The sequence below is a fragment of the Crocodylus siamensis genome, chromosome 3, assembly GCF_052110815.1.
Source record: "Crocodylus siamensis isolate JL-2025a chromosome 3, ASM5211081v1, whole genome shotgun sequence".
Classification (NCBI taxonomy): Eukaryota; Metazoa; Chordata; order Crocodylia; family Crocodylidae; genus Crocodylus; species Crocodylus siamensis.
Window position 1 is genome coordinate 33,131,677 of NC_143397.1, and position 490,463 is coordinate 33,622,139.

The 490,463-nt window shown below is 42.5% G+C and overlaps 1 protein-coding gene and 1 long non-coding RNA gene across 5 annotated transcripts; both read right to left on the bottom strand.

Moving 5' to 3' along the window:
• Positions 1-40,542: 40,542 nt before the first annotated feature.
• On the bottom strand, positions 40,543-52,087 carry LOC149868152 (uncharacterized). The gene is made up of 3 exons (XR_016440950.1): positions 51,692-52,087; positions 46,097-46,318; positions 40,543-41,168 (listed from the first exon to the last, which is right to left on the bottom strand). It is a non-coding gene; the product is annotated as an uncharacterized LOC149868152 (long non-coding RNA).
• Positions 52,088-86,380: 34,293 nt separating this feature from the next.
• On the bottom strand, positions 86,381-425,199 carry ARL15 (ARF like GTPase 15). Of its 4 annotated transcripts, XR_016441191.1 has the most exons (7): positions 424,888-425,199; positions 408,877-408,933; positions 291,209-291,353; positions 286,208-286,267; positions 267,062-267,270; positions 167,022-167,144; positions 90,153-90,290 (listed from the first exon to the last, which is right to left on the bottom strand). XR_016441191.1 is itself a non-coding variant. In XM_090038066.1 (6 exons), exons 1-6 carry the CDS (start codon positions 425,071-425,073, stop codon positions 90,138-90,140), a joined length of 810 nt encoding a protein of 269 aa, XP_089894192.1. In that variant the 5' UTR covers positions 425,074-425,189; the 3' UTR covers positions 86,381-90,137. The 4 variants fall into 4 exon arrangements, 3 of the variants coding, with proteins under 3 accessions (XP_089894192.1, XP_089894195.1, XP_089894193.1); XM_090038066.1 differs by lacking the exon at positions 167,022-167,144 and having other exon boundaries at positions 86,381-90,290; positions 424,888-425,189; XM_090038069.1 differs by lacking the exons at positions 167,022-167,144; positions 424,888-425,199 and adding an exon at positions 412,338-412,352 and having other exon boundaries at positions 86,381-90,290.
• Positions 425,200-490,463: the final 65,264 nt, after the last annotated feature.

Below are 490,463 nucleotides of genomic sequence, written 5' to 3' on the forward strand. Positions count from 1 at the left end.
TAGCATGTGTTAACTTCATAGGAATAAACAAATAATATTTAGTTATAGTTTAAAAGTTCAAGTAGCTGCTCCTTTATGATGGTACCCCAAAAAGCAATTATAAATACCAAGTTAAGTCTGAAAGCTCGCCATTTTAACAAGTTATCAGAATAAGTTGGTAGCAAATCCTGTCATATCATGGATGCTAATTGTACATATTTTATCACACCTATTTGGGGTTTTTTTACTTCTTTTGTAACAACACAAACTTTCATGCTGAGGTTTCTCATACTTCAGATTCTTCATGCTAGAGCTCATTCAGTTCTAATACCATGTATGTCCCATTTTACCTTCCAATTTTCACTAAATCATAAATGTTATGTAGACAATTATATTTGCAGTTGTTAGTTTGATTTATCTATCACTTTATTTATCTCATTACTTTTTTCTGTAACTTGTAGTTAATAAATTGATACATCAGTAAATAATCATGGAAGTGAATTATAAATGCTGTACTGCAAATAGCTTTATCCCATGTCCCTCAAAAATTAGTCCAGACAAATCCTTTTTTTGCAAATGGTTACAGATATTTACAGGAAAAAGCCACTTGAAAATGATGCAACTGCAACTTATTGATACAGTGACCATAAGAGAACACACCCAAATATCTACAGTGACCTAGACCCAATAATATTTCTGTTAGATTTCTGTATTCCAGAATTGCCCTTTCTGCCAACTGACATTTATTTAAACTACTGTTTCTGAGCTAGTTTTAATATCACAGACTTACGTTTCTGCTTCTTTATCATAGAAAAGAACTGCATTCCAGATGAGACCTACTCATCTTAAAGTCTACACACTGTATTGTACAGTGAGAGGAATGAGTTGAACAAGGAACTCCAAAGAGCGTGCCAACTGGAATGTTGAACAGCACAAATTCCGTTGTCTCTGCACATATTTCAGACAGTCTAACACCTTGCTTTCCCCTAAGGAAAAACTGGTAATCCATGAGTGAGATATTTTTTGTCTTCTGCAAGTCACAAGCAGCAAGATTCCACGTGCTGGAACACTAGACCATATAGACTACACTGTTAATGTCAGTTAGGTCCCTGAAGGCATTCCCACTAGGAGCCTTTCAAAAGTACTAAGTCAGGTAGGAAATCAATGGAAGTTTGATGCCTTTGATGGACACAGAGGCTGGTGACAGACATAGAAAAGGAAAAGCGGAAGAGGTGGTGTGTTAGTTCGACCCAGCTCTGTGACATCCATATAGATCAGGAGCTTCAGTGGAGTGCTTTGACCCTTTTATCTAATAGCTGATTCAGTTAGCTGTTAAATTAAAGACCCAAAAAAACCCCACTGAAGCACCCAATCTATATAGATGTCAGGTCAGCTGGATCCAACTAACACAATGCCTTTTCTGGGCATGCACTGTGCTTGGTGTGGGGGTGCACCAAGTTTTAAAATAAAGCATTGTTTGGGGATGAGGGTTCTATCTGTAAGTAGTCTTTGGGCCAAAGCTTAAGTGATTTCTAAAGCACCTGATTCCATTCCCAATTCTGCACAAGTCAGAGAGTGATCCAAGTCAACCCTGCTCCGAGGCACTTAGATTTGTCTTGAAACATCTCTGGATACCTAGATTTGTACCACTGTGCATGCTTAGAAGTAATTCAAATGAATCACTCCCATCTAAGAGCTATTGTGATACAAAATAAGGTTCACAGAAGTCCCCAATTCCTTGGGCAGGATTGGGGCATGCCTAGTGATTTCCCTGAGACAACCATGCATCTTGATACAGGACAATAGCTATTGATAAATGTGGACAAAAAATGCAATTCAGCAGGAGAGGGAGAGCATTAGTTGGACCCAGTTCTGCGGCATCTATATAGATTGGGCTCTTCAGTGGGGCTTTTTTGTGCTTTTATCTAAAGCTAATTAAATCGGCTATTGGATAAAAGCACCAAAAAAGCTTTGCCCAATCTATACAGACAGTCAGCAAGCCAGGTCAAACTAACACATTGCCTTTTCTGGGCATATGCTGAGCACAGCACAGGGGCAGGCCAAATTTAAAGTAAAGCACTGTTTTGTTTTATGTCTCTAAGCAGCCAGTGAGTGTGGTGGGTGGTTATCTTTATCCTACCTAGGGGGAAGAACTTGCCCAGGAGGTGAGAAACCTGGGTTCTAGATTCTTATTTTCATGCTTCAAACACTTATCTCCCACTTGCCAAGGAAATGGCCTAAACACATGACTAGGTTAGGTCTACAAGCCAAAACTCATTTTCTGATTTGTCACTAGACTTGGGCAAACGGTAGGCACCATAACCACTTGCATATAAGAGTAAATGAAAGGTGCTGCGCTTCATGCTGAAGTTAATGCTGCTGCTTGTCCATCAGCCATACTGATTCAGTTAGCTAACTAACTATCTCCCTTGTGAGTAATCTGCATTTCAAGATGATGGGAGTACTGCCTAAAGACCCCTCTTCTGTTCCAAGGCAGGATCCATGTTATTAAACCACCTTTCACTTAGTCCCACATCTTCCCTCTTGGCTGCATGCTTAACTAAGCTTTTCAAAGGCCTTGAACAATGTGCTGAATTAACACATCTAAAAGAGTTTATGCCACAATCAGGTACAGAACCAAAAATCCCTTCCCCTCTTCTGGGCCATGCTCCCACGTATCGTCCTTGCCACATTGTCTGGCTTCAAAAGAATTAAAAAATGCTGTGCTGCACACTGCTGGGAACCAGATGAAGTTTCAAATCCCCTCTGGGTTAGAGGTGCCTAGAATATGGGTCTCCCACTCTTTAGGCAAGTGCCTTAGCCACTAAACTATCAGGATGAAAAGCACTCTTCTGCCTTCCACAGTTTCACTGAGTGGCACAATGTTACCTTTTTCTTCATCTATTATTATTCTGCCACATGTCCACAGTTGGTTTTGATGAAGCCTTTAGTCATGCTCAAACCTTGGCCTCATCCACTTTTCTCCGGTCACTTTCCCAATTTTGTTTTCTGTTTGCTTTTCTATTTGGAACCATTAGAATTACAGGATAAAGTCTTTTAGGAATAAAGATGTTGTTACTGGTAGAAATCCACATATATCATTTAAGCACTTAAAAAAGACCCTTGTTATACTCAAAATCAAATTAAATCCAGGAACTTCCAAGAACTTCCAAGAAAAAAAACAAGTGTAAATACTGAATCATAAATGTCAGAGGGTACTTCTACACAAGATGCTTTATTGCATTAGAGATGATTTATTGCATTAGACTAATGCACAGTAGAGCATCAGCATCTACACATGCATCACCATCTACACAGTTGCATGCACTGTGCAATTACTGCACAGTATATTAGTCTAATGTGCTGTTTCTGTATACCTGTAGATACAAGTACTAGAAAAAGGGTGCATTAACTTATGCACCATACTACATGTGTAAACACTGACTAGAAGCAAATTGGGGATCACAGGGGGCAGGGAGAGCTGACCTGGCTTTGTGGAAGGCTGTCTCCCTGCTCTGTGGAGATTGGGACCCATCCCAATCTCCCCGTGGTTGGCAGGCAGCCAGAACATCTCCCCCTCCGCTCCCATTCAGAGCCAGCCCGGTCTTCTCCCAATTGGGATGGAGCTGCCTGCTGAGCTGGGACAGTTCCCTCCCACCCTCCAGAGCTTGAAGCTAAGACCCTGTGCCCCTTGCCTGCACAGGGCAGGCACCTTGGGGAGCCTGGAGATCCCTCTGGCTGCTGCAGGAGGGGCGGGGGGAGCAGAGCAGGGCAGGAGCAGCCCAGGACTGAACTGCTCTTATTGGGCTCAATTTGCTCCCAGTGGGGCACAGCTACACAAGACACTTAAAGCCCATTGGACTAATTCTACTGCGCAAAAACCATGCTAATACACAGTCAATGAGCCCAGTGAGCATTAAGTTTCACAAAAAAGTGTTCATAAGCATTAATATGCAGTAGTGCCTATTACGGCCCATTAAGTTAGTACCTGTTATTACAGGTACTAAATGGGCGTATCTACATGTCTGCTTTAATGCGCAGTACCCTATTTTACTGTGCATTAAAACATGATGTAAAAAACTGCAATAATGCTAATGCTCAGTAAAATAGGCTGGTCACATAGGAGGCACTAAATTTAATGTGCGTTAGGACGTGTAGACGTGTCCAATACACCATAATTACAATGCATTCATGAACGTGTAGACTTTACGGCCCATAGGGTGATGATTCCAAGTAAGTCATCTGAAGCAATTTGGCTCCCCAGTGCACGCAGCAGCAGACCCAGAAGTGGACCAGAAGCACTTCTGGGTCGGCTGGAGACGACGCGGGGGGGGGCCTTCTTTGGATTCTTTCCAATCTGAACAAGATGATTCCTACAAGCAGCAACACAAGTTTCCCATGAGAAAAATTCTGAATCTGCTCCAATAAATTCTTCCCATTTGCCTCCACCATTTTCAAAACAGCCAGTAAGACTGGCTTTGAAAGCAGCACTCTGGTTCCCAAAGGAAAAGACAGGACAGAAAGGTCCAAATAGATTTTTGAGGTCTTTCTATCATATCTCTTCCTCTAAGAACCAGTGCATCAGTTTTTCAGTGTCTGGAGCATTATAGGCACAGAATGATACCTTCTAGATGCTTTTAGTCTGAGGGACATCATCCAGTTCCATTCTCTGCCCTATTCCCCACTCATTTTCCCCAACCTGTTTCAGGGGCCCTTTTCATAAGGCTAAACTTCAAGAAGTGTGATCTCTTCTAGATTTTGGAGCAATGCAGTAGGGCTGTGCGAAGCTTCAGTCCCTGATTCAATTCGGCTGAGATTTGGCCCAATTTGGTGGCTGAACGTCCGAATCGAATCAGAGGACCCTGTAATCTCTCCAAAGAGAACAATCCCAATAATTCTGTGTTACCAAGAAACTGAATTGACTAAAATCTTCTTAGTATCTGTAGGGCCAAGGCAGCACTGGTTTCTTCATGAGGAAAACCTATCACTTTAACCTCTAATATGGCTACTCATCTAAGACATTGTAGATCAGCAGCCAAATTCTGCACACTAGTGAACACAGTCCCTAGCTCACAGCTTTGAGGTCGAGTGGCTAATTGCATCAGAGAGAGGCTGCTCTAGAAGTGTAAACAAGATCTCTATTAACAATAGAAAAGATTCAACTAAAATAATTTCCTGGCTAAATAAAAGAGATCTTCCATTGGGGGAGAAATGTGTACTTCTGCATCCATCTTGAATGCAGATGAGTAGAATACCCGCTGAATGGAAACAAGGCAGATTTTTCAGTGATCTTGTAAAAGTCTGGCTCTTCTCAGCAATCCATTCACCTGAGCAAGGGTAGCTGGGGGGCTCTAGGAACATTTATGAAAGGCACCAACAAAGGAATATGTCCCTTCTTTGGAACCTTAACTTATTTATGACACGATCACTGTAAGCCATTAACCTTTTATTTATTTGTCTTCTAAGATATTTCTTCCAACTCGAAAAGGTGGAGATATGCAAGTTTTCATTCTGTAAAATTTTCTACAAGGATAAAGTTTTAGTGAGACTTTATCCTAAATTATTATTGAAAAGTGGTATCACTTATCTGAAACAGGTAATGTATCTCCCAATTCTCTTTCCAAAGCTGTATAATCTTAAAGATGAAGGGAGGCCATATGTAGGATATACACAAGACATTCTCATTTTATATTGACAGAACTCTCTGAGGACCTCTTGTATCCTATGTGGAAAAGGAACAGGCAAGTTTAATCAGCCTGAAGAATTTTCACTATTTCCTTGTGCATCCAGACTTAAGACCTAGCAAATGTAACATCTGAAAACAGAATTGTTGCTCATCCCATTAGAGCCTATCCTACTGGCCTTCAGGAATGTTCTGATCATGCATGTTGCAAAGCAGCCGCACATTCCTTGGTTCATATACTTGCTTTACATCATGTGAACCTTTAAATAGGCAAAGCTGATGCAAATTTCAGAATGACAATTCAATGATTATTTAAATAGACTCCACATTACCCTCACTGAAAAAATGCTCCTTGGGAATTACCTAAAGGGAAATATATGCATGTACAGTCATTCAGGAAAGAACTAATTACTTGCCTGTACAGGAATGGGAATGCTTCAAGATGTCATGATCCGCCTTCCTTTCATGCTAACATAGGGTGTTTTTACACATGCTTCAGGAGTGGGGGAGGGGTCAGCTGGCAAGTCAGTCAGCAACACAGAAGTCCTTGACTTCAGAAAAGCCAACTTTGACAAGCTCAAGAGGCTAGTCGGTCAGGCCCTCAGGGACCATGACCCCAGGGTGATGGGAGTTCAATAAGAGTGGTTGCTCCTCAAGGAAGCGATCCTCAATGCACAAGCTAAATCTATTCCAACACGGAGGAAAGGCAGCAAGAAGGCACAGCAGCCCCCCTGGCTCTCCAGGGACCTAGCGGACCTCCTGTGGCTTAAAAGGAAAGCCTAAAAGGAAAGCCTACAAAGGATGGAGGATGGGATTCACCTCCACGGAGGATTACTCCGCGCTGGTCCGGTCCTGCAGGAAGCAAACCAGGAAAGCCAAGGCTGCAACTGAACTCCAACTAGCTTCAGGCATCAAGGACAACAAAAAGTCCTTTTTCAGATATGTGGGGAGCCGGAGGAAACGCAAGGGCAACGTTGGACCCCTGCTAAACCAGATGGGGCAACTGACAACTGACGCCCAGGAAAAAGCCAACCTATTAAATAGATACTTTGCGTCAGTCTTTCATCAGTCCCATGGGACACCCATGCCTGCTATGGGACAGGGAGATCCAGGTGATGTGGATCCCCTACCCTCCATAAATGCTGACCTCGTGAAGGAACATCTTGAGAAGCTGGATACCTTCAAGTCAGCCGGCCCTGACAATCTGCACCCCAGGGTACTCAAGGAGCTGGCGAGCGTCATAGCCCAGCCCCTGGCACGGATCTTTGAAAACTCCTGGCGCTCTGGTGTAGTGCCAGAAGACTGAAAGAAGGCCAATGTGGTGCCGATCTTCAAGAAAGGGAGGAGAGTGGATCCGGCTAACTACAGGCCCATTAGCCTGACTTGTATCCTGGGGAAGATCTTAGAAAAGTTTATTAAGGAGGCCATCCTTGAGGGACTGGCCCAGGCTAACATTCTAAGGGACAGCCAGCACGGGTTTGTTGCGGGTAGGTCTTGTTTGACCAATCTCATTTCCTTCTATGACCAGGTGACCTATCACCTGGACAAGGGAGAAGAGATTGATGTCATATATCTTGACTTCAAAAAAGCTTTTGATCTGGTATCCCATGATCACCTCTTGGCCAAACTGCCCAGTTGTGGCCTTGGCTCCACCACGATCCGCTGGCTGGGAAATTGGCTTCGTGGTCGGACCCAGAGGGTTGTAATTGATGGCAGTCACTCATCATGGTGCCCTGTGACCAGTGGGGTCCCTCAAGGCTCTGTCCTGGGACCCATACTGTTCAACATCTTCATTAACGGTGTGAACATTGGAGTCAGGAGTGGACTGGCCAAGTTCGCCCATGACACCAAACTTTGGGGCAAAGCATCCATGCCAGAAGATAGGCGGGTGATCCAGGCTGACCTGGACAAGCTCAGCAAATGGGTAGACGAGAACCTGATGGTGTTTAACACCAAAAAATGCAAGGTTCTCCACCTTGGGAGGAAAAACCTGCAGCACCCTTATAGGCTCGGCAGTGCTACGTTGGTTAGCACTACAGAAGAAAAGGACTTGGGGGTCATCATTGACCACAAGATGAACATGAGCCTCCAGTGCGATGCTGCAGCTAGTAAAGCGACCAAAATGCTGGCGTGCATCCATAGATGCTTCTCGAGCAAATCCCGGGACGTCATTCTCCCCTTGTACTCGGCCTTGGTGAGGCTGCAGCTGGAGTACTGCGTCCAGTTTTGGGCTCCACAATTCAAAAAGGATGTGGAGAAGCTTGAGAGAGTCCAGAGGAGAGCCACGCGCATGATCAGAGGTCAGGAAAACAGATCTTACGATGACAGGCTGAGAGCCATGGGACTCTTTAGCCTGGAAAAGCGTAGGCTCAGCGGGGATCTGATGGCCACCTATAAGTTTATCAAGGGTGACCACCAGGATCTGGGGGAACGTTTGTTCACCAGAGCGCCCCAAGGGATGACGAGGTCGAACGGTCACAAACTCCTGCAAGACCGTTTCAGGCTGGACATAAGGAAGAATTTCTTTACTGTCCGAGCCCCCAAGGTCTGGAACAGTCTGCCAGCGGAGGTGGTTCAAGCACCTACATTGAACACCTTCAAGAGTAAATTGGATGCTTATCTTGCTGGGATCCTATGACCCCAGCTGACTTCCTGCCCTTTGGGCAGGGGGCTGGACTCGATGATCTCCCGAGGTCCCTTCCAGCCCTAATGTCTATGAAATCTATGAAATCTATGAAATATAGACTATTTCATGAGCAGTCCCATTGGCGTGAGGAAGACTGAAGTATTAAGATTGGTGTACTGGAGTTCCTTTGGATCAGTCTTCCTTCTATGTGCTGTTTAGCTCATTTTTCTCACCATGTATTAACCTGATATTGTGCACAACACTTCTAGGTCTGTATACATAGAATCATAGACTCAATGAGTCGGAAGGGACCTAGACAGATCATCTAGTCCGACCCCCTGCCATGGGCAGGAAGGAGCACTGGGATGGCAGGGGTCATAAGACCTTCTTTGCTGAACTTTCCTTAATGCGCCAAAACCAGACTACACAACAACAGCTTCTTCCTACACTTGTGCACAGCCTGGAAAACTGTTTTTAATCCTTCATTGTGTCTACTTTTTCCTCAGACCATTGCTTTCAAGGATACATTGCTTTCAAAAGCTTGTCCAAGTCTATCCCAACCATGCAGTTGGTCCAATAAAAGATATAACCCACAAAAATTCTTGCCTCACATATTTCCTGGACCATAATAGCTGCAGCATCACACCAGCACTACCATGGTTATAAATAGTTATTCCTGCTGAAGAGTCATAGTTTCTATAGCTGGAAGCATAAGCGTCCTTTACAGGAAACTAGAGTTTGGCAAGCAACCTGCCCAAATTTTGCAATATATCATGTTTATGGGAAATTCAGAGAAGAGCTTCTTTGAAATACATTCAAGTTCAGAAACAGATACAGCTCAGAACAATTCTTGAATAAAGCAGAATTAGAAAGTTAGTCCAATCAAATGTCATAGTATACATAGGTCAGCTTCCACCACAAAGTCACTGTTCCAAAAGGATTATAAAATCTTGCCATATGATCTTATGCTGTGATTCTACCTAATTTCCAAAGAACTTCAGTAGGTTTGAGCAAAGTCAGTATTTAATTTCGGGTCCCTCAAGGCCAGAAGTAACGGTATGGTATTTTAATCTGACCTCTTGGATAACACAGGCCATAGATTTCCAGTAGTATATCACATAAGCTCATAACTTCTAGTTAGATTACAGCATTTCTTTTTAAGAAGACATACAATTTTGATTTAAAGATTTCAAACGATGAAGAATCAACCACTTCCCATGGTTAGATGAGTCAGTGATTCAACACCACTGTCTCATTTCCAGTTTGAATTTCTCTAGTTACAACTGCCATCTCATGCCTTAGCCAGCTCATTTAATCATTTATTATCAGAAAACTTTTTCCTGCTTAGATATTTCTAGCATAAGAATCACAGCTAATGATGAGCTAATAAGCTTGGATGGATAGGATAGGAATGAATGACTTAAACCTTAGGTTTTTCCAAACTACCAACAACTTTTATACCTCTCTTTTTAAATTCTTTTTCTAACATTTACAACACACTTCTGAAATGCAGACCTTATAGTGCTGGCAAATATGTTGTTGATGCCACATAAAGAGGTAATACCAGGGCGCATCTGCACATGCACCCAACTGCACACTTGTTACTGCAGTCATCTAATACTTGCTTTAGCAAATACTATGACTGTGCAGTAACCACGGTTACTGAACAGTCCCAGTGGTGCACAGGTCGTTTCCAACCCTACAGTGCTTTTTGCTATTGCACAGTGGTGTTGGCATCATGGTTCATGCCCGCTAATATTATGTTGCCATAGCTCATAGCTATGATGATGTAGCATCTCATGTAGGCACCCCCCAGAAGCCTACTCCCAACCCTATATTTCCCCTTTTATACTCACATTAGCCCCCATAGTCACAGCATAACACAGAGCACGTGTTCATCTTATCTTCAGTCTTCACCCCCAGATTTTCAAAATCTCTGCTTTGCAGGATGTAGTCCCTTATCCACCTGATGAAGAGGGGGAAGAGTGTCTTTGTATGCAGGCTTGCTAACCTAGTGAAGAGGGCTTTAAACTAAGTTCACTGGGGATGGAGACAAAAGCCCAGGGGTAAGTAAAGAGACAGGGAACTTGGATGCAAATCTAGTAAGGAGAGGTAAAAGTGATGCCTTAGCAATGTTTTCAGGCAGAAATAGCCCAATAGATTAGTTTCCAGAATTGTTTATACACTGATGTGAGATGCATGGGAAAGAAGAAGGAAGAATTGGAAATCCTAAAACAATCATGGAATTATGATGTAATTGGACAGGTAGAGGAGGTGTGGCCCTAGATATAAAGGGGAAACACATGTTCTGAGGTGCAGTAATAGAAAGCAGTGATTAGAGTACAAAGCATAGGGAAGGTGGGAGGGGGAAAAAAGGGGGTGCTGCTGGCGGAGGCAAGGTGGGGTAGGGGAGAGAAAAATAAAGGAGCTAATCCGTTGGGAGACAGGCCACCAAACCAGGAGGTAGATGAGGCCTTCTTTAAATAACTAGCAGAAGTTTCTAGATCACACAACCTGGTTCTCACAGGGAATTGTAATCAGTGACATCTGTTGGGAGGGAAACACCAGTGCATAGGAAGTCAAGCAAATTCTTGGAGTGTATTGGGAATAACTTTTTGGTACTGGTGGTGAAAAAGCTGACTAGGGTGGAAGCTCTTCTTAACCTGCTGCTCACAAAGTGGGGGGAACTGGTTGAGAATGTGAAGGTAGAAGGTAACTTGGGTGACAGAGACTATGAAATGATAGGAGTTTAAGATCCTAAGGGGAGGCAGAAGGAGGGACAGCAACAGAATAAAGACAGTGGCCTTCAGAAAAGCAGACTTCAACAAACTGAGGGAACTGATGGGCAGGGTCCTTGGAGAGGCAAGTCTAAGAGAAAAAGGAATCCAGAAGAGCTGGTTGTAGCTTACAGAGGCTGTATTAAGGGCACAAAAGCAAGCTATCCCAATGCAATGGAAGAATGGGAAGTGCAACAGCAGACTAGCCTGGCTAGACAGTGACCTCCTCAATGAGCTTCAGCTCAGAAAGGACTCTACAAAAAGTAGAAATTTGATCATATTACCAGGGAAGAGTGTAAGAACATCACATAGGCATGCAGGGAGAAAATCAGGAAGAACAAGACATGACTTGAAAGGTAACTGGCAAGGGGCAGAAAAGGCAATGAAAATGAGATTCTTCAGGCATGTTCAAGTAAAGAGGAAGACCAAGAAAACTATAGGTCCCTTACTAAATGCAGAAGGCAACCAAAACTCCAGAGGTTCCTAGGGAGTCATTCCCCTCCGCTTGGGGTCAGACCAATTGCCCCATTTGGGGTCAGGAAGAAATTTTACCCCATGGTCAGATTGGTATAGACTGTAAGGGGTTTTTATGCCATTCCCTGTAGCTGAGGACACTGGCCACTGATGTCCCCCTGCTTTATCTGTGGCATGTTAGGGTGCTATGTCTTGTGGTTGTATAACAGAGCTGAGTTTGTAGCTTTAAGTTAGACAAGGATTTGCTTGGAATGGTTTGGATAGAGATGATCCTAGTGCAGGCAGGGGCCCCTGTTGGACTAGATGAAGAACAACAAGAGGGCTGTCACAAGGGGCATTTGCCTTCTATAGCCCTACCGTTCTATGATTCTATTATTCAAGTTACAAATAACGTAGAGAAAGCTGAAGTATTTAATGTCTTGTTTACTTCAGTTTTCACAAATAAGAGCAGCTACCAGATCATGAGTGCAATCAGCAGCAAAGATAAGGAAGCAAACAAACAACTGGAGAACTGAAAGAACAGGTTAGGAATTACTTATAGAGAAACTTAATATTTTCAAGTCATCAAAGCCAGGATACACCCTAGGTTTCTGAAGGAATTAGCTGAAATAACTTTAGAGCTCTATGAATAGTCATCAATGGCTCATCGTGTAGCTGGAAGGAAGCATCAAGTGGAGTTCCTGAAGGATCTGTGCTAAGTCCAGTATTGTTTAATATATTCATTAATGATTTGGGGGGCAGGATCAAGTGCACACTTAGCAAATTTCTATTGAGGATGACACCATGCTGAGTGGAGTTGCAGTGGGTAGGGCTAGGATACAGAATTACCTAAATAGACTGGAGAAATGGTCCAAAAGTAAACAGAATAAATTCAAGAAGACAAGTGCAAAATCCTGCTTTTGGGGCAGAATAACTGCATACACAAATATAGCGGAATGACTGGGTAGGCTGCAGTACTGCAGAAAAGGACCTGGGAGTTGAAGTGCTCTATAAGCTGAATATAAGCCAGCAGGCTTGTGGCAGGGCACCTGCAGTGCCTGCCACTTTAAGGTTTCTAGTTGGCAGTAGAGCAGCCAGCAGGTGGGTGCTAGCCTCATCAAGGGTAGCACATGACCCTAGGAAGACCCTTGGATTGGCTGAGAGAGTGAAGCAGCCTCCATTTTAACCCAGGCCCCCAGAGAGCTAGAAGAAGCAGTCTGCTGCCTTGCACCAAGGAAACAACATTGCCTACTCAAAGTCCCGAACTTGACCAGGAGTTCGCCCGGGAACTGACTGAGGCCGCTTGCTCCAGGACCTTGGTTGTCATGGGTGACTTCAATTACCCGGACATCTCGTGGGAAGATCACTCAGCTAAATCTGAGCGGGCGCAAAGCTTTCTCTTGTGTGTGGATGACCTCTACCTGACTCAAGAAGTCTATGGGCCAACGAGAGGCAAAGCGCTGCTTGACTTGGTACTGGCTACAGGGGACGACCTAATCAGCGACCTAGTGATCGATGGGAAGCTGGGTGACAGCGACCACGAGCTGATCACCTTCACCATCCGCCGTAAAGCTGGCAAGTCAGTCAGCAACACAGAAGTCCTTGACTTCAGAAAAGCCGACTTTGACAAGCTCGAGAGGCTAGTCGGTCAGGCCCTCAGGGACCATGACCCCAGGGAGATGGGAGTTCAAGAAGAGTGGTTGCTTCTCAAGAAAGCGATCCTCAGTGCACAAGCTAAATCTATTCCAACACGGAGGAAAGGCAGCAAGAAGGCACAGCAGCCCCCCTGGCTCTCCAGAGACCTAACAGACCTACTGTGACTAAAAAGGAAAGCCTACAAAGGATGGAGGACGGGATTCACCTCCAAGGAGGATTACTCCGCGCTGGTCCGGTCCTGCAGGGACCAAACCAGGAAAGCCAAGGCTGCAACTAAACTCCAACTAGCTTCAAGCATCAAGGACAACAAAAAGTCCTTTTTCAGATATGTGGGGAGCCGGAGGAAAAGCAACGGCAATGTTGGACCCCTGCTAAACCAGATGGGGCAACTGACAACTGACGCCCAGGAAAAAGCCAACCTATTAAATAGATACTTTGCGTCAGTCTTTCATCAGTCACACAGGATGCCCATGCCTGTTATGGGACAGGGAAATCTGGGTGAGGGGGATCCCCTACCCTCCATAAATGCTGACCTCGTGAAGGAACATCTTGAGAAGCTGGATACCTTCAAGTCAGCTGGCCCTGACAACCTGCACCCCAGGGTACTCAAGGAGCTGGCGAGCATCATGGCCCAGCCCCTGGCACGGATCTTTGAAAACTCCTGGCGCTCTGGTGTAGTGCCAGAAGACTGAAAGAAGGCCAATGTGGTGCCGATCTTCAAGAAAGGGAGGAGAGTGGATCTGGCTAACTACAGGCCCATTAGCCTGACTTCTATCCTGGGGAAGATCTTAGAAAAGTTTATTAAGGAGGCCATCCTTGAGGGACTGGCCCAGGCTAACATTCTAAGGGACAGCCAGCACGGGTTTGTTGCGGGTAGGTCTTGTTTGACCAATCTCATTTCCTTCTATGACCAGGTGACCTATCACCTGGACAAGGGAGAAGAGATTGATGTCATATATCTTGACTTCAAAAAAGCTTTTGATCTGGTATCCCATGATCACCTCTTGGCCAAACTGCCCAGTTGTGGCCTTGGCTCCACCACGATCCGCTGGCTGGGAAATTGGCTTCGTGGTCGGACCCAGAGGGTTGTAATTGATGGCAGTCACTCATCATGGTGCCCTGTGACCAGTGGGGTCCCTCAAGGCTCTGTCCTGGGACCCATACTGTTCAACATCTTCATTAACGGTGTGAACATTGGAGTCAGGAGTGGACTGGCCAAGTTCGCCCATGACACCAAACTTTGGGGCAAAGCATCCATGCCAGAAGATAGGCGGGTGATCCAGGCTGACCTGGACAAGCTCAGCAAATGGGTAGACGAGAACCTGATGGTGTTTAACACCAAAAAATGCAAGGTTCTCCACCTTGGGAGGAAAAACCTGCAGCACCCTTATAGGCTCGGCAGTGCTACGTTGGTTAGCACTACAGAAGAAAAGGACTTGGGGGTCATCATTGACCACAAGATGAACATGAGCCTCCAGTGCGATGCTGCAGCTAGTAAAGCGACCAAAATGCTGGCGTGCATCCATAGATGCTTCTCGAGCAAATCCCGGGACGTCATTCTCCCCTTGTACTCGGCCTTGGTGAGGCTGCAGCTGGAGTACTGCGTCCAGTTTTGGGCTCCACAATTCAAAAAGGATGTGGAGAAGCTTGAGAGAGTCCAGAGGAGAGCCACGCGCATGATCAGAGGTCAGGAAAACAGATCTTACGATGACAGGCTGAGAGCCATGGGACTCTTTAGCCTGGAAAAGCGTAGGCTCAGCGGGGATCTGATGGCCACCTATAAGTTTATCAAGGGTGACCACCAGGATCTGGGGGAACGTTTGTTCACCAGAGCGCCCCAAGGGATGACGAGGTCGAACGGTCACAAACTCCTGCAAGACCGTTTCAGGCTGGACATAAGGAAGAATTTCTTTACTGTCCGAGCCCCCAAGGTCTGGAACAGTCTGCCAGCGGAGGTGGTTCAAGCACCTACATTGAACACCTTCAAGAGTAAATTGGATGCTTATCTTGCTGGGATCCTATGACCCCAGCTGACTTCCTGCCCTTTGGGCAGGGGGCTGGACTCGATGATCTCCCGAGGTCCCTTCCAGCTCTAATGTCTATGAAATCTATTAAATCTACTGGAGCTGCTGATTCAGTAACAACAGGTGGTAAGGGCAAGAGCAAGAGCTTATGGGGATGGCTGCCAGACTCTTGGTCCTGGGTATGGCCCAAAACTGCACCCTGGTGGGGCTCCTAGTTGTGTGGGAGTCCCCAGGAAATGCCAGGCCAGTTACCTCTGTGGCAGAAGGCCACCTCTGTTTCTCCCCAAAAACTCCGCTCTGTGACAGTTTGGTTAGGATGGGACTAGCAGAGGATACACACCCTACCTTATCTCTTTAGTTAACCTGAGCTGGATACATTCCTGAGGGAGGGGGGGAAACCTGCTCCCCCTGTCTATGTGACTGGTATCACATACCTGGGTGAGGGGCTTGCTCCCTGGGAAGCTAGGAACTGCCAGTCTGCCCAGCAGCTAGTGATGTATTTCAAATTGATTGGCTGACAGCCAACAGGTGCTGGCTTCCATTGGACCAGGTAAATGAGGTCACAAGGACCATATAAGTCAAGGACTGCCCAGGAGGAGGTGGCAGCAGCCAGCAGAGCAGAGCAGAGCAGGACCGGACCATCTGAAACTTGGTCTCTCTCAAAACTCATGATCAAGGAACTGCCTGCCTCCAGAGGGAATCTCTACCTGCCTCTGGATGATACTTGCGAGTAAGTTACCTGAGATCTAACTAGATATATAGCTTGTAGTAACTCAGATGCGTGATCAAAGGCTACCCAGCCATGGGAGTTTGCTCTATGAGATTTCTCTGATATTGCTCTACTCTGTACCTTATTCCAATCCTACCCCTTGTAACCAATAAAGTTTTCCTTTGTGCATAGCATGGTAGACTTATTGGGAGTGCGTCTGGATTATGCCTTGGGGTCCCCTTGGTTCAGCTGACTAAGGGAGACAACTACTTGGGATGCTTCCCTCAGTCAGAAGCACAAGTTCTTGAAGTGAATCAAGTGTCCTCAAGGGCTGCTAGGCCTGTGTTTCCCAGGGTGCACAGAGCCAGAATCAAGCCCAGCCCTGGGTGGTGGCAGTGGAACTGGTCCAGGAAGGGGGTCAGCCAGATGTGAGGCACCCCCACAGAGGCACTCAGAGCCTGGAAGGTGGTCGGGTGCAGTGAGGTGGGTGGCTCAACACAGGAGCACCCCCAGTGGCCCACCATAACCTCCCTGGTGAAAGGCAAAGAGGGGTGACTTATAACCCCAGCCCCTGCCTATGGATGGGTTACCAATACTGGAAGGGACTGGGGCCACGCAAGCCTGGTGTTGGGGCTGCCTGAGCACAGTGAAGGGGCCAGGCACAGCAGCAGCCATCTGAGCCCCACAAGATGAAAGATGCCCCCCAGTGCAGGGGGCCAGGCATGGCAGCAGCCACCTGAGCCCCACCAAGTGAAAGACCCCAGCAGCCCGTGAGGGGCCCAGAGTGTGAAGCAGCCCAGTTAAAGATGAGTGGCCCTAGTGAGGGGCAGCATCACTGACTTGCAGAACAGATGTATCAGATGGGTTAATATGGAAATACCAGATGTGACAGAAATATTGGAATTGACAATATGGAAATACTGGATGTGATGTAGAAACAGCTGTGAGGCATGGGACACGTGTAAGGGAAGGTCAGAGTGTGTACTTGGGCCCTTGTTATCAAGAGGTTGAACAATGGGCAGCCTCCTGCCTTAGAAATAATTTTCATATTATTTTCATCAAGATGTGGCAGGTGAGTGAGGTGGGGGTTCAGCCCAGAACAGGCAGGAGGCCAGCACTGAGACCCAGCCCTGAAAGGCCAGCCTGTTGCAAGGCCATTTAAAAAAAAAAAAGCCAAAGCATATTGAGTTGTATTAACAGGAGTGTCTCTTGCAAACCAAGGAAAGTGACTCTTCTCAATTCAGCCTGTTGAGGCATCACTTGGAGTACTGTGTCCAATTTTGGTTCCCACACTTCAAGAAAGAAATGGACAGATTGGAAAGAGCCCAGCAGAGGACTGGGGAGCAAGACTTATGAGGAAAGGTAGAAAGAATCATGGATATTTCACCTGAAGAAGCCTGACTGGAGGGAAAGATTTGGTAATAGTCTTCAAATACCTGAAGGGAGATTATAAAAGGATAGCAATTGGTTTTTCCTCTATGGCTGGAGGGGATATGACTAGGAACAATGGATAAACTATAGCAGAGAAAACTAGGTTGGCAATTAGGAAGAACTTTCTAACTCTAAGGGTGATTAAGCATTAGAACAGGCTACCTAGAGAAGTTGTGGAATCTCCATCTCTGGAAATTTTCAAGAGCGGGTTAGCCAGACACTTGGCTGGGAAGGTTTAGTCAAGGGCAACCCTGCCTTGAGGTTATTTAGTCTAGCCCCTGCTCATCAGGTCACTTCCAGCCCTACTTTCCTATGATCCTATAGGAATGGCTTACATTTTTGATCCCTAAGTTTTTGCTGCTCTGTTTTGTGCTGTTAAAATATGTTTCCCATTATATATCTGAGGCTGTTACATTTTGTTATCTACCAACTTTATAGAATTATAGAGATAGAAGGATCATCTAACCAACTACCCAAAAAAAGGTTCCTGACTGGGAGAAGAGCTGCTTTGCAAGTGCAATTCCTTAACAACTCGGCCATCTCAGCTACCTAAAAGCAGTGTACTTATTTTGCCTACTTTCAAACTGGTCTGCCAAGTGAATATGTTAACCATTACACTACATAAAGTAGCAGAAATAATTAACAATACTTACTATCTTCCAAGTAATTGCTATTGAGTAGCATTCCAGTAGCATATTCTTGTAGGTCTGTATGAGCTGCCAAAGAAAATCCTTCATGCTGCACTCTTTCCTCTGAGTTAATATTGGGTAAATACCCTATAGCCTGGTGTTGCAGCTAGACACTGGCTAGCTAGCCAGAGTGCTGGTTTCTTAGTGAGAGAGCACAGATTTTTGCCTTCAGCCTGGTAGTTGAAAAGGTGGTATGAATGCGTTTAAACTCCCTCTGGTTGGACATGTCTGTATGTGCATGTACACCAACTTAAATGTACTGTGCAGTAAGTGGGGAATAGTCTAGCATCTACATGTGCAAGTGTTTAAGGTGCATTAACATTGTGTGTGTGGACTGACTTGGGACTAAAGTTGGTCCCAAATCTGTCCACACACACAGTGTTACTGCATAGTAAGGCATCTACACTTACATTATTGTGCAGTAACTAATTGGACATAAATTTGATACCTGTGTAATGCAGATATCAAATTTATGCTCAAGTTGGCGCAAGTCACCATATTTACTATGCAGTATGAGTATGCCCGTGTAGACGCACACCCATACTCCACAGTAATTTTGGTTACACTACACTAAATATGCATGTGTAAATGTGCCCACTGAGGAGGGAAATAAACCCAGGTCTCCCCCTTCCTCAATGAGTACTCTAAACACTAGCCCAAGGGTGTCAAACTCATCTGGCCCTTTAAGGGCACAGGGCAAGTCCATAGGCTAGATCAGATCCAGTATATGGATCTGAGGTCACAAGGGCTGTATAAGTCAAGGACTGCCCAGGAGGAGGCGGCAGCAGCCATGAGGGAGACTCAGAGAAAAGAGCTGGACCATCTGAAACTTGGTCTCTCTCAAAACTCATGATCAAGGAACTGCCTGCCTCCTACACCAGATCCAGTATATGCTCTGTCTCTGTACAGGACTAACCCGCTGTACTAGATCTGGCATATGGGGCTGGTCTATGAGCCTGATCCAGGCTGGCTCTAAATCCAACATGAACAGCTGATCCAGTGTGGGCACCATTTGCAGTGAGCACCCCAACCCAGCCCTGTGCACCACGTGAAGCATATGTTCAACTGGCTCCATGATTCTCAGGCAGCTCATGGAGCCAGAGCTAGCACATACTGCACATGGTGCACAGGGTCAGTCTGAGATCCACAGGCAGCACCATGGGTTAGATGATAGGGATTGACAAGCCATGTCTTTGACACCTTTGAACTAGCCAATTATCCAGCAGCCTCTTTAAATAAAAAATAAACCAGTTAGTTACTCATGGCACATCGGGCGCATCTGCATATGCATTAACATGCTTTAGTTAATGCATATTAATTCTAGTATCCTTGGCCTGTACACAAGCCGGGAGGCTGCTCCAGTGTGCTATAATTACAGTGCATCAGAGCAGACTCAATAAATCAGGTCTGCTGGAGCATGGTAATCACCACACTCCAGCCAGGCTCTGTGGTGCTTTAACTAAAGCTCATTTGATGACCTTATCTAAAGTATACCCACCACCATTTGAAGCACAGGGATACTGATGCACAAGATGCTTGAGGCTCTACTTAAAGTGCCCCCCACTAGTACGTTGTAAAATGCCTTCTATTGTGAAGTACTAGGCAAATTCTCATTAGCCTGTCTCAATGTGCATTAACTAAGTAGCATGGTTTGTTTTTGGTTTTTTTACTTACTTATGCTTTAATGCGCATTAAAATAGGCTAATAAACATTAAAGCACACACGTAGATGTGCCCATTGGCACCAATTCAGAAAGAATGCCAAGTCTGGGATTTCAAGCACACTCCTGTCTTCAGCATTTTTGGCTGGCTTCAGTATCCCTTTGCTCAGCATACTGAGTGTTGCAAACCCAGTTCTCATATACCCAACTCTCTCCTACATTAAAATACTTGGAACTTAGATGCCAAATACAGGTTTATGGATTTCACTTCTGGAGCCAGGCAACTAAAAGAAGGATCAGAAAGGTTCAGAATTGCTAGAATAAGACCACAGGTACCTAAAAGTCAGGCACTGTATTTACCGAACTTGTAGGTTCCTCAGTCCTTTATTGGAGGTGGCTCTTACATTAAAGAGCTTTATAAATAGGTACTCAGATAAACAGGTGCTCTGCAATTATTACTCAGTTAGTTCATCCCAATTAAATGCATCTAAGCTGTTCATTTGGGAAATGTATTTGGTTTCTTCTTGCTGGATTTGTTTGGTTGGTTGGTTTGCTTGCTTGCTTGTTTGTCTGTTTAAATTAATTATAATTTCAAGAAGGTTGTAGTAATAAAAACTACTATCTTGTCACTTCATTTACACCTTCTGTAGAGAAGATTAAAGATTGCAACACCTGGCATTTAGGTTCAGCTTTACTGTACCTCCTAGAGGAAAAGGGTGAGGATTGTCTTCACAGCTCCTGAGCAAATTAGCCATATGGCCTCACTCTGCTCCTAAATTTCATTTAGGAACCAGGTTCTCTTTCCATTAAACTCAACAGTAAAATTACCATGACTTCAAAGAGACGTGAGGGAACTCTAAGCATCAATTCTGTCATCCTTTGCTCTTTTTCCCTCTCCCTACTTTTCAAGAGTACTATTCAGAGCTTCACAATCTGTTGCTACTAGTAACAATACATATATATTATTTATTTTATAAGCTGTCTCCTACAGCACAGACAGTCTTTCTGCCCTGAGTGCATTGAGAGAACGGATCTATATCAGATTAGACAATGGTCTAATTGTCCAAATTTAGGAGGAATCTGCTCAGGTGCGTTTGCGGCCGCAGACAGAATGATATGAAATCTTATCAGAGTGCTGATTTACTTGGTAAACAACTGATAGAGTTAATGCCACAGCCACATCAGGACACAACATTGAATTAAATATCAAAAAGAATTTCAGTTTAATTTCAATAAACAGTGCCAGTTGGACACCTTTGGTGTTGGAAAAGCTATTTATATTTATACAAAGGATAACTCTTCCCATATCATCCCACTAATATGACTGAACCTACTCGTGATCCTCTAAAAGGAAATTCTCGAGCTTATTCAGGCTTCATTCAGCCATCTGAGACAACCAACTTGGGTGATATGACAGTATCTGATTCTTCTAAGTTTTGCAAGCATGATATTGAACAGTTTTTGCTTTAAATTTATCATGCTTATCTGTAATGCTTTGGTATTTTTAGGAGAAAGAGAAAAGTTAATTTTAGCTTTTACTTTGAATTTCATCTTTAAAATTTGCTTAGCTTGGCTTTATTAAACATACCATTATCCACCATTACATTTAACTATATTATGTTTCCTTACTATGTAAGCCAACATATTCTGTCATTCCGAAAAGGAGCAAACTGCAAAAACTCAAGCTAAAATGAGCCAAAAACTAACACAAAATCACTTAGGCCAATCGTAACAAAGAACAAGACAGATCAAACTATGGCATGCTGGTAATGCAACATTCCTTTAAAAGTCTGTGTGCTAATATTTCTGCATTCCAAGAAGGTCTTGTCAAATAGCTGAAATATCTTATCTAAGAATAAGTTTCATTCATTACTAAAAACTACATTAACTGATTAATGTTAAAAGCCCAAAACACCAGAACATTTAAAAAAAATAAATTCTCACAGCAAGACTTTTTCATTATTTTACGTAAACATTTTATTATATTAAGTTTGTTGACCTTATTCAATTAAATAATAGAAGAATCTGTACTTTACCCCAATAAGGAGACAAGATACCTACCCCAAAAAGCATCTGTTATGAAAGATGTATCTTGCAGAGCTTCACTATATAGCCTCAGTTGGATTATTTGTGGTCTTCGGTGCTCACAAAATTAATCCTTAAAGGCTTTACCCACTTCCCATTGGCTTCAATGGGAATTAAGTCATGCTTTAAATATGCATTGCACATGCCTTATACTCACTATTCTCAATTAGTGTTTTTGCTTTAGCATACATAAAAGTATGGCTACTGTGCCCCATTAATCATACTTGAGACATGTACTTCAGATGTGCTTCTGGTGTAGCGTGTCAAAATTAGCATTTCTGTAGGAACTTTAAGTCTTTTGACATTTCTGACAATCGATTCTTGAATATTCTGTTTACATTTGGAATTTTTATATTACATGTTATTAACTCTTTTTTTTTTTTAAATTAATACCAGTTTTCTTTAAAATGGGGTGGTAGAGAAACAATTTAAAATAAAAACACAGGTCAGTGAAGTGTAATTAAAACAAGGTTTGAAAAGATGGATGCCTAAAGTTACAAGCCTGCATCCTTATGAGAAGGCATATTTGAGTATATGGGATTTTTATCTATGGATGTTAACAAGTATTTGTATAAGTTTGTCCATCATCATGTCAAAACTTCAACTTGATGTTTTCTATGGTAATAAGCAACGTTATTATGATAGGGTACAAGACCAGACACACGCATCTCTCAGAAACATAAGGCTGAAAGGGACTTCTCAAGGCATTAAGTCCAGTTTTATGCATTTAAAGGCAATTATAAGTATTAAGTATCCATAGTTCATCCACACCAGGGTTGTCCAACTGGTGACCCAGGGACCACATGAAGCCTGAGAGAAGCCAGCATTTGGCCTGTGGGTCCTTGCAACCACCTCTACTACTACCACATGGCATCAGAGGGCCCAGGGGGTGGCCACTTACACATCCCCAGAATACAGAACACCCCCTTGGGGAGAGCAGGCCCCCTCACTCAATCTGTAGGAAGGGGTGAGGCCCCTGGGCCCATGGCCAATCAGCAGCAAGGGGCATGGCCACTGCAAAAAGGCCACCTCTTTCCCACCCTGGCTAGAAACTAGCTCTAGGCACAGCCAGTAGAATCAAGAGGACACGTGGTTGACATGAATTTCCACCAATGAACTGAAAAAAACAGGACTTTTTGCAGTCCGGTTCTCAATGAGAAACAGACAACAGTATGAAACAGGACCGATGGCCGCCCTAATGAAACCTGTGTGGCAGAGGGCAGGGAGCTGTACCACCAGTGCAGCCTGCATAATAGGGGAAGTGGTGTGCTGCTGTAGTGTGCAGCCTACATGGTTTGCAGTTCAGGACCCACATGCCTGTGCTGCATGTTGCTCCTTCCCCCTACATGCTAAAGTTAGAAAGCCCTGATCAGCCCCGTAGCCTCAAAGCACTCAGTAGGGGACAAAAAAAACTCACACTATGCCATGGGGATAAAAAACAAACAGAATAGCTACCAATGCCTTGCCATGTCAATGGTGGTAAATTTATTAGGTTTATATACAGATAAATGATAGGATGATGCCCTGTGCAAAACCCCACAGTCAAGGCTAATCAGAGTACAGGGGAAAACTCCTTCCTGCCCCCATCTATGGTGATCAGTTTACCCCAAATGCCTGAGAAAAGAGACAAACTCCAACCTCCAACTGTATCCAGTAGCTAGCGCTTCAAAGAAGGTCGACCCTGCAGTACAAAAACCAAATATATTTATTCAGGGGAATAAATTATACCCAGCTCTTATAGGCAAACAGCAGAAACCCTGAAGTATAGTCTGTCAGAATCTGTGCACTACCTCATGGTACCTAGACTTGGTTAAGCCTAGGGAAAACTCAGTGAAGAAGGTAGCAAGGAATTTCTGCTGCATCCATCCTTCATATTGTTGAAAACTGCCTAGCTTACATAAATATGTAATTTTGTACAGTCTAATATGTTAGAATCATAGGAATAAGAAGGACCCCAAAAGTCATCTAGTTCACACATGCCCCCCCGCCCCAGGCCAGATGCAGAATTCACTATTCCTAAACTATTCCAGACAGATAAAGGTGTGTGCAGTTATCTAGTCATCATGTATGTATTCATCTATGTGTTCATATGAAATATGCACAATTTACCCTCCTAATATATTCTTATTATTAAAGCATGTATTTTCTCTTTATAGTATGACTAAACTTAGGAAGGCATGTATAAGTCAGTGAACGTGAGGGCCATTTGGAAGGTACTGTTTTCTAAGAAGCTGCTCAAAAACACAAAAATTTAAAAATGAGATATATTTTGGTTTCCCCGATTATGTAAAGACTATTGCAAAATTCTTAGCATGCCTAGTCAATGAAGCAGTTTCTCTTCACCATGACTTGGTTTTCTGTTATAATAAACATATGTACATACTGTTGAATGCAGCCTATTCAAATTATTCTTCTAACTGAATGCAAGTGAGTCATTGTTGCCTTCTGCTTTAACCAGTTATGTGCGGTATAACTCCAAAATATTTTAACTTCAAATCACGATCATGGAGTTCATTACAAGCATTGGACAGATGTTCCAGATAAGATTCTCTGCTTACTACAGAACTTTCAGTCAATTTTTGGATGTCTATTTTGGTTAAAAGACAATCTGATACTTTGTTGCCAAATGGGCTTTTTTTCAAGATTACATACTGTTTCTCATAAATAAAATTTTTTTTCTTTTTTTTCTTCTTTAGCCATTTTTATAGCCTCATTTGAGATGTCTGGAGTGGGCATGAGAATAACTTTTCATGCTCTGGATGTAAATGGGGAAAGGTTACCATTATAACAACCTTTAAATAATGTTTTCTAATAGCAATGTGTTTCACTTAAGAGGGATATGTAGTTTTGATCCTTTGGTTGTATGTTCTGTATCTTTGTCAAGTCTTATGCAAGGCACATGTATTGTCCAAAGATTCCATTTTTTTCAGATGTGCTGGGGGAGAGGAGGTAGATGTCCCTAAGACCTGTACCAGAAGGTATCCTAAATCATGGCTTTTAAGGTTATTATATGTCTACAGTCATTAAAACAATTGGCTATGGGCCATAATTTATAACTTAGCTGTATAATGTTTTAAATAACCTCACTTTCATGATTCAGTACTTACATTTGATTCATAACAATTAGCTTTAACAGGTGAGAAGGATGACATGGAGTGCCGTAGTAGCCGTGATGGTCTAGGAGATGCATGAAAGGCAAGGATTTATATTTTATTGGACCAACTGTATAGTTGGGAGAGTGGTTGGACAAGTTTTTGGACCTCAAATGCCCTTCCTCAGGTATGCAAGAGAATCAGATGCAGGCTGAGCTGAACATCAGGGAAAAGATTCCATGCACATGCAAACAGTTTGCTTGGAAGAGTAGAGGAGGGGTGTGGATTAGGAGTGAAGAGGTGTTAACAGTAGCTGTTTTAAAGACAAAAGAGGTCTATAAATGCAGGAAAAGGATCCAATCTCTATATCAGCATTACCAGCTGCTTCTTTGGCACCCACTCCTCCCCAACTCCCTTTCCTGGTGTCTAAGTGATAATTCACTGAGTTCTTACATCAAGGTTCATTAGTCCAAGTAGAGATTGCCAATCCCCAGATCCGATTTTCTCCCTCCCAGGTGACCTTTCCAATGGACCTGGTACCCAGGCAAATATCACTTCCTCCAGATGCTTCTACTACCACTCAGTGAGTACTGATAGAGGTAGTTTCCTTCACTTCTAGTTCTAACTCTGGTTACATGCCCAAGCAGGGCATGTATACAGCTTCGGTATGTATACAAGTCTTTTCTACTGCCTTTTTCTCCATTAGGCCAGTCAAGCGAAAAATCCAGCCTTCGTGATACTCAACTGATAAACCAACAGATTAACAGCTGAGGGCTTCTGTTTTCTCCTCTATGGCATATTGGCCATGGAGCTTCTATTCAGTTCAGGTCCCCAAACACTGGACTGTTTATCCAATATCCTGGTTTTCCATGTTGTCCTTGCAACTGGGTGCTGTCTATCTTGAGAGCCAACGTTCCAACTTGGGACCTAAGCTCATGCATCCAGCTTCACATGGGTTTGCCAGCTTGCTTGGGGGTGTGGTTTCCTTCACCTGTTGTGGAAAACACTAACGGTTTTCTGGACCAGATAAGGAGCTGTGAGGGGTCAATTTATTTTATCCGTTTGAGTCAGCTCTATATATTTTTCTTGCCATGCTGCAACATTCTCATCTGTTTAACATCACATTGTCCTTTAATGGTGCGATCAAAGACCCCACCAGGTTACTGTGGCAAACCCAGCATCAAGATTCCTGCCAATAAGAGAGTGAAAGGAAAGCACTTAGTTCATCTGAAGGAGACAGAAGTTTATTATCTCTTTACCCCACACATCCTCTCTAGTTGTAGTGGCAGCTGATGAGAACATGTGTTTATACAAATCCCAAAGAGAGAACTGAGGACATAGGTCCTTATTAGTAAAACAGTCTTACTCCTCTGGAAGTTCACAACTTAGAATTGATAAGTATTCAGCCCTACTATTATTTTAAGAACTTTAAGCAGATCACATCTCTCACTGTGGACCTTCCCAAATATTATGCAGACCCTCTATTCTCTTTGATATAAGAGCAATTGCTAAAATGGGACTTCTGCATTAGATGCTTCAGACATCGTTTCTCACTGTGGTGGTCATGGTGGTGGCCACTAAGATAGTTACTGGCTTCAGGGCGCTGGACTTCTTCAAGAGAGACAGATGATTGTGGAGGATTTCCTATTTAAGTAGTTTTTGAAATCTAAAACTGACTAAGCTTTTCACCCCCTCGTGAATTCACAGGCTGTTCTATGTTTCTTGGGAAATATATGCCTCCACCTATTACTGGCATTGGTATCAGCCATATTCTAGCACCATATGCCTACACAGGTACCCTGTCATTTCTGGCAAACATGCAGAAGCATTTAAGGTTTCATAAGTGCAAATCCTTGATTGTTTATCAGAACATTTTCTATATTGACTCTTTCAGCAGACAGGGAGTTTGGTATGATTAAAGGATGCACAGCCAGTTTCTTTGCTTGATGCCTTCCAGAACTAATTGTCCTGTTTACAGGCCAGTTGGACCCAAACTGCTAATTGGCCCTAAATGACATCCAGCCATTTGCCCTTTATTTGATAGTTCATGAATATACTATAAAACAATGCATGCTAACCACTGCACAGTATTGCTCCTCACCCCTTTTCCAGGCACACTTCTCATACAGCTTGCTGTAGAAGGAAGTCCATATCTTGTTGCATTGAATATGGAATCCAGAGCAGGGGAGCATACAAATTCTGAAACTAGGTTCAGCAATATTGCCAAGTTTATAAATCACTTATAGTACAACCCTCAAAAATCAATGAGAGCATATCTGAACGTACTAGGTCAAATAGCACTAGACACATAAATCACTCATGCCAGACTTCACTTTTGTGGAAGTTGATAAATGGACTGCAATCCTTGCCAAGAAAGTATCATGTAAACAGGCTAGTGCAGATGCTCCAAAGTTCTTGTCACCTCTGAACTTGTGGGAAAATCCCACTAAAATGGTATTCGACTTTTACCTCTTCTACATACAAAGTGTGTCTACACAAGATGCTACATAGCTACAACAATGTAGCATCAACGAGTACTAACTGTGACACCACTGCTACTGTGCAGTAGCAGCAATACTATGCAGTAGTACTAGAAATGACCTGTGTGCTGCTAGGACTGTGCAGTACAGGCGGGTACTGCACAGTCATTTAGAATTCAACACTATACTTTGAATCAGACACATATTAATTCCCTTGGTGTATTCAAGACATATTCCTTCTTCAGCTAAACATCAATATCTAAAGCACTGATGATCTCAGGGGGCAAGTCTACATGTATGCTTTAATGCATAGCATCCTATTTTACTGTGCATTAGTGTCGCATAAAAAACCATGGGATTACACTAATGCACAGTAAGATAGGCTACTGTACATTGTCACTGAAAAAAATATGCACATTCATTACTGTACATTAAGGCAGCCTGATGCACATTTCTTTAGTACCTTACATTGAAAGTACTAAATTTAATGCACATTCGAAAAAGCTCCTTAATGCACATGTAGACATGTCCAGGGAAGTGTAGTCAAGTCTCTAGTATTGAGACCTGCTGCATATCCACACAGACATTAGTGCTAAGTTAACTAAGTTTTGCCTGTTATCGTCAGGTCTTGCTAATTCCATTCCCCTTTGGCAGAAGTCTTCTCCATGGCTTATTGCTCAGGAGATCATAACATAGATATTTTATATATGATCTATTTAGTTTTGGATGTTTGCCTATAAAGGATGATCCTGCTTCCTTACTTGAAGGCACCCTCTGATGAAAATCCCATTGCAATGAATCTTTGGATCTTAGCATGAAAAAAACAAGATAATAAATCTGTTTAGCTGAAATTTCTATTAATAGTTTTCTAAGATTCACAGATGTGGCACTCTCTACAGACAGAAGAAGCATTCAGAATTAGAAGTAGAACCCGATATCCAAGATTTTGTGTTTGCTGTCTTTAGTTTGATTTTTCCATGTTCTGCACAAAAAGAAAATGATGTTCCTTTTTCATAGAAGATAATTAATATAATCTTTAATTTTGGAAAGTAATTATCACAGTTCTAGAAGTTCTCGGAGGGAACTTCAAAAAATGGTGCATTTCTCCATTGCCAGGGGTTGACAGATCTGTTTTTTATCTCAAACTTCATGTAGGCTGAAGTATCATTGTAATAGATGTGTGGCCCTTGCTATCCAAAGGAAAAAATCTTTCAAAAGCAAACTATAATTAAATATAAAAAAGCATTACACCATTAGTTCTAACTGCCATGTAATGTCATCAAAAGTCAGCCTGTTAACCTACTAGTCCTCATTAGTAGACATTTCTGATGTTCATAAGAATAATAAAAGTGATAGCATTAGGTTGTGCAAAAAGATCAGAATAGTTACAAATCTAAAAGGCACTCCTCCAACAAAGGAAACTTTGAGCACTGAACTTTAAGTGAGTCAGCTACAGTTAGCCAACATATGACAAATGGGAGTTGTTTTCTGTTTTCTTATCAGAACGACAGTACACATGGGGGGATTGTGCCATGACTGTTTACATTCCATTTGACTAAAAGATTTGCAATACAACTCAACTTGTTAATTTGATGATTATGTGTGTGTAGCTTCAGACAAGACGGATGAAGAAGGAAAGGAAGTTATTCATCAAGACTGCCAACTGTGGTGTGACAATGGTCAATTTATACAATGATTGTGAGTGTTGAAACAAATGAGGGGGAAAAAGCAGGGTTATTGAACCAAAACTGTTAAGAAAACAAATGTATATTTTGTAAAACCAATACTAAGGTCATTAGAGACAGGATCAAGGCAGAAAAAAGGGGAAGAACCATATTACAAATGGTGCGAACTTCCACTGAAATCATATACGCTTCACCATGTGATCGATTAGAATATACACTAGGATTGGCAAAACGAATATCAATACACTTGTTTATCAACCCTGATCTTTTCAGAACGAAAAGTTAGAATTATACAAACTGGAGGTGGGGAGGGAGGAATTGACTGTATTTTCTGAAAAAAAAAGTAAAGAACACCAGGCAAAATTCACCTGGTTTCCAAGTGAACGTGGCATTTTACCTTGAAATTCCAAAACTCAGTGGAAAATTATATCATTTGATTTTGCTAGATCTACATTGAGTAGGTTATTTAGTATATTATACTTGCCTTCATCAGACAGATGCTTTACTGAGGCATCTTTCAGGAACATTATTATTTATTAGGTAGATTATACAGTGATGGTCATTGTGGAATCAGGGAAGTAAAGGTGACCCTCGCCATTCATGAGGGATATGTTCTCGTATCCCCCTCAAACAGCAAAATCCGCGAATAAGGCACTGCGTTCATGGGCTGCTCTGGCAATGGTGAGAGCGGGCGGCAGCAGAAGCATGGCCGCGGCAAGTGCAAAGTTCCCGAGGAGTTCCTTTAAGTGTATTTAAGAAGCCGGTTCAGCTTTCACAGATATTTGAAACCACGAATGCCGAACCTGCAAATAACGAGAGTTTCCTGTACTAGCAAAAACTTATTTTTGAAAAAGAATTACCCTTGTGCTAAGAGATAACGTGTTTGTCAAGGTGATAAGCAGATGTGAATAAGTAAATTCAAGTTTTATGATACAGAAATTGTAACCAGTGATGATCAATAGAGAATAGATTAAATGCAAGAAATATAATCTGTATTTTTATTCAGCACATCTAACTTATACTTTAAAAAATATTTTTCTCTCAAAATTGATTGACCATTTTATTTAAATAATATGCTTTCTTTAGAGTGTTTCAAGACCTGTACAGGATACTGTTGTTCTTAGACATCATTAGTTGAATTTTTGTCATCCTCAAACATGTTACGTTAAATAATTTACAAAAGCAAGCAAACAAATAGAAAGAAAGATTTGTATAAACTAGATGGTTGAAGGAATCTTCAGCTTGTCAAGTCACAAGGTGGTAAAATACAAGCCAAAAGTTTCCAAAACTGGAACTAATGATGTACAATTAAAATCATCAAGATGCATTTTGACCGATTAATTTTTATGTAGTGAAGTTACCACCTATTTTTGCATGTGATTTATTTGAGGAATTATTGAAAGAGATGCCAAGACTGGTGTCTCACTGCTGCCTGTGCCATCTGAGTTGTACTGAGACACCTTAATTCCTTTTTTGTTTTGTCTAACAGGAGTCAAAGTTAAACCAGCCAATGTGACTCTATCTTTTTGTACCAAGGTTGGGAGTCTGCAGTGCCAGATTCTGACATGCTGAGGCCCTAAACTATGTCCAGCTTAAAAGGCCCTATATTATAAAAATAATCCATGAAATGCACAAAAATGAATTTTCATGAAATTTTAAGACGAATTATTGTTATGTCCGTACAAATTTATGAACTAAATATGAATAATAACTGAAGCCACATTATGTATATTTTTGTCATATTAGAATGCAAATGTCCAGGGTTTTTTCTTCTTATTGTGAGACCCTAAACTGTAGTTTAAATAGTTTAAGCTTAAATCTGGCACTAGGAATCTGGGACCATAAAGGCAATTTAGAAACAATGTTTTAAACAGCCTCAGGGGTAAAAAAAATTGTCAGGTTTCAGACTGGCTGACAAAACCATGTGCCATGCCCATGATTTGCTAGCAGCTAATTTACAAGTGAAAGTATGCATCAGAGACAGAAGTTTCATTTTCTGAATAAACAGTATTCTAATAATGGTTTTCTTTTCCCTCTTACCTCATGAGAGGGGTTTTCTTGTTTCTTTTAAAAGAAACTAGATTGGATTTCAACAGGAACAGTCCAAGACCATTTAGAAGTGACTCTCTTTTTCCCAACAAAGAATTAGTACTAATCAAAAAGGAGAAGGGGAGTTTCTTCCATAAGAAACCATACAGCTAGAGAGAAGAAAAAGGAAATTGTTATATAAATTATGTAAGTTCCATTTTAAGTTTCAAATGTCCTGATTTTTTTTCTCTTTATATGTATAGTAAAAGGTTGAAAAGATAGTGAGTGCCACAATTGCACTAAGCCAGTGATCACTTGACATGAAACCCCAAACCACAATTAGCAGCTGAATGTTATAAAAATGAGCAAAAGTCTTATCAACACTTTCGCATTTACTGGGCATGCAACTCCACCTTTCAACATAATTTTCATGTTTTACAGTTGACTTCGGTGACCAAACACCGCAGCACAGTTCCTGAGGTATCCTGGAGTAGTAGATTCTGGTTTTCAAATATGACCATATACTGTGCTTATTTAAAATCAAAACAGCTAACACTATACCAGAAAAAAAAACAGAACATACATATACCCCTCTAATCAATTCATTTATTTCAAAAGTAGTATTAACTCCTGCTCTTTAAAATTATGATTTAGATAATAGTTTTTTTACTTCCTAACTTAAAATGCTGCATAGCAAGGAACTGCTTAGAGATTGATGCGTCATCCAAGCAGTAGAAGTGGATCAAAGTTTAAAACATTTAAAACAATTAAATAGGTGAGAATAAATTTGAATGTATTTCATTGGTAATAGGAAAGGATCTAAATGTCAATCATCATAATTATTAGGAAATACTTAAGCAAGGGATGATATTAGAAAGGACCAAGGTAAAGTGACATGTTAGTGCATGTTAAGGAGGAGGAAGCCAGCCACACAAACTGGATCAGCCCAAGCAGTGCAGTTAAGATCCTGTCACAATTTACAATATAAAACCTGCTTACTCCAAAGTTGATATACTTCTGGGCTACTTTTTATGAAACATGTAATGGCACCAGTTGTGAGGAGCATGGTATTCAAAACACATTCTGTTGCTTCTTAAGATTTTGTTAGCTATGTTTTGTCATAGTGGGGTGTGGGAGAGTGGGATAACATTCAAATAAGATAGTTTATGTTGTTTTCTTTTTAGATATCTTAGAGGGAAAAACACCGTTAACATTAATTGTTTAAACTTTTGTTAGTGAGAGATATGACAATTTTGTCTGCTTCTACAGATTTTGAGGAATCGTGTGGTCATCAGAGATTAAGACTGATGATGGAGTTAGAACTTTAGCTTCCAATTTTCTTGCTTTGATTTGTTTATAGGAGTTTCTAGTTTGTAGCTATTAGTTTACAGGAGTTTCAGTATTTCAGTTTTTGTGCATCTAAAATTAATGGCAAAGTGGACAGTTACTACTACATGGTCACATTGATATTAAAAGTAACCTTAAATTTGGGTGCCCAGTTTTGGCTATTAAGTGGATGCTCAGGCTATTAAAGGTTCTGAGGAACTGCAACTCACACTGGAGCTATTCTAATACAGAAGAATAATGGAAAATGCTATTTTTACTTACGCGGAAAAAGAAGAGTATAAAAAGCTCATCATTCAACGGTTTGTATAAACTGTTATCTTCTCCAAGATAATTAGGATGGAGATAAAAATTCTTAATACTTCAAAGAGTGACACAGTATTTATAGCAGAACTACATTAAAATCTAAGAATGAAATAGGTGGCAAACTACATGTAATATAAAAGATTGGGCTGGAGTGCTGTTGCAGCCATCGTAGTTCAGCAATGTATATGCAGCTGGGCCAATAACAGGTAACACCTAAAGGACCCCTTATTTGTTTAATTTTAAAATGAGGGACAAAAGTACCAGAAGATATTCTACCATACTCTGACCTCTTGGGCTACAGCTATCCTTGACTTTTACACGTTAGATTTGAGTCAGTTTTATAACCATCTATTGCAATACAGTAAGGCCATCAACTTTGTGCAAAAGGAAAAAAAACACAGCATTAGAGATCAGAATGGTGCAGCACTAGGCTGAACATACTGATATTTACCTTAACATTCGTGTAGCTCAAGTGTGCTCAATCTCTGGCCTGAGGGCCAAATGCAGCCCATGGAGCCATCGCATCTGGCCCTTGGGACTCCCCGTGGATCTGGAAATTTGGCAATGGGGGAGCAGTGGCCAATAATAGGGTCACCCTCTCCCTACCAAATTCCCAAATCCCAAGCCCTGTGCAGGTGGTTGGGGCCAAGCAGGCTGGGCTACAACCCCTTGCCCTGTGAGGCCAGGCCACAGCCCCTCTTCTGGATCAGCAATAAGTCACACCCCCTTCCTCCCGGGAGGCCAGATTGGGGGCTGGCCACACTCCCTCCTCATCCCCTGCTGAGAACAGTGCTGGGCCATGCCTCCTTTCCTGCCTGCTGGGTGGGTTGGGACCTGGCTATACCTCTTTTCTCCTCTGCCCCCTTCCCCCAGGGCCACAAATGTCCTTTCCCCTCTTGATGAGGTCAAGGTCCTTTCCCCTGTGGAGCTGTTGGGTCTGGCCTGCTCCCTGCTTACTTCCATGCTGTCAGATGGTGCCTGCTGTGGCCTCACAGGCACCAGATCTGGAGCACCAGCTGGATAATTTAGACCACCCATGGACAGACTGGGCACTTTCAATCTGCCCCACTGGGCAAAAAGGGTCAGCACCACTGGTTGGGATGTTCCTTAAAAATTAGCTTAATTTTCCCCCAGAGTTCTTTGCTAACCAACCTCTAACCTGAGATAAAGAGCAGCATGAGTTTTTTTCTATCACTGTTACTCAAAATGTTGTCTTGCTGCTTCCAGAAAATATAGCTTTATTCAAACTTCCAGTTTATTCGTATGACTCCATCAGAGGATTCCATGGTACTCCAGTCATCTTCAATGCCATTTTTAGCATTGTGTTTTGAATTACTGTATTAAGAGATAAATTTATTCTATTTTCTCCCTGACTTAGAAGATGCAAAGTAAGTTCAGAATCCTTCCTAGTGATTCAATATAAATGTTTTGAAGGTACGACTTAGACCTCTTGTCTAAGCTTTCCCACGAGTGAAACAAACATGTCTGGAACATGCAGATCTGAAAATCATTGAGAAAACACGAGTATCCAAAGGATACTATAAATAAATAGTAGTAGTGGAACAACATTCCTAAATATAATCTGCTCCGCCAAAAGCTTGCTTACATTTTGCTGATAATGAAATATTGTTGAGTCTAATACATAGATAGATTAGATATTAAACATCATTTCATTTTCACTACCTCTTTATAAACCAGACTAAACCTTGCCAAGGAAGATGACAACAGAATAAATTTGACCTGTATGTTACGCTTGAAGAAAAGACAGAGTTTAAAAGTAAGGAAGAGGTTGATGAATCCCAATATTCCTCTGAAGATGATTTCAGAGCTCCAGAATTCTTCTTCTGTTTTATAAAGGTAGCATAATAAGAATTTTGGACTGAATTTGGAGAGAAACTCATGGAGAATTTTGATGCGTCTACGACAACCTGAATTCCCCACAGTTATAGGGTACCTTTGTGGTACCTGTGACTCAGGATATCATGGCGATAGGCAACTAGATTAAATAAAAGTCTTTTGATAGGTAAGGGTATAAACAGATGTCATCAAATGAAACAAATCAGCTGTGCCAGGATGTGTCCCTTCACTGGGCAACACACACATCACCCATTGTCCCTGCCGTTGATCCTACAATGGATGATGTGTTCCCTGCTCACAGGCATGCTTGGTGATTCCCTGCGGTGCATCTCTCCACTTGCAGAGACATGCCCTGGGGAATCTTATAAGAGATTCCCCAGGGAACGTCTTTAAAATAGGAAAGCTGAGCACGCGCTCTTGTGGCTTGAGGAGGCCAATACTGCACTGTTCCTCTGGGATTGCCTACCCAGGGAGGTTGGAAAGCATGGGCAGCTCCACGCTGCCTGTAGTCTCCCACCGCAAAGCTAACAGATGGCTGCCACAATCAAGCAGCAAAACTATTACCGCCTTTTGTCAGGCCACAGATTTTTGCATTTGTGGCACAACAAATGGTGTGGACGTCTGTTTGCCTTCTGTTTGTGTCTCCATAAAAATTGTTACAGCAACACAAAAGCAAAATGTCTGTTGAACTCTAAATTTTTCTGTACACAAAGCTCTGCAGAATGCTTCAGGCAGAAGGGCCTGAACCCTAGTTGTGACTCTGGGTGTGAAGAAAGAGTTAGATGTGCAAAGAAGAACAGAGATGAAAAAACAAGGAGAAGGGATTGTAGACTGAGAGTTATGAGAGGTATGGTAAAAGACCTGAAAGAAAAGATGAGAGTAGGCTAGGGGTGTTAGCAATGCAAGTGTAGATATTTGCTCTGGAAAGGTGTCTAATGAAGAAGAAATCACTAACTTTGAAGGAAAGTAATTGATCTAAGCAAAATGTGACAGCTGCCCTTAATGTAAGGATGGGAGTCAGCAATGAGAAAAAACAAACAGTACTGGGGGATGGCAGAGAAACAAGAAAATGAAACTAAGAAGGACAAAATCGGAGCATGGGGGGGGGTGGAAATCTAAATTTCTACTGCAAATTTGCAGAGGAAGGAGAGAGAACATGAGACAGGGAATAGGAGAGTGGAGAGTATGCATGGGGAAAAACAGCTTTGAAGGGACATATTTAGAGAGACATTTTAATGTCATTCGTATTGTGCATTTACAGTGATCTATTGTACAGAACAGACAGCTACTGTATTTGGCAGCAAATATAAATGTCATTGAATTATAGGAAAACTTTTTATCTAAAAATTATGTAAAATCACAACTAGGAGATGTTGGGAGTTTGGGCATGGTGACTGGAGAATGCTAGGGGTGTGGGCAGGGTGAGTGGGGAGCATTGGGAGACTGAGCATAGCTCAAATCTTTTAATCAACTCTGGTGCCAGGTTCATTCCTGTGGCATCAAGTGCCAGTGCTATTTTTCTAGCTACTAGGTACAAACCAAAGAATACTGAAAGCTAAGCATCTTTGTGCATCTGCATGTGTGCTTACAGCTTAGACAAACTGCGAAGGGAAAGGAGTGCATTTGACTTAGTTCCTAGAAACTTCTCATTTTATTGCCTTATGAGTGGGACGGGCCAAGTCACAAAATGGGGCAGTCTATTCTAATACCACAGGGAAAGCAATTATTTAGAGCAGGGGGTTTCAACCTTTTTGGATCAGTGTACCCTTGGTGGCCAGACACAGAGTGGGGGGCAGGTGTGGTGTACAGCTGGACACAGAACAATGGCAGTCGCTACGTACAAGTTTCCCCTGACCCTGCATCTGGCCAGGCGCGTGGCGCCTGCGCAGCAACCCGGGGTGGTATGTGGCAGTGCTCCATCCCTGCCCACCTGCACATACCCATAGGGCCTTCTCAATACCCACAGGGATACAGCCCTGGATTTAGAAAATAAAGCCACCTCTCTCCCTCACTTTCATGCATCTTTCCAACCTACTCAAACTGCCATTTACATAAAAACCTTTATTTTATGTTGCATGGGTAAAACTGTATTTCTAAAATTACCACTTTGTTGTGCAAGCACCCTTACAACTTAAAGATCTATCACCAGGTAGGTTTAGGAGATAACTTCCTCTCATCCTCATACAATACAGTATTCTTTTCTGCAGCCAGTGTTTAAGCTGATGATGAGTGGGAAGTTTGCTTTTGTGTTTCCATTTTCTGAGGCACCTTCTTCCCCTCCATAATGTTGCACAGGGCTACTGTGGTAAGGTTGCTGCCGCTTTCTCTCTTGCCCTGCAAATACTGAAATATCAATATCAATATATCTGTACTGCAAATATCAATGTTACTTTCCATTTCATTCAGATTCGCCTTTTTCTCTTCTTCTCTTCAGCATTTTGCAAATTGTTTTTCTTCTTGCACACAGTTTTGACATGATGCTATTATCCAGTGTCCTTTAACACAACCAATAAAAGTGTTTATAGACCATTTGCTGTGTACTGCACTGTCTGCATACAAAATTAATCAAGTGTACATATGAAGGCAGAGTTGTTCTCGACTGGGTATACAATAGCTGGTATAAACTCACTAGACCAAGTCATCCAAGTGAATGATTAAGTACAAGACTGGAATATGCCACAGTCAGCTAGCACCTAAGAGAGGTATTCAGAATACTGATTAAGGCTGGTATCCATAGACCATGCTAAGAAACTAACTATGGTGAAACACATCAAACAGTTGCATTCATATGTAGAAATTGATCAAGGGCCCTTATATCTCAAGTCCTGCATGCTTAATTAATAGACAGAGTAAAAGCGATTGGTATTAAGGGACTAAGTAGGAGGAATCACATCAGTTAAAATCCTCTTTCTTGAATTCTTTTCACCAAGAAAAACATGTTTATAAGCAAGTGTCTTGCCATTTCATCCTCCTTCTGCAGCACAGTGGGGAGAGTAGGAGGCTAGTGACGAGCATCAAGGGTTAGACGCATACAAGGACCTAGGTACCTAAAATTTAGATCTTCAAAATCCTTAACTCAGCTCCAGCCTACCCCTGAAGCATTAAGGCCTCTAAGGTTATGTCCATCCTGCTGCTTGGGGTTGATTTTGCTGCTGGCCTCATAGTCACCAATTATCTACACTGAAAACCCGTAAGCATGTCCACAGTGGTGGTCCAGACGGACTCTGGAAAGCTCTTACAGGTATGAGGTTCAGCCTCCTCTTAACCTGTTCCTTCCTGCAGTGTTTCTGGAACTCAGGTAGGCATTGCAGGTTGTGAATACAGGCAGTTCCTCAGCAGCAAGCTGCAACTTCCTGCTCCAACTTCTGGCCCTTGGTCTTCTATTTCCTGTCCATACTGCCCACAGAGTCAACCACAGGAATGGAAGCAAGGAGTACTCAGACTGATTTGCATAAGACCTCCACTTGAGGGACAAAAATCATGATGTGGACAACTGTTTTGCAGGCTGCCCAATACACAGATAGGGAAAGGTATCCTCAGTTGATTGAAGATCACCCCCAGGGTCACCCCTAATCTGACATACCTGAAGTTTCATAAATAAAGGTTCCTCTGTGTCTGAAAGTTTGCTTTTCAACATGCCCAGAACTATTCAGTGTATAAATGGTCACACCTCAGCTCTGCCAGAGTCACTGCTCCCAATGCAGTCATAAACTTTGGATAAGCAAGTGTTAGTTAGAGAGGGAAGACTTTTATTGAAAGAAAGTTCAAAGGAATACGCCCCTATAAAAATATTATTAGGAAGAAAATAAGCCTGGAGTTTGGAAAGAGAAATAAATCATGTTTGCTCCGTTACTTAATTACAGCTGTACCTAACATAATCATAGTATCATTGGATCATTTACCTTCGTGTTTGACCTCCCCCCCCAACCCTTTTTCTATTGCAAGATAGTTCTTGGTCATCCCCCCTACCCCTTTCCTATTGCAAGGGTGCTCTTGCTGACTCCTAGCTCTAGCTCAACCAGTGTTCATTCCTGGTTGCATGGTATGAAAAACTCCTGGTGGAAATGTTATGTTCAAACCAGCTTGCTTGCTACAGAGTCATTTGCTTAGAATTCTTGGTGGAATGGCCATCAGAAGGTGATTTCCCTCCTCCTGGGGCTTAGTGTCTCAGAGGGAGAACAATATGCCTGGTCAGCATATACAAACGCATGCACACCATGCCTTCCAATTCTGATTTTTTTCCCTTTCAGCCTTGTAGTATCAATAGTACTGACACTGGACATCGTGTCCTGTTGTGAAGTGAAACCAGAAGGATTTATGGGACACACAGCTGTTTTCTTCAGGTGTCATGGGGAGTAGTCTGTTGCCATAGCTATGCAGCTGAGTAAGTCCTGCCCAGTTCTGCCTAAAATAAACTGTGTTAAACTCAGCTGGCTCTTATCTCAGCCATTAACACAACAATAGGGTAATGAGGATGTCCCTATAGACACTGAATCTGTTGGCAACTTTTTTTCCCATGGTGTAGTACTGCCACTGAACACTAAATCCATTAGTGTTTAGTGTTAGTACTGCGACCACAACTGTTTAATCCCCTGGGCCTTCTTCCTCTTGGCCAGCTGCAGGCTCTCGTGTTTAAAACTCAGGGTTATCCTGGCTCCAATGGCTCCAAACCCAGAATTCCTTACTTTTACCTCTTACGAACAAATGTTCTCTTTTCATTCTTTGCTATTTCCAGGCTCCTTGAACACCTTCAGATACCAGTGCTCAGATTTTCTTATTTCTGCCAGTATAGAGTACCTCTTCTGTGATATCTGCAGATTGTGTCCTGTAATAGATCGGTAAGTCCCAGCACATGACAGGGTCATACACTAGTGCCACATCCAACTCCTATCTCTGCCTTAGTGTTGCTGACCAGGCCTACTTAATGGCAAAAGCTGTTTCAATTAAATCCTAAAGTCATCAAAAGTGCTACCCACCCCAAAAGCAGACCCATCAAGTTAAAAATACCCTGTAACAAGTCATGCCTATAGGCAGCAAACCCATTCATCTATCCTTTACTTTACATCCTTCCTTTTCTGGGTAAATGTCTCAGCCAGTTCCAGCTTGGGACAAGCAAGCCTCCTCAGCCCTCCTTACTAGTACCCCAGTTGCTCATGGTGCTACTCATATTAGGTAAAATCTAGCCCCACTTTCTGCCCCACCTAGTGGAGATAGCCTAGGAGTTGCTGACAAATTAAAGCCTGACACTGAAGGGGTTAATAGAGAAGGGGTGTGATAGGGAAGAGAAGGTTAGCAGAAAGAAAATAGCCCAACACTCTTCCCAGCTTGTTTGATGGAGATGCGACCTGGCAGCATTGAAAAGCTTCAAGATTAATGGAGAAAAGGCGGAATCTGACAGCTTTTCCGCTGGTTTCACTCCTCCTGGGTGGGCCGATTGGTCTTGAATGTCACTCGCTACTTAATCTTGTGTATGTGAAACAGACTGACGTGTTTGGGGAGCCCTGCTCGCTCTGTATAGACATCAATTGGAAAGGCAGATAAAAGGAAACTGCATTGAATTACTCTCTTATGCCTTTTATAGAGCACTTTCTGACTACAAAATAATTAGTAGCCCCATCCAATGAAACCATCGCACTTAGGGTGCTCTTTAAATACCAAAAGTGAAGAGGAGTAAGTATTCCATGTTTAATCCCTTCCAGCAGCTTCCCAGAGCTACCACTAAACCTATGTGTGTTTAAACTCAAATGGAAAATTCTCTGGGTAATATCCCATTATTTAGTCTCACCTCACTGTTTATAAAATCCTTATATTACTATTTTTGTCAGCATTAAATCTGTTGATTTGAGTATGTGTAAAAGGTCCAGTTACACTATATATTTTGCATAATATATTGCATATGTACATATCTCTGTAAAAATATAACATGCCTTGCACTTCATGAGGGGCTACATTCTCATGTTCAGTAGATAATGAGGTGCAATAGTGTTACATAAAATTCAAAGATTTATCCATCTCCAGTGCATTCAGAACATTACTGCACTGCCAAAAATAAGTTTTAAAACTTTGAGCCTTGTTTTGAACACACCTATTGGAATTGGCTGAAGTCCATTGATCGACCTAGAAATTGTGTGAAATACCCCAAAAAAAAAGCTCCCTAAATTGGTATCATATTTTGCTCTCATTTATATCTGAGTAAATGCAGGAGGTCTATTTATTGTTATAAGCAAAATTTATACCAGAGTAATGACAAAAAGCAGAATAATTTCTGTAGTGCGTAATCAGGAGCAACTGAAATGAAAGTAATTAAAATTATTTAGAGGTTAACATTTCAAATGATTTATATTGAAAAGTTTGGCATATTGTGTTGCTGCTTCATAAAATGACTTGGTGTCTGATGAGGAGAACGTCTAAAATGTCTATCAAAACCAAGACCAATTTTAAGGTAGAATATTTTGATTGGAGAGTTTTCTAAAATTGTCCATGCCTTTAGAAAGAACATAAACATACAATAATATTTTACAAATTTAAGCCATGTCACACTGAACTCTACTGAGGAACTACAGTGATGCCTTAAATGAAACCTCCAGCGCAGTTAGACTAGCACCTGAAAAACAGAAAATGACAGAATTACTCAGTTTTCTCCTTCTGCATTTATAAGGGCAAATTAAAAAGAAACCACACTGCTCAGTTGAAGAGTTTTCTAAAAATATCAAGTTTCACTGAGCTCTAAGAAATCATAAGAAGGGAATGGTGCTTTTATAAAAAAAAAAAAGTCTTAATAAAGGTTTTCAACTAGCTCTGTGGATACAAGCCTCTTCCGCAATTTCATTCCAACATGCTAATTTTCAGGTCTTTCTGGAAAAGACAGATATAAATTAAATGACGAATCACTATAGAGTAAGAAGTAAGTGTCATAGGCCCCTGTTATGGTTTGGTTTGGTTTTTTTAATAGAGGAATTTGCAGACATCTTACTATTTTTAAATGACCAGTTGTTTTTTTCTGGCCAATTATGTCTGTTTAAACAAAGCTTCAAGCAAACACTGCAAAAACTTAGGCTTAAATCTCACCATGAGAGGTTAACTTGCTTTGGTACTTTACAATATTCTGCATGTTGATATATGATTCATTTAATTCTTAATGGTAGTAGAAACTTTGGAAATACTAGCATTTTTATATTTTGGATGCTGTTTTGTAGTCTGCTTGTATATACAATTTTCCATCACTACTATATTTGATCCTATATATAGCAACACATACTAATATTATTATGTATATTCTTCATATGGGTCAGACAATTAATACCCTTCTTGATATTTATTTTTGCTTTGATCCTCAGCAATCATTTTATAATAAAATCAGAAAGAAATGGCTTCATTTATTAAGTATGTGCTGACCATGTACTAGATCACATAAGAAATGAAGATGACTAAAGAGAAATAAGACACTTCTATATTTTGCAATATTGTCATATGTCATGAATAAGTCACCAGGACCCATGTTAATACAGCACCCATTTTTTGAAAGATGACATGAAAACACTGAGACTTTATATTGAGTTTTAAAGCCAGTAACAAAATATAGAAAGTAGCTATTTTTCAGGAAAAAGCTTAATCTTTCTAACTTCTGTTTCTGCTTCATTGCTGAGTTTGTTTGAGTTCTTAAAAGTGGCTTTTTAAAGACTTTCCTGATTAGGCTTAACTTCATGTGCTTAACTTCATTCATGTGAATAGCTCCATTCAAGTTAATGGGGCTACTGGCAAGCCCAAAGTTAAGCATGTGCATAAATGCTTGCAGGATCAGGACTGGAAATTGTAAAAAGGCATTAAATAAAACTGAATTAAGATGGGCTTTAGATTTGCTCTTAAAGAAACTCCAAAGGTGCTTTCATTACCTAATGTATGTTAGCTTTTCTGAACGAATAAATAAGTATCTGCTTGCATTATCACAGCACTCAGACACCGTCAAGTTACTAGATACTACATATACATCTTAGACAGAAAAGACAGAAAAAATTCTATGCATCACTGACACTATAAACCAAAAAAAGGGAACTTCTTATTTTGTGGAATAGTAATGTAATAGTTTGCAACAGTACTTTTGGAACCATTATACTTTTTATAGCCCACTTCAGAATACTTTATTATATTATGAATTACTGACACAAGCTGTAAAGTGTCCTTCTGAGTCATAGTAACTATTAATGGAATTACTCGTGTCCAGGTGCAGTATTTGTGCCACTTACTGGTATAAGCCTTATAAAATGTCTGACAAGAAACAGCATTCATACATGAGGCATAATTTTATATGCAAAACCCGAGAAGATTTTCTTTTCTCCCCCCACCCTGTTTTTTTCTCTCTTTCATCAAATGCTACTTTTGAACTAACCAACACCCAACTTTTCTTAAGCAAACAAAGCTGGTTTAAAGTTTGAAGAGTAAACAACAAGATGTGAAATATGTTAAGATTTATAACACTGTAAAAAACAGACACAAAACTCTGAGCCTGGGTCTGCATATAAAACAGCAAACGCAAGCATGGCAAACCCTGGACATAGACCCAGACACTCCACAGGTCTCTTGGATTGAAAGTAGTCTACACCTGGTTCCAGTCTGTGAAGCTGCCTTAGTATGGTGCTATGAGAGGGCTATACTATAATACATAGATCAAATGGACTTTAAAGATCATTAATGTACCTGGACAAATTAGTTCTGCTTTCACCATTTTGCCTGGGGCCAGCATTGCAGGATGCAGTCATATTGCTTCCAGTTCAGGACATAGCCCTGGCCCCTAGCTACCTGGAAGTGGTATAGTCTCATGCCTGTGTCAGCAGATTACATTGTGCTCTCAGCAGGTGCTGGAGAATGCAGCCTGACAACACAGAAATGGTTTGGCAGAAAAATGGGGAGGATCGGGCAACCTGGGATCTATTTTCCCAATCCAGGACAACAGCCCTGTTTCAGGGACCCTGGGCCATACCACACAACTCAGGACTGCTGCATGCTTTATCCGTGTCCTTTATGCACCCGAAGGAAACAAGATTATAGTTCCAACCACATACATCAAAGGGGGCAGCTGTCTCTCTCAGCCTGAGGCACTGTACATTTCACCTGACTTTTGAAGTCAAGTCTTTGCATCCTCAAGATCAGAGACTATTTACAATGGAAAACACCAACCAGATTAAATCATTTCTTGAAACAGTCAGATGCAAACTGGCCAAGCCTAGGAAAAGTAAATCTTGCAATCCATCCATTATTAATAGCACTTCTGCTGTTGAAGAACAATGAAATAGGAGGTGAAAAAGGAGTGCAGGGATCCACTTCCTTTAGAGCTGCACTGATGCAAAATTCCCAAAGCTCAAAATGATGCATGAGCAGAGTCTTGTGTTCCCTTTGGTAAAATGGGACCAAATTTCATTGCATCATGTTTCCAAATGCATTCCATGACCATGAAATAGCCTGTAGTCCTACCTGTATTCACAAAAACACTTATCTAGGCCCTTCTCTGGAGCTTTAGAGATGCAAACCAGTTCCTTCTCTGCCTGATTCAGTGTAATTGGTCATGGAAAAGTTGCTAAGAACAAGTAAAGCATGGAGTTAAATCCCTTCCTTCCACAGTTTAGGACAGTTCTTGCTCAGTTTTTCTTTCTTGCTCTCTCCTAGTAGTTTTTTCAGATTATAGATTCATAGATGCTAGGGTCGGAAGGGACCTCAACAGATCATCAAGTCCAACCCCAGCCTAGGCAGGAAAGAGTGCTGGGGTCAGATGAGTCAGAACTAGGGCTGCATTCCCAGCTGCTGCTAGGAGCGCAGCCCTGGTTCTCCCCTGTCTCCTACCACCTTGCTGCTGGCTCCTTCAAAACTTGAAATCTTTTGAAACATTTCAACTAGCCTCGTTTTGTTTTAAGGCTGGTTTTGAAGCCCTTTGTTTCAATTCGATTTTGCTGTTTCAAGCTCAAAATGAGTCAAAACACTGTCAAATCAAAACAGGTGGTGAAATTTCACACAGTCCTACTCTCCAGACAGACCTCCTCCATTTCCTCCTTCCCCACCCCTTCTTAATAAGAATGGATCTTTCTACTCTTGACTTCTCTCCCTCTCCCTTCTTCAACCATGCAATACCATACTAGGGAAGAGGAAGAAGAGGACCCTGCTATAAGCATTCTCCCAGGCCTGAGGGAGGGGAAGGGTGAAGAACCCACGGAAGCAGAGATGGCGGGGACAGCACGTACCTGGAAGCGAGCGGGCCCAGTAGATGTGGGAACTGACGTGGGCTGGGGAACATGTAGATGTGGGTCTGAAGGGGCAGTATTGACATTAACTATGTAACGTACACCCCCATAAGTCAGTGGGGAGACAGGCTGATGTGAAATTGAGAAATACAAATTTAATTCATATTTGAGGTGCAACTGGAAGCTCTGCACCGTTAGGTAGCCAGCAAGAATGTTGTAGCGCTGTCTATCCAAATCACCCTGCTCTGTAGATTGTGAGAACTGGCAATATTACAGTTTTCACAACACACAGGAGGAGTGCAAAGATAAAGACACTCTGGGATATGGAATATACATTTTAAAAAGATCAGGGCTGTCAAATGATTTTAAAAAATTGATCACACTTAGTTGCTCAATTAAAAAATTAGTCACAATTAATCATAATTTTAATAGCACAGCTAAAAACTCAAAAGTATGTGTGGAAAAACTCATCTTATGCAGGTACTTTGTATGGTCGGTGGGGGGCTGTGGGTGTGTGTGTTGAGTTTGGAGCCTGGGGAGGTGGGGTCCCACATACCCTGGCAGGATGCAGGGTACTGTGGATCAGGAGTGAGGGGCAGCAGCAGGATCGGGTGGGGGGCTGTGGCTTGGGAGTGAAGGGAGACACACACAGCCAGACACACATGCATAGACACCCCCCAGCATGCAAGACCGTGGAGAGGAAGGGGTGTGGAAGTAGGGAAGGGGCGGGGAGGCAGATCAATGCCCCCATGGTGAGGAAGTCAGGCAGGGGCTGGGGTGAATGGAGCCCTGGGACTGGGGTGGGTAATGGGACAGAGCTGTGGGTGGTATGTGCAGGTGCAGGGGGTGTGTGGCTCCTGCCACTGCATGCACACTTGGAAGAGCCATGGGAGGCAGATGGATGTGTGTGCAGGGTAGAGGCAGGCTACAGGCTCGGGGCTGTGTCCTGCTGCCATGGCCCTGGGAGCCACACAACACCATACTGTGCCTCCCACCGCCGGGCAGGCAGGGGATGCGTGGTGCGGGCATCACGCATCTCCCAGGGCAATGATAGCAGGGCACAGAGAGCCAACTCACAGCCTGCAGACCCTAAGCACAAATCTTGGGGGCACCTGTCTCCTGTGCCAGCCCCAGGGGTGTGTGCAGCTGCTCCTCCTCCCCCCCCCACCCCCCTGGATGAGCTGCCCATGGCTCCATCCCATGATCTGTCCTGGCCCTAGGGCCCTATTCACCCCAATCCATGCCCTTCTCTCCCCGTGAGGGCTTTGATCTGCCCCCATGGCCCTTTTCCCCACAGATTTACCTACTGGGCGGTGCTCTATATGCTGCTGGCTGCATTCCTGGCCACGTGCAGTCTGTGGCTGCTCAGCTGTGTCTGTGTGTGCCCCTCCCTGTCGTGCTGCAGGAGCCTGGAGTCTGCACCCGGGCGGTCCTGAGGTCCTCTGTGCTGCTACCGCTGCTCCGCTGGGTGGCCTGGAGGAGGCAGTGACAGTGGCAGAGCAGAGTCCAGGTGCAGGTTCCAAAACTACACGGATGATAAATGCATTAAAAAAATTAACGCAAACACTGATTAACATGTTAATCGCATGCATTAACCGCAATTTAATTCACTGCCCTAGAAAAGATTGGAAGGACCAACCACAGTCCTGATTTTTGAGCTTTTGGCACTGGAGTATGGTATTTTTTATGATGATTATTTTCAAGGATGGGTTTGTTTTCAAGCTGTCTACATAACCTCACTCTACTTTCTAGATTACAGCTACTGTAGTGTTGTTTAAGTGATCAAACTGTAAAATCTGATCTTTCTATGAATGCTAGAATAGTAGGAAGTATGTTGAGGTTTCAGGAATTCATTTCCCCAAGGTCTCCATAGCTGCAGCATTCCCCAGGAGGCCTAGCTTATCATCTTGTACTTCTGGCTCTCTCCACCCCCTGGCTACAAAGCGGACTCCAGCTTTTGCTTTCCAACCCCCTGTTGTTTGGCTCTCTGGAACAATGCAGAGAGCATGTGCTGTAATCCAATTAACTCTTCCAAGTGAGGAAAGCAGAAGAGCAAGGGTCGGCTACATGCAGGTCACGAGATAGAAAATAAAGTTGATAACTGGGTGTAGCAAAACACTGAAGTCCATAAGAGAAATTGTGAATTCTGAGACATTAAAACTGCCAAATTACATAGTAGCCACTGCCTCTCAGTCTGTGGAGACCTGACCGAGAAGAACGGGGTAGTTTGTTGCCTTTGGAGGTATTATTTCAGGTTCTCTTTAGATTCAGGCAAATGATGCTACATCAGTTTCCAGTAACTTCAGGATTTAAGGTTTTTTCCACAACAGTAAGGACTATTTTTAAATTAAGAGGGAGAATTACCAATTCTACTGCTATGAAATATATGGAGACTGGCTAGTAAGATGTTACCACACACAAAGTGTTGCTATTCTTTTAATAGATGATTGATGATATAGTATAATGTGCTTAATTTGGGTGGCTTATTTATCAAGGCCATCTGCCAGGGTATTATAACTTGCCTAATTTTAAAGTCCTGAAATCATTAACCATGCCTTTTCTTTTTCAGTTACTCACTGTTTTGCCTAATGTTGGATAGAACTCAGTGGTGAATGACCCTGTTTTCACTGCAGTGATTCCTGGCACCCTTGAGCTAGTCTATGAAGCAAGATGTGCTACTGCTATTTATCAGCAGAGCAGCAGAGGACCTGCTTGAAGCCTTCTCCAATCATAAAAATTCTTCCATTCAGCGGAAAGAGGGCTACAACTTTCTTCTTGAGTTTACAGCCCCTATTACCCAGAAGGAAACATGAGATCTCTGGGCTACATGCTGCAAATACATGCTGATTTGGCTGCAATTAGAGTGTTGATTATGCTTGTGAAAACCCCCTGAAAAAATCTCAGGCCTAGCTACAGGAGAAGCCTCTTTCCTTATGTCTCACAGTTCAGCTTCTATGATCTGCTCTGTTGACCTGGCTTGACTATTCCTGGAACAGTAGCAAAGCAGTTATGTGTTCCCTGCTAACACAGTGGGCTTCCTCTGTCAAGCTGCCGATGTCTGTGATTAGAGGCAGTACAAGGTGTACCATATTTTATTGCATACAACATGCTCCCTCCTGCCGCTTTGTTTTTGAAAGGCAGGATGCAGAAAATACATTTTTTCAGAGTCATGGCTACATAGAGCAGGGACAGAGCCTAATCTTCAGCTAACTCAACCTCCCTTTCCTGCACTGAATCCACAAGTCAGCTAGAGCCTTCAGGACTGTGAAAGAGGAGGAGAGACCAGGAACAGCTAGCAGACAGTAAAATTGCGCTAAGAAAAGTTACCTTGATAATGGAACATCAAAACCATGAAAAGGAGAGAATTGTTAGCACCTGCAGAATGAAGAACAAGGCACTATTAAGTCAACTGACTCTCTCATCAGCCTGAACAGTAATGCCAGAGCTGCTGCACTGTTATAAGGGACCATGCCATAGGTGGCCTTGCCTAGTGGTTAGGCAAGAAGGAAGAGGCAGGAGCCAAATCACAAGCACCATCCAAGAATAGGAATCAGGGACCAAGTAATCAGATCCAATGATTACTACAGCAAATCTAGAGGAAAATCTAAGGCAATCCAGAGGCAAAGTCCAAACAGGCTGGGTACAGGAGGCTGCAACCAAGTTGCCAGAACCAAGAAGGAAAATCCATTAGCCAGAGTCCAGGAACCTAGTAATCAGCATCTGAGAACAAGGAAACCAGCCCATAAGGAAGATCCAAAGCCAGAGCCCAGGAACAGAGCCAAATCAGGAAACCAAAGAACACAGGAACCAAGGGACTCACCAAAGCAGACCTGAGTCAGTACTGTTGGTTAGCCTAGAGCAGAGGTGGGGAAAATGCAGCCTGTGGGGCCCCTAAAATATTTAGAATATTAATATATATCTGAGTCTGGCTGCCTGTCATGTGGCCCTCAACGGCTTGTCAAAACTCAGTAAGCGGCCCTCCACCTGAAATAATTGCCCACCCCTGGCCTAGAGGCTGCTGCCATAGGTGGGACTAAATGGGTAGCCACACTCCCAACAGTCAATCAAGAAGCCAGTCAGTTAATTACCTGGGTTAGAGTTGTCAATCAAAACCCCCAGTCATTTAGCCCAGGCTGCCCTACCTGATTAGGGTCCCTGCCAGCCATAGAGCAAAAATCAAACCAGGATACTTCCAACCCAGGGCAAAACATTAGCTTTGACTTAATATATGCACCACAATTATAAGGGGCTAATTTTTAGGAAAAGGTGTATATTATATGTGAGAATATATGGTATTTGTTTAGAGAGGCCTTTAGTCAAATATTATGACAATTACCATTTATTAATTTAAAGATGGTTGCCACTGTAATACATTATCTCCATTTTAAGCATTGTTATGGACAAGGTAAATAAAAATCAATGTCTTATTAAAAAGTTTCTTTTTAATTCAAATATTTTTATTTATTATTTAAATTATTACGAGTATTTGTTTTTAAATTATGTTTGTATGGAATTAAGTTTTAAAACATAACATATTAAGGCTTACATTCATTACAATTCTCTTAAAATAGCGTAACCCAGTTGCCCCCAAATAAGCACCTCTCTCTCACCAACAGAAGGGGAAAGCCAGCAGGGCACCTGTGCTGGGGGTGGAAACGGCAGTCTACTCACAGTTCCCTCACACCTATCGTGTCTCAATAGAGGAGGAACAGAAAACAATGTCTTCAGCAGGTACAAATTTAATATATAAGAACTGAGGTGAATATTTACAGGTTACATATCTATATTTATATATAAGCAGGTATGCATAATGATCCAACCGATATGAACAGGTAAGTACAACAATAAATGACACTCTAAAATCCCAGGCATATAGTTAATAAACACTCCAAAGATACACATCATTTCAAACAATCAATAAAGCACTCCAAAATATGAGGCGCAAGAGTTCTCTAGGGGTCCCCCTCCTTCAGAGGGTCCCTTCCTCTTGCCTCTCTTAGTGAGGCTACCTCCCCCTGAATGTCAGTCCTCAGTGGGAGACCCATTCCCCTCTGACTCACGTGTCCCAAGGAGCCGGGTGGGAGTTGTCCATAAACTGCCCTGGCCTGGCTAATGTTTCTCCAGGGGAGGGCTCAGTTCCAGGCCTCAGGAAAGCGACATGACTCACTCACACATCCCAATGGCTCAGTCTTTCTCAGGGAGAGTTGAGGGCCTGGGCCACCTCGTGCATGCCTAGTGCTGTGCCACTCTGAATACTACTCCCCACACTCAGGGACCACTCTGTTCCCGGGGCCCTTACAGACTCACTGCAGGGGATGGGTCCCAGACCACCCAGTCCCTCCTTCTCCAGGGCCTCACACCCCACACTGACTCACTCTGCAGTTGCTCTGGCTCCTGTGCCCAGCCTCACTCTGTGGTTGGAGACCTGAGCCACCTCGCTGTATCTCCTAGGGTCCCGGTCCCTCGTGTACCCTCCGTGCAGTGATGCCTGCACCGCAGCCTGGCCTCGTGCCAGGGTTGGAAACCCATGCCACCTTGCTGTGGCTCCCAGGGTCCTGGTCCCTTGTGGACCCTCCATGCAGGGACTCCTGCTCTGCCCACCACTTCCATCCAGCAGCAGAATCTTTCAGGCTCTTCTGGGCAGCCAGATATGCATGCTGCATAGCTCTCTCAGCATTTCTTGGCCCCAGGACATCTTCCTTCTTTGTCCCCTGCCAACTGCGCTGCATGCTTGGCACACAGTTGCTTATATCCCCTCCTGGGGCTCCACCCCCAGATTGAAAATGAACTAATTAGGGGGCTGCAACTGCAGTTCCCAATTAGGTGCACTCCTGGCCCCCTTCCCCCCCACCCCGCCTTTGGAATAGAGGCAGAGAAGACTCTCCTCCTGGCTCCAATTGGTGGGTTGTGCCCCACCAATCGCATTTGTGGTCTCCTAAGCCCAAAGAGCCAAGCAAAGCCCGGCAAGCCTGCCACAATACTTAAAGAAATAATAAATGTGCTGAACTCATGAGTCATTATCAAGATGTTGAGCTTCAGGTCATGTGCTTTTGAGAGAGAGAGATGGTGTAAATAAAAGCCTTATAAATTAGGCACAATAGGTCATGTGCTGTAATACAGGCTTGATCCTAAGGGCACGTGAGGGTTGTGCTACTTGGCTCAAAGGATTGGCAAAGTCATCATAGGCCCTGGGGCCTGGCTCAGGGAGACATCATTATACACCTCCTCAGGATTAAATTCCAGTCACCAGTTACTTGATGAAAATGTTTGACATAAATCATGAGGAAAGACTTCATCATCTAGCCAATGAGCAAAATACCATTTATGAATTTTAACCTACTAAACATCTAAAATTAGTAAGCAAATAAAAATATTAAGCTATACATTTTCATTAATAATGGGTAAAGATAAAATGTACTTTCTTAGGTAGTAGAAGACATACCAAATTTAGTGTAAAGACGTTATTAATTTGTAAATGACCATTTTTCAAATGGTTATATCAATCAAGTGACTGCACCTTTCTTTCTAAAGTAACTGAAAAATAAAATGGAAAATTTCATTACCATCATTTTTTAATGGAAACATTCAACTTGCTGATTTAAATCATGATTTAAATTGCTATTTTAAATGGCCTTACTTTAAATCACTCTCCCCTGGTTACATTATCTGAACAGTGGAAGTAGAGTGTATTCCTATGCTCCTCTTGCTTTTCATCCCTCCTGTTTCCAATAGACGCACACTGATTTTTCCTTTTATAAGTAAAGAAAATTTGTTGCTCCCAGAACAAATTTTTACAGCCAAGTTGTAAGTGCCTGAAATGGTAGTCTGTAATGGGTTTCCTGGCAAAAAGCTAACTTTAATTAGTGCTGACAAGATATTAAATCCCTATTACACTTACCTATTTTCTGGCTTTAGTACTTGGAACAACATCAGGACTTGTGGAATGTGATTTCTTTTCTTTTCCTTTTTCCTGGGTTTTCAGTGCAGCTCGGAAGGGCAACTTGCTGCTGCTTTGAAAAGATACAATTCTGGAACATGTGCCCACTGCCCAGCATATGGTCCTGCAGCATTCTTAAGGCAAAGGCACCCCAAAGCAATAGTGTGATGTAAGGATGGGCAGTTAGTACAGCAGTGAGCACTACAGAAATGTCCCTAAATAAAATAAGATCCCAAGGCATATTCCTTAGAACCAACCAATGCAGCTGAGGCAGGGGTATAGCTGGGCAGATTGGTGCCCTGCCAAAGGTTGGGGCAGACTGCGGGGGCTGCTATTTTTGCCCTCTCCCTTCCCCCCCCCACCAAAGTCAGTGCCTGGGGTTGGTGCCCTGCTCATCCCTCCTTACTTATGCTACTAGTTGCTTCGTCTGTTTCTATGCTAGTTTCCCCTTGCTCTTCTGCATCTAAATGAACCACCTCTACCACTGCCTTGCTTGCACCTTGCTGCTGAGGATTAACAGGTGTGGTAGCATATGTTTGGGTTTCTCACATAACGTCCTTGCAAGCACTTGATGGCATCATTGTCATTCTGGCCTAGACTCTTAAAACTTCCAGGGAAGGAAACGTCTGGCTAAAGAGCATGGTCTGACTCTTCAGAGGAGTGTTCTGGAAAATTATATTAGGGTCTAAAGCATGCTTAACAAGTCTGAGTGTTTAATCTAGGCTCATTAGTTACACATTCAAAAATACCTTTTAGACTTTCCAATTCACCACTTTCTTAATTTACTACATGTAAGGCTAGGTCTTTATCAGTTGCTTCCAAGACAGAGTGATTCCTTATTTGGAACTACAGCTTTCTATTCAATTATTTGTATTTTTAAAAAATGCTATCTGGATAACTATCAACTATTTTGCACAGAAACTTTGACAATATTTTTGTAATTTTTTTCACCCACGCAAGACTGCTGGTCAGAACACAAAATAATCATCCAATACATTCCTCACTCTCTTTTTAAAACTACAGCCAAATGTCTTTTTTCAACCTGATTCTATCAAGAAGTATAAAACTATAGAAAATAACCATCCAGTCTCACCTAGCCAGTGCAGGATTGTTCCCCGTAACGTGGTTTCTTGGATTTTAACTAGACAAAATGTCTCCCACAATTTCCCCTAAGAAAACCATTTCACAGCCCGATCAGGAAGTTTTTCCAGATATTCAGCCTGGTTCTTCTTAATTAGCCTGACATTCAGACAAATAAAATCAATGGGCTGAGCACTGCCACACTGATTTATTAGTAGAGCAGGGTCTCAGCTTGTAATATCCTCGAAGCAGACTGTTTTTACTGTGAAGAGTTCTTGACAGCATATAGGTGAAAATAATTACTTGACTAAATGCCCTTTGTTTTACTTCAGCCCATTATTCTTAATTAGAAATAGCTATACACCTCCCTCCTCCTCCTCAGTTTTTATATCTATCATATATTTTTACACTGGTATCACATCTCTTCATGGTTTCTTACACCAGCTACACATGATTAACTCCCCTCATTTTTCTGAGGAGGGAAGAGCAGCAGAAAATAACATTGTATGTATTCACTGGCATTTTAACAAAACCTATCTTGATACATATACGTGATCCTGGTACAGAATTACAGGTCAGTCTAAGCTAAGCCTGCTTTGTTTGGCATTTTATTTTCTGTTTTGTGATATTTAAAACATTTCTGAACTGAAGGAAATTGCACTTTGCAGATTTTGGAAAGTGGGTGCATCACCAAGTTCTGTTTTAGGAGGAAGGGTTTGTCAGAGTTTCTCTACCTGGTATGACAGGCTTTTATCTGCATTGTGTCAGGAGCACCATTAGAAATGCATACCCCCCTTTGAAATTTTTAGAGATAATGACTATCACTGGAATGGAATCATTCAAATGACTGGACATTTGAGTTATACTTGCTTTCTATTCTTTCTGTATTCCTTTACACTGGAATTTTCTCAGTTAAAAATAGTTACTTACCTTATAGGAACTCGGAGATATTCTGTCCACAATGGATTTTATTTTTGTTGTCTAGATGTCCCAAGAACATGATTTTGGCTTTTTTCCCCTGACACAGTTGTGCATGTGTTTTAGACCATCTCATATTGCCCTTCCCTCTACACAGGAATATAAAATATGGAGCAAGCTCAGTTGCCTTGCAGAGATTCATGCAGAGATCCATGGGATTTGAAGTCTATAGTAACAGATAATGAAAGAAGGATCAGTTGTGAAATCCCATAGACAACAAATCTTCAGGAGTGCTAGGTACTGCAAGATGAGCAACAACACTTTCTGCTTTGAGTGGTTGTTCATGTAGAGCAACTTCCATGTAGCATCCCTACAAATTTCAAAAGTAAAAAGACACTTTGAAGAGACCTGAGCTCTAGTGAAATGAGGTCTAACATGGCTGAGGAGAAGGCTGATTTAGTTACCTTGGACCATGTTCCCATACAGTTACAGGATATTGCATAACCTTCCACCCTCTCAGCAAAAGCCATAAATAAGGCTTTTTGTGTTCCTAAATTATTTTGCTAAGGCAGTATGACAATATCTGTACTACATAACCTGTATTATGTTTTCTTTCCCTTGGAGTTGAGTAAGGCTAAGGGAAGAAAACTGGGAGATGAATGAGAGAAACTTGGAATGAAACTTATCCAACACGGTATAAGCAGAACATGGCACAAGTGTCTGAATGTTCCCTTCTGCTCAGACTGATGTAATGACCACTAAAAAGAGTCTAAATCAATAGATGACATAGACAATAGATTGTTAAGGGCTCAAAGAAGGTACCCATTAAGCCTGGCAATATTATATTCAGGTCTCAAGGAGACCACACTTCCTTAGCTGGGGGACAACATTAATAAGTCCCTTAAGGAATCTACATGCTTTAGGGTAAGAAAATAGTGTATAGGTGAGTAATGTGCAGTTCTTGCTGCTGGATGGACTCATATGGAACTAATTGAAAGTCCAGATGTTTCAGGACTAGTAAATATTTCAATACTGCTTAAATGTTTTTTGTCAAGGGAAATAGCTAGTGCTGAGATGCCCAAGTAGAAAATCTCTTCCACTTGGCTTTATAAGTGAGTACAGTTGGAGCAGAATGTTCTGAACTTCAGCTGAATAGCTTCTTTCAGTGGATATCAGCCAGCCACATGCAGGCAGTCAGATATAGCAAAGCTGAGTCCAGATGTACAATCTTATTGCCATTCTCTAAAGCTGCATAAGGCAGAGCAGACAATGACAGCCATGCTGCCATGACTCACCCAAGCTATTGTTGTCATGATCTTTGATCTAGCATCTTGCATCCATTTTGCCAGGGCCTCTGCATCTTGGAAACAGAGCTTCAGGTCATACAATAGGCCAGGTGATGAGAAAAGCATCCGACAAAGACCCCAGATCAGAGCTTCTGTTCTACACTTGGCATTTCTTGTTGTCTGTGGCAAACGGATCTATTGCTGGGTGTCCTCATTTACAAAAAGATACATTACAACCTTGGCTGCTATATCAACCACTTGTGGTTGTCTGAGAACTAGCTACTAGGTGACCTGCTAACATGTTCTGAATGCACAGGTGTCAGTAGTATAATCTAGTGATGATGAGTACACCATCTTGACAGATCAGTTTCTCTTTTTCAGTTGTAGTAATATGTAGTCAAGGGAGGAACATCAGAAGAACTTGGTGCCAGCTATCTACCCTCTTGGACATATCAGGCGCTGATGCTAGAATTTGCCACAAGGCCTTTACAGACTAACACTTCTTTAATAGACTTGATGAGCTTACCAGGCATGAAGGGTGGTAGCTTTCAGGACTTCCAGAAGGATGTCAAGTCCATACATTTTAGCAAAGCTTGAAACATATGGTAGGCAAGTCTTAGAGAGACTGGATGGCTCTCCAGGGGACAGTTATCAAATTGCCACAGGGATCAATTAGAAATATATGATATTGGACTGGAAGAGGATTCTGGATTAGAGTCCCTGTTCTCTGTTACCTCAGGCCGCTGTGGCATATGATCCCATTCGTAAATTGATTAAGGTCCATCCCATCCCATCCAGTCACCATGGATTCACCAAAGACAATTCATCCCTGATTGCCTTCTATTATAAAATGACTGGCTCTGTGGATGCAGGGAGACCAGTAGACATGACATACCTTGACTTTAGCAAGGCTTTTGATATCTTCTCCCACAAAATTCTTGCAAGAAAGCTAAGGAAGTATGGGTTGATGGTGGACTATAAGGTGGATAAAAAATTGGCTGGATCATTAGTGCTCAAAAGGTTATAATTAATGGCTTGATGTCTAGTTGGCAGATGGTATCAAGTGGAATGCCCTAGGGGCCATTTTTGTTCAATTTATTCATCAACAAAAATGATACCAAGCTGAGGGGAGTGGTAAATATGCTGGAGGGTAGGGCTAGGACTCAAAGAGACATAGGCAATTTGGAGGACAGGACCAAAAGAAATCTCATGAGGTTCAATAAGGAAATGTGCAAAGCCCTGCACTTAGGACAGAACAGTTCCATGAATGGGCACAGGCTGGGAACCAACTGGCTAAGCAGTAGCTCTGCAGAAAAGGACTGGGAGTTACAGTGGACAAGCTGAGTATGAGCCAAGAGTGTACCCTTGTTGTCAAGAAGGCTAACAGCATACTGGGCTACATTAGTAGGAGTGTTGCCAGCAGATTCAAGGAAGCGATTACTTCCTTCTATTCAGTACTAGTGAGGCCACATCTGTAGTACTGGGTCCAGTTTTGGGACCCCCACCACAGAAAGGATGTAGACAAATTGGAGAGTTCAGCAGAGGACAAAAAAAATGGTTAGGGGGCTGGGGCTCATGACTTTTGAGGACAGGCTGAGGGAACTGGGCTTCTTTTGTCTTGACAAGAGAAGACTGAGGGGGGATTTAATAACAGCCTTGAACTACCTGAAGCATGGTTTGAAAGAGGATGGAGCTGGACTGTTCTCAATCATGGCAGATGACAAAACAAGGAGCAGTGGGCTCAAGTTGCAGCAGGGAAAGTTTAGGTTAGATATTAGGAAAAAACTCTCTCATAAGGAGGGTAGTACAGCATTGGAATAGGTTACTTAGAGAGGTTGCTGAATTTCCATCTTTGGAGATTTTTAAGACCCAGCTAGACAAAGCCTTGGCTGGGATGATCTAGTTGGGGGACAGTCCTGCTTTAAGCAGGGGGATGGACTAGATGACCTCCTGAGGTCCCCCACAATCCTGATTTTCTATATTATGATTCTGTGAAGCCTGGCTATGTTATTTTGTTTCTTTTGCTCCTTCTAGATGTCTGTTCTAGGAACCTAACACTTCTGATGGTTAGAAGCCTCCTTGTAATTTCTAGTCCAAGGGTATTAATGGCCAATTTATGACAGTTGTGCCAGCATAAATGGCTTTTTCTCCATATCTGTCAATTTTCCTTGCATTATGGGAAAGGATCTAACCATAGATACTTAGAAGGGCAACAGAGGATATTAGCTTTTGGGAATCTGGCTGGAGACTCCAGAACTCATAATAAGTTCTCAACTCATAGGACATCTATACATGTGGTCCAGAGTGGGGTGGTCATACTTTAATTAGAGCAGCTGTCAGAGCCACTCCAATTAAAGCACCCATGATGTCCTGTGTTTTCAGCATTCCACGATACAAAATGGCAGCAGGGGCATTTTAAATAAAGCTTGTTCAATGAGCACCCCTGATAAGCTTATAGGTGGCCACCAGATCACCCCTGAGCCTGCCCTTTTCTAGGCTGAAGAGTCCCATGTTTCTCAGCCTCTCTTCATAAGGTCTGTTTTCCTGACCTCTGATCATGCATGTGGCTCTCCTCTGGACTCTCTCAAGCTTCTCCACATCCTTTTTGAATTGTGGAGCCCAAATCTGGACGCAGTACTCCAGCTGCAGCCTCACCAAGGCCAAGTACAGCGGGAGAATGTCATCCTGGGATTTGCTTGAGAAGCATCTATGGATGCAAGCCAGAGTTTTGCTCGTTTTACTAGCCACAGAATCACACTGAAGACTCATGTTCATCTTGTGGTCGATCATGACCTCCAAGTCCCTTTCATCTGTAGTGCTAACCAGGTGGAAGATGCAAGGTTTGAAACTATGTAGACAATCATTCAAAAGCATGGAAGTGCACTTCTGCCAAGCCTGTAAGCATGCTGCAGGTTTTTCCTCCCAAGGTGGAGAACCTTGCATTTGTCAGTGTTGAACACCATCATGTTCTCATCCGCCTATTTCATGAGCCTGTCAAGAACTGCTTGGATCACCCACCTATCAGGTGTGGATGCTTTACCCCAGAGTGTAGTGTTGTTGGCAAACTTGGCCAGCTCGCTTCTGACACCAATGTCCACATGGTTGATGAAGATGTTAAACAGTATAGGCCCTAGGACAGAGCCTTGAGGGACCCCACTGGTCACAGGGCACCATGACAATTGGCTTCCATCAACCACCACCCTCTGGGTCCTACTGCAGAGCCAATTCCCCAGCCAGCGGATCGTGGTGAGGTCAAGGCCGCAGTTAGCCAGTTGTGTCAACAGGTGATCATGGGATACCAGATCGAAGGTTTTTTTGAAGTCAAGATATACAACATCAATCTCTTCCCCCTTGTCCAGGTGATAGGTCACCTGGTCATAAAAGGAACTGAGAATGGTCAAGCAAAGACCTACCCACAACAAACCCATGCTGGGTAACCCTCAGGATATTGCCATCAGCTAGTCTGTTAAGGATGGCGTCTTTAATAATCTTTTCCAATTTCTTTTCTAATTTAGTTGGTGCCTTATGGATGCTACAAGAACCGAAAGACAACTTTTTGCCCTTTGGTTGTCCTTTGACTACAGAGCTTGGGTGGTCTTACTATGTCAAATTTTGTCTTTCAACTGCAAGGGTTCCAGCAGGAAGACCTGCATCCCTTCCTATCTCTGAACAATGTCTCTTGCTCACTATCTTGAAGAATTGTCAAGTGGATCAAATTTGCCAGTTGGGATATCTGGGGCATCTTGCTCCTCAGAAAGATCATCGGGCAGCTGTCAAAAGAAGGACTGGATAGAAGGACAAGTCTCATCTGTATCAATAGTTATCTGGTAATTGGAGTTCCATCTATATAGGAAATTTCATAATTTGTACAATTGGAATAAAATACTACATTCTGAATTTTCAGAAGTTGAAAACCTTTCTATTCTGATAAAACAGAAAAGTGTCATTTGGACTCTGACTTTAAAAAAAAATAAAATAAACACTTTGAAACAAAAAGTCAAAGCAGTCATTCAAAAAATGATGAAATAGAAAGTTGAAACATTACCAAAACTGCATTTGATTAAACTCATTCAATTCAACTGAAAAGTGAGGAAGTTGCTATTTTGATTAAATGGCTTTTTCTAGTGGAAAAATGGTCAGATGGAAAATTTCCTCCCACCTCTATCTAGTCAATTTACTTAAATCTAAGACAAACCTGAATTTAAAAGTCCCCCATAATTAGATTCTATAAACAAAAAATGATACATTTGCTATAAATTTGGTATAATTTTCTAGATATAGAATCTAATTATGGGGGGGAGGGTTGTTTATATTCATCCCCACACTGCTGCACTGTATGGGGAGGTGAAGCAGCTTTGCCCCTGCTTATGTCTGCCACCCTGCCACCTGGCTGCCCAACCCCTGCTGCCTCAGGTCTTTTTTCCCCTCCCCCACCCCTCTCCCATTCTGTTCCTTCTCCTACCTCCGCTCCCCTCTTGCCCCCAGCTTTTGCTCCCTGCTTCCTTTGCCCCTTACCTTTGCTCTGCCAGCAAGCTCCATCCTATACCAGCCTGGGATACTGAAGACAGCCTCAGCCCTGCCCCCATAGCAGCCATGCGGACTGTGCTCTCCTGCTATGTGCTGGGCTGGGATTATGTTTAGTAACCCAAGCTGCAGCGGGAACAGAGCCTGCCAGAGCAGAGCAATGGTAAATGGGTGGGTGGGGGAGAGGAGAGGGGAGGGGAAAGGGGTGAACAGAGGCTACATGGGGTGGGAGAGAGGTGGTGAGGTGCAAAGGTGGTGGGGGATGTGAGGGGTAGGCAGCAGCTGTGGCTATGGCCCTGAGTCACAGCAGTCGCCTACCTTCCCTCCCCCACACTGCCTTTGTATATGATTCTAAGACAAGGGAATTCCTCCCCCTCCCCAATGTTAAATGAAGGAAAAAAAACTCCTCTTCAAATGCTTTTGTTGTCCAAGGAACTTTCTTGGCATACTTCAGAAGTAATAACTTCAGGTGCACAACCCTAGCCCTCTGAATCTCTCTGGAAAGGAGTGGCAGGAAAAGCAGTGGTGAGGAACAAACAAAAATGACCCTGAACTAAGTGTCCATAGTTGAATTGCACAGAAACATTGGGGGAAAGTTTGTCTGAAAACTCAGAGATTTAGGTTTGACTGGTTTTGGGAGGAGGAGGTGCTTCAAACCTAGCTGTAAAGTATTAGTAAAAACCAGAAAATATATTCTCTTCTTTTTAAAGCCAACAGACAGGCTAAAAGATAAGTATTTAGCTAATACTTATACTAACTAACTAATCACAATCACCGTGTCACCAAATCTGACTACAGAACACAACAGTGACAGAGAAGAAGGTGGACACCATAAGGGCTTGAATAGTAAGAAGGGTGGTTGGGTCTATTCCTCCTTTATAGCCTCAGGGATAGGAGGTGAAGACACCAAGGAGGTAAGTACATCTTCAACAGATACTATTGCCCTCCAGAATATGAGCTCTCATGTATGATGCACATATGCATAGGTGGAAGATGCAAGGTTTGAATCTATGTAGACAATCATTCAAAACCATGGAAATGCACTTCTGCCCTTCCTCGCTTAAAGCTCTTTTTTCAGTCCTCAGGATCTACCGCTCTGTTGCTTCTGAGTTTTGTTAGTTGGGTTAGTCTATAGCCAGGTAGAAGGTGGGATGAGCTTTTGTAGGCAATAACCTACTTCATCAGCCTCTGATAAATTATGTTTTCGCCTACAAAAGCTTATACCACTCTGAACAAATTAGTTTTTAAAGTGCTACCCTGCCCTACCTTCGCCATGTTCTAAGGAATAAATATTACAGTAGTAAAATGTTACAATATTCTCTGTCATAAGCTCATATCACCTCTGCTTGTAGTTATCTCAATTTACTTCAAACTCTCTCTCTTGTAAGGTGATCTCAGCCTGCTTGTGGTTAAACTATCTTTGCATTTTTACATTGCAAGTCTTATTAAAGAATATTTTCCATTCTTAGATTACCTGTCCTCTGAGAATCTAAAATATTTTAGAAACACGAATCAATCAATTTACACACCACCCTGTGTGAGGTCGGCAGGCAGGAGTTGTAATGTCCTCAACATTTTAAAATGATATCTCATCATTTACCTTGGGAAAAGATGTTCAGAAATACCACACTTGTAAATGATTTAGGATTCCTCCTAACTTTCCAGGATCCAGTTCAGAAGTCATGCACAGATATTCTATTTTATATATACATAATATAGACATATACACATATTCTTCCCCTAAATAACTGAATACTCCCTATTAACAATATAAAGAATACTCCAAAAGAAAAATGTTAAAAGTTTCTCAGTACGACCATGCGAAGAAAAATGCAATTGTTAGGACCACTAAAAATTGCATGACCAGCAATGATTTATTAGTAGTAAAGCAGCCAGGGAACAACTCCCCTCTAAATTATTGTTTCCCTGGCTCTAAACATTTAATAAATTCCCAGCTTGAGCCAAGGAATGTATTTTCTCCTCTTCTATATATTTGTCTGTGGTTTGCATTATCATTTGCTAAATATATTTGGACACAGCACTATTTTTCTTGATCCACAGCTTTAAAAGCTTTTGTGGCTCACCCTCTGCCCCCCTAAGGAAGTTCACAAATAAATCACTAACCAGCAATTGAATATTGAATTGGACATTTTCTTCTTTTACTAGTTATACAATTTTCAAATAAGGTGGCAAGGCTGGAATAGGAAGATCAAACTGAACTGTTTATTCAGTCATCTGCAGTTAGACTTTACAGACAACACCAAATTCGTTAGTTTTATGCTGATCCAGCAAACCCATATAAAAAAATCTTTTTATACGGGTTTTTATGGCATCGATCCAAGAACTAAAGTTTTCGGTAGTATCACAACAGTATTTGGGATAATTATTAATTGTTCTTCTGCAGGAAGAAATCACAGCCAGATAACAGACCATCTGAAAATTTACCCTACTTCTATCACCAATTACTTTTATTAACTAGGTAAATCCTCTTCTGTCCTACTTTCTGTAGGTGATTCTTTTTGCTGCTGTGGAAAAAAGGGAGATTGTCAGCTGGTGTCACACTACTCAAGGTCCTTTGCTGTAGGCTGGTTGAACATCACCATGACCCAACCAAAAGGTCTTTTATTCTGCTGAAACAGCAGTATGAAAGCAGAGCTACCCAGCCAAATTAAGCATGGCTTTGAACTTGCCTGAGATTTTACTAGATGTACTGGGGAATCTACTGATTTCCATTTCTAACAGAAATAATTTGTTAAGGTGAATATATTCCCCTCACACTTGCACAAATAGCCACTGGTATTTTGGGAGCCAATATACATTTGAATCTACTAAAGCAAAGAAAAAGAAATGCTGTGCCAACTGTCTTTCCAGTAAAGCAGATTAAAAGGAAGAGGGAAAAGCACACAGAAATGCAACATGAAGAGCAGAAAGAAATGACTTTTCAAGAACTCAGTCATTTTTTCTTCACAATCTCAGAGGAAGGAAATAAGCAAGCCATTGTGTTCCAGTGCTTAGAAATAGGCTCTGTGCTTGTTGGGAGAGGAGGCTCTTGTACTAGTCAGTACGGGTGCTAGCCTGGCTGACTGATAGTGAGCGGAGCACTTAAAATTACAAACACAAAAATAGATTGTTTGAGCTACAGAATAGTTCATTGGTCCCCTTGTGTGTTTTTTAAAATTTTTCCTCAATTAAAAAAAAAAAATTACTGATCTAAGCATCAAATGCCTCACAACTGAGATAGACATGACTGGTACTTGACATTTTGCTAAGAGGCTGCACGAGTTCATCTTTTACAAATGAGCCACTGTCATAAAAAGGATAAAGATGTTTATATTTTTTCCACAAGTTCCCCTGACACCTATTTGAATGTGAACTCGGCAGAAGAGACCCCTCTTTCAATGAGTGAAAAAAAGCCCGGGCTATAGTCAGGGGTAGATACAATCTAAGAAAAAGACTAAATAAGAGTTGGCTCTTATTCCATATAATTAATTGCAGAAGGTATTTTTATCATCATTATTTAGGTCTAGAGGCCCCCTTCAGTTAATTTATTCAGTTATAAAAGCACTGATATAGTCAAGACACTAAAACATGCTTAATCTATTTCAGTATTGTAAACAGGCACTGCATGTTATGTGTTTGTTTTCGTTCCTTTTATCCCCCAAGAACAAAAACCTTTTAATTTAAATAACTTTTTGCAGCACAAAACTTGCGTCATATGTTTAGAATGTGCAAAAAACACATCTCTTTTTGGCAAGACTCTTGTGACTTCAACTGTGTCCCTTGGTGCAAGTGTCCTGCGTAAGAGAGATGATGGCTAGAAGATTTACAATGAGCTACATTTAATCAGTTGACTAGTTTATTTTGGATTGAAAACTGTGAAGCGAGACAAAGTATTATTACATTTCAAAGAGCGTGCTAGATTATTCAGATTGGGCTTCTTTGAGAAATAGATACATTCCTTAGGACTCACATTGCTTCCCTATAGTGTTCCTCATTATCTCACCACAAACACAGTCCCATGGTATTGAGTCCAAATCAAAAAGTAGCACTCATCTCTTTGAGGTTCTGGGCAATGGGAAATCCAGCAGCTGAAGAGCACGTTTTGGATGGGTTTTATTACTTAATAGCTCTTCCTGCAGCATTTCATGCGGTACCCACATGGAAGAGCTAAATGTCAGGAATTACTTTATTTTTATTCAGTAACTTTTGTGATCATGATGAACTAGGAAGACTGCTGTATTCCAGATCATATGATCACTTATTACATGCTGAAAACACTTTGATGCCAAAGATATAAGGAAGGTACAATGACCTTTCAAATCTTCTGCATCATTTTCAGGAAGGAAGGAGTGCTTTCTCCTCTTACCCGGCATTCCCTGAGCCTGAGGAAGGGCATGTGTGCCCAAAAGCTTGCAGAAAAAGACACTTCTTTTGCAATTTTTTAGTTGGTCTAATAAAAAGTATCATCCTCTGAACCAAGAGTCCTAGAGTTTTGCATTTCTTTTTTCTCAGACCAACACAGCTACCAAATACATCCCTGAAAGCTCAGACTGGCACTTATGCATCTCTATCCATCCATCTATTCATAACCCTAAGTCACTGCAGTAGGTTGGACAGGGAGGAGAGGGAGAGGGAATTAATGCTCATGGAAGTACTTTTAAGAAAAGTGGCTTTTTAAAGTCATTTGGTATGATCCAAAGTAAATTGGATATAAAAGCCATTTATTAACCCAGCTACTCCTGTGGGCAAAGGAACTCCATTCCCATCCTGCTTCACTTTTGAAAAAGGTGCTAGGCACCTTAAAAGACAGTTTGGAGCTGTGAATCTTATTTGGAGGGAACCACCTCTCCCTACAGTTCTGAGTGACTTGCACCTGAGTCCTGGAGAGGAGTAGGATAGCAGACCTGTCCTTGTACCCAGCATTTTCCTTTTAGCTAGCTCCAAGGAGATTCTTGCTCAGAGTGCTGGTTATCTCAATACCCATTCTGAGGCACCTAAATTCCCCTTGCACCTGCCTTTCCCTTTGCATTGGTAGGAACCCTAAATGTATAACAGCATTCTACATGCCACTTTAGGGACCAGGTGCCTAGCAGTTCAGTGTGGTAATACTCAAAGTTATGGTACCTTTCCTTTATTGGACTTAGGTCCCCTTCTTTCTGCCAGACAAAAATATAAATTTTATTCTACAAATAAATATCTTGAGCCTGCAAGGTTTTGTAGACATTTTGGTGGCAAGCATGATAAAAAACAAAGGACAATAATTCCTGGTTAACATCAGTGGCAGTTGTGGGTACTCAGACAAACAGAGCAATAGTTCTGCTAAAATGTCAATTATTTCACCCATATTACTTATCACTTCACCTCATAATTAATCATGATTTTAAATGATAGTTCTTCATTTTAGATTAAAAAAACTATTCTGCAATCTTCCGCCGGTCTTCAGTTCTGTAATCCTGCCCAGTCATCCCTATTAACGCAGGGACTTTAAGATGAATAAGAGCATTCAGCATGATCAAGGCAGGCAGGATCAGATCTCAATTTCTCCTGCTCTCTGGATCATTTGCATCACCAGATCACCAGATCTCCCAGTCTGAAAACCCAGCTCTCATTGCTAAGCGTAAAAGTGAACTTTCCAATCCAACTTTGCACCCCCTGCTCTTCATCTCAAGGTTTGAGTTAGACTTTTCTGTCACGCTTTTTCTAGTTCTACTATGTCCTTGTTTCCCCCCTCAGAAGAGTAACTCTTCATGTGCAGCTCGGTACAATGGTTTTGGCTGCAGTTTGTGGGCATCTCACTGCACAGAACTCAACCACACTATTATGAAACAGCAACCTCAATGGGAAAGCCAGGAAGAGATTAGATACATTTTTTTCCATATTGTTTCTAATTCGGGTATCATTTTGGTAACTTGTACATGCAATCATGTCAAGTGTCATATGAAGAAAGGTCAGACTGGGTCAGTACCTACATAGTAACCTATAGTAAAATCAAGGATGCTGCAAGAATATGGTCCTAATGACTCAAGGTGAGCTGCTGTTAAACCATGGTGATTAGAAAATAAGTGGAGAGTTGGATGCCTCATTTTTCAAAAAAAATTTAAAAAAATAACAGTTAATATGCAATTACTATACTTTTATTAAAAAAATAAGTATTTCAGTTTCAAAAGCCATACCGTTTTAGATTCTTTCAATCTGTCACTAAATTTGTTTAAACTGTAAATACATTTCTCAGCATATGTGCTTGTGGTTGAGACAATCACACAAGCATTTGTTTTACATTTAATCAATCTGAACTTTGAAAACCTTGGTACATAATGCTACAACACAGCTTTGCATGCAAAATATGCAATTCATATTACATGAAAATTAGGGATTAATTGGTTTGAATGATGCTCCAGACATAATAGTTTTCAAACAGCAATGTAAACTGTGCACAAATCAGATATTACTGGGGGTACAAATTAATCCAGTAGCAGGAGATTGAAAAATGTAATGGGACTATTTCTAAATTGCAAACAGATATCCTTTTTTTGTGGTTGTTTGGGCTTGAGCCCGCATTGTTCCTGAGATAAATGTGCCTGTTTTTCTACACTTAAAAGAAAGAAACTATGACCAATGGATTTTTTGTTCTGTGCAATTAAACAAGAAAATGCTGAAATCTGTGATCTGTTCAGAAAAAGGCACTTTAAGTAGAACATTTTTTAATAAAACAGCATTGAGTTCCTTGTATGAAAGTTGTCTTATTTACATAATTTATATATCAGTTGAGATGGCACACCTAACAATACTAAAATATAGCATTTTAATCACCTTGTACCTCAACAAGCTCTTAAAATAAGTTGAAATGAAGAAGGACTGTTTCTCCTACCTCTGAAATACAGCCATGGTGAAATGTGGTAAGAGTTTCACAGCATACAACACCAGAATACAGTAGGTAAGTTAGAGCAATATGTGAAAAGTATAAGTAAGACAGGCAGGATCGAGACAACTTTTTCCTAACTTTGTGATTTTGGTTAGGACCATAAAGTTAAGACACTGGGCATGTCTATGCAAGATGCTTTACTTGAGATTAGAGCAAATTACTGCACAGTATGAGTCACCGTCTACACATGCACATGCTTACTGCACACTAATTTGCTTTAATAGTGAGTAAATTTGCTACCTGTAGATGACTCAGGAGTCATAACTGCACAGTATGGCATGTGTAGGTGGCCAACCATGAGCAAATTTGCTTCCAGTCAGCCAGACAGCAGGGGACAGGAGTTTGCTCCTTGCGTTCAGGAGTTGCCTGCAGCCAGTGAAGTTTGCACCACCAGATTGCAGGCAAGGACAATGTCCCCCTGCCCTGCCCTGCCCTGTCCATGATTGTGGAGCAGGGGCTGGGAGATAGTTGTTCCTATCTGATTGTTCAGTAATCTCCCAGCCCCCACCAGGAGACAGCTGTCTCAGCACTTCTCTGGACCTTAGTCTGCCTGTCCAGGGGCAGTTAAACCTCCCTGCTTCATAGGGGTTGATATAAGGCTTAATTCCTCAGGTTTGTAAATACTGAAATAAATAGTACCCTGGCAACAGACTACAGTATTATTGCTATTACAGTATATCCTTGTCATTATAAGCTCATAAAAAATCCCACTAAGACATTGATTCTGTATTGAAAGAAAAAGCTATAGAATTGCTACTACCACATGCAACTTCACCTGGATTTTCCATAAAGCTTTGATAGCCATGTACTTCCCAAGTACCAGAGTGAAGGGTATGTGCATGAAATTTAAGTAAAAATGGAGAAATACTGATATCACTTAACCAATTTAAAAGTTGTTCTGACAGGATGACGTTATATTGGCTGTATGTCATGTAGATGATCCACTCCTTTAAAAAGTGTACGCTCAAATAAAAGTTACTTTTGGTACTTACACCTGTAAAAAGTTGTTTATATAATAATGGCCTGAATTTCACAAGTGCAAATGCCCAGAACTCCAAGGTAATGAAAGTTATGGAAGCACATTACTTCTGAGAGCTCCAACATTTCTTTTTCATGCAGCTCTAACAGCGAGAGTACTTTTGCTGAATAAACTATTGCACACTAAATGAATTAACACCTTTGATGGACAACTGGTGCACTTGAAAATTTTAATGTGCAATTAGAACTCCTAATACTAAGTTACTAATCTTCATGATACAACCCTGAATTTTGTAAACTTGAGATATGACACATTCTTAAAAGCCTCCACTGCCTCAGCCAGCCTTGTAATACTTTCAAGAGACTAGGCAAATCAAGGTAGTGGCCTTCAAAAGAAGAGGACATCTCCAGGGTGATTTTGAAATCTTATTAATTAATGGTCTGAACACAACTATCTGTTAGCAAATTCTAATGATAGTAAATTATAGTCTTAGTCAGACCTTTGGCCAAAACACATTCCTCAAACACAGCTTTTCAGTTCAGAAAGTTCCAAGCACAGGCCAACGTGTTCCACCCTGGAGACCATCAGTCAAACATTTCCAGTCCTCATTGTTGTGATACAGTACGGAGCTGCAATTCCTGAGAAGCTGGGTCTTTGCTTATCTAGGGCATCGAAAATAAGCACCAGAAACCATGAACTGAATGACACTTTTAACAGGTATCAATCTGCAGCATGTGTGCCGCAAGTGGCACAAGCAGCCTCTCCGTTTACCACATGACAACTGGGAAAGGGACAGGCAGTCCAGTGGCAGATGGGGCAGGGAGCAAAAAATAGAGCGGCAGATTGGGCAGGGAGCAGAAAGCAGTGCAACTGATTGTGTAGCGGCAGGGGATTAGAGTGGCATTTGGGGAGTGGGGAGCTAGTTTGTGGTAGACCTGTGAAAAAGTTTGGCCTCCAGTGTTGTAGAGGTCTGGTGTGATATGTTTCCCTAGGAATCTAAACCAATTATATAGCTGGATGGACTGTAGGCTCACCTAATTCTGGGATTATGTTACATGATGTGGCCTTGGGATGAAAGCAGGTAGAATTCCTTTTCTGAGAGGAAAATAATGCATTGAGTTTTGGCCAGATAAAGATGGGAAAATCCTATTTCTGCTGTCTGAAGTCCCAGGAACACATACGGATCCAGTAAAACCATCTCAAAGGTCAAGGACGTGCATGTTGTGAAACAAGAGTCTTACTGATCCTGTATTTGTGAAATAGGTCTGCTCTTAGTCAGGGATTGTATACAATTGCCTGCTTTGGTCTGTTTTACACACACTTAATGAGATTTACTGAATTCAGAGTAGGCTTTTCTGTGAAATAGGAAGAAAATGTGTTGCAGTGAGGGTTATTAAAGGATTTGAAGGCAGTCTGTTTAGGTTTTTTAAATCCTGAAGGCCTTCTGAGCAAGACTATGCTGGCATGTAGCATAGGACTGTACAAATGCCTTAAGTCATAAAAAAAATTATACTGGAGCTGGTCATTGGCTATGTATGCTCCAAAGCATGTCATCTCTACTTTTCCTGAAGGTTACTGGTGACTGATTGCCATATTTCTGGAGTCCAGGAGTGAGCACTGCTGCCACCGCTCTTCCTTGCCCTTCTCCCCCACCCACCTATTGAATTCAGCAGCAGGTCAAAAGAGGGGTGAGCAGTGGCAGTGGCACTCACCGGGCTCTAGAGCTGCTGTCTTTCTGCCTGCTGGTGAATTCAGAGTTGGGGGACGAGGGAGAGGAAGGGAGAGTAAGCAGCAGTCCCCCCCGCCTTCCTCCCCACAGGGTCCATGAAAAAGCAGTGGCTCTGGCCAAAGCCTGGGCTAATCAGCTGGGGAGCTTAGAGCTCATGGCTTGTGGAGAGCTGAGGCAAGAGCTCACTGGCATCCAAGAGCAGTGAGTGAGTTCAGCTTAGCTCACTGCACACGTGCCGCATCCCCTTGCCATAATCCTGGATCTGTTCATGGCCACTGCTCTCAGAAATGGCAGAGATGCTGGCTAAACAGGTAGAACTGTTAGACTGGAAATATTCCATTGGCTTTCTTGAGTGATTCAAGAAGCATCATACTTTCACATTTAAGGTTGTTGTGGGAAAAGCTGCCAGTGTTGCTTATCATGCAGGGGATGAGGGGGGCTATGAGACTAATAATTATTGCAAAGCTACATCCCTGATATGTTCAGTATGGATGCAACTGGATTATTTTTCAAACTTCTTGGTGACAGGATGTTCTATTTAAAAAATGAAACGTGTCATATTGGTAAGGAAGCCAAGGATCTTGAGAGTTGCTCTCTGTAATAATTTGACTAGCAAATGAAAAATGGCCACTCTTTGTTCCAGGAACATCTCAAAATCCACATGGTCTCAAGAACATAAAAATCTTTCCTGTTACTTACAAGGCTATCAACCATGGATAGATGACAGCTGAGATATTTGAAGACTAGGATATAACATTTGACAATAAAATGAAAATTGATAAAAAAGAAAGTCCTTGTATATGTTGATGATTCTCTGATTTGTACTGAAATAAAAAGCTTATCTGTAACTAAATTCTTTTGCTTCCACTGAACACAGCCTAAGTTTTACCTCTGTGATCAGGATATCATGAACATGTTCAAATAACAACACTCAAAGGGCATCATGCAGCATGTTCTGTTTACTACGGAGTAGAAGTTGTCCAGAGATACCGACGTGAGAATCATTCACTTTATGCATGAGGCTTGGTATGCTGTCACTCCTGCCATCATTGCTAATAACTGCCTCCAGCCTTTTACCAACCTACCAACACAAGATATTAACCAATCCAGACACTGCTGCTGATGGTTGCATATTGTAGATACATATTGGTCTGCAACAGTATGAGCCAATATTTTTGGCAGGTTTGCCACAAATTAGCCCCACACTACATACCCCCAGAGTACCACTCCCATCTCCCTTTTCTGGCTGTTGTTCTGCTCTGGTTTCTGCTTCCTGCCTCATCTGGAAATAAGGAATTTTTTCTCATCTAAAAAATATTGTCTGCATATTATGATGTAAAAATGGCTTCTCAGACATGCTCAGCACATTCTGTCCCCTGATGTGGACCTTTGGTTTAAGTTCTAGGCTATGGGCAGTCAGTCTTTCATTTCTCATACTAGCGACCTTTCCAAGAGAAGGTGTTGCAGCCTGCAGTCACCCTTTCTCCCCTGCTCTGCACATGTTCCCAGACAGGGGCCAGCTGGGAACCCCAAGCTGAAGAAGGCATAGGTGCAGCTGCAGCTCAACTCCTCTGGATCACAGGAGGGACTGAGCAGAAGTGTACAGGTATTTATTCTGATGAAGGAACTCACGAGCAAGGGAGATTTTCCGTTTTTCAAAGTGGAAGATCTTTCTTGCATGTTTCCTCCACAAGAAACTACATGAATAGACCTGTACACTGGCAATCTTATAGCAGGCAAGTGGGGTCTTTCCCACTAGAAATGTAATCCTTGTCCAAGACCAAAGGTTTTTGTCACATTGCCCAGATTTGATTGTACAATAACTGAACAGACCTTCTCTTCCCTCAGTTTTATTGCAAAGGGACCACATCAGTATTATTTTTTTTTACTAACTGTTGCACAAGCTGAAGAGATACAGTCATAAAGTAGAATGTAATGCAAGCATAATGTTTAAAACATTGAACTACGTTTCAACATACAAACACTATGTACTCATAAGAGACTATATAGCACTCACCTTACCACGTGGAAGACTACAAGAGCAGTAGTACCAACCAACATGATAATTTGCAATCCAACTTGACTCTGCAGATCTAGTGAGATGGGGGAAATGTATTTGGAAAGGTTGGGACGGCCAAATAGTTTTTGTAGTGTTCTTGTGAAAACTTCCTGGAGAAATGCCAATACCTTTTTCTTCCATCTATTTACGTTAAGTGAAAACATGTTGTAGGGTATTTCAACTTTCTGAAACTTGTCCTTAGAAAGTGTGCAGAAACTAGGGCCGTGTGAAGCTTCAGGTGCTGATTCGATGTCAAGGAGGTTCGGCCCGATTCAGCGGCCAAATCTCTGAATCTGAATCAAATCAAGAGACCAATAAAAAAGGTCTGAATCCATTTGAAGCCTCCAAATGGATTCAGAAAAGAATTGGAGAAATATTTGGAGATTCAGCCAGTCCCTGCTTGCCGCCGCAGGGGGTTGGACCTGAGCTCCATGCTGGTAAGTAGGGAGAGGGGAGGACTGGAGGGAGGGGGGACCATGGGGGGACCTCTACCAGGCCCCATCCCCTGTCTGCTCCCTCAGCCCCCCTGAGTGCCCCCCAATGCCCTGCCTGCTCTTCTAGCCCTGCCAATGGCTGCCCTGTCCAGCCATCGTGTCCAGCTCCTAAAAATAAATAAATAAATAAAAAGCCTCACACTCGCTGGCTGCTGCAGCAGCCATCATGGCTTCTGGGGCTTCATGGCAGAGCCCCCCCCCTCCCCCCCACACACACATTGCAGGGCAGCAGACATTGCCCCCCCCAACCTGGCAGCATCTGGTGAGTGTGGGGCTTTATTTTTTTTGTTTTATTTTTTTTAAAAGAGCTGGGATGCTGGGGCTAGGCTGGGTGGTCAGTGATGAGGCTGGGAGAGCGGGCATGGGATGGGGCCTGTTTGATTCGGAGATTCAGCCTATTTTGCAGTGGCCGAATCTCTGAATCAAATTCAGATCCAAATATTTCTCCAATTCTTTTCTGAATCCATTTGGAGGCTTCAAATGGATTCAGACCTTTTTTATTGGTCTCTTGATTTGATTCAGATTCAGAGATTTGGCCGCTGAATCGGGCCGAACCTCCTTGACATCGAATCAGCACCTGAAGCTTCACACGGCCCTAGTTTCTGCACACTTTCTAAGGACAAGTTTCAGAAAGTTGAAATTGATTCAGGGCAGTGATTCGAATAATCAAATCAAATCACTGTCTCCTGAACTGGCCAAATCTGAAGTTAATACTAGCCACTTTGCACAGGCCTAGCAGAAACCATATTTTAAAGAATCTGGTGTTTTGTGTTGGAGTAAACTGCGTGCTAAAGGAAAGTAATGGGAGACAAGTTGTAAGGGTCAGCAGTGGGTAAGAAATGTAGAAGAAAACAGGTTTCAGAGGAAGGAAAATTAAAGCAAAGCAAGTTTCCGACCAAGTTTGTAAAGCCATGATCCAAGACATAGCAGCTCATCTATTTATGAGGAAAGGTCCACAAAATTCCTTACACAGAGCAGTATCAGTAACAAACACAGTGATTAAAAAACAATTATTTTAAAACATGGGTTAAAAAGAGACTTCTGTTTATATATAAATACCTTAAAAACAAATGTTGTAAAAGAAAAAGTTCATTTTCCTCATCAAAACACTTTTAAGGAAAAAAAGACACTGCAGAATACTGAATTATTATGATGGAGAAATCTGTATATTTATCATCATACGGGCTAATGGCACACAAAGTGTGCAATATTTATTTTTAAGCAATATAAAATAATAGTGGGGAGGGAAATCTGATAACCTATACTGTGTTTGGATGGTGGCAGTTTTCAAATCTTCATACCTTTGGTTTAATAACCTGGAGAACTGAATCAATTTTTGTAAATCAAGCAGTCTACCAGGATTTCTAGAATAGGATATTTTATCGGCCAAGTGGTTTTTGTTCTTTGCTTGGCAGAGGAAAACCAGCTTTCCTGTCTTGTTAGACTTTCAATAGTTTTCTCAAATTTGAATTACTTTGTAATTATTCTCCCCAAAGCTATGGAAGAAGGTACTCTAGAGTCAAAGTCTGGTTTACTATTTCAGCACATAGTGTATGTAAATACTTGGCCAGGATCTTCTATTTCACTAGTGTAACTTGAATTTTGGCAACATGCATGTATTTTTGGACTAGAACTGTTCTGCTGCTGAAATGTAAAATGGTTGGCTTGGATGAGCAACTGATACCCAGGTTACAACAGCATTTATCTTTTTAGTAGTTAGGCACCTACCCAATTATTTTAGCTTTGTGGGATAAGATGTGAAATTGAAACTTGACCAGCTTGTAGTCATTGATGAACTCCAGGAATATTTTGAAGTAGTAAGGAAGGTATTCAGACTTCTTAGCCATGTTCTAACATGTATGACTCTGTTCTACTTCCTCAAAATAAATCATTACATATAAAGAAGCTATTTATCTCTTCCTTCCCAAACGTGTGCTGTATAGGTGGCACTTCTGAGGTGGGTTAGGGAGCTCTGTTTGGAAAGGACTTTGAAATCCTTTCTGGAGTAACACTGCTGCCATAAAAAGGGCACTTAATATAGTGTATATATACTTTAAAAAAATGAACTATGACATGTTATGAGTCCATGTCAGTAGGAGAAGATTTGGCCTCAGAATAGCATGGAACAACACCTTCTACTGAGAACGCGTAATAGGACAGTAATCTGCTCAGTGTCATAGGCTACAGCCCACAATAGGTTGGCAAAAACTTTAATGCCCATTAGGAAGTTCAGTTGAGCCTATTCTCTTCAAATATCTCAACTTCAGGCCAATACTTACCTTGTTATGTAACCAATACTGTTTTGTTATATAACCACTCGCACTCCATCATGTTCACTGTGGTTTTCTGCCTAGCAACACCGACTCTATAAGACTTGTATAAGCAATAACTAAACATGCTTTTGCAGCATGCTAGTAATTTTCCTTCAGCTACCTCTCACAGGGCTCCTCAACTTGATCCTACAGGGTGTGACTTGATCACAGCCCTCTTGCAGTTATTTCTAACTATATACAATATTCAGGTATGTATTTTGATATTCAAATAATAATATCAAATTTAAAAAAATCTCTTCAGTTCTATCCATTCCCATAGGATCTGAATGAAGACGCTAACAAAACAGACCCTATGAAGAATCCCATGGTATTTAAAATGGTTTACTTGGGGAAGTTCCAGGGAGGAATTATTTAAAATATCAAAATGAAGAATGACATTTGCTAACCTTTCTTCGTAACCAACCTTAGAAATAGAGGCAATATTTTTTATTTTGTCATTTTTAAACTTCATGGAATTTGATGAGTCAGGTCAGGAGTCTGTTGGTTAGCAATAATGCATTTTGCAGCTAAGCCTTGTTAAGATCCATAGCTACTAGCAAAATCAGAAACTAATTTATGTACCCATTATCCACTTCCAGGTCTGGTTGGCTGAAGATTGATTCAAGTCTAATAACACGTTCTCAACATTAAAAGTGATTGTGAATCTTGACTGGTTTCTGAAATCCCATAATTCTAGTTCCCATGTCAACTCTGATAAAGATTTAGAAGAGGAGTCTAGTATGGTATTCAGTTCAGTAACCACCTCTCTGCAGGAAATACAGCATCTGTGTGCTTGCAGAGGTGGCCAGAACATGGTTTTAGATGAGAATTGTCCATGTAAGAACTGACCAGAATGACCCCACTACAGAACGCCATTGTGATGCCTTTTTGCGTTTATATGGTACTTGAAAAATGTTAACCAATTAACCATCATGAGAGCTCTTTAATCTATATAAGCAGCTGTAAATTCATAGTGTACACGGAGAAACTAGGATGATTGATGAAGTCATGGTCAGAATTGGGACCAGAATTCAGGAATCCCTTTTTCAGTCCTGTATGTTGTCTACTCATAGTTGGTAGGGTGGGAAGGGACCTGAGGAGATCATCAAGTCCGACCCCCTGCCATGGCAGGAAAGAATGCTGGGGTCAAATGACCCTGGCTAGGTGATTATCCAGCCTCTTTTTGAAGACCCCCAGGGTAGGAGCGAGTACCACTACCCATGGAAGTTGTTTCCAGATCCTAGCCACCCTGATTGTGAAGAAGTGCTGCCTGATGTCTAGCCTGAACCTTCTCTCAGTCAACTTACGGCCATTATTCTAGTTCCTCCTGGTAGTGCTTGGGGGAACAGGGCCTCTCTCATTCCCCACTGGTCCCCCTTGGTAAGTTTATAGACGGCCACCAGATCCCCTCTCAGCCTTTTCTTTTGGAGGCTGAACGGGTTCAGGTCCCGTAGCCTCTCCTCATAGGGCCTGCCCTGCTGCCCCCTGACCATGCAAGTGGCCCTCTCAATGTTGTCCACATCCCTCTTGAAGTGCAGCACCCAGAACTGGATGCAGTACTCCAACTGCAGCCTGACCAGTGTTGCATAGAGGGGGAGGATCACCTCTTTGGACCTGCTCGTGATGCATTTGTGGATGCATGACAAGCTGCAGTTAGCTTTACTGACTGTGTCCTCACATTGGCAGCCCACATTCATCTTCGAATCAATCCTTTTCTGCCTATGTGCTGACAAGGAGGGAGTTCCCCAGCCTGTAGCTATGCTGCTGGTTCTTCCTCCTTAAGATGCAGTACCTTGCACTTGTCAGTTTTGAAATCCATCCTATTCTCATCTGCCCACCCTTGTAACCTGTCCAGATCTAGTTGTAGCCTGTCCCTCCCTTTTAGTGTGCCCACTTCTCCCCACATCTTAGTATCATCCATGAATTTGAACAGGGTGCTTTTCACCCCCTCGTCCAAGTCACTGATGATGATGTTGAACAGTGCAGGCCCGAGGACCGAGCCCTGGGGGACCCCACTGCCCACGTCCCTCCAGGTCGAAAATGACCCATCCACTACCATTCTCTGGGTGCGGGCCTCCAGCCAATTTGTGACCTGACTGTAGGCATCAACATCTACTTCAGCTGCATTGTCTTCTACACTATGGCAACACTGGTTGCTTAGCTTCATAAAACTAGTTAGGAGGCCGTTTGCAAGGCATCACTTAGAGCTTCAAATTAGTGAAGACACTTCCAAAGCTCAAAGAGTCTGTGCCTTTGGGTTCCATGAATTTTAATGGCTATGTCTGGGTATATGAGATTCCACTACATGCTGAATATGAACTTTGAGATCAATCAGTAACAAAATATTTAGCCCTAGCAAGATTTTTGTGTTCATTTACCTTTTCAAGGGACTTCTGTAGACTGACAACTTATTTTTTCTCTCAGTAAAATGTGAGATGAACTTTGGCATTACAAGGATTTCAAAATTAGGCATTGGGAGAAACAGGGACACTGCTGATTACTGTTGCTTCAAAGGCTGCTACTACTTACACTTAAATTAGAACTGAAACATCATCCACTCCACAGTGCATTTTAGAACTTAAGATATTCGAACTAGTTACGTATGGAATATTTTAGGTTTTATAGTCGTCTTTACACCATTGTCTCTTGTATCATTAAATGGAATAGGACTGGATAGCACAGAATCATAGAAAATTAGGGTTGGAAGGGACCTGTGAAGGTTATCTAGTTTAACCCCCTACTCAAAGCAGAATCATCCCCAACTAGATCATCCCGGCCAAGGCTTTATCTAGCTGGGTCTTAAAAACCTCCAAGGATGGAGAGTCCACAGCCTCTCTGGGTAACCTGTTCCAGTCTTGTACTATCCTCCTAGTGACAAAGTTCTTCCCAATATCAAACCTGAATTTCCCTTGCTGCAACTTGAGACAGTTGCTCCTTGTTCTGTCATCTGCCACCATTGAGAATAGTAAAGCTGCATCCTCTTTTGAACCACCCTTCAGGTAGTTAAAGGCTGCTATTAAATCCTTATACTGGTGCATGGGACTGTTCCTTCTAGAGGTGCACTGATACATCAGTCCATATTGTATCAGCACCAATATAAGGAAAATTAACATTATCGGCAATTGGATTATTTTGGCCGATGTGGCTGATAATATTGCTGATAAATGCCCAGCAGCTTGGAGAGCCGCATCAGGCTGGTAAGTCTTTTGGGGGGGAAGAAGGGGCATTGGGTGGGGGGGCAGATCAAGGCCTCTGCTGTGAGGGAGGGAGTGGGGCTTGGACAGGGGCCAAGATCTGCACAAAGGGTGAGGGTAGGCTGCCTCTGTGTGCTTGGGGCTGGGGCTGCACTGGGCTATTCCTGGCAGAGGACTGGGCCTGGGCTGCACTGGGGGGGGGGAGGTGGGGGGGACAGGTGGTGGCAGTGCTGGGAAGAGGGCTACAGCCACCCCAAAATTCACTCCCAGCACTGCTGCTGTCTGCTCTGACCCTGCCCACCCGGAGTGCAGCCCGGGTCCAGGCCCCCACCAGGAAGAGCCTGATGGAGCGCTGGCCCTGAGCGTGCAGCCTGCCTTTGCCCCACACACAGATCCAGGGGGTACATGCCCCACATGCCTCTCTTGGGGGTGTGCACAGTAGAGGAGCTGTTCCCTGCCCCTCCACCCCTTGGATGAGCTACATCTCTGTCCCATGCCCCACTATGCCCCAGCTGTACAGCTCCTGTTCCTGGCCCAGCACCAGCCCCACACCCTCCCTCACCATGGGGGCCTCAATCTGCCCCCCTCCAACCTTTTTCCCCAACAGACTTACCAGCTGGACACTGCTCTCCAAGCTGCCAGGCTGCATATCAGCAATGGGATTGGTATCTACTGATATGGCTGGTTCATAATAAGCCATTAATATCTGCCCAAAAAATCTTTATCGGCGCATCCCTAGTTCCATCCTAAGTTCAGGACCTTGCACTTGTCCTTATTGAACCTTATGAGATTTCTTTTGGCCCAATCCTTCAATTTGTCTAATTTGCTCTGAGTCCTAGCCCTACCCTCCAGCATATTTACTACTCCCCCTGGCTTGGTAGCATCTGTAAACTTGCTGAGGGTGCACTCTATGTCATCTTCCAGATCATTGATGAATACACTGAACAAAACTGGCCCCAGGACCAGTCCCTGGGGCACTCCACTTGATACCAGCTGACAACTAGACATTAAACCATTGACTACTACCCTGAGTCTGATGCTCCAGCCAGTTTTCTGTCCACATTACAGTCCATTAAACAAATCTGTACTTTCTTAGCTTGCCTGAGAATGTTGTGGGAAACTGTAACAAACGCCTTAATAAAATCAAGGTATACTACATCCACTGGTCTCCCTACATCTACAAGCCAGACGTCTAATTATAGAAGGCAAGGACAGGCATGACCTTGGTCAGGCATGACTTTCTCTTGGTGAATCTGTTGCTAATCACCTTCTTTTCCTCCAAGTGCTTAAAAATGGATTCCTTGAGGATCTGACCCATGACTTTTCCAAGGACTAAGGTAAGGATGACCGGTCTGTAGTTCCCTGGATCCTCTTTTTTCCCTTTCTTAAATATGGGCACTATATTTGCTCTTTTCCAATCATCTGGGAATTCTCTCGATTGCCATGAGTTTTCAAAGATGATGGCCAAAGGCTCTGCAATCACATCAGCCAACTCCCTCAGTACCCTTGGGTGCATCCCATTTGGCCCCATGGATCTGTATGTCCAGCTTTTCTAAATAGTCCCTAACCTGTTCTTTTGCCACTGTTGGATGCTTACCTCCTCCACAAACTGTGCTGTCCCTTGCAGTAGTCTGGAAGCTGTCCATGTCTGTGAGGTGTAAAAGGCATTGGGTACTTCAGCCTGTTCTGCATCCTCTGTCACTAGGTTGCCTCCCCCAGTCAAGGGACTCACACTTTCCATGATCTTCCTCTTGTTACTGACATACTTATAGAAACCCTTCTTGTTACCCTTCACATCCCTTGCTAGCTGCAACTCCAATTGCGTTTTGGCTTTCCTGACTTCATCCCTGCATGCCTGAGCAATAATCTTATATTCCTCCCTAGTTGTTTGTCCAAATTTCCAGTTCTTATAAGCTTCCTTGTTGTGATTTAGTTTACTGAAGAGTGCCCTGCTAATCCAAGCTGTTCTTCTGTCATACTTGCTGATCTTCCTGCACATTGGGATGGTTTGTTCCTGCACTCTCAGTAAGGCTTCTTTAAAGTACAGCCAGCTCTCCTGGATTCCTCTCCCCCTCAGTCTGGCTTCCCAGAGGATCCTGCCCATGAGTTCCCTGAGTGAGTCAAAGTCTGCTTTTCTGAAGTCCAGGGTCCTTACTCTGCTACTCTCCATCTTTCCTTTCCTCAGGATCCTGAACTCAATCATCTTGTGGCTGCTGCTGTCCAAGTTGCCATGTATTGGTACATTCCCCACCAGTTCTTCCTCGTTTCTGAACAGCAGGTCAAGAAGAGCATGGCCCCTAGTTGGCCACTTCAGCACTTGCACCAGGACCAGGACTTGCACCAAGACTCTCCAAAAAGCTTTCTGGATTATCTGTGCACTGTTGTATTGCCATCCCAGCAGATGTCAGTGTGATTGAAGCCCCCCATGAGAACTGGGGCCTGTGGACACGTAGTATGCAAGGTGCAATAAAATAATTTATTCTTCCTTTCTAACTGTGCTGGTCTTCAGTGCTAATAAGAGAATCAAGAAGTTAAAGAGTATTTTAATCACTTAAGTATCTATGACAGTATACAGGACAACAGCTATATTGAATCAAAGTCCAGAAAGATACTTAATTTCTGAAAACCCGCCCAGTACTTTAAAACTCTGCATCTGTCATCTAGATGATCATGGGCCTCACCTCTAAGTAGCGGGGGTGGGGTGACTGAACTGTTTTGCAAGTTCTTCCAAATGTTTCCCTTGACCCATGAGCACCGCTTTGATCTTATGCAGGATGACTGTAAGGCAACTGTTTTTCACTCAAATGAATCTGCCAGACAGTTGGAAGACATTCCACAAAGGGTCATTGGTGGAAGGGTGCAGAGCAGAGTGTCCCCATTCACACACCTTTATAATTTCTTCTCATTGCCTCACTTGCTTAAGGAACAGAAACCTGATGATTTCCCTGATTTAGCCTCAATTTGTACATGAATCTCCTCTTCTTCAGAGGGTTTGGATTCATGTATGCTGGCTCCCCTCTCTAATATAAATACTGGATAATAAATTTAAACTCTTTAATAATGGGCAAGATTTACATCTACACTGAACACCACTCAAATAATTGAAAGCCCATTAGCCCAATAGGTCTGATGACAATTTATGATTTTTTTCTCTTCAGCATTTCCTTAATGCCAAAGAATTAAGGGTTTTTAGTTTCAGATCAGAGGACTGCAGGTGTCACCGGTCATCCAGGATGGTGATCTGTATCTCCTGAGCATCCTACTCTGTTGTACTAAAGGTACCATCCACTGCCAAAGCTGTATCCACATTGCTGACCTAACCTAAATTCACATCACATTCTTTTATGGATTAGGGCAAAAATGAATTATTCGTTTTGCAAACAGAACCCCCTAGTCATATCCCCCTCCCCATCCCTCTATCTCCCAAAAAGGCCAAACTTTTCCTCTGAGTACTTTCAAGCATCTGTTGCTCTCCCCTCCTGCACTGATCTAGCTGGTCTTTTTTCTTCAGCCACCTTCCTCTCCAAGAGTCTTTTGAGTAGAGTTAGCAGTGATGGTTGATTTCTCCAAGGACTGCACTTCTGCATTACGAGATCCTCAGCAGAGAAGTTAATGGCAGTGCCTTGTGCTCTCGTTTTCTACCCTTTATTTTGGGCCAGGAATAGCTCAGTTAAATTATATTGAAAACAACAACAACAATTTGGATTTAAAAGCCTCTTTGCATCCTCACAACCACCTGCTTCCTTATTTCACATCCAAAACACCATTTTAGGCAGAGTATGGCTAATTCTCTATGCACCCCAAGACAAATACTTAAACCGAGCCTCATTCTCATGTTACACATGTATTTAGAGCTTGGGATGGGTACCTTTTAATATACTACATGAACATTAAGTATTAGCAGGATCTAAATCCATTACCAGCTGCAGAGAGCTTCTATTGATACTTTGCTGAATGATTACTGAAATGCCAAGATGCCTAATAATATTGTAGTGCCATTGAAAAAAGTATTGATTCTAACCTTGCTTTTTGAGACTACTCTTCTGCATGTGAGCTCAGTCACTGAAGAGACCTTCTGTTCACAGCCAGTAAGGACTTTAATCTAGTCACTGGCAACCAGGGATAGAAAGTGAAACTCTCAATTACTTCACTGGGGCCAGGGCTGGATTAACTTTTAGTGGGCCCTAGGGAGACAAACTTGTGGGCGCCTACTTAATACTTATATTACTTTTATTGTATATTGATATTACTTTTTTTCATGCAATAATTATAATATATAAAATAAGCACAACTGGGCCCATTCTTCACTTAGAGCTCTAGGCATGCGCCTAGTTTGCCTATGCATTAATCTGGTCCTGACTGGGGCCAGGCTTTCACTTGTACTGTATTAACAATCCCTCAGGTATCCATCGAGTGATCAGACACAGGAGCCAGAGAAGTGGCATGAATCCAAAGCAAAATATCTGACAAATGAAGGAATAAAAAATAAATCTAAATTAATACAAGCATATTCATAGCAGGCTACTCATCTCCTTTAGAGCCTGTTCTTACAGAGTTGGTGATATTTTAGGAATTGATTAATATTAAAGAATAGGAGTATTTTTTCAAACCAAGATCCATATTTTTAAACATGTTAAGTGGAGATAAGAATTAAACATAAAAAGTAACTGAAAATATCCATTATCAGGAGACCTAGCATCTTACTGTAGCCTTAGGATTGCCTGCTGGATTCTCTCACAAGCCATCAGTGTACTGGGACCAACAGCTCATTTTTCCTTCCCCCTAAAATAGTTCTACTGGATGACTTCTCTACTATCCTTTTAAGAGGTGTGGGGGCAAAAAACCTCCTTTGTACTACCAAAGAACATGATTTCTTTAATGCCAAAGGTCAATACCAAAAGAACTCACAACGTTTACTTTTGATCTTAAAATTGTGAGGTTAAAATATATTCTAAAAACAGGCAAGCAGCTCATGCATAGTCAGGTACCATCATTTCCGTACAAATGGGTCTGTACCACCTCTCAGATCTTAATTGCAGAGCTAGGGGGGATACTAGGGAGGATACCAACAGCAAGCAGCATAGAAATCTCAGTGTTTCCGGCTCTGCAGGGCAGGAAGGGAAAGAAGGATAATGTGGTTCAGGTTAGATCTCAGAGCTGGGGGATTAGGGATTATTCCTGGCTCTACCACAAATTTCCAAAGCTAGAGGTTAGGTACCCAGATCCCACACTTATTCAATACAGTTCTGGACAAGTGGATTTATTTTTTAAACTGAACATTTAAAGTATGTTTCTCTCACACATGAATTGAATTAGAGGACCCTGAGGAATAAAATCATATGCAACATACTCATATCTTTTGATAAACATTTGTATGTAATATCTTTTATAAATAATATTGTCACTTGCTTGGTTGACCATTTCATCCCATTTATCACTGACAGCTTGACTTATTTTTTCAGCTGTGGATCATGCTAATTGTGGAAGCTAAAAGATAGGAATGTGAGGTAAATGGGCCTACTACGTTTAATGTATGTGATGACTTTACCAGACTTACAGTACTATATTTATAGTAACAAAAGGTTACTGTCCATATTTTAAAGAGTGGCAAATTGTGAACATTTTTACATAGTTACTTCCTCTGCAGCTTGCACTAAAAACATAATTTCAATTTCTAAAGTTTGATTAACTTGTTTTTTAATTAACACTGGTATCAGAGACCTTGGGGAAACTTATCAATGGAAGTGGAATGTTAAGTTGAAACCAAGGAGCAAATCCTCCTTGTTGGTACGCATTGCATTTTGGTAAATGTCTAATTAAGATTGCTGAAAAGGGTCTCAAAAATTAAGTTACTCAATGTTCATCAAGCTTTTTTCCCTTGTGTAACACTATGAAAATATATACACTGAATGTGTACAAGGACTACATGTGTATTTACATTTTTCAACAGGAAAACTCAGTTGATACTCAACTGAAGTTCTGTGTAGGCATGTGTGCCTGCACCTGGGTGCATGCATGTTTTTATATTTCCACTATTAGCAACAACTATATCAGTGCTATTTTGTTAAAGATTTAATATAAAATATAATCAATACATATTATATACAATATGTTGTATACAATTATCATCCATATGATTACTGTACTCAAATAAAACTATCCCCATTCAAGGTCCATGTTAAAAAAGTTTAATTAAAAATGATGTAAAAATACCTGTATATAATCTCATATTATAAAAAATGATATCAAAGCTACTTTTTATATGTTAATTAATAAAAACAAACACACAAATTCTTTATTTTATACACAAATAAACATATTCTAATGTGATATTGAGTTTCATGTTTTTATTTATATATCTATCTCTCCCTATAACATATGGAACTCTATAACAATAGCACAGATACAGTTTTTGCTAATAATGGAGTTTGGTCCTTTCGAGACTATAAAATACATAAGGCGTGGGTTTCCTAAAGTTGGAATGCCATTGAATTTGGGTTCCTTGGTAACTCATTTTATAAATGTCCGATCACTGTTGCATCTGTAAGAATGGTAATTCATTATGAAAAATATGGAGATATGCACCGTAGGGTAGACAGCTAATCTAACCCTTCAAAGAGGTCAGGAAGTGCAGAATGACACTGGAAGAGAAATGCCAGTTTTGCAAGTGTGAACAGGGTCAGGATGGCTAAATTTCTACCAAAGTATTTTTAGCCTGCTAGTCCCAATTCACAGCTTGAACTGTTATTTTAAAGGGACCATGTCAAAGCTGGTAAACCCAAAATATAACCTACCATAAAATTATACTTTTTAAGAAATGCCCTTTTGATCCTGAAAAATCTATCAACCTTCCAAATCCAAGGCTGCCACATTGTTAAAATACCAACTGCCCTGCTAGGTGATTAGCCATTAAACTTACATTTGTTTTTGACGGCTGTGTATGCAAATCATGCTCTTTGCTCTACTCCCCATCATCTTTGTGACAAGACCAGGGTATTGATACTTTTTAGTACAGTAAAAGAATATTTGCTTCAGATTGCCAAGATTCAGCAGTTTAGTTAGTAATGATTTAACTTTTAACAAAAAACTAAAGCTGTCTTATCTTGTGTCAAGGTAAATGTGGCTTTAAAATTATTGCCATTCCTCATTAATATATTCAGTTTGAAGCAGCAGAACATGATTATTTTGCTTAAGACATAGCATATATCTTCCACTGCATGTTTGAAAGCAATGCTTTGTTTACGTGGCACATGAATAAACTGGCTAACAGATTTACCAGATTAAATTAGCTGACTGTCTTCCTCCATTTTCCTTTACTGGATTGTCGTGTTTTGGGGGGTTTTTGACAACTGAAAATCAAACAAATTAATTATGAAGGGCCTCATTTCAGGTCATGCAGTGTTTACAAAAGCATCACAGTTCTTATGACTACCATTGGATGTGAATTTTTCCCACAAGGACTTATTCTTTTCCTAATGCATAAGCAATGGCCTATTCAAGAGCTAAAGTCCTTCTAATACAAAGATCTTCCCTATATAGTAGGATATAGTATAGTAGTATAGATAGGTTTAGGCAATATTGGCCCCTATTGCCATAGTGGGTACAAGATATACATATTTTCTACCTTTTTTATTCTAAATTACCATTTAAGCTTTTATATGTATCCCAGATCATTGACTGACTAGCAGTATCCGAACAGAGTTTCAAATAGAGTGCAACTGACACACTGATTCTAAATAAGTTACTTGTAATTTGCCACCTGAAAGATTAGAAACTACCTTCTTTCTCCTTCTGGCCTCATATTCCTTGATGATTGAAAAGAAGTTTTTTGAGTTATTTTTAGGTATAATTTGTGGAATATTATTTTAAATTTGAACACTTACCTTTCATTTTATTCTTTCGTTTGCAAATGCAAGACCAAGGACATTTATATAGGGGCAATACAGTAAGTGGGAGAAAGCAGTGTTAATGATCTGCAAATACATATTTTGCAAAGAGGATTGCTCTGAGTCTGGGAAGAGACCAAGAAATGCAATGTTATATTCTTCTATATACTTCTCTGAATTCATAAGTGAGCTGGGTGCAACATTTTTTTTGGCTTTCTTAGCATATATTTACAGTTTAAAAATATATTAAATGTAGTCAATTAAGCTAATGTAGTACAAGCAGCTAAAACTGAAGTTAACACCTGGCCTCCTAATAATTAAATCAAACCTGATCATTTATGGTCTCTTGGCATGTCAGCTCTCAGGGATCAGTAGCACTGTTTTACATTTCCTGGGATCCCCTCCAATTTTGGGTAGTGGAGATGCCATAGCATTAATTTTTTTTTGTATGTAATAAATCCCTCTCCTCCACCCCTGGCTAGTCCAAGGACTAACTCCATCCCCCAGATATATACCAATGTTTTCATTGCTTGTTCTTTTAGACCATGGGGCCAAGCAGCTAATGGACCTTCTTTAAAATTATCTTGAATGAGGTGAGATTATTAGATTTCCACTCATCGTTTAATATGAAACCAAAGAATGAAGAAAAGTTTTTAAGTCTTATAACTGCATTCCAGTCATGACTAACGGCCAATTAGTTCATAACTGCCTACCTTGGCAATCAAACCAAGAACATACGGCTGGGCTGACTGATGCTGTACCTTAGCTGCTTAACAACATTGCTTTGTTGACACCTGGTGCATACAAACAGTGCAAGATAGGATAATGTGGCACTGGGATTCAAAACAGACCTAAGGATTATTCTTCTCTCTTAACACTGTCTTTTGAACATTTACTTGTTTATCATTTTGGGGGTTCCCTTGGTACATGTACTGAACAGGAATGTCACAATTATATATTTAAAAATATTTACTGGATACAAAAGAATGTTTCCTGACTTGAACTCCTGAAGTAATTGCATTACCAAGACTTATTTCCATTTGTAGCATTCTATTGTAGATGTCAAAATATTGCTGGAATAAAAAAAACCAACAACTTGCTATGAAAATAAACCTACTAAGACTTGTATGCTTTGTTTATGCATAACTGTTATAGAATGACAAAACTCATTTGTTCTTGACAAAGAAATAAATAACTTTTTTTGCAGTCTTAATTTAGGTAACTTGGAGTCCCAAATGTTAATATTGAAAAGATTCAAGCTCAGAACTTCAACTCTACTCAGCTTTTATTTTCATTCGTTCTTTTTTTTTTTTGATAGTGGAAATCATGTATAAATCACAGACAGTACAATTTCCCCATGTCTGGTAGCTGTCCACATGAAGGGGATCAACTACTAAGTATAGAGGCTGTGTTTTTAGTATAAAGTCAGGATAATATGGCAGTTAACTATGAACCAATACTCTCAACTACAGTAAAGATACAAACTTTTGTAATATAAATTAATTGCCATTACAAAAAGGCAACTGTATTAGCTAATAAGGTACAAAAATCTGTAACTCCTATAAATATGACAAAATGCAAGAAGCTAAATGAAATAACACATCACAGATTTTTTTTTTTATAGAACATTCGAATATGCAAACTAAGACACACACATGTGGCACATTGTACAGCAAGAAAGGCTATCAAAACACTAGAAGATTTCCAAAAAACCTTGCAAATTCTAGAAGTACAAGTACAGGACATAACATGGAAGCAAAAGGATGACCAGCTCAGAACTGGTAGACGAAGGAGGAGTCTTATTGACAGTTGTAAAGTATTAGGCGTCAGACAGAAGCTTGTCAAAAACAGCTGTTGCTGGATACTGATTGATAATGTTTTCATTCTGACTACTGAGACACTGCAGACAGTCACAGGTCTGAAAAGAAGCCCAGTGTGGACACACACACACACACACACACACACACACACACACACACACACACACACACACACACACACACACACACACACACACACACACACACACACACACACACAGAGTAATTCAACAGATGGTTAAAGAACACTGAACCACAATATCTTTATAAAAAAAGACAATATTCACTGTTTAATGAACTTACATGAAAAGTGGTTCCTAGTGACTGAATTTATTTCATCTAAATGATGAATAAACAGGAAAAAGATAAATCTGTAATTGAGATTGTTCATCTGAATAAAAAGTGTGGTGTTCATAGATTCCACTGCATTAAGAATATTCAAGAACATTTTTTTGGTCTAAAGTGTGATATAAACTGCTATGAATTGTTTTAATCCCTCCACAAAAAGGTGAAAGTATTTAACCATTTAAAAGCTAGAGATCCATTTAAAGCCACAACACAGAAGCAAAAAAGAACTACATTCAAAGTAAAGTTAAGCATCTGTCTTAAATCCTTAAGCAGTTATGAGGTATTGTTTCAACCTGGAGCATGAAGTGATTATAACAGTTAAGAATATGCATACTGAAAATCATTATTCAAAAAGAAATTATTAAAAAGAAATTGCCACATGCTACTCCTGTGCATGTGGCATTTTCCTAAAGAAAAGAATTAAACATCAAAAGATCCTCTTCTACTGTACATCAGAGTATGGCCAAAGTCACATTCTCATTGGCTAACTGAGCCTTTTGATGTCATGGCCTTGTAGCACCTTCCAATGGTGCATAACAACTTTATGATCAAAACAAAATCAAAATCCCTATCTTTGGGGCCAAATTCACTGCTCAATATGGTGAACATAGCTCTGAGGAAGTCAGTGGGGTTGGGCTATGGGCTTGGTCCACTGCTTTTAAAATTAGGAAGAAGGGAAAAAATAGCAAAGCAATTATTTCTTCTATCTTATTTCCAACTGAAAAGCAAAAAAAAATTATAATCCTTCCTCTTTCCTTGCCCCCCAAAGCTGCTTTCCTTCCCTGCTACCCCAAATTCATCGTCCTTACTACAGTCTCTCTTCAAATCAGCTTCTTTTGCAGAAACCTGGGAATTTTAAGCTGTTTATGCAGGTTGGAAGGGAAGAGCAGGAACTCTGGCTAAGGTCTTCATGCAGCTTCAGAACAAATAAAGGGGGTCCACCACAGGTGGACACCAGGAACTAAGGGACTATGAGCTGAGCATTTTCCAGTGCCTCAGGTCATAGCCCCTTAGTGAGCTGACTTTGGGATCCTGATTTTGTCCTTAAAACATAACCATTTCAAGTTTTTGGGTATCTATAAAAGAGAGGCTTTGAGGAAGGACAGGATTAAGTGACGGCAGAAGAGAGGAAAAGGCAAATAAGCTCAGGGACCCCTTTGGGAGCAGACTCTGGTGCTTTGGTTACTGGAATTCTTGGTCTCTATTATAGAATAAAATAGGAACTGCTCAATAGCTCCAATATCACTTTGATAATAGCCAGCGAGTTGCAGCTGGAACCATTAGACCACGTCCTTATCTCAAAACAGGGTGCAGGGAAGCAGTTTACACTGAGGAAGCTACCCACTAAGGTCAAGGAAACTTAAAATGTAAAAAAAATCTATTTCAGTTAACAAAGTATATTTTTAAAAACATTAAAGAATAAACTTTAGAAGTGGAAGAATATGCTGCTCAGTAAAGCTTGGTAAAACTGTTCAAGAGTATTCTTCAAAACATAAAAAAGCAGAGTCTAGATGGATTTGTAACACCCTCGGCAAGTCACTGCAGTGCGTACCTTAGATGGATACCTGTGCTTGTGGGAGACTGAATGCACAAAGTACATCATCCAAGTTATGTATCTGTGTTCTGTGGATGTCTACACATCCTGCTGTGCCTTCTTATGCTGTGAACCAGCAGCTCAACAAGTTAGTTAACAGAAACAATTTGTTAAAATTATTCTGCAACTGCCCAACTGCTTCTAAGCCCTGCAAACTTGGGATAAGTTTGGTGAGAGGATTCCTGTAATTAAATGTGTTTTTTCTTCCCCACTTTTTAAAACCTGTTTATGTTCTACATGGTTTTTTATTGTGTTTTTCTTTAGAACTAGCCTAGAGCAAATTTCTAAGTACAAGTTCTTGAAAAGAGAGGTTTTATCACAGAAACACTGGCCAACGTGTAGCTATGGGCTAGAGATACTGGCACAGTTGTGATAATCATAGCATGTTATGAGTGAATGATAAAGGAGATCCCTTATTTAAAACCTGTCACACTTCAGGCTAAATCCATAGAATGCATCCAGTGCTGACTTAAAATACATTTATTCTTGCTGCTCTCAAATCACCTTCGCTAACCCTATTTAAATTTTTAAAAATATTACCCACTAGGTTGTGTTTTACGTAGGCTCTGTTCTCAAGAAAATTAGAAATATGAAAGAAATACTGATATGTATGCACACTGTCTTTGTGCCTTCATTTCCCCGTTAAGAAACTCCCAACAAAGGGTAGGCATTTCTTTGAAAGGGTTAAAAATTATATGTTTGAATAGCAATCATCCAACAAGCGACTTGTGATTTCATTCAGTAAGGCTTTAGTCTAAACTCTGCATCAACAAGACACTGTTGGCTTGTAAAGATAATTTACTGGTGCTCTCAGCGACTATGCTTTCCAGACAGCTTGTTTGCTGACCCTCGGACTAACACAAAGTAATATCCACAAATTCTTAGGACACTATTACTTTCAGAAAAAATAACTGGTAGTATTGATCCTTTAGAGATGGATTTTGTGCGTGCAAAATTCCTTATCAATGACAGATTAATGGCAATGCATTAATTAATTAATGAAAGCAACATGCAGTGTGCAGAATTAGTGGTAAACAAAGAGGAACTCCCTATTTCAGTAGTGTAGACAACTTTACTGGAAATAATCATGTACCTGATTGACAGACCATTCATTGCAATAAAAAAAGACATCCTGCACTAAATATTTATTTACTGTATGGCATAAAACAGAGTGGATACCTTGTTACCACATCAAAATTAAACTGTGAGCAGAATGAACAGGTACAATGATGATTGGACAACCAGTCTTCTTGCCTAGCTTTTCACATTCTTGAAGGCTCGAGGTCTCTCTCTTCTAGCGAATTTATCAGAAGGGTGAAGCTGTCTTTTACTGCTTCCATATCATCCAGGGAACAGGGTTTAAGAATCCAGCGTTTTCCTCGAGCAAGTGGTTCGAGTTCAAAATATTTTTTGATCTGTATATAAAAAATGAAAGCATTTAAAAATCAATTTTCCTTTTATTTACCTCCAGTCTTTAAAAAAAAAAATGTCAAAGAGATCAAGGACACTCATTTCAGACTCACACCAACAGCTGTTCTTATAATATAGGTTATATGTTGTGACCTGAAAGTGTTTTCTTTAGGGGTGAGTGACCTGCATGCAAGCCACCATTCTACCAATACATTTAACTACATGGGAGGTCTGAGAAAGAATTATATGCACTTAAGGCACGGGGAAAAATATACTAAGCAAGTGTTCAAAAACATAGGTACAACAACTAATGTAACAAGGCAAAAACCTTAAAGATGCTCCTACTTTATAACATGTAACAAATGTTTTGATATCAGTAAATATCTATGATGACTGCATCATCAGCCAAGTCTTAAACTAAAGCACCAACTTACCTAACAACACTCCAAACTTAAATACTTAATTCAATGGTAAATTACAGTAGCAGGCTCCTGGAAACATCAAACAACCTTTCCACTCTTTCCCAAAGACAGATGTAAATGCAAGACAATGAGTTGGTTCATTTTTACTTTAGCTGAGATGGTTGGGATGTTAATATGATAAGAGTAACAGTAAGTATCATGTGAGAGATGATGTCTTTCTATACATCTAGTCAGGACACAGCACATTCTAGGTGCAATGAAATAATTTTTAGCATTAGTAATATGAAAAAGTTTTTTTTAGCTGAAATGATTTTTCATCAAAAAAAACCCCATTCTTATTTTCACTCCAATCATGCAGCAAAAGGGCACATATATCTGAATGCAGTTCTTAATCAAATGTTAAGAGTATTAAAATGCTTGTAAGGACATATCTTGGAAAACAACCCCAATAAGGACCTATATTAGAAATATTACTATGAACAGAATTCCCAATAACTCAAGGAACATAAAAGCTGATATTTTTATTTAAATAAGGGAATGGGAGCAGTTTCTCCACAGTGTCAGAACAAACCCTTGATTTGTCAAAGAAAGCAGCCATATCAATAACAACGTATAAAAGATGTGTAATATCCGAAGTAGAGAGGATGTAGGTATGCTTATTTATGGAGAACTCTAACCAAGCTATCCTTGATTGTGTTTTGTCTTAGGTTAACAACAATATATTTTCCATAACTGCCAATAATACAGCCATTTAAACGGCTTTTTAAAAAAATGCCTAATATCTTGAGACAAATAGTACCTATCCTCTCCTTTCTCAAACTATCCCCACTGCCATCACTATGTCATATTAAAGGAAGGCCACATTAATATTTTTAATTAGATCTATTTTACAGAAATAGCATTACATCTACTTGTTGTCTTAATTACACAGGATTAAAATATACAGTAATCTAAATTAGGGCATATATGTTGAAGCATGTATTTTAATTATGTCAAGACAAAAATTATGTCAATTCACTAGTAACAATGAATTTTAAGCAAGGTAGAGTAACCACAGACTTAAGTTCAGGGTAGTAAACTGTTGCAGCTTGTTTCAGTAAATGCTAAATATCAGGAGGAAGTGAAAACTGTGCAAAAACAACAAAACAAGGTGTCAGTATAGTCACTTGATGAAGTAGCCTGCTGGTGTTAAGCTGATAAATATGGCTAAGTAACCTGAGATTTTTCAAACCTCTAGCCTACAAAATGTCTACCACACCCCCCCTACTGGCAGACTACTGCCATCTGCCCCAGTGAATCAGACTACTGCCATCTGCCCCAGTGTGTTCACAGATGTCTACAGATGTCCTTTTAATACTGGGCTCTTGAAATAAGGCCATACCATGCAAAGGGCTAATTACCAAAATCACATTTTAATGACAGAGGGATTAAGCTTAAAAAAAGTTCAACATATGAGAATGCCTATGTAAAGAATAACAGCATTGAGTACAACCACACTTTATACTTCTGCAACTCAAGAGCAAAAGCAGTAGGACTTACTGAGTCAGATTGATGCCAAGATATACAAAATGATTTTAGGCTACATTTTGGTGACTGCTTGTTCCAAACTAAAGTCAATATTTTCAGTAATAAAACAGCACTAATTTAACGAAGCATATTCTGCACAGGAAATTTAGTTTCTTGGGGGAAAAGTAAAGAACTTGTTGTTTTTTTTAATTGTTTCTTGGTATTTAAACAAGGCATAGCTAGAAACTCAACAGTCTTCTGTAAATATTCTGCTTCTGGGAGCCTGATAAACATATTGGTGCAGTATATCCACAACAGATCCCCAGCTTGGATCAGTGCTGAAATAAGAGGATGCTGGTCATTATGTAGTGGTTTTTTGAAGCTGGAACCTCTGGTAATGACATCACAGCACAACTTTTTGTGTACCCATAGGCATTCAGCTGTTCTGGGGATAGCCACAGGGGAAAAATTACTCAATGACTTGTCTCCAAGCCGAATATAGAAACAAAAGGACTATAATCAGTCTACCTCTATTTTAGTTATTTAATACCAGTAACATAGAAGATATCTTCAACAAACGACAGGGCATTTCATTGTATGGCGAGTTCTCTCATTTAAATTTCATGTTACAATGGGAGAACTTCAGCAAGCGCAGGGCTTTGAGACCAGCTTCTGCTACTTTGGAACTTCAGGAAAGTGGTTTGCATACATAAACATTTTTCCTGTAATTTAAACCAACGTCCTCCCTCTTGTACACAAAGGGTGATTCAGTTCTAAAAACAAATATATTTTCAGACTAAAAAAAGGAAGCCTGTGCTATGCATTAGAGATAAGACAGTGACTCAAAAGCTAGATTGGTACAATTGGGTGCCCTACATTGTGTGTATAGTTTAGTTTTCCACTGGCATTTTCTCTTTGACTCTAGTTTCCAACACTCCTCCCTACTTTCTCTGTATTTGTTTTCAACAGAGTCGCTCTAATTTTCTGCACTTGTCCCCTATTGGATTTTTTTTTATCTGTTTTTATTTTAAGCTTCTCCCAAGCTTGAAGTGAGTTCAGGCACTTCCAAAGGGTCTGGTTTGAAATGTTGTGAGCCCCTAGTTCTTGTGTAATCAGCAGTAGCTATTTTAGAACTTGTGCATCACAATGGGAAACAAGCATTTAACGGTAGGTGTTGTTTTGTTCTCTTCTACTGCATGGGCAGGGGGAAGAAGTAGAACATCTAAGCGGAATATAAAACTGCCAACATACCTCACATATCCTACATTAATCAAACTTAAACAGTCCTGGAACTAAGTTATAAAAATTGCCTAATCTTTAAAACTGGGCTGCATAACAAATGGTGCTGAATTAAATGCACAACATTAAGACTCATGTATTACTATCTTCCCAGTGCTTCCCATTTTGGTCCACACTGTGGCCTTGTTGGCTAGGGACAGACATTACATATAAACTGGTTTAAGTGATCAGAAACTGGTTTAAACCTTTAACAGAACAGATATTCAGTGCACATAAACCAGTTTGAAAATGGCTAAAACTGGTTTGAGATAAACCTGGTTGAATGTAGTATCAGACTTAACTGATTTGGCTCAAACCAGTTTATGCAATGTCTGACCTAGACCACTTGCTGGTTTAAGTTGAATCAGAGTCCCCCAGCATACTCTCTGGGGTGGGCGGGGATCTCTGCTCCACAGCAGTGCTGGCCCCTTCCCTCTGCTCCCTGGATGGAGCTCAGCACAGACTTGCATGCACAGCAGAGTCTTCTGGCTTCCCCATGCCCTGCTCTCTCCCCCCTGTCACCACTTGCTGTTTAAGCAGAGATTCCCCTCCTCCTCTCTGCCACAGCAGGGACCGTAGCCAGCATATGGCAGGCTAGCTAATGCTGAGAGGTGTCTGTGTGTGTGTCTCTCTCCAATTTCACTGTGGCAGGCAGACAGAACAGTGACTGCTTAGGGCTGTTTGAAGCTATTCAACAGGTCAGCTGGTAAGCTGTTTAAGAAGTCTGAAGTAAAGGAGTGAGGCCATTATTTTGCTAATAGGGTGATAAAGACTGTTATCACTATCAGTCCCCAGCTGGCTTGCTTGCTGTCAGTTTGCTGCAGACAGTATGAGGAAGCAGGGAGGGAGATTGAAAAGCTCTCTATCATCAGAAGAATGTGCTATACATCCCCCACTGCCTCATAGTGCTAGCCTGGGGCTGGAGGATGGCAACACTCCCACCTCTTGGGCAGTCAGCAGGGAAAAACCTGGGACCATGCAGGCAGACATCCCTAATGAGAGAGTCCTGCCGGGGCCTGGCCACACCCCACCTCAGCTCAGCTCCCAGCAGAAGGGCAGGGAGGGCTACTGTAGTGCCCCGCAGCTTCTAGCCTTAGCCACTGCAGGCATGTGCCTGAATTTCCTCAGTCCAGAGAGAATGTCGGTCCAGTTAGAAACCAGTTCAGCCTAGCCAGCTTAGACTAACCTGCAAAGATTGAATCAGTTCAGGCTCATGCTTTTTGAATGTCTGTCCCTAGCCTGTGTTAACATGCTGACACTAAATTGCATTAATTTGAGGTCAATAAAATGCTAGTGTACACTCATTATTATTCTCTCCCACTTGAACAACATGTGTACTAACATCTGATCAAAGCAAAACACCATAAAAAGATCAGGGCCCTGGACCTCAATTGATGTAAATCAGCATGCATGGTAGGGGGCAGGGGGAGATAATGGTGCTACATTGATTTACACTAGCTACCTAAACTCCTGGATTATGCTTTGTATGTGCTACAACTGATATGAATCTATTCTGGTCATCATACATGAGAGTATAACACATTTGGAATAATTCGGATAATCCATACCTGATCACAGAAACAGAAACCCTCATTTGCTATATTCATATTAAATTGTAAGTAGTTAAAGATCCATTTAACATTAACAGATAAAGCACTGAGAAGATAATTCCTTCATTATTTTCTGTCTGGAGTGACAAACAGTCATTTATTTAAAGTTAATCCAAGAGTCTTTTATATAAATCAATCCACTATTTCTCTCTCTTCACACGTTCTTTTCAATGAAACTAGGTCTGTGCGTGCCACAGAGTTAGAAAACTTAAGTAAAAAAATTACTTCAATTTTACCAATTGCTATGAACATACTTCTATTTCTTTTTAGAGAGAAAAGAGGAAACTAAATAGACACAAGCTGGGTGTTGTTTGAAGTGGTGGCTGAAATGCAATTTACAGTACAGGGCAGCCAGTTAAAAATTATGCCCAAACCAAATACAAATTCTTCAACCTAACAAGTTTGGGGAAATAACTCTTTCTAAAGAAAGAATCTTACATTATCAATGTTATGGGGTGATGATAACTTTTCCTCAGGATCTGATAAAGAATGCTTCACTTTCAAAAGCTTGTTTAAATCTAGTTTTCAGCCATGCAGTTGGTCCAATAAAAAAATATCTCCCACAAAAATCCCTACCTCTTTCATACTTCCTGGACCATCACAGATGCAATGTCACCCCCAAACTACCATTATTCATTACATCATTAACGTGTTATGTTATGGGGAAGAGAAATTTGGCCTTTTTTGGATAGGCAGATGCAATTCAATAGTCTAAAAGACTGTCAGATTCATTTGTATCAAACAACATCATATTTGTAATATACACAATTATCCCATAACTAGTGGCAGGCAATATTAGTTGTGGAAAGTCTTGTGCAATTTGTGTTGCTAGGTTGCTTTGTATAATTTCAAAATATTTGAAATTCTATCCAAAATTTTGGACTGGAAGTTCAAAATAAGTTTTTGAAACTGGGTTTCTGAAAGTCACTTTTAACTCATGTGGCATGCAAGCTCTGTAACAGACATGCCTGACATTTTTGGCTTGTAAATCCTGATAAAGAGTCATACAGTAGCATATACATAAACCTCACAGAATGTGTAAAAGGTATCACATTTACACTGTGCTTTATAGGATAGATGCTGTCCTTCCTCCTTATTAATGACCTCCAGACTTCCCCTCTGCTGAACTTGACCCACGTATGACAAGCGATTGCCTGAAGAGATGCATTTGCAAGATGTATCTAAAAATTTTTTCCATGTAGAGAGTAGGGGCCTGGCTAACTAGGATAGAATAAGTATTTCAGAGCACAGCATGATACTGACATATCCAAAAGCAAGCAGAAAAAAAAGAGAACAGCTTAAGAGGTGGGATACAAACTACAGAGAGTAGAAAAGACTGCTGCATGCATAGGGAAGAAGAACTCTTCATGTGCTGTCAGCTTCCTGGGGAAATGGCCTAAAATTGATCCATTCAAGTGCTTTACACTTTACAAAGTTGCACAATTTTCTGTAAGTGGTGTAGTTTAGATTGGTAACAAACAGAACACACATCCAACCTTTGGTGGAGGGTGGGGGGAGGATTGCTAATCCACCATTTTTAAACCAGTCTGTATGTGCTGAACTTTTGTTCTGTTACAGGTATAAATGAGTTTCTGATCACTTATACCAGTAAAAATGTAACATCTGTACCTGACCTAAATGACTTTTGAAAAACTGTGACCTTGTACATATTTGTGCAGTGCATGAACAAGAAGATTCTCTCACCATCCATTAAGGTGAGAACAACTGATGAGGCTTCACCACAATCATTTTTTTTAATTTACAAAATTTATGTTGGCCAGATAAGCTCAGCACAGCTTTAAGTTTTCTTCCTTATACTTAATCAGAGGAAAATATACTACATGTAACAAAATGAAAATGAGGTAACATAACTTTTTGATAAAATGCTGCCTAGTATTTTTCACTACACTAGATTGTAAGCCTCTGCTGTACACTGCACACTCAGAAATTACCATGGCAAATCCCTACACACTTGCTATAAGTCCCCATGTCCCTCTGCTTGCTTCGTCTTTACTCTTTGTCTGCTAAGAGAGGTAGTTAGCCAATTAGCTGCATTACTCTGAAATCAGGCAGAAGGCAGAAATATAAGTGCACACCTACCCTGTCTGTCAGCTGCTGAGGCTTAGTGTTTTCAAATATGAGCTGTCTCTTTGCTGTTTGTTTGCACTGGACCTAGCACAATGTACCTCTAATCTCATTCATTGCTACTACAATACAGATAACAAAAAAAATTATTCACTGCAAGACTCAACAACTATCTTAGATAAGTCTATAGCAGGGGTACTCAACCCTTGGGGCTCCCTGCAGGTCTGGATATTTGGTAGCAGAAGAGTGGTGGCAGCTTAACTGCTGCAGCTTCTAGAGCCACAGCAATTAATGCTGCAGCTTCTCACTTGCTGTGAAATTTCTGGCCTTGTGGGGAGCCCTGTGGCCTGGATAATACAGCCTTACATATCAGATTGTGCGAGCTTGCTCGATGTGCTGTGTCTGGTGGGCAGGGCCAGGCCAGCAAGCCAGACTGCACCCATAAACCTCCCTCATACTGGATCTGGCCTGTGGACCGATGCTGCCTGTAAGACCCAGCCCATGGTCTTGAAGGTTAAGCGCCAGTGGTCTGTAATAAATTCCAGTTCTTTACTGTTGGCAGAACCAAGGTCATCTTAGAAATATGTAAGAAGTATAATATCTAATATTAGAATATAAAAACCGAGTCATCATCATCATAAGGCTGATTATTAATGCTAGCTAAAGTCAAATACAGTGTCAGAACACTTGGAAACCCACATTCTTTTTATAAGCTACAGGGTCACCTAAAATATGATTTTTTTAAAAATAAGCGAGTAATAACACATGCTGAAGAATACTATGGATGGACTCAAAAACATATTACTTAATATATGCCCCTGCGGTGATTTATTGATTTTATATTTAAAGAGATATAGTTTAAATTGGTATCTTAGTGCATATAATCTTTCAGAAAAAATATTTGAGTCTACACAGAATTAACTGTATAAGAAAGCTAAAACCATACAGTGTTATTAATTTTTGTTTTTTCTTAATCTGATTAGTTGTTTTGTACCCTTCAAGGAAGCTAACAGTTGCTTAAAAAAATAATCTCTCTATCAAGATCCCCTTTTCTAGGCTATCTATTTGATCTGGGATAGCTTTTAATGCAGAGTGTGCATGCTTTCAGACTTGATTTAAAATATGTAAACAAAGGACAAAGCCATGTGCCACATTAGAAATAATAATAAAAGCAAAAAACAAACAAAAAAGCTATCTTAAATCTAGACTTTGGTTTTAGCTATTAATAAAATGTTATCTCCAGGGTTGCTATGTAAAATGTTTGCCTACTAACTACACCATGTGTCGAGCGCCAAATCAAAATAAACTTAAAAAACCCCAGAAGTCCAAGGCCCAACCCCTACTAAAAGGTCCCTTTGCCAATGACACATCCAAATAAGGCTTTCAGTTCTGATCTCAGTTACCATATTTGTCTGTGTACATATCCATATATACTATTAGAATGAATAGGATTTGTCTGTGTGGTCTGCAGGACTGAAAACACCAGAATACCACATGGTCTGCTGTCCTTGCATCACAGCTAAAAACAGTTCATTAAGGTCTCAGTGGTTTTCTGTTTACACTGTCTGAGCTAATCTAAGCCACAACCTGACATTAGCCCAAACAATGGTTACTTATCTTATGGTACCCAATGTGTTTTGTTCGTGCAAATTCCACTTTTATTGAGCATATCCCCTGTGCACATTCAATTAGATTATTTTTGAACATGCACCTGATCTAAATGGCTTCACCTATGACCCTCACTGTGTAGCTAAGAATGTAAGGGGCAGAGTATCCTCAATCAATGCTCGGTACATCTGCCCAGTGAAGGAGTCACGTACTAGGCATGCGACTCTCAGGGATGGTGGAACCAGTTTTGAACAGAACTGGCTGTAGAACAGGAGTTCCAATTCTGAACTAAAGATTCAGGGAAAAATGTCATTTTGGGAGCTCCTAGAAATGGTGTCTTAGCTGCCAATTGAAAAAAAAAAATTAATTTCAGTCAGCAGCTGTCAGGGATCCCAGGAGCCTGTGGCTCCAAGATCTGTCCTGGGGCCAGTGACTCCCCCAGCAATTAGTTCCCAAAGCTTCCTGCTTGGGAGTCAAGCAACAGAGAAAGTCAGCTGGGTGGGAAGATCTTTGGGTAAACTACATGGTGAGGCTGCCCTGAAAGCCCTATTCCAGGACTTCCAGGCACCTAGCTCCGAGTCAGGGATCTGGAATCACTCAGAGCTCCAGATCAAACAGGATTTCTCAAATCTTCAAGACTCATAGCGAGAAGTTCCCTTAGGAAAACCAGGCTCCCAGTAAGAAGGTTGGAAGCTCTGAGGGCCACACCTGATCTTATGTGCTTTCAGATTCTACTGTGTGGACCTTTGGAGCCCACAGTCCAATCCCTGGCCATAGCAGTGTTTCTCCAAGAGCTTCCAGGAATGCCAGACTCCTGATTTCATGACAGGATGCCTACAAATCCTGAGAGCCTCACATTCGGGATTTCCATATGACTAGATTACATGGAAGCTGCTAACTGAATGCCCAGATCTTTATCAGCCCAACAGAAAACTAAGCAGGCGTCTGTGGAAACCCTGCTTGCGACTCAGGGTTGTAGAAACTGAACATTTGACAAAACAGCTGGATTTGATGAATCAGCACTTTCTGATGGAACTGTCCTGTCGGAGAATTCTTAACCCGTCCTAGTTGTGGAACTGCATGGAGAAAACATCTCAATGAACTGCTCACCATAGAGTAACTATTTGCTCTTATTTGAGTGATTGCCCAAACAGACTCTGCAAACAGACGTTGCCCTATGTGTTACCATAACAATTCTTATGGTGGCACAAAATATGAGCAAACCTCCATGCCTCTTGACCCACCACAAAAGCCAAATTGTGGCTGCAAGAATTTGCAGCAATAGTTTGTGCCACCTTTCCATGGCAGGCACCTATTTACATATGACAGAAGAGCGTGGGCAGCCTGGGGCTGCCTGTGCTCTCCAGTTACCCCGGGCAGGTGCTCCCAGAGCTTCAGAGACCCAAAACAGCATGAAATGCTCACTAGAAATCCCCTGCAGGGGGGATTCCCAGGGTGTGCTTTTCATGCTGCCATGCCCCAGGTTCAAGGTGCACATCTACAGACTATGCCCCAGGAATCCCCCTTCAGGGGACTGCTACAATGTGCGTATCACACTGCTACACTCCAACTTATGACCTGCAGGATCAGGCCCATCAAGTCTTGGGAGTGGCAGGGGCCCTACTCTGTGGAACAATGGCTGTGAGTGACATTTGTGCGTCAGTGAAGCAGATCAGATATAGCAGCATACGTCTCAGCACAGCTGATTCTGCTCCAAAGATAAATTGATTTATACACTCAAATCCGTGGTAGTAACCAGTAGGTGAACTCTAACAGAACTGAGGTTAGAAAGTTTTGAGAGACAGAGTCCAGGGCAGTTTGAACTAAAGGTAGGCTGTGGAAGAAGCTGGCACTCGGTTACCCAGATAATCTCCTCCTCTTTCTTCATAGGTAAGCTTAGTAGAAAGCTCTTTATTTTTCAGGAGCTTTCTTGTACCTCAGAAGCACGGTCTCTTTCCAGAGCAGGGTGTCTCCTGCTCTGGAAACCCTCTCAGAAGCGGTAGGTGATCAGTGTGTTGACTGAAATGACTGTTTAACAACTCAGGGCACCACAATTACCAAGCTGGGGCTCTCAAAATGAGGCCAGCCCAAGTCCTGTTTGTTTCACCTTCCTGTTGCATGGAAATCAGTGGGAATATGCAGAACAGCCCTGGCACTGAAAATAAGAAAAGCATCTGTTCAATGATCCTCGTTTTCTGCTCCTTCAAGTAAAGTGCTCAGCACTTGTGCTGTTACACTGTCCTGTTATACAGGGCTACGGAGTTGGTCTGTTAAGAGTATTCTGGAGACTGGTAAATGGAAGCATGTCAAGGAGGAGGTATACACAAGATCCAAAGGTGAGGTCCTCCTCATAATACAGAGGATCTCTGTTCCCCCTGTACTGTTGATGCACTATGTAGCAGTGGTGTTATATGTGAGCACTTGGACATTCATAAGGAGAGTAAAGGAGAGCATGGTGCCCATACTATGTGGGAGGCAGTGCTGTCTCTATGCAATGAATGACAGTGGGTGAATCTACACATTCAATTAATGTGGCACAAAGTGGCATAGTCTGTGCCAGAGTTAATGGCTCCTGGGTGCAGCCTCTACATGTGCGCCCAGACAACAGCAGCTTGAGCTGGAGTGGAACAGCCCCCAGCTGGCAGGAGGCTCCAGGGGGTCAGCCCCAGGCTCTAGGTCGCAGCATTAGGCAAAGGAGGAGCTAGGTGGGGCACAAGAGTGCCCAAAGAGTGTAATCATGTGACTAGGTATCAGGTAGGGGTCTGGTCCCCTGCTGTCTGGGATGACTGGGTGCAATTTATGGCCAGGTCAGTGTTTATATGGGCATTTTGGTGCAGTTATTTTCTCCACCATAAGATCACGGGGATCGTGCCATCTTACAGTGGTGAAAATTAATTTGCTGTGCTCTAACAGTGTTGCACATGTAGACTGTAGCACGTTACACTGCAGCAAATTAGTCTATGATGCAGTTAAGCGCACATGTAGATGTATCCAGCCAGCGTCAGCTTGTTCTTCTATGCTGGGAGTTGGGAGAGGTTTGGTTTTGCTTGAATAGGCCTATGAAAAGAATTGAACCACTTGCTCAGGGTCAGAAAAAGAACAATCTTTGTCTGGACCCTTGACTTTAGTAGTGTTTCTTTCTCCTTTTCCCAACAGCAGAAGTCCTGAGGAGGGGTGACGTCAATCAGTCTCAGGCTTCTTGTAGGCAGAAACAGAGTGCTGAACCTTTTCAGCAGGAATCACTGCAGCACTTCAGAAAAGGAACTCTCTGTACTTTAGAAAATGAACCACAATAAAGAATAATGTTCTGTTTTATGATTGCTGTCCCAGCAGATAAGACACCAAGAGTGCACATTATTAGTAGTCACAGAAGACACACACAAGAGTCAGTTCTTAAGGAGATTTGGAGAATCTGTCACGAAGGAGAACACCTCTCTTCTATTCTTGTTAGGAAAAGAGCGCACACAATATGCAGACCACAGCTGCTCCCTCCCTGCCAAAAAAGCCACATACTGTAATGTACTAAACCAAACTACTAGACAAGACAAGCATAGGATAAAGAATCCAATAACTATGGACTCTTAGCTCTGGACAGATCCTATCGCTTTAAGATAGGACTGGTTCTGGCCTTCTCTCTCACACCGTGGGCAGGAACCAAATAGCAGTTGAGATCTTGTGTGTGGGAGTCTATGACATGAAGAATGCCCATACATGTGTTCTGGGGTGGGGGTGTTTTAATTAGAGCAGTTCCTGAGAGCTGCTCTAATTAAAACACCAGAGAATCTCATGTATTTAACGTCCCGCATTTCAAAATGGCTGCAGAGGCACTTTAACTAAAGCTCACTTGATCAGCTTTGGTTCAAGCACCCCCCATGACCATTTTGAAATGTAGGATGCTAAATACAAGAGATGCTGTAGCATGCTTGAGCATTCTAATTAATTGTGATTAATCAACTTCGCTCTGATGCCTTCTAATCGGAATGCATCTGAGCACATGTATAATGTATAGGCACCTGAAGTGCACAGATAGCACTGCAAAGGGCGCTACTGTTAAGAAATAATCTGAGGGGAGGGGGACATGCACCAAGAGGGGAACCAATGTGGACAATCTCTTGAAGATAACAGTAGCATTCTACTTATCGCTGTTTTCTCATAGAAAAATTACTGCAAACTCTTTCCCTCTTCGGATTTCCTAAAGCTTCTGAATCCAGTAATTTTGTCTATTCATGCATTTATCACCTATATTCATTAACTCTGTATACTCTAAAAATGGTTAGATAAAACAAAGGTTTGAGCCTCCTTCCTGTAGTCTTTAAATTAACAGAGCTGTGTCTTTTAGATCAAGAAGTTTAGATTTAAGACCCAAAGATTAGCTCTTACAACTTTCCTGAAGGCATAATACAGAAAAAGAAATAATCACTAAACTCACTTTCTCAAATAAAGAAAAATAATAGACATTTGTTAAATAGTACAATACAGAAAGATGATAAACAATCAGGGAAAAACCCTGCAAAACATACAACTTCAGGACTTTCCAAGCGCATACGTTGTAGCCTTTTCCTTCTCCATGCAAAACACAATGTTATCAATACCACCCAGTAAAACAACTGGCAATATCCCATTGCAACTGGCAATGGGACATCCAACAAAATACGTTGGCTGTTTGTAAATAATAGCATAGTGAAGATAAAATGATAAATTACGTGTTATTTTTCCTTTTTGTAAATGATATTAATTTCAGTTTTGCAGGATTACAGTTAAGAAATAAAGTTAAAGTTTTGTATAACACACCTTACCATTATATTGCTGTTTAAGGCTAAGAATCCAAATGATTAGAGGATGTAACTAGTTTTTCAGACTGTATTAATAATTTACCTCTTCTACTACTTGTGGATAATGTTCTTTTAAGTATGGCCATAGTTAAAAAGAGCTTGGTTTAGTATATAGCACACTTAGTTAAGAAATATTCAGTACATTGAAGGCAGTTAATGAGTTTAAGTCCCAAACTCACATATCAGAGACAACCAATTATCCTGTCTGAAACACAGGCTTGTAAAACTATCAGTAACTTGTAAAATGGTCTGCTACACACGAGTAAGATGTTGTTTAAATGCCTTGTTTGACTAGATGCATTCACCATGAAATTGATTCTTTTAAAGCATTATTTTTAAACTTCATACACGTTAACTGCATCAACTGAAAATGGGAAAAAAATCTGGCATTATAAAGTGCAGGTTTCAGGTATGAGTTCAGTATTTTATGAGGTCGAGGGTTACCTGAATGAGAAACTCATCAAGCACAGACAGTCACGTCCAGGGCAGGGACTAAAAAGGTTTAAAATATTTTGCCATTTCTTTGCCAAGATATATGGTATAAGCTTCAGGATTATATCCACAGCCTGCAAAGCTATAAAGCAGCATGAAGCAGGTAAGTCGCTGATAGAACTTCTTTCAAACAAAGATGAGAAATAAATCTCAAGTAATTTTACTGAAGCTGATGAAGTAGCATCATGTTAGTTACTTTGTGTCTGACACTTTCAATGAGACTTAGTATCAAGTCTTTTTTTAAAAAGAAAATATAAATGACAAGTTCTTTTATTCGGTTAAGATTTGCATTACATTCGACAGCTTACCATTCAGATCTATTGATGCACAATTATTAAAATTAAGTTCTGCAAAGTAACTTTGTCTATAAAAGTCCATGTGCAAGCTACTGAACACCAGTCTACTTGTCTAAGTACCGACTCCATGTCATTATTCACTGGTGCTTTGTCCTCATCTACTGTAATTATGTAAACTACAACATATGGATTTAGTAATAGTTTAACAATTTTAATCTTTTTTATTTCTCCTTTGAAATTTGGAAACATTCCCAAGTATCCCACGAAAAAGAAAACCTACCTAGTTTGAAGTATAGCTACGATGAGAGTAATATTTAAAAAATACAAAAACCAAGTACAATAAAAGTGTTTGTTTTTTTTAATACAGTGGTGCAGAGGTACTGCAGTAAATGCTATCAAACATGGAATTCTGGTTTTGGAGAAGATTAAAATTCTGAAAAAGCAAACTAAAGAAATAGTTATATGTTGTGCCACAATATCCTCAGCATCCACTGAAGAATGTCAGGTACACTGTTTTTATAAAGCCAGCTGCAGAAAGATTCATAGAAATGACAGCGTCATCATCTTGTTCTTCAGACCATAGACAATGTGCCACAGTGGAAGGAATCTGAGAGAGGAAGTGGAGAGAGGTGTAAAGAGAATAACAAAAATGGCTTTGATTGACTTAACACTAATACGACATCTAGCTTCTAAGCATGTCTGGTCCCTAACAGTGGAAATGGCATTGTGTTAAAAGACAGAAATCCTAACTTAGCTGGCAAAACAGCACCCTGATATTCTGCTAACTGAAAAGTACAAGTTTGGAAACAGATTTTATGATTGTACACTTCAGGATGCTCTAAGCAGAGAGTTGTAGCAAGCTCATTCTGGGGCATGAGGAAGAAGGGTTTTCCAATCAGCAGCTCTACAGCATGGACTCTCAGGGAACCGTGCCTGGTGACCTGTACACCTTCCACCTTGGACAGGCACAAAACTGTGCTGTGACAAAATCTCCCTGAGGTGGGAAGAGCACCACTTCACTCACCCCACTCATACCCCACTCCCCAGATACACTTATGCATACAGGGCTCCACTGTTGGTGCCTGGGGCTGGTACCCAGCTTGCCTCATTCTAGTTCCACTACTGAGCCCCAATACATTGAGCAGTGGACAGTGCTAGATAAGAGCTGGTATCTGCCTCCAAAAAAGATAAACAGTTCACTTGTTCTCATAGTAAAATTTCAAATGGATTAAACTGAAGCACCCAGTAAACTCAGGGTGCAGAACTCAGGGTGATTAACTGAGTTTCAGAGAAAGGGAGATTTATAGTATTAGCAAGTGGTCCAATAGTGACAACAGGGATGATAGTGACTGTCTTCTCATGGTGCCTTCCATGAGTAGCTGTAAAGCAACAGGAAACCAGATTTTCAATCTTCCCCAATTTTGATACACTATACTTTCCAATTTTGATATATTAACTACAGGATGAGCCGGAACAACTTCTATCTATGAGGGGAAAGTTTGCAGTTTTTCAACTTAATGTTGAAGGCTATACCTTGCTCAAGCAATCAGTGCTGGAACGCATCACCAGGGAAATGAAAACACATGCAGCCCTCCCACAAAAGACACATACAGAGCAGCTGCGGAAGATGAAGGTCTCAGGACACAGCTTTGAAGACTCTGTAGCCAGCAGTATTAATGGCCTTGCTACCTTCATCAGAAATGACCTGTTATACACTACTAAGGGAAATAACCCCTCCCAGAGTGCAACAGAATGGAGTGCAGTCCAGGCCAATAACATAATCATTGTTAATATATACAAGCCACCTTCTGCCATGTTGTCAATCACATTCCTGCCTATAACTAAATGACCTTATATGCAAGTGACTTCAATTGTCAACATCAAGATTGGGGATACTCTGTTAACAGCATCAGCAGAGACAAGTTTTGTCTCTGGGGCAGCTTGCATGACATAACCCTCAAACATGAGCCAAAAGGGTTCATGTACCTTGTACTCTGGATGTTGGAACATTCAAACAAACCTAGATCTTGCCTCATGGAAGGGCAATTTGAGTAAAATACTGATAAGAAAAATACTTGACAAGTTACCATCATCTCAGCAGACCCTCACTCATCAGCATTAACAATATGATTTTTTAGCCCACCCTATCTAGACCAGCTCCAGGATGGAACTTGCAGAAGGCAGATCAGCAGAAATACCAAAGGCTGACCAACAAGAGAGCAAACCAATTAGGCAGGGGTGGGCAAAATGTGGCCCGTGGGCTGGATGCGGCCCACCAAGTCATTCTATCCAGCCCATGGGGCCCCTAAAAATTTAGAAAATTTTATATATATGCACCCCTGGCTGCCTCATGCGACCCTCGATGGCTTGCTAAAACTCAGTAAGCGGCCCTCCACCCAAAATAACTGCCCACTCTTGAATTAAAGGATACATAAAAAAACAAGCATTGATCAAGGCAACAACACATTTACAAACTGCCTAATTGAAATAGCCAAACTCTGTGTACCTAGAGGTAATTCTTGTTCTTCTTCTCCTCATGTCCTTGTCGTGAACTAGATGTTTTTCCAAAATCATGCACAAGTGATGGCTCCTTCCATTGCTGCAGTGAGTTTCTCCTTTGTGCAGGTCTCACCAAGGAGACAGCAGACAAGAATGTGTTCCATAAACTGGACTTCACAACACACGAATATATTCATGTCATTAGAGTAGCATGATTTGTTTGTTTTTGATCTTCCAGTTTGCATTGCACAGGTGATTCAGGCATCACCATGATGGCCAATCTAGATCTGCCTCTCTAGGAAGGTTCTCCTGGGGTTCCAGGTTCATTCCAGAGCACCTGATTGTACATAATCTTTCCTCCCACAATCTTAGTCATGCCTTGTCAGTGGTTGTGTTGAATGACACAATACTGGCCACAAAACTCTTCCACATTTTAAGCTGTTTAATTATTTCTGTGTGACCACAGAGTCGGGTCTTTCACTTGCCATGATCTTTCTTTTTGGCTCACTACCTTTCTTCTGAAATCAGGTGGTGCAATGCTAACACACTATCCTTTGGTGTTAACTTTAGGCATCCTGTTATTTCACAACAGCTATCGTTTAGAGTCCATAGAAGTCACTGTGCACATTGCTGAGATCAGCAGTGCAAACAGCTCTTTAACATTATTATGCAATGTTCTTTTTACAGTTGCAGGGTCACTACTAGAGAACAGATGGCTACCACACTGAACAATATAAAAAAGGAGAGATGGATTACTATGTTGGAAGGATTGGATATGACCCACTTGAGCAGACACAGGCAAAGGCACCAAAACCATTGCCCTGTATCAGCAAACTGCATTATGAAAATACTGTGCAACAACAGCAAGTATAGTAACCCAAACAAGCAACACACAGAAATGATTAGACACCTGACTTGTGAACAACTTATATTAAGGTTGACATTGGGTGATTCAACTGCTCCTACTTCTGACAACAAGTTCAACAGAGCTCTTAAAGTGATCAAGACAAGCAAGACTGCTGGACCAGATAAGATATTTCCAGAATTTATTACCAAGGTCAAAACCACAATGAAAAAATGACTTTAGAAATTCAGGTAGAATTATCTAGAAAGTAACAGACTTCCAAAAATCTGAAGAAAAGCTGACGTCATCACTATCCTAAAACCTGATAAACCATCAGAAGATCCAAAGAGCTATTGGCCCATCTCACTACTCTGTGTTACATACAAATTCATGAAGCGCGTAATCCTGAATAGAAAGGAGAAGATCATTGATGTCCAGCTTCCAAAGAACAAGCTGGCTTTTGGAAAAAGAGCTGTATCACTGACCAAATTGTAATATTTACATCTGACATAAACATAGATTTGAAATGAGGCAGAAAATAGACATGGTCTTTATCAACCTTACAGCTGCCTATAATACTGTATGGCATCAAGACCTCAAATATAAACTGCATTCTGTGATACCTGATTGCAAACTATGTGCCTTCATCATGAACATGAATTCCATTGGATCATTCAAACTCCCTAGGAGTTAAGGCAAAAAAACCCCCAGAGTACCAAGGGTCAGTGCTAGCACCAATACATTTCAGTGTATATATTTCAGAGTTCCTGCATACAACATCTAAGTGATACATGTGGTGGGCCAGTAGGGGATGCTCTTGCGCTGAGCCATCTACCTCTCTGAGCCCGACCACCTTCCAAACTCCAAGTGCCTTCCTGGGGGCACCTCAGATCTGGCTAACCCCCTTCCTGGAGCCCACCTGCTAGCCTAGGGGTAACGTGGCCACCACCCAGGGTCCGGACTGATCTTGGCTCTGTGCCCCCTGGGAAACACAGGCCTAGTAACCCTTGAGGATACTCAACCCACTTCAAGAACTTGGGATGCTCCCCTCAGTCAGAAGCACAAGTAGTGGTCTCCCTTAGTCAGCCGAACCAAGGGGACCCAAGGCATAATCTAGACCCACTCCCAATAAGTCTCTCACCCTAGGTACAAAGGAGAACTTTATTGATTACAAGGAGTAGGTCTGGAATAGGGTATAGGGTACAGCAATATCAGAGAAATCCCTTAGAGCAATCAAGGTGGCTGGATAGCCTTTGATCATGCATCTGAGTTACTGCAACAAATATATTTAGTTAGATCTCAGGTAGCTTACTCACGAGTATCATCCAGAGACAGGTGGAGATTCCCTCTGGCAGCAGGCAGTTCCTTGATCATGAGTTTCAAGACAGAAAGCAAGTTTCAGATTGTCCAGCTTCTGAGTTTTCATCAGGGCTATGGCCCCTCCTACTGGGCAGCCCTTAACTTATATAGACCTTATGACCTCATTTACCTGGTCCAATGGAGGTCAGCACCTGTTGGCTGCCAGCCAACCAATTTGAAATGCATCACTGGTTGCGGGGTAGACTGGCATTGCTTAGAACAACAGGGAGCCTAAGCCCCCCACCCAGATATGTGATGCCAGTCACGTAGGCAGAGGGAGCAGGTTTCCCCCCTCCTTCAGGAATGTATCCAGCTCAGGTTACAACTTAGGATTACCTAAAGAGATGGGATGTCTGCCCTCTTCAGGGACCTTGTTAACCAAATTGTCACATAGCAGAGTTTTTAGGGAGAGACAGAGGTGGTATTCTGCCACAATACATGTACGCTGATGATGTTGCCATGGTAGCCCAAGGAATCAACATGAAAGAACTGAAAAAGATACTGAGCACTGGCATGGAATTAATCACTGATCAGCTCCACAAGTGATGCTTAAGGTTGAGCATCAATAAATCAAAATCATCACTCTTCCACCTGGACAATCATCAAGCTAAGAGCATGCTGAATATCAGAGTAGGCAACCACATCCTTCCCCATGAGCATACCCCAACCTACCTAGGAGTCGCATTAGACCATTCTCTCACCTATAAACATCACATTCAGAAGGTCAGCAGTAAAGTCTCTGCATAGGTACTTGCCTTAAGATGTGGTTCCCAACCTTTTTAGACAGTGGACTGGCAAACTAATGACTGGAAGTGACCAGCAGCCAACCCTTTTTTATACTTAGTATACTTTAATACTTGGCTGCCAGTCCGCAGTATGTCAGTCACTTCCCGACTTCCAGCCTGGCAGCCAACCCGCCTGTGGACCAGCAGCCAACCCTTCACAGCCTGGCCCACGGGTTGGGAACCTCTGCCTTAAGATGTTTGACCAGCATGGCAAAGGGTGTCAAAGTAATCAGAATCACTGCACTTGCAATGGTATATGCCCCAGCAGAATACTGTACTCCTGTATGGTCCATAAGCTGTCACACTAAAAAGCCTGACACTCTACTTAACAGTAAGCAGAGACTCATAGGCTGTACAACTTACACACATACAGATGTACTTCCTGTATGCCTGGGCATTACACCAAGTGATATGAGAAGACAGGCCCTAACATCATTACTAGCAACAGAAGCAAGAGATGACAAAAATCACATGTTCCACCAAATGTTCACTGAAGACATGAATAGATGGAGGCTTAAAAGTTGTAAACCATTTATACACAAAGGCTTCTGGAAGAGATTGGGAATGCTGAACCAAACCTATGGACAGCAGTGGGGTGGGCCAACTACTAGGAAAGGCCAGACCTATTCTTACAGCATTTTATACCAATGCCAAACGAGTCTCCCATTGCACATGACCTTGACAGAGTAGTGTAGGGCAAACTGAACAGACTGAGATCTGGATATGGATGCTTCAAAACAACACTTCACAAGATGAACATCTTGGACAGCCCCCTGTGTGAATGCAGTGTCCAGTAGCACAGCACTTAATCAAAAGTTACGATCTTTACAAAGGCGCAGATGGGGCTGCACATTGGAAGTTGATATCTGATGCCATGTGAAAAACATCAAGCGTAAGTAGGCTCTAGCAAAGAGACCTCACTGGCTTGTACCCTGATTGAGGTTTTAAATCTACTGTTTGGGAAAAGACAGGACTGTCTGTTTGTACAGACACATGCACGACAACACTTTTTTTTGGTACAAGATTTATATTTTGCTTTTACTGAAATTTAACAAGACTAAATTTTATGAAAGGCACAGAATACTGTTAAAGCATTACACTTCTTTTCTGCTCATCTTTAATTATATCTTATATAGCACTAATAACATTTGCAACAAATAATTTTATCCTTCTGATACTTTTTATTCTCACAAATTATTTGCAAACCCACCTCTATTTCTGTGAGTAGATTCAAATGTTCACCTGATATGGCCAATGTTCTACCTCACAGGGCAATTATGAACTGCTCAACTATTTTTTATTCATTATTTACACTGTGTGGTTGATTAGCTAAGTCACTTATTTCCACTCATTTTCTGGATGACATTTAAAAAACAGAAGAGCAATAGATGGATAACTAAACAAATAAACAGCCACCACTCCTGTTCATGTCAAATATTCTTATTCAATAAAACATTTTCTTTGTTCTCTATTCACCATTTAGAAAGTAAGGTAATTTTGCTATCAGTCAAGGAATTCTTTGGTGGATGTAGTCCAACAAACATGTATGATTGTGCCATAGCTACGTTCAACACTTTAGCTACAGATATCAGTCTACAGGGATGAGGAACACATCTACATTTATATTACAAAGAAAAGAAGTTGACACCATCATACAAATTTCTGCACACAACATCCAAATGAAAGCAAGGAAATTTGTTTTGATAACATTACATCTAGTTTAGTCACATTTAGAACTCCTAGCTTCTTGAAGGGCTAAGAAGTTTTAGAGTTTGAGTAATCAGTTTTTTCCAAATGTTTCATCTACCTGTCAGTGATCCTAGGTTAGTGGAAACATTTATAAGTCTAATGTGCTTTGAAATCATAGACGGCTAAAACTATAAACAGGAAACAAAAATATTCTTTTATGTTTAAGTATCAGCTTATGGTAACATAATTGCACGTACTGTTTTTACAATAGTTGCTGCTTTGCTGAAAATACACAAACTCATTCATAATCACCACCCTGTGCAAATTCATTAAACCATAAATGCAAGTTAATCAGTAGCTAGAGGGAGAAAGTGGGGAACAGAAGTGACAGTAGGGAGGATACAGTATGTGCTAGGATAGGCATGATGCAACCAGTTGTGACATTTGTTCTTGTACATGTTATGTCTTTCCTCCCAAAATGGTATGTGGGGCCGTTTCCTTGCAATTGTAAGGAGTTTTCATTTTCCCATGGCACTCTGGGGCCGCAACCCATCTGTTCTCACAACTTTTGGGGTTCATTTCCAAAGGTATAGGAAATATTCCAATTAACATAACCTACTTAATACGATTAAATTACAGAATTATCTACACTACAGCTCCAACACCCCCATGTAGTGCTGTTCTTGAACATGCCATGACAACCCGCTCCCACTTTGCATACATCACACCTGGGAATATGGCAGATCCCACCCAATGCTCTCCAGCACACTGAAGACAGAGCTCAAGATCAGTGGTTGGGGGGTATATCCCAGAAGTGATATTGCTGCCTCGTGAGAACAGCCCTCCCCAGGAAGGCTAGCGACCAGTGTAGATATCCCCACAGTCAGTATTAGCAATGTAAATGGACTCTGGAGAAACAATCACATATCAAAAGAATTTCTTGGTTGGGCAGGTGGGAGGTGAAGGTAGTCCTACAAAGTGGAAGAAAGCCCAGTCCCAGGGTTAGGGTGTCATCCTGGCCAATGCTATAGACCCTTCACAGACCTCCTTTTGACCTGGCAAGCTGATGATGCTGTCTATCTTAGCTCCCCTTGTAAAATAGGAACAAATGGTGCTTATAAACCTCACAGGATTGTTGAGGCTTTCCTAACAATGGGCACTGTAGTGAGGCATTACAGTGATGGGGTCAAATAAATACCCAAGATAAATGAAGAGAAAAATCTGCTTCATTTCCCATGATGGAACCTGGCCTCTCCTTTTTCAAAACAGGCAACAGGGAAGTAGTAAACAGTAAGAGAAAAGCTAGTAGGAGAAAGATCAAATAGAAGAAAAACATTATATACTCCATAAATCAACAATATTAATATATTTTGAGACCACTGCTTAGAGCATCTTCCTGCTGAAGGATGTTTGTGCAGAGAAGCAGAGGTAAGGTTTGTCATGCTAAGACTTGATGGATGACCAGGTAGAGGTTCACACATTTCCTCTAGGGCAACTGGCACCCTTTTTGGCTGAGGCCACAAAATTGAACAACGGTGGCTCTGATCCTTTCTGGAATCTATTATAGCTGAATAAGATCCAGCAATACAGTTCTTAAACTACCTAGCTATGGGAGAATCAGATGGTTTCAGAAGGAGTCATTTAAGGTGAGAGATGTTTGCGGAAGTTAGTTTGTCAACTGCGCAGTAAATGTCTCGTGCACACGCACCCAACGTCTGTAGAGCACAAAGGATAACTTTGTCCTTATAGAAGATACAAGGAGGTTCACTTCTAAGAGCAGGAATTTGAAGTTCTTGTTGCAGATAAGACTGCAGCTGGGAAACATATCTTAATGGAAATGAATTACAGGAAATCAGATGCTGTGTGTCCACAGATGGATTGCGATAGCAACACTATGGTTACAGACCTCTGATGATTCCCGTTATAGAATATTATTTGTAATTACAGAGAGATGCAATGACAGCAGGTGATAAATCTACGTCATCCTGTGAGAAATTCCAGAGTTCAAGCTCCTGGTTTCCTGGAATTAATCTTTCTTCCCTGATATTACCAGAAAATTGTTGTCCAGGCTTCAATGTGGGCCAGGAGAACAAAAAGTATTTTATGAAACCAGGAATGCACACATCGTGTATTTTAGAATAGTGTTTTATCTCACTGAGGGCTTGCTTTTTAGATAAACAAAAGTATCAGGTGTGTGTGATCTAGCATGGAATGCAGACGTGGTCCACTGAGAGGTCTATTATGCCCAAGCCTTCCTAGTCAGTTTGAACTATTGCAAATGACTAAGTACTACCATCTTGCAAATTACTCTTCCTTGCACCAAAAAGGAGGAAAATATACTTGTAAATCTGTGACCTATACCATGTATCTGCTCCTAGCAATAGTCTTGCTTTCCTGGTGAAGAGTATCACTCTTCTATTTTGACTGAATGCCAGTAGTTCCAAATAGGGGTGGCCTACTTCCCTGCCTATCAAATGAAACATTTCCTAGTTCAGAGGTACTGAGATTGCCATCTGCTAAGGACTTAGTCAAAGTTGGTCCTAGATTTGTGTCCCTTCTATATTAATCATTCTGAAGGAGTCTAGGTAATATTTTGGCCCTCAGAAAGTTTGCATAGGTTTGAGATTTCAATTTTTCCAACATAAGCGTGCTATGATCCTGTCCAGTAAATTGAAGCAGAACACCTAGGTGATCCTGGTAAACAGATAAGAAAAGAGGCATGACGTGAACTCTGAATGCTGAAGGCAAAGAATCAGACAAAAAACAAAAGTCTCAACAGGAAGCTGAAGCCCCCAAAGCAAATTTACATTGCCATTAGTGTTATTGGAGAAGAGTGCAGTCTGAAATGTCTTGTATTTGTGAGGAAGTTGAGATCCAACAGATGGTCTTCAGCTTTATAACTAGCTAGAATCTGAAGGAGATTAGTAAATAAATATCAAACTGCTGCATTTCTTTAAAGAAAGTTAATATATGTCTATTTATTATTCAAGGCATACAAGATTTACATACCAAATTCTCTCTTCTGCACATAAGATCAAGGTCCACAATAAAATTTCCTCCACTCACCCTAGAAATACTAGCAGAACTATGAGGATGCTTTAAAGAAGTCAGTTGCAGGCTGGAGCTTAAAGCATTTCCAGAAACACTGTTTTCAATTATAACAATTCTGAAAAGAAATACAGCATTAAGATACAGCACAAGAACTCACTGGGTGCATCTCCACATGCACTTTACTGTGGAGTTGCACGAAAGCATTGTTATCTACACACACACCCTTATCAGGGTGCCGTAAATTAACTCATTCTGCTGTAGTGTAGTACTGTTTGGGACAAGTACTGTCCTATGGTAGAGTCATTCTGTGTGCCAAAACACAGTGTAGATGGTGACCGAGGCTGGCTGGGGCACAAGGGTGTTAGTGTGGGGGCTGCCTGCTGGCTACCCCACACTGTAGCACCCTCATGCCCCAGCCAGCCCCCCTACCGCCTGATGGTGCAACCCAGAGCCCAGGCCTGACCCCCTGAGCACCCTGCCAGCCCAGATCTGCTCTGCACTGGTTCAAACAGCTGCAGTCCTGGGTGCACATGTATACACTGTGCCCAGGAGCAGCTAACTTCATTGTGAACTCTGTCAGGCTTTACTGAGCCATGCTAATTGCACGTGTAGATGCACCCGAATCCCAAAATATCAGTGCTAAGTAAAGGACTTGCAGTTGCACAAAAGCAGCACAAATGGGACAACTGCAGCCCTCACACCAAGCTTTCTGAAAGGACAGTATTTTGAATTTTTTTTAAGCCTACAGTCATAACAGCTTAACTGAAATGAAACTATTTGATTCTACTGAGGTTTTGCTGATGGTCTAGACTCTGTCACATTTTATTACTTGCAATGATCGCATTGCCAAATGCGGCGCAGTTATTGCCATTTGGAACCAGATTTATGCATCTGAAAGTAATGAAGCAAGAAGTGTTTAAGAAAGTATTGCACACGCTACTCCAGACCCTGAAATCTCTGGTTCTGAACAGTTTGTTCATTCTGAATAGGTCATGGTGATCTCAAGAGCTGAACACAATTCTTTTTGGTGCACTTGACATACGAATGGTTCTGCTCAAGTGCTCCATAAATATTAAAAGAAACAAATCCAATCAATTTATTTTAAAATTAATAGATTCCAAGAACTGTATTTCCTAATTATGTTGTTAGTTATTATAGTTATCATGGATGGAAGGATAGAAAACAAGGCCATTACTTATGTTTTGTTTATTTTTAATATTGTGAAGCATCCAGTTTCAATTCTTGTATGTTCTTGTACAATTTAATAAAAGCAAAAATGACTAACAGCACTATATGACCTAAAAAACCTCAGCTGGATTTGAAGCCACTGAAGAGCTTAAAATGTTTTCTCAGTCACACTGGAATGGTAAAAAAACCCAAAACAAACAAACAAATTCCCCCACCCCCAAAAACCCTTCAGTAAATCTCTTGAATTATTCTTATTTTATTTTCATCTTTTTATTCAAGACATGATTTTGAACTCCTCCTAATATTCATCAAGCAACTAATTAAAGTTTATGGGAAAGAGCACATTACTATCAAGAACTTCATGAAATTGTGAGGCAGTTTGTTGATGATTTGTTAAACTAGAGTATTTTTTCTTTTAATTTAGAACTCTAGAAGAAAAGCTGTCCATTTGGAAAACTACCAAGAGGTTGCTCTCCAGAACTGATTTGCAAGTAAGCACATAGGAGAGTCTGGACAGCGGTATTCTTCTGTGACATTTGCAAAGCTGTCGTTCATTAAGAAACTTCATCATATCGCAACTGAGTAGACAAACTCAGACAAACTAATCACTCTAACTGACATAGAACTGTAAAGCCGACAAGACTTTTCTGTTTATATTGACCATACTTGAGATAAAAGATAGAGGAGATAGGGATGGATCTGAAGACACTGTAGCCAGTGGCTAACTAGATGCAAGTCTGAGTGACTTGTAATGGGAATTAGGAAATAAACTGCAATTCTGGGTTTTAAAATTCTCTCTTTCCATGGCATAGTTAAGATGTCTGAGAGCTATAGAGTCCTTCTTTGCCAGACAATGACAGGGTGGTATGCAGAAGAAAAATCAAGCCCCACAACCTTCTTACTGTCTAATACAGGGGTTCTCAAACCTTGTGCTACCGTGACCCTGAGTGCTGGATTGTGGCAGTGGGGGATGGGGAGCTCGCTCGCATGTGGCAGCTGACACCATCCACCACTCTGCACCGCTGCCATGTGCCACTGCCCTTCACCGCCATGTTAGCCCCTGGGAAGTTTGCAGCCTCCTTTTACGTTGCTTGTGACCCCCTGGGGGGTCGCAACCCGCAGTTTGAGGACCCCGGCCTAATACATGGCTAATCTTTTTTTTTTTTTTTAATGCCTTTATACTTTTTGTCTCTGGAATAATGGTTACTTGGATTTATTATTATAAGAACCTTATTTTAAATTCTATTTTCCAAATTACAGATTAGTGAAAATGAATGAAGGCATGAGCACTCTGAATAATGATCAAAGCAGATAAAGAAAACAGATTATTTAAGCAACAAGCTGTAAAAATTTGGAGTTTTTCAGTTTGGGACTTCTGAAACTATTCCCATCTGGTCAAGGATGAACTTAATTATATATATAATTTTACACATTCCTTATACACTAAGAGTGAACACAGTGCCATTTCCTTATTTAGGACATTGTATCATAACCTCACCATGATACCCGAATACATGCAATGTTACCTTTCTTTATTTTTCTATACGGTGCATCTCCACTCTTAGCCTCAAGTCAGGCAGAAGGCACATGGCTATCTCAATTCTTCTAGGTATGTTTGAACACAAATTCAATTGAAGGGGTTTAAAATAATTTTCCCCTCCCCTTTTATTAATGTCTCTGTCTTTCTTTTGTGAGTAAACTAAAGTGGTGGACAAATTTTATTTCATTATCTCAAATTTACAGCTGTATTAGAAATCACAGTATGGTATACCTGCCACATGAACAGATATTCAAAGGATAGCTGAGGCTTCTGTCTGGCATGCAGGCAAGATGACAAGATACTATAACCTATTAACTGTATCATGACTATGAATTAAGGAATGTTGTGGAACCATAAACTGTCTAGAAAGAAAATGAGACAAATAATAAAATTTGATCAGAAAGTTAATGTATTTTATTAGTGTCTGGCAGCACAGTAGTAATAGCCAATTTAAATCTGTATAACAATATAATTGACTTATCTCACATACACAGTGGTAAAGAAGACTGCAGACAGATGAATACTTATAGCCAGGGGGAAAAAATGACCCTGACTATACTTGGCGTAGAACTTTTCTACTTCTCACAGATATTCCCTCGAACTTGGAAGTTCTAAGAGGAATTCAAAACACCTCCATCGATTGTGTATGAGAAGCATCAAACATTTAAGTGAACAAAATTCCTACTATAACAAATACTGTTTTCTGAATCTAAATGACTTAGCAAAAATTCTGGGAAAGAACGGATTTTTAAAAAGTGCTCTATATTTACCTGATTCCAAGACATCTTCAAGTTTAAAATGACCCCTCCCATCACCCCCCCCAATAATTACATTCTATACAAGAAAACTTATAAATTTGTATATAAATTTGTGAATCCGGCTATCTACAGGCCCATTAGCCTGACTTGTATCCTGGGGAAGATCTTAGAAAAGTTTATTAAGGAGGCCATCCTTGATGGACTGGCTCAGGCTAACATTCTAAGGGATAGCCAGCATGGGTTTGTTGCGGGTAGGTCTTGTTTGACCAATCTTATTTCCTTCTATGACCAGGTGACCTATCACCTGGACAAGGGAGAAGAGATTGATGTCATATATCTTGACTTCAAAAAAGCTTTTGATCTGGTATCCCATGATCACCTCTTGGCCAAACTGCCCAGTTGTGGCCTTGGCTCCACCATGATCCGCTGGCTGGGAAATTGGCTCCGTGGTCGGACCCAGAGGGTTGTAATTGATGGCAGTTACTCATCGTGGTGCCCTGTGACCAGTGGGGTCCCTCAAGGCTCTGTCCTTGGACCCATACTGTTCAACATCTTCATTAACGATGTGGACATTGGAGTCAGGAGTGGACTGGCCAAGTTCGCCGATGACACCAAACTTTGGGGCAAAGCATCCACGCCAGAAGATAGGCAGGTGATCCAGGCTGACCTGGACAAGATCAGCAAATGGGCAGACGAGAACCTGATGGTGTTTAACACCAAAAAATGCAAGGTTCTCCACCTTGGGAGGAAAAACCTGCAGCATCCTTATAGGCTCGGCAGTGCTACGTTGGTTAGCACTACAGAAGAAAGAGACCTGGGAGTTGTCACTGACCACAAGATGAACATGAGCCTGCAATGCGATGCTGCAGCTAATAAACCGACCAAAACGCTGGCTTGCATCCATAGATGCTTCTCGAGCGAATCCCGGGACGTCATTCTCCCCTTGTACTCGGCCTTGGTGAGGCCGCAGCTGGAGTACTGCGTCCAGTTTTGGGCTCCACAATTCAAAAAGGATGTGGAGAAGCTTGAGAGAGTCCAGAGGAGAGCCACGCGCATGATCAGATGTCAGGAAAACAGATCTTACAATGATAGGCTGAGAGCCATGGGACTCTTTAGCCTGGAAAAGCGTAGGCACAGGGGTGATCTGATGGCCACCTACAAGTTTATCAGAGGTGACCACCAGGATCTGGGGGAACATTTGTTCACCAGAGCGCCCCAAGGGACGACTAGGTCGAACGGTCACAAACTCCTGCAAGACCGTTTCAGGCTGGACATAAGGAAGAATTTCGTTACTGTCCGAGCCCCCAAGGTCTGGAACAGTCTGCCAGCGGAGGTTGGTTCAAGCACCTACATTGAACACCTTCAAGAGTAAATTGGATGCTTATCTTGCTGGGATCCTATGACCCCAGCTGACTTCCTGCCCTTTGGGCAGGGGGCTGGACTCGATGATCTCCCGAGGTCCCTTCCAGCCCTAATGTCTATGAAATCTATGAAATAATTAGCTAAAGATGTCTTATATATGTCCCCCCACAGCTGTGGTGACAAAAGCAGCAGCAGAAGGCAAGGGGCCAGATCCCCATTCCTTACCCTCCCTGCCTGCTCCCCCCAAGCTGTACCCATCTTCCTTGCTACTTGCTCCCGCCCCACGCCCAAGTGCCTGCCCCCTGGCATGATCTCCCTTGCACCCCCGCCCCAGGCTGCACGGGCTGGTCTTCCCTGAGGCTCCCCACCTCATGGTCTCCTTCACACTCCCCTGGCTGTGTCTTTTCCTCTGCTGCATGAGCCATAGCAGACCAGAGTCAAAGCTAAAACTAAGCTGCCATCTGCCTAGGGCTAGTACTCAAATCTAAGAGGAGCACACCCCCACCTCTGTCAAGCTGTTTGGGTAAAGGAAAAACCTTATCTTGTATTCAAGTAAATTTAGTAAGTTGTTTAAGCTAGACCTGAGGTAAACATCTGTCTCTGTTCAGAGTCGGTTTTGACAAGGTAAAGTTAAAAATCAGATTGCTCTCACATAGATGAGAATTCACTGATTTGAGGATTTCCATATGGTATTAGTGAAAGCTTAAGAGGAATTTTTAGGCTTCTGATCTTCTAGCTAGACTTTCTGTATTGGAGTAATTAAAAAGGACAACTGTAGTGCTCCTCAGTAACTAAATGGTAATTCTTTTGGGACATCACATATTGTGGTTACCCAAACGTTAGAGAAGGGACAGGCAATTATTTGGGCCCAGGGGCCACACAGGGAGTTTTGATGAGTTGTTGTAGGCTGGGTCACCCCCACCTGCTACAACTCACCAAAACCCCTCATGTGGGATGGGGCCATAGGCAGGTGGAGAGCAGTGTTCAAAAGCAAGATGGAGGTGTGAAGCTGGGATCAGGAGGTGGGGTGTGTGCATGTGTGTGGCAGGGGCTCTGTCTGGGCACTAGGTGCTGGGAGCTGGCTGGGAGTGAGGAGAGGGAGGAGGATGCAGGTGGTGCATGCAACAGAGCTCACCTGGGCAGTGTGGTCCATGGCTGTCCCCATGGTGTTCTGCATGGGGCTGAGCCCCACCCGGGGCAGCTCACACCACACTCCAGCCAACACTTGCCAGGTCAGCTCCAGCTAAAGTGCACAGATTACCAGCAGGGCTGCTCCTGGTGTGGCTGCAGCCACCCCAGTACTGCTTAGCTCCCCCCCACCTCTAACGGCAGTTCCTCCTGCAACACTCCAGACCAGGAAAAAGCTTCAGCTGGGCAGTTCCTGCACCAGCATGCAGGGATCCAGCTACATCTCCCAGCTGCCTTCCACCCACTCCACCTGCTCAGTGTCAGCAGTCAAGTGGGTGGAAGGCAGCTGCGAGCCCAGAGCTTCCTCTTAGCCAGCTGAATCTTTGTCTTAGCCCAGAGCAGGGGGATCTGAAGCAGCAGGAGGAGGAGCTGCCACTGAATGTAAGGGGACCTGATCAGCAGCTACACTAGAAGCTGTGTACACTGGCCTGGACTGGGACCAGCTGGCACACACTGCTCCAGGTGGGGCTCAGCTCCATGCAGAGTGCTCTGGGGACAGCCACGGGCCAGATCCAATTAATTGGCAGGCACCCACCTCCAGGCTAGATTAGGGTTACCATATGACTGAATTTTCTCAGACATGTCCTCTTTTTGGGTGCGCCCATCTCTGTCCAGGTGGTTTTTAAAAATATCAGGAAATGACCAGGATTTTGCTTTGCGTTTGCTTTCCTGGCACTTCCAGGCTTGCTCTCGCAAGGAGCTGCTTGGGGGAGGTGGGAGCAGGGCAACTGGAGGCAGAGCCATCTCATGCTCTGGGAGCAGGCCCTGTGAGCTGCGGGGGGGGGGGGAGGGAGAGAGAGAGAGAGAGAGTGTGTGTGTTGGCACTGGGGCTGCAGCAGGGCAGGGAGGTGGCGGTTCTTCAGGGGCAGCAGGGCTGGGAGGCAGGGGGCTGCAGGCTGGGAGTGATGGATATCAGCAGGGATAGAGGTGCTGCAGGTTGGGAGTGAAGGGCAGGGGTAAGGCATGGGCGTATCAATGCCCCCCCAACAATCATATACCTCCTTCCCCCCCTATCCTCCTGCCCCCCAGCGTCCTCTTTTTCAAACTGGAAATGTGGTGACCCTAGGCTGGATTCCAATCAGTTGGCAGGTAAGATCTGGCCCACAGGCCATGTTTTGCCCATCTCTGCATTAGAGGGTTAGGGTATTCTTTCAGCGCCTGGTTACTTACAAGGGTTTCATCAATTAACAGCATCTCAACAGACCTACATGCCTTGTTCAATTTGAGCATCTGCTTAAGTGTTTTCTTGGTTGGGGCCATAATGAGTTCCAAAATTTACTTAATGTAGGTATTTGCTTAACACAAATTATTTTAAATGCACATACTTCAAGACCAGCTGATTATTATAGATGGAAACAAATAGCTAACAGATATGTTGGCAATTCCAGGTATGCCACATATCCAGGCCTCTGCTAAGATCTGTATGTGAACATCAGTGTTTATCAACACAGCATCTATTTAGATAATGCCCAGTAATGTGTGTACTATGGCAGGATTCAGCTCATCATTCTAAACCTTAGGTCAGGGACATAAAAGTCTGAAAACAGAGTGACCTCAAGAGCTTCTCTGCAAGAGCAAAAAACAATTTTATGATGAAAAGAAGAACTTGGGGTAGGCTACAGTATTAAAGTACAGCACAACTTGTTATTTTATGGGAAAGGGTTTGCAGAATCTTTTAAACAGTCCAGAAGACCTACAAGGGAATACTATGACTACATGAACATGACAAAAATTGCTATGCTTCCATAAGAAGCGCTATGTCATTTGGAGATGAATTAAACCATTAAGTACTATCTGCCCCTGTTATGGAAAGCTGTATTTCTTTTGCATATCCAGCACCCACTGGTAAATTAAGGAAGGGAATAAAGATTATTACAGCAGTCTGCAATTGCTATGATCAATATTTTTACTGCTGTCGCTGCTAATAGCAGTATTCTAAGGTTCTGAGGTTCTCTATGGTTTGGCTTTACATTTCTGCAAATTGTTTAATTTGGAAGAATTGGACTATATACACATGGAAAATCTTTCACCCAACATGTAAGGAATTTGTGAATAGTGTTCAAAACTGAAGATAGTTCAGTAACAATTTCTGGGGTCTTCCTGGGTGCTACACTGCTATTTTGCAAAATGAGGTAGGATTGTCATAAAGCTTCTATTTCATACAGTTAATAAAACACTTGTCATGGTCCAAGATAATAAAGGTAATGAACACCATACTGCAACTTGAAACTAGTAGTAGCAGCACTACTACATGCAAAAAGCCGAGATACTATACAGGGTATGGACTGAGGAATGAAAGAGGGCTCTCCATTCTTCTGTTTGCGGGTTTTAATGATATAAGGCCTAACATATTTACACATTATTTGGTTGAAAGGGGAAGCACCATAGAATTAGAAATACTTCCTTAAAAAACAGAAAAAATTACAGAGTGTCTTACCCCTGCTTACCTCGCTCTGGTCTTTCAAATCCACCCAATTGGACAAGAACCATCTGCTGCAACATCCCAGCCCACGAGGACAGGAATAGCACGGAGAACCATAGTATCATTAGCTCATAGGTTGTTCTCTCACGACTGCTGAAAACTTGTCCGAGAGCCAGGTCATACTGCCTCTCCCACAGAACAGATTGCAGTGATTCAGGATCTTTCTGGGTCAGGGAAAGTTAGCCAGGCTGCACTGTAGTCCAGTTCACATACACAAACAATTCACCCATTTTAGTGGGCATATTTCAGGTTCGTATTTAAATCTGTTCTAAAAGAAATCTAAAAGGGCTGCCTCTTAGGAGCCATCTGAAATAAAAAGTTGGGGTGTACAAGAAAAAAACCCTGTACTTCAAAGAAGCCAATCTATCATCCTAATGTGAAAATGTGTTAAAGGCAACACACTTTTAGATTAATTTACATTTTGTCAAACTATACTGAACAAACAAAATAATAGTGTCTCACACACATATTTTGTTTGCATTTCTTGAAGCCTCTTTGAAATAAACTGATACAGCCACACTTCAGAGTGCATTAGCTCTTATTGTGCTTATAAAAAAGGTTACATTAGTGTTTTGGCTAATTACCTGTAGGTCGGAGAGCACGCTCTCCATTACACAAGTCAGTCTTCACCAGTCAGCCAGACAGATTGCTTCTCAACTCAATGTCATTTATAAGTTATTACTAGAGAGAAAGCCTTTTAACAGTAAATGTAAATAAAATTTCAAAGCAACTGATATACTGGATGTTGCTACGATCATTCTGCCATAGCAAGGATGACTCAAATACTGACTTTCTCCTGCCTCCTACCCTTCTAATACAGGGGGGAAAAAAAAATCAACCAAAATAAATCACAACATGGGCAGCAGCATGGATCTAGGACACTGCCATTGATGCTTATGTGTACTGGGCTCCAGGGCCCCCGAATTCAGTGGCAGACCATACTCTCCAACTTCTGGTAGGCCGCGAGATTGGCAATGGGCCAGATGGAACGATTTCATGGGCCAAACAGCTCTGGGCTACACAGAAGTGACAAGCAACTACAACACTATAATGGCAGACAGTAACAAAGAACCCTAATGTAGACAATTACTACATTAAATTATATTCTTTAATTAGTACACCACTGCATGTCCTCAAGTTATACTCCCTCCCCCTTTCCCACCCCAGTACTGTTCTATTCATATCAAATGTACATCTAGAGTATCAGATATAAAGTTATCCTGCAATTAATGGCTGGAATTATAAGCATGTTTTTTGTGGCTTATACAAATATCGTAAAGAACATAACTACAGTTTCCAGCAGGGCTTTTGAATTGCACCTTAGCTGTCAAGCCAAACTGAAGATACACTAGTTGAACAGTGAAATGTTTTGCTGTGTTACCTTTATGTTTTAAAACTCAGCATAAGCAAAACTTTTTGCAATATCAGAGTAAGGCAGCCAAATCCAAGGGGTCAATAATTTAACTTCGCAGCTGATGTAAAATCATGGGTCAGAATAAAGGAGACTAGGAAAGTAACGGGGAAATTTTATTTGTCTGACCTTGCAACAGATCTGTTAAAGGTTACAAGGAACTTGACAGGTTGCATCTGGGTTTAGCAGACAGTAAGAACTTGGAAAGTTGAAATGCCCTTAACTCCTCTGTTATAAAGTATGCATATGCAGAGAGACTGCTCCAATGCACTGTAATTACAGTAATTACCATGCTTTAGTAGACTCCAGTGTCATGTGTATCAGCATCCCTGTGCTGAAAAATTGTGGCGGGGGTTACAGTCCTTACAGTGAGGACTTTTTACTCTACAAGGAGTTACAACAGTTCCAAACACAGGAGTATTTATTCACAATTTTCTTGGCTGCTTGTCAGAATCTTTTTCTGTCAACAGGTTTTTCCTTTGCAGCTAGGAGCAATACAATGAATCTGTTGGGTAGACTAAAAAAAGATGAGGACTTCTTCAGTAAATTACGTGTTGCCCTAAATGTAAGCCTAAGAAATACAGGAGTGACACTGGGACTCATTTGGGTTTAACAGAGATTAAAATATTGGGGAAGGGGTGCTCCAACTTAGAGATGATGGTAGAGGACTAGAATAGAATACAGACTTTATTACTCTTGTGCAAACCCTTGTTTTGACACATTTTAGCCTTTAATGTTGCAAGATATTTGACCATCCTAATGGCAAAAATGATCTCCTGGAACTAAGGATGATAGAAGTTCAATGTCTTAAATACTTTGGGTCAGGAAGTAAAGAACTTCCAGTTAGTGTGCATGATAAAGCCAGTTCATCCCAGCTACTGACTATTGCTACGTTGTGTTTTGGACAGTTAGAAAATGAGACCATGCCCAACACCAGGATGGGTCAGGGCAGGTGGGAGGCAACAACCTGTATCCAGGTACTGTCCTATTGTGGGGATTTTCTGGGGGTCACAGCTTTCTGTACAAGGGAGTCAGGAAAGGCTGGCTGTGAGAAAGAGTTATTAGATTTTGAGAAGCTGATTTCTGCTCTTCAAGGCTCTGACTGCTCAAAAACACAGGCCAAGATAAGAAAGTGCTTCATTCGAAAAAACTCTTAACTAGCTCTGACAACGAAGAACGAATTGTCCAAAGAGGCTTGGTATTTTCCCCTTCCCTACTCTCCACAAAGATAAATTTGATAGTCAAACTGCATTCATACACATGAATGGTAAAAAGGCAATGGCCACTGGGCAAAATAAGCGTATTAATTTAGAAGCTATTTTAAAAAGTGAATTAAAAACTCATGACTACATACTAAAGGGTGTTAACTCAAGTATTTCTACCTTCCTATGGAAGAGGGAAGCTCAATAAAAAAACAGGTAGTGCCATCAGTCAACTGCCTGATACAATTATAGGAGTAAGGAAGAATCAGAAAACACAGAAGCTCTTAATACATTTCAGTTAAGGAGAATGTCTTCATGTTTAGGGTGGCAGAAATGTTTGAGCATTCAAAGAAACAAATAGGTCTATTTGAGGAAGTTTCCACAGGAAAATCCCCTAGAGCTACCACACAACTTTTCAGGCTAATGGAATAACTGATAATGATAGTTTTTATTCTGCTCTGTGTGGGCGACTGGGGAAGAAGGTTAGGCACACTATTAGCAGGCTTATAGCCGAGGAATATTGAGACTTGGGATTCCTGAATTGAGTTAGTGGTCCTGTGGGACACAGTTGGCATGTACAGACATTTGCTCTCCTATGACAAACTCTCCTGGATGTAAATTAACCCTTGTTATTCCAGGGTTATTTTTCTCCTAGAGTGGCCATTTTTACTCTGGGAGAAAAAGTTTGAACATCCACTTGTAGTTTCTCTTGGAGAGCAGTGACTCTCCCAGCAGAAACTGAGAGTGTTTATATGCTCTGGGAGGTGGGAGGAGATGCTTTAACTAGAGCAGCTCTGAGATCGGTTCTAATTAAAGCACCCGGAGCATCATGTGTATCAGCATCCCCATGCTGAAAGATGGCAGCAAGGATACTAACTAAAGCTCAAACAAGCTTTAGTTAAAGCACCCCCGCCACAATTTTTCAGCACAGGGATGCTGATACACATGACACTGGAGTCTACTAAAGCACGGTAATCACTGTAATTACAGTGCGTTGGAGCAGTCTCTCTGCATATGCATAAGCATCCTGAATGTCTGTACAAGCACAGTGTTCTGGTTCTGCTCCTGCCCTCATGCTTACTGCTTTCCAAGTTCATAATACTTTTCTCCCCCTCCTCAAGTATCTCCCTTTTTCTTGCCATACCCAACTCTGTTCTTATCTCCTGAAATCTTGTGTTTCTGCTCCACGAAAGGGAAGAGGCGGCTAAGGCTCAGTAAAAAAGCAATTCCACTCCTATTTAGTAATGCACTTTTGCCCATACTTAGCTTTCAGAATGTAACTATGCTTAAACATCTACTCATGTGCTTTACTGAAGGGAGACGGAACCACGATTGTGCCTAAAGAGAAGCAACTGCTTGAGTAGTTACAGCAACTGCTAGCTGCCGAAGAAGCTTTCCTGCAGTCATCTTCTCTTTTACCACAGAGAAGATTCTTCCAGTGCTTCATCTTTCTAATATAGACTTTTCTCATCTCCCTAAGTACTAAGTTTCCTGAAGAGTTCATTTCATAGAGAAAGGCCAGATGGCACAGCTGGTGAAGGAAGAGAACCTTCATGAAGGCTAATGAAAAATGACAACTGGGTGGCATCAAGATTCATTACATTAATTTTCTTACACTTCAGCCTAGTGCCTGAATTATATTTTTTTCAAAACACTTTAAAACTCTTCTCTAGGACTAAATGCTCTTAGATAAATTAGGGAAGAAATATTGAGACTTAAACTTTTAATCTAGGTGATTATAGTTGCTTCCTAAATGTATGTATATGGCCTGACTTTCAGAGCGGCGGACAGTGCAAATCTCAGAGCCACAGGAAAAAATCAGCATCACTGAAAATCAGGCCACTTATTTAAGGATTTAAGTATCTTATATTTAGAATGATTAACTTAGGTATCCATGTTGGAAACATTATTTTTTGTTATAGCAAAAGAAGAAAAAAAGATTATTCCTCCCATTAAATGATACAAAAGATTCAAAATAATGTAGTCTTTTCCCATCATACAGCAGTATATAGGCTTTACATGTCTGAAGCTGGATTTTGCTACTTATACTTGATAGGAATGTAACATGAAAAGTATTCTCTTGATTTTGAATATTGCTAACTTGTAACATGAACTGACATGAAAAAAATACTGAAGTCCCTCTTTTTGTATATAGCTTTGAAATGCTACCTCTTACAACTATATTCCAAAAGTTTTGGTCCAACCATTCAGTTAAACAAAACAATTCCAGAAACAGTCAAAGCAACTCATACTTACAAGTACCCCGAAAAACTAAAACAGGAATTTTGCAGCCAACTAAAGTAAGTAAGTGTTATCTATTACAAAGGGCAAAAAAAATTGCAAGATTGCACTGAACACAACCCACAGCATGCTTCAAAGGAAGACACCATCATCATTCATCCTGCCAGCTGATAATGGCAGAGGAACAATTACTATTAACACACATGACTATGCAAAACTTGAAACAGATCCATGCAACAGTTCAGGATAACTGGCCACTGTGACTTACTGTTGATACCAAAGATTATCAGAGAAAATAGCTCTGTGCAGTTACGAATTTGTCAGAAGTATAAAGCACATCTCGTATGTGCCACCATGTAGTAGATTCAATCTACTACACTCCTAGAATCAAAGGACATGGGGCAGAATCTCAGCCAAGGCTCCAAGCAGCAAGCTGATGATTTTTAAAATAATTTATTAACATAAGCAGAACCCAGAGAACTACTACTCATGACTCTGAATATGGAAAACCTCCCTAATGTGGAGATTTACACTGCATTTCCACATTCATGAGAAAGCATACATGTATGCTAGCTACCCAAGAAATATTATTTGTAACTCTCCTCAGGGTGGAATAGAATATTTAAAAAACTGAAAAATACTATTAATGTAATCTTGGGGGGAAAAGCCTTTCCTACCCACATTTCCCCTTTTCATCATCAAATGACACATTGTATGCAATCCCAACCCATGGATCTAGACAGCTAAATGATTTCACAGAGCTGTTGTATCAGAAGACACCTGGAATGTTTGTAATACTGCTAATGAATTTGCCAGTTCTAGGAAAGCCCACGTACTTGAACATTTGTCTCACTTCCATCTGCCAAAAAATACAATACAATGTGAATTCAGTGCCTAGCATCATTCCTGGTCCCTTATTTGGAACTGGAATTACTAAACACTCAATTAGAGAAGATGCTCTTAGAAAATTAAGACTTTTGTATAAACAGCTTATTTAGTTTCTAGGTCTTCTTTAGCACATCTGCTTTCCTTTGGACTAGAAGTACAAAATAGAATCCAAGGATATAATGGGACGGAAACAAAATTAACAAGCGACTAAAAACAAATAAAATCTTGTTATATTTACTGAGTTCAAGTGGACTGTGTTTTAGAAATAGCTTGTTTTCCCTCCATAAAAGTGAGTCTTACTGTTGATGCAACCTCCCCTTCTACCCCTTTCTCTGCTAATTTATATAAATCAGGATTCTCAAACTTAGTCCCATGGGCCAAATGAGGGGTTCAGGCCACTCTGCAGGCTAGATCAGGCCCATAAAACCTGTCTCACATATCAGATCCAACCTGCAGGGCAGGTCCAGTGCAAGCATGGGGCTATACTGCAATACATGTGGGGTCAGTCTAGGGAATGTGGTGTATATGGTACCTGCACTGTACTGGTCATGTGTGCTACGTCTAGCAGGTAGGGACAGTCTATGTCCCTAATCCAGACAGGCCCTAAACTCAGTGTGCAGGACATCATAAGCAGCATGCATCCAACAGGCGTATAGCCCCTGCCTGCATGCAGCCCATGCATTGCGTGCTGCCCATGCCAGCTCCAGCCTTGGAGGACACTTGACACACAAGGCTCATCTGGGGCATGTGCTGCATATGAAACCCATGCCAGACTAGACCTTTGCATTGGATGAGGCACTGGTGGTCAGTCTGAGGGCCCAAACTGTCCCCAGATCCAGTGTGCAGGACCAGTCTGGCACAGGTGCCACAAGCACCCTATACCCCTTACTGGCCCCACACACTGCGTGCAGCCCATGCCAGATGGTCTCCATGTGCTCCATAACAAATATGGGAGCTGAGACCAGAGTATGTTGCATGTAGCAAGCCAGTTGAAGACCAACAGGGAGCACTGAGAGCTGGATGATACAGTGCTGCACGCCAGATAGAATCCACAGGCCATATCTTTGACACCCTAAATTAGTCATGTACTTCCTGGCATGAACACTTGAGCCTGAAATGTGACCTCCTGGGTGCATCTACACATGTACTTAACTGCACAGGAGACTACTTTGCAGTGGTGTCGTTTCATAGTCTACACATGTGATGCTACTAGACCACAGCAAATTAATTTTCACTGACATAAGATAGTAAGTAGTGTTGGGGACAGTATTATCTTACAGCAGTAAAAATAACTAGACCTAAACAGACATACAAACACTGACCCAGGTGTAAATTGCATCTGGTCAGCCCAGACAGCAGGGGACCAGACCCTTGTCTGCTGGCGAGCCACACAGCTCCACTCTTTGGGTACTCTTGTGCCCTACCCAGCCCTCTGCCTCCTGCCACCATGACCTGGAGTCCAGAGCTGACCCTCCAAGCCTGCTGCCAGTCTGGGACTGCCCCACCCTGGCTTAAACTGCTGAGGTCCTGGCGACATGTGTAGATGCTGCATGCAGGAGCTGTTAACTCCAGCATAACTGTGCCAGAGTTTTATTGTGCCACACTACTTGAACATGTAGATACACCCACTGTGATCCATTTTCTTAATATTAGCTGACATATGGAAAATTAGGGAAACATGGAAGTATTCAGAGAATTACAAGAAACTCAGTACCAATCCTCTCTGCTTATACTTGCTTAACAATGACTTATATTAGGAATGCACACAGTCTGGTACAATTTTAGAACTTAAGCAGCAACATTAAAAGAATTAAGAAAGCAGTCAACCAAGCAGTTGAACACTTAAGAGATTTTTTTTCTAAGAACTCTTTGCCCCAATAACTTACACTTGTTGAGAAAGATTAAAAACAGGCCCTTACCTAGATAATATAACACATACACATTGAATCTTTCAGACAGGAATGCAAACATGACATGATCCTCAAAGCACAAAGAAAATCCATTCCCAAATGGAGGAAAGGTAACAAAAGGACTGGGAAGCTTTCTTGGCTAAACAGGGATATCATGGTCCTGTTAAGAAAGAAGAAAGAGGTGTACAACAATGGAATCTTAGGCCCTGTCCCAAGGAGGACTATATAATAATGGCCTGTACTTGTAGGGAACAGATTCAAAGGGCTAAGGCGGCAACCAAACTAAAATTAGTGATGGGAGTCAAGGACAACAAGAAGTCCTTCTTTAGGTATGTAGGGAACAGGAGGAAAACAAATGGAAGTGTGGGGCCACTGCTCAACAACTCAGGACAGCTGGTTACCAGCACTCAGGAGAAAACTGAGCTCCTGAATGACTACTTTCGCTTTGGTCTTTCACCAGGCCAAGGGCAAAATCATGGCAGAGTGGGTACAGAATGGACAGGGTAGAAATGCCTGCCTTCCTACTATTACTGTAAAACTGGTGTGCGATCATTTGAAAAAATCAGACTTATATAAGTCAGCAGGACTTGATAAATTTCATCCAAGGGTGCTGAAGGAGCTGGCCTAAGTCATTGTGGGACTGCTGGCAAAACTTTTCCAAAACTCGTGACGCTCCGGGGAGGTCCCTGAGGACTGGAAGAGGGCTAACTTGTGCCCAACTTCCAGAAAGGGAGGAGGGAGGGCGCAGGTAACTATTGGCCAATCAGCCTAACTTCTATCCCAGGGAAGATTCTGGAAAAATTCATCAAGGAGTGCAATAGGCTTGCAGAAGGTAGGATCCTGAATGACAGCCAGCATGGCTTCATTGTGGAGCAGGTCTTGTTTTACCAATCTCATCTCCTTTTACGATCTGGTAACTTGCCACCTGGATGAAGGGCGGAGGTTGACACCGTATACCTTGACTTCCAAAAGGCCTTTGATCTAGTATCCCACAAAGTTCTCCTGAGTCAATTGGAGGACTGCGGGCTCACCTGTGAGACAGTTAGGTGGGTAGGGAGCTGTTTGCAGGGTAGGACTCAAAGAGTTCTAATGAACAGAGCCGTGTCATCTTGGTGAGAAGTGGCCAGTGGTGTCCTTTAAGGGTCGGTGCTTGGTTCAGTGCTTTTCAACTTCTTTATCAATGATTTGGATGTGGGGGTGAAGAGCTCACTGGCCAACTTTGCAGATGACACCAAGTTATGGGGAAGCATGGTCATACTCGAATATAGGCTGCAGATACAGGTGGACCTAGACAGGTTTGCAGGTTGGGTGGATTGGGATCAAATGAAGTTCAACGTTGAGAAATGTAAAGTGCTCCATCTGGGGGCAAAAAACTCCTACACACCTACAGACTTGGCAATGCCAAACTGACCAGCACCATGAATGAAAGGGTCCTGGGGGTAATAATAGACAATGGTATGAATATGAGCTGGCAGTGTGATGCCATAGGCAACAGGGCAAATAATACCGTGGCTTGCATCTATAAATGCATTTCCAGCAAAGCTAGGAAAATGATTTTTCCACTCTACTTGGCATTGGTGAGACCGCAGCTGGAGTACTGCATCCAGGATTGTGAGCTGCACTTCAACAAGGACATGGTAAAGCCTGAGAGTCCAAAGAAGGGCCACCCATCTGATCAGAGATTTGTACAGCAAGCCACACGAGGAAAGGCTGAGGGACCTTGGACTCTTCAGCCTGAAAAAAAGAAGGCTGAGGGGACTTGATAGTAGCTTACCACTACATCGGGGCGTACACCAAGGGCTTGGTGAGCAGCTGTTCACCAGGGCGCTCTTGGGGATAACCAGGAGTAATGGCCACAAACTCCTAGAAGATCGATTCAGGCTCAACATTAGGAAAAACTTCTTCACAGTCAGGGTGTCCAGACTGTGGAATAAACTCCCTCCACTGGTGGTGCAATCACCTACCCTGGAAATCTTCAAGAGGTGACTGGATGGTCACCTGACCCCAGTTGACTTTTCTGCCTGGTGCCGGGGTCTGGACCCAATGATTTTCTGAAGTTCCTTTAAGCCTTACAATCTATCAATCTATGGGCACCATATAAACCGGGATAGTGTGTTGACCATTACTCAATATCAGGGATTCCGGTTTTCTGTTTAAAAAAAATCACAAAGTTTCTGATTTAAAAAAAATTACAAATTTTCCAATTAACCCCCCCAAATCCATGTTTTCCCCATGATAAAATGAAGCACTACTATATACAGTAAAAGCTTTGTTATCCAGCTCCCATGGGGAATGGGGGGGTGCCAGATAACAAAATATGATGACTGAGAGGCTTGTTCAGGCCACCACTTCTCCTGCCACGTCCAGGGCGATTGCCCCTCCTACAGAATCACTGACCCTCCTGCCACATTGCTTATCCTCCCTTGGGCCCTGAGGGACAGGGAGGTGGGCCCCACACAGCCTGGGCCTTGGGGGCTCAACAGCGCAGGCTGCTTTTCCCCAGCCACGGAGACCTGGTGAAACCGGAAGTGCCACAGTGGGCACTTCCAGTTTCACTTTACCTTACAAGCTGGCATGCCGGTTAATACAACATGCCGGCTTGCAAGGTGCCGTTTAACGGAGCTTTTACTGTATATATGTATCAGTTGAACACAATGTTTTGTTGATATATTACAATTCTAAAGCAAGTTGGAAGCCTACCAGTGCCTCAAACACTGTAATAAAATAAATTCTAAATACCTATACATTTTGGCACTTGATTTTGGGTTTCTTATCATGGAAAGTCAGAGCTCTCTCCCCCCCCTTCACTCACCAAGATGCAGGTCCACCTGTGGCTGTCCCCCTCCCCCACTGCTCTGTGGCATTGAGCAGCCCTAATATGCTGGTGCCCTGCCCATGCCATTGCCCCTCACTGCTGGCCCACCACCCCAAGCCCTGCTGATGCCCCTCACTCCCCACCCAAAGCTCCACAGTCCTGCTGGTCATTCTCACTCCACAGCCTCCTGCTCCCCCCAGCCTTGCTGGAGGGTGCTCATAGCTGCTAGGGTTATGGGGCCAAAGACCTGGGTTTGCAGTTCCCTGTCCCCTGCAGCAGCACCTGAGCTTCAACTGCTGGCTGCTGCACGTGATAGGTGGCAGCTGCTGAGGTGGAATGGAACCCAGCTCCACCACTCCATGGGCAGCATGACCAGAGAGGAGCCCATTATGGGGGCAGGTACAGTTTGGCCACTGTGGGCTCAGGACTTCTCACCCTGCTGTTCTTCCCTGAGCCCTCCACAGCCCAGTGGGTGAGACCCAGCATAGCAGGGCAGAGTGGGGCTGGGTGGGGAAGATTGGTGATGTTGTCATGAGCCCCATATCACCATGGCAAGGCACCCCTGGTTTACCTGGCAGCAGTGAGGGGCACAACTCTGTGCTACCGTCCCCCACTGCTGCTGGGTAGGCAGGAGGCACCTTGCTATGGTGACATGGGGCTTGCAGCACTGGCATTGACCTTTCCCATGCTGCTCTGTCCTGCCATGCTGGGTCCCGTTTGCTGGGCTGCAGAAGCCTCAGGGCAGGGAGGCCAAGCCCACAGCAGGCAGCCTGGACCCACTCACAAATCTGGGAGGCATGTGCCCCTCATGCCCCCTGGGAGTGTGTGCAATGGTGAAGGGCATGCTGGTTGACGCAGCAAAAGCAAAACCAGAAGTCCTACTTCTGGTTTTGCCAAGTCCCACTTTAGGCCAGAGTGAATTTATTGATAAATTAGTAAAGTTTACATGTAATCCAGTATGACTGGAAGGGACCATTCTCTCTAAGATGTACAGGAGAGGGGTGGAAGGGGTGGTGCGGTGCCTGTTTCCCAGCACTGATGCACTGGACACAGCGGGAGGCAGGCAAAGATGCCTCTCAGATGACTGGTAAATTTCACCATGGGTGCCGGATAACAGAGCTTTTGCTGTATCTATATTTATACACACACACACACACACAGAGCAAAATATAATATATATATGTATTAGTCAAATTATCTTCATGTTTCTTTAAAGGATTAAATACTAGGCCTGTGCGAAGTGGCACTCGCTTCGGATTTGAATTCAGCCAATTCGAGGGACAGCTACTTGATTTGGTGATTCGAATCACTGTCTTTAATCGATTTGGCTGAATTTGATTTGGACATTTGGCCGCCGCTGAATCAGCTGAATCTCCAAAACTAACAGGCTCCATCCCCTGCCCCCTCTCCCAGTCCTGTCACAGGCTCCTGCCAGGCAGGGGGGTGATTCCCACTGGCCCCCACTGTGTGGGGGGAGCTCTTCCATAAGGCCCCAGAGGCGCCAACAGCCACCGCAGTGGCTGGTGAGTGTTTTTTTTTTTTTTTTTTTTTTAAAGTGCCTGGACACTTGGGTGGGGCAGTCATTGACAGAGTTGGGAGAGCAGGCATGGGTCACGGGGTGCTCAGGTGGGCTGGGTAACAGCCAGGAGATGCAGCCTGGCAGAAGTCCCCTTGTGGTCCCCTCCCTTCTCCTCCAGCCTGCCCCCTTCTTACTGGCATGGAGCCTGGGTCCAGCTCCCTGCAGCGACGAACAGGGACTGCCTGAATCTCCGAATCTTTTCCGAATCAATTAGGAGTCTTTGAATCAATTCGGACCTTTTAAATTGGTCTCCTGATTCGATTTGGATTTGGAGATTTGGCTGCTGAATTGGGCTGAATCTCCTCAAAATCGAATCATCGACCTAAGTTTCGCACAACCCTATTAAATACACATTTAGAGTAAATTGTAGAACAAAAATACTGCAAGAAGTTAAACTTAATTCTCTTGGGGGCTTCCTTCTCCTTACCTACTAATATAAAATCAGTAGCAATAGCAATGAATTCAGCAGAATTAAGAATCAGATATTGTGACTATAAGTTTTCCAAGCTTTAAGGAAGAACAATAGATACTAGTGAATCTTGAAATAAAAGGGAAAGCACAAGGAAGACCATTCAGAAGCTTATTTCCTTATTTTATACTTTATTGTTGGAAGAACAAAAAATTCCATTAAATTAAAAGACACCAAATCTGTATATTAAAAATTGTTATCCAACAGGCTGAGGACCTCAACTGCAGAGTGCTACTGACACAAACGCATTATAGTCATGTTTAAAGGATTATATGCATGAAATATAATTGCAGATACCATTTATCAGGATATGTAAATTCCCATATTATAGGAAACCATATGTTAGAGGAAAAAGAATTAACCTATTGTATGGTATACCACAATTAAACACAAAGCACAGTTAAGCAGAAGGGTGGGTAGAGGGAGTGGTACATTTCTTTATTACATAGCTATTCTACCAACTACTAGACTAGTAAAGTATGAGAAATTTTGTTTCTAACAGTACTAATGGTACACTCTCTGAAGCTTTACTTGCATTGCTTTAAACCACTCATTTTAAGGTTTTTTTGATCCAAGTCTCCTGACTTCACATGCTAGGGTTTTGTCAGACTGCAAAGCTAAGGACTGCCCCCCCTCCCCACCCCTGGGCAAACCCCAGCTGGGGTCTGAGACCAGGGAGGGGGTTGAACTCCCCCCCCCCCCCCCCGAGTACAGAGCTGCCCTGCACTGCTAAAAACTTACTGCTGGCTATTACTGTGGACTACAAATCCCAGAGGCACCTGGAACCAGGAAGAAGTAGTGACGAGCAACCTTGTAGAGTCCTGCTGATGTGATTCTGGACTGCAAATGCCAGAGATCTCAGAGGCAGCAGGAAGAGGAAGTGAATACAACGACCATGCTGGCTACATGCCAGAGAGCCATGCTCTAGTGCCCCCTGGCTTCTAGCCTGAGCGAGTGCAGGTACGTGGCTGCATTTCTTGAATCAAAAGTGAAAGTCTGTCCAGTTGTTTTTGAGTTTACCCTCTGCAGCTTAGACTAAACTGCAAAAACTGAACTGATTCAGCCTCAGGCTTTCTGACTCAGCCCAAGTGAGATATGCACAAATTGTAGCTGATGTGTTAAAGAATACAGCATGCTTCATTCAGATCTAGGAAAAAAAGAAATCTGGGAAGCTAATAGAAAGGACAGCCTCAGAAACACAGACCAGTAAGTGACTGAATTCTTTCTAGAACTGTTAGTGAAAAATATTTCTTGGAAATCAGCCAGATCCTCATCTGTAAAAAAGGCCAGTACTGCCTTACTCAGATCCATGCATGGAACAGGGTGGGCCAGATGACTACTGAAGATCTCATCAAATATCTTCTCATCAAAAGCGCAATACTTTTCAGCCTTAAATTTAGCCACATCTCTCCCCAGTGCTGTAGTATTTTCATTTCCTTTTTTAAGCTAGTGGATATTAAGAAGGATGTGGGCAGGAAGTCAATGGTTGGTAGGAACATCCACATGAAAGGGGCTAACAGTGGCATGGAGGTGTTAACAGAAGTAGTCTCTCTCTAATATTAGAGTGATTTTCTGTTCGTCTGTGTAGAACCTCCTGCTTTAGCCAAGATGTGGTGGAGGAAGCTTCATTAACATTCCAAAGCAGCATAAGAAAACTGACCAGGGAAGTCTAAGGTCTCCTACCCCCTTTTCTAGGCAGAGGTGTTGCCTTTTGGGGCATGGTACAAAATAAATCCATAAATTAATGGAATGATCAGTTCTGGAATTATTTCTGCACATACAATTATTCACTGTCAGCAGAGAACATCAAAATGCTCTTTTCCACTCACTAAAAAGGGACAATACAAATTTACTTCTGAGGCCAAACTACCAAGATTTTACCAGGTATTTCCATGTCTTTCATTTGTTAAAAAAGTATCAGAGACTTCCTAAATTATAATGCTGCCAGCATAGCTTTTTCAAGTCTCATTGGAAGAGAGACATGTACAAACAAGACACTCTGGTATTACACAACATTTTGAATACTCAGCATAGGACTTTAGGAGACCATAATCCTCTTTTCAGGAGTTGCTGAATATCTCTAAGTCCCATTCAAGTGAATAGGAACTGGTACACTGCACCATGTTTTTGTGACTTAAAGAAGTTTTCAAAATCTTTTAAACCTGGTCTCTATGAAGCCAACAGGAACTTTGGTTTCTTTATCTAAGAAATGAGTACAACACTAGCTTGCACCTACCTCACAGGAGAAGGGTCACATATAGTTAAAAATCAAGAAATCGTTTCAAAATACAAAACCCTAATGGAATACTTAGAAGTTGTGGAAAACAAACTTCCTGGCATATACTGAAAATGGCATGGGACAACAGAGCTTAGTTCACAACCTTTAACTAAAAAGGGAGACTTTCACATAGTGGAAAGAAATAGTGGCATGTTTCAGCAATGTACTTTTTAATCATCATGAAGCATATGGAAACGAATCTCCTGAATGAGATCACATTGAGGTTTCTTAAGTTACAAATGACCTCACTTTGTTTTTGTAAGAAAGGGTTAGGTAAGCTAGATTTTCATATTAATGTCTGCAGGGCAATCCAAAATCCTAAGATAAATAGTAATCCTCAGGTTCCAGATCTCATGCTTTATCTTTCTCTAGTAGTCATAAATCAATATGTATACATAGAGCTCCTTCACTTTCAATTCAAACCTCAAATATAAAATAGTTTCATTGAACATAATTTACAAATGGGAAGAAAGAATAGTTTAACTAAGCAAAACAATGCAATTTGATATAATGCAGGACCTGCACATATCACATTATATCATATACATTATTACATACATATATACATACATACATACGATGATTGTGTGAAACAACTATGTTTTGTTTCCATTTCGGCTGTTTCGGAGGACAGTGATTTGTTTCAGGGTTTCAGAACACTGTTCTATTTCGATTTAGCCGAATCTATTTTGGAGTTTTGGTGCTGACTTGAAGATTGGGATTGGCGCTTTGGGTGCGTCGACACATGCAAGCTTGCAGTAGCTCAAACAGAGGCAGCGCAAATTTGAGCCGGGGCTTTTTGCCTCTGCACACGTGCTTGGACATGCACTTTGTTGTGGAGCGAATTGTGCCATTTGGGGCAAAATAACCCTGCCTGGCTCCTCCCGGATCTGCAGCCAGGGAGAGCTAGAGCCCAGGGCCAGCATCTGTGCTGTAGCTGGCAGTATAAAAAGCTGCCTTGGCAAGTAGCTCAGGGCTACTCACTCTCAGGAGCTTCTGGGGGCACTATCCCTTGTGCCAGCTGGACTGCTGAAGCAGCCCTGAGAGTTCCCTGCGCCCTCTACCCACTGCAGCAGTCTGGCAGTGGGGGCTGCTGCCTGGCTGTGATCTGCTGTGCACCTGCCAGACCCGGATGGGGACTGCATAGCCAGTAGGAGGCATCTGCCCCTCTGGGCCTGCTGCCAGTGGGCTGTGGCTGCAGAGTTGGCCTCTGTGTGGCACTACTGCCATGTATGCCCCCTGCCCAGCCATCTGGGTAGCTATCTTCCGGAAGATGTTCCCCTAGTGTGGTGGCCTGCTTTAAACTGTCAAAGCATGTCCTCCTGGCTCCATTTGGCCAGGAGGTCAGCCACAGCTAGCTGGGTCCAAGGTGCCAGCTCTGAGCAGGCAGGGTCCTGCCACTGGCTTCCCTAGCAGGAATTCTAGTGTTCCCCATTGGAAAACTGAAAAATCCCTGATAAAAAATTCCAAAGTCACCCTGTAAAATACCTCCAAATCCATGTTCCTTCACAATTAAAACAAAAGACCACTATAAAGAGAGAGAGAGTAGAGAGATAAGTTGGGCAATGTTTTACTGATATCTCTACGGTGTTAAATCAGTTTGGAAGACTACCAGCGTCTCTATCATAATACTAAAGTGAACTCTAAATACATGTTTAATGAATACATGAATATATATTTTGCTTCCTTCCCCCCCAACAGGGGCCATGGCCCCTTCTTGGGGGTTACAGCTCTCCCAACAAGGGGCCAAATGGCCCCTGCAGGGCCCACATGCCCCTCCTGCAGGGCCCACATGCCCCTCCTGCAGGGCCCACATGCCCCACCCTAGCTTCCCAATTGCTGCACCAGCTGACCCCATCCCCTGCTGGCTGCTGCCGCCCCCCCCGATGGCTGCATGGGCAGGCAGCGTGTTTCAGCACCAGGGTGAAGGTCAACCACAGAGATGTTCTGGCAGCCACAGCATCTGTGTAAGACCCAGCCTCCAGTTGCCTCACGGCATGATCTGGGACCATGCCTGTCCCGCATTTTTTAGCTTGGTTTTTTTTTGACCCCAGGATATCCCTGGATATTTTCCCCCATGCTGCAAACTTGCAGGGCCCTCTTGCAGCGTCTCAAAAGGGTTTGAGATGCTGCAAGAGGCATGTGCCGGCTCATCTGGACATGCCCTTTGTTTCCAAGTGCAAAAATGTCCTTTCTTTCAAAATAGCTGACACTATTAAAGACTGACTAATTACAAATATTTTCTTTCAACTACGTTGCCTTTTCATACAAAGTTAAAGTTATACATTTACATACATCTTACAACAATTTTGTTTGATGTTATTCTTATTTTGGTGTATTTATTTAAATTTAAATTGGGGAGAATAAAGACTGGGTAAGAACATTTGTCAAGAACTGAAATTTTTATGATGTTTTGAGCAATCCATAGAAATAATAAGCAGCACAGTATTCCATTAAATTTCCCAGCATAGTTGCACATCAAAATACCTTCCTTGCAGTATACACAAAGGCCAGATACAGAGGGAAATGCACAAAGTATGACATTTGGCATACTGGATCTATTAATGGAATAAATGCATCAGTCAAAGATCCTCTGAAGATAAAAGCATCATTCTCTCTAAAGTCTCTGGAATCCTTCCTAAATCACAGTCATATTTTCATTTTTGTCATCTTTTTCCTGTAATCAAAGGGTTTCTTCTATAATAGTAAATAAAAATTAAATGTTCATTTTGTTCTTCAAAGTAAAACTGTTCCAGTAATGATGAACAGCACAGTGAACATCTTTCTAAGGGAAAAGATTTATTGCTTACTGCTTCAGTTTCAATTTAAAAATTTGTATTGCTTCAGGGTTAAAAACAATGGAACATGCAATTATGCCGAAATGAATTTCTCACATGTGAATCAGTTGTCTTCCCCCATATGAAATCCTATGTTTGAGAAGAAGCAGTTTTGATAATACCGGGACAAGGAAGATTTTACTATGTAAGCTTTTAACAAAGTTAAATGTGCCTTTTGCAGTATGCAATATAACCAGGTTATAGCTAATCTTCAACATCCAAGATTAACTATAGCTGTCCTCAAAATATGAATATAAAAATGAGTTTCTTAAGAAAATTATGCCAATTTAAGATGCTGCAAATAGATCACAGGATCTGACCCAATAACTTCTGTATTAGATTTGGTAATTTCTATTTGGACTAGAACATGTCTTTTACAAAGACACTAAAAGCTTTGTTACATATTAACTTTAGGTAACTTCTGGAGCTCTTAATCCCTGGATTGTCCACACATTAACATCTGAAATTAGTTTTAACCACATTTTAGGTGGCTTAAAGTTATGCCACTCCAGGGTAGGTTTTTCTCTGATCTGTGTTACCCAGCTTGTGTTACACCAACATGTGGCCACTCCCTACAGATGAGTCACCCAAGTTGCAGTTCTCCAGCATCCCAGGATGCAATGTCCCTTCCCCCACTCTCCTGTTATGTGTGGGGAAATATTCCACCCCTTGAACTCAACTGCCCAGGGGGCGGTTCTGGCACCAAGCCAACTCCCCCTCCCACCCCTGAAGATGTGATTTTCCCATTGCTTAGTCAGGGGTGCAACCTTGTGTAAACAGCCTGCAGAGCATATGCCAGCTAGCCAGGTCACAGGACATGAAGAGATCCAGGAGTGGGGTACAGAGGTGGTGGGGAGAGGGATACAAGGTAGGGTGCTGGATCTGGTACCCAGCGGCGGCACTGCCAGCATGGTGGTAGTAAGTGGGGAGCTCCTGCAGGCAGCCACGGTGTTGTCAGCGGTTGGGGGGGTGGAAGTTGTGAACACCTACTGCCTGCAGGTGCCGCCAGTAGAGTCAGTGGTGCCTTTTCGTAGCGGGTTCACTGCCACACCCAGGGGGTGTTGTTCAACTATTTCAATGGTTAACCTCCACACTTACAATTTTATACCATATTTCCCATTTAAATTTATCTAGCTTCTGCTTTTCAGCTAGTGATCTCATTATGCCCTTTCCTGTCAGTACAAAGACCCCTCTTCTATCCTAAAGCCTCCATGTAGTTACCTGGTTATGATAAAGCTATTTCCTACAATTGTCTCTGATAAACTAACATGAACTAAGAGACCAAGCTTCTTTATCTCACACCTGTAACGAAGGTTTATTAGGGCTCAAATCATTGGTAGGGATCTACCTAAATCACAGTGTAAGTGCACTACACAGTGGCTCCTTTAATCTTGCTCTTTTTACTGTACACCCCTCCAGCCCCAATTGGCAGAGAGGCCCCAGTGGGCCTTGCCACTTGCTGCTGATTGGCCGGATGGCGGGGGGGAGGGTCACACATGCCAGAGCAAGATTAAAGGAGCTGCTGTGCAGCACGCTTCTGTCATAATTTACGTAAATCACTGGATTACCCAACTACTTGAATACACACTTCTAAAAAGCTGGGCCTCTAGTTAATACTGCACTGCAGCACAAGAGAAAATTCTATCCTTAGCCCCAGGCTCTTCTTTTCTTGGCATTAAAAAACGGAAAAAACACGACAACAAGAATGCATTCAGCTCTGGGGAGACAGCACTTCCCAGTGACCCTTCTTTTGGTTAAGTTAGAAACAGCACTTATTGCTGCAGCTATCCTAAGTAAATGTATTCTGTTTTCTTTGCCCAAGGAAGGTTACTACCAGAGGTGGGTCTGGGGCACTGAGGAGAAGGTGCACCCTTATCTCAATCTGTCTGTGGGCCATGCTTCATCTACTATCAGTTCAGTCAAGTGAACTAAGCCTATCAGGCACTCTTGATTTTCTAACTAGCCTGTTAAAAAACAATAATAAAATTGTTGTTGGCTTGTACTCATCCTTTAAACTTCTCTTGGATACCTGTCTCCACAGAGTGAAGAAATGAACTATTTTCTGTCCTCCCACTCTCACCCAGAAGCAATGTCTGCCTGTCACTTAGATATGTGCCCATGAAGAATATAAGTAGTAACAAGTTGTTGATTTAAGTAATTTATTGCCAAGGGTAGAAGCAATAAGGAAAATTCTATTTGACTACCAGGAGCCAGAAAATTAAACACCACCATAAACAAGTCCATACCCTTTAAATACAACTTAACCACACCTTATAGGCATTTTGCTTTATTGCCTCCAGCTTTCACATAATGAATGTCTAATTAAATTGCATTTCTATATACTGGCGTAGATTGCTAAACTGTTTGAAAAAAATGCAGCTAAACTCTTCTTTTTTGTTAATGTTGTTTGCTAAAACTACCATTTTATTATTATTAGACATTTTAGTACATTTGGGGTTGGATTTTTACTTAGTATATGGGAATCAGCAATGGGAAGCGAATGAAAAGTGCATTTTATACCTCACCCCTTCCCCTTTGATTCTGCATTAGACTAGAGTCAATGCCAGTTATGAGTCTTAGTCTTAAAGTGGGTGGATATAACAGAGAGGAAATTTATGCTGGTATAGCATAAGGGCATAGTAACTATTCTGTTTCCCTTTCAACCCCAGTTCTATCATCATGTATTGAGAAAGTTTATAGTTATAATTTTCTCTTCTATGATCATTTCAATTCAAAGTTATTTATGCTCTAGCTTTCATTGTGGCAAAGTTTACATTTAGAAAACATGATAAATCTTTAAGTTATCTTTTCCAGGTGATATTTCCATTTGGGGTTTAAAACCAAGGATTTCCGTGAAAGTTTTTAAGTTAAGAAAAGTTTAACATATACACACTTTTCCCATGCACTGTATATTTAATATTTAATTTTGTTTAGTTGCTATTCACTAGCAGCTAGACCCCCTGTTGTATGCAAAAATTCCAGTTATATGAATATGTACAAATGAATATGTACTTTCACAGAACCATAATAATTTCTGTTAAGCAGTGAGCTCTCATTTTATCAGCTTGTTACTGAGTTCATATTGTCACTCTACATGTTTGCATTTATGTTTCAAACAGAATATTCAGTGCACAAATCTGACTAGGGAAACACACTCAGTATCAATTTATTCTTGCTTCTGCCACTCTTTATGCTTACCTCACCCTGGCATAGGAAAGCCACACTGGGCATGTCTACACGTTCATTAATAAGCTTCAAGTAATGCATATTAAAACTAGTATCTCCATTGCGAGGTACCAGAAAAATGCATATTAGCCAATTTTAATGTGCATTACCTAAATAACAGTTTTTTTGTGATGCATTACTGGGCATTAAAATAGGCTAATGCACATTAAAGTACATGTGCAGATGTGCTTACTGTGATAAATTCCGTTCTGCTAAAGTTACAAAAGTTGTAAGCACTGTAAGATCAAATGGGGCTGGGGAGAACCCTTAAAAAGTAGTTAACAGAACATCTTTTTTTTTTTTTCCCCAATCAAGAGATCTCCAAGTTGTACACTTCTCTTGCTCATAGTTGCAGCCATATTTCAGTTGGAGATGCTGCCTAGATAAGTCCCAAGCCTTCTGGCACTTCATAGGTCAAAGATAACACCTTAAATAGCATTCTCCTGCCCACCCAGCAAATCATCACCAGAAGCATTATTGACTCATTTTATCTCAGTTTATTTGTTGACTTACCCAAAGCTTCAGCTTTTAGTCATGTGATTATATAAGAAATTCAATTTTAAGTTAAACAAACACCTAGCCTTTGCAATCGCACAGAAAAGGCTTGCTAATGTGAACTTTAAAGGATCAAAAACAAGGCAGTAAGTAACTTGTTTTTAATTTATTATATTTCCGGTAGCCTGACTTGTGTATGCTGAATACTTTAGAGTTAGTGATCTTGCATTATGCAGGACAGCACTCTGGTGTAATTGTTCACACCAGTATAAATAATTCTGTTTTATAAACAGCTACCACATTCTATCCCCAGCTGGAAGTTTTGAAAGGGTTGATGCACAGATTCAATACAGTACAATACAGTTCTATAATCTAAAGGTGATTGAGAAGGGAATCTATAAAAAACATGCAGTCATGGGCTGCTAATTGATCATCTAGGCTAGGGACAGATGTTCAAAAAGCCTGAGCCTGAATTGATTCAATCTTTGCAGGTTAGTCTAACCTGCCTAGGTTAAACTGGTTTGCAGCTACATAGACATTCCCTCTGGACAGAAGAAATGTAGGCACATGCATGCAGTGGCTCAGGCTAGAAACTGGGGGGCACTAGAGCAGCCTGCCCTTCCCTTGCATCATACTGAGCTGAGGGTGGGGGGATGGGCATGGCCAGGCCCCGGCAGGATGCTCTGATTAGGGGAGGGTATAAACTCCCACCTTGCCTGCACTGTCCCAGGCTTTTCCCTGCTGGCTGCTCAAGGGGCAGGAGTGTTGCCAGAGCCCAGCACAGGGCTAGCACTCCAAGGCAAAGCAGAGACATGCAGTGCATACATCTGTGATGCTACTGAGCTTTTCAGACTCCCTTTCCCTGCTTCTTCATACTGTCTGCAAACCTGACATGCGAGGGAGCCAGCAGGGAGGTAATAACATAGTGTTTATCAGCCTATCAACAAAACAAAAGCATCTCTCATGCTAGTTCAGGCTCTTCTTAAACAACTTTTTCCAAGGAAGCAATGAAGGGACATTACCAGCTGCTCAGCTCCTAAAACCCCTAAGCAGACACTGTTCTGTCTGCCTGTCCCAGTGAGATTGGAGACACACATGCACAAACACCTCTCAGGATTAGCTAGCATACTACATGCCTAGTGTCCATGGGGCTTGGGTCCATGCTGCAGGAAGTGGGAGGAAGGGAGAGGGGGAATCTGATCTTGAGCAGTGAGCAGTGGGGGGGCGGGGAGGACGGAGGGCAGGGAGAAGCCAGGCAGATCCTGCTGTGCCTGAAGTCTCTGCTGGAGCTCTGTCTAGGAAGCAGAGAGGTGGGGCCAGCCCTGTTCTCTGAAGCAGACACCACAGCCCAGGGCTGCAAAGCATCTGGGACGCTGGGGGACTCTAGTTTAACTTAAACCAGGAAGGGGTCTGGGAAGATATTGCATAAACCAGTTTGACCCAAATCAGTTAAATCTGATACTACTTTCAACCAGCTTTATCTTAAATCAGTTTCAGCCATTTTGAAACTGGTTTATGTGCACTGAACTTATGCTCTGTTACAGGTTTAAATCAACTTCTGATCACTAAAACCGGTTTACGTGTAATGTCTGTCCCTAGCCCTAATGGTGCTGGGAATGTTAAAACCTAAGCAGTTGGAAGACATCGTTTACCCACAGATCAAGCCCTTCACTATTTTGGTTACTTTCTCTAAACGGTCAATATCTTGTGTGGATTGAGCTTTAGTAAGCCAACCCTCATCCATGCACCAATGTCAGGTAGATAGAGAATACAATTCTGGACCACTGTGACTGAGTTAAAAGAAAAAAAAGCCAAGTGCCACAAAGTGACAGCACCTAAGCAATATCTCCTTACTAGCCATTCTATACATCTGCTCTATGCATCCCAGATGTTGTTCTGGAACCTCACAAGAATGACTCTAGGAAAAATTAATAGCTTCAAATTGCTTTATAGGAATGCTTTGCAAGAAAGGAATGCACAAAGTTGAAAATAGACCTGTCCAGAGTAGAATCATAGGTATCAAAGGCAACTGATATATTGAATATAGGCAAATGCAAGATGTACAGCACAGCCAAATAGCATTACCTTATAAACTGTACCTTTTTCATTTCCTGAATTCATAAACCTTAATACTGCAATATGGAAAAAGTTGTGGTTTTATATCTTAAGTTAGAGGATGCTCAATCATCCTTTACAGTGAGCATTAGAAATGTCTCTTTAAAATTCGTTGTTATATGTTATTGTTATAGTTGGTTTGGTTTTTTTTAAGCCAGTTCTCTACTTAAACTGCATTACATTGGCAACCGGATTTCACTCAAGCCAGTGATATTGGACACAATTAATATATACTATTCCTTTTAGAAATCACAACAAACATCTACCCAACTTCCTTTGTTTGCCATCTCAATATCTTAAGCAGGTTTGCCTTCTCATAAATCCATGCTGGCTGATCCATGTCAACTTTTTTCTTTGTGACATGTTCTTAACTATATCCTATTAGTTTTCTTTTCTTCCAAAACTTCCATTTAAGATTAATGAACCCCCATTTTATTCACATTTCACTTGAACAACACCAGACTATTTTTTAATTAAAATTTTAATAGAAGTAACTATCCAGAATTACAATCAACCAACTTGATATGAAGGCACAGAAGGTACTCTATGACAGGATGAAGTTTTATATATCATCTCATCTGACTGGAAATGTGCATATGAAAGAATCAAAATAGCTTCAATATACTGATACAAAATTCAGCTATACAAGGGTTTGGTTTTTTAATTTAATATATATAGTGCTATTTACTTACTTGTAGTCATGGCCATAATGCAGTGCTTTCAAAATACTTTAAAAGGGCGCTCCATTTCTGGAGAGTTCATAACTACATGTGCTGCTCAAACAAGATAAGCTTCTAGCATAGGGGCGGCAATTATTTCAGGCAGAGGGACACTTACCAAGTTTTGGCAAGCTGTCGAGGGCTACAAGGGTAGCCCTGCCCCTTGACAGGTGCCCCGTCCCGGTCACAATTTTGGGACCAGAAATCCTGCTCCTTAACCCCTGACTTTTGCCACCAGAAATCTGTCCACTTGCTCCCCAGAAGTACTCCTTTCAGCAAGGGGTTTTGCCGACTTTTGCCACCAGAAACCTGTCCACTTGCTCCCCAGAAGTACTCCTTTCAGCAAGGGGTTTTGCCATCTTGGAACTAGAAAAATTGCAAATTATAGTCTACAAATCAAGTATCTAGTGCAACATTCATTAATTTGATTTCAAAAAATATTTTTGTCCTGATTTACATGCGTTTGTGTAGTGTACATAGAGGTGATTGTAGAATAGCTTAAAAGGAAGTCTTATTTTTTATATAATGTGGGGGTCTGTGGGGGGTATGGGTGGGTGGGTATGTGGATGTGTGGAGTGGGGTGGGTATGGGGTTTGTGATGGGCTGAGTGTGTGAAGGAGAGTGGCTGGGAAGGATTGTGGCATTTGTAGAAGAGGGGGGTTTACCCATAGCCCCCCCCCCACCCCGCAACAGGCAAAGCCCCATCAGCACTCTTCCAAGCCCAGACTTCCCAGTTATGCCTCTCCTGGCCCAGGCGTGGGCCCCATGCTCCCACTTGCCACCACTTCTCCCCACCCCATCTGCCACCACTGCCCTTCTCCTGCCATTTCCCCATCCCTCACCGCACCTCAGCACCACGTCCCAGCTGCACGAATGAGACCACAGGATACACCAGGAGCTGGCCCAGCTTGGCTGGCACAGCACAGAGCCAGCCAAAAATCGTGGGGCCAGGCTAGCTCCTGCGAAGTCCTGTGGCCTGGCGTTGCAGCCAGGAACTACATGGTGCAGGTGGGGAGGAATGGCTGCAAGCAGGAAATTGGAGAAATGGCAGTGGCAGATGGCAGGGGAGCGGTAGTGAGTAGGCGTGTGAGCATGGGGCCTGTGCCTGTGTCCAGAGTCAGCATTGGTGGAGGCCCAGAATGGGGTGGCAGGAACATGGGGAATGGGGTGGTAGGAATGCAGAATGAGGGGTGGCAGGGGCTCTACGGAGCTGGGCCAGCTCCCCCCTCTGCCTGATGGTGCAGCCCAGCATTGGTCTATAGAGCCCCTGATGGATCATGCCCCACGCTGTTACCACCCCGCTCTGGCCCCTGGCACCAGGACACCTGTGAGCCCACTCACTGCCACTCCCCTGCCACCACCATTAATCTACTTTCCTGCCTACAGCTGTTCCTCCCCACACCCCACCCGCTGCCCACCACTCTGGCACCACATGGTTCTCAGCTGCAGCCCCAGGACCACAGGAGCCAGCCCAGCCAGCCCCAAGAACCAGGGTGATTGTCCACCATCCTCCCCTGCCTCCCTTCTTATCCGAATTTTCCTTTCTGGTGGAGGGAGGCAGGAACAGCCCCAGGGCCCCAGGCCAGAAGCCTCTATTAGGCAGAGGCTTTCAGTTGGGAGTGGGAGGGGGGTGGTGTATGGGGCCAGGCTGGCCTTGTTGCAGCTGCTGGCTCCCCCTGGGTCCTACTGCCCCTGCTGCTTGCCATCTTTGAGATGCATCCAGGGCAGATAAATATTAATTGTCTAAATATTTTTAGGGGCCCTGCAGGGTGGCTAGAATAGCCTGGCAGGCCAGATTCAGCCCACGTACCATATTTTGCCAGCCCCTGTTCTAGCATGCCATTCTACAGTCAAAAGCTATCTTACAAAGCTCAGTAATCTGTCTCCATCCATTTCTCTTCGTGATTCACTTTTATCTGTGCACCTATGGCTGATGATTAATTTGTTTTATATGGATTAGGCTTAAACTAACCCTCAGTTCTCCAAACCATTAGATTAAGAATGTAACGCTATTAACTCAAAAATATATTTCTCCATTTTCATTTCATTGATACTGAAATTCTGGCTGCTCTTTAGCCTTCATTTTAAAGGTATTTCCTGTATTTAAAGGTATTTTACTTAATTGCTTATGTCTTTATTTAAAACCAAGAATCACCTGGCTACCAGGATAGTGCTTTAGTATCTGTCATAAAGAAGTATTTACTTTGTCAACAACATTTCTTCCTGAAGTTCAACAAAAAGTTTCACTATTCCACATTTTTTTTTTTACATAATTTATTTTCATTGGATATCTTTTACTTTATGCATTCATTATTCTATTGACTATTTATCCTCAATTTTTTTCAGGTCACAGGCCTTCAGGTCTCCCATTAAATAATATTTCCATTCATTACTGATCGCAAATCAGTCTGTTTCACTATTTGAGACAGTTCATATTCCTGGCTCCATCTAATTTATTTACTGAATTTTCTAACCATCTACTAACATCAAACTGGACAATAATTCACTGCCCATTCAAAATCCTTGTGAATGAGTTTGCAACAGAAATGGGAAAAATACTGGAAGAGAACCTTGTTCAGAACTTCATGAACAGTAATTTGCTTACACTTCTAACAGGCAATATCATCATCCAGACTGCTACTTCTCTTCCTATTATTAATTATCATTATTCACAAGGCTCTAATTCAGGCCAAAAGCACCTTCTGTATTCCATCTTGGATACCCATTCAATATCATTTTATGTCTTATCTACAGTGTCGAGATTTTATATTATTGAGATTTATTTTCCAGAATCAGTTTTTGTCATGGTGTGGTGGTTGCTTAACTAAGTCATCATTTAATTGGCACATCTGTGAATCATAGGACTTTCTATTACAGCACCTGTCATCGCAATTTCTAAGCTAAATTCTAAGGTGAAACAGATTTTCCATTAGAGTTCCTGGTGAATTGCACACAATTTTATGCTTCCCTAATTAGAAGGATCAGCTGGGGAATGTGCATGTGAGTTTGGGTACATGATCTGACATTTGTATGCCTTTCTTCCAACTAGTCATATCAACCAGTGAACTTGGTAGTAGGAAATATCAGTTTCAGATTAAGAAGAGATGTCATAGTGATGACTAAATGTAGAGTAGTTGGGACCTGCTTTAGAAAAATAGTGACTGATGAACTCTTCATTATTTTAGAATCATGCATGAATTTCTTGATGGCACATCCATGATTAAAGAAAAAATACAACTGTGCCTAGATGTTTTCATAGTGTATCTTTGGCTAGATATTAAGATATCTTTGGATATTTCCTTTAGATAATCTTGTTTACAGAGTCATCTCCATTAGGTACTATAGGTATTAGCTAGAATTAATTTAAATATGATGTCAGTTACTCTTCCGTATTTCTCTCTATTGCTAAACTTGATGTATTTTTAATCATGTCCCCTTCTGCTCTTTTCTTTCCCCCTTTTGACTCTTAAGTTTCCTCCTTTTCACCTCCCCATATCTTTAGGCTTCCCCCTACCCCATTATTCTATATTTTCCTTTTTCCAATTACATTAACTAATCTTTTATATACCCCAGAAACAAATATAAGTTTTTCTTAGGTTTTTTGCTGCTTCCCATTTTCCTGTTATCTGTGTATATTATCAGCATCTCTTGGACAGTCTGTGAAAGATTAATCACTTTCATGACACTGTATATCTGTTTGCTTAAATATCCAAGCTTCCCCCATGTTAATTGTATAATCCTCCCTCCTTAGTTTTAGTCATCCCTTTCTTCTTTGTGCTCTGGATTTAGATAACTGCTCTTTACATTTTATACGTTCTCCTTACCAATTTTGAAAACTAAAAAAAATCAGATACTAAGTTCACCCCCAGAAATTAAACTACTAACATATATCCCATATCCATTTTCAAAAAATAGTTCAGCCACAGTTCAGATATAAAACTATGCTGGAAAGGAGTGGGGCGATGACAGGGTAGTTTAGAAAAAATAATATTCCAAACTTCTCTTCTCTGAAAAGCCAGACATTCAGATGTGACTAAGGTATGTGCCAAGATCACCTAAATATTCTGGAAAAGATGGGTCACCTCAGGCTTGACCATGAATGTAACTAAAATGATTGCAAGAAAAGCAATTTGTTGAGTCTTACACATCAAGCATAGTCAGCCCCAACATGCTAGTCTACCCAGACCTTCAAACTACTAGATATTAGGGAAAAATGACAAGCAATCAAATTATATTCTTCCACTAAAGACAGAAAACTATTAACAGGGAAAAAGTGACAGTACATGAAAAGACCAAAATAATTCTCTTTGAATAAATGTCTAACACTACCAGATTAAAAACCTGAAAGGATTCTTAATGAAAAGTACTTAAAAGAAAACCATAAAAAAAAAAATTAATCAATCTAATTATTTCAAATTATTCTAATAAAATACAGCCCAAAAGAATCTTGAAACATTTAATCTGCATTTTCCATGCAACAAACATGCCATTTTGAAGCTGCACTTTACATCGGTATCCATTTAAGCCATTTGGTACTTAGCAAATATCAAAGTTGAAGAAAATGACACTATGGGCATTTGTTTGAATTGCTTTGTCAAGGCACAAAAACAATTACCTTTCTGGAGAGCTGAAAGTAGCTAGAATGATAGCTTGATCTGTTATTTTAATAGTTAGAGGTGTAAAAATTCAAAAGCTACCAAATTCAGACCTTTACAAGAAATTGCTTTGACATGCCACTTCCAAGTGGACAGTGAAAGAAAAGAATAGCCACCTACGCAGTAGTATTTACTGTAGTGCCTCATTAGAAAAAATATGCATGTACCAATGTCATGGGTAGTGGGAGTAGATTTTTCTCCAGATACATAAAGCCTAGGGCATTTGAGAAGCTGGCATTTGAGTTTAAACTCTAAATACTCTGACATATGCTTCCCCCCCACCCGATTCAAAGTGTTGGCAGCAGATACTATATCAACAGATTTTGGCATAGTCATGACAAGTACCCACCACCCTCCCCTCCCTAAATTAAAAAAAAAAAAAAAAAAAAAAAGCAATGTGACATTTTCTCTTTCCAGGCCATTGGAAGTTCCATCCGTCATGATAATGACATGTTAGACTTCCAATATTTGTTATCCTGTAACCACACACACACATACAACTTTGTACATCATCTATGGAACATAGATTTTAAAGCCTGAAGGGACCATTGTAATAATTTAATTTGATCCCCTGAATAATACATGCCCCGGTGATTCATAAAAATGGCCCAGTGAGTTGCACTTTGACTCAACTCAAAAGGTAGATGCAACATTTACAATTTCTCTTAAAGAGACAAGATAGCAGTTGCAGAAAAGCACCCAGAACAGGGGCATGGAAATATATGATGTTTCTGTTTAATAGCAGCATCTCAAATCAATGTTTGGGACAAATACACAGACAGACGTATTTTAAATAGTCAGGATAACTAGTACCAGATTACAAAATTTCCACCAGATTTATCTTGTTGTTTAGAAGACAACAAATATTTGCTTTGTGCATTTCCATACTGAAGGAAGACTGAAAAGTTATTTGAAATGTTTACTGCATACTTCACAGCCAAAATATTCATCCAAAAACATTCAGTTGGAGCCAAAACCAACAAAGAACTAGCTTATACATAATAAGCTGCTCATAAAAAGGAGGAAAAGAGAAAGTGAAAGAAAACAAGGATGCAAGGGGGCTTTTTCTCACAAAACACCAGGAAGAAAAGCTTCAAGCTCTGAGATGTACGATTAGTAGATGGGCTAGACTTGCACCATATTGCCAAAGGGGCACTACTTACTGGGAAGAGTGGGTGAAGCTCCTTCATTGCCTTGCATGAACGTTGCCATTGTCAGCATTATCCTGTGCCAAGTATCCTGCTGGCTAATTGCTTTGAATTTAAGACACAGCCTACACTGCAACTACACTGCAACAACTAATGTGCTCATGCTCTGAAAACATGACTATAGAAAATACTCTCCAAGAAAAAACATCCAAAGCAAGTCTTACTTCTCTAGTCTTTGCCCCAGTTACTTCAGTCTGATCTGAGCTCCAAAACTTCACTGTGACCACTAAAATGTGAAACCTTTGCCGATTCTATTTCTTGTGAAGGGAATGATCTGTAGAAACTTATTTTAATTGAATCTTTAAATTCAGGAAATGCCAAAAATTAAGACTACTACATTATTTCTACTGTAATGAACAATCTGAAGCACTATTTTATTCATATCTTAGAACAAGGGCAGGCAATTATTTTGGGTGGAGGGCCGCTTACCCAGTTTTGGCAAGCTGTCAAGGGCTACATGGGTAGCCCCGCCCCTTGACAGGTGCCCCACCCCCTGCTCCCCATTTTGGGACCAATGTCCCAATGTGTCAGGACCAGCACCATTGGGGCCCAGAGTGGGGTGCAGGCTGGCAGGGGTCTGTGGAGCTGGGCTGGGCTGCACTAGCAGGGAGAGTAGGGAGCTGGCCCGGCTCCACAGAGCCGTTGTACCCCTGCTGCCTTGCTCTGGACCCGGAACACTGGTGTGGGCCCCATGCTTCCGTGCCCGCTCACTCCCAGTGCCCCCCAGCCCCGCGGTGCAGGTGGGGGGCAGCGTGCAGCCCTGATCCTGCACTCCCCAGCAGGGAAGGAGCTGGTGCTGAGCGCATGGGAGAAGTGGCTCCTTGCCTACCCCGTGGCCAGTGCCCCCTGCTGCAGCTGTTCGCAGCCCACACAGGGCTATCCTGAGCAGGCACAGGCAGCCCCATGTGGGCTGTGAGCAGCTGCAGTGTGGGGTGCCAGCCTCCGTCTTCTGTCCTCTGGACCTTTCCCCCACCCCCCGTGCTCAGCACCAGCTTGTAACCCGCCCCCGCTGCCAGCCTGGGCCCTGCGGTGGCTCTGGGCTTGCTTGTCAGGGCTGCGCCAGTGGCAGCAGCTGCAGCCCCCCCACTGCTTGCCATGCTGGACAGCGTTTGCCACCACCACCTGTGGGCTGCCCAGTGCGAGCCCTGGGTGGGCAGCAGCAGCAAGCACCGCCCAGCATGGCAAGTGGGGGGGGGGGGGCTGCAGCTACTCCTGCTGTGGCGCAGCCCTGACGGCAAGCCCGGAGCTGGCACAGGGCCCAGGCTGGCAGCAGGTTTGGGTTACAAGCTGGTGCTGAGCACAGGAAAAAGCAGCTCCTTGCCCACCCCATGGCTGGCGCCCTGTGCTGCAGCCACTCGCAGCCCACACAGGGCTGCATGTGCCTGCTCAGGACAGACCCACATGGGCTGCGAGTGGCTACAGCAGGAAGTGTGGGCCATGGGGCAGGCGAGGGGCTTTTTCCTGGGATGCTTTTCCCTGGGTTCCTTCCCTGCCTGGGGTCTGCCTCCCCGCCTTACCTGAGGTTCTGGCACCGGTGCAGCCATGTGGTCCCAGACCAGAAGCCCCTCCTGGGGCTTCCGGTTGGGGAAACGAGGCCAAGTGGGTCCTGCTGTTGCGGAAGCCCGCCAGGCTTCCCCTGGGTCCTACTGCCCCTGGTTCCTGTCATTTTTTACAGGAACCAAGGACAGATCAATATTAATTTTCTAAATTTTTGAGGGGCCTTGTGGGCTGGAAAGAATGGCCTTGTGGGCCGGATCTGGCATGCGAGCCGTATTTTGCCCACCCCTGCCTTAGAAGGTACTTTTACATTTTATTCAACGGAGGGCAGTACTAAACATTCCTTTTTTAAAAAATTGTATAATTTAAAAATAGAGCTCCTTGATAAATAAATAGAAAAAATGCTGGAGGATCCAAGAATGGCAGGCTAAAAGGCAAAAGAAAGGCAGGTTGCCTGTAGCTAATCACATCTACCTCAAAATCAGGACTTATTGTTATTTTCAGTCTAGGAAGAGCATTGAAAAGATATTAAAACAATATTACCTATGGCTTATTGACATGCAAAGTAAAGTCCAATTTTACAAATGCTCCAATAGTAAAGAACAATGATAGGCTGTGGCAAATGTTATGGGTCTCTAATTCAAGAACGAACCATTAAGTATAGATGACTATAATCAAATTATTATATTTAGTGTTCTAGATCTAAATGGAATACCTAGCAATAAAAACAAAAACTTAAGCTTAAAATAAGATAAAACCGAAAAAGGTGCTATCAGTTTTGTAGAAACAAGTTTACAACTATTCTAAGATACTAACAAAATACAATACAACATATGACATTATTGAATTTTAAACAATCTACATGCATGATTTTAGCTTGTATACTAAAACACTTAGGTCACCTGTACACTAGCACAAAGGCCGTTCTGATGCACTGGAATTCCTCAATTAATCAAGTCTGCTGGAATGTGGCAAATGCCGCACTCCAGCAGCCTGTTTCTCACGTATCAGCATCCCCATGCTTAAAAATGGCAGTGGGGACACGTGAACTACAGCTTACCAAATAAGCATATGTAAAAGGTGCCATTACAGTTACAGTCTGAAAAAGTGTTTTCTTGAAGTAGGTTTTGGTGATTCCCCATGTCCTATGATCTCTGAATACAATTTATTCAGTTTACAATGAGATGTCATGATCCTGTGAAGTCTTATGCACATGGCTAATTTTAGTCACACTGGGGGATGTATCGTCCATATTGAAATCAACCAAGTTCTGCCACCGACTTCAACAGCACCAAGATTTCACTCTCAGAGTAGATTTCTTGGAGTTAATTGTATTAATCAATATGGGACAAACTTTCTTTTAAAATGCCAGCTATGAAACTCAGCTTTGAAGCCCAAAAGTCAAGCTAAGTTCTTTCCTTGCTGTCATTCAGTGAGAGATTTTGTGGATTGAATTATGCTAAAAATCACATGTGAAACCTGAGCTTCTTGATAGACATGAAATCTCTGTTGAAAACAAAGTGACAGGCAGCAGAATTCCAATGATGATGTCTAATTCTGACTAAAACCCAACTCTGCATAGATTCTGCATGGCTAACAGGAAAGAAAAAAAAGAATCTACATTTGTTATAATAGCAAGCATAGATAATACTGAATGCATATACAGAATAGATCTGTTGAGTAAGGTGACATTTTTACACAGTCACTTTTTAAAGCAGAACTACATTTTAAGGGCTTTTTTGCATGGGTTTTACCAAGAAACCTCTGTGAGGAGATGCCAACATCAACTTCCCTTTCTTTTTAGTTGCTAGTTTTACTTGATTTCTTTCTTCAAAATGTGTGCCAGCCAGTTTCAACTTGTTTAACAACTTTTTTTTAAAATCAGCTGCCTTGCTGGAATGCTGCACTGATGTTGATGTATGTGTGGGTATGTTTATAATACATACAAAAATACATTAAAGTAATATAAAGGATCTGTTTTAAGCCTATAAAAGCAAAGCAATTACAAATTGAGGTAACATATTGGAACAGACACCACTTTACATACCTCAGTGCCTAACGAAAAAAACAACGGTCCAACTTATGAAGAAAGTGTTAAGTGGAAATGCTCTTTTCATTTAATACAGCTGTGGTTTATATGGTTGAATTGCAAAACTAATGGAATATCACAAGCCAATATTCTTTAATATAAAAATTTATGTTTGCAAAAGATTTTATCCTCAAATACCATAATATCTAATAAAATCTATGCTATACAATATATTTGGTAACTACTGTTTTGTGTTCCAAGTAAAGTCCTTTCCAGCTGTATCACTTGATTAATAAAAATCTTAATGAAAAGAATGAAATCAAGCAGAGCAATAAGGCAATGAGGCTCTGGGTCAGACTCTGAAGCCTACATTTAGGCATCAAAATATAAGTGACTTGGTTTTCAGACACTAAACTTCTTCACTTCCCATCAAAGGCAGTTTTAACTATGTGGAGCTGGAAATTTTGATCGTACACCTTATTTATGATGAATCAGTCACTAGATGTCCCTATACAAAAAAAGTTAATGACAATGGCTGACCTGAAGGAAAAGGAGTGTACAGTAAAACACATAACAATGCATTTTCTGTTTTTCTTAAAAACCCATTTTTGGGGGGGGGGGAGGTAAGACAGTGTGCATGTGCTTTTTGACTTTTTAAATCTTTATATGAAAAATAAGTGGTGAAAGTGCAAAGGAGCCAAGCATGAAACACTTGACAGTGACAGAAAACAACACACCTCCAGAGAGGAAAACAACACACCCCCTTCTCCACACCCCTAATAGGGTTACACACGTAGGATTAGCTGTCCTTCTTCCACCTTTTGTCCCAGGTAGATCAGGTGCTGCTTCAGCATGTGAAGCAGTGGCTCAATGTTAGGGCATCGAGCATTTTAGAGAGGGCTGAATGCTGGGAAACAACATAGAGGAAGAGTGCAGGGGGTGCCTTGCTATAAGAATGCAGGGCTCCCATGGTTTTCCATAGAAATTGTTCCCCAAAGATGATTCTTTTGTTGCATCAAGTGCAGCAACTCAGCAGAGTTATCTAGTTTTTTCCTTCTTTTTCCAGCAGGAACTATGTTACCTCTGCATGCTCTTGACTTTCAGACAGTTACTATCCTTTTCCAGTTGTTCAATGTTTTGCATCTCAAGAGGTCCTGTTTTGAATCCTGTTGTTCTCAAAATGTTTCCTTAATTCAGACATTTGTGAAAAGAGAATCAATTTTCCTTAAAAACAAATTGTAACCCTCTTTTAGTGAGGAAGAAGTCCTATATTTTTTAACATTTTAATTTAAAGAGCCCTCCAACTCTGTTATCCTGCTTGCCTCAGTAAGTGACTGGGTTTAAGGGAAGAAATTGTTGCCTTTTGCTTGTTGAAACTTGATTGAAGACACATGGCCAAAAGAAAATGGCAAATCTGAGGAATTCCCCCTACCCCCTCTTTTTGGCATTGTTTTCTTTTGCCTGTCAGTCAGTCACCAACAGATCCAGAAAACAGTAACTTGAGACTTTACTCAGGCAAAACTTGTGCAAAAGTTTCTGCTGCATGCTGTTCATATGAAGGTCTCAGGAGACTTAAGACCATCAGCTGGTCCAGACTTGGCCCTCCATATTCCCTTTTTTTGGGGGGGGGGGCAGGGGGGGGAGGGGAAGGGGGGAAATCTATCCCAAGACAGTCCTTAATGATTATAGACCCTGATGTAGTAAGCCAGGAAAATCATTTACCAGCCAGTGAGGTGCCACAAACAACATCTAAACTCATTTATTATTGTAGCAAGTAATGTCTTGCTCTTCAAAGTGCTATTTTAAGACATTAGCATTCTAATGAGCTTCACACAAAGCGCAATGTTTAGAGGGGCTCCTACAGCACTACAGGCCCAATAGCTTTCCTAGATATAAAATGTAATTGTCTTGGTAGATTTTAGCCTTCATTGGTCCAAAGAGAGAGGCTTTTATAGACATTCCTGAACATAAAATCTCTAGAAAACTGTCAAATTTGATCATTCTGATGATTTATATCTCTATCCTTCCAGCATACCTGGCCCCAGTGTAGGCTATATAATCGATCAGACCAAACAATATTCAAGATGTTCATTCCTCTAGATTCACTCTTAGGGATTACCAATCATATGTTCATAGATTTCATAGACATTAGGGCTGGAAGGGACCTTGGAAGATTGAGTCCAGCCTGCCGCCCAAAAGGCAGTCTTCTCATTCAAAATTGTATACTGAAGGTAATAGAATAGTACTCTGTAAAGATAAATTGGAAAGGATGCTTTTATAACTTGAAGACATCAGACAGTAGATTTAAATTTAACTTTGAACATGATTGCTGATAGTAACACATGCTCTAGCAAAGACTTTTTCATGGTATTTGATATAATTTTCAATCTTGATTACCTGCCCCTCAGTTATTCAAATTTAACATCTCTCACACATCAGTCTGGTAATGAAGGGTACTCTTGAGATGGAGGTTATAAAAACATTGAGTTAAAAGTAGAAAAGAAAAAAAAATTAATGTGTATATGCTATATAGGTATTTTCAATTTATACACCATTACTATGTAGGAACCAGGAATTCGCGAGAGCTTTTTAAAAATTATTATTATTGTTCACCATTCATTTGGTTTAGGAATACCCATCCTTCCGCCTGCAGGCCAAACATGGCCCACAGGGCCTTAGACTCCAGATCCGATTTGGGGCCTCTGAAGGATGGTGAAACTTGGCCATGGGGGAGCAGTGTCAGTTAATAAAGCCACCCCTCCCCACTGCCAAAATCCCAAGTCCCTCATAGTGGGTTGGAGCCAGGCCACAACCCTCCCTTTGCAAGGCCAGGCTGGGACTGGGGCTGGGCCAGGGTTCCTCCTCTTGCACAGCTGCTTTGTAATGGAATATTTCCTACAAACCAGTTCTCTTTATCTTGATAGTGAACAGGGAAATTAGAAAAGTTTCAGTATCAGGTGATTTGCTGTCCTTAAAAAGTTCAGTCATGGTATTAAAAAGTACAGAACTTAATACTAATATATATAATAATTACAGTGATTCCAATGGCACCCATTTTAGAACAGAAAGCACTTGGAAAATATCTAATTATTTATTTTCATTAATGAAGACATTAATAACAAATATCAATACCTATAGCCTGGGGATCTCATGAACATACTAAAGTAGTACCAAATGTGTTCAATTAATAACTTTAATCAATTTTACATATCATAAGAAACAGAACTAAACATCTATAATTGAATATATTGGTATATCTGAACCTCAGGGTCTACTAAGCACACATACGGTGCGTCCACACATTCAGGCATGTGCACTTGCAGCAGCTCAAATAGAAGTGGCACAAATTTGAGCTGGGGCTTTTTGCCTCAGTGCAGGTGTCTGGACATACACTTTGGTGTGGGGCAAATTGTGCCACTTGGGGCAAAATAAACCTGCCCAACTTCTCCTGGATCTGTAGCCAGGGGCAGCTAGAGCCCAAGGCCAGCACCTATGCTGGCCCTAGTAGTATAAAAACCTGCTCTGTACTGGCTCCAGCAATATAAAAAGTTGCCCTGGCAAGTAGCTCAGGGCTAATTGCTCTCAGGAGCTCCTGGGGCCCAGCCACTTGGTATCTGGGGACACTACCCCTTGTGGCAGCTGGACTGCTGAAGCAGCATCCCAAATTCACTCTTTAAAACACCCCAAAGTCCATGTTCTTCCACAACTAGAACAAAAGACCACAAGAGAGAGGAGGAGAGAAAGATCAGTTAAGTCATGTTTTATTGCTGTATTTACAATGTTAAAGCAATTGGAAGCTTACGAATGTCACTATCATCATTCTAATATTATAAAAGCCTAAGTCAGTCTGTCTGTCTGTCTATAACACTTTATTCGCTCCCCCCGCCCTACTCCCTGGAGGGGGGGGGGCAATGGAGAGGATGGAACAGGTAGGGCAAGGCCAGCAGTACATCGCCTCTTGTAGGTGGCAATGATGGAGGGGATGGGAGGGGAGGGGTGAGGCCACTGGAGCTGGCCTGCCCGCCCTTACTCCTTGCAAGTAATGGTGGTGGCAGCGTGGGGGTGGGATGCCACGGGGGGGGGGGGGGGGGAAGAGGCCACTGGCTCTGGCTTCAGCCTGCCCTTCCCCACTTCTGTCATTGCTGCATGCAGGGCCTGATGTGGCGGCGGTGGGAGAAATAGTGAGCTTGCCATGGCAGCAGTGGTAGGGGGAGGGGACAAGTGGGTCTGGGCCTGATGTGGAGGAGAACTGGGCCTGAGGGTGGGGAGAAGCTGAGCTGCTGCAATGGAGGAAGCAGTGGGTCCAGGCTGACCCAGAGATGGCAGGGGGATGGAAGGAGCGGGCTCTGAGCTGACATGGAGGAGGGGGAGCGGGGGAGGAAGACTGAGCCTGAGTCCAAGCTGTGGGAGAAGCCAGCCAGCCATGGGGGGTGGGGGGGAGCAATGGGCCCAGCCCGACACAGCAGTGGCTGAGGAAGGGGAGGAGCGGGCCTCCTGCCCCACTTGGGCCTGTGCCCACTCCTCCTCTACCCCCTTATCCCCCGCATCGGCTCAGAGCCCACTTCTCCCATTCCCCTGCCACTGCATCAGTCCCGGCCCACTACTTCCCCCCAGCTTAGGGACTGGTCCTTCCCCACATCAGGCACAGGCCCACTCCTCACCTTTTCCCACCACTGCAGGGGGAAGTGGGCCCAACGCGGGAGGGGAGTGGGCCTGACGAAGGGGGGAGCAGCAGGCCCATTCCCACTCCTTCCCCATCCCTTCTTCCCTTGCCTTGATCCTTCCCTCACTCCTCCTGTCCCCCCGCTGCTGCCAGTTTCGTCCTGGGCCCGTGTCTCCTCCCTCCCCCCACCATGGCCAGGATTCTCCCCACCCTCAGGCCTGCTCCTCCCCTCCCCTGCCACTGCCATTGTCATTCTGACAGAGGATTAAATTGCAGTACGTAAAAGTTATTGTCAAAACAAGCAAGACAGAATATGGACTATAAAAAAAAAATTGAGGTGAATTGACCATGAAGACACAAGCAGCAAGCAACAGTCAGTGTCATGTGGAATGACCAGAAAGTAGTAGATTGTCTTCAAAGTGGCCCAGAAGCAGGCTACATGACACTGGGGACTGCCTATGCAAAAAATGAAGAGAGTAGAAGAGACACAGGGAGTAAATGTACCTTTCTTTTATCTGTTCAGTGTATGTGGTCAACTCCAAATATATGGAGCTCAGGATGGAAATTCAATCAAATGCTTCTGCTTTTATGGCCATACTGCAGTTTTTTTTCTAAACCAAAATTCATTAAGTAAACTTAAATGTATTTTAAAAAGCAATGAGAATAGCCTTTTCTAATTCAATAGACCAACAGGATGGTGCGAAGTATCAACATTAATTCTTTTTGAGATGGAAAATTTGCAACAGTAATAATGCAAAATATACTCAAATTAAGCCAGGCAAGGATTTACATACCTGTATGAAAACTAAATCAGTCTAAATCAGTAGTGCTCATCTTTTTTGTCCAGTGGGGTGGATAGGCAATGCTCAGTCCTATCTGTGGGCTGGATTTGGCTGGTGGACTTAATCCGGTGCTCAAGTAGGGGTCACAAGGACTCATCTGGCTGCATGGAGGTGGGGGGAGGCTGACTACAGCCTGGCTCCACTCCGGCCATGTGGGGGAAGGAGGCTTGGTCTGGCCCCAAACCAGGCCTAAGGGTGGGGGTGGGGGTGCATAACCCAGCCCCATTCCAGTTCTATGGGGGAGAAATGGGGTGTGGCCCAGCCCCAAACCAGCTGTGCAGGTGGAAGGGGCATGGCTCAGCCCCAACCTGGCCAGGCAAAGGGAAAGGGGGCCCAGACCCATGGGGATGGGGAGAAGGCGGTGTGGGTCATGGTCCAGCTCCAACCCCCAACACAGGGCTTGGGATTTTTGTAGCAGGGAGGAATGGCAGTATTAACTGCCACTGCTTCCCCACCACCAAAGTTCCCCATCCTTTGGGAGCCCTACGGACCAGATTCTAAGGCTTTGCGGGCCACATTTGGCCTGTGGGCCAATGGTTGAACACCTCTTGTTTAAATGATCTGACCAGGAACATTACAAATGTCATATAAGGATCCATTAAAAAAAAATCTTTCCCAACTTAAGAAAACAAACAGCCCCCTCAAATACACATATAAGGAAAAAAAAGCACTAAAGATTAAAGTGCATCTTACCTACGATGTAAATCTGGTAGACTCTAATGAAACATAATGTTTAATGTTTATTAGCATTAACTAATTCTCACAATGCTCTTGGGAAGCCTGTACACATGTAGTGAGGCTGCTCAGATGTGTTTCAACTACAGCGTGTTGGAGCAGACTCCATTAATTGAATCTGCTGGAGCATAGTAATTACCATGCTCCAGCAGACTCCAGTGTCACATGTATCAGCATCCTCATGCTGAAAAATGGTAGCGGGGATGCTTTAACTAAAGCTCATTTGACGAGCTTTAGTTAAAGTGTTCCCACCACCACTTTCAGTGTGGAGATGCTGAATACACGTGACGCTCCAGGTGCTTTAATCAGAGTGGCTCTCTAATTATCCTTTTCCCGCCCACTTCTGGAACACACGTATAAATGCCCCTGGCACGTAGGCTTATTCCTATTACACAGATCAGGTAACTGAGGTAAAAAGTTAGTGAGATCTGCCCAGGCCCACAAGAAGTCAGTGTCATAGGCAAATCCATAAATACCTGTATGTCAAACCCCACACTCCAATTATATCCCTGGAGGAAAAAAAATAGAAAAAAAGAAACTATACATGCTAAAAAGCTGCATCAGATTGCATTCTCTAATTTACCTAAACATGGACATCTTTTTACATTGTTGGAAAAGGACTATGTGAATAAACAAGGATGCCTACGTTTTAGGGGGAAAAGCTCTTCACTGTTTAAGAAATACATACTTAGTTGAGAGCTTTTGCATTGCACAAAGCAAGACTTCTTACTCTTGAATCTGATTATTTTAGAATTGGTATTTTAAGGTACTGCTGTTATATTGATAGCGCACTGCTTTATCATTCGGCAACATCCAAGATCTGCTTGTTTTCTGTCTTATTATTTTGACTTATTCAGATCTCAACCATTGCAAATCCTAACAAATACTACCTTAAAAAATCCTTAGTGATTTTTTTCACCCTGGTACTTATGGATTCCCCCTGGCTTCCCAGAATCTCCATTCATAATTATACTATCTTTAATCAAATCCCAAGTCATTTGGCCTAAGTGCAGAGAACCAAAATGCTTGAGGTGAAATCGATCAAAATTTCACAGGTTTCTCTAAGCTTTGACGAAAAGATTAAGAAGGAACAGAACACACATTCTGCCATCAGTTGGGGAGGGGCACAGGGATGCCTACGCTGGCCCAGGCCAGGAGATTGGAGGCACTTGCATGCACCTCCCATCTTGCCAGACAGGCACAAAGGCAGCTGAGCCCAGGCAACCCAAGCCTGTTTGGCTACTGGGCACACCCCTCCCCCCCCCACTGCTATCAGCTGCATGAAGGGGAAGAGGAGCTAGCAGAGAATCCCTCCACACCCCTGCCTCCCCCACAGCTGCCCATAGTAGCGGGGGGAAGTGGGGGCCCTCCCCACCCCCTCCCGACCTAGTCAGAAATGCTGGGGGGGCACACCATGGGGAGCTTTCTCCCCTTCCCTGCTGACTGGGGGGAGGAGGGAAGTGAGGTGTGGGCCTCCGCTCCACCATTCCCCGACCCACAGTCCAACTGACAGATGCAGGCAGACACAGGCTGGGAGCAGAGGCTTTGCTGCCTCAGCTTTGTGACAGGCTAGTCCCATCACCAGGCTCTCTCAGCTGGAGCAGATGAGGGGAACAGAGGCTAGCGTGCCAACCTGTAAAGGGGGGAGTGGTTAATGGGGGGCCACAAAGCAGCCTGAGATGCTGGAGGACAGGGAACTAAGATAATTTGCTACGGGATCTGGGACAGAAGATCAACAGGCTGGTTTAACCTAAATACTAAATCCATCCAGGTCTATTTTAAACTGGGTTTGGCCATTTTGAAACGAGTCTACATACACTGAACGTCTGTTCTGCTTTAGGTGTAGACTGGTTTCCAATCACTTATATCGGTTTATGTGCAATTTCTGTTCCTAGCCATGAGAGAGCCAAAATGTAGTTCCACAATTGATTCTATTAGCTCTTCTATAGATCCATAAGGATCAGGCTTTCAAATCATGTACTGTATTATGAATTATAAACAAGGATCTGGGTTTTCCATTTCCCAAGGAAAAACTCCAATTTTTCCCTTTAACGGGAAAAAAAGCAGATTTTCATTTTAACAGAGATACTCATGGATTTTCAATTTTTGCAAAGAACTCTTTGCAGGTTGACAGAGTTCTAGCCTGCACGAGTTTTTTGCAGAAGGGGAAGCAAACCCTAAGCCCTGTTCCAAGGAGCAGAGGGAGGGAGAAGGGGAAGGGAGGGCCCTGAGACTTGCAGTCGGCCAGGACTTGGCTTAGGCTCACTTTCCCTCCTGGAGCCTTTGAGGTAAGTGGGGCTTGCAGGGAACTGGGGGCCAGCTGTGGGGGTTGAAGGGCTGTTGATGGGGGGGACACCAGCAGGGGTGGGGGTGTATGGATGGGAGCTGAGGGAATGGGGAAGTGTCCACAGGAAACCCCATGTGGAGGGCCAGCCTGGTCCGATGACATGCGGACCAAGAGTTGCGTCCCATTAGGTTGGGCAGGAAGCTGCACATGGAAGCATGGAGCCACACACCATCGGGCTGGGTGGCCTCCATGGGCAGCTTCCCACTTGAGTGCTGGAAGCACCACATGGAGGCATGGAGCCCACCCAGCCCAATGGTGTGCAGTCCACACACCATCAGGCTGGGCCGGCTGCTCCGTGCCTCCACATGGGGCTTCTCCACCATGGAAGCACAGAGCCCACCTGGCCCAATGGCACACAGCCCCTGTCTGTGGTGCAATGATCCGCATGAGTTGGCACAGAACCATTCTGGTTTGGTGCGAAAGTATGTGCCAGCAGGCTAGGTCGACTCTGTGCCATCATATGCCCCCCCTGGGACTCAGCCAGAGGCATGTGCCACTGAGGGCTCTGCCTGCTGTGGCCATGAATGCCCCGAGGACTTGCTGCTGCTGAGTGACCTGTGGCTCTGCACCACAAACCCCACACTTGCTCACAAACCCCATATACTCCCCATACCCCCCACAGCCCCTCTCAACCTGCCCACAAACCCCACATACTCCCATACCCACACCCCTCCACATCCACCCACAAACTGCACACGTACCCCACACATTAAAAAATCCCCCCCAAGCACACCCCACACCCACCCCCCAACCACACAAAGTATCTGAATATTTCTAAAGAAGGTTCAAATAGTTTAATTTGTAAAAAAAAAAAAAAAAAGGTATTTAGCTTAATTTGTAAAAAATAAAAGTAACTTTGCATGCTTTTGAGTTTTCTGAGCATAATTTTGAGTTTTCCTGCACATAATCCCCTTGGGTGTACAGTATGGTCTCAGCAGGAGCTCTGATTTTCCATGTTGAAAAACCCGAAAATCAAATGCCAAAATATATAGGTATTTAGAATGTATTAGTGATTGAAGGCACTGGCAGGCTTCCAAATTGCTTTAAACCTGTAAATATATCAATAAAACATTGTGTTCAACTGATACTTTTATATACATACATACATACACACACACGCGCGCGCGCACACACACACACACACACATACATACAGTGGCCTTTCATTTAAATCACAGATTTGGGTTTTTTAATCAGAGAATTTGAGACTTTTTTTTAAATCAGAGAGAACTAGGATCACTGATTATAAATGACCAAAGAATGCATCTGGTCAGGAGGCAGAATTTCCATTTTTTAAAGGAAATTCCAGCATATTGATTGTTTTTTCCAGTCCTACTAGACTGAAAACAACTAAAATTTTGACATTTTCTCCAGGAAAAAATCCAATAAAATGTACTTTGGAATTCTGAAACACTTACTTTTGATAGCATCTGAACCTTTGAACTATCATTTAGGTTCAATTTCTTTCTACTTTTATACTGTATTAATATATAGACAGTATACTACAATTTATATTTTACAAGATTATTCTAAACCAAATATTAACACTTTTCAGTTGGAAAGTGTCATCATATTGGATATAGTTCCATAAAACACCGTTTATGACAAAACTGCGTTTTTTGATTGAAAACTGTTTTGTCAAAGTTTTTCATTAAAGGAGAGGTAAAGAGGTCTGGTTTATCCAGACTGATCTTGAGCTCACGGTTTAGTCATCCAAGAAGAGATGTCAGATGGAGAGATCACAATTATAGCTTGTAGAGAAGGTAACAAATTAAAGAGGTAGATCTGTGAATCATCTGCCAGGAGATGGTTGAATTTGTGTCTGCTGAGGTGATTATCCAGCGAGGAAGTGAAAAAGGAGAAAAGAGAACCAGTGAGAAAACCCTGTTAGCATTTATCTGAAACAAGTCTAAAGCTGTTCTGTAATCTATGAAATGGGAGCTTGTTTTAGGCTAGGTACAGACATTCAGAAAAACTCAAGGTGGAATTGATCTAAGTTATGTGGTTTTCTGTAAGTGGCATAGATTGGTAGCAAACAGAATACACATTTACCCTTTGGTGGTGGGGGTGGACAGTGGAGGTGGGGGAAGAGGAAGGGGAAAATCTTAGGCTGTGTTCTGCCATTTTTAAATCAGTCTGTGTGTGCCAAACTTCAGTTCTGTTATAGGGTATAGACTGGTATTGTTATAGGGTATAGACTTATGTTTGGTTATGGGTATACACCAGTTTCTGATCATAAAAGTGTAATGTCTGTACCCAACTATATGCTCTTTGAGGACAAAGAACAGAAAATGAACGTTTAAGTGAAAAGTGCATACATTTTAGAGATGTAGTAGTTTTTTTCCCCCATAGGAAATAAAATATTTGGTTTCAATGAAGGAAACGCACTGCTTTTGTCTCCAAATTACCGGAGATACATTTATTCTGTAGGCTCATCTATATTTATTGATAAATAGAATAGCTGAAGGCATATTCTACAAAGATGGAGGAAGAGAGGGGAAGAAATGGGGAAAAAAAAATCAGGTTTCCTATATAAAATTTTCTATGATATTTACTGCTCTTTAAAATGCAAAGTTACTTTAAAACACTGATTAGAGCTAAGCCAGGATTTCCATTCTAATATAGGGAAAATGAGATCAAATTAATAAGAGTTAGGGAAAAAACCTAACCAGCAGACTTTATACACTAACCAGTTTGCTTTAAGAGACACATGGCTTATACAATTGCACACCCAGGACAGAGGTTTTATGAAGGTCAAAGATTCACTTAGTTAAATTACATATTGTTGGCCTGAGCATTAGCTGTGCTGCAAAGCACTAAAAAAGACTTCAGTAATTTTTAATGCTTAAGTGAGGTCAATCTATAGATACTAAATACTTACATGTGTCCTGGTATCTTTAGTAACTATGTTTACATAACAAGCATGCTTGGGCTATCACAGCACACTTAGAAAAGCACTATTATTTATTCAAAGATTTGAATTCCCCAGGAAGTCATAAGGGGCCAAATAGTATTTATACAGTTTTTCAAATGTATTTATGGCAGAACTTCAACTACTTTCCTGTTAATGAAGTGTTCTGAGCAACTAGCTTTTCTTTCCATGTCTAATCTTAGAAAGATTAATTTTCAAAAATTAGAAACAGGTGACACTAATGACTTCTGCATACTGCCAGGAGCTAAATGCAGTCTAAAATGAAAAAGATTTAAAAGTGCATATAGGCAAATCAACAAGATTCACCAAGTGCAAATGTAGTTTTCATGATGATAGCTGCAAACACAAAAGGTTTACATAATAAACTTATCCTGTTCCAAATAAAAAGAGAGGCCAGCAAATACCTTTCATATAAAACACTTAGCATAGGGCTTTTTCCAGTACAAAGTTCTATGAAATAATAAGTACTCGCCTTCTTCCAAACAGGTCAGTATTGCGTCCTTATTGGCTTAACCAAATAGCTCCCCAACTGAAGGAACTTTGGCTGTAAGGACTTTTGCACTTCTTTGAAACAATATCAAGGTAAGGATATTTTTAGTGAACACTATAAATAATAGAAAAACCTTAATTCTCAAGTGACAAGAACTACATAAAATTTTATCAGGCTTCCTAAATTCACAGTAGAGTCACAAGCATAATTTAGGGTGGCTATATTGACAAGGAAGCCCAAATTTTTCAATGTGTGTAAAATTTATTACATATTACATTTTACACAGAGGTAGCCAGCCATATTAGTTTAAAGGAAAGCATAAGGCAGGGTAGACTTACAGACTAACTAAATTAGAAATGCATAAGTTTTCATTAGCCTGAGTGAGCTCTGACTCATGAAAACTTGTGCATCCCTGATTTAGTTAGTTCATATTACATTGTAGATGCATACATCCAGCATTTGAAATACACTTATATGGGGGGTGTGGGAACATTTGCATTTGACATCCAAATAAAAGATAAGAATGGAGCCTGAGTTCAATGCCCTTTCTTGTGTTAAATTTCCATGTACTGGAAAACTAAAGACAGAGCTAGACTTAGCTTTTCTTTGTGCAGCCCTGTGAAGCAGTTCTTTAGTATGCCCATATCCCGTTCACTCACCACAAATATCCAGGATTCAACACATTTCCCATGTGATTAAATCACTAGGTCATCTCTGGGCAGTCGCAAGGGATTAATTTGCAAAACCTTGGACTCCCACCTAACCGTTGCTCCCTTCCATCATTCCAGGTGCTGCAGCAGCAGCCGACATCTCCAAGTTCCCCATCTCTCCTTCAGTCTCTGCTTTCTGCACCGATGGCAGAGTGGGACAGCACAGTGTAGTGCAGCCGGGGAGCTGAGGCTGAGATGACACTGCAGTATGCTGCAGCGATGGGTGCATGCGCTGCAGTGAGACACTTATGTGACTTAGGGACCCCATAACACACACTGGTTTGGCCCACAAAGTGTCTGGCCCCTTCTGGTGCAGACTGGGCATACTGCCCCTGGCCACTTAAAAACTGGACAGCCCTGATGTACACCAAAACATTCCTGACCTATTTTATATAAGTATGTTGGGGAATTGTCTGCAATATTTCCATGTTCATCAGCAGTACAAGTAGTGTCTCACTGCTTGTGGTGAGCTCAGGATACAGATGCCAATATTTAAAAACTTTTTGAAGGACATTTACCCAAATAAACAAATACCTAGTGAACCACTCTATCTTCAGCCATGGGACAGGCTATGTGCATGTATTTGCAGATTGTTAGTACTTCATAGTCAATGATCACCTTGACAACCCTGGGAGATACTGGTAATAGGAGGATCCTTTCAGGTTGACAAACCAACAGAATAGTTATTAAAAAAAAAAGGAGAAAGGTGACTCGGCTAAAGCCACGGAGAGGTTCATTGCCAGAGCGGCAAAAGAGAATGCAAGATGCTTTGGCCTGATGTTCTGGATTAGATAGTGACTTATGTTAGTATGTTTGTGCCAGAGGTTGCTTGGTCTGTGTAGTAGCAAATGAGACAGCTCAGGTTGAAGACTTGAGGAGGGAACTTGAACTAATGAGAGTGCTATGAACAGCAGCCTAAATGTAAGTGTTCCCTGCATGTACATACTGGTTTACAGTTTTCCCAAAGAAACTGAGAGGTTTATGATCACCGTTTTTATCAGTCTCCAGATGGAGGTTTGAATGGGGGAAGGGGCGGGGGGGAGAAAGAGGCACAAAGCGGAATCAAATGACAAACGTCCTTCAGTCAGCACAAGAGACAAACCTTCAAGATCATCCCGCAACCCCCCAGGAGAAAATGGACTGAATAGGAAATTAGACTAAAGCCTTAAATAGTAATATTAACAGCAACAACAACAACGCTAATGAATATACCACTCTATTAAAAGAATGATTTAATATATTATGAGATGTTGGATCTAGGTTTACTATAGCTATAACTTATTTTATTTTGTTCCTCACTGCATCTCCCGCAAGCAACAAATGAAAAATAGAGTGGGATACCATATTTGTTCACAGATACTATCTGGTCCAACTCTGGATTCCCTTTCTGACATAATTCTATTTCTCCATAGTCAATGAAAGTTTATTAAAGGTTATAAAGAAAATAAATGGTTCTCTGTAGTTAGGCTAGGGGATAAGTTTATTTTTGCTAATTGAGATGGAAAACTTTAGAGGCCCAATTCCCACCTTAGGCTGCTTACTAGATAGTTTGCCAATCTTTAAAGCTGTTACAACTAGGTTTGTGTGTACATGCCAGACAAAATAGACATGGAATTAACTGGAATAATCACAAATGCATTTTTCCTTCCTTCTTCAAATTATAAGCTCTCTGATTGCCAAAACTATAGTTAAAATATATCTATCAAAATTTTATATAATCACCTCCATCATGATAATACCATGTACCTATCTGAAAGCAATCAAAGCAAGTTTAAGTCTATTGGACAAGATAGTTGAGAGATGCTTTATTCCATAAATAATTTATGGAACTGTCTAGGGAGTATTCTAAAAAGATTCTGTTGACACCAGTAAGAACTGTGCATTAGTGAATAAAAATAGTTGAAAACAACGCAGACTTTTTTGGATAATAGATCATTTCATTGTCTGTGATAAGTACTGCAAAGAAAACCAAAGAGACTTAAATTATTGGCTCAGTTTAGAAATTATAACATTGAACAAATCAAAGTCAAAGTATGAAAGCCCAGAACAATACTGGGAGATGAGAGGTCTGGTCAGGTTTTAGACAGACTATCCAAACAGCTGGAAAAGATGTCGATTCTCCTAGGGAAATTTGTAATGTATTAGACTCATGTTTTTGCGGAGCTATGGATTATCCTGAGGGGTTTGAAAGAAGGAATGTTTGCCAAGAAGTTAAGAATATTATCTGGAAAATGACAGTATTTTACTAGTTTTCCAATATAGCCAACAGCAGAACCTAAAGTACAAGTAAAGAAATGTAACTGATGGACTGGTCAGAATTATAAAGATAACTTATTGTTTAAGTATCCAAATGATTTCAGGCATATATTGAGAAGTCAGTATAAACTTTTCAAATAAAGAATATGAATGTGGCCATTTTTTCCTGCTGTTCACAGTGAGTCCTAATTCAATATCTTTAGAGTGATATAGTGGGAATAATATTTAACTATTTATAAAGCACTTATTGGCATACACTTTTACTAAGTAACTTATGTTGAGACAGAGAATGAGAACTCGTTAATATTTACTGCATACTATAGGTAGCAGTAATTCCTCCACAATTAAACTAGTAAGGTCAAAAGTCAGTCAACAATAGTCAGAGGTCAAAAGTCAGGCCACAATATTTATACACATATTTATTTTTATGGTTTTACAATATTTTTATTTTTCTAGTTTTATTAAACTAGTCATAGTGGAATTATTTGGTTTGTTCTTTCAATTGCACATGGATTCTTCAAGCCAGGAGTATAATGGATGATATACAGTATTTGTAGTAGGGTTGGGGTATTGTTGTGACCTAAACAAAGTATACATGCAAAATGTTACCAATAAACTTAGCACTTTATGGAATTAATTCTAGGTGGAAGGGTACTATAATCCTCATTACTATTAGGAAGTTTTATTTATTAAGTAATCTAGGACTAGAATATATAGGAGGGAAGTAGAACAGACATTACTGAAGCCACCTTTAATAAGCTAAAGAAGTTCCAGTTATAGATACACCTTCAAATACTGGCAAATAATAAAAATTATTTGAGATCAAGTCCAGATTATTTCATGTCGCAAGTATTCATTCATTTTCAGCCACAAGAAGGTAATGGCTATACTTTACTTTTTTATCCTGCTAAAATAAAACTTCATGTGCTGCTGCTACCCAGGGTGGTGTTGAGATAGTTACGAGACAGGGAGAAGTTCCTAGAAACTGTTGGACTTTTCTCCACCATATTTTCTAACCCAGCTCAGAGATGGTCCAGGTAGTTTAGTGGTTAAGATGCCCACTTCCCCACTGTTTAGAGCACAATTACAATTGAACTCATAGTACCAAGATGGAAAACTTTAGGGGAAGAGCAGAGCATAAGCACAGCCTTCACAGCCAGATTCTGCTCCCAATACATTTAAAAGAAGTCTTGCCACTGATTTCACTTGGAGCAGGACAGGACTCTATAGAATAGTAATCAAGTTTGAATTCTTTGCAAACTTAACAATTTTAAGGTTAAACGATGAACACATCTAAACCTTCAGGGAATAATATTGTTTAGGCTTTCAGTCCAAAAATGACAATCATAGTTTAAGCGGCACAGTTGAGCAGATCCAAAACACCAGTTTATACTCCAGTCCAGAATCCAAAATATAGCAGCCAACATAGAGGTATCCAGGGACCTTCAGATCAGTCCAAAGAATTTATGAAGACAAAAACAGCATTTACTTAATAATCATAAAAACTTACAAAAGCAAGTAAGATAAAGGCCAACATATTCATTATACTTATTGAGCCATGAAATTCTGAGTGCATTCTGCAACAGTTCAGTTTCAGACTTACAACTTGAACTGAACTTTAATCAAATCTTAAGAAACATTTGCTAATCAAATATAGAAAACCAAGTCTGAATTCCCAATGAAAATCATACACCAAGTACATAATCAGAATGTCTAAAGCTAGATAAGAGGAGATAAACCTACCATATTCTCTTGCATATGACACCCTCAACTAAAACATACACGTTGTTTTTGGAAAACAGAATATAGGGGGAAAAAAGACTTTCAAGTGTCCTGATAAAGTGTGACACAGAGTAATTCCCCCTGGAAGCCCTGCGTATCCAGTGTGGCATCAGGAACATCCTGGTATAGCAGACTGTCTCCCGTGATCCCAAGATTTACTTGGTATCACACAAGGCTAGGCCCCACACCCTTACAAAGGCAGTAGCAAGACTGTTACTTCTTTATTGTAACTAGTTCTTTATATAAGTTCCTGTAAATAAAGTGTTTTTCCACTACATAAGCCTTATCACGATATTGCCAACAGTTCACTTGATGCCTCAGGCACGAGCTATAGTGCTCAGCCAATAGCTATGGGACTGTGAGAAGGCTAAAACAAGACTCTGTCCCCTCAGTTTGCTAAGACACAAGCTGCAGTGAACTAGCAACTACATGGCATCTGGCGTTTCCAAGAGTGCTCCTTTTCCAGCAAAGAAATTAGCTTTCCCAAAAATTGGGTGCAAGGTGTGTTGTATATGAGAAAATATGGTATTAAAAAAATCACGTTGTATTACCATAAGAAAAGAAGAACACTTATGTTGGCACACATTTCTTGTTAAGTGTAACTATTTTTTGATGCCCTTAAACTACACTCCATTGTTGACACTTACAGGAGCAGAGAGGCATCTCTTCAGAATGAAGAGTTTAAATCATTATGCTCAAATATTTCTCCTTCTTAGCAATATGAAGGATCTCTTTTAAACATTTAACACATGATAAGTAGGGATCTACCCTATTCATGATTTTGTTTTTTTCCAAGGAAACTGGGAAAAAAAGCAGTTTCAATGAACCCCACAAAAATGGCGATCCCTGTGATCCTGGTGTGGAATCACAAGGAAAAAAAAAGTGCACAAAGAAAAGCATGGCGACCCTTCAGCCATATGACATGGTTTCACCAAGACAGAAAGCAAGAGACTGACTCAATGACAGAGGCTCAGTAAAGGTGCCAGTCAGGGAAGTGAGAGGGTTCTGGCGCCATTTTTCTTTCAAAAAGCCAGCAGCAATACTGTCTGAAGATGATGAGCGACAGGAACTCCTCTAAAGCTAAAAACATTTCAACTATGGATCGTGTAAGGCAGTACCCTGCAGCTGCCTTGCGTACAGATGGTGGCAAATCATTCTGTTCATCATGCAATGCGATTCAATGTGGTGAGAAAAAAAAACAGCACTGATTGCCATTTAGAGTCTGAATTGCACATGAAGTAAATGGCTGCTTCCGGGGCTGAAGGACAGAGAAAGAGACAAATGAATACAGCCTTGATGTTTAAAAGGGCCACTGAAAGCAGTGCAAAAGCAGTATATTTGTGCTAGTTGAGGCATTCATGGCTGCAAATATCCCTCCACAGAAAACTGACAACCTTAAAGGTGTACTTGAAGACAAACGTGCCAAATGGTTTCCCACATGTGAACAGGCTTTGACAAACTCTACTGGCAGTGATTGCTTCGCACATACAGTCTACAAAAGCTGCATTGGCAGAATATGAATCTCTCTCAACTGCAGCAGATGAAGCCAAAAATCTTCAAGATGACTGTGTCTTGCACATTTTATTTGTGCCTGGGAGCTGGACAGATTGCGACCTGCCTGTTTTTAAGCAGAGTCAGTTTACCATGCATCCATCAATTTTTCTACTATGGTGCAAGCTGTAGTGAAAGCTGTTGTAAACTAAGGCTTAGAACTTAACAAGATCTCAGAATTTCTGTCTGACAATTCCATGTATAATCTCAAAGTTTTCTATAATGTTCTCCAAGGAATGCTGCTCGCACAATTCGTGTCACCTGCAATGCTCACATTCTGCCTTCTGCAAGTGACATTTGGTACACACCATTTCCCAATGTGGATAGCCTGGATTCCTCTTTTTAAAACAGTCTTCAAACACTGTCCAGGCCATAAGCTCTGGTATAGGGAATCTGTCAACAATGCAAATGGGGATCTACATGCAACTGAGCCACTTCCACCAAAACTAGTGCTTAGGGTGGAATTTGTGGTTTAACATGGTTTGTTACCATGCCAAGAATATAGCACACTACTGGCAATTTGTAAGCAAGGAGCTGGAAATCACACCCGACAGTGCGTGCTTAAACTGTGCAACACTGAAGATCAAGTGATGTTTGTCACTAAATATGTGATCTGATTCATGAAGCTTCTAACGTGGTTTGAAGGCCAGCAGGCTGTGATCTGTCACACACACAACGAGCTGATGAATTTGGTAAGTTGGGTCAAAGACATGTCATCACAATAGTTTTCAAACTGTCAATATGAAAACCAGTGAACACAAGAACTGTTCCAGGCATTTTTAGTGCCGTTTGCAGTTTGGACTCCAACCAGGTGCCTGTTCTGAGCTGTAACTCTCAGCTAGTGAAATCACTTCCCTGGATGTGGGGAAAAAAGCATGACAATGAACATTCTACTTACGTGAACTCTGTCAAAGAGTGCCAGATGCCTGTGACTGTGTTTTGGGAATCTGTTTGTGACTAGTTTGTACATCTTTGCAACCTGGCAAGATGCTGCCTTACCATTCCAACCAATTCAGTGGATACAGAGTATGCAGTTTCCACATATGGACAAGTATTCACACTGCAGAGACAGAGGATGTCAGCTGCAACTGCTGGTGGATGCTGCATACCAGCATTTAACAAGTAACATGAATTCTTTCTATTAAGGTTAGCATTATTTAGTTTGATATGGGTCAATAATGCATCCAAAATCCTTCAGTTTAGGGAAAAGGGCTACTGTGCAACATTTGGCATTCAGACATATTCAGCTACAGAGTTATGCATGATTTTATTCATAAAAATGTTAATTGCTTTATTGTGAGATCTTAACATTCAGTGCACTTTTAGCCTTTTTCCCCCACCCACACTCACAAATGTATTTAATATTTTCAAACATTCAGCTACTACCAATATTGCTTGCAAATAAACATATATTTCCTAAAATTGTACAACAAGGTTAGAAAACAATGTCAATAAATAAAGTTAAGTTGATACTAGTTTCAATACATATTGCGCATGGATTTATTTTCATAAGATATTTCAATGGATATTTAATTGAGTGCTTAAATTACTGAATTAATTATTTTTTCTGTGGGCTTTCTGTGTAATTATGCTGGCTGCCACGAGCAGCCTGTGACTTTTCCCTCACCTCAGCAAGAATTAAGTAGATCCCTAATGATAGGTAGCATAATTGTGAGAGCTCTGAAAGTTCAAAGGCAGAATAGCAGCCAGTGGAGATGTAAAGACATACCTTAAAATAAGTGGCCTCAATGTAATTATAATGCAGTTACGCAAACAGATGCATAATTTCATATTGTAATTATGAAAGGAAAATCATAAACAAAGGGATCATTATGATGTATGGATATTAATGAATATCCTGAACCTAGTCAGCTCTTTGGTACATTCGAGAGAATATCCCATGCTATTTCATAATGGTCTTTCAAAATTAATTCTTTAGAAATGTGTTATTTGTTTGCATGAGAAGAAAAAAATGCATATTGATATACTAGGACAAGCTGTACACAAATATACTCCGAAAAAAACTGAGAACATGCTTTCTGTACATGCGAAACATTGGCTCTTTCCACTGGCCACTTCAATAACCTAAGAGGAAAGGAAGAATACAGTTCATAAACAGACTGCAAAGAGAACTCTAAAGATCTCATTTTAATATATTTCTGGTTAGAACCACATATATACAAGAGGTACCAGAAATCATAAATTGTGACTTATACCAAAGGAATCCTTGACGAACCCCCTCGCCCAGACACCATGCAAGGAGATAATGAAGGTAAGATTATATCACTTAAATGCAGATCACTCAGACAGACACCTCTTGGTCATTTACCAAGTCCAGACATATGGCTCATGGAGCAGTGCCCTTATCCAGACTATCCTCAAATTCAGTATTACTCATTTTGATGAGACTTAAGTAACAGCAAAACCTAGCGAGCACATTTTTCTATGGTACTAACAATCATTTTTAAGAGAATGAAAATAAATTTAATAAAGCAAGACTATTATGAATGAGAGAAATATTGATTATTTATAACAAATATAAATACAAGATACAAAACAAGATAAAAAAGGGATAAGCTAGCAATAAAAATGTCTTGGTTTCAGGTGATACCTAAAGTATCACAGATTTATTTTATTTAAATACACACACACTTTCTGCGAAGTCTGCTTATTTTTCTGCTGAATTACTGAGTACACTTTCTGCCCTCAGAGATCCAGTTTCAATATTGTTTCATGGTTAATTAAATGCTGTTCAGGGACTAAGAGTTACCTAGCATTCTGTCTGATGAGTACGTTTTCCCCAAATACATCCAATGAACCCTCCCCTGCAATTTTGCTTGCATCCTAGCCCTGGATAAACACACAGTGCATATGTCTACATGTGCCTATTAATGCACAGCAATAAGCTCCAAAACTTAACGCTCCAGTGCTTATTGCTGCCAGGTACGAATCTGCATGTGTGCCCAGGACTCCAGCACATTGAGCCAGGGTGGAACAGCCCCACCTGAGACACTGGACCCCAAGGGTCAGTCTGCCAGCCCAGGGCTGCTGCTCCCAGGTCAATGTGGTGTGGAGGGGCTGGCTGTGGCATGAATGGTATTTCAGCAGGAGGCTAACCAGCAAACAGCTCTCCTCCCCCCCACCCACTGAAGCACCGCCATGACCCAGCCAGGCCTTCCAGTATCTACATGTGCACTGCTGTGGAGTATTTTTTTTACTTGACACAGGGATAGTACTTTTATTTACAAGTACTATCCTACTGCAAAGTAGATTAGCTTACTCCAGCCTAATAGGGGCATACATGTAGACATTTACTGCACAGCAAATAAGTCTACTGTGCAGTAAATGTCGCATGTAGATTTTCCCAGTAAGAATAGCAACATCCAATGAAATATGAAAATGTGTGATTTAGCACAGTCAGACTAATTAAATAAATTATATTACTTCAATACAAATAGGGAAAATATTATCAACTACTACTTGCACATTTGTCTCTTCACAGCCATAGTCTAGGAGTTGTAGATTTTAAGCCTGCAAACACTTTTCAGAAGAGTGTACCAGGAAGTCTGTACATTGGCTTGGAGGCATTCTGATCTAAAGACATATAAGAGACCCCCATTTTTATGACTGCCCAGTATTTTACTCTAATGAATCATAAGATAGATGGGGGAGTACAAAATTGCAGCTGCAATATAATCTAGTTACTGCGTGATATTCTTTTCCCCTTTATAAATGTTGTCTCTGCAGACCTACAACGCAAGAGACTTGTAGTACTAACCAATCCACAAGCCGAGCGAGTATGTAATTGGAGGATTGTTCTCTTGGAACAACTGAACTAGCTTTTACAGAGCCAGAAGAATGCTGAGCAAAGATATAGGGTGAGCTCTACATAGCTGCTTTACAAATCTCTGCTATATATTATTTTGCACACATAAGTCACCCAAGCTGCCATTACTCCAGCTAAACGTGCTGCAAGGCAGAGTTACCCTTTTCATGAGAAACCTCCATACATCAACCTATCCACTTGCATATAATTAGTATGGAGACATATTCCCTGCTGGACTTCTTCCCAAATACTATGAGCAGTTGGACACATTTTTTTTGAAAGGTCTTAGCTACATCCTGGTAATAACTGATCACCTCTTTGACATCTAATGTTTCTAGTTTATACGACCCATAAAATACAATGCATCAAAAAGATCAGAAGACAAAATGTCTAATGAAGACAGAAACCTGACACCATCTTTGGGAGAGCTGTAGCGAAATGCACAGACAAGTTCCCCTTGTACAGGTTTCCCTTGTCAACAGTGGGGGTTAGGTTCGAGAAAGTTCCTGTGGTTGGCAAAACCGTGGTTGGTAAAATAAAAGGCTTATGGGGGAAAAATGAGGTTAGGGACTTGAATACTGTACAGTACAGTGTATAAAAATAATTTTTACTTACCTTTAATACAGGGGATGGTCAACTGGGTGTAGGCATACCCCTAGGGGTACTTAGATAGGTATTGGTTACGTGTCAGCAGGTGGGGACAAAGCGCACCCAGGGTGTGGCGGCAGCGTCTCCCCCAGTGTGTTTGCCTCTTACCCGGGAGAGGGGGACAGGAAAGGGAAAAGGAGGGGAGGGACATGCCAGCTGGCCCCATGCAGCATGCTGTGGAGCTTCCCTACACCCACCTGTCTGAACAGCAGGGTGTGAGTGTTTTGTGCCCACCTCTCGCGGTGCATGATTGGCCAGCCAGCCGCCTGCAGATGGGGCCCTGGCTGGGCCAGGGGACAATCTGAGCCTGGCAGCAGCAGGAGCCACCTGCCTGCACCCCTGGATGAGCCACTAGGCTCAGACTGTCCTACAACCTGGCCCGACCAGGGCTTCTGTTCCCTGCTGCCATGCTTCTCTCCCCCATGACCTGGTGTGGCAGGGAGCAGAGAAGTTGCACGAGGACCTCCTTGCCCACCATTACTCAACCCGCATTGACCTAGCAACGCGTCTCCTGCATGCAGGGCTGCACTGAAGGCAGTGGTGCAGGGCTGCGCCCCTCAAACCAGCAGCAGGCACAGGAAGCATGTCGCCAAGGCAGCACAGGGTGAGCAGTGGCAGGTGAGGAGATCCCCATGCAGTTTCTCTGCTCCCTGCCATGCCGGGTTGCGGGGGAGGGAAGCAGGGCGGCAGGGAACAGCAGTGAGCAGGCCTGGTGTTCCCTGCCACTACGGGAAGGGCAGCTCTCTACCACCACATGCACCTCTGGCAGAGCTGGGGGCCACCTCTGGCTGGGGGAAATGGGGTTGTAGAGGGATGGGGGGGCGGGGAGGAGAGGCACGAGTAGAGCCAGGGCGTTGGCAGGCTGATGAGTGGCCACGGAAAACCGTGGTTACTCAAAACTGTATACCATGGTAGCCAAAATGGTATATAGAATATTAACTGTGGATACACAAAACTATGGTTGACAAGGGAAACCTGTAATGGAGACAATAAGAGGGCGTGGCCTAATTGTTTGGTTTAAAACATAGCTTCTAAAAACCTTTAAGTAGGTAATTAATGTAGATGTACAGTAGAAATGGTTTGCACTACTGTACTTTTTTTGCATAACAGAACACTCCCAATTTGTTTTCTCAAACTGATGATCCCTGGTACTCACTTGGCAACTTGCACTGGTATTTCCTGGGAATCTTTCAAACTTGTTTTTCAGACACTTTATACATGTGTGTGTACAGCAGATATTCTTCAAAGATTGTACTGGTTTAAGAAATATCAGTATTCCTGCCAATTCCTGGTATAGAGAATATTTCTCCAACAGGTGAAAATTTGCAGAATAGAAGAGACTACTTGCAATTACTGCACCTCCTTATTTAAATCTAAACCTCTAATGCTAACCTTAACCTATGTAAAGTAACACTTTAGCACCACTTGGCCTAAAGGGACTCATTAAGAACCAGTAGTTTTGAAAGAGTATTATAAACATATTAATCTATCTTTGAATCCTAGAAGATGTTCTTATCAGAAATAAACATGATCTGTAGTAGAAAACAGAATGTAAAGAACAATATTAGAACAGTTAAAGATCAGGAATCATCAAAACAAAACCACATCTGTTAACGCATTAGCATCTCACCACTGAAAACTATCAAGTTATTCCTCTATCAAGTTCAACATCTGGACCACAATCAGTTGCCTCCTATATGGTTCTCTGCCTCACTCTTCTTGCCCCACACGTCTGTGCCATACTACTCAATATGTTCCACTGCCCCATATGCAAATAATTAAATTACAAAACTTCCAAATCACTAATGTGGAATTTTGAAATATGAATCTTTCACTCCATCGCTACAAACACATCACCTAGAATGAAATAACAAGTAATCACAAGATTCTGGATTAAGGCCTGCCTTCACTATGACAAGACGCACAACTACAGTAACTCCACATTTCTAATGTTTATCAAAATAGTATAATATATTTTTTCTGCCTACGAGGGTATAGAATCTAAATGTCTCATCCAAAAAAAGGAGTTCTAGGAATATTACAAACTACCACATCAAATTCTAGATGTTGATTTTCTTCTAAAAAAAAGTGCAAGTTACAAAGTAGCTTGACACAGATAAAGACCTACTGAGATGGATGGTACAGCTACAAAGTGAGCTCAGAGGAAGAATGTTAGTCTTAAAAACCTTTAAGCAGTCATGAAATTGTATTTGTTTTTGTTTTGTTTTTTTTACTTATTTTAAAGGCAGTTCAGCATTCCTTGAATTGAAGCTTTTGTAATACTTTTATTTTTTTGCTGGAGAATGATTTTATGTACACTGCTAGTTTTAGCAGTGCACATTTAAAAGCAGCCATATCACAAATCAGGACTGGGAAAACCACCATACCCTGCCTCTGACCAAGTGCATAAAGAGGGCAAAAAAAAGAAGGATTTTATATAAATCCTTAACCAAGTGTATGCTATGTGCAATGTGGAATGTCTGGTTAAACAGTATATCAACAATTTTCTGCTGAAACATGAGACTTGGACATTTATGGAGAAAAGGGCAAAATGGTGGTGAACTGCCATGATTCTGTCTATGATGGTTGTTTTTTAATCGATCATTCTGGTCTGATGCATATTACCCAATAGGATTTTATATATATTAGCATGACATTTAATGCAGTCAAGCTGATTGCGTTTTAATCTGAAAAACTCAGCAGCTCATTATTGTTGGCAATAAAAATGAACCTAGACTCAGTGGCAGTGTGCCTAACCTCAAAAGCATTGTGGTTCATTGCAGCAAGTAAGTTCATAAGTTTCCACAGTGCCCATCAGGGACAACCAGAAATGTGCTGATTGAGAACAAACTGCAATGATACAAATGGGTCATTCACACCTACACAAACATTGTGGTTTAAACCTTCTAAATATTGTGAGCTACATGGCTTATCTATGTAAAAGCAATGAAATGGAATGTACCTTATATCCTTTGTAATGTCACAGAACTGATTGGGCCCTCTTGGCATTTGCTTCTCATCCCCTACCCTATGCTATTTTACAAATTACAGATTTTTTCCCCTATTTTTGCTACTTACAATACAAACTGGAAACCCTCTTCAATACCAAGCAACAGTAGTTTAGAAAGTTTAAATCAGTGACTAATGCACTGATGCAACATCACAAGGTAAAATTATTTCAAAATATTTAGGAGTTAGAGATGACTTGTGGAAACTGTAATGTTTCTTAACAAAGCAAGTGTTTCAGGGACAGACCACCCAAATGTATTATTAGAAAAAGATGTCAGTTGCTTAATGACATGATAAAATGCCACATTTCTACTTTCAGTTCTTTAACAAAATTTATCCTCTCTGGGGAGTAGAAGGTTTACAGCAAGAAACTGGTTGAATTAACTCCGTTAGCAACACATTTCCTTGTGTTCCAATTATTCTGGAAATACTTTAACTTGAACCATGATAATGTACATATGACATGGGAAAACAAAAACACTACCCTTTTCTGTATCTGAAATGGCTTTGCCGAGACCACCTACAGTGATTTAAACTGCATCTAATTCAAGCTAAATTTAAGACTAATCCTATTCCTTCAACTGTCAATATTATATTATTTTGGGTTTTACACATAGAACCTCATTCATTTGCACAGCCTTGATCTGCACACAAAGCGGTACCTTCTCCTGACTTTTCAGAAAGATAGAATAGCAGAGTACCAAAACAAGGTCTCATATTTACAAATTTATAACGATAAAAACATACTAATATTGTATTTTGAAATTAACATTTCCATGAAACACCTACTCCCATCAAAATGCATTACGCATTTGTGTTCCTCTTACTCTTCACTTAACCTACTCACTAATTCACAAAATAGCGCATGGTTATTCATATATCATTTGCATTTCTTCTGTGTTTTTTAAAAGGTCTTTATTAAAGCTGCTTAAATTGATATAATTACATGAATTATTAACCCCAGTAGCTATTTTTCTATTGGGTAAAGAATGTTAGCAATGTAGGCTATCTATGCTGTGTCCATATTTACAGAAAAACTGAGTGCCAAAGTTTTTATACAAGCATACTGGTCATGCCCTTTAGGTAAATATTAAAAGGCCCCAATAAACCATTTTAAGTATTCAAGAGCAAAGTACTAAAATTACTATTTAGTACTTTACTACCCCTGTCAGCGTTTTGTGTTCACCACCATTTATGCAGGATAGCTAACTCTACCAAGGGGACTATCAAAATTTGATGAGAAAGAGGTATGCCTTGGCAACCCACAAGACAGCATGTCACATGAGGACAATATACTTAAAGACAACTGAATTTCAAGCCAGTTAAGTTATAGCAGAGGTCCAAAATACAGAATATAACAAGTACAATGAAGGAAAACAGAATAAAACTGGGTCAGTGGTGCTATGGTAGCAAAAGCAGGAACAGGGCATGGGTTGTGTAAGAGAACTGTACTATTTTTATTCCTGTCCCTGCCTGTTGTATGGGTGATTATTTTAATGCTTCCTTATGTTTTCTTCTGGAGTTGCTATGTTATTGTTTTGCTTTAGGCTTGACATTTATCTTCTCCTATTCAGTGGATGACTTTGCACATTTCATGGGTGGCTGTCCCACTGGCATACTTTTACATGAACCTGAATTTGAGGATATATGCCTCATCTGAAACTAATCTACTATGTAAAGAAACTTCTATTTAGCTCCTATCTCCACTACAGCCATTTAAACCACATGTCAAAGTTATTTTGAAAAAAAAAAAAAAGGCTGAACTCCAAGTTTTAATTATGCCCCATGGACCACAGTATAAGTGTTATTCTATCACTAATGAACTGTTTTTGATCCCTGTTGAAGAGATGCTGCTTTGGCTCAGTGACTAAGTGTAGAAAACGTAACTATACATATTTAATAATATATCCTTCAAGTAAATGGAGAAAAACCAATAATTTAGGAAAAATTAGCATTAGATATTACTATTAGATTTTTGATGTTCACTGTAATGCAGGGAGACAAGCAGATGTTGGGTAGCACAGCTTAATGTGAAAGTGCTAACACTGTGCAGGCACAGCCAAATTTTACCTAAAGAAACTCACTTTCAGACTATCAGACTATTGGTCTGCCTTAAGGAAAAAGAAAAGCTTATTTCTGCATTCAACAGAACTGTCTATTGTGCTTCAGCTGCACATGACCATGTGAAAAAAAAGACTTGTTAAGCAAGTAAAGTGTCCTATCAAGCTTCAAGGGGAAAGGACACTAGAAATATTTACTTGAGTTTGCAGAGCTAGAGAAACTTTACAAAACAAAATTACATCTACATGTCAAGTAATGCCACAGAGCTAATATTGCATTGTGCCGTGCAGATTTACCCTTAGGATCCAAAGGACCTTGCCAACTCTGCTCTCCACAAACCACTGGTGAACCTGGCATCTTAGTTTTCGTAACACTGCTGGTTTGCTAGATATTAGATCTCAAGACACCAGTTTTTCTAGCTGGCTCAGAATTTAACACAGCAAACTATTGGATCAGTATAAATTATAACCCCTATTTTACTGTGTATTTCTAGAAACTTTTTATATTGCTTTTAAAAAGACAAACCAAAAATGTTTAAATCTGGATGTCTAAATCCCTATTTAGGCACCTAAATAAAAGCCATTTGATTTTCAAAGATACCAAGTACTCAGTTCTTCAACTGTGCTGTGGGCACATTTTTTCTTCAGAGACAGTATATCCTGCAGTAGAGGCTGCTGGAATACAACTTACCTGCCCAACTCCTGCTTGCACCCTACAAGCGCAGAAGTCAACTGGTGAAGTTGTGTTGCCCCAGAATCATCACACTGGTAGATAACCAGGTTTGCTCTGTGTGAAGAGGGTGTCCATGCCAAGCTACACTATCGGCATGGCCTAGATATACCCCAATTAAATAATCAGTTTCAATGTTGTATTGATGAACTCTTCCCAGAAAGGTCTTCTGGCAATAGTAGAGGCACTGTATGCAACTATATGCCACACACATGGACCAGAGACCAGGAGGCAGAGTGAAGATTGGGAAAATTTTGGAGAACAAGGAAAATAAGTTATCATGCCAGACAGGGGGTGCACCATAAGCTTCTGCAATAGACAAAATGAACAGTGAGACTGGGGGGGTGAAGTGGTGTGTTCACCGGCAACTGTTAAATCTATGCTGTATTCACAGAAGTTTAGGCCTGGAAGGGACCCCGTGAGATCATCAGATGCAGCCCCCTGCTCTGGGCAGGAAATACTGCTGGGGTCAAATAACCCTAGCAAGGTGTGCATCCTGTCTCCTCTTGAAGATTACCAGGGTAGGTGCCAGTACCACCCCCCATTGGGAGTCTATTCCAGTCTGATCACCTGAACCATGAAGTTTTTCCATATATCCAGTCTGAAATATTCTTCTAGGAGTTTATGACCACTGCTACTCATTTTCCCCTGGGGCGCTTTGGTGAATAGCTGTTTGCCTAGCCCCTGATGCTGTCCCCTGATATATTTGTAAGCTGCCACCAAATCCACCTGAAATCTTCACTTTTCTAGGCTGAACAGTCCCATATCTGTCAGCCTTTCCTCATATGACTTGCTCTTCAAGCCTCTGATCATGTGAGTGACTCTTTTCTGGACTCTCTCAAGTTTCTCCACATCCTTCTTGAAGCATGGTATCTAGACCTGGATGTAGTACTCCAGCTGCGGCTTCACAAATGCCAAGCAGAGCGGGAGATTAACTTCCTTAGTTCTGCTTGAGATGCATCAGTTGATGCATGCCAGCATATTGATTGTTTGCTCTGCTAATGGTAGCATCACACTGGTGGTCCATGTTCATTTTATGGTCAATTATGACCCTCAGGTCCCTTTAGACATGATGCTAGCTAGCGTAGCACTACCAACCCTGTATGTTTGTTTCGGATTTTTCCTCCTTAGATGGAGCAGTTTACACTTCTCAGTGCTGAACAGCGTCTGGTTCTGGTCCATCCATCTAGCTAATCTGTCTAGGTTCACCTGGATCCTCAGCCTACCCTGTTGTGTGGTCCCACTTCCCCACAGCTTAGTTTCATCAGTGAACTTTGCTGGTGTGCTTTTCACTCCCACATCCAGATTATTGACGAAGATGTTGAAAAGCACTGGTGCAAGTACTGAACCCTGGAGGACCCCACTGGCTACCTTCCGCCAGGTCAACACAGATCTGTCTATTAGTAGTCTCTGGGTCCGACCCCGCAGCCAGTTTCCAACCCATTTGATCATTGCATTGTCAATCCCCTAGTTTTACCCTGAGAGCCTCATGAGACACCATGTCAAAAGCCTTCCTAAAGTCCATGACATCGACCCCATCTCCCTTACTCAGGTGGTGAGTAACCTGGTCGCAGAAGGAGATGAAGTTAGTTGGATATGACCTGCCTGCAACAAACCCATGCTGGCTGTCATTCAGAATTTTGCCTTCTACTAGCTTATATGGACTCCTTAAGAAATTGTTCAAGGATTTTTCCTCAGATTGAGATCAGGCTGATCAGCCTGTAGTTCCCTGGGTCTTCTCTCCTCCCCTTCCTGAAGACAGGCACAATATTGGCCTTCTTCCAGTCTTCTGGGACCTCTCCTGAGCACCACCAATTCTCAAAGACATTTGCCAGGGGTCCTGCAATGACTTCAGTTAATTTGTTCAGCACTCATGGATGAAGCTCATCTAGTCCTACTGATTTATAGATATCTAGCCTCTCTAGCTGTTATTTCACCAGCTCTACATTGACTGTTGCGAGGTGATCATCCCAACTGTGACAAGTCTGTGTCATATTTGCATTTGGCAGGCTAGTCTTATTAGACTGGTGGAATACAGATGCAAAGTACGTGTTGATAACTTTGACAGGTCTTGGGGGTACACACGTACGTAGGTGCAGGTGGGGACGAAGCACCACCACCCCGCACTGCTGCCTCACAGGAGCATGGCCGCACATGACGCCGTGTCCAGCCACTCGCCACCCCTTCCCCTTGGCTCTGCATCTGGCCATTCACCAGCCCCCCTCTCTCAGTGTCCAGCCATGCACCATCCCCCCATGGCCAGGGGTACACTGCTCCATGTCTGACCATCTGGGGGTACAATGATCAAAAAAGGTTAAAAACCCCTGCCGTAGGGCATTACTCACTAAAGTCCTTAGCTTATTGAAGTCAGCTTTTTTAAAGTCAAGAAGTTTTACCTTACCAACAGATTTCCCAGCCCTACAATGGACAGTGAAAGTGATAACGTCTTAATTTGGTTTCTCTCTAACTCTGATTCACAAAAACCTGTGAGTCAAGTTTGTTGGTGTTTTCAACCTAAACTATGGGCTTAACTTCAAGAGGAGGCTTTCATCTGGGTGTGTGCTTCCAAATCTTCCTGCCACAATGAAAATATAGGTAAACATCATCTGACTGGTGGAGCTCTCTTCAGTGCCTACTCAACACACCCAGGAGCCCAAACAGATGCATTATTCCACAACTGCCTAAGAAAGAATCCAAGAGAAACTCTACTTACTGCAATATAAGAGAACCAGAGAGTAAGTACTGAGACCTGACCAAATACACATGCATGAGTACACATTAACTTAAGTGTGGTATTTTTAGATCTTCCACTGGTCAATCCAAGAAGAAGCTGCTGAAGCATATTAACATCACCTTTAAAAAAAAAAGAATGCAAGAAAACCGATGCACACTAACTCTATAGAGATTATTTGGACAGCTTAAGCAAGAACTGGGAAGCGTACTTTAATTCATACAAATGACTGAAGTCAGAGCACTGCCAGAGAATATGATTTGGAACAATTCTTGGAATATAATGATATTCATCTGTTTTGCAAAAGAAAGAATCAGAAGCACATCAGCATAATCAGTTATTTTAAACTTGCCTATTAAGCGAAGACTCTGATAGATAACAGATGCATTATTTTTCAGATTTTAGTGAAGTCACAAGCCCTACATCAAAAGTCTTCCTTAATGGGATAGGAATCTGTGTCAATAATAGAAAAAGTAAGAAAACAGAAATTCGTATTAAAAGGCAGCATTTTTATCCTAGTAAGCTAAAACTGTTTATTGCCAAAATACATTTAGTTAGTGTTGTTGCAATGATCTTCATCAGATTATTTTCAAATAAATTTAGAATAAAAATATAATTTGTCCCTCTATTATAGTGTTCCTTAATAATTAAGCTGACTCTATAAAAGGCCTATTCTCACTGGTGTTTTTTAAGATTGAGGGGTGGGGTGGGCAAACTGTTCAGTGTTGGTAGGTTGCTGCGTTTTTTGCTTTTTACAGGGTTAGTTGTTTTCAAGGACACCTTAGCATATCAAAGAAAATCTAGCTCTTTATAAAATGGTTCAGGCACAATAGGTTTCATTATCATTTACACTTGCTCCTATTACACTGTTTGAGCCTGTTTTTGTAGGCATTATACAAACACAATAAGGGTGAAAACGCAAGAGAAAAACTTACCATCTGGAAGGGGAAAAGATGCAATAAGCAGCAGCCAGCTAACAAATGGCTATTTTATGTGTCTAGCTGCATACCTGTGCCAAATTTAAAGAGTCAGCTATCAAAAAACATGCTGTGGAACTTTCCAAAGAATGGCAACTCTAAACTCGGGAGTTTCCTCAGTCTTGAAGGCAAATATCTGGTTGAAAGTAAACTCAGGTTTTCATTACTTAGAGCACAATGAATGAAAGTCCTTATTTAAAAACATAATTTTTAGAGCAATAGCTTGTCGCATCTGGCGTGCCACATCACCAGTAGAAAAAGAGTATGAGAAGGGGGGGCAAGAGCAATGACTTGGTGAGGCAACAGGAATCTTAAGAGCTGCTCACGGTTAAAAAGCAATATCTGGTTTAGTTAGAATCTGTTTTTTTTATTAGTTACGCTTTTGGACTGACGGATAAAGGTTCAACAAGGAGCTGGCAAATCCCTCTGCTCCAGCATGCAATGGTGGTGGTAGCCAGGATAGTGATGGCAATGCTTTCATTTTCCTGCCACGTAGCTAGTTTGAGCAGATTGCCAACCATCCCTCAAAGAAATGTCTAACAGCAGCAGTGACCCGTCCATTGATTTACTCACTCAAAACCTTAAGTTTGACAATGTATATAGGGACATTTAAAAATATAGTGAGTGGCTTTAAGGTTTTTTATTTTACCCTCACCAGACTTTTGTATACCCCTTATTTATAGCTCTGAATGCAAGTTTTCCTTGAATTTAAACAAACTTGGTTTATGTTACCTTCCTTTTCCTTAACCCCTCCTCACCCCCCCAACATTTTTATTTCTTTTTTTGATAAACAGTTTTACAGAGGATGGTTAAAGTTCATACCACCTTCTAACCACATTGAGCAATTTGAGATTTTAACCAGGATAGAGTTCAGCACTAAACACAACTTGCTCTCTGCTTCCCCGACACGACAGAAACTCCTCCGCCTCACATCTGCAGGATTGGAGGCTTGCCAATGGCAGGTCTGTTCTTCACAGTATCATTCCCTCCATGTCTACAGGGATTTCAGTGCAGAAGATAATTCTGACCATATCTTACTAAAAGCTTATGCCATTTGATGGTAGTCTGATTACCTATTGGAAATGAGTTGACAATCTCTGTCTATTTTTTAACTAGTACCCTTAAAAAAAAAGACATCATCCAAACTTTGCTGCAGATCAGAATTGAAGCACATTAGACCCTCAACATGAGGAAGTCTGCACTTCATGTGTCCATGCAGTTTCTAGGACTTACAACTAGGGAAATTTCGTGAGAGCTGATTCAATTGAAAGTAGTATTTGCATTTATTAAGACTAAAGAGAAACGTTTGTTTTTTTCTCTAGCATTACTTCTAGCTCATTTGTGCTGTACATTGACCCTTACCATAAGCAAAAGACAATCCTGCACCAAGGTTAAAAAGCATGAGCAAGTGTACGCGTGCTGGGGGACATGAAAGAGAGCTAACCTGCTGGTTCCACAGCCAATAAAAAGATGGAAGACTTGAGGAAGGTGTATGAACCTCTTTTGCCATGCATCTTATCTTGCATTCTGCCACCCTCCCCTTCTATACACTAAGGGTTCCCTAACATTTTCTTTGTCACTCTAGATTCTCCTTCCCTCTTCGAGCTTCAACATGCTGGAGGCAGAAGGGGAGGAACCAGTACCTGAAGAATGTCCTCAGATTATTGACTTTTTGTTTTCTGGCAGCCTAATACAAAAAAAAAAGTTTTAAGCAAACATAAAATGCACTTTTTCATCTAAATTTGCTTTTTTTAAAATGCTGCTTGTGTTTACTAATCTTTTCTCCAAGATCATATTCCAGGCGTTAGCTGCTGCTCAAGTTCTACCAGATGCTACAAATCACAGGGGTGTATTTTGACTGATATTTTTGTCACGTGAAGAAGAGAAACAAACCTTTTACCAGTCCCCCTGCTTCATCTTTGTTTTCCACAATTTTTTTGGAACTTTCGTAAAGTGTATTTGGAATACATGTCTTCATCCAAAGAACTCCCTTACTGAAACAAAGTCTTATAAATATTAAAACAATAATTTTGGCTGAATTACTAATTGTTTTGTAGCTATTTTAAGTACTTATGCACAAAAAGAATCAATGCCCCTGAAGCCATGCTGTCTTTTCAGGAGGATTTCCCTTTATTAGTTGTTTAGATTCTGACAGAGGTTGGAGGCTCCAAATCATAGGCTGGAGCTCCCAACATGCAAGACTAACAAACCCCTATTAAAGCTTCAGTTCTTGCAATAAAAAAAGTTTATAAAGCTCAGATCTGACCTTAGTTCATACTTTAGAAAGACCTTATAAAGCTCATATCTGACCTTACCTACTTAGTTCTTTTACAATGAATGGTGAACTTCAGACTGCAGAATGTTTAAGTCCTGTTTTGCCACAGTTAATTCATTTTAGAGTATAAATTTGCAAAAAGCCACCCAACTTTTTAGAAGCCCAAGTCCCATTTTCAGACATGACTCAGGCATGTAGAACTCTACTGAAAGTCAATGGGACTTAAGCACCTAGGTACAGCTTGCAGAAAAGTAAAGTAGTGTTTACTGGTTTTTATTATCATCATTTTGGTCCAAATTAAACAGATACTAATATCAAAATTTCTCACAAACCAGGGGCTCCTTGGAAGCAGCCTCTCACTTTAAAAATTTAAAAAGATAAAATAAATCACAGTATAGTCAATTTCACTGCTAAAAGCACAGTAAAACTGACAAGAATGTCAAATTAACACAGCAGCTGCTAGGGGCTTTGGTGCAACCCCACTACACAGACTGCTTTGGACACAGAAACTGACTCTGAGTCCTGGCTTTGCAACAGGGAGCTTGGAAACTCAGAGCCCTGGATCTACATGAGTTCTCAGGTTTTCTGGTCTCCTACTGCGGAGCAGGCACTTCCAGGGTTTTCATGCTTCTAGATGCCTAGAACTAATAGGCCCATCAGCCCTGAATCATTTAATCTCATGAGTCTGGTCCCAAAGCTTTGAATCCTGAAGTGTGATGAGGTGGACTGCACAAGGGCTAGGAAACCCAGCTCACTACTCAGTGCCTGTAAGCCACTTTTGAAAATGGGATCCCAGTAATTAATTTACTGATTTTACGACTTGGACTTCAAATGTCTTTTGGATTATGTTAATATAGCCTTTATAATAATTTAACATCAACTTTGCTGGGCTGACCACATTATCCGGATATTTGAATCAACTCCCGAAACACTTTTTATTCTCCCAAGTTGAGGTTTACGCTCAAGGGAAGGGCAGAAAAATCATTTAAAGGACATCCTCAAGGCCAAATTGAAAAATGCAACATCAACATCAGCTCATGGGAGACTATTGCCTATGACTGCCCCAAACTGAGGAAGATTCTGCTGCAAGGATCTTAGTACTTTGAAGCCTTACGAAGACAACAGGAGACAGAAAGGAGCTGCAGAAACAGCATGTTGTGGACCAAACCAAGAATCCAGAGCCACTCATCCTACATGAAAACATGTATCCAAGTTGCAAACGAACCTGTTGATCCTAGACTAGCCTTGTCAGCCATCTTCAAACCCACAGATAAAGCAATCACAGAAGACAATCATCCTCAACTGCGAGGGACTGCAGATGGTGATAACGTATAATAATCCATAAAACATTATTTTATAGATCTTAGCTATTTGTAATTTGCAAGATTAGCCATTTATAAGATTTTTTTTTTCTACAACTAGGTACATGCTAGCAGTACTCATCATTTCTATTTATTCTACCAGCACACTGTGGATTAGTAATTCCATTTTAGGAGAAAAATTTAATAATAAACTAGAGTTGCATTTTGTTGCCATATCTACCCAAGTTTCAAATGACAGAAGTTATCAGAATACATTGAAATGTTTAAACATGATCACTAAACTTATGTAGTCGTTTTTTTCTAAAATTTGTAATAATTTTCTACAGTGGTGAATGTATGACACTGATATTTTTCCAGTGTAGACATATTTGTACCCCCTTATTCAAATTATATTATAGCCATCATTTATTCTTTCCACTATTCAGTTTTTCAAAATAATTACTTCACTGTCTTCTAGTCAAACAAAATATGAACCAAGATTTTGAAGATACATCCAAAACAACAATATTTAGAATTATGTTTTTAAGTACAGATTTGAATTGAGAAATAATTCAGTGTGCAAAGGGAAGTGGCATCCCAGAATGTAGCAACAAAATATTTATATGATTATGCTAAGTAGCAACTATGCTCTTATCCAAGTTTTACATACAACATGCCATTTGAAGAGCACAGGTTTGCAGTTTTTCTTCTCATTTTAAACACTAACAATCATAGCTTGGTCAAAATGTAGCAGGCACTCTTGAGCTTTTGAGGGGGGGTTGGTTTTTGATTTAGAATCTTAAGGACAATTGTCATTACTTATTAGCATTTCCCTAAGATCCTTGTTCAACAAACTCTATTTTACATAGTGTATTTCATAACCACCAGAAGTGAATATATAATTACATATCAGCTACAAGATTTGATTCACACAATACTATTCCAGCTCAATGGTCCATATTAATACCTACTGCCTTAGCAAAAGTGATGTCTTTAAATGAATGAACTGCTTGTATATCCACAACAGTCAATGTTTTATTTCTTTATTTGCCTTTTAGGATTGACATGGATGTCAATGCACCTCACTCATTTAAAGTTTTAAACATTCACATTCACATGTCATATGATCAGGATAGATATATACTTCTGTTTTTGTAAGTTCATTTTGATAGTGAGATCCCTGATCTGGACATTCATGTATTATTTGTTTTATTATATTGAGGAGTAGCAGTTATGTATTAGCACTACACTGTGCTAGCTACTGTATACATCAAAAATGCAGTCCAGGCCATGAGGTCTTACATTTTAAGATGAGACAGCGGAGTTCCAGGAAACAATAGACAATATTGATCATGCTAGGTGGCAGGCTAGCAGCTTTACTGTTGTAAAGGTTAAGGAGAGCTGTGATAATTATGTATCCTTTACATATACTTATGCAAGCTCCTCTGTAAAGTGACAGGCATCAGGGGAGAAAACAGGAAGGGACTTGTTTGAATAATTAAGATGCGAGTAATGGAGAATGATGTCCTGGACTGAATTTGAGTAATTTATTAATTTGACAACAAATGCTAGCTATATATGTATGACCTATTTTCAGCATACTCTTCATTTAAAAACAAAAAACATGCCAATAATTCTTTAACAGTGAAAGCCTTCATCTACCAGTTTGATTCCAGGAACAGTCTCAAAATAGTCATTCCCCTTGCCTTTCCCAAGGATGAATGTTTATTCAAGCTATTCACGTAATCTAAACTTTGTTGGTGAGCACCACTATTACTACGTGAGCACCACTATACTACCAGACTCCTTGAAATATGATTTTGGGGCTGTACTTATCAGCTGCTGCCCTGACAATCCCTGAGCTCAAATTCTTAATGTAACCTGGGAGCAGAGTTTGAAGTCAGTGCAGTTTCACTGTCCCCAGATTACCAGCTGCATCCTTGTTTTGACTATTATCACTTGTTTACTCTCCTTGCCCTTTCCCAGCCAGAAGCAGCACATCCTGTTAATCTTAAAGAGAAAACACTGACATGGCAAAATTCAGTTCACTACCTCAAGAGTCTCAAAGGAAGATTCTTCCTATTGCAGCATGGATATATATTTTATTTACTCAGGGTAGAAGACCACTAGGAAAATATATTTTTTTAAACTTTGTTTTTTTCACCTGTGCCTTTTCCATTCCTTGCTTTTCTTTCACTCATGTCACCCCTTTGCTCGACCCATTTCCCCAGAATTCAAGCAAGAGATCAAAGAATACCACTACTTCCTTGTAAATCAAGTTGGAAGGTCAGAGAGTACAGCAAAAGGCAAGGGGTAGAAACTAATACAATTTCAGCTGCATTAACAGCACATTTTTAAGGAGCTAGAAACCATATCTACTAGTTTTACATTAATAAAACATATATGTTTTTGGTAGTCAATAAACAAACACTGAGAAAATATTATGGCATCAATATATTAAAACGTTCATATTTGGAAGAGGTATGATGTCCCAGTTATGTTAATGCTAGTTTCCCAAAAGATTTTTTAAAAAATCATGAAATAGTGTCTTAAACTGCTTCAGTCTGTTCTGTGTTCACCATAGTTCATTCTCACTGTGCTATTAACTTTATCTGTTTGAATGTAACAAAATCCTTATCCTTTTTTTAAGCTGCCAAATGCTAAATATTTTTTTCCAGAGTTTTCTTAAAAAGTTGAGCTGGCTGTTTTATAATTTGTCACCTTTTGTCTTCTTTCAGCAGTATGTCATTAAGTCTTTAATTTGGCGTTTCCTGTTGTCTGCAGTAGGATATATGCTGTTTTAAATCCAAAGGATTGCAGACATAGATGGTGGGTAAAAAGCTGTGAACCATAAGTAAATTCGTATAAGGAACATACAAAAAAGATTGTTCTTCAGTCAGACTTAAGCCATTACTTTCTTCAAAAGAAGAAAAGACACAAGTTAAGAAAAAGGCACCGCCAAAGACCTTCTGCCCAAATGTGCATCTCCATGAAGTTTCCTGCTGAGTGCATATGAATGCCTGGCGATCTGGGAAAAAGATCCAAATAGGATTTCAAACATCCAAAAATTTTAACTCAAACATTTCGGTATTTCGCCATGCTGCTAGTCATTCATTCACTGATTTTTTTTGTCTTAGTTTAAAGAGATGCTAAACAAAAGGAGAAGAGCTCTACATGTATTTACATTCCAAAACTAAGCTCCCCTCACCACCCCCCTAGTCTGCCATCCCTTCATAGCTAAACAAACCGTAAAGTCTAGCCCCATGTTCTCCAAGCAAAGTAACAAACAGCAAGCAAAGTTTTTTTTGTTTTTTTTTAAAGACCAAATACCCAAAGCAGTTTCAGCCATTACAGCTCCTATGTTGTTTTGACTATGAAGGGCACCACATTCAGATAATATGTGCAGACTAAACTAGCTGAGGAATGGGATCAGTTTCTTTACTATTTTGGCTCTACTGAGCTCTTTGTTCTTTGACAACCTTTCAGTCATGAGTAACCATTTGTACCTTATCACTAAGACCTCCTGGTATATATAATATTGAAATGATATGCTTCACAGTGTAAAAAATGGCTCATCTAGATTTAAAAGCATCAATTAGTGAAGAACAACTATAAGAATTCTAGAGCTGAGTATATGCAAAATCCTGGGGAATCACTGTAGTTCTGTTGTATGGGGGAGGGGATCATGTAGTGAGACTCTCTAACCCCTGCATACCACACAGGACTGCAATGACTTTTTGGAAGTGGGTGCTGGGGCCATGGCAGGGGCAGTAGGTTAGCAAATCTCAGCAAATATCCACCAACTACATATTCCACATATGGAGAATGGTGGGCTGCTAGAACCAACTAGCACGGACTACTGGCACACAAGACTTAGGCTCTGCCATTGAATTGAAATGAGAAGTCTTTTCCAACCACTGCAGTTTCCTTATAAAAGATGTTTATTTTCTCAGGCTTGGCTTATAGTTTGCAAGCCTCATCTTTAAGAGTGATCCCCTACACATCCTGTATAACTCTTTTTTTCTTACTCTTCCTTGTAAAGCATCTACCTGCTCAATGTGACACAAGATACAAGGACAGAAACAGACCCTTAGGCTAAATAAGCTAAAAAGCCACATGTGCAAACTAGTAGTTCAAGGTCTTTGTGGTGCCTGTGTTTTACTAACATAGGTATTCTTTAGCTGACCACATAGTAGTAACCCATTTTAATTAAGGAGGTGAATGAAGACATCTTAGAAACAAGACGTTCCAGATGAATAAGTAGCACAAGGCTAACAAGAGAGAACCTATCCATTTGACACATGGATACACATATGAGGAACAGTGGGCTGTTACAGCCACCTAGCATAAACTAATTGCATGTGTGCCTTTGGCTCTGCCATCAAATTGAAACGAGATGTAATACAGTTCACAGGTTCATTTTTCACATCAGTATCTTATGATTGCCCTTCATTATATTTTTTTACATGTAAGTTATTTTAGGAGTTTTAATTTCAGGTTATACAGTTTTTCACTACTATATATATTTACATAATACATACTGAAGTACCAAATCCACCAGTGTCCCTAAGGCCTCTTTTGATTACGAATAGCCTGTTATGAACATCAGGTTTGAAATACAGGCCAGTCAGAATAATAGGTTTGAATCCCAGCAGGATCAGCTGAAACCATAAGTCTGTGCAAAGAAACAGAGGTCCATGCAGTTTACTATGGGTGTCCTTACATAAAATCTTGACATCCATTGTTGTCCATGCTTTTTGTGAACACTGAGGATACAATTGTAGTTTTCATAATATTTGGGGTTAATCTCAATGTATCTGGTCAATATTCCACCTGTATTTGTGAAATGTGCTATACCATAGATATCCACCTTCTATAGGAATCAACCCCAGGGTTGGCTGCATTTTTGCAGTTTCAAAGGTTTCTGAACTTTAAACATTTTCAAAAGCCCACAACATACTAAGTCGAGTTTCCTAAATCCCATTTTCAGGTGCAACGTAAACATTTCAGAGCCTGCAAATGTTCAAAATATTAACCAAAAATTGATTTTGGAAAAGTTACAATTTCATTATTTAATTTCTTAATTAACCTCTTAATATAAACCTACACTCCCTTTATACACAGGTACTACAGAGCTCCCCCCCAAAAGTATACTGTCACGTGATCAAAGAGGGCACTCATCTGAAAACGCAAAATTCACACAGATGGCAATGAAGATCTGAACAAACAATGGCCACGTGTGATTTAAGGGCTTGAATACATGGGGAAACCAACAGAAAATAAGTTAAAAACATGAATTTGAAAACATAATTCCATACTAATTTGCCTGTGGCCCCACCTATGCTGCACTGAGTGCCTTTTCTGGCTTCGCATAATCCACTTCTGAAGTTGACACAAAGCGTTAATGAAGAAAGAAAGTTTATATATAGACACCTACTGTGGAGTAACTAGTTTGCAATAGCTGTTGTGGATTATTTCCCTATATACGTAAAGCCTAAAATGATGTTTTTGGCAGTACTTTCTAAAATGACATTGCACAGCTACTTGGAAACAATTCTGTGGATAGATCCAGGTATTTTTTAGTCAGATTTCTGTTAACTCTTCTATAACTTTAATTTACAGACTGTTTGATACATAGATGTGGACTCTCCATTTTGCAATGAAAAACTGAGATCAAAACATTCTTTGACCCCAGGGGTGGCCAACCTGTGGCACATGTGCCATAAGTGTCATAGGCAGTCTCTGTGTGGCACAGGGCAGATCAGAGAGGAGACAGGTGGTATAGTGACAAATAGGACAGGAAGCAGAAGGCAGAACAGCAGATCAGGCAGACAACACAAGCAAGAACCAGAAAGTAGAGCAGCAGATAATGCAGGGGAAGAGGACCAAAGTCGCACTCATGGAGTTTTTTGGAATAATTTGTGTCATGCCTGCCAAAAAGATTAGTTCCCACTGCTCTATTCTCTCCCTGGTGTTTCTCTACCCTCTACCACAAATATCATCATTCTTAAATTTGAAAATGTGCTATTTCCTTGCAATATTTTCAATGAATGGAAAAAAGGAATTTGGTATTTTCATTCAGAAAAAAAGGTTTACAATTGGAAAATACCTACAAAAAGCTTAGAACCTGGGGAGAGGAAAAATGATCTATTCTTCTCACGCACAGAAGGGGATTTTAGCTCTAAAATGGAATAAAAAACTTGGCACTCTTGTATTAAACGTAGCCTGACAAAATTAAGCATACACAAATCAGTAGGCCTAGAAGAGAAGCACGCAAGAGTTGAAAAGTTAGCAGCATTGGTCTCAGAATGCCTTAAAATAATGAAAACAAGCATGGTACAATGAGAATTACGTAAGTACAAGCAGCAGCAAGGTACTACCAAGATCACTAGAGCTGCCTGCAGATGTTAAAAAGGAAAAAAAATAGTGATTTACTTTAAACTTGGCATATTCCTGTGCCATGCCCAGCACAAGCCCAGAAGAGGCTGAACATTAGTTGGACCCAGCTTGCCCAACATCTGTATAGATTGGGCATTTTAGTGGGACTTTTTTGGTGCTTTTATCTAATAGCTGATTGAATCAGCTTTAGCTAAAAGCACCAAAAAGCCCCGGTGAAGCACCCACTTTCTACAGATGCTAGTGGCATAGCAACAGGGGGAGGGCCATGGCCCCTGGTGCTGGCCAGGCCAAGACGCCGCAGTACCTCCCATGTTTGGTGCGTGGCCCAACCTCCTACCCGGTGGGTTGTCCGTTTCTTTACCTGTCAATTTCCCAGCTGAAGTGCCATGGGGCGGGAGAAGGGACTCCACACCCTGCTCAGGTCGCCCCTGGTGAGGGGGGAGGGCGCAAATGCAGGCACTGGTCCCTGGGCGCTAGAGACCCACTGTATGCCACTGACAGATGCTGTGGAGTCACGTCAAAGTAATGTGCTGCTGCTTCTGGTAAAGTGCTCTCCCCTTCCCTTCCTCCAAGAAATTTTATGGAGTAATTTGCATACAAAAATATGCCTAATCATCACAAAGTCAATTCACTGAGACTTTGGTCAATGATATTAAAGATATAATTCATAAAGCAGAAAGAAGCTCTCAGTTTTGGCCTAAATGAATTCAGGCAAAGCAACAATAAAAACATGGCAAGTGAGTCAAAGGGAACTGAGTTAAGGACAACAGAAATCACTTCTATGTCCATAACTGGGCTCTATTTCCAGTGTGAGGGCTACACTTAGGTGTTTCAGTGCCCAAGAATGTGAAGGGGACCCTAGTGGGATTTTAACAAGTGCCCAAGATAATTGCCCTGGAGTAACTTTTCAGTGATGTAAGTCCTTGCTCAATAATAGGGCTTGTCAAGTTTAAAGAAATACTAATACTAGTCAGTACAAACAACATTAAACTCACACTTCTTTCAATACCTGTCCCCAGTACACCTCTCTCTCAGTCACACACCTTCCCCAAGTGTCACTCTGATGCCCTTCTCTGCCCAATCTGCTGCTCTGCTTTCTACTTCCAGCTCTGTGCCCCCAGCCTAATCTACTGTAATCTACTCCCCACACAGTTTGGTTCTTTGCTTTCTGCTTCCTGCCCTACCTGCCATTTGTGGTACCTGTGCTGCAGGTCGGCCATGCCAGACCCAGGCCAAAGATCATTTAAAGCAAGGAAAGCAGCTGTGGCTGTAGTCACACTATTGTGTCTGTGACCTACCTGGGGTTCTAGTTTTGCATTTCATACTGATGCCACACACTAGGATGGTTCAAGCATGATGCTAATAATGGTTAGGGATTTTGGCAGCAAGCCAGGAACAAATTATATAGAGTGAATTGTGACAACTGTTTTCAGTAGGATTTTCACATGGAAAAGACACCTCCTAACCCCAGGATTATTCTTTAACAAAATTACCAGTCTTTACTGCAGACTATGGAGGTGCTATAGCTCTTCTAAAAATAATCAGCAGTAGTAGTATAATAGAAAGAAGTAAGCAAAGTGAAATATAAGAATTGCAGCAATTTCCCTAGGCTATAAAACTATTCACAATCTCCTCTATGATAAAAATAAATGAATTCATTCAGAAGACGTCTACAGTACTGGAAAATCTGGTTTCCTAAAAATGAAGCTTCGTCTTGTGAAATCTCATTTTTTAAGCATATACTAATATCCATCTATCAATGTATCCCTGTTTAAGTAAAAGAGTTCTAATGGGAACACAATACACGGCTAGCATATACTATCCCATCAAGATTATTTGAAACATTAATGTGTGAAGCTGATAATTACCAAAAACATCCTATACAGGCAAAATTTACCTTTCAGCACTATAAAAGAAAGAGTCAAATTTTCATCTGAACTGAGTTAGTATCACTCACTTTAGACAAGCAGTTTACAATTTCCTTCTAATGACATATACTTACTATAGCTTCCCTTAGTCATCAACTACACACATTTTGGGTGCATTTTATAACAGGAGAAAGAATTTGAAGTTGGTGAACGCTCCCAGGTGAACAGGCCCATTGAGAAAAGCATTGAAAAGCATCTATTTATCTACAAATTGTATATAGTCTAGTGACTCAGAAGACAAACTTCTCCAGATCATTCTGCAAATGTTGACTAAGTCATGAGAAAAGTGTAAGGTTTCCAAAACACACACACACACACGTAAATATATGAAAGATATTTTCTCTCTCTCTCATATTTATTTACATAAGCCTTGATGTAATCTGGGTAGAGCCTTAACTACCCTGAAGTCTCACTTACAACTACATGGGTCTTCCTGAAAGGATCTGCAAGTACAACCAATATCCCATTCTGCAGGTATCTGATCTAAAATATAAAAAGTTGACAGACATTCAGAGCAATAGTTCCATGCCTCTGCCACATTTGAAGACTACTTCAGAGTAGATAGGTACCTAAATTCCAAGTGCATGCCACTGGAGTCGTTTCAGAACACAAATCTCAGAAAATTATGAAATCAGAAAATCAGAAAATTATGCATAGCGCACAAAAAAGAAAGGATCAGGTTTTGTATTAGGTTCTCCAGTGTTAGTCTGTTTTATCTGTGCAATTTAAAATGTACACTGTGAAGTCAGAGGACTTTTCTCAGATGCACATCATACATGCAGAATGCAATGGTCATACTTACAACAAAGAACAAACATGGCAAAGTTTGTACTAAACCCATAGTGCCAGACTTCAAAAATACCATATTTACTTAAATACAAGATGAGTTCCCCCCTCCCCCCTTGCATGGGACAAGGAAACCTCATTAAATACACAGTCTATCATTAAACTCCATGTGCTGAATCTTGGAAACCAGCTATGAAGTTGATTAAATGCAGCCAACAGTCAGCATGCCTATAAAACACATAGCCCATATTGGGCAAACATACTGATTCCTGTTTCTTCGCTAACCTTAAATGTCTAGCAAACATCACCAAACAGGACCTCAACCATTTCACCCAGAATCCCTCTGTCACCCCATCTCCCAGCCTGTTGCATATGATTAGTGTGGCCCTGCCCTCCATGAGGTGGAGCCATACCAGACTGCCCTGTGCCTCATCTTCATATAAATTTTTGGAGCATCCCAGGACTCATGACAACAACACCCAGTTCCAGTCATGAGTGGAGGCTAATTAGCAGATGGATCCTTTGGTGGGTGAGTGGGAGGGAATATCTAGAGTGTACACACATATTGAGCACTGAAAAGCTATGTCTTAAAACACTGTTGACTTTGGTGAGGCTCAGCCAAATGAACTATATGGTAAATTATGAAGCCTTCTGGCTAATGTCATGCATAGTTTTCACTATATGTAAGCAGGTACAAAAGTGCTGCTGAAAAGTGTGTTTATGGCGTACCTGTGCTAAAACTTGCAGCAGTTTCAAAAAAGGTAAAAATGTATTAATTTGGGATGAACTAAGTCTATGGGTATCTGTAGTAATTTGTTAACTGCAGGTATGTTTATTTCAAAGTCAGTGTTTTCAATTTTGCCCCTCACTTCCATGTGCTCAGGGAGACCAGGGTTTGACACGCAGGAGGAGGGCAAGGGGATACAGGGGGAAGAAGATTTATTTTCTCTGATGTAGCAGTGGGAGGGGGACACATTCAAGGCAAACCTCCAATAATTAAACACCATCTTGGGGAAGTTTTACCAGACTGATAAATTTTCCATATAAAGACTCTAATTGTGGGGGCTGTCTTATATTTGAATAAATACAGTAAATAGAAAAACACTGTTTTAACATTTCTAGTCTCTCGGCAATGAACCATCTCTTTTCTCTTGCACATAAGAGGTTGCTTGAGCATTTTGCTTTCTTTGGCATAGACATTAGAATATTCACATACTATTTTATAACTTGTATATAAATGGTGATACGCTCAAAAACACAGCCAACATAATTCAGTATTTAAAAGTGTGCTACTATTATGACAATACATGGGGGGAAGAAATTAATTCAATTTTATTTTCTCATTTTTCCCTAAGAAGCTACGGGTTTCAGCTAACCCCTTTTTCACTCAAACTTGGGTAGCAAGATGCAGGTGTACCCTTAAGCATGTTTATCCATGCCCTCATCTACCTGCAGAGAAACACAGGAGAAGGCAGGTTTTATTCTATAGGTATAATAGTCTTGGGGGAAGGAGAACAGCGAGTGGAGCCAGAAACTGAAGGGGGGCAAATACTTTATGTGGAAACCTACTAACAACTTGATGTAATTTGTAACACAGAAGGGAGTTCTTAGAATCCAGCATCTGAATACTGGATACTTCCCAGAGTGAACATTTTTAATGTCTCATGATTGATTTATGCCCTCCACTGTACTCTTTCAATTATTATTATTATTCATTCTCTCCTTTCCCAGGAATGCTTATAAAACATACCATGCCTTGAAAATGCAAGTCCAACATAAAAGAACAGCCTTCACTACCTTTGAATTATTTAGACAGTATTCTGTTGATAGCCCAGACAACTCTATTGTACAAAGAGCAAACAATAAAACTGGTAATGTAGCAAAAAGATCTGTATACGATCTTGTCTTAACCAGTCTGAAGCAATTCTGAATGGTAGATTCCTCTGGATACTACTTAAACTTTCTTAATGAATTCAGGTGTAATCCCTGAGGCTGTACAGCAAAGAGCATATTTAGCTCAATGATAGAATATGGTATTTGCCAAAAGGGGATTAATTATGTTTAGATGCGTCTACTAAGAATACCAGCAAGTCTGGTATCTCTATTTGCTGCAGACTTCAAGAATATATTCTAACATAATAGTTCAAAATTTATGAAAAGTTACAAATCTGCATCTTTTTTTCACTTAAGCAAACCATTTCTTAGTACATCTTGAATGACTTATTTTTCATTTTGATTGGGGTACTGCCAGCATGATTTCCTGTTCTCACCTCTTCTGAAAAGGATGCAACACATGCTTTCTTTGACCTATAATAAATGCCAAGCAAAACATCTATGACCAACTCACAGACATGGAATAAAGAGTGCACACCTCTGGCAGAAATACTCTTCTAGGGCTGTAGATACTAGAAGTTTAGGAAGTTCTATGCCAGGCTACATGGATTCTTTTACTGTTCTCATCATGATGGTATCTGACCACACTGTAGCTATTTATTAAAGGATACCAGCATTTGTCATCATGGTTTGTTCTTTCTCCTGTCACTTCTTTAAGGAAAAGATTGCGAGACAAGTGAAATGTAGTTTTGATAGGGTGTTTAAGTACAGTTCACACAATACAACTCACATCTAAGGGAAGCTTAGATTTCTCCATCCGTTTAGTTTAACTATTTCAGCCTATCAGCCCATACCTTCAAAAAGATGGACTGTAGGACAGCTCGTACCCACAGCATCCCTTAGCCTGAAAGACAAAGTTATTTTCCGCTGGATAGAGAACCTCTTTGAACACAAAAGACCAAACGGTTTTGCCTTGGGCAAACTGAGAAAATAGCTACAAATTTAAATATGCAAATGATCATTGATTTAAGCAGCATCAAAATGAAATTTCTGTTCTGATTTCACTAGGGCTTTATATCTACTCTGCGTTTTGGGGGCAAACATTCTGAAAAACACCTGATACTGCATTTTAGGACCTGTAAGCCAAAATAGTTCAGCTATTACAACTTGAGAGCAAAACTTTTGTTCTCTAAAAAGAAATTGTCAATAGATTGATAAAAAGTACAAATGAAACCTCTAGAAGACTCTTTCATGCATTCATTCTTGCATTAAAAATTAAATGGCTGAAAAACTAAAATACATCATCTTTAATCAACAGCAACCTACATCTTTTCAGAGTTTTATAAAGCAGCTTATTGTTCTGTTAACCTAACACTGTAAAGGGAAAGCAAACCATGTTCAAGCCAAATTTCCCTGCAATGAAACTACTTAAGACATTTGTCCATCCGTCCCCCCCAACAGTCAAAACAACCACACACTGTTCCTATAGTCCACATACAGGACCCCAGGAAAGATTTAGAATGCTGTAAATTCAGTAACAGAGTATGCTGACAATCCTTAATAATCTAAGAACACATTATGTATTCCTAAATTTACTGTGCTGTGAAAGAATTAATCAATACCCTTTCATATCTATTATCTTAAATGTTTACAAGGGGACCATAAAGACACCAAGATTATAACGCATCAAATTTCTTATCTGATTACAGGTTCAGATAGATATAAAAGGGGTCCTCCTCAACAGCAAGGGGATAGACCAGGAAAACTGATGCATTTCTTCCCAACTATATGAGTAATGAATAATATTAAAATGCAAATTAAAACACTAGATCACAAATCTATCAGGTGAAGGATGGAAGAATCAAGGTGCATGCATACACATTTATGATTCTAAAAAAGTTCAGTATTTCCCATTCTACAGTTTAGTTCATGTACAAAATAGACTGAAAGGTAAAAATGCTTAGATGTTAACATTTTTATATGAACTATGGTAACACTGGCTTTTATACATTTTTAATTTATTAACAGTCTGCTGTATTTTCATTCAGAAAGCATCACAATTCAGTTTTGATTCTATTTGTTATTTAGTTAGGTAAAGTATTTCCTATCATCTTACCATAGAGACAAGTATGAAAGCAAGAAGATAGAAGTATATTAGGAAACAGAAAGAAAAGGCAGCTATGCAGGAGCATCCTCTCACCTTTTAATCTCTTTTCCTCACACTCATAGATGAACAAATACACTTGCATTCTGTAAACAGTGATATATTTTCAGTTCCTGTGTTAATTCTGAAGCCAAACTGGCAAGTTCTAAAAGTAGAATCTCTTACAGATCAAACAGAGGTTTCTTCAGTATTTACCCACACTGGAACAGAGGCTGCAGGGTGAACGAAAGGGCAGCAGTCCTTATTTGTTTCAACACTACTGATACAGGGACAGGCACCTGTTAATGAAACAGGTAGTCATACAGGAGAAGCTATGAGATCCATGCTGTCTTCTATTGGAAGCCCAGAGTTAGTTTAATACATGATGTTTGACCAGCAATTTGCCCAGGGTGTTTATTTATTGTTTCTAATGCATCAAGTGCCTCCTGAAGTTACAAAATAAACTGGCTACTGGTTTATGAATGCTAATACATCAAGCAATACAGTGTTAAACATTACCTCTTTTTATTTTAATGTGCATACAGCTGGAAATTATTATTATAAGATGATTCTTCTAATCTAATTACTATATATAATATGCCCTAATTTTGCAGTTACTAACTCTCTCACAGCTACAAGACGCCCCCAGTTTGCTGTAAGAGAAGGGGATGGAGACATTTCAAAACTGGAACAAACAAGGGGAGTACTCCATACTACCCACACAATCCAAGTAGCAGAGCCAATAAAGTACTTATGCAACAATGTAAAACATCAAATCCAAAACTAACCAGTTTTCTCTGGATAACCTTCAAACTGCTAACAGTGGCCTATAAGGAGGAAGAACTGCATGTGAACGGTTTTTATTTGCTCCTTCATTATTTATACAGTGAGCCTGGAAGGTTTGAAAGAAAACATTATTTTGTTCCTGCTTGTTTAACTTAGAGGTATCAAAAATATTAAAATTCACTTTCTATATTTGCTGGAAAACTCAAGAATTAGCATGGAAACTTGATGAAATGAAGCTTGAGTTATCCACAAGGATTTCAACCCCGCTTCCCCAAGCTAACATGTAGATAAATGCATGATAGACATGCGTGATGGAGTTCAGCAGCAAGCCACAGCTTTATTAACTAACAGAGAGCAAGACTAACAGGAGCAAAAGGAAAAGAAAAGCTTGACATGCTCTATATGTGCAAGACCGCATCAACTGGCCCTGTTGCCCACCCAATGGAAAGGTGGAGTATCTGAAAAAGGGAAGCCTCGCCCTACCCCCAGGCAAACGCCCTTCCCCCCCCCCCCCCCGAGTACAGAGCTGCGCTGCCCTGTCCTGCCCTGCTAAAAACTTATTGCTGGCTGTGACTGTGGACTACAAAACCCAGAGGCACCTGGAACCATGAAAGGAAGTGATGAGCAACCCTGCAGAGTCCTGCTGCCGTGATTCTGGACTGCAAATTCCAGAGACCTCAGGGACAGCAGGAAGAGGAAGAAAACACACAGCCCATGCTGCCTACATGCCAGAGAGCCATGCTCTAGCACCCACCCACCCACCCACCCCCCAGGTTTCTGGACTGAGCTACTGCAGGTATGTGGCTGCATTTCCTGAATCAAAAGTGAAAGTCTCTCCAGCTGTTTCTGTTTAACCTCTGCATCTTAGATTCTCTGGCTTTTTGACTATCTGTACTTAGCCACAGTATCTTCCTTCAAGCAGTGTCATCACATTAAATTTCCAGTCTTCCAAAAAATACTTCCCTACAAGAACCATTTCTCAAATGTGAAAAACATGGGCAATAAAAATTAAGTAAAAACTTCTGGAAAAAAGCATTTAAACAAAATAGCTTTAAAATAATAATACTGGTACTTTTTATTTTAAAATGGACCTGCAAAGAAAAATGTCCAATAAAATTTTTCACTACAAAATAATGCAGAGCATGAACATCACAGATTTATTTCCATAATTTATATTTTCTCCTCTGACCTAAACCAGGCTCTAAATTATGTCTCCTCTTTTGTGCAGTGCACTTTTCTCTGGATGTACAGATTCAGAACTCTTGTCTGTACTACTTTCTCTTATGTGGACAAGTATAGCCTCTAACCTTTAAAGAACTCCAAAGTAAATGCAAAATACTGGAACCCCACCCCACCTCAAATCACACTCTTACCCCATCTTTATTTTATCAGGAGGTAAAATAATCTTTCCCCTTCCAGATTATCTGCTTTCATTTTATTTCATCACCTACCTTCCCCTTGCTGCATCACAGATGCTTACTTTCAGTCTGCATGTATTTTATTTAAAAAAAAAAATAATTTCTACAAAACTCAGCTACAATAAGATGTAGTGCCTTGGCTTATTTAGCATTATATTTACTCCAAATATAAAACAGTAAAAGTAGTGGTTTTCTATAGAAATTGCAACTGTATTCCTGGTTTACTATAGCTGGATATTTCTATGAAACTACAAACAAATCAGAGACATAACAAGTAGTTTCTGAGCTCTTAGGCAGTAGCTGGGTCAACAGCAGTGGTGGCTACCAATTTTGTGCACCATTTAAATCTGCACCCAGGGAAGATGCCCAGCTGACCCACACACAGTTACACTACTGCTAACAGTTACAGATCACAATCACTCCTTTCCACATTTTGGAGAATATTATTTGTCTGCACACTGAAAAGACCCTGCTTACATCATCTCATTTGCAGCTATAAGGTAGCAATACCCTGGTCATGCTATTACACATTCTGACTTCCATATAAGCACAATCAACCATATTATGGAATTACGTGACAACCATGTAACCATTGACAGGGCTCTGGTACAGTTCTGAAACTTCTATTTAACGTTGTTGTAACCTCTTAATTTTGGATCATAGATGGACCCAGAGGTGCTGAATATGTGGGGGCCTGACGGCCCTGGCCTCCTTGGGAAAAGGGCTGTTACTTGAAATGTGCAAAACTTTCCACATGTCTATCATCTTACGCCCCCCTCAGCAAAAATAAAAGTTGGTGTCTATGGATGGATCCTTAGATACACTGCACTTACACACACTTATTTTTTCATGCTTTACTTTTCTTTCTGAAGTAAGAGACTTCCATCTTCTCATTGTAAAGAGCAGATTTTACACTTACAGTCTTTTTTTTTTTTCTTATGACACACATATACACTAGGTTTTCACAAATATTAAATAAAATTCGGAGTTAAAACTTCACCTCATCATTAAGGATGAAGTAATTTTATTCAGTTATTAAGTTCAATGGGATGTTCTTTTTCTGGATACTGAAAAGCACTGATCACTAAAATTCCCAAACCAGCAGCTGAGTATATTCATCATGCTTTTAAAACAACTCCACCCTAATAATAATGCCAAGGGAAAAAAAAAAATCTTAAATAATTTGTAAAATGGAGGGGAAGGGGAGGGGAGGGAGACTAATTTCTGTTTAGTTGAGGTATTTCCAACATTTCTCTCACAATATTTCAATGGTATTAATTTAAACATTCTAGTTTTATTTCTATTTAAAAGAGGCTGAAGCACTAAATACACTTAAAAACAGTAATTGGCCTTTATTTTGGCAACTCTGTTGATATTCTAAGGTTGCATCTGGCTGAACCAAAATAGAAGAACTACAGGAACAACTTAACAGACGTTCATACCATATCATAAGAACGGGATCAGACCAATTGGTCCATCTTGTTCAGTATCCTGTGGCACATAATGGCAGAGGGAGGAAGAAAAGGAAAGTGGTAGGGTCGGAAGGGACCTGAGCAGATCATCAAGTCCGATCCACTGCCATGGGAGGAAAGAGTACTGGGGTCAAACGACCCCAGCAAGTTGTCGTCCAGCCTCCTTTTAAAGACCCCCAGGGTAGGAGCCAGCACCATTTCTCTTGGAAGTTGGCTCCAGATCCTAGCTGCCCTGACAGTGAAGTAGCACCTCCTGATGTCTAGTCTGAATGTACCCTCTGCCAGCTTGTGACTGTTATTTCTTGTCAATCCTGGGAGTGCTTGGGGGAACAGGGGCTCCCCCAGTGCCTGCTGGTCCCCCTTGACTAGTTTGTAACAGGCCACTAGATCCCCCCTCAGCCTTCTCTTGTGGAGGCTGAACAGGTTCAGGTCCCTTAGCCTCTCCTCATAGGGCCTGCCCTGCTGCCCCCTGATCATGTGGGTGGCCCTCCTCTGGACCAAGTTAGAGATGGAACTCAAGCTAGCGTCTAGGATAAAGGACAACAAAAAGTCCTTTTTCAAGTACACTGGGAGCAAGAAGAGGGGACCAGGCAATGTAGGGCCCCTGCAAGACACAAACAGTAATCTTGTGGCTATGCCAGACAAGACAGCTGATATTTTTAACAGTTTCTTTGCCTCTGTTTTCTTGAACAGGGACTGGTATATGCCACCTACCAGAGGTAGGGACAATCTTGGGAATAGCTCTGTCAGGCCTTCAGTCAGTGCAGATGTAGTTAGGGATCTTCTGGAAGGGCTAGACATTTTTAAGTCTGCAGGTCCAGATGCCTTCTACCCAACGGATGTAGTCTTTCTAGACTTTAAGAAGGCCTTTGACACTGTCTCTCACCCCATCCTCATCAATAAATTAAGCAACAGTGCATTGATGCCTACACAGTTGGATGGGTAAAAAATTGGCTGATGGAGTGCACTCAGAGAGTAGTGGTGGACGGGTTGTACTCAACCTGCCAAGATGTGAGCAGTGGGGTATCCCAGGGCTCGGTCCTCAGGTCTGCACTGTTTAACATCTTCATCAGTGACTTGGATGAGGGGGTGGAAAGCATGCTGTTCAAGTTTGCTGATGACACTAAGATGTGGGGTGAGGTGGACACACTTGAAGGGAGAGAGAGGCTGCAAATAGATTTAGACAGACTACAAAAGTGGGCAGACAAGAATAGGATGGGGTTCAACATAGACAAATGCAGGGTGCTGCACCTTGGGAGAAGGAATCCACAGCATACATACAGGCTGGGGAGTTCCCCTCTTGACAGCACAGAGGCGGAAAGGGATCTTGGAGTCATTATTGACTCCAAGATGAACATGAGCTGCCAATGCCAGACTGCAGCCAGCAAGGCCAGCCATACCTTGTCATGCATCCAAAGATGCATCTCAAGCTAGTCCAGAGAGGTGATACTCCCCCTCTATGTGACTTTGGTCAGGCTGCAGTTGGAGTACGGCATCCAGTACTGGGTGCCGCACTTCAAAAAGCATGTGGCCAGCCTGGAGAGGGTTCAGAGGTGGGCCACCCACTTGGTGAGAAGGCAGCAGGACAGGCACTATGAGGAGTGACTTAGGGACCTGAATCTGTTCAGCCTCATCAAGAGGAGGCTGAGGGGGGACCTGGTGGCTGCCTACAAACTCATCAGGGGAGAGCAACAGCAAATAGGTAGAGCCCTTTTCTCCCCAGCACCACCTGGGGTGACGAGGAACAATGGTAATAAGCTGATGGAAAATAGGTTTAAGTTAGAGATCAGAAGGCAGTATTTTACAGTTAGGGTGGCCAAAATCTGGAACCAACTACCCAGGGAAGTGGTTCTCACCCCTACCTTGGGCAAATTCAAGAGGAGGTTGAATGATCACCTGTCTGGGGTCTTGTGAGCCCAGCATTCATTCCTGCCTGTGGCAGGGGGTCAGGCTAAGTGATCTGTTCAAGTCTCTCCTGACCCTAGCTACTATGAAACTATGACCCTCTCCATGTTGTCCACATCCCTCCTGAAGTGCGGTGCCCAGAACTGGACGCAGTACTGCAACTGCGGCCTGACCAGTGTCGCACAGAGGGGGAGGATCACCTCCTTGGACCTGCCTGAGATGCATCTGTGGATGCATGACAAGGTATGGTTGGCCTTCCTGACTGCATTTCCACACTGTCGGTCCATGTTCATTTTGGAATCAATAATTACTCCAAGATCCTTTTCTGCTTCTGCACTGACGAGAAAGGAGTTCCCCAGCCTGTAGGTATGCTGCTGGTTCCTCCTCTCCAGGTGCAGTACCTTGCACTTGTCAGTGTTGAAACCCATCCTGCTCTCATCCGCCCACCCCTGTAACCTGTCCAGGTCCAACTGCAGCTTCATTCCTCATCATCCAACCTCCTCTTGAATTTGCCCAAGGTAGGGGCAAGGACCACTTCCCTGGGCAGTTGGTTCCAGGTCCTAATTCCTCCCATCTAGCGTGCCCACATCCCCCCACATCTTTGCGTCATCTGCAAATTTGAACAAGGTGCTTTTTACCCCCTCGTCCAAGTCGCTGATGAAGATGTTGAACCGTGCGGGCCTGAGGACCAAGCTCTGTGGAACCCCACTGCCCACATCCCTCCAGGCTGAATAAGACCCATTCACCACCACTCTCCAGGTGCGGCCCTCCAGCCAATTAGTGACCCATCTGATTGTGTAGGTATTGACGCCACAATCTCTAAGTTTTTTAACAAGAATGGGGTGAGAGAGTATCAAAGGCCTTCCTAAAGTCCAGAAAGACTATGTCCACTGCAACACCTGCATCTAAGGATTTTGTGACCTGGCCACAGAAGGCCACCAGGTTGGTCTGACGGGACCTGCCTCTAATGAACCCATGTTGGTTACCCCTAAGCATAATCTCCCCTGCTGGCCCCTCGCGGACATGTGCCAGGATAATTCTCTTAAAAAGCTTACCCAGGACTGAGGTAAGACTAACTGGCTTACAGCTTCCTGGGTCCTCTTTCCTCCCTTTTTTGAAAATGGGAACCACACTGGCCCTTTTCCAGTCCTCAGGGTATAAAGTGAACAAGGTATAACCAGGTTTTGTCCACTGATCCTCTCCCACTTGCAGCCTCCAGCACTTAAAGTTTGAGGAAGCTTTGGTTCAGAATTTACACCCTCTCATGTTTAACAGCTACTGACAGGGGTGACTAGTGCCTCCTGAGTCTGGGAGGAGGGCACAATTTGTGGGCAGGCCAAAAGCCCCATATCCACTCCTGTACTTCTGTACCATGGCTTAGTGTCCCCCACCCCCCAATACACCACCCACCTGTGCGGCCAAAAAATTGCCCTGCCCTGAGTGGTGCCCAGTTGAGGGCCAATCTTGAGGGGGGGAGAAGGTGGGGCACGTACCCCCCATGTCTCCCCTATCAGTTGCCTGTGGCTACTATATACCTTTTCTCAAATCATTTGTCAGTTCTCTTTTTGAATCTAGTTAAAGTGTCAGTTTCAGTAACATCTTGCAACAATGAGTGGCACAGTAACTGTAAGAGATAGTAAATAATAAATCCCTATTTACTTTCTCTTCACCTATTTAGTATTTTGTGAACCCTTATGTTGTCTGTACCCCCTGCCCCTCAAGCATCTGTTTTCTAAACTGAATAGGTCTAGCCTCTTTAATGTCTCCCCATATGGAAGCCACTCCATACCAAAAATTATTCTTATTGCTCTTCTCTGTTCCTCCTCTAGCCCTTCTATATCCTTTGTGAGGTGTGGGTCCCAAAACTGGGCACAGTATTCAAGATGTAGAAGCACCACAGACTTATAAAGGAGCAAAATTACACTTTGTTTTGTTTACAATTGCCTTCTTAATGATCCCTAACACTGCATTTTTGACAGCTGCTGAGCTCTGAGCTGATGTTTTTAGCTATTTTCTGTGTGGTAAGAGTTAATGTAGAGCCCATCATAGTGTAAGTATAATTTGGGTTATTTTTGCCCAGGTGCTTCACAATACACCTATCTACATAGAATTTCATGTGCTGTTTAGTTGCCCATTCACACAGTAGTGCAAGATCCTTTTGTAGTTACTCAAAGTCCACTTTGGTCTTACCACTTGGAATAATTTTGTTATCTGTAAATTTGGCCACCTTGCTACTCGCCCACTTTTCCAGATCATTTATGACTATGTTAAACTTCATAACAGAAAAAGATAAATACATTTTTAAGTTCCCCAAGTAACTCAACATGGATTATGGACTTACTTCCATTGACAGAAGAGACACTAGGCTAGGGAACTAATCTGGTGAAGCCTGACTTACCCTAACGATATAGCACAACACTATGTGGCATTCTATTTAGCTGTTAAAAAAAATCTGTTTGTATTTCTTGCTTTCCTTTTATTTGCCAGCAGAATTGAATGCAACACTTAATATTTTGATAACCTCTCTGAGATGTATAATAAATTCCTCTGTATCATATTAATACCTTTGCTTAAAGCTATAATCTAAAGTCTGGCTTCTTCAGTCAAGCTATATGAGAAATGTTTATTTTGTGTAAACTATAGGATGATGGTGCAAAGTAAATCTTGTAGAAGAAAGAAGCTGTTGCTACACTTAGTAGAGAGATATCCATTAGAGTTAAAATCAGTTAAAACACAAGCCACAATGCTATCTCTGCCCTAGTGTAAATCATTTAGCTGATGAGCTAATAGAGACAGTTTAAGAAGTCTGGTACAAAACAGCTTATTTTTTTAATTGAGTCAATAAATCCCGGTGGATGATTTGGTAAGGGACATTAAATTCACATTCTGGGAGTAGAAACAATTGTTCTAGGTCTAGTTAGAATTGAAAGTGAGATTTTAGCAGTTTCAAGAAAAACCTCATAAAATCATTTCTAACTATATAGAAGTGTATTATTATCATCAGATTCTATGAATAATCTGTGCTTCGATTTCAAGAAAAGACGATATTCCTTTCTTTATTCAGTTGTATACAGCATGCGGAGTATGAATATTTTTCCAGATGATTAGACACCAAGGCCTCTGGCATGCATTACATTAATGCCATGACTAATTCATTAATTACACCATAAATAACAACATGCCTTAAAATAGCAGAACAGCCACAAAGATGTTCCACATTTTATGACATATTGCATTTTACGTGGAACATCTTTGTGGTTGGTTTGTATGCTACCATAAATTGAACATGTGGCATGCTGACTATCAGTATCAAGACCCAAGTAGCACCTGTCTGGGGCTGCACTGGTAACGTTACTGACAATTAATGATTGAACTGGAACAGCTTCAGTCCAAAGCCACCCCAGGAACCTTGCATTTAAAACTAAACTGCACATCTGAAGTGCTGGGTCATGGCAAGCCCTGGGGCTCCCTGCAACCTGGCATGTCAAAGTGCCTTGCCCCACAGCTCCAATTGGAGCCCAGACCCATAGAGCCCCAGGCTGCAAAGCAAGGCAAGCAACATAATCATTGGAACCTGATGCTTCAAAAGTACCTACCATCATCCCCCAACCTCAGTCTCAAACTACCCGAGTCTGGCTAGGGCCAGGGTGGCCAATTAGTTGCTGCTCTAGTTTTTTAACTAGAAATACACAAGTACAACTTCTGCCCCCCTTTGATACCAGTGAGAGATTAAGGCAGGAAAATGCGCTATCCCTGGGACTTTTCAATTGGACTATGGAAAAAAGTGGTAGGATTACTGCAAATGTTCAGGATGGAACTTATTTACATGGCCAACACCAGTTCCTGGATATGATGATAATATGCCCACTGTAAAAGGCTCAAAAGTATAGTGCAAACAATGGTTGAAGACATGAAACAAGTGGCAAGGAAAAATGAGCTTCATATTGATTAAGTGAACAGAAGGGGTCCTAGTTTTCTCTTTTTTAAAAACTGTAAATTCTCTTTTTCAAAAAACCCCAACAAAATTCACTGATTAAAACCTCCAAAATATGTGTTTTTCTGCAATTACAATGAAATACCACTATATGTTATCAGTTGAACACAATGTTTTATTGATATATTTTCAATTTTAAAGCAATTTGGAAGCCTACCAGTGCCTTTATCAATATAATAAATTCTAAACGCCTATACACAATTTGGCAGTTCATTTGGGGTTTGTTTGTTTTTTAACTCATGGAAAATCATAGCTCCTCCTGCCACCTTTGCTCACCAGGATGCAGGTCCATCTGCCTCTATCTCCTCCACTGCTTTGTGGCACTGAGCAACCCTGATATGCAACCCTGACATGCTAGTGCCCTGCCTTACCCTGCCCATGCTGTTGCCCCTCACTCCCAAGCCACAGGCCCCTCCAGCCTTGCCAGTGCCCCTCATTCCCAACCCAAAGTCCTCTGTTCCTGCTGGTACCCCTCATTTCCAACCTGAAGCCTCCTCCCCCCGCCCCCGGGCCATGCTGGCGCCCAACCCACAGCCCCCCCATCCCTGTCGGTGCCCCTCACCCCCAACCTGTAGCCCCCTGATGCTGCCGGTGCCTCACACTCCCAACCCACAGCTTCCTGCTCCCCACCCCTGGACCCCTTATTCCTAAACCACAGCACCCTCATCCCTATGAGTTCCCTTCACTCCTGACCCACAGCCCCCTGCTCCCCACCCAGCCCTGGTGGAGGGAGTCCCCACTGAGCCCTGTCTCACCTGGACTGGAGTGCAGCAGCACCAAATCACGTGAGCAGGAGCAGTGCAAGTCCAGCCCTGACGTGGGCTGGAGAAAGGAGAAGGGAGGCTTGTTGCACTCCCCAGTCCTGGCCTGGAGGTTCTACACCATGCTAGCCCTGGCCATGGCCCTCCCCTGGCTGCCCCATCTGTGTGAGCATGGGCACCAGTCTTAGTACCGTCAGCCCAGCCACACATCTTCTTGCCGCCCTCAAAGGGCCCCCCTGCTCCCTCCCCCTTACCACACTGGAGGGGCAGATGCCTCTCCCCGCCGACCCCGCCACAGCCAATACCTGGACACCTTTCCCCAGTGCCAGGAAGCACCTGCCCCCCCCCATACCTCTGCCACACGCACACACCCCTCTTCCCTCAAACTAACCTTCATCCAGCTGCTGGGGCTGCTCCCACCACCCTGCCTGACTGTATGCTGGCTACCTGTGTGTGCATGCAGATGCACATGGCACCCCCGTCTCAAATTGGTCTCCTGCTCTCTCCAGTCCCAACCAACTCCCTGCAGGCTAGAAAGCTGCCAGACTTTTCTCCTTTAAAAAGGAAAAGCCGTGTTTTTTTCCTTCAAATGAGAATATCCATGTGTTTCTGCACCAAACAGAAAACCCGGATCCCTGGTTATCAGTAACATATGGGATACATGGAATGGCTGGAAATCATACTTTATGCTAGATCTAATAAGCTGTAACATTTTAGAGTCAAGGCCGTAAATAAAAGGGTAAATACAGTATGCTTCATCCTCCACTCAAACTACAAACTACACTGTTCTGTGAAGCTGATTTGTTCCTGGTGAAAGACAACTAGGTACATTCTGGATTCTTCAACATACTACTTTATATTCATAATTTTCCTACTCACAAATTAAATCCAACTGTTTAGACCAGTGTGATGGAATCTGTAGTCACATCAGGGAGTTGTGCATCTGGGTGCACATCTTTGGATGAGTTTAGGATTTTGAAGCTCTGCTATGGCTCATTGCATAGATGCAGAAGTATTTTGACCCAAACCTGAAAGCTGGACATGGTGCTACTAACTGCTGAAGTTAATGAGACACACTGGATCCACTGGACATTGGATGTGATAATATCTCCCTAAAGTATATCAAACCATTTTCAATAGGTAACTCTTAACTTTGACTTCTCTTTTTGGGAAAGGGTAAGTTGAAAAAGAAGGCCAAGGTAACTTATGCCCCACCTGGTAAACCCCTGATATTCTAAAACTTTCTTGTTTAGTTTGAACATGTCAAACTTCAGGAAAGAAAATCCTCTGGGTTTTTTGTTTTGTTTTATTAAATTATTTTTGTGCATTGTAACTTTGCTTGAATGAATATAAACAAAATATACAATCAGACAAAATGTTTTATCCTTTCTCTACCTTATACCCTTCTTAACTGAGATTATGTTATAAGACGATACTCTGCAGCAGACAAAAATACAGGAGTTGAAATCTTAGCTTGATGCCAGTGGAACCAAATGAATGATTCATATGCTGATGGCAATTCATTCAAAAGAGAGAAGAAAGAAAATATACAGTAAAATGGTATTAAAACAACTCATGATAAGCCTTGGATGTGTGGAGGGTTTGTTTTTTGTTTTAAGTTGTTCCTTTTGAAGCCAGATTCTCTTCAGACTTGCATTTTACTCCAATTACAACACTGCTTCCCAATTAGCACAGAGCAAACTTGATCGGTCTGTTTTCCTTTGACTAAGTCAGCCAACAAAACATTTGGTTCAAACAGTCTTTGCTTTGAAGAATCCACAGCCAAAAAAAGGAAGGAAAACACTAAAAATCCAAATGATTTTTTCTCCTCTCTTAGGAAGACTGTCCTCATTGTAAGCAATAGGAACATCATCTGGGTAATATAAATGTAAAAGAACTGAAGTTTAGAGTAAATGTAGCTTGTCTAAATACTTATCTTTGTGTTTTGATCTCAGGTAGAACTGTGTGGGGATTTCCCATCTAAACAGGCTTTCACTGGAACAGTTAGTCAGAATTTAAACATTTTGTGAAAACATCTTTTAACAAACTGATGAAACACATGCAAAGGCCTTACAGGTCCAGTTTCCAAGCAGTTTCATCATGAAACTGGCAAACTTCAGGAGGCATTTTACCCTTGTGAGTATCTTGCTTCAGATATGATCTAACAGATAAACTGAAGAAACTGTTACTTAAAACAAACTTCAGCACATTTCCACCAAATTGTACTATCCTTCACCTTTCTACTCCCCAAGTGCAGGTAACTTTCTTCCCTTGTGTATGTTCATAGGGTGTTTCACCCCCCACCTCATTAACATGTCTACCTCATCATGAAACTGCCCTGGGATAGGGGCTTCAGGGCTTCCAGGTTTCTGTCTCAGATGACTCTCTAAGCCTAAAGAACCAGCTATCACATGAGTTGGGAAGTCTAGGAATCTGACAGTCCTGGGGCTTCGTAAGGCTGCCTCACAGCTATGGGCCCACGGCAGAAAAGCAAAAAGCGATCTGGCCAGTTTTATCATTGCAGTTCACTGGTCAGCTGCAGTAAAACTGACAAGAGGCATGCCAGTTTTAGTAAGCAGCTGCCAAGGATCCCAGGGAGCATATTTAATTTCAAAACCACCGTGGTTAGTACTTCCAATACAAAATATTGTGGGACTTCAGTTCCACGAAAATTTGAGTTCTGAGCTTTCCATCCCAATTTGGTTAAAGTTATCCAAAAATCAGAGAACTATTGTGAAAGAGAAATAAGGCTTCTTAGCCAGCTATATTTTAACACTTGAGCCACCAAAATGTTTACCAAGCTTTAATTTGAAACAGCTCAATTTACTTGGTTACTAGCACAGTAATTCAAAATAAACATATTAAGCATCATCTATCATTCTAAATCCTATTTCCAGCTTCACTCAATATACAAGTCCTATCCTCCTCCACACTTTTTTTTTTTAAACTAGGAATAAGAAATTCCACTTTTTGTATTGACAAATACTGATCTTCTCAATCTGTTCCAAAAAAGCAGCTACATTCAGATGATTACTGACCTGTTTCACATGGACTAGCAATAGACTGATTTTGCTAGTGTGATTTTGAAGAGTGATCCCAGAGCAAGGGAGACAAGTCAATTGATTAGGAAGGAGCAGTAAGAGCCACCTGCCAATTGTTTGAGGAACACAGGATAGGAGAACCATGAAAGTGTGCAGCTAGAACCTCAAAAGCCTTCAGTAAATAACTGATGTTCTTTTAGTAGTCATCATCACCATTTATATGCCTTCCATCCCATTGAAAGACTGTAAAGGAGAGGGAATAAATGAGAAATACTGGCCATATATGCCAAAGGGTTGTAGTATCTACATTTTTACTTGTTTGTAATTTAGAAAACTTGATAAAGAGGACAAGAGAAAAGGTTACCCAAATGACCACATTTTACATTATCAAAAAGTTACATTAGGTTTTCCCATCTATCCTGAAGCCACAAGATTGTGTGTTATATTATATATTCTAATAATTTGCTCATTTGAATTTTAAAATGCCTTAAATTCCTAAGGTTTCTACTGTTCCCCTACAGTCACAGCATAATTGTTTTAATTAAGAAGTTTTTCCTTATATTTAATGGATATTTCCTTTTCCAGTTTCATCTTATCACCTGAAATTCTAGTTTCAAATCACTTGTACCAAAGCAATTTTACATGCCTTTAAAATGTTCACAGTCCTCCACTATTTGTAGACAGTTGCTTCTCTCTTGCTCAGCATATAGTAAATTACATTCTAATCATTCTTCTTCACAAATCAATCCCACCATTTCACTGATTGATTTATTTACTGCCTTTCTATAAACTCTGCCAGCTTTATATGCACATGCGAGCATGTTAGTTATCAGTTTGGAATGCTTTCCCTAAAATGGACTGAACTATTCCAAGCAGAAATCACCACACATGGCCTAAAAATCTGTTGCTTACTGGTGATATGCCTGTTACCCTTCTTGAAGATCACAGGCATTTTTTATTCCCTTACTTTTTGCTCCATTATTTCAGTACAGACTGAGGTTAGATTTACTGGAGTACTTCCTGGGATATTCATCTTTCTGAAGATTAACTGTATTCAGAACTTCTTCCCATCTTAATACCTTGTTTTCCAAGACTTTTCAAATAAGTATCTTCAATAGATTTACTGTACACTAGTAGTATTATAATATCATAATGTAAGACAAACGCATGTCATTTTTAGGGATTGTCTACAGGGGCGGGCAATTATTTCTGGAAGAGGGCTGCTTACCAAGTTTAGGGAAGCTGTCAAGGGCCGCACGGGTAGCCCTGCCCCTTGATGGTTGCCCTGCGCCCTGGTCACCATCTTGTGATCAGAAGTCCTGCCCCCTAACCCCTGACCTTTGCCACCAGGAGGCCCTCCCCTTGCCCCCAGAAATACACCTTTCAGCAAGGGGTTTTGCCATCTCAGAACCAGAAAACTACCAAAAACCAAAATACCACATTCTAAAAATCAAACGTCTACAACACTCATTAATTTGATTTCAAAAAAATATTTTTGTCCTGATTTACATGCATTTGTGTAGTGTACATACATAGAGGTGATTGCACAATAGCTTAAAATGAAATCTTATTCTTGTATATTGTGGGGGGTCATGGAGGGTTGGGAATAGATTTTTGGGGGGCTGTTGGTGTGTGGATATGTGGAGTGGGAGGCAGGGTGGCTGGGTTGTGAGGGGGTGTGGGTCTGGGGGCCTGCGCATATGGCAGTGAAAGGGGGGGTGTATGTCTATCTGTATGGTCAGGGTGTGTGTGGGAATCACTCTATGAACATACACAAACTCTCCCTCCCTCCTCACACACACACACACACACACACACACACACACACACACACACACACTCTCTCTCTCTCTCCCTCTGCTCTTTCTTTCCCCCTCCCTCACTGCAGGGATGCACACACACATACAGACACGTACACATGCATGCACTCACTCCTGCTCCTGGCCCCAGGGTACCGGTGCGGGCCATGTGCTCCCACAGTCTGGCAAAGCAGCCAAGGGCCATGTGGTGCTGGAGCAGCCAACAGGCAGGCAGGGAAGCAGTGAAAGCTGTGGCAGGCAGAGGCTTCCGGTTGGGGAGGCGGGGGTGGGAGTGGACTAGGGGACAGGGCCTGGCTGGGCTGTCCTTGCTTCTGAGTGTTGCTTGCTCCCCCTGGGTCCTACTGCCCCTGACTCCTGTTATCTTTGACAGGCAGCCAGAAGTGGATAAACATACATTTTCTAAATTTTTTTTAGGGGCCTTGTGGGCTGGATAGAATGGCCTGGTGGGCCAGATTCAGCCCGTGAGCCATATTTTGCACGCCCCAGTCTAGAAAAACTGTCTAAAAAGTTGTCTAAAAAACAGCTGTCCCGGGGCAAGGGAAGGACATGGACCCCGAAGGGTTAAGGAGGGACCCTGGGGGACAATACACCCCAGGGAAAAAGAAAAGAAAGGGGGAACGAGCAAAAACGCCCTACCTGCTGCAGGAACCGTGATGGAACTGAAAGCGGTGGCCAGACCTGCGCAGCTTGTTAGCCACGGTTTTTTTAAAGTGAAAGCAGCTGGGGAGAAGGGGGAGGAGAGCTGGTGCAGAAGTATAAGGGGAGACAGCAAGGCAGAAGGGAAGGAGAGGTGGAGAAGGAGCACAGAAAGAGGAACTCCTGGACCCACTGAGGAGGAGGAGGGACCAGGGAACACTGCCCATGGGGCAGGGAAATGTCCGGAGCTGCTTTCACGTAAAGACGCCGCTGCCGGACTGAGGAGGACAAAGGTATCCAGGCTATACATTACCCTAGCACCGCGAAGAGCGCCTACAGGAGGAACCTTGTTGATGGAGACTGGGGCCAGTGAGTCATCCAGAAAAGGGGTAGACAAGCCAGGGGCCAGTTAACATCCTCACGTCCTGGACGGGGGACCTGGAAGAGACTATTGAGGGATGGTTTGTTTTCTGAGGGACATCGAGGGGGGACACGTGCTTAGTATACTAAGGGCAAGGGGAGGTAGCACTAAGGGGGCAGCCGGTGAAGGGAGAGCACGCTATTACTAGGCACCCCAGGATAGTAAACAAGGGGGCATCGAGAGGTGGTAGACAATATAGGTGCCAGCCTCTTTTCCTTTGATTTAATTGTTATTTTTTGCCCGGGACGCCAAGGTAAAGGCGGGCAGAGGGCTACCGAAGGCTTAGTAGTTAGAGGGCCTAGTTTTACTTAGCTTTCAACCTGATCCAAGCGGGAGCCAGGAGGACTTCATGCATAGAGAGGGTCGGCCGCCAACAACAACATAAGCACGCCGTCAGAGCTGGGTATAGGGCGAGGTACAGGGGAGCTTGGAGCCTCGCGAAGAACATCATGCCTCAGCCTGGAACAACTGAACCCGGACGGTTAGACCCCTCCCTACCACTGATGGATCATCAAAGTTATGGCAGGTGGGATTAGGAGGGGATAAGACTGTCTGAGGTAAGAGACCATGGTCCCATACCTTGTAGGGATGGAGCTGAAGACCACTATCAAAATCCAGAACGGGCGGCAAGGGACCGGATGATCGAGGCCCAGCGGGTGCAACAGCCAAAAGATATTTTTATTCTTATTAATCAAAGTATGTCCATTACAGAAATGTCTCAAATGGTGAAAAGTACTCAGAACCGAGTATGTGGCAACCAAGCCCATGCTTTAATAAAGCTAGCAGTCCCACCAAAAGTCTTTGTCTACATACTGGCAAACACTTGGAGGCATTTTACCTCTGTGATTATCTTGCTTTGGATATGATCTATCAGATAAACTGAAGGAAATGTTGCTTAAAACAAACCTCAGTATATTTACACCATATTGTACTATCCTTCACCTCTACACTCCCCAAGTGCAGGTAACTTTCTTCCCTTGTTTTACACCCTTCTTCCTCCTCTGGATAGATTTCAACTATGTGACAAAGAAATCAAATGCCAGAATAGCAGCAGCTACATATCCTCTGTATGACAGTGTAATTTCGTCTGCCTTTAGGCAGTGTCTAGCACTGAAATCATAACCTGTTTACTTCTAGCTAGTGCTACATTACATTAAAGACTTAACTCTTGCTTATATAAAGTCTGCACAAACACCCATCTATTTGCATGGTTCTGTGTAGGAGATGGCATTCACATAGTCCAATTTCCTATTGCAGCCAGGCAGTCACACCACTGGGGCAGAACTTAACTGTTCATAATAACCATCAGTAATTCCATCACTAACCTTCCTTGTTTCCATAAATTAAAGAAATGAGAAACCAAGCAACCTATATACATCCAGACTCTCAATTTAGAATATAATCTAAGAGTACACATTTTAAACATCACCATTTTTGAAGATTTTGTATCATTTCTAATCTAAAACTAAACCTAATTAACATGTCCACTTTGGCAGGCTAATTAGAATGGAAATTTGTCTTGCATATGTTTATTGTGGGAGGCCCAAGTCTGCATAAACATAGAACAAGTAGGACAAAAGTCTGAACTATGAGAAGCAAGACCAGAATAAGTTTGTAAATGCAAACAGTGAAGAAAGAACGTCTAGTTGTCCACTGTAGCCATCACAAGGTACTAGTGGACAGATGACTAAAGATAGAAAGGAATCGGGGGGGGGGTTGTTTTTGTTTTTTTTTACAGCTGACATTGGCTAGAAGAAAACCAGTGCCTCATTTGCAGCCCTGTGAGGTTCAGCACACACAAACTGGTGCACTTCTACTAACTTTGCCCTCTTTGTAGCATTGGTAATGAAACAGTTCTTCCTGGTGCTCTCTGCTACAATGCCCTGGATAGCATCTAGCTGCTGTCAAGAAATGCCTCCCACTGTTCTGGGTCTCAAGAGTTTTAAATTATACTTGTTGGAACAAAAATGGGTCTAATATAAATAATTCCTCTTGACCTAAGAGTTAGAAATAAATTGAAAATTAAACCAAAACCAAGAAGGTGAGCTAGAGCCTAGAAGGCTCTACCATAGAAATTGGCTGATCACAATAAGGTGTAGTTGCACTAGTGATGAAACATGAAAAATAAAGTCCAAAAAAAGGCCTACTTTTGATACAGACAACACCAGTAATAAGCGGTGCCTGTTTAGAATATCCCCAGATGAACTTGGAGAAAACAAGGCACAGTTCATGCCTGCAGGCAAGGGTGCAGTTGCCCAGATCACTGTCAAAAGAGAGGAAATGAGGTAGTTTAGGCATAGCAGATAAGAGGCAATTCCTACCTGAGGGTAGGAAAAGGACTACTTCTGCATGCATATATTGTAATCTCAGACAAAAGACCTGGTTTGTAGCCCACACAGCGTCAGGTCAGAGAAGAACTTGTCCCTGGGAAAGAAACATAGGGCTATTCAAAAAGGAGCATTGTCTTCCTTATATACACAGCTCAGGGACAGAAAAAAGCTTCCTTCTGACACTGGGGTCCAGCAACAGGTTGGGGACAAGCTGTGGAGAGTGGAGGGACTGACAGTGGAAACAATTCAGAAAGGAATAAACAACATACACTATATATAAAGTTCCCAGGTAAATTTAAAGTTAATAAAGTTGGTGCCGAATTACATAGCATTTTTCTTTACGCATCTCTGGACCAACAGGAAACTAAAAAATGCCTGATCACATATAGAGACCCTTCACAAAGCAGATTCATCTTTACAGATCTGTATTTCAGTCCATCTGAACAGTTCATAAACAAACAGAATGTGACTCATTTTTTTCAATTAATTTTTCATATATAGAAAATATGAATACCAAAAATTAATATAAAATAAAAATTCCATATTCTTTAAATGGTTTAAAACTATACTAAATAAAACAATCCTGTTATATTTCAATGCATCCTTGTTTTGACATGGGCTCTTATAGACCCCTTTTAATAAATTAGCTTCATTGTATTTTGCATGCTTATGATGTTTGTTTAAAAATGACCACTCCTTATGGGTACCTTCCTTACATTCTTAAACCAACAAAACAAGTGACCAAACAAATCTGCCCTCACATCATTCAGGAAGATTAAGAATTTTCCCCAGTACTTTTGTCCTGCTATTCTTTAATCCTATTCCTATCAGTCAATACTCAGCCTTCTTCCATCTCAAGGTGTTGAGGATAATTAACCCATTGCCTGCCCCCTTTTAAATCAAGATTATCAGCTTGACATCTGTGCCATGATAAACCTCATAAGAAAGGTGTGAGAGGTCATTCTTAAATGGCAATTCAACTCTATAAATTAGATCAAGTCTGCCCAACTGGCAATCAATGGGCCTCATGCAGTCCATGAGAGGTTAAATTGCAGCCCCTAGACTCCTACCCAGACACCATTCCCCGTATCGTTCAGGCTGGTTACAGCAGCAGCTCTCCAGGCTCTGCAGCTCTCCCTCCCTGCTCCACCCCACAGTCAGACACCCTTGAATAAGATCACAACATCAGCATAAAAATAACTTGAGAATACAATATCTGAAGACTAATCCCATTTCATTCCAGGACAAAAGTCAAGAAAAATTGATGTTACTCTCATACCACACTATACACCTCTGAAATAGCCTTCTTTGTAATACGCTCTGGATCTAACTCCTTTTTAAAATTCGCAGCTATATCAACCCAATACATCTGACACGCAGAGCCTTAATTTAACAAAAGTCAATCCATTTTTGTGAAAGCGCACTTCTTGAGATTGAACAGAACGCCACTGTCAACATTTTTAACCTCAGAACTACAAGGCTAATCCTTTGCAGTCTGGCATGCTCCAACTAAGCTCTAATAAATAAAACAACTAGAAAATGAAAACAAATTTCCATTTTAAATCACTAGGTCACAGGTGGCATGCAATGTTTATGATCAGGTGTTTCCAGACTAAAGTTGACTTAAAGTCTTCTATACTGCCTATTAAAAATTGAGGTGCATGCTGACTTCTTAAAAATAGTGTTCATTTTTCAAGGTTTACTGACTTCCTGGTTATTTTACTAGGCTACAGATGTCTGATTTTAACCTGATAGATACATTTAGGGAATTTTGAACATGCACATTAAAACCACAGTAAATCGTACAACATGAGCAGAAATACAAATGTGGAGACATTGGTGCATTAAGTTTTGCCTCAGCTGAGCAATAACATTAGATTGTTAATGAAAATAAAATATGGCTGTTCAGTATTATTAGAGATGGACACAACACAAACAAAACAGTGCAATACTGTGGCTCATATCAGTTAAATTACAGGTTAAATACAGTTTTATCAACATCTTCCAATGACGTTACTATAAGAGATTCACACCACTCACTGCGTTAAAAAATGAACTCTTATGTGGTAACAACGCCGCAACGGAGTCATAACATGGCTTGCATCTTGTCAGGCTTTTTATATTAAGTATGTTCTTTGCTGAAATGTATCAATGGCAAAAAGGAGCAGAAAAAGAATTCATACAAAAATTACAAAATAGCATTCAAAATTCTTGATACAGGACCACCTTACTGATCAGCCTTCCTGCACCTCGATCACAGGACTCAATAATTAACATCATGGCCCTAACACTGAGTAAAGCCACAGCTTTCATCTATTTCAGATCATCCCTTCAAAGGTTTATAATAAGATTTACTTGCACTAATTAACAGAGATGAGAGTCAATTAGCTTTTTGCAGGCTGCCCATCACATCACATGGCACCTTTGTTTGCCATGATGCTATCTGACAGCAAACTAGATCAATTAATATGACAAAATTAAAAAATTTCCCCAAAGACCCATTTTCAAGACTTTAGTCACTAATATATACCAAGGTCTTTAAACTCAATCAAGACTTATGATTGTGAAAGAATCTCAAAATCAACTAGCAAAAATATTCTGTAAAACACAGGGATTCATTCCTTCCCCCGCCCAAAAAAAAAAAAAATACAATTTTCAAAGCCACCACAGGAAAGGCAGGGAAAACAAACAAACAAGTCTAACCTCCAAATAATTTCATAGTCCTTGTTGCAACAATGAATGAGGACAGCCCGCACTGAAATAACTTCACTCTATCCCTATTTCAAGAGGCGCACACAACACTCCAGGGCAGCCTTCAACATTAGTTAGCTGAGAAACTGACATGATTTTACAGACAGACTAAAAACTAAAATATTAAAATAACCAACATTTTGGTATTTACTTATCCCACTTTGAATTTTAAAAGCACATTTTCATCTTGGAAACTAGACTGGTCTGGCAGATTAGATTTCATGGGCACTATAACTGTACTTATGCTTTGCCAGATGTTGCTCAACCCATGGGAATCTTCTACGTTTCAAACAATGGCACTGTTAAGTGTTCAAGCAGCACTGCCATGAACCTCATCTTGAACAAAGCATACTCTTCTGCCTTGATTCCTTACATAGTTAATCAGTAACTAATGGCGGAGAAAAAAAATGTCTGTATAATATGCATTTGTGACCAAAAAGGCTAGGTGAGCTGAGTTATGGCCAGGAGTTCTTCTGGGAAACACTCTGGAGGGCTCAGTGTGAACATCTTTTGCTGCAGATCAAAGGTCAACGACAGATCCGGCCCATGGAGCCACTGGATCTGGCCCATGGAACTGGAGGACTGTGCCTGTGCCCATGCTGGGGGGATGGCGATCAACAAGGACCTCTGCCAGGGCCAGACAACTTCCTGCTATGCCTGCATCAAAGCTGCTTGTTCCACCCTCCTGGGTCCAACTTAGGCTGGGTGGCTTCAGCAGTGCATCAGTGGCAGGGGTCCTTCCCTGCATCTGCACTGGGGCAGGGCAGTTGAAAGCTGTACCTATGTGGCTGGCACCCCTACTCCCCTTGCTCGGCCAGCTGCAGTGTAGGTGCAGCTTCCAGTGGCAGGACTAAGCATCTGCAAACTGCATCCTTGCTGCTGTCACTTCTCCCTTCCATGCAGCTGCAGCATGGGTGCAGCTTCCAGCTGGTGGGGAGCTGCAGTGGGGGAGAGGAGGATGATGGAGGGTAAAGGGAAGTGAAGAGATGTGGCTGCAGTATGTACACACTTTGCAGAAGCCTGGCCCCAGTGCAAGTCCCCACCAGCTGGAAGCTGCACCCATACCACAGCTGGAGTGTCATGAAAGTTAAGGGACCAGCTAAGATGATGTTAGGTACTCAGAGACTGTGTACTAATCTGCTGGTAGAAGCTGAGGTGGCACAGTAAAGATGGTTTGAAGTGGAGCTGTCTGCTGTGTTGTTTGGGACATTGACACTACTGCCCACTGCCCTCCTTCAACAGCCAGGGTCTTGAAGCCATGCCAGCACTTGGCTGAAGAGGGTCCTACAGAAGGGAGACTGGACAAGGCTTGTTGGGGAGCCCTTAAACAGTTTCCCCCCAAAGGCAAGGATCCATGACAGGAGGATGACTGGCATAGTTAACAATATTAGTCTGAAGTCAAGTAGAATGGAGGGTAGATTTGCACCTTATAGGCTAACCAAAGTAGATACAAATATGTAGCACAAGCTTTTATGAGCTGAAGCTTACTTCATCAGACAGTATAAAGCCCAAATGTTACGACAACATGAAGAAGCAGACATGGTTCTTCAGGTAAATTCAATATATTTTATTAGACCAATTCAGATAGTTGGGAAAATTCTTCTTTGCAAGCTTTCAGGTACCAATACCCTTAGTCAGGCTGAGGAGGAGCGTGCAGATGGTATTACAAGATGATATCAAAGATATCAGATTCACCCAAGGAACCTTGCCTGCCTGTGTCCTTAGACCAACACAGCTACAACCTACACCCATGACAACATTAATACTTTCACATTTAAGTATTCAAATAAAAAAATGCCAAATTTAAGTTTGAACATAAAGACTTAAAACAGTCTCCTATATGTACAGACATAAACATATAATCTTAAATGATATGTTTATCTATCAACCATACCTTTTCCTACTTCTACAATTCTTTTCAATTTGTCATAAATACTTAATATTTCATTGGCTGATATTACATGCATCTAAGCCAAACAGTTTAAATAGCTGAGACTGCAGAACTCCATTTTATATTTTGAATGTTTCCCCCTCCCCCTTTTGGGGAGATACTTTGTATAATTATGGTATTGCAAGCATTTTACTTTATTTCTTATTCTTGTCTGAAGTGTAGCTAATTTGTATTTTAAACCTCAAATATTAGCCAAATTCTTGAATCAAACTGAAGTATTACTTTTTTCAAATGCCAGAAAAACTTCTGATACTACAAAACTATTTTCAGCAAGCCAGAATATGCATACACAACTAATACCACTGATGTGGAAGCCAATATTTTCAATTAGCAAAGTCAAAAACTTTTTCTGCATAGTGATATGAAAGCATGTATGCATACTACACATTTAATCATGAATAAGATACTAACTACAAAATACTTTGAGGAAACAATGGTAACAATGGATGTAGATAAAATAATATGTGCATGTATCCGTTAAAGAAAAAGGGACAAGAATTAAGATGGCAAAATTTGTAGTTGAAATTAAACTGCTTAGGTTAGTAAACACTGGAAGGAACTGTATGATAATTGAGAAATCTTGCTGAACTAAAATGTATGGCCAATGTGACTGCAGATTAACTTAATAAAATCAAACGTAAATGGAAAAGAATGATTTTAATAACTGCCAGCCCTTATGAGCTTCTAAGTTAACAACTAACTTTGGAAAAAGAACCAAGAATCACTATAGGAACACATGACTGAAAGGAAAAATGGGTCAAGTCCTAGTCTCAGCTATCACACCAACAATATCAAAAGATACTTTAAGCTATATCTTAGAAGTAGTTCAGTATCCTATCCCTGCTATTGTGGGAAGGCTGTTCCAAAATCCTTGTTGCTTTGATGGTTAGAAATCTGCTTTTAATTTCCAGACTGAGTTTACTCATGGCCAGTTTTCAACACACTTGTTTTTGTGCCAACCCTGTTAACTTAGGCAGTTCTTTTCCCTACTCAGAATTTAGCCCTCTGATATACTTAATGTCAGACTCCATTCTTGGCATTCACTTTACTAGGTCAACTTTGTCTAAGCTTATCTCCATAAGATTAAATATGTTCTCTATTTCTGGATCTTCCTCCTCTGCACCTGTTCCAGTTACTATTCATCTTTTTTGAATGTGGGTGACCAGAACTGTGCAAAGTATTCCTGATGACTGTCTTACCAGTGCCTCACACAATATGGCTAGGAACAGACATTATATTTGCCCCTGGGTAAACTGGGCCTTTGTCCCAGAACAAAAATCTCAGGACTGGCCTGTAATCATGTCACCCTTCTAATCAGGGTTCCGTGAGTGCCTGAATGCATTGCCACTTTTCTGCCTCAGATTCAATGAATAACCGTACAGCCACACTTTCCTGAGCTAAACTTACTACTTCTTACCTGGGAATTTTTTTAGGATGCATTTCAGGACAATGGACATGGATCTCTGCATGACTGCACTTTGTTCTAAGATAAAATGGTTTATTGCAGGATAAACGTGATTTGTGTTTGCAGCTAACCACTAGTCCTTTCTGATCTTTAGTGGAAAAAATCTTTTAAATGCAAACTACGATTGTATCTGCCCTTTTCACTATTATACCACCTTGCTAGCTTAAAATCATCCTACAGTTAACAAGCATACCCAAGCCTTTCTCCTCCGCAAGTTTTTTCAACTGACCAGTTTTCAGTTTAGCGGTAACAACAAAAATCACTGCCCTAAATGCCTAATCTGTACAGTACTAAATTTCCATCTAATTTCTGTTAACACAAGGTCATCCAATTCTTCCTATATGATAGCCAGATCCTCCTCTGTGTTGCTGATTCCTCCCAACTTTATATCACAAACAAATTTCAGCACAATCCCACTTTTTATGCTACTGCCATTAAAATAAAAAAGATTGGTTCCCAAGTCAATTCCTGGATAACTCTAATAACATCCTTCCAGCATGGCACTTTTCTTTTCAACACATCCAGTCTTTCTTCTGATCCATCTCTGGATGTTGATTTTGCCCCAAGCAGATGCTGTTTCATCTATTAAATCTGTTTTTCTTCCTTGGCAATCTATCATGTCATCAACATACAAAGCTAAGCCACTACCTTAAATTCTGTCTTTCCTTAACAATGCACATGCTTCAACCTGACCTAAACTCCTGCTACCCGTCTCCTAGCAACTTTCATACCCTCTACCAGTAGTTCATAGTCCTGTTTTCTGTTGCCAAGGTTCTTTGTATTAAATACATAGACATGTGTGTTGCTTCTTCTTCATGGCATGCAGCTCCCTAGCTGAGTACAGCACGTCCTTTCCCAATTACCTGAAAACTGTCCTCATCAATACTGACACTTTGTCCTTTTTGAGCACTCTCGTACCCTCCAATATTCCTTTATCTGTTGTCATATCCCAATTTACTTTATGTCCCTCTTGTACTGTACTACAACCAGCAGTGGCAGTTATATGAGTTTTTCACAGACATATCTCTTCACTGAGCTGTTCTCCAAATTGAGCTTTAGTCATTTATTAAAATGAAGAAATGAAGATTTCTATTGAAGGTGCAGCAACAATATAAAAGGCAAATGAATGTTGGGATGCACTGGCAATAAGTGGAAAATACAAAAAGAACAAAAAAGATGTGCCAGTGAAATCCACTCATCTGAAATACTATGTTCAATTCTGGTCACACTGGGAAAAACTTTAAGAGCTCAAGTATTTAGGAACCTATGTATACCTGCCAATGGCTTGCAGATTCCTAAATGCTTAGATGATTTTTCAAAACAGGGCATAGTACCTAAGCCACTTGAGGAACTGATGAAAATATTATCCACTCTCTTCCCAACCCTCCATGAAAGAGGTTATGGCACACACACACAAATCACTTGTAGACAGGTGACAGAATGATCAGGGACGTAGGGAAGACTCCTACATGAAACTAGGTTGAAAAGATTGCAAGAAGGCCCCCTTCTACATGTTACAGGTACTGTGCAATTGACTGACCCATGGGGCCAGAGGCAGAGTGGCAGTAGCACGGGCCAGTGGGTGACAGCGCTCCATCCCCCTCGCCCCCTATCATTCTTGACAGACAACTGGCTAGTCTGAATAATATAAGCAGACTTTTAGAAGATTTTGAAGGTGTATGAAGCCCATCTTCCTAGCAAAAGCTAGGCCTTTAGACCCTTTACTACTGGGAAGTTATAGGCAATGGGCCACTAGATTTTGAAGGAGGGGCTATGTGACCAGCCTGCTCTTTGTATTCCTTAGAACTCAGAGAGGAGCTCAGGTCCTAAGGAATGCTCTCCACAGAAATGCATTGCAGACTTCCTGGTATTCCTCAGTCATGTCACAGCTGCTAATGGATCTGAACCTCCAATAGCCAGGGTGGGGAAAATAGTGTGGGGAATCAGGGTAGCCAAGGATACTTTAGTTTCCAAAGCTCTGCAACTCTGCTAGATTGCAAACAGTTGCACTTTTTTGTCTTGCAGTTTTTATTTTAAAAAAGCTAAACTTGGAGGTGTTTAAATATATATATTTCATTTAATTTTTTATACAATTTAAACCACAGGTGGAAGCAGCAAGAATGCTATTTATTTAGTTAGAAAACCAGAATATCTCACTTTAATGATACTAAGAAATTAATAATTTTCAGCAGTATATTCCCTCCAGCCCATTACTTTCATGTTATATATTCCAAAATGATAAATCTAGAGCAGAGTAAACAAATGAGTCTGAATGCAACAAGCAATGACATCTCTCTTCTGCAGCAGACATGATAAAGCTTTAAGCTTACAGAGCCAGTTATAAACTGAAGAACTCCTAACACTTTTGGCCCCTCAAATGTGTGTGAAGAGCTTGATAAGCTAGTATGCTGTACCTCACAAACCAATATATACTCTCTACTTGGACACATTCTGTGCATCTTACATTCAGCCATGGCTGCATTCTAACAGAATAGTGATACACATGTGGAGACAGCCACAAATAAGAATGTAAGAGAAACCAACTGGTACCCTAAGTGAATGATGGAACTGAGTACCCACTTAGCAAAGTTGGGTGGAGTTGAAAACACTCTACAGGGTAGTGGTAGGAGACATAATGACCTGGATAAACTGTGGGACGTGGTCCAAAAAATCAATCAGATGAAGTTCAGCAAGGACAAGTACAAAGTCCTGCACTTGGAATAAAATAACTGCATGTACAAATACAGACTGGGGAATGATTGGTTAGGCTGCATTACCGCAGAGGAGGACCTGGAGGGTTACACTGGACCATAAGCTGAACATGATAAAACTGTTATTTTTGCAAATAAAACAACAGCATTTTGAGTTATAGTAAGAGGAATTTCTTTTGCAAACCAAAGGAAGTGATTATTTTGCTCTATTCGTCACTGCTGAGGCCTTACCTGGAGTCCAATTAATAAAATTAAATGTATATAAATCAACGGGACTGGATAAACTTCATCCGAGAGCACTAAAGGAGCTGGCCAAAGTTATTCCAGAACCCCTGGCAAAACTCTTCCATGACTTGCGACGCTTTGGAGAAGTCCTTGAGAACTGGAAAAGGGCCAACGTTGTGACCATCCACAAGGGCAGGAGGAAGAACCTGGGTAACCATAGGCCAATCAACCTAACTTCCACCCTAGGGAAAATCCAAGAAAAGTTCATCAAGAAGTCTGTCTGTGATACGCTTGCAGAAAGTAAGATTCCGAAAAACAGCTACCATGGCTTCATCGTGGGCGGATCTTGCCTTACCAACCTCATTTCCTTCTATGACTGGAAAACTTGCCACCTGGACACAAGGGAGCAGGTTCACATTGTATACCTTGACTTCCAAAAAGCCTTCAATCTAGTATCGCACAGTATCCTTGTGAGAAAATTGGAGGATTGTGGGCTTAACTCTGAGACAGTCAGGTGGGAGAGAAACTGGCTGCAGGACAGAACCCAGAGAGTCATAGTGAACAGCTGTGTCTCATCCTGGTGAGAAGTGGGCAGCGGTGTCCTGTAGGGCTCAGTCCAGTACTTTTCTGCAGTCCTTTCTGGCCTTACAATCTATGAATCTATGACACTTGGCTAGGATGGTTTAGTCAGGGATGATTCTGTCTTGAGTAGGATCTGGACTAGATCATTATTTTCCAACCAGTGTGCCACAGCACAAAAGTGTGCTCTCAGAAATGAACTGGTGTGCTGCAGAATTTTGCCATGGCAATGAGCAATAGGTATGAATACATACAATAGGTAAGAAGATGGAGAATGCTTTAACAGGTGTGCCGCAGAAAAATTTTATTAATGTTAAATGTGCCTTGGACTGGAAAAGGTTGGGAAACACTGGGCTAGATAACCTTGTGAGAGGAGTTCCCTTCCAGCCTTTACCATGGTCCTAACTCTCCCTGGAAAAGTGGTAATGACTACTTCTCTCCCCTCACCGTTAAATTAACCTGAGGTTGGCACAAATTTGTCCCCATGGCATTCATCTAACTGTGTGCCCTGATCAAGATATGCAAGTACTGGCTACAGGGGACGACCTAATCAGCGACCTAGTGATCGATGGGGAGCTGGGTGACAGCAACCACGAGCTGATCACCTTCACCATCCGCCATAAAGCTGGCAAGTCAGTCAGCAACACAGAAGTCCTTGACTTCAGAAAAGCCGACTTTGATAAGCTCAAGAGGCTAGTCAGTCAGGCCCTCAGGGACCGTGACCCCAGGGAGAGGGGAGTTCAAGAAGAGTGGTTGCTTCTCAAGGAAGCAATCCTCAATGCACAAGCTAAATCTATTCCAACATGGAGTAAAGGCAGCAAGAAGGCACAGCAGCCCTCCTGGCTCTCCAGGGACCTAGCGGACCTCCTGCAGCTAAAAAGGAAAGCCTACAAAGGATGGAGGACAGGATTCACCTCCAAGGAGGATTATTCTGCACTGGTCCGGTCCTGCAGGGAGCAAACCAGGAAAGCCAAGGCTGCAACTGAACTCCAACTAGCTTCAAGCATCAAGGACAACAAAAAGTCCTTTTTCAGATATGTGGGGAGCCGGAGGAAAAGCAAGGGCAACGTTGGACCCCTGCTAAACCAGATGGGGCAACTGACAACTGACGCCCAGGAAAAAGCCAACCTATTAAATAGGTACTTTGCGTCAGTCTTTCATCAGTCACACAGGATGCCCATGCCTGTTATGGGACAGGGAGATCCGGGGGATGGGAGGCTGTTCCCCTACCCTCCATAAATGCTGACCTTGTAAAGGAACGTCTTGAGAAGCTGGATACCTTCAAGTCAGCCGGCCCTGACAATCTACACCCCAGGGAACTCAAGGAGCTGGCGAGCGTCATAGCCCAGCCCCTGGCACGGATCTTTGAAAACTCCTGGCGCTCTGGTGTAGTGCCCGAAGACTGGAAGAAGGCCAATGTGGTGCTTATCTTCAAGAAAGGGAGGAGGGTGGATCCAGCTAACTACAGGCCCATTAGCCTGACTTCTATCCTGGGGAAGATCTTAGAAAAGTTTATTAAGGAGGCCATCCTTGAGGGACTGGCCCAGGCTAACATCCTAAAGGATAGCCAGCATGGGTTTGTTGCGGGTAGGTCTTGTTTGACCAATCTCATTTCCTTCTATGACCAGATGACCTATCACCTGGACCAGGGAGAAGAAATTGATGGCATATATCTTGACTTCAAAAAAGCTTTTGATCTGGTATCCCATGATCACCTCTTGGCCAAACTGACCAGTTGTGGCCTTGGCTCCACCACGATCCGCTGGCTGGGAAACTGGCTCCATGGTCAGACCCAGAGGGTTGTAATTGATGGCAGTCACTCATCGTGGTGCCCTGTGACCAGTGGGGTCCCTCAAGGCTCTGTCCTGGGACCCATATTGTTCAACATCTTCATTAATGATGTGGACATTGGAGTCAGGAATGGACTGGTCAAGTTCGCCCATGACACCAAACTTTGAGGCAAAGCATCCATGCCAGAAGATAGGCGTGTGATCCAGGCCGACCTGGACAAGCTCAGCAAATGGGCAGATGAGAACCTGATAGTGTTTAACACTGAAAAATGCAAGGTTCTCCACCTTGGGAGGAAAAACCTTCAGCATCCTTATTGGCTTGGCAGTGCTACGTTGGATAGCACTACAGAAGAAAGAGACTTGGGGGTCATCACTGACCACAAGATGAACATGAGCCTGCAATGCGATGCTGCGGCTAATAAAGCGACCAAAACGCTGGCTTGCATCCATAGATGCTTCTCGAGCAAATCCCGGGACGTCATTCTCCCCTTGTACTCGGCCTTGGTGAGGCCGCAGCTGGAGTACTGCGTCCAGTTTTGGGCTCCACAATTCAAAAAGGATGTGGAGAAGCTTGAGAGAGTCCAGGGGAGAGCCACGTGCATGATCAGAGGTCAGGAAAACAGATCTTACGATGATAGGCTGAGAGCCATGGGACTCTTTAGCTTGGAAAAGCGTAGGCTCAGGGGTGATCTGATGGCCACCTATAAGTTTATCAGGGGTGACCACCAGGATCTGGGGGAATGTTTGTTCACCAGAGCGCCCCAAGGGATGATTAGGTCATACGGTCACAAACTCCTGCAAGACCGTTTCAGGCTGGACATAAGGAAGAATTTCTTTACTGTCCGAGCCCCCAAGGTCTGGAACAGCCTGCTATCGGGGGTGGTTCAAGCACCTACACTGAACACCTTCAAGAGTAAATTGGATGCTTACCTTGCTGGGTCCTATGACCCCAGCTGTCTTCCTGGCCTTTGGGCAGGAGGCTGGACTCAATCTCCCGAGGTCCCTTCCAGCCCTGATATCTATGAAATCTATGAAATTTGCAGCATGTTAATGGCAAATGCTCATCTCAAGGATGAACTGTGTTTTCATGCAAAAAATTTGGGGTTTAGTGCCAAATTATAAAATGCAAATTCCCAAAAACTGGGATGAGCCACTATGCTACAAACCATCAATTCTATTATAAGAGTACAGATTATTCCAATCTGGATAAATTTAACAGGCTATTTTACATCCCAAGGTAACCTTTGCTCCCTTCCCTCAATCTATGCATGACAGATTATCATTTTTTGTAGCATGATCTAGATTTTTCAAGCCACATTCACTTTTCATCTATCTGATTACCACTTTTTCTTTCACTTCTCTGGAGAGATATTTGCTAAATATATGGATCTGTTTTTTTCTTCATAATCTAACAAGCAATACTTTATGGGTTGTATATTCACATAGAAATACTGTACACAGCTGCAGTTACATCTACCAAACTGAAGGTAAGAAGGTAAAGGAATCAATACTTATGTTCCTTTGAGTTACCTGATTTTGTTTCATCTTTCTCATGATGAAAAGCAGACACAGTGAAATCTATACATGTTGTAAGGCCTGTTTAAAAACTACTCACCTCATGATCCAAACTACTTGCACTAACATATTATTTGATTAAAGGCTCCACTAACATAAGTATAGACATTTATCTTGCCTGCAGGCATGAATGAGAGTGCATCTGCAAACTTACCATAATGTTTATATACCAGTCTGTTTCACGTTCACAGCTCAACAGCCTACACCAAAGAACAGGGTTAATAAATTTATCTGCTTGCTGTACTTCAAGAAGAACCCCCCCCCCCCAGACATCTCCAGTTTTCACGTAAACCAACAATATAAAAGGGGTCTATTACAGTATACTTGGCTCCTGATGGAACTACTTGAGAACCTGTCATATGGCATGCCAAGTTCTTTTAAACTTTCTGAACAGGTTTATTAATACTATGCTACAAACTTTGCTACAAGTCTTGGCAAACTTACCACTCGACATTAGGAACACTAGGACCAGATGTGTTTAGAAATGTAAAGACCAAGTTTCATAAGCTGCCACTTTCCAAGTCACCTTTAACATTTTAAACTAATCCTTTAAGTCTAGGGTAAATTCAGTTCTTACCTATTTTAACACAAAAATTTAAGATGAACAATTTTGTTAACATAGAATTTCCTTCCAAGCCATGAACTCAGTTAACGTTCATTAACCTGTCCTTTATTGCAGGTGAGACAAGCCAATTAAAAGCCAGTTAGCAAAAGACTATGAATACTACTGCCAAAATGCACTCATATGCATGGATGTACCACATTTAATTTAATAATTAAATTAATACAATCAGTTTGGTAATCCCCATGTTAAATATACTAGCATGAAGTTAAACTTTATTCCATCAGCCCTTTCCATATCTTTGCTTTTCACATCTGCTACACTGAGGCTGTCCAACTTTCAATTGTTTGGGGGCGACACAGGCTGTATCAGCAGGGGCTACCTGCCCCACAGGCTAAACTAGACTGAGCCACTGCTACCCCCAAGACCACACACCTGCAAGGACCCACCATAGTTATACTGCAGACCCACACCCCTTGCTGCAGCTACACCATATAGTGTCACAGTTATTAGGGGCTGGAAGGGACCTTACAAATTATCAGGTCTAGCACCCCAAAAATTTGTCCAGCAATGGCCATAAATTGAGACTTAAACTTACCAGCCAACAGGCAGACTGGAATTGGCAACCTTTCAGTCTCCAGCTTACAACTTAGGCCCTTCAGCCACACCAACTGTCTACCCCCACCTCACCGCACCAGTATCTCAGGCACCCATGTGGGCACCCTACACAGAAAAGTTGTGCCTGCTACTTTCTCTAGATCTCCCCCACTCCACTGGGCCATATACTCCAACCTCACCCTCAGCTCTCCACACTGCTGTGTCCCGCTCCCTGAGGCAGAGGCAGGAAGTGGCAGCTGTGGGATGGGGGCTGCAGCAGCTGAGCAGAAGTCCAGGGGACACAATTCAAACCCTTGTGGGCAGCAGGCAGCCCATGGGCCACCATTTGGCCAGCCCTGTGCTACATGATGCTAGTGACAGCCAAAAAAGCAAACAGCACTAGAAACTGTCAGGTGGGGGAAACGAATAACATAATCCAGGGGTAGGGAACATTTTTTGGCCAGAGTGCCAAAAAACCCCACAATGTCTACCTTGGAAGGTGCTGGAGTGTCAACATGCCAGAGCTCAGAGCAGCTGGTTGCAGCCTCCCAGCTGCAGCTGGCCCACAGAGCCCTGTCTGCTTGCAGCCTCCCAGCCACCTGCTGGGAGCAGCCTGGGCTCTGTGGCTGGCAGCAGCTGCTTAGAGCTTGGGCTGGCGGCGGTGTGCCAAGCAAAATGGCCTTGTATGCCATGCTCAGCACATGTGCCGGGGGTCGCCGATCCCTGACATAACCAGTAATGTAGTGAATTAAGTTTGAAGTTCTCCAGTTCCAGTATTAACCACTCATGGAAATGCTACGTAATTCACATCAATCACAGCTATTTTAGCCTATATACGGACTCATGCAGGTATCACTGGGTTGACTGCATTCAATTTACATTTCTAAACTTTGCTTCTCAACTCAGTTGAAAACTAATTTAAAATACAAAGCTAAGGCTTTGATTCTAGAGCCTGATTCTGTGAAAATGGCTGGGGACCACAGCAAATTCAGGGGATGAGTGATCAGTCAGAGGGTCCTTTTTATACGACACATCTACGACTTCCAGAGATTGTAAGCAACTCTATATAGAGTTTTTAAACTACCTAAATAAGCAGTTTAGAACAATTGTGCCCAACAGTTATACATTTCTAATTTTCTTGAAAATGCTACAAAAGCTTGCAAAGTTTGCACTGTTAATCACAAAAGGCTACACTGAGAATTGCTAAGACATTTTTCAAAGTGCAAACACAAACGAATATTTTAAAAGTTTCACACCATTAACCTTCTGATGCAAAAGTGGGTCACATGGGTCTTATTTTTGTTATACATCCGAAATAAAATTGACTCCCTGCATTTGTTAAATTATCTAAGATAAGCAGCACAGATTTACTACAGGCAGAAGGTTAGATTCTAGACAGAAGGCAAATTAATAATGTAGTGAAATAATCCCCCCCAAAAACACACTGCCTGAAGACATGGCTCACTGCTATGAAATGGAATTAATTTTGTAATGAAGGGGAAGGTCACACCCATGCTTTAACTAAGGATAATTGACAAAGTATAGTGCTAAAATCAAATGAGAAATAATGTGTTGAAAATTCTAAAGGTAGATTCCTAATTCATGGTTAAGAAAATGGACAATTTCTTCAACAAGTTAGCTTTCTGTGCTGAACCAGTACCTGGCATCTAGTTACAGTATCTGGGGTTCAAAAATTAAATAATGTATGGGTCTTGAACAGAGCAGGTGGTGAAAAAATAAAAGGTGGGACTCAGACCCCAAATTTTACCAGAAATCTAGGACTGAAAACACATATAGCATCCCTCAACCCTATTAACAGCTACTGATGAAAGTTAGGGAAATGCACTGAGTTACGTCTAGAATAATCCAATTTGAGTGTGTAATACAGACACTGTCCTGCTTGCATCACACAAGCCAAGGTATCAAAGATGAGTTGCTGATGTCACAGTCTTCTCAAGGAAATAAACAGTGCACAGCCAGGTCTTTTAGGTCATGTGTGCCTGATAAAGGGCAATGAAATTCTCATGATTAAGTCATGAAAGATAACCAGTTTGGAGGGGTTATAACTGAGACCTCCCAGGGTGATAAAGAGCTACATGGATCTCCTGGAGGAAAGTGCATAAACCAATGCTTACCTGATAGCTGTTTACAGAAGATACATATCTATGTAACTGTAGGCATAAGCACATACTTGTGTATGTACATAGAAAAAGCAGACAGAGCCTGACATCCCTCTCTGCAGGGGAAACTTAGAATTGTTATAGACACTCAGTTCATTCTGGTTTACCAGGCCACCAAACACCTCCCTTTTAGATCATGGAGATGAACTCTGGGATCTGGTTCATAGCAATCAAATAATGTCAGCTTACCAGTGTTAAATGGCTGATGTCATAACAGTGCTAATATTAAACAAGAAATATTGATGGACGAATACTTGTTTTGAAGAAAAAAACCTTCTAGATAATATATCCTTAAGCCTTTCTTGCCTGGGAATATTCAGCTGACAATGTACTAACACCAAATCAATCAGTCACAATTTTGCTATTTTGCAGTCTTCACAAACACAAGATGCAAAACGGATACTGTAAATAGTGTCATTGGCTCCTGTTAATATTTTGATACATTTCAAATGACACATGCTCTTTCCAAACTGACTGCCAAGACATGTTTGGTTACTGCTTAAGTTCATTTTCTAGTCTTAACAATCAATTATCTTGTCCAAAAATTCCATGTCAATTAATTAGTGTTATTGTTTCTTAGCAACTTTCTTTCACTATTACAACAAAAATCTATTTCATTATAATGAGATTATATAAAACATTCTGCTGTATTGTATAATAAAACTTAAATTGTTGTCAAACAACTGTACATAAACATTGTTTATAACTCATTTATTTGTATATTCACACTTCATGGACATTCCTACCTAAAAATCTACAAATAGTTTCTTAGGTTACAAATATTTTAACTACCTTAAATAACTTTTAAAATAATGCTAATTCAATAAGATTGCTGATAAAGAACATTTAACTGTTTAACAATACAGAACAGACAGTTGATTACAGAAAGACATGTCAGTGCACATATGGCAGCTGGATAAATTATGCACATCTGGATTACTTTTGGCAAGAAACACAGCTAAGTGTCTAAAGCCAAGTTTAGCAATCTGTCACAAACAATATGTACATTTATTTAAAAAAACATCAAGGATTCAAAGCCATATTTTCTATTTCTTCATAAGCTTTCCAGTTCTTCACTAAGCAGCAAACAGGTGACAAAACACATTGCTCAAATTGCCAAAGGCTATATAGAGGGAATTTTTAACTTTACATTACGTATACTCCAATATGCAAAATTTGAACTCAACTGTATTCCCTATTGGCATAGGCTAAAATCTAGGATAGACACCGTGCTTGACCAGCCTTTCAATACTAATTTAGCACATACATTTTAATGAATATTTCTTTGAAAAAAATCAGAACACATTAAAAGTGTAACAGAAAATTTCTACCTAACTTAATTCAATTATCTACTTATGTATTGATTGCTTGATAAAAACATATGTAAACTTATGGACCAATTCAAAGTAACATATATTAACAGTAGATTCAACCTACTTCATCAGCAACGATGCTGGTTTTCTCTGTTTTATAATCAGAGAATTAGCAGTTTTTAAAGAACCCAAGCAAATTCTCCGATTAAAAAACCCCCAGATCTGAGATTAAAATGAACTGCCGCTACATATATAGGTATCAATTGAACACAATTGTATTGATATACTAGTGGCACTATATACAACACTATTACAGATTAATGTCTTGATGTACTACTGTATATATATTAATAATGTTTTTATGTTAGTGGGCTCTATTTTTAGTATAATATTTGTAGTTTGGTTACTTTGTTCAAACTTATTTATATTATGGGTATGTGTATTATATCATCTTCGGAGTTTGGCATTTAGCCAGAATCCTTAATAAACTGAAACTGAATTGAATTGATTTACTAGTGAATTGCCTGTCAAGAATGACAGGGGGGAGGGGCAGGAAGGAGAGGGACAAAGAGCTGCCACCCACCCCCCCACACCGCTGCCACCTCCCTGGACTTTGGGGGGCGGGGCGGGAAGGAGGAGGGGAAGCTTACCTCTCTGTCCCCCTCCGCCAGCACTCTGTGCTGCCTCTGCTTCTAGGGACGGAGTGGGATGGCAGAGCACCACCACGACGGTGGGGATGAAGCCAGGGGGAAAGGCTAGTGCTACTGGCTTTGCCTCCCTGCTCCATCTTCGCCATCATGGCAATGCTCCACGGAGCACTCTGTGTGGAGCACTCTGGTTGTTTCAGTAAGCATTGTGACTGGGTGCTGAGACAACCAATCAGAGTGCTCCAAAAGCATTACGGACAGACAGAGACAGGCTAAGCCCATATACATACACACACACACACACACACACACACACACTTTACTATTTTAAAGCAACTTGGAAGCCTATCAGTGTCTCAATCACTATAGTAAAATATATTCTAGGTACCAATACATTTTGGTATTTGATTTTGGGTTTTTTATCATGGAAAATCAGAGCTCCCCTTGCCCCCTTCACTCACCAGGACACAGGTCCAGGCCCCTCACTCCCAAGCCATAGCCCCCCCCAAGCCCTGCCGGCACCCCTCATTCCCCACCCACAGCACCCCCCCTGTGGCAGCACCCCCCCCAGCACACATGGCACTCCCTGCCTGACCGTCCTTCTCCTGCTCCCCTCAGCCTCTTGCAGACTGGACCACTACCAGCCTGCAGAGAGCTCTTTGCAAAAATGGAAGTCAGAAATGCATTTCTCTGTTAAAATGAAAAATCCATGTTTTTCTTGGTTAAAAGGGAAAATCCACATTTTTCCTGTTTTTCTGCAGGAAATGGGAAACCCGGATCCCTGTTCATCAGCAACAGGATTTGGCTGTCTTATGAGGGCTTCCCCTCCCCACCCCCAAGTGAACTGAGCAATTCCTACCACAACTGGTAGTCTTAGGAGACAACAGCAGGCCAACATATGAAGGCCTATACTACTACTACTACTACTACTACTGTCATAAGCAGATAAAATGAAAACAGATATCTAAGTCTCCTGAGGTGCCAATATGGAAACTTTCACAAACACCAAGTCCAATTTTACATTATGAGAGAGTGTGTGTGTGTGCACACACATGCATGAATAATTCAAATTCAAAAATATTTTTAGAAAAAAACAGCTTGTCAAAAAGCAGAATAAAAATGGGCTACTTTAAAATATTGTATTAAGCCTGTTCAATAAGTCTACAGCATATTCACCTTGAAATAAGTGCAAAACTGGAGGCTGAAAGTTGATGCTATTTCATCACATAAGCCCAAGACAAGAAAACATAAGGCACTGCAAAACAGAGTCTTTATAAACTCAATAGGTATGAGGTAATACTTGCTGCAGGCACTATTATTCACATTAAAAATTTAGATGGCTAAGAAATCAGAGCTGTTTCTCTTAACGACAATGAATAAATACAACAAGTCCTTGCAGGGCAATTTATAAGGACTACAAATAATTTAGAAACCACTCATGTTGAAACATATTTCTGGTTATGCTTTCAAAGAGTCAAACTAGTCCTGTAGCCAACTCACAGGCAAGCTTGTAGTGACCTCTTGCTTAACAATTCCTATTCAAAGATGTTTCGGGGAGGGGTTTTTGTTTTGTTTCGTTTTACAGAAGCTCCAAAAGGCCTCTATTCTTTGCATCAGTGAGGCCTTTGAGCTACATAAGAGCCTTTTCCTTATAAAGTCAGTGGTACAATGTATAAGGAATGCATGGAACAGTCGTTTTCAACCATTTTTAGACTCAAGGCACCCCTCAAAATGCTAGCATTTAAGCTTTTATTCATTTTTGACTGTAGAAGAATAATATAGTGACTCTCCCATTGCAAGAACTCTGAAAGACCACAACAGATTCCAGAATATTTTTGGCACTATGAATTCCTATTTGAAGTTTCTGGGTTTATCTTGTGAATCATGTGTAGGTGTTTGCACACCTAACAGTGATAATCATGTAAAGCACTCTACAGCACCCTAAAAAGGATCCTGAGGCACTCCAGGCTACACATTAGTTGAGAATCACTGCCTTAGAAGCTGATGGAACAGCTGATAGTAGAAATGAAAACAGAGGAGAAAGCGAAGATAAGCAGGATGCACTCCTCCTCCCAAGAGCCAACACCTGGACCTAGAATCCAATACTTTTGCCCAGAGCTTTCCTGGTCAGGTCCACATGCAGATGTCCTCCCCACATTAAACTGGAGAGGACAACTGGATTGAGATCTCCCTGACCTCACCATCCAGACCCAGATCTTCTTTTGTGGTGCTCATTAATATCATTAGCCTGGTAGGTTTAAGCAGGAGAAGCCTAAAGCTACACTGCTGAAGGCTCAGGGATGCATACTGAGATAATTTTACACATTAACATTTGTTTTACTTTTCCCCTTAAAAATGCTTAGAAAACTAAACACAGAAATGCTTTATGAGAAAGTATTCAAGTTGCAAAGTAAAGCATTTAAAGGTTAGGACATGACAGACTTCCTTGTTCATTTTCATTGTGATAAGCCTAAGTACAGGATCCTGTAATATTTCTTCCCAGAGGAACATGGTCTCATTCACACTGAATGGATGCACAAGATGGAATTAAAGCCACAGAGAGACACCCTTGACTGAAATTTTTCTAACATTCAAATACTTGAATCTGCAACAATAACCTTCAATACTGTGCATGAAATGCATATGCACATATTGTACATATGGACCGGCAAAGCAAAAAAGTTACTGCATTAGCATGAAACTGTGTTTACTATAAAAGGTTCTGGGTTATCTACATTTTAATAAATTGTTAATGTAAAATCAGTTGTCTATCCAAGTTTAATTACTTGAAATGGATTATGGTATACTTTGACACTTCTAACTTAAACTATTCTGGAGTATTTTATACCACCCAACTTATATGAAAATCCTTGGTATGTACTCTAAAGAAAAAAAATGCAAGTTTCAATTTTTTATTTTCATTATTTCAAAAAGTTTAAGAAACCAGCCTTAACCTGTCTTAGTCTTAAATGGGCAATTTACTTGTCACATCTCAGAACATAAAGTCTAAGATCAAACTTTAATTTTCTTCCCAAAAAAACAATCAGAAAGGCTTGGGTCTCATGAAATAAATTATTTGGGCTGAATCCTCAGCTAATAATTTGAAATAATGCTATTCACTATACTAATTTTTACAAGCTGAAGAAATGTACTACTTTTCTTCCTCTTTCAACAATTACACGTCTCATTCCTTGCTACTATGGTTGAAGGAATTTCCAAGGACCAACACTTATCCAGAACAAATTGGCCAGTGCAAAAATCAATATGAGTCAGATGCGTGGACAATCCAACTAAGCCATCTCTGCTGCCTAACTGTTGATTTTGGGCCTGAGTGGATTGGGAGCAAGTAAACAGTTTCTGTTTCTCAGCAGTGGCTCAGGATTTATCAGGGAGACCATATAAACATGTCCTTAGTATATCTGACATATCAGAAGTTTTGCTATTCTCCGGCTCTTCTCTGTCAGCAAAACTGACAGAGAAGGTCCCACTTCATGCCTATTAAAACTGTAATATTCAAGGTAGGCTTGCAAAGGTATTGACCATGTTGCATTTTTTCTTTAGATAACTGAAGTCCTTTTATTTTCCTAGGCTGTCAGGACTGCAGCTTTCATGAGCACTCACTTCAGATGAACATTTTCCAACCACTTAAAAAAAATATTGAACAAACAACCACATGCCTTGTCTTCTGAACTTTAGCATCCACCTACTACTTCACCTTTTAAACTTGTATTAAACTTGATCTGAGCCTTCAAGAGGCTCTTCCCCATACTCTCCTTCTGGCTGTCAGATGTACCTCATACCTCGAATGGAGAAAATCTCTTCAGTCGTGCTACATGTTCAATGTAATCAAAAAGGAAGTTGGCTTGTGTTAGTCTAGATGTGTTATATCAAGTGCACCTGGGGGCGGTGTGTGTAGATGTTCCATACTGTAAAGCCATACATTACACAGTAAGGATGTAGTATGGAGAAATAAACAGCCATGTGGCAAACGAACCTACTTTTTACTGCTTTATTTGTTTCAAAATAGTGTGGTGTCACAAATCCAGAGTATTAACAATGCTTCATCTCAAAAGAGGAAAAATTTGCTATTCTACTTCCCTGAGTGAGCATGTTAACATTCTTGCAAAGCTTCAGCTGACTCTTGCACACCAGGACTTGGCCTTAACAAATGATGTCAGGAGAATCACATTCTTTATTCTTTTCTACTGGGACCATCAAAAGCTTGTATGAATATAGGACACAGCAAATTAAAACAAACTGAACTAGAATATAACTGTTTCTTCACTCTCCCTGATCAGACCAATGGAGAGTTATGTCTGAACAAGAACTGAAAGACTGGATAACACGTTGGCTCCCTTTCCTGACTTTGCCATCTACTCTTTGTGACATCTTTTAAGAAGGTTACTCTACAATAGCTCTTTCCTTCAGTTTCCCCTCACATAAATGGAAATTACCTCAACAGAAAAAATGTGATTGTTTTAATAGGATCGGCATGTATTAATATAGTGTATTCTTATTCTGTCACGTATCAACTTATGCCAGTTCTGGCCAGTTATTGGTTTAGTTTAACAAGATATGGAGTACCTTTCCCTTTCTATAAATATGTCTACTTCTCCCTCCCTTCAGAATACATGCTAAGTCAGGGATGGGCAAAAAAAGGTCCTTTCAATGGCTGTCTCAAGACATTCCTATTTGAATATTGGTGTAGAAGAGTCAGTGACATGGGTACGGTATGAACATGGACAATCAGAAAGCCATACCAAATGCTGAATGATGCACTTAACGATCCTTTCCTAAAGGAACCAAATTTTCTAAAAGAAAAGCTTGGAAAAACACCACTAAGTCATCTAGATAGAAAAAGCAATCCCCCATACTTAAATGAATCCAGCTATTTACACATGCTCAGGAATATCTTTGTATTCATGGCAGGCAAGGCTCTATGAGTAGATGTGATAGCTTTTATTAGACCAACTTTTTTTTTTTGATGGACAGAAGGCCTGCTGCGTGGAAGTTCGGAGTTGTAAAAGTAGAATCTGACAAATTTTCTTTTCAGACTTGTAAACATATATTCTATGTAAACTAGTAATTCCATTCTTCTGAGGTCAGTCACTGAAAAGAGCTAAGTAAAAATGGCTACCTACCAATGGCTCGTCACATGACATTGCTTTATAGTAGATTGCTAATGGTTTGTATCATGCAACTGAAATTTGTTTTTATTGCATAAGCTAGTTCAGACTCAGTCAGTCAATACTAGTTTCATGTCCAGCTACATCATGATATCTTGAACACTGAACTCGCCACCAGCAAAAGGGGGCCTCTATTGTGATCTCTTTTTTTTGAGCACAGTCAAAAGACGGGCCATAAGTGAATGTCTTGTGCATTCTTGTAAGTCTTATATGCAACCAAATTGGTTCTTCTTCCCACAAACACCCAGAGAAATATGGCCGACCATTCATAAACCCTAATTTTTTTGTTTTACGTTGATTTGATCAGTTGCATAAGTCTACAGCTAAGAAGCTAACTTCTAAGCATGAAAAAGCAGTAACAGTACAGCAACAGTAGTTTAGTTGTCTTGAGGTTTTATGTTGTTATTTATAGAAGTTAATTAGCTTCATTTTCTATAAAAATCACTATAGTTTTTCTGGAACACAAGCCATCATGTCTCCTCTTGTTTTTTCTTAAGTGTTTTAAGCTTTCAAAACATTTAAGTCTCACAACTGTCCCATGAGCCCATGTTTTACAGTGAAGGACAAGAAGGTTGCAAAGTAGTCCATAGTAAGGGAAGGAATGAAATCTGAATGTAGGATATTGGGGATACATTTCAATTACAATGCATGGTATTGAGTTCTCTGATAATGGACACCATTTGTTTTAGACTTTACTTGAATCTTTCCAGAAATCCCCTCTTACTTCCATTACTGAAAATGTTATCACTTGCTGAATGATTATAATTTTTTTGCCGATTTTAATTTCTATCATATTAGTTTACAAAAGGTACCTGTTTCCTTGTTTTAGACAATGACAGTTTAGCCAGCTAACATCAAGAAAAATGCTCTTATCACTAGATAAAATGTTAAAGTCATTGTGTGAAACTACCCAAATCATCATCTAAATGTTAAGATAAGGACTTTTGTACAGAAGAATGAACAGCAATTTCTCCTGAACTAAAAATATTTTAAATGCATTCAAAAGATTTAGTGTACTTACTTATTTATAGGAGAGTATAAAATAAATGTAGCTATAGCTACTCTTTTGTTCAGTACCTAGAAATAACAGGAACAATTACAAAACAAGAAACATGGGCAGATCACATTCCTTGAAAGAAACGCACCTTATGTTCTGCAGTGACAAAGTTTACAGTCTCAAAAACCAGCCACAGATGACACTGCTTTAAAGGTGACAAAGGAACTCCAGGATGAAATTAATATTAAGTACAAACTTTTTGCTAAGCTTATGTTCTTCTCCGAGGGCTTGACTATGCAACTATGTTGTGCTTTTTATAGTTTTACTTGATCTTAATTTTTTTTTCAATGACCAAAATAAATTACAAGAGGAAAGTAAGTGTATATGATGGTTTTTACTTTCCAAAATGCCAAGGAACTTCAGTGGCAGATCTGCTAAAGCTTTCAAATCCCAGCAGCTTTTAATTTGCTTCTCTGGTGGCCTTTAAGTTGCCTTCAAAGAAGTTTGCATCTATAAGCCCATTACCACAAACCTTCTGTACTTTCCAGTAAAATTATAACTGTTGTTAGTCCCATCAGTCTTAAAATAATAACAGTCTTAACCAGAATTTTGTGAAGCAACATCACAGGTACATTTGCAGTCCTTTGACTAGAAGGACTGAATTCTGATAATTTCACATAACTCCTCCATAGGTAGTCTACTTCAGGGGTGGACAGTTTTGGAAGGAGTCCCACTTAATGAGTTCTGGTGAGCTGTTGAGGGCCGCAAACAAAATTGATGGTGAATATATCATTTTAACAAATTATAAATAAAAAAAAAAATCACACGCTAAAAATCTATATTTTAATTTTATTTCAAAAAAAATTTTTCTCCTGATTTATGTTTTTTGAGTAGTGTGCACAGAGAAGATTGCATAATAGCTCAAAATAAAGTCTTATTGAAATTTAGTTTAAAGAAAAAGAACAAAACTCACTCAATGAGAAGAACGAAGCCTCTGATTAATCACATCTATGTTTTGACTTATTACACTTCATCACAGAAAGTGTCTGAGGCATGTATGTGTGGAGGATGTGTGTGGGGGGGGGACAGTGTATGGTGTTTGTGTGGGATGTGTAGCAGGTTTTTGTGGAGGGGGTGAGGGTGCGTGTGTGTGGGGGCGGGGTACCTTCTCTGAGGGGAGCCCCTGGAAAGGAGACAGATGTTCTTCCCCCTGTACAGTGAGGCAGAGCACAGGAGGATGGAGGAGGGGAATGGCCGTAGCCCCGTGGCACCAGAGCATGAGCGCCCACACCTGCTGTGCTTCCATTTACCTGCTCACTTAACCCCCAGGCAAAGCAGCTAGGCCAGGACAGGGTGTCGGAGAACTACAAGTCCCAGCAGACCCAGGGGCTGGCCCAGCTGCCATATCCACTATTAAAAGGCAGTGAGCAGGCAAAGCAGTAAAAGCCTGGAGCACTCAGCACTGCCACTGGCCTACACTACCCAGGCTGCTGCAAGGCAACTTGGTTCAGCTTGTAGCATGGGTGGCCCCTTTAATCCATCACCCCTCTCCTGCCACCCCAGTTTCCTCAATGCCAAGGAGCGGATAGAGCCACTGCTGCAGCCACATCAGCAGGACAATGGTGGCAGCAGCAAGGGGCCAGCACGTCAAGCTGCTCCAGGACCTGCCATGCAGAGCCAGGCAGGCAGATAAAGCTGCTTCTGCTCAGAGTCCCCCACAGCACCAAAAGAGGTTGGAGCTGGAGCTACCACCCGCCTGCAGGTTGTATAGAAATCAGTTGGCAGGCCAGAGAGCCCAAAGGTTGTATTTTGCCCAGCCTTGGTCTACTGGTTAGCCACTCTCTCATTAGCTCATAGTCTGGTAATATTACCCAGCAACCTTGGTCTTATCAGTATTTCACACTTCTCAAATTTGAGGAAAGAAAAAGAAATCCCTTATCTGAGTTTAGGTGTATGTAAAATTTGATGTATTCCTGAGATTTCAGGAAAATGTCCGTCTACAAGCTATGTGGAGGAACATTATTCTCTCACAAGAAATGCCTTTACATTTCCAAATATGAAAAAAACACAAGAATGGTATGGTTCTGTCCTTTTTAGATAAGCATTTAGTTGTGAGTATTAATCACCACCCCCTGAAAAATACAAAAAAAAAAAAAAGCAAAACCCAACTAAAACTTTTCTTGACATCCTGCAATTCAGGATATATTCCTAAAATATATAAATATATCCTGAATTGCAGTCTCACAAGTAAAGCAAGCTTTCTTTCAATCTAGGGAATGCCTGCTTCATGGAATGTACAGTGGATATAACCTGCCTTTTGTTTGCTTGTTTTGGTTTTCTAAAAGCATTTGGTATTTGATACTCTATGACTAGCATAAAACGTTAAAGTGAAATTGAGAAAGTTTAAGTCTGGAGAGTTAGTCCCTGTACCTCAAGAAATGCAAACCAAATAGGATTTCATGACCGCTGAAGATATTTATCCCTCCTTTCTGGAAGAGGGAATATGCTCACCAAAAGATCCCGCTAGACAGCAGACTTCTAGAGCCCACATTAAAATCAGAGAAAGATGAAAATGAGTAGCTCAGAGCCTACTAGAAATCTCTCCACAGGAAACCTCTTACATTGGTTAAAGCAGCAGAAAGTTGTCCAATGAAAACTTTAGCGTCTGTCATCCTCCCCCACCACTGCCTCCCATGCCTTTATTACCAGAAATTAGGTTCTCAAAGAGCTTTCAGATACGACATTTATAATGGTTGTAGTGATGAGCCACTTCATATCTGTCCCAGCAACAAAAGCCACAGAGAAGAAAATATTTCTGAGATTCTTTGAGCAATACATAGAGCAGTCAGCCAAACTCCTAAGATGCAACAGATATAAAAGTAATTGAAGCTACAGTCCTGATGGTCCTGCTCTGATCTGTCTCTGTGGAAGGGGGAGGGCCACTAAGTTGTCCAGAGTGCAGTCAGCTGAGAAATGTTGAATCTGTGGATTCCTGTGGTGTTCGGCAGGATTTTTTGGCAGAGTTTTCCTAGATTTCTATAGAATTACACAGGTTTCTTGCTGAGCCCTTTGTGGAACCCATGCTGCAAATTCCTTTAATAGGTACAAGTTCACCACATTTTCCGCAACAGTACTTTATACCAATCTGAGCAAGTCTCATATACACTTGACTCCTGAATAGGCACACAATTCTGTATCAAGAAGAAAATAGGTGATGGAACAATTAAGATATTTCTAGGGAGAATTAAAAAAGAGAGTGCTTTTGCTTTTAAAAGGTTTCTAGTTGGTTCTAATACAAATGTATTAGTTTTGTACACTGCACAAGTAATCCATTAAAGGAGGTGGTGGTAAAAAAAAGTCACAATAAATAAGCTCTATTGTGTATATAATTGTTTGCATACTAGAGCAAACTTGAAGAATCTCTGCCAGGCAATCGATACTATAACAATGCTAGTAGATTGATGCCGGAATACTAACAAGTATACAGCACTTTTTTTTTTTTGCATGTAGAAAGCATATGCTATTTATGCAACATTGTTTAAATCAGGAACATATAAAACAGAGTAATTTAAACAACTCTCCTATGAAATATGCTTAAATTAAGTCTATAAGTATTTAGCTGACAGCTAAATACAAGAGGAGAGATAAAACTACTACTTTAAAAGGGAACGCTAATAATATAACTTCATAATTACGGCACTTAGGTACTGACATTTCACATGCTCCAAATATCTTTGTTAGGGAATACTACACCCAGAGATTATGGTAGGCAGTTAATACTTTAAAAACTACGTGGATTAATTTGGATACTAGCAACCTGAAATAGCAATTAAATATAAATGAGTTAAAGCAAAATGAATTTTTCCTAAGAAGTGGTGAAATTTAGCAAATATTGTGACTACTTAAATCACCTGACAAGTAGTTTAGTTCCAATTGACCAGATCCATAGCTGCTAGAATATTATGTAGAAAATTACTTGATGAATAATAGCACTAGCAATCATAATTTTTTTCCTCACATTTGACAAGCTCTAATTTTCAGTGAGTCTTAATAATTAAGGTATAATAATTTTCACCTACTTCTAAAATGAAAAGTTAAATTGCATTTTTAAGTACAGTAGTCTAATACTGTCTTTGTTCAACTAGTAACACTGAAAGAACTAATTTTAGAAAAAGTCCCAGTGATTAGAAAGAAACAATTACAGCATATCGTTGAAATGATTTATATGTTACAGTAAATCTCCCCAATCACACAGACTAACTTAAGTAACTATACACAGAGATGTACAGTATAGGATCCCTCATGTGTAGAGCTACCTCTATTACAATACCTATTACAGTTCTCTATTACCTGTATTACAGGTTTTTCAAAAAGTATCCCTGTTTGTCAGGTTTCAGTTCATTTCAGAGCACTGAGATATTAAACAAGAATGCTGGAATCTGGAACATGCTTTCTATTTCTTTCTGCCTTTCAATGGGTAAGGTGACAATCTGGGGCTTGGGAGACCACAATCTAAGTCCTTGTTCTGCCACAAACCACAGACAAATTTCTTAGGCACAGAGCCACACAGAAACATAGGTGCCTAACTTCTTTCAGTGGAAGGGATTCTACTGAACTCCATGAGAGCTAAGTAAGTAAATACCTATAGTTCCCCACCTCCAAAATGGAGATAAGGCAACTTTATTTCTGGACAAGGTAGAGGCAGATAAACATATTAAATATTGCAAGATGATTAAATATCCCAGCAATGGGTGGGGCCAGCCCCCCTCCCCCGCCCAAGACCTTGAAAACAATGCTTTGGACTGTATCCTTGGACTGATAAAAATGTGTGCAGTGCTGCCTAAACGCAGACAAGCAATTGACAAAGCAATTTCAGATTTAACCTGTGCCATCCTTTGTAAGATTAAATAAAAATATGTTATTTTTGACACAGTTTTGACAGTTTAATTTAAGAACTAGCAGGGAAAGGAGAACAATAAAAAATAAATAATTTGGAACCTGAACTTTCCAGAGCAATACTTACAAATCCTGAGATATACTCTTAGGTCAATACACTAGGGCCAGGTACAGACATTATACTTTTCCCAGTATAAAGTGATTAGAAACAAGTCTATACCCGTAACAGAACAGAATTTCAACCCACAGACTGATTAAAAAATGGTGGAACCTGTCTTAAGATTTGCTCCCTCCTCCTCCCCCCGCAAAGGGTAAGTCTATGTTCAGTTCGCTACTGATCTAAACTACTTTGCTTACAGAAAACCACATAACTTGGATCGATTCCGCTTCAGGCTTTTTGAACGTCTCTACCAAGCCTAAAGGTCTCCTCTCGGTTCTACAACTGATGTGATGTTTTTAAAGGATTTTCAGTCATATAGGAATCATGTCATATAGGTCTTTATAAAAGTTTTTAGTATGTTCAAATATGCTAACTAATATTTATCTATTCTTTCAAATATTCAATACATAGTTTAATAATATCAATATATTAACTTAGTCTATTCCATGATTTGTACTTTTTGCCAATTCTGAAACATCACTCTATGTTCACTGCTCTTGAACAGACGCATCTAAAAAATTAGTGTGATAAGTTGTCATTTTCTTCTCGCTGACCAAATGCTTGGCAATACTCAACATGGAACAGATGACTCAATTCAAACACAATGAATAATTAAATAAAAGAGCTAAACACAACACACTGACACCATGCAGACAGTGTTATTATCTAGGAAGGGCCAATGGAAAGATTGATGATAAACCTTAAGCGTGTCTGGGTTCAGTATTCCAATGCTAAACATTTTCCCATCATTTTATGCCCCAATAAGTTTCCATTGACTAAAATGACCTACAGCTACACAGAGAGCTCGGTAGCACAGAGGTTTCTAATATATATCTTCACCAAAATACTCCAAGTTACAGCAAGTGAAAAACACTTAGAATGGCCTGTGAAAACAAAGAATTTTGCAATCAGAAGGGTCGGAGTCTAGTCTGCAGTCATTACAAACTTATTTTGATACTTTGAATTATTACATAAAATGAATACCCAACATGAAAGGATCAAGGTATAAACAAGTTCAATAAGTGAAAGTGAAAAAGAGAACTAAAATCCTAGAAAGATGAACATAGATTGATATTCTAACAGTACCAATAAGCTATGTACTTTGAAATACCAATAAAGATCATTTATATGTGTAGTACTGTGCATTAAATATGTACATGGGGAAAAGTACAACAGAATTCTAAGGTGAAGCTGTAACTTAAGTAACAAGCTCTTCAAGGATAAGCTCATATCTCTGATTTACATGGCAAACAAAAAGAATACAGGCAAAAATAATCTAGCATTGTATATTCATAAATGTAGCAAATGAGTATCATTAGTAACTGCAACCAAACTTTCAGTAATTAGCCTGGCCTGCCAAAACGTATGGTGCCTGTACATGTGCAGGATGCCTGCTCCAAAGCGTTCCAACTAGAACACATCAGAGCAGACTCGATTAATCAAGTCTGCTGAAGTGTTCTAGCTAGAACGCTCCTGCAGCCTCACCATCACAGGTTTTCAGCATCCCTGTGTTTCAAAATGGCAGTGGGGGCACTTTAACTAAAGCTCATCAAGCGATATGCTCCGATTAAAACACCCCCTCTCCCTCCAGACCACGTGTGTAGATGTCCTGTGTGTCCAATGCAAGTTTTCTGGTCTTACTCATGTGAAGTCTCGTTTAATGTCAATGGAAACATCTGACTGAAATGCATTGGCTTATCACTCCTAAATGCAGATCATTTTCTTCATTAGTATTATACCTATTCTCAAGTATTCTATTTTCTGGTGTGGGTGGATGGGTGTATGTAGATACAGACAGATATAAATATCACTGAGAGCAAGAAATATCAAAACAGCAAAGCCAGGTTCCATTATTCCTTACAGCATAATCTAGAAGTTAATGCAATCATATGGAAAACTAATTTTTGAGAGCCAGCAGGCATAAGAATCAAATCAGTGAAATGTCTAGTAGTAGATACAAAAAACACCTTACCCTTTAAGACCACCCATTTATTTTATTACCCACTGCTTCAACGCACAACAGTTTAGCTAACAGGCTACACTTCAGTTTTTACTAATGGTAGCTGTGTCAAAAATAGCAATTGCAGAGTATGCTACGAGTTGAAGGCTAGCAGTGCAACAGATTAAAAAATACTACACGTGATAGTTCTGTTCCTCAAACCAAAGTAGCTCAGGCTGCTAGTAGTTAACCTCTGGTACAAAGTTTAAAAAAAAATGAAGTTCCAACTCATTTTATGTTTAAGCAGTGATCAACAATAAATAAATCACTAAATACATAGATAGACCTTCCACTATTAATCAAAAAGAAAAATGGAGTTTATTAGCTTCCCTTAAAAAGGGATATCAGTCAAAGTGACTCTTAGGTACATGCATATGGTATGAGGTAACATTCACTCAGGAGAAATCCTACTTCTGCAATAAAAATTTAAAGAAGTGTTTACTCTTTCGTCTTTTAACATTTAACATTCATTTGGACACCAGGTATATGGGGATGGAGGTGGGAGTTGAATATTTTCCCAACACACATCATGAAAAGGTGATTTAAAAATAGTTACAACATACTTCAAATACTGAGTCTACACCTCTTGGTTACTTTCTGTAGAATTTTTCTGTATTATTTACATATAATATGCACACGTGTGTGCATGTGTATGCGCACACTCTACAGAACTTGAAATAAGAAGCACGGGTACATAATTAAGGGGTCCGTAGAGCTCATAAAGAAAGTGCAACGACCTTGTTAGTGTTTGGCCTTTCTTTCGCACCCAGGCTCATTGTAAAACAGTCAACCATGAAAGTGCTTTAAAAAGCTGGTTTTCTTCTTATATTTATAGCATGATTTTCGAATGTACCTTTCATGTTTTAAAGAAGCTGGTACTGCTGTATATCTTTCCTGGTGAATTCAACATGAATCACACAAACTTCTAATTTACAACTTTCAGAAATCTGAATGCTTTTGAATACTGGGATTTTCAACTTTGCAATTTAATGACAACCCTGCCTTTGGCCTTTCCTGACCTGTTGTGAAGTAAATCAGGCACACTAATGTGGGCTAACAAGTCTTTTTCACACTGTTCGATCACCCTGCATCTCATTTCTCCACAGACACGGCCTCTCTCCCACTCTCTGTCTAGCCATCCTCCCTCAAAGCAAACAAAATGGTCACTGTAACCCCGCATTACTGCTCATTAGATCACAGGTTAGTCAAGTGGAACTGCCCGAGGTTCCCAAAGGAGAGCTATACTTCAAAAATCTGTCCATGTCAAATGAAGAAAAACCCCTGAGCGTGGGGTCACCCAGATCAATGATCAAAAGAGATGGAGAATGGTGGAGAGAGAATAAACCCTCAAAAAAAAAAACCAAAACAAAACAAAAAAACCCCCCTTTTTTGTTTAAAAAAAAAAAACCAACCCCTCCCCCCAAAAACCCCCAGCCTCCTTCTGTATAATACATCAGACTACAAAGATACTGTGCATTTTCTTCTGCCCTGAAAACATACTAGCTTCAATTTAACATGAAACAACTTGCTCTTGAGCATGGTTTTGGGGATTATTATTTTTAGTATTATAAGTGAGACTTCATACAAGCCAAAACTATCCCATCAGAAAATTATGACTAAGAGACAGACGGAAAGGGTGTTGGGGAAGGAAAGAGGAGACTAGACTGGTTGTTTCTACTGATATTTCTTTAGCAAACATCACAAAATAATTTATTTATTTTGTAATTTGAATTAAAGTAGAATTTTAGACTACATTTGAATATGAAGATGGTAATATTTTAGTACAGTTAAAAAAGTTATATTTTGGGACCAAAAGAAAACAGTCAGTCATCCAAGAGTCCTACCATCTGAATTCTGCCTCTGCATGATACATCAGACAGGCAGACACCTACAGCATTTTGATAAATTCATGTAAGCATTCCAGTGAGCAATGTCTGATTTTTTCCAATATAAAATCAATACAATCCAATGAGGAAGAACTGAAAAACAAACAAGCCTTTTAAAAGGGGAAAAATACCCACAAATGACAGAAATTATCTTTTTATTACTTTCAAATGAAAGAGGTGAATTTTATCTACTCTTAGAATTCAGGAAATAGCACAAGCCAAATAAAATGATATCCTTACATAAAACATTACCAATTCAGCAGCTGGTAGCCTGGCTGTTTGATTTTAAAAGCAACACTGGATGATCTTAACTTGCCCAAAATGGAAAAAAAAGACCCAGCCATTTTTATTTACCTATATACTTGGCAGAATTAAAACAAACAAACAATCCCCCACATCTGCTTTATCAACTAAAACAAAGTTACCATTTAACAGGAGAGGGGAGACAGGGAGGTTTAATACCCTTCCCCCTGAACTTGCTGCCCCATGCCCCCTGCCTCCTCCACTCTAGCAGAGAAAAGTTTGGCAAGGGCTGCTCCACCCCCGCAGGGCAGACCAGGCAGTGCCATCTGGCTTTCCCACCCCGAGCCCCTTGTCAACCAGCCATCACTGCTCAAGCTATGGAGCAGAGGGGCGGGGCCAACCTTATTCTGCTCAAGCAGACAGCATAGCCCAGCCCTGGACTGCAAAGCATGCTGGGGGATTGCAATTTAACTTGAACCAGGAAGGGGTCCGAGACAGAAGTTCTTTAAACTGGTTTGACCTAAATCAGTTAAGTCTGATACTACATTCAACCAGATTTATCTTAAACCTCCTTCGGCCATTTTGAAACTAGTTTATGCGTACTGAACTTCTGTTCTGTTGCAGGTTTAAACCAGTTTCTGATGACTTAAACCAGCTTGTGTGTAGCTTCTGTCTCTAGCCATGAAGGCCTAATGTATCACTTCAGGTCTCAGTTCTGCAAATCCTTGCCATTTGTATCGATACTACACGTTAATTTTGGAAGGACCCGAATTCAAAATTACTGCAATCACATATACCAAATATACAGATGCAAATATCTGATGTTCCCAAATTTTCACAAATATTTGCTGGGCCCTGCAACTTCACTTGTTATCATTCTACGTAATATTTTGTGACAACAACATATATTTAAATATGTTAATAATTTAAATCAATAGTTTCAGAACTAATATTTTTCAGCCTATAACAATGCATAATGACAAGATAACCAAAATCCCCAAATACTACTCGTTTTGTAACTTATTCAGACGATACTGAACTAATCACTCTTCCTATTATATAAGTTATTTTTCAGTTTTCACCTGCATACAGCATGCTATTTCATTTCAGACTAGTGTAACAGTTTAAATATTTAGGAAGCATTTTGAGAAAACATTTAGGCTTATGGGCTAGGGACAGAAGTTACACATAAGCCAATTTAAGTGATCAGAAACTGGTTTAAACCTGTAACAGAATGTAAGTTCAGTGCACATATACCAGTTTCAAAATGGCTGAAACTGGTTTAAAATAAACCTGGTTGAATGTACTATCAGACTTAATTGATTTTGGTCAAACCAGTCTATGAGAGTCTGTCTCAGACCCCTTCCTGGTTCAAGTTATATCAGAGTCCCCCAGCATCCCAGCATGCTTTGCAGCACTGGGCTGGGCTCTGCTGTCTGCTCCAGAGAGCAGGGCTGGCCCTGCCCCTCTGCTCCCTAGCTGAAGCAGTGAGGGCTGGCTCACCAACCTCCTCCCACTGCCCCAGGCAAACCCCAGCTGGGGCCAGGGGGTTAAACTCTCCCCTTCCCCATCCCCTCCCCTGAGTACAGAGCTGCCCTGTTGGCTGTGACTATGGACTACAAATCCTAGAGGCATCTACAAGCTGGAAGAGGAAGCAATGAACAATCCTGCAGAGTCCTGCTGCTGTAATTGTTTACTTTAAATCCCAGAGACCTCAGGGACAGCAGGAAGAAGCAGCAGACACACAGCCCATGCTGGTTATATGCCAAAGAACTGTGCTCTACCACCCTTCAGCTTCTGGCTTGAGCCACTGCAGGCATGTGGCTGCATTTCCTAAATAAAAGGTGAATGTCTGTTTATTTGCTTATTGGCTCAATCTGTGCAGCTTAGACTAACCAGCAAAGACTGAATCAATTCAGCCTCAAACTTTTTGACTGTTTGAACTTAGCCATGCAGATTTCAACATGACTAATGATATGCTTCAGTATTTAGCAAGCCATCATTCAAATAATTTAATTGAATTATATCCATAACTACTTTCAGTTTTATTAAAAAAATTGTTCCAAAATGCCAGACAGCTGATAATTCACATTTTTAAGGGTGCATTTCTGCCTACAACTGAATCAGTTACTAATCAAAGGAATGAAATGGAACAATGATTTCCACTTTCTGTCTCTAAATGCCATTAGACACTAAGATGGAATGGATTTCAGAAGACCTCAACACAACAGGTTGTGATTACTTTATCTTGGCTAAATATCAGAACCAGAACTCCATCCAAATTCTTCTTAACCTGTCAGCCATCTTCAACCGTCACCCATTTTCTTTTAAATTAACACCTTCCATGCCATTTTCCAGCCCTCTACATATTTCTATAACTGTTCCTTCAGCACGTCCTTTACCAGATCTCCTCATCACCCGGTACAACACTCTCAGGGGGGTTACACAGGAGTTTGTTTTTCATTCCTTTTCTCCTTCTATACTTCTACTCTGGGTAATTTGAAAACAATTTCAAAGTACCCTCACTCAGCTCACAACTCACAACTATCTTTCTACTCCAGATTAGTTTCCTTGCATCAAAATTAAAATGTCAGTCTCTGTGGAGGGCTAGACATTACTTTAAATTCAAGGCAAGTGAGCTGTTAGTCCTCCCTGCCAATCACTTCCCACAACTAGTATTCTTCACTACTGTGGACATCTTTAACATCCTGCCTGTCCCTCAGGCTTTTCACCTTGGCATGAGATTAAACCCTGATGTCCCTCCGATTCTTGTACCCAAGATAGATCTTAAGCTCTGAAATCTCTTTCTGTATAAAGTATCTAAGATATGGCCTTCTATGCATCCAGAGATAAAAATCTTATCCAGGCTTTTAGTTCACATCTCCATTACTACCTTTTTCTGGCATTAAAAAAAAAGACAACATTTGCCCGACTATCTGCTGCTCTGTAGCAGAACACAGCAGCTACAGAGATCATTTTCCTAGTTAGCACCTTGACTGTGACTCATTTTCTACTGTATCAAATATAAACTACTTGTTTTCGTTCTGAAAACCCTTTTCAGTCTATATCATTTCATTCACTATGGAAAGGTCAACTCCCATGTAAAACTTACTTGCGATCCCAGTTTCTAGTTGCTCAATTTTCAAACACCTCTCTCGTGATTTCTCTAAAGCTCCTCCTTGTTCTAGAGAGGAGCGTCCTATAAACATCTTCAAAACTGTATTTTCCTTAAAATCTCTGCTTAAAAACCCCTCATCCTTGTGAAGACGCTTACAATATCTTAACAGTTAGTTCTCCAATGCCTCATACTGCTTATTGTGCTGACCAATATTATCTCATGATTTCCTTGTGTTCCCATCTGCCTACATCCATCAGTTGTCTCTTTTATTGTCATGGATAAGCTCTTTTTATTCCATTTTATACATCTCCTCATGCAATGGGTTCCTGATGCACAAATAGGGTTCCTGGGTGCTACAGCAACAAAGATAAATAATAGAACTCAGTACAATGCTCTTGACTGTTCTACTGCTCCAAGAAATAAAAAAATTGGGAAAAGCACGAACGTCTCTGAACATCTGTAAATGTACAAGCACTAACTTTAATTTACTGGACTTCTAAAAGGTACCAAATTTGTATTTTAAAATTATCAACAAACTTTGGTTACAGACAATGCACAACCCAAGAAACGAGGAAAGCCTCTCTTTACAGCTTAATGAATACAACTCACCTCTAACTCAAAAGCCTACACGAGAAAGGATAGTTCAGTCTCTATGTCAAAGTATTGCCAGCTTCTCTGCTGAGATGCCAGTAAAGATGGTGCTCATGATACTCCTGGTGATATGGATGTCCAATTGCTAGGAATTAGGCTGAGCCTAAAAATTCCTTTCACCTCACACATCTGAACACAACAAAGTAATGTCCATAACCAGCTTGAAACAGTCAAAAAGATGAACCACTCAATCAAGAATAAGTAACAAGAGGGAACATATTCTGGGCTACACAAAATGATCATTTAAGCCTTCTGTTTTGCAGTTTATTTATACTTCCTCCACTGCATAAAAACGCCTTGATTGTTTGTATCAGCAACTACTGAACCACAATGCTTAAAGAAGAGAACAGCCTAGCACCTCTTTCAAAAATTGTAATAGAGAACAGCTCTTACCTGCATACAGCACAGTTACATGTTTTCATATTTGTTTTCACTGGTTTGTCTGAAGTCATTCTCACTTAATGCTCAGCTGATACATGTCCTACCAAGAAACTGGTATTCCTTTCACAATACATAAAACACTGACTTCTACAACCAGAACTAGTAGTAGATAGGGAGGTAGGCTCTCCCACTCCCAGAGAACAATGAAACCATTAATATCCTGGAGCTAAGCCTGGCCGATTTTGAAGTCACTAGGAACACAAGAGTGTACAGCTTTCAATGTGAACTTTGTCACAAGACAAAGGACCACTGAAGACCCAGTGAAAACTTCATCTTGCTAGGGCAGGGAGTTCATCTGAAGAGGGGTCACCTAAAACCTTCTGGATGGCACTGCTGACTCTGGAAATTACTTCTGGGTTTAAGCTTTTGAGGAGGTATTAGCAGTCAAATCACTGTTTTTTCTTACTTTACTGCAGTGCCTCCTCATTGGATTAGCCTTTAACACTCCCTGCTAGAAGAAAATTGAATTTAATACTACCCACTAAACAGATACTAGAACACCTTCAAATCTTTCTCCTTAAAACAAATTAAAAGAATGCAATCATCTCTATACACACGAAAATTGGTTTTGGAAGTTCTGCATTTTTAACTTGAGGGCATTTCTAGCCAAGCTACTATAACTTTTGAATATATTTTGAGAGAGAAAGAGAGTTTCTTCTAAACTCCAAGTCATGGGTTACGCAGGGCTGAATTGTTATCTGCAACTCAATGACATCTCTGTGGAAAGATTTCTCATTCCTTCCAAACTGCTAACCAATAATGCCAATGTATTTGCTTGTTACATGCTCAGTACAGGCTATGCTTGCACAATAGTTGATATGTGTGCAATTCATATTTTAAAAATAAGATACCACTTCTGTATCAGCTGACTATTTAGCTCAAAGGAACTTTCTGACTTTTCAATAAGTAGAAATTTTAAAATTATCTATATACAATGAAATCAAAGGCTTCAGCAATTCTGCATAAAAGGGTATTTACACTGAGAGTTACAAAACTCTTCATATCACATAACTTATCACTTAAATAACTCTTAACAAGAAATCATCAGAAACACCTGTCCACACCCAAAAACAAATCTACCTCACCCTAAACACCCATGAACCATGAGCCCTAGGTTAAAATTAATTAGGTATAGTGCGTTGGATACATTGGAAATACTGGATAAATAAGCCTATTAACATTTGTATGCCATGTTTAAACCATGTTTCTATTTTTTGTGCAAAAGAACTTGTATTTACCTGTAAATATTTACATTCTCTAAATGAAATGTTTATAACACATTAAAATTAGAAACCTATTTAAGGGTCAGTGCTTCTAATTTGTAATATAATCTTAACTTAGCAATGTTCTCTTGTGTTGTGCTTAACTGAAACCATCAAATGATTTGCATTAAGATTATGCACTATATAATAAAGTACTAGGTCTATTCCAGCATCTCCAGTTGACATTAATTTACCAAAAAACAATTAATTATTACTTGAAAATTACATAAGCTCAAGCCAAAACAGGTTCTATATATTTTTGAGGCAGGGAGAGAAGTAAACAGTATCCAAAGTGAGATGACTAAAAACAAATAAAGGAGGGTGTTTTTTTAAATGTCAAATTACATTTACAGGCTACGAAGTATTGCACAGTACTGTCCAAATTTTCCTGTTTTAATTTTAGATTTTAAAATAGGCTAGGAACATAGGTGAAACAGAGCCACAATCAGCAACTAAGGGAAAATAGGATTATATTTATTGGCTACTATCTCAACTAAACTTCCCATAACATTTTCCCTGATCCCTTAAATAACTTCAGAATTGAACTACATCGTAGAACAAATTAAATAGAATAACATTTCAATAAAAATAAACAGATCTACTGTATACTTTTAAAATTTTTCATTACATAGGTTTTGAATTAAGTTACTTACAGCTTTTGCTTATTAATGCATTAGGCCTGTACTATGTGCAGTACTGCTTCTGAAAATGCAGCATGTGCAGAAAAGTGCTTGATTAAAAAAAAGCACAAACTAAAATTTTGGAAAACTGGAGCAAACTGCATTTCCCAAAAGGGAATACAACTAACATCTGCTTGGCTCTTCCCCTATCTAGTAAACTATTTTTGCTATAGAGAAATATTTGTTCATAATTCCCATTATACACTGCTCAAATATGAATGGTTTCATTTTATTAAATTGAAAGTGGCCCTTGTAGGTGTATTAAACAAGTTGGAGCTATGGACTCTACAAGACCGCATGTGTTCTTTGAAATTATAATACACTGTCTTTGTTTAATTACTTTTACACTTTTTTTGCTTTAATACAGGTAATGCATAAACACATGTACAAAAGAATATTCACATTCCCTTCTATATGTTATTTTTAAAATGCTTCCCTTGAAACCAGTAATGACCAAATGATAATTCAGTCTCCCATTTCTTTTGCTTCACATTTTCAAAAAAGGAATAAAAAAGGACAGTGAAAGTTTTAAGGAGGCAGTACATCTCTTCATTTTAGTAACTGCATAATTCTCTGTGCTGGAATGTCTACATTTTGCTTTCAGGAAGCACAAAACATAAATTTTCTAGGGAACAAGAAATCCATCGTCTTTCTGCTTCATTGTCACCTTAAATTAACCAAATTAACCAAAATGCTCTTCTGTAATTGGATTAGTTTTCCATTATTCTTCATAAAAAGAGAAGTACTCTTCATTCAGTTAGTTCTCAATGTGTTTTTCTGCAAAATTTATGAGAGCTATGTCTTGAGAGAAAAAATCATGGTTGCAATTTCAAGTTTTAGATTAAACTTAACAGGAAACCAAGACTTTTTCCTTCAAGAAAATACACCAAGGTATTGTTTTGAAGACATTCAGTACAAATGTCTTGTTAAAAGTATTTTTGAAAGCATATCAAGATGAATTCTGATATTGATGTATATAAAATGCTACTGATCAAGTATAGAATTATTTTGCAGAATACCAGTGGAGCTAAAGAAGAAAGGTCCTAGAGGCAGAGGAAGACCAAGAAAGACAGAAAAATATTTAATAATATAGGCCTAATATTTATTAACACACACATATATCATCAAAATCTCTAGGTCGTATTGCACCTTCTTTAAAAGTTAGGCTGGACATTATCTTAAAGGTATAAAGCAAAGCATTTAAATGGCCACATGGAAAAAAGTGAACATACTTCCTCTGACACATTAGAATCACCCTCTGGGTGAAAAGTAAAATTTAAGATCTGCACTCCCTGTTGTAATACTTATCCCAATATCGTAGTACATACTTTGCTCCAAGCTGACAAGAAAAGATCTTGTGCACAGTTTAAGAACAATAATTGGTGTCTTTTTTCCCTTCTCCCTTCTTGTAAAAGTGAGATGTCATTAAACCAAAATTATTCTTTTCTTGTCTTCAAAGCACCATATACTTCTTATGGAATGTTTGTGCTATATTTCTGTCTGCATTAAAACCTGGGGATGCAATTTCAAAAACAGGATTCTCAAGGTTGGTTTTAAATTCAGCAGTTAGGCATATATAAGTGCTTGCCCACTTCAGAAAAATACTGAACCCCATGCTGTGCCTAGCAAGAGAGTGCCATTTTTATGATAAAAGGAGTTTGGGAATAAAATGCAACTGTTGAACTTGCATCAATTACCAGTATTAAAGTGGTCTACAGCATTTGCTACTGAATATCCTGTTTCTGAATCATAGATTGAATTCATCTTCTTCAGAAGCTCTTTTTCTGGGAGATGAAAACTTAGATTTCATTCCTGCATCCACCACTAACTTTGTCTCTAATGAATGTTGTTTACCCTGATGTAACCAAGATATACAAATTTAAACCTCACAAGGGCATAAAGCTTGATTTTTGCAAAATACAGGATTTTCATTGGAGAAACTATCATTTCTGCAGGAGAGGGAGAGAAGAAAGTATATGCAAGAAGTCACAATCCATACTGCTATATAATCCAAATAAGTTCCTAATGCAGTTTTGACTTCACTATAATGAAAAGTATAATTCAGAGGAGGAACATATTTCATGTAAGCTCTCTACTATAATAAGTGCTTAAAATAAAAAAGGTGAACAGAATTACAAAACTGACTGTATTTTAACATCAGAAAAATGCAAAATAACCTTTTAATTTTTTTATTTTTTTTAAAGAGTAGAGCTTCTTGTGAAGACCACATCATCCTTAACAACTTTTTTATTGCTTTATATCAATGAAACTTAGTACCCAAGTTAAGAGTGAAATGTGTATTTTTCTGGAACTATAATAGTAGCTGAATATTTTAAATAGAATAATTATGAGAGTCACTACATTAACTACAAGGAAGGCAAAAAACATCACACCTTAAATTACAAAAATTAGAATCAGATGAAGAGCTCAGAACTACAACCTTAGTCCTATGTCAGTGGCTAATAGTGAAGAAAAAGCAGCTTTTCTATAAAAAGCTTCCCATAGTTGCAAGCTTAATAAATTGCTTTAAGCAATGGTGAAAACAGCATAATGGAAATAGCTATTATTTTAGTCTTGCACCAACAAAAACAAGCAAAACAAAAGATACTTTCCCTGCAGCCTTTGGTAAAAGCAGTTAGAAATGTCTTTTCTCTCTTGCAGTGAAATAAGGTGAAAGCAGGAGAATTGTGTCCAACTCTTACAGGTACTCTTTCCCAAGACTAATGATGGGGAGAGTGCAGTAGATTGTAATGTCCTTAGGGGAAGGAGCATTTTGTGTGTGAGACTGCCACCTGCCATAATGAGGCTCTGCTCCTTGACTTAGGGTTTGTGGATTATGTAGTAGTAGCAACAACAACAACATGCTTTCTTTTGTGATGTGCAGACAGCAAATACGGGCTGACAACATACTGCCACAGAGACATACCTCTTGTACTGAGCGAGCTGCTGGCTTGTCTTGATGGTTAGCCAATATCAAAAATGGCAAAGTACATAACTGCGGGTGCTGAAGAGCAGAATGCAGTTCATTCCTAGCAGTTTCTAGATCATCTTCAGAGGATGCACTGTCTAACACAAATATTACCCCTTGCGATCCTTGGTAGTAACGACTCCAGTACTTCCTGATATTGTCAGCCCCTTTCAAGACAATAATAAAAACTAATTAAAATAAAATGAAGTTTAACAGATTAATTATTCATATCAGATGACAACCGTTAGAGTGTTTAAAATAATGGGATAAATTCTCTTTGATGATAATACATTCTTTGAAAACCAATCAAAATCAAGAACGTTAGTTTGTAAAAGCAGGCCAAAAGCTGGTCCAGTATCTTATACTTGCTCTGAAAGCATCCTTGTTTGAGAGTCTTCAGGCACTAAACCTCTGGAAAGCCATCAACTTTTACACCCCCACCCGCCATGTGTCACCTATGTATAAATAATGGAAACCTTCCCCTTTCTTACTCTTACCCTGCCTCAGAGTCTGACACTGTTACGTGTCTTTTCTGTCATTTTCCATGTGGGCTCTTTCTGAAAGCAGTTCTTTTTATGTCTATGAAGCATTATGTGAATATTCAATAGTTTAAAATTCTAATGAAAATCTACAGTGATTATATATTTCATCAATGGTAAGGTGATACAAATTTAATACACGCAAGGATTCACTTTAACTAATTTTGTTCCATTGACCATGAAGGCCTTCCTAATAAAGCTCTACCCCGTTCAGGGAATGAAGCTAGGATGTAATCTACATTAAGAAAGATTCTGGCTTGATACCATCAAACTATAGATAACAAATTCTTGCAGTTCTTTTGTCTGGAATGGCACCTAGCCTATAGTAGAAGGAAGGGTGGGAGAAGGAAGGGGATGACGTGGGGGAAGGTGACAGTGTGTCAGATAAAGAAAGGTGCTTTGGAGAAGGAGGTATGTAAATGTCACTTTTACATGAAATCTTCATTGAAGAGTTGGGAAAAAAGGTTATTTATGCCTGCATATTATGTATATATTAGGGCTGTGCAAAACTTTGGTTGTTGATTCAATTTGGAGGAGAGCCCAATTCAGTAGCCGAATCTCCGATTCTGAATCAAATCAGGAAACCCATTAATCTCTTTGAATTGTATCGGAGGCTTCCAATTCAATTCGGAGAGATTTGATGATTTGGACATAGACACAGCTTTATGTTTTTTCTACATACCTCAAGGTACCAGTTGGCTCATGAACACTGAGATGGTGAGGCAGATGGAGCATCCCATGGGAGCATGAGCGGGGGCAGCGTCCCCAGTGCACTTGTTGGTGGACCTGGAAGTGGACCAGAAGCACTTCCGGTCCACTTCCGGGTCTGCTGCAGGGTATGTCGGCAACTCCCCCCGCCCCCCAGCTCAGCGACTGCTGCCTCCTCGGTCTGTGGGGGGAATACCTGGGGTCCTCCCGTGGCCGATAGCCAAGCCAGGAGACCTGGAAGTACTTGTGGTCCACTTCCAGGTCTGCTACCAAGCACATGGGGGGACCCCCCCGACATGCTTATGGGATGCTCCATCTGCCCCATCATCTCAGCATCACAAGCTACACCTGATACCTCGAGGCAAATAGAAAAAACATATAAAGCTGTGTCTATGGCTGAATCACTGATTCTCCAAACCGAAGATTCGGATTCGGCTGAATTTCATAGATTTCATAGACATTAGGGCTGGAAGGGACCTCGGGAGATCATCGAATCCAGCCCCCTGCCCAAAGGGCAGGAAGTCAGCTGGGGTCATAGGATCCCAGCAAGATAAGCATCCAATTTACTCCTGAAGGTGCTCAATGTAGGTGCTTGAACCACCTCCGCTGGCAGACTGTTCCAGACCTTGGGGGCTCGGACAGTAAAGAAATTCTTCCTTATGTCCAGCCTGAAATGGTCTTGAAGGAGTTTGTGACCGTTCAACCTCGTCATCCCTTGGGGCGCTCTGGTGAACAAACGTTCCCCCAGATCCTGGTGGTCACCCTTGATAAACTTATAGGTGGCCATCAGATCACCCCTGAGCCTACGCTTTTCCAGGCTAAAGAGTCCCATGGCTCTCAGCCTGTCACCGTAAGATCTGTTTTCCTGACCTCTGATCATGCACGTGGCTCTCCTCTAGACTCTCTCAAGCTTCTCCACATCCTTTTTCAATTGTGGAGCCCAAAACTGGATGCAGTACTCCAGCTGCGGCCTCACCAAGGCCGAGTACAAGGGGAGAATGACGTCCCGGGATTTGCTCGAGAAGCATGCAAGCCAGCGTTTTGGTCGCTTTATTAGCCGCAGCATCGCATTGCAGGCTCATGTTCATCTTGTGGTCAATGATGACCCTCAAGTCTCTTTCTTCTGTAGTGCTAACCAACGTAGCACTGCCAAGCCTAGAAGGATGCTGCAGGTTTTTCCTCCCAAGGTGGAGAACCTTGAATTTTTCGGTGTTAAACACCATCAGGTTCTCGTCTGCCCATTTGCTGAGCTTGTCCAAGTCAGCCTGGATCACCCGCCTATCTTCTGGCATGGATGCTTTGCCCCAAAGTTTGGTGTCATCGGCGAATTGAACTGGGACAGTGATCCAAATCAGTGAATTGAATCACTGTGCCCTGAATCAGGCCAAATCCAAATTGAACATGGCCCACTTTGCACACCCCTGGTATAATATGCACTAGGTACAGATATTTGAAAAACAGACGCCTCTCCCTTCCCCCACCCAAAAATTAATTAATGCGAGTTTGTTTCAAGAATAAATCAAGTACACACAGGATTCTAAACAGTGTATGGGATGCAAAATGACACTGATATAATTACTTTCATGAACAATCCAATATCTGACAATAGCGTTGCACAGTGGCTCTCAACCTTTTTTGTACCAGGACCCATTTGTAAACACCTATGGCCAGTCCTGACCCAGCAAATAGTTTAAATAGAAAACAGCCCCCTAGCCCCTCACTCCCAGGCCCCTGCTCCCAGGCCCCCAGTGTGTGGGGCAGGGGCGGCCCCAAGCTGCCCCTGCCCCACACAACTTGGGGCTATCTACCTTGCAAGCTGGAACTCTGCCAGCCTGCAAGGGAGAACCCACAGTTTCCCACTTTTCTTCCTTTAAAGGAGAATCCATTTTTAAAATTTGTTCACAACCTTTTCATATATTCTTGCAACCCACTTTTGGGTCGCATCCCACAGGTTGAGAAACATTGGTGTAGCATGCTACAGCATAGCTACCTTAAAAAAATAAACTTATTTTGCACACTGTTCAGCATTAGGAGATATTCTTTATTAAGTGACAGTAATGAGGTCGACTTTCAGAATATGCTTTTCTTCAAGATTCACCAATGCCATAAAAAGAGCTGTCACATTAGTGACAGCATTTTCTCTGGTGAATTTGAGTCTGCACAGAGCAATTAACAAATGAGGTCTAGTATTCATTTTTTCATTCTCCTCCCTGTTGATTACTCCAGTCATAGGAACAGTAGAGGCAAAACCATATTACTACATAATTTGCTAAGATTTTCTTCAAACTTTCAAAGCAATATCTTTTAGGCACAAAAAATGATGTTACACTTATAATCATGTTAGATCTGACCATCTGTCAGATGGTCACATAAATGTAGACAAGTACACAAAGCCTTATGTAAATTCACTGCTAATTTAGTCTCCCCTCATACCCCAACAATTCAGTATAGAATTATATAAAGTAAATAATCTTCTTTCATTTTATTACCAAATTAGGTTATATACAATATGTTTAAGTAGGGTTATACTGAAGCGCTGTTATATTTTCACACCAGTGTCATCATCTTTTCACCCTATTAGCAAATAGGTTCCATCTTGATCAGACTCTATAACCCTTTCCATATGACTTTCTATGTTACTTCCAGTTAGTATAAATTACCACACGAACAGATGCAATCTCTCAGCTGGCAAGGCACAAATGATGAGAAACAGGAACCTGAGACTTCACATAAGCAAGGAAATCTACCCAGCAATTGAGTTAAAGCAAGTTAGTGCCACACTAGCCTTTTTCCTATTATCATTGTTTCTGCTTTATCTGGTTTGAGTTTTAGCCAGCTACTTTTTATCTACCTGTAAAGCACTGATATATTTGCTCAGAAAGAGAAAATCCTAAACTGTGTAATATTTGAGCTATGACATCCCATTACAGGGCACACGAAAGCACATGGGTCTCTGTATGTTCTCCTTGAGTCAGGACAAAGCAGTAAGTTGTTTTCCTGGTCTCACTATTCTTTCTCTTCCCACGGGGGCACAAAACTGGGAATCCCCTAATTGCTAGAGGGAATAAGAAGGAGAAACAGAAAGGCACATGATGCTGATGTGCTTCCCACAGCAACTAATCCCAGGAACCAGGACCTGGATATAGTAAGTCTCTCTCTCTGGGCTCTTTTAACTTACTCGTAAATATCAGTATTGACACAGAACAAAGAACGCCACCTAATCGCCACCAACACCACTTTGCATTTCCTTTGAGGTCTCTTCTTACAGTACTGCCTTGATTCAAACCTGGTTCACTTCATTTTTGAAGCTATTATGGCTCAAGACTTCAGGAGTACAGAAAAAATTTACAGCAAGCAGAGAACAAAAAACAGTGAGAAAGTCTATACCTCAGCCTGCAATTTTATTTATTTTTCTGACCTCTACACCTGAAACAGAACTCTTGGCATTGAGAAGTTTCTAAAGGCAGCTAGGTTGACATTCTCTGCTTTAACTCACAAGGTGGGGAGAGCAATCACTATTCTGTCAGCAATAGGTAGTATGTGTACAGCATAAGCCAGGACAAGAAACAAGCAGTACCAGAGATGGTGGCAAGTACCCTGTTAACGATGACCCACAAGCTACATTACTTCTCTATGGAATGAACTAATTCTTCAGTTATCTTTCACAACAAATGCACAGTTTTAGAGATGCACTGCATTTAGCAAAGAAATTGAATAAATGTTGTCACCAATTCCACAGGCTTTCAAATTAAGTGACTTTAAAATCTGAATGGTCTACGAACATGGACCTTTGTGTACCTCTCACAAAGTATAGGATGATCTGAGGACAGCATCCTGCTAGGTACTCCAAAAAGAGTCAAACAAGGCTAATTGATAAGGGAAATATTAGGAGACATTTCTGTTCCTCCAGTAACTGTTTGACTGACTAGGGTCTGCAAGCCAGCAGCATATCTAAGCTAATTTTTCCCGGACAAGCCACCAGTATCAGAGACCATCAGTAGCACTTAGCATAAACCTCACTTAAAGGTTTACTGAAATATTTCCTTCAGAAGAAGAAATGTAACGTGAGTCATACAAAGATTCAACTATTTGTTTCCTTTCTGTCACTTAAGCTGTAATGCTATCAGCAAATGTCAAAATATTCCTAACAAAGGATGCAAATGTGATATTTATATATAAAATTAAACAAGACCACAGCAATAGTACTAAACAGAATATAGACCAAATGAAGGTTCAGCATCATCATTAAGTATATAATATAATATCACTTTTAAAAAAAACGAATAATAATTTCTAGGGGCGTTTTTTGCAGCTGAAAATGAATCCCACTGAGATTAAGCATTATTACAGGACAAGATTCACAATAAACTTGGCTCAAGCAATTGCACAAAAAGTAAAATAAACAAATTTCAAAACAAGGCTTCCAAAAAAAAAAAAAAAAGGCATCAAAAGGCTGACATACTGAAGTTTCTCAACTTTTAATGCTTATATAGAAATAAAAACAAACACAAACAGAAATACACAAATGTTTTGCTATTTTAAAAGCCAAGGGATTAGAGTGTCCATCTCTCAGAGCATATGAGCCAACACTGCTGCCAACACCATCCCTGCTGATTCACTTGGATGTCAGAGAAGAGCTTGTGTGGGTTAGATTTAGTTCAATAAATGTCTAAAACAGAGTTTAGTAATCATTCTCTTAAGTAATGCTCTGCCAATTGCAGAACTGCAATTCTCCTTTTTAAATTATTAATATTTATTTTAAAAGTTTTAAGTGGAACAGCTTTTTTCTTCCAACACCTGCAGGTATACATAAAGCAGTCCCACAGACAAAACTAGCAGGCTTGCATCAGACACCAGCCTTATTCTGAGTCAGAGTTACAGACCTCACCAGTTGAACCGCTGATCAACACAATATCCCTGATACTTAAATGTAGTATTCTTCCTGCCTGAAACTCCCCTTTCCACCTCAACAAGGTCTAAGAACCAACCTCTCCGCAGCCCATCTCCTAGAAAGCCATATGTCCAACCCATATGGGCAAAATCTGTCAGCCTTTTTCTACCCGTTAGTTTGACCTGGCTCAGCAGCATCTGTGTAGATAGGGTGCTGCAGTGGGTTTTTTTGGCTATTTGATAAAAGTGCCAAAAGAGCCCCATGGAAGCACCCAATCTATGCAGACATTGGGTGAACCAGGTCAAACTAACACCTTGCCTCTTCTGGGCATGTGCCGGGCTCAGTGTAGGGGCACACTGCATTTAGTTTTATGTAAAGTGCCTTTTATTTTTTTTTTTACGTTTGTAAGCAGTCTGCTTGCTTTCATAAGCCTGGAAGAAACTCTCTCACTAGGAGGGTAGTAAAGCAGGAACAGGTTACCCAAAAAAGTTGTGGAATCTCCATCCTTGGAGGGGTTTTTTTAAGACCAGGCTAGACAAAGCTTTGGCTGGGATGATCTAGTTGGGGCTGGTCCTGCGTTGAGCAAGGGGTTGGACTAGATGACCTCCTGAGGTCCCTTCCAACCCTAATTTTCTACCCTTCCATTAAAAAGTACATGCCCCAGATCAAGTGGATGTAAGAATGAAGCTCTAAGTACAGCTGCAATGACCTTTAAAAATTTAGACTTTTTATACCACTTGCCACCTGTGGAGACAGTAAAGACACCTACTTCATAGTATCAATAAAGAGGTATGGTTAACCTCACTACTAACACACAAAGACTTCCTGCTTATGAGTTACCTACAACACACAGGGAAGTGGACTCAATGTCCCAGAGAGGCCTCTTGTAAGTCCTATGTTCCCAAAATGACTCTAGGTAGCAAAGTATGTTTTTAATACATGAACTGATTCATAGATTCATAGATTCATAGATGCTAGGGTCGGAAGGGACCTCAATAGATCATCGAGTCCGACCCCCTGCATAAGCAGGAAAGAGTGCCGGGCCTACATTACCCCAGCTAGATACACATCCAACCTTCTCTTGAATACCCCCAGGGTAGGGGAGAGCACCACCTCCCTTGGGAGCCCGTTCCAGACCTTGGCCACTCGAACTGTGAAGAAGTTCCTCCTAATATCTAATCTAAATCTGCTCTCCTCCAGCTTGTGGCCATTATTTCTTGTAACCCCCAGGGGCGCCTTGGTGAATAAATACTCACCAATTCCCTTCTGTGCCCCCCTGACGAACTTATAGGCAGCCACCAGGTCGCCTCTCAACCTTCTCTTGCGGAGGCTGAAAAGGTCCAGTTCCTCTAATCTCTCCTCATAGGGCTTGGCCTGCAGGCCCTTAACCATACGAGTGGCCCTTCTCTGGACCCTCTCCAGGTTATCCGCATCTTTCTTGAAGTGCGGCGCCCAGAACTGCACGCAGTACTCCAGGTGCGGTCTGACCAGCGCCCGATAGAGGGGAAGCATCACCTCCTTGGACCTATTTGTCATGCATCTGCTGATGCACGATAAAGTGCCATTGGCTTTTCTGATGGTTTCGTCACACTGCCGACTCATGTTCATCTTGGAGTCTACTAGGACTCCAAGATCCCTTTCCACTTCCGTGCCACCCAGCAGGTCATTTCCTAGGCTGTAGGTGTGCTGGACATTTTTCCTCCCTAGATGCAGCACTTTGCATTTCTCCTTGTTGAACTGCATTCTGTTGTTTTCTGCCCACTTGTCTAACCTGTCCAGGTCTGCTTGCAGCTGTTCCCTGCCCTCCGGCGTGTCCACTTCGCCCCATAGCTTAGTGTCATCTGCAAACTTGGACAGAGTACATTTCACCCCCTCGTCCAAGTCGCTGATGAAGACATTAAAGAGTATCGGTCCAAGCACCGAGCCCTGCGGGACCCCACTGCCCACACTCTTCCAGGTCGAAACCGACCCATCCACCACAACTCTCTGGGTGCGACCCTCCAGCCAATTCTCCACCCACCGGACTGTGCAGTCATCCAAGTCACAGCCCCTTAACTTGTTCACCAGTATGGGGTGGGATACCGTGTCAAAGGCCTTCCTGAAGTCCAAGTATACGACATCCACCCCTCCTCCTGCGTCGAGGCGTTTTGTGACCTGGTCATAAAAAGAGACTAGATTGGTCAGGCACGATCTACCTGCCACGAACCCGTGCTGGTTTCCCCTCAGCATAATTTGTCCTGCCGGGCTCTCACAAATGTGAGCCTTGATAATTTTCTCAAAGATTTTGCCAAGGATGGAGGTGAGACTGACTGGCCTATAGTTACCCGGGTCCTCCTTCCTCCCCTTCTTGAAAATGGGAACCACATTGGCCCTTTTCCAGTCCTCCGGGACTTGACCCGTGCGCCACGAGCGTTCAAATATTCCCGCCAGTGGCTCTGCAATGATGTCGGCCAGTGCCTTCAGTACCCTCGGATGGAGCTCATCCGGGCCTGCCGACTTAAAGGCATCCAGTTCCTCCAAGTGACCCTGCACCACCTCAGGGTCCACGCATGGAAGTCTGGTGCCTTGCTGCTGCCTCCCTACACTCCCAGTGAGAGACTTGTCATGCCTCTCACTTAGGAACACTGAGGCGAAGAACTCGTTGAGGAGTTCAGCCTTGTCCCCTCTGTCCGTCACCAATTGTTTCTGCCCATTTAGCAGGGGTCCTATTCCTCCCTGGGCCTTCTTTTTACTCCCTATATATCTAAAAAACAATTTCTTATTGTCTTTTACTTGGGTTGCCATCCTCAGCTCCATGGTAGCTTTGGCCTGTCTAACTGCCTCCCTACAAGCACGAGCAGAAGAGGTATATTCCTCTTTGGTGATCTCTCCCTGTTTCCACTTTTTATGTGCTCCCCTTTTGGCCCTTAGTCTGCCCAGGATTTCTCTGGTCAGCCAGGGAAGCCTCCTGGCCCCTTTCCCTCTTTTACCTCGCACGGGGATCGTCTCGCTTTGTGCTCGAAGGATAGCTTCCTTAAGGCACAGCCACCCTTCTTGGGCTCCCATCGTTTCAAAACTACGACTCTGCAGTGCATCCTTCACTAATCGCCTGAGTTTGCTGAAATCAGCTTTCCTAAAGTCCAGCACGTTCACCCTACTGGTTACCTTACCCACTCGACGCCTTATGTTGAATTGTACTTTTAGGTGATCACTGTCCCCCAGATGGCTACCGATCTGTAGGTCCCCTACTATGTCATCCCCCGTTGCCAATACCAGATCCAGTAAGGCATTCCCCCTAGTGGGACCATGTACCTCCTGCGTCAGGTGGAGGTCCTGTACACAGGTTAGAAACCTGCGTGAGCGGTGGGACTTTGCTGTCTGTGTCTCCCAGCAGATGTCCGGGTAGTTTAGGTCCCCCATGACCACCGCCTCTTTAGCTTTTATGGTCTCTGAGAGTTGCCTCAAGAGCCCCAAATCTATTTCTTCCCCTTGATGTGGGGGTCTGTAGCAGACCCCTACCACCAAATCCTTTTCTCCTTGCCCCCCATGTAGCCTAACCCACAGTCCTTCTACTTCCTCATCCTTTGATTCTGTCTTGATGATGGCCAATAGAATCCTATTGACTTAAGAGGAAACCAAAGAAGCACTGGTGGAGGGCTTTTTTGTTCGTTTTTTACTTTTTAAACCTTTATTATACAAATATTAAAAACAAATGGTGAAAGTGCAAAAACACCATTGTCACCACAGATGTAAAGAAAGAAGGAAAGAAAGATTTCTTGTAGGCTACTCTAATCAAACCTAGCAAAATCAAATCACAGGAAATGACTCTTGGAATAGCCACTGTCAAAGCTTGTACAGGGTTCATTTTATAAAGCCAGCTGCATCTTTTTGTGGCAGACTGACATGTTTTGTTACATATTGAGGATGCTGCTTGAGATTTTAGTGAATTTTTAAAGAGAGCTGGCCCTTCCTTATCTCAAGCATGGTTTCCGTTTTGATAATCTAGTATTTCTCCAGAATAAATGGTTGTAAGGAATTTTTTATTACTATGAAAAACAATACTTTGAATTTAATTGCTCCTTTTTATTATAGTCTTCTACACACACAAATCCTTTCAAAGATTAAAATCGCTTTTATACTACATGAGCTCCAATGTTGTACACACAATGCATGGCTTCTCTGCAGGGGGAATGGGCATGATCTCAATGGTAAAATTTAGCTGCCATCTAAGAGCAAGTTCAGTGAAGGTATAGTAGTAATATGCAGCAAAACATTCTTCTGCCCTTCTTGGGCACGTCCAGACAAGTGTGCACATATATTTCCCTGGGGACAAGTAGCAACAGCACAACTATGTGCTGCTGCTATTTGTCCCCAGTGAGTGCTTGGGCATGCGTGCTCCGGCACAGGGTAAGTTACCCCAGGGGGAGTATGAGAAGCTGGGCCAGCACCTTGGCTGGGGGCCAGCACCAACAGCCTTACCTAGGGTCCTGGGGGCTTCCCAGGGCTCTAAGTAGTGGCAATCTGGTGCACAGGGCCTGGTCAGGAGCGGGAACATGGCTCCAGCTGGCCAGGCTCTGGTTTCGGGCAGCGCACGCTGCTGCCACATGCAATGCCCTGCTTTTTTTCAGGTGCAGGTTTTTGTTGTTTTTTTTTAAACACCAGGACCTCTTGGTGTCAAAAAATTAGGGGTTGGAGATCTCAGCTTCAACGGCACATGGGAGATGTTGTCCCTTGATGCGGCCAAGGTAACTGTGAAAAAGAAGCCAGAGACACAATATAGAGATCTAAAACTATTTATGTCAGTGCTGGTATGATAGGGCTGCAACTTCTGAATGAGGTCTCCAAGTGCTGGAAGCTGTTAGGGAAGAAGGGCAGGCACCAATCAGTCTACATAGGCTTTGCATTAATATTCTTTCCCTTTGCATCGGCTGTGTGTCAGACAGATACAGGCCTATTTGTTGCTTAAGGGACCACAGGCCAGTGCCCACTAAGAAATGGTATGAGCATCCCTCAGAAGGCAGGCCACTGGGTATGTAACAGCTGGTTCCTCGGCACACATCAAAATATAACAGGGATGGGAGTGACATCATAGGTTTAAAATGAGTGCACCAAGGGGGAACACCAAGCAGAGCACACCCGACATTACCCACTGACCCTGAAACAAGTCCAAGGAACTAATGGACACTGCCCAACGAAACTCTGCCTGGAGATGGGATCAAACCAGGGACAGGAAAGTGGTCGCACAGTTCCCCAGAGGTTTTCCAAGGCAGAGACTCCTTCCTGGTGAAAGGATGGATGGCTAGCTTGGCTAGGGCCAAACTCCTGGGACCTCTTGGTCAACAGCCCTTAGTGGGGCCACAGATGGGGAGTGCATAAATAAAAACGTGAGGGGACTAGTGCAGCCCAAACCTCAGCAAGAAGTTCTGGAGGAGGCAGTGAAGGGGCTGCAGCCTGGTGCACTCTACATAAGCATGCACCAGGGTCTCCCTCCACTTGCAGAAGAAACAGGTGTCAGAGGAGTCTGTGAAGTGTGCAAGACACACACCCATGGTGATGGCTCCATGAAGTAACTGCCAGCTGAGATCCCCAGTGGCTGGCAGAATCAAGGTGGAATACAGACTTGGGTGTCTGGGCGGGACATGAGGGTGGGACAGTGGAGGGACGAGCATGTAGAGCTGGTGGCAATGGACAGGTTGGAAGCAGACCAGCTTGGTATCCCTCATTCTGGTAAGATGAAATGGGAAGCTCCACAAAGATATAGGACACTAGACTAGATGGACCTGCAGGTTACCCAGTATGTTCTCATACGTTCTTATAGCCCTGCTCTTAAACCTCAAATTGGAGTGAAAGAAAACTTGTATGTACAACAAAAATGACCATCCTTTCTTCCTAAGGCAGATATTAATATGGCTAACTATTTCTCTCTTCCTCTGAGAAATAAGAATCCTAAAAAAAGGAAGGACATTACCGGAAGGCATGGCTAGTGCTCCCACATGCAAAGACTTCACTACTACTGCTGATATAGACAGCACTGAGACACTGGTGTGCTGTTGGGCAAGAAAAAAAGTCTGGCATCTAGTATCAACAAATTCTGTTAATTTGAACACAACGTGTATAAAAGTCCCAAAGACAGTAAACAGTGCAGCCAAAAATGGAGCACAGAAAACACTCTTAAAAGAAGCAGTGAGAGCCTTGTCCCCAGGGTAGCCTAGATCAGAAGCTGGGCACACAGATTTCAGCATTAGGTATGGATTTACCTGGGACTCACTTGCTCTTTGGGCATGCTTAGAGAGACACCTGCATATAAATCTCTCTTCTAAGATGGATCCTTCTCCTAAACAAGTAAGGGCCTCTGTGCACCCAGCGTTTACAGGTATTATAGCCTCACATGTCAAACAGTTTTTGAAACCTGGAGATATATGTTCGGACACATTTGATCACTCCTGGAGAACACATTCTTCTCCTGAAACAGAACAAAAGAAACCAACTAATCACTAAGTTATTTTCCAAACTATTCACAAAGAACTGGAGGTAAGTAAAGAACAAGCAGGTAGCAAAAAGGCATTACTGGGAGCTTCAACTAGTGACCACAAGCAGGGAGAAGGAACTGAAAGGTAGTTTTTATGGCTCTATCCTCCACCCCTAGTTGGAGGCAAAAGGGCATTCAGAGCACTGATATCTCCCAAACAAGTACTGATTAACAAGTCTTCCAATCAAATCCATCAGACAGCTGCACCAGTGGCAGAATCCATTTGAAAAGAAGCAGGCTATTGCAAGGGTTTAATTTCAGTGCCACAGAGGTCAAGAAGTTGCCAAGACAGATTCCCTCACTTCCCCACTAAGTTCTTGGAGAAAGGAGGCCATAGGGCATCTCAGGTACACGTGAAGTTCTAATGGACAACAGTGGCCAAAAGAATCCAAGGTATGTCTGAGGTAGAAGCTACCTGGAAAAATTATACAAAGCATAATTGGAGTTTGCCAAATGGGTAAAATAAGCTTTATATTCAGCACATAATTTTTATAGATGCTGAAGCTCAATTTTCATGTAGGATTATCCAACTTGGAAATGTTGGATAACTTCAATACTCTGCCAGAACTTTAAAGTTTGTATGCTTTGTGATATGGAACACATACCTAGAAACTAACACGCAAAGGCAAACCATGCTAATTTTCTGGGCAACTACAAAAGCAAATCTGAAACATTTAGAAATATCATGTTCACAATCATGTCAGGCTGAAAAACAGCACAAAAACAATGCTTTGTGGCACTGGTTTTCTCCAGTCCACACAATCAGAAATTCTTCTGGACAGAGTTCCTGCAACTTACTTCTATTGTTCTGATGAACAGTATAAAACACTGCTATTAAGAATATAGCCGCCACTCTATTGTTTTACTTCTCTGCCTTCTCCAGTCATGTTAGCTAGCCTTATCATCCCATACATCCATTCTCCTACACCAGTCTCTTTTTTTCCTACCCTGCCTTATGCCTTGTTTTTCTAGACCATTATGCGCCCTTCATTAAAATCCCTTCAGATACCACCTACCCTGTCAAAAATGACACAACTGGCTTCATGAGATATTCTTACAATAACTGTTGCACTTCCTCTATTGAATGTTTGTGACCATGTCATCAGTACTCTTGCCCAGCTCTCCACAATATTTGCAATTTTCCAAGAACTCTAATAATGAGCCCCATCTCTGTAGCTTGAAACATAGCCTGCTAAAGTGGAAAACAAACCACCAGAAAGGGGCTGCAGAAGTTTGTACATGAAAGATATCTAATAGAAACTTTGAATTCACTAGAGAAATCTTGCCCCAGCTGTGATTTTGCAAATCAAAAGAAACCAGACTGCTAGAAAACTAGTAGAGACATAGGACTTTTCACATTTAAATGAATCATTCAAAACTAAGTCCATCTGCAAGTGAGGAATTTTACCATCACTTTCCAGTTCACAGGATGGTAAATAAAAGTGATAAAATATACTCTTCTGTCTAAAATTTCATGACTTGATCTGAAAGTCATTTAAATGGCCTGTGGAATGTATTTATGATCTTCATTTAGCTCCCAGTAATTATCCATGTCAAACAAACTACCAATAGTTAGCACTCCTTGTCACAGTATCATAGTAACTAAGGTCCAAAGTAGAGATGGTTTTTCCAGGATGGAAATTAAATCTCATGGGGACAGGGATAGAAGTTGGGCACTGGTAGTGCTGTCTTGTGGAATATACTTTCCAGGGATACTTTCATGAGCATGAGGTTTATGTTAAACTACAAAAGTTGGCTTCTGCTTAGCCATTTTTTCAGGCTCTCTATGCTGTCTCTACATCCTGCAATTCTCTACCAAACCCAGATTAATGCCTGCCTATAATGCCCTGATAGGGCTTCACTAGACAGCAAGAACATTAATAGCTCCCAGTTCCTTCCCATGTCACTCATTTTTTCAGAATTACTGTGCAAAGGAATATTTAAAAAATTGCACTGACAAGCATATTACTGTATTTTAGGTTCAGATATACAGTCTCCAGTAGCCTAAATCAGAAAAAATGTTCTCTCAACTGCCAAACTCAATATTTCTCATTGTCGTGTAACTTCGGGGGGGGGAGGATTTCTGAAATTACTATGGAAAAAAGTGTGGGTGCTAGATTTGACAGGTAAATGTTTTCAACACTAAAAGTACTCGATCTTAGGTCTATATAAAGGTCCTTACTGAATCCCAACCTTAATTTATTTTTTTTAATTAAAGTTTTAACATTTCAGAAATTAAATTAAAACCCTGATTCACTGCAGCAAGTTAGTATTGCTTAAAAATGCTTCTTGTTAAACGGTGTAAAGTGTTGGGACACTTCATGAATCAAAAGCATTAAAAAAGTTAATGCAGACTGAACTATTTGCTGCTTTTAATTATTTAAAGCAGTATATGTGATAAAAGAAATTTGTACAACAGAATCCAGTTTGCTTCACTGTGCCCCATGTTAATATTAAGGACCAATAATAAACTAATCAAGACAAGAACAAAACAGAAAAGGGTCTGTGAAAGTTATAGGAATTTTCACTTGTATTATTCAAACAGAAAATGGAGAAATGGACACCTGGCTGTATTACCAGCTCCAGCAAAACAAAAAACCACCACCTTCTACTACAAGGAAGGGTATTCCTTCAGTCAAACAAAAGGAATAGTACACAATCAGCATCTGGTTCACATAACTGCCTGGCAGCTGAAAGGAGGAATCTAAAAAGTATGAGTTTTAACAGTCGGGCCTTAAAGTTCTGCAAATAAAATTTCACTATGCTCAGACAAATGGACAGGGTTTGCCATTTTTCATTGGATACATCTGCAAGACAATTTGTAAATTAATAGTGTGCATCACAAATTAAATCTAAATGAAACCTTTTTCCTTTTGATTGACATGCAACAATGAACAGTGAAGCTTTTGAAGACAGACGCCTTTCAACCTTTCTTCAGCTTCCCAACATCAGCTGCCCAGACAAGATTTCCACAATACAGAAGACAAAACTAGCCGCAACACATTAGTGCTGGAGGAAAACAATGCAACTTGTCGGAATAAAATTTAAGCAACAAAGAAATGACAACAATTACACTGATTAAGACTCATTTCTGCACATTCTGACTGCAGTCTAATGGCTGGCAATCCCCCTCCAAATACACAAAGAAGGGAAGAAGTATCAGACAGCCACACTGCCTGACAGGTTCACAACTCTCCAGAGCTGTAAGCACAAAAGCTGATGGTGTTATATTCCCTGTCGGAGCACTGTGGTGCATACGAGTCTCTATAACAGCTGCCCTACATAGCTCATCAGGTGAGGCCTCTCTTTCTTGCAGCCTCCAAAAACTTTTGTTCTGCTTGAAAAAATATTTATCGTGGTCAAAAAGAAAACATTCCTTCCAATTGGGAAATTAAGAATCTCTAACCACCACCTTGACACAATTAGCTCCCTTACCTAAGCAAAGGGAAAAACAATTAAAATTATGATGCTTATCCAGCAGACTCCAGCATCACGTGCATCAGCATCCTTGCACTGAAAAATGGTGGTGGGGTGCTTTAATTAAAGCTCATTTCAACTAGCTTTAGTTAAAGCACCCTCGTCACCATTTTTCAGCATAAGAATGTTGACATGTGATGCTCCGGGCACTTTAAAGCAGCTCCCCTCCCAGAACATGTCTATAAACACGTCAAGTTTTGAAAATTGGGCCCTAACTAACTTTCCCAATTACACAAAGCAAAGAAATGCAGAGCTGAATAGAATCTCAGACATCATACAGATACCACAGTGATAAGAACAATGCCCAGACACATGCATCCCAACTCCTGTGCTATGCTCCCCTTGCATGCTCCCCGGCAGACCCAGAAGTAGACTGGAAGTATTTCCAGTCTACTTCTGGGTTTGCTCCAGTCTACTTCTGGGTTTGCTGCCGAGCATGTGGAGGATTTCCATTCACTCCTGTGAGACACTCCATCCACCTCACCATCGCAGTGTTCATGAGCCGCACTGGTACCTCGAGGTATGTCGGAAAAACATTTAAAGCTATGTCTATGGCCAAATCGAATCAGCATCGAATCTTCAGACTTGGATTTGGCCAAATCTAATTGGGGACAGCAATCAAAATCAACTAATGGAATTACTGTTCCTGCTTCGGACCAAATCTGAATCAAATACAACCTACTATGCACACCCCTAATTAATACTAGCCACCTGCCCATCAAGAATGATGGGCAGGGATGGAGCCCTGCGAGACTCATGCCTGCCCAGGTCTAGGCCCACTCCCCCATTCCCTCCTGCTGCTTGGGGACTGGGCCCGCTTCCCCACTTCCCCGCCACAACGGTGAGGGGAGAGTAGGATGGGCCTGGGCCTGATGTGGGGGAGAACTGGGCCCAACGATAGGAAGACACCAGGTTGCCAGGGCTGGGGGGAAGCAGTGGGCCTGAGCCGACCTGGCGGCAGTGGGGGGATGGGAGAGAAGTGGGCCCAGGCCTGAAGCAGGGAGGAGGCCAGCTCCTTGCCTTTCCCTGCTGCTGCCACGTCAGTCCAGGCCAGGCTGGGCCCACTGCTCCCTGCACACCACCACAACGGGCTGGCTTCTCCCCCTTCTCAGGCCCCCACCCCACATTGGGCCTGGACCCACTCCTTTGCTCCCCGCACCACCACCACACACCCACTTCTCCCCCCTGACCTACATCAGGCCCACTCCTCTCCCCACCACTGCTGCGTCAGCGCTGCAGGCAGCAATGAAAGAAGGGGAAAGGGGAGGGAGTGCGCCAAGGCCAGCACCAGTGACTTGATCCCCCACCCCACGGCATCCTGACCCCCCTTACCTCCCACCATGCTGTCACTGTCACCTCCAAGGAGCAAGGGAGGAGGGGCAAGGCCAGCTCTAGTGGCCTCGCCCCCCACCCCCACTCTATCGTCGTGACCTGCAAAAAACATCCACTCCTTTGCCGCCACCTCCAGGGAGCTCTGCCCCCTGGGCCCCCCGCCATCACGGCAGCGCTCCACCATGCCACCACCTCCTGTATGAATGCTTATTCACACTCTGATTGGCTCTTTCAGTCAGCCAATCAGAGCACGAATAAATCGTTATGAAAAGACTGACAGACAAGGCTTTTATATTATTAAAATGCTTTTGTATACAATAAACGTAACAGAGTCCTGCTCCAGGGGTGGCCATGGTGCCTCTGGAGCCCCCTCAACACTTACCAGTTTTTCTCTCTTTGAGCTATCTCCCCTTTTCCTTTCCTGCCATACCTTGATGTAGTTATCTTTTAGATAAAGGGAGGCTGCCCCAAGGCTCCCCAAGCCCATCTCGCATGAATACAGGTGTCTGTGCTCATAGTCTTCAGGGCTAATTATGTGGGCTCCATCCTTCCCAATATCTACACCCTCACAAATGTCACACATACTAATCGAATCATAACCACCCCTACAGGCCACAGGATCATAGCTGGCTATCCTTTCATCAGCCCCTCTGTAGGCTATGGGCACTCTGACCCCCTTGGTCTCCAACTGTAGCTCTCCTGACCTTTGGTCCTTCTTCTTAGACCCTGGGCCCACTCCTAGGCTAGCTGAGATCCACGGGCTCTGCAGCTCTGCCAGTCTCTGGTTATGGCTCTTTTGACCTCCGGCACCTCCTGAGCCCTGGCCCTGCTGGGGCTAGTGAAACCTATAGGCACCCTGGCCCTACCTGCTTCCCAGGCCCTCTGCTCTCTTTCCCAGCCTTCTGTTCTCTCTGGGCCCCCTGGACCTCTATTCTCTCTCTTCTCTCTCTCTCTCTGTCCCCTCTCTCTCTGGGCCAGCTGGGACCTCCTTACCTCCCCTTAGTCTCTTCTACAACCCACCAGACGTTCCCCAACCCAAAGCCTGTATCCTGGCTGCTACACTGGCCCTAAGGCTGAACTCCCAGCCCTAAGGCTGCCTGCCCACAGACATACGTGGTGCAAGCCAGAGTCACTCTCTCAGCAGTCTGCCCAAGGGCTCCTTCCCTGTCAGATACTGGAATAAGACTGCCCCCATCTACCTCAGGCCCTGGGCTTATATATACCTCAAGTCCCCTTCCAGTCAGGTGTCTTTTCTGATTGCTACCTGAGCTGTTTCTAGAGCTTTCTCTCCTCTAAATGTGACAGGTGCGCTAAGCACTGTCATATACATATACACATACACACACACACACACACACACACACACACACTTTTTGAAGTAATCCAATTTATTTTACCAAGCAGTTATTTCATTTCCTCAGCTTGTGATGCCTTTATAAATAACCCAACCTCTAAAATGAATGTCTGTCAATTCATTATTTTAAATTTCAGAAAAACAATGCGACAGAAAACACTAGCAGAAATCTGCAAGATGCAAGGGCCACCTCTCTCCTCTTAATCCACATACAGTGATGTTTTCAATTATGTCTTTATACTGTCAAATGAACTTAAAACTACCAATCAGTTATGCAAGCAATTAAGTGTCATACCTCCAAGTTCCTTTACATTCAAGATGGCATTCTGGAACGGCACAGCTTTTATGCTAAAGCCTGAAATTAAAATAAAAAGTGTTAGTATCCTACTTGACTGGGTGACAATTTGAAAAAGAATATATCCATTAAAAACTTCTATTTTGTTCACTGTGGCTTCTGACAGACGACTCTCCTAGTAACATTAAATATCATGGGAAGACAAGAAGCACTGAACAAAAAATAAAATCAACACAAGAAGAAGTATGAGATTGTCAGTACAACTTTTATTAAGGTTTTATTAGCTTGGCAAAAGGAATTCTATTCAGGCAATAATTTGACAATTAAAGTTTCTTCCTCACAATCTTATATTCTGGCACACGTTTAAGAAACTATGAACAATAAAAGCAGATTGGCTACGAATGCTTTTAAACAATCCCCATTAACCTAATTTTTCTGAAACTGAATCTTTGCAGATTTTTTATCAATAATACAAACTAAGTTCTCTAAGATTTTGAGAGATAGAGGACACTAAGCCAGCTAATTGTGCTTTATTTTTAAACAAGATAGCTATTGGTAGAGGTGCGCCAATACATCGCCTCAATATCAGATCGGCACTGATATAAAGAAATTTGATTGCATCGGAAATTGGCCTGATGTGGCCAATAAATGCCTATGCATGTCAGCAGCTGCAGCTCAGCACAGCACATAGGGAGCAAGGAGCACAGCCTGGCAGCTTGGAGAGCTGTGTGCAGCTGGTAAGTGTGGTGTGGTAGAAGGGGAGGGAAGAAAAAAGAGGCATGGGGGGGCACAGATCAAGGCCCCTGTGGTGAGGGAAGAGTGGGGCTGGAGCTGGGGCAAGCACTGCCCAGCCACAGCAGGGCAGGCACGGGACAGAGCCATGGCTCATTCGGGGGGCAAAGGGAAGGGAGGGAGTGGCTCCCACCGCTACGCACTGCTCATCCAGGATCTGCTGGTCCAGCACTTGCCTACTTGTCCAGCAGCTCCTGCTCCTGTTTCCGCCATTCATCCGGGAGGGCATGGAGGGTAGGGAGATGTACGTGTGCACCCGGGTCTGTACAGGGCAGGGTGGGAAGACCTCTGTGCAGCCCCTGCCTCAGCCCACGCCACACAGCTCTGGGGGCACACGCGCTCCCCCCATACGCTCCTGGATGAGCAGCAGGAGCCACTGGATGAGTGCCAAACCAGTGGGCGAATGCCAAACCAGCAGCTCCTGGACAAGCAGCACACAGCGGTGGGAGCCACCCCACCTCCCCCCACCCCCTGGACGAATCGCAGCTCCATCCCACACCCGCCCTGGCTGGGCAGCACTTGCCCCACCCCCACTCCTTCCTCACCACAGGGGCCTTGATCTGCTCCTCCCCCTCCCCTTCCACCACACCAGACTTACCAGCTGCATGCAGCTCTCCAAGCTGCCGGGCTGGTATCAGAAATTGGATCAGTATTGGACAATATGCCTCCTTAAAAGTCCGCTATCGGTATCAGCCCCAAAAATCTCTATCAGTGCACCCCTAGTTGTTGGTTATTTAATAATACGGCTTACAAAGAATTAATAAAAGATTCATAGAAATTACGAATGCCACACACCTGAGTAGTAGCAATACATGCATCCATGAGGCTGCCTATGCCTTTAAGAATCTTTGCATCCATTGGACTAACAGTCTATGTTGACTTATTAAACCTGTATTATACAACAACCCTTTGTAAAAAAAAAATGAACATTTTATATGAAATGAAACCTTTTCCTATATTAAATCAAAGATGTCCAGATAGACTGTGGAAATTTGGTGGAATGTACTTCTTGGAGGGATAAAAAATAGGTATGCATTAGAGCTGTGTGAAGCTTCAGTAGCTGATTCAATTTGGAGAATTGGCCCAATTCAGCGGCTAAATCCTCAAATCCAAATTGAATCAGGAGACCAATTAAAAGGTCCGAATCAAATTGGAAGCCTCCGAGTTGATTCAGAAAAGATTTGGTGCCAATTCGGAGATTTGGCCATAGACTAAACAAGAGCAGTCCTTACCATGCTGGACACAGCTGCCTCCAGCTGGTAAGTCTGTTGTGGTGGGTGAAGAGGGGAGGAAAGGGGCATGGGAGGGGACTGGACAGATCAGCGGCCCCACAATGAGGGAGGAATTGGCGCTGAGGCTGGGACAAGCTGCCCAGCCAGAGCAGGAGGATGTGGGACTCGGGGAGGGGGGCTCCCACCACTGTGTGCCCTCATCTGCATGGGGCAGGCTGAACCAGGCTATGCACAGGAAGCTAGCCCCAGCACCCCGCTGCCAGGCTGTGCTACATGGGTGGAGTGGAGCCAGGGCTGTACTCTGGGCAGCTAGCCCCAGCCTAGAGGTCAGCCTTGGCTCTGCCTGCCCTAGAGTGCAGTGGAGTGGAAGGTATGGGAGAGTTGCAGCCACCCTAAAATTCCCCATAGTCCCTGCTGCCAGCTCCTCCCCAATCTGGATGCACGCACCTGCCTCCATGCCCTGCCACTGCTCACCCATGACTTGTCTAAGAGGCATGGGGAGGCTGGGCAAGTGGTGGGAGGGCACAGCCCCCACTCCCAGTACCTTCCACCACTTATCTGGACTGCAGGATGGCCCAGGCTGCCCTGCAGAGATCCGGAGACATACACCCTCTCTCATGTCCTTCTGGCTCAATGGCACACAGCAGTGTGCAGGGGCAGGACCCCTGCCTTTCACAAGTCCAATGCCCCTCTGGCCCCACTGGGCAGCTTGTCCCAGCCCCAACCCCAATCTCTCCCTCACTGTGGGGGCACTGATCTGCCCTTTCCTCCGCCCACAACAGACTTACCAGCTGGAGGTAGCTGTCTTCAGCGTGGTGAGGACTGCTGCCTGTTTGGTCTAATCACCAAATCTCCAAAATCAGCACTGAATTTTTGGATCCGAATCGTCTGAATCAAATCAGGACTGTGATTCAAATTACCAAATCGAATCACTGTCCCTCCGAATTGGCCGAATCCAAAGCAAATACTTGCTGCTTTGCACAGGCCTAGTGTTACAGTGGTACACAAAAATTATGGTTGCCTGAACAAACGTGCTCAAAGCTGCTATACAGTTTTGTTAAACATACGTCATCATCAAATGTAAGTAATCAGTATCTTTGAACAAATCTGCTTCAAAGTCCATTTTGAAGGCTGCAGAAACCTAACAATCCAGTATTCTATTTATTGATAAATAGGAACAAGAAAGTGACCATACCTCCCCAAACTAGCAGTTTATATGTTCCCATACTCTGACTCCACTGCTGGCTAAAACTGAATGCTTCAAAAGCAAAGCGCAAGAAAAACCTGAATGGAACAGATATGGAATAATCTGCCCATGTGGCAAGTTTCTTCTAAACCACTTCAGTTGAATATTTCATTACACACTGAAGTGGCTGAGTTTATAATCTTTTAAAATTATAAATATAACCATGATCAAAATATATTAAGCATGCATTCTTCAAGGTACAACATTTCCTTGTATCTATTTTATTTTTTCTTTTAGTTGTATTATGATCTCATATGTTAACTTAAGCACTTAAAACCAGTTAGAGTTGCTAAAGGAAAATAATGCTTGACTTAAGAACCCAATACAGAAGGAGGACAATGTAAAACCACATACACATATATAGATCTCTCAAATAACTACTGTCCATTCCCTTTAGCAAGTCAAACTTACTAAGTCATTAAGATCACAAAACATTCCTTCAATTCTATATGACCTATTCCATCTTCTTTATTAGTTCTATAACCAGATATTCATTCTGTCATGCATTTTTTTTATTATTAATATCATTATGATTGTTGCTGTTATCATTATCCTATTACTATTATTATTGCAATTATAATTTGCTTATTGTATCATGGTCTTCTATTCTCATGCTTTCAGATTCACCTGTATTTATATTTTTTTTTCTAGGTTCCTCAATTGACCTAATTTTTAAATTTCAGCAGTGCCTGGTTTTTATTTTTCTTCCAACTTTGTTTTGTAGAATATATTATTGCTCTAAAAACATTATTGCTCTATTTTTCTTCCCTGCCCAGAGGACAATAACAGTGGTCAAAAATACTGGCCACTGATTACATTTTCTTCTTTTGGCTACTTTCACATGCCACAGTACAGGAGCAACAGACTTTGGGAAAAAGGAAATCCAATGTGGGCCCTCTAGTTTCTTCATCCCACCCATTTACTACCACATTCTCCCCACCCCCCCAGCCATGACTCCCCAATCACTTTTTGTCTATGTAGTAAAGCCCTTAAGAAATAAGGCTTCAAAGGTTTTCTTTCTTCCCTCTTTGTCTCTATGGTAAAATCCACAGGGGGTAGGAACCTTTAGAAATTAACAATTTCTACCACAATTACTCTGCAACAGACATTACTGAAGAATTATGTTACTTATGAAATGCAGTAGATGATGTATTTTCATAAAAATTCTCCAGAGAAGAATGTCACCAAACTGCAAAAAAAAAAAGACTAACTCATCACAACTAATGGGTTAATTGCTCAATTCAAACCACTTAAAAGGCTACTTTAAAAAAATACTGTACCAAAGGTACAGAGCTGTCAAAAATTCTGAGTTTTATGTTCAACCAAGCTTGCAGCGCAAGTCATCTCTATTTAAAGATGCCCTTATTCTTCCAAAAGCACATAACACAGCAATAGCATCAAGTTTGGCCAGACAAATACATTATAAGTTCTATTTGGAAAACTGATAGGTATGCATTAGAAAAAAAACTTTTAAAAAATTGTTACTCAATTAAACTGAAAAACAAGCAAACGAATAAATGAAAAGGATAGCTTTAATCTGCGTATCAGTTAACTACTTCCTGCACCCCTTATCAACTGTATCCTAATTTCTTAATAGAAAAAAGTATTCAAGAAGTTTCTCTTTTCTTTAAAAAAAAAAAAAAAAAGCAATGATCTAATTAACAGTTATCCTAAATTCTAAGAAACAGAACTTTTGACTGAGCAAAATTCATCCTAACTACAACATCATACCTGTTGTGGACACTACATTCTCTGGGCTCTCACTGCAAAGCCGTGACAGTAGACTTGTCTTGCCAGAACCCGTGAGACCTATACAAACCAAGTCATACTCGGCTCGTGGAGGAGGTGGTCCCTTGCAGCAAAGTCCTCTAAAACACTGCCAAAAAAAAAAGAGGGGAAAAGTAAAAATATTTCATATTTTAAAAAGATAAAAACAGTACAGATCACAAAGTTAAATGTAGTGTGGCATTTTGCTAGTCCTCACTTCCTGCTTTCCTAGTTTCCTGGCACACTCAGCAGTTAGTACAGCTGGAATATAAGGAAACAATTTTTAAGAAACCAGTAATGTACCTATTAGTTCTTTACTTAGGTTTGACAAGTTAGGTAAGAAAACCATTTTAATTATTTTAAAAACATGGTATGCATTTAGTGAAACAGTTGCGCATTCTGCTCAGAAATGTACAGAATTAAGGCTGGAAGGGACCTCGTGAGATCATCAAGTCCAGTAATTCTGTACATCTACGTGTTTGCTGCCAGAAGCAGAATTCGCAAGATATGCGAGTGTTAATCATGCTCTTATCTCAGACTATAAATAAACATCGCCAAATGAAGTGAATCAGTTGCGCTGGGATGGTCCTGGCACAGCTGACCCGCTTCACTGGGCAAAAACGCACATTGCCCATTGTTCCACCTGTTAATTTTGTGGAACAACAAGTGAGGTGTTACCTTCTTGCAGATGCGTCTTGGATAATCTCTAGGGTGCATCTCTGTAACCAGGGAAAGCTAGCTCTAGTGTACCCCGGGAATGAAAGTTCAGGCCCCTAAGAGTACCTGTCTGGGGTTGGGGGACAACCATGGGCAGCTCTGGGCTGCCCATACTCTCCCACCTTAAAAGCAAACAGACATCAGCCACAAATACTGACACATCATCATACAACCCATGTCGCAGCCACAAATTTGGGGCATTTGTGGCACAACAAGGGGCATGGACATCTCTTGGCTTGGCCTCTGTACCACCATACTTTTTTTATGGCAGCACAAAGGCAACACCTGCTTATACCCTAATGCCATGCCAGGACAGACTACCAAATGATTTTTCAAGCAGCTGTTGGACAGACACTCCCAGCTGTCACCATCACAGCTTCAGGAAGAATTAGAGCTCCTTTGACTTTCTACCCCTTCCCAATCTACCTTTCTAGATAGTTTAAAGGAAATGGTGCCCAGCTTACCCTCAGCTTGAGCTGTCATTCAGCATACTTTTGAAGCAGCTATCACTTCACTGTATAAAAAGTTCATTAATAGGCATACCGGAGGTACAATTTCACCCTGTGCACTTCACTATGTAGATAAGTATGAATTAAAACCAGCAGCTAAACAGAACCTGAAGAACTAAATGGTTTAAAAACACACCTTCCTTTTAGCTACCTGATGCATCTTAACCCTGTACCGCGCTAACAGGTTGGCCACATCCCGTTTATTTGTCCATTAAACCTTTGTGTGCCGCAGGTAATTTGTTTATAAGCCAGGGATGACAGCCTACAGCCAACAGGCCAGACCTGTCCCTTGAAGAGACTGAATTGGCCTGCAAAGCTAAGACAGCAGTGGCAGCAGGGTAGAAAATTGGCAGTGGTGGCCCATGTTAAGATCAGGCTGAGTTAAAATGGCTGCCAGCCTCTTCTGTAAGCAATTTTTAAAAATCATTATGATGAAAACCAATCCTAAAAGCTTCCAAGTATTTACAAATGTATGAATATTTATCACATTTTAGTTACACCTATAAAGTGTATTGTTCAAAACTAACTTTTGTAAACATCAGTTCTCTCAATACTCAGCCTTGGTGAGGCCACAACTGGAGTCCTGAATCCCATTCTGGGCTCCACACTTTAAAAAGGATGTGGAGAAGCTTGAGAGAGTCCAGAGGAGAGCCATGCACATGATCAGAGGTCAAGAGAGGAGGCCTTATGAGAAGCTGAGGCATGGGACTCTTCAGCATGGAGAAGCATAGGCTCAGGGGAGAGTGGGTGGCAGCCTATAAGTACATAAGGAGTGTACACCAGGATCTGGGAGAAAGTCTGTTCACCAGGTAACCACAAGGGAAAACAACGTCAATGGTCACAAACTGCTGGAAGACCATTTTAGACTGGACTTAAGAAAATACTTCTTTACCATCTGAGTCTCCAGAGGCTGGAATAGACTTCCCCCGGAAGTGGTGCAACCACCTACTCTGGACATGTTCAAGAAGCATTTGGATGATTATTTTGCTGGGGTCATCTGACCCCAGCTGACTTCCTGCCCTTTGGGCAGGGGACTGGATCCAATGATCTCACGAGGTCCCTTCCAGCCTTAATATCTGTGAAATCTATGAAGTCTATGAACACGCATTAGCCATCACAAGCTACACAAAAATGCAATTGTGCATCGAAGTTGTGGTTAGAGGCATAATGGAGTCAAACATACATGGGAGGACGTGGGCAGTGGGGTCCCCCAAGGCTCAGTCCTCGGGCCCGCACTGTTCAACATCTTCATCACTGACTTGGACAAGGGGGTAAAAAGCACCCTGTTCAAATTTGCTGATGACACTAAGATGTGGGGAGAAGTGGGCACACTAGAAGGAAGCATCAGGCTACAATCAGACCTAGACAGGCTACAAGGGTGGGCGGATGTGAAAAGAATGGGATTCAACACAGACCGGTGCAAGGTGATGCACCTGGGGAGGAACAACCGGCACCATACCTACAGGTTGGGGAACTCCCTTCTTGTCAGCATGGAGGTGGAAAAGGATCTTGGAGTCATAATTGACTCCAAGATGAACATGGGCCGGCAGTGTAGGGAGGCAGTCAGGAAGGCCAACCGTACCTTGTCATGCATCTACAGATGCATCTCAAGCAGGTCCAAGGAGGTGATCCTCCCCCTCTATGCGGCACTGGTCAGGCCGCAGCTGGAGTACTGCATCCAGTTCTGGGCGCGACACTTCAAGAGGGATGTCGACAGCATGGAGAGGGTCCAGAGGAGGGCCACTCGCATGGTCAGGGGGCAGCAGAGCAGGCCCTGTTAGGAGAGGCTACGGGACCTGAACCTGTTCAGCCTCCAAAAGAAAAGGCTGAGGGGGGATCTAGTGGCATGTTATAAACTAGTCAGGGGGGGATCAGCAGGCACTATTCCCCTGTGCACTGCCAGGAGTCACCAGAAATAACGGTCACAAGCTGCCAGAGGGTAGGTTTAGGTTAGATATCAGGAGGCGCTACTTCATGGTCAGGGCGGCTAGGATCTGGAACCAACTTCCAAGAGAAGTGGCGCTGGCTCCTACCCTGGGGATTTTTAAGAGGAGGTTGGATGAACATCTTGCTGCAGTCGTTTGACCCCAGTATTATTTATTTCCTGCCATGGCAGGGGGTCGGACTAGATGATCTATTCAGGTCCCTTCCGACCCTAGAAACTATGAAACTATACATACACTCCAATCCAAAATAACACAAGGTATCACCTCAGGGTCTTTAACAATAACGTAGTGGCTTTGTACTTGATTTAAGCCACTTGGCTGATGCTCCAATTATTCACAGCAGGTCAGAATAGAACTCAAACCTTCTGGCTTCCATTTACTCTACCTATACCATCTCCCTAGCCAGCAACAATGGCAGGAGCTATGAAATGTACACTTAAGCTCTAGTAATAACAGAAAGACTTCTAGCTGGCTCATATAATCTGTGTACCAATCATAAATACACGACTTTGCTATGATTGCAAGACTTGCTTGGTTTTTTTTGGCTTAAATATTATGTTCCTAGAAATATATTTTAACTGTATGGATAATAAAGAAGATTGATAATACACAAGTCCTAGTTATTTTAATCATGTCAAGGATTACATCCCATTTTATATGCATGTTCCCCTATTTCAGAAAGAAATAATGTATCTGAGGGCAGAATCTGGCAATAAGTTAGTCTTGTAAAATATTCTTCTTGTCTACACCTGCATAAAGATTAGCAGTCTGTAGAGAGGATCACACAATCTCAATACAAAACAGAATCACCCAGCAATTGTTATTCGCTCCCTTCTAGGACTAGTTTGTCCTTTGTTTCATGGACAAACCAGTCCAAGAAACAGCCTTCATAGGTTAAAAAAAATAAGGTAAATTTGGGGGGAGAGGGGCAATGGGACAAGCATTTAAGGGGTAGTTGTGAAAGGAAGCATGTTTATCATGGAAAGTTAGATAATTTTAGAGAATAGAGTTGTTGTTTTTTTTTTAAAAAAGAGAAAACTTTACATTTCTGATAAGTTTAGTCTTAGTTGAAAGATAATTTTATCAAAATTACAAGTTCTTAAATCCATTTCTTCCTGCATTCAGAGTGTACATGTCTTCTACCTTTCAGCCACTCATTTTTTTATTATTATTTATTCTTAGATAAACAAAATACCTGCATTGAAGAGTAAAAAGATTTTTTTACTCAGGCATTAAAGTAAAAATTCCAATATTAAGTTTCACATGCAGCATAAACCCAGCAAAGACACTGGGGCTTTAGACTGGGCAAATGCTGACCATGCCGCAGAATCTTTAACTACTGTTGATAACATGTAAAACAGAAAGATTCAGGTTGGCTTTCAGGTTCTAGGAAAAACAGGCAAAGAAAAAATTATACGCATGTGTAATTAAATACCAAAAATTGAGATTCAAATGTTTCACAGTTTCATAGTTGGTAGGGTCGGAAGGGACCTGAGCAGATCAACAAGTCTGACCCCCTGCCATGGCAGGAAAGAGTACTGGGGTCAAACGACCCCAGCAAAGTGTTCGTCTAGCCTCCTCTTAAAGACCCCCAGGGTAGGAGCCAGCACCACTTCTCTTGGAAGTTGGCTCCAGATCCTAGCTGCCCTGACAGTGAAGTAGCGCCTCCTGATGTCTAATCTGAATTTACCCTCTGCCAGCTTGTGACTTATTTCTGGTCACTCCTGGTAGTGTTCGGGGGAACAGGGACTTTCCCCAATGCCTGCTGGTCCCTTCTGACTAGTTTGTAAATGGCCACTAGATCCCCCCTCAGCCTTCTCTTGTGGAGGCTGAACAGGTTCAGGTCCCATAGCCTGTCCTTGTAGGGCCTGCCCTGCTGCCCCCTGATCATGTGAGCGGCCCTCCTCTGGACCCTCTCCATGTTGTCCACATCCCTCTTGAAGTGCGGCACCCAGAACTGGATGCAGTACTCCAAATGTTGACTTGCCCTTTTTTCTTCAACAATCATTTTTTCACAGGTTAAATCAATATTGTTTCAATGTTCTTTCAGAAAGCAAAGTTAAAAAATACATCCCATACCCAGAAGTATTAATCAACAATTAACACTGGTTAAGAGAGAAAATATCAATTTAGGATATTTTAAAGTGTTATACTGCAATTTGTTTAATTGACTGAGTATTTTCAAGCCAATCAGCATCTTCATAAACAGGGTAAGGGACATGTGGGACAAAAGTTTTCTGCTCGACTGTCTGTTGTCCAACTTGCCACTACATTTTAAGTAATTCAGTTTAGTTTTCTTTGTCTTGATATGATCTCTCAGTTTGCCTGTGAAACTAAAAAGGCATAGGAAGCAATGACCAGGACAGTAGGCTGAAATGACTAACCTGCAGCATGGATGTCACAACTGGCATGGGCAACCTCTATGTGGCATGGGGCAGATCAGGGAAGGAGCCGGCAGCACAGTGGCAGATAGTACAGGGAGCAGAAGGCGGAGCAGAAGGCAGAGCAGAAGATAGAGCAAGGGAAGTGGATAGATGTCACACAAGGAGGGTGTGATACTTAATTTGTGGCTTGCTTACCACAAAGGGTTGTGTATCTGAGAAGATTTAGGGCATCAAAAAAAAGAAATGGCATTTCCGCAACAGCCGAGTAATCATGTCATTCTGGGTTCAGCCTCACACAATGAGGGTTACACAATGTAGAAAAATGCAGCTGGAGCGCAGAAAGCAGCCTGTGCTCCGTCTGCTGGAAGACACATGCTTCATCCAAGCAGAGACAGAGCAAGAGCTCAGGTAGATTATTTAAGCTAGGTAAAGAAGTTACACATAAGCAGGTTTAAGTGATCAGAAAGTGGTTTAAGATAAAACTGGTTGAATGTAGTATCAGACTTAACTGATTTGGGTCAAACTAGTTTATGACACTTCTGTCCCAGAACCCTTCCTGATTCAGAGTCCCCAGCATGCTTTCCAGCCCTGGGTTGGACTGTGCTATCTGCTCCAGCTGGGAGGGGGGAGAGGGGGGGTGTTCCCTCCCCCACCCCCAGCAAAGCCTCTGTGAGGCCTGAGGCCAGGGAGTGGGGTTAAATTCCCCCATCCCCTGAGTACAGAGCTTCCTTGCTAAATTTACTGAAAGTTACTGCTGGCTGGGACTGTGGACTACAAATCCCAGAGGCACCTGGAAGCAGGAAGAGGAAGTGATGAGCAACCCTGCAGAGTTCTGCTTCTGTGATGCTGAACTGCAAATCCCAGAGACCTCTGGGACAGCAGGAAGAGGAAGTGCCAGAAATCCCTGCTCCAGACCGCCCCCCGGCCTGAGCCACTGCAGTGGCTGCATTTCCTGAATCAAAGGTAAGTATGCGCCCAGTTGTTTCTCAGTTTAATCTTTCCAGCTTAGACTATCCTGCAAAGACTGAACTGATTCAGCCTCAGGCTTTTTGACTGTCTGTACAACTACTCCTAGTTTAATGTAGGTACATATTCTTGAAAAATTAGACTTTAAGCAAAACAGTGTTAAGCCAATCCAGTTACTTCATTGTAGTTACACTAGCAGGCAGTGGCCAAATAACTTTATAACCAAACATTGCACACCTTTAAACAAGTATGTTCTCTAATAGATCAGCAAGGTAATAATGAAACAATGTTAACCAGATTGGTGTTAAGTGAGGAGTACCTGTTCTTAGCCTTAGGGACCCTTCATTTAGAGATCCAATAGCAGAAGGAGCACGGGAGTCTCCTATATTGCTACTTTAGAAAGTGGTGCATCCACCAGTGATTATAAAAGGAGCCATGGGATGACAGGAGCCTAGAAGAAAGGAATTTGGGAAACACCGCTCAAAAGAAGGGCCAAAGACGAAAAGCTCATGAGCATACCGTCAGGGCTGTGCCCTAAAATAGTCTCAGGGTAGAGAACTGTTTACTTGTGTTGCCATGAGATTTTTTTATTCAACTCCAGGAGGAGTGAAATCTGATAGTCAAAAGGCTGGTCTTCTCGCAGCCAGGAGAGCACTGAAGGCAATAGGGGAACTGAGGCAGCAGAGGTATCAAATTTTAGACTTGTTAAGCAACTCCTACACCATAAAAACTATTATTAATGCATAGCAACATTTGTAGTCCCAAGCCAATATCTGCTGTTCACAGAGAAACTGAAAATCCTATAATAATTGGAAAACTAATGGAAAAATTATTTGCCTGCCATCCTACATTTAAAAACATCATTAATTCCATCTACCCACCCACCTTCAAGCTGTAGTTCAACCTCTGCCCCAAAGATGATCTCCATCCCTGCAATGGCCTTTTATGTAATGAATTTCTGAAGGATTCACATTTATCTTTAGTTCTCTGGTCACACACACAGGTGCAAGCCCATCACACCCCCGAGAGCAGAAAACCCCAAAGGACCCCTCCGGTGGACCCAATCTTGCCCCCCATGCAGAGCCAGGAAGTAAGCAGGGCCCATAGTGGGAGGGCACTAGACAGGAATGGCAGGCAGCTGAGAGGAGCCAAGGAGGGTCACGCCTCTCCCCTCCACGCTGCCAGCTCCTACTTAGCCCAGTCCCCTAGGGAGCCACACGAACAGAGCACGCAAACAGGCACACAGATTAGCATAGGAGTTTACACAAGACGGTGAGCAACAGGGGCATGATGCTCTAGGTGGCAAGCCTGAAGACAGGGGTCGACACACCAGTAGCCCGAACTACTACCTCTGCAATGGTGGTGATGTACCACACCCCAAACACCCCCCCTGTGGGTTCTGGCCTCAACTCAGACAGGGCCCCTTGCTCTCAGCTATGGGGACTGCTTGGCATGACTGCAGGCATCTGGGATCAGGAGCAAAAACACCTCCCCTTGTGAGCTTTGTTCCACACAGGAGTCTCGGCAGTGCCAGATAGGTGAGCTTCAGGCTGCAGTACAGAGGCTACGTGCCGTCAGGGATGGTAAAGAAGAGATCAATTCTTGCTGCCAGACTCTTCACCTGAAGAATGAGGAGAGAAGAGCAAGGATGACTGGCAGGACAAGGGTGCACAAGAGAAGCACCTATGAAGTCTAGCTAGGGGTTGCGTTGGACAAAGGTTGTCCCTGGCCCCAAGGCACACTTCACCAGGGTCACAACCCCCTTGGATCTTCACAATAGATACAAACTCCTCGCAGCACCAGTAAAGCCAGCAGAGGCACCGGCTCCAGCACTCGAGGAAGAAAGGAAACCTGCAAACACCCGAAAGAAGGAATGCAGAGTGATTATCATGGAATACTCCCTCTTGAGGAACAGAGAGGGAGCGATTTGCCATCCTGACCCCTTGGCCTGTGAGGTCTGCTGCCTCCCAGGAGCCCATATTCTGAATGTAGGTGAGAGGATCCCAAAACTTGTCTGGCCCTCTGACAACTACCCCATGCTCCTCAACCATGCAGGCACAAATGACACGGTTCAGAGCAATCTTGCTAGGCTATGACTATGAGCCTCTAGGGGCAAGGCTCAAAGGGTTGGGGCGCAGGTTATTTTCTCCTTAATCTTTCTGGTTACAGGTCACAGGCATAGGAGGAAGAGACAAATTGAAGAAGTAAACTATGGTGGACGTAGTCTTTCTGGACTTCAGGAAGGCCTTCGACACGGTCTTTCACCCCATTCTCATTAGAAGTTAGGCGACTGTGGCGTCAACGCCTACAGTCAGATGGGTCGCAAATTGGCTGGAGGGCCACACCCAGAGAGTGGTGGTGGACAGGTCTTTTTCCGCCTGGAGGGATGTGGGGTCTCCCCGGGCTCAGTCTTCAGGCCCACACTGTTCAACATCTTCATCAGCCTCTTGGACGAGGCAGTGAAAAGCACCTTGTTCAAAATTCATGGATGACACTAAGATGTGGGAAGAAGTGGGCATGCTGGAGGAGAGGGACAGGCTACAACTAGATTTCAACAGGTTACAGGGGTGGGCAGATGAGAACAGGATGGGTTTCAACACTGACAAGTGCAAGGTATTGCACCTGGGGAGGAAGAACCAGCAGCATACCTACAGGCTGGGGAACTCCCTTCGCATCAGCACAGAGGCAGAAAAGGATCATGGAGTCATTATTGACTCCAAAATGAACATGGGTCGCCAACGTAGGGAAGCAGTCAGGAAGGCTAACTGCACCTTGTCATGCATCCACAGAAACATCATGAGCAGGTCCAAGGAGGTGATTCTCCACCTCTATGTGACACTAGTCTGGACACAGTTGGAGTACTGCATCCAGTTCTGGGCACCGCACTTCAGGAAGGATGTGGGTCCAGAGGAGGGCCACTCACATGATCGGAGGCAGCAGGGCAGGCCCTACGAGCAGAGGCTAGGGGACTTGTACCTGTTCAGCCTCCACACAAGAAAGCTGAGAGGGGATCTGGCAGCCAACTACAAACTGGCTAAGGGGGACCAGCAGGCTACGAGAATATCCTTGTTCCCCCGAGCACTACCATGAGTAACAAGGAATAATTGCCGTAAGTTGACGGAGAGTAGATTCAGGCTAGATATCAGGAGGCAGTACTTCACAGTCAGGGCAGCTAGGAGCTGGAACCAACTTCCAAGGGAAGTGGTGCTCACTCCTACCCTGGGGTAGGAGGCTGGATGAACACCTAGCCAGCATCATTTGACCCCAGCATTCTTTCCTGCCCATGACAGGGGGTTGGACTTGATGATCTCCTTAGGTCCCTTCCAACCCTACCAACTATAACTATAAACAGAAGACTGGTGGCGTTTGTGCCATCATGAAGGCTTCAGCTCCTTCAACCACAGTCCGCATTTCAGAGAAAGAGGCAGCAGTCTGTTGAGAAGGGACAGCCTCCACCTCACTCCAGTGGGGAAGAAGCTCTTCTCAGCCAGAGTGGCTGACCTGCTTCATAGGGCTTTAAACTAAGTTTGCTGGGGGATGGGCAGACAACCACCAGTGCAAGCCCACCAAGTGTCAACCGCAAAATCAACAGGTCAGGCAACACGAATTTGCTAGGGACTTGGTAGAGGCTGCACACTCTCAGTGCATGGTTGTCATGGGCAACTTCAACTACCCTGATATCTCTCATGGAAAGAGCACTTGGCCAAATCTGATTGGTCGCAAAGCTTCCACATTTGCATTGATTAGCTTTACTTGTCTCAAGAAGTCTATAGGCCAACAAGAGCAAGGCGCTGCTGGATCTGGTACAGGCCAAAGGGGATGATCTAGTGAGCGATCTGAGAATCAAAGGGAAGTTGGGAGACAGTGATCATGAGTTGATCACTTTCTCTATCCATCACAAACCTGGCAAATCAGTCAGCAGTGCAGAAATCCTCAGCTTTAGGAAACCCAACTTTCACAAGCTCAGGAGGCTGGTTGCTGAGGTCCTGAGTGGCCATGACCTGACAGGGAGGGGAGTCCATGATAAATGTTCGCTCCTTGAGGACACAATCCTTGAAGCATAAGGGAAGTCCATTCCAGCCCACAGGAACGGTAGCAAAAGGGCTGGGAGACCCGCTTGGTCAAATAGGGAACTCATGGACTCCTGTATCTGAAAACAGAAACCTGGTAACACCAGGATGGAAGCCAGGTAACACCACCAAGGAGAAGTATTCAGCACTGGTCCACACCTGTAGGGAGCAAACTAAGAAAGCTAAGGCTGAAACCAAACTCAAACTGGCTATAGGAATCAAGGATAATAAAAAGTCCTTCTTCAGATACATGGGAAGTTGGAAGGAAAACAAGGGCAACACTGGACCCTTGCAAAATAAAAACAGGGCAGCTGACAACCAACACCCAGGAAAAATCTAATCCCCTTAGCGATGACTTTGCATTGATCTCCCACCAGCCCAAGGAAATCACTTTGCTTAACAAGATGCACGATTACCAGGGTATGGACGAACAGGCACCCATCATTGGTGAAAATCTCATGAAGGAACACCTTGAGAAACTGGACATCCACAAATCAGCTGGCCTAGATGGAATGCACTCAAGAGTGCTAAAAGAACTGGCTGACATCATAGCACAGCCAATGGTGAGGATATTTGAGAACTTGTAGGGCTCAGGAGAGGTTCCTGAAGATTGGAAGAGGGCCAACGTGGTGCCTAACTTCAAGAAAGGGAGGAAGGAAGATCCAGGGAACTATAGGTCAATCAGTTTGACCTCAATCCCTAGAAAAAAACTGGAAAAAAAAAGAAAACAAAAACAAAATCAAATAAACCATTAACAACAGGCTAATGGAAAGCAACATTCTGAGAGAAAGCCTTTGCTGTAGGTAGGTCTTGCCTCACCAACCTCATTTCCTTCTATGACCAGGTGACGCATCACTTGGACAAAGGAGAAGAGGTTCATATCATATATTTAGACTTTAAAAAAGCCTTTGACTTGTCTTCTATGGTGTCCTCAGGGTAAAACTGGGGAACTGCGGCCTCAACAACCTTACGGTTTGATGGCTGGGGAACTGGCTCTATGGTCAGACCCAGAGAATGACAGTTGATGGAACTGTATCAGTATAGTGCATGGTGACAAGTGGCATCCCTCAGGGTGCCATACGTGGACCAGTACACTTTAATGCATTTATAAACGATCTGGAATCTGATGTCAGAAGCAGACTGGCCAAGTTTGCCAATGACACCAAATTATGGGGAAGTGTGGCCACACTAGAGGATAGGCTGGCAATTCAGGCCAATCTGAACAGACTTGCAAGCTGGGCAGATCAAAACCTGATGGCATTCAACAAGGAGAAGAGCAAGGTGCTCCACCTCGGGGGGGGGGGCACCCACATCATACTTATAGTCTCAGCAGTGCTATACTCACACTAGCACCACAACTGAAAAAGACTTGGGAGTCATGATTGATCACAAGATGAACATGAGCCACCAATGTGATGCCACAGTTGACAAAGCAAATAAAACCCTGGCTTACATCTACCAATGCACCTCAAGCAAGACCCAGGAAGTCATCCTCAAGCAAGACCCAGGAAGTCATCCTTGGTGAGGCAGCAGCTAGAATACTGCATCCAGTTCCAGGCTCTGCACTTTAGAAAGGATGTGGAGAAGCTTAAGACAGCCCAGAGGAGAGCCACGGACATGATTAAAGGACATGAGAGTAGACCTTATGAGAAGATGCTGAGAGCCATAGGACTCTTCAGCCTGGAGAAGTAAAGGGGGATTTGATGGCAGCTTATAAGTATATAAGGGGTGGGCATCAGGAACTGGGAGAGCATCTGTTCACCAGGGCACCCCAAGGGAAGACAAGGTCTAATGGTCACAAACTGCTGGAAGACCATTTTAGGCTAGACATAAGGAAACACTTCTTTACTGTCCAAGTCTCCAGTCTGGAATAAACTTCCTGCAGAAGTGGTGCAAGCACCTACTCTGGACACCTTTTAAAAAAAAAAAAAACCACTTGGATGCTCATCTTGTTGGGATCATATAACCCTAGCTGACTTCCTGCCCCTTGGACTCAATTTTGCAAGGTCCCTTCCAGCCCTAATGTCTATGAAATCTATGAAACAGTTGACATAAGCACCAACTTCCTGCCCATTCAGAGCTTAACTGAGTAGTGACTAGTGAAATGATCCAGGGGAAAGGATTTGTGCTTTTGACCGCTGCCTGCAACTCAAAGGACCCAAAGGTCTCTCAAGTTCTCTGAGCTTGGGATGTTCCAATTTAATAATCCACAAGAACATGAACACTAAGTAGATGGTATGTGTAAAAGACAGACCAACAGATGAAAACATAAAATGCCCATTTTCAAAAATATTACACTCAAAAGTTTCTTACATTTGTTTGAGGGAGGGGGAGAGATGGGGATGGGGAAGTTAAAATATTACAAAAAAACAAAAGGAAGAACAAAAGTTGAAAATAAAACAACACTGTATCCTAAAAAAAATGTCCAAAATTTTTTGAAAAAGTGTGCATTTATCCAGTGCACTGGGAATAATTAACTGCTATCGCACAGCCAACAGGAAAAATGTACAAAACAAAGCACCACTATTACTTTTATTTTACTATTATTGTGTGCTCACATGCAAAGGTTAAGGGAAAGTTAGCCAGGCTGACTCCTATTTCAGAACTTCTTTCCCAACCAGATTATTCCAGTTTTTAGGTGAATCAGTATTTGAAATGAAAATTGTAGACAGCGGCCCTTTAAAACCCTACAGAGGTTTCTTCTGGGAAAAACATTAAATATTGTGTCTACAGCAGGGGTGGCCAAACATTTTTGACATGTGGGCTGCTCAGAGATCATAGATTGAAGCTCTGGGCAGCAAACGTCCCTGAATTACTACTCTCTTGCCAAGACATTGCACTGCCTCGGGACATTGAGTCTGTCTTCGCCTACTCATTGTACTTCTCGTTTCACACTCCTTTTTTGGGGGTGAAATACTCCATTATTTCTGCTTTGTTCTGGGCCCATCTCCTGTCTATTTCTTTTGTTGCTGCCATTTAATAGGGACAAACAGAAGCAAGGGATTTCATGCTTAGTTGATTTAACACACACACCCCCCATATAAAAAAATTCAAGTTAGTGCAACATTAATGTTAACAAATCAAGCATTCAGAACTCATGAAATGCAGAGTTAAGGCTGAAAGCTCAATCTTAATTCTGCTCCTTCCCCCTTGTACTTGTATCTTAAAATATGACCTTATATCTTAAAATGATACTAATATATGGAATTATTTGTCAGTTAAGACAATGTGATTCACATGGATTTCTTAGAGCTCATGTATGTCAATTTCTATAACAGTGCACAGTCACTAGAATATCTCAATTCAACCTCAGTTAAACCTTCAAAGCAAGTAAGCACTAACAGAGGGCAAGTTCAGTACTTATAACTTCATATAAAAAAGGAATGACACCCACCTATTTCTGGAAGAGATAAAAAAAAGACTGGAGCAAACAAAAAAGGGAGGCAGGAAAACAGTGCAAGGAAGGGAAGAGATTGAGGGGAAAAGTGAGAAAGTGGGGAACAAACCCCAGTTGAGCACAAGAAATCTATAAGTCAACAAAGCCCCTCCAAAATCCCATAGTTAACGCTGAATAAAATTAAAGGACACATAGTAAGTTAAATTTAAACTACGTAACTGAATTCTTAAGTGTCAAAATGCTGTAATTTATGTAATACTTTACTATAACCAAAGAGCCACAATTGTACATAATGCTGTATAATCAGGCCACGAATAGGTGTTACATTTGTAGTGCTATATATGCCCTTTCCATGATGCAAAAAGGGAGCTTGACTCCAGGGAGCCTATGACACGCATTGAACTCTACTGCCCCAGAAGGGTAACAAGAAGGATTTCTACAAGTATGTCAGTAACAAGAGGAAGATCATGGAAAGTGTAGGTCCCTTATTGAATGAGGGAGGCAACCTAGTGACAGAGGATGCAGAAAAGGCTGAAGTACCCAATGCCTTTTACACCTCACAGACATGGGCAGCTTCCAGAGTACTGCAAGTGACAACACTGTTTGTGGAGGAGATAAGCATCCAACAGTGGCAAAAGAACAGGTTAGGGACTATTTAGAAAAGCTGGACATACACAAGTCCACGGGGCCAAATGGGATGCACCCAAGGGTGCTGAGGGAGTTGGCTGATATGACTACAGAGCTGCTGGCCATCATCTTTGAAAACACATGGCGATCGAGAGAATTCCCAGATGACTGGAAAGGGGCAAATATAGTGCCCATATTTAAGAAAGGGAAGAAGGATCCAGGGAACCGAAGACCAGCCAGCCTCATCTCAGTCCCTGGAAAAATCATGGAGCACGTCTTCCAAGAATCCATTTCTAAGCACTTGGAAAAGAAAAAAGTGATTAGGAACACTCACAGCATGGATTCACCAGGGGCAAGTCATGCCTGACCAATGTGATTGCCTTCTATGATGAGAAAAATGGCCAAACTGCCTCTCCTCAGTGTATCATTAAAAAAAAAAAAAAAAGGAGGAAGACAGCCAGCCCTGTAGCCCTTTACCCACCTACCCCTGTTTCTCTCATTTGGATTCCAAACAGCTCTTTCTCAAACATTTTTCCTGTTACAAACCCTTTGACAGGACCTCAAATAACCATTTAGCAAAGAAAACAGGTTTTTCCTCCAGCACATAAGAAAACCAGAGATAAGCAGGTACAGTGAGTTGACTAGAGGCAAAAGGAGAGAGGTGTAGGGGCAGCGGCTCAGGAACAGCAATTCAGTGCCAGCGTAGAAACCCCCATCTGAACTCCAGCTTCCTGCCAAACAATGTTCATTACTGGAAGAAACAAAGAAACAGCCTCTGGAGGCAGGCTGAGGTGGGAGAGACTTCAGTCATGCTTGGGGGCCCCATGGCAGGCATGACCTGACCATGAGGAGCAGTTCTATATACCCACAGGCCCCTTCCAGTCATGAAATGGGTCCTGGACCTCTCATGTGCAACCTACTGGCAGTGCCAGGTCCCTGATTTCACAGGGCAGTCAAGGAGCTGAGGCATGCAACATTTCCCCTCTTCCACTAAAAGGATCATAGATATATCTCGCAGGGGAAGTCAGGGCCCCTTCTGCAGCTTGCTTCTCTCCAGTCCATGTGAGTTCCACTGATTGCTTCAACACACTTTGAGAAGCACATTTAATCAAAGCCAGGGATGCTCTCCCATGGGTTGGCAAAATGGATGAAGTACAGTACCAGCACTACCCGGACAGCCAAACATCTCCAGTACTGCCTCTTCCATATGGAAATAGAGACGCTTTTCTCTAGTCAGGGGTACCCTCATGCAGATGTCCTGTTACTCAAGGCCAGGGGGCCAAGTCAGCAGATATCTCCACCATTGTTCATAATCCAAGGTTCAAAAGACTAAGCATTCTCATGAGTTGGTGCTTGTTTAAGATGCACAGAAGTACAAGTACCAGGGAAGTCAATCTGCAGCTACAGAGTTGCTGCCATCATGTGGGTTTTGGCTTCTACAACCACAATCCGCACTTCCATGAGACAGGCATCCTCAGACAAGATGGTCTTTGTCTCTCTTCTAAAGGTAAGAGTCTGTTTTCTTACAGGTTGGCTGATCTCCTCTGAAAGGCTTTTAACTAGGTTCATCAGGGGATGGCGAACCAGAGGATCGTTTCATAGTTGGTAGGGTGGGAAGGGACCCAAGGAGATCATCAAGTCTGACCCCTGCCATGGGCAGGAAAGAATGCTGGGGTCAAATGACCCTGGCTAGATGATTATCCAGCCTCCTTTTGAAGACCCCCAGGGTAGGAGTGAGCACCACTTCCCTTGGAAGTTGGTTCCAGATCCTAGCCGCCCTGACTATGAAGTAGTGCCTCCTGATGTCTAGCCTGAACCAACTCTCAATCAACTGGTTCCTAGTTACTCCTGGTAGTGCTCAGAGGAACAGAAACTCTCTCGTTCCCCACTGGTCCCCCCTGGTAAGTTTATAGATGGCCACTAGATCCCCTCTCAGCCTTCTCGTGTGGAAGCTGAACAGGTTCAGGTCCCATAGCCTCTCTTCGTAGGGCCTGCCCTGCTGCCCCCTGATCATGCAAGTGGCCCTCCTCTGGACCCTCTTGATGCTGGCCACATCCCTCCTGAAGTGTGGCGCCAGAACTGGACGCAGTACTCCAACTGCAGCCTGACCACTGTCGCACAGAGGAGGAGAATCATCTCCTTGGACCTGCTTGTGAGGAATCTGTTGATGCATGACAAGGTGGCATAAGCCTTCCTAACTGCGTCCCCACATTGGCGGCCCACATTCATCTTAGAATCAATGATGACTCCAAGATCCTTTTCTGCCTCTGTGCTGACAAGAAGGGAGTTCCCCAGCCTGTAGGTATGCTGCTGGTTCTTCCTCCCCAGGTGCAGTACCCTGCACTTATCAGTATTGAATCCCATCCCGTTCTCATCTGCCCACCTTGTAACCTGTCCAAATCTAGTTGTAGCCTGTCCCTTGCTTCCACTGTGCCCACCTCTCCCCACATCTTAGATAAGGAGAACCTAGGATCAGTAAGCCATGAGCAGTGCACTGGATCAGTTCAGATAAGCACTAAGGGGCCCAACAGACATCAGGACAGGGGGTTACCAAGGGCATCCACTGGGGTGGGGTGCAAATGTCTCTACACTAATGCTAGGAGCGTGGGGAACAAGCAGGAGGAACTTGCACTCCTGCTTGCAAGCAACTTCAACCTGGCTGGACTAACTGAAACATGGTGGGACACTACTCACGAGTGGGCAAGAGGCACTGAGGGTTACAGGTTGTACAGATGGGATAAAGTGGGGGGAAAAAAGAAGGGGTGTTACTCTCTACATTAAGGAACAATATACATACTCTATAATAAAGATGCAATCAGAGGGCCAAACTGAGGTACTGTGGGTCAGGATACAAGGGGGTCGGGGGAAAGGGATCTGGTAGTGGGGATATACTATAGACCACCACACCAGAAAGATGAGCTAGACTTGGAATTCTCCAGACAGCTCTCCAAAGTCGTACGGTCAAGAGATATGGTTGTCATGGGTGACCTAAACTACCCTGACATCTGCTGAGAGGAGCAGTCAGACAAGTCTAACCACTCAAGGAGGTTTTTAAATCGCATACAGGACCTCCACCTAACACAGGAGGTATACAGTCCCACTAGGGGAAATGCCTTGCTGGACTTGGTGTTAGCTACAGGGATGGAATCTGCAGGTACAAGGTAACCTAGGGGATAGTGACAAACAATTGATTGAATTCACTATCAGGCAAAGGGTGGGTAAACTAACCAGCAGGACTGAAGTGACAGACTTCAAAAAGGCTAATTTCCATGTGCTCAGGAGATTAATTAGTGAGGCATTTAAGCTCAAGAACATTGGCAAAATGAGGGTCCAGGAAGGGTGGTCATTCCTCAAAGGGAGTGATCCTACAGGCACAGAAGGAGACAATCCCACTGCACATATAAGGGGCAAAGGGGCCAAGTAGCTCTCTTGGCTGAACAGAGAAGTCCAGGAAAGCCTAAAGGCAATGAAAGAGGTATACAGGCTGTGGAAACAACGGGTAGCTACCAAGGAGGAGTATACCTCCCTGGCTCGCATTTGCAGGGCATCAGTTAGGAAGGCCAAAGCAGGATTAGAACTTAGGCTGGCAACCAAAATTAAGGACAACAAAAAGTCCTCCTTCAGGTATACAGAGAGCAAAAGGAAGATGCAGGAGAGCATAGGACCCCTACAAGACAAATTAGGGCAACTGGTGATGGTGGGGGGGGGAACAAAGCTGAGCTCTTCAGTGAGTTCTTTACATCTGTATTCCTAGACATAGACCAAGATAAGTCTCCCAACTGGACCATAGATCGACACAAGAGGAACACCAGCCTACCAACTAACAGTGCAGACTTAGTGAAGGGGCGCTTGGAGGGGTTGGCCGCGTTCAAAATCAGCAGGCCTGGATGAACATAATCCAAAAGGTGCTGAAGAAATTGAGCAGTGTCATAGCAGAGCTGCTCACACAACTGTTCGAGCACTCATGGTGCTCTGGTCAGGTCCCAGAGGACTGGAAAAGGGCCAATGTGGTTCCTATTTTCAAGAAGTGGAGGAGAGATGAACTGGGAAACTATAGGCCAGTCTCACCTCTATCCTTGGGAAAACTCTGGAAAAAAAATCATTAAGGATCACATTTGTGGGAGCCCAGTAGGGGAAATAATGCTGAAAGTCAATCACCAGGCATTCATTACAGGTAGGTCCTGCCTGGCTAACCTTTCTTTTTATGTCCAGGCCAAAAATGCTTAGGCGCGGGAGTCAAGGTAGATGTCATCTACCTAAACTTTAAGAGGGCCTTTGATACAATATCGCATTTCTTTCTTGTAAATAAACTGACAGGCTGTAATGTAGAGGATTACATGGTCAGGTGCATGGCAAATTGGCTTAGGGGTTTCACCCAGAGTGTGGTGGTGTACAGGTCGATATCAACCTGGAAAGATATGGGCAATGGAGTCGACAAGGCTCAGTCCTTGGACCAGTCCTGTTCAATGTCTTCATCAGTGACTTGGACAAGGGCATGGAGAGCACCCTGTCCAAGTTTGCAGACGATACCAAATTATGGGGCAAAGTTAACATCCCAGCCTGCATGGCATCTAGTGTGTCTCCATCAGTTGCATAGTTGTTGGTGGACATGAGCAGTGATCAGAGCTTGATACAAGCTGCCAGGGCCTTAACTGTATCCACAAAGCTGTGCATGGCACTGTGCACCAGCCTCAACAGCAGCTGAACGAGCTTGCTAAAGAAGCAGTGGCAGGCCTTGACTCTGTGCCATATACAGAACATGCCAGTACTGCTGGACCATGACCTGGCAGGGTACACAGGTAGTAGAGATGCATTCTGGAGTAGGAGTGCAATTGACTGGCCTTTCAAAGTGAAACTGACCAGGGGAGCTGCATTCCCAGAACAGGGAGGGATGGACCTTGTCTGTCCCTAGAACTTCCTAAGATGGAAGATCCTGCAAAGTATGCTGGGAACTCTGTACACTGACCCCTTGGCTGAGAAGCACTAACAGTAGAGGCCCTTGCTATGCTTTGTGGCACCTGGATGACTGGTAGTTGAATGACTGTAAACATACGCTACATTTCTGTGGTGCTGCAACTTTCCCAGAAATTCTATGCCTTCAAATGAACATCTGTTCATACCCTAACTATTATGTACTGGACCAGGAAAAAAAGGCCAGGCAAGAGGAAAATGCGAAGGCATAGGCAAGGTTAAATCTTTATGCATCATTGGGAATGGGAAGTGAAAGGTCTCCTTGCTGCTGGTGAAGTTCAACCCTTTTCTCTACGTGTTGATAAACAAGGCTGATGGAACAAGATTCATTTACTCCAATCTAGGAGAGGCAAAACAGCTGCATTCATTTGACAACCACTGAGGGCAAGAATCACATGGAATCTTCCTTCCCATTGCACACACGTCTCCTTAGTTTTATAGTGTTCTGTGCCAGGAGAAGAGAAGAAGGTAAAAGTTGGAGTAGAGATGGCTGAAAACAAAGGCTAATACTGACAGGATGAAACAAATTATCTAAGCCCCATGTACAACTGTTATAGGCCACAGACTTTCTTATCCTCCATTAAAAATGCCAAATCCTACCTGAAGAGTTTTCAAGGGTGGTAAGCCACCTACCCCAGGTGCCCACATTGCAACAAAACTAAATACAAAGCACTGAGAAGAGCTATCATCCCAATGTATTAAAAGACCACATACCTTCAAGAACCTTGTCCAAGAGTGTGACTGCCCTGCAAATACACATCAATATTTCTGGGGTTCAGAACATTAACTTATTAGAAGTTCTGGGCATCCTAACAGAATCACCATCCAAGTCTTGTAAATAAACCCTGTCCCTTTCTGGCTTGTAAAAGAAGAGTTATGAACAAGCAGTACAACTCCTGGACAGAAATAAACATCACATCATTCAAAGATGAAATCTTCCCTTCTTCCTTCAAACATACAAAAGACAGACACTAAAAAAATCCACATGGATACAATCAGTCTTAGTCAGAAACACCATTGCCTCACTTCAGACCCCTTGGCTAGGGTCCTGAGTAACGCACTAGAATGAACCAAGTAATCCCCCAGGGCTCAGTCCTTGGGCCGGTGCTGTTCAACATCTTCATTAGCGACCTGGACAAGGCTGTGGAGAGCACCCTGTTCAAGTCTGCTGACGACACCAAGCTGTGGGGTAAAGTGAATACACCGGCAGGCAGGGACCGCATCCAGGCAGACCTGGGTAAGTTAGAGAAGTGGGCGGATGAAAAGGATGTGGTTCAACAAGGACAAGTGCAGGGTGCTGCACCTGGGGAGAGGGAACCAGCATTATGGTTATAGGTTAGGAGCTGACCCTCTCGGCAGCACAGAGGCAGAGAGGGATCTTGGAGTCAGGATTGACTCCAGGATGAATGTGAGTGGCCAATGCGACGAAGCAATAGGCAGAGCCAACTGCACCCTGTCATGCATCAACAGGGGCATCGCTAACAGGTCCAGAGAGGTCTTGCTCCCCCTCTGTGCGGCGCTGGTCAGGCCACAGATGGAGTCCTCTGTCCAGTTCTGGGCGCCGTACTTCAAGAAGGACGTGGAGAACCTGGAGAGGGTCCAGAGGAGGCCACTCGTATGGTTGAGGGCCTCCGTGGCCAGCCCTATGAGGAGAGGCTGAGGGACCTGAATCTCCGCAAGAGGAGACTGAGGGGGGATTCTGTGGCTGCCTACAACCTTATCAGGGACCAGCAGCAGAGACTCGGGGAAAGTCTGTTCACCGGGGCCCCCCTTGGACTCACCAGGAACAACGGCCACAAGCGGAGGGAGGATAGGTTTAGGTTAGATATTAGGAAGAACTACTTCACTGTAAGGGTGGCCAAAGCCTGGAATAGGCTTCCCAGAGAGGTGGTGCTCTCATCTTCCCTGGAAATCTTCAAGAGGAGACTGGACAGGCACCTGGCTGACGTCCTATGACCCCTCCCACCCCCAGTGCTCATTCCTGCCCCTGGCAGGGGGTCGTACTCAATGATCTGTCTAGGTCCCTTCTGACTCATTGATTCTGTGATCCCAGGAGAGAGAGGCTCAAAAAACAGTCACAGGAAACTACACCCTCCACTGCTAGTACCCCCCTTGCAGAGACTCAAAGTGGCCAAATCTCTCTCTAGTCTGTTTCAACATGTTGCCACCAAGTGAAGTGATCAGGACAAAACACAGTCCTCAGCAATATGCAGAAGACATACAACTCTACCCAACCTTGAATCACACATGACCACCCTACTTAAGATGTCCCAGTGCTCAGAGGAAATTAGTTTTGGGTCAAAGAACAACCCAAAGGCAATGCTAGTGAGTGAGGGAAGAATTTCAATAAGAATTTGTAGTCACATGTTTTCTATCTAATTTTGAAGATACAGTCACAATTAATTCACTCCATATTTTATGAGTGCCTTTGGACTCCCTGTAACACACAGGAAGTATTATTCATGTATGCTGCTAACATCTTTGCTGGACAAGACATCCATCCCCCTGGCACATGATGGCATAACCTCAATTGTATTGAACTCTTAACCTGTTGGGTTTTGCAAGGTAGTACACCTGGACAAGAAGCATGCAGCAAATAAACTCCAACTAGTACAGAACATTACAGCATCTCTTCCCAGCAACACTGGCTTTTTGGGGAGTATGTCAAACCTGTTCTTTACTCTCTACACTGGTTTCCCATTACATTTCAAGTCACGTGTAAGATCTTGATCTTTATCTTTTTGGCTTGCTCCTAAGATACTGTCTGTAACTCCTGGTTGGAGGCCATGGACAACTTCAGTCTTCTAGTCCAGTGAAACTCCATAATAAAGCAAAGCTAATTTAAGTAGAAGTCAAAGGTTGGATCAAGACAACTATGACTTCCCTAAAGGACCATCACAAATCTCTAAAGCTTCCACTTCAAGTACAAGGCATATTCCTTTGATCTTGCCTTCTCTTACATAAATACATAATGTTTACATATTAAAACGCTCTAAAAACCCCAACAAGTCCTACTAAATCAAGATTCTAGTGTTTTGCCCTGCCACCTTAGAAAGAAAATCATCATCAACTGCACTAAGACAGGTGTTAGTCATGTTGCTTAATGCAGCCCTGGAATGTGCTTTTATATAATATTGATGATTACATCTCCAAAAACCCTATATAGAATAGGCTAGACTTGGCTTATCAAAGCTCCAATTCAGTACAGTAATTAGGAAAAGTATTTACACACACGTGTAACACCAGAAGGACTGAATTTGCTGAACTGAGGCCTGAGATGCTTATTTTTCTTAGTGCACAATAAAAGACAAACCAGTCTCTTTCATGCTGTTAGTACATTCTTCTTTCAAATATAGTGTTAGATTAAATAAACGGTCCAGAGAGAGAGTAATGAAAGCCTCCAAATATAGTTTATCCATACTTTTAAAAAAGTGTTATTATATATTGAAAGAAAAAATATGAGCTACTGAAAATATGGAAAAGAAAACAAAGCCAACACTATTTAGGACCATTAACGTGTAGAAGTTAACAGATGTGACACTCTTGTCATGTCTAATTAGGGTAAAAGAAGCACAAAGATTTTTCAGCAAAAGCTTAGTGCTTACAGGCTCACTGAAGGCCATCACTTTACAGGTTCAAGCCCAAAAGAAGCTTTTCCCCGTGTCAGGTGAACCACAGAACACTATAATTTCTTTTGTTGAGAACAGCACCAAGAATTCATGTTCTGCACTAATACTTGTGGCCATACTCTACATTAACCGATAGCTCCCATGAGACCATAGAAACCAGAGGAAACTAGAGACCACTTAATGGCCTTTAATTTTTCTAATTAGTGTAGTATATTTTGTCAAACTGCCTACTTTCTCCCCCTCCACAAAAAACTACTCTTTTATAAAGAAGCCCTTATATATGATATACTTTATTTATAATATTAGACAAGTATGAAAATAAAAACTAACCTATGAAATGTCTTACCAAAGAGAAGTAGGGCTCAAAACAAAAAGCAAGGGAAATGAAAAAATGTCTAAAATATTATAGATCAATGTATGCCAGGAAATGTCAACTACCAGGAAAGTAAAAAAGGAACAAAACACAAAAGTAGCAATTTGCACTTAAGGTAGTGCTGATATGTGAAATTCTACCAGTATTCCTAACGGGGTCTCAAAAATAATTCCAACTTTACAACTGACAGGAAAGAGTTTTTGGTAAACAGTAAATTGCAGTAAAATAGTCTCGTATGCATAGGAAAACTAAAGTAACAAAACTGTAAAATGATTTCTGCAAACACCTTACTGCAGTAGTTTTGACAGAAACTTGCAGTTGTGGATAAAGAAATTCAACTGTAATTAAAAAGCAGACAAGCCTAACGAACAGGAGAAGCGTGCCCTAATACGTTGCAAGGAAGGTGGTCTCGAGAAATTTAGAGCTTAAAAATACAGGCCAATGACCATAAATTGTGGATTTCTTCCATTCTCCACCTCCAACTAAAAAATATCAACAGACAAGTTGTAGAATGTTTTAAGCACCCATGTCATAGCTCATGCTTCTGGGCTTGCATAAAGCAGGACTAAAATGTAAATGGACACTCAGGATCTTGAAAAAAAAAATGGACCTAGGTAAGTTCTCTGAATGAGTTGAGGGGAAAGAATATAATGGTCAATTTAGGACACGCTCCTTCAGAGATCAACCCACAATATATATTTTGTTCTCACGAGATGCTTAATGTATAGCAGACTAATTCTACTGCACATTAGTGCATCACAACAAAAACTGTGCGAATTCACAGTAAAATTGGTCTCCTGCACATTAAGCATCGCAAAAAGACAGTGCGTCTTTGCTACTATGCATTTGTGCCACCTACTGCACATTGATGTAGAACCTCACATTAGAGGTACTAAAATTTGATGCATGGTAGCAAAGGTACATTAATGCACATGTAGATGCCTTTAGGAGGAATTTCAAAACTCCCATTTAATATCAAAAGTTCTTTAAAGGGCACTTCTAAGTTTCTCTAATTTATTTCTATTTTTACTTTTTAAATGCCCAAACTTGTACTTTTTCTCTCCCCCCACTTAATTTCCAGGTTTGTTTGGTTTTTTTGGACACAAAGTCACACCTACTTATTCGGAGTTTGCCAGCGTCTCCAAATCCTTCAGTCTGGCCAAAAGATCACCACTTCCTCAGCTCAAGGCAGAAATAACTATATCCAACCAACCCTGACCAGTATGTCTAATATGTCCTTAAAAACCTTCTATTATGGAGATTTTACAGCCTCCCTCAGTAATCTATTCCAGTGCTTAACAATGCTTAGAAAAGTTTTATTAATTTATTTTGGTAATGGAACATATATTCCCCTTGGTGCATATGTAAAAGTTTGGATTAAATGATCAGTAAGACCCTGATTATTCAACCCTATGATTGGGGAAGAACTGTTATATAGTACAGGATAGCTGGTACTTTGGTACCTGAAAGCTCACCTATGTCCCTCCTAACTATACATCCAGTCTAGTAAAAGTTATCACCCACAAAATCCCTTGCCTGTCACATATTTAAATATAGTACTTGATGAAATGTTTGAATTACCATACTTTCATAAAACACACTTTCTTAAGAATTTTGTTTTTATAAAATGCTTATCACAGTATATCCCTCTAAGGCAGTGGTCACCAAAGTGGGGTGCATGCACTCCAGGGGGTGCGCAGGACGATCCATTGGGGTGTGGGAAGAAAATATTAGAACTTCTATTTTTATTTATATAAATATACATATATTGGGGGTGCGTGTTCAAAAATTTTTTACTAATAGGGGTGCATGATCAAAAAAGTTTGGAGACCACTGCTCTAAGGAGTTTATTATATGCCAACTAATGAGTCCTTCTCTATAATCTGTTACATACTAACTATGGCATTTGTGCATTCCCAGGTCTACTTTGATCTCTCTCCCTTCCCCATGTTCTCTTTTATCAAGACTTTCAAGGGTAATTTTGGAAGTTGGTCAAACATTTCTTGGTTTTCATTAGGGGTAGGTATTTGACTAGTCAAATATAGGTCGGCCAGTTGACCAGTCAAATATTGGTCAAAACTTTTTTAAAATTGCCAACAGGTCCAAATGATATACAGAAAAAACACAAATTTTCCATTAAGAAGTGTGTCAAAAATATTTTTAAAATATTTCTGTCAAGAAAACTAAAAATTGTAGGGGCTTTTTTTGTAAAATCACTATAAGCTTTGACAGGTCAAAAACATGTAGTCATTTAACAGATCAATTGATAATATCTGACTGGTCAACTGACTGACTTGCCAACCCTAGTTTTTACTCTAACCATTGATTACTAAATTGTTGCTGCTTAAGAGTATACTATATTTTATTCATGGAACACATCTCATAAATTGAGGCTACCACACACACACACGACTGACCAAGGCTTATGGGTGATAATTGGTTTGTATTAGTGAATAGCTGGAAGGAGTTTAATGTTGGTTTTAAGTGGCTCACAGACCTGATGCTAAAAAGATGGCCTGACAGAGTACTTACTGGGGCAAAAACCCCATTAACAGCACAAGGTGATTTTGAATCTTGTCTATTTGAAGGACTGTTCTCTTTATTGGGTCAGGGAAAACTCTCATTCTGGCATGAGAAAAACATCAAAATTATCTTATCTTCCAAGAAAGTTTAAGTGAACTTGGCTTGTGGACATAACTCAAAATGAGTCTTTTAAAGAATAAGAATCAGGTTAAGAAATACAAGACAGCGGAAGCTCAGTGACTATCATGATATTAAAAGTACAAGAGTTGAGGAATACTGGTCTTTTAACTCAACCTTAGCATAAAATGTTTGTTTACATGAAATGGGTAGTAAGGTTTTTGGACACAACTGGATTCTGAATTTTAAAATTTGCAATACAATAAAAGAATATTAAGCATTAGCTTTCTATAACTAACTGACAGTCACCTACATAGCCTTATATCAGCATTTTCAAAATGCAGAGATTATGTAGAGAGCAAGGCAAGAAATGCACAAAATTCTTTACATGCCACAGAGATTTCTCACTTAACAGGGTGCATTTATGCCCCGAACATATTTCTCCAGACCAATATAACAATGAGTAAGTATGATGAACTACAGTACTTACAGAATAATTTTACAACTAGATTAAGAGGTGGAGGTAATGTGTTTCAAACTAAATTATTAGCTAAGAGAAATGTAAAATAAGTGATTACATAAGAAACTGAAACTGATGGGACAGTGGGGCTGCATTTAAAAAAGGTTACTTTTTACAAATCAGACACTTGCTAAGCAGCACTTGAAGCATTTTACTAGTCTGAGCATTTCTTCCATTTCCCGATTTATTAAAAGAAGTGAGAGAAAACACATTTGATCGTTCACACAATCAGTCCTGCAGCAAAGTCTAAACCTTGCATCAATGCTATCAGTCTGCTGCTACCAAAAAACCCCACACACCATAAAACATGTCTTATGGACATTAATGCTTGTCTTTCAGACATTAATGCTGAGTCAAGTAAGAACTAATAAGTTGTAAGGGAAGACTGAGCAAAACACACACCTTACTTTAAGACGCATATCTGACAAACATTAGCAAAATAAAGGGAAAAAAATGAATAAATCAATATACATTTTTAATATATTTAGCATGGCCTAGAGAGAACAGCAGCTAGGGGGCAGCAGAAGGAAACAGACTCCATGAATTTTAAGTTCTGAACCTTTTTTACTAACACAGAGGCAAAAGTCCACGGGCTAAAAGCCAGAAAGGCACAATTCTCAATACATTGCTGCTTGACATATGTATAACAGAAGCAGCAGGTCTGAGCCCACATATGCTCCTCCTATGCCCTGTAGCTCCAATCAGAAGCTAAGGCAATACTACAAAAAAGTGGCAGTGAGAAACTATCAGTTATTCCACTGTGAGAGGTAGGTTTTCTGGTGGCCACGGGTGAAAGGCAGGCATGTGAGAGGGACTAACCACTGGTTGAGAATGACACAAGGAAGTTGAGCAGAATACATGGACAGGAGAACTTAAAATGAAAGAAGGGTGTAATAATGGTAAGCCCTTAACCACTTCCTTCCAGGAAGGACCCACAAAGTAGAACTTATTTCTTCTATTCTTTAACCTTGAGTATTCGGTTTTGCCAAGTTTTTAGATTTTCCTAGGATCTCTGAAACAGAAGTTGAAAAATGCTAATTCTATTGTGTACAAACAGTGTACATTCCCTTAAGTCTAAAGGGACTGGGGGGAAGAGGGGCAAGCAAGCAATCACACTAGTCTGCAAAACGTGGGAATACACATGGTACAGCTGGAATATTGAAAAGTAAAAGGGGCTTGGGTAGAACAAATTGTGCTGAGCTGGGCTAAAATGATTTTTCTATTGTTCTACTGTTTCCCAAATTTGAAGAAGAATTTGAACAACAGTTAAAATGTCCAGGATTACTGTTGAATTGCACCTTCCTACTCAAAATCAGGTTCAGGACAAAAAGGGTAAGATTTTTAAAAGTGACAAAAATAAGAGTTTTCTATACAGCAAGAGGCAAGAATTTTTGCAGGTGTTAATGCATTCTCCTCTCATACAACATGTCCCAGAACAAGATACACACTTTGTTTTTGACAGACAGAATGAAGAAAAAAAGAACTTTCCTTGTAGTTTGTAAACGAGTGGCAGCAGGTAGTTCTGCTTCTGCTCCCTGTGGACTGAGCGCAGACTTTGTTCTCGCACAGCAGAAACTGATGTTACCATATTTCCTTGCATATAATGTATACTCCAATTACCAGCAGCTGTCTGTTCTGAGTCATTGTTTTTTTTTAAAACAGGTGTGTGTTGTTTGAGAGAAAATATGGTATATTTTATTGGCCCAACTGCATGGTAGACATAGACCTAGACACGCATTTAAACGCAACATATTTTTCTTCAAGTATCAACAGCAAAAATCCTTGCCTCTTGCGTATTGTCGATACTATCAGTTTCAACGTAAGTGCAATGCTATTTCCCATAACCTTAGTCTTAGAAACAAATGAGCCGCTTTGCTACAACTACTATTTTTGTAGAATGTTTAGAAACAGTATTTCTGCCTGAATGGTTGAAGTTTAGCAAATATATAAACACACTGAACCTAAGGATAACACTATAAGGATTAAACAGTCTTTTTATGTTTTGGAATGTGGAGGGTGTTCTTGTTGACTACTTATCTAAGTGAGCTGCTGTAAACTAAAAGGACTTGTCTGAAGACTTTTAGTTGGGGCTGCTACCCAGTCTTAAAATAGTAAAAACCATGATTCCCATCCTAACAAAAATACCAACAAACAAATATAAAATTCATGGAATTTGAATCTCATTATTCTATTAGTGAATTACTTACAAAATTTTCAAGTGGAAAGATTTAGCTGCATTAACAAATGGTATAAAAACCAGGTACACATTTCCTATTAAGCATACCTACAATGTTTGATATAAACATTTTTAAAATGTCCTCAATATCCACCACATTGGTGTGGTTAAAAAAAGGTGATTGACTCCCTTTTCCCTGATGCCCACTGTTTTTCTTCTACCCAATGCTCAAATTCCAGACACAACTTTGCATATCTTCTACAATTCCAACCAACCAGACCATTCAAGTGGCATTTCATAGCAATTTCTCCCACCCCCAGATCAGATATACACAGAAACAAATCTTCTAGAAACAATTCAGTATGCCAAAATACAACAATCACATCAAAACTTGCATACTGAAAATAACTGCATTAAAATAACATGAAATATATGGCAAAAGAATAGATGCTTTGGTGAAACTGTTAATTTTCTCCACCAAATAGGACTGGATTTTTTACATGTACCCAAAAGGTTTAGGACAGACAGGGGAAGCAATACTATGGATCAATGAACAGAACAAGCAACCTTGGTGAAAGGAAACTGGAAGGGGGCCAAGGGGGAAAGAGCAAATCCCCCAAGAGAAATGGTTGGCTACTTGCAGAAATTACAAACAAAAACAAAAAAAAAAAGCACTTTAAGCTCCATGCGCTCCCGTGCTGAGCCCAATATTTACCCAGAAGAGGCAGTACATTAGTTGGACTCGACTCACCCAACATCTGTATAGATGGGGCACTTTAGCGGGGCTTTTTTTGCACTTTTATCTAATAGTGTATTGACTCAGCTTTAGATAAAAGCACCAAAAAGCCCTGCTGAAGCACCTCATTTATACAGGTGCTGCAGAGCTGAGACAAAGTAACGTACTGCTTTTTCCAGTAAAGCACATTTTGTTTTGTTTTGTCTTTTAACTTCTGCGAGCAGGCAAAATGCTATGCAGATATGAATTTTCACTTAAACTACTACACTGTAACTTACTTATATATGTTTTGATACAATTCTTTGCTGTACACACCGCAAGGGGTTAGGTTTTCAGTTTTTTCCCTCCTTTCAAGTATATGGTCAAAGTATTTAACATTATTAGAATATCACAAGTGAGTTAAGATTTTTGGCAGGTCATATGCTATAATAGCACTGAATTTCCCTTAAGTGCTTATTGTGGATGACTTATTCGAGGAGGAATTATCACTATATGAATTATATAGTTCATGGCTCAGAGTAAATCAAAACTCTTAGACTGTGTCCAGACGACCATGGCCATTTGTTTCCCCAGGGACAAGAAGCAGTGATAGACCTTGTGCCACTGCTATTTGTCCCTGGGGAACATCCATGCTATGCACACTCTGGTGTGTGGCAGGTTATCCTGGGTGGGGTAGGGGAGGCTGGGGCCAACAACTGTGCTGGCCCCAGCAGCCTTACCTAAGGTCCCTGGGGACCTTAGGCAGCTGCAGCCGCAGAGCTTCTTCAGCTGGGAACCTGGCTGGCAGCCAAAATTTGGCTCCAGCAGGCCAGGCTCTGGGTTTGGCAGTGTACACTACCTCTGCATACGATGCCCTGCTTTAAGGCACGGGGGTTTTTTGACCCCAGAAGCTCCTGGGATCAACCCCCCTCCCCACCACACTACAAGATAGCAGCACAGGGAATGCCTGCATGTGCAAAGCATGGCATCATGGACAGGTCAGCAGCACCATGTACTGCACATCCACGCTCACCTGGATGTGGCCTCGATGTCTCCGCATCACAAACCTGTCAAGTGAAGGGCAACCTTTCTTATATGCAGTGTTTGCTTCTACTTGTTAAAGATAAGAAAGATATACTTCTGATCTTAACATTATTTATCCCCTTTTAAGTAATTACAAGGCCCTTTCCACAAGTCGTATGTACATACTGTACTGCAGTCAGAGCAGTAAACATATTTTTGTCAAATTATTTAATGACCACAGGAAAAAAAGCAGTTTTTGTTGGAATTGTCCATAATAAAAAAGCAATTTCCTAAAAAGAAAATTGAACAGTATTTGACAAAACATTCCAGTTGCATATCACAGTCAGGGTGGTCAAAGCATTTCTGTAACATACATTAGCTTTACTGAAGCAACTGCCAGGAACAGGAGAAAAGACTGATTTGTGTATAATGTTCCCTATATTCGATATACTGTAAATCTACTTTGTGACGTTAGGATAAAGTTGAACTTGATTCAATCTTCCAAGAGAATATGGGCCATTAGAGTCATTTCAATGGCTCATAAACTACCTATCAAAAATATACATGCAGTAGTGCTCATTACTGATAACTAAAGACAATGAAGGCATTAAACAGGGTTACACATATTTATTCTAAGTTGATTTGATAGCAGAATAAAATTTTGCTCTTATGTACTGATACTGAAGACAGGTAGAACTTAAATAGGGAGCGTTTTCTACAGCTGCTTGTCCCCAGTAGAACTACCTATGTAAGAAAATGTGGGCAAAAAAAGTTTAAAAAAGATGTGCACAATCTTTCCCATTGCCAACCTCTCCTCCTGAGCAATAGCAACATGGTACGCTCATTTGTTGTGCTGCATTCGACTCCTCAGATACTGGTATTCATTAGCGCTCTAAGTGGGGAATGAGCCCTCAAAAAATGAGTTAATACTTACTGAATGTTTTCCCCTGAAGCAGGAGTCAGTATAGGAGGAAAACCGTGCCATTCAGACCAAGTCTACACTAGAAAGAGTTTGCCAGGTGACAGGCACAAACACAATGAAAAAGACAGGCATGCTGGTACAGCTTATTAGAGTTCCTTAAAAAAAAAAAAAAAGCTATCCTGGCAAATGGAAAAAATTTTTCTCATATAAACTGCACTTACACTGGGGTCTCTAGCAGTTATAACACAAGACTCAGGGGAAGGGGGAGTAGATTTTTGCAGCTACCAGTTTTAAACACAAGACAGGTCAGATTCCAAAACATGGGGCAAAATGTGCCATCTTCTCTTATATCTGCAATACTGCTACATATTGGAGGTGGTATCTAATCTAATTCCTAACAGAACTGCTTACTTACATAAACAGCAATTAGAAACTCTTACAATCTTTGGCTACCATAGGGATCCATGTGTTCATCACCTCTTGCTGAAACACTACAACACCTCAACACCTACGAATAAGAAAGTTCCAACTGAAGCAACATGCAGAACGCTCCATTAAGCAACACATGTTGAGATGGAACATCCATCCAGGCTACTTTCAAGTCCTCCAGCAAATCCACAATATGGACTGAACTTTGGTCTGGGTCTTGATTTCAATGTACTGAGACAGAGTTGGACCTACTGTGCTCTGCAATTACTAGGATAACTGAAGGGGGACTGGTGTCACAGGTAAAGTCCACTGTTACAGCAGCCAGCCACAGCTGTGAAACATGCAGAACGACCGTTGTCAGAGTTCGATACCTCACCATGAGATGGGTACACTATACTCTGGGGAAAGTTAGAAGTTTTGGGAGCGGGAGGAGGTTTCCTGGATCTGTGGTATCACTGCCTTAAATAGAAGGGGACCAAAATATAACAAAATATTTTTCAATTCTACTGTTCACAATTTTCAAAAAAAAAAAGTCATTAAATTGTGAGAAGGAAACAAAAGCAGACAACACCTTGTACCTCAGGTTCCCTCACTCTTCCCTGCTCCAGCACATCCTGCGTTTCTGCCCTATTAGAGGAGCTATCCCCTTCAACTGCTAACACTTTTTTGTTGTCCAGGCCTTTTATACAGTATACTTTAGCAACCTTCATGCTAGATTTCTAATATTTGCCTATTCACATACAGCTCTGCACATTAAGAATGCTATTGTGCCACTTCAGAAAAAGCACACAAAGGAACAGCCTTTGAAAAGCAAGCACAGGCCTCTGCAACACAGTGAAAGCTCCAATGCATCTGGAATACGGGAAAGAAAAAGGGAACAAAATTGCCTTTCTTCTAAAGTGTGTTTTCTATTGATTCAAAAGAAACAAGTAATGTAACTTGCACAGACGCTGTAGGTTCTAGATTGATCATTCAAATCGAAAATGTGGAACTACACATATTATGGTTCAACCATTCAAGATACACAAAGCCAACAATTAAATAAAAACAAACTACTGTGCATACTAAAAACAATTATACATATACAAGATGTCTGATCGGGCATTGAATACAAAGCCAGGCTTAAACACAAGGCCTAATTACTCTCAAACAGAGGTAAAATGTGAAAACTTGGAAAAAGTTAAAAAAAATCCGCTCACCTCTATCAACAACAAACAGGGAAAGCCTTCCTAGAGAGTTAAGCCACCGATTTGTGTAAAGCTAATGATTTTAAAATAAATTTCAGCCCTCATACCTGCAGGTAACTTTCCAAAATTATACTGATAGCAATACTTCCCAGGTTTAAATTATTCTAACTTACATCTCAAAGTAACAGCAATATGAAGTTAAGACTGTTACCATTCAAAACCCCAGAAGGAACAGTGAAAGAACGAATGATCCGTTCATTTCTTTGTTTTTTTAGAAAGCAATTGTGCCCACAGTTTAAAAAACAAACAGAAAATACCCCAACGCAAAATTAATCATACTAAGGATCACTTTTCATATACTAAATACACAGTATTGTCCAGAGTTTAAATATCTTAATAGAGACCCTTCAAAATCACAATTAAAAAAGTTATTTTCTGATTTGAAAGCTCCACCAGCTGCCACTCACCCCATGTATGCCTCAACTCATGTAGGTTTACGTTAGCGTGACTTAGATCATACTACTGGAGATCTCACAAAACAACCCAACAAGATTGCCACATGTATATATATGCCAAGTATAACAAGCTTACTGCCTGGAAGAGCTTTAAATCCTGTGTAAACGTGTAGTAGTGCTTAAAAACCCAACTTCCTTCAGAGAAGTCAAATATCCACAAAGATGGACAACCTTCAAGCCATGATCAGCATTCAAAATGATACTCTAAAGCAGGGGTATTCAACACTTTTGGGTCAGTGTACCCCCAGCAGCCGGATGTGGAGCGGGGGAGAGGGGGTGGCCTGCACGGTTCAGTGTGTGATGGTGCTCCGTCCCCACTCACCCATGCATATCCCCTAGGACCTTCTCAAGTACCCCAGAGGTATGCATACCCCTGGTTGACAACCCCTGCGCTAAAGAAAAGGTTGCTGACTCATTAACCGCTCCAAAACACTAATTTCCCTAATATGTATTTTTTTCTCTGTAAAGCTAAATTTAAGACATTAAATTTCTGGAACTAACACAGGCACAATCTTCCATTGTCTGGATATGCAAGTAAGGCTGTATATCTGTTTTAGTCTCCAGTTATCTGGTACAGTGGATGAACCCAAAGTCTGACATAATGGAAACTCCTTTTTACTCTTAGCTTTGCTCGAAGTGATCTCGAATAAACTCTTATATGTGAAACGGGTGGAAGACAGCTATCTTCCTGTAAATAGGGAATAAAAAACCTTGGTGTATAAAGCGTACAAAAATATTAACAGAAATCCTTAAAAGACCTGGGATTAAAATACTCCTGGGTCACAGACTTAGTATTTAGTGCAACTTCCTTGAGCTGCTGTGTTGTGGCATTAATAGGACAATTCAGAAAGGTTAAGGCCAGAAGGAGCCATTAAAGCATCTAGTCTGGTTATCAAACAGTCTATATTGCACTGTTATATTTCACCTACATATAAAAGCTCACTAACTTAAACTTGACTAAAGCATCTTACATCAGAGAAATCAGGAGATACAGACTGTAACCTTTTCCTTGTCCCAACAGCTAAAGACAACACCTGAGTTAACTCTGCAGTGAAGGCATGCCAAGATCTGGACAGGATCAGACAAGCAGCTGTCTGTACTTCAGACAGATGTCAGACTGCTTTCCACCAGTTTCATTCTGCACATTTCCCACCTGATAATTAGTTGCTTATTTCAACTCCCTCTCCTCACCTCTGCCAACTTCTGCCTAACTCCAAATGCCCAGCACATTCCTTCCCTTTCCTATAATCTCCACCTCCTGCTTCAGTGTCACCTCTTTACCTACTTTTACCTAATCCCTTCCTAACAAAACCCTACTCCCAGAGAGTTTTATGAATTTAAAAACAATTGTGTAACAAAAATGTTGCTTGTGTATTATTTCCCTAACACTATCTCCTGACCTTATTTTGTATATGCAGCTTGTATACGCCTTGAGGCAGGGGCTCTTTCACTAGCACAATGCACCACTCTAGCTCTAGGCACCACTTCAAGCTCTAGGCACCACTATAACAATGCCTTGGCAATAGATTCACCTAAAAAATTACAGCCTTTAAAATAAACAAAATATACAAGTATTTCACGGACCTGGCCAAAGTTGGTAATAGTCCCTTCATTATTCTTCAGTAGACCGAGGCTGCCCCAAAAAGGACATTAAAATACACACGGCCATATTCTCCTCTCTGTTAAATCAGTTTCTGACATGTAACAAAGCAGCATTTGGAGCAATAAACCACGTCCACTGAAGATAGCAACAGTATATTTTATATCCAGCAAGACAATAGATAAGTAGTGATCCACAAAAATTAAAACTGGCTATATAAAATCTCTTATCTGATTGGGACATGTTAACTCAGCACAGACCTATAGTACATTTTCATCCCAAACCCTTACCATATCAAAGTTAAATTATGTTCAGAGCAAACCTGAATCCTAAACTATGAAGGGAAGTAGACAGACTAATGTTTCCAGGACTGAAAAGAGACTTCTCTTCTAGTCCATAAGCAAAAAAGAAGTGAAACAGCAACTAGATTTTTAAAAACACTGTTAATGTTTCCCGTACCCAAGTACACCTTTCAGCAGATCTACTGAAATAGAAATAAACCTACAGCCGGATCAAACACATTTTTAAGGCTTTTTTTAAAAGTGCAAAAACAAGTCATAATTAAAATTAAAAGCATTTTTTAAAAAGATTAAAGCTATATAAAACTCCCTACTACAGGTAAAATCCAGTATGACCAATAAAATAAAAAATCAACTATTCCTTATTCTAGTATAATGAGACGGAAAGTTTTCCTTTCCCCTTATATAAAAAAAGTGACATTCACGAAGGCTGACAACAGAAATAATTTTTTCTTTTGTCAAATTCAGACATAATACCCATAAGAAATTAATATTCCTGTGATCATTTTAATCTCCTGGTAAAGATGCATTTCTGTGAACATGAAATGAATATAAGTAAAGCTACTTGCACAGATGAAAGTTGGGTAAGTCAGCAAAGATGTTAAAAACAGATAAATCACTAAAGTCAGCCCAGTAAGCTAATATTACACCATCAGAATCACTGATTATGAATTCGTGGAGAACAAACTACCCAATTTTACAATGATACATAGCAGCATTCAGTCTAATATATCAGACCATACGTGAGCCTCAAAATCATGAATGCATGGATTTGAGAGGGTGGGGAGGGAACCTCCTTTTCAGAAAGTTATAGTTTTAATATGGTGACTAAGAAAGTGTTCCATTTATGTATTGCATGTCATGGGACTCCTGCAAATCAGGAGAGATAGCAAAACCAGAGCATAAGAATTCCAGTAGGAAACCTCTTATCTCAGCAACAATTACTGTCATTTCTACCAAGCAGGGGAAATGCTTTCCAAAATGCATGTTGCAAGAGAAAGTATGAAAAATAAGTCATTTGCTTTGAAAAATTCTTCACCAAGTCAGATCATCTGCTGAATATACTGTTTACCAGTAACATCTAGATGGTTTAATTGCATCACTACTGCCTTCATCATTAGTAAGTTTACTTTTACAGTAGGAAAATATTTTCAAAACATGCCTTGGCATGTTCAACCTCTGACAACACACGATGACCACTAGAATTCAGACATTTAAAATTTACATAACCTCTCGCTTCCATCATCCTAATCATTTTTGGTGTAATCTAAAATTTCCTAACATTCCAGATCAGCATTCCCATCAGCTTGACACACAAAAGACTGATAACCCCAGAAAATGTTTGGATCTTATTTAAATATTCCTTCACACCTCCCAATTCATCTCTTCCTCTGGTCAACAACCAGTGGTTCTTACATAGCATAGTAGCTATGACCCCTACATTTGAGGTGGTATGATCAAAGGAGGTCTGGCCAGACTTGGAAAAACATTTCCACTGAGAATGGACATACTGCCTGTCAAAAGGTTATCCCCACTGCGTACAGAGAGCAGCTCATATTACTCTAGTGTAACATGAAAGTGCAAAATCTAGCTGTAGTAATCCACATACATGTTTTTCTTTCCAAAAAGGGCATATGGGAGACACCGACTAAAACAGAACATCCGTATTATCATTTGAGGAGGGGCAGGGGGGAGAGGGAAGGGGAGGGAGGAGAGGTTTCCCTAATCAATCCAGCTGTGGGAATCGGACACTGTTTAAAAATTCCCTTCTCAAATGCTGCTCTTGAAATTTCTCAATTACATCTTTTTAATGACTTTTTTCTCTTTTTGTTTACAATATGTTATACACACTATACAAGCACACATATTTATATTATCTGTAATATGTATATGTACACACACACACATACACACAGAGACTTTACATTCTGCAGGAGACAAAATAACTTTGTAGGCGTAAATCTTAATGTCAATGACAGGAAGGCTTTGGTGAACCATTACCATAAATCTGACAAACGCTAATTTGATGGGTGGCTGTATCTGTCTGCTGCAAGGCCAGTCTAGACAGTCTATTGAGAAATCCTAAAACACAACTGTTTGTTCCCTGTAACACCATCTGGATATGGCAATAAGAGCCGACCCAGTGCCATTCACACATGGATCAAAGCACATGCTAATGCCATCATGAAGTCATACACATAAAAAATTCAATCTGAGAACTCTAAGCAATTTTCCTAAGTCCTCAGTGAAGAAACTTCAGACTTAGCTCAACTCAAGCTAAGTGCATGAAGAGGGGGAGAGGGGAAAAAAAGGACAGAATATTTAATGAGCTTGGCCTTCCAGAGGAATGTTAGGCCACCCATTGTATTGGAAAAGGCTCATGTCACACTTCAGTCATGGCACCCATCAGGGTGCCCCTTTACAAAAATTGATCTGAGGGCTTTTGTAATTACCTGTTTCAAACAGAAAGAGTGCCCAGAAATGTAAGGCTAGTTCCAAGGTGTAAATCTTACATTTTATTATATCAGACTTAGCTGGCAAAATTCTTAATATTGCAGACAATATTGAAAATCTCTTTCTCTCATTAAACTGCACTGTGGCATTAGATCAAAGCATCAAGGGGCCCCCTATTGAACTTCACTAAATATTACAAACATAAGAGCAAGTCTGGCTGTGCAGAAACTAGAAGTAAAGCCAATTTTCCTTCTACCTCCAAAAAACCAAAACATGTCTTCCTTTAATTTAGCTTTAAATTGTAAAACATGTTGCTAAGTATCCACCTTGCAAAACAGAAGTTCACAAAACTTGATCTTCAGAAAAATAATTTAACAAAGATTTATTACTGGGTATTTTTAAAGCTCCCTTCAGCAATATTTTAAAGAATGATATTTCTAATATATCTGACTGCTTTCCATAAGACCGTTCAATTTTATCTAAGAATGCCTTTTTATAAAGAAAGATTTTAATTCTCTCTCCATGGAGTTATGCAAAAATTTCAACAACTTATAGAAGTACCATATTCTGGCTTTGTAGTGGACTTAAACTGCAAATACTTCAGAGGAAAATATTAAATGTTTGCTGACACTACATTTGGGGGTGGGGTTTTAAAGCCATATTCATTGTTTTGATCACAGAAGTGTGCGTGTCTGTGTGTATACTTGCATACACATGAGTGCATGATTTAAACTTTAATTTGCCTTTGATTTACTTTTTTTAACGAGTAACTCTGCCACAAGTATCAAGAGTACTCCTGAAAAAAAAGTTACACCAATTCAGCTTACTTACACTAAAGGTCACATTTAGGCTTGAGAAGAGAGATTATTTTTAAACCATTTTGCCCTAAAAACAATATTAAGAGTGTGGCATCTATTTGTGTATTTGTATATTTTCATAGATACAGGAAACATGATTGTAAATATAAATATTATATTTTCACATGGAAAAAATGTATAATTAAGCATATAATTCTGGTTTATTGGTAAATGTATTAAGTTTCATCTTTCCTGTAAATGTGACAGTGACTACTGACAGAAGCCCTCATTTCTGCAACCTCTAATAATTTACTCATAAATTCTGAAAGTATCATATAATCTTTACATCCCCACATGTAATATTTTAAAGTTTACCGTCAATTAAATTGGTTCAATTGTTGATCCCTACATTGCTAGGTTGAAAAACCCCCACTTCTGATATACCATAGTAGTAATACAGACTTTAGATTTATAGCTTTCTTCTGATGCTTACTTATCCTGGTAGGTATCTTTGCACAACAGATCACAACCATAATTACATTGCATCATTTTGAAAATGAGACACTAAGTAAAAATACAATGAAATTTCACACATTTTCACAACACTGAATAGCTCAAATAAAATTTGGGAGCTAAAAAATAAAATATGAATACCTGGGACACAAATGCATTTGTCAAATATAATTGTTTAGGAAAAAGACTACACTAAACCCGTCACACTGTAGTATTTAGAAAACTCTACTGGAAAATGTGTATTTCTCTGAATTTTTCAATAAAATCATAAAATCTTGAAAGAGTTAAATCTTTCAACACTCAGATATGCTACACCCAGCTGCATTCCAATCAGAACCGGGATCAGTTCTGCTGAATACAAAGTCATCGTGTTCCTAGAGGATGGACTATTCCTGCCAAACCAAAACTCAAGGAAGCTTTTTTTAAAAACATTTTTAAAAAATTTTGTAACCCCAAATAAGAAATCAAGTGGTTTTTTGACAGCAGTCTTGTTACAAAAAAAATAATAGTGGTTCAAAAACAAAACAAAACAGAATGTCTCTATAAAGCTGTAAAGATTCCCAGCTCTAACAGACGCGAGAGATTCCTGGTACTGAATCGGGACTTGAAAAACTGATAAACTGACTCATCAACTTCTCATACCAAGGAGATGTTTCAAGGCAGGGAAAAATGGGACATTTATAAGAAGGACCTACATATCACTAACCCAACTTTTATTTCGGTAGAAACGATTAGTAACCCTTACAAGAGAAAAGCAGATAGGGAAAAGATCAAGAACTTACACCCCAGCCCCTTCAGCAATTTAATGTCAAATTTCTCTTACGATTCAGTTTTGTCATATTATAAGTGTTCACACTCTTTGAATAACCAAGTTGCACAGAATTCATACCCAAAACATCCATACATACTTCAATATATGGACTAACACATGAACAGTTTTTTTATTTTTGGATACAAATAACTGCCTTCAGAGGGCAGAGGCGGTTCTTTTTAGAACTATACTTTCATATTAGTTATGAATGCTACCAGACTAGTGGTGAAGGGCACATTACAAGATTTAATGCTGTAAAGAACTAGAGTTTCAGCAGCTCCAGGACTGCAAAAGAACACCACTGCCATCTACTGACTAGTTTCACTATCAAAGCCTTCCACATTTGAGTCAGAACTGAATCCTGAAGTTCAATACAAGAAAAAGCAGATTCAAAGCATCTTTACAAATATAAAATTAAGAGACCCTTGTTTAAAGCACTTGTATCAATAACAATTCACTATTAACTTCAGCTACACGCTACAGGAGAATAATAGAAGGAAACGTTTTTTTCATTAAGTTTGTACATACACATACTTCCCGACTGTGAAGGATTTACTTCTCATTCTTCTGTAATTTGTATATTAGACGAGACAGTAATAGAAACATTTATTATTGATGCATCTTCTGAGGAATTATTAATTTCTGTGTTTTCAGAAAGAAATGTATAGATATCCAAAATATTTATTCAGTTCCATAAACAAGATAAAAAAAAATATGCTCAAGTTTATTTTAAAATCTCAGATCTTGTCAAAACATATTTATTCCAGGTCTACTTCCAAGCTTATGTTCAGATCAAATGTCTTTCAAGAGCCAAAAAATAACCTCATGGCAGCCCCTAGTTTCTTCAAGTAGCAAATGCTTTCCATGTCTATTTCACTGTAACCAGCAAATACTGTAACCACTGAAAGCAGCACAACCAATATTTCCTCCATAAAGAGAGCCAAACCCATAAAGAGAAATCTATGGGATTAAAGAACTGTGAACACACAAAAGAGCAAGCAAACCAGCTGACACAAAACTTGATGCAAAATGAGGCTTGAAGGTGTTTTTCATTTAATGAAAAACTTTGCATTAGCTATAATTAGGACACTGAGTACTGAAAACATAAATACAAGCATGTGGAAAGCTATTATAAAACAAAAGTTATCACTATTTTACAAGGTAAAAACCACTATATAATTACTTCAATCAAGTGGTAAATGCCGTGTAATTACAGTACATAGTTATTTGTCTCACAGTTTACATGGCAATAAAACAAGGTTACCTGTTACCAGATAAAACAAATTTAAAGTTGACAGATGTTAGAAATATATTTTGACCTTGATACTAAATTTAACTGTGTTAAATCCATAATTAAACACATTATAGTAAATGTATTTCTGTTTCTAATATGCAGATTATATAGTTATTTAACTCCCAGGGTCTGTCTCTGTCCAAATAATGACTGTGGACACCAGTCAGCACAGAGAGACCTACAGACACATTTCTTTGGGTGCATAGCCTCCCACAGCTTCTTAGCTACACAAGACTACTTATTTAGAAGGAGATTATTTGGATGGTTAATAGTTTCATACTTTTTTTTTTAAAACAAATAGCAAAAATCACCAAGATTTGGGCCCCAAATTTTACTATCTGCATTGTTTATTGCACAGTGATTGGTTTCCAAACTGCGTTTGCATGCTTCTCTATAAGTATCGTTCCAGAAGGAAGGTTTTCCAGAAGTTACTCTCTTCAACCTTTACAGGTGATAACAGTAATTAGTCATACAGGGCTTTAAGTGAAACAAAGTAATAACCCCCCCCCACCCACAACTGCATGCGCATTCATACATGCACACACAGAGGAAGGTCTTCCCAACAAAACAGATTTTGAACTACTAAACTGACAACTCTATTGTATTTGGCTTAATAAATCTATTATTTACAATCAGGAAGGCATCCAACTCGACCTCAAGATCTCTGGTCAACTTTGCAGAAGTAGCACTTAAAAATAAAGACATCTTAATAGCAAACAATAAATTTATACCTGAAATGTGCTGATGTGTAACAAATGCCATGTTACTGCTTGCAGTCACTTTACCACACTTAAAATGTTTTGCAAATTCCGGTAACAAAAACCTGGACACTGTTTCTTGAAAGAAGCAGCCCACGTTGTCACCATCTTACTATTTTTTTTATTAAAAAATGCCCCCAGATTTACAATCCGAGACAGTCATCAATTTCTCTGTAGCAAAGGAATGGTCATGCAAAAAGTGCACATTATAAAAATAATGTAAATTCCTAAGTATTTGTGCTTAACTTGGTAGCCATCTGCCAAACAATTAATTTATGGTGCCCTGACTAGAATGTTTTTCTTCCTTAAAAAAAGATCAGTTGATTCCTGCAGGATAAATCAATTTCCATGCAATATTTGTTGAGGAAATGGCAGACTTGTTCAGTAACGAAGCAGAAAAGGTGGAAAGTTGAATACATATTTTTGTTCTGTAATCAAGAAAGAAGTAGATACATCTATTTCATCACAATAAACACTACCATTTGAACAGTAACTCATCAGGAAGTTAAACAGAACCTCCTTAAGTTAGGCTTTTTTAAATTGGCACATCTGAATATTTTGTATTCAGGAGACTCAGAAGAGCTGGCTGAGGTGCTTTCTTGATTCTTGGTGGGTATTTTTGATAAGCCTTGGACCTTTAGGAAAGTTCCAAGAGACTGAAAGAAGGTCAATATTTTGCCAGCATTTCACAAGGATAAATTAGTGACTGATCATTAAAAAGGTATGCCAATCTGCTAGTGATGCCAGGCAAAACAGGAACAGATGATAAAGAAAAGAAAAAAGATCATACATGTTAGTTGTAAAATAAAAGTGACACGCTTATGAAAAATAGACCTCGTCAATCCAAAAGGACTCTGCCAATTAATCTGGCAACTTTTTATGATGCTACAAACTTGGCTAAACAAAAGTAATAGATTTTGGCATGACATCTGATTTTGCATTGCACAGTATTTTGATTAAGAAAATATAACCATAAAAAAAAAAAAACCCTCCACAGTGCTCATTAAAGACTGGCTAATGGACCAGTGTGATGTGATCATCACTAGAAACATCAAGAAAGGGCACACACAGACATTTGCCATGCTGTTAATTTGCAGTGCAAAAGGTGTTTTCTGACACAGAGAACCCAGTATCAAAAAAAATCTGCACCAGAAAAAAGCAGGGCAGCGCACGTGGTGGTGGCAGTGTGCTGTCATGCTCTGGCTGCCAGCCAGGCTCTGGATCTCCACTGCTGAAGCTGCATGAAGCCCCTGGAGCCCCAGGTAAGGCTTCTGGGGCCAGCCTAGGTGCCAGCCCCAGCCTTCCCTACCCTACCCAGGGCAACTTGCCGCACATCAGAGTGCACATGCAGGGCACCCCAGGAACAACTAGCAGCAGGCACAAATATGCGCCACTATTTCTTCAAGGGGAACCCTCATTCCCACTCATGGGGAACACATTGAGCACAAAAAATTATATTATTATACCTTTGGGTTGGCTACTGGTGCAACTGCTACAGGAATACAGTGCTCTCTTCTAACATCGCCAAAGGATACTGAAAAAATGGAAGGAAATCACAAATGAGCTACAAGGATGATTAAAGGACAGAAAACATGCTGAAGATCTCAATCTGAAGGTCTCAATCTGTTCAGTTTATCAGGAAAACGCCTAAGGAATGACTTGAATCCAATTTACAAGTACCTAAAAAAGTAAAAAGATCCAATAGCTAGAAGTTGAAGCTCATCTGAAATAATAAACTTTTTTTTTAATGTGGGCAGTTAGCCATTAAAATAACTTGTGATGGTTCCCCACCTTTGGAAACATTTATAACTTTTTTCAGAAAAAAAATACAACCCATACTGCCCTGTCCCAAGCAAAGCTTGTTGGACTTTAGTTCAAATGTAAATTCATTCAGAAAAGTCCTAAGGCTTTCTGGAGCAGGGCAGCCTGATGATCACAACAGTTCCTACAGATTTATAATTTATGAATCTATACAGAGCCAGATGCAGAGGGGGTGCAGTGGTGCAGTTACAGCCCCCTTTTGCTGTACTTCAGCTCTCAGTGCAGGGTATGCCAGTAGCCCCTGCTTTTGCTTGGCTCTAGAGCCGAGGGGCTGAGCTCTGCTATTGCCACTCATCCCTTCCTTTCCCCTGCTGTTGAAATCAGCATGAAGGGGGAGTGGGGAGGGGGGACAGCAAACAACAGCAGCGTTCACCACTGGGCTCTGGAGCCACACAAAAGCAGGGGCTCTGTCCTCATTCTGCTCAGAGATCACTGCACATGCATGGCACAGCCACTGGAGGCACGACACCCCACCCTTAGCCTATTCCTTGATCTGCTATTAAATTTATATTAAATAAGCAAGCTAACATGACTTCCAGGGATGTGAAAGGTCAAATGTTTAAATGCTAAGTATATTTATCCTGGTAATGCAATACCAGTTAACATTTAGCATGGGCTGCAGTCCAGCAGGGAAGGGAAGTGGTATGGTGCCTCAGGAACAGGAAGGCAGCAGGGCAGGCAGGAGGGAGGGTGGGAGGGAGGAGTGAGGATCAGTACCCATAACTTGGGAAGCACCCCACCACCAAAGGCCCCATGGGAGTGGCTCCCAGGAGCAGCTGTGTCTAAGCTGCTGTGTTATCAGTTAACCATCTAACCAAAAGTCAGAGGAGGTTAGACAGATAATTTTTTTAAGAATATTTACATCGCCTAATGGCTTCATTATAAATTAGGAGTGCTGGCGTGCATCTGTATTAAGTACCAATCTGAACAAACTTGCATAATCTGAGCAACCACAAAGAGAAGCCACCTCTATGCTGTGGAGGTTTCCCAAGTACAGAAATCAAGTAAATGTATTAACTTATTTTTTCAGACAAGAAGTAACTTGTGTAACCTTCCCCGACTAACAGGTAAACTAGGCCTGAATTTGGTACGTTGTGTGGAAAGCAGTTTGGATGCAGAAAGAGCTACACAAATGGCAAGAAAAAATAGTTTAATGCTCCACTTAGACTGTGGTTTAATCTGGAAACTGATTACAAAAGTGCAACAGTCAGTTTCCATGGTTTGCTTCATTTCAATGATTCCATAGAAAGTGTGTCCATTTTTCAAATAAGATGTCGCAGGCAATACTCCAAAAAACTTGACATCCAAAAGTCAAGCTGTGTTCTTTTTCCCATATCAACAACAGTAGAAGCTTCTTTAAACTATCAGACTAAATTATGCCCTTAGACGCATATGTATAATCACACTGTGTTCAACAAATTCACACAGATCCGACTGGAACATCAGAAATAATTCTACTGAAGATGTATATGGAAGAGTTCAAATCACTCTATGTTGGATATGCACTGCTAACGGGGATGAAAAGCAGTAAATATTTTACTCACTGAAACAGACCCAACTCCAAAATCAAAGGCAGCAGTTTTACTGAGCGAGAGGAAGATATTTTTATCTCCTGAGGTTTGAGAATGCAAGGCACACACTACAAGTTTGCCCGTCTAAATCTGCATTTTAACAGTTGTAATAAGTATGCATTAACTCAATTATAAACTACACAAATTTCAACCTAACCTCTATCTTGATTCTTGTAATTTTCCTTTGCTGGGCTACAAACCAAGTAGATTTTGCTCAAGATGGGACACTAAGAAAGAAGCACCTTCCACACAATATGCTTGAAAGAGGATAATCAGTGAGTTGTCATTCAAAGCAAGAGAAGATCAATTCCTGCTGCAAACACATTTGCCTTCCCCAGCTGAAAGCTTATTATAGGGAAAGCTCACAATACAGAAAACATTTGAGGACAGAGAGAGCGAGCGCGCACGAGCGCCTCGACACACCCACGTTGGAACACATTAACAAATGTCTGGCTGGTGCTAGCAGCAAATTTCTCCAACACAAGCTCTTCTTGGGACATAAATCATATATAAACAATACTTACTAACAGCCAAAACAATATGATGTCAGCAGCTTTTTTGTTTGCTATACTGTTACATATAAAATCTGTACCCCGTACAGTGTGGCAGCAAAATAGAAAAGCTTACAAGAATTATTTTAATGCTATTCAGACAAATTCAGAACAGCTTGATTTGGAAAGTTTGGAATGATTCTGAAGTATGGGAGGCCTTTAAGGGACTTAGAGATGCTCTTGTGAGCCAAAGAGGCATAAACAAAATAAATTAAAAAAACCAAATTCTAAATATGGGCGGATCTAAAGTTACAGCGAGCCAAAACGGAACAAAAAAATCTGCCTACTCTAGGATGAACGTTGTAGCAAGCTAAAAATCTGTCAGACTTTACAATATAGAGAGAAAGACGGGAATACTTGTCAACATATGAATGTCTTTAAAAAGGAAAAGCAGCTATTAGCTTGTGTTTTAAAACCCTGTATTTTGTATATGAGCAACTATGTATGCCACACACTTCTATAACAAAACATTTCAATGTAGTACGTGTAAAACTCTGTTATTACTTGATATAAACTTTATGTTGAGATTAGTTATAAACTAAAGCTTATTTGATGTTGCACACTTCTATCTTGTGCAGACCATTTAGCAAATACTGGTACTTGGATATAAGATTCCCATTATCCACAAATAATACTTAGATTAGAGAGATGACAAATGCTCTAAACTCAGTCTGAAGGGAGTTAAGCATAAAACCAGCCTAAAGGATACAAATCTGATATGTGACACACAATGCAATATAAAACTATTTTCCCACAAACTGCATGTTTTTTCATGGCTGGATTTTAAAAACCACGGCTGGACAAACAACTCTGTCCAGCGTGGGGCTTCTGTTTAGACTGGGTAGCAGATCTAATATTCTGAATTGTTAAGAAAAGCCCAGTACTGCTGGAATGAAGTTGGAGTTTTTCAGAATACTGTTGTAATTCACTTCCTCTGGTAATGAAGCCCACAAAGTGTCTAGGTCAGTGGTTCTCAACCTTTTTACACTCAACACATCCTCAGAAAATTCCACCTCTTTGTTTTCACTCATATTTTGACTATGGGAAAAGCAAATCCTCTTGTAAAGAACTCAGAAAAGAGCACAACAAGAATGTTTTAACACTATGGGTTCCTATTTGAAATTTCTGGGTTTATCTTGTGAGTTACATTTGCACACCTAACAGTACCAACATTACATGGCCCAAAGGATCCCAAGACACCCAAGAGTGCTGGCAGCATCCCGGTTGAGAATCACTGAACTAAATATTTGACCCTCTATGTCATCTATGAAGAACACTAGACATTTGAAAACTTGCAAAAACATTACAGAAAGTTAAAATACTAACCTACCTGTCAACTGCAAAAGCAATACAGCCCAAAAAGGGATGCCCTAGAGAGCAGGGATATATGGAAAATGACTGCTGGAAACCAGTTTATTTCAGTTGTGAACAATCTGAGCTGCAACAAACAAATACAATTATCACACAGAAATGCAAGATTAGCAGGGACCACAAAAGGGCATTTAGTCCATCCCCTAAAGCAGGATACAGTATGCCTAAGTTATTCCTGATGGACATTTGTCCAGATGGACATCTGCTCTTAATTTATAATGGAAGCAATTCTACAACTTCCCTAAACAGCCAATTCCGGTGTTTAGCAACCCCTTATTATAAAAAGCTTTGCCTGATATTTAATAGAAGTTGTATTTGCTACAAATTAAGCCAATCATTTGTTATCCTACCCCCAGCAGGCAGAGAACAATTGATTACTGTCCTTATGCTTGGTGAGAAAACTATTATTTCCTTCTCACTCACTTGCCCTTGTACACACAGTGTCTGCCATAAAAATTGCATAAAATTAATTTAATCTACTTGAGCTATTAAAAGGTGACAACAGCAAACAGTTGGTGAAATTGGCAAATGGAAATTTATTTGAACATATATTTTCCACCTTGTCCATAAATTATATGACATCACCTTTTTGTCCAATTTATTAAAAATTTGACCTCAATCCATTAATTATAATACAAGTTCCCAAACATCTTTGGGTTCTTCCAGAGGCCTCCAAAAGGCAGTAAAGAACAACATTTAGCATGCAAGATAGCTTTAAATTTATAAATAGGAACACACACTAAACCTTCCAAGCTTTTTCTATAGTACATCATAAAAAAGATCAAGACCACTTTTGCTAAACTGTCTGCAACTGCTTTAAGAAACATTATAACATTTTCCATTAACTCTTGTTCCTTTGAGAGAACCATTCCAACCAGAAGCAAATCAGGACCAACAGAGAAGTAGGACTCGAAGAGACCTCCAGGGGTCATCTAGTCCACCCCTCTGCCTGAGGCAGGATCATCCCTATCCAATCCATCCCATACAAACCATAATCTAAACTAGGGGTCGGACAACATTTTTGGGCAGAGTGCCAAAAACACCCCAACCTCAACTTGTAAGATGTTGGCATGCTAGGGGCAAAGGACAGGGGAGCTGCAGGGGGCCCAATCCTTGTTGTGGCAGTGCAGCCCTGCCCCTTCCTTGCCATCTGCCCAAAGGCATGTGTACACCCACTGCCAGCAGCGAGCCAGGTCTGGGTCCTGCAGACCTCAGTACAGCAGCTTGCCCAGTACGAGCAGCCCAGGCTCCCTGGCAGGTGGCGGGGCCTGCCCACAGCCCAGGCAGGCTGTAGCAGGCAGCCAGGAGGCTGCAAGTTGCTCCACCAAGGTCTGCAGAGCCCTGGCCCAGCTTGTTGCTGGTGGCGGGTACACGTGTGCCTCAGAGCAGATGGCAAGGGAGTTGTGAGGGGCCTGATCCTTGTTGTGGCAGCACAGCCCCAGCCCCTTCTCCACCATCCACCCCAAGGCATATGTGCCAAGGAAAATGCCTTTGCATGCCATGCTGGCACGTGTGCCAGAGGTTGCCAACCCCTAATCTAAACTCTACATATGACTACCATCAATCTTGATAACAGACTTAGCTAGCACCTTAACTTGCAACAGCTAAAGCAGGGAAACCAGGGTAGTCAACGTCCTGCTACTATGAAACATTGTCACCCTATGCTCAAGGAATCCTGGAGAAAGGGCCACACCCCCTACTACAAAGGAAGACAAAACCCCCCACAGTTCATACCACTCTGACCATGGGGTAAATTCCTCCCTGATCCAAATCTGGGGATCAGTCTGACACTAGGTAAAGGGGTAAGACCCTCTAGCCTGGAACCACTGGCTTTGTAAAGGGGTAAGACCCTCTAGCCTGGAACCACTGGCTTTGTGCCCAGCAGGAGCACTGGCACACCCCAGTAAAGTCCTCAGTCTTGGCTGCAGCTAACACCTAATGCCTCTGAGGGAAGCTTAAAAACATCTTGACATTTACCAGAAAAGCAGGGAGGGAGTAGGCAACCAGCAAAGCATAGAAGCAAGGGAAATACTCATAGTAGAACACAGGCATAGCAATGCCTAGATCATTCCCAACCAGTGGCTGCCCAAACTCTTCTTGAATACCTCCAGTGATGGAGAGTCCACAAATACCACAAGCAGTCTGTCCCACTGTCTTAACTTCTTCACTTTTAAAACAGTTTTCCAGATATCCAATCTAAACTTACTTTGCTGCAACTTCAAGTCATTGGTCCACATCCTCCTCTTCAGCAAGAGAACAGGCCACCTCTTCTTTATGGCAGCCCTGCAAGTATTACAAGACTGATATCATGCCCCCTAAGCACCTTTTCTACAAGCTGAACATGCTTAGCTCCTCTCCTCCTATGACTTGCTCTCCAAGCCCTTGATCATCTTTGTTGCCCATCTCTGGATCCTCTATAACTTCTCCATGTCCATTATAGAATGTGGAGCCCGGAACTGCACACAATACTCCAGACGAGGCCTAGCCAGTGCTGAGTAGACAGGCACTATCAATTCCCAGGTCTTGCACCTAGTGCTTCTATTGATGCATTCAAAATCCACATTCACTTTTTGTGCAGCTGTATCGCATCCAGATTCATGTTAAACCTCAGGTCTACCAAGACTACCAGGTCTTTTTCCATTGTGCTGCCATCCAGCCAGATGTCACCCATTTTATATGCGTGTTTTTGATTATTCCTCCCAAGGTATATAGCACCTTGTATTTCTCTGTACTGAACTTCATTCTGTTAACTGCAGTCTAACTTTCCCATCTGTCAAGATCCTTCTGAACTGTGCTTGTATTCTCTGTGTTTGCAATCCTTCCCAGTTTCACATAATCTGCAAACCTGATCAAGAAATGTTCAGCGCCAGCATGCAAATCTTTAACAAACAAGTTGAACAGCACCAGGTTGAGGACAGACCCCTGTGAGACTCCACTCAAAACCTCCTGCCATTCTGACATGGACCCTTTAATAGTTACCCTCTCCTGGCAGCTATTGAGTCAGTTATGTATCCACCTTATAGTAGTTTTATCTAGCCCACATTTCTCCAATGTTTATGAGAAGGTCATTTGTGGGACCTTGTCCAAAGCCTTGTTGAAGTCCGGATAGACTATATCCACAGCATTCCTTCCATCCACCCAAGTAGTTACTTTGTCAAAAATCAAGTTGGTTTGACATGATTCGTTTTTCATAAACCCATGCTGGTTTTTTGGGATCAGCCTTTCCTCCTCCAGAGGCATGCAAATAACTTTCCTTAGGAGATGCTTCAGTAGCTTCCCAGGTATTGAGGTGAGGCTAACAAGTCTGTAGCTCCTTCTTGTCTTTAAAGAGGAGAACTACACTGGTCCTTTTCCAGTCCTCTGGTACAAGGCTCATCTCCCATGACTTCATGAAAATCATTACCGAGGGCTCCAAGATCTCCTCAGTCAGTTCCTTCGGGACCCTGGGATGAAGTTCATCTGGCCCTGCTGATTCAAATAAATTCAGACCCAACAAAAGCTCTCTGATTGTCTCTATTGTTATCTCCTCCCTCAGCTTGCTCCCTTTCTTATCTAGATAAACATTATTAAGTGTCTGGCTGCAGCATAATTTTTTTGTGAAGACTGAGGCAAAGTAGCTTTTGAGTTACTCTGCCTTCTTTCATCTTTGGTTAGGAGTTCCCCCTGGCTTGTTAACAGACAACCCACAGCTTCCTTGGTCTTTCTTTTCTGGCTGACGTACCTATAGAACCTCTTCTTATTGTCCTTAACCTCCTTTGCCAGACATAGCTTGTTCTTCATCTTTGGCTTCCTGATTTTGTCCCTGCAGGCTCTTCCTATTTTCTGGTATGCTTCTTTGGTTATCTGCCCACTCTTCCATTGCCTCAATACTTTCCTTTTGCATTTGAGGCATTTTAGAGACTCCTTGTGCAGTCACAGTGGTCTCTTGCCATTCTTCTTGTGCTTCCATCATGTTGTCAGAGTTTCTTGTTGAGCTTCCAATACTGCGCCCTTTAGGAGTTCCCAGCTCTCCTGGGCGCCTTTATCCTTCAGCTTATCGTCCCATGACACCAAACATATTAAGTCCTTGACTCAGATTAAATCAGCCTTTTTGAACTCTAGCATCTTAATTTTGCTGACCTCATGCTTTCCACATCCCAGGACCTGGAATTCTATTGTACTGTAGTAGTTTCCTTTCAAGTTACCCATCACCTTCACATCCTCCCCTAGTTCTTCCCTGTTGGTCAGGATAAAATCCCTGGGACCAGGGTGGCATGGGTTCTAAGGCTCATGGTTAGCAGCCTAGCGATTGCATGTTTGAGACCATAGCAGAAGCACTCACAGTGCAATCTGTCATATTCCAATGAATCTGCAAATTCTGATAAATACCTTGTCACAAGGATACAGGATAGGAAAGGACAAGATCCAACACAGAGGATCCTCTACTTTCCAGAACAGAAAATTGTCCTCTACACAAATTAGGAATTGGCGTGATGTTTTATGTTGGCTGCATTGTCCTTCCAGCAGACATCTTGAAAACTGAAGTCTCTCATCAGTATTATCCCATTGCTTTTGTATAGATTTGTCACCTGCTTGAAGAGTGCCTCATCTACCTCCTGATTAGGAGACCTTCCTGATTAGATGACCTATAATAAATTCCCACCATTATATCAGTTTTGCATCTTCACCCAAATACGTTCTACTCTTTTGTCTTCTTCCTCCTGCACCAGGGAACAAGTGTGTACGTTTCTAACATACAAAAAGCAACACCATCACCTTTTCTCACAATCCCAGCCTTCCAAAACAGGGTGTCAGTGTTGACATACCAATCATAAGAGCTGTCCCACCAGGTCTTGGTGATACCAATCAGATCACAGTTCTTTTCACAGGCTGCAGCTTCCAATTCATCTTGTTTATGACCCATACTTCTTATAGTTGTATAAAACACATCAGATATTTTGCATTTTGACCTACTCACTTCCCTTTTGCACCACTTGTTGCAGTCCAGTAGCTCTCTGGCCCTTTTGCCCAGAGTCAAATTGCTTCTTTGAGTCCCTTACCTCCTTGACTGTATGCTCTGTAGCTGAAGGGTTTTGATCTCCATCCCCCATGGAACCTAGTTTATAGCCTTCCTTACTAGGTTGGCCAGAAAATATCCAAAGATGCTCTAATCCCATTCTCATCAGATGGCTCTCATCTCTTGATAGCAGTCCTCCTCCCAAGAACATCCACCTATTGTCAAAGAAGCCAAAGCCTTCACATCAATACCACTGTCTCAGCGCATTCATTTCTATCATATGATGGTCTCTGCCAGGACCCCACCTTCTACAGGAAGTGTTGGTGAAAACACCACTTGTGCTCCAAGCTGTTTAATCCACATACCAAGAGCTACATAGTAACCTCCAATTTCCTTAGTGTCATTCCTAGAAGTATCACTGGTGCCTGCATGGACAAGCAGGAAGAGACTGTGGTCTGAAGTAGGTAGTATACTAAGTCAGCAGCCAGCAACCTTCTACTAGTTTCTGGAAAACAGCCTGGCCCCAGTTCAACGTGAACTAGGTGGCTTCAGCAACACACCAGCAGCACCCATGGCACAGCTCTTCACCAACTAGAAGCTGCACCCAGGCTGCAGCCACACAGCAGTGGGCAGGGGGAAGTGGCAACAGCATGGGCACAGCTTCTAACTGCCTGACCCTCTCTAGCTCTGCAGGCCAGATCCAATGGCTCTGCAGGCCATATGTTATCAACCCCTGCATTAAGTAGCTAGCAGTAGGGAGCTCCAACCGTTGGCCTGGGGGGTCTCATGCAGCCCCCAAGAAGTTAACCTACAGCTTCTGGGCTGTCAGCCTCAGAACCCCTCCCCCTATCACTCTCCTGGCCCTGCGGCTGCTCCAGGCTCCCCCTCCTTCCTCCAGCTTCTGCTTCCTGCTCCTGCCCCTTTCCCTAGGGGTGGGTGTGTGGAAGGGAGCACCAGCACTGTTCAACCTGGAGGGGCAGGCATGACTCAGAAGTTGAACAGCTCAGAGTTGGAGCCCACCTTTATGAGAAGGTGAAATTAGTGTTAAGATTGAAGTGGTCAGTAGAAATTATAGGTAGTAAAGTCATTCAAGATTGAATTTGGAGACTGAAACACTAGCAGCACAAAAGCAAGCCGATTAAAATTTAGACGCATATAAAATACCAATATGGAATGGTTTGAAAAAAGTACCACTGAGCGCACACACTGCAAAACAAACATACCCATGGCTACTTAAAAAACTGGAGAGTAAATCAGTTCACTGTATCCCCCCGCTGTTTATGTGGCTCCTAATATAGAAGTGTCAGCTCCACTACAGTTAACTTTGAGAACTTTTTTCTGTCAAAAGTTTTAAAGGTAACTCTAAAACCCAGCATGCCTACTTCAGTCACAAAGTCCTGCAAAGTCAAGTGCAAACTCCTCCACTTAGGACAGAACAATCCCATGCACTGATACAGGCTGGGGACTGACTGCCTAAGCAGAAGCTCTACACAAAGGGCCAGGTGACAATGGACAATAAACTGAATATGAGCCAACCGTGTGCCCATATTATCAAGGTGTAAACAGCATACTGAGCTGTATTAGTACAAGTGTTGCCAGCAGATCAAGGGCAGTGATTACTTCCCCTTCTTCTGCACTGGTGAGGCCACATCTGGAATACTGTGTCCAGTTTTGGGCCCCCAACTACAGAAAAGATGTGGACAAATTGGAGATTCCAGCAGAAGGCAATGAAAATAGTTAGAGGGTCAGGACACATGACTTCCAAAGACAGGCTGAGGGAACTGAGCTAATTTAGTCTGCAGAAGAGAAGATCGAGGTGGGGATTGAATAGCAGCCTTCAACTACCTGAAGAGTGGTTCCATAGACGATGGAACTAAATTGCTCTCAGTGGTAGCAGATGACAGAACAAGGAGCAATGGTCTCAAGTGGCAACAAGGGAAATTTAGGTTAGATTAGGAAGAATTATTTCATGAAAAGGCTAGTACAACACTAAAACAATTTAGTCAGAAAGGTTGTGGAATCTCCATCCTTAGAGGTTAAGACCCTACTAGGCAAAGCTTTGGCTGGGATGAAATAGTTGGGGGTGGTCCTGTTTGAGTAGGAAGCTGAACAAGATGACCCTCTGAGATCCCTTCCAACCCTATTTTTCTATGATTCTGTGAAGTAGAATGGGAGCAGAAAGACAGACAGATGACCACATGTCTCAAGCCTCCAGCTGCATTCATGTTTTCAGACTCCTAAACTTCTCCTGAAGGCATCCAAAGCCATTCTACTCTCACTGACCCAAGCTACCACCCCCAGATATCCTACAACAGTGGTTCTCAACCTTTTTATACTAGAACCTATTTGTAAACACTGATGGCCACTCCCAACCCAGTACCCCCTCACGCCTGACCCACTGCCCACCCCCCACCCCCCAGTGTGAAGGGCAGGAGGCATATGGGGCACGGGGGACTCCCAAGCAGCTCCTTGCAGGCTGGAGCTCTGCCAACCTGCCACAGAAAAGCCACGAGTCCCCAAGTTTTTTCTCCTTTAAAAGAGAATCCATTTTTAAAGTTTGTTCGCAACTTTTTCCATGTATTTTTGTGACCCACTTTTTGGTCATGACCCATGGGTTGAGAAACACTGTGCTAGACTACTTGTTTTTTTTCTCAGCAGCCAGGCTACCCCCAGCCTCCTAGCTATCCTGAACTCTATTCTTTCCAGACTCTTTATCATGATTCTTCCTTTGGTCTCATACCATTTCCAGTTATGTCTGCTTGGCCTTGCTCCCTTAGCCTTACACTGATTCCAGATGTTTCCATTGTGTCCCTGTCTCCCCAGCTTGGTCTCATACCCGTTCCAGCTGTGTCCATTTCCTGCTCCCTACATCTTCCACACACACCCTTTACATCCACCCAGTTTCTTCTACCTCTGCCAGGTTCTCTCTTGTACAGCTGGCCGCTCACAACTCACTTGCCCCCCTGCCTACTGCATCCCAGTTTATTTGGAAGAAAATGTATCCCAGGGTAAGTAAGGGAAGGATAAGCACCCTTTTCTTTCTCCATAGTCCTCCTCCTCATCTATTAAGCTCTTTCCCTGTTTGCCTCACTCTCCTGCACTAAAACCTTCCTCCACACCCTCTCATGCCATACATGTCTTTCCTCCCACACTGCTCTCAGGGAAATCCATGCCTACTCTTTCAGTTCCAAAATCTGGTCATCCCAAGTAGGAATGGAAATGGGACCAGGTGTAACAGTATTATAATGCAGCACACAAAGGTTGTTTTTAATCTCATGACAGTGAGCTCTACTTTAAAACACTCATTCTATACCTTCTGTTTAACACAGCTTCAAATTATTTTCAGTGACATTACATCTGCCCCTGATCTACACATATGGATACTCAGTTTGCTAGTGTGAAAACAGCTTTAAGAACAATTTAGAGAAAAAAATAGTAACTGGCTTCTACTTAAATGGAGACTTCACTGAAATTCTATTTTCAAGCTCAGAAATGTAGTCACTTCCTAGACCAAGAATGCAGGTATTTTTCTCATGATCTTTTTTGTGGACTGTAGTTTACTAATAATACGCACACTATTTTACACAAACACCCACACGGAGTGTGTGTGTGTGTATATGCATAAGTAAATAATTCAGTGCAAAATTTAAAGTGGCTTAACAAAGTCTTAATATTTTATTAAGCATTTGCAATTTTACACACTCGTCATTCTTATAGAAGATTAAAATACACCCTCTAGTGGTCTGCCATAAAACTACAACCTATTTCAGAAGTTTAAAATGGTATCAAAAACCTTGCAAAAGTATGAAGCACATCTTTGAAGCTGGATCATAAAAAAGACCCTTAGTGAAAACAGTCAGACAAAATGGATGCATTACAAATGGTGGAAGAATTACATTAGAGTGCAACCAAAGGCATGCAGACAACTTTGACACCACCTATTCTATACAATCCGCCTGCCTGACATTCTTATCATATAAAAAATAAAATTTTAAGTGACTTTCTGACACTAGTTGAGTACCTATTCTGTGGGCTAGCTTGGAAATATATACTTTTACCCAGGTCATCCCTCCCTCTCTACACATACTTCAGAAGACTCTCCTGCATTTTGAGCCTAGTTTCTACTTCACCAGTGTCAAGACAGGTTCTTCCTTCTATGCCCTCCCTTGCTTCCCCCTGCAAGAAGAGCATGCAGCATCCAGAACTGTAAAACTGATTAGTCACTATGTATATGCCAATGCACAATGCCAATCAAGTAAGGAAAAAAAAAGGCTGCATTCTTTGCCTTCTAAATTATGGTAAACTTTGGTGGTAATTTCAACAGGCTGAGGTCTGCCTAAGCCACATGGGCCATACTAGTTCCTACAACCAGTAGCACAAAAGTAGTCACTAGGAAGCACTTACTATTCAGGCAGCAAATTAGTTTTCAAGTTGACAGTGATCCTTAAACTTTGTTCATGGTTATAAAACTCTCCAAAGAAAAACACACAAAACAAAACAAAAACAATCTGCACACAACACTAGAAAATCTGAATACACCTTAGAACTTATACAGCATAGAAATTAGTTGTGTTAGCTATAACATTTATGGAAGGTCTTTAAATCTAAATATGTGGATGGAATTTAAAAATAAAGTCAGAAAATGAACTTCTACCCTTTCAATTTAAAAAACCAAAAAGCTCAACGAGTACTTCGGCCCTTTATTGCCTTTCAACTGCCCCATCTCCTCACAAGTTTGTCTGAGTTAATTATCAATTTTCCTTTCATTTTTGCTGTGTGAAAGTCTTGCAGACAGGTGCAAATGAACAAACTATATACAAAACACTGCCAAATAAATTAGGAAAGAAAAAACCCAATGACCTAAAGATAATATTCTCTCTCAACTTTCAAGTCCAGTTGTCTTACTTAATAAGTGGGAAGAACTTCCAGATGGAAGGAAGTATGATTTGCAAAGTAATGTTCTTACTCATTGGGATCCCTACAGTTAATTTACTTCGTAGAAGTTGAAACTAACTAAACAGTTTAATACATTGTTATTTTGAAAGGATGTTTAATAGCCATTACGAGCAACCAGATGAGCCTGAAATAATAAAACAAGTCAGACACTCCAGTGATCCAGCCCACCTCTCACTTGGTGTAAACTCGACTTGAATTCAGTGAAAATGGGATCAGCTCCCTAGACATCAAGGTATTCATGCATTTAGAGTTATTACTTTTTAAAGAGATGGAAAATCAAAAGGTCATGGAATTCTTACACAGGTGGAGAATAAATGAAAAATGTATGCATCTGCCTCAAAGAAAACAGGAAACAGATGTGTTGCTGGCATGTAGGATAACAACAGGACCATTCTGCTAGTAGATGAAATTGACAAAGCAGACAGAAAAAAAAACCCAGGTTTCAGTTTAACTCTTGAGTAGCAACACAGGCAGAGGCGAGTTTCCTCAAACCATCCACCCCATTAGTATAAGAGAGTGACTAGTAAAGACATGATTGCTGTGCAAAGGCCGCACACCAGAGATTACTGCATTTCAGTAATGGAGAACTTAATATTCTTATAGATGTAAGCTGATTAAGAACTTCAGTTGTACGTATGAATTACTTTAGATGAAAGGTACTATGAAAAAATCATTAACCTACCAATCTTCTGAGGATGGAGAGTTCAGAGTCCAATTAGCCAACAACCATGCCCCACAACACAGTCTGAACTACAGAAGGGTAGTTCAGTAACATTTGTAGGATTCTACATGTCTGGCAGAATGATAGAAATGCCTCCAATGCTATACACAGGTTTCAGGGTGGGGGGGGAATCAGAAACAGAAATTCTACGAAGTGAAAAGAAAAAAGAAAAAAAAAAAATCAGCTGTCTGTCTAATGTTCCTTGAGCATAACAATGTCTAATGTTCCTTGAGCATAACAATGAAAACTCCTGAAAATTCCATCCTAGACTCTGCATTATATTAACAACGTTTTCAAAAGCTCGAGAAAGAATGGAAAAACAGAAAGGCCTATCGCACAAAAAAAGTAATCTGCTATAGCCAAAAGAAGTTGTTCGGGGTCTGCCAGTTATTGAACTTTATATATCAGTCCATAAGTGTTGCTACCATATGGTTACCAAATGTTTGGAACAAATCATCATCACTTCGGTTTTCTTACCTATAAGAAACCATACTGCTCCACTCTACTACTACTCCACTGTCAGCTTTATAATTTCACTTCTTCACTTAAAAAGCCCAGCTTTAACTTCTCTTAAGCTATCAAAAAGAATACAATTATTATCAAAATCCAATGTCTGCTTGGCATTTAAAGTCCACTTGAGAAAAGCAAAGCATTCCACACAAAAACAGCCTGCCTAAGAAATTAATAGCTCAGAACACAGTTTAGGAGATGATTAGGCTAATATAAATATGCTAAAGTGAAATAACTAGTCTGCATCCTTGCTTTGTACAGATAAGCACAGAACTTACTGAAGAAATAATAGCTATTAGCAGTAAAATTAATTTGGATCAGAATTTGACAATCAGATTTGCTGTCACTTGGTTTCTGTGCTGAATGCCAAATTCTAAACAGGGTTGTTGTTTACAGCCATGTTAGTCTAAGGATATAGGCAAGCAGGGTTCTTTAGGTAAATGTGATATATTTTAATTAGATTAACTAGATAGTTGGAAAACAGTGATTTGCAAGCTTTTTGGCACAAATAGCCTTCTTCAGGCATTGGGAGTCTCTATGTATGTATTTAAATACTGGATAAAAGTATCTAAGACCGAGGTTCCCAATCTGTGGTATATGTACCACCAGTGGTAGCCAGAAAACCTGTCAACAGTACAGGTTAACAGATTTATTATAATTACTTTACATGACAAAAATTGCTGGTGATACTTAAGATTCATCTGAAAAATTTCCTGGTGGAACTTAAGGTTGTATCGTTTTAAATTGGTGGTGCGCAATCTGTCAGAGTTTGGGAACCGCTGGTCTAAGACAAGTCATGACAAAAAGCCAAGTTAGCATCTTCACTTCCTGCTCTTTGCACATTCAGAAATATATTTTCTTAACTAGATAATAATGAATTTTAAGGCTAGGGAAAGACATTCAAAAAGCCTGAGCCCTGAATTGATTCAATCTTTGCGAGTTAGTCTAACTAAAAAAAATGCAGGCACATGCCCACACTGGCTCAGGCTAGGAGCAGGGGGGCACTAGACCAGCCCTTTCTTCCCTTCCACACTGCTGAGCTGAGGGGGGGGCATGGCCAGGCCCGGCAGGACGCTTTGATTAGGGAGGGGTTCAGTGTTTATCACCCCTAACTCAATGTTTATCTCCCAATTAAGAAAACAACAGAGGGACCTGTTGATTCTGCCTTTGTCCTGGCTGCCACAGCATGGACTGTAGCCAGGTTGTGGTCTGCTAGCTAACGTTGTGTATCTGTGTAAGGCAGAGGGGATGTCAGAATCCCTCCTTAGAGGGGCTGGGGAAAGAGAGCAGAACCCAGGCAGATGTATGCAGTCTCTGCCGGAGCTGCAGCCAGAGAGCCAGCTCTGCAATGGAGCAGAGTTCTGCCCAGCCCAAAGAGCATGCTGGGATGCTGGGGAAATCTGATTCAACTTAGGGGGCTCAGGGACAGATACTGTATGAACTGGTTTAACCCGAATCAGTTAAGTGTGATATTACAGTCAACCAGGTTTATCCCTAACTGGTTTCAGCCATTTTCAAACTGATTTATGTGCACTGAACATCTGCTCTGTTACAGGTTTAAACCAGTTTCTAATCACTTAAACCAGTTTGTGTGTAATGTCTGTCCCTAGCCTAGAATATACCAATTTTGGAGGGTTTGTTTTTTGTTTCGTTTTGGGTTTGTTTGGTTTTTTTTAACATTTTGGGCCTAAGTAAAACATTCACCTTTCCATTCTGCATGAAGTGTGTTGACTTTTCAAGTTCTGAGCTTTCTCATCACACTCCCAGCTAAATCATGCCTGTTAGCCTAGAAAAAACAAACTAAAAGGTTACTGGTTTTAAAACACTTTCTTTCACCAGTGGAAAAAAGTACCTTCCCCATTAAGTTACCGGAAACAGACAATCCATAAACAAGCTAAGCCTACCACCATCGTACAGCACAAACCCATTTGTGATAGTGGCAAATAGTAGATGCTTTAGAGCAGCAAGTCCAGCTTTTTTTTTTTTTTGGCGAGTATGGCCCAAATTAAGCCCCGCATTCTCCAAGTGCCATTCTGATCCCCCTCCTTTACCAGACCAGTTACTCTGCTTTCCACTTCCTGCCCAATCCATGGACCTATTTTTCTGCTCCCTGCCTGTTGCTCTACTCTCTGATCCCTGCCCTATTCATTGCTGTGTTCCCTGCTTCCCCCCCAGTTTACCAAGTGCCACATACAGAGGCTTCCCATGCCAGTTCTGGCACATATGCCACCAACTGGCTACCCCTGCTTTTGAGTGAGAATATATGAACATATGAATATATGAAGTAATCCATCCTTAGTCATCCATACCCTCCATGGCATCAACCACTGTTGGTTTAGGGTTATCAGAGGATATATTCCCAACTGTTCTAATAGTTCTAATAATTCCTGTCCCCTATGAATTGGTCTCATCCAGTGGTTCTTAACATGGGTGTCCCACATCCCTCTGTTTCTCGGAGAAGCATGGGAGAGGAGAATGCAGGAGAGAAAGCAGACTGGAAAGAGCTGCAACAAGAGCAGGTAGTCCTGTCTGCTTTAGGCTTATCTGCCTGTACACGAAATGCATAGGGCAGTTCCACCTGGCTGAACAGCAGTGGCAGCACCCATTGAGAACCACTGAGGTAAGTTGGGGGTACTGCCCAATTAAAAAAAAAAGTTATGGAAGAATGTCCTGAATCTAAAGTGGTTGAGAACCACTGGTTTAATCCCTTCTTGAACCTGGTTATACTGGCTGTCTTGACAACCTCTTGTGACAAGTTATTTAAAATTTTCTGATACATACCAAATATCAGCAAAGAAGAGTCAACATACAACTTAACTACTTCACATCTTATGTTATTCTCTGCTGCCTTTTGTTTACAGGTACAAGAAGGGCCAACATAGTGCCAATCTTTAAGAGGAGGGAGGATCTAGGAAACTATAAACTGGTCAGTTTGACCTCAATACCAGGTAAAATTTTGGAAAAAATAGCAAGTCCATTTTTGAGAGACTGGCAGAAGGCATGATGCTGAAGGATAGTCAACATGGTTTTGTTGCGAGCAGGTCCTGTCTAACCAACCTCATTTCCTTCTATGATCAACTAATGAACTGCTTATATGTGGGAGATGTGGTTGATATCATATACTTGGATTTTAAAAAGACCTTCAATATGGTCTCATGATACTCTTATAAAAACTGGGGGGATTGTGGGCTGGCAGAGTCCATGGTCAGGTGGGTTGGGAACTGGTTAGGGGGTCAAACCCAGACAGTATTATTGGATGGGTCTATATCATCTTGGTGGGAGGTGGCCAGTGGTGTTCCACAGGGTTTGGTTCTTGGCCCCATGCTGTTCAGCAACTTTATCAACAATTTAGATGAGCATGCAGAAAGCACGGTGGTCAAGTTTGGGGACGATACTAAGTAATGAGGAAAAGCAGTCATGCTAGGGGATAGGATGCAGATCCAAGCAGACCTGGACAAGCTGGAAAGGTGGGCAGAGCAGAAGTGGATCCAGTTCAATAAGGATAAATGCAAAGTGCCTTATCTGGGGAGAAGTAATATGAATATAGGTTCGGAGGAGATGTCCTGGCCATTACAACAGCTAAAAGGGATTTTGGGGTTATGGTTGGTCGCAGCATGAACATGAGCCACCAGCATAATGCTGTAGTCAACAGAGCTAATAGCATACTGGGGCTAAGGAAGTAATATTTCCTTTCTACTCGGCACCGGTGAAACCCCAGCTAGAGTACTGTGTCTAGTTCTGGGTGCCACACTTCAAAAGAGACATGGAGAATCCTGAAAGGGTCCAGAGAAGGGCCACAAAAATGATTAAGGGCCTGGAGGTTAAACCTTATGAGGAAAGACTAAGCCATCTGGGACTGTTCAGTCTGGGGAGGAGAAGACTGAAAGGGGACTTGGTGGCTGTCTATAAGTATGTAAGGGATGACTATTGGGAGCTGAGAGATAAATTGTTCGCTAGGGTACCCCAGGGAAGGGCAAAGACCAATGGCCATAAACTACTAGAGGACAGTTTCAGGTTGGATGTAGGAAGATCTTTACGGTAAAAGGTGACCAGAATCTAGAATAGACGTCCCAAGGAGGTGGTGCAGTCCCCAACCTTGGAAGTCTTTAAGGAGACTGGATAGACACCATACTGGGATCAAATGATCCCAGCAGTATTCCTGCCCAGAGCAGGGGGGTTGGACTTGATCTTTCAAGGTCCCTTCTGCAACTGGCTTCTGTGGCCACAGCAGTGCCACTGGGCTGGTGCTGCTGCCACTTTCACACTCTCAGGGTAGCTATCATTCTGGTGCCCCTGCTAAATCAGTCCCCGAGACCACTGCCCCCCTGCCCTTCCCTCCCCCACCCTCCATTCATCCACTTTTTTCATGCTGCTGTGAATATGTTCCTAATAGTCTTGTTGGCCTTAATTGTTCCTACGTCTGTCTTTAGTTGTTGGGTATGGTTTGTGGAAGAATTGTTTAGAGGTTAAGATTCAATTTTGTTAAGGTACAGGTTCCTTGGGATTATGGAGGGCAGAGGGCAATAAAAGAAAATAAAGGAATATGATAAATTAATCATTCTATATATTGACATTTTTTTTCTGATGTGAAATACCACAATGATGGGTACCTATACACCCACAACAGACATTTTGCAGATATGTAAACCTTGAACAATTGATTTCCTCCCCCTCCACTCCCCGTGGTCGTCCTGTGCTTGCTATGCTTTTGTCTGACACTGTCAGATTGTGATAATGAAACTTTAAATAAATTGGTGTAGGTTAAGGTTTTGGTCTTTCTTTGCTGGAGATGTTTAACATTTTAGTTTAGCATGTAAGCTTGGTTGAATCCCTTAATGTAGTAGTTCCCAAATTAGGGATAGCAACACCGAATGTGGTTGTGGCACTTCAATCTCAATGAATTAAATTAAGAAATTAGAGCAATCAGACATGGACTGGAAGTTGGGTTGTTTCAGCAAGGAAAAGACTGGAAATCAATGCCTTACTGATGGTCATCTACATCTCAACTATCATACTCTTTGGGAGAACAATGGGCTTGACCCCAACAGAGTGCTATGCTACTCTGATTTTGGGAATGAAAGAGGTAGGGAAATTAAAGAAGGAACAAGTAAGGAATTTTGTCTGTGTGTTACTTTCTCCCTAGCTTTTGCTTTTGCAGAAATTATTAACCAAGGCTTTGAGTCTCACCACTTGTCTTGTCAAACAAATCCTAAGATATGTTTACAACTTCTGGGTGCAAGAAGAGCAGTGAAGACCCTGGATTTATACCGAATCTTTGTGATGGAAGGAATGGTATTGGTAGTTGCAAGTTGTGTAGTTTAACCTTATGTATTATGTGTTAAAATACATATAACCTTATGTGTATTATTGATGCCAAAATAAACATGGGCCAACAGTATGGGGACGCAGTCAGGAAGGCCAACCGCACCTTATCATGCATCCACAGATGCATCTCAAGCAGGTCCAAGGAGGTGATCCTCCCCCTCTATGCAACACTGGTCAGGCTGCAGCTGGAGTACTGCATCCAGTTCTGGGCACCGCACTTCAGGAGGGATGTGGACAACATGGAGAGGGTCCAGAGGAGGGCCACTCACATGATCGGGGGCAGCAGGGCAGGCCCTGTGAGGACAGGCTATGGAACCTGATCCTGTTCAGCCTCCACAAGAGAAGGCTGAGGGGGGATCTAGTGGTCATTTACAAACTAGTCAGGGAGGACCAGCAGGCACTGGCGGAGTCTCTGTTCCTCCAAGCACTACCAGGAGTGACTAGAAATAACGGTCACAAGCTGGCAGAGGGTAGATTCAGACTAGATATCAGGAGGTGCTACTTTACTGTCAGGGCGGCTAGGATCTGGAACCAACTTCGAAGCAAAGTGGTGCTGGCTCCGACCCTGGGGGTCTTTAAAAGGAGGCTGGATGAACACCTTGCCGGGGTCGTTTGACCCCAGTACTCTTTCCTGCTATGGCAGGGGGTCGGACTTGATGATCTGCTCAGGTCCCTTCCGACCCTACCAACTATGAAACTATGGAACCTTGAATTTGGATGATATAATTGTAACAATTATATAAGATTCTTGCCCTACCCATAGTTTACAAAATTGAAGCACAAGTTCCTATAAAAACTGGCCATGCTTTAAGACTTAATTTTTTCTGTGAACTTTCTCCATTTCCATTTCAAATACAATGGGTTTTAAACAGTGATGGAATATATTTATTCATTTTCCACCAGGTTACAAATCAAAGAAGCCATTTATCACCATCATCATCAAAACAGTCATTAAAAATGGCACACTAAGGATATATACTTTTTGTAAATGGTGTTTTTAAAACCCTAAAACTCTTTAGGAACTCGTAGGGGAAATACTAGCATGAACAAACACACAAGGGGCAGCCATTACTAGTTTGAGGAAGCTTCCATTTCCCCTTTGTCCTTCCTGTTGTCCAGTCCCTCTCTTTTGTTCTATCCCTCCTCTCCACCACAGCACAAGGTTGTATACTCATATTTAATTTAATCAAATCTCCAGCAGATGCAGTATTGCATCAAGCGAAGGACTCTGTGACTGGCCAGGCTCTTATGACCTTCTGTGTGTGCCCTATCATGTGCTGATTATTCATGAATGCTGGGAGACCATAAAACCTCATTTCAGGATGCAAGGATTCATGATCAAATTCAGTTACACTCAGGATATGCCAAAAAGTCATCATGCATACATTACACCACCCCTGAAATAAGCCCACTCCAAGCCTGGCTTTCCTGCCATACTAGATAGGAAAGATGTAAGAATTTTCCATGCTGCTTCCTGTACATTTTTATGTAATTTCTATTTCGCCCTTATAAAAACAACACATAAAAGCTAAGTAGCCTGCAGAACACACACACAGTTCAAATGACTGTAGCACAAGTCACCTATGAGGTGGAGTGGATGTACAGTCAGATGATATGAGTACAATCAACTTAACAATAAATAATCTCCTAAAAGACAGAACAGATAGAAGAGGAGCAGTGTGAAAACCAAAGCTTTACTACCCCCGCCAGAAATTACACAATTATGCACCCACGTAATTTTGCGAGTAAAACGTATGACTGCACATAATCACATAATTCCCCAGGGTGTAGCTAGTAAGTGAGAAGGGGAGCTCCTGCCTGTGGGAGAGGGTGGTGGGCATGGGGGTTGTGTGGGGTTTGTGGGCATATGCGGGGCCCCCTGCCACGTGCCTCCCACATCACCGTGCAAAGCCCCTGCAACTAGGAGCAGCAGCTAGTGGCAGGCCGTTGGGGCACTTCCAGCCAAGGCAGACAGAGCCCCCCAGCAGTGAGCAGCTGCAGTGGAGTGCCTGGGGCTGCACACAGTTCCCACCTGCAATGCTGGGAGCCCCAAGTGCTGGCCCAGAGCCAGCCTCGTCCAGCCTGAAGGCACCCACCAGCAGGCTGAACTGGGCCGGCTCCATACCGCTGCCAGGATTCACCAGAGCCGCATGCTGCCAGGGGCTCTGCCTGCTGCAGCAAAGAGTGCCCCAAGAACCTGTCAGCAACAGAGGTGCTGTATACAGGGGCGGGAGGGGGGCCCATACCCACCCCCAAACTCCACACACTCATCCGCACCCCCCACACCCATTCACAACCCCCCCACCTCTCAAGACCTTTGCAAACCCCCTGACATGCACTCACCCAACACTCACACCCCAGCCACACTCCATACACCCCATACAAGTGCCTGCATATATTTCTAAAGAAGGTTCAAATAGTGCTATATTTTTAGTTTAATTGTAGAAAATAAATAAATGCAATTAATTTTGCATGCTGTTGAAGCTTCCTGTACATAAATTTTGAATTTTTCTGCACAATTCCCTGGGGTATATTTTACTACATGTGCCTTACTGTCAACACTCAACAACTTAGCAGTATTTAATTAAATAACCAAATGCCTGCATTCCCAGCCTTCTACATTGGATTGTGGCAGCTGATCGAGCTTATATTGTAAATGTTTACCCCATATTTGCAGTGGCAGAAAAGAAGCATTCCTTGGTAAATCTAAAGGAACTAAGTCATTAGTTTCTGCAGAAGTTATGCTTTCATTAGTATTACAGGACTGTGAGTTCCTATAAACCTCCAAGTCTGACAGTTTTAAGTGAGAGAGGAGGTAATGGCAGGGTGCCAAGTGGGGGTGAACTGCTTGTGACAGGAGAGTGAGCGTGCCTCTTCTCAAACAAACACACATGACTAACCTCAAGGTGGAAATGGTAAAGGGATCATTCAGCCCAAAGAGCCATGTACAGTGAACCAATGATTTCATAGATTTCATTGACATTAGGGCTGGAAGGGACCTCGGGAGATCGAGTCCAGCCCCCTGCCCAAAGGGCAGGAAGTCAGCTGGGGTCATAGGATCCCAGCAAGATAAGCATCCAATTTACTCTTCAAGGTGCTCAATGTAGGTGCTTGAACCACCTCCGCTGGCAGACTGTTCCAGACCTTGGGGGCTCAGACAGTAAAGAAATTCTTCCTTATGTCCAGCCTGAAACGGTCTTGCAGGAGTTTGTGACCGTTCGAACTCATCATCCCATGGGGCGCTCTGGTGAACAGATGTTCCCCCAGATCCTGGTGGTCACCCCTGAGCCTGCGCTTTTCCAGGCTAAAGAGTCCCATGGCTCTCAGCCTGTCATCGTAAGATCTGTTTTCCTGACCTCTGATCATGCGCGTGGCTCTCCTCTGGACTCTCTCAAGCTTCTCCACATCCTTTTTGAATTGTGGAGCCCAAAACTGGACGCAGTACTCCAGCTGCGGCCTCACCAAGGTCGAGTACAAGGGGAGAATGACGTCCCAGGATTTGCTCGAGAAGCATCTATGGATGCACGCCAGCATTTTGGTCGCTTTACTAGCCGCAGCATCGCATTGCAGGCTCATGTTCATCTTGTGGTCAATGATGACCCCCAAGTCTTTTTCTTCTGTAGTGCTAACCAACGTAGCACTGCCAAGCCTATAAGGATGCTGCAGGTTTTTCCTCCCAAGGTGGAGAACCTTGCATTTTTCGGTGTTAAACACCATCAGGTTCTCGTCTGCCCATTTGCTGAGCTTGTCCACGTCAGCCTGGATCACACGCCTATCTTCTGGCGTGGATGCTTTGCCCCAAAGTTTGGTGTCATGGGCGAACTTGGCCAGTCCACTCCTGACTCCAACGTCCACATCGTTAATGAAGATGTTGAACAGTATGGGTCCCAGGACAGCCTTGAGGGACCCCACTGGTCACAGGGCACCATGATGAGTGACTGCCATCAATCACAACCCTCTGGGTCCGACCACGGAGCCAATTTCCCAGCCAGCGGATCGTGGTGGAGCCAAGGCCACAACTGGGCAGTTTGGCCAAGAGGTGATCATGGGATACCAGATCAAAAGCTTTTTTGAAGTCAAGATATATGACATCAATCTCTTCTCCCTTGTCCAGGTGATAGGTCACCTGGTCATAGAAGGAAATGAGATTGGTCAAACAAGACCTACCCGCAACAAACCAGTGCTGGCTATCCCTTAGAATGTTAGCCTGGGCCAGTCCCTCAAGGATGGCCTCCTTAATAAACTTTTCTAAGATCTTCCCCAGATAAGTGAAGTGAAGAGAATGACAATGTTAGCTAGGGGAGCACTGCATGTCCCCCACATGCCCTTCCAAACGAGCAGCAAGAGCAGCAGTGGGAAACGCCGGGTGAGCATCGAACCAGTGGCTCCTGGACAAGTGACACACAGTGGTGGGAGCTGCTCTACCCACCCTGCACAGCCCCCAGACAAGCTGCAGCTCTGTTCCGCACCAGTTGGGCAGTGCTTGCCCTAGCCCTTGCCCCAGCCCCATTCGTCCCTCACTGCAGAGGCCTCGATATGCCCCTCCACACCCATTCCCTTCCCCTTCCTGTTCCCCCACACCAGACCTACAGCTACACACAGCTCTCCAAGCTGCCACGATATGCTCCTTGCTGCCTACATGCTGCACTGTGGCTGCCCGCATGCACGGGCATTTATTGGCCAAATTACTGGCTACATCAATCATGTAAAAATTTAAGCGTTCATTTAATAAGTTCCCGGACAGTGCAAGTTTGACAAACATGCATCAGACATGGCTGAGTTACGGTCAATCCTGCCTCAGAACGAAATGGATGGACTAAATCAGGGATGTCCAAACCACAGCTCACAAGCTGCATGTTCTTCGCCTGCACGGTACTTGTGGCTCTCTGCAAATTGACTGAAGCCCCATCCACTTCTCCCCGAGGCAGCTTTAGGGGACAGCACAGCCTGGTACCTCCCACTGCTCTGGCTTTCCTTGTGGGGAGCGCACCCCAAGCCTGCCCTTCTCCCTCTTTCCATCCCTCCAAGACTGCCCGCCCAGGTGCCAGGCTGCCGGCTGCAGCTGCACCACTTACCCACCGTGAAGAGGGCCAGAGCAGTTTGGTGCTGCAGCAGCAGGAGCCCAACCCTGTGGCCAGCAGTTGCAGGGAGAAGGGGGTGGCCACTTCCACTCCAGGGTGCTTAGCCCCTCCCCCGCCTGAACTGGATCAGATGTGGCTCGCAGGGTGAATAACGCTGGCTACCCCTGAACTAGATCTTTCAATGCCCCCTTCCATCCCTATTTTCTAGGATTGTGTAAAGAGACCTATGAAATGTGACATGAGTACAATCCACTTTATAATAAGATAATTACTTGTGGGGCTCGCCAATAATGGAGTTCTGAGAGGAACATTAGATCTCTGCTGCAGACAGTAAGGCAAAAAGAAAAAGTGGCAGCAGTGGGAGAACAAGCTTCTCTCAGGGTGGTGTTTCAGGTCAACTTTAAAACATCATAAAAGATGCTTAAAATGGGAGGCTTCACCCATGCTAAATACCCTCTAGTTGTACTGCCCCTTCATAGGAGTGATCTTTGATCTTTTTTACCAAGGTCATTCTAGGGTATTGTTAGTCTGTTCCAGGGAGATAACACTATTTTCATTCCTCCAGCAGCCCAGGATACATCATTCCCATCCTCTGCTCTGTGAACATCCTCCAGAACTCCAGTGCCAAGAGGGCTGTTGCTGACCCAAGTCCCCCAGCGCACCCTGACCACTCTGAGCACCCAGATGCAGCTCACCCATTTGCTGCTTGCACTTTGCTGGCTGGCTGTTCGTATAAGGGGAGCAGTTAAAAACCCAATTAACTGCTAATGAGCACAAGCAATTAGCTTTTGGTGCTTGGCAACCATCTCCTTCCTCTCCCAACCCACCTCTCCCCACCACTGCCAGCCACTGCACAATGGCTCAGCTTCCCCACCCCATAGTATTCATCTGAATTGAAGAACTATTTGTCTGAAAGCGCTCTGCCAGCACCCCACCTTACCTACCGCATGCAGCAAGCCTCCTGGGTCTCAGTTCTGCCCTGATATCAGCAGTAACCTACCTCCATCTCCCCTCCAACCCAGTCCCAATTCAATGAAACACATTTAAGATTTTGGTGTTTTATTTATTATTCTTTTTTTCACTCCTTTCTCTTTACTTCTCCCACTTGTCCATTCACTTCATGCGTTTTTCTCCTCCACCCCAAGACTTTTTCCCTCCCACATGTGGCTCTGGCTGGCTTCTCCTGGCTAGAAAGTGATGGAAGCCACATGGTGGTTTCTCTACCTCTGAGCTACATGGCACTCTCCCCACTCCCCCATCTCAGAGGAGGGACAGTCCCAGCTCCTACCCACACCCCTGCTCACCAGGCTTCTAGTGGCAAGTCGCAGTTATGCAGGTCTGAGATGGCATTAAGCCTTAACCTGTGACTACTCTGAAACTGTTCCAACTTTATGACAGTGTAATATTCCACAGATTTAAAATATTTTAAAGGTGCTGTAACAGCACCCTTTTTCTGTTTCTGATCACACCTCATCTCTTAGACAAGACCGCTGAACAAAAATTCAGGCTAACTAAAGATAGATATAATGCTGAAGAAGTCCTAATACACTTAAAACCAGTGGTTCTCAACCTTTTTTGTACAAGGACTTATTTGTAAACACTAATTGCCAATCCTGATCCAGTGCCCCTCACTCCCAACCCATTGAGACCCATTTGCCCAATGTGTGGGGCAGAGGGTAGGTGTGCGTGGGGAGGCCCCCCCCAAGCAGCCCCCTGCAGGCTGGAGCTCTGCCGTTTTGCCAGGGAAAAGTCGCAGTTTCATATGATTTTCTCCTTTAAAAGAAAATTCATTTTTTAAAAGTTTGCTTCCGACCCTTTCATATATTCTTACGACCCACAGGTTGAGAAATGCTGCTTTAAATTTCTGGGGTGTCTATACATGTGCTCCAGGTGGGGAGGGAGCTCCACACAGCTACTCTAATTAAAATGCCAGTGTGTCCCATGTATCCAGTGTCCTGTGGTTCAAAACGGCAGTGGGGGTGCTTTAACTAAAGTTCGTTCAAGGATCTTTAGTTAAAGCACCCCACCCCCACTTTGAAATGCAGGACTCTGGATGCATGTGATGCTGCAGCACGCTGGAGTGTTCCAATTAGGATGCTCCAGCAGACTCTATTAAAATAACTTTAGAGACTGCTGCATGGTCTATTAAAACAGAATCTGCTCTGATGCTTTCTAATTAGAACGTGTTGGAACACATGTATAGGCACCTCAAGAGTCTAGATGTATACACCACTTCAGATTGGCTTAAAATTTCCTAAAACATTTCAAAAGTACACGAGGAAAAATCAAGTACTACTTTGGGATAGTCCTCCATGAACCTGCTCAGTGCTATGCAGAAACACAGAGTATTCCATTCCTAGTATCTGATCAGTCCTCCAGGAATCCCAAAATACATTGCTCCTCGCCTTCTCCGCAACACCCAGGCTACAGTCAGAACTCTATGGTCCAAGTCCTCCAGTACCCAGCTTCCTCCCACAGCAGGGTGGGGTGACAATACCATGGAAGCAGAGGAAGAAACTGCTTATGTCCAAAGTCAGGTAAGACTCCCACCCCCTGCTCCATTCTTTGCACCCGTTCCCTTCCCCTCCATCCTCAGGAGCATGTCCCATTCCCTGCTCCCCCATCTGCTGCTCCCACTGTTCCCAGATCACGAAGGGTGGGGGCAGGAAGAGAGGGTTCGAGAGCCACTTCTGCTCCAGTCCAGCTGGGAGCAACAACACAAGATAGGTTTTTCCTCTGTATCTAAGTGTTCTCTGACAGCCCAGGACCAAGCAGAGAAAGGGGGCATAAGCAGATTTGGAGCACCCCTTTCCCCTAAACAGCTGGGGACAGTAGCAGTGGCAAACAGCAGAAGGGAGGGGAGTTGCTGCTGAGGATGGAGAGCAAGGGAAGGGAGAGATTTTCACCTGCTTTAGAGATTGCTGCATGCTCTACCCACCCACCCCCACTCCCTGATATCTGCAGCTTTTCAACCCCTGCCTTGAAAGATGCACTGTCAACTTCACTTCCTTGGTGGAATGGAGGGGATACCAGGGGCTAAGAAACCAAGAATCTTGTTTTCCCCTTGTCCCAAAAGAGCTTAGCACCCAGGAGCACAGGATCTCTAGCACAGAGGCGAAATTGAGAGTGCAGATTTCCAGGCAAGGGTTAAAAAGCCACTGAAATCTTGGAGGGGCCCCCAAAGCACACAACTCCTGGGTGAACCATGAGCAGGAGGACACACAGGTCCCCCAACACCTGGCAACCCCTCAACTGCTCCCCAAAAGGCATCAGGGTGAGGTACTCTACCACCCCCACAAGCACTCTGGCAGCAGTGCAATCCTTAAAAAGTGAAGGATGTACTTAGCAGTGTACATTCAGACACAAGTGTGAAATTATTTCCTACTAGTAACCTTCTTGGAATGGTTCAACTGTTGTGTCTGTCCCCACCCCAAGAGCAATCAAGTTAAGATGCAAATTCCAGTTTCAATACCTACAATTATGTAAAGGTCATTAAAACGAGGAGGAAAGACAGCAAGATGTCAGCAGCCAAAAAAAAGTTTAAAATTGATGGATTTTCTTATATACAAACTCAATAGTACCAAATATCATGAAAAATGACTCAAGAAAGGTACAGTACTGATCTTGGTTTATTGCACGGTTTTTGAACAATGAGCACACAATTCACAGTTCGTACACATCACTATACAATACTGCTGTACCCAAAACTACATTCAAATTATTAGGTTGCAAAACCAAGACACTCAAAATACTGGAAGTACCAGAATTACAGGTCCTTGTTCATATGCCTTATAGTCTTCGATGACAATCTCATGTTAAATTTTCACAGAACCCCTGCCTTGGTCAGAGCACAGGTTGGAGCTGCTCTAGAAAAAAAAAAAAAAAAATCAGTACCATGAGCCAAGGCTGTTAAACTAGCAGCCTGCAAGGAGTTAAACTGAAGGCTCTCCTGGGTACTGCTCCCCTCACTGCTCTGCTGGCTGCTGCTGCTGCTGCCAAAGCCTCCAGGCTCTCCTCCCTCCTCTAATTTGTACATCATGTCTCCAACCCTGGGAATGAGCCTACAAATCCCAGGGAGCCCCGGTTTCTGCATGGCAAAGGAGCCTGCACTATGGCAGGAGCTTAAGATGGCTCATACAACAAGGAAGGGGGAGCACCGGGGACTGTGCAGCAGTTGGTGGAGGGAGGAGGGAACACATGGCAGGGGAGCCTATGCTGTGGAGGCTGCGCATAGTGTGTGGCCGCCAGCAGCTGAAAAGTTGGAGTCTTGCTGTAAGCAAAAGGAAAAAAAACTTGTCTATAGGTTCCCCTACATTTATTTATTGCAGAAGCTAGAAGTGTACCAAATGGAGGTAGGGGATTGTATTGGGACAGGGCTGTCCAACATGTGGGCTGCAAGGGGTTTAATTTGTGGCCCTCAAGCTCCTCCCCATCACTCTAACTACAGCACTCCCAGCTCTCCATCCCCAACCCCAGGAAGTGGGACTGCACAGCACAGCTTGTTGTCCAGGGGAGCCAAGAAGTCCACATAGCATTATGGGATAGGGAGCCCACAGATGAGGAGCTGAGGATGTGCGGTACAGGAGGAGTTGTCTGTAAGGCCTGGAAGCCTGTGGCTCATGTTGGTGTGGCTCTCTGCTGCTTAGAAGTTAGGCAGCCCTGTATTAGAAGAAAGGATGACTTCACCACAGTACAGAAGAATTGTAATTTGGATTCTACCTGTACCACAGGTATCTATGGTAACATTAGACAAGTCACTTAAACCATTCTCTTCACACGTGGTCATTAACCATACGTTTTTCATGTTCTGGATGTCTGGCTTGAGAGCTCAAGGTCTAGTTTACAGAAGTGCTGAACGTACATAATTTAGTAATGAGCACATGAAATCCAAGAGGGCTATGGTTTAAGATATGATGGGCTATATGATGCTAGGAACTTGGGGAAGGGACAGAGGAACCAGGCATCTCAAATCTGGAAAAAACTATTAATGGACACATACGGCTTTCATCTTTTTATGCTTCTGTTCATATTCTTAAAAAAAAAAAACTGGAATAAATATGCACCTTTACATTCACTGACGGTATCGTGAAAATAGATTAGTGTTTGTGAAGCATTCCAGTACCATAGCAAGGAACACCAAAAAGTAAAATGTCTATAATGCAATAATTCTGACTCCCGAGTCCTTGGATAGCGTGCATTTAAGTAAGGCATGGGGCCACACACTGAACAATGAAATGAAAACATAACATTGAACAGATGCTCATTAAGCCACCACCACCCATCCTGTGTACCAAATGAGGCAGGGTTCTTACAGAAAAAACAGCGTGTCATTATACAATTAAAGATTTTAGTATAATGAACATGAACAAGGAATGGAAATTAAGATTACAGTCATTTTGGGCAATTCCTAATTTCTGAGTACTCAACTTTGCAACCTTCATAGTATTTAACAGAGTTCCTTGTGAACAATTCCTAGGTTTATCAGTAATATTGGGACCTTTATATTCATGGCATAGACTCTCATCATGTTAGTTAGTGGAACAGCCAGCATCAGCAGTAGGTTGTTATTCTCACTGTGGCCCTTCACTCAAAGGTGATAAGACACTGAGTTGGGTCTCTTAAGTATTTACTGGGTGCATCTACACATTCATTAATGCACTGTAGTTATTGTGCTTTAACTTTAGTCCTTGATTTAATACCCAATTTATACAATGTGCAGTAACCAGCATTACTACACTGTAGCACTTTTTTAAGTACACACCTTTTTAGTGGCACTACTGTGCAGTAGCCTAATAAAACTGCACAGTACCATATTAGCACTGTTTGTGCTGATATGCTAATGCACAGTATTATTAGGCTACTGCACAGTTAGCATCTCGTGCAGACATGCCCACTGACAGGTGACTAATGAGACTCAGGACCAGGACACTCTGGACTCTTGGAACACATCCTAGGCACTACAAAGTATACTGTCTTTAGTGGTGAGAACTTTTTGGCAGTTCTCCACAAGCATGACTTCTTCTACCCTGACCTCCGCACCTTGTTCTTGGTCTGGTTTTGACTCTTCCTCAAACCTGGCTCCATATTCTCAGTTTCCAAATCTTAAATTTCTTATCTCAGTCCTCTCCACACTGTGCTCAACATCTTTTTTGCTCCCCAAATGCACTAGTTCTTAGCTCACACACACTTCAAGAGGAACAGGTAACATAAGGTTGGGAATTAAGTCTCCTTATCCAGGCAGGCCCAAGCTCATCTGTCCTCCTCATTCTGTTCCATTCTCCCTGCCCAGCCAATCCCAGCCTTTCTCCTTCCACCATTACATACAGGCTCAGTCAGTCTCCCTATCCCAATCAATCAAACTTCTCACATTCACATTCTTCTCCTCTGGAAATGAACCCAGAAGCTCCCTCCAAGTCTTGCCTGAACTCAGCAGGTGAGAGTCTCCTTGCTTTTATTTCCAATGCTAGACCTGAACTTTTACAAAACCCACAGCCAGCCAGAGTATCAACTGAACTGATCAGACTTTAGCTGGGGATCATCTGATCTTCACAAAAAAGCTAGTGCCCAAGGAATACCAAATGTGATTTTTCAAAGGCTTGTTACTTGAGCAAAGGGGAACAGATTTTTACCAAAACAGAAAAAAAAAAAATACACTCGAGACAAAGACAACTCACTCTACCCATCTCATGTCTTTGACAACAGCTAGAATGAGAAATGCCTTTGAGAAAGTTGCAGGATATTACAGAAAACAAAGTAAACTGCCCATAAAGGAATGCTTTCCAAAACCCTATCGGTTAAATATTGGCTTATGCCCTGAAGCTTGACGTTTCATATCCTCTCAAAAAGCATTTCCTGTTTAAAGCAGCAAAATTTTGTCACTATATGACTATCAAACCTCTTTAGATCTAAAGGTCTTGGCTTCAATGATATCTTGCACAAAGGTCCCCTAATTATTTATGTATGGTTATATGGTTTTTTAAACATGATTTTTAAATATTTTTGGCTTTCAAAATTATTTAACATCTCCTTGTATGTGCATGATGAAAAGAGCTAAATTAGAGCTTCTGACTCCTGCCTATACAAACCACTATGTTACGCATTCATCTCCAATGTCTTCATTGAAAAGTCCCAAGTTTTTTCAAATACAGAAGTTAAAAATTCTTCCATACTTTTAAGAACTGTCACCTGTCTCTAGATCTCTTCTCCCAACTATATAGTTGTTGGATATACTTGCAAAAACCCAATAATCCTCTAATGAAAGTACCTTTCATTTTTCTAAGGACCTCACTATTTTGATTTCAGTTTCCAGCAATCTGAAGACTTATTATTCCAGACACACCACCTTTGCATTTTAATTTCACCAAGTAAGTTTCAGAACTCATGTCTATATTGGCACACATCCAACTCCCCATGCACCCATGCTGTCAAGTAGCATGTAGTCCAGAAAATATAAATTCACTTAAAACTCCCTAACCTAGAAGAGTCTTTATTTCTAAGCAGGATTCAGGGCTCCAATTTACCACTGAGGAAACTGAGGTTCTCTCCAGTAACTGCCCATCCAGCTGCAGGGCTTCATTGGCTTTCTGAGTTCAACAGCTACCCAGGAAGTATGGGCACTTTTCCATGTGCTCGGGGGAGGAGGGGAGGCAGCATTTTAATTGGAGCTGCTCTAATTAAAGCGCCACTACAACTTGTCTATCTGCATCCCCGAGCTTTAAAAAACGGTAGCAGGGGCACTTGAACTAAAGCTCCTCCAACAAGCTTTAGATAAAGTGCCTCCACCTCCATTTTTAAGTACAGGGATGCTGATACACAAGACACAGGAGGCTGCTGGACCACAGGAATTGCTGCACTCCCACAGGCAACACAGGCTCAACTGCAGCTACCGCCCCCACTCTCCAAGACAAAACGCAAGGTGTTTGTTGTGGGAGACTCCATCCTGAGGGGGCAATCTGCTGCCCCAACCCCTTAGCCCAGGAAGTCTGCTGCTTCCCGGGGGCCCGCATCCAAGACATTGCAGAGAAGATCCACAAGCTCCTCCAGCCTACAGACCACTATCCCATGCTCCTTATTCATGTGAGCACCAATGACATGGCTCGGAGCACTCCCAGCCAGGTCATGAGGCGCTACAGGGATTTGGGAGGGGGACTGAAGGGTCGGGGGGCACAGGTAGTGTTCTCTTCGATCCTCCTACTCTCGAGGGAATGGGCTGAGGAAGGAGAGGTTCCAGGTAGTGAACCAAAGACTGCAGCGCTGGTGTCATTGGGAAAGCTTTGGCTTCCATAACCACAGCCCGCTCTTTGGCGAGAGAGGCAGCGAGCTGCTGGGAAGAGATGGCCTCCACCTCTCTCCGCTGGGGAAGAGGGTCTTCTCAGCCAGTCTGGATGACCTGCTCCACAGGGCTTTAAACTAAGCCTGCTGGGGGACGCAGGGACTACCGCCACTGCTGGCCTGCTTAGCAACCATCGCAAAGCCAGCAGGCCAAGGCACTTAAGGGAGCCCACCCCTGCCCAAGCCCTGGTACAATCTGTGGGCAAGGCAAGAGCCCCCAAAGGGACACTTGCCTGCCTGTACACAAATGCCAGGAGCTTAGGGAATAAGCAGGAGGAACTCATCCTCCTGCTTAACGCAAATAATTGCATCATAGGGATAACGGAAATGTGATGGGACTCTACCCATGACTGGACCACCGGTATAGATGGCTATACCTTGTAAAGGAGGGATCGAGTAGACAAAAAGGGGTGGGGGTGTAGCTCTCTATGATAAGGAAGGCTACACATCCCTGCAAGATGATGTCGGTGACCAGGGTGGATGACTGGAGACCCTCTGGGTTAAAAATCTGTGGGGAACATGACACAGGGGACACAATGGTGGGAGTCTACTGCATACCTCCCACCCAAAGTCAAGAGCTTGACAAGGAGTTTGCCCATCTCAGAGGAAAGGCAGCAAGAGGGCACAGCAGCCCCCCCCGGCTCTCTAGGGACCTAGCAGAACTCCTGAAGCTAAAAAGAAAGGCCTACAAAGGATGGAGGATGGGATTCACTTCCAAGGAGGAATATTCTGCACTGGTCCGGTCCTGCAGGGAGCAAACCAGGAAAGCCAAGGCTGCAACTGAACTCCAGCTAGCTTCAAGCATCAAAGACAATAAAAAGTCCATTTTCAGATATGTGGGGAGCCGGAGGAAAAGCAAGGGCAACACTGGACCCCTGTTGAACCTGATGGGACAGCTGACAACTCATGCCCAGGAAAAAGCCAACCTATTAAATGGGTACTTTGCATCGGTCTTTCATCAGTCCCATGGGACGCCCATGCCTGCCATGGCACAGGGAGGTCCTGGTGAGGGAGATCCCCTGCCCTCCATTAATGCTGACCACACGAAGGAACACTTTGAGAGGCTGGATACCTTCAAGTTAGCTGGCCCTGACAATCTACACACCAGGGTACTCAAGGAGTTGGCGAGCATCATAACTCTGGGACAGATCTTTGAGAACTCCTGGTGCTCTGACGTAGTGCCCGAAGACTGGAAGAAGGCCAATGTGGTGCCTATCTTCAAGAAAGGGAGGAGAGCGGATCCAGCTAACGTCAGCCTGTCTTCTATCCCAGGGAAGATCTTAGAAAAGTTTATTGAAGAGGCTATCCTTAATGGACTGGCCGATGCCAACATCCTGAGGGATAGCCACAATGGGTTTGTTGCAGGTAGGTCTTGCTTGACCAATCTTATTTCCTTTTACAACCAGGTGACTTATCATCTGGACAAGGGAGAAGAGATTGATGTCATATATCTTGACTTCAAAAAAGCCTTTGATCTAGTATCCCATGATCACCTCTTGGCAAAACTGGCCACTTGTGGCTCCGTAGTTGGACCCAGTGGGTGGTAATTGATGGAAGTCAATTGTCATGGTGCCCTATGACCAGTGGGGTCCCCAAGCCTCTGTCCTCGGACCCATATCGTTCAACATCTTCACCAATGATGTGGACACTGGAGTCAGAAGCAGACTGGCCAAGTTCGCCGATGACACCAAACTTTGGGGCAAAGCATCCACACCAGAAGACAGGAGGGCAATCCAGGCTGACCTGGACAGACTCAGCAAATGGGTGGACGAGAATCTGATGGTGTTTACACACTGAAAAATGCAAGGTTCTCTACCTTGGGAGGAAAAACCTGAAACTTCCTTATAGGCTTGGCAGTGCTATGCTGGCAAGCGTTACAGAAGAAAGAGACTTGGGGGTCATCACTGACCACAAGATGAACATGAGCCTGCAATGCAATGCTGCGGCAAGTAGAGTGACCAAAATGTTGGCTTGCATCCATAGATTCTTCTCAAGCAAATCCCGGGACGTCATTCTCCCTTTATACTCGGCCTTGGTGAGGCCGCAACTGGAGTACTGCGTCCAGTTTTGGGCTCTACAATTCAAAAAGGATGTGGAGAAGCTTGAGAGAGTGCAGAGAAGAGCCACACGCATGATCAGAGGTCAGGAAAACAGACCTTATGACGACAGGCTGAGAGCCATGGGGCTCTTTAACCTGGAAAAGCGCAGGCTCGGAGGTGATCTGATGGCCACCTATAAGTTTATCAGACATCTGTTCACCAGAGCACCCCAAGGAATGACAAGGTAGAACGGTTATAAACTGCTGCAAGACTGTTTCAGGCTGGACATAAGGAAGAATTTCTTTACTGTCCAAGCCCCCAAGGTCTGGAAGAGCCTGTCATCGGAGGTGGTTCAAACACCTACATTGAACACCTTCAAGAGCAAATTGGATGCTTATCTTGCTGGGATCCTATGACCCCAGCTGACTTCCTGCCTTTTGGCATGAGGCTGGACCCGATGATCTTCCAAGGTCCCTTCTAGCCCTAATGTCTATGAAATCTATGACTTGATTAAATCAGATCTGCTCCAAATGGGCTGCAATTCCAGTGTGCTGGAGCAGCCTCCAGGTATAAGTGCCCTATTTTTTAGGACATGGTTATGCTCAACTAGTCTGGTTAGCTTGTACTCAGACCGGGTCAACCTATATTTTTAGAATATCAAGATCTTATCACTTGCTTACGCAAGTGACTTTCCTGATCTGAATTATAACTGACATTTCATCAATAGCATACATTTTTAAAGGTTGGGGGGGCGGATGAGAGGGGGTTAACTTCTACATTTCCCACTTTGGCATCTGACTGAAAGATACAACAGTATTTTCATATACAAGAGACAGCCTCCCAGTCGATGAATGTTATACATAAGCAACACAACTTTTCCTCTTTGAGATCTATTTCAAATTTATTTTTTCTTCCAGCCTCTCAGAAATGTTAAAGACATGCTGAAGGCAACCTATCTGATTTGCCTCAGGCTACTTCCCTGTCTCTGTTCGACTATGCAGCCACTTCACATTTTTTTCTGTTCCTCAAGGAGAGCCCTTCTAGGAATCAGATCTCTTCTCTCCTCAGTATTTGGGTATATTAATGGGCAGTAGAGACAGAAGTCAAGAATAAGAGACTGTGGGATTGCTAGTGGTGAACTTTGTGCTTGCAGCCTTCTGATGGGTTTCAAACACTCTACAAAACAGGGCTGGACTTAAGAGCTTGACTCAACCTCAAGCCCTGAACGTCAGTAACATCTCTGGGACTAAACTGAACTGGACTCTCACCAGAATTGCCCACTATCAGTAAATGTATGGGCTATGTGCGGTGGGGGGTGGCGGGGGTAGGGCAGGGGGAGACTCTAAAAAAACACCTGTCCACAAAAAAAATCCTCAGAGACAGTACACCTGTTTAAAGAACCATGGTCTTGGCACTGTCAGAACAGAACTGGAATGTAAGCGTCAATGGAAAGAGGAGAGTAATGCCTAAATGTGAACGTTGCTGAGAGCCTTGCAGTGAATGGTCTGTCAGGGCTTCTGGTACACAAGAGCCTCAGTAACTCCTTCTCTTTACCCATGTTACCAACTGCTGCTAAGCATCCCAGGCATCACTTGCCTGGTCAATGCTCACCCCAAATGTATACACAGCCACATAGCTCTGGGTTGGGCTGGGCAGGACAGGAACACAGCTGGAAGAAAAGCAGCAGCAGGTGAGAGTCTATGCCAGGATGGAGGAAGTGGGGCTAGCAGGGGTCAGGCTGGAAGGTGGACTGCAAGGGACAGCATGGTGTGGGGTACAGTCAGGGCATCAGAGTATGGGGGTGACCAGGAGACCCGGGGGCGGGGGAGGGGGAAGGCAGGACAGTGTAAAACCATTCCTGCTGCAGTCAAGTAGGGTTGTCAACCCAAGACTTTTTTTTAAACTGACAGAAAACATGCTAGTTTAAAGAAGTAAGTCAGCAAGATGTTTATAGATTGTCCGTTTAAAAAAAAAAATAACCCTCTTGGATTAGAAACTTTGATTGCTACTGGCTGCTGAGCTTAAGAGTTTCCAGGCTAAATGGTAGGTGCATTTTGGCTTGACAGCAATCTCCAGGTCAATTCCAAACAAATCCTTATCAACAATATGCCAACCTGAAAAGGAGGTGGAAGAGAAGAACCAAATAGGATACTACCTATCATGACAAGAAGTTCAAATGCAATCCCAATCCATACTCTGAGGAAAGGAAAAAGTACTAGACGTTAGTCGAATAACAAACTAAAAAAATAAATCATTTAATGTTTTAGAAATGCTGCAAGTTCTGTGCTATTTTTCATAATGTTAGGCTGCTAGAAAAATGTTTCCTCATTTTAGCAAGTATGATGGATCTGGTGACAGTTCATACTTCAAGCCTGTTAGACCATCACTCATTATTCCCTTGTTTAAGTACCATCTCATCCTATCAAGGCTGCCACATAAGCTACTTCATGGTATCAATCATGTGCACCACAAAAGCAAGTGACTCTTCACTTTGACTATTTAAGTAATGCATGGTAAGAAGAACGAGAACTATTTAGATTCAAATGTTAACAGACAGCAGCTGGTTTTCAGGCAGGAAAAAAACATTTTGTAAAAATTATTTATGTGTAACCTGATTACACATCAGAGGCCTTTAGTTTTTACCCCAAAAAAGCTTCATTTAAACCAAAGTACTTCAGCCTCCAGGATACCTAGAGTGAGTGCCACAGGCAAGGAATGGGAAAACCAATGTGCCATCAATACCCAAGATCTCTTCAATATCCACAAGTCAAGCAAGCTATGGCCTTATCTCAGATGGCAAACTATTCCCTAGGCTAGGGAGGAAGATAAAAACTCCCAAGAGTTCAACCTATATGCCTGGGAAGAAAATTCCTTCCTTACTAGAAATGTTATAATCAATATGAATCTGGTGATACAAAATGAACATGGGGGGCTTAGCAATAAGAAATCTGAGGCCAAGGATTCTCTGTGCCACCTCTGAACATTGGTTCTCTAGATCCAGCATCCTTCAGCCACATTGACACTGTAGAAGAGTAGAAAAGCCACAGGCATTAAAAGCTATCAGAAGCCACAAGGACCACACCTGAAGGAAGACCCAAGAAATAGGACTGGTGGGTCACAGGTCTCAACAGTTTAACCCTTCCTCCCACCTTCAATTAGTAAACACTCCTCTTTTCTATAGGCGAGTCGGGGGGAGGGTGGGAAAGGGGGCAGCTGAAGAGACGAAAGAAAGCAAGCTGTGGATCTCCCTCAGAGTTGTTCATCTAATAGCTACTAAATTGAGAAAGAATCAAAGATGGAGCCTGTGGCAGAAGGCCACCTCTGTTTCTCCTCAAAACTCTGCTCTGTGATAATTTGGTTAGGATGGGCCCTGCAGAGAGTACACACCCTACCCTATCTCTTTAGGTAACCTGAGCTGGATACATTCTTGAAGGAGGGGGGAAACCTGCTCCCTCTGCTTACATGACTGCCATCACATACCTGCATGAGGGGCTTGGGCTCCCTGGTGGGCTAGAGACTGGCAGTCTGCCCAGCAACCAGTGATGCATTTCAAATTGGTTGGCTGACAGCCAATAGGTGCTGGCCTCCATTGGACCAGGTAAATGAGGTCATATGGGCTATATAAGTTAAGGACTGCCCAGGAGGATGGGGCAGCAGCCATGAGGGAGACTCAGAGAGAGAGAAGAGCTGGACCATCTGAAACTTGGTCTCTCTCAAAACTCATGATCAAGGAACTGCCTGCCTCCAGAGGGAATCTCTACCTGCCTCTGGATGATACTCATGAGTAAGCTACCCAAGATCTAACTAGATATATAGCTTGCAGTAACTAAGATGCGCAATCAAAGGCTACCTCAGCCACCCTGTTTGCTCCATGGGATTTCTCTGATACTACTCAACTCTGTACCCTATTCCAACCCTATTCCTTATAACCAATAAAGTTCTCCTTCATACCTAGCATGGGAGGCTTATTGGGGGTGGGTCTAAATTATGCCTTGGGATCCCCTTGGTTCGGCTGACTAAGGGAGACCACTACTTGTGCTTCTGACTAAGGGAAGCACCCCAAGTTCTTGAAGTGAGTCAAGTACCCTCGAGGGCTATTAGGCCTGTGTTTCCCAGGGGGTGCAGTGCCAGAAGCAAGCCCATCCCTGGGTGGTGACCAGACTAGCAGGTGTGCTTCAGGAAGGGGTCGGCTGGATGTGAGGTGCCCCAGGGTGGCACTTGGAGCCTAGAAGGTGGTCTGGTGCAGTGAGGTAGGTGGCTCAGCGCAGAAGCACCCCCTACTGGCCCACCACAGAGCCTCAAAGCAAAGCAATCTCCAGGGGTGATTAGACAGACAAAAATGGCTCTACTTACTGAAAATGCTCACAAGGAAGAAGCCTGAAAAGCCAGGAGGGAGACAACAGGCAGGGTGTTTCTGACAAACTGCTTGTTAGCCCTAAAACTGAGAGACTAAATATTTGAGATGTGTAGAGAAAGCACAAGAAAGACAGCCTGAGAGAAGGTGGATGTGTGGTATGCTTCTGTGAACATGGTCTTTTAGGAGCTTCCAGAGTGGATTAGAAGAAAATGTTTCTGCTTCTCTGCCTGAAAGGAGACTAGGAAATAACACCAAGGAGGACTACAAACAAAGTTTTAGTGTGGAAAGGGTGAAGAATTATTTTTTTTTCATTTAGACTTCATCATTATCCTAGAAGTGAAGGTCTTTGTCACATGAAATGATCTAGCCAAACTTGACTGAAAGGGGGAAAAAAAAGGTGTATGGCCATGCCTAACAGGGCCCAAAGTGATTTGTCAGACAAAGCAGAAGGATATTACAGACAGAGGGAGAAGGAGGTCCAGTCTCAGCTCTCCAGCAGTAACTCAAGTACGGGTTCCACGCCCCACCTGACTATTATGGAACTACACAGGGGGAAGGAACCTCAGTAGGTCTAGTCCAATTCCCTGCACTGAGACACTGTCACAGCTGGCCCTGGTAAGATGGAGATGTAACTTCACCTCAGGTAGCACTGGTTCAGGTAAGAGAGAACAAGACTAGAAACTGAAAGGTATTTAGACTCCTGACAAAGTTATACTTAAGATTTGATTAACCAATTAATCATGTCTTAAATAGTGACCTAGCCACACATTCAATCCATTAAATGGTGTGATAAAACAAGGAATGCCTCAAAGTTGTTAGAAAAAATGTGCAATAACTTTATGGCTGGTTCTTATCATACTTTTAATTGAACGTGTGGCCCCTGGAGCACACAGAACTTGCAAGACTACGACGTGCTCCAGAGCCTGGGAGCACACCTCAGTTGATGGGGGCTCCCAGCCTGGGAGCACACTATGTACTGCCATGGCCAGGAGCTCCCAGTCCAGGGAAGCACAGGAAGAGAAGCTTACTACTTGCTGGGATTAGACTTCCCCTGCACCAACAGCATGGTACAATGGGACCTGATGTGGGATCCTACAATTATACCTCCTGCAGGAAGTGTGATTGTTTGGATCCTACACCAGATCTCATTGCACCTTTAGTGTTATGTCCGTCTGGGGCCTTAGAGATAGCCATGGGACCTATTACTTGAATTATAGTAGTGACTATATTTCAGAAAGAAGGATTAAGACAGGAGAGTGTGGGGGGCAGGGGGGAGAGGGGAGAAAGATATTAAGAAAGAAACTTTAATTGTAAGGAGAAAACAAAAGAAAAAAGGGAAGTCTACAGCACTGTAATACCATTCAGGGAAGAGAAAACAGAAATAGTAAAACATGAACTGCTTTAAAAGAGAAACACTAAACGGGAAACAGACTCAAAATTCAAAGATGAATGAAAGGCAGCCAAATCGGACAGCCAGATGCAAAAGAAAAGAGAGAAAAAAAAAGAGGGAACATAATAGTTATTTCCATGATTCTAATACCTGAAGTCACCTGGGAACTTACTATACTACTATAGATCTTAAATACAAAAGCAGTATAACAATAGCACAAATACATAGTAGCTTAATTATGTCAAAAGATGTTGCTGCCAAAGAATACTTGCATAAATGCACTTAAGGTTATATAATGCATTAGATGTTTCATTATAATTTCTTTAAAAAGTTCCAGCACATTTGCTAAGATATAGTGCTTGCAAGGACAACTTAGGTTCGCAAAAGTTAAACTGGAGCTGATTGGCTTGGTATATAACCCTTCAGGCTCATCTGGAGCTTCACGTTTGCAGAACACTCAAAATTCCACATTTTGCCTCTTTGAACAAAAGTAAAATTACTATGAAACCAGCAAGATTCTCCACCTTTCCCACACAGCAGGAAAACTGTTCTGAATGCATCTTTATCACAAAATGTTTCCCAAGACATCTAAACTGGTCAAGTGCCAACACTGGATTACCTCCCTATCTACCACATAAATCGCTTACCTGTCTAAACCTTACATCTTCACCAATGAAGATTAAACAAGCAGAAAAGAAGTCACAATTTTCAGCTCTTAAACTTGCCTTCAGTATCTCTATGCAAAATAACTTATTTCAAAATCATTTCCCTATTCACAGATTGCCCATTTGCACAGAACACATCATGAAGCTGACTAAACACTAAATGCTGTCAAATGCATAAACAAACTTGAAAAAAGTAGAAAAATAATTTCCAAATAAGCCTGGCTTATTACATGAATAATCTATAAAAATTAAATGATCTTCTTCATTTGAGTGCTCCTTTAAAGGATCAATAAAAGATATTCAAAAGTATTTTTTTTTTTTTTTTAGTATTGTTGGGCTGGTGATTAGTTAAATTGAGAGAACTGACTGCAAGTTAGCACCACAAGCTATCTTTCTACTTACATTTTGACCATTCCCCAGCAGTGCCTCTTCACTAACAAAAGCCCAAAGTCTGCACTTCAAAACATATAGCCACATGTTTAAATCTGTCCAGATAGCATTTGCAGTATTCTTGCACTTTAGAGATTTTTTTCATTCAAAAGTTAGTAACTGATCAAACCAGAGATATGCAAGAGGCCAGACTGAAGAGAGTTAAAAGATTCTGCTACACACAGTCTAATAACATCTTAGAACTACTCCATGACTGAATGCTCTGATAATCCTAATTTCACATGACAGAACGTGTTCTCCACCCATTCCACTAAGCAGGCATACTTGCAATATCATCTTTAAGTTAAAAAAAAAAAAATAAAGTCACAACATTCTACCACAAACTCGGAATGATTTTTAAGAATGACATGAATGCTCTATTAAGTCCTGTCCGGAAATTAATGAAAGAAACTATTCTAAAAGGAAACAACTTTTCTCAACATACCAGAAGTTGTGTGTGAGAAAGCTCCTCCAAACTAAGTTTGTATTGAATTATTATTTATATCTACATCCTGTTTAGACATTTAGGAAAAAACGTTTGTTCCCGTATTTGTGCCCCCTTTTGTGTTAGCCTTCCACAAGCTGCTGCTAAAGGAGGGAGGGCCCCAGAGTTTACATCCTGCAATTCACGCCACAGGTACCGTCAACCTGTTTTCCACAACAAAAACTTTTTCCATTTCCTCATGAAATTGCTAATTTTAGTTTTTAAACAAAGAAATGAGAATAGCAATTTAAATGTCATATATTATATATACACTATATATGTAAGTCCTCATCTTTCACAAGTTACTGTATATTAGAATATTTTGAGTGAGGCAAAAGATGGTTGAAGATGACAAAAAAAAATCAGCTACCTCTGTTTAAAACAAAACTGCACTTCATTTAAGACTTGATGAGATCATGAAGTGGCATGACCTTCCATTTTTTAATGGACCACTGTACAACTGCCTGGGCCAAATGAAGTCACCGCTGAAACATGTTTAATTGAAAATCTACAACCAACATTTTTTCCCCTCTTCAAGCAATTTCTGTAGTCCCTCAGTCAGCCAGCACAATGATAGCGCTCTGGCTAGGAAGAAGGGCAGCGAGGCCAACCTTGCTCAACTGAAGCAGACAGCACAGCCCAAACCAGGGCTCCAAAGCATGCTGGCAAACTCTGGTTTAACTTAAAGCCGGAAGAGGTCTGGGACAGACATTGCATAAACTGGGTTGACCCAAATCAGTTAAATCTGACACTACATTCAACCAGGTTAATCTTAAACCAGTTTCAGCCATTTTGAAACTGGGTTATGTGCACTGAACTTCTGTTCTCTTCCAGGTTTAAACCAATTTCTGATCATTTAAACCAGTTTGTGTGCAACTTCTGTCCCTAGCTCTGTTCTCCCAAGCCTCAGTTCATCTGCTAAAGTAACAGCTTTTAACAATATATCTAGATATCAGTATACAATAAAAGCTTGGTTATCCAGTATCCCCCAGAAATGGGGGATGCCGGTTAATCAAATGTGTACTGCCTGGTGCACTCCCCCGAGTCAGTGTGCCAGAGGACAGGGAGTGGGCCCTGCATAGGCTTTGCCCTGCGCAGGCTGCTTTGCCCCAGGCCATGGGCTGAAGAAGTGACAAAGAAAAACTTGGCTCATGGCGGCGAAACCAGAAGTCCCCCGGAAGTGGTACTTCCAGTTTGCTTTTGCTGTGTCCCTCAAATGCCAGTTAGTAGAGTTTTCGGGCTAATAACGTGCCGGTTAACACAGCTTTTGCTGTATTTATTTCTATTAATATGATTGTACTAGAGTGTTTAGCCTTGTGCTACTATTCTATAGATTGCGCCTAGCTGAAAAGAAGGGAAGACGAAAGTTAATAAATATTCTGAGCCCCATAGAGAAGGGCTATATGCACTTCTGCATGCTCCATGAACAAGTTCAGCTGCCCCTTCCACACTAAATGCTAACAACAAACAAGATAATACAGAAAACAATGGAAATCCATACATGGGAGTGGCAACAAGACCTCTTACCTCTCATGAGAAAACTCAGTTAGAACCAAAGGAAAAAAGATGAAGAAAATTAACCCAGCTCCGAGTAATCTTGCATATACTTCTAGAAAGCTAAGTATATCTCCTTAATGGTACTGACTATATTTTTAAATGAGCATGATACATGCAAGTAAAAGTACTCTTAATTGAGGTAATAGGTGGTATGTATTATTAGAGCAGAGCCCAGAAAAGTATTAAATACCTAAGAAGTAGTTTTCCCACTACACAGTGTAGCTTTCCCACCTAGTGCAACTGAAATAACAATTAGCTATCTGGATTATTTGCTGACAAACTGTCAAGTACTAATATTGAAATAATTTCATATTTCACCACAAAAACAGGTATCCAAAGAATAATTTCTTAAAAGGGTTCCCAGGAAAGCTGAAAGTACAAATCTTTGAAATACTCTTCCGTATTCCTAACCCTAAACTAGACAATACAGCATAAAGTTCAGTTAAAATTAATTCAGCCTAGAAGCAATACTAACAGTCAGTTACAATTTCTTACTAATTATAAGAAAGTATACTCACTAAATAGAGGACTGACTGAGACAAACCTTGAAAAGCAGGAAAGATATAAAATTGTGGAAACTGCAGAACCGGAAGCCATCTGTAGACTAGATCTTCCCAGCCTTTTTGGACTCAAGGTACCCCTCAGTGGACTGGCAGTACCCCTCCACAACAACTTTTGGGAACTGAGTGGTACCCAATTTCAAAATCTAATTTATATATTACAGTCCTTACTTTCTTGCAGGGGCTGGACATTGGGGGTGAGGGATTGTCCAGGCAGGGGCAAGCCTGAACCTGTACTTATCCCCTCACACCTCAGGGTACCCTTCAAAGGATCTGATGACACCCCAGAGTGCTCCAGCAACCTGGTTGAGAATCACTGGACACGACTGTATTAAGAGGCTATGGATTCTTATCTTATTCCCTGGATTAGCTTTTGTGACCTCCCCTCCCACACTTTGTCGCTATGGGTTTATTACTTGTTTACCTCTCCCAGGACTGCTCCTCTACCTTCATCTTTTGTATTCAAAACACTCTCTCCATTTGATACACTGCTCTGTCCTGTCCTTTCAAAGCATCTAATGAAATGAGCTCAGGCTTACACAAGATTATGCTATACATTTCTGATTTATTGATTTAGTCAATAAGGTGCAAATCTACTCTGCCTGACTTCAGACTAACATGGCTAACTCTCTGGGTAAAATGAACCCCTTATACTAATGTACTCGAACTGAAACATTAGAGCAAAAAGTTTAAAGTTCATTCTATAATAACGCATCTGACCTCAATTTTGATTCAACTGTATGGGAGCCAATTCAAAACAGATTATTCATAAAAGCATTAGATAAAAATCTAGTCACTGGATCACCATTAAGATTTTGGGGTGAAACTACAAAGTTTCACCACATTAAAAATATGTTAATATGTGGTATTTGCCTGTGGTATTAAGCACTTAGTCCATCTTCCCTTCCCCCTTCAGCTTCATCCCATTTCCAATCAAGCAGAGCAATCAGGCAATACTAATTTGTTTTCCTGCAAAATGCAAAACTTGGCAAATTAAGTCACCAGAATGAGTAGTAACTTCTGCTCAGAGACTGCAAATACATATTTTATTAACCCAATACAAGTGAGGCTATCTTAAATCCAATTGCAAGCATATTTATAACAGAGCCTGATCATTCTTGTAATACTCTGGCCCAATTCGATTTGCAATGATTTTGACAATACAAGCAGCAGAGTTTATGTTCCAGGAAGAAAGATGGCATCTAACCCTCCATTGGCACAAAACAGACCCTGAAGGCTATGGGTGAAAAAGCAGGGGACTCCCACCTAAATCATCATAATCTGCGTGTATTACATTTTTACAATTTCTATGATACTGGTGTATTTTTAAATATTTCTATAGGGAGAAATTCAAACATTATTTAATACCAAAGCATTAAGCTATCACTAAAGAAAAGAAAACCAAAGAACTACCAAAGCTAAAATGTTAATCAAACCATTTTATAAATATCAGTGTTTTACATTTTAATGACATAAATAGAAATGAGATGAGCCAATGGGAATAAAGGCTATAAAGGCTAAATACGGTCTGGAATATGACCCCTTTTCTTTTGTTGGGAAACTATTCCATAACTGTCAGTGCGCACCAATTTTCTTGGCTATGTACTTGTTGGAGGATTTTACTTCTGTACATCTTTACTTCAGCACAGCAGGCCCCACCCCTTATCCCCGTCAATACACTATAATAACTTTATACTCTCGGACAAGTTAAGCAGGTTTCTTGCAGATATCTGAGAATCGCTTGTTATGCGGCATCCAAAATTTGTATCTATAGTTTTTCTAGTTGATTTGCATCCAGCTACAAAAAAAAGCAAGACTGAGTTATTAATCCCTTGACGAGGGAATTACTTCCTCAGAGTTCTCTCATCAAAGAAATCCTAACTGTGGATGGATGGGTTCATTCAGAGCTCTGTCAAAAACAAACAGACTGGTAAGTTTTCTTGCTGAGTGCATGATCAGAGGACTGAATGATCTTCCTGTGCTTTGATGACAGATACAAATCAAGAATTTTGAGAACTTTGAGAAAACTCAGCTGGTTCTTCAGCATGTGGAGCTGATTATTCTCTAGGCAAATCTCATCCCCCATGGAAACTCACATTTTCTCACAGCATTTAAATCTATTTCTCAGTACAATCATTTAAACTGTCAATAGGCTTCTAAGACAGGGTTCTTCAAACTTTCTAAAATCACAGAACCGTTTCACATCACGTCCGCCACAGAACCCCTACCCTTAGCTCCAGGGGCTGCATGGACCAATACAGAGCCAGGTGACCCAGCCCAGCACACTGAATTCTAGCCCACCCCACCATTACCCCCAATCCCTTTGAGCCCCTGAGAACTTCAGCTGCAGAACCCCAAGCTTCCACAGAACACAGTTTTCAACCACTCCCTTAAGAAACGTTCTGTCGGATTCATGTTCATGCCTAAAAGATCCACATTACTGAAAATTTATAACAGACACGTCATTCAGAAAATAAAGCTACGACTTCTGTAACTACTCAGTCTAGCCTTCACCCAGGAGTCCTTTGTGAATGAGGTACCTGGATTAATGATTTACAATTAATTGTTATAAAACAGATGAAGTTAACATTTTCTCCAACTGGAATGCAGCATTAGGGGATTTCTTAAAGCTGCAAGAACCTACTTAGCAATTGCTAGTTGGATGAACTCCAAAGCAAATACGCAGGACAGAATACAGAAATCTTTCAAAGACAGTAGATGGGATTAAAATAAAATCTTGTAAACAGCCACCAAAAATAGAATAGCTGCCACATGAATTGGTTCCAAACCTATACTTGTATTCTCTCCTTCACACACACCCCAATTTAAAATATATTTAAAAACCAAGCAGGAAACATTCTGTTGAATTCATTTTAGATTTGATACAAGATGCCTAGACACCTGCTCACCCCACCCCCCAGTTTAATTCACACTCCAACTGCAATAATCACCTACCATCTATTGATACATAACAAATGAAAAAAAAATGAAATTAAGCTAACACCACTAAGTCAAGCAATTAAACACACCCTGTTACACTGAAAACCCCATTATAGTTAGGTCTTCCCAAAAACTCTAAGAAGTAAGAGTTTATTGTAAAATGTTTTTAAGGCCAATGTATTTGAACTGCTTTAAACCATGCAAGGAAAATTAGGTCAAAATGATATGGAAGGCAAAATATAAACGACCAGGTATACAGAACACAGATCAGGTTTTCACACTGTTTGGGTATCCAGGCAGACAACTGAGCTCCACAATGCTCCATAATGCAGATTTTTTTCTTTGATAGTTATGAAGCATTTTCTGCAAAGTTCTCTTTAATGCTAAATCCCAAGAAAAATTAGTTCTTTGTGCAAGGGACTCTCTGCAACAAACTTTTAAAGAACAGCTTGACTGCATAAAAACAAAAAAGGCAACTTTAAAACCAAGACATTTGGGACTTCCATTACTCAAAATCCACTTTTAAAAAGCTGTAAGGGGGGGGGGGGAAGAGCATTGCACCAATTCATCTTTTTAATCCCCACATAAAATACATCATACTTAGCAGATAACCAACCTGCATATAACACAGCCAAACCAAAGGGCTTGCTGCCACAACTAAAAAGTTGATTTATATTCCAGAGTTTAGTGTCTAGCGTCTGTATTAAAGGAGCACTGAGAATTGAAAAAGTTCGATATACTGATGAACATGTTTTTAAGTAAGAGTAAACCTGTTTCTGTAAGTTTTACAGTACATTCATTATCTCAACAATTCTCTTTTTCAGGTTTTGCAATGCAATGAACATGTACCTCTTGCCATGTATTGTGACAAACAGGCAAGATATATTTAGAATTGTGCTCCCAAAAACAGACACCTAAGTGAAAGGGACAATTCAGATGTCCAGAGGTACTGACACCTTGAAAAGAAAGTAGATGGGTAAATAAAGAATATTTCAATTAGCACTCATGAGGAAAAAAAATTGCAGGGACGTGCCAGAAATACAGTGGGTCCGAGCAGACTCAATTAATCGAGTCTGCTCCGCACATGAGCTGACACGTACTGTGCTGTGGCATGTGCAGTTGTGTAAATGGCGAAATGCGCATCAGTGCACAAAAATGGCAGTGATGCGCTTTTGAACTAAAGCACCTCCGATGTGTTTTAGTTCAATAGCGCACTGCTGTCATTTTCTCCGTGCTAATGAGCATTTCACCACATACACAACTGCATGTGCCGTAGCACCGTGTACTTTTCAAAGTGCCCGCCGCTGCAGCGCATGCATGTGTACAAAGGCCCTAACTTCTACAACCAAGCACATCTTTCATGCCTCACTAAGGCCCCTGGCATCCATTCATTAAATGGCGCAATGGGATCTGATCCCTGATTCCAATGTGAAAAACTGCAGGAGACATGATCTTGAGATCAGAAACCAGACTGCAATCGTGTTCTTTTTACCAGCCAGCACAGGGGCTAGGGACAGAAGTTACAGGTAACCTGTTTAAGTGATCAGAAACTGGTTTAAATATGTAACAGAACAGAAGTTCAGTGCACATAACCCAGTTTCAAAATGGCCAAAACTGGTTTAAGAAAAGCCTTGGTGAATACAGTATCAGACTTAACTAACTGAGGTCAAATTGGTTTATGGCACTTCTGTCCAAGACCCCTTCCTTGGTTAAGTTAAGCTGGAGTCCCCCAGCATCCTTTTCAGCCCTGGGCCAGGCTGTGCCACCTGCTGCAGAGAGCAGGGCTGGCTCCAACCCTCTGCTCTCTAGACTGAGCAGGGGAGGGGGGAGTGCCCACACACTGGTCCAGCATGGCCCCCAAGGCAAAGGGGGCAGGGAAGGGTTTTATTCCCCACTCCGTTCCCTCTCCCCCTGAGGTACCCCACCAGGGGTTGTCAGGCCAGGGCACAACAGCCCATCAGACCCTGCCCTTTTTGCTGGAGTGGCAGGGGTTATGGCCAGCCCCAGGAGAAGCCTAAAGTAAACAGGGGAAGGAGGAAAGTTTCATTTCTCTACCCCCCACCCCCGGCACAGGCCCTAGCTGGGGACTCCCTGGCTTTTCCCTCCTGCTTGTGGTTCAGCATGGCCTGGAACCCCCAGAACCCCACTCCCAGCCAGGGGGGGAGCCAGCTGGGCCTTCCCAGCTGTCAGGGCCAGGGTTTCACATGGGGCAGCCCAAGAGCAAAGGACAGATTGGAGGGAGGAAGGGAGTCAAGTGAAACAGCCCCAAACCCAGGTGGGGACAGGCAGAGGGATCGTGGAGGTGGTGGCTCCATCCTGGATGCGAGTCCTGCCAGGCAGAGGGACCCAGGCTGGTGGAGGGGAAGGGGGAGGGCATTGGTGCTAGCCCAGGGCAGAGCCAACCTGAGTGTGCAGCTGGGGGAGCAGTTCCTGGCCAACAGCCCCTTCAACACACTGGAGAGCAAGGCCCCAGCCCCTACAGCTACGCATATGGCATAAGCTTGTCCACTCAGCCCCGAGAGCTATTACCTGTGGCCACCAGGCATGGCGCTGGACATGCACTGCTGACTTTTCTCCTACCTGGCAGCAGCACAGCACAGCACAGCACAGCCCCGTGTACTAGGCACCAGGTGCAAGGTTTTACCTCTGCAGAAGCAGGGCAAGTAGAGCTGCTGCAGCCTGCACAGGGCAAGCAGCAGGACTCAAAGAGATGAATACAGGGTGGGGACTAAGCTGAATTTTGGGATAGTCATAGCTCCCCAACACCCCCTTGCGCCACTGCCATTTGCTCCATGCAGGCTGTAGCAGCTCGGCTCTCCCCACTCCCACCTGCAGTGCAGTCCCCCCACCAGGAAGAGGCTTGCACTGCCAGGGATACCATGTCAGGGTCCCTCCCCCATCGCCAGTCCAGTGGCAGCTGGTATGGCCCCCTGGGGTGATGGGGCAGGGACGGTTTTTTCCCCTTTAAATGTCTGTACTTAGCCAGGGGGAGTCCATAATCCTGGCATGCCCCTCCCCTCTGGCAAATTGAAAGCCAGGTGCCCACAGCCCAACATATACAGTTTGAGACGTGGAGCTGTCCAGGGCCGGGGCCAACAATCACCCAATTGTTGGCCCGGGCCCCAGACAGCCTTAGGGTTTAAGAATAAGAGAGAGAGGAGAGAAGAGGTGTTTTTAGACATCCTGGGGCACCAGGACCCCATCTTCAGTGGGCAATCCAAGGGTCCCAGCATGCCAGGACCTTTAAAAAAACCACATGTACAGCTCAGCTGCACACACTGAATTGCACTAAATATGTAAAACGCCAGGGGCCTAAGAGTCATATACAATCTATGTTCACTCTGAATTTTCTTTGGTTTTAAAGATAAATATGATTTACGGTAAAAATTACATAATGAAATGTTAAAAGCAAAAGCAAACAAACCAGGAAGCTGAGGGTGCATCCAGTGTTCTAACCACTACAAGACAACGATCCAGGACTCCTAGGTCTGCATGGAACTTAATGCAATACATGCAGCAAACTGTTTAAATATTATGCCTCAGTCTCTCCATCTAAATGGATAAGATAGTTCCTTAATTCACAGGAGAGTTAGGAAATCAAGCTCAAGTAGTCAACAGACTTGGAAGGAAAGAGGGGCATGCAAAATAAAACTATTAAGGAAAGTAATAGCAGTTTCCATTCCCAGTAGTTCTGTTCATGGCATCAAGATGTCAGCCTCTTTAACAACTCTCTTTAGGCATCATAACACCATTTTCCAGTGAAGTTGTATAAGCAATCTACATGCAATTTGGGGAAAAAACATTCTTGAATCATGGTGCTGTTACCAGTTCATTCAAAAGTTCCATTTAAGCATTTATTAAATGAGTAAGAAGAATGACAGGGTTGATTTTTTAATCAAACATTGAAAGCCTGTTTTGGTAATCAGCCTTAAAAATTTACGCCAGCCTTCACTTCTGTCAGCTCTACTTGAAACTGATTTGCTGTATTGCTACCAAGGTCTGAAGTGCTGACTAGATTATTAATAGAGGGTGATAGCCTGTATATTAAATTCATTCACAATTTCCATTACATGTTACAGCCTAAGCAGGAAAACACATTTAAAACCTCCAATTTGTTTTATACTGGTTCCCTTGGTCAGAGTCCTACAGCCCCAGAGCTCCCACTAGCCCCATACAGTAATAATCTACCAGTTGCAATTTAATTTTTTTAAAAACAATAATTCCATGTATTTTCCATCCCTTTAGGGTTTATGAATTTAAAGCTTCAAGCTATGACCATGGTGTCATTCTGAACAGCATGGTATTGGTTAGCATTTTGACACACTATACTGTTATTTCACCATCTAAATTATACCATATTTTCCTCATATAACCTGAACCTTTTACCCCCAAAACCAACTGAGGAAAATTGCAGCATACTTTATATACCAGGAAAAGGGAGCCCCATGGGTCCAGAAATCTGGTGAAGGGAAGAGGCAGAGTGATAGTAGTGTTAATTGTCTCAGCTCTGGGAGCCAAGAGCTTCCACCATTCCCTCCCCTACACGCAGCTCCCTGTGGGAAGCCCCCTTCCCAGCAGCATGCTTGACAAGTCTGGAAAGCAGGGTTGGTCTGCGCCTGGACCCCACATGCCAAATCCAATTCAGCATATGACCCTGGACCTGATGTACTGGGTCCACCCCCGCACGCTAGCTCTGGAGCCATGTGCTGGGACAGACCCAGAGCATCAAAGTCCAGAACCACAGAGGGCCTCCATGGCTGCTTGCCAGGTCACACTTGGTGTGCCGAGTCTGGGATCACAAACTGGTTCCACAACCACCTGCCAGATTAGACCTGACATACAACTCCAGAGCCAGCATTCAGTCCAGCACACAGTATGAGATCCTGAACCAAGTACGTGGGGGTCATACCTGCATGCCAGGTCCACAGCTCTGTGTTGTGTTGGACCTTGCATATGGCTCTAGAAAAGCATGGCAGGTCAGATTGGACGCTCAGCTCCAGACCTAGCACGCTGGGTCAGTCCGTGGACCTCATTCAGTGCAGAAGCTGGCAGCTGACTATGCTCCCTCGCCTCAATTAAAAATCTTATATTTGCCCTTCAGGCTCCTCTTCCAAAAAAAAAAAAAAAAAAAATCCAAGGTGCCCATTATAAATAGGTGTGTGCCATATGTGAGAAAGTATGTTATATGTTAATTAAGGTACAATTTCCCTTTGTCCTCTCTTTGGCATTACTGTCTAATCCCAAGTTAGAAGAGGTCCTGGAGCAAAATACATTTTAGAAAATAAACAAAGCCAAGATCCAGCCAGGATTGTTAGTCTCCCCAAACTAAGAACCAAAGCTGTTCAAGGGACAGCTCCCTATGCACATAAACACTCTTCTAGCAGCATCACAGCTCATGCATATGAGCCATATTCCCTGTCATATGAACTCAAGGACAAGAGAAAATATTGGGTGAAGCTGCCCAGAAGTTCAGCCTGTAGGAGCAGATTCAAGCAAAGCAAGCAAGCACAAGTAAACTGTTATGATACTATTAGGCCCCAAAACCTTTTTACAATTTAACTCTCAACATTTCTCTTCCACCACTTGGCTGTTGACTTCAGAGATACTCCCTCAATCACAGTCTCTTCACTCTAAGCCTCACTCTAGCTCCCTCAATTTCCCCATCAATTTTTTCCCAATTCCAGATTCTCTCACAATTTTTTTCCCCTCTCCAAATGAAATTCACACACAACATGGCACTGACATGCCATCTATTCCATTACTTACAATCCCATGTACAGTGCAGACTGGGGACCAACTGGCTAAGCAGCAGCTCTGCAGAAAAGGACCTGAGGGTTACAGTGAAAAAGCCAACATGGTGACCATGTTGTCAAGAAGGCTAGTGGCATACCAGGATACATGAGTAGAAGCACTGCCAGCAGACTGAGCAAAGTGATTATTCCCCTCTATTCAGCACCGGTGAGGCCACATCTGGAATACTGTATCATTTTGCGCCCCCCAACAGAAAGGACATAAGCAAGTTGAAGAGTCCAGCAGAAGACAACAAAAATGGTTAGGGAGGGTGGAGCACATGACTTATGAGGAGAGGCTTTGGGAACTGGGCTTGTAGTCTGGAGAAGGGAAGACTGAGGGGATTTAATAACAGCCTTCAGCTACCTGAAGAATTCTTATTTAAACTGCAAACTCATCAGGGCAGATACTGCCTCTTATTCTTGGCACAAAGGGGTCTTGATTTTAGTTAATAGCATCTAGGATAGGGGTCAGCAATGCTTTTGGGCAGAGTGCCAAATAAACCAAGATGTCTACTTGCAAGACATTGGTGTGCCAAGCAAACAAAATGGCAGGCGAGGCAGCATTCTTGGCTGGATGCACTGCATATTATGGCAAATAATCATAAATGGTTTTCGGGGGGGGGCTGTCTTTACCAGTGAATGCCAAATTTTCAAAATTACCAAAACTGTCTGCCTGGTTAAAACTTCACATAGAACAAACACAGATTTATTTTTTTCTGTGTTGTTCTGTTTTCTTTTTACTTTGTTAAGCACGTTGGGATGTCACTTTGATGGACAGGTAAGCAGCTGCACCAGGGTCCAGAGTCCTGGCCCAGCTTGTTGCGGGTGGCAGGTGCACTCATGCCTCAGGGAAGATGCAGAGGAAAGGTAACAGAAGGGCTGGTAAGCTCTCTTGGCTTAATAGGGATATCATGGTCCTCTTGAAAAAGAAAGGGGCATACAGACAATGGAAGCTTGGGACAGACCCCAAGGAGGACTATACAACAATGGCCCGCACTTGTAGGGAGCAGATCAGAAAGACTAAGGCAGTGACTGAATTTAAACTAGCAACAGAAGTCAAGGACAATAAGAAGTCCTTCTTTAGGTATGTAGGGAACAAAAGGAAAACAAATGTTAAGCAGTGGCCCCATGCTTCCAACTCAAGATAGCCTGTTACTAACACTCAGAAGAAAACTGAACTCCTGAATGACTACTTTGCTTTGGTATTTCAACAGACTAAGAGGAAAATCATATTAGATAAGGTTCAAAATGGTCATGGTGGGAATGACCACCTTCCTACTGTTGACATTGAGCTGGTGTGTAATCATCAGCTAGAACAGTAAGACATCTATAAGTCAGCATGACTGGATGAACTTCATCCAAGAGTGCTGAAGGAGTTAGCCGAAGTCATCGCAGGCCATCTGGAGAAACTCTTCCAAAACTTGCAGTGCTCAGGGGAGATTCCTGAAAACTGGAAGAGGGCCAATGTTGCGCCCACCTTCAAGAAGGGGAGGAGAGAGGACCTGGACAACTATAGGCCAATTAGCCTAATTTCTATCCCAAGGAAAATCCTGGAAAAATTCATCAAGGAGTCTCTGTGTGTAGCAGGTGGTGTGATTTTTTTTTTTTTTTGGGGGGAGTGGGGTAGGGGTTGGGGAGCAGATCTCAGTTACACCGTTACTATTTACCAGATGCAAGGTCCTCCCTCACTGGCAAGCTGGGCTGGGGCTGACAGTTAAGTGACTTGGCTTTGGCTTGGGTCTCAAACTGGTCCTGTTGATATCTGGGGCTGGGACCCATAATCAGCTGATTGTTGACCCTGGGCCAGACAGCCTTGTGTCTGGTTCCTCCGGGGCTTTCTGAACAGTTTCTAACCTGGGTCTGTTCAGGCCCAGGCTGACAGTGAACTGACTGTCAAAATGTTGTGCAAAACTGCTGGATGTGGGGGATCATAGGGGCTTCCCCATTGGCTGCTGGGTATGGGGTTTCAAGTCTTTGCAAAATCTCTTTGGCTCCTCTGAGATTCTGGCCAGGCTGATTTATCAGATGATTGCCAATTCTGGGTCCAGGCTTAGCCCTGTGACTGACAATCAGCTGATTGTCAGCTTTGGCCATTCTTTAAATTTAAGGCAACCTACAAACTGGCCACAAAAATGCTCTGCTTTATTCATGGAACATTCTTATAACTTGTTTCCCATTTTATGATGCCTTAAGTACGGTGCATGTACAGCATCCTGGCCACTTGTGCCTTTACATTTATGCCATGATTAACATGGTAATAAAGTGCAGAGGGAAATCTTCAAGAAGAGACTGGACAGTCACCTTGCTGGGGTCACCTGACCCCAGTTATCCTTCCTGCTTGTACAACGGGCTGGACCTGATGATCTTCCAAGGTCCCTTCCAGCCTTATGATCTATGAATCTATGGAACGTCAGGCTCAGATTGCGGTTATAGCTAGATAGAGCTAGATGGTGTGCGTGGGACACCCTAGGTAAAAACACACACTCCCTCAGGTTAGGGTGTTAGCCTGGAATCTACAAAACCATTTATATAATCTGCACTATGTATTTTTATACATAGTATAATATGAAAAAGAGGGGTTTTTTTGGGGGGGGGGCATGGAGGGGATGGGAATTCGCATTTAAAAAAAAAGTTTCGAATCCTTCACAAAATTGTATGTTTGTTATCTAACTAGGCCTACATTTTGCTATAGAATCCAAGGGCCAGGTTAACCAATTTCTGTTGCTCTCGTGACTTGCATGAAAGATTGCAACATGTTTGTCTCAGTTGTATGCTTTTAAATTACTATAGTCTATTTATAGGTTGATAGTGCCTAGATCAGGGGTTGATAACCCCCAGCACACATGCCAGAGGATGGCATGTGAAGGCATTTTGCTTTGCACACCAGCTCTTGGGGCAGATGGCAAACTCACCAGTACGCTATTAACTTGAATGTTTAAAAAGGACAATTTTCTCATTCTGAAGTTAAGCAGTAAGTCTGATGTTCAAACATAAAACAACTTCTATGTAGGGTATCCGTAAGGTTTGATGCTTAGGATTGTCATATTCCCCAGCAGACACTCTAGCCACCCGAGATGAAAACATAATGTATATATGGACCAGCCAGAGAGAAGGAACATGACACTGTCAAAAGGTTACACAACTATTTGCTAGAAACCTGTGGAATATTCAGGGATCAGAAATCTTGGGTCCTGGAAGAGGGCATGGGCCAACATCTATATGCATGAAAGCCAAGTGTGTGGGTGTGGTGCATACATATATGAAGGGCAGAGTATCTAGGGGGAAGAAATTTGGGGTTGCTGTATTACAGCCAAGTTCTAGTCCAAGCTCTGCCTGAAGTTAACTTGCACTGCTTTATATATATGCTGGATGCTAACAGTTTAGGTAGTTCCTCACAGTAAGGAACCAGGCCTTCTTCAGTAAAATGGGCCATGCAGTGCAACCAGCAGTCAGAGGAAGGTAAATCTGAAGTGATGGTTTCCTGCCTCAGAGTGCTTAACTTCATTAGCCTGAAAATTAGGTGGGAAACACTGCTTTGGTAAAAGGAAACAGACAGCCCAATTTAGCCAGACTACGGAACGTCCAATAAAATCCAATATACTTGAGAGAGCTCAGTCACCGCTTCTTCGGCTGTTTGTAAGAACAGGGCTTATTAGAGTGAATCTGAGAAACTGTGGTTTTTGCATCAAATGGTGACATCAGAAGCTGTTGCAAACCCAGAGGCTAAATGACTGATTCTCAGTGAGGGTGCCACAGCACTCTAGTGCCACAAGACCCTTTGAAGGGCACTCCACAGTATAAGGAGATAAGCACAAGCTCAGGCTCATCTTTTGCCTGGTCATTCCCCTGCCTGGTCATTCCCCTGCCTCCACTGATTGTTGGGATGAGCAATCAGATTCCGTCATACCATTAAACAAGCATGTCAGGGCTCCGAGAAACTTTCCCATGGGTTCTGTAGCAGTGTTTTATTGAAAAGTTCCAGTTTGAATGAATCAACATTTTCACACAAATGTTTTGTCAAACTTCCAGCCAAACTTACCTTTCATTTCTCCCAGTGCAGTGAACCCCCACTGGTTAGAAAGGGCTTCTTCACAAAAACAACTACTAATTCCCAGGTATGACCTCCAGCCCAACCACTGATGACAAAGTTATGAAGCTTGGAACAGAAGGCCCTGGAAGTGATGGGCAGAGCTCTCCCATTTTAGGATGAGGTCAGAAGTGGTACATCTCACTGCATCACCTCTGCCTGTATCCTGACCCACTTCGATAAACTCCCATAAAATTTAGCATGGGTCTCATGCCATCAGGTGATTTTCTGAAAGCCCCAGTTCTTAGAGTCAGTCAGTTGAGAGAACCTAAGAGCCTGAGGCAGGGAAAGTATAAGGTCAGCAAAATTAGGACACTAGATTGTAAAAAGGCAGATTTCATCCAACTGACGGAGCTAATAGGCACGGTGTCATGGAAAGAAAGATTGCAGAATAAAGGGTTCCAGTATGGCTGGGAGCTTCTAAGGGAACATGACTGGAAGCCCAACAAGAAACTGTGTCAACATGATGGAAGCACAAAAAGAATGGCAAGAGACCACTGTGGCCACACAAGGAACTTCTAAAATGCCTCAAATGCAAAAGGAAATGGAAGAATGGGCTAATCACAAAAGAAGCATACCAGGAAATACCAAGAGCCTGCAGGGGGGGAAAAAGAAAAAAAAAAAAAAAAAAAAAAATCAGGAAGGCAAAGATAAAGAACAAGGCACCTGGCAAAAGAGGTTAAAGTATGTCAGCCAGAAAAGAAGGACCAGGGAAGCTGTGGATCATTTGTTAACAAGCCGAGGGAACTCCAAACCAAAGGTGCAAAGGAGGAGGAACTATTTAAACAGCTACTTTACCTCAAATGTCACAAAAAAATTAAGTGGTGCTGGGAGGGTGGGTACAGAGGGGACTACAGCCACCGCTGTAGCCCCCACATAGCCCTCCCTCCCAGCCCACTGGGAAGAGCCCAGCACAGCTCACAAGCATATGCTGGCAGCCTGCCCTCACCCTACACATAGATCTGGGTGGCACATGCAGCCCATGCATCCCTCTGGGGTGCATACAGTGGTGGGAGCAGCCTTCCCCCGCACTCACCCCCCACCCTGCCCCACTTCACTCACCATAGGGGGGACCCTCCATCTGTCCCCCCATGCTCCTTTCCTGACCCTTTCCCCCCTGCAGCAGACTTACTAGTTGGATGCTGCTTTCCAAGCTGCATATCAGCAATTGGATAGGTATTGGCCAATATGGCTGGTCAGTAATCAGCCCTCAGTATCAGCCCAAAAAATCTTTATCGATGCACCCCTAAAAACTACTACAAGGTGGACAGATAACTAGCTCAGTAGCCAAAAGCAAAGTGTAATTAATGGGTCCACGTCAGAATAGCAGGAGGTTGTGACTGGAGTCCCACAAGGGTCTATCCTGGACCCAGTGCTGTTCAGCACATTTATGAAAGATTTGGATATTAGCAGAGAAAGCTCGTTTAGCGGACAAGAAGAAACTGGGATGGATTATGAACACAGAGAATGGAAGCACAATTCAAAAGGACCTTGACATATTGGAAAGTTGGGCTGGAGCTAATAGGATGAAGTTCACTGTGGACAAATGCCAGGTGCTATACCTCAAGAGGACTAATCAAAAACACAGATACAAAAAGGGAGACACCTGGCTGGATGGTAGCATTTTGAAAAAGGACTTGGGAATCTTAAAAAACCACAGACTCAACGCAAGTCAGCAGTGTGATGCAGCTATACAAAAGAAATGTGTTTTTGTGAGGCATCAGGAGAAGCATTAGGTGCAAGATATGGGAAGTAATAATGCCTTTACTCAGCATTATTTAGTAAGGCTCTGTGAAATTTTGGCACCTGTTTCATTCTGGAGGTGTTTTGGGCTGTTTCAGCATCCAAAACACCGAATCCGAATCGAAACAGAAGGCACCAAAACATCTCTGAAACAAAACAAGTCCCTGAAACATTTCAGAAGTGTTTCGAAAAAATAATGGTGTTTCAGTGCTGGGCTTGCAGGGAAACAGCTGTACGCTGCTGCCCGACTTGGCTCCGCAGGGAGCAGAGATTCGCACCGGGGGTCTCCTCAGCAGTGTGGGGCTCCACAGGATGGGCAGCAGTGGCAAGGAGACCCCAGCGTGGATCTGTGCTCCCTGCGGAGCCAGGTCACACAGCAGAGCAGTGGTGATCCCTGCCATACAACCTGGCTCTGCAGGTAACAGGGATCTGGGGCAGACAGCAGCAAAGACACCCCTGGCATAGATCTCTGCTCCCTGTGGAGCCAGGTCGCATGGCAGGAACCAGCATGCTTGCTTGCCACTCTGCACTGCTTCCCTGCCCTGCAACCCAGCATGACCGGGATCAGACATCTGCGCAGGGGTCTCCTCACCTATACAGAAGGCAGCAGCCCTCCCCTCCCCTGGATGAGCTACCCACAGCCCTGTCCCGCTCCCTGCTGGGGCCCCAGTAGGGCTATGCCAAGCTTGCAGCCTGTTTAACACAGATTCAGAGGAGATTCAGCTGAAATGAAACAGGACAGTGATACAAAACACCAAAACGAATCAGTGTCCTCCGAAACGGCCAAATTTGAAAGCAAATCAAAATACAGCCATTTCACACAGCCCTACTAGTTAGGCTAGTAGTCTCTAAAGTTCTGGGCTCCACATTTTAATAAGGATGTAGTGAAGTAAGAGAGGTTCCACAAAGGAAGGCAACAAAGCAAGTCCTATGAGACGCTGAAGGAGCTAGGCATGTTCAACTTCTAGAAAAGCTGCTTAAGAGGGGACATGATAACAGTTTTCAAATCCTTGAAGGACTGCCATAAAAAGAAAAGGAAAAACACCTTTTCTCTCTCAGTGCAGAGAAGGACACAAAATCAATGGCTTGAAGTTGCAGAAAAGTAAGTTTAGATTGCATGCCCAGAAAAACTTCTTCCATTAGAATAGTGAGGCAGTGGAAAAAACTTCCTAGGGAAGTTTTGGACTTTTGGCATCTCCTTTTATCTTAAGTATGTATTATTCATAAGGGCATGTATTATTTATAAGGACCACAAAATACATACCTTGTCTCTTACTACCTTCTCTCCAAGTGCAACACAGGAGGTACTCAAAAAAAGGTTGGACAGCCACTGGGTGGGGATGATCTAGGCATAGCTATGCCTGTGTTCTACTATGGGTATTTCCCTTGCTTCTGGGCTTTGCTGATTTTCTTCCCCTTCCTCCCCCTTTTCTGCTACATGTATCAGGGCATTTTAAGCCTCCCTCATAAGCGCTGGATGTTAGCTACAGCCAAGGCTGAGGACTTTGACTGCTCCTGCTGAGACCAAAGCCAAAGGTTCCTGGCTAGAGGATCTTGCCCCTCTGCTCAGGGTGAGACCAATAGTCAGATTTGGGGTCAAGAAGGAACTTCACTCCATGGGCAGACTGGTATGGACTGCGAGAGATTTTCCCTTCCTCTGCAGTGGGAGGCATGGTCCTCTGCTTGGAACCTCTTGAGCATAATATACAGGCAGTCCTCAGACCTGCAATGCAATTGGTTCTTGAAAACTGCATCTTAAGTTGAAACATCCTAAGTTGGAAGCAATTTAGGAGCAGGGGATTGGTTCCTTTAAGATGGTGGATATGCATGCAGTAGTAAGTGGTAGAAGGGGAGGGGGAAGGGAAAGGGTGTGGGGGGCAGATCAAACACACCCCACAGTGAGGGAGGGACTGAGGCTGAGACAAGCACTGTCTAGCCAGGGCTGAGCAGATGTTGCGGGGGGGTAGCAGCTTCTGCCATTGCGCGCTGCTCATCTGGTGGTTCAACCAGTGGTTCCTGGCACAGGTCCAGGAGGGCATGGGGCGGGGGGGCTCCCAGATCTGCAGGAGGTAGAGCAGGTGGGGCTGGTACTGCACTAGGCTGCACTCTGCATGAGTGGTTGGGAGCCATGGCAGATTTTCAGGTGGCTGAAGCCCACCACCCATAGCCCCTCATCCACCCTGATCTGGGGGCATATGCCCCCCCCATGCCTTCAAAGCCACAGCTTGTTCATGGAGTGCCGGGGGCAGGGCAGCTCCTGCCGCTGCTTGCCACTTGTTCAGAGGCAGCACAGTGGCTCCACCCCATGCCCATCCCACCTCAGCTGGGCAAGCAGCAGGAGAGCATCAGGGTGGCATGTAGCTGTAGGTTGAGGACTGCCTGTACTGACAACAATTTACAAAAGGAAGATATTGGCTACCATGGTTCTTCTGCTTTGTGTGTAGCAGGTTAAAGGTATTAAGTCTATTTTGTACAGAATTTAGATTATAGTTTATATGGGATAATTTGGACAGGGATGATCCTGCCTCAGGCGGGGGCTTGGACTAGATGCCCTCTAGAGGTCCCTTTCAGTCCTACTTTTCTATATGACATCTTTACTTTTATTAAAACATCAATTCCACTCTTGCGTTCCAGTTTGTTGAGGCTGGTGAGGAAGAAAACAAAGAGAATCCAACATTTTTCCTGGTTTGTTTTTTTTTTGTCGTCTAAAAAAAGGAGGATTTCTCTCTCAAACATGATTTTTGTCAAAATCTGACTTATGCTTATTGAACATTTAGAGTTGGCAACATTCATGATGTAAAACAGGCTGGCCTTTGTACTAAAAAAACCAGTGCAGCAGTGTCCCCAAACCCCAGAATCTACAAGAGACCTCAATGCTTCTATGGTTTATAAAAGGACAAGAATTAAATCTTGAGTAGTTTGTAACTTAAACTACAGCAGCTCACTGTTCAAAATAATGTTTATTAATAAGCTCATCTAGTTCCTCAAAAGATTTCAGGGCAGCATACACCATCATCATCATCAATCACAGCCACCTGAAGAAGGGGGAAGGACCTGAACAGAGTGCAGGCTCTAAGAAGTGGCAGGCCTCCCTGGGCTTAAGGGTGTCCTTTGGCATTGCCCTTCAGCAGCGACAGGGTGGAGAAAGTGGTTCTTTATTTTACTTTTCTGCTAGTGGTGTTTTGAATACAAGTGTAGTATTCTGCTTGGTGGGGAAAGGAGGAGTTGGGGGCATTTGGGAGGGGGAAGAATATTGAAGGAGGGTAGGAGAATCTTCCCAAGGATTAAAAAGGGAGAGAGTGGGGGGCGTGGAAATGGAAAAGGGTTTTTTTAATCTTGGATGCAAATAGTGGTTGGGAGGCTGGGATTGGCAGGATGGTTTGCTTGTGTGCAGTTTGGGCAGGGACACAGCTGTGGGGTAGAAGTTGGCATGCTCAGGGTTTTGCAGTATTTGGATCTTCTGTGGATTATTTCTTTATTGTAAACCACTGACCCTTTTGGGTAAAAGGGCATATAAAAAAAAAAAAAAAAAAAAAACCAACACACACCAAACGGTCTTAAATTGAGATTTTTATTTTTTTTTTAAATATAAAACTTGTCATTATGTCCAAGGGATACAGGTTTAGCTCTACAGAGCCAAACCAATAAATGCCTATCATTTCACAAAAACTGAAATATACTTTGCATGCCACAAAATGTGTCAAGTTTCAACAGCATTAAAGAAACAGTATTGAGGGATTTTGGAAAAAGTAAGGAGGTAAGCAGTGTGTTAGAACACCTACTTCAGATGCAGATTCTTTTTGCTTAGAGAACTTTCCTTTCCCCAATGCATAATAGGAGAAAGGAAAGTTAAAAATACCTTGTTCCATTTTCAGTGTAATGTGCATTCAGGAAGAAGGGTGTGAACTGAGTGCAGGGCAATGCTAAGAAAAAAATACTCAAAGCTCAGAATGAAGGTAAAGTAGAGAATCGAAAGCATCACTGCATTCAGGATGTAACAAGAAGAAATCTAATCTAACAGGGAAGAGGCAGGATGACACTTGAGGAAGAAGACAGACAAAACAAACATGGCATTTAAGTGGTATGGTACAGGAAGGGTGTGTAGACACAAGATAAAATAATGGATAAATGAAGAAGGAAAAAACAGCTGACACAAACATTAACCGTTTACATTAAGAGAATTTAATAAGCAGCTAGACAAAAAGGGACAACTCTCAGGCCCAAATTAACTAGCTAAGTCTCAGTGTGAACAATGTTCCCCTGATGTTCACAGAGCGAGTTCCTGAGGGCTTTTCCAAGCAAATGGACAAACAGGAACAAACACCTTGCTGCAGGCTGGTTGGAGACTGGAGATGAGACCAAAGGGAGTATGTAGCTTCAGTCATGCATTAGCTAGATCTCCTGCAAATGTAATTACCTGATATAGTCTTGCTGCTCCTTTTGCCATCTCCTTTTATCTTAAGCAGGGCATGTATTGTGCATAAGAGACTACAGAATATGTCTTCTCCATTACTAGCTTCTCATCAAATACAAAAACAGACCCATCAAAAACACCTGCAAAATTTGCTCAGCGAGAGAGAGAGAGAGAGAAAGCAGGAGCAAAAAAGCAAAAACAAAAAACAAAAAGCCAGCAGCAGCAAAAGCAGCTCGTGTTTCTTTTTAAAAGGTCACCTTATAATATAGGGCAAATAATTTTTACTGACATAATTAATCCTTGGGGGTTTTAAAAAGGCAATCAAAGGGTCAGAAACATGGAAACAAAGCCAGCAGTTCTTAACACTCTTCAAAGCGCTAGCAAGAAATGAGCACAATCAAGTTTGAGAGAGAAACTGAGGCACAGAAAGATTATATGATTTTTCAAATTCACACAGGAAATTGTGGCCTCACTGACAACAGAACCTTGAACTCTCTTTCATGGTTTCTTTGTTTAATGATCATCTTGAGGCTAAAATCTCAAATCTTCCCTCAAAACCTCACTTCTCATCCTTAGTCTCACCTGCAGTATTTGAGATGCCAGTTTGTTAAATTCCCCAGTTACTGTTACACGTGCAACAAGTGGCACTCTCATTGCTTTGAGTTAAAGCATCTCTTAAGACGCTTGTTGATTTTATTCTTCGACAGCTCTACAGCCAACAGAATAAAACCATTACAATTCAAAAGTGAAAATGTTGAATGCAAGTCACTGCCAATAAAAAAAAATAATAATAATGTGTGCGTCTCACTTCAAAGGGCTTCATGCAACAGAATGAATAAATAGGATTAAAGCTTATATGAAATAGAATCCAAGTAACTCTAATATAAATTATAACAATAAACTGATCTTAAAGGATTATTTACCTGAAAGGATAATTGGAATTATGAAGTGCTATTCAGCATAGGGGGAGCTCTAGCACAAGCTCTCAAAAAAGAGCAGTTGCAGTTTCTTTAGAGAGTGACAAATGCATATTTAAATCCCCTTGAAGACAAGAAATAAGGAACTGTAACAGTACAAAAATAACACGTTTTGAAACAGCCTGCAACACTTCTACAGTTGAGGAAACAGAATATAAGATGTACCCCCTGTAAAATACCAAAGATATAAAGATGCATATTCAGGAAGAGAATTACAAAAAACAATCCATATTTTCCAATGTAGTTTCACTTGGGTTATTCAGCAACAAAAGTCCCCCCTCCTCTGATATTACCTATCCCTGGTTAGCTGGTTTTATCTATAGTAAAATGCAAATGTACAAAAACAGTTATTTTTCTGTTGTTCAATTAGTTTGCTCCATTACCCACATTACTGACCATATGCAAGGCATTTATACATGTGCATTCCTGAACAAATGCAAGTCTTCATAAAATAGCAAGTTGGAATGTGCAGTTAGTTGTACATTACAACCAACCTACAGAAAACAAGAAATTTTGTCTGTCAAGATGGTAATATTTGGTCTTTGACCAAAACAAGCAAGAGTTAAAAGCGCAAGTCTGTTACTCTCAAAAGGTAATATTATGGACCTGACTTTCAAAAAGTTAATACCAATGAGCTTACAAAACAGTACATGAAACTATTCAGCTGTGGATGTAATGACTATGATTGTATTCTGCACTACTGACATTATCGTTTTTGCATACAAACTCCAAATTTATGCACAACTGGTAATAAGCATGCAGGTTAGATATGTAATTGTGTGTACAACTGAACACTACAGTGACCACTATTCATACGTGCAACTATAAATCCAATGCCGATTAAAATGTAACCTTATGCTCACCACTCGCACCATCATAGTAGGATTCCAGAACCACTACAGATTAAACCCAATTGCACATAACTGTGTAGCCTGCCACCCTGGCTAAGAGTAATCCTGGTTTGGGGTCTTTCATGCATAAAAGGAAAGCCTCAGCTTTTAAACAGCTATTTCTAGCCTTTATTTTTTTCCCTTTCAGACGTATCCAGTTATGTTTTCAAGGTAACAACTCAATCACAGACTTATCCATTTACCACAGTTTTGTTTTGTTTTGTTTTTTTTCTGGAAAACGAGTATCCCTGCCCCCACCAAGTCCTTGACCACATCATACTCTAGTCTTCAAACTCACCAGTACGCTATTAACTTGAATGTTTAAAAAGGACAATTTTCTCATTCTGAAGTTAAGCAGTAAGTCTGATGTTCAAACATAAAACAACTTCTATGTAGGGTATCCGTAAGGTTTGATGCTTAGGATTGTCATATTCCCCAGCAGACACTCTAGCCACCCGAGATGAAAACATAATGTATATATGGACCAGCCAGAGAGAAGGAACATGACACTGTCAAAAGGTTACACAACTATTTGCTAGAAACCTGTGGAATATTCAGGGATCAGAAATCTTGGGTCCTGGAAGAGGGCATGGGCCAACATCTATATGCATGAAAGCCAAGTGTGTGGGTGTGGTGCATACATATATGAAGGGCAGAGTATCTAGGGGGAAGAAATTTGGGGTTGCTGTATTACAGCCAAGTTCTAGTCCAAGCTCTGCCTGAAGTTAACTTGCACTGCTTTATATATATGCTGGATGCTAACAGTTTAGGTAGTTCCTCACAGTAAGGAACCAGGCCTTCTTCAGTAAAATGGGCCATGCAGTGCAACCAGCAGTCAGAGGAAGGTAAATCTGAAGTGATGGTTTCCTGCCTCAGAGTGCTTAACTTCATTAGCCTGAAAATTAGGTGGGAAACACTGCTTTGGTAAAAGGAAACAGACAGCCCAATTTAGCCAGACTACGGAACGTCCAATAAAATCCAATATACTTGAGAGAGCTCAGTCACCGCTTCTTCGGCTGTTTGTAAGAACAGGGCTTATTAGAGCGAATCTGAGAAACTGTGGTTTTTGCATCAAATGGTGACATCAGAAGCTGTTGCAAACCCAGAGGCTAAATGACTGATTCTCAGTGAGGGTGCCACAGCACTCTAGTGCCACAAGACCCTTTGAAGGGCACTCCACAGTATAAGGAGATAAGCACAAGCTCAGGCTCATCTTTTGCCTGGTCATTCCCCTGCCTCCACTGCAAGATGGCAAGCACGGTAAAATAAACTGCTAATCGATTCAGAAAAGTCATAGATGGGCACCTCGAGTCTAAAATGGTCAAGAACAACTGAACTAAACCTTCCTCAGTAACCAGTATGATTTCCGGTTACAAGACATTGCTCTGCATTTCAGAAGCATAATAGTATAACCAGTCAGATAGAAGACAGTGTGTCTATTCCTGACTCTGACAGATGCTTCCTTGCCTTGGTCACGTCATCTAACTTTTCTGCCTTATTACTGTATTATAGGGGACAGAAGGGACCCCAGGAGATCAGATAGTCCTATTCCTTCCTCAGGGCAGGATCACCACATCTGAACCATCTGAAGAAATATCTGTCTAGCCTACACTTAAGTTTCCAGAAACCAAGGTTCCAGAGTTTGAATCTCATAGTTAACAAGTCCATCTAAAGACAGAGATAAATTCACTCCCCAAGCTGCAGAACCGAGATGGGAGATTTGTAACGATTAAGCAGTCACATATATTTTGCTTTACAAACCGACTATTCATATTTACCAGAACGCTTGCAAAACCCACCAAGAGCTGGAGAGCCTAGAGTACGGTAAGGATTGTTTATCTGAACTACTGTCTCACCCAATACTATTTATATTGGCACTCATACAAGAACCAAACAAAAGCAGCCAGGCTCTACTTGTGCAGGAAGAGGCTGGAAGTTGGAGGGAGCGGAAAATATCCCATATTTGACACAAACCCATTTGGTCTAGGGTGTATCCACAAGACCCATGCATCCAACCTCTCCCAAAATCCTTAAGCTACTCCAGTAGTAGGAGTACAGGGAGAAAGAACATAATCCTTTTCATGCGAGAAGGTAGAAAGAGAATGTACTGATGGTTTGTCAGACTCACTCAAGAACAGTAAGTGAAATCTGTTACCCAAGTCGTACCAAATAAAGGATTTTTTCTTGATGGTTTTTTATGCCTTTGTTTTGCTGCTTGTCAAGGACATGACAGGGAAAAGCGGGGAGTAGACAGGATATAGCACAAGAGCTTTGTTATAGTTTAGCTTTATTTTCCAATGCAGTGAGATGAACAAGTTTCACAGGAGTCTTTCCATCATAGTAATTGTAGCATGGCTCCTGATCCTTTCTAAAGGCTGATGTACTAATCACTATTACCTCATCCATTCGTTCCCTTTCAGTGTTTTAGGTTTCTTTTTTTGTCCTCTGTACGTAAAAATATACCATTTCCATGGTGTCCAAGTCTTAGACAAATGCTTCAGTATGCCAAGATTTACCTGTTTTAAACTGGTAAATAGTGATGATTTAATCATCTCACTATAGAGACACGAATAAAAAAAAAGTTAAATCAAAGTAAACAAAAAGATTTAGAAATATGGGCTGCCTTTCAACATGCTCCCATTCATTTTAAGTAGAACAGTGCAGCATTGCCACAGCATCATGTGCATTAAGCCCCTGCCCCCCTCATTTCAAAATGTCCATGGGGCACTAACTAAAGCTCATTAAATAAGCTTTCGTTAAAAGTGTCCCATGGCCATTTTTAAACATGAGGAGGCTTAACAAACATGTTGCTGCAGTGTTTTAATTAGAGCAGCTCTCCAAGAACCACTCTAAATAAAGCACCCTCCCACCCCTGAGCATAGGTATAGGCAGCCATAGGGTTTGCATTAGACTACAATACGTAGTGTTGTTAAGCTATAATAGGTTATAGGTCACATTTAACCACATTAATGAAGGTTTAGGTGTAGGAGTTACTCAACTTCCAGCCAAAACGACAATAGTTAATACTGAAGCCAAGGCCACTAAAGCATAATAGCCTCATCCTCAAGGTTCAAGGAGTAGAAATGTCTACAGGAATCTTTAAAAGATTAATACGTTTGTGACTCTGGAATAGAGCATTAGTGGTTAAAGCAAGAAAATGCACATTTTATAAAACTCTGGAGAAAAAAAAAAAAACTGCCTTAACTGCAAATTCTATTCTTAAAAAAAAGATGCATAAAACACTCTCAAACTTTCCATTAACATGCTTTGTATTTTCAACATGCTCAAGCTGAAAAGCATCACCTAGGCAAAGCCTGCCATAAGCAATAAAAGTGTCTTCTTGTCCTTCTGCTTATGCTTGCATTCTTTTTTCTGGGAGAAGCTGATGCCCTACAGATTTTGGTTAGGATGACTCATTTCTAGGCTGCCTTAATTTAATACTGTTAGTTTTGAGGTTCCCATAACAGTTTGTTTTTTAAGATTCTATGGATTAAGGCATATTGTTCTGCAGTTTTTTGAGACTCGTCCACATTGTACCTTCACAGCCATGTTCACTCAGAATCATTTATCTAAAGAAAGTCAGCTCCCAAGCCTTGTTTAAAGCAAGAAGCTGAACTGAGATAATTTAAAATCAGCCTGATTTTTTGAAGTGACAAAAGCAGCAAAAATTAAAGCACCACAAAAAACACAAGCAAGCTGGCATTTCAGGAGGAGGCCATTAGGTATGGCAGGAAGCGAGACTAACTTAAACAAAAAAAGCTTTGAGGAAATTCATGAAAACTTATGGAGTGTTTTCACCAACAAACACATTTCAAAAGATTCTGCATCATAAGAGTATCCAGATCACATTTGTCAGACAAAATTGTTTTTTTCCCCATTTATTTATTTTTTTACTTGGCCCATCTGCCACAATACCTAAAGGAGGTCATCCTTTTGTCTAAATTCTCCCTGGCCATGATAACTGGTAGCAAGTCTCTCCCCACAACTCACTTCAGTAGCCGTGTTTTACCAGCTCAAGGCAAAACAGTTTAGTCCTGGTCTTGTTAAGGTAGCAACTGGCTAGATGGACTACCTGGCCAAGGATACCTACAGAAACCCACCTCTCCTCATACCTAGCACAATCTTTTCAAGCCCGTAGCCCACCTAATAAGTCTCTATTCAATCCCAGTATCTCTACATCAGTGATTCTCAACCAAGGTGCCATAGCACCCTGGGGTGCCTTGAGATCCTTTCAAGGGTGCCCCAGGTCACTATGAAATGTCAGCACTGTTAAGCAAGCAAACATGATCAAAAGATCAACCCAGAGATTTCAGAAAAGGAAACCACAGTGTTAAAAACATTCTGCCTTGTTCTGGTTCTTTGCAATGGAAAAAGAACAAACAAGCAAACAAATTTTTTCTACAAATCAAAGGGGGGGGAAATACAATCCAAACACAGAGCTGGCATTTTTCCGCAGGAGTATTCCAAATCTAAAGAGGTTGAGAACAACCAATTTTTAGGCACGGTTAGTTGTACACACCAAGTAATCTTGCCACTCTGCTTTCTCCCAAATGAACTCTTCCTTCCACCAGAAAGGTCTAAAGGATCAAAGTTCCCTATATATCCTGCTCCTTTTCTACCTGCACACCCCCCCCCCCCAAACACACACACACACCTGTTAGCATAGATATATATTTGGGGGTGCAGGTAGAAAAAGGAGCAAAGCTTTGATGAGAGAGAAATTAAAAACCTTAATCTGTCTGTAACGCTTTATTCGTGTTCCGACTGGCTGACACACAGCCAATAAGTGCGAACAAGCATTCGAACAGGAGCTGGCAGCGTGGTAGAGCACCAGCATGATGGTGGGGATGGGCCTCAGACCCCCCCGCCACACACACACACACACACACTCCCTGAAGCCAGGGGCAACAGAGTGGACAGAACAGGGGGGCGAGGTCAGCAGCACTGGCCTTGCCCCCCCCCGCCCTGCTCCCTGCAGGTGGCAATGGAGCCGGAGGGGAGTCTAGATTGCAATATTCAATTGTCCTAGGATGGTGGGTGGGATCCTGATCCCCAATATACTATATAGTATCCAACAACATAGGACAATTGAATATTACAATCTAGACTCCTTCATGGATTATTCTTGGATGATATCCATATACAAATAAAGGACAGTTTCAACAATGGAGTCACCTTCCATGTTGCAGAGGGTTGTTTAAAAAAAGACCCATCCTTCCAATAAAAACCTGCTTCTGAAAGTCACACTGTGCAAGAGAAAGAACAAAATGGTCCAGCACATTCAACTCTGAATCCGTGTGTAATCCTGCAGAAAAAATCCTTGTGAATACATGCACTTGAAATGTATTTATAAAACTAGGTGAAAAGCACTTGGAAAAAAATTCAGAGTCCATCAATTCTTAAATCAGGTTATATTATGACTACACCCAAAAACAATCATCTACATCTACCTTTAAATGGAAGGGATGAAAAGTAATATATACTACCACCTCCTCCTCTAACATTTTTAGATATAACAGAAAAACATAAGAAGCATGTATATCAAGTGTAAGCCACATCAAGCACGATGTAACTTTTCATCTCTATATAGTATTATTATGGACATACCCAGGATACACCCTCTCTCCCCTGTTCTTCCCCCTCCCCTCCCCACTTGTACAAAGCCTGTCATGACCTCTCCCTACCCTTCAGTGTTTTCCCAGTACTGTTGAGAAACCCTGCCTGTCACGTTTTCTCCTGTTCATCCCCATTGTCCAAAAGAAAAAAAAAAAAGCTTAACATTTCGTTCTGTATTTCTGTGAATTAGGTAGCTCTTAATATTTGATCATTAAAAATTATTATATTAATTCAGAAGCTATATGAGTCAATAGGAAGCATAAGTAACCAATTGCTGGAGGATGTGTTTGTCTGCACTTGAAAATTCTGCTTACAAGCAGCTTCATATCAGATTCTACATAATTTATACTTGGATATTTTCTCAGTTTCTAGTTTGGATTCATAGTATTAGCTCCTTAGGGAGGCTATATGTGGCTTGTTATATATTGCAGCCATTAAAGCATCATGCTGTAGTCTTGTCAGACTTCCCTAACAATCCAAGTAGGTTAGACCAGACTCGATTAAAGAACTGGAAAAAATAAAACAAACAAGCCTTCAAATAAATTTAGGGGCTACTCAATAGATATTGGCCATTTCAGCAAGCCACACCTTTCCTCCCTAAGGATTATACCCCACAACCTTATTATATCCAAAAATTCAAAAAGACTGCAACAAATGGGCAAATGTGTACTAGGGTGGGACCTGCATTCAATACTGTGTCAACTAGTTGTAACAAAACCTTTCCTAAGACCTAAGATGTACATAAGTGCTAAGGATCTTAGCCTCAGAATTTGAGCCAGAATCCAAACATAGTAACAATACTTGGAGGGGAAAAAATATTAGTTGCAGACAAAGTACTGTTCACTTTTTCCCCAAACCATTGACCAGCAATCCAATGCACCATTTCATAGATATTAGGGCTGGAAGGGACCTCAAAAGATCATCAAGTCCAGCCCCACCACCCAAAGGGCAGGAAGTCAGCTGGGGTCATAGGATCCCAGCAAGATAAGCATCCAATTTACTCCTGAAGGTATTCAATGTAGGTGCTTGAACCACCTCCAATGGCAGACTGTTCCAGACCTTGGGGGCTCAGACAGTAAAGAAATTCTTCCTTACGTCCAGCCTGAAACAGTCTCGCAGTAGTTTATAATCATTCGACCTCGTCATCCCATGGGGCGCTCTGGTGAACAAACATTCCTCCAGGTACTCGTGGTCACCCCTGATAAACTTATAGTTGGCCATCAGGTCACCCCTGAGCCTGCGCTTTTCCAGGCTGAAGAGCCCCATTGCTCTCAGCCCGTCGTCCTGACCTCTGATCATGCACATGGCTCTTCTCTGAACTCTCAAGCTTCTCCACCTCCTTTTTGAATTGTGGAGCCCAAAACTGGACGCAGTACTCCAGCTGCGGCCTCACCAAGGCCAAGTACAAGGGGGGAAAATGATATCCTTGGATTTGCTCGAGAAGCATCTATGGATGCAGGCCAGCATTTTGGTCGCTTTACTAGCTGCAGCATTGCATTGCAGGTTCATGTCCATCTTCTGGTCACTGATGACCCCCAGGTCTCTTTCTTTCGTAGTGATAGCCAGCATAGCACTGCCAAGCCTGTAAGGATGCTGCAGGCTTTTCCTCCCAAGGTGGAGAACCTTGCATTTTTCAGTGTTGAACACCATCAGATTCTCATCCGCCCATTTGCTGAGCCTGTCAAGGTCAGCCTGGATCACCCACCTGTCTTCTGGTGTGGATGCTTTGCCCCACAGTTTGGTGTCATCGGCAAACTTGGCCAGTCTGCTTCTGACTCCAATGTTCATATCATTAATGAAGATGTTGAACAATATGGGTCCAAGGACCAGAACACAGAAGTGTACACACTAACATTTATGGGTTTTCAGAAATATTTGGGTGTGGATGAAGAGGAATTTTTATATAAACTCTTCAGCCAACTGTTGTTGACCAAAATCCTCATCAACAGCCAATTATAGATGTTAATGTTTCTTCTATTATTTTAATAATTACAAATTTACTCAAAAAAACAAGCACTTTGTTCTATACTTGCACATTTCTGATATACATTTGACAATATAAGTAATGGTGTTATCTGATTGCATTTGCATAAACTCCTGTGACAACCAGCAATCACATGAGTAACTTCTGTTTTGGAATACATGAACATTTTCCTTCAACTAAAGGGCATAAACACAAAACAAAAGCTATTCACTTAGTTTGAATATTGGCTTACCGTGTAAATGCCAATTCTACAAACAGCAAATGAGAGCTGGATACATTCAGACATTCTCTAAAGAAATTAAAATAAGATATTACTAAGAAGTCTATTAACTAGAGAAGCAAGTGGTTTATTTTCTAGAAACACAAAATTATTAAATTGTTTCAGGTTTCTCTCTCCCTCCCACATAGGCAGCTGTTTGTACTTAAAAAGAACATATGCTATAAAAAGGTGCAAATTACAATAAACTCCCAATATGGAAATTGGACAGTTGTGTGTTGTTGTTCCCAAAAAACTGTTACCCTCGAGTATCACATATTTTTAGGCTGGCACACTCTAGATTTATTTGCTTTTGAGTTTTTAAAAGGGATCTCTTTTCCTCTTAGTGTTTTATAATATTCATGTTAAAGCAGTGTCAACATTTTTTAAATAAGCATATTAAAGTCCCTTCCCAAACTGCTCAACTTTCAAAAACTTTTGGGAAGCCATTAATCCACTATCACTTCCATCCTCCAAAGGAAAGTAGACATGATCTCTCATTTTCCCTTTATGCAGACATGAAAGAGAACCAATTTCATCCATTGTTAGGTCTGTTAAGTCAAACTATTTCCCATTTGTAGTCAAAAACTCTAAGTTGGGCTTCCACTGATTTATACAGTTTGTTAACTCCAAGGTCCTTTTTAAAATGAAAGTTTTTTGTGAGGTCTTCCTGCACTGAGCTATAAGTGTTGCAACTGGTTGCTTTAGAATTTTGAATGTATGAACTCAGCGAGCTTGCATCAACCACTTATTTAGGAGATTATAGGGCTCACTGTGATCTAAGACGCTGAATGAATGATTCTCTAAGAAGTTCCGAAGGCCACAAACCTCAAAACAGAATCAATGGAGCTATTATGGTTTTGTCAGATTTGCCAATGGCATTATAGAATCCCAAAACTGTTTTTTTCTCTGTAACAATTTTTAAAGAGTTGAAAGGGACCACTGAATTGCACAAGATAATTAGCTTTCATACACATCTCTGTTTTTGTGTTTTATCTCTAGGTGTTTTTCTTTTTTTGTAATATAGTCAGTACCACTACTCTCCCTCCCCCACTTCTACCCACAACCCAAAAAATGTGATTAGCCCATTTAGTTAGAATTATTTTTTTTAGTAAAATTTAATTGTGACCAAAATATTAAAAGAATGATTCCTACATAACCAACAGCCAATGAAAAAGGTTGCTACAGAGTTTTCTATTTTGATTATTAATTGTTTAAATATTTTAAACAAACAAAAAATATTTTGCTTCAGTGTCTGAAGGCAAAATGGTGTTGTGCTAAGACTCTGAAGCTACCTAAACACTTTTACTGACCAACCTGAAAGAAATGCAGGGACATAACCAGCAAAACAAGGGAAAGTTAATTTGCAATTCATGCACCGCAATGATTTGGAAACTTTCAGCCTGTAAGGACAACAGGACAAGTAAAAGCCAAAATGTACTTTTCCCAACCTATCTAAAAATTTGCTTACTGGCATGCAAAAGTATAGAAATGCTTTTCCCATAGTTCAAATTTTTAAAAAGTTGACAAAAATATTACAAGCAGGGTGCTTCAAGCTAAAGCTGGCATATCTTCCAGTGATCTTTTACCATATAATACTGGTCAATGTTTGCCCCATTGGAATATGACATGAAGGTTTGGGGGAAAGGACAGAAACTACCTTAAAGACAATGCCCACAAAATGCAACCTGCAGTGTGCCAAAATTAAATACTTTAACAGCCTCAACAACTAAACATCTAGGCTATGGACAGAAGTTACACAAACTGGTTTAAGTGACTGGCAACTGGTTTAAACCTGTAACAGAATACAAGTTCAGTGCACATAAACCGCTTTCAAAATGGTCCAAACTGATTTAAGATAAACCTGGTTGGATGTAGTGTCCGACTTAATTCATTTAGGCCAACCCAGTTTATAGCACTTCTGTCCCAGATCCATTCCCGATTTGAGTTAAGTCTTAGTCCCCCAGCATCCCAGGATGCTTTGCAGCCCTAGGCTATGCTGCCTGCTCCAGTGAAGCAGGGACTGCCTCATCCCCCTGCTCCTTAGCCTGCTTCTGTCAGCCTATAGGGACTGGGGGGGGGAGACGAGACAGGGGAACAGACCCCCAGATGGCCCCTAGCCAAGGTCTACGCAGCATGTGGGGGGGGGGGAAGGGAAAGGCCCATGGTGGGGGCTTTTTGACCCTTGGCAGCACTTCACCTCCCCAGCACCCAATTGCTTCAGTGACTGCCACAGGAAGGAGAAGTCCTCTGGGCTGGGTGCCTGCTCATGCAGCCCAGCATGGGGGCCCAGGGGAGCCCCCACCTTGGGAGGCTTCTCCCCACTTTAGCCCAGGGCAGCCCCAGGGAGCTTTTCCCCTCCCAAGCCCCAGACCTGCTTGCCTCAGCCCCAGAGAGTCTCAGGCAGCCACAGGGAGCAGAGGGAAATTCTCTTGCTCCTCCACAGCCAGCTGTGCCTCAGCTGCTGCAACTCTGAGGCAAAACTAGTACAGGGGAGTAGAAGAATTTCCCACTGCTCCCTGGGCTGAGGCATACAGCGCTGGGGTTCAGGATAGGAAGAGTTCCCCTCAGCACCCTGGGGCTCCCCTGGGTTCAGGGACCCCAGGCTGGGGTAGAGGGAAGCCCCCCTAAGGTAGAGGTTCACTAGCGCCCCCATGCTGGGCTACACAGGCAGGCACCTGGCTGGGAGGACATCTTCTCCCCCTGTGGCCATGTCTGAAGCAATCAGCAGCCCTGGGGCGGGCAGTTCCCCTCAGCTTCCCAGGGCTGCCTGGGCTGGGGAACCCACACTGAGGGAAGCCTCCCCAAAAGGTGGGCCAGCACCTAAACAAGGGGCTCCTCAAATCCTGTGGGGACATGGGGCTGGGCTGGAAATGGCCAGCTGGCTGGGAGACATGCTCTAGCCTCCCCTGCTTACTGGCCTGGTCAGAGCAGGCCTCCTCCTGCCCTTCCCAATTAAGAACTGAACCTCAGTTCAGCTGATTATTGGTTCAACCTATGCACCTCTGAAGAAGCTGCCCAGTTTGAACCAATTCAGCCTTTTTAACTGTCTGTACTTAGCCCTAATGTTGTCTTGTACTGTTATGTTCACTACACCCACCCCCGAAAATGTCTGCTGTATTTGACCTGTGGCTGCTCGAGTTCAACAGTGCTTCTGTTCATTTTCAGGCAAACTGAACACAGTATGAAAAACCAGATCAAGCAGTTAGATGTTTAGATAGAAGCCTATCTAGTCCTCAATATTTCTGTCCACCTATGTTCAGAAAATTCTGTGTGGTAGTATAAAGGAATACAGCAGAGGTTTTCATAATTATACAGTACAGTTCTATGAATGGGCTTATATCCTAAGAGACACTTTCTCTCTTACCCTCTACTTGTGTGATGAGTTTTGTGCTTACAGAACAACTGTGGCAGAATTTGTATTTCGTTTTACTTACAGTTTATTGTTGCTTTCTGTAAGGATTCTACATGGTAAGCATGAAAACAAAGAAAAAATAATTTAACATTTGCATCTGTCGCAATCTTACTGTAATGTAAGATACTTCATGCTCTATATATGTTTGAAGACTTTAAATAAAGGACTGCTGACAACCATATTTAAAAAAAAGTGAGAAAAAGGGTTTTTTCTCTTCACCTCTTTAACCTTAAAAAAAGTCTACCCTTTTAATCGCACCTTCTTTTTCTACAATAAAGGAGTACCCACCCCATCTGTGTAGACAGTAAATAAGAAACATCAATTATTCTGTTTTCAAAAAGTAAAGGAGCCATTAGTCATAATGAATTCAGATGTTCTGTCATAGGCTAGGAACAGACATTGCATCTGTCCCTGAACAAGCTGTACCTGTGTTTGTCCTGGAACAGAGACATCCTGGGATCTGCCTGTACATGCACTGCCCTTCTAATCAGGGTTTAGCAAGTGGCTAAATGCATTGCCACCTTTCAGCCCTTGATTCAATTATGCAATTCCTAGATAAAGTGCATCGGAATGGTTATGTCCCAAGATAAGCTATTAGTACTTCTCATTGTATTAACTTTTTTAGGATGTATCCCAAGATAACAGACATGGATGACTGAATAGATAAAATGGTTTATCCCAGGGCTGAATAAAACATCTGTGTATAGAGCTCAGCAATTCAATTCAGCATTAGATTTCCATTTGCATAGGGTTATGAAATCATCCAATTAGCTATTAACTTCAATAAAAAAAAAAAAAAAAAAATACACACACTAAAAGATTTGGTGACTTGAATGTTAAAAACTCCTGCAACAGTCCAAAAAGAAAAAAAAAAAAATGCATTAGCTGTGAACTAAAGCAACACATTCAATTTGTAAGACCCCCCTCCCCCACAACCATAAACTTAAATTACAAAAAGAAAAGGCCTACCAATTAGATATGCAAAGCAGTAGGCACTTTGAAAAAGACTCACTAGGACATTTTTTGCTCTTGTCTATTAGAAATAAGAATCTCGGTGTCAGTCATAACAGAAAACATCTCATTGTAGAAGTTCTTAAATAATTTAACACTCTCTTAACACACAAGTAAAAAGTTTTGAAAACAAGTGACGGAAATACTCATTTTCAAAATAGGGTTGCACTTCAACTCTGTTCTGAAAGTGAACAACCTTCCTTTCTAGGCACTCGCCAAATTCAAAGGATCTCAGCATGGACACAGGCTCTGCCTGCAAGGAAGGCTTACTTCTGACCTTCAAAGAAGGTAACAACAGAATAACTGCTAAAACTGAATGAACTATTTGACATCCAAAGCAAAACTGACTTGAGTTAGGTTCACAGTTTTGCACAAGATGTGGCAGAAGGTACCAACCTGTCCTAAGTACACAGTTGGTTAGCTGTGTTAGTCTCTGAAATCAGGCTTTTAGATGCCAGACTGCCCTACTTTCTGCCTGATTTGAGACTAGGTAACCACCTCTTCGCAGTTTTGCAATGCAACAGAATTATTTATTCTTTGCCAAGGTATTATACTTCTTGCCATAATCCTAAATAAATTACCATCAACTGGAGAGAGTTGCAACCCAAGTCCACAGATGCAGAGAAGTGCGCATAAAGGCACAGACTGAGATATTTTGCAATTAATTTGGCAAGAAATAATTGCTTAGAATCATTGTGCCTTCCATGAAACAATGCTTTACCTACACCTCATACAACTAATATTTTCTAGTGCAAATATAAATCTAAACATACTATATACCTACCTCTTAATGATAAAAAAAAAATGCAGCCAGTGTTCTTTTTATGTAACCTGCATGCAAAGTCAGAAAAGAGACTCTCAGAGATCACATGCCACAAAAGATACAGGACAGCAAAAGATACAATGCTGTAATGCAAAACTTCAGAGCTCTGATGACCTGGCAACTGCAGAGGGTATAATATTCAAGGATTATCCTGAGCACCTATATTGCCTTAGGACAGACCAGTGGGATCAGAGGTAGCTAACTTGTGGCATGCGGCAGAACAGGGAGGGACACAGTTGCAGATAGGGCAGGAAACAGGGCACAGAGCAGCACACTGCACAGGGGAAGGGGATGTGAGTGGCATTTGGGAGGGTACAGGGCTAATTTATGGCATGCCTGACAAAAAAGGTTGGACCTCACTGGACTGGATAGTCTCCATGCAGTTTTCATCCCCACTTTCTATGGTTCTGGATACCCAAAATGTTTTGTAAATTTGTATATCGAGTTCAAAGTTCAACCTTGAGGATTTATTTCTTCACAAAGAATCACAGCCCATGTTATTAGCGATATTTAATACCAGCAATTGTGCAAATTTAATGCAGTACTTTAAAGAATAAAACACTACTAGGCTCCTGCATTATCCCATGTTAAGACAAAAGGAAAAAAACACCCAATTTTCTGAAGGTTTTTCTTAAAACACTAGAATAGCCGTCTTCTTGGTAGTTTAAACATTCTAAGCTAAATCGGAAAAATGATTCTAAAGGAAAGCCAATGAAATTAGGGCAGGAGTTACAGGAGTTCTTTTGGGGCATGGAGGGTACAATGTCTTTACATTAAAGAGAAAAAGACTGAATGAAGTAGAGGACAATTTGACCACTCCTCTAATCAATATGTTTACTAAAGAAACTTCTATGAAAATATTTAGTGAGAAGGGATAACAGTTCAAATAGGGAGAGACAAGTTAGCAAAACTAAATTTAAAGCTGCTGCAAGTGACAGTGATTCCTTCAGGTTACTGGATTTTCTTCTTCCAAATCTACTGAAACATGTCATCTGTCCGAACTTCTGTTGAAAGTTGTTCTGTCGACACCTCTTCCTTGCCTAGTTCTCTGCAAAGGCCATCAATTTAGTTTGATGCTCAACATCTCTACCCTTACCTATAGTCATAAATGGGCTAAGCAGCAGTTGCTTCCATCCCAGCCAATCCAGGATCCATGCTTCGCATGGCATCCTCCCCACTGGTCCAGGACGCATACTGCTGGTGTGGGATCATGCTGTCTCAGACTGGACTGGAGAGGCGGGGAAGGGGGAGAGAACAGCATATATGGTGCAGATCCCAGATGGTGGAACAGGCACTGTGTGCAGCAGTACCAGATGAGCAGGAGCTGGGTGCTGCATGTACAGCAGATTCCAGAAAGTGGTCCAAAACATATCGGCATTCACTGCAAGGTTCAACTGAGACCCAGAGGCAGCTGAGGCCCAGGGGCAGCACCAGGAGCTGGGTGATAAGACTCTGCAGCCCATACCTGACACCTCTGGCCCATCCCATCTTATAACAGTTCTCACATTCAAAAGAACTGCTTTAGCCGTCTGCCACCAGGAAGGAATTCATGAAGATTAAGTATCTTTAGCTGCCCATACAACCAGTGTCTTACCTCCTTATAGGGTAAAACCTACATTCATATTTCCTTTGGATTTTCCTTATTTGTATTGGGGAGTGCATGTGGACACAACTTAGATTTGCCCCATTTTTAAGTCACTTCACATATTGACATTTGACCTTGTTCCCAGAGGAATAGCAAGTTCTTTCAAAATACCTGGGATGGAAGAAGGGGGAAGGAGGAGGAGGAGAGCAACACCTTACTTACTAAAGTTTTGGCACTTCAGCAGCAGCTCCTAAAGCAGTCATAGCCTGGGCTCAGGCTGCTGCAGCTGGGAACAGGCTTGCAGCAACCCCATAGCACAGGTGCCTGGTGGCTTCCCTTGGTGCCCCATTTGCTTTCCCCTCCCCAATACACGCCCTATGTGTAGGGATGTACGTGCCACAGCAAAGGCTTCTGCAGGGAAGGGGGTGGGGAGCATCATCCTAGCATCCCTCTAAAATTGGTGCCCAAGGCTGGTACTGTGCTCCCACCTCTTTAGTTACACTACTGCTTCTTCCCTTGAAAACAGCACCTAAAATGCCTGCTACAGTAATGACGCCAATTTGTTTCTTCCATTTCTCATGCAAGAACTCTTAATCTAGAAAAGAGTTTTTCCATTCAATATGATAAGAACACTTTCTGTATCAAAAAAACCAGCCACACAGACAGACAGACCACAAGGCTAATTAGCCCATGTGATGCATTCTGATCTCCAGCCTGATTTTAGTATACTTGCAGTACAATCCAGTTGCTAAAAATATTAGTGGAGAGGAAAATGTTCTTATCTGTTCTCTAAATCTCAAGACATACTCACAGCTACTGTAGACTTTCCATGTTCTGGATGGACTTATATATTGGAAGACATGGGAACAAGAAACTGCTCAGCAATCATTCCCCGTGGCTGCTTCTACTCATACCCCAGCTAAGGCAAGCTATTCTCTCATATCCATAAAGGAGGATAACATAAAGCCTAGCTACAACCATTTATATGTAAAACACAAAGCTCTGCAAACACTATCCACCACTCCCAGAAGCACAAGTGAATAATGAAAGATAATGCAGTTGCTGTCAAAAAAAACAAAGGAAAAAAAAAATACAGAACTATGTATAGAACCCTTCCTCTGTCCCAAATCTCCAGGTTACCCCTACCCCCACTCATAAGGAAGAAGAGGGAGGGGAAAAAAAAAAAATACAATTACATCCCCTTGCATCTCGCTACCAGTACTTGGGTGCTAAAACACCAGGATCACTCCCCCATTTCTCAGATACCAAAAGCCCAAACTGCCTAGTAAATGGCAAAGTCCCCATCTTCTAGTCATCCTCACCTCTAACACACACCACTGTTGGCTCTGGATTTAGGATCCAGATACCTTGTTTGGGGCAGGGGATCCACCCTCAGACTAACCATGACCTCTCCATTCAATAATAGTTAAATTTATTGATACACACAGTGATAACAAAAAAACACAAAACAAAAACAATACGAACAAATCAAACAAGTCTATATATCTACCAAATCCTAGGGCTGTCAAAGTACATGTGGTCAGGATGCAGTCTTCACTCAGGCTCTCTCTTAGGTGTCAGATGTCAGCATGGCATGTCAGCAGTGCAGAAGTAGGATGCCGAGGCCCACTCCCCACCCCCTTCCAGTGGGGTGCATGAAACAGGCTGGTTGTATGCCCCTGGTCCATGGTGCCCCCTGGGACTTCTCAGGTAAAAGGATGAGGAGGGGGAGGGACAAGAAGGGACCTTTTTGTTATTCCCAGTCTCTGCTTTTGTATTCTCCTTCCCTCTTGATGACTCTTCATCCATGGCTCACTCTGGCTGGTTGCATCTCTGCGGTCACACATTCACACAGCCTTCTGGGCCTTCTCCTAACTTTGTCTGTTCACCCAGAAGAGGGGCTCAGGCCCCACTCTGCTCTGGGGCCTTGTAGCTGGGTGTCATTTGTCTCATGTTATGGGCAGTATAGTACATACTTGCTTGGTTCCCAGGCTGTGTGTCCTTGTTGCATCAGACAACTTGTCTGCCTTGAAAGCTATGATTTTGTGTTATGACATGCCCATCAATTCTTAAGGTGTGTGCGTCTCCATCAGTCTTGTTGTGTTAGACCATATAGTCTCAGCCTGTGGTACATGTATCCCTGGGGTATGCGAGAGTCAGGGGGAACATGGGTATCCCAACACTGTCTCACCCTCTTCTCCTCTCAAAAAGATGGCAAAAAATTCGGTGCAATTAAAAAAAAATTAAATTCCCCAGTAATAACTTGGTGTTCAGCTCTCCTAGCTTTAGCCAACAATTACCTCTAGGTCAGGTACATACTTGAGTTGTAAAAGGTAGCAACCCTACCCACACCAGATCAGACATCTGTCATTCACAGCCTTATCTACATAGCACTTCTTCCAACATATGGCACGCATTAGTCTGTAAATAAAAGAATCCCCTGTGAGAATTTTAATAAGTACCCCAATATTCAATTTTCCAAGTTAGGGGGTACTTGCTACTTAAAAGGCTGAGAAACACCATGTTAGATGATCCGTCTGCTTCCAGGGCCGTGAAATACTGTGCGCGAGACTCAGGCTCTTTAGAAATCAATTAACCCCTGCTGCCCTTCTTGAACCATACTACTGCAAATAAGCCAATGCCCAAAAAACAGACTTTTAAAAATGTTATTTCTAAGCCAACAACCACAAGGCATTATACAGACATTTGTGCTCATCCTGGTGCTTGCTTTCAAAACAGCCATAACAAAGGACTGGCCTTAGAACACAAGATCATTTTTTCCATCCAGTCTTCTGGCCTTCTTCCCGTTAGATAGAAGCTTCTTCTATCCTTGATTGACGCTAAAATACACGCACCCAACCCAACTGCCAGTCAGCAGATCAGTTATTTTCGCCCAGAGGCCCATCGCCGATATCCAGTCTCAGATCATTCATAAAGCTGTAAATCATTTTCCATTTATCCCTCCTCTTCCCAAGACCATCCAACACATGTTTGGATTTGTTTGGTTTGGGTTTTTTTATTATCATCATCAGACAATTTGAGGTACACCATAAAACAGATTGATAACAAACAAGTTACAAATATACAAAATTTGAAATCAGGCCCCAAGGCAAATAAAAATCTTATTTTTTTTTCCTTCTAGTTCTTCAAGCTTGGGAACATAAGAGCTAAAAATTGTTGGTTTTGTTTTAAGGAAAGCTCATCCTCATCTAATTGCACCACTTCAGAGTTGAAATTAAGAGGGGGAAAAAAGCAGGATCATAAATACATTAAAAAAAGAATCATGAATTGGCAATAATGAAAACTAAAAAAAAAAAAAAAAAAACTACCCACAAAACCCCAAAATGGTCTGCAGCTAATGGTACAAGATGTTTGTAATTTCTGCATTAGTTCTATCATTCATTTAAAAAGCCACAGAGACCTGAGAAAGGGCTGTTTATGCCTGAAGGCTTATTTTGTTTAAAACTTCTCTCCTAACTAATACAGATGGTCCAAAACAAAAAAACACCCTCATCTTTTACATTTTCTGGACCATCGTGGCTACAACAACACTAACCCCAAGAATTTAAAATTTGTTTTAAACTACCAATGAACACTACATCACATTTGGGGGCCTAGCTGAAGAAGTTGCCAAGGTTCCTCCTAACTGTACCAGATCTTGGGAGGGATCACAAAGATACCTTGGATTACTAGCAACAAAGAGAGACTTGCATATTTCTAGAATTGTTTTGAATTAACAACATCTAAACAGAAAACAGAAACAACTATTATACCAACTATTTGAGTTAGTCTAATAAAAAAGATATGAGATTTACCCAAAGAACCTTGTCTACAGAAAAGAAACATCATTTGAATCTAAAGACTGACACTCAAACATTTTCCCCTCATTTCTCTCTGAACAGAGATTTACTTTTTCAACTTACAGTACCCAGTGATTCTGCAGAATCTAACACTAGAAGTTGCAGTCACATTTAAGTAGTCTCACTTGTCTTCTCCAGGAAGCCACATCATGTTTTAGTGCATGTAACAGCCACCTCTAGAGTCAAGAGTTTGTCAACGGGAATCACCCAAAATTGCAGCAGAGAATGAACTAACAACATAGGCTTTCATTTGTATCTCCTAAAACAGTGTTTTCTCAACCTATGGGTCGCGACCCAAAAGCAGGTCACAAGAATATATGAAAAGGTTGTGAATAAGCTTTAAAAAGATCAATATAGTTTAAAAATGGATTCTCCTTTAAAAAGGAGAAAAGGGTAGGAAACTGGCTTTTCCCTTGCAGGCTAGCAGAGCTTCCCCCCCCCCCCCATGTCCCACATCCCCCTCTTCCTCCCCACCTCACACACTGGGGGGTTGGGGTGGGGGGCAGCAGATCACAAGTGAGGGGCACTGGGTCAGGACTGGCCAATATTTACAAATGGGTCCTAGTACCAAAAAAAGTTGAGAATCACTGACCTAAAAACGAAAATGTGTGTCCCTTCTGCTAGTTCATCTTCAGCAGGATGATTAGGTTTCACAAAGTTCAAACATCAATATTTTTCTTACCAATTTCATAAAACAACTAGATTCTTTAAGTCAGCAAATGCTCTCTGCAATAGTGGTCACATTGATTTTTCTGAGAAAGATCTTTTTCCCAAGCATCCTCCTTTAAGTTCCTTGGCTGCACCAGACAAAGTTTGCACATTTACTTAATGCAGCTGAACACCTATGGGAGTGCATTTTTGGTGGAATATGTCCCAGAATTGCTACCATTTGTTGCTGCCCAAATTTTAACACCTTAGGATTTACTGGAGTAGTACATTGGTTCCATCACAGCTATAAGCAAAGTAATAGTTTGGTTTCTAATATACTACACTGAACCTTGGAGCTAGTCGTATCAGCTACTTCAGTTTACAAGGTCTCTGAAACTCACATTTAATACAAGTTGCATATATTTAATATGGGGCAGGAATTAATAAAGCAACAGAACTACCATTGGTACCAGGAGAAAGAAGCATTCAGAACTTGAGAGTGACTACATACTAAGGAAGCTTGCATTTGAAGTTTGTCTTCTTTCCCATGATAACACAGTTTCACATGGAAACATCATTTATAGATCTGCACATATCTGCAAAGCCTCAAGTGCCTGCCCTTTGTACGCAAAGAAATGGGACGGTGCCTTGAGGTAAAAGCCACCAAACTTTACAGCAGGCACACAAACCCTAAGAATGGCAACTGCCACAACTGACAGTTCATCCAGAGAAGACAACCAAGTACTATCTACTAGTGGTACATGGATCTAGAAAGAGATGCATCAAAACCAATGAGAGAGCTTTTAGAACCGCTAGAGAAGAAAAAACAAACACACAGGTCACCTTTGCAAAAATAAGTGAGAGGAATATACCAATTTACACCACAGGCCAAATATACCGCAAGGGGGGGAAAAAAAAAAAAGTGTCCTATCTAAAGAACAGCAGCTACTTATTTAAAGCCCCAGTGAAAGATAGGTCTAACAACAGAACTGCCTTAGTAATTATTTTGAAAAATAATCATGAAAGGAATATTATTTCAGTGGCCTCAGAGTGCAAAGGGAAAAAGCTTAATGCCTGAAGTAGCTCAGGAAGCACCTAGTGATAAATTTATCATACATTACTATTTTCCTAGCCACAGGAACTGGATTAAATGAAGAGCAACTAACATAAGGGAACGTATTCCACAACAAGTCAGGGTAGGACACTGAACTTCCAGAAACATAAGAAACACTGAAGCATTTTCACCATGCTGCACTCCATCAGACCTTGCAGGTCAGGGGGACTTGAGCGTCTAAGTCACTTGGGCTCCTAGGGCATCTTTATACATGCTCCAGGGTGGCAGAGAGGGGGGACCGCTTTAATTAAAAGCGTCTCCGAGAGCTGCTCTAATTAAAGTGCCTGCAACATCACGTGTATTCAGCATCCCATGCTTCAAAATGACCTTTAAAAGGGGCTATCGCTGTCATTTTGAAGCATGGGGAGGGTGAATACATGACACCAAGGCTGCTAAAGCATACTAAGTAGCATGCTCCAGACTCGATTAATCAAGTCTTCTCTGATTATTCACGCGCTAATTAGCACGTGTCGGAACAGACATCCAGCACACATATAGGTGCCCCTAGATATGGATTTAGTGTTTGTAAAATCGGGGGGCAGAGAAAAAACAAAACAAAAAAAAACCCAAAACAGCCTATTTTATAAACATAGTTCACAATTTGTTCTCATTGTGAACTGTAAAGCAACTGTTTAAATGAGAGAGATCGGTTTATTAAAAATAATAAAAAGTACAATTTTAACGCTTTACCCTGAGACCACTTAGCCACATGCTCATCCTTTAAGCATTAGCTCCTTATCAATTCACAGGAACAGTTACGTATCCTGCCTGCATCACACTTCCCCCCACTTTACCTGTGGCAAGGGTGCTCTTGGACCACTGTGCATAGTAGTTATGCAGGAAGGTTAAGTTAGACAAACACTTTCGGGATGGTTTAGATTGGGATGATCCTGCCTTGGACAGGGGGTTGGACTGTACCAGTCTCTCTCAACCCCAGGGGTCACAACCCAAGTGTCACATGAATATCTGAAAGGGTCACAAACAGTCACAAAAAAATATGCTCCAGCCTACAAGAAGCTGCCTGGGGTGATTGGATGCAGCAGGCGTACATGCACATGGCTGGCATCCAGCCAGGCAGGGTGGTGGGAGCAGCCCCAGCAACTGGATGCAGGTAAGTCTATGGGGAGCGAGAGTTAGGGCCAGGGTTTGGGGATTGGGACTGGAGCCACCTGCCCCTCCAGCAGAAGGAGCCAGGGGGGCCCTTTGAGGGTGGCAAGGAGCTGCATGGTGGTGCCAGGGCTGGTGTCTGTTCTCAAAGAGGCAGAGCAGCTAGAAGGCGCTGCCTGGGAGAGGGGGTGGGGCAGGAGGGGTTGTGCCCTCAAATTCTGGGAAGGGTGGAATGACAACAGGAAAGAAAAATTTAAAACAACTGTGTAGTCTGCATCTGAAAGAAAGAAATACCTTAACTACTCTGCAACGCCCTAGTGTCTGTATAGGTACAGAATATAATCTTTTTATTCCTTCATTTTCACAGCTGTTTTAAGACTGCTGATACCATCCACAACTATTTTAACTGACTTAGGGGGACCTTGGTCTGCTGTGAAAGTAATGGTCTCTTCAGAAACTAGTGTTCTCTGGTCCCAAGAAGACACCTTATATTGACCCATAAAGATTGAACCAAGGTTCAAATTCAGCTTGCACCTGAACCAGCTACAACAGGACAGCGTGGCAGGAGCAGAGATTTTTAGCCTAAAACCCAGTTTCATGTAGTACCAGATGTGCACAAGAGGCGAACTGGACAAAAGAAGAGCCCTGTCTGGAAGAGGTTACACTGCAAAAGATAGTTTTAGTTACAGCAAGAAGTCAAACAAAAGCTGCCAAAATGCACAAAATAGAAGAGTGAGCTGAAGAGGTTTTCTTTTTAAAGACAAAAAGGAAGAGCTACAGGTGGAAAATTGTCCTAGTGCAAGTTAAAGATCATTCCAAACATGCTGGGTGGCATTTCACATGTCATTAAGTCAGGAATGGGCAACAGCATCAATTAGACAAAAAGCCAGACTTAAATTTCTTATACGCTTTTTTTTTCTGTTCATTTAAAAACTGCCTCCCACCTTGATTTAAAATTTTGCAAGCACACCAACAATTTTCAAAGTTTGTTAAATGTAGTATTCACAGACCAACAGATTGTTCATAAAAATGCTGCGGCAGTCACAAAGGTTAGCTTTTGCTGAAAGAAATATACAAGGTATCCAGATGAAACTGGCTATAAGTTTATAAAAGGAAAATTTTAAGAACAGCTCCAGGCTCTCAAGAAGCTACAGTAAGGCTGCACTTAGGATATTGCAAGTTCACTACCAGTCTTTCATTAACTAGGTTAATGAGAAATTTACCTGCCATTTCAGTTCTCCAGAGCTTGCCTCAACAACTCGTGTGCACCATACAATTGGTAAGAAGGCTTTCAAATGAAGCAGAACAATTTGTACAGGATAATAAGATTCAAGCTGGAGGTACCCAAAGCCAGTATTTCGTAAGTGTTAAAATAATGCATTCCTTTTGCTAGCTACTTCTCTTTGTTGATGGAGTTCTCAGGTTGGCTATTGCACATTGTATCACCAAAGTGAGACTCTCTCAATAGACCTCTTCAAAGATGACCCCATAAGGGATCTTGGTGGCCATGAGAAATCTCAAAAACCTACAGCCATGCATAGCAAGCACAAGAATAAACTAAAGAAAGGTTACAAGCTTTTAACTGCCACTGAAAGGACATTCTTCATTCCGCCACACACTGACTTACCATCATTGGATGAAAACAGCAAGAGTGCTTTTTACTGAAACCGCTTACACGTGAACAAAGTGACACCTGCTTAAATGTGAGAAGTAAGAAGTGGTGGCGTTTACCTGCTTTAGGCAAACAGAAAGAAAAATTAAAGCCTAGCAGATGAATTGCACTCACATTTTCACTGTTGTCTCCCATGCTGACATGAAACCAGCCAAACAGACAACATGAAAATGCCAAGATCCAACTCACCAGCACCCGTTTGGTCGGGTTTATCAAGAGCTGCCCCGTCCGTTTGTGAGGTTGAACACTAACTACAACCCCTGGCCTCAAGTACACACCTGCGATACGATCTCAGCACACAAATAAAGGCAACGTTCATTAAACAGCATTAACCATTACTCCTGCATACCGAGCTACCCGGGCGCAGCGCCGCTCATGCCCCTGGTTACCATCTAGCTCGCTCAAGCGTCCCCTATGGTAATGCCTTCAGGGAAGCAAGAGGGTGACCTAGGTCGTAGCTTTAGAGATCTAATAACGAGCAAATGAGCAGGGCGGCAGTGCACTTTAGCAAAACCATTCCAGTTTATTGGCCTTTAATAGTCTTGCCAGCCTGATAAAGGCAGCCGGCCCCGCACCAGCCCTACTCCCACGTCTCCACCAGGAACCGGGGAGCGGCGGGCTGGGGAAGCCAAGCGCCCGGCAATGCAGGGGCGCCGCGAGCCGGCAGGAGGCGGGGCGGGCCCCTTCCCCGCGGGCTGCAGCCCCCGCCTCGTGCCAGGGCGAGGGGGCAGCCGCCGCCTGCCGGGACCTACCAGGTAATCCATGTACCGGGGCGAGGGCTCCGCTCGTGCCGGCGCGGGCGGCGGGCAGCGGCTGTGCGGCGCGGGGGGCGGCGCGGGCTCCGGTGCTGTCCCTGCCCGCACTGAGCCACCCGGCCCGGCCGCCGCCCGCAGCGCCGCTGCTCCAGGAACAGGCGCGTTTCCCCCGCGCGTCACCATCAGCTGATCGCACACGTGGGCCGCGGCCCGAGCCTCTTAAAGGCGCCCGCGGGCTGCTACTGCCGCCGGCCGGGTCCGCCCGCCTTGCGGCCCCTGAGCGCACTGGGGAGGCGCCGCATCCCCGCCGGGCCGCCCGGCCCCGCCCCGCCCCGCGCCACCCTCCGCAGCGCCGGCCTCCTGCCTGGCGTCGGGCCCGAGACCCGCTGAGGTGCTCTGCTTGGGCACCGCTGGGTTAGACAGAGGGGCGGGCGCGTCTCTGCAGGACGTGATGCGAAGGAAGGCAGCGGCCACCTCCTGCACGTCTTGTACGGAGCCCGATCAGAAGCCCCCCTCCTGGCAGAGGAGAAGGCTGCGGAGGAGCCCCACAAGCAGGGCAGGCCCAAGGTGTGGCTCAGGCATCGGGAAAGACAGAGGTGTCCCTGGGGAAAACCTTCCTGTGGGAAGGGCAGGTGCCCCGCACACTGTAAGCGACTCCAGGGTTAGGCAGCCTCTGAGCCCGCAGCTTCGCCCCTAGGCAGTGAGTTCCCGAGTCTTTTGTGGCTCTAGCCCTTCTTCTTTGTCACAGCCAATATGGCATCTGGTTCCTCCATCACTACAGAAATGTGACCTAAAGATACAGGATGAATTTGCAGAATTGCAACTGGTGAATAGAAAGATCAGAGCCAGGAGGTCTAAAACGGGGCAGGGGTAGGGGTCTCTGTGTCAAAGCTGGGATCAGGCAGGAACAAGGCTGTAGTCCGGCAGGAGCGAGAGAGAGGTCCAGAAGCACACACACAGGAGCGCCGTTGCTGGGACAAGTCCCACAAGAAGTACAAAGTGGGTTTTGTGGCCCCCTGTCAGGGGCTCATTCCTCCGGGTCACCTGACTCCTCAGTGTCCTCATGGGAAGGACCCGGCTGGACTGGGGCTAGCATCTGACCAGCTGCCGGCTAGTTTGGCTTCTCTAGGTCTGAGTCGCATAATAAAGCCAGAGATTTCAACTAGGAATCCATAGTGTTAGACCACAACAGGCCAAAATGTTGTTTTTTTTTCCGAATTCCTTACAATAGAAGAATTTCTCCATTATTTTTCTGTAGTCCAAAAAAAAGTGAAAACTAAGATCTGAGATTTTCTAAAGTGTCTCTCAAGTCAAAAAGGTACACTACAATAAAGTCCTATTACAGAGCCAATTCCCTAATATAGCATCTGTGATAATCTAAATGTGCAAATACCACAGAAATAATTACAAGAAGAACTGAGGGGAAATAAATAAGAAATGATCATGCTTTACAGTTTAGGAAAAAGGAAGGGGGAGAGAAAGAGCATCCAACTGCAAAGTGGCTACTCTAAATTTGGCAGTACCTTTATAAGGAGTTTCTACCCAAGTCACAATGTGGTTTTAGACCACTCAGAGGCACAATAGATACCAGCTTTGTTGCTAGACAGCTGCAGGAAAAGTGTCGCAAGCAACACAGAAATCAGTACATAGGTCAATAAAGGCTAAGGCCTTTGATTCATTCAGAGCAGCTCTATGGAAGATCCTGATGAGATTCGGATGCCCACCAAGATTTGTTACTATCACAAGACTCCTTCATGACAACATGACAGCAACTGTCCTAACCAATAGTTTGGAAACTGACTCCTTTACTATTAAAACTGGAGTTGTCAAGCCAGGATGTGTGATCACACAAACACACTTTTCCATCTATATTGCAGCTATTTTGCATCTGATTGCTGACAGACTTCCATCTGGAGACAACATCCAATATCACATGCATGGGAATCACTTTAACTACAACTGCTCACATTGCAAATCCAAGATAACCAACACCTTCATTACTTCAATACACTGTATATAAATTAGGGCTGTCAATTGCAGTTAACTTACAGGATTAAGGCAAAAACAAAACACATTCATTTTTTTAATTGCATAAATTGGAAACATTATTTTGACCAGCAGAACAGACCAGCTGGAACCTATGTGCACAGCCCTGACCCCATGCCTGCCCCAGACACCCACCCACGCTGAGCAGTGGCAGCGGTTGGACAAAAGCTGCTATTCGACACAAGCGAAAGTGGCCCACCCTGTCACTGCTACCAGGCCCTTCTTGTTGCAGTCGCCCAGCGTCCACACCTGGGCTGCTCTGCGGGTCCTCTCTGCTGCCATCACTGCTGCCTCTGGGCTACCCAGTGGAGCAGCGGTGGCAGTGCAGAGGAGCTGCAGAAAGAAGGGCCCAGCCGCAGTGAGGAGAAGGGGCCGTGCTTCCTCCGCGCTGAGCAGCAGCTTCTGCCCGGCCCCAGCCCCTGCCACTGCTCAGCATGGGCAAGTGAGTTTGGAACAAACAAGGGGTGGGCCAGGGTTGGGGATGCTTGCACGGGTTCCAGCTGGTCCACTCCAGCCGGGGCAAGTCCAAGGTGGGCTGGGATCGGGGCTACGGGGGGGTGGCAGATAGGACCAGCAGGGTGCACAGGCTCCAGGCTCTTGGGTGCTGGGGGGTGTGCTATTTTTTAATCTCACAATTAATTGTGATTAATTTTTTTTAATCATTTGTCAACCCAATATAATTTTTTTTAAAGGACAAATTATTCACTTTCCAAGGAGGTCCAGTTTTAGTATAAAAACTGTAACTCTGACTCCATTCCACTCATCACTCATTGTGAAAATGAACATCTGATTCTCCTCTGCTGGGTAGCAGATTAAACAGAAATTAGGCAGGCACAAATAGTATCATTTGCTTCAGATGTTCCGTGCCGCTAGAATATCTGCTAATTTTAGCATTCTAACAATTTGTTCTGCAGAGTGGGAGAAGGAATGCAAGACTAGCCCTTCCCATTATTCAGTATCCTGGCTGTTTTTCTCCTCTGTTAAACAGGAAATAATCTTTCTTGATACTATGACCAGTAGAAGAAAAAGTGGTAGGTAGAGATGTAGCAGTACAGTACTAATGTACAGTAAACTAGAAGGAGCAGCAGATGCTGCAAATGAAACTCATGGATGTGTAAATTCCCTTTGAGGATCAGGCCTGAGAGACTGGAGACAGTGTGGTTTTCTTGTGAGAATTGTGCCCCCACATTTCTTAGGTATTCTTGTCTGTAATAGATTCTGGTGTGCAGTTTGTGGGGATACTAGAGATATTTTGGCAGGTTTTGCCAGTGGCAATGAATAGTAGGTGTATGTGCCGGTGCACCCCCTGACTGGCCATGCTCCCTGCTCACCACCCCACCCCAAGTTGGTGGGATTGGCCGCTGGGGGGACCCCCTCCGGGTCACTGATTGGTTGTTGGGGGGGAAGGGGACATGCCCCCTCCTTCCCCCTGACTAAGGCAGCACTAGTCGCCCATGGGTTTTGCATTTCTTGTCATGGCATAGCCTGGATCCATTCAATGTGTTTTAGGCTGTAGGAAGTTGGCTTCTGGCAATGAGGTTCTGGCAGGCTTCATGGCCTCAGAAGGAGCTACCATCTCTGTTGTTTTCATTGAAATCTGCCAAACAATGACAAAGCTATAGGTATTTCAGTGATTCTCCATTATAGTCAATGGCTGAATCACCAAATCTTTCCCAATCATTGCCAAATCTTCTGAAGCTGATTCGGCCAAATTGATTCAGGACAGTGATCCGAATCTCCGAACTGAATCACTGTCCTCCAAATTGACCCAATTCGAATCTGAATCAAATACTTCCCTATTCGCACAGGCCTAATAAATACTGTAGTAATTGGATAAAAGTCCACTTTTGGGCTATGACTGCAGAAGTCATCTTCAAGGCACAGCAGGTGCCCCAACTAACTTCATCCTGGAATATGTGGAAGTGGAGGGCTGTATTTTCATACATACCACTTTCTAAATGCGTTCCGCTGGGGCTACTCAGCACTATGTACAAAATCAGAACTAGCCACGCTGAATAAATACACACTGTGAATGCACAAAGGGGAGAGAGGTCCCTGCCTCTCTCTCTCTCTCCCTTGGGGACAGACATAATTTTAGGGCCAGATTTTCCAGCGTATTTAAGCATCTAAAATGCAGGTGGGCATGTAACAGGATTTTCAAAAGTACCTACCTTCCATTGAATTTAACATAGTAATACCGTTGAATGTACTAGTTCTTTCCTGGATGTGATGGAAATACTTATGTGTTCTAAAGACCCTGATTGTTATGTTGATTTCTGCTTTAGCTCCTGGTTTGGCCATCAGGCAAGTGAAAAGGAATCCACTTGTCCTCCTGTTAAGTGATCAGCCAGCATCCTATCCTTGTACAATGGTAAAGTTACAGAAATACAGTATGGTAGCCAGTCCAGAAGACAGCATAACAGTGAGGGCAGAAATCTCTTCATGCCCTAAGCAACAGATATGTAAGTTGCTGTATATTTGCACTGTCCAATCAGATATTAGAGTAGTTCTACTCTGAAAAGAGACTGTTCAAAGGGTCTCATGGGATCCAATGTTTATTGTCTGAAAAGTTTCAGCAACAGATCTCCCTAGCTTACAAGTAAAAAGATTTATTCTGTAACTGATAGCCCTGTGTAACAGGGCCCTGCCCTGTTACTAGGTGTTTAGGGGAGCCTGAACAGCCCCACAGCTCAGAAGCACCTCTGTACACCCCAGACCTGGGAGAACTCACCGGAGGATGGGGAACCAGGTCCTGGGATGTAGTGAATCCCACAGCAAGAGAGCTGACAGGTGTGGGGAGTGAGAGAGGATTAGCCACATGAGCCCCCAGTGGGAAGGATAAAAGACACTGAAAGCAACCTCAAGGGGCTGCATGTGGTCAGGGGAGCAGGCTGCCTGGACGCTCTCTCTCCCCCCCCCTTGCTTGATTGTTTGCTTTCTTGTATAAGCCTGCAGGCTCTGCAAAGCCTCATAAAGATAAGAGCCAGCCAAGGGGTGAAGCCTGAAAGACAGGTAAGTGCTAATTTATTTGTTTAACTTCTTTTGTTTGTTTTGCATTGCTAAGAAGCCTGGGGTGGCCTCTGGGTATTATCCACTAGACTGGCTGCAGCAGAGCCAAAAGCCCTGAACAGTGGGCAGCAAAAATAAAACTGGTCAGCTCAACTAGCTTGACCAAACACTCTGTTGTGATCTGCCCATAGGAGCCTACATTTGGGGTACAAGAGTCAAAATGCATTCTTTTTGGCTCACAACCAAGAGTAAGAAGTTCTGCACTCAGGAACACCTTACTATCTGATAGATGATGTATGAGCCAGAAAACCTTCCAGTTCCTCCTCCTCCTGTGCTAGTAGGAATGCTGCAGATCTAACAAAAATAAAATCTACTTCAGTGACTGAACTTACTAAAAATAATGCCAAACTGACCTAAAAGGTAGCACTTTTACAAGTTAGAACTATACTTGGTGGCATAATTATGATTGCTGCCACACACAAACTGTATGTTGGTGCTAATAGCAGCAAAACAATTGATGAAAACAGTTTTAAAATTGAATTTTCAAAATCTTTTTAAGTTTCCTATTGATCACTAGTTTCTGATTTAATGTTAGATTTTTCCAGCATAAACTTGCCATTAAAAATCAAAAACTTCCTTTAAGAAATACATAACTGCATTAGTTCAACTTCAAAATATTAATCAGCATGTGAAACAAATATCTTTTCTGGGATATTGCCTACCCCTGGAATCCCTATTTAGGCAAAATCTATCTTTGACCTAAGAGCTGATCAGCTAAAAAGTTTAAGCTCTAATGCAAAAGCTACAAGTATACATGCTTATATTTTCAAAAATCCTGTTACTGCAGTGGGACTAAAATGGAATTAGGGCCTATAGTATATGCAGTAAATAGCCAAAAAGAGCTCAGATACTTGAAGGGTTCTGCTTGTTGAACACCCTGAGGAGTACTTTGAATCAAATTAGACAAAGATGAGACTTCCTGATAATATGTAATAAGATACTCTAAAACTACTGATTTCTAACTTTAGTTCCAGAAGTTATGAAGATTCCTTAAATGAATGAAAGATCAGAGGGGGGAGGGGGGGAAATCAACCTGCAGGATCAAGAAGAATTTTGTCCTTGTCTTTGCTTCCCACCACTGTTTATGCATTTCACAATAGACGGTCACTGATTTTAAAAAACAAAACGAAAACAAAATATGTCCAGCATCAGACTAGACCCCCGGACTTTCCCCACTTGGGGGGGAAATGCCATAATCATTACACTGAACAGGATGCATATTCACTTTTGCTTGTTCTTCTGGCCACATGATGTTTCCATTTTAGTCTATGCAGCAGCTCCGCTTCAGTGGGAGTGCTGGAGAGTGCCCTCGCCTAGCTTGTTTTCTGTGCCTTCCCCTAGGCTCACCACTGAGGCGCTCTCCTCAGATGTGGGAGAACTGTATTTTAAAAACCCTCGGGATGGGGTGGGGAGCCTAGAAACCAGGTTGCCCATGTTGTGGGCAATTGCTGTGATCATTAGGCAAAAGATGGCCACTGCCACATAGTAGTCTGGATTTCCTATTCTCCGATATGACAGTTTCAGAAATGAAATTGGGTGCTATGAATCACAAATGGAGAGAGAAATGTAATGGATATCTTGAGGCTGTAGCATTTCCCATTGGCTTCTTTTAAGTACTTCTGGACACCTTGAACTGCCCTTTGGAAGTGCGCACTACTCCCCATTCTCTGTATAGCACGTAGATACACAAACCTAAATCGCTCTTGGTGATTCATTGCACTAAAATGACAGTGAATGCCATAACTAATATGATAAAACAGCCCTGTTTACATGCTTCAGAGCCAGAAGTTCACTGGTGAGACTACTTCTGAGCTCGCTCCCAGTGGCCACTGATATGCACGCCAGACCCTGAGGGCCCTGAGCAGCCTCTTGAAAGCATTTCCCAACTTGGAGCACATCTACAGATGTGGGTGAGTGGGGCCTGCTTGATCCCTTCACTGCTGGACTTGCTACCACCATGGTATAGACAAGTTCCTAGGCATCTCTGAAGCCTCTCAGGGATGCTAGAATTAGGTTTCTTTAAATCTCCTTCCTAGGACAGGCATTCAAACATTAGGCATTACTTGGGTACTGAGAAAATGTGAATCCTGCTTATAATCTGTATCAAAAAGCAGGAAGATGAGGACCTCTAGCTATGATCTTTCCTTCTCATAGACATAATACACAAGTGAAATGTAGTTAATCTTACTGGATATGGGAGACTTGTAAGAGATCCCCAGTCTTATCCACAGCTTTTAGACCGAAGCTATGGATACTACACTGATTCATAAGTTACACAACTGACATCTTAGTTCTCAAATTCTCTATGCTCCACCAAGAAGCAGAATGAAGCTTTACTCTGTATAGTGAAAAAACTTCTGAAGTAGCAAAATGTAACTGGAATAATACCAAAAAGATCCCAGCGATAAAAGGATAATGCTACTAGTAGAATTCCACAGAAGCATGAGTAAGTTCAGCTGAATGATTCTCTGAAAAGTAACTCATGGCTATAAATGCATAGAACATTTCATCCAAATTCAGCGAACTTGTCAACAAGAATATTTCACCAAGCATTGTACACAAGTTGGATTTGATTCATAAAGTTACTGAGCGCCTCACTTCTTCAATGACTGTTTGTTTACTTCAGCATAATGCTTCTGGGTATGTGCTTGGTACCTAGCAGAATTAGTTCCTCAAAGATGCAAGCAAGTTACTAATTCAGAAACAGTCTTATTTTCAGGAACGGGGTGAACCAATATTCTAGCACATGGGTAGGCAGTTATTTGGGCCGGAGGGCCACTGAGGGAGTTTGGGTGAGCTGTTGTGGGCTGTATCAGCACATCTTCCTCCCCCACCCCACCCCAAAAACAGCTCACCAAAATTCCCTAAGTGGCCCTCCAGCCCAAATAATTGCCCACCCGTGGGCAGAGAGAACAAAGGTTAGGAGAACCTAACCTCCGTTGTCCCCCTTCTCCCTGCACCTCCTCCCCTGCCCCAAGTCCCTGGCATGCAGCCAGGCTGGTGCCACACTGTCTTCCTGCACACCGCTTCAGGTCATAGTTCCTGCTCAACGTGGCTATGTGCCAGGCACTCGGAGTCGGGCAGGAGCCACACCAGCCGCTCGAAAGCCGTGCACAGGAACATGGTGTGGAACTGGTGCCCGTACTCCTGCCGGGCCCTGGCCTGGCAGAGCCTGGATAACCTGCAGCTCCTGGCCCTCTTCCCCTGGCACTCTATCCCCCCACCAGCAGGCAGAACCTTACCTGTGCTTTGACTCGTCAGGCACAGGGTTGGAGCAGTGCACAAACAGCCTTGCTGGGCAGAAGCCTGGCAAGGAGCTCAGTGCCCCCTGCCTTTGAGCTTACACTAGAGGCAGGGATAGGGCAGGCTAGCCAGGAAGACGAGGGGAGTAGCTACTGCAGCTAGTTGGGATGGGAAAGAGAGAAGGGAGAGAGGCACCGAAAGCCAGGGCAGCCACGGGCCAGATACAATCCTCCTTCAAGTAGCTACAGGCCTGGTAAAATCATTTGGCAGACCGCATCCAGCCCATGGGCCATATTTTGCCCACTTCTGCACTAGACAGATGTTACATGCGGCACTACCAAATGTCCTGCTGCAAAAAAAAAATCCTCTGAATCAAGAAATATTGTTGTTGTGGATCTACCATTTTCATAGTGCTACACATGGTGTGCACACTTGCATGCTTGCTTCCTGTACCAACACAATGCCATTTCTGTCATTACAAATTTAACATCTATCCAGCCTCAGGTTCTTTATAGAGTTCCCTCCAAGACTGCTGAAAAGTTGCAGAGGAAGAATCCACCATAGGAGCACATATAACAGTCATTGAATTCTTTGGGGCATTTATAGCATTTTTTGCCTTAACTTAATTTCGTGGTGTCCTAGTAAAACAGGACTATCAGGGTCAGTTAATAACCCAGGTCTTTCATATGTGTGCTCTGGGAGGCAGGCCAAGGGGGCCGTGCTTTAATTAGAGCGGCTCTGGGAGCCACTTTAATTAAAGCGCCCAGAGTGTTGTGTGCCCATTCTGAAAAATGGCAGCGGAGGTGCTCTAAAGCTTGTCAAATTCAGGGGATGCTGATACAACATGACAGTGCAGCAGACTCAATCAGTTAATCAAGTCTGGTCCAACGTGGTGTAATTACAGTGTGTTGGAGTAGCCTCGATACATGTGTATAGGTGCCCATGCGTCTCTTGTAGAGGGACATTGTATAAACTACTAAATATAATTGTGCATATTAGATTAGTGTTTAAATTACACCTAAACAGTTATTACAACATCTACAGGTATACTTAAGAGGCTTTCTTCATAAAATAAAGTAACTTGTTCCAAAATTTTAAAATCAAGGCCTACTTCAGAAAACAGCATTCAGTTTGGTTTCTGAGTTTTCATTTTATGAACTATTGTATACATTACTGCAGTAAATGAAGGCCAAAACAAGATTAAGACTCAGTTCTTCTAGGTATTGTACTAACATGTCTGGCTACATAAATTTATGGATGATTAATACTGAAGTAAGAAGAGATCTGTTCATACGTGGTTGGCATGTTTCTTGTCGTAGTGCAAGATTTAGAAACGTAAAGCATGGTTTATGACTGGAGTTGGTCAGAATATATTCTGGGTTTTTTTTCCAGAGGAAGAAATTACTTTTAGTCAAAAATCCAAAAATGTTCAGGGAAAAATCCCCAATGGTTTCTTTGGGTTTTTTTGTTTTTTTTGGTTGGTTGGAGTTTTTTTGTTGTCTTAAACTATTATCTTCATTATTATTTTTGGCTAAGGCATTTTGACAAAATTATTTCCATGGAAAGCAGACAGTTTTTGCTAACAATTTCATTTACAAAAATTCTGCAAAAACAAGATAATTTCAACAGAAATGTTTCAACCATCCCCACATCTGGTTGTTCATAATTCTACTATATTCTGTTAAGTGTTAATTTTTACTGATACAAGCCTCCCAGGCAGCTTTGCAAAGGATGTCAATATAAACTTCCAAATAAAGATTGAGATCTGTCGTGGTCACATCTTGTCTTTTTTCCTCTTTTTAAATATCAACTTGTTAAAGAAACGTGAAGTAGCTATGACCAGCAATGAAGAAAAGGTTGTTCTCAATTTACAAATGTAGAATTGTGGCAGGGTACCTTTGGGTGGCTGCCACTTCAAGGGTAGAGGCAGGCAGCTACCAGGTGCCTGATGAGGGCAGCCACTCTGGAACATGAGGCATATAAAGGCTGCAGTTTGCTGCAAGCAGGGGAGGCAGAAACATAACCTAGGTGAGCTGTAGCAGGAATAACCTTGGAGGTAAGGGCAGGAGCTTATGGGCATGGTTTGGAGGCTCCTGGTCCTGGGCACAACCTAAGTCTGCACCCTGCCAGGGAAGGGTGGCCTGGTGGGACGGGAGTCCCCAGGAAATTGCAGGCCAGTTGCGTCCCCAGTGAAAGGCAAGGTGCCTATACATGAGCATACCTGGCCCCACTACTCCTCCAGCCCCCATCTTTGGGTGGACTTTGGAGGGAGCTAGGGGAGTAGTGGGGCCAGGTATGCTCATGTGTAGGCACCTGAGCCCAGCAGGGATGAGAGATCCCAGAGACCCCAAACTGGGTAGCGTGGAGAGCACTGGGAGGCCCCACACAGAGTAGAGTTGAAGTATGAGTAGGCCTGAAGGGCCTACTGTCAGACCGGGAGTAATGTTAACCTGGATGCCATCTGCAAGGGAGGAATGGAGCCGTAGATAGCTCTCCCCCTGGCATCAGGGCATGTAATGAGCAGTCTCTTATATTTACCATCTGTTTGTAGGAACAGCAAAGTCATGGCAGGTGAGACCAGGAGGACTGCCCCATAGCGACAGGTGGGCAGGCCGACATAAGACCCGGCGCCAAGAGATGCCCCCTGTCACAAGAATATTCAACATGGATAAGATGCATTTATGGTACTTGTTATGCTAATATATTTTGATTTTCATCTTTTTCAAGATCAATTACAGTGGAGATATAGCAGTCCTTCCTTATCTTTGAATCCAAGATTATTTAATGGTAGTAAAAGCAAAGTACTACAACTAGTGTGGAGTTGCATTTAATTCCACACACTGAAACTGGAAGTATAATATCTTTTAAAAGAAAACCCAAGTAGGAATATGAACCTCTTCTGGCTTATGTTCATTCAGTTCTAGAGATGCCACCGTGAGAAACAGAGTCTCTGTTAAGCATAGCCCAAAGCGTTAGATGTCAAATATCTTGGACGATATCAACGATTTAAATGGGTAACTATGTGACATAACAGACCCTGCTGTCTTTGACATAAAGTAAAAGGCATGCTGGGATGGACAACTTGATAGAAGAGGGAGAACACTTGATAGAAGAGTTCCAAGGATCTATAACAGGCAACTCAAGGGTTCAAGAAGATGCTAATAACTTTCTATATAGAAAGTTTGCAGTAAACCTCCATGTGACAGACTCTCGCTAAAGTCATGTGTTATCAAGATCCAGAAAGACGTGGGAATGGAAAATAAGTGATTAAAAATAGAAAGCAGAGAATAGTTGTGGTGAAAAGAGCTTGGGGAAATGTTAAATGGAGTCCAACAGGGGTCAGCATTTGAAACTGCTGTGCTTAATTTATGTAAGTGACTTACAGGGGCCAGCTGTAAACCAGTTAAACTTACTAATGACGCTTGCTGATGCTGCTCTGCACAAGTAAGATGCACCTTTTTGGTAAAAACATCTGGCATCCTCCCTGAAGTAAGCATGTATATTCATAATAGACAAATGTGAACAAGCATTAAGGGGGAAGCAAGACTTTCTGATCCAAAATGTACAAAACATTTAAAACCCCTCTTCCTTCAGCAGTTTCTCTCCCACATACACTCTTTGCTGCCCTCCTACACTGACTGAGCTGCAATAAAGCTGTTGATCTGAGAGCTTGCTGCAAAGGAGGGTGCACTGGAAGGGATGGAGGGTGGAAAAGAAATTAGATGGAATCTGAAAATGATTTTGTTTCAACCTCCCTTTCCCCACTTCCTGCAATGATTGTTTTGGCTTCTAGGTAGTTTCACTACAAGAGCAACAGCAGGAAACTTCAAAACAAAAGCTTAATGGGCTTGGCAAAGAGGAAGCCAGAAGTAATTAGAGGCTAGATTTTCATTTCAGTTCCACTGATGTAAATCTGCAGTAACTCCAGTGAATAAGGAAGAACTTAAACCCAAATATCATTACTCCTATTGAAATTATTTACCACCAAGTTTTACTGCCTCAGTTTTGTACAGTACTGTGAGTAGTCTGCCATGCAGTAGTCAAAATAGTTCTAAGTTAAAGCAAAAAATTGTACTGTTTTGAGAACTGCAACGAGAAGAAAGTTACCCAGTGGTTCCAAAGTGACCTATCTGAAGTGGGTGGCTGGTCTCAGATGAGACTCTCAGTAACAATAGTTGTTTGCTTGAAATGTGCAAACTTACTGAGGTTGAGAGTTGACCCAATATGGAGGGTAAACTGTTCCTTCAACTAGCAAAGGTCCAGTGAATGAGCTAGACCAGGTCTTGGAAGCCCCAAGTAAAATTCATTGCATACAGATTTCTTGTGCAAACATGGGCAGCCATTCAGGGCAATAAAGAAGTTTATTCCCTGTGAAGGGGGAATTATACAGGGATCCAAAAAAAGATTGCATGTTGACTTGGGGACCTTCGTAAAGCTAGCCAGTAGGACATGATAAGCAGAATGGTGCATCTTAAATCCTACCTTCTCTGATAGTTGGGCACCTCCATCCATTCAGGATCCACATGCTCCCCCTACACTCCTTCTTTTGAAAGAATTAATCAGGTCTCATTCTTTTCATAGTCATAGTGGAAGTATTGGTGACAATTACATTTCATATTACAGCCTCATTTTTAGAGCACTTCTCCAGGAAGATGGAGACTGTGTTCAATGCTGACCTCAGGACTTTGTCACAAATTCCACTTAGGACATGTTAACCGCACCTAAAACACAAGGCTGGGACTGATAATGGAGGCATAGTACAGCAAAGGGGTCCCTGGCTAATGTCACAGTGGGGTGAAGACCGTAAATTGCTCATCTGCATGAAGCAGTCCTATAATGGCCGTGTCCAGATGAGCAGGGGCGTGCACTTGCAACGGCACAAATTGCCTTAGTGCATGCCACTGCACACACAGCTCATTGATGCACGATTTGTCCCACAACTGGCAAACTCCCTTTGCCCAGCTCCTCCTGACTCTTCACCCACAGAGAACTGGAAGCTGGGGCCAGAACCTGTGCTGGCCCCAGCAGTCTTTCCTAGTGGCATGCTGGAGCAATAGGGGCAACCAGGGCAGCCAGGGCATTACTGTGGACAACCTGGCCTGTTTTGGCTGGGACATGCTCTTTTTGGTTGTGTTGAACTGCTTTTTGCTCTGGGTTTGTTGGGATTTCCCAGTAGCAAAAAACCCAATGACAAAGCCTGTGTGACAAAGCCCACCTCCTAGAAAAATGCCCTAACTAGAAAGCAATAGGAAATTGCCCTAGCCACCAGCCTATGGGCTATGCAGAGTTGAGCACCCCTAACCCTTCCTGTTGAAACCAGGCCACTGGACAACCAAGAATGAAAGATACTTGGGGCCTGAAGGAAAACAAGCAAGAAGAAGCCTGGCTAAGTATAGCAGAATGTTGGCCATTGTGCTGACTGGAATAGGATTGTGTTTAATGACCTAGACACCTAAAAATGGTCACTTAGACACTTTTTTAGAGGAGAAATAGGACAGGGGTCCGGAAATAATGAAGGCCAAGTATAAACTATCAGTAGCTAAAACTTCCAAGTTTTGACTTGTTGGGTTTCTGTTTCTCAAATGAACTACCCTTGTAACAAAAAGGACATTGATCCCCAAATGAAAAGCTTTGGACAAAAATAGTAAGAGACACTCTGACAAAGAAGGAGGTGAAGAGTGAGTGTGTGTGTGTGTGTGTGTGTGTGTGTGTGTGTGCATCTATTATATGCAGCAAAATGAAGGTGTAATTGTAATACATGCTTGTATAGCTACACTAGCTTAATCTAATTTGCATAGCTAAAAATAGTACATAGTGGAATGAATTTCAGCATGGGCTAATATGTAGAGCACATATACTGTGCCCCTGGGAAGTTTGAACTCTGTCTGCTTGCATAAGGTAAAGCCCATGGCAATACATCTTCATTGCTATTGTTACCTGTGCTAGCTAAATTAAGCTATATACTGACTGGTATGCTGCCACACACTGCAACCACATCCTCAGTTTATTTTGTAGAAATATCCTTAGGGGCTCTGTTTGACATAAAAATGTGCTTAAGTCTCAGTGATTTGAATGTGCTTAAGTATTTTGTTGTATGGTGTTAAATTTAAGGATGTGCATGTTTTTTAATGTTAAAGTATGTATTTAAATACTTCACTGAATCAGTGCTAAGTAGCAGCATTAATCTGCAAGTTAAAAACTGAGCTCTAGCAGAATAATATGTAGAAAGCTACAGCATACTCATAAAAATTCCAGGAATAATATTGGTCCAAGAGAAGAATCCTAGTGCAGATAGCCTGAGGATTAGTAACTTTCTTGAAGAAAAAGGAAATATTAATAAAAACCTTGTATCAGCTGCAAGTGACAGCTTCCAAAGATCTGTTTTAATTTAAAAACAGTAAATATTTCTAGATAAACTGATCCTTGAGAATAAGTAGATAAGATAGATAATGTAATACTATTGACAAAACAACAAAACGGATCATTAGAGAAGCTTGGAAACCAATTATCTCTTTGAAAGATTTTTCAGGTTTACTTTTAATAGTGATGAAGCATTTTACGACACTTTTGTATGAAAGATGCTATACCTAGAGTGAAAGGATGAAGCAGTAACATGCCAGAAAAATCCTGCTGACCAAGTAACTCAATTCATCCCTCTCGGCTAGGATACTGAATGTATTTTTCGACTTCTAAGAAATCTCCAAAGCAGTACTGTATTAGGGAATAAATAAGAGCAGGAAAATGTGAAGATGCTCAATACTACGTATTCCTCCCCCTCCAACTGCAAGTATTTTATACACAAAATATTTCTATTTCAAGTAAGTACTAGGGATATTAATAAATGATCTATTATCTTAATGCCATATATCTGCCTCCTGTTCCCTGTGACAGCAAGTCTCAAACACATTCAGATTTGTTAATATCCGTATTATGAAATGTGTCTCAATATTGTAGGAGCAACGTGAACTGAAGAATTCAAGTTAACAACAAATTATTTTCTAGGGATGAGATGCTACAGAACCCCCAATTCATACAGTCTACATTACTCTGTTCTTCTGGTCTCATCAAGTGCTCACCCTACTTAACAAACCTGGAACCTAATTATACAGGCATTTGGTACAAGGCATTGTGGTTTCTATGTAAAGTAGTCTTCTTTGTTATAATAATATTGCTCAGAGTAGTAAATGCAATACCTTAAAAGAGGTTCTTGCAGCACTCAGTCCTGAGAGAGAACTGTCTGTCTTCCTTAGATGTTTAAAGCCAGGGCTGCCTATCTGCCTACAAAAAAAGTGTGTGTGTGGGGGGGGGGGGATTACATAACTTTGCTTCTTTAAGGATATATAGCTGGAGTGACTAAGTTATGACAAATTAATTTATTACAATTGTCATCTTTTTGTAGTTTATTCAGCAAGGTTCTTAACTCTGCTGAAATACTACTCAAGTCAATGGAATCTACGCTCAAAGTCTTTCAGTCAGAGATGCAATTAGTATTATTTTAATTGTATGTTGCTGTTCCCCCACAAAGGAAATCAACAAAATACAATGGGTCAAAATTCTACTCTTACTTTTTATGGAGTTATTCCAATTACACAAATGTAATTAAAAACAGATTCTGGCCCTATATCTAAAATCATGTGCCAAACTACATTAAAAGTACAATCAGTTTCTAAAGATAAGTACTCAAAAGTTCAGAAATGCCACAATTAAGGCTGTCTCTGGAATGCAGGAGGCCATATATCATCAATATAACGTTGTTGTTCTAGTCATTGGTACAACCTGCTACCAAACAACAACTATATTTGTCTATGTATTTTACTACTTTAGACTTTACATCCCGCCCTATCCAAAAGCCTCAGAGTAGCTTATAGTAATAGATAAATAACCCTAACAGATAAGAAATAACAGCTGATTACCTCAACAGCCCCCCAAAATGTGAGAACTCCAGTTCCCCTCCTCCCTCTTCCTGCCCCCACATCTACCACTCTTCTCCTTTAAACCCCAATACATTATCCTTCTTTTTGGGTTTAGGGACAATGCTGGGTTTAGCTGCAGTGTTTGTTTGGGATGCAGCCCCCACACAGTGCCCCAAAGTGCCTATTATTTATTTGTTCATAAAATAAGTCTTAGATTAGGCATTACTTCTGAATATTCCTCTAATGGTTTCATTAAATGTAATTACTTGGGTTTTTTCAAACCATATATGTCTTTACACATCACTTGAAGTAGTCCTATAGTTCTTTAGTAGTTGTTGTGTGTCAGTGAAGAAGCTAAAGTTTTGTGCCCTTACAAAAATATTTGTGGGCTTTGGATTGACAGACTTTATACCACTTTAGCTGCCCACTCCCATTCCTAGGGAAACAATAGGATCGGGCACCTCACCCAAACACCACGAGTTCTCAAATATCCTTGTCATAAGCTTTGCTGTAATGTTAGCTAGTTCCTATAGCACTCGAGTGCATTCCATCTGGGCCGGTCGATTTGTGGATGTCCAGCATCTTAAGATGTTCCCTCATAAGATCAGTGGTAATGATGGGCACAGGTTTGCCCTTCCTGTAGTGATCCTGCCTCTTGTCAGCCAGGGTGATCCCACTGGGCTGATGGAAGACTGATGCAAAGTAGTCATTAAGGAGATTGGCTTTTTCCTGAGTGTCAGTTATCAGCTGCCCTGCTTTGTTTAGTAAGGGCCCAAAGTTACCCTTGTTCTTTTTCTAACTTCCCACATATATGAAGAAGGACTTTTCATTGTCCTTAATTTGAGTGGCCAGTCTGAGCTCGGTTTTAGCCTTGGCTTCCCTAGTTTTATTCCCTATAAGTGTGGGCTAGTGCTGAGTACTCCTCCTTAGTGGTGTTTCCCCATCTTCCATCCTTTATAAACTTTTTGGATGCAGGAGGTCTTTGAGTTCCATATTGAGCCAAGGGAGTCGTCCAGCCCTTTTGCTACTTTTTCTGTGGGTTAGAATGGACTTCCCTTGTGCTTCAAGGATTGCATCCTTGAGGAATTCATTGTGGACATTCCTCCCTACCAGATTGTGGTTTCTCAGGGCCTGAACAACTAGCTTCCTAAACTTGTGGAAGTTGGCATTCCTAAGGTCAAGGACTTTCATATTGCTGACTGACTTGCCAGTTTTGCGGTGAATAGAGAAAGTGATCAGCTCATGTTCACTGTCTCCCAGCTTCCCTTAGATTCTCAGGTCACTGACTAGATCATCCCTTTTGGCCAGGACCGGGTCCAGCAATGCCTTACCCTTGTCAGTCTGTACACTTCTTGACACAAATAAAGCTCATCAATGCTTGTGAAGAAGCATTGCAACCAATCAGATTTGGCTATCTTCCCATGAGATGTCCGGGTAGTTAGTCACCTATGACAACCATGTACCAAGAGCGTACAGCCTCAGCCAGTTCCCTGGTGAACTTTTGGTCAAGTTCTTGCTCTTGATTAGATCTGTAGTTGACTCCTACTGTTATGTCCCCTTCACCACGTACCATGCTTATTCTTACCCAAAGGGTCTTAAGTAGCCATCCTTGGTTGCCAATCTCTGCCTGTAGAGCAATACACTTCCATTTCACATAGAGAGCTACACCCCTGCCCTTCCTTGCAACACAATCTCTCCTGTACAAGGTATAGCCATCTATACCTGTGGTCCAGACATAGGTGGAGTCCCACCAGGTCTCCATTATCCCTAAATTATTACTGTAGGGCCAGCTCCTTCTGTCTGTTGTCCAGGCTCCTGGCATTTTTGTGAAGGCAGGTGAGTTTCCCATTGGCAGCCCTAGGTTTCCCTGGACTTCCGGAAGATCCCCATCCTTGGGGTGGGTAAGAGTTTGTTTCCTTGTACAGCAAGGTGGTTTGGTGGTTGATGCTTCGTAGGCTTCTACAAGTGATTATCTGCCCTTCCCCCAGTGAACTTAGTTTAAAGCCCAGTCAAGCAGGTCAGCCATTCTGGCTGAGAAGAGTTTCTTCCCTGTGTGAGTGAGGTGGAGGCTGTCCCTTCTCAATAACTTGCTGGCTCTCTCTCTCTGAAGTGTGGTCTGTGGTTGTAGAAGCCAAAGCCTTCATGATGGCACCAGTGCCACAGTCTTCAGTTTTACTTCCTGAATTCTTCTCATCCTCTTATGCCCGTGACCTGTAATGGGAAGGATCAAAGAGGAAAAGGGTTGGGAGCACAGGTGGTTAAGCCCTGCTCCTAAAGTCCTATAGTCATTCATGACCCGGCTGGAATTGCTCCAAGCTGTATCATTTGTGCCCACATGGATAAGGAGTATGGGGCTGTACTCAGAGGGCTGGACAAGTTTTGAGATCCTATCCGCTACATCCCAGATATGGGCCCCCAGGTAGAAGACCTCACAGGCTGAGGGGTCAGGGTGGCAGATTGCTCCCTCAGTCCCCCGCAAGAGGGAGTCTCCCACAACAACCACTCTGCATTTCTTCCTAGAGGTGGTTGCAGGATACCCTTCTTCTTCAGGTATAGGAGCTGCTAGTTCTGCTGGCTCATCTGGCGCTGCAAGGATTTCATACCTGTTGCGAAGGTCCAGGTGAGTGGTGGCCCTGGTGCAGTGTGCCTTGGGGCCGGAGATAACCTTCATTCAGGTGACCCCTGGCTTTTCTGTCTTCTGGTGAAGGGCCTAGCAGTATGAGTCAATTTCCTCAGCCATTCTCCCCACCTAGCTTCTCCATGCTGCCTGCTGTCTTCCCCAACTGACCTATGTTGCTTCACAGGCAGGCTCTGGTGTGGGCTGTAGCCTGTTACTATCTGTCTTGGTGAAATTCTCTGCTCCAGAGGTAGGGGGAACGCACAGACCCTCTCCTTGCATCCCACCTCTCTCTCTTTGGCCTGTCCTTTAGCCCTCTTCCTCCAGGCTAATCGGTGCATACCTTCCAACTGGCATGCTGCCAGCCAGTCATATTAGAGCCCAGCCACCTGGACCTGGGCTGATCCAGAGCAGCTGGGCATGTGTCCCCTTAAGCAGGGCTGTGTGCCTTTCTTCTTCCCCAGGCTCCTGCTGACCACCTGTCATCTGGTAAGTCAGTGGTTTGGGCAGGGCCCTGTCAAAGACTTGCGGGACAAGGCATCAGCATTCTGGTCCTGCCTCCCAGGGAAATGCACTATTTGGTAGCTGAACTTAGCCAGCTGTTCTAACCATCTAACCAGTTGTCCTTTGGGCTGTTGCAAATTAATGTGAAACCTCTCCCCAAGAGGAAATGCTGAAAATGTTTGAAGGTCACAGCAATCTATTTCTTTTTTGTAGTTGCACCTTGACACTCAGCTTTGTTTAAGGCTCAGGTTGCAGAGGCTAGTACTTTTTCCTGGCCTCCTTCAGCTTGTGACAAAACAGCTTCAATACCAACGTCACTTGCATTGGTGTCCAACAAGAAGGGTCAGAATATGCTAAGATAGCAGATGACAGCAACCACAATTTTAGCTCTATAAAGATGAATTTCACCTTATCGAAGAGCTTGTTTAAGGGGTTTATGATAGTAGCAAAATCTGCCACACATCTTCTATATAGGAAGCTAAACCAAAGAAGCTGTGCAGTTCTGTTATATTTCAAGGTATTGGTCAGGCTGTAACAACAGCTTCCACCTTCTCTGGATCTAGGCATAACCCCTCCATGGAGATCACATGTCCCAAAAAGTTCACTTCTCTGCTAATTGGAACTCGGGTAAAGGGAGTAAAGCAGGAGCTTGATATAATCCAGTTGGACTCTGGATAATCCTCATCAAGGATTATATATGATGGTGTCTGCCAAAGTCAGAGGCCAGGTTCCCATGCCCATGATAACTTTGCTTATCCTCTGCATCCAGTAATACAGACCTTTGCAGGGTCAAGCCTCTAATACATGAAATATTGTGCCATATTTTTAAAGCTTGACCTGAAATGTTAGCTGTTTTTCCCCCTCGTTCTTATATAGAAGAAAACCAGCCTGTAACTGCAGAGTTAAAGAGTAGGAATGTATTGACTCAACATATTTTACATTATTTTAATAGATTAAATTTTATTCATAGATGTTTAGAATTGTGAATCCAAAAAGATGACAAAGCCAGTAGGGAAATACAGATATCCCGAGCAAGGGACTAACATAAGAGGGATGCGAGTGAGGAGTGCAATTAAGTTACAAAAAATATGTTAGCCAACTAAGCCCGGGGGGGGTGTTAAGGGGAGGGAGGGGACTTGCAGTGCTGAGAGAGGAAGACGATAGATGTTCACAAACCCGTACAATGGTCCACAACAGTGGAGGAAGTAGGTCGACAAAGTTTCTCAGTCCATATAGAGTCTCATCTTTGGGTGGAGTAGGGTGGTCCATTGCTGAATATTCCTCTCAAAGTGAAGTCCATCAGGTGCAGAGCGGGGTTCAGGCAGTCCCCTCTGGGTCTGGTCCGGTGGTGGTTGGTCTGGTGGGATCAGTGTACTGGCAGTGCCCCGTGATGTGCTTCATGTAGATGTCACGGGACCAGCGGATCATGTCAGACACTGTGAGGCAGTGCATAAGCTTGGCGTAGCAGCAGGAGCAGGCACATGGGATGCTCTCATTGCTGGGGTCCCAGGCTCTGAGCGTTCCCACGATGAGTGTGTCGACTGGCACATCACAGCCATGGCCCCTCAGGATGTCAGCTATCAGGGCATACTTCTCCCACTTACGAGCCCAGGTGTCAGTGAAGGTTTGGCACCGGCTTTTGAAGGGGATGGTCATGTCCATGATCATGATCTTGGCCTCTTCATTCATGATCATGATGTCAAGACACACCTAGCTCTTGCAGCCCAGGACAGTGCGGTTCACAGAGATCTCCCCCGCTGTGGCTGGGATGGCCCTCACCCGGCGGTCCTGGACAGCATTGTGGTGGAGTTGCCAGGCCCTGGCATGCAGCCTGCAGCTGCACAGCACACGGGGAAGGGTCTCTGCTGTGGAGCCACACCGTCGGCACCTTTTGTCCTGGTGGCTGAAGCGGATGGCCCCATTCAGTGGCAGGCAGTTGTTGCAGGCGCAGTGGAAGAAGTGCCAGTCCGCAAAGCACATGAAGCTCCCACTGGACATGAAGTGGTTGCTGGAATCTGACTTTGAGGTGATGTTGAAGACCTTGCCCTGGTTGGGTTTGGCCCTCAGGTCACTGGTGTACTTGTTTCAGATGGCGTCCTTCAGGAACCGCTCCAGGAAGGTCCTCATTTGGGGCATCATAGCATGCAGGGCTGGTTGCAGGGAGACTCCCAGCTCCTGGCACTCCTCAGTCCAGGTCCAGGCACAGCCGATGCGCTTGCTGAGGGAGTGCATGGTGTTGCAAACTCGGCTCCACAGTGAGGCAAAATCCCCACCATCTCTACTGAACTTGCCCTCCAGCAAGCCACTGAGGAAGGTGGCCAAGTTGCATCCGGTTGGATGTGACTTCATACCTTAGCCTATGCTGTATTACATTCAAATGTCATTTTAACCTGATTTATTTCTAAAAAGAAAAAAAACCATTATAATTTATATGAAAATCTGATTTTTCCAAACCAAACCAAACATAATAAAATGTTGATTTTTTACCCACCCTTCCCTGTAGCCCTAGGGTTTGCTCCTAAGTTTGAAGAAAGGATTCTACCTCAGCCTAACATAACAGTTAGGACTTGAAGCCTCCATAGACTTCAGCTGGCTTCAGTATGTGCAGGATCTGACACTAACTTCTCATAAGTTTGTACAAGAAGATCAGAGAGAGAAGGAGCAATCTTAGTTTTTTTATCACAAATGCTACATTTTGAAGAACCCATTGGACACTCTGTATACTTAAACATGGGTTTAAGGTATCTGTGTTGGCTCTTAGAACAGCTAACTCCACTAAATTTCATAAAACCCTACAAGGGGAAAATCTTATGAAGTCAGGGTTCAAGATATTATTGGTTAAGCCAGATTTTGGAGTACTGCATTATTTAAAACTACTTCATTCAGTACACATTCTGCATAGTCGGATATAGAATACAGCTTGAGACATGAAGAGAGAGTGCATACTAATTTAACTGTTTCATTTAGACAGATTATTGGCAGAAAGCATGTAAATTTCATCACACAGAACCCATGGACTAAAGCTGATTGCTAGTTGAAAGAAGTACAGCTGCTTCTCTGTCCTGAAGGAGGGGATAGGCTTTACTGTGGGCATGGGGAGGAGAAAGATTTAATTTAGGAAAAGGCAAGCTAAACTTCTACCCTCTTAAGCCTCTGTCTACATTGGGAAAATGCATCATGTTAAAAACACAGTAACATGATACTAAATACAATCTTGCCTCTTGACATGCACAAGGGCAGACCTCTATTAGCAAATGTAATTAATTTTAGGGGTCAGTAACAACTAACTTAATGTTTAAAAACTACCCAAGGTATTAAGTCATGTTTAACTTAAAAGTAGGTTAGCAAACATACTTTCCGATATGGTACTAGGACTCCTCCCAGAGAAACACTTTTAAATACTGCCAGAAGCACAGCTTCCAGAAGATACCTTGAATCACTTAATTTTGACCACTTATACCCAGAGCCGACCCTAGAGGTGTGTGGGGCCCAAGGCGTATCAGCCTTTGCAGGGGGTGGTGAGCAGCCAGAGCACAGACTGGATGTGGGGGTGGGGAGTGGCCAGAGCACGGAGCTGGTAGCATGCAGCAGCCATGCAGAGTGGTGGCGTCCTCGGCACATGCCAATGTGGGGGGCCTGTATAGCACTGTTCATGGGGGCCCCTAAGGCACGGGGCCCAGGGCAGTCACCCTGATTCATCCCCCCAAGGGATGGCTCTGCTTATACCAATACTCATCCTTATCAGCACCACATGCTTTCAGGGTGGTCTAACCTCTGATGAGCAGGCAGCCTCAAGAGAGGAAAATTCACAGCCACTTTTCCTGTCATATCCTACCTGGCAGACTTCTCACAAATGGGATTCCCATACATTAAACCACCACATTTACTTAAATATAAGATGACCCTAACCCTGCTGGTAAGGAACAAAGGTAAAGAGTACGGCAGAGGGGGACAGAGAGGGAGAAGTGGTGTTGGGGAACAGGAGGGGGAGACTGGATGCTGCAAGGGAGGAGTGGCAGGGCATGCAGAGGCAGCAGGGCTGGGGGAGGGCTGGCAGCACCTGCAGCTGCGGCTCCAGTTTCAGCTCCAATCCCAACCCTAGGTTGGGGCTGGAGCTGCAGCAGCTATCCCCTCCCCACCTTTTCCCTTCCCCCCCTCAACACACACTTTGTATTCAATTCAAGGCAAGGGGCTTTTCCCCCCCATTCTAAATGGGGATTAAACCCTTGTCTTCTACTTGAATAAATACAGTATGACATTGATAAATGGGATTCCACAGCAGTTGTTGCATCTGGAAGCTAACAGATGCGACAATGAAACTTATCCCAAAGATTTCATAGTCCAGTGTAATTATGATACAAACAATATGCAGAAGTGCAAGTCACCCTTGTAATCTCCTTTCTTTAAACACAATCCAGAGAGGATAGCTGCTGTTTCAAGTTATGATTCACAGGAAAATAGTAGTTGTACACTTGAAGGATGAAAATCATGGGTTTTATGCAAGTTATATTTATGGTAATCCTGAAATTAGTTTACCAGGGCTGGAACACATGATAAAATGCCTTTGTCTACAGTACACAATTCAAATTATGTGTACACCCTACATTTTAATTGATCAACTCAGAAACTAATGCAACTTTCATTTTGGTTGCCCTATGTAATGATATACTATAAAATGGGTTACTAGCTTGTAATTAAAACACTGAATTAAGGAAAACATGTGCCTAACACTTAATTATACACATTCTGGCTTCTGGAAAGGTAGCTACAATTATTGGTCTAAAGGTCTTGCTAGGTTTGTTTGGCCCAGTATTGCTTCATAATTAACAGCCAGGTGCTCCAGGCAAAAACCACTCAAGAGATGTGTAGAATTAATATATTCCACAGTCAGCCTCACAAACCCCCTTTTCGAACAGTTCTGCTCCCTTTTAAGTTTGTGCTTCTTTTTTTCATGTGTTCTGCTACCAGGGATTGTGGGAGAGAAAGTTCCTTGAGTGTCTAAACCAAAGCACACTGAAAAAGTGATTGACTTCAATGACAGTTCCCTCTTCACGTGGTCTCCTTCCCCCACTGACCCTAAGAAAGGAAGTCTGATATTCCATCATTTGCATTGTGGGCCTTTTTTTTAAATGGTTCCAAGTGTACACTGTTGACTAGATAGGTATATACCACCATCTTGATGATGGCCCCGCTCAGTCAAAGCCCATACTTGATCTAGATCTATATCACACACACACTCTGAGCTTCTACTTTCACTATCTGGATGATAGGTTTTAAGACTTGGCTTTATTCTGCGCTGTTCCTTAGTTTTCTAGTAAAGAATCAACTTGAAATGTTACAATTTAAAATAGAAAGATGTTTCATTATTTGGGTGGACAATAATATACATCTTATATGGGTTCTATTTCAAGCCATACTCAAATAGTTTTGCAGATTAAAAATTGGGGCTTGTTAATAAACTTGATTAAGATCCACTTATGGACCACATCAATTTTCCATTCTCTTACTATTTAGCTTTTAAATAGCTAAGGCATTTAAAAGCATGGAGATGTATTTTGTTATTATGCAACAGACCCAAAGCTGCTACCAAAAAAGCTAGATGACTGCCATCCAACATAAAAAGCAGAATCAGCTATCATAAAAGCTAACTCATTGGCAGTTTACTAGGCAGGAGAGAATTAAGATGGCACCAGCCAAAATATCAACATCATTAACTTATTACAACACCCTCCATCTCACTGTGAAATATTTGTAATCTCCAAAAGCCTGGATTTCTTCCCAGATAAACAACCAGACAAGATACTAATACGTGGAGAATTTGAAGAATTCTTCTGCAGACTTTGCCTGAAGGAATACTTCACCCTTCAAGAATCATCCTTGACCATTTTTCTGCCGCAACAGATGAGATGAACCACAAAAAAAATCTGTCCGGATGCCTCTTGGTGGACAGAACCACATATTGAACTACCACACTGGCTGTTTCAGGAAGGAAGTTAACAGTGAAATTCTCAAAAAGAACTAGGACCACCACAACCTCTCTTCCTCATGAGAGAAAATCCATATAGTCCTTAAGAGCCATCAACAAAACAGTATTCAAACCAATGGACAAAGGTAGAACTACAGAAATCTTCAAATGTCAAGACTGCATCAATGAAGCAGACAACTCCATGACACCAACCACTATAGAGAACTTTGGGAGGTGTTCATATCAGTTGTTAGGGACCAGAGTATGGGCCGTCAGAGAGGTCAGCTGGTAAAATGCCAGGAGCCTGGGCAACAAGCAGGACGAGCTCGTCCTCCTGCTCGGTGCAAAGAAATATGATGTCATTGGGATAACGGAGACCTGGTGGGACTCCACCCATGACTGGACCACGGGTATAGAGGGCTATACCCTATACAGGAGGGATCGTGTTGACAAAAGGGGCGGGGGTGTAGCTCTCTATGTGAAGGAAAGCTACATGTCCCTGCAAGCTGATGTTGGCGACCAGCATGGACAGCTAGAGACCCTCTGGGTAAAAATTCGTGGGGAATACTGCATAGGGGACACAACGGTGGGAGTCTACTACAGACCTCCCACTCAAAGTCCCGAGCTTGACCAGGAGTTCGCCCGGGAACTGACTGAGGCCGCTTGCTCCAGGACCTTGGTTGTCATGGGTGACTTCAATTACCCGGACATCTTGTGGGAAGATCACTCAGCGCTGCTTGACCTGGTACTGGCTATGGGGGATGACCTAATCGGCAACCTAGTGATTGATGGGAAGTTGGGTGACAGCGACCACGAGCTGATCACCTTCACCATCCGCCATAAAGCTGGCAAGTCAGTCAGCAACACAGAAGTCCTTGACTTCAGAAAAGCCGACTTTGACAAGCTCAAGAGGCTAGTCGGTCAGGCCCTCAGGGACCGTGACCCCAGGGAGATGGGAGTTCAAGAAGAGTGGTTGCTTCTCAAGGAAGCAATCCTCAGTGCACAAGCTAAATCTATTCCAACACGGAGGAAAGGCAGCAAGAAGGCACAGCAGCCCCCCTGGCTCTCCAGAGACCTAGCGGACCTACTGTGGCTAAAAAGGAAAGCCTACAAAGGATGGAGGACGGGATTCACCTCCAAGGAGGATTACTTCGCGCTGGTCCAGTCCTGCAGGGACCAAACCAGGAAAGCCAAGGCTGCAACTGAACTCCAACTAGCTTCAGGCATCAAGGACAACAAAAAGTTCTTTTTCAGGTAAGTGGGGAGCCAGAGGAAAAGCAAGGGCAATGTTGGACCCCTGCTAAACCAGATGGGGCAACTGACAACTGACGCCCAGGAAAAAGCCAACCTATTAAATAGGTACTTTGCGTCAGTCTTCATCAGTCACACGGGATGCCCATGCCTGCTATGGGACAGGGAAATCTGGGTGAGGGGAATCCCCTACCCTCCATCAATGCTGACCTCGTGAAGGAACACCTTGAGAAGCTGGATACCTTCAAGTCAGCTGGCCCTGACAACCTGCACCCCAGGGTACTCAAGGAGCTGGTGAGCGTCATAGCCCAGCCCCTAGCACGGATCTTTGAAAACTCCTGGTGCTCTGGTGTAGTACCCGAAGACTGGAAGAAGGCCAATGTGGTGCTGATCTTCAAGAAAGGGAGGAGAGTGGATCCGGCTAACTACAGGCTCATTAGCCTGACTTGTATCCTGGGGAAGATCTTAGAAAAGTTTATTAAGGAGGCCATCCTTGAGGGACTGGCCCAGACTAACATCCTAAGGGATAGTCAGCACGGGTTTGTTGCGGGTAGGTCTTGTTTGACCAATCTCATTTCCTTCTATGACCAGGTGACCTATCACCTGGACCAGGGAGAAGAGATTGATGTCATATATCTTGACTTCAAAAAAGCTTTTGATCTGGTATCCCATGATCACCTCTTGGCCAAACTGCCCAGTTGTGGCCTTGGCTCCACCACGATCCGCTGGCTGGGAAATTGGCTTCGTGGTCGGACCCAGAGGGTTGTGATTGATGGCAGTCACTCATCATGGTGCCCTGTAACCAGTGGGGTCCCTCAAGGCTCTGTCCTGGGACCCATACTGTTCAACATCTTCATTAATGATGTGGACATTGGAATTAGGAGTGGACTGGCCAAGTTCGCCGATGACACCAAACTTTGGGGCAAAGCATCCATGCCAGAAGATAGGCGGGTGATCCAGGCTGACCTGGACAAGCTCAGCAAATGGGCAGATGAGAACCTCATGGTGTTTAACACCGAAAAATGCAAGGTTCTCCACCTTGGGAGGAAAAACCTGCAGCACCCTTATAGGCTCGGCAGTGCTACGTTGGTTAGCACTACAGAAGAAAAAGACTTGGGGGTCATCATTGACCACAAGATGAACATGAGCCTGCAATGCGATGCTGCGGCTAGTAAAGCGACCAAAATGCTGGCGTGCATCCATAGATGCTTCTCGAGCAAATCCCGGGACGTCATTCTCCCCTTGTACTCGGCCTTGGTGAGGCCGCAGCTGGAGTACTGCGTCCAGTTTTGGGCTCTACAATTCAAAAAGGATGTGGAGAAGCTTGAGAGAGTCCAGAGGAGAGCCACGCGCATGATCAGAGGTCAGGAAAACAGATCTTACGATGACAGGCTGAGAGCCATGGGACTCTTTAGCCTGGAAAAGCGCAGGCTCAGGGGTGATCTGATGGCCACCTATAAGTTTATCAGGGGTGACCACCAGGATCTGGGGGAACGTCTGTTCACCAGAGTGCCCCAAGGGATGACGAGGTCGAACGGTCACAAACTCCTGCAAGACCGTTTCAGGCTGGACATAAGGAAGAATTTCTTTACTGTCCGAGCCCCCAAGGTCTGGAACAGTCTGCCAGCGGAGGTGGTTCAAGCACCTACACTGAACACCTTGAAGAGTAAATTGGATGTTTATCTTGCTGGGATCCTATGACCCCAGCTGACTTCCTGCCCTTTGGGCAGGGGGCTGGACTCGATGATCTCCCGAGGTCCCTTCCAGCCCTAATGTCTATGAAATCTATGAAATCTATGAAAAGTGGGAATGCGTAGCAGATGCACATGTACCCACTGAGAACACCGGTGCACCCCCTCACTGGCCGCGCTCGCTGCTTAGGCAATGAGCAGGTGGGAGCACTGATGTCCCCCCGCAAGCACCAGCCAATCGCAGCAGCTGGTCCCAGAAGCGGCCACAGCCACTCCTGGAAGTGGCTGCAGTGATTGGCGGCAGCGATCAGCCATTGCAGAATCAGCTGCGGGGGGACCCCACACGGGGCAGTGAGATCGGGCTGCAGGGGACCCCTTCCTGCCCTGGTTGCGGGGGAGGCACATGGCCCTCCTGACTAAGGCGGCACCAGTCATCCATGCCTGGTAATCAGGGAAGTCCAGGAACAGAGTTTACAGCCAAGGTCATAGTAAGCCAGGAGTGGAAGCCAAAGTCAGGGTGTGCCAGGAGTTTCCAATAAGCAAGTTGACGAACTATAGAGGGCTCAGGAACAAACACCAGTCTTTGCCCACACAGTGTATTGATGGCTGGGGCCAGCTTTTAAAGGCTGGTGTAGGTGGGGCCTGTTGCCTGTGGCCTCAGGGGACTGGGTGTCCTGATGGCCCAGTTAGGATCTGCTGGGCCCAGGGAACTGATCCATCCTTGCTGCAAGTGGTACCTTCTTCCCTGCAGAAAATGGATTGCCCTGGACCAGCTGGGTCTTGGGCCCTGATGTTAACTCATTGCACCCATATTCACTCTGGAAGTGGAAAATATTATTGAATCCTTTCCATACCAACTTCAGGAATACTACTTCCACCAGTCCTCCGCTGACCTACCCTAGGAACACTTTACATGCTCGCAGAATCATAGAAGTAGGGTTGGAAGGGACCTTGTAGATCTTCAAGTCCGACCCCCTGCCTGGGCAGGAGAAAACTGGGCTCAAATGACTCCAGCCAGGTAGGCATCAAGCCTCCTCTTAAAGACCCCCAGAGTAGAAGCCAGCACCACTTCCCTTGGAAGTTGGTTCCAGATCCTAGCCACCCTGACAGTGAAGTAGTTCTTACGGATGTCTAATCTAAACCTCCTCTCTGACAACTTGTGGCCATTATTCTTTGTTATGCCAGGGGGTGCAAGGGGAAACAAGGTCTCTCCCAAGCCCTTCTGGTCCCCCCTAGTGAGTTTATAGACAGCCACCAGGTCCCCCCTCAGCCTTCTCTTGTGAAGGCTGAACAGGTTGAGGTCCCGAAGTCTCTTATTGTAGGGTCTGCCCTGTTGTCCCCGGATCATGCGGGTGGCCCTCCTCTGGACCCTTTCAATGTTGTCCACATTCCTCCTGAAGTGGGGCGCACAGAACTGGATGCAGTACTCCAGCTGTGGCCTGATCAGTGTCACGTAGAGGGGGAGGATCACCTCCTTGGCCCTGCTTCAGATGCACCTGTGGATGAACGACAAGGTGCGGTTAGCCCTGCCAACCGTGACCTCGCATTGTCGGCCCATGTTCATCTTGGAGTCAGTAATGACTCCAAGATCCCTTTCTGCCTCCGTGCTCTCAAGAAGGGAGTTTCCCATCTTATAAGTGTGCTGCTGGTTACTACTGCCCAAGTGCAGCACCCTGCACTTGTCAGTATTGAAACACATCCTGTTTTTGTTAGCCCACCCCTGTAACCTATCCAGGTCTTGCTGCAGTCTTTCCCTCCCTACTAGCGTGCTCATCTCACCTCAAATTTTGGTATCATCAGCGAATTTAAATAGGTTGCTTTTCACCCCATCGTCCAAATCGCTGATAAAGAAATTGAACAGCGTGGGCCCAAGGACCGAGCCCTAGGGGACTCTGCTGCCCACTTCTCCCCAGGTCGAATATGACCTGTCCACCACCACCCTCTGAGTACTACCTTTCAGCCAATTTGCAATCCATCTGACTGTGTAGGCATCAATGCCACAGTCACCTAGATTTTTAATGAGGATGGGGTGGGAGATGATGTCAAAGGCCTTGCCGAAGTCCAGAAAGACTACGTCCATGGCGACACCTGCATCCAATGCTTTTGTGACCTGATCATAAAAGGCAATCAGGTTGGTCTGACATGACCTGCCCCTAATGAAACCATGCTGGTTGCCCTTGAGCATCATCCCTGAAGCTGGCCCAGCACAGATGTGCTCCTTGATGAACTTCTCAAAGAGTTTCCCTAGGACTGAGGTAAGACTGATGGGCCTATAGTTGCCCGGATCCTCCCTCCCTCCTCATGAAGACTCATAAAGAAGGTAACCCTGGTAGACCAGGGTTCATAAACTGGCTGGACACTACGAGCTAAGGACTGAACAGACTATTGACTTCAAGGTCTGCTATAATACTCCTGTTAATCTTTCTTTATGCCATGGGTGAGAATGACCCTTCTCCCTTTTGAAAAGTCTTAATTTTTTCACTAATCAAGCTATCTTTTCTTTTGTGCTAACTACACCTGTGAATTTCTCTCTCCTCTAATTTCACAGCCCTATAAACTGTCTTTAGTCCCCGGCATGCCTGGTTTTCCTCAGGCTTGAATGCACTGCATTCAAAAACTTGTCTAAGTCTTTCCTTATGATGCAGTTGGTCCAGTAGAAGACATGACCCACAAAAATTCATGCTCTTATTTATTTCTTTGACCATCAGAGCTGTAACGTAACTCCAACACTAACAACATTTTGTTTTATTTTTGAAAGGTCTTGACAGTAACTTCCTTCATATCAGATCATTTTAAGATCTCAATTTAACTTTTACACAGTTAAGGAAACATTTTTTCAAGCCAACAGTAGAATGTTTTTTATTTAATTTAATCATTAAATTAACACTTTTGGTTGCAACCACATCTGCTAGAAGTGTGAATAAATTCTGGAAGAATGACTGTTTACTATTTTGTCCTTAAAAATAGTAGTTACATTGACATCCTGAATTTTTTCATAAGTAAATCATAGATGTTTATATTAATCAAGTAAACATTTCCTAAGCCTAATGCACAACAGGGAGAGGCCAAATTGCACTTATTAGTTGTAGACAGAATTTGGCTTATGAGGGAGTCAAGACAAGGAGTTCAGACATTATCCAAATCTACTTATCTTTTCTATAAAAAAATAAATAAATAAAAACCTGCATCTCCTCAAATATTACCTGGATGGGTTAAAGCCTGTATACAAAAGACCTACATTTAACTGCTGTCCCTTTCCTTCAAAGGATAAAATACCATGGTACTAGATCAAAAGTAACCAAAATAGAAGCCATACATGCATTCCAGTGATAGGAGACTATAGAGTTGCCATATGGCGCTCACAGCTCATACGTTTTTACAAAACCTTCCTCGCCAGCTATAGCCTCTGGATCTGATGCTGAATTTGGCAAGGCTTTCGTTCAGTCAATTTTAAACTAAGGCTCCATGTTCTGCTTTCTTTTATGGGTCTACCATGTGTCAGTTTATCCCATGGGCTGGAATATGAATTGGGAACTTGAGGGGAAATAGAGGTTACTTTCCTGTAAAAAGTTCTTAGCAGTGAACTCTGCAGAGCCATACTCCTTGCTGGGCTTTCTTTCGTGTTTGGACCTGACTGACAAGGAACTGAGGTGGCTAGAACAGCATACTTTTCTTTAGAGCCTCTCCCCTGGAAATTTCAGGAACAGTTGGGATAGAGGGCACCCAGATAGGGTGTGGAAAGTTCTGTCATCTTAGAGGTTGTTGGTTGTAGCCATGTTGGTCGAAGGCATAAGCAGACAAGGTTCTTTAGGTAACTGTGATATCTTTTACTAGACCAACTACATAGTTGGAGAAATTATTCTTTGCAAGCTTTTGAGTACAAACACCCTTCTTCAGGGTTGGAAGGGACCTTGTAGATCTTCAAGTCCGACCCCCTGCCTGGGCAGGAGAAAACTGGGCTCTGTGATATTTCTACTTAAAAGGACAGGTTTTCTGAATGCATCTAAGTTGGCAGACAAGGTTCTTTAGGTAACTGTGATATCTTTTACTAGACCAACTACATATCTAGGATACCTTATTCTTAAATTCTGAAGAATTTCTTGATATTGTTGCCCCAAAGCCTACTTTTTATTATCTGGCACTACCAAATACTATGCTAGAACATTTCTCTTTTACTTTGTGTCTTGTAAATAAATCTGATAGTATTAGATCTGATGAAATTCCTCTAGTGATCTGAGAGGGGATTCCAATTGCCTGCTGTAGTGTTTGTGTGAGAGCATGAGTGAGAGAGGGAAACCAGGTACAAACATTACATTTTTACCAGTATAAGTGATTGGAAGCCGGTCTATACCCATAATAGAAAAGAATTTGGCACACACAGACTAGTTTAAAAATGGCAGATCCCAGTTTAATACTTGTGTCCCCCCACCAAAGAGTGAATGAGTGTTCTGTTTGCTACTAATCTAAACTATGCTGCTTATAGAAAATTGTAATTTAGACTGATTCTACCTTGGGCTTTTTGAAAGTATGTACGTAGCGCACAAGAGAGAGATATGTGGCCATTGGCCAAGAGAATCATCACCATAATGGCAGTACATACCACTGGAGTATGGGTGGTTCCAAAGGATGGCTCTAAAGAGGATGAAGTTGGACTCTTCTTAGTGTTGGCAGGTGACAAAACAAGGAGCAATATTCTCAAGTTGCAACAAGGGAAGCTACTTTAGATATTAGGAAAAATCTCTCTCATGAGGAGGGTAGTAAAGCACTGGAATAGGCTACCCAAAGAGGCTGTTAAACCTCCATCCTTAAAAGCTTGTAAGACCTGGGCAGACAAATCCTTGGCTGGGATGATATAGCTGGGGCTGGTGCTGCTTTGAGCAAGGGGTTGGACTAGATGATCTCCTGATGTCCCTTCAAACCCTAATGTTCTATGATACACTTGGAATCACTTCTAAAAAGATCTACAATGTAAATGATGTAATATCACACTTTCTTTCTTGGGCTATGGACAGAAGTTACATATAAACTGGTTTAAGTGATCAGAAATTGGTTTAAACCAGTAACGGAACACAAGCTCAGCGCACACAAACCAGTTTCGAAATGGCTGAAAGTAGTTTATGGTAAACCTGGTTGAATGCAGTATCAGACCTAACTGATTTGGATCAAACCAGTTTATGAAACTTCTGTCCCAGACCCCTTCCTGGTTCAAGTTAAATCACAGTCCCCTAGCATGCTCTGTAGTCCTGGGCTGGACTGTGTTGTCTTCTTCAGAGAGCAGGGCTGCCCCTGCCCCCCTGCTCCCTAGCTGGAGCAGTGATGGCTGGCTGACAAGGTGGTGGGTGGGCAAGCCCAGCTGGGGATGCAGCTCAGTCTGTAAGGGCGGGGCGGGGCGGGGCGGGGTGGGGGTGGGCCACCCCTCTCCCCTCCCTAGCCCAAGACTCCAGCCAGGGTTTGTCTGGGGAGTTAAACACCCCTTCCTTTGCTCAAAGTTACTGCTGTCTGCAACTGTGGACTACAAATCTCAGAGGCACCTGGAAGCAAAAAGAGGAAGTGATGAGCAACCCTGAAAAGTTCTGCTGTCATAATTCTGGACTGCAAATCCCAGAGAACTCAGGGGTAGCAGGAAGAAGTGAATACACAGCTAGACAGCTGTACTTTAACACCCCCTGGCTTGTAAAAGGCATATGGCTGCATTTCCTGAATCAAAGGTAAATGTCTGTTCACTTCTGTTTCAATTTAATCCGTGCATCTTGGACTAACCTGCAAAAACTGAATTGATTTGGCCTCAGGCTTTTGGACTCTCTGTACATAGCCTTAGAGAGAAGTTTAAGGAGACTATATGAAAAGGGAATGGTTGTTGTGGACTCAATTCCAAAAAAGAGAAATACAAAGAGTGCTAGACATCTTTTTCTGTCAGATTTCCTGTTTTTCTACATCAAGCCTAAACAGAAGTTGGAGATCCAAATGACAAATTTCAGCTACAGTTGTTAAAGAAAGTTGATTCATAAAAATTACAAACTTCTGGAATTTTGCTGTACGTGGGGAGAAAGAATGGTACCCCCCAGTCTGAGTACCATAACAGTGGATAGAGATCTCAGAGTCCTGGTTGATGCAAAAATAAACACGAGTCACCAGTGTGATGAGGTAATAAGCAAGACTAACCACACTCATTCTTGCATCAGCAGGTGCATCACAAACAGGTCTGGGGAAGTGATAAGTCCCCTCTATGCAGCATTGGTGAGGCTGCAGATGTAGTACTGAATCCAGTTTTGGGCACCAAACTTCCAGGTTATCCACATCCCTCTTGAAAGGGTTCAGAGGAGGGCTACTCATATGGTTGAGGACCTGTAGGTAAGACCGTATGAAGACAGACTGAGGGACCTGAATCTCTTCAGTCTCCGCAAGAGAAGGCTGAGGGGAGACCTTGTGGCTGCCTACAAACTCATTAAGGGGGTCAGCAGGGAATGTGGGATGCTGTTTACCAGGGTGCCCCTCAGGGTTACCAGAAATAATGGCCACAAACTGAAGGAGAACAGATTTAGATTAGACATAAGGAAGAAATTCTTTACGGCAACGGTTGCCAAAATATGGAGTGGGCTTCCAAGAGAGGTGGTACCTTTACCTACCTTGGAGGTCTTCAAGAAGAGATTAGACAGGCATCTAGCTGGGGTTACTTAACCCCAGTGCTCTTTCCTGCCTGGAGCAGGGGGTTGGACTCGATGATCGACCAGGTCCCTTCCGACCGTAGAAATCTATGAAACTGCCCCAGAGCCAATACATTGGTTATAGTTTTATTCTGCTTTGTAATTACAAGGTTTGGGTCCTCTGGCTTTAACTTTGCATCCATTGACCTACAATTTAGAGCAGAAGATGGAATTGCTGCCTCACTTCAATGTCATTTCAATCTGCAAGCAATAGCTACATGGACTGGGCCTTTACTTAAGACTTGGGAACTAAGGTTGTGGTATTAAGGTCCTCATTCATTAATTAGCTCTGCTAATAAAGGCCATCACCATTGATTATTTTTCTTGCCTTGGATTTCAAGGTAAATTCTGGATCTTGATTCTGGGTCCCTTTTTGGAACTTCTGCAGCCTTGGATCTGGGAACTAAAAAAAATAATTGAACCTAGAAAGCCACCTTATTATGTTTGTTCTTTATCCTGTGTGTGTTGAAGTTTGGGGAATTTCCTCAGAAATTTGTGTTATCACCACATATCCAGCAGGCTTGACTTCTTGTCTTGAAGAAGTACAGTCTGTATTATGTGTTCTCTCTCTCTCTTTCTCCTTGCAGAGTCGACATACTATATATGAAGTTCCTTGAGGAGCAGTGTCTCTGAGTCAGATGTCACCCCCTGTATATGTGCTTCATGCCAGAGAGGAGGAAAAGCAGAAGTCACACTACTTAAGACTCAGCTTCTTAATCTTCAGATCTGCCACTATGTTCTCTTTATCAATGGAATTGATGTTCTAATACAACTATAGTGTATTTTTAATCACACTAAGTAAAACATTATTGCTAACTATGCATAACCCTATGAATTTTCTAATTTTTTTTATTGGAAACAGCTGAGCACTGTAGAAGAAAGGATCTAAATCCTTGGTCTGGAGTGTTTGCTAATCTATTACTGCTAGCATATAAAAGGAACTGAGGAAGAAAGCATGTGACATTCACATAGCTTTACCCCAAGAACATTCAGGAATACTAAAGACCGAAACAGATGGGGGGTGAGATCACCCAAATAGTCACTAGTGGTTAAAAATATACCACCTGCACAATAGCCAGCCAGTGCACCCCAGGAATGAGATTATGCAGAGGCCAGTCTAAAGGAGACTAAACTATGCAGGAAGTCTGTAATTTGAGTCCATCCTGTCCTTGTGAATCATTTTTCTTTGAAAGTGAAATTACTATGCTTTTAAATGCTTGCATGATCCTGTCTTGGGGCTATGTCAGCCTAGTTGCTTCTGCAGAGAAGCTCAAGTTTTATATTGCTAAGAGAAAGCTCTTCATTGTGTCTGGCAAGGTACTACATCACAAGGAAGCATTTTTGCAAATGACAGCCACTTTTCATTTTCCATTTTTAAAGCCTTGGCTAAAGTCAGCATTTTTGCAGCATATGTGCTAACCCATAGTGTCATGGCAGTGCAGACATCAAGGCACTGGAAATTGTTCCAGTAACAAAATCACAAGGGCTCTTATCAGTTCCAGGCATGTTGGAGCAGAATTGAGCTGCAACTTTTTCTTTCATCTTTTCCCCTTTGTGGAATGATGATATTTAGAAGTTAATGCCCTGTTTCTGATTGCAGCCCAGTTTCACCACAATTAGACACTAAACTGCCCCAAGCTTCCCAATGGAACTGGCTTTTATTAGCCTCAAATAGGCTCCCAGATTTAAAAAAAAATCCTCATTTTGTGGGGGGGAGTTAAGTGAAGCTGTAAGTCAGTGTTTCTCAACCTTTTTAGATTAAGGGCCTCCCAACTCTTGTTTTTTCTAACTTCTCATTACCCTAATTGAGAACCACTGCTGTACAGTCTCAGCTTACCTTGGGCTGTCTCAAGCAGGGTGCTGCTGCTGCTGCTGCCAGGTAGAACCCTCCCACGAGCCTTTTGTGCAGCCAGAGAAGCCTAAAGCACCCAGCTCTGCCTCACTCCTTCCCAGACTGACACCCTAGGCTCCTCCCATAAACAGAGGTGTGTAGGACAGTCACCTGCCTCATGTGCCTCTGTTTCTGGGAGAAGCATGGGGTGGGAGGGTCAGACCAGAAAGAACTGCAGTTAGGATTGGATGCTCCTGCCTGCTTCAGACTCACCTGCCATTCAAAGCAATTTCACTTGGATGCTGCCTTGATAGTGCCAGTACCACAACACCCTTGAAGGGTCTTGTGGCACCCCCATTGAGAACCACTGCCAAATGCAAACCATGTACAGCAAGTGATAGCTGATTGTGGCTGAACCATAAATTCAAATTAGTACTGTGTTTTAAGAGAACAGCACTTTAGTATGTTTCTTAACTCACCACCTCATTACTGAAGCAAGACTAAAGCAAAACTAGCGTAATGAAAACAGCTAAATTTATTCTGATGTTTCCATGGAACTACTAGTATCACACTTTGAAAAGCTAAACACATTTTTCACATCTGCAGGGCAGCACTGACAAAATATTTCCACTAACTTGCATGTAAAGAAACAGAAACTTCCAAATAAGAAACTTTTCTCTACCATTTAGCTCTCCCTGACAATATTCTTGGCCATTCTGATTAGTTTCAGCACTAAAAAAGGCAAGAAATACCCAGAATATAGCTAAACTCTATACTTACTGTGCCAGATACAGTACTGACCCAGGCAGGAGCAGTGCAGAGAATTCCATACAGTGCTGCAGAGAGACTAATTAACCCCACTGAGAACCAATCCTAATTACCCTGTCTGCGATTCTACATGAGCCTACCTTTACTGCATCCAGTTGGAAAAGTAGTATATATGGAGTAACACTGCATGTTTGAGCACACTGCTCATGTTTGAGCACACTGTCAGGCACAGTAAATTCAGTGTGAAAGTTTGCAAATGTGTGCAGTAAATTTGCAAACACATCCCTCAATGAAAATTGAGTGTGGCAGGTCCACACCCTACTCCCTGCGCTGCCAAGCTCCAGGTGGCTGGCTTGCACATGGCTGCTCCAGTGCCCTGCAGCCAGAAGTGGTCTGTGGATTGGTTCAGCTCCTCAAAGATCCCAGGATAAAAGATGTCAGCTGTGGACACACGGGGGGGGGTGGGGAGGGAGCACTAGCAGCACCTCCAGAGACCTCCCCTGCAGCTGGCATGGGTGGGTGGAGCTGCAGGCTGATGGATCACCCCATAGCAGGTTATCAGACATGGCCAGGGGCTAGTTAATCCAAAGCCCAGTGCTCTTGGGGTCACAGTCCCAACACAGATGTTTCATAGATTTCATAAACGGAAATTTCATAGATCGGAAGATCATCAAGTCCAGCCCCTTGCCCCAGGGGTAGGAAGTCAGCAGGGATCATAGGATCCCAGCAAGATAAACATCCAGATGTCTCTTGAAGGCATTCAGAGTAGGTGCTTGAACCACCTCTGGCAGCAGTCTATTCCAGACCGTGGGGGCTCCAATAGTAAAGAAGTTCTTCCTTATGTCCAGGCTCAAATGGTCACGGAGGAATTTGTGACCATTTGACCTTGTCATCCCTTGGGCAGCTCTGGTGAACAGATGTTTCCCCAGATCCTGGTAAGAACTCCTGATGAACTTATATGTGGCCACCGGCATAGCACTGCCAAGCCTATAAGGATGCTGCAGGTTTTTATTCCCAAGGTGAAGAACCTTGCATTTTTCAGCGTTAAACACCATCAGGTTCTCATCCACCCATTTCCTGAGCCTGTCAAGGTCAGCCTGGATTGCCCTCCTGTCTTCAGGTGTGGATGCTTTACCCCAGAATTTGGTGTCATTGGCAAACTTGGCCAGTCAGCTTCTGGTACCAATGTCCACGTCATTAATGAAGATGTTAAATAGTATAGGTCCAAGGACAGAGCCCTGGGGGACCTCATTTGTCACAGAGTACCATGACGATTGACTTCCATCAACCACCACCCTCTGGGTCCTACCATGGAGCCAATTCCCCAGCCAGTGGATCGTGGTGTGGCCAAGGCCACAGTTAGTCAGTTTAACTAAGAGGTGATCAAGAGATACCAGATCGAAGGCTTTTTTTAAAGTCAAGATATACAATATCAATCTCTTCTCCTATGTCTAGATGATAAGTCACCTGGTCATAGAAGGAAATGAGGTAGGTCAAGCAGGACCTACCTGCAACAAACCTGGGCTGGCTATCCCTCAGGATGTTGCCATCAGCCAGCCTGTTAAGAATGGCCTCTTTGATAGTCTTTTCTGAGACCTCGCCCGGGATAGAGGTCAGGCTGATGGGCCTATAGTTTGCTGGATCCACTTTCCTCCCTTTCTTGAAGATAGGCACCACACTGGCCTTCTTCCAATCATTGGGAACTTCACCAGAGCACCAGGAGTTCTCGAAGGTCCGTGCCAGGGGCTGGGCTATGATGCTAGCTAACTCCATGAGTACCTTGGGGTGTAAACTGTCAGGGCCAGCTGACTTGAAGGTGTCCAGCCTCTTAAGGTGTTCCTTCATGAGGTCAGCACTGATGGAGGGTAAGAAATCTCCCTCACCTGGGCCTCCTGTCCCGTAGTGGGCAGGGGCATCCCATGGGACTGATGAATGACTGATACAAAGTACCCATTTAGCAAGTTGGCTTTTTCCTGGGCATTGGTTGTCAGTTGTCAGTTATGTGACAGATGCATGGTGTACCCCACACATACAGGAGAAGGTGCCAAATAAGAGGTGCCTGACGCAGCGAACATCTTTGCCCTGCTCACCTGCACCCCAGAGAAAATTTCAGTTCAAGTATTGTTAAGTTGTTCCTTTTCTGACTGGAGACACCTGTACCACCAGCTGGGTAAACGGGGTGAAACAGACTTCCCAGGAGGAGCGAACAGTGCCCCGCAGCCCATTCAGATTCCACTGAGACCCAAGCCAGGCACCCGAGTGGAAAGGGGTGGGGTGAAGGGGAGGTAAGGAGCCCCACAGAAGGAACACCAGCTGAGGCACCCAGGGGTTAGAAGACACTGAACAACATCCTTCAGTGGAACCTTAAGTAACATCAAGTCATGGCAGATGAGTGGACACTGGTACAACATGTTTAGGTGAAGAGCAGGCCAGCAGCAACATGGTGAGCTTAGGCCTGACACTGAGTCCTCAAAGGCCTGGCTAGCAGGTGGTTGAGAAAAATATAACTCATATACAAGACAGATGGATGGAAATTTCCATACAAGTCTTTTCTAATCTCTTGTTAGATAACAACATAATGATTTTCCAAATTAAGTATTTAGATTATTCCCTAACCATTTCACACCTTTCAAGTCCAACCATTAAAAGAACATATATATGGGACTGGGAAGGTAAAAGGGGAAGAGAAATTGGATTGTATTCCCAGGGATCCTATTGAGAAGGTGTTCATACTTGGAGGAAATAGAAAGAAACTCAAGTCCAGAGTATAGAAGATGTTTTTGTTCATTATTTTGTTTGCAGTGGAATAATTATTATCATGGGACCCCAGGAAGAAATCCTGAGTCTTTTTTCCCTGAAAGGAGATACTAACTGAAGAGAAACCCCCCGATATGGTACTGAGGACCAGTGTGGTGCAGGGCTGTATTAATTTGCCTTATTCAGAACATTATAGAGCATTGGTACTACAGAAAGGTAGGAATAAATGTAACCTAGTCACAGTTCTGAATTGAAGAAAAGGCACCTAACAGCAAGACTACAAGGGAAGTTAGTAGGGTTAAGGGCCAAAGTTTACCAGACTGTGTTCAACCATAATAGGGACAGACTGGTGGTGAGATGCCTTCAGTGCATGCCCCCACCGTGCCCCCAATCATGCAAAATTAACAACCAACTGTGAAGAATCAGATCAAGTGACTTAATTAACATAATCTATATTAACTCCATTTCCTAAGGTCCAAGTGCTTGACTTTGCAACCTGTAGTTTTCATGTAGTTAAAATGTGCTTGTGTGTAATTTCCTACATAAAATAAGCAAATAAAGCTGAGAAAACATATCCCACCGTGTGGCATTTTAGTAGGGTTGCACATTTATTTTGGCTGGCAGGCGACTTGCAAGTTTTGGTGATCTGTCAAGGGCTGCGCACATAAAATATTTCAGAAGATATCCTTTTAACAAGTTATAGAAAAAAGCCAAAACATATACTAAAAATCAAACATCTATTGTAATATATTTTAATTTGATTTTAAAAAGTATTTTGTAACCTGATTTATGGTTTTTTCAGCAGTGAATATAGAGGTAATTACAAAACACCTCAAAATAAAGTCTTACTTTTGTATATTGGGGGGGCAGGTTGTTTGTGTGTGAGGACTGGGGGAAGTGTGCATGGGGGAGGTAGGGGACTGCCTGTGCGCTATATCCAGGGAGCTGGCTGGGGGTAGGGGAGGGAAGGAGGAGGGAGCAGAGGGCGCATGCAGCACAGCTCACATGGGCAGTGTAGTGCAGGTGTGTTCTATGCCCCTGCAGTGCTCCACGTGGTGCCAAGCCCCCCATGCTCCTGCCCACAGCCCCACAGCAGCCCATGCCATGGTGCTGCCCACACCTGCCCCATGCCCACTGCCATCACTGCCTCAGTCCTGGCAAGCACACACAGCTTCCCAATGGGACTGCTGCTGCAGCTGCCCGGGTACTGCTCAGCTCCCCACAGCCTCCCACAGCTCCTCCTCCTCCTGCCCCTGCTGTGCTGCTCCAGGTGGGGGCAGGGAAGGCGGGGAAGAGGGGAATAAGCAGCTGTGTGGCTCCTGTGCCCAGAGTGCAGGGCTCCAGGTCCAGCTCCCAGCTACCTTCCATCCATCCTGCCTACAGATTACTGCTCAGCATGTCAGGTGGGTGGAGAGCACAGAAGGTGGCCAGGAGCTGGACCTCCTTGTGCTGGGGCAGGAGACGCCCAGCTGCAATTTCTCCCCTGCCTGGATCAGTGCCGCAGGGGCAGGAGGAGGAGGAGGGAACCAAGCAGTATGCAGGCAGCTGCAAGCAGCAGGAGCCCTGCCAGGAAGCTGCGTGTGCCAGCCTAGGCCAGGGCTGGGGCTGTTGGCAGGATGGGGTGGGTGCCGAGGGAGTACAGCACAGGGTGCCCTGGGTGGGAGCAGGCAGGGCTCGGCCCCATCTGGAATGCTGTGGGGGCAGCCACGAGCCAGACACAATCAACTATCAGACCGGATTTTGCCCACACCTGCATTACAGTGACACCAAAGTGAATATTAGCAAAGCTGATAGGAAAAGCTTTCAGAAAAATGCTTTACAGTTTGGCAAATGCTGCTTTGTTGAAACTGAATTCCTTTCCAAAATCACTTCAATTCAACATTTTCTCTAAAAATATTTGAAAATAATGCTAACACATCCAGTTTGGATTTTGTTTAAAATGACTTTACCTTTTTGAGATTTACTTTGTATTTGTAAGAAGGTCAATCTAAATAAACCACAAACAAAAACCCCAGGAATTGAGCCTAATGTAAAATTCTTTTTTTGTTCCTCACTTCACAAAATTCAAAGCTTTGGCTTTTGTCCCAAATCAGGATGAAAATTTCAAAGTGACATTTTTTCTTGGAACAGAAAAACCATTTTACAAGCAGTTCTAATCATTAGCAGGGTTGAAACCTTTACATCCACCACTCAGACCCTTGTCAATAAGGCTCTGTTAGCTCATTCAAGTTTTCATTCTCAATGTGAACCAGAATCAGAAGAGAAGCGGACGCTACCAATGGGTCTGCACAGACATTTAGCAAAAGCTAAAGACTGTTGGGACTGTTTGGGCTCTGCAGGGCCCACTCTACGGGGCACAAAATATTCTGTTTGTTTCCTCCAACGTGTCCATGTCAGACAGCTCTTACTTGCCTTTGGTCCAGTGTCCACACCCCAAGCTCCTCAACCTTGTCCCAGTTCCCTTGCCCAGCCCCATTTCCTTCTCCTCAGCTCCCATGATCTGCTTTCTCTATGCTGGCCTTTGGTCACCTCCCCACTCATGAACTCATCCCCACAGACTCAAAGTCTCTATTCTCCTTTCCTGGGGACACAAAAGTAGATAGGGTTTCACCAACTCCTTCTGCTAGAATGTTTTGGATGGGAGAAGGAAGCCATTAACTCATACTAATTTCACCTTCTCCCCCTCTTCCTTCCCTCCAAATTCCTGGTCTGTTCTGTCACCCTTACCAACATTATCCTTCCATCCCATCAGTTTTCAGCATGGTCTCTGCTATCCTCAGCTCCCTGTGTCTTTGTCCAGCAAGTTCTAGGATCTTCATTCCAGTTCATAGGCCAAGGTCCCCTTCCCCTCACAACACAACCAGCTTCTCATTTCCATTTTTCTATACTTTTTCCACTACCCCACAGATCCAGTTCTTCTTCTGTTTGTGTTCAAACTATGCAGAAGCCTCCTCCAGGCTGCCTGGCCCTAGCAGAGGGTCACTGAATGTAAAGATGCTATTTTTGTGTTCTCAGTTCAGGTGCCTACAGCCAGACCCTACCCTAGCTCACCAGCAGTCCCGAGTTGCAAATGCTGGGCTAGCCGTCAGCCTGAGCACATCCAATGAAGACAGTCTTCCATGAATTTACATGCTAAAATCAAGGAAGTCTCTACTGAGTGTTTACTTCTGAGGCTTGTAACTTGGACGGCAGGGTAGATTGTCCAAATGTGGGTGACTTTTTAAAGGGACAGCAAAAGGCATATCCCTCAAAGATACCTCTCATCAAGTTTCAAGACCTTGTTCCAGAGCATATAGGAACTAGCATGACAGAACATGATAGAGCATGTCAAAGAAAAGGTCACATTTTTTTAACACAGCCTAAGCAATATTTTAGCTTTTATCTTTCTTTTGGAAACAGCTGATTCATTTTGGCTGAAGTTGTGCATTAAAAACAAAAACAGCCTAAGGAAAATATTTATTATGGACATTTTCAGTACAAATGGTTAAAGTTTGGCAAAATTAAAAGCAAGTGAAAACAGGATCTCATAATACAAAGCATCAAGCAACCTTAATAAGAAGCTTTCACTCCTGCCATCACACTCATATGCATACTTGTTCTAACATGTGAAAAACCTTGCCTGAAGTGTTGGCTCCTATAAAAGGGAATCCATCATGGTCTCTGTTTTCCATCAATATTACTGTTTTTTATATTGTGTATTGTTAGAGTGCTCAATATCATTGTAGCTAAGCTTCAATATATCAAATTATTGTATTTGTGTTGTTTTTTATTCTATGAATCATAAAATATTTAATAATTCTGCATGGGCAACCTCTCTTCTTATATTTTGAAATTCAGACTACTGAAGAACAGCAGGAGCAACTATTTTTCCGCATTAAAATAACAATAATAATGATAAAGGCCATTTTTAAAAAAAAGATTAGAAAAGTATCCTCCTGTACCTTAAAGTTTAGGGACAGAAATTACACATAAACTGGTATAAGTGATTGGAAACTGGTTCCAATCTGTAACACAACAGACATTCAGTGCACATAAACCATTTTCAAAATGGCCTATACCAGTTTAAGATAAACCTGGATGGATGTAGTATCAGACTTAACTGATTTAAATTAAATCAGTTTATTGAATTTCTGTCCCAATTCCCCTCCAGATTCAAGTTAACTCACAGTCCCCCAGCATCCCAAGGTGCTTTGCATCTCCCCTGCAAACCCCATCCCCTTGCAGGGCAGGTGGGCTAGCCAGGGCCCAAGCTGTCTATTCCAGTTGAGCTCTAGCACCCCCGGCTTCTGGCCAGGAACACTGAAGACATGTGGCTGCATTTCCAGAATCAAAAGTGAATGTCTGGCTAACCTGCGAAGATTGAATCAATTCAGCCTCAGGCTTTTTGACTGTGCTCAGCCAAAAAAGGACAAAACTTTAATTGGACACAAATTTAAAAGGACAGAGCTTCAAGTGTAACCTGTAATGGAGTTGAAAGTACTTTGTGGTACTATGCTCATTTTGAACTTCCCCTGTGTTGTTCAAATGTATTTTCATGAATGGCTTGTGCCCCTGGTAGCTCGGGGGGCACAGCTGCACCAGCAGCAGTGGGAGCCTGGCAGCCCAGTGGCAGGGAGCAGGGAGCTCCCGCAGATGCTGTTGGCACTGTCGGCGGCAGGGGGTGGGGTGGGAGGTGGCAAGCGCTGACCATGGGTCGGTGACCACCTGCAGGCACCACTGGCAGTGTCAGTGGTGGCCAGGGCTGATCAGGGACTGCTCGCAGACCACTTGCAGACAATGCCAGCGGTGCCAGTGGCGAGGTGGCAAGCAGCGACCACCCACAGGTGCCTTTTTGCAGGGGGTACACTGGCATTCGGAGGTGCGTTGCCCCTGTATATTTCTATCATTTGTTGCTATGTCAGATAGAAACACCAGGGAAATAAATTTAAGTCTCTAACCTGCAACCTAGAGACTCACTGGAAGATCTCTCTCCCCACACAGAGCAGGCTGGAGGATTCACAGAAGTTGTAACCAAGACACTGTTATGTGGACATGCTATTTTCTCCCTTAATCTTCCATCTATGGTAATCTTTGATGTTTATAAAGGTGCAGAATTTTTTTAAAGAAATGCATTTTTTAAAGACACTGACACCTATAAGCCATTCCTAGGGTTCAAAAGTAGTGTTTTGGATGGGATCAATGTCTCACAAAGTAAACCAAATAATTTAATCATAATCCTAATTTGACAAAGGATGGTCAAAAAATTTAAAAACAATAACACTGCCTAAGAGTTGCCACATGGTTAATAGTGTTGTTTCCTATTTTAAATATGGGAGAAATACCTATAATTATTGAAATTAGACTGTGTGGTAACTGATAACATGTTGACACTGGCATAGGTCTCATATTTAAACATTAAAAAGAAGAATGAAAACAGAAAAATCTTTAGTATTGGCTTCAGAAATTATTGGCCAAATTCAGTCTGAACAAAAAAATCCATGAATGATCATTAGAGATTTGTAAAAGCTATTGTAGAGGGACACAAAGTGTGCATCCAGACATGCAGGCATGTACACTTGCAGCAGCTCAAATAGCAGAGGCACAAATTTGTGCCACAGATTTTTGCTTCAGCACACATGCCTGAATGGACACTTTGGTGTGGGGCAAATTGTGCCACTTGAGGCAAACTGACTCTGCTCATATCCTCCCAGATCTTCAGCCAGGGGGAGCTAGAGGCTGGGGCCAGCACCTGCACTGTCCCCAGCAGTATAAAAAGCTGCCCTGGTGAGCAGCTCAAGGCTACTTGCCCTCAGGAGCTTCTGAGGCCCAGCCAGTTGGTATCTAGGGATGCTAGCCCTTGGTGCCAGCTAGACAGCTGAAGCAACCCTAACCTAGAGTGGCTCCTGCCCCCTCTACCCCCAGCAGCAGTCTGGCAGTAGCGGCTGCTGCCTGGCTGTGACCTGTTGCCACCTGCGACAACATCCGTTCCCTTGGACCTGTGGCCCCATGGCTGCATGCCTGCTAGACTAGGACGGGGACTACACAGCCTGGGGCTGTGGTATGGGCACTGCAGCAGAGCCTCCTGTACTTCTGAGCCAGCTGCCAGTGGGCCATGTCTGCACAGTTGGCCTTCGCATTACACTGCTCTCATGTCTTCAGGTGCCCCCACTCTGCCATCTGGGCAGCTGTCGCCCAGAAGATGTGCTTGTTGCAGTGGGTCCTCCTGGTCCCAAATGGCCAGACCAGCCACCTCATCTGCCCTTCATCTTGGTCCCTGGCACTGGCCCTGGGCAGGCTCCTCTGCCCAGGTCCTGCCACTTGCCTCACCAGCAGGGTTCCTTGTGTTCCCTGTTTAAAAATTGCAAGCTCTCTGATAAAACACCCAAATTCTCTCATTAAAATACCTAAAATCCATGCTCTTCCGTGATTAAAATGAAACACGGCTATATAGACAGAGATAACATGGGCAATGTTTTATTGATATATTTACAATTTTAAAGCAATTTGGAAACCTACCAGTGTCTCTCTCACAAAGATGGGAAAGTATTTTGGGCAGAGAGCTGCTTACTGAATTTTGGCAAGCTGTTGAGGGCAGCATGGGTAGCTCCACCCCTTGACAGGTGCCCCACCCCCTGGTCGCCATCTTGGGACCAGAAGTCTGGCCTCTAAACTCTGACCTTTGCCACTGGAAGTCCCTCTTCTTGCCCCTGGAAGTACTTCTTTGGGGGAGAGGGTTTGCCATCTTAGGGGGAAAAAAAACAAATTACATACTAAAAATCAAACACCCGTAATAATATATTTTAATTAAATTAAAAAATATATTTTTGTCCTGATTTGTAACGTTTGTGGTGTATATGCAGAAGTGATTGCATATGGGGGTTTGTGGGGATGTGTGGATATGTGTGTGGGTATGGGAGCCATGTAGTGCAGAGTGGCTGGGCAGGAAAATGGGGAAAGAAGCAGGGGGGGAGAGTGAAAGCAAGTGGGAGTGCGGGGCCCGCACTCACGTCCCAGGGCCAGCGCCAGTGGGCCTCAGAGCAGGGCAGTAGGAGCACGGGGCATGGGCTGGCAGGGGTCTGTGCAGCCAGGTGGGGCTGCACAGGCAGGGAGAGGGGGGAGGAGGCCTAGCTCCATAGAGCTCCTGCTGGCTGGGACCACATGCTCCTGCCACCCTGCTCTGGGCCCTGCTGGCACCGGCCCCGGAGCACTGGCATGGGCCCTGCATTCCTGCCTGGCTGTAACTGGTTCCCATGCACCTGCTCACTCCCAGTCCCTGCCCCAGCCCTATGGTACAGGTGGGGAGCAGTGTGCAGCCCTGACCCCACGTACCCCGTGCTTGCCCTCAGTGAACGAGCTGGTGTTCAGGGGAAAAGTGCCTCTCCCACATGGCCAGTGCCCCATGAGGGACTGTCCTGCCTCTCCAGTGCATCACCACCACCCTGCAGAGCAGTGGTGGCAATGGAGAGCAGCCACAGGCAGCCCTGCACAGGCTCCGAGCAACGGCAGCATGGGGCACTGACCATGGGGAGGGGAAGTAGTCGCTTTTTCCCTGCGCTTTTTTCCTGCACCAGCTCATTCCCCAGAAGCTGCTGCTTGACATGGAGGAAAGGAGCCCAGGGCTAGCACCAGTGGGGCCTAGAGCAGGGCAGCAGGAGCGCAGGGTCCTGGCCAGCAGGGGCTCCATGGAACCTGGCCAGCTCCCCACTTTCCCTGATGCTGCAGCCCAGCCCAGCTCTGCAGACCTCTGCCAGCCTGCACTCCTACTGCTCCACTCTGGTCCATACCAGTGCTGGCCCCGGGACACCGGCACAGACCCTGCAGTCCCACCCACTTCCACTCTCCCCTGCCCTGACCGCCGCTTTCCCACCTGCCCACTGGCTCCCAGCTGCATGGCCGAACCATGGGGTTCAGCAGGACCTGGTCTGGCCCCAAGGACTGGGGCAATCCCCACAGTCCTCTCCTGCCTCCCTCCCCCCACTTACCTGAATTTCCTACACTGGCACAGCCATGAACAGCCCTACGGCCCCAGGCCAGAATAGCCCCTGTTAGGCAGGGGTTTCTGGCTGGGTGGGCCCTGCTGTTGCAGGACCCTGCCGGGGCTTCCCCTGGGTTCTACTACTCCTGGCTTCTGTCATCTCTGACAGAAGCCAGGGGCAGATAAATATAAATATTAATTTTTTAAAAAATTTAGGGGCCCTGTGGGCTGGATAGAATGGCCTGGTGGGCCAGATTTGGCCCACCAGCCGTATTTTGCTCACCCCTGCTCTATCATCATAATAAACAAATTGTAAATCTCTATACACTTTGGCATTTGCTTTTGTTTTTTTTAACATAGAAAAATCAGAGCTGCCCCTGCCCTCTTCCCTCAGGATGTAGAGCACTGAGCAGCACTGACATGCCAGTGCCCTGTCCCTGCCCCTCACTTTCAACCCACAGTTCCCCCAGTGCCCTTCACTTCTGACCCACTAGCCCCTGCCTGCCACTACTAGCTCCCTCCTGGCAGCAGCTCCATCCCAGCATCAGGACATGGGTCCAACTGCAGCTGTCTCACTGGCTGCTTTGCGGCTCTAAGCAGTGTCAGCCCTAACTGTTCTGCTCCCCGCACTTGTGCCCAGGCACCAGCAATCCTCCTGCTGTTCCTGGGAAGCCCTCTACTGGAGCTCAGGCACTGTGTTTGTCAAGGCCCTTCCCTTCCAGGCTGGCCTCTCCCTGCACAGGCTGCTCTAGAGGGACAGGGGGGCTCTAAGCCTGGCTCTGGCAGCCTCTCCTACCCAAAGCACCCCCCCACCCAACCCTGCTGTCACTTCCACTCCTCCCCCAAGCCCATCACACACCCAAGTGGTTCCTGGGACCAGAACCCCAACCCCCAGGCTGGGGCCACATGTCCCAGCACTGGTGTAGGCTCAGGGCAGGGATGCAGTGTGGCAGTTGCCCCTGCAGCCACAGCTCCCTCCAGCAGGTCCCATCCCATCTTATGTGGCTGACTGGACATGCAGGGTGTGAGATTTGTGGGGGTATGTAGAGCTTGCGGGGAAAAGGGATGTAGTGGGGGTTGTGGGTAGGTACACATTTTGTGGGGGTGAGGTTTGTGGGAGGGTATAAGGCTTGTGCAGAAGTTTGCGATTTGTGGCTAGGAATATGGGTGAGGGGTTTGTCGGGGTGGTTTGGGGGTGTAGGGTTTGTGGGTGGATTGTGGGGGGTTTTGTGGGTGGGCAGGACTGCTTGGGAGGATTGGGTTCCCCACCCCCCCTGCAGAACGCACCCCCACCCTACCCCTCAGCAGCCATTAGGTGCTCAGGGCCTGCTGTTGGCAGAGCCCCCCCCACCAGTGTAGTGCAGCCCTGGCTGCCTCAGACCCGGTGCCTTCTGTACCACAGAGCCTTTGGGCTGAACCAGGCCACTCTGACTGTCACCTGAGGTCCCAGAACTGCACACAGGAGCCACATGTCAGATTGGGCCAGGTCCAGCCTCCATGGAGCTGGTCCTGCCTGACACTGTGTGGGGCATTTGGAGGCAGGACCTGGCCCAGCCTGATGCACAGCCCCTGCATGTGGTGCTAAGACTCTGGGTGACAGCCAGAGCAGCCCGATACAGCCCAAAGACTCACAGCCCTGGGTTGGGCCTGCAACATGTGGCACAGGAACATGCCCTGCACCACTTTTTTTCTGCAGGGGTTTTTTTTTATACCTGAATTTCCAGGTATCAAATTTAGAGCCTGTTCTGCAAATATAAACCCTGGGGAACATTCTGTTGGTCCCAACATGCCTCTTGCGGTGTCTCAAACTGCTTTGAGATGCCGCAACAGGCACATGTGCGCTCTTCTGGACGCACCCAAAGAGTGCTATAGGACAATACGGGACCATTGCAAGATCTAGTCTGCAGCTAATATGAATATTGCCAACAGTCTCTTCCAATGCAAATATCGGATAGGATGAAACAAATATCTATATCTCTGTCTACACCATTACATACAACCTCAAGCAGTTTCCTAGTCCATGCTCTCCAGCGCCTGCCATCCTGTCCCCTCAGATTCTTCACTCTGCTGTCTTCCCTTCCTGCACTGTGCTAAGAAGTGAAGCTAGACTGAAAACCTGGCTCTGTTGTGCTGTGCTGTGCTCACTGTGAAGTTCTGTCCTGCTCATAACTTGTGAGGGTACCATTGCATCACAGGCAGGTGATACTACTGCCTGCAACACAAGTGGCATAGTGGCCTATAGTGGCTGAAGGAGAAAACTGCAGGCAGCTTTGGTGAAATTCTTTACTTGGGTTCTCAGATAATCAGGACAGCCTTAATCTGGCCCCAAATCCTAACACTCATGATAAAATCACAAGTACTAGCAACAGTTCACTTTCTATGATTTTTATTAGCTTTAACTGGAGACAGAGGAAAAAGAATATTCTGAGGATAATATTAACATAGTAGGATCAGGATAAACTAAACATACGTGAACTGGAGTGTGAGGTAACAGATTCCATTGTGATAACAGCTACAGATGAGGTAATGAGGAGAGAAGCAAAGCTACAAAAAATTCCCATTGTTAGAAGCCAAAACTGAGTTCAGATACAGCAGAAATGGATTAAGGTAAGGTCTGGATCTTGATTTCAGGGGGGAAAGATTCTGAATTCTGGAAGAATGAGTTTTGGGATCCAAAGAATTACAGGCTACCAGATGAGTCCTCCTGTTGTGGATCAATCTATTTCAAAACTGAGTGAATGCATTGGTCAAAGCACCCCTCACCTGAGTACAACTATAAAAAACTGAGTAGCAGCCAGCAAGTTCAACACAAAATCTTGGCCTCTCTTGGGAGTCACTGATTTTTTTCCTGTTCAGGTATCAGGCTTCAGGAAGGCACAGATGAGACTCCTCCTCTCTCTCATTTGATTGCAAAGGAGGAAGAAAGAGGTAAAACTGTTCTCTAAAACAACATGAAACGGCAGAAAGAAGTCACCTTTCACACCACCATCACAGTGTGAGAGAAAGCTGACAAAGTTCTCGCGTCTCTAAAGCAGCAAAAAAATAGATATCTGTTTCCTGCAACGTAATCCTTTAGAATGTGAAAGAAAGGAAGAACCAAGCAGAACTGTATTTCACACATACCCCTTCCCGAAGCCAGAAACATGACAAAATTAGGGTACAATTGCAGGGCATTTTTGCTTACATATGCCACGATGCATGATGCACATATTTTAGGAGAACAATAACCAGGCTTCGTAATTAAAATAGCATCAGGCCATATACTAGCGACAATAAGCTACAGCTAAAGAAAACTTGCAAAGTGAGGCCAGGGCAGAGAGTTTATCCTCACAGGGGAAAGCACTGCGTTGAACAAGTATATAATTAGCATTTCTAGGGGGCGGAGTCGACTTAATGCTCCATTATGAGATCTTATTCTGTTCTTGTAATGCAAAACACCATCAGATCCTATTCTAGTCTTGTATTGCAAAGCACCATTGAGTCATATCACAAAGTAGAGTAACCAACCCCCTCCCCCTGCCCACAGAAGCTATATGCTAGAAGTCTTCTTCCCTACTGTGTAGTCTCCACAGTCCTGAGCAGTACATTAGACAACATCCTTCTTATTCAATTACATCCTCAAATCACATTTGCTGTGAGAACCCCTTGCCCGTTCCCAGCAAGACTTGCTTCATCTTCCTACACTCCTGTAAGACATATCAGCTTTCTTCCTCTGATAGTCTTGATATCGTCTGTCACTCCAGTCATGATCTACATCAATTTCAAATGAGGCATAGCTAATACACAACAATCTTTCATAGCACATCATTTCAAAGGCAGAAAGCTTCATCTATGTCCTGTTTTCCCAAAGTATCTCTCTCACATTCATACATTAAGAGATTGAGGAATTTGCCTGCCTCCAGTTTTATTCACCTTTGCTCCTCCAAATGTAGCCAAATTTCACTGGACAGAATCAGAATCCAACCCTATGTTGGGTCTCTAAATGATGTTTTGCTTCCCTTATGACCAAGCTACCTATTTGTATGAAGTACTCACGCTCAAGTGGTGCATCTACAGATACAATTAATGCAAAACAATAAACTCCAGCATGCATTGCACCAGTTTATTGCTCCCAGGTGCTGCATTTACACCTGTACCTGGGACCACAATATGTCGATCTGGGTTGGAGCAGCCCTGGCTCACAGAGGGCCCAGGGTGTCAGCTTGCCAGCCATGGACTGCTCCAGCCCAGCTCAATGTGCTGTAGAGGTGGGGGCTGAGGGTGCTCCAGTGTGGGGCTAGTCAGAAGATAGCCCCTACACTGAAGCACCCTCATGCCCCAGTCAGCCATGTCAGTGTCTACATGTGTGTGGTTGAGCAGCGTGATGGCGGAAAACACCTGTGAGGGTCAGAAGCACTGGGGGCAGACCCTAACGCTCCCAAAGAAGAAAACAGGAACACTGACGCCATAAAAAACTTACCTCCTAGGCACACCAGGGCAGAGAAAGAGCCACCCAAGCCAGTGTTTCGCTGGCTTTTCAAGCAACTGTTGATCAAGCTGTGTGGTGGCCAGGTGATGACCTCAGTTGGGGCTGCTGCCATGGGAGATTTAAAAACACTGTCAGAAGCCAGGCCAGTGTGGGGGGTAAGGGGGAAGCCAGCTGGGAAGATGCCAGACATGCTGAAACCTGGAGCACTGGCACGAACAGGCCTGACAGCCTTGCCCCATGGCAGAGGGGCGAGGGCAGGAGCTGGTACCCAGCTGGGAACTTGCAAACCCCGGCCCTGGAGCACTAGAAGCTCACGGATAGCAATTGTCCTTAAGAGAATCGACCGGCTTTATGTACCCCAGCCCTGAAGCCAGCATTTGAGGCCTCAGGGTTGGCATAGGGATCAGGGTAGTCAGGCTGATTGCCTGAGACTGTGCCTCACCCACAGCTGCGGGGGTAAATATGCATGAGCCGTAACCCTGAGTTGGTGCTGTGGCACAAAAATCTATGTGGCTGGCAAGTGGATGGGGTGTAGGGGAAGCAGAGCCCCGAGAACAACCGCAGCAAACCTGTGAGTATCTTGTCTTTGGGTCCCTGGGGAAGGAACACCAGTGAACCCCTTCTTCTTTATAATTCCATCAAGCTGTGGCAAGCAAGCTGGGGAGCCAGACCACAAAGCGGAAACATACTCACAGCACCAGCTGGGGGTGCCACAAGCAGTAAATAATGCCACTGCAGGATAGTACTTGTATTTAAACATGTTTATATTGCAGCAGTTATTAGTTTACGGCAACCTAATAGGGCTGTATGTGTACACATGGAGATTTTAATGTAGACCTAATTAGGTAGCTCTGCAGTAAACTTCCTTTGTAGATGCACCCAAGATTACCATTTTAACTTGGGCACACTAAATTGTCATAAATAGGCACAGCGAATTGAGACACTGGAGAACTTCACTATCTTGAGAGAAGAAACATTGATTCTACACCCACATGAGAGTATAAAACTACATCAGTCTCCTGTTCATTAAAATAAGACCATTTACGTTTGTCAAGTCATTTAATATATTTAATCTTTACTGCAGCATCAAGTAGAAACTGGCAAAATAAGAAAAACATGATATGGAATTTAGTGTTGAACACAGTAGAATCCTTTTGCAAAAGTACAGTAGGTAGTCTCAGAGGGGGCTGAATAGCAATAATATTTACTGTAGTCATTCCTAGGTCACACCCAATTTTTCTCCTGCTGTGTAGCATTTGCAAACCACTTCCCCTGCCCCTCCCAATCCCAAAAGATGAAAAGATCTTTCAATTCAGATTATTACTACTTTGCCTGTTCAATCATTTTCAACAGCTTTTAGTTTCAAAATTCCATCACAAGGAGATGAGTGCAACTAGTACAAAAATATAGGAACCATTTTGACAGCTGAAAGTATCTGACTTTTCTTACTGACCAGAAATGAGAACTACTTTTGTGGAGAAGGAAATTATACTGGCTATCAGCTCAGTGGAAGTAACACAGCAAAACAAGAAAGTAAAGTCAGTAAAAGCAATGGCTACTACCATCCCTGACAGAAGAATTAAGGCCATGTCACCTATTACACTTAGGATGTGTTAATGCACTTAAAATGCGAGTATCTGCACATCCAAGCAGTAAATCTTGTTAAGTGTAATCATATCATAGCAAAGTCATGACTTTTTGTGGGTGGAGTATCTCCAGATTGTACTAAATAACACGTGCTTAGCTTTCATCAGACCACTCTATGGAGATAATACAATCAATTTTGTTCCCTTGGGGTGTTCATTCAAATTGTAAGTGGCAATTGCAAGCAGAGGGACTGATTCTCACCACCCCCCATGCCCCCCCATTTCCCTCTGGGCTTTATAATCAGCATGCCCCCAATGGGATCATGGCCCCACAGCCTACCCAGGGCCTGATCCTGCTTTTTCTTCTCACTGAAGGGGTTCTGGTGCCGGCACTGGGTCCAATAATATGATGACAATCAGTCCCAGCTCCGCACCAGAGGTAGTTCAGAACTCCACTGCATTCTGGGGCATGGGACCAAGAATCAGCTGATTGTTGGTCTCAGCCCTGGCACCACACCAGAGCCAATTTAAGAAACAAGTACAGTGCTGGGGCTGGGATGGACAATCAGCAACTGTGCATGTTAGAAATGATAGAAAACGTGACCCCTTGGAACATGTTCTAACATTAATACTACAAAGATTTAAGGGACTAAGGGCATTTCTACACATGCACGTGCTGCAGCAGTGTGCGCTGTGAAAAGTGCCTGGCGCTGCGGCACATGCAGTCGTATAAGTGGTGAAATGCGTGTGTCAGTGCTGAGAAAATGGCAGCGGCACACTTTTGAACTAAAGCACATGAGAGCTGCTTTAGTTCAAAAGCACACCACCATTTTCTGCATGCTGACATGCGTTTTGCCACTTATACAACTACATGTGGCACAGTGCAGTTTGCATCAGTGGATCTCCAGTTTGTCACGGAACAAAAATGTATCTGTATAAATGTAGTAAGGGCACACATCCTTTTGGAAGTACTAAAGCACGGTGCAGTACAGGTGGTTACTCTACCATGAGCATGGCACATGGTTAGATTTTGCTACTATGTTGCCACAGTGGTGCACTATATGGGGGGTGGGGAGGAGCGTGCTGCTATAGCAGCATAGCTGGTGATCGCATGTAGACCTGCACAATTGCTACGTCGCTGTAGTGTGTCACTATGTTGCTGAAGGGCAACATGTAGATGTGCCCTCAGGCTGTGTCTGTACAAGATACTGACTGCACAGTACCTCGTTACTACTGCACAGTAGTGTCACGTGGCTTGAAGTGTGTGGTGATGCTACTGTGCAGTAGTAACAAGCTACTGTACAGTCAGCATCACCTAAAAGCCATTCAACAATGCTACTGTGCAGTAACTCCACTTACAGCACAGTCATTTAATACTTGTGTGTGTAAGTACTAAATGACTGTGCAGTAACAACTCTGCAGCCAGCATCTCATGTAGGCGCGGCCTGTCTCCTGTGACAAGACTGTTAAAAAGCACATTATCCAGTACCCCTGCTTCAGTTAGATTTACAAACACTTGATACAAACCATTACACAAGAAATGCACAAGCAGAGCCAGGGAGAAATATAACTCTGTTTTGGTGGAAAAAGCCATCATATGCTATCAAACCAGGGTGTGTCTAACTTAACATTCTCTCATTGTTCCTAATCCTGTTATTGTTTTCCTTGCTATTTATGTTTCCAAGGCAAAATTCCAAAAGGCAAAAAAAAGTGAATAGGACAGCAAGACAATGAAGTACGTACTGTCAGAGGAAAAACAGAAAACTTGCTGGTTTTCTACCTGAAAGCCTGTCACTACTATAAAGCCACATTTCACATATGCGACAGTCCTGTTGACTTCAGTGAGGATATTCAGGTGGATAAAGCCAAGGAGAACCAGGAAGGCAGTGATCTCTCATCCATTCAGAAGTCGCTGAATTGGATTTCTGTCACTCTTCATATATTGCTGACTGATGGTTTGCTCTTGCCCTATGCCTTCATTCTCTGTGTCCACCATAGTCTTTTCTACCCTGTCCCTCAAAACAGCTTTTCTGCCACCATTCTCTCCCTCTCCTCCCTCTTCCCTCTTTTCTTCTGCTCAGTACAAGCTGCCCCCTTCTAGCCATCTCCCCCCTTACTCCTACCCTTACCCATAAAAATAAACACATTTGGAACTAATGGGACATGCCCAGCACTAGAATAATCTAGCTGTAATTTTGTCTTATTTATTTTTCGGCTTCTCTGGGTTGACCTTCTTATGTGTTTTTTTCAGTGCATAGCGTGAAAGAAACTCCAGGTCCTCATTTATATAGCACTATCTAGTACTTACACAGTATGACATAGTACATAGTACAGTGAGTCCACAGTTTTACCAAACTGTAAGGCAGTCTTATGTATCAGAAGCTCCTACATTAGTCCATGTGTAGTAGCTAACATATTCTAAAATATAGATGTGCAAGTATAATGCTGATCATATCAGTACAAACTTTTCTCCAGCTTTGCTATTCATTTAGAAGTCATTATTATAAATACGATGAACATGAACACTGTCTTCCACGGACTGAGAAAAAAGCTTTTAGAGTGAAAGCAGAACATTTTATAAACGGAGCTGAGTCTGTTTTTATAAATAGAATATTTCTTTCATGTTCCCATCACCAATATTTTATTTATTGTACAACATCCTGTAGGCCTCACTGGTGTATGGTTTAATAAAACTATTGATCAGTGCATACACAAAATACACAGAGGTTGTTATAATAAGGAAGCAATAGGGAGTGGCTTACGAAGCTGGGCTTTGCAGGTGGAATTAAAAAAACCCTTTTGATTATTGCTAAAAGCGCATGATGATTTCTGCCTCTATTTTTATCATCTAATACAATAATTTTTGTAGAAGTTTTATGCTGCATGTCTATTATAGAAAAGAGCTGTTAAGCAGAATACAAAAGAAAGTCTCCAAAACACAGATCTCATATCTGTTGTCTGGATTCCTATGGCATGTTTTTAACATCAGACTTTGGCGTCATGTTGACATTAGTGTTGTCTCCACATATAAACCTTTGTACAATGCAAGTAAGAAAGAAGAATTTTGTCCACTTATATATTTATATATTTGTATCAGGCTCAAGATTTTCTGACAAAAAAGTAAGTTCAGAAGTTGAAAGGAGGAAAAATAGGAAGTTAAGTTCTCATAATGCAATGCCACATTCCAAGATCTAGCTACTCTTGAAGTAAATCCAGATCAGATCACAAGTTACCCAACTTTGCACAGTAAGAGTGAGTCATTCTCAAGCTAAATCTGTGACACTAAAGAGAAGCAAGTTTGGCTCAGTGGGGAATAACAACTCGTGCTCCAAGCCTGCATGAACACCTTACTTCAGAAGTCCTGAGGATGTTAACTTATAGTCATAGCATATAGAGCTAGAGGGATCTAAAGAGGTCATATACTCCCTTCAGTTTTCCCAAAGCAGGATCAACAATGTCCAACCCACTCATGACTGATATTTGCCTAACCTACTCTTTGAAATCAATTTCCATAATGGATATTCTTGTTCCCCAATTAAGGATTACATTCTGCTCTAATTCATACTATGCACATCTCCACAGAAAATAATGGGGCTATGCGGCCTGTAATTTAGAAGCTGGTGCTAAGACTTAACTGAGCAATTCAAACAATTTTATAAAGGTAGAAGTTCTTGATCATTGGTTTTGATCAAGTTCTTGATCTTGATCACAGGTCTTGACTCTAATCTGGTGATTAAAGGGCAAGTCTTCCTATCAAAACCAGAAAACCAAATTCTCTTTACAAATTAAATTGCGAGTTATTGGTTAGTAGCAAATTTAAGAAATGCTGCCCCCCATTGCAAATTTTAATTCCCAAATTAGATTTGTATCAAACTGAAGCTGAGGCTGAAGGCAAAAGTGACAGTGGTTGGCAGACCTTGTGATTTGGGCGGAGGGTGGAGGTAAGGACACCCATCATAGCCTGGGGTGGTGTTCCTTGAACTTTAAGGATTTGCTGCACATCAATCTTTAAGTGTTGGCAGTGGCTAGGAGTGCCTTTCATCCACTCCTTAAACTAGACTACTGCAACAGTTTCTACATTGGTCTGCCCTTGATGACCATCCAGAAGCTGCAGCTGGTGCAGAATGTGACAGCCTGTCTTCAGATGCAGCAAAATATACTTCAGATATAAAAATTAAGTCACTAAAGTATGGCTTTATTTCATCCAAATACATATTTTGATAAACATGTTAATAGTTAATACTTTGATACACTTCTCTATACCTATTTAAACCTATGCCTTAACTTTATCCATGGGCAAAATTCTCCAAAAAAATGAAATTAACTTTTGTTTATGGTAATTACAGGTTACTCTTCTCTGTGTGACTTAACTACCAGATTTTCTAGCCTTTAATCTCTAGAGATCTCAAATAACACCCAATTTGAAAGCAGCATAAATGGGATTACTTCCTACTCCCCAAAATTCAGAAGACAAGATTGTTGGTAGTTCCATCGCTTTAACAAAATCTTCAAACCTGAACATGAGCAGCCAATGTCAGACCACAACCAGCAAGATCAGCCATACCTTGTCATGCATCGAAAGGCGCATCTCAAGCCAGTCCAGAGAGGTGATACTCCCCCTCTTTGTGACTTTGGTCAGGCCGCAGTTGGAGCACGGCATCCAGTACTGGGCACCGCACTTCAAGAGGGATGCGGCCAGCCTGGAGAGGGTTCAGAGGAGGGCCACCGGCTTGGTGAGAGGGCAGCAGGACAGGCCCTACGAGGAAAGACTGAGGGACCTGAACCTGTTCAGCCTCAGCAAGAGGAGGCTGAGGGGGGACCTGGTGGCTGCCTACAAACTCATCAGGGGAGATCAACAGCAAATAGGTAGAGCCCTTTTCTCCCCAACCTGGGGTGATGAGGAACAATGGTAATAAGCTGATGGAGAATAGGTTTAGGTTAGAGATCAGAAGGCAATATTTTACAGTTAGGGTGGCCAAAATCTGGAACCAACTTCCCAGGGAAGTGGTCCTCGCCCCTCCCTTGGGCAAATTCAAGAGGAGGTTGGATGATTACCTGTCTGGGGCCTTGTGAACCCAGCATTCACTCCTGCCTGTGCAGGGGTCAGGCCAGATGATCTGTTCAGGTCCCTCCTGACCCTAGCTACTATGAAACTATGAAACCCAACACACACATATCCAGAATTTCTGCCTCAGTAGAAAGTGTGCTTAAAACTCTGGTCCAGTTGAAATAAATGAACAAAATAACTAAACTCAGTGTTACTGTAATTAAGCACCTGAATTATTTCTATCAACTACCCAGCCAAGATATTCTTAGTGGAGGAAGAATTTGAAAACTAGCAGTGATAGCGCACTCTGGTTAATTTTTAAGTGTGGCAGGGAAAAGATGGGTTTGGGTAGCAAGATTTTGTTAGACCCTATCTTTCAGTAACACATCATTCAAACACTACGGCACAGTATTCTCTTTTAATTGTTCATTTCCTCTTTGTTGTGTCTCCTTATGAGAGTTGGGCTTGTTACCATCACACTTAATAAAGCTTCCTCATAAAGTGTTTCCCTGGCCCCTGCTGAGGCACAAGTGTATTCAATTACAGTAGAATTTAAAAAACAGCAGAATTTCATGGCTGTCCAACATCTTAACAGATGAAAGGAGATACAACAAAGTCAGTCAACCCATGGTGCTTGGCAGTGCTGCTGGAGAAGAGCCTGATACACGAGCAGCAAGCCTTCCCACAGTGGCTACAAATCCACTTATCATATGGAGGTTGAAGCACACTCTGGGCATTTTTACACTTGCTCTGGGATGTGGCACTGAGCATTTTATTTAGTGAGCCACGCTGATTAAAAGCACCCATGAGTCATGTGTATCAGCTTCCTCACACTGAAAAAATAGTGGCAGGGCACTCTGAACTAAAACTTATTGAATGTGTTTTATTTCAAAGTACTCTGCCACCATTTTTTCAGCATGGGGACTGTCGCAGTGCACTCAGGTGCCCTGCGCCTGAGAGCGGAGACTGCTCTGGGGAGACCCGTAGTAGCAGAAAGGGGGAGGCTCAGCTGCCAGTCACCAGGGCTGCACAGGTGCTGGTTGCCGGGGCAACTGGTAAAACCAGCTGACCAGGAAGGGGCAGGGCTTATCCTTTCTTAAGCCCAGGTAGGAGGCCAGGAGGGCAGTCCCACTCCAGCAGCTGTGGGAGTAGGGACTCAGCTCAGACAGAGGGGAGGACTCTGGCCATGAGAGCATTCCCTGGTCACTGCTGAGGTTGGTGGAGCCCTTCTTCTCCCGCTCCCTCGCTCTCTAGTAGGAAGTAGATTTTTGTTTGACTGGACGGTCTAGTTTTTATGTTGTAGCCCAGGGGCTTTATGTTTACTGTTTTGGCTGGAGGACTGGGCGAGGCTATTAGGGGTGGAGGAGGCCTCATAGATGCTCCAAAGTAGCATGGGGCCTCCTGGCGCCGGAGGGGGCGCAGCATTGTTAGGGGGTGCATTGGCCCCAGCCCAGAAACCCCGGAGTGAGAGGGGGCAGTGAGAAGCCCTGGAGCTAGGGGGGTTGGTGAGAAGCCCCAGAGCTAGGGGGCAGTGAGGCGCCCCAGAGCGAGTGAGAGAGGGGGCAGTGCGGAGCCCTGGGAGTAAAGAGGAGGGCCAGAAAACAACTAGGCCCAGGTTAAACCATGTCAACTCCATCTGTGAGGCTGGGCTGTGGTGTAGGGGAGGAAAAGGAACCGCAGGTAGCGCCCCCTGTCACCGGGGCGCGGAAAAATGGGCAGCCTCCCGCTGATTACAACCATCTTCTAATAAAATAAGATCAAGGCATGGCAGGAAAGTAAGCAGGCAGTTGGCCCATTACAGGAGGGCGGAGCCACTCCCAGAAAGGCTCCAATATTGATACTACTGTCACAGGGACCCACAAGGGTGCTGATACACATGTCGTGGAAGGCTTCTGGAGTGTGTCAATTAATCGAGTCTGCTCCAATGTGCTGGCTTTCCAACACATTGGAGCACGCTCCCCACACATCTGTAGGAGCCCTCTGATTCCTGGCTTGCCTGCAAGCCTCAGCCTGGGCTCTCTGATGGCTCTCTGCAGTGACTATACCAGCCTTGACCTGGCTTCTCCAGACTGAGTGGTTGTGGGCAGGGTTCTCCCAGTTGTCAGTGGGACTGCTGAATTTCTTGATCTTGCTTGACCTTGTTGCTATATCAGAGCATTGCCTTCCTCTGTGTCACAGGTGGCTCTTGAGTTGGCCATATGTCATAGGGCACTAAGGTGCCTGCTCCTTTAAGGGCTGACTCTACCTAGGGAAAGAGCCCTAGCAGTCAGGCAGGAACCCCACAGGTGCAGGTTACTGTGGCAGCAGACCTAAGAAGGGAATTAGCTTGCACCTGCACCAAATAAAACTTTGGGGATTAAACCCCCAAGTGCCTATAAAGGAACATACTGAGGACACAAGCCTAATCAACAAAAACCTTTGTGTTCAGGGTTAGTAACTTGTTGTTCCAGGCACATGAGGTAAGTTTGCTAATGGTGATAGAGGCTTGGCTGATTCTCATATCATGTTCTCTATCAACACTAAGTGAGCTGGTAAGATTTGAGCCAAGATAGCAGAAGTGGAATGCTGGTGCCTTGTGACATCACAACTGGTTTCTTGGTACTGATTGCCATGCCAAATCTGGTGCTTGCATTAGAGAACTTTTTCATCATGATCTGCAGTTCATCAGGTTAGTTAGAGGTAAATGCAGCATCATCTGCAAAAAGCAGATCCCAAACAGTGAGCTGAGTGACATGCTTTTTGCTCTGAAATCATCTAATGTTGAACAAACTGCTGTCTATCCTCAATTCAATTACACCAGATTGATCATTTCCAAATGCATACTTGAGATAATGCATAAAGAGAAGAAAATGCCAGAAAAGATACGACCACCCATGTAAAAACATAAAATAGTTTTTAAACTGCCCTATGATAATACATAATTTAAAAGACTTATTGTGAGATGCTGTTTAGGGATACATTAGCTACTCAGCAAAGGAGCTGGCTGGAAGGAAGTTGGATCTAGTTACCATCAGTAACACTGGTGTTAACACCCAATCCTTAAGTGTGAATTGAACTCAGTTACCTGGTATTCCTGCCCTTCTTGCACACAAAACCTAATCTTGTAGTTTTGGACCCCACAACTGGCCCTGTGGATATGAAGAGTACCTGTGAAGGGGAAGCACCAGCAGCTGCAGTGCTGATCCCAGCGGTATGGTCAGCCACTCCTGTGGTGGCAGCTATTTTTGCACCTCCCACTACAATGGCAGCACTTGAGGCTACTTCTGTTGTTGCCTGCCCCCACTCCAGTTATGGTACTGTTCACATCCCCCAAAACCAATGTTGGTGAGAGGTCATGCAGGCATACTCGCTCTGGATTTCCAGTGATGTGTGCATAAATGAGTTTTTTTTCTCCACTCAAATGTGCTACCCTGTCAAATGCATTAAAAATCAATAATGAGAAGTAACAAAGGGGCTTTAGAACAGTGATAGCATGAGAAATCTCACTCATGAAAGGGTTACATTGTGATCTCTTACCCAACATAAATAATGTATGCCAAGAAGGGAACCCATTTAAAAAAGGGGTCATTATTCTGTAACCTAAAGTACCCAGTATCTGACATGCTAGCTGGAATAGATTGTTGCAAAATTCTTCATTCTTCTTCTTAGACAAGTTCCAATAAAAATAGAGTATCTCAGGTGATCTCCGTGGAGACCCCAGGATGATGGGGTGGGGATAGCATGGGCCCAGGGCTGGGAAGAGCCCTGGTTCTGCAGGCAGGGACGTGCATGGCCAGGGCCTGGTCCACTCTTTACACACTCCTACTCTGTGGCAGGGAGTGTGAGAGCTTGTGTTGGGGGGTGCGGACTGTCTGGGCAGTAGGCCCTGGGAGCTGGCCAGGGATGAGGAGAGGGAGAAGGAGACAGGGGCTGCATGCAGCAGAGCTTGCCTGGGTGGTGTGGTCTGGAGCTGCCCATGCAACGCTCCTCATGGGGCTGAGCCCTACCTGCTCCCACTCAGGACAGCTCCCGCTGAGCTCCCACCCACACCTGCCCCAGGCAGTGTCCACAGCTTACCAGCAGGGCTGATCCCAGTGTGACCTCAGCCACCAGGTGCTGCTCAGCTAACTTTGCCTCCAGTGGTGGGTGGGAAACTTCTGCTGGGCAGCTCCTGCCCCAGCTCCAGCTCCTGGATGTCTTCCACCCACTTGGCCACCTGCAGGTGGGCCATTCATTGTGCCAGATGGTGCTTCCTCCCCACCCAGAGAGGCGCAGCAGGGACAGGAGCAGTAGGAGGAGGCACCATTGGAGGCAAGGGGAGCTCAGCAGCACCTGGGCAGCTGCAGCCACACAGGAGCAGCCCGTCAGTAAGCTGTGCATGCAAACCAGGACCGGGATCAGCAGACATGGGCAGCAGCGCAGCACTAGCTGCCCCAGGTGGGGCTCAGCCCCATGCGGAGCACTGTGGGGGCAACCATGGGCCGAATCCAGTCAACTGGTGGGTGCTTGCCATGGGCCAGATCCAATTAGTTGGCAGGCTGGATCTGGCCCTTGAGCCGGATTTTGCCCGTCCATGCTCTAAGAACATAGCAGAGGTATGGTGGTGTCCCAACGACATGTAAGATGGGGGGTCACTAGTGGCTGTCCCATGACAGTTTTTATAAAGCACAAATGACAATTCAAGCATTCTGCTTACATTCCAGTTTTATTTTTAAATTCATGTGCCAGCTTTCCCCCTATGATTCTGCAATCCTTCTAATTTTGCTTTAGTAACAATTTTTCCAGAATGATTATTTTTTTATAATTATATGTTTTCCTCCAGTATTAATATACATATTTGCCTTTTATTTGCTGTAACCTCCTCCCTCCTCCAAAACCTCATTTTTGCTTGGAAATAAGCCTACATTTGCTTGCTACTTTTCCAACTTAAAAACTTGAATTTTGACCAGGTTTGTTTTTCCTTACAATTTTTTCACATACATCTAATAGTATTTTCATCTATTGTGCATGTAAAATCTCTTACAAGACAGGTCTTGTAAAGTGAATCATTGGCTGCTGATTTTTTTCTGATCACTAGATGTCAGCACAGCACACGTATCTATGACTAATAAACTACAGCTGCAGTTGTCTGGAAATTGTCATCCTATCCAACACTTGGCATTTGTTTAAAAGAAAAACCTAGAAAAATATCACTTAGTCCATATAAAATGTGCCATCAAAGAGCTACAGCATGGCCTCAATACAAAATAGGCACAAGACACACATTCTAATCTCAGCTTTACACTGAGTAGCTCTGTGGTCTCTCTAGTGACTTAATTGCTTGGTCTCATTTTCTCCCCTCTGTAAATCTCTAGAGTATTGTATGGAGTATTGTAATGGAGGTTAATTTCTGAGCTGCCTGAAACACCTGAGAAATGTTGTAAAGCACTAAACTGGGAATTAGAACAGCTGAGTCCTCTCACTGACTTGGCCATTGACCTGCTCCTTGAACTTGATCACAGCATTGCAGCTTTTTGTTTCTCAGTTTCTCCTTCTCCAGTCTGTCTTTATTTACCATATTTGCTTGAATCTAAAAGGAGGTTTCCTCACCCCCACCCCCCAACCTCAGTCAGCATGGGGATTAAAAAACCTCATCTTGGATTCATGTACCTGACCAAGGTAGGTGGGAGCTCAGCTCCAATCCCAGGCTGAAGCTGGAGCTGGAGCTGGAGCTGGAGCTAAGGTAGCATCAGCCCCAAGCCAATATGATTCATTTGGCAGGAGACGGGGCTTGCAGCTAGAGGAGTGCTTGCTCCCTCCTCCCCTCCAGTGTGCCCCTCCCACCTTACCTTGTGCTCCTTCAGTCCCCCCAGTCCCAGCCCAGCCTGGCTGGGTACTGTCACAGTGGCAGCCAGGTACTGCCACTTCTCCCTGGCTGGGCTGGGGCTGCCACTGCTGCTGACTGCCCCTCAGCTGGAGCAGAAATGCAGCAGCAGCAGCAGGTAAGGGGGCAGGCATAGGTGGATAAGTAGAAGGAGTCAGGCACAGGGATGGGGGGATATGTGGCAGGGGGAAGGCTGCAGGTGGAAGCAGGGGATGCAGCCAAGCACAAGCAAGTGGGAAAGGGGCAAGGCAGCAGGCACAGGAATGGAGGGGCAGGTGGCAGAAATGCACATGGCCAGGCACAGGGGGACAGGCAGC

Coding starts and splice junctions, on each gene's coding strand:
- ARL15 (XM_090038066.1), bottom strand. CDS start 425,073: ATGGTGACGCGCGGGGGAAACGCGCCTGTTCCTGGAGCAGCGGCGCTG. Junction 286,268..291,208: donor GAATGTAGTGTCCACAACAG/GTATGATGTTGT, acceptor TTTTAATTTCAG/GCTTTAGCATAAAAGCTGTG. Junction 90,291..267,061: donor CAGCTCGCTCAGTACAAGAG/GTATGTCTCTGT, acceptor TTTTATATACAG/ATCAAAAAATATTTTGAACT.